General features: G+C 43.0%; 27 protein-coding genes and 2 non-coding genes across 45 annotated transcripts; 15 read left to right on the top strand and 14 right to left on the bottom strand.

Moving 5' to 3' along the window:
• Positions 1-16,563: 16,563 nt before the first annotated feature.
• Positions 16,564-26,431, bottom strand: scn3b (sodium channel, voltage-gated, type III, beta). 2 transcript variants are annotated; one of them, XM_037466359.2, is made up of 6 exons: positions 25,674-26,407; positions 24,294-24,472; positions 22,727-22,955; positions 19,810-19,948; positions 18,411-18,494; positions 16,564-17,869 (listed from the first exon to the last, which is right to left on the bottom strand). In XM_037466359.2, exons 1-5 carry the CDS (start codon positions 25,726-25,728, stop codon positions 18,431-18,433), a joined length of 666 nt encoding a protein of 221 aa, XP_037322256.2. In that variant the 5' UTR covers positions 25,729-26,407; the 3' UTR covers positions 16,564-17,869; positions 18,411-18,430. The 2 variants fall into 2 exon arrangements, with proteins under 2 accessions (XP_037322256.2, XP_037322260.2); XM_037466363.2 differs by lacking the exon at positions 18,411-18,494 and having other exon boundaries at positions 25,674-26,431.
• A 2,296-nt stretch (positions 26,432-28,727) lies between these two features.
• On the bottom strand, positions 28,728-54,007 carry LOC119229547 (zonadhesin). The gene is made up of 58 exons (XM_062561641.1): positions 53,889-54,007; positions 53,437-53,587; positions 53,116-53,255; positions 52,772-52,918; positions 51,911-52,033; positions 51,355-51,510; positions 50,267-50,383; positions 50,022-50,183; positions 49,663-49,881; positions 49,338-49,502; positions 48,904-49,014; positions 48,168-48,383; positions 47,180-47,358; positions 46,846-46,948; positions 46,581-46,739; positions 46,268-46,430; positions 45,815-45,918; positions 45,547-45,726; positions 45,219-45,440; positions 44,837-45,016; positions 44,514-44,705; positions 43,906-44,055; positions 43,664-43,767; positions 42,823-43,025; positions 41,738-41,958; positions 41,463-41,609; positions 41,210-41,374; positions 40,939-41,090; positions 40,605-40,773; positions 40,316-40,424; positions 39,883-40,019; positions 39,655-39,780; positions 39,250-39,429; positions 38,483-38,707; positions 38,214-38,340; positions 37,904-38,103; positions 37,597-37,809; positions 37,335-37,480; positions 36,784-36,911; positions 36,522-36,666; positions 35,986-36,118; positions 35,707-35,871; positions 35,467-35,593; positions 35,155-35,366; positions 34,895-35,057; positions 34,626-34,714; positions 33,347-33,507; positions 33,124-33,238; positions 32,304-32,497; positions 32,182-32,215; positions 31,948-32,094; positions 31,518-31,853; positions 31,286-31,383; positions 31,102-31,208; positions 30,935-31,014; positions 30,654-30,682; positions 30,414-30,545; positions 28,728-30,024 (listed from the first exon to the last, which is right to left on the bottom strand). The coding sequence occupies exons 1-58, from the start codon at positions 53,908-53,910 to the stop codon at positions 29,620-29,622; spliced, it is 8,985 nt and encodes a 2,994-aa protein (XP_062417625.1). The 5' UTR covers positions 53,911-54,007; the 3' UTR covers positions 28,728-29,619.
• Positions 54,008-54,232: 225 nt separating this feature from the next.
• On the bottom strand, positions 54,233-57,450 carry LOC134127041 (uncharacterized protein K04H4.2-like). The gene is made up of 6 exons (XM_062561640.1): positions 57,318-57,450; positions 56,878-57,096; positions 55,559-55,658; positions 55,158-55,330; positions 54,702-54,938; positions 54,233-54,562 (listed from the first exon to the last, which is right to left on the bottom strand). The coding sequence occupies exons 1-6, from the start codon at positions 57,448-57,450 to the stop codon at positions 54,345-54,347; spliced, it is 1,080 nt and encodes a 359-aa protein (XP_062417624.1). The 3' UTR covers positions 54,233-54,344.
• On the bottom strand, positions 55,580-60,909 carry LOC134126981 (signal peptide, CUB and EGF-like domain-containing protein 1). The gene is made up of 10 exons (XM_062561163.1): positions 60,799-60,909; positions 59,559-59,708; positions 59,277-59,429; positions 58,758-58,961; positions 58,322-58,426; positions 57,280-57,768; positions 56,878-57,096; positions 56,590-56,696; positions 56,072-56,225; positions 55,580-55,658 (listed from the first exon to the last, which is right to left on the bottom strand). Exons 1-6 carry the CDS (start codon positions 60,899-60,901, stop codon positions 57,533-57,535), a joined length of 951 nt encoding a protein of 316 aa, XP_062417147.1. The 5' UTR covers positions 60,902-60,909; the 3' UTR covers positions 55,580-55,658; positions 56,072-56,225; positions 56,590-56,696; positions 56,878-57,096; positions 57,280-57,532.
• Positions 60,910-61,034: 125 nt separating this feature from the next.
• On the bottom strand, positions 61,035-70,272 carry LOC134127040 (multiple epidermal growth factor-like domains protein 6). Its single transcript, XM_062561639.1, has 25 exons — positions 70,090-70,272; positions 69,834-69,944; positions 69,183-69,375; positions 68,897-69,033; positions 68,223-68,447; positions 67,865-68,006; positions 67,588-67,711; positions 66,975-67,166; positions 66,732-66,869; positions 66,387-66,569; positions 66,072-66,266; positions 65,700-65,848; positions 65,417-65,585; positions 65,185-65,319; positions 64,910-65,062; positions 64,171-64,372; positions 63,872-64,012; positions 63,611-63,796; positions 63,073-63,144; positions 62,818-62,944; positions 62,605-62,738; positions 61,998-62,195; positions 61,663-61,812; positions 61,187-61,366; positions 61,035-61,066 (listed from the first exon to the last, which is right to left on the bottom strand). The coding sequence occupies exons 2-25, from the start codon at positions 69,874-69,876 to the stop codon at positions 61,035-61,037; spliced, it is 3,600 nt and encodes a 1,199-aa protein (XP_062417623.1). The 5' UTR covers positions 69,877-69,944; positions 70,090-70,272.
• Positions 70,273-73,142: 2,870 nt separating this feature from the next.
• Positions 73,143-76,256, top strand: LOC119214967 (uncharacterized). Of its 2 annotated transcripts, none has more exons than XM_037466684.2 (10): positions 73,143-73,250; positions 73,412-73,717; positions 73,817-73,870; positions 74,008-74,040; positions 74,824-74,940; positions 75,031-75,055; positions 75,178-75,218; positions 75,304-75,348; positions 75,457-75,566; positions 75,957-76,256. In XM_037466684.2, exons 1-10 carry the CDS (start codon positions 73,202-73,204, stop codon positions 76,086-76,088), a joined length of 912 nt encoding a protein of 303 aa, XP_037322581.2. In that variant the 5' UTR covers positions 73,143-73,201; the 3' UTR covers positions 76,089-76,256. The 2 variants fall into 2 exon arrangements, with proteins under 2 accessions (XP_037322581.2, XP_037322573.2); XM_037466676.2 differs by having other exon boundaries at positions 74,005-74,040.
• Positions 76,257-76,322: 66 nt separating this feature from the next.
• Positions 76,323-80,177, top strand: LOC119217575 (RE1-silencing transcription factor). The gene is made up of 5 exons (XM_062561162.1): positions 76,323-76,393; positions 76,651-76,824; positions 76,916-76,992; positions 77,094-77,137; positions 77,621-80,177. Exons 2-5 carry the CDS (start codon positions 76,671-76,673, stop codon positions 79,455-79,457), a joined length of 2,112 nt encoding a protein of 703 aa, XP_062417146.1. The 5' UTR covers positions 76,323-76,393; positions 76,651-76,670; the 3' UTR covers positions 79,458-80,177.
• A 1,462-nt stretch (positions 80,178-81,639) lies between these two features.
• LOC134102875 (neurogranin-like) lies at positions 81,640-85,558 on the top strand. 2 transcript variants are annotated; one of them, XM_037471345.2, is made up of 3 exons: positions 81,640-81,827; positions 83,357-83,558; positions 84,601-85,558. In XM_037471345.2, exons 1-3 carry the CDS (start codon positions 81,813-81,815, stop codon positions 84,654-84,656), a joined length of 273 nt encoding a protein of 90 aa, XP_037327242.1. In that variant the 5' UTR covers positions 81,640-81,812; the 3' UTR covers positions 84,657-85,558. The 2 variants fall into 2 exon arrangements, with proteins under 2 accessions (XP_037327242.1, XP_037327250.1); XM_037471353.2 differs by having other exon boundaries at positions 81,647-81,827; positions 83,357-83,512.
• A 2,750-nt stretch (positions 85,559-88,308) lies between these two features.
• hepacama (hepatic and glial cell adhesion molecule a) lies at positions 88,309-94,308 on the top strand. Of its 2 annotated transcripts, none has more exons than XM_062561161.1 (7): positions 88,309-88,594; positions 90,354-90,701; positions 90,922-91,203; positions 92,553-92,643; positions 92,841-92,908; positions 93,063-93,130; positions 93,494-94,308. In XM_062561161.1, the coding sequence occupies exons 1-7, from the start codon at positions 88,498-88,500 to the stop codon at positions 93,860-93,862; spliced, it is 1,323 nt and encodes a 440-aa protein (XP_062417145.1). In that variant the 5' UTR covers positions 88,309-88,497; the 3' UTR covers positions 93,863-94,308. The 2 variants fall into 2 exon arrangements, with proteins under 2 accessions (XP_062417145.1, XP_037328101.2); XM_037472204.2 differs by having other exon boundaries at positions 88,310-88,594; positions 93,060-93,130.
• A 2,874-nt stretch (positions 94,309-97,182) lies between these two features.
• On the top strand, positions 97,183-105,671 carry pde9ac (phosphodiesterase 9ac). Of its 2 annotated transcripts, XM_037472592.2 has the most exons (20): positions 97,184-97,395; positions 97,778-97,911; positions 99,124-99,194; positions 99,470-99,547; positions 99,756-99,799; positions 99,959-100,013; positions 100,230-100,300; positions 100,422-100,509; positions 100,614-100,692; positions 100,801-100,875; positions 100,974-101,060; positions 101,228-101,332; positions 101,484-101,566; positions 101,831-101,987; positions 102,126-102,239; positions 102,471-102,575; positions 102,706-102,834; positions 102,913-103,008; positions 103,468-103,553; positions 105,030-105,671. In XM_037472592.2, exons 2-19 carry the CDS (start codon positions 97,843-97,845, stop codon positions 103,519-103,521), a joined length of 1,560 nt encoding a protein of 519 aa, XP_037328489.2. In that variant the 5' UTR covers positions 97,184-97,395; positions 97,778-97,842; the 3' UTR covers positions 103,522-103,553; positions 105,030-105,671. The 2 variants fall into 2 exon arrangements, with proteins under 2 accessions (XP_037328500.2, XP_037328489.2); XM_037472603.2 differs by lacking the exon at positions 103,468-103,553 and having other exon boundaries at positions 97,183-97,395.
• Positions 105,672-113,842: 8,171 nt separating this feature from the next.
• On the top strand, positions 113,843-126,670 carry oafa (OAF homolog a (Drosophila)). The gene is given in 5 exon segments (XM_037459135.2): positions 113,843-114,500; positions 114,503-114,760; positions 123,610-123,744; positions 123,897-124,077; positions 124,870-126,670. Coding segments are annotated over 5 exon segments (900 nt in total). The 5' UTR covers positions 113,843-114,449; the 3' UTR covers positions 125,145-126,670.
• A 119-nt stretch (positions 126,671-126,789) lies between these two features.
• tlcd5a (TLC domain containing 5a) lies at positions 126,790-132,494 on the top strand. 3 transcript variants are annotated; one of them, XM_037459166.2, is made up of 3 exons: positions 126,790-127,516; positions 128,704-128,907; positions 130,476-132,494. In XM_037459166.2, the coding sequence occupies exons 2-3, from the start codon at positions 128,712-128,714 to the stop codon at positions 130,913-130,915; spliced, it is 636 nt and encodes a 211-aa protein (XP_037315063.1). In that variant the 5' UTR covers positions 126,790-127,516; positions 128,704-128,711; the 3' UTR covers positions 130,916-132,494. The 3 variants fall into 3 exon arrangements, with proteins under 3 accessions (XP_037315063.1, XP_037315046.1, XP_037315055.1); XM_037459149.2 differs by having other exon boundaries at positions 130,383-132,494; XM_037459158.2 differs by lacking the exon at positions 126,790-127,516 and adding an exon at positions 127,695-128,538 and having other exon boundaries at positions 130,383-132,494.
• A 1,148-nt stretch (positions 132,495-133,642) lies between these two features.
• On the top strand, positions 133,643-168,864 carry arhgef12a (Rho guanine nucleotide exchange factor (GEF) 12a). Of its 2 annotated transcripts, XM_037462744.2 has the most exons (41): positions 133,643-134,957; positions 146,772-146,792; positions 147,544-147,635; positions 149,379-149,444; positions 151,800-151,898; positions 152,890-152,939; positions 153,179-153,236; positions 153,331-153,503; positions 153,895-153,972; positions 154,804-154,923; positions 155,357-155,449; positions 156,271-156,405; positions 156,619-156,723; positions 157,776-157,886; positions 158,000-158,098; positions 158,496-158,538; positions 158,832-158,937; positions 159,096-159,233; positions 159,336-159,368; positions 159,908-160,022; positions 160,113-160,218; positions 160,308-160,511; positions 160,595-160,733; positions 160,831-160,863; positions 160,950-161,101; positions 161,326-161,472; positions 161,669-161,754; positions 162,409-162,534; positions 162,773-162,887; positions 164,121-164,221; positions 164,434-164,511; positions 164,691-164,766; positions 164,852-165,019; positions 165,233-165,320; positions 165,413-165,490; positions 165,583-165,677; positions 165,772-165,972; positions 166,068-166,292; positions 166,442-166,671; positions 166,775-166,850; positions 166,959-168,864. In XM_037462744.2, the coding sequence occupies exons 1-41, from the start codon at positions 134,926-134,928 to the stop codon at positions 166,967-166,969; spliced, it is 4,302 nt and encodes a 1,433-aa protein (XP_037318641.2). In that variant the 5' UTR covers positions 133,643-134,925; the 3' UTR covers positions 166,970-168,864. The 2 variants fall into 2 exon arrangements, with proteins under 2 accessions (XP_037318641.2, XP_037318642.2); XM_037462745.2 differs by lacking the exon at positions 149,379-149,444.
• A 12,190-nt stretch (positions 168,865-181,054) lies between these two features.
• On the top strand, positions 181,055-381,140 carry grik4 (glutamate receptor, ionotropic, kainate 4). Its single transcript, XM_062561160.1, has 21 exons — positions 181,055-181,559; positions 233,197-233,394; positions 272,654-272,787; positions 295,963-296,127; positions 299,061-299,158; positions 313,209-313,374; positions 318,839-319,017; positions 322,458-322,511; positions 339,712-339,873; positions 342,203-342,355; positions 343,445-343,549; positions 358,636-358,743; positions 364,957-365,160; positions 368,388-368,501; positions 373,924-374,033; positions 375,126-375,299; positions 375,744-375,909; positions 377,115-377,340; positions 377,895-378,023; positions 378,161-378,279; positions 379,839-381,140. The coding sequence occupies exons 3-21, from the start codon at positions 272,706-272,708 to the stop codon at positions 380,220-380,222; spliced, it is 2,898 nt and encodes a 965-aa protein (XP_062417144.1). The 5' UTR covers positions 181,055-181,559; positions 233,197-233,394; positions 272,654-272,705; the 3' UTR covers positions 380,223-381,140.
• Positions 381,141-388,091: 6,951 nt separating this feature from the next.
• On the bottom strand, positions 388,092-390,329 carry drc12 (dynein regulatory complex subunit 12 homolog). Its single transcript, XM_062561638.1, is given in 7 exon segments — positions 388,092-388,124; positions 388,228-388,364; positions 388,473-388,562; positions 388,799-388,919; positions 390,014-390,099; positions 390,154-390,237; positions 390,275-390,329. Coding segments are annotated over 7 exon segments (606 nt in total).
• A 308-nt stretch (positions 390,330-390,637) lies between these two features.
• On the top strand, positions 390,638-418,323 carry cbl (Cbl proto-oncogene, E3 ubiquitin protein ligase). The gene is made up of 16 exons (XM_037449786.2): positions 390,638-391,551; positions 395,061-395,308; positions 405,334-405,480; positions 406,187-406,343; positions 407,565-407,686; positions 408,643-408,780; positions 409,482-409,569; positions 410,020-410,151; positions 410,306-410,524; positions 411,301-411,429; positions 411,775-412,215; positions 412,915-412,997; positions 413,129-413,329; positions 413,437-413,513; positions 413,680-413,922; positions 414,824-418,323. The coding sequence occupies exons 1-16, from the start codon at positions 391,402-391,404 to the stop codon at positions 415,135-415,137; spliced, it is 2,889 nt and encodes a 962-aa protein (XP_037305683.2). The 5' UTR covers positions 390,638-391,401; the 3' UTR covers positions 415,138-418,323.
• A 229-nt stretch (positions 418,324-418,552) lies between these two features.
• On the bottom strand, positions 418,553-442,324 carry mcamb (melanoma cell adhesion molecule b). Of its 3 annotated transcripts, XM_037449920.2 has the most exons (17): positions 442,135-442,324; positions 425,764-425,888; positions 425,451-425,679; positions 424,973-425,043; positions 424,787-424,874; positions 424,520-424,699; positions 424,165-424,295; positions 423,883-424,021; positions 423,668-423,783; positions 423,115-423,253; positions 422,794-422,921; positions 422,447-422,588; positions 422,115-422,165; positions 421,246-421,275; positions 420,755-420,878; positions 420,143-420,254; positions 418,554-419,983 (listed from the first exon to the last, which is right to left on the bottom strand). In XM_037449920.2, exons 1-17 carry the CDS (start codon positions 442,298-442,300, stop codon positions 419,981-419,983), a joined length of 1,974 nt encoding a protein of 657 aa, XP_037305817.2. In that variant the 5' UTR covers positions 442,301-442,324; the 3' UTR covers positions 418,554-419,980. The 3 variants fall into 3 exon arrangements, with proteins under 3 accessions (XP_037305900.2, XP_037305817.2, XP_037305990.2); XM_037450003.2 differs by lacking the exon at positions 421,246-421,275 and having other exon boundaries at positions 418,553-419,983; XM_037450093.2 differs by lacking the exons at positions 421,246-421,275; positions 422,115-422,165.
• Positions 442,325-453,117: 10,793 nt separating this feature from the next.
• Positions 453,118-455,579, top strand: rnf26 (ring finger protein 26). Its single transcript, XM_037472235.2, has one exon. The coding sequence runs from the start codon at positions 453,653-453,655 to the stop codon at positions 455,000-455,002; it is 1,350 nt and encodes a 449-aa protein (XP_037328132.2). The 5' UTR covers positions 453,118-453,652; the 3' UTR covers positions 455,003-455,579.
• Positions 455,580-460,764: 5,185 nt separating this feature from the next.
• c1qtnf5 (C1q and TNF related 5) lies at positions 460,765-463,568 on the bottom strand. The gene is made up of 3 exons (XM_037465551.2): positions 463,413-463,568; positions 461,934-462,157; positions 460,765-461,849 (listed from the first exon to the last, which is right to left on the bottom strand). Exons 2-3 carry the CDS (start codon positions 462,142-462,144, stop codon positions 461,329-461,331), a joined length of 732 nt encoding a protein of 243 aa, XP_037321448.2. The 5' UTR covers positions 462,145-462,157; positions 463,413-463,568; the 3' UTR covers positions 460,765-461,328.
• A 2,222-nt stretch (positions 463,569-465,790) lies between these two features.
• kmt2a (lysine (K)-specific methyltransferase 2A) lies at positions 465,791-500,896 on the bottom strand. Of its 4 annotated transcripts, none has more exons than XM_037485498.2 (34): positions 500,651-500,896; positions 493,099-493,171; positions 489,632-492,984; positions 488,929-489,106; positions 488,400-488,628; positions 487,569-488,269; positions 487,395-487,468; positions 487,010-487,246; positions 486,714-486,860; positions 485,651-485,749; positions 485,375-485,495; positions 485,150-485,263; positions 484,740-484,924; positions 484,351-484,527; positions 483,944-484,054; positions 483,494-483,567; positions 481,679-481,893; positions 481,489-481,583; positions 481,269-481,406; positions 481,008-481,166; positions 480,737-480,848; positions 480,569-480,647; positions 480,296-480,453; positions 479,942-480,088; positions 477,203-479,807; positions 474,496-477,075; positions 473,632-473,703; positions 473,325-473,551; positions 471,957-472,031; positions 471,690-471,864; positions 471,393-471,500; positions 471,169-471,249; positions 470,563-470,692; positions 465,791-470,443 (listed from the first exon to the last, which is right to left on the bottom strand). In XM_037485498.2, the coding sequence occupies exons 1-34, from the start codon at positions 500,894-500,896 to the stop codon at positions 470,168-470,170; spliced, it is 13,551 nt and encodes a 4,516-aa protein (XP_037341395.2). In that variant the 3' UTR covers positions 465,791-470,167. The 4 variants fall into 4 exon arrangements, with proteins under 4 accessions (XP_037341395.2, XP_037341480.2, XP_037341640.2 ...); XM_037485583.2 differs by having other exon boundaries at positions 473,632-473,700; XM_037485743.2 differs by having other exon boundaries at positions 481,679-481,890.
• A 748-nt stretch (positions 500,897-501,644) lies between these two features.
• ube4a (ubiquitination factor E4A (UFD2 homolog, yeast)) lies at positions 501,645-512,112 on the bottom strand. Its single transcript, XM_037466796.2, has 20 exons — positions 512,014-512,112; positions 510,500-510,665; positions 510,106-510,282; positions 509,593-509,705; positions 509,310-509,462; positions 509,024-509,183; positions 508,715-508,917; positions 508,354-508,545; positions 507,910-508,243; positions 507,680-507,806; positions 507,218-507,525; positions 506,614-506,746; positions 506,317-506,507; positions 505,859-505,959; positions 505,305-505,418; positions 504,854-505,028; positions 504,580-504,760; positions 504,303-504,450; positions 503,999-504,156; positions 501,645-503,804 (listed from the first exon to the last, which is right to left on the bottom strand). Exons 2-20 carry the CDS (start codon positions 510,642-510,644, stop codon positions 503,669-503,671), a joined length of 3,249 nt encoding a protein of 1,082 aa, XP_037322693.1. The 5' UTR covers positions 510,645-510,665; positions 512,014-512,112; the 3' UTR covers positions 501,645-503,668.
• A 988-nt stretch (positions 512,113-513,100) lies between these two features.
• Positions 513,101-525,695, bottom strand: si:ch211-235m3.5 (BICD family-like cargo adapter 1). Of its 2 annotated transcripts, none has more exons than XM_062561159.1 (10): positions 525,344-525,695; positions 523,966-524,181; positions 519,867-519,986; positions 519,179-519,307; positions 518,561-518,743; positions 517,045-517,209; positions 516,413-516,490; positions 515,989-516,101; positions 515,488-515,608; positions 513,101-514,382 (listed from the first exon to the last, which is right to left on the bottom strand). In XM_062561159.1, exons 1-10 carry the CDS (start codon positions 525,587-525,589, stop codon positions 514,170-514,172), a joined length of 1,584 nt encoding a protein of 527 aa, XP_062417143.1. In that variant the 5' UTR covers positions 525,590-525,695; the 3' UTR covers positions 513,101-514,169. The 2 variants fall into 2 exon arrangements, with proteins under 2 accessions (XP_062417143.1, XP_037335249.2); XM_037479352.2 differs by having other exon boundaries at positions 513,102-514,382; positions 519,179-519,325; positions 525,344-525,682.
• Positions 525,696-527,925: 2,230 nt separating this feature from the next.
• Positions 527,926-531,347, top strand: im:7138535 (uncharacterized protein LOC797998 homolog). Of its 2 annotated transcripts, XM_037477994.2 has the most exons (8): positions 527,926-528,094; positions 528,325-528,431; positions 529,158-529,283; positions 529,409-529,680; positions 529,757-529,837; positions 529,925-530,041; positions 530,654-530,800; positions 530,882-531,347. In XM_037477994.2, exons 1-8 carry the CDS (start codon positions 528,051-528,053, stop codon positions 531,050-531,052), a joined length of 1,065 nt encoding a protein of 354 aa, XP_037333891.2. In that variant the 5' UTR covers positions 527,926-528,050; the 3' UTR covers positions 531,053-531,347. The 2 variants fall into 2 exon arrangements, with proteins under 2 accessions (XP_037333891.2, XP_037333897.2); XM_037478000.2 differs by lacking the exon at positions 528,325-528,431 and having other exon boundaries at positions 527,970-528,094.
• Positions 531,348-531,748: 401 nt separating this feature from the next.
• On the top strand, positions 531,749-534,193 carry chchd2 (coiled-coil-helix-coiled-coil-helix domain containing 2). Its single transcript, XM_037478026.2, has 4 exons — positions 531,749-531,942; positions 532,774-533,026; positions 533,495-533,687; positions 534,059-534,193. Exons 1-4 carry the CDS (start codon positions 531,893-531,895, stop codon positions 534,067-534,069), a joined length of 507 nt encoding a protein of 168 aa, XP_037333923.1. The 5' UTR covers positions 531,749-531,892; the 3' UTR covers positions 534,070-534,193.
• Positions 534,194-534,576: 383 nt separating this feature from the next.
• Positions 534,577-540,555, top strand: LOC119221840 (phosphorylase b kinase gamma catalytic chain, skeletal muscle/heart isoform). Of its 2 annotated transcripts, XM_037477965.2 has the most exons (10): positions 534,577-534,836; positions 535,393-535,578; positions 536,183-536,361; positions 536,488-536,542; positions 536,631-536,696; positions 536,797-536,960; positions 537,518-537,608; positions 537,830-537,983; positions 538,142-538,267; positions 538,823-540,555. In XM_037477965.2, the coding sequence occupies exons 2-10, from the start codon at positions 535,490-535,492 to the stop codon at positions 539,087-539,089; spliced, it is 1,191 nt and encodes a 396-aa protein (XP_037333862.2). In that variant the 5' UTR covers positions 534,577-534,836; positions 535,393-535,489; the 3' UTR covers positions 539,090-540,555. The 2 variants fall into 2 exon arrangements, with proteins under 2 accessions (XP_037333862.2, XP_037333880.2); XM_037477983.2 differs by lacking the exons at positions 534,577-534,836; positions 535,393-535,578 and adding an exon at positions 535,737-536,053.
• On the bottom strand, positions 539,606-539,742 carry LOC119223581 (small nucleolar RNA SNORA15). The gene has a single exon (XR_005120945.1). It is a non-coding gene; the product is annotated as a small nucleolar RNA SNORA15 (small nucleolar RNA).
• On the bottom strand, positions 540,034-540,169 carry LOC119223586 (small nucleolar RNA SNORA15). The gene has a single exon (XR_005120951.1). It is a non-coding gene; the product is annotated as a small nucleolar RNA SNORA15 (small nucleolar RNA).
• A 1,117-nt stretch (positions 540,556-541,672) lies between the features above and the next one.
• Positions 541,673-544,321, top strand: psph (phosphoserine phosphatase). Its single transcript, XM_037478035.2, has 6 exons — positions 541,673-541,843; positions 542,397-542,540; positions 542,658-542,792; positions 543,264-543,409; positions 543,597-543,745; positions 543,828-544,321. The coding sequence occupies exons 2-6, from the start codon at positions 542,398-542,400 to the stop codon at positions 543,936-543,938; spliced, it is 684 nt and encodes a 227-aa protein (XP_037333932.1). The 5' UTR covers positions 541,673-541,843; position 542,397; the 3' UTR covers positions 543,939-544,321.
• A 4-nt stretch (positions 544,322-544,325) lies between these two features.
• LOC119221868 (protein NipSnap homolog 2-like) lies at positions 544,326-550,499 on the bottom strand. The gene is made up of 10 exons (XM_037478013.2): positions 550,344-550,499; positions 549,184-549,323; positions 549,047-549,092; positions 548,559-548,653; positions 548,055-548,125; positions 547,793-547,933; positions 547,036-547,067; positions 545,866-545,960; positions 545,544-545,627; positions 544,326-545,346 (listed from the first exon to the last, which is right to left on the bottom strand). The coding sequence occupies exons 1-10, from the start codon at positions 550,436-550,438 to the stop codon at positions 545,282-545,284; spliced, it is 864 nt and encodes a 287-aa protein (XP_037333910.2). The 5' UTR covers positions 550,439-550,499; the 3' UTR covers positions 544,326-545,281.
• Between the last annotated feature and the right edge of the window lie 4,580 nt (positions 550,500-555,079).

Raw genomic sequence — 555,079 nt, 5'->3', positions numbered from 1 at the left:
CATAACTCACTAACTGACACAGTATTTTTCACCCTGAGGACAATAATTGAGGATTAATGGTAAATCTGGGAGATTTGACATCCTTCCAACAACACCATCTACACCCGGACCACCTGCCTCCGTCTAGCAAATTAATACAAGACAATCCAGGAGAAGACTGTTTGATTAGTAACTTAATTTACATCACAACCCACTCTTGACCTTGTTACTCTAATATGTGAAGTCTGAGTCTAAATGAAATTGTTCTCCAATACACCCCAGGGCTCTCAATTATAAAAGAGTGGACAAGATCCACACTAAATGTCGGCTTACCATCAAAGGGGAAAAGACACATCCGCCAATCTTATTTTGTTAAACCCAAACGAACGTGTTAATGAAAGCTAAAACAGCACTTGGTGCACATGCACTGTTCTTAATTCCTTTAACGTTGGTTGACTTGTCTTGATACGTGTTAGAGTCTCCAAACAGTGTGTTTTCCAGGATCAGAACATTTCATGCAACGCCTTGTTTTTATGCGCACGTAACGGTTATAGAGAGTGTTTGTAAGCAGAACATATAATACCATTTTTTTCTTTTGTATGAAGTATGTCAGAAATAGCACTAGAGGATTTTCAAGTGCCATTCAAATACCTCTCAGTGTTTTGAAATTTTAGCCTATATCAGATGTTTGTCAGTTGTATCTGCATTGCGTGAAGCTGTGCGGTTTCAGTGAAGATCCTTATTTTAGAGCTAAAGTGATGCATCTTAACTCTAACCAGAAGAGTGTAAGTAATTATTTTCAAGGAATTTTATGGATGGGTTTACAATATAGATTCCTGCCAGTGTGATTAACATTTGTTGAACTGTGCAGCTGGTTTTGCATCAGCTCGCTTTACTGTGCAGGTGAGACTTGAATGTTGAGGATTTATTTTCTTCCACACAACACAACAAGGGGGTTACAGTTTGGTATCCACATTGCTATTGCTGATTGCTCTGTAGAGAATAATGTTACATTCAATATGAAATGTGAAAAAAAGACAAAAAACTTTATATATTATATTTTATAATATATTTAATGTTCACTTAAAGGTTCAGCATTAAAACATTGTGCAAACAATTATTTCAGAATAATTTATTTAACAGATTGTCATGCTAATACTTCACTCCCTCCACTCCAACTCAAATGGAGAATTCAGGCCTGTCTATTTGGAAAGACTATTGTGACGTTGAGATATTGCTAATAAGCAAAAGGATTTGAAAAAAAGGAGTCTCATTTCACAGATAACTGGCTCCATTGTCTGTGCATTTCTCAGGAAAATTACAAAAAAATGACAAATTAGAACTTTATGTTATGGCACGCTTTAATAACAACTGGATTAAGTTAAGGGTCTGGTTGATTATTTTTCCTTCATTTACACGTAGTAATCATTCAGCGAGAAACCACCACACCTCGCTGCACACTAATCCCCTACCATCCAACACAACTGTCAGATTCATGTTGTTGTGAGTGTTGGTCCTTCCCGACAATCACTCTCCAGCCAATAATGTTATTTTAACTCCTTTTCAAAATGATGTAAAATGCAGCTATGTCGCAAGTCTGGGAATGTTGTCCGAGGCCCCCAAGCAGAATTTTGTCATATGTGGGACACAAGTAATGGAAGCATCACAGGACAAATGATCGTAGATACATGACAACATCCCAAACCCTTACAATAGATGAAATGTCACTGATTAGTGAAACGTCCTGTACAATTTGCCTCTGTGGGAAGCTGACCTCTCACAGTTGTGTCCTCTTGTTGCGCCTGTTATTAAGCAGACAGCCAAATTCACAATCCAGACTTTCCTACTGATAAACATCGAAACGTACATACTCAAATAAATCCACCCAAAAAGCACACACAAACTTGTGCAGTCCACAGGCATGTTGTGGGAGGCACAAGCACATCCAACTGAAGTCTGCCGTAAGGCAACAAAGCAGCCTGGTACTCTCTGATAGGGCCTCTGTTAACTTGAGTTGAGGAATGTATTTTGGCAGCATGCTGAATAAATCACAGACACCTCGACGATGGCACCCAGATCACCCAATTTCTCACACCGGCTTCAACCTCGCTTTGAAACTATTGAAACTTTTTAAAATCCTCCAAGGATTTCATTCAGCCAGGAGATCCACAATATTTTATCTAAAGGTAAGTTCAGTTAAGGAATCGTAATTACTCCTCGCCTCATGTTGAACAGGACTTGGAAACACACTGTAAGTCTGGCCGAAGCGCGAGGCCCCCACCAGTGAGTCCGAGTGAGCTGGAGAGGAGGCACAGGCCTGGAAAGAAGGAGGAGGGCACTACTGAGGGGCTCTCATTCCCTCTTTCACTCACGTGAACACATACAGAACCCACGTGTACTCTTTCTTATCCTGAGAGAGAATATTATTCATGCAGTACGTGTCATCGCTGCAAAGTTGACCTCATCCCATAAAGAATTCACGATGTTACCTCACGTTAGCAGTAAATAAGCATTTGTGACACGCTTGAGACTGTGGCTTGCTCCCTGCTGAGCCGGTGTTTAATTAGACAAAGGCCAAAAAAAAAAAAAATGGTTTCGGATTGGCAGCCAATTTGGAAGATGATGGTGACAGCTGAGGAAGACAAAGAGAGATGACTAGGACAAGGTATATTCTGGATATGTTAGATGCGCATGCAATATTCCATACTTATTCTAACCACACCCCCACAAAACAAGCCAAAACCAATCAGAAAGTGATCCATTTAACACGTATTGTTCGGGCAGCCACATTGTTGCACACATTGTTCCAAGCACTGATATCTATTTTTAGTCCGTCCCTGTGACTAGTGCACGGAACAATTGAATGATTTGCCATAAAATGGTAGCGCATTGAGTTTACTACTACAATGCCCCGTTTGCGTAAAATACACTGCTATGTCTTATGACCTGAGGGATAGCAAAGACACTCAGCTCGTCATTTAACCCAAACTCTCGTTGGCTCTGGACAAAATTAGCTAATATTCAGACAAAAAACACAAGCAAATTGGTGGAATTAATTTTGATTTGAACTAAACAAATAACCATCATCATCGACACACAGGTCTGGTGGGTGGCAGAGCAATAGAACAATATTTGCCCCTTCTGTTTTTAAGAACCCTGCTTGTGGGCAGAATCAGGGTTCCCCTGAGTCGAGTTGACTCGGGACAGGACAGAAGAGCCTGTGGCCGCTGCCAAAGGTCATCAGAGGCAACGCACACATCTGCTCATTGGGTGGATCACGGCATCTATTAAAGTGAATGCTTTGGCGCTGAATTTGCTGCAGACGTTTAGTTCACACCCGCAGGTGTTAACGTCTTCTGAGTAAAATGTGAAGAAAATGGCAGCAGAAAAAGTGTAAAAGAGAAAGTTAGAAAGTGAATCTAGAAATTCAAAATGATTTAGGTCAATCTCCGTCGGCACCACAGACTGACCGGAGAACAGTTTGACTTATTCTTCTTTTGCAGCAGCATGCAAATATCTGCTATCCTCAGGCAGAGACATTTTTTGTCCTTGTCTCAGTACATGGGGGTATGCGCAATAAGGCAGCCCCTCATTACACAAATGACTTATTTTCTGTCCTGTGCATAGTTTGGTTGAACTTTGCTCAACACAGCAGAGATTTACAGATTTCATGACAGCACTCCATCTGGTTGCGGTCTTGCATTTCATCCAATTCTACAGAATGGCTGATAAGAGGACGTAGAAGGAAGTGAAAGTGTTCTGAATGAAAGGAGAATAATTGACGGTGGGTATTTGAAAATGTTTTCATTTTCCATTGCTTCATGATGGCCAGGCACAGCTTCATGGTCCATGAATGGAATCTGATGCTCGTTGTGGCTTTGTCAGAACAGGGAATCAGAGGCGAGTTCAGGCAGAAAGAAAAAAGAAAAATGTGAGGTTGGTATTGTAAAGCTCAAGGTCAGTTGTTGGCGACACCAGGCCCAGCCACAGGTAGACGATTTGATAGGGCATGGTGGAGTGGCCCTTGTATTTTCAAACAAGCTTGTTAACCTCATGGCTACTCGTGACTGTGTACTAAGAGCGCCATTCGTTAAGGTGCCCTCTCTCTGATTCCAGGTTGATCTAACATTTAAAAAGCCTTCTCCCGGGTGTGTTTGGAGTGATTACACACAATGCGGAGGCACAACTGAACCGTTGTTGTTTGCACTTTTTTTTTTTTAGAACAATATGACATAGATGGATCAAATGAATCTGATTGATAGATCATTATTAAAACTGCAGAGCAGAAACAATCCAACTTAATTCACCACGTTGATGTTAATACATCCAAAAAAAAACATGATTGCCTCCTGTTGTGTTGAAAGAGATAATCAGTCCCTTATCAGCGTTGTGCTCATATTTAGCAGACAAAACAACCAGTGAGGCCTCTGAAGGAAGGCAATGCTCCGATCTGCAGCACAATACAGCTAATAAAGTCCTTCACATGCCGTACTGCTTCTTCCATTGAGACATCTAACAAATTGACAAACAAATAAATGATATCTATCGCGTTTTCTCCCTGCAGTCGATGTGCTATGTGAAAGATTAACATTTCAGGAACTAGATATCTATTTTAAACGTTTAAATGTTGACATCATGTAAATAATTAGATTATTAAAGGTAAACCAATGTATCCTAAATTAATTATATGAAAAGATGTGCTTACAGGCTCTCTCCATGTGCCTAAATATATCTTTCAAGTTGTCGTTTCCTCCATGAATACAAAAAGCAAAGTACACCAAATCAAAAAATAATATCAGTTTATTTTTTTATTTTTTAATATGATTTTACAATAATTGTGTTACTGTTAATGCTTTTGACCACCACAATCAAGTGTTTTTATCGAGGCAGAGTGTTACTCCATCCCTCCTGTTCAGCATGTGTCTTTACAAGAAAGAAAATTGAGTTCCACCAAAAGGAAAAAAAAAACCTCACTACGGTCCACTGTCAAAAAACCTCCTAAAACGTTACAAGGATTTGAAAAAGGTTTCATAACCCACTACCATAGACTGTTGAAAGCTTTCCTACCCGTAATGAAGAAAACCCTGGTCCGGTTTTGCCATTAAGCGGATCTCGTCGCTCTTCTCCAACTCGAGTGGCTCCTGGCCTCACAATCAACCAAAACTCATCATGCAACGCACTTGGGCGGATTACTTTTAAAGAACCCTAGACTCCCTGTGAACATGAAAGTGCAAACCTTCAGAGGAAAAAAGAGTTGAGACCCGGCTCGAAGGACCAATTATGTTGGAAAAATTCGTACTCGACACCGGTGTAAAATCATTAAACAGGACATTTCTTAAATGATTTTTGCAAACAGGAGACGGATTTGACTCACATACAAGTCCTGCGTCAAGGTAAAGGTCTTCATCTTTGGAGGAGGAATATGTAGTTGGAAAAGAACATAATGAAACCAGGGGGCTTTGTGCACATCCGAGTGCCGGGCCATCATGTTCTTTTCCCAAGGACATATCCACGAGCCTCCAGGACGTCATCTACCAAATCTAAGCGCAGACATCTTCTATCAGCAGACATGGTGTACACAGGTATCATTACAAGAGGGTTCAGACATTATGCGATTTAAAAGCCCTGCTGACTATGATATTATTGCGGTTTTTCCAACACAAAGTCACACTAGCTGTTTTTTCCCGCTTCCAGGCTTTAAGCTGAGCCGTGTTTATAACAAAGTCGTACTGTTCTTCGCATTTTATTCTGCAAGAATACTATTCTGCTTCATATACCAACAGGTATGTTCTCCATCCCATCATAGCGATATGAAGTTTTAGAACATAGCTACACCCTTAATATATCTAAAGCCATTTACTTCCTCCTTGACTCAGTTCCCCCCTACCGACTTATCTTATACATTTCTTCCTCCCTCTCTCTCTACCTCCCTCTCTCTGGTTCCCTTGATGACAGGAAACACGGTTGACTGCGTAATTGAGATTCGTAGTGATCCTCGTAGTGATCGTCCCACTCAAGGGTCTCCACTCTCCCAGTTCCCACCAGCAGTTATCCCATTGTTTCTCTCCTCCGTCCATCATTCCTCAACCCTCGTTCACCCTCCTTGTTCCTACACCTTTTCATTCCTTACCCAACGTCCTATCTTCCCATGACCCTCATCCTGTCATTCACAACCTCACAGCCTTGCACCCCTCTATCCCTCGACCCTCGTATCTCTTCATCACTTACCTTACATCCCTTCACCCCATCCCAACTCTGTCTGTCTCCATCATTCTCAATTCAACATGAAATTATCAGTTTTAAACTTTTGCTAAGGGCTCTGGGAGGATAATGTGCAAGGTTGGGAACGGCTATGTTTCTGAATGTCATTCACAATATGTATACTAATTGCTTTACTTGGTAGTAGTTGTATTTTGTGCAAAAATGTGTACACATTCAGTATACCATTTCTCATGAATCTTACTGTAATTTGAATTGTTTGAACCAAAGTGCCAATCAAAACTGCCCTCTATCTACATGCTAATGCCAAGATTGAATTATTATTTTCGACCTGCCTGAAAAAGCGATATTTTCCTGAGACTGCATTAGCTGAGGGATTTATGCCTGTAAGTCTTTCATCTCTGCAGTATGATGCATTGACAACGAGGATACAACCACAAAGCCTCAAACTAAAACCCTCGTGATTTTTTTTTGCAAATCACATCAATCACAAAAGTTAGGTGAGTCTGCTCATGCCCTCGGCATGACTTGATGTTCACGGCGAAAAGTGAATCAAAAAGTTTCTAGTATTTAGGAAAAGTTTGGCCTGGAAAGCAACAATAGAAGGAAAAAAAAAAGAAGATAAGTGGAAAGACGAATTGGCGATAGGGGAGAAGGACTGCAGGGCATCCAGAGAACCACGGGTAATGAAGGCAGCAGGAGTTGAAGTGCTCTCAATAACATGCGGATGAGGATCCTTCTTTTAAAGAAGCCAACTCTCGGTTATAATTGGGAGGTTGTGAGTATACGGAAATAAGTCTGTGATGTGATCATTAACCCGAGTGTGGAGGTTTCTTTTGAGTGAGAGGGGGGAGCGAGGATGATGAGCAGAGATGGCGAGACAAACACAGCCATGAGGGAGACTTTTTAAGACATAACAAAGGTACCAAAGTCCAATACCGGACGTATAGGGGGAGAGCGATAACGTTTAAACTTGACAGAAATGGGAAGTACCCAAGGATAATTGTATTCGTCTCATACGCTTGCTTCCCTCCAAGAAGTTGTGAGGATTGATGGTAGGGTACAACAATTCATTTATGTCAGAAGGAGCTGTGGGGAGCATCTGGCGCGTCTTCCGCTGGATTTTGGGATAACATGAGAAATGAGGCATTCGGTGTTTCGTTACTATACCGGGCCTCAGCTGAGGGTAGTGGCGGGATGTGGTGTGAGCGATGGATATCTGAGGGCTGATCAAACCGGTGTGCTTTTCACAGTGTGACAACTTCATTTGTTGGATGAGTGGAAACTTGCTTTTATCGCACCACAAAAGACAGAAACCATTGCTAAATGCCTGAATTGTGTCACTATGTGGCTTGTTGCTTTACCCCTGTGGAATTGGGATGCACCGCAGCACATTCAGACACATTGAATTATTGTCTGGAGACGTGCAAATGACAGGTTTGACTGGAGTCCTGTCAGAATGGGAGTGATGCATCTTGTAGTGGATACTGAGAAAGGCTGTTATACACTGGGAGGTTCAACTGTTTTAAATACTAATACTATCAAGGATGTATAGCGAATACAACAAAAGCTGGCTGATTGTTGATCTTTTTTTCCTGCACGTGTTTATTACAGAGATATGATTGATTGGTTGGAGGCTTTAAAGTTCCCTTTGATGGAGCCAATCGGAGTAACTCAACAGAAAAGTAATTAAAGACTAATGTGTAACGACAAATTGCACACAAATATCCTTTGCCCTTTATCACTGGGGAGAGTTAAATCTTCCCATCTTCCCTAATTAGCTAAGAGTGGAGAGTGTTTCTACTAAATATTTTATCTGCAAGTAAAGGTCACAGCAGAGCTCCCTATGATATGTTATTTGAGAAAATGTTAAATTGTATGCCTCCAATTAACAAAGCCGGGCACTGTGACCAAAATAGGCCTCCTTCTCTATTATTCAAGGAAAAAAAAGAATGGGTTGGGAGCACAGACCCCTATAAATCAGAAAAGAGCCAATAGATGAGAGCTGGAGAAATGAACCATCTCTAAAACAGTGTCCCTTTGACACATTTCACACTAACATCACAGGAAATCTAACCGAAGCATGCACTGTCCGTGTCAAAGGCCACGCATTGATTTTCCTGACTATGAGTAATGGCTGCAAAGGTTGGTTTAGACCTCACTGTATAAGTTAAATATTGCTCTATTTGCCTCGCTCCTTCCATGGTCAGTATTAAGATTATTCGCAATACCCCAGCAGCTAGAATTCACAAATGCAGATGAGGACAACATTCTTCTCATCTGCATTCTCCGGGTAATTCACCACCCCAAAAACTCTGGTAAGCTGTGATCTGTATTTACATAAGGAGTCTGGACCAGGCAACCGAGGTCTCCTTGCCCAGAGTGTGTTGGTGTCCCCAAGTGCTGTCTCCTCTGACTCTCCACCAGCACCCTGAGGCAACCTATGAACTTGTATTCGTCCATAGAGCCCGTCATCTTCAAAACTGTCATGCCGTCTCTGATCAGCTCCCCTGTCTCTCTTATCTTTCAGCAGGAAGTTGTCTTTTTGTGTCTTGTCTATTTCACTCTACTCCTCCGTTATCCTCTTCATCTTTTCGCAACCTTTACATCACTGTATCTTTTTATATTGACCATGATACAGTGTGTTTCTGCTGCTGCCATCTGAATGATGTGAGGCGGGAAAAGATGGGGGAAGGATGTAAAAAGAACATCCAACGGGGTAGGAGGAGAGGAGCAGGGTGAGATAAGAATAAGGGATGGGCACGGGGCCAATGGAGGAGCGTAAAGGAGACATGTTTGGATGTTGGGGAATTCCATGAATAAAATGAAATGACACCACAAAGGAAAGATCTGAAGCACCCTGCTGTCTTGAAACAGCAGGGTGCAACATGAAAAAATACTGTGCTTTAAATCAGGCATTTATTCAGCTGTAATCAAGTACCATTGAACTCCACAGGGATTACTTTACCACAAGCATTGGGTCTCCAAGGAATAACAATTGAAAATGTGTTTGTGCAAATAACTTTTGCAGCAGGTTCAAGAAGCATTTGCAGAAAGCCGTGCCTTTGAAATATTTAGTAATGCAGTCCTTACAGAGAGATGTACAGTCAGGAGCACTTGCAGCCTGACAGGTCTGCAAGTGCTCCTGACTGCGGGATTTGTAGCGTTTGTGGCATTGCCTGCTCTCCCTGTCACTCTTTGATAGTGCCATTTGATTGGCATGCGTGTGCATGTGTGTTCACTGCTGTGTATTTACTGAGGGTTTACTGTATGTGTGCGTGAATGACTGGCGACAGAAGTCCTCTGCATTTAATGTGGTATTGACCGACACTCAGTGGGACCTTCACAACCATCACAATCAATTACTGTAATGTCTTATTATTTAAAACAAGTTGGCAGGAGTGTCTGTGTGGGTTGATTTCAAGGGCAACATAGATATAAGCAGAATCCACAAATCCACTCACACGCAATACTGCCAAAAAAAAGGAATGGTGCACAATCGTCTTATCAAATGCATCTGCATCTGTATAACAAGGTAAAAGTTTGGCCATCTGGTATGTTTTATACAATTCATGTGTTGCCAGGGGACAGACAGAACAATAATAACGGGACAGTGGCTAATTTCACATTCACAGGTATGAGCCTTAAGGACATTGGATCAGCAGAATACACAAGTATACTTTACATAATGACTGCTCATTAGTAGATTGGTTTCTCCTTTTCTCCTTTTCCCCAAACAAAAATACAGTATTCTGTTTTGTGACTATTTACTTTCTGTCACCTTCACACTGATCTCCCAAATGCTACAATTTAGTCGCACATGGTCTATAATCTTTCTTTGTGTTGTTTGATCTATACATTAAGTTAACAGTATTTAATATATTTTATTAAAACTCATATGAAGAGTTAATGTATTGGTGTAGTTAATCCAATAAACCGTTTCACTGCTGACGTGAACATCCGTTCTCCACAACGTCAGGAGGATGCAGGATTCCCATTTCACACCCAGCAGGCGGCCTGGACTTCTACAACGTCCTCCTGCCTGGTGTGCCAAACAAACACTGCAGCTTATCCAGAATGCAGCAGCCCTAATGCTATTAAAGCTTACCAAGTCCAATTCAAATCCACACTGGTACTTGCCTAACATGCTGTGAATGGCTGATGCTCATCAGGATATTACAGACCTGGCCAAACCATGCATCTCAGTGAAAACATTACACTGTGCTGGTGCTAATGGGATATTCTCATGACAGTGACCCACATTAGACCACAGCCCAATGCCATTTTGGGGTGTCTCAGAGAAAAATCTATGAAAGTGTGTGAATGTGTTAATCAGATAAGCTATGTTGAGAATGCCAGCAGTTTAGCAGCAAATTCCCAGTAATATGTCTTCTGCTGCTGTTTGTTGTTTATCTGAATACAATGTAAAATTACCCAAAAATGCACAACTGCAGGATGGTTGTTGAATTCTTACACCTACGCTGCTGGAGTTGCCGTAGATGTGAGATAGTTTGCTTTATATGCAAATGTGTTACTTGGCAACAGGATAATGCTATGCATCACCTTACCACCTCTGCACTTAATCGTCTCAGGCATCACCGGTTTTGAACTCGTGTACTTATCCTCTCCTGCTCAGTCCTGCTCTCCAACATTAAGGTGACCAACAACCCCAACTGTCGGTTCTGCAAAGCTCTTAGCAAACAAGTGGGTCTATTAAGAACACCATGGTGCTTTCCCACCATACTTAACCTGCATTATCCATTCCTGTTTGTATTTTGGAAAACCTTATATATACCTACAGATCTATCGTATAACCTACTGTGTATATATTTTAGGTTTCTTCAGCGTTTCTGGCATTTGTTCATTTCAGATGGACAGTAATATATGAGCACACAAAAAAAGACAGTATTAGTGGAACATAATCTTGTGTTGTCCAATACTCCTGAGGAGGAAGAAATCCCTGGCATGCCTTTGTGTCTTTTGAAAGGCATTCAGTTCAGAACAGGATACGTATATGCCGCTTCCTTTTTGCTTTGACTTTTTTGTTAATCCTCTGGCTTCCTCAGGGAGGAGAGAATAGTACACAGTATAATATATTACAGCATCAGACTTGTGGAGACTGAATACATTAATCTGCCTTTAACAACAAGATTGAAATAAGCACAGTTCCCTTATAACTCATTTTCCCCTCAGGAAATTAATTTACTGCTGGAAAATTAATTTATTAATTAATTCTGATCCAATAGTACATGCAGTGCCTCTAAAAAAAGGAGTAGTTGGTATTGAAATTTCTCTCAAGATGTAATACTGTTTTTCTATACAGGTACACCTGCACGATTTATATATGTCATCAATTTAAATAATCAGTCTTTTTGTAAAATTCATTCTTGCATTCATGGGTTAATTGGTTCTGAGCTGCAATTCCTTTACTATTACCTAAACAGCCTCTTCTTAGTCAAGGTCTATTCCAGTATTCAATCACTCCTTTTGTTTTTCGGGTTAGCCACAGTTCGCGTAACGATATCCAACACCTGGATAAGATTCCCTTGGTAAAGTAATTTTCACTAAGGGAAGACAATCTGATCCACACTGCTGAGAGGTGCAAGAAGAATGTGCTGTTAGGGAAAATTAAGTGTTTTGGGAGGAGAGACAATTGAATGACGCTGTCTTTTTCTCTAGCTTCTTTATATTACATTTTACATTACATGTCAATTAGCAGACGCTATTATCCAAAGAGATCTACAATAAGTGCATTACAACTATAAAGATGCAAACTCAGATGAACAAGAAACAAGTGCAAATTCATCAAATAAGTCGATTTACAACTTGCTATACATAAGAGCCATTAGAAGTACAATTCAAGTGTTTCCGTCGTATATTAATCAGGCTTGTTAAAATAATAAATGCACCTTCTACAAATTTTTAGACTCAATATTAATGTTGGTATTAGTGTTAAGATCCTTTCATATCCAACCCCTCATATGGATTGCTATGAAATGTCCTATATGTCCTGTCTTTGCTTCTGTCACAAGCAGTTCAAAGTGTTTACCTAGAAACGTGTATTTACATTTTCTTCCTATAAATTTTGCATCAACAGTAATAGTTCCCAGGTGATGAAGTGCAATGACTTTAGTGATCTAGTGACCTTGATTATCGCTCTGCAAAAATGATGGCAGTCCACTCAGGGTCAGCTGTTTTTAGGGCTATTGAAAAAGTGTTACGGTGGTCAATAGAGGCTGCAAGAGGAATATGGAGCAGAGAAAACCTTCCTCCTAAGTAAAAATAAATGTATGAGCATCCAATGCAAAAATATTGTCTGCTGTACTTTGTATTGAATGTTGTATCGATACAAAGAGTGTGATGGGCCTTTTGGTCAACATATAACGTGCATCTAACCATTCCTCCTGCCAAGAATTAGGGAGGCAAGGTAAGCTGATCTCAGTGGTTGTCGGCTGCTAGGGGGCTTTGAGAGGAAATCTCTGGTTTTGCTATGGATCCCATGTTGCTGCTCCAAATTATTCCATTAATGCACAGTGAATGTTTAAGTGGATCTCAGCCAGATTGAAGGTTTAATCAGAGTGTTACGCCCGTGCTGTGAGTTATGTAAATAATAACTCACACAGGAAATATTCTACCATTTTAAAGTGCTAATAACTGCGGATGGAAAATGCCCTGTGCGCTGTATTAATTGATCCCAGAGGATTTGTGGAACAGAGCTTTGACTCTTTACAGACTTGGGATTTATTGTTGAGAAAAGGGTCCTCCACATTGCATGAGGTAATAGCAGAGAAGAGCAGCTGTTATATGCCAGTGCCCATCTATTGCTTTGTCCTCCACAGATTGAACCGGATGGGGTGAGGGTTGATTGAACCGTTTAATTAATTGAGTTTTGATCCCCACCAATAGTGAAAATAGACTAGTAAGGCTGTGAGACACAAATGATCAGTCCTAATAATTACCCTCAATTGAGGTATGCATGTGACAATACGTGTGTGTGTGTGTGGATTTATAACCAGGTTTCAGGGGGAAACGTAGCATTTATCAGACTTTTAGGGGCTCTCCAACTCATGTCAAGAAGTGCATCAGCCAGCTGCTGCTTTGGCTGCTGCCCAAAACAACCAAGTGTGTCACTCATCTGGCAAGGTTTTTAAGGGTGAACCCATCAACAACGTTTGACTACCCACTGCAATTAGGAATCTTCGCCATGGTAAATTTGCCTCTCCCACACACTAGTTCAGTGAGGTTTGGGCAATTTTTTCATTCTCGGTTCCTCTTTGCACAGGAAATGATGGTGCTGTTTAAATTGCAATAGGCAAAAAATGTTAATCTAATGGACCGACCAGTTATTGACTGATTACTAGGGATAAATCCCACGCTCCCAATCTCCGGCACAGTTACCGTTCAGCCTGCCTGCTCGGGCGCGGCTAAACACACAATCGTGATTTAGCACTTCTCCGGCAGCCAGGTGTTCATTTCACTAACAATAGAGCTGCGACGTCATTGTGCGACGGGCCAGCTCCATCCTCTCATCGCAAATTGGAAAGCGGGGCCCAGTCACTGCCTCGCTTCCCAGTCTGACTTGTAAATAGTCTTTTTATTTAAGGACTCCTCTTTGTCTCGCTAATCAAAGATGCCTCTTGTTTGAAATGCGGGCGAATGATAGGGTGATGGATAGGAGAGAGGATAGGTGAAGGTATACAGAGAAAAGGGTTCCTGTTTAATTCATGGATTCCGTTTTGATAGGGGCTTAAAACAGCTGGGGTTTGGGTTGTTTGCTCTATTCTGTTGTTGTTGTTTTTTCAGTATCAATCCAGTGACAAAAAAAAAAAAAACACCGCAAAGGCTTGAGTTCAGTGATTTATTGTTGGTTACACACATTGAGGAACATCCCATATTGGCTGCAACATTTGACTGAAGCTATAAAGAGAAGGCGCACACACCTGTGTTCCCATAATGCACACAATAGGCGGACAGGAGGATGTGGTTTGATGAGGATTCTGCGCTTTTAGGTTTCTGCATCTGTTGCTGCCAGTAAGTTCGCAACGGATTTGAACAAGAATGTAGGAAACGATCGAATGAAAAAGCGTGACAGGTTTGACAGCCATCACCCATCTGTGCGAAATGGCAGGAAGACTTATGGGAACACACAAAAAATATCCTGCTCCGTACAGGAGGCGAGGAAACTGAAAGATTCGGTGCCAATGACACCACAGGGGGAAGATAACAACTCTGTAACAGCAAGGTTGGTATACTTATACGCACACTCTGGAATTATTCAATGCGGTGGTAAATCGTCCCTTACCAGATTGTGCTAAAGTAAAATGTGGAAAGGTTCTCCAGAGGTGCTTCAAAGTTGGTCAGGTTCAATTAAACAGCTGAAAAATACACAATAAGGATAAAAACACTATAATGATGTTTTTTACCAGCAGATTTGAGTTTCGATGATAAGAATTTACTTGAAGTCAGGATCAGAGCGGAAGGGTTAATATTTGACTAAATCCTGGTTGATTGTTGCCAATTTAAAGTATAAGTAAAACTTTTCAGACAATCCTCTTTCAAAAGCACTAATTGTTATCAGTAGAATTTTGGTTTCATTCTGAGAGAGCTGTATGGAGCTACTTTTCTCTGCATGACCTTGCGGCAGTATTTCAGCAATTTCTCTAAAACAAAATACAAAGTTTTTTTTTCTTCTTCTTTTTCTCAGATAAGAATTTTTGACACCTTCAGACAGAACCTGGCTTCTGTTCCCTGTTGTAATGCCGGGCTAAGCTCCTTTACATTCATGAATCAGCTGACCTTTTATGTAAGCTGTATAGTTTTCTGTTTTCTCTATCACATCATCTGTTTTTAAAGGTTGAGTAATTACAGATTCATTATCAACCAGCCTGATCGGAGGAAAGTGGTCTGGCATTACGTCTCTTTTTGGTCCGACCCCATGAATTCCAGTTTCTATCAATTCATGCCAGACATCTGATGATTAGATTCTTTGAAGACAAGCCAAAGAAGTAGACGGTTGAATTGACCATGTGTAAGAATATCGAACTATGAATTCTTTGTGGAGATTCAGATTTACAAGGCAGTCCATGCATCTCGGAAAAAAAGCTTTCTTTGCAAGGACTGAGTGCATTTCTGTCCCACTATTGGAAATGTGTGCACTGGTCTTCAGTCAAGGAGAGAAATGGAAATTGGCGGCTCAGGAATTACTGTTGAAAAACCTTCTTGGCTCCAAATTGGTGTGATAGCATGCTCTGAATACAACTTCACGAGAGTGCAGCCACACAGAGGAGTGAACCCCTAAGGGGGAACCTGGGAGAAAGGTTGACAGGCCACATGTTCATTAATAATTAGACATAACACTCCCTTTGTATTTGTATGATTTGTATGTGTTCCCATCAATCATAACTTGTTCATGTTTAAACAGAACTTAGCCCTTGCAAAGGAAATATTGATCCACTACAATGGAAGGCCTAAGATTCTCTATGACTCCGATCTCTGATTTCTGGCAGCATACAGCTGCATCATCAATCCTCCATCGCAACAAATATTATCAATAAAGCAATAAAATGAAATATCAGAAAATCCTCAGCAACTTCCGAAGGGCGAATCCCTTTCCTCATCAAAAGTCAGACATCAACATGTTTTAGTGCGTGTGTGTAAGTGAGAGTGTAAAGGAGAGACGTTGCCGTTCATGATTTCATGTAGACGTTCAATGACGTAATGTGCTTTACACTAGGGGGAGACAAAGACCCTCCATCGATGGATACGCATTGTGACTTGCAGATTACATGAATTATGATTCAAGGTAATATTTAATGATGGTAGATTGAAAAGAAAAGCTGCAACTCTTTTCAGGCAAAAATGGATGTCTACGCTTTACATACATGGCGCCTTGTATACATTCTACAATGTGTTTGCAGACCTCTTCTCTATGTGAGTGGGATATTAACCCTCACCTTCAATTTGATCCCAGAAACTTTCACCTCCAGAAAATGATCATAATATAAAATTTTGCTGCAAGTTTATGTGTTAATATTGTGCGTGTTTGTTGACTACCTAAATAGCGCATTAAAAAACAACACCCACCTCTTAAACATCCGAAAATACTAAAGCTGCGTCAGTGCTGACATAGTATGTGAGTAGATAATTCCATTACTGAACAAAATAATTACTACCGATTGTATTTGTTATCCAGGCTAATTCACACTTTTGGTTTGAAATGTTACTAGAGCTCAAAGGGCAGTTGGGGCCTCGTAGTTTAAATTAAACTCATATTGATAGAATGTAGGCCATTTTATTGGGTTGTATCCTTGGGGAGGATTTTGTAACAATAGTTAGGAGAAGACAGACGGACAGAAAGAGAGAGAGTGGTGACAGAATTGCACTTTTATTATGCATCGCAAAGCCATAATTCTGTCCATAATGTTCTCAGGCAATCTACCTCACTATCGGCATGCTTGGGTTGCTATAACAACAGCTGCTGCTATATCCGTCTCTGCTGTAGGTCACGGCTGGTTAAAAGTGCAATGTACATCACCTCTCTTTGACAGTGCGAGTCTATTCCCCTTTTTCTTTGTTCTGTTTTTTTTGGACTAGCTCTGTTTCCACTGAATAAATTATAATGTTTTATTTCAGCTTTATTAGACTGACATTGAAAAGTAAATAAAAATCTGATGCTTATTTGTTGGCTATTTTTCTGCACTAACGGGAGCTGGAAACAACCGTTTGGAGTCCATTTTATCCATTTCATTAGCACTAGAGGCAAATATAATAAGAAGAACATAAGACAGATGGTGCTGAGAATAAATACTGTACCTGCACTTACAATTAAACAGAAGTACGAACTTTTCAGTAAACAGTGCTTCAACACAAACGCATTGCATTTAATAGTTGAAAAGGAGCTCACTCACACATTTTTTGGAACAAACAATACGCACATTTCTATATAGCTGTACACACATTTCATCTCAGGAGAACACCAGCCGCAGTTTAAGTAAGACTTAATCTCGATTAAATTGACGTCAGTACTGAACACATATTACATTTTTATACATAATGACCTCTAGAGGAATTTAAATTGACTCATATAGCTTAACTCAATACAATATAAATATCTCTATTGTTCCATTACGTTGTGGTTTCACTGATGCACATGGTACAACAAGGGGAATTGTGCATTCGTACAGTATAAATGCTCCATCCATTGTCGTAAAAAGACGTTGGCCAGAACGAATAAAATCCAGACACGGCCTATAAATTGTAATGATACAAAATGAACTTAACGAGAACTGCAGAGTCTGTGCACAAGTTGTATGTAACAGCCAAGAGGACAGCTTCTTTCATTGGATCGTTTTTCTCGTTTTGAGGTCATAAATCCCAGAGGCACCACTAACTACTGAGAACATAGTCGGCAGTGAAGCATGGATGACACTGATAACACTGTAAGTGCAGGGCACTAATATTTGTGTTCTTTTAACCGGCTGCATTTGACAAAACAATTAATTTAAGATGGCTGGCATGAAAGTTAAAGAAATCGGAGTAAAGGAGGAGAAAGATTTTTGGGCCAGATGGCCATGGCTGTCTGGGAGTAATGAAACCTTCCTTGTGGCTCAGTCCAGCTTGTGGACTCTTTGCCTTCGGCTGTCCTCGAAGTTCCATCGTGATTGGTTAATATCTAAAAAGAGCAGAGAAGTTCAATCGTACTCAACTATTAAAAATGTATGCGCCAAATAAACAATGGTATATTGCACAACGCAAAATGAAACAATATACAAAGTCAACATGAACATAAAATTAACAAACAACTGTGTCCTTTAGGTTTATTATAACTCCGGAACCCTTCTTCATATACATGCAAATGCTTTACAATCTACAGTAGATTGCTAACATGTATTAACTTTATATGCACTTCAGTCCCTGAAGGGATAGTGTTGTAATTGCATGTACTCTAAATTGTCATGATTTATATTAAACTATGTATGCGGAATGAGAGAGAACAAAAAGTGGTCGTGATCAAAAGACATTTCCAAAAATGGCAACAGGAACGATTAAGAGGACACACACACACACAGAGGGAGCTGAACCACCAGGACTCGTGAGTCACGTGAGTTATGAGTCTAAAAGGGTAAGAAACTGTGAGTTGAGAGAGAGAGAGAGGGAGGGGGGGGATGATTTTACTGGTCGTGATCACGTTGAGAGATTCACGTGTAAAATACCGTGTCACTGATAACAGCTTTTATTCAGTAACAGGAGCGGCTGGGTTGTCCTTCTGCTCAGAAGGGATGGCTAGGTAGTTTGTCCTGCAGGCGGATTGGTATAAAAACAGAAACAGCTTTCTAAGACATGGTGGTAGGACACTTTCCATCCCCAAATATAGTCATAATAGTGCAGATTAAGGTTTGAACGGCGGTGTGACGGGACGATATTTCCTTATGGGGCTGTGGACATCCTTTGAGGGGGGATTGTTATCATCAGAAAGATAGAAAGATTTCTTTCTCTGAGCAAACGCAATAGTAAGAATAGAGAAAGTAAAATCCGTAATAGTGAAAATTGATTTTGTAACTCATATATTTAAAACACAGCCTTCATCCCACACATCTTTCCCAAGTTGCGTTTTATCTTGCCTTTCGGTTACATTGCAAAATATAACCTCACAATGTTCTGGTCGCCCACATAACCTTTAAGCCTGAGTAGCTGAGAAGCCCACCACAAAACAGCCTCTTTGAGTGGGTGGTGTTTCTCGCCGTGAGATGAGCGCATCATACTGGTCAATAACAACCACAACCCATTACCTCCTTCAGTTGCAGAAACTGATTACGTTGACAGAGTTGCGCTCGATTCAATCACCTGGTGATTTACATGAATGTGCACTCCTTATCGATATATTGATCAACAAACTGCGGGCTGATTTATAATCAAAGATAACGTATATCGATAGCCCCCCACGGCTTAAATTTGCCGATAACATTTGCCTTTATTTTCAAATGATCTTTTATAGCCTTTATTTAGCAACTTAAAATGCAACTAATGGATTTTATGTCGCTTTCATTTTTGATTTATGGTGCTCTGTGATTTTTCTGTCTGGGACATAAATTGCCTGTTCAAAAGTTGTCAACCTGGATTGACTAGCCTCGTCAACGCCATGGCAACCCGGTGACTGTACAGCCACACTTGAGTCTTTTGTCCGTGCTGACAAGATGCGAGAGAAAATGAATCTGATAGAGTTGCAAATCCAACGCTGATGTAAAAAGACTGTTTGGAAAAGAGAGCAGTCAGCAGTGCTTAGAATTATTCAGGCCTGTCAGGTAGTCCAAGCAAAAAAGACAGATTACCGTTGCAGCAGGTTACAAACTGATGCAGCGTCGGCTCACTTCACTTTTTGTCTGTTTGTCCGTCGGATTCTTCCCCTGGCCGTTTTTTGTCAATCTGTGCCCCCATAAATTCTCTTTCTAACCTGTTTCTAAATTAGTATCAACATGTAATAACCAGACCCCCTAGGCATGCACAGGTCACACATATTTGGCACACACCGTTTTGGGGACTCGTCCCACGCACCCGGTTGCTTTCATTCCCACGCGTCTGTGCATGGATATCGATCGTCTGTGTGAGACTTACGCTGTGTCCAGGGCCTGCTCATCTGACTTGGATATCTTCCTGTAGCAGTAGACCATCTCTACCAGCAGCCAGAAGGTCAAGCAGACCAGCAGCACATACATCATGATCTCAGAGTAGAGCGCGGCGGCATCTCCAGTGGCTGTGGAGAACACACAACGGCAGGGAACATTTATTATACGGTATGCATCCACCTATGAACGTCTCTGTGTGGGAGAGACTTTCTATGTACGTGACATTTAAGTAATTGTTGAGCTTGTTCATGTATGTGCAGCACTGCTTGCTTGCAACTCTCAGTCAGTAAAGAGAAGACAATCTTTCTATGGTAACAACTCAATAGGTGCACTAGTTATTACAATGCAGCAGTGTGGATCCTGTTTGAGATGCACAAACTATGTTGCATACAGACGATTATGGCAGTACCTGCAGTAGAATGATAACAGAGGGAGTTAAAGGTGGCTTGTGGAGTTTTCTTATCAGTAAACAAAAACTATGTTTGACTTCTGTGTTTTTTTTCCCCCGAATACATCACGTATATCCTTAAGGTTAAGCAGAGGTGTTGTGTTCATTTCCTTTGATGCGGGACTGGTAAAGGATTATCTTATCTAATCTTATCTTTAGAAAAAAACATTTGCAGAGCCAATTGCTTTTTCTAAACGCTTTAAATCGGGCATTGTTTACATCCAACTTCTTCTTATCGTTGTTTTTTTCCCCTGCATTGCCACAGCTGTTCATTCATCTCTCCGTTGTTAGCGTTCAACTGTTCAATGGTAGAGTAGTGTGAAAAGAAATGGCAGGATGCATGTGTGTCCTTATGTTATGGCCGGGTACAAACCAGACAGGGGCCTAAAAACAATGCTCCAAACGGCTGCTAGTATTCAAGACCTCCACAGGGTACCTTTAAATGTCAAATATGATAGATATGCAAAGTCACAGTGGTTCTCATGGCATTTAACACTTCCAACGTAGGTCATACTTTTAAAGTACACAAATGTAAGACTCAATACGTGAATATCCTTAAATTGAATTTACTTGAAAGGGAATATGTCTGCATTTTTTTAAATCAGTCATGGAACGCTCTGATATCCTTATGGACAGAAACAGAGCTTTCAGTTTAAGTGATGGTGGACAGAATTGGAAGTCAGTTTTTATGAAGTTATTATGAGGCTTCAGCTGTATGAGTTCTTCATATTATGCAGATATCTGGCAAGGTGACAGTGCTATTAGTGCAGACGTCCCTCTTTTTATTTCAAACAAAAAAGAAGACTGAATTAAGGTAAATTCATTTCAATTTAATTATTTCAGGACTGTGGATTGTCTCCATCACTTAAATTTGATTAAAAACATTTTTTTTTTATTACTTAAAATGAGGAATGATTCAAGCAAGCATCAACTATTTCAAAAGTGCAGCTGACTTGGAAAACATAGAAACCTATCCTTTAAAATCTTTCATTGCAGGGTCATTATGAGCCATTGTGAACCACTGTGCCAGTGAGTGTGTACCAAATTCCAAAAAGCCTGCTGACCAGACAGTTAAAAGCATTCACTGATTTGATTCGGCACGGCCTGCAAATAGAGGCTATTACTGTAACATAATCCCTTCGATGGAATGTTTGCCGTAACTTAATCCATTCTGCTACTATGAACATCATTACCGCAACATGACTCCTGTAATGTACAGAATTCACTGGCTGGTGGCTTTTATGAAATTTGGTCCAACGTCTATGAGATGTAAATGAGAGGCTTAATATTTATAAATGATCAAACTGTGGTATATTTTGGATAGTTTCACTTCAGAAGAAAAACATCCAATTTTCACTCTTTTTTTCCAGATAAAATCCAAACTCTGGGATACAGCTTCCCTGGCCTATTTTTAAATGCCTCTGATAGTGAACTATATACCACATGCAAGCAGTTTTATAATGTAAAGATATTTTCAAAAAGTTATTCCAAATATACATGTCGTATTGTATATTCGAGAAGGTGGAGAATGGCACATTCAGCAAGCCAAGCATTCGGGAAGCAGAATACATTACCCCTCATCATAGATAGCAAAGAAGTTGGTTTGAATTAACCCCTTCAATGACAACAGAAGAAAGCTTTGATGAACAATAAAGGCAGACAGAACAAAATGCACCATTATTACTACTAAGTACAGTGGCAACAAAGAGGAAAGAAGGAAAGTGGTGTTGTTAGTGCCCTTACATCGATGCATCACTTAGTGAAAGTAAGGAATATATAATAAAATGCCATCCCTCTTTAAGTAGTTACATGAACAATTTATGCAGCATCGAAGGAAGGGCTTGTACACCACAAAGAGAACACTCAGTACTCAGAAGTCAACACAGCACAGACTCGTCCTTGTACCAGGAGGGATTGTTAATTAACACGCCTGAGCTGAAGCCTCTTTAACATATTGTGTGTGCAGCTGTGTGCTCCTCCTTATCTTCCTCCTCCTCCTCCTCCTCCTCCTCCTCCTCCTTATCATCATCCTCATTAGCTCATGTTTGTGACAGAATGTTAAATAGTGCTGGGAATTCATCACTTATGCCGTCTTGCGTCTGAGAAACCAGCTCTTTTGATAAAATCTTTTTCAGTTCTCAGAACATTGGTTACACATAAATCTGCTCTAATGACAGTTAAAACACATATTAGATGTACACATATGTACACAGATTATTCCTATATTTAAGATATTCTGCTGTGCAGTCGAGACGGCTAAACAAATGCTGCCTTTTGGAGAGCTTTTAAAGGCTAAATATGACAAATACATACAATGCAGGGCTGTAAAACACATTTGTGACCTAATAGATGGAAGAGATTGGATTACTGCGGCACCTGTGGACAAACGTGGACGTGTTTCTAAATACCAGATTACCAATTGATTGTCATATCTGAGATGTAGAACTATTAACCAAACCTTTTGCTTTCACGGTCAACTTGATTTTCTTGGTGAGGGAGACAGACGGTTTGAAGGAGTCAAACTCAAACTGGCGATAGACGATGCATTCATAAATGCCTCGGTCATTGTAGGTGACGTTGATGATTCGAATGGAGACATCTTGCAAATCCTGGCTCCCATTCCAGGCCAGACGGCCTTTGAACGGCCCATCCGATTCAACTGGACTATCAACATTGTACTTGTATATCTTGAAGAGAGAAAAGACAAGCAGGCATGTATAAAATATATTCACTACCACATAAAGTAGTAAGAAGACATACAACATGGTGCATATACACTCACCGGCCACTTTATTAGGTACCCCATGCTAGTAACGGGTTGGACCCCCTTTTGCCTTCAGAACTGCCTCAATTCTTCGTGGCATAGATTCAACAAGGTGCTGGAAGCATTCCTCAGGGAGTTTGGTCCATATTGACATGATGGCATCACACAGTTGCCGCAGATTTGTCGGCTGCACATCCATGATGCGAATCTCCCGTTCCACCACATCCCAAAGATGCTCTATTGGATTGAGATCTGGTGATTGTGGAGGCCATTTGAGTACGGCGAACTCATTGTCATGTTCAAGAAACCAGTCTGAGATGATTCCAGCTTTATGACATGGCGCATTATCCTGCTGAAAGTAGCCATCAGAAGTTGGGTACATTGTGGTCATAAAGGGATGGACATGGTCAGCAACAATACTCAGGTAGGCTGTGGCGTTGCAACGATGCTCAATTGGTACCAAGGGGCCCAAAGAGTGCCAAGAAAATATTCCCCACACCATGACACCACCACCACCAGCCTGAACCGTTGATACAAGGCAGGATGGATCCATGCTTTCATGTTGTAGACGCCAAATTCTGACCCTACCATCCGAATGTCGCAGCAGAAATCGAGACTCATCAGACCAGGCAACGTTTTTCCAATCTTCTATTGTCCAATTTCGATGAGCTTGTGCAAATTGTAGCCTCAGTTTCCTGTTCTTAGCTGAAAGGAGTGGCACCCGGTGTGGTCTTCTGCTGCTGTAGCCCATCTGCCTCAAAGTTGGACGTACTGTGCGTTCAGAGATGCTCTTATGCCCACCTTGGTTGTAACGGGTGGTTATTTGAGTCACTGTTGCCCTTCTATCAGCTCGAACCAGTCTGGCCATTCTCCTCTGACTTCTGGCATCAACAAGGCATTTCCGCCCACAGAACTGCCGCTCACTGGATGTTTTTTCTTTTTCGGACCATTCTCTGTAAACCCTAGAGATGGTTGTGCGTGAAAATCCCAGTAGATTAGCAGTTTCTGAAATACTCAGACCAGCCCTTCTGGCACCAACAATCATGCCACGTTCAAAGTCACTCAAATCACCTTTCTTCCCCATACTGATGCTCGGTTTGAACTGCAGGAGATTGTCTTGACAATGTCTACATGCCTAAATGCACTGAGTTGCCGCCATGTGATTGGCTGCTTAGAAATGAATTGTTAACGAGCAGTTGGACAGGTGTACCTAATAAAGTGGCCGGTGAGTGTAATACACAATGACTTAGCAGGGACCTACGTGGGTTTTGTTCGATGCAGTGTCCTTTTCTTTGTTTGGCATGTAGTACCAATCCACATGTGTCTTTGATTTGATCTCGTCCCTCTTTATACAAGATATGCAGGTCAACTTCATGGATTTCCCCAGCACCGCATCGGTCTCCGACGGGATATCGACACATACCGGCCGGCTCGGGTGGACTGGAAGAGCATTTACACGCAGATAGCACAATGAAAGCACAGCCAAAGATGTTGAAGTCCCTTTTCACAGTGTTTCCTTTTTTGTTAATTTGTGTTTAACCTTCACTGATACAAGGTTTGATCCTAGAGGTTATTTCATCTCCCCCTGCCGAAGATGTGTCTGTGCTCATCATGAAGTTTAAGTGCAAGGTGATCAGTACAGAAGGTTCAGAAGCCGGTCCTGGTCCAGCCAGCAACTAGGAACAACTTCTGCAATGACTGGATCAACACTGTCCTGATTGTGTATCTCCACCAACCAGTAAAGTTGCAGTCTACATGTCTGTGTAAGAATTTATCACATCATGATTTTACATCGGACATTCGTGTACAATTGTCCAAATATTTATATGACTTTTTGCGATATGACCAATAATGTGTTTTATTAGGTCACGTGACCTTTGATCATTAGATTCTAATCAGTTACTCTTTGAATTCAAGGATGTTTTTCGCAGAATCGAGATTTTGGTTAAATTTAGTGAGGGGTAACTAATATGTGTAACTACTTAGTAGTATCAACCAGTTCATTATGTTTGGGGGGATATAGGGAACGAAGGGCCGAACTCCAGCAGCTTTTCAACAGGATCATTTCAAAGTTACTGTGCTTGAAGGTGGCACAATAAGAAATGTTCTTCATATTGTATGAAGCACATTCGTGGGCAATCAAGAAAAAAAAACGATTACGATTGTGTTGCAAGAAATGGACTCATTAGAAGATTGTGAAGTGAGCCAGTATTCTGAGTGAGCTGGCCACATGGCTGCCTGTGTGTGTGCTGCTGTATCTGGTCCTCTTACATAACCCAGAGTCCCTTAGGGCAGACAGTGACAACATCAATTCCATCTCATCTCATCGTTTTCTTTTCTTTTTTTTTTTTGCTCGGGGCTTATTCAAATACGCATGGAAATAGGACAGAAAAAAAGGGAGACCGATGGGGAATAAAACAACGGGAAATAGCTAAGCCTCTGTTCGATGCATTGATTTATTTTAAATGTTAATAGAACTGTTCAGGGGTCAGATAAGCTTCTCCGACGACGATCGGTTTTGAATTCACCAACAGTGGAGTTCACAAGTTCAAAAACACACGATGGCGCATCTATGTGACTCCAAATCGGTTGCAATAAGACATGAAACCGATGCACGTTGTACTTGCAGATATTTACTTACCAACGAAACACAAAAGCACCAAAGTTTGCAGATGAACTCCGGTGCGCGTCACCATATTAGGCTCTTTCTGGAGCTGCTGGCAGACGGCGTCCCCTCCAGCTGTTGTTTTTTTTTAGGAGAAACCCTCAAGTTATTGAAATAACAGGAGTTGTCGAAATGACTTCAGGACCACGGACAGCGCCGCTCTCGGGGAAGACGAGCACGCGAGGCAACTTTCGTCTTTACGAGTTAAAGTCCAAACCGAGCTGCCTGTCCGAACGAGAGATTTTGGAGGACATTCAGGACTTGCGGAATCGAGCCTGTGGACGATCTGCTCGCCCGGTTAGATTAGAGTCGTCCGAAAAAAAAGCCATTCAACATTTATCAAAAAAGCACCAACTTCATCAATAAACAGGCCCTCGAAGAGCGATGCAACAGTCCTGCTTCTGCTTTATTTCAGTCCAGATCCATCCAGATACACAGAAGTATAAAAAGATAAAACCCGAGCGAAGAGGAAGAACCTGTGGATTCTCAAAAGCCGATTTAGTGCTGTTGCGAAACGTCTTGTTTACCTTTGGGTGAATAAAAGCACTTCTGTTATTTCACTCCTCAAAGAATGACTCCATTGCCTATTTGAGGTATTTTTCCTCCAATAAGGGTGAATGATAACATTCCCACGCCGCGGATCGCTGCCTGTGTTTTTGCAGGAGTCACTTGGCACTGGTGGAGCGGAGGCATTGGTGCGCATGCGTGAGTTACTCCCTCCTACACTACAACGTGCACGTCCATAATGCTGTCATGTGCGTCCGCCTAAGCAACTTATCATGCACGTCTGTTGAATAAATAAAATTCCTAAATAATAAAACATCACGTCATTATGTCAAGTGAAACGTAGAGAAAAGCATTTATATGGCTAAACGTTGAGCTATGTGATGTCATTTAGGACGTTACATTTGTAACACACAAGTGACATGCATTGATTTCTGCTTCCCAATTCTCTCCAATACCTTTTTAATCAAAATAAAAGTGCTTTGATGAAAGGATGCAGTGGTTCAGTTGAAGGTCTCCAATGACATAGTATCCTCAGATTTACAATGTGGTTTAAGATTAATAAAATGCACACATCACACATTGTTTAAAAAAAATGCAATGATTACTATGCTGATTTTGTGTTTTGAAATACTATAAATGCTAAGCACACCGACTGACTGTTGTGGTTCCCTTCTACTATGAAGCTGATAAAGCACTGTGCAAGACAGGATTTCATAATCAAATCATCTTCCATCCGTTGCAGTTCAGTCTTATAAAGATCTTGATGTTTTTTAGGATTTTCTGTCTATTTTTTGGTACAAACTTCAGTAAGAATAGCTTTTTCTTTAATAATTAAAGGGACAAACTAAGCTGAGTGCAAAGGGTGTGAAGAATAATTGTTTCAACAAATGTTTTTACAATGAGTAACTGACGCATGTAATAACACATTAAACCCTTATTTATTTAAATCACGCAGACCCAACCTGCACAAGAGGACGAGTAAAGTGAATGCTCAACAGAGTAATTACATCATATTTTGTGTTTCTCACTAAAAACTTAAATGATATCACTCCCTTGTACAATTTGAATTGTACCTCTTTTTCTTCCTCTGTCACCTGCAGTGCAACATAAATCCAAAAATAGATTTCCTGAATATATCTTGTGGAAAATCTACATTTTCGGGGGAAGGAAGAGAGGGTGGGGGTTGAATAGTATTGGAACAAATCTGTCTATATTACTTATTATGCAATGATACCATATTTTCATTTAGCCTGTTTGTGATTTTCTTCTCATAGGAACAAGGACACAGCATCCCTAGGCCTGAAAGAGAAACAATATTTGTACTGTAGCATCACAATATTTAATCTCATTGCCACTGTCTGGAGTCTGGACAGGATTACTTAGAATGGGAATAATGGAATTGAGGTTCACAGAAATATCTTATTATCTATTATTTGTTTTCTGTTAGCATCAAGATGAGTATGACAAGATTCCGTAAATGTATTATTATATTACTTATAACTTATTCACCATCGTTTATTTATTTGTTGTATTCCTCCCCTTTAATATATATCTATATATATATATAGTACAAGTGTAAAGGTGCTACATGGAGGAAGCTTTTTTTATATATATATATATATATATGCACTTAGTATTTAGTTGTTGGAGCAGATTTGGTGTAAAAAGAACAGCAAAGAGGCAGCTGAGTGCACTCTAGTGTTGTTGTCAGCATTAGCAGTAGGCCAGCTCTCTGAGAAGCAGACTAAATATGGCAAGCTTGGATGAACCACATCCTGCAGATAAGGAAACCATAGAAACAGTAATGCAGTACCATGGTGACGAGAGACCTTAGCGACAGTCCACAGGCTTTAAAACAGGAAGCCTCAAATGCAGCTCTATTTTTTTTAAGAGCTTAATGTTTTGAATGAAAGTCATAAAAGAAAAAAAATCCATTTAAAGAAATGTAATATATGTATTAAATGTGCTTTCACACTTAGTGTTTTTCTGTGTGCAGCTCAAAGGGGTTTCACAGCAGGTGATGAATAAAGCATATTTTACGGTAAATGCATCCCAAAAAAGGTGCAACAACTCCAAAACTGGAGCGCAAGAAGACAGCATTCACCTGCAGTTGACATTAAGCGTGTTTGCATGTGTACGGGGCCAGTTGTAGGTCTGTGGAGAGCAGATTTCTAGGGATTTGGAAGGATTTCAAGATTATAACATGATTGCAGCAGACTGCCGTGGATGAAACATGTTGGAAACTGAGATGTAAATCTCATGGGGGTTTGCTAGAGAGAGAAAAAACATCGGATTATGGTTTATCTCAATCATATGCATTCTAGATGCATATCTGTGCAGCACTGTATGCAATGATATAATCCATGTATTGAATTCACAACATGTATACAAAGAAATCTGCTACTATGCCAATGCAATTTAAATAAAAAAATTGAATTGTTGGGTTCATACAAAGACATTTGTGACACACTGATTTAAGATTAGCATTTAGCCTTATTACTTCTGAAACACAGACCTCATGGAATATGTTTAGTATTTATTTCATATATTTTACCATCTACTACATAATATTCAAACATATATCCACAAACGGTCACACAAAAAATCACAAAAGAAAGTATCTACTAAAATAACCCTTGAGTTGAGCCCAACAACTAGAGCAAACATATTGCTGTACCACTAATGTAGAAACACAAGGCTCAGGAGCACTGAGAACTGTTATATGATGCCTTGTCTCACCGTGAGGCCAAATCACTGACACATAGCAGCTAATCTAATTGATAAGGCATATCATCTCAGGGAGTCACTGAACCACACCCATCGTACGCACACAAACACACACTCACACAAATCTACAGGGCAATGCCAGATTCCACCTCGGGGGAGTTGTCACAGAGCTCTAAGCAAACACTGATAGTAAGTGAAGACTTGTTCCATCTGACCTTCTGATTTGGCTCCCAGTCCACTGTAGGAATACTCACTTTCTATTAAAAGAACCAGAACCCTGTGCGTCAGATAAACCGTGGAACCCGAGGAAGGAAGCGGCCGTGAAGCATAGACCTTTTGCAGCAAGATTTAGATTCTAGCAGCTACTTCTACAATCACTCGGTGAACATGTTGGTTAAAAGCAAAGCTCAGCGATGAATGGGGCTTCGAGATGTTGTCGCCTCTACAAAAGGGAGAAGTGTTTGTGAGCCCACTTTGAATTTACTTATCGTCTTCATTATAATATGGTGATAAACAGAACACATCTTCTGCCTGAGAAACTGGTAACAGTGTTTTTTTTTTTATTAAGGATCATAGATTATGATAGCACACAGCTAACTTGGATCAAACAAGATATTATGTTATTCTGTGCATAAAAACACACTTATAGCACATCCTGGTGCAACCCTGAGACATACAGACATGGCTTCTAGCCGTCTAGTAATGCGTCCGGGTTGTTGCTCTGGACAGTGTCACTCATCGGCTGGTCAGAAATATGACTCTCCAGTTTAGAGTTACCGGGACCTCTGCTCTCTGCTCTTCCTTGGCTGTGACTCGTGTCGGATGGAAAACTGTCCCGCCGCTGGCCGCCACACGGACTGCAGTCAACTACGCCAGGATGGCGGTCGCTCTGCTCCTGCTGAGTGGCGCTGCTGTCTGTTTGTTTTCTGCTTCTTGTTCCATTATTTGACTTGCTGTCATGCTGCTGGCTCTGTCTGATCTGGCCTAATGTCATTTGGAGCTCATCGAGGCGCTGTGATACATAGCATCTCTCCAGCTCCAGCAGGATGGTTCCATTACGACTCAGACTTGGCATGCTTGTCGGCGTTGCCCGCTGCATGACGATATTTGACAGACAGTTGTATTGTAGATGATATGTGGCAACGTATACATTAATTCAATGCCCAGAGTCTAAATCAAAGATGCAAAGGCAGCCGCAGATTATATTCGTGCATACTGATTCACACAATTTTCTCTTCAGTCATTACTGAAAAGGAGCGAATGAACATAAGCATACTATTTGTATGATGCAAAATAAGATTTATATATATGGATTGCCAATGAGTAGTGAAAAAAAATAAAAATTGATATGTCAGCATGTTTAAACCTGTAGGAATTAAAAAACCTTCTCTGAGACCTTCAGAATGCAATGTGATTATCATGCAGATTCTTTTCTTGGTTTATGTAACAATAAATGAAACCTGCAATATTCCAGATAATTACCGCAGAATGGTTGACAGCACTATTTTCTCTCTCCTTTAGCCATGTGCTCATTTTAGCTCTCTTCTGCAGCTGCACGCTCAGCTGCAAGAAAGTCTCATTCATTCGGTCTATTTCGTCTTCTATGCAGGACATCTGTAATTGACAATAATGTGAAGTAGCAGTTGTTGTATCAGGGATTATTTAACAGTGACTATCTACTACTTTAATTAAGATCATTTATGATTTATCAGTGATTGATACCTGCATTGGTGTCCCTTTTGGAGGCAAACCTGCTGACATAAAAAAATATTAGATTCTTCAGAATAAACTACCTTTCGTTAAAGGTCTCGATGAAACCCATTGATTGAAAATACAGGGATCAAAACAAATATTAAATAGAGTGCAACAGTTTCTCTTTCAAAAAGGGTTTGGGCTCAGTGAAATTTTATTTAAATATGTAGTGTATCTTTTCCATCCCGTGGACAAAGCAATTTGTTATCAATGATTTTGAATATTGTATATCCTAACGTTCTATCTTTTACCCGTGTTGGTGTCCTCAGTTGAAATCTGTTTGAGGTCTGTCATGAGCTGTTCCAGCTGGAAACCTTTGTATTTCTGAAGTCTATATTAGAAAACAGGCAGAATATTTTACAATTTTGTTTGAATGGCATACTAATTAATCTGCATCATTTTTCTCTTTCTCACCAACCTGCAGGCTAATAGGTGCTCGGTGAACTGTGGTTCAGTGGGAATTCTAATGTTGAGAAATTCTTCCACTAATGCACTATTCTGCCCCTTTGAAGCATTGGTATTTGACTGAAAAAAGCATAAAGGATTACTTACCCTTGCAGTAGAAGGATGATGTTTGAAGCCTACAGTATATAGCACCTTACCCCTGGTGTGTTCCATTTGAAAGAAAAGTTGAACAGCTCACGGCTTAAAGCTGATATTGCCTCATGAAGGGCTTCCATTAAACTCAGGGGCTTAGATCCTGGATGAAAAAAAAATAATATAAAGGAAGATCAATATAATATTCTTTACAAGAATTGCGTTTGCACTGTATTACACAAATGATGCCAAAAAGAGGCACAATATTGGGCCTCTTCTGTAACTCTCTCTTATTACCTGACACTATGTAGGCCATGGACTGCAGAATAGTGGCGATGAAATGTCCCACGTGATGAAGTTTTTCCTCTGACAGATAAAGGATTTGATTGGATGCATCAAAATAAAAGTCCCTTGAACAATGTGTCAGCAGACCCTCATTCGAGGAAGATGAAGAAACAGGTATCGACTTGGCCATTAGTAGAAGCACAGGGGGGAACAGGGGGCCGTCCGCCAGCAACTGCATCACCTGGCGACCGAACAGGAAAACGGCTGAGTGTTGGACTGAGAGGTTGTCAAGGGCAGTCGGGATAAGTTGCCTTTCATCGTTTTCCTGGACAGAATGTTCCATAGCTGCTGAAAGAAAAGGAAAAAGCTTCATATTTGACATCATTTGTTTTTGCATTCATTGTGGGTTCTACTTTTGGCTTATTTTATCATGTTTTTGTACCATCGTGAGGCTGACGGTTAGACTCCTGTGTGGTGAGTTTCTGTAAAGACTGTTGGATCTCCTGCAGGGTCTTGAACAGAGGAGATATACTGACCAGTCTGGACAAGTCATGGTCACTGAAACAGGGACCTGTGCTCTGTAGGTGTGCTGGGGAAGAAAGAATCGTCTCATCAGGCTGATTCTTCATGCATTCATTCATTCAGACACTCTAGAGAGTTCGACAACGTTCCGTACCCGGCTCCGCTTTGATCACATTCACTGACGAAAACTGTGGACATAAATTGAAAGAAGGAGTTATTATCCTCTTGATTATTCCAAGATGAGCATGCTACACACACAAAATTACATTACAGTACCTGTGTACAACACATGTTGTCACCAGATTGTCTGTATCCAGCTCGTGGTTCACACTCCCTGACATCACGAGGACCAGTGTGACAGTATGGGGGGGCCGCTAAATCCTGGCTCTGCCACGCTTCTCCTGTCATCTTGCTTAGAAGAGCTTCTACTGCCCGGAGAACATCTCCCAGTAATGCTGAAGAGGTCTCAACTGTGTTGAGGAGGTTGTTTCAGTCCCATGCAGGGAAGCATTGAGAGAAAAACAATAAGGGTTGATTTAAGGGTCATTTTGAGTCTTTAGGGCCAAAGGAAGTAGTGGAACACTTATGTGTTATCCTACATTGTGACTTCATGTGACAGGACATAAAGGGATAGTCTGATATATATGAAAATGCTTATTTACTTGAGTAGCAAATTAGCCTAGCTTAGCATAAAGGCTCGACACGAGGGTGAAATAGCTAGACTGGTCCATTGTCCATTAACCAGCCCTTCCTAAGATCATTCAACAGGTATTATCTTTTTTGCTCATTAATATCTTATTTAATCCGCAAATAACCCAAAGTTGATCTTTTAAATTGTCTCTTTGTGCCTATCTACGTGAACAGGCAGCCGCTTTATATTAAACATACAGAGGAAGAGGGATCAATCTTCTTGACAAGAAAGAAAATGAGAACACTTTCAATTTAAAAAACTGTTCATTTAATCACCTTAGTTTTAATGATTAGAAATTTAAAACGTTTTCTTTATTCGAATAATATTGCATGCCCGTTGACCAAGACTTTGACGAAATTAGTTTCTCTAATAAAATCCAATTTCATCATGAACATGCAGGTTCACCTTGAAAATCCCTCCCTATTGCACTGCAGTCGGATGGTTTATTCTTCATTGCATTTTGGACAAGCAGTTCCTTTAGAAAGCTTAGTTTTCTATGATCCATATTGTCCAAGACATTCTGAAAGAAAAATCAAAAAAAAATTCAGGAAGTCCTGAACACATCTTAAGCTAAATTCTTTCTTGACATAAATATTTGATGCCTTCATCTCACCATGATAGAACTCACCTTGAGTGTTTCAGTGTGTTGACAAATGTTTCTATAAAACTCCTGTGTGTCTTTGCGGTGTCGGGCCAGTTGCGAGGCTATGTGCAGGTTCTGATCCTCTAGTTTGTCAAACAGAGTCTTGACATTCAACTCCTCCAAATCGCAGCGCCCTGGAACACTTCCTTAATGGGGTCAGTAAATGCCAATAATTTGTCCATTAGAAATGTGCTAGGGGAAATGTGTCATTGTCCTAAAGAGAAGGGGGGGGATACACTCCTGATGATTGGCTGCACCTTGAAATCATATGCTTGATTGAGTGGGCAAAATAATGTTTGAGTCCTTCCAGCATTTTAGACAGTGTGAATGGAGCATGCAATGGTTGATGAGTACCTGAATTAAAATAGGCATTGGCTAACTGGAGAGCCGCAACTCAACAAGTAATTAGAGTGTGGTATTGGCCATTATTTTCATCATCATTAATCTATCGGGGAATAGGCGGTTTACTGCTACCTAGTCATGCGGGATGGTTTTATAATGACTACGTCAATGGACCTACCAAGCTGCATGAATAACTTAATATGCACTAGGTGAGAAATATTGAAGACAATTCTACCTTTTAGTTAGTGGAAACAATATCACTGTGAAGTCAAACGGGAGTTTCTCTTAAGAAAATTAAGAGAAACAATCAACGGATTCATGAAGAAAAACAAACTGTTAAGTAATTAGGGAAATAAGCTGACAAATAAGCATGTGAATAACTTGCGAAATGATTCTAGATTACCATTAGACTTAGCCTCAACTATATACTTTTAGTTTGGTACCCCTTTAACTTCATCGTGTTGCAAGTACGGCCCCACAACTGTAGACTCATAAGTCGTGTGATGTAACTGCAGTCGTTCCAGCTGAAAGCAAGGTAAACCCTGACGTACAGTATATAGACACATAGACAGTGGATTCATACCCACGAGCAATGGAGAGAACATGCAAACTTCACAAAGAAGATCCATCTATCCCAGGAGCCATGCCCCTCTTTTAACTATCTCTATCTAGATATCTGCATGCAACCTACCTAGCCTGATCTTCCATGAAAGGGTTTCCTTTATTCAATTTCCCTAGGTCCTTCGACCCTAAAGTAGATATTCCACTTTACTTTCCATTAGTCCTACTCATCAAGATGGTTCTTCAAGATCTTCAAGTTTTCCTGTTTCAAACTTGTGCACTCCCCCAAAACACCGTGATTTCCGGACATTACCAAACTTCATTTTAAAAAGGGCTGAATTGACAGCATAAGTGACATTACCTCCTTTAGAAACAGCGGGCTCCTCAGCTTCCGCTCCCTCTCCTACACCCCTACTGCCCAGTAAGCCACCTAGGCTTGGGACAACTTTGCTGAAACCCAAATACAAAGCCACACATTTTTGTGTCATCTTAAAAAGACTATATATAGTGGAGAGGTTGACAATGACAATGAGACACAAGGGAGGGTTACATGAAGCAAGTTTCATTAAGAGTACATAAATAGTATTAGTACTCGGATAAAACATCAGTTCTGCCATCACGACAACTTACTTGTCTTCACTGCAAACACAATCCACCGGACAGAAGGGCTCCCCGAGGCTGCGCCACTTTGGCTTATTCCTCCATTGGGACACAAGTTTTGCTTTACCGGGTCGCAGAACTATCACTGTGGTGGTCAAAACCACAACGAGAACCAGCAGCAGACCAAGGACCCCTGAACACAGGTAGCATTGCGTCATGATGAATCAGTAAGCAGACTTATAACAGCCAGGCACCTGCATTATAGTATATTGAGTGATGATGATAAACACCTGCTATCACTCCCCAGTCAGGAAGAAGGTTGAGTCTGTGCTGCTTGACAATCCCGTACTTCACCAGCTGTGCCGGGGTCATGGGCTGGAAGGCGGAGGCCCGAGGGTCACAGACCGTCCCCTGATCACTGACCACCACCACCACACTCCAGTCGGGGACAGCACTGTCAACAAACACATACTTCCCAGCTGCTGAAAACACATGGGCGAACCTGAGAGAAAGGAGAAGGAGCGTAGATGAGTTTGTGACATAGCAGGGATGCAGTAGGAAAAAGGATGAACACTCTCACTGCAGTGCAGACTCAAGAGGACCTTGTCGAGTTTAAGTTGGTCTGCTTCATGAGTATCTGCAGTCGTCTGAAGGCACCAAAGTCCCAACTGGGGTTACTGTTAAACAGGTGGTCTTTCTGATACACTGGAAAGTGGCTGAGATGTCGTTCTGACGGATATAAAGTTTAGTTAGAGCAAGTTTCATGTGTTTTAAACACAAATGGAATAGCCCTGTCCATTGTGACAAGTAAACAACACGAAAGTAAAAGATATCTGCGGTACCAGTGTGGTTGATGGTGAGGTGGAAAATGAGCATGTCACCCGAGGACAGGCACACAATGGGGTTGGGGATACGAGGAAGGACAGCTGTGTTAGAAGCATCATAACCCTCGGCATCTTCCATGTCTCTCCTGCTTCTTTGTCTTGTCCTCAGGAGTTCTATTGGTTCTGAGTAGAAGAAAAACAGTTGCTCAAGAATGTTCCTCGTTACGAGATACCAAAATGAAATGGCTTGATGATAGAAAATACAATTAATCAATGTGACTACTTAGGTCAGGTCACCTGACAGAAACTTATTGATGAGCTCTTTTTGTGTTGGAATCCAACCAAACACGCCTTCAGGATCAAACTGGATCAAATGGATTTTACCAATACCCTTGGAGTGGATATCTGGTCCTAAAACATCCATCACAGTCTGGGAGCAAACAGAAACAGGCTCAATAAGAAATGCTACTGCAGCAGCAAAGAACAGTACATAAACTAATCAATAACCAACTTTAAGAGGCCATCTCTCTCATGAAACTGACAATGCAGCCACTTGATATTGACTGTTTACACAATATTAGAGAGCCAATCTCATACAAAGACAAGGTATATGACATATTTATCCATAAACTATGACATATTTTATATAACTGATACTGCTTTACATAGTAGTGTAAAGAGGTGTTTTAATGGTGTTCTCCATGGCAAAACATGTATTTTATACAATTTTCTGAACATCCTGCCTACACATATAATATAAATCATAAGTAGGTATTATGTAAAAAATCTGTAAGGTAGGGCCATTCATCAAAGTCCCATCATTGCTCCCTTACCCTTGCCCACACCATCTTGTCTCTTTCTTTTAAGCTGAGCAGCAGGTGCCCATCGGGTGAGAGCTGCGCGGAGAGATGAGGTAGTGTGAAGAGGCAGGACGTGTTGCAAAGCTCTTCAGCGGACACATATCGCTCACACCGGCAGCTAGAGCGTCAGCACCAAGCAGATAAGACAAGACACAAAAAGACAGAGTGAGGCATTTTTTAGTTGTAAATTACTTTTCGCAGATTTCCTGGATTGAAAAGTATTAATTATATTCACATGCCCATCGCCACATCCAGGGTTCCTCCATGTGGTCCACAAGTTATATTGCAGGAGTGGAGGGAAGGTGAGACACACTCTCTAGATGCTGCCAGACGAACCTGACCTGCAGAGCACCGTCTGTTCACCTGGAATACACAAACGTACACACATTAACACACACAAACAGACCTTCCTTGTTGCATCAATATTGATTGAAAATCCTTCACGTTGTTTAATTCAATTTTGAAATCATCAATCCATTTTTGTCAATCATCAATCATTTAGTCGTGGTGATCAACACTGACGAGTGTCTCAGTTATTCACAGGCCTCTGGCAAACTTCAACATGAGGCTCTCAATCATTCAAAGTTTCCAATTGCATTTCTGTGAAAACACTTTGTCATGGATGTGAATATATTTTGCTGAGCAGTCAAAAGGTGGGAAGCATTGAGATCGTTTAAAATAAAAATGTAATGACAACGGATAGGACCAAGTCTATTCATTTTCACTTAGAGCAGCTTCTGCCTGATATATCAATAAATACATTAATGGCAAGAAAATCCAACTGACCTCAGGCTGGCAGTCCAATTCACTGTCAGAGGTAGAACTTTTGAAGTCCAGTTCGTTGTAGAAGATGAAACCAGTTCTGCACAAACATGAACCATCCGAGTGCTGAAATGCCCGATTCTTACCGATACAGGTGCAAGAAGAAGAACCTGCGGAAACCGGTGTGAAATCTTAAATTTGAAATCATAACTTAACTTAACACACATATTCAAACAAAGTATTCAATGTGTTCCTGGTTATTGAGAAACATATGATCGGATCAAACCGGCTGTTGAGGTGGAGGAGCTGCCACAGGGAAAGCAGGCCTTCTGAGCAAGCAGGTGGTTGAAGGTGCCAGCTGGACACAGGTGACAGTCACTCAATGTCTCAGCATGAGTAATGTTACCAAAGAACCCCGGAGGGCAGGGTATTGGTTGGGCGGCTCCCCTTGGACAGCGATACCCAAGAGGGCAGGGGTAACCTTTGTAGTCGGCTGTGCCTGTGGAATTTCAATACATGCACACATAGTCAGTGGATGAATATTGTACACATTGGTTGAATTAGGGAAGGATTTGTGGTGGTAAGCAGACGACCTGGGGAGCAAAAGTATCCTGGTGGACATGGAAGGCATTGCAGGATGGGGGAGAGGTACGGACGATAGGTGCCCCCCTCACACACACGACAACAGCTGTTTTTGGATCCTCTGAGGTCGCTGGTGTTGATGGGCGTAAACCCCCCCTTACAGGACCTCATGAAGGAGCTGTTTGCTGGACAGTAGTAGGGAAAAGGACATCTGTGGGGTATGTTAACGGGGTTGTTTATAAAGCTTTTGTTTCCATGTCAGTCTTATGAGTTTTTTTTTTTTTTACCCAAATCTCTTCTCAGGACCTCTCATGCACTCACAGTTGCTTGGGGGTGTCGTAGGTGTGAGATCCCTCAGGACAGAAATACCCTTTGGGACAGACTGGAGGCTCATCAGTTTGAGGTCCGCAGTATGAGCCGGCACTGCACAGCCTCTCTGAGACTGCACCTGGATTAGGAGCGATAACCCGTTACTGCAGAATGCCATCAGCGTCTTTAGGGAGGAAATGCTCAGAGAAAAACATTCAAAGTTACCACATGCAGATTTTAATACAGCATGCTAATAGTATAAACTGCGCTGATGAACTTACCAGTGGGGCATTGATAAGAGGCCCTGCAGGGGATCCCCTCCACATTGGGCTTCCCTGTTGCTCTCGGATCTGGGCAGAAGGTTCCGCCTGAACACGGTTCACATTGGCTCGGTGAAGCGGCTCCAGGTCGGGGCCTTTTGGTGCCTGCAGGGCAGAGAATGGGGGGTCCAGACCCGCTGCACCAGAAACCAGGCGGGCACGGACTATTGGAGTAGTCTGTAAGCCCTGGGAAAAAAAGAGGTTTCTTTAAAAAATAAAAAAATAAATTAACACACTAGAGCGAAAATAAAAACACATTTGCTGCATCATTGTCCACACACAATGAGTGGGAAGTTAAATTAAAATCCCTTGAACCATTAAAACCATTTAAATAAAAGCAGCTTTTGTCCAGGTACAGAGAACCAGAGTGAGAAAAGAGAGGCATTATACCTGCTGGGAACCAATCACTATTGTAAAAGTAATAATGTAATTTCTATTTGAATATATTTTTTAGGGAAATGTGAGTTTTTTTCTTAGTAAATCCACCACTCAATCATCATCATAGCCCTGGGCATTAAACATTTGTCTAAATAAATGTATTGTTTTCAGTCACATCATAACTCCACAGACGGACTTATGCACACACACACACACACACACACCATTCTCTTTGATCTGTCCTACAAACAACATGGGAAAAAAAGGAATGGTGTATTTTACACCTCTACAAACTGCAGCCACAGGCAGCATTGGAGTGGTTGTGGTCAGTTAGATGCAGTGTGTCACACCTGTTCTGTTACAGTGAGAACCAGGCGGGCAGGGCAGGCAGTCCCCCTTGCTGCCTGCACCTGGAAAAGTGCGATACGTGTACAGCGGACATGGCCTGGGTCCTGTCCCTCCGTTAAAGTCACTTCCAGGCAGACCGTCACAGTAATGAGCGGGCGGACAGAGATGAAGGACTGGGTCTCCTGTACAAAAACAAATTCTTAACTTTTAGGAAATTAAAAAAAAAGAAACTCTACATTTCAAGTCTCAGCCTGGGCTTTTTTTGTATCCCGCTAGTATCTGATTAGATTTAGTTTACACGTGAGACTTAACATGACTGCAATCAACTGCACAGTAAGACAGCTTTCACCTTAACAGTAACTATAAATACTTCCAAATACTCAAACATGAAGAGCACCGGCTAATACCAGGTTTACACCAATGCTGAGGTGGGCAGGGTAAACAGTCGGACAGGCTGGCACCTCCCGGGGAGCTTCTGAAGGTGTTTGCAGGACAAAACTCAGCTTCCTCTGTTCCCTCAGGACAGTAAAAACCTGGAATAACAATACGTACATGTAGCAATGATACATTTTAAACTTAATAGCTTAATAACTTGAAGTTATTAATTAATATTTTTTTAAATGTATGTACTGTACCTGGTGGACATGGTCCAGCACACTGCATGCCCCACTGGCACTGGGTCGTATTAGACAGTGGTGCCTCAGGGGTGAAATCTGCACTGCCAGAAACACAGAGAAAGCCCGCCGCACACACACCCTGGATCCTACCAGCCCTGAAGAAAACACACACACAATAATATGTAGAGGACACAAAGATAGACTTCATTACTTATATAATAACTACAATGTTTCTTTAATTTTTACCTGCCATATGTCCATTCATTATTTTCAGGCAAATAAAGTTTTAATTTAATTGTTCAGTGAATCATAACCTTTGAGCATGTGTCTTTGTGTGTGTGTGTGTATACAGGATGTGAATCTGCTTAATTGTGTGTCTGTCAGTGTACTTGCACTTGATTGAAGGACGCTCGCATGCATACAATGTGATGCTGTGATGCATTCTGAATACCTGCAGAATTTCCCTGGAGGGCAGGGTAAACACTCTCGCTCTTCTTGTAGTCCTCCCTGGTTTGAAGGAGTGTATGTCCCATTAGGGCAGGGCAGAGGCACCATTGTGCCTAAAGAAAGGGATGCAGTACAGCTTAGAGCGCTGTTTGTTACATAGTAATTACTCAAAATGATCAAAGCATATTCTTTGGCAGTAAAAGACAAGCCCAGAATTTTGGAGTGGGGTTACCTAGTGTTACTTAGATTAAATTACCGTTTGTAATCCCCAGTATTCAAAACCTTTAAAATACCTGCAGGGCAAAACGAGTGTGGCGGGCAGAGCCATGGCTCTCCCACTATGGCCTCCTCACAGTAGAACCCAGATCGGCATGGGATGCAGCTGTCTGACCCCGGATTTGGCTGGTACGCTCCCGTGGGACAAGGCAGGGCCAGAACCGAGCCTTCTGGACAGAAATGGCCCTAGGAGAGATGGGAAATGACAAAGGGATTCAGTGCATCAGGAGATTCATAATAATTCACACAAATTCTCTTGCAGAGACACTGCCAGGAAAACGATAGGAACAATGGAGAAAGGAAAAAGAGGGAAGATAATTCAGTGAACGAGGGTGAAAAAACGCCTTTTACCTTGGGACACAAGAAGGCATATGGAGTGGTCGAGGAGTAGTCAAAAGGGCAGTAGAAACCAGCTGCACACGGGCCGCTGGGGTTGGCAAGACCCTCTGCGGAGCAGAAGTGACCAGCAGGACAGGCGGAGCAGCTCTCCATGGACACCCCTCCTACAGGATGACAACAGCAGGACCTTTTAAATGCAAGCCCCCCTCCCCCTATGTATATCAAATCATTCAATTCATCAGAAAATACATCATTTCATAATGACTTTAAATGGTAGTTTCACCTATGGTTTGGCGAATACTACCAAGAGGGCAGGGAATTGGGGCGAGGCACCCTGCTGGACAGTAATGGCCCACGGGGCAAGGGCCATTCCCTGAGGAGTTGTCAGAGCTCTGCGGTGTTGGCTCTGCGGCTCCCCCCATGCAGAAATAACCCTGCAAACAACAACCTACACCCAAAAATATTTAGTTTATTTTTTAAACCAGTATAAGGTGTGTGCATTTTTCTAAAAGGGTAAATTCTTAGTGTCTGGTAACCTTGTGGTGTTGAGGCTCCGTATGAGCTACAGTACAGTCCAGAGGGACAGGGTGTGCACACAGAGAGAGAAAAGGCTCCAGTCTCATTGCTGAAAGTCCCCAAAGGACAGAGCTCTGGCAACGCTGTCCCAGCAGGACAAAAATGACCTAGGAAGAGAGCACTTTTTAAATATCGGTGGATCATTATGGCGGAATTAGAAACTTGCCCGGTGAACCGTATTGCTGCTGTATTTAAAAGGGTAAATAATCCGTAGGTTGGTTTTCACCGTCCTCACCAGCTGGACAGACAGAAGGCTCTTGAGTTGCTAAGTAGGAACACATGAACCCTTTGGGACACATTAAGCAGCGAGCTGCTCCAGTGGCAGGGCTGTACGTGCCGGCCTCACAGGGCACCTCACTCGCTGAGCCAACAGGACAGCTGTGGCCCGAGGGGCACAGGTAGCCATGGGAACCATCCGATGGGGTGGCACTAGAGCTTCCACCCAGGCACACATACCTGCAGGCATAAACAGGGAAACTTCAAATCACAAATATCCAATGCTGCCATAAGAGATGTTGATTTGTCAGTGACGAGGTACGGTTTCATATTTTTATTGGGCAGCATTCCTGTTTACAGACTCAATTACTCTTTTGAATCACTTCTCAGAACTTATTTTAACCAAAAATATAGCATTGATTTGTGCAAAATCCCGGAATGCTTGATCCTCTTTTATAAACAATTTATAAACAGTTGAGTTTGACTGTATGATTATAATACATTACATTAAATTCACTTTGTTACTAATGCAGTTACCACTAGCATTTCTTTATCACGCTATCACTTATTATGGGAAGTATTCTTTAGTGATTAATATCAGATACACAAGTTTTCTTTGAATTAAAGACACTTGTGCGCTGAATTCAAATGCGGTTTCTCCCAAGTCAAATTCTTCTCAAACCTTGTTTTGTGTACAGCTAATAATAAGATGAATGAAAAAGTGACCAACAGCAGCAGTGCTTAGAGTGTGGCTCTTATCCTGCTGACAACACCCGCTTCATTTCCTCTTGTGACTCAACGGATTTTCAGGTGAAAACCAGGTGAAATGTCAGCCTCTGCATGTAAGCCCTGTGATAGTCTGCCCATCTGTCCAGTGTCAGGCTCTGGCTTTACCCAATATCAAAGACCCCCCCCCCCTCCTCCTTTCATTAAAGAAAAACTGAAAGCAGGACAGAAAAAGTTGTATGCATCAAATCATTTCTTGACCACTTTCCCCTGAAACGGTCAAGTGAACAATATGAATAATTTTGAATGACTAAATCAAACGGTTTGAGAGAGTAGCGAGATTTGAAAATGAAAAAACATTAAAGTGGAAGTATTTACCCAGCACGACATGGGAGTGCAGCAGAGAGCTCTGCTATGGCAGGCCTGTCACAAAAGAGTCCAGGGGGGCAGGGCAGGCATCCATCAACTCCCCTCAGTCCGTGTGAGTTTGAAAAAGAGCCTGCCGGGCAGGGGAGTGGGTAGCCACTGCCAGAAGGGCAGTAGTGACCTGGATGACAAAGGTGGCCTATGGTAGAATTCCCCTGTGCAAAAATGAAAAATGATAACACATCATTTGTATTTTTGGTGGCATCATTTTCTCAGAGTGCACATTAGTGTATATAATGCATTGCCTTTCCGCATCTTAAAGTCCACTAATTCCCTGATCACTATTTAGTCTGAAATGTTTTTTTACTCAGCAGGGTAAAAAGGCTTGAAATAACCCGACACGCCATATTCTCAGAGATATCAACATAATTATTCCCATCAAAGTATGAATGTGCTCAGCAATATAGTGAAATTAATTATGCAATATGTCTTCAGTAAAATGTATGCTCTAAAATGCTTGGAGGGCCTAAAATGAGGAGCAGAAATATATGAATATGAAATTCCTTAAATTTAATACAAATTAGAATGGTTTATTATGGTAGTGCTTTGAAAACAGCAATAAATCAGTGGCACCATCAAAACCACAAATAAATAAGTATACAGCCTTTTTCTTCTTATATGTTGTGTACAAAGTTGACAATTCTTCAATTGATGCTGGAAAAATCGTATTTTCGTTGAAGAATTATTAAATGAAAGGTCACCGGTTCACTAGTACCATTAGGACTCTTTACCTAGGAACAAAGAATCAACCGACATCACCAGGTTGCAGCACTACAGAGAACACAAACATCACCTGGTACTCAGTAGAGTTAGGGCTGGTTGATCCAGCGGGACAGTAGTAGCCGGCCTCGCAAAGTCCTGTTGGCTGCGACAGACCAGGTTGAGAGCAGAACATTCCTGGAGGAAACACCGACAGATTAAAGTAATCAGCATAAAGGTTTCAAATATACTGACTTCACTGTGCATGAGTCATTTTTTGTTCTTGTTTCGAATTCATTATGATGACGTAGAACAAAACACAAATTCTATCCACACCGGCAGGACACGGCCGGCAGGCGTCGGGATCGGAGGCTCCGAGTCGGTTCTGCACAGTGCCGGGAGGGCAAGGGAACCCCTGTCCCAGAGTCGTCCCTGGAGGACAGTAGTATCCAGCGGGACACATGGCAGGCTGTATGGTGCCTTTAACTGAGCCAAAAAAAAAAGAAATGCAAGGAACACATATGATAATGAAAGAGAAAAATTAAATAAACAGATTTCCCCATTTTGACTTGAAAAGATCGAGCAACATAATTAAAGAAATGCACACTCTGTCACGGCTCCTATTTTTACCTCCAAATGTATTATATTTGCTTTAATTAGTTCTGCCGCAATGCTTCCCAGCGTCACTTTGGACCCCAGAGAATAGGTGTGGATTTGATGCCTTTAATTAAAAAGTGAACATATGGACTTATGTAGATTTACTGCACCCACCGATGATTTCTGTCCTTTCAACAAGGTGTGATCATTGCCCTTGTAAAACATGTCCTGTGGCTTTACTGCAGACTATCTATTGGGCCCACTGTATTAATTACAATCAATATATGTAAGAAAAAGTCTTGCTTTTGCAGAAGAAGATACTGTATCCCTTAGAAAATGTTTCCTACCTTGACAGTAGTACCCAGGTGTGCATGTAGTGCAATTGTCTTGATGTATGTTTCCGGTTTCAGAGCCAAATGTTCCTGCAGAACAAGGGATTGGGACAAGTGTCCCTCTGGGGCAAAAGAAACCAGCTGGGCACAGGGCCGTGTCTGCTCTGCTGGAGCCCCAGTCGCAATAAAACCCTGCCCAGCAATCCCCTAAAGCAGGAAAGGGGAAACCACACACCATATTGAAAGATGTTATCTTTAAAATCCATCAATCCAAAAAGAACTGCATGAAAAATGAAGAAACCTCGACATTCGCTTTGGGTGTGTTTCATTTAATCTACCTGCTGTTAGCCCCTGTTGGCAGAACTTCCCGCGGGGACAAAGAGATCCAGTTCTGTTGTCGGTCGGGTTGGGCACTGTGGCACCCATCAAACACAGAAACCCAGCAGCACACAGCCCCGAAGGCTGAACCAAACCGTCAGACCCACAAAACTGACCCGCTGGACACACAAGGCACTCACCTGTCGACACAGATCGACAGCTTTGACTTTAGTCCACACCGGACAACAAGCTACCTGCCTGATGCATCAGTCGTAAGATTCTGTACGGCTTCCTGTGGCAGATTCTACTGGAGCCTCAAGAGTTGAAGGGCAAACATCTGCCTTTACAAGTCCTTTACTCACTAATCAGTCAAATAAAGAGAGTGAGGTTTTTTTTTTTTACTTGCGGTGGTGAGACCGTGGCGGGGGCTGTAGGTGCCTTTGGGGCATGGAAAAGGGTGACTGTCTGGATTCTCCCTGGGACAGATGTAGCCCGCCGGGCAGAGCAGAGGGCTGGAGACTCCTGCAGGGCTTCCCCTGGTGGGGCTGCTGCTCGGGTACTGGCAGTGGAACCCAGGAGGGCAGGGATTACACTCCGTTTGGCCCGATAAATCCTGGAACCAGCCTGGCAAAGACAAACAGTGAGTCATTTATACACCACGAAAAAAAAAAAAATCAGTTATGCAGAGTTATATTCGCAATATTATATTATATCATAATGAATTGTTTACCTGGAGGACATGTTTTGCAGTAATCTTTGCTTTTCCCTCCGGTCTCATTTCGGTAAGAGCCAGGCGGACATGGTGTGGGTACACTGCTGCCCTCGGCACAGTAGTAGCCCGCCGGACAGACACTCCCAGACTCACTCGACATTGGGGTAGCAGTGTGGGATCCTTCTAGACAGTAAAAGCCTGAGAGAAACGCCTTCAATTAAAACGTTTTGATGCCACACTTTGATACAAATGTGATTATGCGTCGGTTTTCAATGTCATTTGTGACCTGGCAGGCAGGGCCCAGAGACCACAGAGAGACCGGTCTCTGAGCAGAAGAAGCCTGGAATGCAGCTGCGACACTGAGACTCCTCCACCAGCCTGCTCTGCTTACTGTGAAAAGATTCATATCAACCATAAACCACAGAAATAATCAGGGCTTAGATTGTCTATTTCTCAGTATTACATCACAGAAGCCACTCCTTCTCAATACCGTAATCTGCCTTTTCATCACACTTTTGTATTTTCTACTGGCAAAGCAAACGGTTAAACGACAAAAATCATCCACCGTTTGTATTTCACCTTCATATCTTAAAACATTACACACAATGTTTAGTCACCATGTGCTTCGTTGCTGTAGTTTGGAATTCAAATTCAAAATTTGTCTCATGAATAATTCCGTTCACGGTAATTAGAGATATGGATATTAGTACGTTTATGGAGATATTGCAGGGATTTGCACCTGAATGTTCCTTTCGGGCATGGTTTTGGAAAAGAAGTCCCCACAGAGCAGAAGAAGCCGGGAGGGCATGGGAAGCCAGTCAGGTTTTCGAGTGGTGAAGGTTCAGAGGCTCCGCCAACACAAACAAACCCTGCGCCACACGGACCACTGGCGCAAGTCCTCCCTTTAAACAAATATCATTCAAGCAAGGTTTCAATCCAACAACAGATCAGCGATTAACCATCAATCGTTTTCCTAGAAAGACTCCATTAAAGCAAGGTAGATACACATGAGGAACAACAAACGACTGATCAGAGGAGTGGCTCCGGTGTACCTGTTCCTTTGCAGTACATCCCGGGGTCACACAACGAGCACTGCCACTCCTCAACCAGTCCGGACATGTTTCCGTAGGTTCCAGCCGGACAGGGCTGTTGATTTGCTGATCCGCTGGGACAATAAAATCCTCTCTCACATGGGAGTGGATGTGTCATTCCTGATTGACAGATACGGTACAGGATGAAAAAGGTTATTTCTTCTGATTAGATTTAAATATGCATGACATCCATGCTCCAAGTCATTTGTGCCCCGATCAGCTTTACCTTGATCTCGACAATAGAAACCAGCGGGGCATGTCTCGCAGCTGCCGCGGCCTTGTCTGAGCTGGTAGCTGCCTGGGAGGCAGGCTTTCTGTTTGACACTTCCCTGGAGCAACCATTTCATTGATTTCAACATTCATCATCGGGCATCAATAACAGTGGGGACGGAGACAACACAGGAACAGTTGCGAGGAACGGTCAAGAAAAACTCGGAAAGGAATCAGTTTCAGGCCCTATTACACCACCAGTGAGAAGGATGACTCATGCGGAAACATCTGGTACAATGTTCGGTAATGATCACAGAAAATAGCTCAAAGAATAATTCTGGATGGCTGACCTTTTCACAATAATGTCCCAGTGAGCAGACATGTTGTTGTGGTCTCTCAGAGCTCTGTCCCTCTGGACAGTAGTAGCCTTCTGCACACTGCCCACTTGGCTCAGCTATTCCTCTCTGGTGGCAGTAGTGCCCTGGGGGACACATCTGGCAATCCCCCACTGTAGACCCACCCAGGGAACCTGATGCACAGCACAAAAGATGCATACTGATTGATTAGGTTAAATTATTGACATACAAGTATTGAACTGGTTGATGTGTGCACAGTGTTTGTTGACTTGACAAAAAAAACTAAAGACAATCCTTCAAATGATGATGTTAACTTAATGCAGAGTACATACCTGTTCCCTCAGATTCACATTCAGAACCAAACTCTACAGTGCTACAGAAGTTTTAAATAGGATCGTTGTTGTTTGCCGTGAGACCAGAATACCATTACACAATTAAACCACTTTGTGATTGAATTTATTCATAGGCGCCCAAGGGGGAGAAAAGCGGCTTCAATGGAAGTTTTCACATTCTTTTCAGATAGATCAGTTCATGTAAGGACAAGCGAAGGAAAAACTGACATTTTGTGCAACAAAGAGGATTTGTTATGATGTTGCTTCTGATTAGTCATTCATCGTGAATTCCTAACCGCACATCTCCTGCCTCTTAGATGCACTGCCCTCCAGTCAAGTTTCCTCTTTCATCCATCATCAAACATGTCCTTTCTTTAGTTATTTCTGATCAAACACTTACGAAAATATGTCGTAATTAACAAATGGCTTCTTGATTCAAATGATTCAATAACGTGAGATCTAGACCTTTAGCCACCAAATTCTGAAAAGTGTGGTCCAGACAATGAACTCCTTCCAAGAGTTACTGAGATTTGACTTCAAAATCCGTCAGCTCTTACTGTCGCACAGGCATAAAAGAGCATAACTGAATCGATGAGATTAATAGATTAATCAAAAAGGGACAGCTTTATTACGAAAGACGAACGTCTCACTTTTGATGGTCCCAATAGGACACGACCGAGGAAGAGGAGTTCCGGCGGGGCAGTAGTGTCCCGTGGGGCAATGGGTGGCATGGGGGTTTAAAGAGCCTTTGGGACAGTAATATGCTGCAGCACAAGGCCCTGCGGGGGCCTCTCGCCCAATCTGGTCACAGTAAGATCCAGCTTCACAGGGCTGGGGGTAGGAGGAGCCCACAGGACAATAGAAACCTTTAAAGCAAACACAGAAAGTATTGATTAAATAAATTAACTTCTTTCAGACAGAAGTCCAATAAGGAGGATTACTGTTTTTTACCCTCCCATTCCCTGTAGAGATGGAGGGGTTTCTCATATTCTATTATGGCTTTTTCAGATTAGGTCATCGATTTGAACAGCAACCGGCATTAAGCCTGTGCTGCCTTCACAGAAAGACTGTATCATGAAGATCATTTTATGATGGGGTTTAACTGGTGCATAATAAAACCAAGCATGAAAGAAAAGAGCAGATATTTATTCTCTCTAACTATCTTTTCTGGATTTAAAATTTCCGTTAATATTTGAATGTTTGAATAAAACCAATGACGATGATGAAGCTGTAATATGCAGCACAGAATGGACAGATTCGATGAAACGTAACAGCATATTCAGTAAAACAGGACTGTCATGAGCAAGAAAGATAACGTGTGTGCCTGAAGGAATGAACCAAGTATCGAATCAAGCTCACACACGTTGGCTGTCAGGAGGTACCCACCCTTAGGGCAGATGTCTCCTCTATACGAGGAGCAGCTTTGACGTGGACTCTTGAGGCATGGCGGTGAGTGAGTCACCGCGTTTGCCTCCTCAATCCAGTTAGCGTCTCCTTCTATTAAAAGAACGTTGCAGATGAAGCATGAAGAATATCTGAATTGATATCTAGGAACCAAAGAGGAGCCACTGTTCTCTCTCCAAATGCAGATTTCACAGTGTGTAGACTGTCACGGCAAGAGCATCTCATAACAATGTAACACTGTTCGGCAATGGCTGATTGTAGTATTCTAGAGGGGAAGGTCAAGCTAAAAGGTGTTTCTTTATGGTGCATTTATCACAACACGCAAAAGCTTTGCTCTCTAGTTAATACGTTTGAAGGAATTTATGTACCTGCACTTTAAAACCAACATTTATTGTGTGATTGCAAATATATTTTACCCGAACTACTGGAATTATTGAAGCAGGGCAGATTGTGAATCCAGAGGGCAGCGTCTTTCTTCGTGGTATAAACCTCCAGTATTTCACAAAGACAGCTGAACACAGCGGCTCGAGGTGTGGCGCTATCTGCCCCTCCAGAACAGAAGAAACCTGCAGAGCACAGACCTAACAAAAGAAACAAACGCATCCATCCAGTTGTATATGAAAAAAAGAATTGCCGACATTGGCAGCGATCGAGAACATGAACCTGTGCTTAGTTGTATACAGCTGAAACACACAATATCATGCACAATTGGCCAAATGAAATCGCGTCCAAATCCCCCACCTGTGGGCTGTGAGCTTCCAGGAGTCGGGCAGTATTTCCCTGGGGGGCAACGGCGACAGTGGGAGCGGGCAGAAGCTCCAGGCTCTGGGAGGAAGCTGCCGACAGGACAGGGTTTGGGTGACCCGCTGCTCAGAGGACAAAAGTGTCCCACGGGGCAGACATCTCCATAAGGCTGGGAGACGGGGGAGGCCTCCGTGGATCCCAGGGAACAAAAATGTCCTGTGGTGCACAATGCAGTTTGATATTTCAGTGACAACACTGCAGCAGTCAAGGGAAACCATGGCTTAATGCACAGCCGAGATACAGGGGGAGGAAAGACAATCAGACGGGACGGTTGTGGTGATGCTGGACTGTGAGACCTGGGCTGCAGGCTCCGGACGGCTCCGTCAGGGCACTGCTGTTACAGAAGTAGCCAGCTGGGCAGGCGGAGCAGTCCGTCGGGGACGCAGCGCCAGCCGATGGACTGACCCTGCCCGCCGGACACGGCGACGGCGCAGATGAACCCAGAGCACAGAAGAAACCTGGCCAAGGTGGGGGCATGGGCTTGTAAATCTAGAGTTTCTACATGCAAGTTAGATTTGTGATTATTTACCTGATCAGTTACCTGGTGGGCAGGTGTTACAAGTGGACTGTCCAGGGGAAGATTGAAAACTGCCAGGGCTACAGAGGGCCGGCTCAGCACTACCATGTGGGCACGCATGGCCAGGCGGGCACTGACCTCCTGCAACACAACACGATAGAGAGCAAGTTCTCTTCTGGACACTCCTTGCTTGCAATAAAATACCTTTTTACAGACAGGTGCGAGGCAAAGATACACGAAAGAAAGCGCGGCTGTTGTATTTCACGAAGCTAAATATGGTAACATGGAAACAAGGCAATGAATAAGAGACCCGCTCAGAGCGAGGTTCATACAATGCAAAAAGAAGAGGAAAAAAAAAGCATCAGCCGCAGGTGCCCTGACTCTGACAGCTACAAGTTGGAGCATTTTATTGTCAAATTAGAAAGCCTTTTTCTCAATAAAAGGCAAAAAGAGGTCAAGGATGCCTTTTGAAAGATTCTCCAGGTGTGCATGTAATATGAAAGAAAGGGGAGAGCACTTTTGTGACGTATAATTACCTCCAAGGCAAATTTAGAGTAGGATCTGAAAAGTAATTGTTGAGTTCGGCCTCAAACGCACAGAGCTAGTTATTGCAACAGGTGAACAGCCACATTTAGGGGGGAGACAAAAACAATACTACAGCTCAAGTAAACATAAAAACATGTAAGGTAGTTAAACTACTACTTTATCAAATATATTGAAGTTTCTTATAAGTCATATTTTAACACTTGAAAAAATGAAAGAGGTGAGAGCTATTGTTTTTAGTTTTTCAGTTAAACCTATGTATTAGGTGCATCGACTCCAATGTCTCAAGCTTAAAAAAACATCTACCAACTGGGAAACCCGAAAAAATATTTTGCAACCAACATGAAAACAGTGTATTTTTCCTGGTTGATACTTTATAGATACTTGAAGACAAGGCATATGGAACATGTTGACAATTTAATTAACTTAATTCAAAACTGTGTGTATAACAGTTGTCCATCCACTTTGAGTGAGAATTTTGAATATGACTCAGACATAAAGTTGAATGAAGGCACTACCTTTTACAGATGAAACTAACTCGACACGACCCCTGATGACGTGTACCGTACCTGGCTGATGTCCGGACTCTGATCCGGGTGGACAGAACCAGCCTGGGGGACAGAGGAGGTCGACAGAGCTCTGAGCCCAGAAGGGGCAGTAAGAGCCCGAGTAACAAGCCTCACAGTCAGTCTGAGACTCGGCCCCAGACCTTCCCAAGAAAGTTCCTATATGGAGGAAATAAATTGTAATGTCAGTAAAGCAAGTATTCTACTTCATTTTCCATTTTTTTCCTCCTCTTGGTCACACAAACTCAAATGTGCAGGTTAAAGATATAGCATGGTATAATGGTGTCATGCACACACACCACAGATGCTTCTTTCACTTGGTTTAGTAGCTAGCTGACCATTATGACAGTTTTATTGGGCTCCTTCTCCGCTTTTTACGGTTTCTGGATACATGAAGGCATTATATTTTACCTTTGGGGGCCGAATGGAACCGTACACAATTCAGCAAAGGGACAGGACATATAAATATACGCCTGTTCAAGAACATATTAATAACACATGGTGAGGGTAAAAATATCAACTTGCTTCAGAGCTCTAACAGGAAATGTTAGATTTCTACCTGGAGGACAGGGACTTGGCTTTGCACTCCCTTTAGGACAGTAATGGCCTGCAGGACACACACTGCCAGTGAACTGTCCCAAGGTTGAACTGCCAGGTAGTGGAGATGGCGACGTGGAATCTCCTGTAAAACAATACAATGAACCTTTTATTGGATGTCATTACTCATTAGATTAATAAGTAAAATAAAAGGCCAAAGACATTTTCTCCAATCCCAGGGAAGCAGTGGGGACTGGTAAATGTTCTGCAGAGACCTCTCCAGCCTTGTGCAGTCAAAGGTCAGGAAAATGATGAGTAAAAAAAACAGAAGTGTGGTAACAAAGAACTGCACAGAACAGTGGTTTTTAAAGCTTGTGTCAATGTTTTTCCATTGTAAATACCATTTTTCAGAATTGATAAATGTAAAGTCAGTAGAGAGCTTATCTCTACCAACTGTGTATGCAACAACCACTGTGTTGTTTTGTGTGATTGAAGGAACAAAGCCCACAATGGCTGACACCCAAATTTAAACACCAAAAGACTGTATAAGGCGCTTTAAACCCCATTTTGACTCAAAGTGGTCGTATAGGGAGCATCATACAATTGAGCCAAAAACAGAATTAATGCAACCAAGCTGTTTGGCTGCGCGGCCGCGGATGAATGACGGCAATTTACTAAGCAATCTGTGTACTGGTTGTTACTTCAGCAGTTTGCCAAACACGGCATCCAAAAACACTAAAAGTAAGCGCACTCAGCCGTGTTTGCTCTAGCAGCAGTGAGTAGCAGGCAGCGAATAAGGGAATTAGTAGCATAATTTATAATAATTTGTTATAAATTTTGATAGAGACAACAACTGGTGGTCCAGGCTGTCTCACTTTGTTACCTGAGGTGTTACCCATAGGTGTGGCCGTTCTGGATCCCTCGATGCAGTAGAAACCTGGGTTGCAGGGCCCGGATGGGGAGGACAGGCCCGGCTCAGAGCAATAATGGCCAGGCAAACAGGGCCGACATACCTCTACAGAAACAGCCTCTAGAACAACAGAAATAAACCTCCTGTGGTTGATCTATACAGGAATTAGGCTGAGATTAAATAATTCCACATCACCAGTTTTTTATGTTTTTTTCTGATTAAGGAATTTCATCGATTACAGAAATTCCCAACTTAAGTGCTTACAGACTCATTCAAAAGTCACAAAAATTGTGTAATTATCCACTGTCATTGGTTACCGTCCTTGGAACTGAAGGTGCCTGTTGGGCAAGGAACCATGTAGCGGGTACCCTGGGGGCAGTAGGACCCTGCAGAGCAACGGCCTCCGGTTGGGCCCTCCTCTGGCTTGAAAGAAACTGAACCTTGGATACAGAGGTAACTAGGGGCCGGGAGATGATGAACACAATGAGGGTGGACAAGAAAGACAGAAGGAGAAAGTGCTAAGGAGGGCGAGGGTGGGGTTTAATTACAGGCGAGGGTGGCATACTTTGACTGAAACAGGAGTTATCAATTTCATAGGGGAACATAATGAGGTAAACGTTTAGTTTGCCCATGTTTACCCAGGAGAGCAGACCCCAGTGGGTGCAGCAAGTCCAGAGGAACCGCAATATCTCCCTGGAGGGCAGAGCTCACAGCCCGACTGATTGGACAACCCCATCTGCCCGCTGAAAGTGCCAGCTGGGCATGGGAATGCTGCACCAGACTGCGTTCCTGTAGATAAATAGTGTCCAACATCTACAGCTGTTCCAGCCCTAAATATCACAGAACAATTTTTGAAAGCCGTCATTATCTCGATTACGCTATATAACGGCCATTTGCATAATTAAAAAGCCATTCACGGATACGGCCACTTAATCAGCGCACACAAAACTAGCCATATTCAACAATGTATTTTGTGCATTCAAACACATTTTTGGTTTATTAATCAATCTCACCGCGTGTATTGATTCATAACATTCTCTGATAACATCATACATTTGTCACTTAGAATAGCTTCATTATTGTATCCTACCTTGTGGGCAATAGTGTCCCATAGGACACGGAGTCGGAGTGGCAGGACCAGACACACGGCCAGTGTCCACATCCACCAAACCAGCACAGTAAAATCCGGCAGGACATTTAACACATTCTGCCTGTACAGGGGTACATTGCGCACATTTCTCTACACAGGTTATATACAAAATGACTACACAAACTACAGATTTGCATGGTTATCAACGAAGAGCACTTTCAACGCTTGTGTTAAAGATGATAAAAGCTAAACTATTAAATTGTGTACATGTTCACATGGGTGTTAAAAATGCCACAACTCTCCTGAATGCCCGAGAATGTGCAAATAACAAAGACTCACTATATGTTATAAATCCCTCTCTTTATAGGTCACATACAATTAATCAATAGAAAACAAACCAGTATATCAAGTTGTACAGCACATGCACCTTGCCTTTGGGACTGTAGAACAAGAATATTATGAACTGTTAATGCTCGTCTTGCTCACCTGTCCGTGTAAATCCTGGAAGGTCCCTGGTACGCAGGGTACAGGTCTGTCAGATCCAGGTGGACACATGTTTCCAGGTGGACAAGGTGAAGAGGCCTGCTGGCCGCTGTTTTCTCTGCCTGGACAGTAAGAGCCAGCTGGGCAGATATTAGAAGGGAGAGAGAGCCCTCTGGTGCCACAGATAAAACCTGGAAAAGAAAGGGAGACTGTTTTGTAGCCGCACACATCGTGACAATGGATTATCCTTCTGACAGTCTGGGGAGTTTTATCTTCTGGCATTGACATGTAACAAAACACTAGAATGTGCTAAATAGATCTGCTCCAAACCTGGAGGGCAAGGCAGACAGTTGGAGAGATAACTGTTTTTGGTTGTGTTGCTGTAATGCCCTAGGGGACAGGGCAGTGGTGCTGAGGAACCCTGGGGACAGTAATGGCCTTCAGGACATCTGTCACCCGTCGTCCCTCCGTCATCCGGTGTGGGCGACCGGGCCCCAGAGAGGCAGTAGTACCCTGCGTCACACTGGCCTGATGCAGCCCTCATCCCAGGGGTCAAACAGAAGTAGCCTGGAAAAGGGTGATGGAAAATGGTAAAACAGCCACTTCCAAAATTGGAGTGATTATTTGCTGAGTTTGGGAAAATATTTTTTTTAACAGTGTTTTAATTAAAGTATGCTTATTTTGTTAATATACTATTCAATTACCATCTACTGACAAGGTCATCCTAAACTCAGGGTCAACTACCTCAAGAAAACTCATAATGGTTAGCGGTAAGCGGTGTGTGACCTGCAGGGCAGGGCAAGCAGTCCTGGGGTTGTGCCATCCGAGTGTGGGGGTTGATGGATCCAGCTGGACACGGGTACTGGTGTTTGGACCAGGTCCCGGACGGGCAGTAATGACCTGCTGGACACTCATAAGTCGTCGACAGAGAGCCATTACGTCTGCCAGGACAATAAAAACTATCGAGAAAAAACAAAATCGGAAAAACTTAAGTCACTGGCTGCTGCTCGTGGCAATGAGGCCCGAATATATACTTGTGTAAAAGTAAAAACAGTATGTATGAAAAGCGAGAAGGGAAATAATGAATGAGTGTAGACTTCAAAAACATCTACGCTATATGTAGGTACAGATCTTTGTGTGTGGTTGTCGATGCATGATGACTGCGTGTGGTTGATAAGCTAGTTTACCCCTGAGGACAGGCACTGCAGCTGGCTCTACCATCCTCCGTACCGATGGTCCCCAAGGGGCAGTGGCGAGGAGCCGCAGAGCCCTCGGGACAGAAATAACCTGGTTGTGTGAAGGACAAAAGCCGTGTAAGAGAAGCACACTTAGGTGTACAAATCACCGGGGACAGGGTTTGGTTTGCAGTATAAAACAGAACGGCTTCTTGGGTTTAAACCCATTAACCTGAAATTCAGGTTTGTTCACCTGTTAACTAAGCTGGCTCTCGGATCACGTTGAACATAATTGTGGGCTTTACAATTGACACTTTTCGTATTCAATACAATGTCATGCAAAGCATTGTTTTTGCTCCTGTTTCCTGTCCAAACAACAGCAGCCTGGTCACAATCCCCCTGATGTTTATTTTGTTTCTACTGACTCTATTCAATCATTTTCTTTTCACAGTTTTCTCTTATTTACATTTTTTTTTATTCAAGAAAGATGCACCTTAAAGATGGATTTAAAGGGGTTCTGATCACCTTTTGGGCATGGTCCTCCATGCTTATCACCCAAAGGAGGGTCAGGGCGATCTGCCCCTCCCAGACAGTAGTAACCTTCCCAGCATTTTCCTGAAGGCCCTGTGAGCCCGACAGCATCGCAATAGTAACCGAGGAGACATGGCTGGCAATCCTCCTGAGAGGGGAAATAAGAAAGACAAATAAAGAGAGAGGAGAGGAAGAGAGAGGGACTCATTGCAATATTTAGCCAGTAATTTCAGTTTAATTCCAGGTGTTGTTATTCCTTCAAATTGAAAGAACATCATGTATAGATTCCTATTCATATAACTACAATTTTCAATAATTATACCTCTGATTATAATATCTTATGAATTAAAACACTTTGAATAATGTAGAGAATATTTTTTTTTTTTACAATTGACATTACAAAAAAACAACCAAACTAAATATAACAATTCCAAGCAGCAAGGTGTCTTATTGTAACTGAAGAGAATGAAACTCATTTACGAGGAGAAATGAGAGTGTTGAGTAAAAGTGACCTGCAAGACCAATTTGGTGAGGTTAGAGAATGTTCCACGTGGACAGGGCTGAGGATGGACGGTGGCCTGGGGGCAGTAATGACCGGCAGGACATGGTCCTCCCTTTTCTGGTGAGAGAAACACGGATCAAATCTGTCATTTGTCTGATGAAAGAAGCACTGTCTCGTGTGTAACAGGGTAGAAAATTACTGGATCTCACAAAATAATAAGAAACATGTCGTATTACCAGATTACACTGTACTTTATTTCCTGAACGTGTCAACATGTCTGGAGAAGACGTTTGTTTACCGCCAGCCTGGGACCGAGGTTGGGGAGAAGTGTTTCCGTGTGAGCAGTAATATCCTTCCTGACATTGTCCAGTGACAGCTGTGCCATTTCTGGAAGAGCAGTAATGGCCGCCGTCACACTGCCTGCACTGAGAAACAGACCAGTAGCCAGGATCCGGGCCGTAGGTTCCCTCTGGACAGCCTCTCAAGTCGAATCCAGTCCTTTCGGGGCAATAAAAGCCTGCAGGCCACGGGACAGACACAAGGATATGCATAGATATAAACGGTTAGGGGGCTTACAACAAATGTATTGAAATATTTAGCTAAACGCATCAGCCTTTTCACTGATTCTTCATAGTCAATAACTTAGCATAGAACTTATGTTTAAGGGTTTAAATCGGCATACAAAACGAAAACTACACACCTGAAGGACACAAAGAGAGAGAGCCGGACACACAGTACCAGCCTGGCACACAGGGCTCGCACTGAGTAGCGTGCGTGACCGCAACATATGTCCCTGGATCACAGGGCACAGGTAGAACGGTTCCCTCTGGGCAGTAGTATCCCTCAGGACAAGGTCCGCCGGTGACTCCATCAGTAGGGGCGGATGTAACGGCTCCCTCTACGCAGTAATATCTGCATGACACACATGAGAGCACGGAAACTCCGTGACAGGATCAAAAGGAAGGAAGGAAGGAAGGAAGGAACACAGGGAAGTTGCAAACAACAACGTTGGCACGGGAACATTTGTTCCAGAGCATGGTGTACCCCGCAACGCACGGTCCACTGGGTTTGGTGAGGCCCACAGAGTTGCAGTAAAATCCCCCTAAACAGGGTGCGCAGTCCTCCCGGTTACGCAGACCTGAGGTGTTAGACCAGCTTCCTTGAGGGCAGGCCATTGGTGCTGTGGTGCCTGCAGAGATGACGTGAAGTTCAACTCTCATTTCAACTCCATTGAACAGAGGAGTATGCAGAAAGAGAGGCTATTCAAAGATGCCGACAGCAATGCAGTTATTGGGTTCGACAATATAATATCCCATTAAAAAGCGTTTACACAGTCTGAAGAACTAGATAAGTGAGCTACTCAAGCATTTGATTGCTTTGTGCAGAAAAAAAGGCAGAGTTCACGTTACGGCAGCATCCTCAAAACACAGGTCAGTGCCCCCAAGTGAGGACGAAATCATTTTTAGAAAACTCTTACAAAATAACAAGACTAATGTAGTCAGTACTTCCTCTAGGCTACCAAATGGTGATTTGCATGAATAACACATTGTAGCCCTTGGATAAAATGCCGTAGAATGTAAATAGCGTCACACAGTATAAATTTTGTTGCATTAGCCTACAAAAAAAGCTACGTCAGCACTGGAAGGATTATTTTGAAATTGGGGCCCGCCTGCACCGTGTCACATTGCAGGCATTATCCGTACACTGGCAGATTGGTTAATAAAGGACGGCAAGCCAGTAACCTGTGGGGCAGTATTGACCAGGCGAACACAAGGAACCTGAGACTCCATCCAGAGGGCTGGGAGAGGATGCACCTCCTCTGCACCAATAACCAGCATTACAAGATCCTATATGAGGAAGAACATAGAAACACATCATCGCAAAGCTATAGCTGGTCATCTCAAATACAGTACGTGCAGAGCTGTTTTGGATATTTTCTACTTAGGGAAACCGTCCTTTTAATTACTGAAGATAGACACAGGGTAAGCTCATGCTGAACATTACATAAACACGTCAATGAACCATACCTGAACGTCTCAACGTTATCAGGTCATTAAAATGTTTTTTTTTCCATCGTCACATAAATAGTGCTACCTACTATTTAATGGATGGAGGAGACAGTAACAAGAGAAGACAACTCCCTCTCCCTCTCTCTCTCTCTCTCTTTCTCTCTCTCACCTGCCGGCTCTGAAAGTCCTACAAAAGGACAGTAGTGTCCAGCAGCACATGGCGTACAGCCTGCAATACTGTGCGTGCGCTCTCTCGGGTTGAAGGAGCCTATGGGGCAGAGGTTGGGCCGGGCTGTACCTGCAGGGCAGTAGTGTCCTTTAGGGCAAGGCCTCAGAATAGAGACATTGGAAAGTCTCAAATCGCAGTAGTAACCTTGAAAAGGAAGAAATGCATATTTCATTTTTAAATTATCAACGCTATAATGGGGAAAAACGTAATAATGGAGTATCAAATAAAAGTTAAGAATGCTCTTTCAGCAGTGTATTAAGGTGCTTAATAAGGGGAACAGATGCATTGGAACAAGCCATCAACTTCAATAAATTAAACTCCTGCTGGAGTGCTTTAGGGGGGGGTTTCGTAACAGACTGTTCAGCATAAAACGGCACAAGGTCAACCTGCATTTTTATTTTTTAAATAAAGTAAAACTGTGCTTCTGATGAGAAAAAAAGATTAATAAAGCTACCCTACCCGCTTCACAGACAGCACAGGCCGACTGTTGTTCTCTGTCCTGGTAGGTTCCTGATGGGCACGGCACGGGAGCCGCACTTCCCTGTGAGCAGAAGTGGCTTGAAGGACACGGCAGAGCCGTAGCCACACTCTGACCTGGTGGGCACCAAAAACCTATCGAGGTGACGAGAGGCACAATACAGACAAGTGTGCAAGGATGGAAAGGAGCTCGGAGAGGTGTAAGAAAGAAATGCATGAAACATGTTTATTCAAGTAGTAACTGCCCAAAACGCATGGATTCACCTTGGCTGCAGGGTCCAGTCGGAGCCTTGAGACCTGCTCCTTTGCAGTAGAAACCAGCAGTGCATTTCTGACAGCCGGCCCGACTGCTTAGACCTGGCACTGAGGAAAAAGTACCACTTGGACACAAATCCGGCTCCCCCGAGCCCTCAACTGGAAAAGGGAAACAGTTAATATAGTCTTTCATTCACGTCGATGCTTATTCCGCACTGAAAGTTTGTAACGCGATGCGCTGAGCATGATGTGTGCAGATACCCTACACAGGTCAAAAGTGCACCAAGAGGCTAAAAAAAAACAAGCACACGATGACTCACACCCATGGGTAATTTAAGGTGTCAAGGACACCTGAGTCATACAGATACAGCTACTTCAGTCTGTAGTCCACCTAATTTGCATGTCTTTGGGCTGTGGGGTTCGATGATAAACGCCGAGGCCCTTCTGCTATAAAAATAACTCATATTAATCAATCAATTTCAAGAAAATGCTTTTGAATATAAAGTGGGCAAAGTCAGTATATTGCCCCCACACAAAGTATGTAACTGTCACGGTTTGGGCCCTCTGCTTGTCTTATTTTGTAGCTTTCTTGTGTCTCGTGTCTCTGGGTGAGCTTCACTTCCTGTCCTGTGATTGCCTGATTGCTTCCACCTGTGTCCAATCGCCCTCCCTCCCTTGTCTGTTTTTCTGGGTTCCACCCTCCTTTAGGACCGTCTGGAATTCGGTCCTTGAGGGGGGGGTTCTGTCACGGTTTGGGCCCTCTGCTTGTCTTATTTTGTAGCTTTCTTGTGTCTCGTGTCTCTGGGTGAGCTTCACTTCCTGTCCTGTGATTGCCTGATTGCTTCCACCTGTGTCCAATCACCTGCACCTCCCTTGTGTATTTAAGCCCTGTGTGCCAGTTGTCCTTTGTCGCGTCATTGTCCGTGTTACTCTCCGTCGGTGCACGTTGTCCTGTTTTTTTGAATAAAGAGCACACTTCGTCTGAGAATCCTGCATCTGAGTCCTGCTTCCGTCTGCACCGGCAATTCCCCTTGTGACAGTAACAATATAAACATTCTCACAAATAGACTTTTTGCTCTTTAATTCTGAGTGGCAACAGTCAATGCATGGTGGTGATATGATGGCAGGTATCTGAAGATCAAATGCGCTGTTCATTGCGACAACTACTTCACTTTTCTTGTTTAATATGCTTTAAGTTTGTTGGCAAGTTAGTATTAAAACCGTTCCAATGCTGTAAAGCAGGGCTTACCGCAGTATGCCCCAGGTGGACAGATGCTGCCTGTTTCTCCATCTGTTGGCTTAGCCTCGGTGGCTCCTCCTACACAGTAATACCCAGAGAAGCAGGGACCCATCGGCCGTGCCAAACCTTTTGAGCATCATAAGCACATTTTGATACAGAGAAATTGTATGTATTATGAACCTCGAGGCTGACATCCTGCTGGAGGACAGTGCATGCGCCGCTCAATAGTTGGTTTATTGACTCTGTCACTCTTCAGATACACTATTACTTTGATCATCTAAATAAAAAAGAACAAGTGACATTGTATACATGTATATACATGTAGAAGAAAGACACATTGTAGCAAAAACTACAATGTGTCTTTCAGTGAATTCAAATTTGTGTTTCTCTAAAATACCTGAGATGTTACAGAAGGTTCCAGGTGGACATGGCAGGGGCTCTGAGCTACCTAAAGGGCAGTAAAAGCCCACTTGGCAGTGCCCCCCCGTGGATGTAGCTGGACAAAGGCAGTTGGCATTTGTGTAATTGTCCAGATCGAATGGCTGGGAGGTCCAAGCTGCTGACACACAGAACCAACCTGCGAAAAATCAAACACAGCAAAAATGACAGACTGACGTTTTGTCTTGAGTGCATCAGGTTGTTGACATGAACTAAAAGCTGCTGCTGCTGCTGAAATGCTAGAATACGACTATAAAGAGAGAAGCAGTAAAATGCCAACAGATGTAGGTGGTGTTAAGTTTCCATCTCAGCACGCACTCTCTGTTCCCCACCCGGGAGCCTTCCACACTGCTTTAGAACCCCTAGACACAAAAAGGCCACCACTGTCCTCACACCCAGAAATGGACGTGATGGTCAACAAACAAACAAACTGACCAGCTTTGCATTTTCCAGACACTTTGCTCAGCCTCTCCTTCTCACAGTAGTGTCCAGGTGGACAGGGCAGGCAGCTGTCCAGACTCTGAGTCATGGGCTCTGGGTTGTAGTATCCACGAGGACAGGGGAACTGGGTGGCGTGCCTTGAACCTAGCCACATGATATCATTTGATTAGGCGAGTACAACATGCCATGTCAGTACTTGAAACACCATACATACTTGTGTAGATATGCAAAAATGTGTATTTTGTAGGAGGACAACAAGAAGCTCCCTGACAGTGTTACTGTCCACAAATTGATAAAGAATTGCTTTTAGTATTTTTGGGTTAGTCTACCCTCTGGGCAGTAGAAGCCAGGGGGGCAGGGGAACTTGGTGAAGTTGCCAGTCTTTTCTGGACAGTAGTAGCCAGCTGGGCAGTGGGAACACACGGTCTGGCCTGTGAGGTTGGTGTAGGCTCCAGCTGGGCAGGGCACTGAGCTTGCACTACCCTCGGGGCAGTAATGAGCTGGTGGGCAAAGACCTCCTTCAGAGCCTGGAGAGGGAATAAAAAAAAAGTGAGATTATGAATTTCTGGCCTCTTAATGTGATGAAGCATGTGATCAACCCTGATTAATTCAGTAATCATTTGTTCAACAAAACACCCTCACATATTCAGATTTCCTGCATTTATTAGCATCTGATTCTATTTTAGCTGAAGCTTATTCATACAAATCAACCATTGTCGCACGTTATATACCAGCTCACTTTGCCACTATTTAATGTTATGTATAAACCTAATTTATTAGTCATTCATTAATTAACAGGGAAATCATTGTGTTCATACTTGAAGTTGGTCGAACTAGAACTAGAAGTAATTTTGCCGCTATCCAACAAGCAGAAATGGAAAGAACTTCTATAAAAGATTTTAAAAAAGAAAGAAAACTCAACATTTTCCATTCTACCTGTAGCTGTTGTGTCTCCCCCTGGACAGTAAAACCCTGCTTTACAGAGTCCAGATGGATGAGTGAGACCTGAAGTGGCACAGAAGTGACCCGGAGGACATGGACTACAGCCAGAGGCGTCTGTCAGATGAAGACTGCATCCGTTGATGTGTTAACGCATGAACCAAAAACATATATGAAAGGATTAACTTTTCACAAGTGCGGCCCACTGACCTGTAGGAGTAGGTTCCTGGTGGACAGGGCAGTGGGAGACTGGTGCCCTCAGGACAGAACATCCCCTTTGGACAGGCGCCTCCTACTCCTGTGCTGAAGTTACCATCTGGGTTCTGAAAGTTCACACCTTGAGTGGTAACATTTAAGATAAGTTAAATTCAGTTATTCATCACATTGGCCATCTTTGTAGAGTAGCGGGCCTTTTGGTTAGGTTGCAATGATACCAATTGTGCTAGTATCATATATGCAGAGTACCTGCTATGCAATAGTAACCGGCTTGGCAGGGTCCGGTAGGTTCAAAGAGACCCCAGTCCTCACAGTAGAACCCTGTTAGCACATAACACCAATGCCAAAGACAACCAGAGATCATCCTACGATAGAATCACACCAGCGGCCATTTTCATCTTACATGGTCGCGTTGCTTTGAAAATCTGACTGTCAAAAACATGTTCAGATCTGTACTAAAAATCGTCTCTGTGTAAGTTCTTGTGACACTAGGTGTCACTAGGAACACATTTTGCGGTGATGCCTTACACAGAAGGTGAAACCAAAACCAAGTGTCACTGTCACTGAAGGATGAAAATCTAAATTGTTTATTGCTATTATCATCGCATCATAAAATAACATCCTTTCCCGAGTTAATTATAGGTGATGAAACATTTTATTATTGCCTTTCATCTATATCTATTAGTTCCAAAACATTGAGCAAATGAAGGACAGCTCATCCAACATTTAGTGAAGCGCTTCAGTAGCTTGCAGAGCAATGAAGACAACCATGGGGCAATACTGTCACCTGCTGGACATATGAGGCACTGCTCCACGTGGCTGAGGCCAAACTGAGGGCTGTATGTGCCAGGAGGGCAGGGAAGGATACCCGCAACACTGCCACCAAGACAGTAATGTCCCGCTGGACAAGGCTGGACACCTTCTCCGGACAGACAGTAGGTCCCCGAGAGGCAGTCATCACACTCTCCTGACCCTTCATCCAAAAAAAGGTAACAGCTGCATTTTACATCTGAAATGCTGAGACTTTCATGAAATGTATTTTACATACCTCTAGTGTTGGAGTAAGTCCCATCAGGGCAGAGTACGGGAGAAGTTGAGCCTGTGGGACAAAAGTGTCCAACTGGACAAATGTCCCCTGTCACACCGTCTGAGGGCGCTGACGACACCGCCCCTCCCGAACAGTAATGACCTGTAAATCAATAGATAACAGACATAAAATGGAAGAAAGGGAAGAAAAAAAAATCTCAAATGTTATTCTATTCAACACCTCAAAAACATAAAGCACTGATTTAAAACATTAAATTGCTTTTCCTCCACTGTATTGTAGGGGAAGATGAATCCCCATACCGGCATTGCAGGTTCCCGATGGCTGGCTGAGTCCAGTCCGGTTGCAGTAGAACCCTGGAGGGCAGAGCCGGCAGGAGGAAAGGTTTTGGGCTCCCACAGAGCTGCTCCAGGTTCCTACGGGGCAGGGGTGCTGCTCGGGGTACCTGGTCCCTTGTGGACAGACAAAACCTGCTGGACATACAGCTGCGGAGGCCATGGCAACCTATGGGAATTTTTTAAGTAGTCACCAGCATGTGAGCAAGTTTGATTATTTGGGCTTTCATCTGTAGTTAGAACTTTCAAAGTTAAAGCTGTGGGCAGGTTAAGTTGGTAGCTCTGCCTCATTTCCCACGCACATCAGCAGCTTATCCCCCAAAAATAACCAACAACATTCTTTAGTTTCGTGATGCAAACTTTAACTAAATATGACTTTAAATGAATATTTATATAACATGTCAGTCAAAGTGTGCATGAAATGAGTAGCTACCCTTAAATTCAGTGCAAAGGTTGAACTTATTACATTCCTACGCATTTTTCCATGTCTGTCCTTTAGTTGCTACATGATTCACAACAAGGAAATATTAGACCAAATGTCAAACATTTCATCAATATATATACATATCATTCAAATAGAATTTTGCTTAAAATATTAAAATGCATTCAAGCCTGTTTCCATGCTACATCACATAAGTGAAACCAAAAAGAAAGTGTTATTAAAATTGATATATTGAGCTAAGTGATTAACTATTGTGTATCCTACCGGAGAGGCAGTGGAGGCTCCTGAGGTGCAGTAGTGTCCTGAGTTACAGAGACCCTGAGGTTCAGAGAGACCGGCTCGGCTGCAGAACCAACCAGCCTCACATGGCCGGCAGTACTGCACAGCGTCGCCACCAGGCCGGTCCGAATAAGAGCCCTGGATGATGAGATGATATCATTTCACAGTATTAATTATGTCAATTTGAATGAGGTTAAATCCAGTTCATAAAGCTTCCATCAAACACCGCACCGTAAACATACAAACACACAGATACTGACCGCAGGACAGGGTCGCGCTACAGAGGACCCTGGAGGACAGTAGTGTCCCGTGGGACACTGTGTAGGCTGGGACAAGCCCGTCTGGTTACACAGTCTGCCACCCTGACACTCCACACATGACTGTGCACCTTGACGCTGTGGAGGATTTATAGACAAATGAGCAACCTCGAATAAGGCTTTATCTAACTTGGAGTGGAACAGCGCATAGAATTCTGTATGGATTATTTCCTACCGGCTGAAAAGTCCCAAGAGGACAGGCTTGTGGCCTGGCGGCCCCCTCCAGGGCGTAAAAACCCTCCTCTGCTTCGTTCTGAGTAGGCGAAGCTGAGCCACCGGTGCAATAAAAACCAGGAAAACAAGGACCCGAAGGTGAGGTGTTGTTGGAACCTAAACAATAAAAACTGACAGGAAACGAAAATGGATAGATGAATCAAAGTTTCTATTTAACGCGCTCCTGTTAAATAAATGATCATGTAATGACGAAGAACGGAGGGATGGAGCATGAGAGGCTTTACCCTGGCGGACAGCTGACGCACTGCTCAGGCCTGCTGAGGCCGGTGCTGTTGCTGAAGGTGCCGGGGGGACAGGGGAAGGGAGAGGACGAACCCAAAGGACAGTAACTTCCCGCTGGACACAAACCTCCCGTCGGCCCATCTGCAGGAGTCTGGACACAGTCACGATACTTGCATGTGAAGGAAAGCCACATCGCGCTGGAGTGAAGTCATTTTGTTCATTAAAGACACATTCTCAGTCATCACCAGTTATAAACAGAATGTTTCGTGCCATTTTCATCACAAAACCGAACATCAGAAAATGTAAACTGACGTTATGTGACATGCGTGACCTTTAATTCTCATTAAAACACATTTAACACAGGATTTTCATACTGGTGATTTTGCTCCCTCTCTGCAGTAGTATCGTTCTTTGCAGCTTCCAGAAGGCTGCGAGAGTCCCACGGTGCTGCAGTACTGGCCCCCGCCACAAGGGGAGCACTCAGCCCCATCACTGAGAAGCGAACGAGAGCTGTAGGTTCCTTTGGGACAAGGCTCAGGAGCAGAAGTGCCCTCCGGACAATAAAATCCCTGTTAATATTGTGACAGGCAGAGAGACAAGGGTTTCACACACGGAGGTGCAGACACCCACAGGCAAGTTACGCTGTCTCTTGAATGCAACCAAAAACGGAAAATGGTGGGTATTCCTACCTGAGGGCAGACTGAGGGCCTGTGAGTTCCCAGTCTGTCGCAGTAATGCCTGGCTGGACATAAAACACACACCTCTCCACTGTGACCAAGTGTGTTGTTCCTATACTGGCCGGCCTGACAGGGGAAGGTGTGTGGGTAGCCGGTCCCCTGCGGGCAATAGTGCCCATGAGGACACACAGCGGTCTGAAATAACGCAACATACATAATAAGATGCAATCTTCATCCAAATAAAAATCATATATATGTTATTGCACACAGTATTTAAGAGTACACTCGTGTATAATCACTCATCAAAGTGGATTAGGCACAACAAATATTTTTCCTAAATTCATTTTGGCATCTCACAGGGCTGGTAATAGGCTGCTCGTGAGGCTGCTGGGAGTAACAGTACTTCCCCTCGGGACACTGGACACACTCGATGGCCTCACGCAGACCCGCAGCGTCACTGTAGGTACCGTTGGGGCAAGGAATGGGGTTGGGATCCTGTGAGGGATAACACACTCGCAGGTAGTTTGATGACCCAGAGGTGCTTCACTCATTTGCTCATATTCATTTTAAACAGAAGCTACATGTATCATTGTGACTCACAATGCCTCCTCCAGGGCAGTAGAAGCCTCGAGGACAGAGGGTCGCTGAGCGCTGTGGGTCTCGGGCCAAACCCTGAGAGCAGAGGAGGCCCGGGGGACACACCATGACCCTCAACATGGCTTCCTCGCTCGTGGTCTCATTACTGCAGTAGTGGCCCGGAAGGCATGGAGAACACTCCACAGAGCCCTCGTCCTACACACAAGAGAACGTGAAGGAAGACTATGAGAGTTGAAGTTAAAGATATCAACCAGTGCGGGGGAGGTACAGAGCAAAAAACAAAACAAAAAATACAGACAGACAGACAGACAGACTGTAAACACAAGGGAGAGGAGGATCGGACTAGCAACATGCTGCTACGCCACCGGTGTTTCTTCAATAATGAGAGCAAAAGAAGAACCATGACAAATTTTGACTGAAACCGCTCCTCTTGCAGACATTCACAGATGTACATACATGGTGGATAAAGTAAGACGATCACCGTGGGCGGGAAATGCTCGTCTAAAAATAGGACAATCCGACGAGGAAGACAAGACTAATGCACCGGCGCTGATCTCCACTGGTTCTCCCTGACGACCAGTCACGGTGGACTGTGGTGTTATAGATGAGGCCTTACCGAATAGCTGCCAGCTCCACACACTCTGGGGTTGACAGTGGCTGAGTGGGGACAGAAATAACCGGCTGGGCAGGTAGAGCAGTCCTCCAGCCTCCGACCTCCTTTCAGATGGCGAAACGAGGCGCTGGAGAAAGACATGACAGAAATGATACACTAAATCATACCATTCCATGTCGGACGAGCTTAATCATCTATTATTCTGCAAAATGGAAGTTTCCATGTCATCGTCTTACTGATCCTTATTCACACATTTATTGAGCACCTATTGACTGCTTACGGTGGACAGGGTGAAGGTTTGGAGGTCCCCTTTTGACAGTATGAGCCTTTAGGACAAATCAGGCAGTCTTCTCTGTATCTGTTGCCCATTTTAATGCTGTATGTACCTGCAGGGCAAGGAAACTGGGTGCCGTATGCAGTCCCTGGTGACCCAACATGAAAATAGTTAAACAGCATCCACAAGAATGAGTCATGATGATGTCTCTTGAAAAGAAAAAACATCATACATTTCCTATAGAACGCCGTGTTTACCCCTTGCAAAGTAAAACATTGAAGCGCTTTTCTATGTTTTGTGTTGAATATTAGAACATATTAGAATGTGGACACTAGCTCGTCACCCGTGTCACACTCATGAGTACCTTCGGGACAGTGGTGTCCAGAATTGCAGCGACCTGACGGAGCTCCAGATCCGGCCAGACAGTACCAGCCCTGTGGGCATGGCTGGCACTGACTTTCAGCTTCCAGTCCACTCTGTCTGCTCCATGTCCCCACAGGGCACTTGAACTGGGTGGGGAACATAGTTCCAGGTGGACAATAGTGTCCTGCAAAGCAGGAGATTGGTGGTCTTTGGATACCACCCGTTCCTGTTAAAGCATAAACAATGTAGGCATAGAGGTTGAATGAATTGGAAGCTATATATTTGATTTAATATAAAGTAGGGGATCCTGAGACGAAATATTAAATATTGCTAAATCATCAAACAAATACCTTAACTGTGATGAAATGAAATTTTTCAATACTATTGGAATTACTATAACAGTTTTTTGGAACTTGTTTAGACAACAAAATATTAAGAAAATAAATGATTATCAATGGGACTGAGAAACGTTAGTTTGGACACATTTTCCCATGTGTGTCGGAACCTTTGACTGGTGTATATCAATACGTTGACTCAAATCGCGCAACAAAGATCACATTTGGCATACGTAACTAAATCTATTTATTCTGATGGTGATAATAATGAAAAATATTAAAGAGTACTTGAAATGCATACAACAACATAAAGAGCAGATGTGTGAAAGATAAACAGCACCCCGAAGGCAGGCATATCGCGCTGGGCACCGCTGACACTGTGAGCGGTCCGTGAGGTCGGTGCGGTCGCTCAGAGTCCCTGGTGGGCAGGCATTGGCTGGCGGGTTAGGTTTGGAGGAACCAGGGGGACATGCGAACCTATCAAGATACAGCCAAAAGTAGTGGGACAATTTACAGGTAGAATTAGATTACAGGCAGGATAAAGGCATCTTTTTGTAAGAGAAGTGCTTTTTGTCCTCTAAATCAGACACTCTTTGAACCATGCTTCACATAAAACCTTTCCTTACCCTTGCATGCAGTCCACATCGGGTGCTCTCAAAGCTACCTGTGTGCAGGCTTTTCCTGCATAACACTCTCTGCAATCGGTCAACTCATCCTGACCCTCTGAGGGGTTAAAGGTGCCTGGTGGACAGGGGACAGGGTCGCTTCCCCCCTCAAGACAGTAAAAACCAGCGGGGCATTTAAGACAGTCCTTCACACCTTGAGGGCATAGTTACAAGATGACAAGATGAAAGAAAGAAATTAGATGTCTTTTCATGTTCAGGTATTATTTGATGTTTTTAATCTTCCAGTCTCTTTACTGGACCCACAGTTCAGACTTGCCATCGACAGCTGTGTTTAAAAAAATATATATCCATCTGTTGCAATGTATGATCTATATGTTTCAGTTCATCATTGGTACAAAACATTATATAAGTGATATATCATATCACTTATATAATCACTGAGTCTTGCTATAATTAACAGCTAGAGCACCATTTTAATTTATACCAAGCTTATGAGAAATTGTAGAATAAGTTCCCAATCATCCCACTTAAAAAAAACTCCAAGCCATAACCTCTGCATAGGGGTTGGGGGTACTGCATAGGGGTTGGGGGTAAAATATTACTTAATATGTGGTGAATATAAAACAGTAATAATCCAGTTTGTAAATTCACTTATTGCTCCTTGATGAGGGGTGAAGGTGCCTCGAGGACACATAACTTCTTCCAGCGTGCCAGCAGGACAGTATTTCCCACGAGCACAGGGCAGGCCAGGACCCGATGAGCCTGCACACACACACACACACACACACACACACATATCATTCAATATATATTTCACGTTCTTTCTTTATATACGTTTCTAGTTACTTGATGACACATTTCATCCGACACATCAACGGAAGTCAGTGCGTTAACTGCGAAGACTTACCTGCAGGACAGAAGCGTCCTTCTCTGCATCTCTTGCAGGCTGCCCTACTTGTCTGACCCAGTTGTTCTCCTGCTGTACCAGCAGGGCAAGGTGACCCGTGCGGGATGGCAGTGCCCTCTACACAGTAATATCCCAGTGGGCACAGGAACTGGGAGGTGGGTCTCAATGAGCTGCCTTCCAGACAGAAAAACCCTGGAGAAAAGCATTTATAGAAATGGTCATACAACAAAAAAAAGGACATAGAAAACTTTTCAACTAAAATTGGCCTATTAGGCTTGAAAAACTGTAGCTCCTTTAGTTTATGGGTTTAAAAACGATTTGCCACTATCAATCAATGCTCTACCTGCAGGACAGACGGTGCATTCTCTCAACCTCTGCAGACCTACTTTAGGGCCATACGTCCCTGCAGGACAGGGTTCAACTACACCTCCCACACAGTAATGACCTGGGAGGAAAAAAACAAACAACAGAGGCAGACAAATAGAGACAGATGGAGGAGAGGAGAGTGACAATGGGAACGTCAGCGTGCATTGATATACTAACCTATTGGACAGACCACACACGACGACTCTTCCCTCTCTTCTTGGTATGTTCCTGGTCGGCAGCTGGCTGTTTGACTGGACCGATGGGCGGGCTGGGTCGAGCGGGGGAGCTCTGCGCCTACACACAGCCGCGATGTATCATTACAGTTACAGTAAGTCTGTCCAAGGGTGGAAGAGCGGCTGGGAGGGCAGGACAGGGGCCGAGACATTCCGTTGTCTGGACAGTAACTTCCTACGGCAGGCAGAGGGCGCAGAGTCATTTATCTATTTCAAGTTTACTGACATATCTAATGCTGTGTTGAGAGCAGATTAGATGGAGTTGATTCATTTGTGCACTACCTGCGGGACACGGCAGGCACGTGATGGTGCACACAGTGGAATAGAAGCCCGGGGGACAGTCGGTGCACATAGTGTAATCCAGGTTGGGCTCTTTGCCAGGTCCACACTTTAAGGCACATATAAAGGATGAATGAAGAAGAATTAGGCATATATCTTAATTATTATTCATTTAGGCCAGGTTTACCAACTATTTATAAATGCAAACCAGACATCCCTCTGACATAATGACACATTTTGGGACAAAGAGAATGCAACTTAAGACATTTTGCTGTAGTGTTCACCTTCATAGGAAATCCAGAGGTGCAGACAGAGTCTACAGGGCATGTCAGACACGTTAGGACCCCCTCAGGAGAATGTTGTCCCGGGGGGCATAAAGACAGCGTCCAATGGGCCGGATCACATGAGAAACCTGCTGGACAAAGTCGACAGTCCACTCTGTCCTCTGAACTGATGAGACCTGGAAAACAAGGCTGCAAACGCACTGAATTGAGAACAACAGAACAATAACAACAATATTAAACTGCATCAAGAAAGAATATTTGAGGTTTCAGATATAGACATGCATGAGGGGAAAAATATGTGAAGTCACATTAATGTTGAATATACGCCTTCCTGCACAGATGTAACTAGTCATGCGTTGCTACAATGCATTGCAGAGTGTCTGCTGGATCAGAGTCCTCATTAGGGTTGTTATTTCCAGCTGTGTTTGAACTGGGAATGTTCCTTGTGAAAAGGGTCTTTCCATCTGATTTATATCTAGGAACACTATTAAATAAAAAATACACATTATCTGGCTTTTAATGGACGGCACGGGAAAAATGCTCTATAATGATGGGCTTTCATCGACAGCTGTCTCTCACCTTGCAGTCACTGAGGCTGCCTTTCCCCGTGTAGAGGTTGAATGTTCCTGCTGGACATCTGTGAGCTGCAGATACGTTGCCAGGGCAACTATACAACATAAACAAATGAATCATTAATAGTCAAATTCGTACATGTGATTGAAAGAAGTAAATTTTTAGATTGTGATTGAGGACATCATAAAAATTTACAGGTCCTTTATCAAAGATGGTTGATGACTTACAAATGACCAGATGGACATTCCAAACAAAGCTGCTGGGAGAGGTATTTCCCCCCAGGACACCGATCAATGTGTATGTCTTCACCAAGGGAGAGGTCTGCACTCCCTTCAGTAGATTCTTGCATGAATAAATAAAGAAATACAAGAGACATTAGAAAATCGTGATAGTTTTTGTTCCTTCTTAAAAAACTGTGGCTCTTACCTGAGGCGTGTCCAGATTGGGGCAACAGCAGAAAAATCCAAGAAGCTGAGAAGCAGAAGAGGTGCATTACTTTCCTCGAGCACATTATCACTGAATCTCTAATCAAGTCCACTTTTCTTTTTGGGGAGTTTACTTCAAGACAGTTTGGTCTTAGCTGACAGGACTGATTGTTTAGAAGCATGAAAGTAAGAGGCTCTCAGTCAATGAGAGTGAAACAAGAGCAGGGAATGTGAGCCCCCAGGTCACTGCTCAAGCCAATAATGGTGAGCAATGATGTTCTGAAACTGTACCTTTCACTTCCATAATTAATGAGTATGTGCTAAAGCTAACCTAGACGATGTCCCTGTTCGTGGATCACTTCAATTATTTGTGTTTCCTGTGTATTTTATTTAAGGGCAGAAAGAGAGAAAGGGGAGAAAAAAATCGGATACATTTCTAAAAATAATGCAAAGAACCAATACTTTGAAGTTAAGAAGCAAAAGAAAACAACCCCTATCTTCAAATTCTGAAAATTGGAAAAAAAGAAGAAAAAAAATCATGTTTGTGGAAAAATGAGGCCCATCCTCTCAGTAGAGAGTAGGGTGCACGGGTGCATCTGCACACATGTGCAAACCACAGTGTTCTTTTAAGCCAAGTATCAAATGTATGCTTTCCACTATTAAAACATAGGGGACCAATGAAAAAGTAAAAATGTAGTTACCTAAATATGTTTGTCTGTCCTATGTGTATCATCACATGTGAGAATTATTATTATTATTTACTTATTTTACTATGCAGGAAGTTGCAATGAATGGAAAGTTGATTTAGTTTTATCTCTGAATCCTGTTGTTTACCACTTCCTGTGCCATATATACATGGGCATACCAGCATTTTCTTGCAGGTGCAAGCATTGTCTTTTTGAGCACTGGATATTTTATCGCATGTTCGGAGGCGTCAGGAATCAGAAGAACAATGATAATCTCCATCCACTTCACTTTGCTCTTTTTTTGGGTCTCACAAGGTAATATATATATGTATATATATGTATTTATTTTTAATGGAATGAACTCTAGCAAATTAAGTAGTTGATTGAAACTACAATATTGCATCCATCTATGAAAATGTGCTATTTACTTGTAATACAATGTTTTTTAAAGTGGATCAAATTTCCTCTGTTTGCAGATTTGGTGAGCTGCGTTAATTTGACGGTACCGGTTAATTTCTTGCCTGTAGCGTTAGGTGATTCTCTAACATTAAACTGCACGTACAATTGCTCCATTGGATTTATTCGTGGCTGTTGGAGCAAAGGATCAGACAACTCTCCTTGCCTCGGGACAATAACCAAAAGCAGCTTGTGCTCCACATCCCTTCATCTATCAAATGTGTCTGCTGATGATCTTAAGAAGAACTACACTTGCTACACAGTGGCTACAGATAAACCTCAACTGCCACGAACAACAGAGCTCCTTGTTTTATTGCAACCTCAAGGTAATTATATCAAAATCAATAAAGAAATATTTTTATCTGGGACATTCTTCAAGGTGCATTAGGTGGATTAGATTTCATTATATTCCATTTCTTTTCAAGCTCAAAGTGCCCCCAACTCGACAGCTATGCCAAAGCTGAGTGTAACAGAGAACGGTGAGCACCTTGAATGTTAAAAAAATGTATGAAAAGGTCCAATGTGAAATAGTCTGCAATTGTAGCCATACTTGATTTTGTACATTTACTTGTATTTATTAAACTACATAATATATTATCTTACTATTCATCAGCAGTGCTTCCTGCTAACCCTAAAAACACAACTGAAGGTAAGCTGCTACTTTAAAAAACACACAATTTTGTCCACACCCTTTCAAACGTTATTAGTCAATATTTCATTGCACAATGTGATATATTGTCACCATCATGCCAAATCCTAAAAACGTAGGTCTTTCCTTTCAAAGAAAGCCACAGTGTTGGTAAGAAGTTTTTTTTTTCAATTGGAAAATGAAGGATTTTCAGCTTGCATCACAGGAGGCTCACAGGACAGTTACGAGCTCAGTTTAACACTGGCCAGATCAAAGTCTAAGTTCCAACTGTGAGGAGAAGACTTTGCAACTTCAGGTTTGAGCAATTGAAGCCATTTCTAAGAGGGTGAAGTTTTTCAGGATGGTTCAGCGTGTGACACCAACTGTCAAACACAGAGGAAGAGAGCATAATGGTCTTTTGAGTCTAGTATTCCACAGCGCCGTGCAATGCACGCCGGTCTACACCAAGTAAGACATAAGTTCATCCTACAGAAAGATAATGAACCAGAACAAACCTCCGGACTATGAGTGAACTATGATGGATGAAAAGCACAAAATGGTAGGCCTCAAATCATGGATTAGTCAGCACAGATTTTAGGCCCATCGAGCTGGTTAGATATTAGCTGGACAGAAGGAATGCAGCCTAAATGAGCAACACACTTACGGGAACTACTGCTTCAGTTTTGGGAACAACTTTGCACTTAGCATGGTACATCTATTGCAGAAAAATGGTACTGGTAAAGTAAAAGTTTCTGTTGTGATGCAATAACATCCAAGTTAATACTGTTGTTTCCATGTTCACAGGAGAATTTACTGGCATTAAGGTTTTAGCGACAGTTACTGCTGCTGTGGCTGCGTTGCTTGCGGCGTTAGCCGTTTACCTGTGGCTGAGCCAGAACAAACAGAACCCGGACGATAAAGGTGAAAAATTACAATATGAAAACACACACTTGCTGTAAAAAGTAAGACTTTCCAAAAAAGAGCTTGACTTAATAATGTCACATATTCCAGGGGAGCCATTTGTGTCCAGATCAGGGTGAGTACAATCTACTTAATACATATTTGATCAATCTTTGCTCGATTGCCTCTGAAAATATATCATTTTGGTTTTCCTAATATTGTTGATTTTTTTTAATTACATTTTTTTTCTTGTTTAAGCTCACCTCTACTTCTTCACGCTGCCCCCAAACCAGTAAAGGGTAAAAAGTTTAAAATATTAAATATATATCGCAAGAATTTCAATCTCAGAATCGAGTTACCATTTGTTCATTATATATTCCCAAGGGTCACTGTCAATACAAAGTGAAAGAGTGAGGATTCATGCACCAGGTAAGAGGATCTCTGGATCAGCAGAATCTCAACTCTTAGTGAGACGGCAACGCTGTCTGCGATACAAAGACTGACATGAAATCATACCGAATCATTTCTTTGTCCCAGATAACGAGAGTGACACCGAGGTCCCATATGCTGACATCATGATCACCATCCGAGGTGTCAGTACACCCGAGCTCACTCAGGTCGGCTACCTGGCTGCTGGAGATCAAAAGGTTAGGAATCTTCATAATATTATTTAACAGCACCACAGCCTACAGCCTACAAAAGGATCATAAAGTTTAGCACCTAAAAAGATAGTGTTGAATTAACCATATGCATCAACGCGACTGGAAACTGTATTGATTGTTTACTAATAATTAAGCTAGATTTCAAGATCGGTTTGTACGTCTGCATATTGTGAAATAAAAACCCAATAACTTTTTTTAAATTTTAATAATCCAAAATTGTTTTAAGATCAAACACATTGTATTTTTGAACTGAAAATATTACTGTAAACCTTAAAACCCTGAATTCACTGTTAAGAACCCATCAAAAATCTTATGGTTTATCAAATCCATTTAACATGCTAACGAGACATGACTTTTTTTCTGCTTCTCCTCCAGTTGTGGGGAGATGAATCAAGGTGTCACCTGCAGGCGTCACGTTCAGCTGACCGACTGCATGTCCCACAGCCCAGAGAAGTCAGCCGCAAGATGAGCACAAACTCTGAATATGCAATCATCACATATGCATGACAGTGGTCCTTGCTGCGGGAGCAGAAGATGAAGAGGGAAAAAATCTTTTGGTTTTTTATTTTGTATTTTTATTAATCCATTTTTTATTTCTTCTTTTTAAGCAATGCATTATTAAAAGTGTTTACCTCTCATATTTGTGGTATGTGTTCGGACCTGCAATTATATCAAATAAAGCCATTCTTGCTTGTAAATTTGAGCCTCATTGGTGTCCGTAGTTGCAACCGTTGCCTAGAAACAGTTATAAACAAAACACAGTAGGCATAAGTCGATGCTCAAAGGTGGATACGAATTGAACGTCATTTAAGGTACTAGATTTAACTAATAACTAATCTTCTGACACTTTCTAAAACTTACTACGGTTTATATTAAATGGATGAAAATGTTGAAAACTAGCCTGCTAGCATACTTAGCTAACGTTATTAACAACTTTGGTTAAAGTGAGAAGTTCCCTGTGTTAACGTTAGCTGACAGCTAACGCTAGCGTCTCCCCTTATGGAACATTACATTCATTTCACACTAGGTTAATAACTGATAATAACTTGCTTATCCCTCGTTGTCTCAGAATTGAGTGTATGCTAAAACATGTCGGTACCTTTCTGCAACACGCACCTGCGGATCCCGCGAGGGTTTGGGACCCTCCTGGAGGGCTTGGCCCGGGAGGTCCTGCGGGACCAGCCCAAAGACATACCTAAATATGCCGCACAGTATTTCTCTGCTCTTCTCAAGCAAAAAGAGGGTAACTGCAACGTTACATTTGATAAATTGACACTATTGTAATGTAGTGCTGTCAAGTTATTATTATTTTTTATTTTTTTATTGTAACTCAGACAGTGGAATGGACCCAGCTGAGTGGGAAGCTAAACTTGAAGACATGTACCACAACAATGCATTTAAGGCTCCTGGGGTAATACTCCCAAATCACTGCTCTTATATATACATATTTGTTCCTGGTGTCTCTGTTACTCACCAGTACACCTTTGTTGTTGTTTGTTTTTGTCCTGTCAGGCTATTCCTGAAAAATATCCTGCAACAGAAGTGATGATGTCCAAGTGAGTCTCATCTAATGTCCCATCAACAGCCAGAAGCATCAACATAGCAGGGAGAGGATAATGCACAAGGGAAATAATAGAAACTAGCAAAGAATAAAAGAGAATTAAGGTTGATATTTTTTCATGTGTAGAACTTTAAGGCTTTTACCGCTGTTTAGGGTAATATTTTTTTTTCTCAAGATCTCCAAATACTGTCCATTATGGCTTTATTAAATGTATCATGGGAATAGTCCTATGCCTATACTTTAATAATGTAAAGGTCAGCTCAGAATTGAAGCCAGCTACAGAAGCCAGTCAGAGATTACATACAATTATATATAAATATTATTCATTATATGTATATATATATATAAATATATATTCATACCTTATTTTTATAAATAGGCATATTTTTTTACAGAAGCATCACTTCAATCCCTTTATACACATACATTCTCTTCTAAGTTCAAGTAGTATTTCATTTTTATTGGTAACTCTTTTCAGCGAGCAATCAAAGGATCACCTAACAGAAGATGAATCCAGTTATTCGGGAGAAACCTTCGATCTTTCTACAACACAAGGCACAAGCAGAGAAGAACTTGATTTAACAGCAAGCACAGAAGGATATGAGGAAAAAGATGACATCATGGAGAAACACGTTTTTTTACCGGAAAAGGGAATTTCAGAAGAGGAAACAGTCATTGTGCTCCCAGCTGGAGATTGTTTGAACAGAACAGAAGAAAAGGACCCAACAACTAATACATTTGATCACGTTGACAGGGCAGCTGTGGCCTCAGATCAAGATATGCCCCAGTCAGAGTTATTGCCCACTGACGTGTCATCATTCAGAGCGATTATGAACATGGATGTGTGTGCTCAGGATTTGAGAATGGCAGAAGATGACGGAGGTGATCAACAAGAGACTGGAGTGGTAAATGAGGAAATTATAAACTCAGAAGGACTGACATATACTGACAGTGAAGCTAAAGTGGAAGTCCTCCCGCATGCCGGACAAGCTGATGTGGATGTGTGTGCTACCGAGCTTGGAGCAACAGAAAGAACAATTGAAGGAGACAATGCTGAATATGATGAAGACAGTTCAAATCCCCAACCTGAAGACACAGTTGAACAATCATCTTTTGAAACTCCTGACCGCAATCAACATGAATTTAAAGGTCAGGTCGAAAAAGAAAATGCGGAAGAAACAGAGACTGAGACTTCTCCCGGGGAAATAACTGAAGGTTCAGCTCATCGTAAGGGTCCTTTAATTAATAATGCTGAACCAAAAGAGGATTCATTGGTTGAGATAAGCTTAGATGATGTTCCAGAAGATCCGCAAATTAATGATGAGTTTGAGGATAAACAGCAAGATGAAGAGGTCTCACAAGACAATGTATTAGAAACGCACCTGGAGGACGAGTCCAAAGAAGTTACTTTATTGTCAACAGACAAACATATATCTGGCACACAAGACCAAGATGAAATTGAAATGACCGGGGTTAAAAAAGTCATTAATTCTGAAGGGGGGCACATGAAAAGTCAGCAGGAAGAATTTCATATGATGAAAGAGAGGGTGGACACAAATTACTCTAATTTAAATGATAGTGATGACGAGAAGCTCAAACGTGTTAGAACTGGCTCATCACATCGGCCCACCACCAAGGCAGGTGAAGAAAACCCAGAGGATGAAACTGATCAGAATGAACATAATGAGAAGATAATGAAAGGCAAATTTCATCAGAATGAGGATATGGAAGAGGACGCAGAGTCAAGCAACCCTTACTACAAAGAAGATGAGACTGCAGGCATTGTTGGAGGAGACAATGGGGACATAAATACAGAAGGTTATGATGAAGTGGAGGATCATTTGTTTGGAGTCACTGGGTCAAATGTATCAACTGCTGCAACGGAGGTGGAAACTTTAGAGGCAAGTGCACAACATCTATTAGAGGAGGACGAGGAGGGTCAGAGGACACCTGCTGAGCCACAGCCGGAGAATGCAGTGGTAGAAAACGAGGTCACATCAAAGGAGATAAGTTCAAAAGAAAGGGACCTTGTAGAAGAAGGAAACATTGATTCTGAAATTGAAAAGAAGAATAATGCAATGTGTGATGAAGGCAGCAGCATCATCCCCACTGAAAGTGCAGACTGGCCGGCTGCAAGTCACCAAGGAGAGGAACAGACACTTGAAACGATTGGTGACAAGGTAACGTTTTATGCTTTCTTCTCAATGCGAAATACATGCACCGTCGCAGCTCACCACATCTCCTCCACTCGTATCAGAAGACAGAGAGTAACTGTTCACACAATTTTATACTGTTTCCCTTCCTGTCTCAGGTAGCGTATATTAATAAAAGCGTCAAAGCCGAGTCAGATCAACAGTGGCCCTCACTCTTTCTCCCCTGGACTATCTAGGAGTAGGCGATTGAAAATATCCCAGATATTAGTTCATGTTTTTGGCGAGTTATTGTTCTGTTAAATTTGAAAGTCATAGAGGGGGGTTCACAATAGAAATCTCTTTAGTGCAGAAATCTTAGTCTCAGTGTCTAAATTGCTGCTGTGTCTTGGTTTAATACAGGCGTATTAGAGATGCTGTTTGAGGCCTTTGATCTGCTGCATGCTCATAAAACTGTATACTTAGCCTTTGTTAGTGGCTGATCTCCTCTCCTCTTGGGAGCCACCACATCCTCCACAGATTGAAACTTGATTCAGTAATCCATCATCATAAAAGACTTTACGGACTATTTGTCTTGTGAGTTAAGGCCTTTAACATTTTTACTGCCGTCACAGTTAGCCCTGTCTGATTCGTCTGGACCAACTAGGCTCCAAACAAACAGGGAAGGGAGTGTAGGAAGAGGTACTGAGGATATTACCATGGCAACCCCTCACCATCAGGATCTCTTTGTGTCGTCATGGAATTAATGGGAGATGCTGATGCTGATAGTTGCTAGGCAGCGTCTGTATCAGTTATCTACCTTTAATATCAGTTTTTTTTAAACAAGGAATTACATTCTTTCCTTCAGTAAGTGCTTTTTGTATACTCTTGCTTAATGGCAGAAATAAGTACATTACATAACTTATTCACAGCCTTGGCGTTATTGCGGTGACGCTTTATGACAAGCCAAAACGTGTCCGCCGCCCACCACATGTTTCCTTTGGGACATTAGATGGTGCACTTTCAGTCCCTGGATGAGCTGCTGCAGAATTTGCGCTTGCCAAAGTAGCAGTGAACAAAATTAGTCAAAACCTCGAAAGCAACGCTTCAGTGTATTTGAATTAAGAAGTATTAGAATAAAGTATCCTTTAATCCCCTATAAATTATTCTCTGCATTTGAATCATCCCACACAGTGGGAGCAGTATGCTGCCGTAAAGGCGCCCGGGGAGCCGTCTGGGGTTAAGTGTCTTGCTCTGGGTCACTGGGATTCAAGCCACCGACCCTGTGGTTGCCACATGCCTGCCTGACTCCACTATGCGCCACAGTCACCCTTAAAGAAGATGACGGAGCAATGGGAGATGCTGATGCTGATAGTTGCTAGGCAGCGTCTGTATCAGTTATCTACCTTTAATATCAGTTTTTTTTAAACAAGGAATTACATTCTTTCCTTCAGTAAGTGCTTTTTGTATACTCTTGCTTAATGGCAGAAATAAGTACTGCTGAAATGAAGCTACCACAACATTATAGAATGTGTATAGGCCATCTATACTAACAGTGACCTAGCTGTAAAATGTAAAATCCCTTATTTATTCTATTTTCATTTCCATGCCAACAATGATGATTGTATACTCTCGCCGTGAATATATGGGCAATATAAATATTGTTATAAATATTATAATAATTTGACTGGTTAGTAAATCAGGAGGAAAGAATTGTTTGCCAGATATATAACTCGTACAAATGGATGTTTTCTGTTCCTATCTCTGTCTGTCTTGTCTCTGAGGCTGGCAGAAGAGTGTGGGCGGCCACACCAGCTGGGATCATAGGGATGGAGAGGGTTGTTAGCTCACTCTGCCTCTAATAAATTTACAACACCTCCTAGTGTAGAACAGCCCAAGATGCTTAAACCGCTTTATTTTCACGCTATTAATACAGTTTGAAAGTCAGCAATCATTGTTTTAGGACCATCTGGCTTTTACATAGTATTTCTATGTTGGTCATCTGTTTTCGGTTTGTGGTGTTTCGTGTTGTAACGCATAAACTTGTGGGCTTTTTTATGATACTCAGTGCATGTGGTATTCACTTTGTGGTTTCACGATTTACATCTGACAACTGTATTATTCAGAATTTCTCCTTGTGTCAAAACGGTCAATCTTCAAATCAATGGAATAGTACTGTTTCAGTAGCTTTCCTGGAGTCTTTGGGTCATGCTCGCTGAACGTTGAACACAGCAGGTCAGCATCCTTAATGGGACTGAAAAGATGGAACACATGCTGTCATGTTTGTAGGAGGTCTCTCTTTTTTCCTTCCTCCCTCCCTCCCTCTTTCTCTCTTCCTCTCTTTCGGACTGTATGTCTCTCTCTCTCTCTCTCTCTCTCTCTCTCTGACTCTGTTCGTGAGCGGGTGTTACTGAACATACAGTGAGTGTTAGTACGAGCCAGTGAGACATCTGTATTAAACCAGAGGCTCAATTAAAGAGAGCTTTCAAGTTGCCTTAGGTAAGCTCACCTGAAGACTGAAATCATCTCTGAGAGTAAGACATGGACTGTCACAACGTAAGTAGAAGCTTCAAATTAACTTTTTTTTATGTATCTTTTTTTTACCATTAAAAGGTTATTATTCAGTTTTGCCCTTTGTTAGTTACTTATGGTGTTTGCGAGCGACACACTGCCGTGTGTGTGTTTTTTTTTCTTACCTGAAACACGTATGTTCACCATTTGAATAATTATGGCTCAAACATGTTACGTGTTTTACAGATTTGACTCCATTAAGTCATATTTTACGCAGCTTTTAAACTTTTTTTTCATCATAAGTGGGTATATGAGATTTGCCAGAATATTTGCCAGAATATTTCAAACCAATTTGTGTCAGGACCCTGAGGATATAAAAAAAAAAAGAAAACAATAAGACCCCTGCGAGGTGTGCAGCCATAACACCCAGTGCAGCAAAACCTGCACAATGGCTGTATTCCGGCTGCCCATTGAGCAGTCAAACAGATAAGGCTAATGAATGCTGCCTCAACGGGTGGGTGGTCACACTCCTACACTGGAGGGGTTTCACTGGAGACATGATGCACTGCATCACCGAGGCACTGGGATGACTGTGGCTCGTTCTGTGGGTTGCCTTTGTGTGAAATGCCAATTTGTTCTATAAGTAAAGCATGGCGTGGCTGAAACACCATAGAATTGGAATTGGTGTTTACATAACTTATTCACAGCCTTGGCGTTATTGCGGTGACGCTTTATGACAAGCCAAAACGTGTCCGCCGCCCACCACATGTTTCCTTTGGGACATTAGATGGTGCACTTTCAGTCCCTGGATGAGCTGCTGCAGAATTTGCGCTTGCCAAAGTAGCAGTGAACAAAATTAGTCAAAACCTCGAAAGCAACGCTTCAGTGTATTTGAATTAAGAAGTATTAGAATAAAGTATCCTTTAATCCCCTATAAATTATTCTCTGCATTTGAATCATCCCACACAGTGGGAGCAGTATGCTGCCGTAAAGGCGCCCGGGGAGCCGTCTGGGGTTAAGTGTCTTGCTCTGGGTCACTGGGATTCAAGCCACCGACCCTGTGGTTGCCACATGCCTGCCTGACTCCACTATGCGCCACAGTCACCCTTAAAGTGTATTGAAAAATCCATAATCCATTAATCAATCAATTAGATAAAAAAAGTAGCCTCATTTCCACCAGCCTTGTTTTTTTCCACCAACAAACAACAACAACGGATTGCTTAAAAATCATAACTGATAAACTTTTTTATGCTTAAAAAAAGACAAACTCAGCACATGATGATTCATTATGAAATAGGCAGACTCAAATATCAAATATTATATGACAAGAGGAGAAGGGGAGAAAAAAAAGAGGCGATGTGGGTTAGAGCCGTGTTGAAGTAATGAAGTAAGGTGAGCAACAGTCACACATCCCTCACTGTCTGGATACAATTGTAGTAGTTTATAAAGTGAACAAAATATGATACCGCATTCTGGTGAGGAATCAATTCTTCCACCGAAGTTCGAGAAAAAGAACAACCTCGTCTTGGTCCTGTAATCTGTGATAGACTACCACTTTCGGATCCTCTCTGCAGGAGGAGTGCAGCCGGCCCCAGGAAGAGGAGGACATCATGGACATCCCCCTGGACGACCCCGAGGCCAACAGGGCTGCTGCAAAGATCCAGGCTGGTTTCCGTGGCCACATGACCCGCAAGAAGATGAAGCCCGAGGACAAAGCGGAAGGGGAGGAGGTGAGCAGCACCGGGGATGTGCTCAACGGCAGCGAGGGGGACACAGGTCAGTGGTGTAGAACCACGGGATAAGATTAGGTGACATAATGCGGTGGAGGAGGGCATTATGGCCAGAGGCTCCAAGGACGATAACAAAGGCTCACATCAGGAGTTATAGCTTCTGTAGGCGACGAAAGGTAAGTGAGCGTAAGTTTGACTTGGAGTTAAAATTAAAATAGTTATTAAATTAAATCAAATAATGTGTAAGCAAACTAGCCAAGCGTGGTAGGTTCTGCGTGTTGTTGGTTGAGCATTAGACTTCTTCAGATTTCCCATATTAAGACGTTGTGACTGTAGCGAAGAGAGCAAAAAAATGCATCGTGCAAGAACAAAAACTAATTAACCATCATACACACTTGAGAAGAAGCCATTTGAAAGCTATACATAATTAAGCTCATCTATTAGAGCCCCTTATGGGTTAGTCCATGGGATTAATGCAACACATACGAGTGTGACCCATTTGCTCACCACATATAGGGTCTCGAGCCAAAGATGATTGAATCTTTAGATTAATTATCCTCTTTGGTTTCCAAAAAGGATTTACTGTTTCAACCCAAGCCAATATTCTCACCTCAATCATATTTGATGTACTTTTACTCGGAAAAGGAAAAAAAAAAGGTAACAGAGTCGTTATTTTTTGCAACAGTATAATGTTTGACAGATGCTCGTCGGTGTTAACCCAGTTGTTGGCTGCTTTGCATCCTTAGTAGGAGCTGTATTTATAGCACCAGGTGCATTAGGTACAGTATATGCTTCAGGGAGCAAAGGAAAATTAATGGACCTGTCAGACTGGAACCATGCATCCCCTCCCATCGGGGGAGACCCCCTTTTCACAAATTGTTTTAGCTTGCGTTATGTCCGCCAGGTTCTTAGGATTGCAAAATAAACATTATAAATCTCCTTCAAAAGTGAGTTTTCTTGACGTAACAGTTTTTTTTTTTTTTTTATATCTGATCCACCCACAACCTTTGTCACTTTGACAACAAAAGCTACATAAAGAAACTGTTCTTTCAAAGCCTGAATACGTGTTTTCCTCTTTCTGTTGTTAGAGGCAGGAGGATCGGGGGCAGTAGAGAGAGACGACACATCTGTGCCAGAGCAGTGACGCCCCTGTTCTGACCTGGATGGAGAGAGAGAGGGAGGCGGAGCGAGGTAGCGGGGGATGGCTGGCACGGGCTGGATTGGGATGGCTTTCAGGCGAGCCTTTTTACCCCGGAAGTCCTTTTCTTTCTTTCTTTCTTTTTTTTTTTTTTAACGCACACTAGCGTCAGGAAATGAACCGACCGTTTTCAGGGTGTGTTATGTAAACTTTGTGAACTTTAACACTCCTTCTCTTCTTCTTCAGTCTCATCGGTGCGGATGTCTTTGACCCAGAATTTGCAACTCACTGCATGTACTTGTGAAACTTCTGGTAGTGTGCTAGTTTTTAGATGATGATGATCTGTGAATGTGAAAACGAATGTCCTCTAAACGCTAAACCGGGCTTTTTTGGGATGGATCAGCTCATACCATCTGTGTATACATCTTGTACGCATCATAATTAGAATTAGACTTTGAGAATTCTGTGGCTTAAATTATTTATTTTTGCATGGTTTACAAAGTGCTTGTATCTTGACTATCATTCACCTATTTTACTTTCTTACAAGAAAAATTTAAAAATATATATATGTTCTATTTATTCTGAGACACGTAAGTCAGACTGCAGTTGCCTCGATTATCTTAAGATAAGAAGGTTTTCTTTTCACCTTTTCAAACATTTTCTACAAATCTGATCTTCCAGAAGTAGGCATGCAGTGATTCAACTTTTTTTCCAGACGCTTTACTTTATGAGACATTGCTTCATATGTGCTGTGGTTGTGTTGGTGGGTTCGACTTGTTTGACATGTTGAATCAGGTGTTTGAAACCCTATTATCAGAGTCTACCCAGCTGTCTTTAAAACTCATTTATTAGTACTGAACTTTGCTGTGGAGTCCTGTCATTACACTAATAAATCCACCTGAAATGTACGGTGACGTGTCGTTTTTATATTTCATTAATTCAAATTAAGTATTTATTTGTTTCAATAAGGTACCTCTTATGTTTAATGTCACCTTCATCCCTATTCTTCAGAAGTAAAGTTAAGATTGGTGTATATTGCAGCAGCCCTTGATCTTGCAGCATAAGGACAGTTCCCATGAAGTAGAAGTCATGTTTTGTCTCATATTTGGCTGTCCCGCTTAAGGAATCTTGTGAATAATTCTTAAGATAAAATTCTTTATTTCTCCTTTTGATGTGCCCGGACAAATAGCTTTTACTTGAAACGTAAATTACTAGATATAAGATAAATAGATGATGTAATGGCAGAACTTAGGTATAAAATGTTTGTTTCCCTATCATCAACAGATTGTTCTTAACAGCTACACCCCTGACAGATGTGTGCCATGGTTTTTTAGTCTACCTTTATTGCCAAAACAGTGTTAAATCACAAAAGAACAACGCAATGTTAGCTCAATTTGTCCAGCCGGCCTTGTTCACTTGATGAGAAGTAGACTACTGCATCTTCAGCCCCCCCCCCCCACTGCTCCCACTCAACCCACCCACACACATCTTAACCACACAGCACTTAGCGAAAACTCGACGGCACGTGCGTTCCCACACAGGAAAAGCACGACCTATGCTTTAGTACGCAGATGCCACTTAAGTCACTCATTAGCTCCCTCGTGCAAAAAAAAAAAAAAACACCTGCACACACAAATGGAGGCGCTTTAGAGTGCGTCAAAAGCTGTTGGCACGGCAACTGGCACGAGTCCCCATCTCGGTGGTTTTGCGAAGCCACTTCCTTCCCAGCCTGACATTCCTCCTCCGCCAAGCTCGCATGAACATCTTCTATGAGAATTACTCCGGTTTCACCTAATCAGTCCCAGAGGTGCCTCGGCTACCTTCCCCTGTCTCTTTAAAGGCCGTGGGTTGAAAAAAATCAATATGGTGCCCGCCTCCGAAACATACCCACTTTCTGCTTTAAATTGAATTCCGAGAGTGAAGGCAAAGACCAGTTTTTCCGGAAAGAACGACGTGAAAGTCTTGCCCATGTCCTCAGTGGATCATTATGTGAGTTTGTAAAGCGCATGATAGCCTTAAACTCGCCACAGTAAAGCAGAGAAGAATAATTACGTCCAAATTTGCAGCAAGTTGAGCTGTACGTGGAGTGTCTTCGCAGTAGATCTTCTTGGCTTGTGGTCTTTCTTAGAGCTCGTCAGAGAAAAAAGATCGTTCTAATCTCCTGGGTGACAATTAGAGCTGAATTATTCAGGACATAACATGAAGGGGCGCTACTTTCGAGTAGTTATGCCACAGTCATCACCATGTTGAGGGACACATTATCATTATATCAAGTGGGTTACGCAACTTGGCGCTAATAAGAGGACATTAACGTACCAGCTGAATGGACAAGAAATTATATTTTAGCATCAATTAGAAGTAACACTCAAAATACGTAATGTCATCATGCTTCGCATTATCAAGATATATTTAGTCACATCTGATGCACACTGGATCGCATCATTCATGTTGGACTATATGTGATGGTGAATAGTTTCTGTCACAGCACAGGCCACACAAGCCCCCTCTGTGCTGCCGCTGTGTGTGTTGAAGGGTGGTGCCCCTGGATTTTTTAGAGTGTGTTAGAAGATGAGAGGAAGAGGGAGGTGCTGCTTCTAGTGAGGCCAGAGGTGGAGGGGAGAGGTTCGGCTTTGATGGCCCACCACCAAAAGTCTGAGGCCTGGGAGAATGGTGTCAACATCTGCATCTGTTCCCACATTCCTGGAGCTGTCCATCTAGCATGCTTCCTCCTCCGCATAAAACCTCCCTTTATTGTCAAAGTATGTTCTTCCAAAGAACAAAGACTGATTTCCTAAGTGGGAGAGATGATTTATTATGCAATGGAGTTAACAATGGAGGCTTTAATCTCCAAAAACCTTGGAAAAATGACCAATGAGGGATTATCTACAATGACATCATGTCTGATGTTATCAAAGGCAGCAGTCCGTTCCACAATAAATGATAACTAGATGTTGTTTTTTTTATTCTCATAAAGCGCCTAATGTGTTCCTGGCAATTACTCAATGTGAAAACATGGCAAAACACCGTTGATGGCAGTTTTTTTTTTTTTCATTCAGTTCACTCGATGAGTGTAGCACTTGTACCACCCAGAGGACAAAGTAGGTACACGGCGTTGTGTTATTGGCTGTTTTCATTGTTGAGCAGCTCTCACCTGCAGGTGCAGCTCCTTGTTTCACACACCTCACACGCTCTGTAGCAACTAGCAGCAAAATGCTTTGAGGCTGCTTTAACTTGTGTGTGGGTCAAAGGCCGGGTTGGTTTCCCCGTGAGGCTCCAGTCCAGACAGGAGTCTGACAAAAGTGGGCCAAAGAGAGGAGGGGGGGGGGGTAAGTTGTTTTTCCAACTAAGACATTTTTGAGCGTTAAGTGGGCTGCGCTCAGAACTGAAAGTGCATTATTTCTTCTCTTCAGCAGGAATTCTAGCAGAGAAGCTGAACTTTAATATTGAAATTACCCGTGTCAATGGTTTACTTACTGCGTAATAAAAAGCAAGCACTTAATTTGTTGCATAAGGCTATAGAAAAAGAAAAATAACTGCCTGAAAAGCAAACGCTATTAATTTTCTGAAAGGGAAACGTGGGGTCGAAGAGAGAAGTTAATCTACACTTGTCTCTGACTCACACAAACCTACACACACACACACACACACACACACACACTCACACACACAGTTGGCTGTTGTTGGCTGTGACTGGGGTGCTGTGAGGCGAGTGGGGCTCAGTGGGACCAGGCAGAGGCCGGCGTTGCAGGCAGGCAGGCAGTGGAGAGAGTATTGAGCCGCAGAGACGTGCCAAGGGTGGTTAAACCATGCTCACTGGGTGGGGGAAAGACTCTGCCCAGGACACACGATGAAGGTGGAGAGGAAGACCTCCTCTACAAGCGACAGTTTTACTGACATTCCTGCGCTATTGACGTTGTTTGGCCTCCTCCTCCTTCTCCTCACAGGTAAGCTCAGACATTTGTTTGGCTGTTTCAGAGATACGAGGATAGAGAATATCCTCTTTAAGATGTCAACCAATCAAATGCATTCAAATCAAATAGTTACATCAAGATGGAAAAGCTGACCGACCCAGTAATTATCATTAAAATAAAAATATTATCTGTAAAGAATTTTCCCATTTGACAGTATTTTGGTTGCTGGTTATCATGTCCTCTCTTTATATGAAGGGAATTTAGTCCAATGAAACGTTTGGTCCTTGTGCTCCACGGAGCGGTGACACAATGGATCCGTTCATGGGTGGTGCTCTCTATCGGGCCTCCATCCTGAGCTCCAAGGAGCCCGTGGTGTCCATTGTAGGTGTGAAAGAAGGGGATGTGTAGGTCAAGTGTGATGTTATGGTGTTTGTTCAGAGCTGGTGATGGTGATGGGAAAGTCCTGCTTCAGTGTGGAAAGCTTTAAACGAGTCCATTTGAGGGGGGAAATTGACTGCAGAAGTTAAACATGTGGTGAATTTGGTTTTAAATATGTGTTGGTCTTATTTTATGACCATACCATGTACTCAGTTTACCCAACCAGGTCAGCTTTGGTAGAATCCCTGAATCCGGTGTCTATCTCCAACTTCACCAGTGACAAAGACTCACTCTCTTTTTCTCCCTCTCTAGCGCTCTCTCACTCTTTCCAAGGGAGGAAACTAGTTCCAACAATCGTGCCCTTTGTCTTATCGCCTTGGCAACCCCTTGTCAGGCGGACCTAACGGTTACCACGGTAATGAGGCGATGCCCTGCTAACTGCCTCACTGCAAAGAATAGTGAACAGTGCAGACTCTCTGTCTCCTCCCTCTCTTCTTGGATGATCTTTCCATCACTGGGGCTTAACAGTGGGATGTTAATGTTTAGGCCTCCATGTGTCCAGCCTCAGCTGAGTTATAGGAAGCTCAACTGTGAACATAATGGCTTTGAAGTGTTTGGTTTCCAAGACGGGGCTCTTTTATAAAAGATGAAATGTGGCTTACCCTGTAATACCTTATCCCCGTATCCCTATGGGAGGCGAGGGATAATTGGGGAACACAAATCACAATTAGAGTATTAGTTGTTCACTACAAGGGGTTGTGAGGAATTTGTGGGTGGACGGGGGGGAGGGGTATGGGGGAGGGGGTTCTCAGAAACAAATCAGTGGTTAGGGAAAAACAACATGTGTGCCTATGAGTTCGAGTCCGCAACCGGGAAGAAAGCCCCTGGTGTAAAGATCTAATGAATGGCATCTCTTTGTGACACAAAGTCAAAGTTTACAAAGACTTGTAAAAAACGTTGCGTTGCTTCCATATGAGAAGTATTTTTTTGCAGTTGTAGATTTCAAAATATAATGTATACCTATGAAATCTGTTTATTTTATCGAAATAGTTAGTAGACAAAAATATACACATAAATACACTTAATAAACAAGATGGATGGAGGAAGAAGTACAGACTTTAAAACAATCTGGGGTGAAAGCTATTACAGTTACACAATTAATATCGTATTCATATAAATGTCCTCCGTTTTTGTAACCATGCACGGTCCATGGCTGTCCTTGCAGAAATGGTACTTTGCAGTAATCAGTGTCCTCTGCTGTTACTCAAGTGATTTTGTTTGGTCTTTTGCTTGCGAGTGGAGCACCAACGTCTGCCACGTGACGCTCCTTTGTCTACTCCTGGGTCCCCAAACCACCCCTTGGTTCCTCTCGGGTCAAAGACCCCTCCCACCGTCTCTTTGTCCTTTCTTCCAGGTGAAGTGTCGGGGGTGAATGTGACCAGCCAAACCCAGGTGGTGAGGGGCACGGCGGGCAAAGAGGCCCTGTTGTCCGTCAGCTACTCCAGCAGCAGCTTGGACAAGCCTGTGATTAAGTGGCAGCTGAAGAGGGACAAAGAGAAACCCATCACTGTGGTGCAGTCCATAGGAACAGACATCATAGGGAACCTGAGGCCAGAGTACCGCAACCGAATCCTGGTATTTGAGAACGGGTCACTGCTGCTTCACAACCTGCAGCTGTCAGACGAAGGGGCGTACGAAGTTGAGATCTCCATCACCGATGACACCTTCACCGGAGAGCGCTACATTGAGCTCACTGTGGACGGTATGCAGAATTACCTGAAGAGCTGCGTTACAGCACAAAGAGGCAAAGGAGCTAAAGATGTCATCTTGCCGTAGAGTGTAATTGTAATACAGGAGTTTAGTCATTCCATACGTTTAACAGTGTTGGCGGTGTTCTTTTTAACGTTCAGTTAATCACATTTTTTCACCACTCTTTGAATATTCATTCCCAAGCCCTCCTGTGTCTTTGTCCCGCTGCTCAGTCCCCGTGTCCAAACCTTACATCCAGATGATGGCCTCGTCTGTCCTGGAGTTGAGCGAGCACTTTAACCTCCACTGTTCCCATGAGAACGGCACAAAGCCCATCTACGGTTGGCTGAAGGGAGGCAAGGTGCTGACCAACGACACGCGTCTGCAGCTTTCACATGACCAAAAGGTGCTGACCATCTCACGCGTTGTGATCTCAGATGATGACATTTACGCCTGCACAGTGGAGAACCTCATCAGCAGCATGAAGAGCATGCCTGTCAAGCTCACTGTCTACAGTAGGTGGCATGTTACACCGGTAGGATCTCACATTTTACAAGTTTGCATTGGAGATGAAGTGAAGATAGGTAAAGTGACATCGGAGGGGCTTTCCAGCATTGATGGAAGAAAATATGCTTTTTAAGTAAAGGTCCTGCTTTTTAAATGTTACTTAGGCAAAAGTAGAGACATATTTCCAGAAAAATACATAATTATGTCTAATTAGATGCAGAGGGACATTATAATGTTAGTTTTAATCCAAAATGTTATATTTCATAATGCATTATAATTAATAAGATTATAATTATGTTTGTGATATTAAAAGACCTGAAAAATCTAAAAGCTAACTAGTAATTAAAGCTGTCGGATAAATCTAAAGTAAAATATCCAATTTTTCCCTTCTAAATCTGGTAAAGTGACAAATATAAGTACTCATATACAAGCACAAAAGTCACAGTGCTTAATTAAATGCATTTACATTCCGACACTGGTCTCCAGCTCTAATAAATGCCGACCTGTGTGAAAACACTGTATGTATTTAGCTCATTGTTCAGCTCAGTTGCTGACAGAAGCAATTATCATCTCATGCTGACCCTTACACATGCATGCCTGTCTCGCTAACAATGTTGTTTACAACAAGTGAGAATCCAGGCTGCGAGTGCACCAGAGTTGGCCCAGAGCGGCGGTTACTGGGCGGCAGCATGTCAGGCCGAGAGAAAGGGAGAGGCCTTCTGGTCCAATGGGTGCACAGTTATTTCCGAAGAGGGAGCAGGAGATGAAGGCAGGTGGGGAGAACGCTGTGCCTCACTGGACCTCAGTAATCCTGACTTAATTATTGTTGTACTATGTGGTGCATGAAGGGACAGTTCTTCTTTTCTATTCCCTCTGCGTGCATTGCAGCATGGAATAAAGTCTCAAAGTGACTATCCCAGTGTGCTACTTCAATGCCCCTTATTCGTGGCAGCACATTCAAACCACTTGGCAGGCACTGTAAAAAAAAAAATAAAGGAAAAAAAAGGGAAGCACTCTGCATGTTGCATAGCCAGGCTATAATTCATTCCAAGCTTATCTGAAAGAAAACAGGATGTTCCAAATTAACAAATGTTTTTCTGTGAAGAGTGATCCTGCAAACTTTGTTTTCCTACTTTCAAAAAGGAAATACCAATAAACTGACAGAGGTTTTGCAAACAACACCTTCGTAAGGCAGATTTTCTTTGAAGTAAAGCTACAGGTTAGTGGTTGAGTGAAAGCAAAGGTGCAATGTGCTGCTTGTATTGATACAAAACCTCTCCACCTTTCTTTCTTTTATTTCTTTCCTTCTCTTTTTTCTTTGTGTCCTTGTCTTCCTTCCTGTATCATTCTGGTTTAGGACGGAGCTCGCTATACATCATCCTGTCCACAGGGGGCATATTCCTCCTGATCACCCTGGTTACTGTGTGCGCTTGTTGGAAACCATCCAAGTAAGAGCCCTGTTTCCCCTGTTCTCTTTCTGCCCCTTCTGTTTCTTCTTTTCCCATTGGCTTTTTATATTGAACTTGAGGGTGTGCCTTGAATCTCAAGTATAGTTCCCAGTCTTATTAAACTCTGAACTTTTTTGTGAAAAGGTAATAAACTTCCATTTAGCACCAAAGACGGTATGTTTTTGTTCCCGTTGTAGAAAGAAGCATCGACCCGTCCCCCAAAGGGCTCCCATCTATTTGGAGCAGAGTGAAAATGGCCATAATGGTGAGCAACAGTTCAATTTGATCCTCCTTTAGATTTGTTATTATATTATTACTCACCTTTAAAGCTCACAATCACCCAATGATTTGAAACATTAGAGAGTTCATTTGTTGTCAAAATACCAATACTAAAATAAAGATATAATGTCTTGCAGTAGATGTTGTTCCCAAACCAACTACGCTTGGTCGAAGGAGTCCAATGCCTCTTTATGTTCTCAACGAAGATGTAAGTCACTCCTTTATTCAAAAAAATCCATACAAAATCAGTTAAGCCACTGACCGCCTCACAATGAAACAAAGGTCTGCAGCCATGCAGGTGGCTCCGTTTAGCATTCTGTGCGCTAAATGCCAAAAATGTCAACCTGCTGGGTGGTGCTGGTGCTAGAGGTAAAGTGAGAAGAAACCCAAAGGTCCTTATGAAACAGTCTCTCGGGGCCATGAATGACTTTTACAAATTTGTTTGGCAATTGATCAATTCATTAACATTAATTAATTTAGTTAATTTAAACATTATGGCTTCATTTAAAATGAGAATCACAGATTTCACCAGAGCTGGTGAGCTTTATAACTGTTCTCCATCTTCTTTCAGGAGACTGTGGAGCGGTTTGAAGAATACGCTGACAACCCTGCCGTCCAATCAGAAACGAGTATCCCTGCCGTGTACGCGCCGGTCCTCCCGAGTCCCTCCTCCTCCTTCAGAACTGAGCGGCCCGTGTGGTCTGCCCCACGCAGATACCCCCGCAGCCCCTCTCCTCTGGCCCAGCCTCTCCCACAAACCCTTCCAGGACCTCCGCTGCGTCCTGTCCGCTCACCTGCTAACTCCCCAGGAGGCTCTCCGCGAAGCTTCAGCCCGATTAGAAAAGTGCGCCCCCCAGTGGGCATCCCAAGCAGCCACCTGCCTGTGGAGGCCGAGTGTCCAGACCCTTTGGATCAGGCTCACGGTCCACCACAGCAGTGACGGCTTCTGGTTCTGTGATTTGTAGAGTCCACGTGTAGTCTGTTGATCCTCTCGTGCACCTCGCCCCGAAGATAATGAAAGAGTTGATTAAGTAGGATGGGACGATGAGTTCACTTTCAGCTAACTCTTTGACTTCGTATTATTCGCCATTATTTATCATCTTTTTCTCTATGGCCACGCACAATATTTCTGTAGTATTTTTGATGATACCCTGTCACATGAAACAAGTATATTCTGTTCACCATTATTTAGGATATCTTAAATAGAACAGTAAAAAGAAATACAGCTCTGGTATATATTTTGTTTCTTCATGCATATACATTTTCCTAGTACTTGTACATATGTAAGTTAATGGTTTTGGGTAGGGTCTTTTTTTTCTTTTTAACAATTTAATCTGCAACGTCTATTCTTTTTAAGGATCAGGTGATGGAATAAACTAATAAAAACAGTTCAAATAATGTGTAAACTCTCTGTGAAAACATACATACAAGACTTTCTGACTCACATGGTATTGCTTGATTGCCTTTTTACATTACTCCAGCAACAATCACAGAGTTGTAATGCTTGTTGTTAAGGAAAATGTGATATATTATGTATAAACGTCATTCCTTTCCAGTCCATTAGATGTCGCCCACACATCGCTTAGCACTGTCGTTGAAAACACATTTGTGAGGAAGAGATCTAGTGGTAAATATATATTTAGTTTCTACTTTTTAATGTGCAAAATGTAGCAGTTGACTTATAGGATTTTGGAGCGTATTTTGAATGTGTTTCCACTGTTTTGTATTTATACTTAAGGACGTCACCCATAAGCAACGAGGCCTACTTGATTATGGCAAAGTGACTTTTCCATACTTGACAATACAAGGTCAATGAGACCTGCTGTGCTTCAACCCAAAGCTCCACCCAAATCATAAGCAAAAACATAATGATTACAAGAAACGTCAAGAGGAACCTTTAAGCGAATGATGTCTAATCAGTCAATATTTACAGTAAATCACAATGCAGGGTAACGCAATCATGTAGCCTCCAATTGATTCCCTGTGAACAGATTCTTCTTGATTATGGACATTCTGTTCCTGGAAATAATGTCTTACGTGTATGTGGCAACCGTAACCATACACACCATCGAGTTATGATGACTTAATGTGGGGTTTATTTTTATCCCCCCTATTGTGTTTGCTTGTACTTTTTAGGCAAAAAACACAGGAAGCATGGAATAAAAGATCCCAAAAGGATAAAAAGATGTGCTGAACACTTGTGATGGGCTGTACAAACTCGCAAAAAGCAACACACACACCTTTACGGCCTGCTCCATCACCATCATCAAGACAATGTGTCTTTTCAGAGGTCCAGCTGGACATCTTTTGTCATGAAGATTTCATTTTATTAATTTCCTTTATCCTAAAATGTATCTTCCCTTACCAAAGGTGTGATGAAATAAGCCAATCAATCTGCCGGTTTTGATCTGAGGTTTGCTGTCTTTGATCTATTTCAAACACAATTTATTCCCTGGCACACAGACTCATGAATACACACACACAGCATCACAGGCAGAGCAAGGTGAACAGACGAGCGAGCGCACAAATGTGCATAATCATTAATGGACTACAGTAAGTGCAAAATGAAATGTCCTTAGATAATGAGAGTGATGCTTTCTTTTTTTCAGCTTGCAAATTGCTTTTCATCTATTTCAATGTCAGATGTTTATTAGTTATACACGCTGTCCCATCATGTCCCACCTCTCCTCCAGCATGGCAGAGGGGGTTGTAAGCCCTGCAAGTAACTAGACTCTGGGGACCAGGATCACACCTGCGTGCATCTGCATCTGCAAATGTATGGGGAGCAGGATTAAACAGGGATTATGTTGATTCTTTCCATTTCCAATTATCGACCTCCTCCTACTGCCTGGCCGAGTCAGTAATGGTCTTGTTCGTACCAGCCTGGTGATGTAAAATACTTAGAAAAAGAGGGTAAAATGGTTGGAAAGCTATGAGCGTTTTAGTATTATGGGTCAGGAATTGCAGCAGGTAAGAACACGTAGTCCCACTGTCATTGCTGCTTCTGACCTTTACTCTTTAAACATTAAAATGTTAAAACTTGTAATAGATTTATTAAATCCAAAGGATTGTAAAATAAGAAGGATGGTTTAGGATCAAAAACTTCAAACTTTCAAATATTTGACAACAAGAACTGATAACTGATAGATTCATCTTGAAGGGGGGCACACCTCTAGGTTGAGAACCACTGGCTAGAAATACCTGTCTTTCTGAATATAAGGTATTTAAAACTATAGAAAATATAGCAGCTGGTTAGCTTTAACTAGCATACGGCCTACTTTCACAAGATCAATGCGAAGAAATGTTACTGCATAATAATGTTTTGCCTTCTGACATTTTAAGTACATTTAGCTGATGGCACATCTGTTCAGTGGAATTTTGAATTCAGACATTTTAGATGAATGCACTAATATATAACTAAATACTTGCTATTCTCTCCTCTGTTATTCATCCTGAGGTGTCTTCCTTGTTATTCCTAATGGATATTTTCTATATCTAAATTGAAGAACTGAGTAAGTATCAAAACACTTTAATTAAAAGAAATGCAACATACAAGTTAGTGTTCTCAACTTGACCATTAGGAAATTGCTGCTAAAAAAAAAAATGTTGCTGTGTTCTGCTGAACTCGTCTGACAAAACCATCTGCAAGACCTGGAGTGGACATCAATGGAGGAGATGAGTGGTCTGTGAACTATGACACAGAAAATAAAAGAAAATAAGGCATATCTGACCAAAAATGTGTGGGTTCTTCCTTGGCCTATGGTTAAACCCTTATAACAATTTTTCTTCTAATTGAAGACGTTGTTTTTTCCTCCTGAAAGTAAAAGAAGTGAACCAAAAACATAATTCTCTTGGTGGAGGTAATTAACAAAACAATTTTCCATTTTCATGCAACAAATGACTTAAAGAAAGAAATAAGGCCTTACTTGAATTTAGGACTGTTGGGTTGAAAGTGGAGACCCCCTTATGAGAGTTTCCCATGTATGGTTGATTGCTTTGAATAGCATTTTGTACATTAACTGCAATTTAGGCCAATGAAAATGTATGTTTCCAAAAGTACAAAAACATAATGAAAATGTTGTTGCCAGGTTTCAATGAGATAGCTGTTCATTGTCAGATAAAGCCATGTTTTTTGTTCCCAAGAGAGACAGTAAATCGTGTGGATGAAAAGAGCCAGCGCAGGTAAAAAAAAAAAAAAACCTGCATCAGTTAAGACAGTAGGGTTGTCTTTTTTCTCCATAGTGACTGTAACCTGGTAACCGGTTAGAGTGCCAGCGATACTCATAGTACTCCATACCTCTCTGGCTCCCTCACACATACCCTTTCTCGCCGTCTCCATCACTCAGCACCTTTCTCTCCTCCCCATAGTTATCCCTTTGCATGTGTGTGTTTGTGTGTCTGCGTGTGATTCAGGTGCCTCCTCAGCATCTCGAACCTTCCGGTCTCCACAGGGGAAGCCGCATCGCTGACGCTGTGAGTGCAATTAATCCGACTGCGATATTTTAAAACTGTAAACTGTTTTGTTTTTTATTCAAAAAGAACAATTTCACTAATTGATTGCAAAGTAAAAAAAGATATACTGGCTGTGAATTGGAAGGGTACGAGATGCAAATGACCAGTTTATTCATCTTGTTTTATGCATTTTCCACAGTAATGTTTTGTCGTTGCATTCCTCTATTTTTTTAAATGGCAACACAAAATCTTGATTATAATGTTATTTCAAATGTGTTAACATAAATCCTGCTCCCTGTTGCTGATGTTCTCTTATCATGACTTAGTGTAGTGTCAGTATCAGCTCTATCTACGTGAAAGCAATAATGTTCTCCAAGTATTTGTTTTTCTTTTGACTCACCAGGTTTAGTGATCAGCGCTTTGGACCAGAATCTTTGCGGGTGTGTAAGAGAGGAGAGGGAGGTTAACATGGGCTCCAGCTCCTCCTCCTATGCCCCTAGAACCATTTACCTGGATGTGGATGGGAAAGTGCAAAAGGTGGGTCGGGTGCAGGTGGAACATCTGATGTATTTTTTAATCTGTTAATTATAGATATAATGTGACTATACACATTCCCAGGAATGCATTATTCTTCTGGGTGGAATGGCCTGTATTTAGATTTTAAGGTTGGGCGTCTTTTTTTTTTTTTTTAAGATTAACCTTTTAATTTAAATAAATAATTTAATAAATCATGTAAAATACAGGATTTGAAATGAATGGAAACAGAAAAAGGTTTGATAAGACTTTAAACAAAGTTTCTCCGTAACCCTTAAAGGTTGTTTCTAAACTATATCTAGAGTATACACAAAAAGAATGATCGATTAGGAATAAAATAAGTTCATTTTGATCTAAAAATCGAAAATATATTTAAATTCATGAAATTCATTCATTTCTTCCTTTATTTCACTGGAAGCGGCAATTACAGTATTAAAGAATAAAATGCCTATTTCAATTTGAATGCTTTAGTCAGAACGTCAGAGGACCAACAGCTCAGTGATCATTCAAGCAGTCGTGAGAAGCGCTTTACGAATTGAGAATCAGCGTTCCAAACAAGCTGAGGAACATGAAACACGTGTCGATCGGTGATGGCGAGTGCGTTAAGTAGAAAGCTGCTGATGACACATGTCTTCTCAAGAGCCCCGAGCCCACGGCCTGAGACTGAACGTTTGTCTTCAACACCTGCTCCCTTCAAGACGTAGGATCACAGGTTTTTGCACAGGGTTTGTGAGCTCATGCAGTCTTTGCTATCAACCCTGACTTTTAAAAATGGTATAATCTCTACGCATCTGCTGTGCTATGTCCTGTGAGCTGGACATGTTGAAGGGAAGGAATTGTGCTCCAGCTGTCCTTTTTTTCTCTCTCTCTCTCGGGGTCTCTGCCTGGGAATTGACCTTACTCAACCATAAACTGAGCAGACCCTTATTTTACGTTCCCGTGCGATTCGGTTGACTGAAAAACACGTGAAATCTGAGAACCTTCCCACCCTCGTAGGAACACTGAGGCCTTGTAGGAAAACCACAGCAGCAGCTTGTGTGCAGGTGTGCCTTGTAACCTTTGCCCTTGCCTTTGCCTTTAATACATGCATTGTGGTGGGTTAAAGGTGTTTTAATATAATGGGAAATGATGATGTGGTAACAAATGGCATTTATCCAATGTGACAGCCTTCTCCCATCATGTAGTGAATTAACGCAAAATGTGTTCACCTCACAGGTGGTGTTCAGTGGGCACTGCAGCCCATGTGACATCAAGGAGCTTCTGTGTTCCTCATCTAACATTCCCAGGTGGCTTGTTTTCTTTGCTCATTTGTTTTTTCACGTGGCGACCACATCACTTCCTCTCTCTCTGGGCATACTTGAAAACCTTAGAAACATCCCATCCCACAAAAAATATCATACAACAGAGCAAGATTATTATACTGTAAAACAGCCACTATCATACGAATATAATAGAAAAATAGAGAGACGTAGCACATCAGCCACAGAGAAAAATGAAACACTTTGTTAAACACAGTGCATTTCTTCTGTTTTCTCCTTTAACTCGTGTGCTCTCGCCGCAGGAACACTGCCATCATGTTGATGGACCCAGAAGGAGCTTTGGTCTCCATAGATCCCACCATGCCCACCAACTCTCCAAAGTAACGCGCCAGCATCGTCGCTTTGTATTCGTCGAGAAATCATTCTAAATCTACATCCCAATTCAGTTCTTAATCCCCAAGCTTCCAGGAATATTTACAGTGAATTCATCTTGTGCTAAACTTGCTTCACCAGCTGTAAATATTGGCAAATGGAAATAGGTTGAACCAAGATTTAGAAATGATCATTTTTCCTCTGATTTCCTTGCAGCTCTCTCTACATGGTTGTTCCACAGTCTACTGGTCAAATTGGAGGTACAGCTTTATTTTACTTTGACTCTGACCGACACACATATGCGCATTCATGCATCAACAACACATGCAATGTGAAAGTAATAGCGAGCTTGAAAATACCCATATCGACAACGTGGTAGCTTTCATGACGATTTATCAGGAGTGTGTTCATGTCTGCAGAGAAGGAGGACATGTTTCAGAACGTGTTGTCCCAGGTGGCCGATCAGTTCAGCAGGTAACGTGTCAGTTGTTCATGTTATGTTGTGGCTGAAGCCTTTTCCTTCTCCACCTTCAGACATACCTGACACCAGGGACTGTCAATGATTATTAACTGTTTTATCTTATTTCCGCCATTCATTTTGTAGGCCCCATTCCTCGTTTTATTTGACTCTTATGACCAATGGAGCATCTGAAATGCTTGTCATCCTCTCATCCTCCTTTCGCCTTACAGAGCCTTTCGCATTAACGAGTTGAAGTCCGAGGTCACCAACAGGCTAGCGATGCTGGAGAAGAGAGTGGAATGTAAGTGGAGTAGATTGTTTAAATAGAATAATCCACCCCGGAAAATCCTACTTTAAGAGAATATTGCGTTGTGATTAAAACATACAACTGCAATTGCTCCTCTCATCTTTCATCGTTTCAGTGGAGGGCTTGAAGGTGGTGGAGATTGAGAAGTGTAAAAATGATCTGAGAAAGCTACGAGATGAGATGACTTCAAGAGGTGGTGGCAGGTGAAGGGAAAATAGTCATAACTTATTGACCATGTTGAAACAAAAACACCAAAATCACGTCCAAAAATTACATTTTTTTTAAATTTCTTTCTTTTTAAATTCAGAGTAAACTGTCCATGCAAATACAACTTTGACGATGGGAAGAAGGTCACGCCAAGACGAGATGTGCCCAACTACCCCAAAGTACGTCCGCTGGGAATTATTACTTTATATACTACCAGAAAATGCTAACTTCATGACTATTCACAGCCTCTTTTGAAGTTCTGATGGACTGTTATTTGGCACATACAGTACACGCTGTCTCAGGAGACTATTGAGGCGCTCAAGAAGCCAACATTCGACGTCTGGCACTGGGAACATAACGAGGTTTGTTGACACCGCCGCTCCATAACTCAATCAGACTTCCCCCCCGTTGGTCAAGTGACTCATTTCTGAATGTCTTTTATCTTCCTTTGTGGCTCCAGATGCTGAGTTGTTTGGAGTATATGTACCATGACTTGGGACTGGTGAAGGAATTCAACATGAACCCCATCACACTCAAACGCTGGCTGGTAGAGTAAAGGATAAGCAAGCACATGGATATACTGTACGATGCAATGCGCAGGGGGCGCAGATTGCAAAGGCAGACGTGTTGCTGAGAGTGATTTGGGTGTCCCTTACATTCTTTAGAGCAGGAAGTAAAATATTGGGCTGAATAACGGATGATTTTGTCTTCCAGTTGGCCATTCAGGAGAACTACCGTAGTAATCCTTTCCACAACTTTCGCCACTGCTTTTGCGTTAGTCAGATGATGTATGGCATGATTAACCTCTGCAACCTACAGGTATGGTGCGCGTTTGTGTGTGTTCATTGTAGGGTTGAAGCGCTGCGTTTTAGTAGTCAAGTTTGAATTGCCGTCCAATGGATTTCCAGAACAACCATTTTGCCATTTTTAGGACGATTTTTAAAAAACTTTAATTTACACTGTTGTCCAGGACAAGCTGACTCTCACAGATATGGGCATTCTAATGACAGCTGCAGTGTGTCATGACCTGGACCACCCTGGCTACAACAACACGTAAGAATCCCTATGCTGTCGGTAGATGTGTTAACAGATAGAGCACTGCAGATGCCCATTGACCCCGCTATGTTTTGACATCCTCTGCACAAGACTATTTTCAATGTAGTGTGAAACTAGTTCAGCATGGAGAGAGTTCAGGTATGAAAACAGATCAGTGTGTTGTTTGGGTGAGTTTTGGGGCGGTCGAGGGCCTCTCTTATCAGCGAAGCTTCATTTTTGTCTATCCAACCTATCCATTCACCCGCGTTATCCATCCACAAGGTACCAAATCAATGCCCGCACAGAGCTAGCAGTCCGGTACAACGACATATCTCCGCTGGAGAACCACCACTGTGCCGTGGCCTTCCAGATCCTCTCTCTTCCCGAGTGCAATATTTTTGCAAATGTCGATCCCGAGGCATACAAACAGATCCGACAGGTGAGATGAAAGTTTGAGAAAAGCACGCTGAGCCTAGTCTAAATCTTAAACAGTCATTTCACATGTTGCACATAATGCTCTGGAGACGGTTTGGATTTTAAATGTGAACAAAAGTATCTTCTGGTTTTATGCTCCCAGGCAATCATCACCCTCATCCTGGCCACGGACATGGCAAGACACGGGGAGATACTCGACTCCTTCAAGCAAAAAGCCGACAACTTTGACTTCGCCAATGAGGAGCACGTGACGTGTGTATGTATGTCCGTTGCCACACCACCTGACGTGAGCCGTATTACTGTGCCGATCATGCAAGACCTCGACATAAGCATGCCTTTATCTGTTGTGATCAGCAAAGGCTGAACGGAATGTATTAGTGTATGTGGGGAAAGTAGTGTGTGTGTGTGTCTTGATGACGTATAGCCTTCGTTATCTTGTGTTTTTTGCTTTATGTGTGTGTGTGTGTGTGTTTGTGTCTGTTTTCAGCTGAAGATGGTTTTGATCAAGTGCTGTGACATTTCCAATGAAGTGAGGCCAACTGAGGTAGCTGAGCCGTGGGTGGACTGCTTATTGGAGGAGTATTTCATGCAGGTGACCTCAACCATTCAACCATTCCCTTAAACCTTGGAATCTGATATCTAAACCCATCGAGCTGATTGAACATGGTGGCTCATCGTGAGCATTGGCTAAGTGGCTATATTTCCACGTGTGCGCCTAACAGAGTGACAGGGAGAAGTCTGAGGGTCTCCCTGTGGCTCCCTTCATGGACAGAGATAAAGTCACCAAACCCACCGCTCAGATCGGTTTCATCAAGTTCGTCCTCATCCCGATGTTTGAGACCGTCATGAAGGTAGGACAGTGTGCGTGTTCCTCTGCCGAGACACACGCTGATCATCCAGAGAATGCTCTCACCGTCGCTTCCCCACAGCTTTTTCCTCAGATTGAGGAGATTATGGTTCAACCTCTGAGAGACTCGCGGGACCACTACGAGGAGCTGAAACAGATCGATGATGCCATGACAGAGGTAGGACCTTTTCTACCGCAATCTTTCTATTAATCGGCACCATGGGACTTTGTAAGAACCCATATAACTGTATGTTAAACCACACTATTTTGTAAATATATCAGACTACACCACCTGGTGATAGTCAACAGACACTCTGTAACCTGAGTGAGTAAGTTGATGGTGGAGTTGACATATTAGTGTCTCTCAGGAAGAGAAGCCAAAACAATTGCAGAAATTCTTTGGGCTGAAGACGTTCTTCCCACAGCGAATGCGGCTGTGAGAGGAAGGGATGAAGAGAACAAAAACAAATAAATCCACGATGTGTCATCTAAGCTTTTCACCTGGAACTACAAATGATCAGCTATGATATTTGTGTGGCATGGGTGGGGTTGGACACACAAATACATACACACACACACACACACACCCACACACACACAACCGCTGGCTAATTTAAAGGTGTGTCTTTTGTTCAAGGAGGCACAGAAGAAAAAAACTGAAAATATGTCAATAGGCGGGAAGAAGAAGTAAGCTCTGCAGAGAGCGAGTGGTGTGGTATCTGTGTAAGTAACAGCAACTAACGCCTCGCTTGTGCTTTAGTTTAGTTTGTTTAGTTTTAGTTGAATGAGTGCACTCTGTCTCTGCCTCTCTCTGGCATTTCTACAAAAGCTCCTCTCCTCTCTCCAGTGATCTCTACAAAAGCCACACCTTTAGGAATGTAGCAATCACTTGCATCACTCTGGATTTGCCTTTTAACATAGCACCAAAGTTCATGTCAATTTACTCACAAAAGGAGAACCAAGGGGGTGATCTAATTTAGTCGGATTAAGCAAAATTGGCTCAGCAGGAGGAAGTCTCAGGCAGTGCTAGTGTCTTGGCTGTATGGAAGTCAGTCGGCCTTCAGAGAAAAGACAAGGAATGAAAGATTCAACAGCTAACATGAAAGAAACATTAGCATTTTTTTGATTCTCTTAGATTTATCTAATGTCATGCCAGATATGACTTGATTCCTTTTGCTGTCGTCCCAGATGAAAAGGTCGCTCATTGGTTATTTTCTTCTTTAAAATGTTACTCGTTTTTTTATAAGGACAAGAAACAACATTGTCTCATTAATGTATTTAGCTACGACCCTGTTTCCTGTCATTTTCACATCAACACTTTCCAGATGTTGACACTAGACTCTCTGAGTGGATTTTGTTCTTCCCCGAATGAATGTTTGGTCCAATAGACTTTGTACCACTAAACTTTGCTACGGCATGGTTTGCGCTGATCTAGGGACAGGTCTTTGTCAGGGAGAGGTCTTCCTCCATTTGCGGGAACCGTCTCAATAGGCCCCATTGTGGTCAAAATCCATAAATTACATTGTGGTATTATTGGGCAGTGTATTCTTTAACAACGCTCATTGATAATAACCTATTGAGCATATATTCAACACATCATCCATAGAAACAAAACAAACAGTGACTTGCATTATTATAACACATAAGAAACCATTCAGCCTACTGAGTACTTTTGAACACATACGTATGTTTTGCTGATGATGATTATGTGCTTTTTACTTCAGTAACATTTTGAATTCAAAACTTTTAGTAGTTTTTTTAAACTGCAGACTACTTTTTACTTACTTAGTTTTACCAGTGAAACATCTGAGTTCTTCTATTGTCCATTGCACCATTATTAACACTAAGGTAAAGATTACAACTATGATGTTTTACAACAGCCGTAACTACTAAATGACCCTTTTTCCTTTTTTAACAGAGTATTTTTGAAGAATATGTAATGCTTTAAAGTTGTACTGTTTACCTTGGTGTCTTGCTCAAGGTTGTGTGGGATCTTCAAACTAATTAAAGCATGCTATCACATCATCTTTGGCTGCACAATTTCAGACGTTCCCAAGCTCGAACCTGGAAATGGTCTGATGGAAAAAGTGAACCCGAACCTGGAGCTCTGCAGCTAAACTTTTCTGCCTAGTTTTAGTTTCAACTCAACATCCCGCTGTGTCTCCTTACCTCCTGATCAAAGCTTTTCTTCTATTGCAGGGGTCTTCTTTTGTGATCACACTCAGGAAAGACTTAAAAAAAATGTGATTGAGGCCCCGGTGAAGAGATTCTGTGCTGCGTTGTCAAGACGACAGATGGATTGGGATCAGAATGGGGCGAACGGAGATTGTTTGGCTACTTACCGAAGTAAATGTAGGTGTTAAGGTGACATATCTAGAAATGCGCTAAATGTAACAAGGAGGGATCACTCCTATATTTATCGGTTTTATTTTTTATTACATTGTATCATAGTTTAAAGGACCAATTTCTACAAAAAACAACTTATTCAAATATTTAAACCATGCATTTAAAAAAAAGATTTGGCTGCAGAATGAAAATGATCTATTGATTCACTTTTTTTTCCAGTAGAAGAATAAAATGCACCAAAGTAGGATGTTTTCACCATGTTTTGAATTGATACAGTGCACAGAGTGTTTTCCAAAGAAGATGCTGCTTGGCACTTCTTTTGTCATGTTTGCTACCAATGAGCAGATAATCAAACCATCAAGTCTGTGTGTGTCTCTTCTCTCCATCAACACTGTCATCAACCGTGTTCATTCAAATTAACACACACAAGATCCAAGGTTTTACACATGACCATTGAAATAGTTTTTGATATTTTGCAATAAATGTGAAACTTTGTTTTGTATTTCTGTCACAGCTTCTTCATGGATAAAGGTTAGCACACACGTTTCCGGTTGTGTTTCCGTAGTAACTCAGTCACCATTCAATATATACGTTTTTCTTTAAACAAATGGTGACCGAGGTTTTTTTTGCATCGAAGTTAGAAATTACACAATAAGCCTGATATGAACCTTGCGATGATCACATTGAGCAAGGCATTGTAAAGGCTACCTCCTGACTGTGTTCTTGTAGTCACATGACCTGTTAGATATTACTGTAGGTGAACGCACAGGTTCCCTCCTGTCCGGGGAAATGGTTTGACCAATCTTCACCGTCTAACTCTGGAAGGCGTATCAAATAATCTTCATCACGCCTGCTCATTTGAGAATACCAGTTCAGGAGGCTTGCTCCCTCATCCGAACTAAAATACATTTTATTGTTACATGATAGACTTTAGGGCTGGAAATGTGTTGAAATATGAACAGGTATCCAATGAGTACCACCAAAAGGTGCCACTTATCTCAGCCCAAACCGCGTCCCTCCCTCCCGCCCCAGTTTCCCTTTGAGCCATATTTGCTCATCTGTTTTTGGTTTTGTTTTGCTCCAGCCGCTCCACCGTCTTTTTATTACCGCATTTTTGGCAATAAATCCAGATTGATTATTTCCGTACCTCTTGGCTACACCTCACACACACTGAATACCACCTACATAGCTCTGAGACATCACTGATAATACAGAGCAAGGAACGAAACACCAAAGACGTCATTTGCGCCGCTGATTTTTTGTTTGTTTTATTTATTACAAAATCAAGAAAAGAAATTGACGAGCTTCTAATTATTCCTGTTCTCTGTGGTTTATATTGATTAAACTAATAACTTATCTACGTGTTAATGGTCTGATAATTCTTTTGAATGAACATGACCTTTGGTGTGCATACTGCTGCATCCCACTTGTAAGTCGATGATCTCAAAGCGATAAAATCACAGATAAAGCAATCAGTGCACCACATGATTGTGTTCCTGTAGAATGAGTAAGTACACAAATTTCCCCGCAGAAAGGCTATGATTGAAAATGTTACTGCACTCAGTTTCTTTGGGTCAACTTGTGCACTAATTATTACTTCATTTGATCTCACGTCAATGAGGGAAAACGTGGGTCCCAGCATGCCGATCTTTTGGCGAGTGCCCCCAATGCGTGTGATCTCTCCACATTTCAGTTCCCCACACAGCTCGCTGACTTGTCATCCAGTCATTCATCAGCGCAAAGCTAATTAAAGCGACTGATATCTAAAGACCCTTTGTTGTTCTCTTTGCCCTTAAGGCTGGGTGTCACATCATGTTCAACCACCACGATACTTCAATGGGCCCGTTTGTTGATATGAGAGCTAATACGGTACGTGTCAAAAAAAAGCACCTCGATGGCGATTAAAGGATTTGTTTCCTTTTTCTTTTAGTGAGTTGGCATGATATTGGACCTTAGCGTGCAAAGGAAGGTGAGGCAGACATTCAATCAGAGTTTTGAGATTATATGATTTGTGCAACTTCAATGTCAGGACAGCAGGAGTTTTATTTAGCTTATTTAAAAATGTAGACATTAATTACAGCTGTGTTGTTTGAGTGAAAATTACAATTAATTGTCATGCTATCCAAACTAAAATATTTCAGTTTAAAGACATACAGTAAAACATAATATATCATGATTCATATTTAAATAAAGTAGTTATACTTTAGTTATACTATAATCTAGTTTTTTTAATGACAAAAAATACAATACATTTTTTCTTTTCTGTTCCACCATTCGAATGGAACCTCGGAATCATTGATGTCAAACACTTTTAACTTAACGTGTGAATTTCCAGTTGAAATAACATGCCATATTCATTCTTTGGTTCGATTCCACCCTCGATACTTTCCCAGGTCAGAAGGCACTGTGGCATGCTGTCTTCTGGGAGTTGAGGTAATAGGACACGTGTGTGTGTGTGTGTGTGTGTGTGTGTGTGTGTGTGTGTGTGTGTGTGTGTGTGTGTGTGTGTGTGTGCTTTCCAACACTGAAGCTTCGCAGCAGGAAGCCGTGAATGATCTGTGGCCTGGTTTCATGGAAAACTGATTAAAATACAACACACATGGTGGTGACTCAAGTCTGACTGTACTATAGCTGGTTTCACAACCTCATAGTCCATAAATCTCTTCTTTGTCATGTAGCTCCAGTTTCTCTACATAAATCTGGATGAACTGAATGAAAAAGCTGTAGGATTCTCACCAAAGTCCAATTTAAACACTTTCCGTTTATCCTTAGTCGGGCCGCAGATTACCCAGAGGCGTTGGTCAGGGGAATTGAGTCAGCCACACACAGGCTTTTTCTCTGCCGATCAGACAACAGCGGAGCCCAGGCGCATTTCACGTGAGCAAACACGCACATGTTTGTGGGGGGCAGCTGAAATCATCCGGGATGTCCCATTCGCCCGACTCCCACATTCACAGGAATGCCCAGCTCCTTGTTTGGCCTGTGAGCACTCAAGACCGGATTTACTGACAGACAGTTTCATCCCTGACAAGAATGGAAAGAAGTGAAAGGTCAGAAGCGAGAGTTAACCCTTAAATTCTGGTTCTGCATTTTTGTGCCTGAGCCTGCCTGGTGGCAGATAAAAAGTTCAGAGCTGTGTCAGATGATGGAAAAACAGCAAGTAAAATAGTGTTGATCTTCATTCTTTCGTAGAACCCCCCGCCCCCCCACCCCCTCCTTGAAATGTCCCTCTTAGTATGACGGGTCTAGATTGAACAATAACTCAATCTAAAATCTTAATAGTTGGCTTAACACCTAAACTTTGTTTTTACAAGGTAGAAAGACCTCACACACTGCGCCAATGGGCTTTGGAACACCTGCACTACGTGCTGATAAAACCGGTCTTAAACCCGATATTTCCATGAAGCGCTATCAGCAGAGAAGGCTGGGACCCATTGAAGTGAGGAATACGAGGCTTTGTGCGTTTTCAAAGTGCTGTATCATTTCAAAATAATTTTGGTATATATTTAGGATCAGCGTTTTGTTTGAACACACTCACACTGCATCCAGGTGCTCGGCGAGGTTTTACTATCAAACGCTAGAGTAAATATGGTAAGATCTGACTGCAGAAGAGCAGTACACATGGGGGCTGTCTCAGCTCAAGTTTTCATTCCCTGCATGTCACCATTGTTTGGTCCGTATCCTTAACTTTATCAGCTGAGTAGCTACTTCTGGTGATAAAAGCCAGAGAATGCCTCTACTTTGTTTCTGTGGATTTCCCGAAAAGTGTTGTTTTCAGTATTATGCAAGTGACAATTCAGTACTTCATGGTTGGTGAGATCATTAATGCTCTGTCAACAAAAAAAGACAAAATATCTGGCTAATTTCATTTTTTTTTGCTGGGGAGAAATTTTAAAATGATGTACAGCAATTCGTTTAAGGAGACTATTAAAAGCATGCAAACAACAGCCATTAGCACATAGAAAGGTATTTGTTTTAAACGAGCTGCAATGGCTGTTGGGAAATGTGAGACATAATTTCTTTTACTTGTACAACAAGTATTGCACACACCGTTCCTGTGGTTGTTTCCACATACTGTAACATTTTATGAGTGTTGAAACAGGAGCAATCATCTTGTATTAACGCTGAACAGTGGCTTGGGTTTTAGACGTTTTACGGGTTTTTCACATTAGAAAAACAAAGTTCACCAAGTCAAAAAGAGCACCAGATAACCACAAATAAATGATGTGGATTCAACAATACAATCATATAAAGGAGGTTACAGAACAATAGCTAATAACAACAAATAATACCATCATGAATCGCTGTTTGGTTTTGTGATTGTGATCTTTTGCTTTTTCGGATTGTCTTCTTCCAAAAACATTTAATCAGGATTTCTTCAGTTCTTCAGTTAGCCAGCCTGGCAGCTGACAGTTGAAAATGATAATCCCATCAGATTAACATGGTATGCAGTTTGCTGAAGGGGAATCCCGCCCAGGTTTGTTTACGGTGTGACAATCTGGAGCCGGCATCTTGATGGTGTGCTGGCAGAGCCACGGGGCAATTACACAGCAGCAGGCCCCAATGGCACATGGACACATGTAGTCCGATTCATACAATGTTCAAGTTTTTATTTCAATAGTTGGTGACCGAGGTTTGTTGTAAAAGCGACCGTGCAAGTTCCCTTCTTTTTGTTTATTTTACATTTAGCCCCGTTTTGGTCTTCGTTCCATCCGAGTACCTCAACCTTAAACTGCTCAATCACGTTGCGTGGCTGCCATTTGGTGCTGAATGTGTTTTCCCACAACATGTATGAAAGAAAACAGTATTGTGTGGAGAAAAAAAAGGTTTAATTGCACCAGATTTTCTTTGTGGTTCACCGATGAATGACTCCCAGCATTGTTGTTAAAGGCCCACTGCAGAGAATTAACCATTTATTCCTATAACTCCAGGCCAAAAGTTTGATTATTTAAATACCAAGTAGATCCCTCTTGTATTCTGAACAGATGATTTCTGAGTCATGTGCTCCCTTCAAATCAACCCCATCTGAGGAGGGAGAGATGATGGATATATTCTGGTAGTATCATATACGTTGAAAATCCACATTTTATCAATAATATGATGTCATCTTATTTCCATTAAGGGGATGTGTTTGTAAAGGAAAACAAAGGGTCGACAGACGTCACAACAAGTGCACATACGACGGTTGCTCCAAATGTGTCACATGTATTCCCCGAGCAAACCTGCTCCATCTCGGCGATTCGACCACAGCTTTGACCCGCTATAATTTGGAAAGATAAATGATATGTCCCTACGCCTGTGTTTAAAGTGGGATTGTCTTTCATCTCATTCCGGCATAGTGCCAGGAAAAATTCTCTGTGTGGGGTTTAATGCTCCGAACTAAAAACCCATACATGTTTATTTATTTATACAATTCAAGAGAACCCCCCCCCCCTCTCCCCTTCTGTATCTCCCATTCATTCTTTCCCGCTTTCCCCCTACTCTCTGTCATTACCTTCATAGGAATTCCCATGCATGTTTTTCCTAGTATAGATGATTGTGTTAGATTAGATTTTTTGTCTTGGGAAGGCAGGGGTTAAAGGATCCCTCCTTTCACCATGTTTTTCCTTTGAACTGTGCGTCCACCCCCCCCCCCCCCTCTCGCTGGTGTTGACACAGAAACATCTGGATGCCACTCTGAAACCACATTGAAGCAACAGAGAGCATTCAATTCTCGGTGCGCTTGCTATTACGAAAAGTATCAAAAGTAACAAAGTAAGGGATTTCTGTAAAAGCCTATTTGTGTTATTGTATTGTACTTTTGTAGCCCAATTATTTCCAGGGATTATTGGTTTTTAAGCAGGATTTAGTGCGCCACAGTGAAGCTAATTTTGATTATTTTATGAGGAGATTCATCTTAAACATTAGATTATCTTTTATAAACTCATTACAAGTTACACGCCAGTCACTCTGAATGTGGGTGAGTAAATGTGTTATTAATGTTATTATCATCTTTCTCCATTTCCCTTAAAGATAATGCAATGTCCATTAAGTGCACTGGGCAATACATCGTATATAAGTCTCTCCTTCCCATCAATCTCCCCACCGTCATCCAACATGTTTTCTCTCCTCCAACTCTCTTCTCCTCCATGCGAGCCTGCGCTCCAAAAAGGCTTACAGTGGCCCCGGAGCCCCCACATGTGTAAGGGGATATGTCCTAAGTCAGCCCACAGCAGAGACCTCAGAGAGCAACTGGCTGCTGCCCAGCACACTGTAGGCACAGCAGTGGGAGGAAGGAGAAACGAGGTGGGGGGTGGGGGGGGGGGAAATATCATCAGCAGTGAGCTGAAAAGCAGCTTGATTTCAGCTGCCGCAGTCCTTAAATACTGCACACGTTCTCAAAGAGCGCGCGCACACACACACACACACACACACACACACACAGAGGCACACACAAACTCTTGTGGCATCTGGAGGTGAGATCAGCTCGTTCGGTTTGCAGAGATGAAACATCATCAGCGTGTTGCTTTTGGACGTTTGTTGATTACCTCTGAAAAAAGTTCTTCAAGCGAACCACCATGGAGCATATTTGCCTTTTTTTAAAGAAAATATAAGGGTGAATATTGCTTGGCTGCATGTGATGTTGATCGACCTACAATCCAGTAAAGGACTATGATGTTAATCTGTGCTGCTTCATTAATCTAACATACAGAAAACCTGATGACTTGCGTAGCCACGGCTTTTTGTTTGTGTATGTGAAGTTAAGGATCATTTTATTACCATGTCCGCTTGTAGAATGACTTAAAATATTTTTTATTTTAACGCATCTTGTAATCTGATGCTGTTTTTTCATTTCTACAGTTCCTAAATATTAACGGATCGTATTATTATTGTATGGACTGATTCATTTCTGATTTCTATAAAACCTACTTTGTGGGGCGTGGGGGGGGGGGGGGGGGGTCAGGGTTAGCCCTATTCAGACAATAACACTTGGGCAGCTGTGTTGTGAGAGTGAAAAAGCAAACACATCCCAGGGTCCAGGGAGACGCACCAAGCAAGGCTTTTAGTGTCCATTTCACATTTGTGTCTTCAGGAATGCAAACAGCTTCTACGCTACACCATGTATTCCAGAGCATGGCACAACTATGTCAAAGGTAAAACACATATGAGGGCATTTCAATTATATTCCATCATTACAAATGAAATCTCAAGTGTTTGTGTGGTTTCCCCCTTTTGCTTCTTGAGAAAATGAAACGTATTTCTCTTCTTCGTCGCCGTCGCAGTCACTCCTCACATTGTGCGCGGGATTGTTGTGGGGCGAGTTAATCATCAACACCTCGGTACACTGCCAGGCCGCTGTCGCTGCTTCCTGCGTGTGTCACCGCATGCGCCACAAATCTCCTGCACTTTGGACCCCTATGTGTGTGGCAATGAAGCGCGCAAATAGCTGGTGAGGTCATTTCAACAAGCAGGCACATGATTTTTGAATGGATGGCACAACATTTACATGCCGGCAGACCCCATCTTCTATTCCTCAGGGCCCCAACGTCGGCCCGCGGCTTTTTATTGAGACGCAGCCTGAGGCTTGACTTCCGTCACAATGGGGTGTGTTTGCCTGACCCTCCCCCCCCCCCCCCAGTCTATCGAGGGTCCAGGGGCCCCCGTTTGGTTTGCCAGTGGCCGGCCAACGATGTTTGCTCTGCTTTACAGCCGCTCTGTTTGCTTTCCCCTTCAATGGAGCATCCACCTCTTGGTCCCGTCGGGCACTCGAGTCCCGTCAGATTTGACGGTCACTAGATAGGGGGGGGGGGGGGGGGGGGGGTGCGGCCCATCCCAAAATGCAGTGTGTATGGCCCGCAGAGATATGGCCCAACCGCTGAGGTGTTTTAGCGCCTTGGATGTCACCATAAACCTTTTGGCAAAAGCCACACAAGCCCAGTGATTATCCAGCATTGATGTTACTCATATGGGCAGCTTTTGTTTGTTTAACTGAGCTCAACACGGCTTGACAAGCTCTGACTTGAAGATTGTCGTTAAAATTAAAGAACACGCCAGGAGAATAAAGGAGTGACTGTATTTTTCCTTTTGCTGGAATCTGTGAATCCCCCATATTTGTTCATCGAAGGGGATAGTTGACTGATTTATTTCAGAGGGTATCGCAACACAAATAGAGGCATGAATATAAAAGGTGGAAATACAACTGGGAGAACAAAAGAAAATTGTTCTATGACTTAATTTATCTAAAGACCTAAAGTTGTTAGTCCATTTCACACGTCTGTGATGAAAACAAGCCACAATAATATGTTAGAATAATTCATTCAAAATGATCCTTTCTGTGAAACCGATGTGTGACGTGTTTAACTTGATGTTGCTACATGTTGGTTAACTCGACAAAAGCTAATAACTTCAACTTGATTTGATTACCAGCAGCAGCTTATAATTTGCTCCGTCTCCCATTCATCCTCAAACACAAAAGCAGCAGCCACAAGCTATGATTTACAAATCCCCGACGACACCTTTGTTATAATCGTTGGGGGGGGGGGGGGGGGTGTTGGGGTGTATGTTATTGGTTCAGCCTGCCCGGCGTGCAGTAGGCTCACATGAGGCCTTCAGGGGGGGATGGGCAGAGTTTCCAGGGGGAGGGGGGGTGGTGGTGGTGGTGTGGCTTTAAGAGTTTACTACCATCACGGCACTCACTCACTCACTCACTCACTCACACACACACTCACAACAGAAAGTTTTGGAGTCCAGGCGAGCAGCGGGACACCGGCGGATAGGAAGTGACGGCACTGCGTGGATTGAGAAGAGAAAAGAGAGAGAGAGACAGAGAGAGACGGGAATATAAGCACAAAGCTGAATTAGAAGCAACGTGCGATCGTCGGAACGTCGGCTGCGGTGCTAAGTGGAGGAAAGGAGGGGGAGGGCGAGGAGGAGGAGGCGGCGGCGCAGAGAGAGAGAGAGAGAGAGAGGGAGAGGGGGGGGGAGTTGAAATGCGCATGATCTTCTAACGACGCCGGAGCGAGAGACTTTTTTTTTTTTTTTTTAATTTAGTGGAAGTGAACTCACGTTGCGCTCCCGCAAAGTGAAAAGCAGAGATTTGAGACGAGATTCCCATGCCCGTGCTCGCGAGTCTGGAAGGCGCCCGGCACACCGGGGACCGTATGGAGGCGCGACCTACAAACTAGGACCCCCCCCCCTCCGCCGCACTTTGAACATGAAGGAAAAAGACTTACGTACGTAAAAAGAAAAAAATAAACTTAAAAAAAAAAAAACCCAGATCTTAAGTAAGGGGATATGAACGCGGACCTCTGGGATTTCGCCTCGTTTTTTCCCCCCTCCACCGCTCCGCCGCGTTCACTTTCGCGTCTTCGGGGATGTTTGCGCGTCGCGTCTCTGCGGCTTCGGTCCGGACGCTCACGCGCCTCTGCGCGCTGGCGCTGGTCGTCGCGCTCGCGCTCGGTTCGGAGCTGCGGGTTCGAGTCCGGCTCGCGGACGGACTGGTGACGGAGGAGGTCCTGGAGGCGGACAGCGACAGGGACTTGATATCGGTCGAGTTCAAGCAGGGAGACGGGACGCTGATCACGTTCGTGGCGGACTTCAAGCAGGTGAGAGGAGGGAAGGGAAGGGGTGGAGGGGGGGGGAGGACATATGATGCTGTTAAGAGAGTCCCAAACTACCTTCAGGACGACTCTGACATAGGACTTGTTTTAACTGAGTCCAAATGATCCATGAGAGGTCCCCATTGGTATTGGATGTTGAATTACGGTAGACCGTAAAGACGTGTTTCTCACATGTTAAAGGCAGACCCCTGGATGTCTCCAAGGGGCTGCTATTAGTACCCACTCTTCTCTTTTCCAACCACTGATTTGATTTAAAACACCTTATTGTCACTTATACATCAGAAGGAGTTGTCAGAAAAGGTCCTGTCCCCCGGGGGTTAAGGTCCAACAACGTGGTGTAGGTGTGTGTACTTAAACCCCTCCCGTGATTAATTTCACTATTTATTTTGTATTGTCTCAAGACACACATTCATATCTCATCTAGACATAGATCGAGCAACAACAACAACGGTGGTTCGGCGCTAACGTTGGATCCAACATCTGAATCTTGAAACATCCCAAAGGCCTAAACCCCATGTGGCAGACATTGTACCCTCGCACGACCAACCAAAAGGAAACTCCGCAGCAGTTTCATTCATCTTTTTCCATTTAGCTTGAGTTTCACTGAGGTCAAGACAGCTGCTGCTGCTGCTGCTCCTCCTTTTAGATGTGGATGTCCACTCACCCCCAATGGCCTTCTAACCCCTGCTGCTGATGGGTCAAGCCCAAAGAAGATCATCAGGGGCCATTTTTAGCATTCTTCTAAAAGTAAGACGAGCCCATCAACTGCCCCCCCACCCGCCCCCCCACTGACCAGCACATTATTTTTTTTCTTTCTTTAAAAAAAACTTTCGACACCGACTACACAGGGACAAATAAAGGTCAGTGCTGGAAGGAGAACCTCAAATGAGTGCATGTAGCGGGGTTCGGGCTCACCGAGCAAAGGCATGTGTCTGATGGTTGCTGTCACACGGAAGCTGACAGGCTGGCGAGATGTGAAGGGGGAGATTTACTAGGATTAAGTGGGCATGTCTGACCTTTTTGATCTGCATGTCTGGTTGACTAACCAAAACGGCTAATTTAGAGTTGAAAGGGAAGAGCCCATCGGGCCCCAATCATTGGCGACACACTGTTCTAAAGAAACGCACGCTGCTCCGCGCGCGCGCGCCCGTGCATGCGCCCGTTTGTGTGCACATATGGTTTTGTTTATTTGAACGAAAGCAACAGAACCCCCTCAGATCACTTTTCTTTTCTGTTGGCTCACCCCCCCACCACACCCCCTCTCGTCTCCCCCCGTAGGTCTCTGTGTCCCCGTGACCCTCTCTGTCCCCTGCTGTCTTCTTCTCGCACTCTCCTCAATTTCTCCTGCATGTGGTTTTCATTCCCTTCTTGTGCAGTATCTCCAAGATTTACGGAAAGTTGAAAGACGCGTCACTTCCAGCTGCCATGGATATACAGCTCGGATGAACGCGTGGGGAACGAACAGTGCTTCAACTCTGGAGATTTCTAAATAACTATAAAGCCAGTGTTGGATAGGTTGAGCACAAGTACTCGTTATTAAGGGAGCAAGCTTGCAAATAATTTATTTTTTACCATTCAATTATACATGATGGAGGGGAATGTTGTGATCTTTGCTATCACTAGGGTCTTTTTAAAAGCCTCCTATAAATAATTATCAGACATGAGGGTCTCTCTCTCTCTCTCTTTTCTTCTTGGTGAATACGTGGCAAAGATGTGATTGTAAACGCTCCAGTTGTTAGACGCTGGCGAAGCGCTCCGCTGGATGTGAGAAGGAAGTTTAGTCTATCTTATCCAAGCAATGAATCACTGTGAGAATCAGCTGTGCTGCGGTTGGGGGGGGGGGGGGGGGGGGCATGTGGAAAAGATGATGGGGTTTAGCTTTGCACATGGCACCTCTATGTCATGTTGAGTGTGTCTTTTCATGTAGATCGCAGTAATGATTCATGGTTTCGGTTGCATCGTTGCGTCATAGTTCCCTGGTACTGAGCTTCCATGCTGTACCAAAGAATTGCCAACACTAAATATTTAAGTGCTATCTGGGAACGCAGTAAAGCTTTCACAGACAAATCCACTCTAAAAAGTAATGTCCTGACGACCTGCTCAATGGTGTACAATCTTTGAACCATTAGACAGATCACTCTTACTGTTATAGCCTAAAATAGACAAATAATAAAAAAAAAAGGTTTTCCTCAACAATTACTGCAAAAATATCTGGTCCCACACGGTTTAAGACCTTGAGCTGAACATAATCCACGTCTTGGAAATGAATCAGATTTTTGGGTCCTTCCAGATGTAGAAGCTTTGTCAGAGAGGCTGATCGCTTTGTGCTCTGTGTGTCTCGCTTTCATGTCTAACGACTGGTTTTGATCAATGCAGGAATGTAAGTGACTCCGCAGGCCGCTCGGCTCAGTTAACACTTGAAGGTTTCATTTCGGGGATGCAGTGGTGCAAAGCCCTGTGCATCTGTAGTTGCATGCACCGTGGCACTATGCTATAACAGCTGTTTTTTTCAGTTTTGATCGATTCAGAGATGGAGAACATTGTCTTTTGGTGATGCATAAGCTACTTACACCAGTAAAATTAAAAAAACAATCCAAACTGTTTTTAAAGTAATCTACCTTTTTGAGTATTTTTCTGTGCTGTAAAGTTTTTAAATGCATCAACGTCTGTATGAGAGTGACCCCTCGTTGTGCTGATGGTTGATGGAAGCAACAGATGTTGCAGGTTACTTGACACTGTGTATCATGTTAAATGGGTCTAGGTTTAGTAAACAATGGTGAGAATGAGCTTGCTCGCTGTTTTATTGATTCCTCTTTTTATTTCAGTCTCATGAACAAGATTGTGATTCAGCCGGGGGACTTCTTTACCCTCTCGTATATTGTGATAAGTCTTCAAAGCGCGGAGGCTTCATGGATACGCCTGGCTTGCTGAAAGAATGAATTTGAGATTCTTCACACACCCTCACGTGCTGTGTCAAATACAGGATCTGAAAGAGTTTGTGGGGGCGGGGGAGGCAGGCAGGTTGGCCGGCCTTTCGTTTTTGGACATACAGGAGAGAATTCCTGATTTCAATTTTGCAGTACAGTACTTTTCTCTCACGGCCCTCACGTAGCGCTTCACGTGGGGAAATGATTCAAATGGCTGTGGGCTGAGGCTTTATTAGCTATTAGGCAGACTTTCCTGTGTGGGAGGTTTGCTGGCAATCCATTATCCTCCTTTTTTTCGTTTGTGAGAAAAAGCTGCGTTTGCCACATGAAGCAACTGGCGCTTGTTTTTCCCCGGAGTGCAGCGCGGCCACACCTCGCCTCCCACTCTACCTTGAAACACAATCCCACTTTGTCACTTGCACAAACTTGTAAAGTCTGTTTTTTTTTTGTTTTTTTTTTAAAAGGTAAGTGTCACCTGAAAACGTTTAGGACGCCTCACAGGGGGCACACAAGTTTCCCCCTCTGCTGATGTCAAAGGTCACAGTGATTCAACTGCTGGTCACCAACACTGGGAAATCATCCATGTTGGACAACCGTATCACAAAATATGCTCGGATATTCAGGCCCTCACTTCTGAAGAAAGTGACTTTACTTTCTTGACATGTTCCCTGGAATTTGAGGACATGAAACCAATGCACAGATTACATTTTGTACCTGAAATGATTTCCGATGTGGGTGGTTTTTATTGTGCTCACTCAGTTCCGTTGCCTCGTGTGCGAGCAGTGGGTCCTTTTCAAACTTGAACTCGTACACTTAATCTTTCTCCTCGTCAACCTTTGTTCCCCGCAGCAAACTTGCGTCTTCTATGGCCTTTATTGTGGCCCATCGAGGCCCCGTGTAGGCTCCCGTTGGCCTCTCGCGGCCCCTCAGACCCTCTTGATGTCTTTATCCTCCTGCTGCCAGCAGGCCACATGTTCGTCTCTAATGCTGCCGATGAAGAAAAGGCTTCCCATTCACACATGCAGCTATAGAGGATACATGCTTTATAAGAGAGCAACTTTTTAAATAGATATTTTTTGTATCCCGGGATTGGGGACAGTGCAGCGTGTTGGGCAACAGCCTTTGTTGTTTGGTTGCGGCTTGCATTGTGCACAGTATTGATCATTTTCATCTACCTCAGAGGATCTCATTTTGCAATAGAAACCGCTCTGGTGCTTGGTTGTCCTGTTTTTTTTAATTTTTTTAAAGAAGATTTTTCCATATAGTTCTGTAAGTAAAACGGACCTCATCAGTTTTCTCTGTTTCCTCGGATCACGAATACTAAAATGAAACTTTTAAGACGTTAGAAATTAGACCATCATTTTAAATGCCTTCTCATTAAATAACAGTTTGTTTGTCCCCTGCAACAGGATATGAAAGCTGGGGGACAACAGTTCACGGCTGAAAGAGGCTGTAGCCATCTGCATTGTTTATGCTCGATCCATCTGCCTCATTTCCTTCCCTGTTAGCACCCAGTGTTTGTGGCCCTCTCATTTCCTGACTGCAACGTCTTCAGAAACAGTTGTGTGGGTGTCTGGTTAATTGTATCCAGATTTTGTGTGTGTGTGTGTGTGTGTGTGAGTGAAAAAGTTCCCTCATTACGGTCCATACGGTCCATCATTACGGTGTCACATACTTTGTTTTAAGACTGTCCACAAAAGAGACTGCTGGTGAAGTGTTTGTGTCTGTATTGATGTTTCCACCCCATAGCCAAAAGGAACACCTTTATTTGTGCGGCCTCTGGTGTTGTCGTGGTCCATTCAGTGCCACTGTTTACTAATTGGTCGGCTCTTTGGACAGCCAGGTGTGACCGGCTGAGAGGTGACTCCACATTCCTTCCCTTTTTGGAGCCTATGTAATTAGCTTTAGCTCAAGCATTTCTTAGCGTAGCGGCTTTTCTCCCACTCCTTTTGTCTGCGTGAGTGTGTGTCCCCCCCCCCTACCCCCCCCCCCCCCCCCCCCCCCCCCTCCGCGTCTCCCAAGATGATCTTTAATCCCTCCCTACACCTGTGCTTTTGGACCGGGCTGCCCTCACGCAGCAAGGCAAACATCCGCTCCATCACAAAACAGGGTCAAATCCGTACGCTGTTCAAGCTTGTCTCACTCTTTTTGTAAGTTATGTTTATTATCAAGTGTAGTAACTAGTGTAGTTATACATTAAACTTTAACACATTTTACATTCCCCCCCCCTCCTCACACACTTAAATTCCTACCTCTAAATCTCCCCCCAACACAGAAACAATCGCACCGCCTCATTTGCCAAAAAGCACATTACAGTACAAGTAGCTAAAGTATACACAAAGTATTAAAAACACCAGGTCCTTTAACCACATGGAGGAGTTGGGAGGGCTAGATGCCTTCCAGTCCAATGGGATTCTCCTTCGTGCCAAGAGGGTCGAGAACGCCAAGCTTGTCTCACTCGGTAGCTGATGATTTGCAGAAAGTCTTTTTAAAAAAAAAAAGAAGAAGAGAAATAGAGTAATCAGGTTGTTATTAAACCTCTTAACCGCTCGAAAAATGGCCGACGGAAATACCCAAACGAGCCGTCAGAGCGTGGCTGAGCGTCGGTCCTCCGCGGCCAGCCATCGGCCTTATCAACAGACGGGGGGACTTAGCGGGGATTGAAATACAGGAAGGCCCTCGTGCACAGGGGAGAGCTACTGGCACACAGTTTGTTTTTGTGTCAGTGTGTGTGTGTGTGTGTGTGTGTGTGTGTGTGTGTGTGTGTCGGAATGTCCATTAACGCGTTGGAGTGTGAGCTGGCACAGTCAGAGCTGCTCCCGAAGTGAGGCGTACATGTGTGTTGCGGCGGCTCTTTCACTAGAACATTCTTTTTAACTGCTCTTGGCTCTCAACTTCAGATCCTCTGATTCTTTGGGGCTTCACATGTCTCATTTTGGCAGCCTGGAAACCAGCTAAAAGGTGTCGCTGAGACACAGATGCGCTGACGGAGAGCGGTCACTGTAAATGGCAGCCTTTGAGTGTGTGTGTGTGTGTGAATAGGCTTTTGTGCACCTCTTAAATAACCGGACCCACCAAAGGTAACCACCAATCAAACCGCCTCCCACCCGTCTTCTGTTTTAACAGGTCTTAGTGTTGCCCACCAATCAGCTTGCATGAATACAGACTTGTGTTTTGGCTATGGGCCAGTGGTAGTTTGTCTGCACATGGACTACGTCCTGGGTGTCAAGGAGCAATGCTCAGGAATCTGTACTTGTGTGAATTATTTATAGCTGTGCTGACATTTACAGCTACTCCGGTTGGGGGGGGGGGGGGACTCAAGGCCTCGGTGGCCTTTTCATTATGGTACCACTCGCAGGCAAAGGTCACCGGTTTTGGTTTTTTGTGTCCGTACCTGGTGATTTTCTCTAAACGTTAAGTCCGCAAACCTCTTAATTTCTGTTGAAATGCATTTCTCCCGGGTGACTCAGTCTCCTGATATAGGCGTCACTTATTCTAAGGAGTAGTTGTGATTTCAAATGGCCTTACTCTTCATTTTCCAGCTCTTGCGGGCCCACTCGACTATGAGGTCCTAAAGTTGAATTAAAGCTTTCCGCTTCAAGCACATAAGTGGCATTGACTTTGTCGTATTTGGGGCGTACCATTGGACGGATGATGTAAAGCTTGGGCACTGATATCACCTCCTGTTAGTCCACAGGGACACCTGCCTGTATCATATTGGTCTGATCCTCTGTCAAATGTTTTTCCATACCAGTATATTCAGTCCGCATTAAAAAAAAAACATCTCCCGCAGAATTTGATCACTTCAATAACCACTCTATACTGTTCTTTTGGCGTGTAAAGACTCCTTTGAGCGCAGCACTCTTTTGCTTTGTTTTTCTTTTACCACACTTTTCTAATAGGTCTGCACAAACGAGTCAGAGGGGGCAGGCAGTCTTAGTCCAAACAAACGGGCGAATCCAACAGCTCCTGTCTGGAAGGAGATGTGGCAATGATGTCATTGTTATTGCTGCATTTTCCTTTTGGTTGTTGTTTTTACCCCACAGTAGCACATTAACCGCCTATACATCGACACCGGGTTTGTTATCGCCAAAAGTACATTTTCTTTATTATTTGACTAGTAGCTTCATTTCATCTAAACTTTTATTTCGTGCTACCTGGTGTGATTAAATGATTAGCGCGAGGTTTAGAGGAGAGACCTAGATGGGAGCAGCAAAACCACAAGTTGTTGTTGTTGTAATCCATTATTGTGAATATAAAAACAGACATGACGTTACGTCTCAATTAGGATCCTCATTATCTACTACCTACCTGCGTGCCGATGGCAGGAAGCTACAGAAGAAGAACTAATAACGGCTGATCTCCCGTTGCCCTTTTGGCCTAAACACAAATGCTGGTCAGTAGAAGTAGACAATGATTAATCTGGACACATAATGACACGAGAGGAGGAGGAGGAGGAGGAGATGTCGGCTTCTGAACACTGCCAATGAGGAAGATCCAAAGAATCTGAGTTTGTGGAGCTACCCGGCTTCTCTGTAATTACCCAGGGAGCCCTGGGGCAAATCTATGTGGCTGACACAAATGCCCTCCCCTCGTCTCGCCCTCCTCCTCTGCGCACACACACATGTCGTAGCGCCATGTGTCTGCAACATGGGAGGTCTTAAAGTCGTCTTCCTACACTTGAGGGGCTCTATGCAGTCTCGCTGGAGGCCTCATACTTTTACTATGTGTGATATAAACTCCACCTGTAGTCTCCAGATTGTATTTTTAACGATTCTGACGTGGTTCTATGAGCCTCGCGCTCGTATGTCAGCTATTCAACGTGGACTTTCTGTCTTTAGTTTTAGTTCACGTTTTAATACCCTGATCAGCCCACAGAGACACGTGAGGGAAAGCCACTGGAGGTCATTATTGTGTAATGCCCGGGAATCAATATTTGTTCAGTAAGTTGCTCTCCACGGGGGGCAAATGGCATCGCATGATCGTCTTGTGTAACACAAGATACCCACGCTGTGATCAACTACACCGCGTCAACACTTCTACGGGCAGGTCGGCTGAGAGGAGCGGAGAAGAGAATCCATCGGGGTTATCGCCGAGCGGTTTTTCTATCCCGGGGGGGGGGGGGGGGGGGGGGGGCGCGCCAAAGCCCTCAAACTTTTACTCCTCTGCGGCCGCTTCGCTTCAGACGGCCGTGTGAAAAGTGGAGGAGGGGTGTTTGCAACCGTGTATCTGTCTTGAAGCTGTAGCCAGAAGGGGGTGTGGGGGATGTTAGGGGAGGAAGGGTGGGGGGGGATGTCTGATGAATTTGAGGACATGTCTGTGGGGCTGCTCTCCCCCCCACACTGTTGGAGCTTCCCATCATGCCTTGCGTGCCCTCTCACAGAACTCTTTATGGCCTTGGGTTTGGCGCCAGATCTCTCACACACTTGCCAGCAGTAACAAGTTTTTGGGAGGTGGGGGGTTTCTTCACTATCACCATTTTTTCCAACCTCCGTAGTTCCACATGAAACGCGTCTGACTTTTACGGCGTGCAAGGAAACTCTCATACGTTTTTTCAGAGAGAAAGAGGCCCGGAGCCTTAATTTGACGGTACAAATAACCAGAGCGCGACTGCAGCGACGTCGTAAAGAGCCACAGACCAAAGTATCAACAAACTGTCAGAGGAGGCTCTATGAGCACAGTGAGCACAACCCCCCGCCTTTACTTCTAGCAGACGTTCGTCCCTCTGTTCTCCACATATTGAATTACTCCGTCTACACTGACTGCCGGAATGGAAAGAATATTTGTTGTAATCTGAATGCGCCCCGCAGATATAAACTGTACCTTCGCGCCGCACTTTAATGTCTTCCGGGAGTCGTCTGTTTATCCATCCAGCCTCGTCATCGCTCATCTCTTTGTGTCTCGCAGGATGTGAAGATATTCCGAGCGCTGGTCCTGGGCGAGCTGGAAAGGGGGCAGAGCCAGTACCAGGCCCTGTGCTTCATCTCTCGCCTGGGCCGCAATGAGATCATCCCCAGCGAGTCCATGGCCCGTCTCAGACAGGTATGACGTCATGGCGTCAAGAAGAGGTCGTGCGTTACGTGTCCCGTCAACGATGTCTTCTCTTTAAAAATAAAATTATTTTTTTTTTAAGTGTGTTTGCTCCGAGCGTATGTGTGCGTGTGAACGCTGATCATTTGTGTTGTCCGCAACAGAAAAACCCTCAGGCCATCCGCTTGGCAGAGGAGCGGCGAGGGTTGGAGCAGCTGGAGATGAGCGCCGCGGTCAACATCAGTCAGGCCTCTCAGCTCAGCTCCCACATTCACAACATGTGCAGCGAGGCCGGGGAGGCCATCTACACCAGGGAGTCCGATGTCAGGCACTGGCTGGACAAAGGTCAGAGGTCATCTTGTGTTTGGCTTGTCATCGAAAAACGACCATACATTCTGTGGTGGCACATTGTCTCTCTGATGTCTTTATTTCTTTTTATTTGTTCTTGTCTCTCTTGACAGCGCATTGGCTATCTCTTTACTGTCAGTCTCTATCGACCCGATGCTCTCCATCTTCTCTTTCACACCCCTCTCCAACTCCATTTTGGTGATCTCCGAGCTATCGCCTGCTTTTTCTAGATAAGGCCACATTACCGCTCATGCTATCTTACGTTTACCCTCCTCCGCGTGTCTCTTTACGTTCATGTCAGTCTTCCACCCCGATAAGTTGAAAATCAATCTAAATACCGCCAAACATTTAGAACAATTCTCACACTTGCCGAGATTAGAGCATTTCCCACCAACGGTTTGTGGCTAAAGGCCTTTTTGCAGTGGCACCCTGTATTGTAATGGCAATGGAGTCCAAATGACTCCGGCTGAGGAGAATCCTAATGACAGCGCCATTGTCCGCCGACAGCACTGTTACAGGGGGAAACAATGTTGATGGTCATGGTTCACCAGACACTCCGCACCATTATCAGCAGAGGGAATCGCACTAGCATCTCCTTTGCATAACAAAGCTCCCCTTTCACAGCTTTAACTCCCTCCCTTTTCACCACTTTGTCCGCTCTCCTCGATTCAACACGGTATTTAAAGGAGCAAAATCATACAGAGAGCGATTCACACAAACTCATCGATGGCTGGCTTTTTTGTTTTTGGGCTCTGATAATCATGCTCCTGTCGTGTGTGTGTGTTATAGGAGTGGATGGCTCCATATTCGAGGTCCTGCCCCAAACGACAGGGGCGCCCAGCTTTCAGGCCTGTCACTCTACTAAAGACTTGTGGCAGGCCTGTCTGTGTACGTACAGCCTGCGGCTGGAGTGGTACCCGTGTCTGCTGAAGTACTGCCGCAGCCGGGACACCACCGGGAAAAGCTCGACCTACAAGTGTGGCATAAAGAGCTGCAGCAAGGGCTACCATTTCACTTACTATGTTCCCCAAAAACAGTTGTGTCTATGGGACGAAGAGACCTAGCGTTCAGTTCCGGATGGTTTCCTCCCGGCACAAACTGCTCCGATTTGAAACTCTTGTTTTTTGTGACGTGAAGTTAAAACTTTCTCAGGTGGGGAGATCCAGATGCTCAAGCTGACACAGAAACAATTTCAATTTCCAATTGAGACCGAAACCTTTTGAGGAAGGAGAGGTGCAGCGCGTTGTTCCGGGAGGACCCACTGACTTTAAGCCTTTTCTGGAAACGATACATATCGTGGTGAACTATAATGTGATTTTGCAAAGAAGCTGTCACTTTTGTGCCTTTTTTTTTTTTTTTGGTTGAAGAAAAAAAATTGGAGCAGATTACAGATGTCAACAACCAGAACCTCCCAACCAAGCTACGTTATGCACAAGGATGGACGGTGCATTTCTGGTCAATTAAACCCCAGCAAAGGGATTACAGAGTCCCACTGTGATCACAGGAGTCGTGCTGGACAAACAGAAATGACCATCCTGGTGAAGGAACACATTCGATGGGGGGAGTTTTCTTTCCTATGAAGCTCTGTGAAAAACCATGTGTAGCCAGTTTGTTTGTAACCATGTCCGCTGGTAGATAAAAAAAAAAAAGAGAGAAATGCTTCTTTAATGCTGGCTTTATTTATTTTGGTTGCAAAGTGAAATTATTGAGGACTATTTTTGTATCTTTTTGCATTAAATAAGCTCTTACAGTCAAAACCACAGGCCCTCAGTAACACATTTCAGAACATTTAAACCTCTCAGAGTTTGGAGGTAGATTCTAAACTTGTCCTCATGGCATTGTTAGTTGATATGTTAATTATAGTTCTGCTTTTCCCCATCAATACCACACATGCCCACCGCTTTCATTCTAGTTCCGTTTCATAAGTGCCAAATAAGCCAAAGTCAGAGGCATTAATGTCAAAAGAAGGGTCCAGCGGTTCAGTGTCTTGAGCCTGACTCTCCTCTGTGGTGGTTTTCACTAAAACTTCAGCATGGCCTGTTTAACAACACACACTGCCATCTTCTGGTTAAACCGTTTTTCAGTTTACTAAATGTTTTTACTTTTTAGTTTTGCCTGTTCATCTCAGCAGTTAAAAGGGCTATAATTGATACGGCTCAAATCCCTAATATTATTTCATGTATAGTTCAAGAAGCATTTCTACAACTTGTGGGACCAAATTTATTTGTTGTCAGTTATTAAGAGAAGTAGAATAATGTAAATATATATATATATATATATTATATATATATTTCTTCTTATCTCTATACTGCAATATCTAAACATTGTTTTGTGAGTTAGTATGTCATGCTAACTAAAGAACCAAATGAGTGGAATATTTCTATTTGTGACCTTTACTGGTGATAAAGTGCCTTAACATTTCTGCTGATATCTTTGCTTTGTTATTGTAGATTAAGTTTGTAAACATATTTTTTTTCTGTGAAAGAGTTTAATATGTTGTAAAAAGCTTGATAAAATTAAGCAGTTAATTAGGTAATGTACCATATAAGATTTTTACATAAATTTAAATAAAGTCTTTCTTTGCACTACATACATCGTCAGAATGATTCTTAATATTTCACATTCATTTCATGTATTTATTGGACAATTTACAGTTGAGAGCTAACAAGAAATAATGGATGGTAAGAGACAGGCCATCATTAGAAAAGATTGTAGACTACACTCCATGGGGAATGTTAGGGCGACATAATCTGCATCTTATAACCCTTGGCAACCAAGATGCCCCCTGATGTTCAATTTATTATTACCTGAGAAACAATTGTGCTTATAGGTAAAAATAAGTTTACTGACACAGTCACCGGAGGTCAGGCACAATTAGGCTGCAGCAAAGGCGTGCGAGTGGGACAGCGAGTCATGGAGGTAACACTACTGTTCAGCCCCTTATTACATATGTAAGACCATTAGTATTATAAATGATGAATGAACAATGCCTTCCATTTTGTCCCCCCTGCCGTTGAGCAACGTATTTGTAGTTCTTGCTATTGACCGCACGGTGTCGCCACTGCAAAAACAAAACAAAAAAGATGAGGCGACCTCCCACTGCTTAGCAGGAAGGATGGAAACATGTTTTCTATTTTAAAAAAATAATAAATGAACCCGCTGTAATCTCTCTACCGCAGGATAATAAAACAGGCCAAATTCCCCGCAATCCGACTAAACGAGTCGCGGAACCCGGCGGGACGGGCAGTAAGGGATGCTGCAGAGGCCTGCGGTCAATTGAAGGAAGACAAACAGCAGGCACCGAGTCCGCTCCCTAAGGAGAAAAAAACCCTCCGACACCCTCCCTCGGAGACCCTCGCGGAAAGAAATGCTCACGGGAGAACGAGCACGCAGGATGTGAACGAAGAGGCCGGTCACGTGTCCACGATCCAAAAAGGTAATGGTGTCCCGCAGAAAGAGACGCCCGTTAGCGCTTCGGGCCGCTAGCTCTACGCCGGTCAGTGTGCGCTAGCATAACCGACGCAGCTAAAACCGGGCCACGTTACCGGAGGGGAGAGCATCCTCTACCTACCCCCCCCCCCCCCCGCTGGAGGCTACCAGCCGCTGGTGAATTAGCGACGGTTGAACGTAACGTTACCAGTCAGGTGTCGTTATTGTCACCTGCCTCGTGTGATTCTCGTGTTCAGAAAGGAAACCGCTGTGGACGTGTGAAATATGTGAACTCTGGTTTTACACTTTGTGTTGTTTTATGTATTCGTTTGACTCTGCGTGCCCAGATCCCTTCGTGTTGGATTTGTTTGTGTCTTTTTCTTTTTTCTTTGTGTGTGTGTGTCACCTGTGGACCGAATACAACCAAATACCTCTAAATCCTCACATCTCCAACGCACATAAATTGTACATTGTGTACGTTTATCACTCTTTTCCTTTCTCAAGCAGACCAGAGACGTTCCATGCATCTCCAATTTGAGGTTTTAGTGGTTTCTTATTTTTTTTTTAAACGTTTTAAAATCTTTAATAAAGTAAATGTTATAGTTGTCAACCTATTTTGCATGCTGCCAAACAATTAAAACAAATGCAGTTATCCCTGCAAATGTGACGATGCCACCCTGACATCGTCAACAGCAATACATTTCATCATTATCACACGTGCCATTAAATTAGAAGTGAAAGATTGCAAGAGCGCTCTGAGGCCCGGCACCCAGTAACCTCTTACCTCCTTTTGAAATGCTTCAAGTCTTTGACACTCGAGTGAACATCTTGTTTTCCGGGACCGTCGGCATGGTCTCACCTCCTAGTACAAACGTCACGGCAGCCGAAGAGACGTCCCCCTCACCCCACCAGACCCCTGGGCCGGGCCAACTGTAGTGCTATTATAGTTCAAGCAAAGGCGGATTGTTGCTCTCTTACAAAGGATTGCACAGTCCGAGGCTGAGGAGCGTAATGCAGTGTCTTTCTACTGTAAGGGATATTACGGCGCGACATGGGCCTTTTTGTTGCGGTTTTCTCTCTTTCCGAGCAGCGCGATTCCAACGTTGTCTCGATGACTTCTGAGGCGAGAGCTTACCGCCAGTGCAACTTGTGGGTTTAGCGTTTGTTCCCCCCTCTCTCTGGTTTTGTCCTCAGAAGAGAAGATGGCAGTGGTGGTGCTCGGCGTTCTCCTGTGCATCTCTTGTTGGGTCTCGCTCTACTTCGCCCTGTGCAGCCTCAACGGGTCCAGGAGCTACGAGTGGAACTGCCGCCTGGTCACGCTGGCACACGGCATCCTGGCCGTCTGCATCACGGGGTACATAGGCTACGTGGATGGACCCTGGCCGTTCACGTATCCAGGTAGGACACCTGAATCGAAACTCAAACTATCAACATTCTCGTTTGAAAAATCAGATATGTGACCTACGATAACAGGATGGTTGCAGGTACATTTACTGTCAAACGTTGTTTAGCACGAGGAGAAGGAATGCTGCTTGAAACCGCTATCAGTGTCCACGTTTTTGATTCAAGATGTGACCAAATACACTCACCTAAAGGATTATTAGGAACACCTGTTCCATTTTTCATTAATGTAATTGTCTAATCAACCAATCACATGGCAGTTGCTTCAATGCATTTAAGGGCGTGGTCCTGGTCAAGACAATCTCCTGATCGCCAAACTGAATGTCAGAATGGGAAAGAAAGGTGATTTAAGCAATTTTGAGCTTGGCCTGGTTGTTGGTGCCAGACGGGTCGTATGCACGAGTATTTCACAATCTGCTGTTACTGGGATATTCATGCACAACCATCTCTAGGGTTTACAAAGAATGGTGTGAAAAGGGGAGAGCATCCAGTATGCGGCAGTCCAGTGGGCGAAAATGCCTTGTTGATGCTAGAGGTCAGAGGAGAATGGGCCGACTGATTCAAGCTGATAGAAGAGCAACTTTGACTGAAACAACCACTCGTTACAACCGAGGTATGCAGTAAAGCATTTGTGAAGCCACAACACGCACAACCTTGAGGCGGATGGGCTACAACAGCAGAAGACCCCACCGGGTACCACTCATATCCACTACAAATAGGAAAAAAGGCTACAATTTGCAAGAGCTCACCAAAATTGGACAGTTGGACACTGTAAAAATGCTGCCTGGTCTGACGATTTCTGTTTTTCGATTTCAACATTCAGATGGTAGAGTCAGAATTTGGTGTAAACAGAATGAGGACATGGATCCATCCTGCCTTGTTACCACTGTGCAGGCTGCTGCTGCTGGTGCTGTAATGGTGTGGGCGATGTTTTCTTGGCACACTTTAGGCCCCTTAGGGCCAATTGAGCATCGTTTAAATGCCACGGCCTACCTGAGCATTGTTTCTGACCATGTCCATCCCTTTATGGCCACCAAGTACCCATCCTCTAATGGCTACTTCCAGCAGGATAATGCACCATGTCACAAAGCTCGAATCATTCCAAATTGGTTTCTTGATCATGACAATGAGTTCACTGTACTCAAATGGCCCCCACAGTCACCAGATCTCAACCCAATAGAGCATCTTTGGGATGTGGTGGAACGGGAGCTTCGTGCCCTGGATGTGCATCCCACAAATCTCCATCCACTGCAAGATGCTATCTTATCAATATGGGCCAACATTTCTAAAGAATGCTTTCAGCACCTTGTTGAATCAATGCCACGTAGAATTAAGGCAGTTCTGAATGCTAAAGAGGGTCAAGCACAGTATTAGTATGGTGTTCCTAATTATCCTTTAGGTCAGTGTAAATGGGTTCTTATCAATAATGATGTGCCCCTGTAACAATAATTATTTTTTATTTCTGATGCCAGGTACCAAGAACACCCCCCTGCAGGTCAGCGCCATGGTGGTGAGCCTGGGATACTTCCTTTTTGACATGGCCTGGTGTGTGTACTTCCGCACAGAGGGACCCGTTATGCTGGCCCACCACACCATGAGCATCCTTGGAATCCTGCTGACCCTGTGGTTGGGGGAGTCTGGCATCGAGTCCTGCGCTGTGCTCTTTGGCAGCGAAATCACCAACCCCCTCCTGCAGGCCCGCTGGTTCCTCAAGCAGACGGGGCGCTACGGGACGCGGCTGGGGGACGTCGTGGACGTCCTGTTTGTGCTGCTGTTTGTGTTGATGCGGGTCTTTGTGGGAGGCACAATGCTGTACTGCGAGCTGATCTCCCCGAGGCCCAGATTCTTCATCAAGTGCGGGGGAGTGGCCATGTACGCTCTGTCCTGGGTGTTTATGGTGGACATTGTCCGGTTCGCCCGTCGGAAGAGCAGGAGCTGGCACAGACCCAAGGCGGACCAACTAGAGACGGTGGCTGCTAATGGTCACGAAGGGAAGAAAGAGTGATGGCTTTGTGCTTCTCCCGAGGAGAGAGAAAGAACAAAGAAATTCAACTTTTTGTATGTTGAACTGATATTGAATAAAAGCATATTTCAAAGTCTTAGTTTTCCATGTCGAGAAACATCGCGTGACACCTGTCTGCAAGGGCTCACGAAAGAACACATTTTACACATTTTTACACTATCGCAGCTGAAAACATGTTTGAATCACTATCACTTTGATGGCCTAGTCGCCGTGGTGGTGCTCTGAGGGAGAGCTGGATGCTGGAGAAGAGGCCGTTTACATGTGATGCTCTCCTTGTGAAACATTTTCCGTCATGTCCAAATGTTAGGATTGTGGTCAGGTGGTTCTCAGGGACATGAAGTCACACCGGACAGTTGGGATGGACTCCAGAGAAAGTGTGTGATGTGATCGATTACGTCATGGCAACTCCTGCACATTTTTGGCTTACTGTCTTAAATCGTTTGTTGCAGAGCCTGCGCTAAAGGATTTGCTTAATGTTACTTCCCTTGTGTAAAGGGATACACGGGAAGGGAACAGTTTGAATTACATACCTCTACGCGGGTAATGCGATTACCAGTGTGTTAAGTTGTGCGTGGCACTGTACCACTAGCTTCCAAATAATATGAGTTGTGTTTCAAGTCTCACAAAGGCGGGATGATTAAAGTCTATTGTGAGCTGTCTGTACCGTGTCCTGATCATTTCACTACTGAAGTTACATTTAGTTTGTCCAGCAGCGTAAAATGTTTTGTTTTTTTTGGAGATGTCTGTGCTCTTCTCTTATATTCTTCGAGACAAACATACGTGACCGCCAAGACCAACCAGGTTGCCTCGGACTCTGGACAATACGAAAATCTGTGAAATCATGCTTTCTTCTTTTGGTTTGAGCACCTAAAATGTCGGATAGTTATCAGGTATTTAGTCAGTGAGAACATATTGAGGTGAAAAAACTAATTTTACACTCATTCCAAACACTATTGTACTAAATACTTGTGTTTGATTTATGGATCTAAGTGTGAAGAGTATTCTCAGAGTTGTTATATTTATTGTGTGATTTTTGCCTGCATTCACCATAATTCAATATTTATCACCATAAATATATCCATCTTGTTGTGGCAGAGTTCACATACGTATCTTGTCCAGAAAGAACACACAAGGGATTTTTTGGATGTCTTTGTGCTTGGACTTTATAGGGTTCATTATGACCATATCTTGTCTGTTATCATAGAATTATTGGACATCTGCAGTGGCGTATTTAATTGCTTTATTTTCCAGTACATATATTTGATTTGCAGCTCTCATACAAGGTCTCTTTTCTAAGCATTAACTCTTTATCTTAGAAAGCAAAAAAACAAATTGGTGTGTGCCTTAGTTATCTGAATGTACTTCCATTATGTTCTGATGGCTTTTCGTATTTTGTGCTGTTCTGTAAACCCTCCACTATAAGCATAGGAGTAATTAAGAAATATTTGGGGTTTTGGGATTTAATAATTTGTCTTTGTAATCTCTGAGTAAAGTCAAAAAAAGATGTAATCGATTGTTATATGCTAAACTACATACATTAAATAAAAACTAAAGAATAAGTCTCATTTGCATCATTTAATACTTACTATTGTATTGTACTGTTGGACTGAGATGAAGTTACCTCAAACGTCCACACGATGGTGTCACGTGAATTGACAAAATGAGGAAACGTTTGACAGTGCTAAAATAAAAACACAGCAGTTTAATCTGAAAACAGTGTCATATTTCACAAAATGTGTATATTTATTTTATCCTGCGGTTTAAATAATAATTTTACGTACTGGAGCACACAAAGTTTAACTTATATATATATACTGCGATAATGAATAGAAAAAAACAGATTCATTTAAGTAGTGGAGAAAAGTTTATCATTGCATCGTTCTTGGTGTGGTGATCTCAAAAACCTTTTTTTTCTCAGTTTTGTAAAAATACAAATATGCAAACGAACATTAATTATAATATTACTTCAATGGTCTGCTACTGGGATCAATGCATATTGATTGTATTGGTCTCACTGAGAAGTTGTTTAGATGACTTTGCTTATCTTTTTTTGCTTGAGCTTTGTCCATAAAATAATCAACTGGTAAAAAAAAATCAGAGCTTCATACATACAGTTCTTTATAAAAAAAAATCAAGAAAATGAGATTAACAGATTTAAAATAACATGGACAACACAAAAAGTAAGGCAGGTGAACGTTTAAATGTTTAGCAATTAAACAACATGGGTATAGATATACATATATAACGTTATGTAAATGCATCTGATTACTCTTCTGTCTGTGAGTCGACTAATCGGAGTGAGTCGACTAATCGGTGACGACCCTCTATCATTTGTTTCATACACCTTCCTACAGTTACCTAGTAACTGTTAATAACTTCTATGCCATGCATAAAGAGAAAAACGCCATACGTCAAATGCCACCATTCTCTACCATTACAATAAGCCGCAGAATTAGCTGGCACCACACAGTTGTTTTTATTTTTATTTATCGTGTTGTTGTTTTTTTTTTTCCAGCCGTGTTCCCCGACATGCTGAAACAAAAATGAGTTTTCCCGTCTCCCGGCGGAAGTGGCTCGTGGACGCGCTGCTGGACTCCCAACAGCTAGCTGGCTAGGGCGTTGCTAGCGGCAGAAAGTGGGATTTTCGGTACCGCTTTTTCTCTCTCTCTCCCCCCCCCCCACCCCCCCTCACAAGTTACATCCTCGTACAAATAACGCCTCGCGTTGGAGAAAAACGGCGTTTTATATTCGCTAAAAGTGTTTGTTTGTCGCGGTCGCCGTCGTGGTGGTGGTCAGGTTTCGGCGGAGGAGCCGGGGTTGGTTACTTTCCGTCCCGTTAGCTGGCCGCGTAGCTCGCCTGCTTGCCATCCACGGCGATTTCTGCCGAGAAAACAACTGAATTCTGGAAACATGGAGTCAAGGAGCGTCGCGCCGTGCTAACCCGACTCCGCTGGATGCTCTTTCCCCCGTGGAGACTTTGTGAAGGACAACACCACGGAGACGTTTTCCGCTTGCCAGTCAACATTCACGCCGTGTTGTGTGCGTGTGTTTGTGTATGTTTTAGTCGTTGGCTGGCTCCGGGACTTTTGCTTAGTTTGCACTCGAAACAAGAGCATACGAAGCAAAGTTTTTTTTTTCTTCTTTCTTTTTTTTTTTTTTTTTTTTTTTGCTGAAAGAGCTCCTCTGTTTTTGTTAGCTGGCGAGATTCAAAGCCAGCCAGCTTTCCGTGAGAAGGATTTTTCTATAAAAAAAAACGAAAAAAAGGAAACATTGTGCTTTATTTGACCCTACCGTCGAACCGTTTCAGGCTCGTTGTAGCTGACGTCCTACACCGGTACAACGTTAGCTGCAGTTGTTGCTAATTTGTAACGCCGCGTCGCTTAAAAACTGGGTATCGACCTCCTTCCCATGGTCACGGGAGAGTCCTCTCCACGGCCACGGGCTGGCATTTCTGAGAACGAGGGATACCAAATGGGACTGGCGGAGTCTCCGGCGACTTAAAGAGATCTTTTTAGGAACCGAGCCGGGTCGCGGGGGGCCAAGGTGTCGGTTACATCGCAGCACACGCATCGCGTCCACGTTTCACTCTGGGATGTGAATGCAGAGGATTCACTCGCAGAGTTCACACATGCACGACAACTTGTGCTAGCTGACGCAGTGTATTTATTATTTTTGCCCCAACATTTTGTTTACAGTCATCCGACTGCACAGCTAATAACGACCCCCCCCCCCTTCCCGCCCCACTTCCCCTCGATGCACTGTCGACTTCTTGCTGTTTGATTTAACAGCCAATAGTATTTTTTTTTCTTTTTCGGACGTGCCCTTCAACAACCTAACTGAGTCCTGCGAATAATCCACCTTCAACACCATAATCGAGATCCCTGCCTACTTCAGACTTATGCCACAGAAGGACGCTCCGGGAAATCGCCTCATCACGCTCTGGAAAATGCTAATAGGATATCATTTGCTGCAAATCTAGAACCGGAAGCCCAATGAGTGACACACAGTCCAGCTTCACTGACAGGTACAGTATGCCAAGGCCTTTATGTTCCATACATGCACTTTCTGCGCCCCACGGGCACCAGTAGAGTCCCGGTCATTACAGATATGTTTGTAAAAGTTTCTTGAAACACAGTCACAGCGCTCTGGTGGAAACATGTTTAACGCGGTCCGAGTAAAGCAATCCTGTGTGGTGCTGTGCTCAGTAATAACCATGTTATACAATCTAATTACCAAGGAAGGACATCAGATCTTGATGGAAACTCTGCTGATCCCAGCATGGGTAATGGGAGTTCTCTGCAGACACTAAAGTGGTACTTGTCCAAGGATTGAGAAGGCCTGCCACTGAGTGTGTGTGTGTGTGTGTGCGTGCGCGCCATCCATGTGCACCTTTCAACATCCCCATTACAGCTAAGCCTTTAAAGTTAACCTGCTCCTACCCCTATTAAAACAATCTCTGGCTTTAGACAAGACTGTAACTCCATCAACTAATCACCTTATGTAAGGCATCTATCAACTTAAATTCAAACGAGTTGACACTTGCTAAAACCAGCGGGATGGGTGATGGGTCGACATTTGAAGAAAAACCACTAAATGGTAGAATCTTCTGCGATATAAATTGTTAATATTCAGTTATTGCACCTGTACAAGAATGAATTCTCTTATGATTTCTGGAGAATAATGAGGTTTTCTTGTGACGTACTCTGGCGGTGAAAGGGTAAGGCTAGTGTATTACATCAAGCCTTTCTACCTGATTCCCAGGTAGTTTGCAAGAAGTGCAAAGGAATGCAGTGGAATGTGGGCAATAGATTCATTGCAGAGAGGGAGCTTTATTGCAGGTTGGGATCTGAACTATCCTCCTGGCTAGTGCATGAGCTAGAGGCTAAAGCCCAACCCCATTTTAAATGACCCCCCTCCCCCACTGCAATGATGGCAACAGTAGCTGACACCAACTGCTATTGTGGTGCAGTTTATTGTGCGTGATTCAAAACGTTAATGTATACATGTACATATTTAATCACAATGGTATGAGCAACTAAACTTGTGCAGATGCGATGATGGTCAGTAAATTGAACAAATCAAGGGGGTCCGATCCCTGGGTTCTCACTGCGATATACCTGATCCCATGAAGCATCTAATATATTCTTTTACACAGTGTAGTATGCCACACAGTATATTTGTCATCCTAGTTGGCCGCGGCAGATAAGGACTTGAATGTCCTATTCTAATTAGTTGTATATTGATTTCCCCTTAATAACGGTATGTTGGTATCTGTTAATATGAATCTGTTTGTTCAGGTTTCTGTGTCCTTAAACTCACAATGGTTTTTCTACGAATTCAACATGGTAGGAGCCATTATGTCAACGTAAAAAGCTATACCTGGTGACCACTGCATACTGTGCAAAAAACTAGCTGTGTGCCTTTGTTTCACAAACATATGTCGAGAGAGGCAGCTGATTTCACGTGTGTTTTACACAATGGTAGATAATTACTTTATTGATTTTAATTCCCCCCATCTTTCCTCAAGTCTGCTAGTATTTCCCTGTCCTCGCTTTCGCCTCCTCTGTGCGTGGTGTTGTGCATTCTGTTTTTGCCCGTTTGGCTATGGCGGGAGTATGCGCCCAATGTCTGTTGGGGCTGGGCCGCCAGCCGATGGGTCAGTTTAGTGTGCTGTTAGCCCTTTTGTCATAGAGTTCTGCTGATCCCCACGTTTTTACCACCCCCCCCTACCTCCCCCTGCCTGAGGCCCTCTCGGGAAGTGGTGCTGGTGACATCACTAATAGTAAACAATAGCCTTTAGTGGGAGCAATCTGTCTGCCCCCTGAATGCTCCTCCACCAGTGCAGGGCAGGTACATTCAGCGAGGCTGGTCGGATGGTTGGAGTGTGTGTTCATTGCTACATTGCATTAGTACAGGTGTGGCTAGTTAATGCCGAACTTTGTTTGTTGCAACCCAAGTTTGTTATGAATCGATTCGTTATCAATGAACGTAAATGTAGATTGGTTACAGGGCAGGCTTGGTGTTAAAACGGGTCACGTCAAATATGCAATGCAAATGATTATCTTTTGATACTCCGCTACATTGTTGTCCCGATCATTGTTAATACCACCGAAGGGTAAAAACGTGGCCCTGGAGTTGATGTTTTGCGGTCCTGTAAAGGAATCCTCATGATGGATGTTTTCCCGAGTACTTCTGCTTGTATGCGTCTCCTGTATTTGGCATCCCTCCCTTATAATGCAGTATGCTTCTGCTCTTATCTAGTCAGCGCTGACACTAGGGAAGCTGCGTCAGCTGCTCTAGACTGTGCATTAAAATTAGTTTCCAGGGGGCATTTTAAGCTCCGATCAGAAGTTTAAAGGCCCCAGAACAGCGTGCAGTGCAGAATGTTGTTATACAACTTAACAGGCTTGCTGCTACTGAAAGATAGCGTCCATCTTTTGTAGGTTAGGAAATAACTCATATTAAACAAACCTCTGAAATGATTTTTTGTTTTGTTGAACTGACGGTCAAACAAACCGTTGTCTCCTTACTTTAAAAACCCTACATGTTGTAGCCTGAAGGCATTTGTTTCCAATAATACTTTGTTAAAGCAATTTAAGGTCACGGCAAGTTCTTGCAAACGTAAATATTACCAGGTTGTTTGTATCTAGTTCATTTAGATTATTTCTTGGTCCAAAATATGACAAAGGTGCTATCTCATCCATAAAGATGCTTTTGTTTTTGAATCCAAAATAAATGTAATCATGGAGCAGGCTGCGAGGAAGTGTGCAAGCCCTGCATCTTCCTACCCTGCCGTAGGGGGCCGTGCTTCTAAATGATAGAACACAGAATATACTCAAATTTATTAGCCGTTGAATATGTTTTGATTTAAATTCAAATCAAGGGCCTTTTTTCTACAAAGTAGTCGAACAACACATTTTATTTAGAGGAATGCCTATACACAACACACCCTGTGTAAAGGATTTGCCACCTGAAGCAGATCCCTGTTAACGAGCGGTGCCATGATGCAGTATGGTGTACACAGAAATATCAGTTCATGGGGAACCTTTTCACGCCCTCCAATCCATTGTTGTCCAATGTAATCAAACTGAAGACCAGCTTTAAAATTGAGCTCAATCCAACTGCGGCAGCGCGTTGGCGTCTGTTTTTCAGGGCGCGAGGGCTGCGGCCTGAGATCAACTTAAACTTAAACTTTGGTTGTTGCTTGTTAATGTCTTTCAATCACAGCCAACAGGTATCTTTCCTTCATTCTGAAAATATCAGTCATTGGTAAATATGTCTAAGCCTTACAATTCTTCCCACGGACCAGGTTTTAGTGATGCGATAGTGTCAGATTATTTTATTACAGTCGCTTAGCAGCCGCGGCCTGTCTCAGTTCTCTCTAAAGTTGGCACAAGAGAAGGCAGCCAGATCCCGACCTACACATGTAACGTTTTCCGGTTGGTTGAAGACTCAGCATGGGTCCCAGACCATACGCACTCCAACCCATCGGCTGTGCAATGAAACCTACCTATTCGCCCTGGAGTTATACTACCGCTGCGTTTACAGTTCATCCGTCATGTCTTTAACGCTGCGCTCTGAAAATTAGTTTTGTTAGCGACAACACAGTCACGTTTTGGTTCAGGTGATCAGCAGTTGCCTCTGCCTATCAATGTGACAAAAGGCCAGAAATCAAAGCTTTTCCATATCACTTGAATTGTGTCTATTGCAAATGAATAACTCCTGAAAGTCGGCACGGAAATGGCGGGCCAAAATTCTCCGTTTTGTCCAGTTACAGAAGGTAAATGAGGAGCTGATGAAGACTTTGCTCACACCTGGATGCCACTTTGGCAGACACACACCAGCTCTCACCATACTCTCTGTTCATTCATGCAAGCTCCCATTTCCCTCTTTTTCACACACACTCTCAATCGCACCCAGCGCGTATTCCATTCTTTGCTTCGGTCCGTCTGTGTCTGCCATCATCACCGCATGTTCATCGTGCCCGATGGTAGGGAGTATTCAAATTTGCCGTCATAAATTAGCCATGTATGAATGAAAAGTGCGGGGGTGGAAATGGTTCTCCCACCCTGTGGTGTGGCATGCTTCTTTTAGCGGGTATTCATAATTTTCTTCATCTTAGTCAATACGAGCCTGGCTAAAAGGAAATACAAGCCCACTGAGATAGCAAAAGAGAGGGAGATAGCAGGGTTGGGAGAAGAAATAGACGATGCCTCTGGGGTCGTGATGTTGGATTGTGGGTAAAGTCTCGGCATTACTCGGCTCTCCTCGAGTGCTGGGGGAGTCGGGGTCTATCATCCTGCCCTGTGATGGTGATGCTTCTGGACACCCTCGACAATTGTGCCCTGTTAGACCGACAGAGCTTCAGGGCTGAAATGTTACTTTCACTTCACAAAAGACGGGATTACAATAGAGGTAAACAATGGGACAATGGCAGAGAGCCGTCTTCCCCGAGTGTCATCCCTTCACATGTCCATGTAAGGGGTTTCTTAGCCGGGAACTGGGCTAGTGCCTTCGAGCTAAGCGTGACACTAGTAAAGCCACGATATTCTGCAGGCTGCAGTGCATGCACTAAATTGATTATGTAAATCAATATACACTCACCGGCCACTTTATTAGGTACACCTGTCCAACTGCTCGTTAACACTTAATTTCTAAGCAGCCAATCACATGGCGGCAACTCAGTGCATTTAGGCATGTAGACATTGTCAAGACAATCTCCTGCAGTTCAAACCGAGCATCAGTATGGGGAAGAAAGGTGATTTGAGTGACTTTGAACGTGGCATGATTGTTGGTGCCAGAAGGGCTGGTCTGAGTATTTCAGAAACTGCTAATCTACTGGGATTTTCACGCACAACCATCTCTAGGGTTTACAGAGAATGGTCCGAAAAAGAAAAAACATCCAGTGAGCGGCAGTTCTGTGGGCGGAAATGCCTTGTTGATGCCAGAGGTCAGAGGAGAATGGCCAGACTGGTTCGAGCTGATAGAAGGGCAACAGTGACTCAAATAACCACCCGTTACAACCAAGGTGGGCATAAGAGCATCTCTGAACGCACAGTACGTCGAACTTTGAGGCAGATGGGCTACAGCAGCAGAAGACCACACCGGGTGCCACTCCTTTCAGCTAAGAACAGGAAACTGAGGCTACAATTTGCACAAGCTCATCGAAATTGGACAATAGAAGATTGGAAAAACGTTGCCTGGTCTGATGAGTCTCGATTTCTGCTGCGACATTCGGATGGTAGGGTCAGAATTTGGCGTCTACAACATGAAAGCATGGATCCATCCTGCCTTGTATCAACGGTTCAGGCTGGTGGTGGTGGTGTCATGGTGTGGGGAATATTTTCTTGGCACTGTTTGGGCCCCTTGGTACCAATTGAGCATCGTTGCAACGCCACAGCCTACCTGAGTATTGTTGCTGACCATGTCCATCCCTTTATGACCACAATGTACCCAACTTCTGATGGCTACTTTCAGCAGGATAATGCGCCATGTCATAAAGCTGGAATCATCTCAGACTGGTTTCTTGAACATGACAATGAGTTCGCTGTACTCAAATGGCCTCCACAATCACCAGATCTCAATCCAATAGAGCATCTTTGGGATGTGGTGGAACGGGAGATTTGCATCATGGATGTGCAGCCGACAAATCTGCGGCAACTGTGTGATGCCATCATGTCAATATGGACCAAACTCCCTGAGGAATGCTTCCAGCACCTTGTTGAATCTATGCCACGAAGAATTGAGGCAGTTCTGAAGGCAAAAGGGGGTCCAACCCGTTACTAGCATGGGGTACCTAATAAAGTGGCCGGTGAGTGTACATACAATACAGATTTGTTCTTTTGTGCACATGTATGTCTGGGGAATCTTCATCAGAGAAAATGGTACGCTTAACAAGGCGTAGTAGCTCATTGGGCGGATTTCGTCCGCTACCGAGGCTGTCAAAAGAGAAGCTGCTTTAACTGAATGTGGTGTCTGTGTGTAAGGAGAGACCGTGTTGCAGAGGAAGGGCATGAGCCTGCTGCAGCACTGTGATTAATCTTAATCTAACTGCCTGGTTCTGCCCATTCTGAGGTGACTAGACACGATGGGACTTCCCCTCTCTTTCTCTACCAGACCAGTGTCGCAGCACAGGTTCTGTCACCTACTGAGAGTCTGGTTCAGGTTCTGAGTCAAAACAATTTTGTGGAAAAGGAGGGTAAAGCGTGCATGAGAAATGTACTTAAAATCATCTCTGCTTAAAAGACTTCAGTTTGGATGGTTTTTGTCCCAGAAAATGTTTGATGAATCACTCGATATAATATGAATTCTTTCACATTGACCAAGCTTGATTTCCTCAGATTGTGGGGGGTGGGCAATGTAATAGATAGAACGTTGTATTACTTTGGTGAGACGTATCACTCATGTGCTACAAGTTGCATCTGCTTAAATGTCGTCATAGGTCTGCCTTCAGCAGCCAATAACACATTTTTGCAATCACCGCAGGATACCAGATCAAGTCCGGTCAAGGTGCCTCTTGCAGACTCTTACACATTACTTATACGGTGGTGCATGAGTTAATAACGGCTCAATCGAGGACACTCGGTACAAAGAAGTTATCCGTGGTTGAGAAAAGCTCCTGGGTGTCAGTGACAAGTCTCGTGACCGGCAGCGGTGTAGACGGTGTAGCACGTTGAACCACCTCTTCTCCATGCCGGGGCTGTAGGACAGCGGACAGCATAGCGTGAAGAAATGTCTATCCCCGGCCCTCATGTCAGGAATCCTGATGAGGTTTATTGGGGCAGAAAGGGCACCGTTTTCCCCCCGAGGCTGTAGCTTGAGCTCCAGAGCTATTGCTCTTGTCTCTCCAACACACACCACGTCTCTCTCTGTCTGTCTGTGTGTGTGTGTGTGTCTCTCTCTCTCTGTCTCTGTCTCTCAGCGACTGTCTCATACACTCACTTCATGTTCTCCTTCTTTAAATCCTGAACACTGCGTTGTGTGATTGTGCGTTGAGAGATGGCTGGGAGGCATTGGTGTGTTTTGGTATAACTCTATTCAGGCGGTGTTTTAAAGGAGCACCGCTGCATGGGTGGAGACTACTTCTCACTCAGTGGCAAGGAGTGGAAAGCAGTGACGTAATCCTGGCTCTGGTTTTTGTGCGTGCACCCACATTGTATGACTCAGGTATATATATATTAGATAACAAGGAGTGTGTCTGTCCGTGTGCTGTGTGTGTGAGAGAGAGAATGAGAGAGTCCTTTTGGGAGGCTGCAGGCATGAATCAGGCTGTTCAAGAGACTGTATCATTACACGCTTGAGGTAAAATCCCAGACCAGTTTTAAAAGGGTGGCTGAAAAGCAGACTTTGCCACTTCCATAGATTTTGTGGCATGACTCAGCTCAAAAACCAAGCTGAGGACAATGCGCCGTCACCACAGGGCTGCTCTTCAGCTCTGCCTAGTTTTCCACTGTAATCTAACATCTGAGGGGTGTTTTGCAAGGTCATGGTGCATTTCACCGCTTGGAATGAAACACACCTCAGTCTGATCTCTTCTGCCTGCAGGCCACTCCCACAACCATCTAACCCCATTCTGGTTTCAAACAGGCCCCGCCTCTTTGAGCCCCGTCAACACCTGTGCTCAGAGCTGCGTCGCTCGACTGTTGTTAGACTCCAGATTCCTGCTGCAACTCTGTGTATTACCAGTTAGGATGTTAACATTGTCCGACTGGAAGGAGTCAGGGTAAAGCTTACTTCATTAATAGTTCACCTACTTTGTTTTTTAACTTGGGTGCGTCACAGGTATCCGGCCAAATCCTATCCCCAAGATCAGTTTGTAGTTTGCCTTTTCTAAAATATTTAATTAGTTATTATGATTCAATGTTGAGGAAAACTTATCTTTATATACCTTATCTGCTTGCACTGCGTGAGGAACTAAAAATAACCTGAAGTGCTTCCCCTGTACCTTGCACGAGTGGGTCTAGTTTCTATTCCTTTACTTTCCACCTTGCTCTTCAGTTTGTGAGACTCGCTCACAGAAATGGCCGTGTGAGTGTGTGTGAGTGTGAGTCCTGCTCCCTCAGGACCTCCCTCACTACTTTTTTCTTTCTCATGGTCTGGTCTCGGGCCTCTGTTGCTGCGACTTTTGCTGCCATTGGCCCAGCTCTGCCACAGTTTTCCATCAAAACACCAAACCTCAATGGAGCATTCAAGCCCAGGCCCGCTCCAGTGCTGCCCCTCCCTCCCATCCCACTCTGTTCTGACGTTGCCCTTTTTCTCCCTCTTCCTCACTCCCCGCTCATTTAATGGACCCGTCTAGAAAGGGGTCAGAGCTCGGACTTCCATAGTCAAACATTTTTTTGCGTGTTGTCACAGACAAAGCTTAGATACACACTTTGCTCCGCTGCTTCTACATGCCGATTAGAAATCTAAATAGATTCCCAATTATTTATCCCAATCAATTGTATGTGATGTGCAATATTAATTAATTAAATCCCATCATAGGGTTAATTGTTGTATCCATACTGTTCACATTGCATCTGTTAATATAAATGTGTGTTTTAGAGCTTTAACTAAAGCTATGTATGTAGGTATATATATATATATATATATATATATATATATATATTTAATACGTTAATGTCTCAATCATTTAGTCTAATAAGCTTTTATAAAGCGGAAGCATCCAAACAGCTTTTTCTTTGTCCAGAGATCTACAATTGTGCCCATTTTAACAGTTGCTAACTAATCAATCAGCTGTTGTTTATTGTTTTTTAGTAGTGTTGAGAGTATCATCGGGACATTGAACAGTCAACTGTTGTCTGCTGGACTGAGACTAATGTGGAGCCATTATGAGGGTCTACCAGAGATGCACTGTGATGTTATGTGAGCTATGGCTCTGTCAGCGATTCTTTTCAGTGAAAACTCAAGAGAGAACCTTTTTATTATGACTCTCACTCAGCTTTGCAGTGACTTTTCTTCGTCATAACCGTCATTTTCCCAGCGGCATATTGTGTATATAAGTATAAGTATTTTACTAACCTCAGCCGAGGTGCTGTAGTTATTGGAAGCAACCATTTTAACGTGTCCATCCAAAACCAATACTTTGACATGCAATTTATGTACAAATCATTTTCCCTCCATGCAGTTCTCAGTGTCTTAAAAACTTGCACACAAATTGACTGACAGGCCACTGTTGCTATGAGCTGTTGTCCATTTTAAAGTAAAGTATCTATTATAGGTTTGAAATAGAACTCTTTATGTTTTTGTCTCCCAAGTTGTGATGAGGTTGCTGCATCTTTTTTTTCATTTTGGTTCGACAGTCATCAGTACGCTGTCTCATGTTACAGTCTGTTGCTGGAGGATCTTTGTATTACCATTGATTCTCTTCCCTACACTCTATTTTGCGGTTTAAAAGCGGATATCAACACGACTGGCGCTCTCCTTCACCCAGGCGGAAAGTTAAAGTGTTTTTTTGAAATTGAAACTTGTTGTATGCCACAATATATTTATTGTTGTGAAAAGAAAGTTAAATATCTATTAACCTCCACCAACATCAAGCCCCATCACTTTGTAGATGCTACATTTCAAACTGTTGAAATCTGTTGTGTGCTTTGTTAAGATGGTGTTGTTGTTCGCAGCTGCTTGCTGCCGATTCACCCCAGATATCATTTTTAAAATTAGCCTCTTACCTGCGTCTGATTGCAAAGAGAGATTTTCATCATTACCACTTTTTGACTTAACTTGCAGTGTGCTTTAGGCAGGTCACCATCGCTATCTGAACTATAGTTCATCAGTGATATTATACTAGTAGACAACATTTCTTCTCCGTTTTTAACATGAATAAACGTATTCGTCATCCAGCTCCTTAGAGCTGGGTTTGCCTATAACGTTTTATTTTTTCCTCTATGATCCAAGGACAACACCTGCATTCTCAGTTTTGCCATCCATGAGCGGTGTCCTAATTCAGTGTGTGTGTGTTTATGTGCTGACTTTTCCATCCCTCCAATTCAGAGGTTTCTAAGGGAGGGGGCTACTTAAAGCTAGTTTTTTTTTTAAGCTGGAGGCTCTGGAACTTATTACAGTCTGAGGCATTTTCATAAACGGGCCATTCAGCTGCCCCTGCGTGGCTCTGAATGGGACACACTGTCGCCAGGAGAAAGAGTTAATGTGGGCTGGTTAGTCATGAGTCCTCCCTAAGACTGGTTTTGTGACCGTACTACCGATTTGTATTATAATGCTGTGTGCATTTAGATTTTAAATAATACCAGTGCCATTTAGATAACCGCTTCAATCGTGATCTTTTACTACACATCCTAAGTATTTGACACGTGTTACCCTTCGTGAAATGAACTGCCATCCATCCATGCATATATTCCCTCAATAATTATTTATTGACAATACACAAATAAAATTATTTGGTTTTTTTTTGTGATTTATTCAGGTATTTTCACAGTAAAAAAAAACCTAACTATCTTAATGTAGGCTTGGGGGTAACAATATCACCTTTTGTGATATAATAACGGTGGTTACACAAAGGATAATAGCAGAACATGTCTCCCTCCATGCGGACCAGACCCCACCAGGAATAATTTAGAGCCGAGGGACCGCACCGACAATTAGCAGAAAGTGTTCAGGAGATTTCCTTTCAGTGGAATGTGAATTACAGATGGAATACATGATTAACATTGACCTTTAAATATATTCAGGTTAAGATTCTCTTAATGTGTGGCTTATGTCTTGTTTATTACAAGGATACATGTTAGTCACAGAGTCCTGCACAGTTAAGGTTATGAATGAACATTCCATTCCATTACATGTCATTTAGCTGATGCTTTTATCCAAAGCGACTTACATTGCATTATAACCCATACGTTACATTTTGCCTGGGGAGCAATTAGGGGTTGCGTGTCTTGCTCAGGGACACTTGGACATGGCACATGGGGCAGCCGGGATTCAAACTGCCAACCGTGCGGCTCCCAGCGCATCCCACTACTCCATGTGCCACCATCGCCCAATAGGTTGGGTTTATTGATACTCCAGCAGATGCCAATATGCATTCTTTAAAAGCTTTTTATCTTCAATGCAAAACAATTTGTTTTCATTCTAAACTCATGCCAGTAGCCTTATTATGAAGATGATCATCAAACCTCTGAAGCAAGAATCAACACTAAATTGACATTTCAATTAGCGTCTGCTAAAACAGCAAGTCAACATATAAATGTAGCATAGCGCTTTGCTAATTTGTTTACATGTGCTTGTTGTCATTTCTGTTTAACAGTACCGTGGCCTTTGGGTTCAGTATGGTTAGAAAAGAGTTTACGTTTCCTACACTTCAAGTTGCAGTTGAACGTTCGCTCAGGTGCTCACATGTGGGGGGGTGGGGGCCATTTAGAACGTGGAAGGTGTGGGGTCACGAGAAAGAGAGGTGTTAGATGTCTAACTTCTTGGAAAACGTGACCTTTTCCCATCATTAGACTGACAGCATCTCCACTTGTTTTCACCTCTCCCTCACTCTGGGCAGGCTGCCTCCAGGGAAACAGGCCATGAATGTGATTAGGATATGATTATTAAAGTCAAATCGGGAGATGTCTGAACTAAATCACAGCGCGCACACACACACACACACACACACAGCTGATATCTAAGAGGCAGAGGACATTTGACCTGGAAAAGGCTTTAATCTGCAGCTAAAGAAGTCTGATGTTTGATCAGGATTATCATGTTTGCACCAAGATGGGTCTCGGGGGAAGCTGTCAGCGTGGCTTCTGTTTTTTTCTATTTTTGCATAAATGCTCAGCTTTTGTTTACTAAATCAGATGCTGCGAGATGCTCATGATCCTTTGGTTTTATCTTGCAGGTTTCCCAAGAAAGCAAACAGGTAAGGATTTGTATTTTTTCTTAAATTTGATTGCAATTATATATGCATGTTCTTGGGTGTGAAATCCTGTGCCCCTCCAACCCCCCCACATACAGACACGCACACAAACCCACATACACACCAGTGGTTTACATCGACTGAGTGCCAGATCAGGGAAATGAGGCAGGTATAAGTAGGAACTGCTGTGCTGCAACAGAAGTCTTCAGAGCTTAGACCAAACACCCCTCCTCCCCCCCCACCCCCCCCCCCCCCCCCCCCTCCCAGTCACTCATGTACACACACACACACATACACACTGAGTAAGGGACAAAGGGGTCCCTCTTCTGAGGGCGGTCCGTCACTGCCTTTCACTGTGAACAGAACAGTGGCCTTTCACAGTTGGGGCCCGGCCTGGGCAGAGAAGCAGCCTCCGAGGTCTAAGCCTGGGAGTCTGTGAGCGGCGGCCTTTCTCCGGCCTCGCTCCGCCGCCACGCAGCATTATACAGTAGAGCCACTCGCCGTGATTCATACACTTAGGAGGTCATCTTGCCACTATATTCCCAATGCCACAGTGAACAGTTGCTGGTTCTGTGTGCTGGCGTCATTCCTCCTGAGCCTGGCCTGCATCTATTTGCACACGCACGGCAGCACTACAGCAAGACGCAATGAAGGACGCTGCCTGTTAGAGACGGCTCTTACAAAAGACTACAGTGTTGCATATGACAGTACATGCCGAGTGAAGGTGTTTGTTTTCTTCTTTTTGTTCCTCTAGAACCAGCAGTATTCTCAGTAAAGACCACCCCCCGGACAAGAAACCCAAAAGTGACAAAACCTCACTTCCCTCCAATGAGTTTGACCCTACAGGTAACTTCCTGCTTTTTTTCAGGCTCAACTCCTGTTCCTTAATACTTTTATTTTCTTTTTGTTGTCCTTTCTATTCTGCACTCTATCTCTGCATCACATCTCTCTCTCTCTCTCTCTAACAAACACAGTCTCATGACACATTTTTGGTGATGATAGTTTGCTCAAGGCATGCTGGGATGGTGAAAGGTGGTGGTGTGTGCTCTCTATGAGAATTATACATTCATTTGACTTGTGTGGTCTCATCTGAGATAATTGTTTGAGTCTTACCACTGGAGGAAAACAACGTATTTTATACAGTTGGAATTGCCTTTCATTTTGTGTTTATTGTAACTAATGGCAGCATGATATGTGTTTATTGGCTCAGTCTTCCTTACAACGCATTATACCAACTGTTTGGCAGAAGCTTATGTTGCTTTAGATGTTGCAGTTTTTAAGCCGATATGCACAGAAAGGTTTGATTAAAGGACTCGAAAATCTGCAGCTGCATGTTCAGCGTCCACATGGTTCTTGTAGTTTAACATGAATTGGTGCCCTGTGGGTTTTGTATGTTGAGAGTGGCTGGGTGGTCTTGATGCGTACTTGACAGAAACAAAAAGCCATTAAGCCTGTTACGCACTCCAGTTTCAAGTTTATTCCAGGGTGATATTGTTAGGGTTCAGAATCCAACTGGTTTGATATGGTGACACTCCCACTTGATTTTAGATATGACAATGTCTGTATTCTCAACAAAATAGAGAATACTCTGGACCACATGGCTGCGTATCTCTGTGTGATGCAACACAACCTAGACAAGATGTGCTTTCTCAGTGGTTACACAAGACGTGCACTTTGTTGAGTAAAGCCCAACCAAAACCATCTTTTCTTGTGTTTCTCTGATGGTTTGTTCCACTTTTGGGATGACGCAGCGATTAAACCAAGTGCCGAGTAACCACAGAAAAGCCCATTATTCTTTTTGTAACTAATCTTCGGGTCACTGTTACAATATTATTTGTGGATTTGTATGATTATATTTTGCATGCCTGCATGGTGCTATTCTATATTATATACACTTTTAGTTTTCTGAAATTTGCATGAACTCTTTGTTAATATTACCCTAAATGTTCTCCTGGTGTCATCTTTTTGATCATAATTTCAAACCTGGTTGAGTGGATTAAGGATGGGCAGGTGTAGTCAGATTTATATTATAATGTATATTATAAAACACAAAAATAATTTCAACATCAAGTGAAAAAAAGTATATACAAGTCAAGATAGTGTAAAGGAATGAACATGGCCAAAGGTTATCCTTTTACTTAAATTTAGTAATCTATAGTGTTTTGCCAATGTCTCGATCTCATCTTTTACTGAATATTGGTGGATAACAAAGCATGCGTGCTGATCCGTGAGGGGGGACTGTACAGATCAAGGCTCTGACCTGAAATGCATTGAATATAGATATAATGTCACCTGCTGCAAGCTCTGTTAGGTAAAACCATTGAAGTATTGCCGTTTTTTTGTCCCGATGTGCCCTTTGGTAATGGAGGCACTTTCAACAAACATCTAGCGAGTTCATTTTCAGTCTCTGCTCTCCTGCCTGTCCAGATGATTATGTTTTATTTAACTGCCTGCTTTTTCATTTCATTTTCTCCTCCCATGATAATTCCTCCCTCATGATTTTCTCTTTCCTGTGTTTCCCTTCCTTGTGTTGGTTCTCGTTGTGTTTGTATTCCGCTGTGCTGTCTGCGTTGTGGGGGCTGTGGGCAGAAGCTCTGGTGTTGCAGAGGAGTGGCAGCAGCAGTGTGCTAGCAGAGGGGAAGCCCGAGTCCTGTGGTAAGATGCTCCTGCTTGGAGTGGCCTGCGTGACAGCTGCATCTATAAATGCTATACGCCATGGTGTGAAATTGCCATTCGATGTTTGTTTTATGTGGGGAGTCTACTAGCAAACCACTTTCATTTGTTTCACATATTTTGAATCCTTGTGGTCAAAGGTCTGAGCTGCATGTAGTTCTGCGTGGGGTCCCGATTCAACTGGTACACGGATATTTAAAATCATTTTTCCATTTCTATATAGTTTTACAATGTGCATACAATACGTGACACACTGGGCTTGTGGCCAAAGCATCTAGTGAACACACATTGTCATTGCCATGTGGAGATGGCCGTGGGTGCTTCCAATCACCAAATGTTGGGTCAGTGTACCTGTTGAAAAAATAGTACCATTTAGGTCCCTACTTTCTCTTGGGAGTTTTCAATCCAGGGACTTCTAGCGTATGCCAGACCTCTCATTCTTCAATTAAAATAATCAGAACTCAACTCCGCTGTCAACTGTACCCGTTCATGCTGATGCCTTCTATCAGGCTACATCCACACTTGTACTTTTCCATTTTTAATCAGGGTTTTAGAAGTTTGATTTGTCAAAAATGTTTAAAAGGCGGCAGGTTGTCTCTCTCGCACACACACACCTGAGATTTGCTTTAATATGAACACAAATCAAAGTTCAAAAGACGTGCTCAACACACGTCTCTCACTAGTTTCCTTCGGTTGATTGTTGTCTGTTTCCACACTCGTAGCTCTGCCGAGTCTCCGTTGCACGGAGGAGCAATCACTGCTTTTGTTCCTTTCCAACAGAATAAAATAAGCATTAACAAAAAAAAGTCCCCCGTTTTGTGTCCATTGTCCTCCACAAAGCTGCAGACCATGTCTGTGGCTGCTGCTCGCTTCATAAAATGCCGAATCGAACAGCATAACAGCTGCTGGCATGGACAACACGGGCAGTAATGCTTTTAATCCTTTTTCCATGTTGAAACAGATCACTGGTAGACCTGGCTGTTTGTTTTCATGTAACAGGGTGTGGCGATTTAGCGAAGGACACGTCTGGACTGGGACGGCCCAAACAAGTAGTGTCGTTCTTTCCAATCATTTGGCCCATTCACACACTGGGACGTAACTCTGATCTTGAAGCTCAGACTTTTTTTCAACAGGCTTTTGCATTTAGAGGAACTAGTCTGACCTTTTGTATGCAGTATTGGACTTACTTATTGTATTGGTTCCTTCTTTCTACCATTGAGGTGCTGAAAGGTATTAAAGGTCAGTTTATTATGTAGAGAACATGGGCTTGTGTTTCAACAAAGGATACCGATTTCAGATCAATCAAACCTTTGAATAATACATTAGTTTGGATGGGTAACCCGATCAGTGAACCTCACATTTCATAAATACCAACCAAAGATCTCTATTAAAAAAAAAACTGTTAGATCACAAGCAAAATATCAACATCTAGAGGCATTTTCACACCAGTTCTTTAACCAATATGGCTTGATCTTTTCCTTGACACCCCTGCCCTTTCCCCCCCTCTCCCTTCCCCCTGCTCCTGCACTCTGCCTAACCCTCCAGCCTGGGGCTTTTACTTCCCCTAAACTCTGTGTGTATTAGCTCCTGTTCCTTCCACTCTCCCAACCCCAACATTGATCTAAATCGACACACTTCTCTGTTGGATTCTGCTCACCAAACCAGCTCTAGGGCCACCTTTTTTATAGAGGTGTAAGAGAGAAGTAAGGATGCGATTGCATAATCTACTCACTCGATATTTTACAGTTTGCATTCTTTTTGTTTGCTCTTTTGTCTGAACTATCCTGGAAGTCTAGTCAGTTTCAGCCAGACAGTAGATAAGCTCTAATCTCTCTCACTACGTCGGACCTGTAAAACATAAATGTAAAACCTGAAAAGTAACGTTCCTCCTTCTGGGCTGCGATACTACAACCAAACATGTCTGGGATGCCTTTTTCAAGCGTTATCTCACAAAGAAGGGCCCTCATAATTACACGTTAAGTTTTTGCTATCTTAGTCACTGAATAAGAGAAGAGTGTGTAAAATACGTAAAACAGCCCTGTGAAAACGCTTTTATGTAAATGTTTACTGGCCAACCTCACAGCAAAGTTTATTCACTTTACGCTATAAGGCCCGTTGTTATCCTTGTAACAGAGTCCCAGATTACAGGAGATGGGTCATGGGCTGATATTATTGTCAGCCATTTGTATCAAACCCAAATACAGTTTTAGCTTTTGGTACAAAGTGAGGTTTAGCTCTACGTGTGATGTACTGGCTCCAGTGTGGTAAGTGTATTTTATTTATTGACTTCCTGATCCTTTTTGAAGACACTGCTGTGTATTTCTGTCTCACTCGCAGGTCTGGTTCAACGATGTGTAATCATCCAGAAAGATGAAAATGGCTTCGGGCTCACTGTCAGTGGTGACAACCCAGTGTTTGTGCAGCTTGTCAAAGAAGGTAAGATGGAGTCTCAAACTTAAAAGAACAGAGTACCTACTTGTAGTCTAAGCATTTGCAGTAGATATATGGATGTCATGGCAGTTTGCTACAAACTCATGGATGTGAAGGGTAATTGGGACTCAGCATCCACCACCACTCTGGCACTTACTGACGTGAAGCCAATGACTGTATATTTCCTCCTCGGTAGTTTCACAATAGCTGCAGCTTTTGCTTCACTACGTTGTCTTTTGAAGAAGCGACTTTGACAGGATACTCATGTGGTCCCCTCGGCGGTCAGTCTCTTTCGGCAGAGAATGACGTCGGCTGTTTTCGGATCACAAAAAACATTTTGAGTCTGTACAGAGAGACCGAAAAGGGAAGGAACTGACCGAGGGCTTAAGTGGTGTCGTTAGTGAATGGGAGTGTTCGACTGTCTCCCCATTTGTCCCCGACTGCACTCAAAGAAATCTACTTATTTAGCCAACTTTTTCTTCATCAATTAACAAAATTTTAGTTTTAGTATCTTGTTGCCGCTTTTATTGTTCACCCATGTACTTTCAGTTCCTCTGATCAGACAGCATTATGTTGTTAGTCCAGTGACACTAGTTCAAATGTGCAAACTAATACAAAAAGACTCAAAATGCAAATAATAATATTGCATCAGTAAAACAGCATTTGGTTCTTCAGCTGTGTGCTGGTGACCGCAGAGTCAGCCGTGAATCTCATAATAACCCGTCTCCTGCTAAAATCCCCTTGTTTTGGGTGGAGCTGTGAAACAGGTCCTTCTTATGATATAACTACTGTTATGGTCTTTCAAAATGCCACTCATATAGTCCCTTTGCTACACCTGTTCTGTCAAGGTGACATCATCTATTCATCATGTGCACGGATACCAACAATTACACCACGAAGCCCAATGTCATCTCATTTCATTCTTGCATTTGTTCTATATCTTTCCTCGCCTCCTCTGTTGCTTTATCATTCGTTTTCCTGTCCTGTGTCTTTTCAGATGGGGCTGCTATGCGGGCAGGTGTTCAGACAGGAGATAGGATCATCAAGGTATTGTGTGCGTCTTCCTCCCGTGTCTTTAGAATTGCTAAGGTCACTGTTCTCTTGTCCAAGGCAAGTTCATAAGCTTTAGGCTGCCACCTTCTGGTCCGTTTTAAGTCTTCTCTCTCTCTCTGTGCTTTATCTTGAAATAGAGTGAAATGTCAAATTGTAAAGCTGAACTGAGAATGTAAACTTTCAGACAGCTCTCTGCATCGGTTTTCTCAAATTTTCTTAAAAAATTCTTCCAGGTTAACGGGACCCTTGTCACACATTCAAATCACATTGAGGTGGTGAAACTTATCAAATGTAAGTCTTACTGTCTGTATTCTAGCAAAAACACAAATTTAACTAATATACCGTGAAGTTAAACGGACTCTTTGCTATGATTTCTCCTATCCAGCGGGCTCCTATGTGGCCCTCACGGTGTTGGGGCGTCCTCCGGGGCTCGCCCAGATCCCTTTGTCTGAAGCGGAGTCTGAAATGCTGGGGGTTAGCATTTCCTCTCCAAACTCCCCAGCAGCAGAACGCCCCTACAGTCCTCTGGACCGCCTCTCCTTCACTCAACCATCATGGGTACTACAGACATTGGTTAACTTCTTCTCTCTCTTCTTCCCTCCACAAACCTGCTTTCCATATTCTCCCTCCTCAACATCTTGACCGGTTTCATACGGGTATCAATGCCTCTCAAAATTGTGGAAGGGCGCACCAGAGTTATCACAGAGGTGGTATCAGAGTGAAATAGACTTCTGGCTCTCTGCACTCCTACCCGGCCGGCATGCTATCTAGATTAACGTTGAATTGTGCAGTATATGTGCTCATCTATTTGGTGTGTCCTTTTAATACATCATCCTTTATTACATATTTTCTGTTTACCTAAACATTTGCTAAATGCATCCTGATTACGTGTATGTAAGCTTTGCTGTTTTCTAATGCACAGTTCTGCTTTTGTTTTTTTTCCCCACAGGATGAGAGTAGCAGTGTCTGCAACCAGAGGGTTGACATGTTTCAAAGTAGGCTCACGAAAGGGCAGCAGGAGCTACAGGTTAGCATAACGATCCCTTCCACTTATGTATTCAGTGTTTTTCTTCATAGGTCCTTGCAATATCTAAACCATCTTAAGAAAAAGTAATTTTGGGTTGGATATCTGTGTTGAAAATGAAAAGGATCAGCTGTCATCCGTCTTTTAATTATAACAGTGTTAGGTATGGGGCAGGTACTGGGTACCATTAACACTTTGGGGTTTTATAGTCGATAAAGACAGTATTCTCCAAAATATCCCACTTTTGAACAAATGACACAGGCCCTGTTGAGACATGTCATTATTATACGTATTCGGTGATCCGATCACAAGTGTCAACCTCTAAATACGCCAGTTCCCACCTAGCATTCACTCCGTTGTTCATGTGACAAGAGAAATACTTTTGCAATACTCATTTTGGAAAATCCAACCTAAGTTACAGTGAGTTACTGGTTGGCCCATCAAGTAGAACATCCAAAAAGGACTAAGGCTCTTCCTTGTTGTGTACTGGGCAAATTAAATTGTCCAAGATGTTTGACAGATTCGTTGTATACCTCTATTGGCTCCAGTGTATTCTCAAATTTTGTGGTTAAAGCCGACGAATGAGTTTTCACTGCTACTCACACATTCGCGTAGACGCCTCTAAAAGAACGTGACCGCCCCTGAATGTGATGTGAGCGACCGGACCTCAATGCTTCTTCTTGGTGCGTTCACACCTGTGCTTGGAGCTTTCACGCTGACGATCACTCACCCAAGACGGGATGTCAATGCCTGGTCTGAGTAGAACCGTTCCATACCAGAGGCTTGCTACCGGTCCTGATTGCTTATTTTCATTTCACCTCTCTTGCTTCAAAGGCCATGAAGGAGGAGTACAGCAGGAACCCCTCCCCCAAACTACTGAAAAACATCCATGAAGCGAAGAAACACATTCCTCAGCTGCAGGGTCAGCTTTTCAAGGCCACTGGGGCAACACAGGTAAATGAAATACCCCCCTGATTGCATACTGAATAGGGTGTCCGGGGACACTGAATGTACCAGCAACATCCAAGCAGGATAACATTGTGTAGTGCGTTTAGGCATCGCTCCAGACAAACATTAATCCTAATCTTATCAGAGGATTAGACTTTCTCTGTGGGAAGCCCCTCTTTTGTGTCTGTGTGACAGCTTATTTTTATTTACATCACTTACTAAACCTTGTGTTATGTATGTCAACATATTAATCTGCTCTCAATTCGAAATGCGCCTATTATATGAGAATACTTTAAAACACTCGCCTACTTTTACGAACAATTACCATTGTTAGCCTTATTTCTCCTAAAAATGTTTCACTTTGTCATTTGTGACGGTTATTGTTGTGTTATAATGTTGTTCACAATTGATAACATCTTGTTTTTATATGGATCTGTAGGAAGCTTTTCCAGGTGGAGATGCAGATGGCATGTTTGAAACCGAGCACTCTAAGGGAGACAACAGTAACGATCTGTCCTGGAGCAGCTCTCCTGTAAGTTGCCGGTCCTACTAACCAACATAGTTCAACTCCTCTTCCTATATTAAACCACCTTCATGCCAGGATTAGTCATGCTTTAGGACAATAGCTGCGTCTCCCTTTATGCGTTAAATCAATCTTAATTCACCCATTTTAGCTTTGGCTACACTAAGTATATGGATTGATTCTGTATTCAAATTCCTGTTGTGTTGAGTATGAAAACTGGCGCCCTAGTAGCTCACTTTGTAGGGTGGACGCCCCTTGTAAGCTGAGTCTTTAGAAGAAACCTCGGTTTGCCTCTGATCCACAGCCTTTTGCTGCAAGGCGCCTTTTCTTGGCGACTGGGTCTCTCAAACTGTGTGGCACAACCCTCTAGTGGCTCGCAGTAGTATTACAAGGTGGGGCGCTTGAGGAAATTCTTAATTATTTTATTGCAAACAATTTTTTGACACTTTTTATTAACTTTCTATATTACAAAGTAAAAAGTACACGGATAGCTGTTGCCTCTCTCAAAAAGCAAAACGTATGCAAGCCCAACATTAAGCATGAATTGAGAGTAAATTGCAAGCTTGCAACCCTGTTTCGACAAGACTTGTTGTTGAAAGCTGGCTTATTTCAGCCACTAATAAGGATAAATCATTTTTTTGCACAAGTTGAACATCATTATTATTATCTTGAAAAGATGTTTTGTGCAAAACAGGGTAATTACACAATAAACTGTTTTATGCCACAATAAACTGTTTTCTGCCAAGCATTTATTTTAAAGATGAATTTTTTTAAAGTTGGAGAACTGCTGCCCTAATATTAGGAAATGCTTTTTTTCATCCCACTTGCAGATATCTCGTGTATTTGGCCCTGGATCTCCAGAGAGCCTTTACCCAAGAGAGTCATCCTGCCACAGCCCAAAGAGCACTCCCAGAAACAGCTTCAACTCCTGCCACTCTCCAGAGGCAGAGGACGCCACCGATCTGGTAACTGTGCTCATTGGCCTCATGAAAATTCTGAAAAAATACATTTACTCATTCACTCACCCTGTCCTCGTGTAAACTCTTTTTGGGTGTGTGTTTTATAGAAAAAAAATATGTTTGTCAGTCCAAGTATGACCAGATCAGTTGAACTATAAATACGGAGAATTTGTAAGTGGGAAAGTCTGAATCCACATTTTCTCCCTGTCTTTTCTACAGGATTGTCTTTCCCCTTCCACGGTCAGCAGTCCCTCTTCCTCATCCCGCCTTGTCTCGCAAATCATTGGGGCTGAGGATGACTATTTTTATTCAGACCAGGAGCAGGTATTTCTTTTTCACAGTGTAGTAGCAACATCTAGGTCAGTGGACAAAGGTAGTGAGAGCAGGCCCCAGTGAACACTATTTTGAAGGGCCCTTATGCACGCTAGTTAATTGTTATGAAGCACACACACGGTGGGTTTTATTATTCATGTAGAATATTCATATAATTAGGGACATTTTGGCAAGTTAGTTACTGAAAAATGAAACCCTTGATGGAGATGGGTTTGCTTTAATGGCCTGCACTCCCAATGGGCCTCCCACATTACGGGACCTTGTGCAAACTCACTGCAGGCACTGTCGGCAGACAGTAACGTGCGTCTTGGGTGATCCAATCCCGAGTGGACCGCTCAGAATACCAGTGTGACTGCAGTGCGACTCGGGGAGGACTCATTAAGATACATTCAGCGTTGGTCTGTGTCACATTCCTAACTTTGTCTCACGACATGTGTATCTGTGTCTGGGTGTGCGTTATTCACCGGGACTTAACTTGCGAATGAGGTAATCCTTTGCGCTGTTGGAAGGGGTGCTGATGTGGATGCGAAAGTCACTCACTGCTTCCCTCATCTTTTCTTAAAAGTATCCATCTTTGCGCACGCTCTGTTCCCTTAAGGACAACTAATAACTTGCCTCTTAAGTGTGCGTATAAGGCGACAAGCTTGCCAAACACAACATGACACTATTGATTTGTGTGGCTGCTTCTCGCCAGTTAAAAAACAACACATTTGGTCCTTACAAATGATGTTTGTATTAATTTGCATATAGATTAAGGAAGTGAGATCCGATCACAAGTGGCCACCGAGACGCGCGTGGAGACGCATTCTAATGCTCGGTGTGCACTGGGTACTATCAAGAGCTCTGCACTTGTTGTTGAGTCACCGAGGATGCATGTTACATGGGACAGGGACAAGTCACAAAACTCTGTCATATTTAAAACATTTTAAAATAGCTCGATGCTGTAAGAATACACTTTCATTTGCGAGAAAAAAAATGAAATACTATTCAAATTCACGTCAAAAATGTCAACAGGGCTAACTTTTTCACCTATTTGGTTCCAGACAAATGGCCAGTGTAACAGCTTTAACAACATGGAGCAGCTCAAGTCTCGGCCCGCCCACCTCGCCGCCTTCCTTCACCATGTCATCTCTCAGTTCGACGCTGCTCCTGTGGTAAGGACCCTGCTCCCTCGCACCTTATTGTATTCATGTCCTGTGCCTCGTGCAACCATGCGGAGGGCGCGGCTCACTGTTTGCTTTAATACCCCTAAATTGTACATCCTTAGCTGTGCTACCTCTACGCTGACTTCTACAAGCAGACCAACTCCAAAGAGACCAGACGGGTGTTCATGGACCTGCACACCTTTTTCATTGACCGTGGAGCAGTAAGTGTTTCCCACGGCCAAATATGGGCAACGCTGCAATCCAGATTCAAACACTTGTCCATCTGTCTTATGTGTCACTCAAGATGCACACAGTACATCGCCAATGAGAAAATATTACTAATTACGCTAAGGACAGCCCCAACATCTGTGGTTCTTGTTTATAAATAATCTAAAAACACCATGATGAGATCTTTCTAGTAAAACATGGAATGATCCTCTAATAACTCATAGTTCACACCAAATTGCCCAATTATAACTTAGAATAAAGTGATTTATGTGCCACTGATTGACTATTTCATTATTCATAGGTCATTCACGTCATTTTGAGTGCCTTGATTAATGATCGGTACTCCCATTGACATTTCATATTATTTGAAAGGGTTTTTCTCTTTTACAGAATTTGAAAGTTGCTGTCCCTGAATCCATCTCTAATGATCTCGGTAAGTAGTTTATGCTTTGCTTTTGATTCATTTGGTCATCTGCCCGGTGCCATTCTGAGTAGACCATTTATTTTAAGGTCACCCTTAGTACTTCTGTTGGCTCACTTCATCCGTTCTGCCTTCCTCCTTATACAGTCCCTGTAAGCCATTCACACTAAAGGTGTTAAAGAAATCAAATGCTCTAATGGGCCGGAAAGTATTGCTGACCGTAATAGGGAATTGTTAGTGTGCACTTGACTTAAGTCAGAGGCTCTGCATACTCTATATGTGAGTGTCTGTGCCTGTCTTTGCAGACCGCCGGCGGACAGAACTGATCCCCGAGGAAATAAACAGACAACATGTTCAAACGCTGCAGGAGTCTCTGCTCCCTGACATCCAGAAGAACCTTGAAGATTTCAGGTGAACTTGACACTTTGATTCTTTATTTTTTCATGGTTTAGGAGGTTCTTATAAGTTGTTTAATGTGGGTCTCAGATTAGGGAAAATGAAAACATGCATTATCAACATGCATTATCAACCTAACAAAAGCATATGACTCGATGTGTTTGCACGCGTAGGCAGAAGCGCAGTATGGGCCTAACTGTGGCCGAAGTGGAGCTGGCGAGACTGGACCAAGAGCGAGTCAGAGACCGTGTCGCTCTGGAGAGAGAGCGCTCATATGCGGAAAACATCATCACTAAGATAGAGGACATCCTGTAAGTCCACATGCAGATACGGTTACCTGACACACGTGGCATGAATACAGAGATATGCTGCTCGCAGACCAATCTCTACTTGTTTTTTTTCTTTGTTTATAGGTTAACTACTCATCCCACAGAAGAAGAGAAATGGTAAGCAAACTTACATTGTCGAGCTCATTAATGTTCATTAATAGACGATTTTAAATCTGAAGTTCCAAATGATCCCAATCTGCCCCATAGTAATCTTAAATATTTAAATAATAATTCATAACTTGATTAGACTATTTGTCTCCTGTAAATTAATTTAAAAAAAACATAATTAAATGTCATTATTTCAACCTATAAAGTGTTGTTTTTAATATTTTATTGAAGAACACATAACATTTGGATCCCCCACAGTCTACAAATCAAACATGCGGGCAGTCCCTTAAAGAGAACATGTAATTTATGCAGTGTGTTTATATTAAATAATTCAAACGTGTGACTGATTGATACAGTCTTGTTTGAAATGCCATATGTTCGCAGCATAACCCAGATGGTTTTTGTTGAAACTGTAGAGAAGGACTAGTAGGACATATGGTGCAAGTCACAATGTGGACACTCCAAATCTTAGCAGCCTGTTGTTTTGTCAGATGTAATTCAAATGGAGCAACTAAACTCAAGCGTTGTTCCTTTTTGTTTCCATTTAGCACTACAATGCAGTATGTCATCTATACATACATGAAGCACCTTGGTGTGAGGGTGAAGGAACCTCGAAGTCTGGAGTCCAAACGTGTCAGGATCAACTTTCTTCCCAAAATCAAGGTACCCCACATAACCTTTTGCGCTTTTCCCTTCGCTTTATCTCTCTCTCCCTTTATCCTCCACCTGACACTTCCCTTGTTGTTAATACAGAAAAGCATCAAGACAGAAAAGGAAGGAGAAGAGAAGGTGAAGAAACCCAGATTTCCAAGTATCCTTGGACCACAGCGTCGGCCCAGCCGCATTGAAGCAGCTTCTGGTGAGATATGACTCATGCATAAGCCAAACGATATGACACACCTTCTAAAGTTTTTTCAGATTTTGACTCGTGTTTTCCGCCGTATTCAGTCGGTAAAGCTTTAGATGGTCGCCCCCGGCCGCAGAAACAGTTGTCTCAACCCTCACTGGGGGCAAGTGATCACGTGGAATCTGGTCGTCTAAGAGGCAGCCAATCCAGCGAGGGCTCTGAACTCACACACTCCATGTCTATCAACAATTCAACGGGGAACAGCGCGACCTACAGCTCAGACGCCAGCCGAGACAGCGATACGGGTGAGCGGCTGAATCAAACACATCAGTGGAAGCGAGTGACAGAAGGAGGCAGCGTTTTTTTTGACTGGTTTCTTGTCTCTCAGTTGGGACTCCAACCTCAGGCCCGTCCAGGCTGAGTGACGGTCTTCAGATCGACCCCCTCGACGGGTTACCGTACCCTGCTTCGCATTTCGACCTTTACAGCCTGGACCAACTGCAGGAGGATGACAGAGAGAGCGACAGGTGCATTCACAGTCACATTTGCAATAACAGTGTTGCTCCTCTGAGAAGAGAATATAGCTCTTGTTAACAATGTTCATACCGTTAATGTTTTTGGCAGAGCCCAAGAGGGTACGCCGAAAGCCATAAGAAGGTGAGGATACCTCGTCATTTTGCATAGTGACGTAGCCTTCGTCCGAGTTGTCAGTTTTGATGAGCATACGTTCTGTCTGGCCCTAGGCTTGAGGGGCTGGGTGCAGCTGACGTCCAGAGTGAAGACGACCAGGGAACTGACTCTGAGCACGACCCTCCGAATTGGCAGCAGCTGGTGGGGCGAGAGATCCTGGCGGGTCTCAGGACTCAGGAAATCAAGAGACAGGAGGTCATCAATGGTGAGGGCTTACCACATCACACTATTTTGCATTTCCTATCACCAGACCCGTTATCGAGCTGTACTTGCTCAATGTAAAACAACACTCTTTTAAATGACATAATGAGAAGAGAGAGGCGGCAGCAGTCTGATGGGATGCAACACACGTTGCTGTCAAAAGTACATCATGTTGAGTTGTGCAAATGATCCGCCATCTTCAATGAACATCTTGAATTGTGTCTGCAGAGCTGTTTTATACAGAGCGTGCACATGTAAGGATGCTGAAGGTTCTGGACCACGTTTTCTACCAGAAGCTCTCTAAAGAGGCCATCCTGCCTCCTGCTGATATCAAGAACATCTTCACCAACCTGGATGAGATTCTACAGCTGCATGGTAAACAGACTCAAATCTTGTGAATGCTCTTGAACTGTTAAGATTCAGTGGAGTAAAACACCAATTTGGAAATAAGTAGAACTAACCACAACAGCAGTACACAGCAAGCTATTTTAATTTGTATCCTTCATCTTTTCCACCATGTGTACAACAACACACACTGACTGTCCGTTGGGGCCTCTCTTTTGACTTTCAGTTTCAATACTGGAACAAATGGCAGCTGTTCGGAAGAGAAATGAGTCTTCGGTAATTGATCAGATTGGAGACGACTTGCTCTCCTGGGTAAGTCCAATTCTCGGGCTGAAATTGTAATGCCTCTTTAAAACATTTTCTGATAATGAATTCATTAGAAGATTACTGATGGTAAGTAGGAGAAAAGATACACGTATTATTCACAAGGATATTCAACTGCTGCCCAAAATATGTTGATGTTTGCATCAGATGGCTTTCTCCGGTCTCCATTTTGATCATTTTTAAAATGGCATGTGTACCCAAAAATGTGGGGTTAACATTGCATCCTTAAGTCCTGAAAGTCGGTACATTAGACGAGACCCAAAGGAATAACTGAGCCAAGTAATGTAATCACAAGAGAAAATGGAATCCCATTCCTCAGTAAAGGGTTATGTCAGTCAGTGCCCTAGATTTGGCTGAGATCTCAATATCATGTGTCACACAAACGAAAAAAAGATGTTAGGTAGTTCTATTGCAGCGTGCAGCCTTGTCTAAAAGGTCTCCATGGGGTAAAAGTAGGGAAAACTGTCCCCAGAGGGTCAGGGCATTGATCTCGGCTACGTTTAAACTTAAGCTGTCTTTGCCCCCTTCTGGGAGTCGCTGCTCATTGTGGTGGTTAAATACCAGACATTTCCATAGCAACTACCCCTGACCCAGATCGACTGATCACTGTCTCTGTCCTGTCCCGTCTCGGGTTGGGTTCAGTTCAGCGACGGAGAGGAGGAGGAGATCAAGAAGGCGGTGGGGACGTTCTGCAGCAATCAGCCGTTTGCTCTTGAGATCATCAAGACCAAGCAGAAGAAAGACTCGAGGTTCACTTCGTTCGTCCAGGTACTGACATGATGATTTCCCAATTGGGTCAGTCCAAAAATGTGTGGTGAGCTGCTGTACTAAATGGATGCTCCGAATGTGTCGCAAAGAAGGCTTCAACGAGATATGTCTCGTTTGAGCAGAAACCGAAGCTGCATTTAGCATTGCTCAGTCACGATTAATACTTAGAGGTGTATTTTGGCTTTTTTGGCAGCATCTTGAGTTGCCTCCATAATGTTTCCTTTCCCTCTCTTTGCAGGAGGCAGAGAGTAACCGACTGTGTCGCCGACTGCAGCTGAAGGACATCATTCCTGTAGAGATGCAGCGGCTCACCAAGTACCCCCTGCTACTAGAGAACATCGCCAAGTACACAGGTGCTGTAGTGTTGTCTTACTGATCACAGCTCTCACAACAGTTTGCAGTGTTTTGTGCACGCGGTTATTTCACTGCACACTTTGTTCAACATACCTACTGTGTACATGGTCCTTTTGTGATTCAAAACAATATGTTTGAATAAACCAAAATGTGGTGAATTTAGTTCAAATCGCATGATGATAGAATTGCTGAAGCAGAGTACGGATTTTGTTTTGAATTCATTCTTACATTGTTTTCTTTATTCATTTGCATTAAATGTCACATTTGAGAAGTTGGAAATGCAAATTTGGTGCATATCTATCTTTTGAAATTACATCATTATATTGACTTACTGTAGTGTAACTAATTGCTGCAGCTTTATAAAATAGAAGTATATATATATATATATATACAGTAGATATTTGGACACAGATGGACACTGAAGGAAGTCCACTTGTTGTAGCAGGAGACACTAAACCGATTTGAACATCTAAAGGAAAACACTTACAGTCACAAGTACAATGTCCAGTAATATTCACACACTTCAAAGTGTGTTCCACTCGGCCACAAATACGTAATCAATCACTGATTCCATCGCTGGGGGAGAAACTGTCATCTACTGTTATCCACTATTATACTTAATCGCTGCACAATTCTAAACAACCCTAACTCACTGGAGAAAGACATGCTGCGAGCTTTTCTGCAATGCTACAGCACTCCTGCATGAACTACTTCTCTCTTGTAAACCTGAAATCAATTATATCCTATAAGGCAATTCATTTAATTTGGAAACAAATGTACCCATGTTGTGAATAACAATGGGAACCGGTAAAACAATACATAGTCTGCATTTAATATTGTAATATGTAATGTAATTGATTAAATTAGATAAAGATGGAATAAAGTGAATAAATATGAACAAAAGTAATGTCTTAAGCAAGGTTCTGTGTGGCTGTATGTTACCAACAAGTGAATTACGGCGACAAATGGAGAGATTAGCCTTGTAATGGTCATGGAGCGGCTGTGCACATTTTGGGAAATGTCTCACCCATTATTTGGGCCATCATTTTAGTCTTTGCTGGGATTTGGGGGTCACGCAGAGAGAGCTCACTAACGATAAAGTATAAGCAGCTATTACAGGATCATAATGCCCCTCTGCTTCGTCTTATTTTCTGAAATGCTAATGGACGGTGGAAATCTCAGCTTGCAAAACCGTGGAGGCCTTGCATCTTTATGTTTAAAATATATTTCAGACAACGCAGTGGAGAAGGACAAAGTGAAGCAGGCAGCCGACTGCTGTCGAAAGATTCTCAATCACGTCAACCAGGCAGTTAAGGAATCTGAGGACAAGCAGGTTGGATCTTTTGTTCTGCTCTTTATTTCATGCCATTCCCATGACTTTTCTCTCTCCCTCCGTTCAGTCTCAGTCCTTTTTTTTTCTCTCCCTCTCAACCACAATTTATTTTGTTCACTACCTTCTTTGCTCCCCCGGTAGTGGCTTCCTCTTTACAGAGCACTTACTTATTCACTTTCCTCGGTCTCCATTTCTTTTCGTCTTTTCTCTAGAGGTTGGAGGACTATCAGAGAAGATTGGACCTCTCCTCTCTGAAGCAGACAGACAACCCTATGATCCTGGAGCTAAAAGTGAGTTATCTACGTGACCCCTTCGGCTTCATTGAAAGTACACTCGCTTGCTGGGCACCCACATATTCTGCGTAAAGTATCTGCTCGGTGTAAAATGTAGTACTGGCAGAGAAGCCTCTAAGGACCACTAGCAAGTACTTAAAAGCTTTAAATTCATTTTCCCATTCTACATCCTTCAGAATTTGGATTTAACCAAAAGAACGATGGTGCATGAGGGACCGCTGTCATGGAAAGTGAACAAGGACAAGACTATTGGTATGTACTCGGCACAATATAAGACTGCTAACTTTAATATTGCTGCCAAAAACTAAATAGAAGTAACTTCTCTGTCTCCTTCTAGAGTTGTACACCCTCCTGCTGCAGGACATCTTGGTTCTGCTGCAGAAACAAGATGAACGTCTGATACTGAAGTGTTACAGTAAAAACCTGGTGGGCCCCGCGGATAACAAACATATCTTCAGCCCCATCATCAAGCTCAACACTGTGCTGATTCGCTCTGTGGCCACAGGTCAGTCAGCCCTGTCTGTTGTGCTTTTAAAGGAACAGTAGTGCAGTGTTTTGACGAATCGGGGTCGAGACAAAGAAAGGGAGAACCACTCACCACACAACCCCGAATGCAGTACCCAGGAGTCTATGACTGCATGTGTGTGCAAAATTGTGATTTAATTTAACCCGGAACCTTCTACTCTCTCTGTCTCTGTCTCTCTCTCTCTCCTGCCAGACAACAAATCCTTCTTCGTCCTATCGATGTCAGAGAACGGAGCCCAGATCTACGAGCTGATGGCGCCCACAGTCTCAGATCAGAGAACGTTAGTCCACATTTGAATTGATTAATTGAATTTGAGCTGCTCCGCTTGTTAAATGGGCTAATGACTGGGTTTTTTTCTTTCTCTTTCCCAAGGTGGCAGCGTCTCATCACCCAGAGAGCTGATGCCATCAAAGTAAAGCCTCACAGCGTCATACCATTACCTCAGACTGAGTAAGTTGCTTTTATCATCTCACATAAACAAAAATCAGATTGTCCTCAGGCTTTGATCTTGTTAATAACATACAATGTTGCTTGCGCGCCAGTGGGGACAGAGACGGCGTGGAGATCATCACAGCAGGTGTTTCGAGGTCGAGTCGAGATCCCGACCGCACGTCCACAGGCAGCACACAGTCCACAGGTAGCGGGAGAAACATGTTTTTAATCTGTATCGTTGTAAATACTCTATCCTCGTCGACTGTGCAGATAATCCTAATCTGATTACGACGCCCCAGATAAAGAGAGCAGTCCGGCTCCGAGAAGTGTGACCCAGACTTCTCTACCGGGTAGCAATCCATTTGAGGAAATTAAGGCAGAGGAAGAGGAGGAGGAAGGATTCGTGGACCCAGAGTTTCCTTTCCAAGCGGCCGAGGATGGCAAAGAAGGAGACTCGTTTGACTTGTTTCCCTCCAGAGCAGACGAAGCGCTGAAAACACGTAAGCACCCAACACAGGTGACTCCAAGTCCAAACGGCTATCATACATAGATCGAATAACCCCCCCCCCCCACCTTTTCCTCATCTCTCCTCCAGTGGCAGCGTTGAAGCAGGTGCTGGTGACCCAGCTGATGTCCCAGGAGGCTTTGGAGCAAACCAAACGCTCCACAGGGGTGCGTCTCCTCAGGACCACCTCCCTGCGGACGCCAGTGGACAGCCGCACTCGGGTGATGGTGCACAACGGCTCCGATAAGACAGAGGAACCTACTCAGGACCTGGGCTCTGGGGACACGGGCTTCTTTGACTCTCCGGAAGATTTTGGTGAGCCTGGACAGCTTTAACAATTGTAATAGATTCATAAACATGGTAAATGGATTATAGTCATAGACTCACTGCATAGCTTTCTCAGCGCTCTTTGTCTCCCTGATCCTGCAGCAGGAGTACTAAATCACATCGTTTGATTCCATTAGGAGGGTTATTAGTGCTAGAGGGTTACGGCGCCCCGGGCGAGAGCAGCACCGATGATGACATCCTGGCATCAACCACAGGAAAGCAGCTGAGATCCTCACAAGGCTGCGCTGCCGACTCCGGCATCAACTTGCGCTTCTCCTCAACGTCACAGGCCGGCAGCCTCTCCTCTTTTAGCAGACAGGTCTTGTCTTACCTTAGAAACCTTCAGGCCAACCTCAACTACCTGAAGGTATCAAACGGCCACCGAGTTCGCCAACACACAATCCTTAATCACAAAACGTCATGGTCATTTTTGTTGCCGGATCTGACCGTGAATTGTTTGTTTCCGTCAGGAGGTTGAGGCCAAATACAACAATCTAACACGCCAAAGGCCAGAGACGTCAGCAGCAGACACGGATGGGAACAAAGGTATTTCAAGTCATGCTCAGTGTTGACATGTGAATGACTAGATTTTAATATTTGAACTAAAAGTCCTCATCGGTCTTTTTTCTGATCCTGCACATCTTTGCTTCCCAGATAAGAGATAATGGAAGACAGCCCCGCAGCTTTTGGCTCTGGTCCCAAAGAGGAAGTAGCGACTTGTGGGCTGTTCCTACTTCTTGAGTCCTGGACATTCTGGACATCCTATAAGCTTGTCCTCTCACTGCTGAGCCCCTTGTTTTTTTTTATCAACCCTCGCCCACAGTTGCCACAGAGAATGAAAGACTGAGTGTGAGCAGAAACGTTTGAAGGGTGGAGTCATCTTTGTGATACCTTCCATCAGCACAAGGCAATCAGGAAAGGGTGATTGCCCCCAAAACCTCACCCCTCTACCATACATCACTCATTTTCTCAAGACCTTCCTGCAAGAAAAAGAGAACTTATACCAAAATGTACAAAGATGTGTGTTCTAGAATATATATATGTGTGTGTGTATATATAAATATATATATATATATACACATATATATGAAACACAAAACAAGAAAAGGAAAATTTTAAGATAATGTATTAAGATTTTTTTATCCCAAGATGTATTTATTTTCTTTCTTTTCATTTAAAAAAAAACAAAACAAAAAGTGTTTCCAACATAGCTTGCATGCCTTTGGCCATGGTGTTACTGTTTTGGCTGCTTTTCCTGTTTCAGTCAACCAGGGTTAGTGTGAGTGTTGGGTGCACACTAGCACACAAGCACGCTAGTCTAGCGTACCCTGATGAAATGGCAGGATTTATTCCGAATTATAGAGGCCAGAATTGCACTGGTAGATCCCTTTGTGTTTAAAAAAAAATGTGTTAAAGTCTAGAATTTCAGATAAATTCTAGTTGTGGTGTTAACTAGAATGAAGAGTCTGAAGGCTCTGATCTGGTCCTGTTGCGTTTTTCGTGCTGCCTCTTTCCCTCCTCCTCCTCCTCCTCCTCCTCACTGAGGGGCATTTTGCCTCTTCTGCTATGCGTGTGACCCTCCCCCTTCTTTTTCCTGTCAACACTTACGGGTGTCATCCTCTTTTTCCTCACAGCGCAGTGTCTTTCATGCTTATTTATCCCCTCCCACACGTCATACTTCTTCATTTGCATTCAGGTATCTTGCCCCGTTCTCCCCCCTCTACAAGGAGCGCTCGTGCTCTTTCTGTATCAGCTTCTGACAGGAATGCAGCTGCTTTCTGCTTTCCCGGCGATACTCATCTGACTGCCTGATATTCTAATAATGTCATGAAGTTCAACATATGTACAATTATCAAGTTGGAAGGTTATGCATAACTTTAATAAATAAATGGTGCCATGACACATTGAAAAAGGAAAACTTGCTTTTTTTTCCACATTTATGCTTTTATGTGCAGTTGATTTTTTTTAATTTAATAACATAAAAAGGTGTTCTGTGTAACCTTTTTCTTGTACAGAACTAATTGAATGACAATTTAAGTGATGGAGAAAAGATTGAACACTATTTATTCACTTAAAACAGGAGAAAGCTCAAGGACACGTGAGCATTAGTCATGATGGATAATTAAGTGTAAAAAAAAGCATATTCATGAATTATTCAATGAGTTATGTCCGTATATTTAAACCTAACATTGTCCACTGGTCATAATATATCTGCATACTGACCTCTTGTCCTTAGCTGTGTACATTTCTCATATGTCAGTATGATTATTTTGCCTTCTGATGAAGGGTCACCTCCATAGGATTTAATGTTAAGCGTTTTTTTTTTTTTACGGGAGTCATTGGTACCAATTCATTCATCCCGTAACATTTTGGGCAGTTACGCAGAACAATGTTCCGGTCCACCTGGATGTCAAATGAATATTCACTCACATTTAACCTGTATTTTTTTTTTTTTTGTCCCCATGAACTGTTAACTATGAGGAAATCAATCTGTCTCTCAACTGTGTTTACCACCTAGCGAGCTGTTAATTGCAAATAAAAGTTTGGTGCTCTGAAATGATTAAGTGTTTTTTTTTTTTCCCATGAAAGCGGCTGCCTACTGAGGCCAAAAACAATGCTATGGTCAAAAGTACGGGTCTCTTAATTGGAGCCTCTTGGTCTGATGTCTGGGAAATTTCCTCTTGACCTTAACAAAAATGAAATTCTTTTTGTGGGCATTTGACGGACTTAAATGCCAGCAGGGTGAGTGAGGTTGGAGGAGCCCTAACGGGTTTGGTCGAGGACACCGGAAGAGGATCGCGACCAGCAGGTGGCAAACTTCCGCCGTTAACCATCCAGTCAAGAAGGCCCACCCTGAAACCTGCAGTGACATCAGTGCTTTAAATAACGCAGGGGTACCTAATGAGTTTCCAGATACGTTTGACTCGATTGATAGTGACACTTTAACGGAGGGAGGGATCTATGCCGTTTGCCGCCGCGATGCAAGGAAGCTGCGGCCCGAGAAGATGCCACAGACGGCCGCGGCATCCTTTGGCCCCCGCCGCCGCCTCCAGCGGTGCAGTGATTTGGCCCATTGTGTCCGAGTAGAAAGGCAGAGGACGCCTCACAGTCTTGAGTGACGTGCTCCTTCTTTTCCCCCCCCCCCCTCTTGTCTCTCCTGTCACCCGGACTGTAAGCACGCTGCGGTGAAACGGATAAAGAGCAGGGAGGCGGGGGACAGAGAGGGGGAGAATATGCTCTGAGCAGACAATGGGAAGGGAAAGAAAGGATGAAAAATTAAGAGGGAGAGGGTGGGGGGGGGGGGGGGGGGATGCGATGAAGTCAAAAGGGAGATGAGAGGACGAAGGGAGACGTGGAGGTGGTTATCGATCGCCTCGTTTCTCCACATGCACCTGTCGCCGAGCTAATTGGAGTGGCAGAAAGGAGAGAGGTGTCCGTCACTTCTGAGGCTTTCAGGGGGGGCGGGGGGGGCAAGCTCGTGTCATGCTCAATGAGACGAGCTTTTCTCCTCCAGGCAGCAGGAGCTGTGAGTCAGGCAGGTTATGAAGCTTCATCCTTTAACCAAAGGCAGAGATCTCTCGTGTTGATTTCTTTCCACCCAGAAGGTGGTGTCATAGAAATGTGTAGAAGGAAAACTAAACAGAAAACCTTCGCCCACATGTTTTTTAGATACTGATTTGCATACATTTTGGATGCGCCTGAAAATGAAGTTGAGGATTTGACGTGATTACCTGATGCCGTGTACCACAAAGAACTGTTTCGGGCGATTATGGTGGAGCGCATCATTGTGGTTGTTGCCATGGGGCTTAATTCCGAGATAAGGAGGAGGGTGCTTGACTAAATAACTCACCTGTGACAGGAAATAAACATGGAGAATTGTTTCTGGAGAATCTCCCCCCAAAAAAAGCAGTTGTAATCACCAGAAGGTTCACGTGTGTCACTGTTTCCGTCCCAAAAGGGTTCCTCATCAATATGCTGATGCATTTACAAGTGCATCTACAAGCCATTGCAATGTACCTTCATGTCACTCCACATCCACGGCGTGGAATTGAAACAAAACTCAGCGTGACTGCTCGAAGAAACGTAATGTCGTCACTCCGTGAATCGTGACCCCAACGGGCCTCGTTCTCTCTCTCTCTCTCTCTCTCTCTCTCTCTCTCTCTCTCTCTCTCTCTCTCTCTCGTGCGCCGTTCATCATTATTCATCAGTGTGTTTGACGCCGCCTGCACACGCGCGGCATCCCGAGCTGCTGCTCCCACCAACACGCGGCCCAAATGCCAGTGGAATAGGCAAGCGTGTGTGAGGTCAGACTTAAGATCAGTCAACTAAATAATTAGTTAAATCTTTCATTACTCCTGAATAGATTTTTCAGCCGAGGCCGAGTTGAGTTATTTTAACGGCGCAATAAATCAATGTCTAGTTCAGCTCATCAAAACAGAATTATACTTCAAACTGTGGAGGAAATCAAGAAAGAAGAAAATGAAATGGACTTCGACTTAAAAGTTAGAAGGTGGATTAAAATAAATAAACTATTGTGATGGTGATTTATGGCTGTGGCTATATCCATTTAATGGAGGAGAGGAAACGTTTTTACCGGCGTGTTTGTTTTTCTCCACATTAAAAGAGGCTTCGCTTTCTGCACCATAATGTTTCCTGGATCGAGAGTGTGTTTTATTATTTTTACCTTGAAGGCTATTACAACATCACTATTTTATATAAGAAACAACCCAACTAGCATTAAAATAAAATCCACCAATCCAAAGTATTTTCTTTAAAAGTTTTTTTCTTCTTTGAACTGTCAAACAAAGACTAAATCAAGAACATGTGATGATCGCCTCAATTATATCCTCATCCCCAAAACGGAAACCCCTGACCTTAAGGGATTTATATTCATGCTAGACTCCCCCCCCCCCCCCCCCTCCATCGAGCAGAAGCCGATATCTGATGGATTGGACTGAAGATCCATGCGCTCGCTGCGGTCTGATTAATCCGTGGCCTCTGGAGTAATCACTGTCCCAAGCGCAACGATGAGGGGTGGAGACGAGGTGGAGGCCTGTGCTGAGAGACGAGTGAACTCACACCTTCAGCCCGGAGGAATCCCCTGAAACACGCGCCGCTCAAAGGCCTTCCGAGTCATGTGTGCTGCTCCACAACAAACAAGGCGTTGCCTGAGCCCACTCTGTGGTCTGCTGCTGTGGGACCCCTTTATTACCAGCCTTAATGAATAGGCACCTGTGGCCCGGCCCGGCGTTGACCCTGTCTAATTACCGCGCCGCTCTCTGATGGAGTACCCGGGCGAAGAGCACCGGGGTCGGCATTGCCAACTGGCGTTGTACTCGCAGGGCTCAGTCCGCGGTGAAAGAGAAACCAAAGAGATGTGTCGACCTGCGACCCCCCGAGGGGGGGGGGGGCGCTCTCTAACGTAGCTCACAGCCGCGGCCCGGAATCAATGGCACTTTTTGGCGGGACTTGCTTTTGGTCCGATTTCAGCGAGCAGCGGCCAGCGAGGGCACGCAGCAGGGCTGGCCGGCCAGAGGATCTGCGTTAAGCTGTGTGCAGCCGTGGAAACGTAAGAAAATGTCGAAATGAACAAAACAAAACATTTAAAGCAAAACATTTAAAGTGTGGGTTGAGAGACTTCTGGCTGGAGTCGCCCGCTTCGTGTTGTCCTCTGGGCATGTGTGATGGGTCTTTATTTATATGTGACAGCGATGAATGGAGACCGCCTCGCTCCTCCCCCGTGCTGGATTCGGTCAAGAGGGAGAAGATTGATGAGTTATTTATCATCATTAATAGGGTGCTGCCTCAAACGCAAGATAAGAGCAATTCAACAAAAAAAAAAAAAGAACACAACGAAGCAGAATGTGTCCGTCTTTTAACCATCAGAGGAAATGTTCAACATGTCCTCGCTTTCTTGCTGAGAACTGAGGAGACGAGGAGATGAATGGCATCTGGTATCAATACGTGACAGATTCGACGCTACGTATACAATGAAGAGCTACATTTGCCGAGCCGCCACTGGTGCCTTGTTCAACCACCATGTAGCAGATTGAGATTTTCTTTGACTTTATAGTGCAGATACCCCCCCCCCCCCCCCACACACACACACACACTGTCACATGCAGTATGCATTGAATCGCCCACTACTTTGTCTTAACACTGAAGTCATACTCTCACGTGCACGCGGTGCAGAGGACTGTGGACAGATGAAAGGAGGAGGGCACCGGTCGTATCATCAGGTGAGCCTGCATGCAGGGGGATCGGCACCAGCCCAGAGGCTCTAGCTGCCACTTGGCATACAATCATAGAACATGGGGGTGATGGATTCCTTTCACTGTGGCGTCCACATGTTTTAAAGAGCATACTTCAAGAGGGGGGGGGGGACTTATTCAAAAAAGGCTTAATATAGTGACTCCAACATCACAGCTCTTTACGCCGTGCTCCGCAAAATGTCCCAATGTCCCTTTATTCCTGAATATTCCGATATTCTTTGTGTTTTTAGCGTACTGCTTTTGACATATATGCCCACTATCGTCCTGACATTCTAACTCGTGTACGTGGTACGAGGTATTGGAACACACCGTAGTTTCCCGCCTTCCCACCTGCCTGCTAACTTTCAGCAGGTGGATTTAATGAATCACCTGCTCCCCCGATGACCGGGCGGCGCCGTTTAGCCGTTCGGGTGCTTGATCCCTGCCTTCACCTTCTGGACCGCGGCCTACCCGCTCACGTGGTCCACAATTGTGGTCCAAAACAGGTCTCCCGCCCTTTGGGGTTTCGGTCGGCTCGTTTTCCTGTCCACAAACGGGTCACTTTTTCCCCGTTTCCCGCTCGCAGGGAAGTTGCATTTGTGAGGCGTATTCTAGTTTTATTCCCTCTTAATTCAAGTACTTTCTGATCGGTTTGCAGGCATTCGCTGCGTCTCGCTGAGCACCACGCAGGAGGCCCAGTCCGAATGAGCAAAATGAGCCGTATTGTCTCTTTGTAATGGTTTTGGTCGCTGACCTACATCTCTGCTGCGCAGGTCGCCTCTATCCGTTTCTGTCGCTCCTCTGGAAGTCGTTGTGCGGGATACGACTGAAGGTCCGACTTAGCCCGTCGTGACACACAAGCAAACCATCCAACATCGATTTAAGCAGCTGATCACACTGGATCGGAAACGAGACTACGTCATTGTTGCGTCAATCTGTCGCTGTGGAAAACAATTCCTCCCGAATCATCTGGAAATCACCAGCGTTCGCGTCCCGCGTGGCTCCTGTTGATCGCCTGATCATTCCTGGGGAGCATGTGCGGCATAAACAGGCTCTCGCGGTATTCTTTAAAGCCCACGTCCATAATTACAACACGCTGTCCTCTCATGAGTCCCAGTGATGCCCCACCGCTGGATAGGTTCATGGTTTAGGCATGAGCATGAATCTTCCATGAGCTTTGAAGCTGAACAGGTTTGTTTGACATCCACAGTATTTGTAAAGAGTGAATTGAAAAAGGGGGTGAACGGCGTCTTGGGATGCAACGGACTATTGTTATTGGCAGTCCACAGAGAACAAGAACTTGCTCTGATTTCATTTTGGCCAAAATAAATAATAACTTAATAATTTAATATTGCTCACCGATTTTCAAAATAATGCAGCAGAGTGCGTTTGAGCTGCTGCAGCAGTGTGTCTGGTGTCTTGTCAGGATGGGGGGCTCGCTTTGCCTCTCTGAATCTCCATATTAGACGGGAAGGCAATTTTGGAAATTCACTGATAGATCCTGAGAGACGGGGGGGGGGGGGGGTCAGGTGAAGTAATCTTGCGTGCTTGCAGGGCTGATCAATAATGCTCCAATGCTGATGTCAGCATCAGGAAGGTATGAATTCACTTGAAAAATAAGAGAAAAAGAGCTAAGAGGGAGCAACGACAGAGAATATCAACGAAACCTGACTGGAATTGAAGATGACCCTCCCCCCCCCACCCCGCCCGCCTTTGGTTGTCCGTTGCGATTCCTTCCGTGAGTATCTCCTGCCATCCGCTTTAACTCATCTGACGGCATCCTATTAGCTTTTGAAAAGGGCACAAATTCAGCGGACACTATTAATCCCGTGTGAGGCCTGAAGGTCAGCTGTCTCTCAAGACCCACTCGAGCACAAGTTCACCCAAGGCTTCTTCAGAGAATGACTCAAGTCAAGGGTTATGCTAATCCTGCTGCACTGGTTCAGAGGAGCACTCCTTGGCAGAGGGAAGGCGAGCTATCCGGATCTCAAAGTGAAACCGCGACCGGACGACACGTTGAAAACGGGATGAAAAAGCAGCTTCTGCAGCATTTCGGGCTTTTGTCAAGCGTTAAGCTATTTCGACCCTATCGAAATAATACCATTCACATTTTTCAATTTGCCAGCAGGAGCTCCTGTTCTCGACAGACAGCTTTCATTTGCTCCCATTTCGAGAGGTCAGTCACCGACCAAGTCCCACTGTGCAAGTGATGGCGATGATTTAGTCTCCAGATTAAGGAGATGGTGATCTGCTGTTTAACCCCTAATGAAGTCAGTGCTGGTGACTGACGCCTGGACCAGAATGCTCCAAAACAGAAGGTAAAAGAGGTTGTTTTGTGTGTGTGTGTGTGTCTGTGTATTTATGTGTGTTATAGCCTGCAGGGGATTTTTTTTTCATCCCGACTGTCTTCATTTGGGTCAAAGATGCACCTGCAGGAGTCACCACCTGACGGATGCGTCTTCGTGGCAGCTATGTTTACGCTTCAATAGCTGCTTTGTTTCCCAGAGATGGGTATTTGATCTCGCTGATTCACAATGAACGGCTCTGAGAGTTTTTGTTTATGTGCAGCAATTCAAGTACAGCCTCCGACTTGCCAGCCAGATGCCTCGCAAGCAGTGATTCGAGTCCTTCCACAAACTATTACGGTCACTTAAACGTTCCCACCCGTCCTCATTGCTCATTTCTCTTGCCTTGGAATGGCTAAGGGAAACGCTTAACTGTCCATTCTCCCTGGCTGAGTGCAATATTGCTATTCGGGGGTTGGCTGTGTAACGGTCCGCACGTTTACCCCGGGTTCTCCCATCAGGCACTCATCATGCTCAACGGCGGCTTTTCAACAAAGAGCCATATCGACTCCATCACGTGCAATTCATCTCCAGGCGGCATCTAATTGTGTGATTGCTTTCAGAACTGCCTCATGCAATTATTATCCGAATTGTCTTAGCTGTGACACAAACGTGTCCTCCAGACTCGTGTCACTGTACTCTTCTTCACTGCTTTTATTCCTTCTCACCCCAGCTCTCTTTTACTCTCATCCATCATGTTACGCCTTCCCATCTCTTTCCAGCCACTGGAAGAAAGCCAGAGCCATTAGCCTGCTGTCGGTGTGAGGGAGGATGGGGATCCATCCTGTTAGCTGATGCAAAATGAACAGTGCCGCTTGGTCACAACGCACAATGCTGGGGGACCTTTGGGGATGGAAGGTGATGTGTTAGAAGTGTGGGTTTTTTTTTTCTTTCTTCGACACAGCAGTGCTGCAGCAGTGGTCTGATTCATAGCTAATGAATATTTACCAGCTGGCCTTGCAGGGTCTGAAACTGCAGCAGCTCACATGGGGAAACAGATGTGTGGAACCTCTCGTGGCCGGAAGGTGTTCGTCAGTTCCAAACACAAGCGGCTATCAAGGTGAAGGGGTTCAAACGCCATATATATATATATATTCATATGTCATTGGATATGTGCTCTGTTTATTTACATTGTGATTGAAAGCTACCATTTGTGTTCCACACTATTCTCAAATCCTCTAGAAGTGGATGCTTGTCGTATGAACTTAATTGTGAACATTGAACTTTGGAATTGATTAATTTGGACCAAAAAAAAGACACAGCATAGCACCTTAAGACTTTCACAGTGAAGCCTCTGTAAAAGTGGCTTCCGATATGACAGATTTCCGTCCATACTCTCACGTTCTGCTGCTTTTACACAGCGCAACTATTTAGAATTGTCGGTGGTGCTAAAACTGAAACAAGTGGATCCCCCCGCCATACTGCCTTCGGCGGCCCGCTGGCTCCTCATTTACTAACTCTAACCGGACGTCGGTGCCTCAGGAGCCACTTTGCCTCCCGTGGAGTTGTGGAGAGCGCAAACGGAACAACCGGCACACGCCCTGCTGAGAGCATTGCTCCCGCTGTCCAGGGACAATTCTTTTTGTATTTGACAAGATTGTATCAAATGTGTCAGTCATCGAGTGATCGCTCGTGTGCGTCGCCGCTTGTTTGTGAGTTTGAATGGAACGCGCTCAAAGCCACCTTTACAGTGCATCAGGTTCTCTGGACTATTGGGAGTTAACCAACTGTCGGTTGTATTTGTTCAATCACACAATGCAGCATTTGTTGCAGGACCACCTGACAAGTTTTCACCTTTCATGTTTACTTTTAGTTCGGGAATCAAAAACCCAGCTCATCTGCTCCACCAGGATCTTATGGGTTTGGTCTGATCAAGAACATGATCACATTTTACTTCAAATATTTCTAAATCCTAATTGTTGCACTGGATTTTTTGCCCCTCTCCTTTAGTGAGACGAGAGTAGACAATCTGAGAAATTGAGACCAACTTCTATGTGACGTACCCTAAAAACTGTGTGACCCCCATCACTCAGTTAAAAACTAATTGTAAGAGGCCCTTAAACTCTCCTCATCAGACTGACTACTGATCAGAATAATTAGACATCAGATTTGCTCACAGTGATAAGTGATGAACTTTGATTCAAGTTCATTGCAGAGTACGGACCAGTCCACCGATAGGAGTATAACCTCGACAAGTGAATAAGGGAGTCAAGGCCAAACCAGCTGTCAGTAGAATAATGGTTTGAATGCCTGTTAGCGAAATTGCTGACTATCCATGCTCTGAATTGTCTTTGAATGTTGCTCCGCGTTAGTGCACCTCGGCAGCTTCCTTCGATCAATAAGCCGGCAGGGATGCACCCACTCTCTGACTCGAGGGTAAATGTGTCATCCACCATGAGTTGCACCACGCAACCCTCGTCGGCCTCATAGTGAGGTGACTGCGCTGTTGCCGTGCCGTTACAACATCAGCGGCCTTATTCGCATCCATCCATCCCACCCACACGTTGCTGCGGCTCTTTGGGGGATTTAAGAATAAGTCAATAATGCCTATTGCCCTGTCAATGTGCTTGGTAATTACAAAATGCCCCGCGATTCATGTCCCGTCGGCCACTTGTGAGTTTGCCCTCAGCAGCGGTAGAACGGCTTGAGGCATGGCGACAGATTCTTGGATGACGCAGATTGAAAGCAGCAAATGTGTGTACTCTGCTATTTTTATATGGCTGATTTTCCATATTGATTCATCGACTTCTTGAACCGCATCACAAAACTAGATGGCACTCAGTAAAGCACATACTCTTCTGTACAAATGCTACGCAGCTGTCAATGTGCCGGTTCCACAAGTCCGATTTTCAGCTAAAGAGTTTTTTTTTCCCATGGCCCACTAACAACCTATTTCACATTTGAAGATGCACACATCTGTGACTGTGCCTTAAATGGGACATCAAATGTGCATATTTATATTCTAGGAACCCGTAAGCTGTTCTTCATATCAGTCTTGTTCGGTGGCTATTTGTGGCCCTTCGACCAGAGCATTGAAAAACAGTTTCAGCCTGTAAGTGAGAGTATAAAGTAGTTTATACCCACGTCTGCTAATGAGGAGAGTGTATGATGCTGCAAACATGTAGGTTGAATAGATGTTAAACCAGAAATATTTAAAAAATAGTTGAATTTCTTTTTTTTAAAAGACAAAAGACAAATACACAAAAGTCTATAATGAAATATTGAAAAGCATTGATGGATCTTTTTCTTGTCAGTTTAGCCTGAGGAAATTCATCCCAAACATGACATGCTGCTCTGTACAAACCAACCCGGGGTCGGATGTAGCACAGTGTTGGCAGACAGAGTTAGATCTAACAATGTCAGTCAAACGTTTTTTTTTATTTTTATTATTTTAGATATACCACAAACGTTTGAACTTTTTTTATAGATCACAAAAATAACTTTATTATCAAAGGGACACGTGTGGTTGTAGATTGCAACTAAGGGAACATGGCGGACTCTGCAGAGGACTCTATTCTCATTCTAAATGAATGAAAACATGAGTCTTAGTTTCAGATGATTATACGCTAGCACAAAAAATAAGGTAGTTATTATTTTTAATTTATGCAATTAGATCCCCCGAAGTTCTGCACACTTTAGTTCATTCTTAGTGTTTACGAGCACATTTGTTGTCGTTAATTAAATCCTCTGACTCTCGGCGTCTGAGTATTTTGTCGGTGTACGGCATACATCGTGTCATCGTTCATTCTGCAGAACATACTTTAACTTGTTACTCAAAACTCTTCATGTCATATCATACTTAGGGACTGCATGCAAACGATAAGAGGCGGGAATGAGATTAAATAGTTGTTCTTTTTTTAATTGATAAAGGTTGGAGATGCAGTGGGTGTTCTTTTATCTTTTCCTTATATTTGTTGGTCCCATCGAGGTCTTTGTGATTGACCGGAGACGAAAGTGGCTGATGGTGATTTTTCCGTGGTGGGGAGGGCTGCTTTTAGTGAAACATAGGGTGTTTCTTCATTCCCGACTCAATAACTTTCAGTAAGTGCTGTTTTCCCATTGGGCGATAAAGTTTATTTCCAAGGATTTGTGAGGGCTGAGAGTCCAAAAAGAGCAGAAGAGAAGAAAAGAGCGAGATTACCAGACATTTGTAGCTCGCTCTCTGTCTCTTGTGGAAGCAATGGGTCAAGGTCGCATTGGCCATTACAAGCCCAGTTATGACAGCTTGTGGTCAAGTTGCATTGTGCGTCATTGCGCACACGTTTTAAAAAGGAATATAAAATGTATTTGATTAAAAAAAAGACCATATCTCTCCCTTTTATAGTCTTGACATCTTGTAAAGCACAGAGAGAATCCTCCTCCTTGATATTGAGTGATTGCATGTTTGTTTTTTCTGATTTACCTTCCTGGTTTCCAATTGTCAGCTGCGGCAAACTCCAGAAATGCAAGATAATAATTGTGATTTAGCCAATACGTTTGGAGAATAGCGAATAGACAAAACGCATTTTCAATATAGCCTTATGTTTGTCCCAGAGGGCAAATGAAAAATTAATATAACTCAGCCTGCATTACCAGGCACCAATATCCCAATACGTTTCCATTTGGGCCACATTTAATGGAATTTATATTATGGGTACCACTTCATTGAGTCCCACTTGAAGCATGCTGATTTGATTTTTTTCAATAATAGGTCATAAATTACTCAACCCATAGCTGACTGTATTGTACGCAAGTTGCATTAATGACTTACAGGATGTGGCAAATCTAAAGCCGTGTTTTGTGCTCACAACAGTTCTGTAATTTATGAATTCACTGCTGCTCCCGAGGCTCTATCTAAAATCGTGCACGGATTCATCGCTGCTGCAGGTGATCACTAAGGAACAAAGCCCTTTTGTTGTTGCAATCTAGCAACGGGAAAACAATCCCTCAATTTTCCTCCCGTCCTGCTTCTATTTCCTGAGCAATTATCTTCTACACAAAATGGTTACATGCGGCTAGGCTGCTTTTTATAATATAGATTCTCTCCACTGTAAAGACACGTGTGGCATGATTAGTGTGAGTGCACAAAGACTGTTATGTCGGGTAAGGGTGAAAATGTCAAGACATTATTCCTAGATGTCCAGTTCCATCAGCCTTCACCTCTTTATGGGATTGATCTGCTTGTGACAAATTGGACATCTCCTCTCCATCGTTGCTGCAGCTCACTTTTTGTTCCCTGCCCAATGGACTGGTGGCCACTCTGGAGGTCTGAAGAGCGCAGGGCGTTCGTGGGGTGAAAATAAAGCTTTAACCAACAAGCAGTCAGAGAGAAATGCCTTACAACTTGACCGATTGAATCCCCACAGATTCTGACAGATTTCAAAGTGCCGGCCGAAGGCTGTGGGGCTGTTTGTGGACCGGTGCTAAGGTCGTGTACAAAGTGTTACGTTTCACCTGTTCAGAAGGGAGTACGGCGTATGGATGCCCTGCCTGTGCCCTGCATATGTTGCTCGCTGTATTCCTAGTGGACTGGCTAAAGATGTACATTTCCACATGCCCTCGGGTGCAGTAACCAGGCTGCGATATGTGCAAAGCTGTGTTGCTTTTGCTTCATTTTGGGGACTGTTTTGCACCATAATGAAAGAAAAGTCAGGATCTAATATTGCTATCGTTTATCTCTGCTGGACCCTCCAGTGTGCATTCAGTCTTTTTCTTTGTGGGGGGGGGGGGGAGATAAGCTTTCCGTGCTGGCTGCTTTCACGTGTCCAAGAAACGCTGCTGAGTTTTTGACGCTCCTGGAGATGACTTCTGCGCGTGCCCCCTTAAGGCAGGCACGAGAAGAAAAAAAAGCCCCCTCTGACTGTGTGTGTGTGTGTGTGTGTGTGCGCGCGCGCGTGTGTGTGTGTTCACACAAGAAAATAGAACGAGACTTCGGCTACACCTCACTGCTCCCCATCTCTCCAGCCGGACCGCAGTGGGTAAGAGCCGACTGTGCAGGACTACATCTCTAATACAAATATGTAAAGAAGAGGGGCTGCCCCCCCCCCCACACACACACATATACACACACACACACATCCGTTTGTCAGTTGGAGCGCGCACGGCACTGCGCGCAATAACTGCGTGCCCCCCCCCCCCGCCCCCCCCCTTTCCGCCGGGTAGCGGGATGCAGGATACGCAGCATCACCGGCATCGTTAGAATAAGCCCAAGTACACTCACACCTCCCGGTTCGCCGTCACGTCGTTTAAGGCAACGTGTAAGAGGGGAAGGCTCAACGGGAAACCATAAAACTCCCCTCCGGTGTGACGAGGACTGCTTTTTTTTTTCTAAAGTGCGGTCAGATTTTCCAAATGCTTGTAATGTGGATGGTTTCTTTTTTTTTTGCACCGGGCGCTGCGATGCCCCGCTGAGCAGGAGATGATTTGGTCACCTAAAGATCAGGTTGAACTGGACTGCTGCTGCTGCTGCTGATGTTATCGCGCAATGCGCTTTATCTGCCCGGTGTCTCGGTGTGTGGAGGGAGCCAAGCGACAACATCCACACAACTAATGCCACGGGAGGCATTGACTTAAATCGCAATAACGCTTTTCTTGCAAAGCCACGCTATTTTTTTTTTCTTCTTTTTTTTGCGGCCAGCGAACACTCAAAAAGGTTGTTGTTTTCTTCTAAGCTTAAACAGGTAAGACAAGTTTTGTTTCTTTTCTTTCTTTCTCACTCTAAGAGAAAACACGCAGTGCATTGGAAGCTGACGTGGTTCTGATCGCGTGGGGGTGTAGAGACAGGCGGCGCTGCCTCGCAGACACACCGTCTGAATGGAGGTGGAGGTTGTTGCTGCTGCTGCAGAAGTTGAGCCCCACTAATGAAACGTGTTCACCGGGTTGGTTTACGACTCGTGACCCGCGCTCACGGGGATTTCTGCGTGTTTTTTTTTTTGGGGGGGGAGGGGGGATGTTCGCCAGTCGCGCTGGTGAACTCCGTCTGCAGCCTAATTGTTGCATGTTGGGTCTGATCGGAATGGGGGGGGGGGGTGTAGGGGGGGGGGGGGGGGGGGGGGGGGGGGGCAAGAGACCGATCTCAGCGAGGGCTCCGGAGCCATTAATCGGCAGGAAGGGGAGGCCGAGGACGTTTTAATCGTGACAGGAGATAGGACTACTAACAGTGATAAAGTGTTCAATTTAAGTGTGGAGGAGGGGGGGGGGGGGTACAGATAAAGTGTACATCCTTGAAGGGAACCATCGATTGCCTTTAAGGTTCGATGTGGATTTACCACCTTATAGAAGATGTTATTAATTGGGGTTTCTTTTATGAAGCATCATTAATGGAATAAGGACGGAATAACCGAACCCTCGGTGTTGTAATGACATTTATTAGGAGGATGGTTTGGGAAACGTTGGCACATTTTTCGCACCACCTTGTGGTTCAATTCAGTGCCTGTTTTTGGCAAAACTTGGGCATCCACAGGTTTTTACTTTATTTTATTTTTTTATTTTTTTTACCGTGGATACAAACCCTTTCAACAATGATTTAGACAATCATCTAAAGGAATTAAAGTTATTTGAAGGGCAGTTTAATTATCCAGGATCTTAATTGTCATAGCAACCAAAACGGTATTGGTGGGATATTTGCAGCAGATTGTATTAAAGGCTGCAGCTGCCAACCGAATTGTAATTATCCTTTTTGCCAAATAGGACTGGATTTCAGTTTCTCATCTACAATTATCAATGTGTTATCTCTGTGTGGGGTTAGCTTCCTCTACATTCCCTTTAGTAGTTAAAGAATGTCACTGCGATTCGCTATTTTTTCTTGTTCTCGATTTTTCAGCAACTTTCTGTGGTGTGACATTAATGCTTGAGCCCAAACAAATCCGTGCTGCATCTGTAGACACAAACAGTTTTGTTGGATGTCTTGTTATCCGTCAGATATTTTCTCTACAGGATCAATTGTTCGTGTTCATAAGTGTATCTGCTGCTCGGCAAGTCAGGTTCACACAGTATTTGATGTGAAATGCAATAGCTATTTTCCCAAAGGAACCCTTACATTTTGACAACCAATTAGTTGGAAATGGTGATAATTTGGGACTGGCTGTATGCCATTATGGATCGGGTCCATATAAATAATTGACTGTCCTGCAAATTGAGAGCCAGAGCTTTGGTACCAAAACAGGGTGAGTTGTAAAAGCCAAATGAGGACTAGCATGACCAAATTAGCAACAATTTGGTGTTCATGGTAAGTCATTTATACAAATTACAAGTGCTGCCATATTCTCAAAAAAATAAAGCAGTAAAAAAATACTTTTTTTATGACACCACAAGTGAAACTGATACTCACTCTGTCTACATGACGACCGACCAAAATCATTCCACGGAAATAAAAAGAAGATAGATTGAGCTCAGGTGGAGATGATTTTATTGAGCTGCTAATTCCTATTTGAACTTTTCACCTCTTTGTGTGTGGGAGTCAATTGTATCCATTCATGTATTATTATCTTGGAGCAAATTCAATTTTTAACCATTCTGAACTGAACAAGGATCACTTCAGTGATCATATCATTAAAATGCTTAGCGCTGATAATGAGTACAATCACAGGCTTTTTTTCAGGCATTACATTAATATAAGTCACATGGACCATTCCAAACCAGTATTTGTTCTTGTTTCACTTTTTCCCCTGCAGGCTAAAGTTTTTTCGATTACTTATCGCAACTCCAGATTCTATTTGTCTAAGCGTAGCCATCCAGAAATGTCACTTTTGGGTTCATCCCTACGTGCCCAGGTACAGGTACCTCCACGGACCTACCTTACATTTGCACTTGAGAAATATAAAAGCTGAACAGCAGCGGTTCTGCTTTCAATTTAGTGTAGCATCTTCAGCTTAAGTCATATGTAATTGGCCTTTTATTTCATATGATCCTTGGCCCTCATAGACCTGTCGCTGTTGAGTTAAGGGCAAAGCCGATGTAGTCGATGCCCCCATGTTCTCCCAAGGACCACGAGCAGACACCGTGTGCAGATCCACAGACAGTAGATGGCACACGAAAAGAGGCCTGGAAAGCAATGACTTGTGCCACGGTTAACACATCTGTTCTGGGTATGGCTAAATTGAAAAGCAAAAAATAATAAGATGTATTATTTATAAGCATTCGCCCCCCAGGTTTTTCAGTGTGGTTGCTGGTATTGACTCTTCGCTTTATATGTATTATTGGTATTAGCGCATTACTATTCAGCATGTCAACTGTCTGCCCTTTCTGAATTCAAAGCAGGAATGGACCACTTGAATGCAGTGGAAACATCTCTAACAACAAATTTCCTGTAATCATTAATACATTTTTAGATCATTATATTATATCAAATTGTACTGTTATGATGCATCACAAGCAAACCGGAAATACACAGTTATTGCCCAGCACCATAGACAAAACTGATAACCAAATGTGTTCATTTTGCTCACTATAGAGAACCCTTTGAAGCCCGTTTTGGAGTAAATTAATTTAAGCAGACATGACTTGCTGCAGACATGTAATGCCTTTAATTATCTTCAAACGTATTCTGTTGATATGACTTTAAAACAAATCGTCCACTCACATCAGAAAATGATACATTTGCATTTAATGGAGTGTACTGTGGAGGAGTGGGTGCAGCAGCAGCAGCAGCAGCTCAGTAAAGCTTGACATATCTTCAGCATCAGCACAGAGAGGTTCGGTCCGAGCCTCAGACCTGTTCTCAATCAGGAGCCGCTCTCAGTTAGCAGAGACTGAGGCTAAAGTCTCCGTCACAGATGTTCAGGCTTTTCCGCTTATAAAATGTCGCTCAATATGCCAGATTTCTATTTAAAGTCTCCCGCTCTTTTTTTTTTTTTTTAACCCCAGGTGAACATTTTTGGTAGATTATATTCCATTTGGTGGGAAATGTAATTTTCAGGTTCTCCTGTATAAAGGTTTTTTTTGGGGATTTAATGTCTGAAATGGGTGAAGTGGTGCTGCTCACTCTCGTCCCTGGCTGCGCTTTATTTGTTTGTGCGCTCCAGAGTTCACCTGTTTGCAAGGCTGTGTTTTATGAATCCGTTACACAGTTAACAGAGCACAATGGACCATTGTTGACAGCTCGGACACCCGGAGCAGGAGTTGGGAATAAGATTTAACCCGAAGGCCAGTTTTTCAGAAAACGTGGGGCCAAGGCTGGTTTATTGTAGCAGCAGTGACCCAGATCTTTATGCTTTTCATAAATAGTGGTCATTTTTATTGACTTGTAAAAAACGTGAATAAAACCGTTATCTAAATGACCTGTAATATATAATTTAATATATACAAAATGATATCCTCAACCGTCCCTTTTGCTGGTGTTGGAGGATGTCTCTTCCATAATGTAACAAAGTACAGATTTTGAGATGATGACTATTTATGATCATGGTGATTATAAATAGGATTAGGTTAGTAAGAAAGGCTGTGTCTTTTTCATTCTTCAGAGAAGCATCCATTCAACATATCTCAACGTTCAAAATATCCAAGCGAGTGTAATACCCTGCTGTTAAAAAAACTCCATAGCCCATTTTTGCATTGGTAGTGTGTGTGTGCAGCTTGCTAGTCTTGCTGACCGTTTACGGCTTGTCGACAAAGAAGACTCACGCAGCAAAATACAACACTAAAGCACCATAGCGGAGGGGTGAGAGTTGCACACCTACTTCTGGTTAAGAGTAAAACAACAATGGCATGGAAGCGCTGCCATGTGAGCCAAGGTGGTGAACTCTTCTACCTCGTCAAACGCACGCCGTCGCACATCCCGGCTTCCCCTTAACTGGTCTTACCTTCCATGACAGACCTTCTATGTCACCAGGTGACCAAATATCTCCTTCCACCAGGGATTTATGCATGAAACCATCTACAATGTCCTCAAGTGATGCAATGGTCCTCTCGGGACTCCACAGGAGAACGCTCCAGACCGAGGCAAAAGGGGAATGTTGAACACTCTTCCCTCACTGCAGCGGGACCTTGGTATATTGAAAATAAACCATTTCATCTGGGATTCCCCTCAGGACATCGGGGTATACAGACATTTCCCATTGGTTGGAATGTGCCAGTCAAAAGTAGTGGGTGAGAGATGGAATAACCTCACATTCCTCCTCATAAATTGTCTGGAGCCGTCTCCTGAAAGTGCTGAAACCTTTCTGCTAAAAAAAAAATATGTCACGGTGACAGCAGACAACATGACAGCGTCAGCCTCCAACCGTCAGTGTGGCGGGTGCTTAGCTCGGCTACTACAAATAGCCGGAGGCCTTCAGCTGTGGTACTAGAGGCAACCCACTCTCCCTCAAAGTAGCGCGACTACTATAGAACTTCTACTGATGTGGTGCAACAGGTTTGGAAAGATGGATCTATTCGCCTCAAGGTTTGGGTTTTAAGGTCTTGATTTGACATTTCTGCAGTCCAGACACATTGGAATTATTGTGCAGGCTTCTCTCCTGTGTCAACAGTTTAGAAAATAAGACACACTATAATAAAAAATACATAGAATATAATAACAATAATAATACATAAGGTAGCAATATGTACAGACAGGTGGTAGTACGTACACTATTAAATACAGTTTTTAGATAAACAAGTTCCTGGATAATGACATAAGGGGAAATGGAAGAATGATGTGGTAATATTGCACATTTTGAGAGGTGGAGGGAAGCTATGTGGGGATATTGTATGGATTCACACTGCACTGGCACATCCTTCGCACACGTGGCATTTACAGTTGGCGACGCGGTACCATGTGGTCTGATTGTAGGCCGTGGTGCCACGTTGGGATATATCGACGACATCATCCTCGTTCTGAACAGCTTGCAGTCTCTCAGGGTTTGTGGGGCATTACCTTCTGAGATCTTGGCTAATTGAAGGTGAATTCTCATCAGATGCTCTATTCCTCACAGCGAGGGACAGTGACCATCACTGCTACTCTGAGGAGGAAGGACCGTGGTCATGCTTCACTCTATTTTCATTTAGCTTTATTAAGTATTGCATTAAAAAAAACCTGAAGCCATTTTTTCCTGTCTGCTGAGTAAGCTTTCAGTTGTTTTCTTCCTTGCCTCCATAGGTCATGTTTAACATTTTCATCGTGTTAATATCGCTGGCAGGGTTGTTTGCTCAAGGTTACACTAAAAATGTCCTTCACTTGATTAACGGCCTGCAAATGGGACTCAGGTAGACATGTGTGCCTTCTTGTTTCCACTCACACCCCTGGAGAGAAGGGCTGGGCCTTGGTACTAAACGCCTTGATGCAATTGGACGCAAACCAGAAGGTGGGTATTGCGCTTCTGTGAGGACGCGGCGCCACATGGCTCGAGAGGACGCCGTCATCAATGCTAACCGCTGATGGAGCGGGTTTGAGCAATTTGTGGACATTCAGTTCAGCAGCATTATCAGCCCTACGTGACTGTGAAGTTCCGGTTTTCCGCATGGAGATAAATACAGGCGGATACTGTATTATTACTCGGCATTCAATGCTATTTGAAACTCGAGAGGCAGGAAAGAGCAATGGAACTTGTATTTGTGTCGACAAACATCTCAAACTGCTGGGAATAAATACGATTTTCTCTTGCTATTGAGATTTGACATTCAAGACCTTGAATTAAGCACACATTTATATAAACTAACAGTGAGCCGTCTTCTATTGGTCCGTTTCTCTGCATCCATCCAATGGAAGAAAAGAAATCCTTACAACATCAAACAAAAGGTCCATTCACCGGAGAACACACATATAGAAAGCCAAGCACAGTTATCTGCATTTATTTTGGAGTGCCCAGTCTGAGTAAACATGATATTACCTCTGCAAGAGCCACTTGTAAAATGCTGACAAGAAAAGTGAAGTAAGATTCATGGACTCGTTGCATTCGTGATAAATTGATGGATAGGACAAAACAGCCCAGCTCCCCAAAGTTTTGAAGGTCAACCAGTTACTGCACATCCATCCTTCAGCCTTTAAAGGATGCAAACAGTGACTCAGCAAATTGTCAGGTCGTTACGTGTCATTTACCTCGCACAAGACATTTGACAACAGTAGAGAAAAGAGTCAAATCTTTAAATAGCAGTTTTTATAATGAAAAATATATATATATATATATATATATATTTTTTTTTTTTTGGGGGGGGGAGGGCCCTATTCTTTAAACTTAGTTTCATTGACAGATTAACAGCCTCTGCAAAAAAATGTTTTATTTGCAGAAGTCTCATATTTTGTCTCATAACATTCAAGGCCCAGATGCCCAGTTCAGGGGGGTGAATAATCACTGATTTACATTTTATATGCAATTCCTGATATGGAAAGTACGACCATGCGTGTGCATCCCAGTGTGCTGAGTGGTTCATCGGACTGTCCGAGATGATCCATAACGCGCTGCATTACATGTCAACTAGTTTAGACAGTGATGAACGAGAGGTAGCACACGTGCAAGGCAGGCTGTCATAGATAAAGCACATGGGGGGAAAACGGCCTACATGCGAAAAAGAGTAAAAAAAAAAAAATCCTAGCAAGTACATAGATGGACACACCATTGATCGTTATTTCCATACACGCCTAACAAACTAGTGTCAAAGAGTTTAGATTAAACGAAATGCAATTTTCAAACTGCAAGAGCCGGTATTCAACTAAGCTTTAACCTTTGAATGTCTTAAGAAGTTAAAGATGAAGTGAAATAATGATTTATTAACCAAAGTTCTCCTGAGCTATATACTTTGAATGACAAATGGGAACAAAATGATGTTGTAAAAGAAAATCCTCTCCCTGATTGGCTGTCTAGCATTACACGTCTTGAGGCATGCAAGAAAAACTGCAACCAGAGAGGTATCGTGTGTGTGTGTGTGTGTGTGTGTGTATTTGTTGAATTTAAAGGTGTGACTACAGTGTCAACCACTCGATTTTCCCTCACTTGAGCAACTGAGAGCATGAAATGCTGGCCAAAGCCTGTGTAAGATGGAGCGATGAGCCAGTACACTATTATCTGTATCTGTGTCTGTTCCTCCCGCTCAATTATCTGAATGTGAGCGCGACTTAAACCGGATGAAAGTCATCACGTTAAGCCTGAAATGGATATTGGTCAAATCGTTGTTTTAATGTTTGTCAGCATACTAGAGTTGTAGTTTTAGTTTTGACTGCTTGTTGGACAATTTTTTTACAAGATGGCAATTCAATACAGTGACTTACCCAGAGATGCTCATGATTGCTATCTTGAAATGTCTTTTTTTAAAATGAAGTATACAAACAATGGAATTAAATGAATAGAGTGGAATGGGGATGTAGAAAATAAGGGCAAGTTGAATAATTGCAATATTGATCAGAACAATTAGTATTAGAAAATTCTCTCAATTCATTCAATCTATTTTTCTAAATGTTTTTTTGAATTTCAGTTTCTGTAAACAATGTTTAGAATCACTTGGGATGTTGTTTAACTTTTTATTTTTTCAAATTAGTGTATACAGCTATTGATTTATAGATTTCCAATGTAACCATATTAAGCTATAACAGTAAATATTCTTCATTTTCAGAGAAGGACATGAACTTAAAAGAAAAGTTAGTCTTTATGCAACTATACTCTCGTCCTTGTGTACCACCTAATGGGATACAATGTACACATTACAGGGCATATTGATTGTTTTCTTTAAGGTAAACTGGATGGTGCCTCTCATCGGGCAGATGACAGCTGTTCATTCATGCAGTCTCATTAAAGCCATTAAAGTCATTGTAGATCAGAGTACATTTCAAAGTCGACTCCTGTAATGGACTCTGAAACGACCCGGGTCTCAGTCTCAAACATAAGGAAGGGAGAGATGTGTCATTTCTCTTGGGGAGGTTATATGTTCAGCAGTGCAGATCGATAGTGCATCATAGCTGTATGAACTAATAAAAGAGATGCACGCGAGCAGGACAAATTTTGTTCTCTTTTGGACTATGCTTTATGTCCGAAGTAAACACACTTAAGACTCCACGAGAAAACCCTTCCAATGCTTCCAAGCAGCACTATCCAGGCTGCAAAATACATGTTACCATGGCAGCAAGTCCCACTACTTTGTGTCATTCTTGTTATGAGACGCACAATGTACCGGCCTATTAATACAAGAAGATGGTTCAATTATGCCTTGGTACAAAAGTGTAGAAATAGACTGACATGATGTTTAAAAAACGAATGTCGACCTCAACTACATCATTATTTTTTGGATTCAGCATGTGGAGTCGTGAATTTATGAATTTTGGTTTTAATTAAGTGACTTTAATGTCTTGAAATGAAACGTAAGCCAACCAAGCAAATTCAGCATTCTGATTTTTCCATTCCTGATTTAACCGGATTCCTGATTTGTATTAATGCAAAGCTGAAGAAAGTGTCTGAGGGAACTAGGGAGTCATCAGCAGACAAGTACAAAGATATTACAGGTTTACTGATCTTTCAGTTAGGGTAATAATGAGGGATTCTGTCAGAATTAAAGAAAAAAGAGAGAGAACATTTTCATGTTTGATTTTGAATTATAAGACACGAATGAAACAGAAACGGGTGCAACTTTGCAAAAGCTGTGACCATGGAGGTGCATCCTTTTGTGCATATGCACCATTGCAACAGGAGAAGATACTGCACCATGGTAATACCTCACATCAATCACACACAAAAGTACCAATACCATTGGAGCTTATCAATCACCCCCCCCCCTCCCTTTTTAATCAGTGACAAAGCCTTAAAGGCAGTCTTCTGATTGCATATTTTTACTGCACTCATTGGCTGATGAATGTTTAACCGATAACTGATTCCTTAAATGTATAGTGTTTCTTAACATTTGTTTCTGTAAAATCTGTAAGCTGCATATTTTGACTTTACGCAAATTCCATGAGCTGATGACAAAGTCCTTACAGTTATATTATGCATGTGGCCAGTGCATTTTTAAATGTTGTATTACATGTACATGATAGTTTTTTTTATTCGACTCCAGGTACTATATCCTATTATTCATATCCTATTATTTAACACTTTTCCCATTGGTGTGTTTAGGAAAACATTGTGAGAATTGACCCTAAAACATCCCTCTAAAAACCTTCCCATTTAGGGAATTCAGCTCCGTACCCATCGCTCGCCTGTCTTACACATCACTTGTTGATGTGAATTTTGTCAAACATCAATATTGTCTTTTGAATCGTTTCCAATTGGGCATTTCACTGTGCTGCCGACAAGAAGCCCAATGTTGTGCCAGACCACTTTTATTCCCCCTCCAGCTCGTTAAGATGAAAATCAGAACACTGCTCGCCTACACTTGGCCGCAACTAGACAACTGGAGCAGTAAAGTTTCTTGCCGAACACAAGAACCGTCTGTCAGTTTTGGAAGGGGTTCACAATGGAGTGTGGCTCTTAGTGCGGACCGAGGAAGACTTCAGTCATCAGGGTGTCATTCACAGCACCACGTTTGTTCCTCCTTCCTCCTGTAGGTGCTGGGATTAGTCCCGAGTTGACAAAAGGCATCAGTTGCTCCAGTGACACGGTTGAGGTCTTACTTTTTAGCATCTTTTACTTGTTACACTTTAAACACTTTCTTAAAGCTCACATCTCCATTTTCCTCTTGCGCCTCTGAAAGCTCATGATTTACCCCCCTCTTATACATTTTTTTCTTCTTCATTATGATTAAGCATGGCAATGAACCAGTACCCATGCATTTTTTACCTTTTCTGTAGTCCCACTCGTCTCTCAGGACAAACACAGATTCAAAGTTTCAGTGGTTGACGCCAGACTTCTGGAGTTTCCTTTCCACCTTCTGACCTTTTTCCCTCTCATCACTCAGTCTTGTAGAGCTGTCTCGCTCCCCATACTTTCCAATAATGTACAAGTATTGCTCCAAGAGCCCCCCCCCCCCTCCCACGGTTTTTGTTGAGACACTTTTAAGTAATATAACATGTGGCTTTCCAGTCATTCTAATCGTGGGGGTTGTGAGTGAGTGCACTTCGGCCCCTTGGCAGCCTGATTGACACGTGGCAGCGTGGACTTGTCATATCCCAGGTGCAGAAGAAGTGTGGCCTAATTTTAATCATGTTCTTCGGTGCTTGGGGTGATAAGAGACGTAAAGGTGATCATGGTTAAAGGAGGACGTCCTCGTGCGGGGGCTTTGGGATTGTGGCTCTTCGCTGCGTTCGGACCGGGGGGAATGATTACATCAGTATTCAGATGGTAGCCCCCTTTAAGGGAGGGACATGTGGAACATAGAAGAGAAGCTCGCTCCGTCAGGCGAACTCAAATCAAATGCCAAAGCATGGCGTGTAATCTGTCATTCCGTTCGGATGAGCACAGCACATGACCGTATGTGCGATAATAACATTTTAGAAGCTCTGTTCTCAGGTTTCAGTGTAGTAGCAGCACAGGAATGTACCGGGGAAAGGAGGCTGCGCGAAATGTGCAGAGAAGTCACGGTTTGTTTTTCTCTGCTATAGTTTCTAGGCTCTTAGATTTCCAGAAAAATGGTGTTAAATGGGGTAAAGGGGGAGGTATTTTGAAAACAGGTATTGATCCTATGTAGAACAAATGTCCCAATCGCCTGCATAAAATCACAATGCAAACACTTCAGCCAACCACAGCCGTAGGTTTACTGTGCCGTTTGTGACAGCATGTACTCTGTATTTTCCCCCAACCTGAAGAGACAAACTTTCTAAACGTTTGCGTGCAACTGTGAATCTGACTCAACTGTCCGGTCCCAATCGAATCGGCACTGCAAAAGTTCGGCTTTGCTGTGCTTTGCAATGTCCTTGTTGGTGTGTGTGTGTGTGTGTGTTTTGCTTGTGGAAGAAGAACAGAAGAGACAGGGGGAGGCATTAAGGTGAGAAAGCACTAAATGGTTGAAGTTACTGATCCACTAAGCTGATGAGCCAGTAAATCAAGCAATGGTCAGCCACACTCGGCTAAATGGGGCCTGATGGCTGACTGACCCAATACGTCGTTTATAAATGTCAAGCTCTTTGCATCTTTTTGTCCCATCAATAGGAAACAAGGGATGTTATATCATTCGATTTGATTAATACAACATACTCATACATACACTTGATGTTTTTAAGTTGTGTATCATTGTTTGTTTCCAATACAGCCGACTTCCTCTATCAAATTGGCTTCATGTTTATTTCTTATTTGTTCTGGTCTTACATTGCTCGCATTTTGTGGTGGGTGTTAACCAGCTAGTTCTCACTGTTTGACTGGTAATTTTCAAAATTTGAAAGGGTAGAATTTATATTCTCCTGGAAAGTACTTTAAATTTAACTATCCATATTTTTTCAAATCCCCCTTTCCATCCTTCCTGCCTAAATGACCCCTCTGTTTGTCCTTTACGAGCAGCAGATGAGAAGGTGCAGAACTGATTGCGTATAATTACCTGCACGCTGCAGCTGATCACAGTTTGTAACCTGCACAGGGGGAAGACTGTCAAATCGCCGCCTCGCTGCCGGAAGCGTCTCATTTATCCCACAGTGAGTGTCCAGTTACATTGAGAATAGTGTAGTGCTGCAAAAAAGGGAATCTGCACTTTTTACTTTCAGCTCAATTGCAAATTTTTCTCTAAATCATTGGAGCAAGGTGGTTAGGTTCTAGATGTAGTCAATCAGTGTTTTGTTTTCTGCCAGTGGGATGTATTTTACAACAAATGCAAACTTATGAATAAATGTTTGAGTGTTGTCTGGAAGTGCAGGAGTTTATTTTGTGAAAATGTGTTATGTGAGGTTTAAAAACCACAGAAGTTACCAAATAGATATTTAAGGAATACATGTTGGATTTGGTAGAGGTGTTGACTCATTGTTCATCTAGTGTAAACTGACAAAACACTCTCGGTAATGAGCAGTTTCCACCGAGTGGCTCAAGTCTCAGGAGGACTGAGGATTGAGACCAGAATGTGGAGAAAATGGGCTATTGGAGACAATATATTTTGAAGTTATTAAGAAACTACACTGAATGCTGCATTTACACTTTTTGATCTGCCTTCCAAAATCTAATATTTTGTACCTAAATCTGCCTCAATATCTCTTTTGCGCATGTGCATGCGTGTGTGTGTGTGTGTGTGTGGCTGCAAAGTCACCGTCTGTAGCGGTGTCTGCACATCGTAAAACCTTCATGCGGCTTGTGTGTAAATTTGACTGACACAAAATTGGATAAATGTTACCATAAGCAGGTCACTGGTCATGACTGATCAGCTAACAAGCGGCCTGTTTTGACCGGTGCCTGATTGATTGGTGTATCCTAAGGCCCCCATAGCGGGTTTTGTGCCCATATGATTTAATCAGTTTGGATGACTCTGAATGCCTCGAGCAGTGTGACAGGAGAAGAGAAGGAACGGGCGGGCCCAGACATACGTGCACCAAGGAAGGCATAGGGATCCAGATGCCTGGGGAGATATTTAAATATATATATATATATATATATATATATATATAAAAAACTGATACAATTTCTTCGGTTATCGGTTCTTTGATAAATTCAACCAATCCGTGAAACTGAGTTTTTACACCAGAAAAGAAACCCATTATATGTGTTTAACGTAGATGTGTACACACATGTTTTGGAAATAAGCCAATCAGCAAGAGAAAATAATTAAATAAAAGGAATCGTAGACTATGACCAACTCAAATAATTCATCCACTAATGGACTAAGAGTTGGAAGTCCTACATTTTTTTTTTTTTATAGGAGTAGCCCATTGGACAACCCAAATCACTGCCATCATGGATATCACCGTTCATGATTGTTTCACTATTGACACTGTCATACTGGTAGTCATTTCCCAACCATACAGACTAATTGTTTTGGCAGTATATAAACAAAGCTAACAGCCGAACAGCTAATGTTCAGTATCTCTAGTGATAATGAGTCACTCTTAGGTTGACATTATAAATTTGGGCAGTGTTCAGTGCCAGTAGGCTTAGACCTGAGGCTAAAATAAATTCCATAGTGATATGGCAGGAAAATAAATCCTGCCATTATGATGTCCACATCAATGAAGTCTGGCACACAGCGTTGATTGAAGAACGTCACAACCTTAAAATGTGCAACTTTTATAATTTTTAAAAGCTATTCTATCCTAAAGTAAGATCGTTAATATCTAGGGTTCAATTTGTTAAGTTGCAAATGATTTGCTCAATTAATCTCACCTCATAATGTTTTCCCATTAGGACTTGCATTAGGATGGATCGCTAAAATAAAAAAGAAACCTCACCACCTGCTGACGTCTTTGTACTCACGTTGATTGTATGCCACATAATTATCCCAGTGAAAGGACTTCCAGCCGTGTCCATATGTAGGCTGCTTTATGCGCTGGATAATACAAGATAATAATTTGTGGCCAGATGACTAAAAAACTAGTTGTGAGTGTGAAGGACAGTTTATAATGAGCGTTACAACCACACATGGACACATCTTTTTATAACATTTGACTCCGGTTCTGAGCTTTATTGTTTCTGGTCTGCTTTGTGGTATGAATGCATAAAGCTTTTCCGCATCAAAGGTTATTTATCACCAGGAAACACTACAAGTGAACATTTTGAGGTATAGAGGGGAAACAAATAGTAATGCACAGCATGCCAAATGAGCATAACGTTCATCTACTTAGAGAAACACTAGTTTAATTATGCTATGCTTTTTCCTATAAGGGATCTTTTTATTTTTATTTTGTCTTGCCAACAATACAAAAATTACAATATTTATTTAATCACAGCAAGAGCTCAATTAAGTGTTATCTCGATCAGGTGTTTAGATTCTAATCATAGTTCTTTATTTGCTCATTTTGTTGCTTTAAAAAAAACATGAAGCAAGAGCATAAAAACACTAAAATGGAAACAAATTTGCTCTAAACTAACAGTCTTAAAATGGCTTTATTCTTAGTTGTTCTAGAAATAAAAGCACATTTAAAGTTGCATTGGCCACGCCATTACTTCTTAAGTGAGTCATTTGGTAGATGTGAGCAGATCGGATGCAGAAAGGGAAATGCGGAATTACACATTGTTTGTAAGAGACAGAGCACATGGAAGAAGTTTATCTGATCCTTTGTGGACTGTGAGTAGCTGCTAGCTCTGGTTTCACAAGAATTAGCGGGCTTCCTCAGATCTTCTCCTATTACCATTATAATTAACCTAATGAGTTGAGCTTGGAGGAAATGCTGACAAGTTTGCTGAAGCCAATTATTGTACTGTCCTTCTTGTACCAGCCTTATCTGCCGAAGGGAGGAGATTGGGATCAGTGGACTAGCTGTGTGCTGTGGAGAATGGTATCGATTGGAGGAGCAGAGGAAGAAGAGTTGGCTGCAGACAAAGATTAGTGAAGCCTGATATTCTTTGTTTGTGGAGATGCTTGCTGTCACGCCTATTCTAGTTGCTCTGCCAAGTGATTGCCTGACAGGCAGTAAAGTGGATAAGCCGTGGTACAGTCCGAGCCACTGTCCGCCCGTTGGACAGCGCGACAGCCTCACTCTTGGCTTTCTTTTCTAGGTAAATGGATGCTCTGTGTAGGCTTCGTCTTGTAGGAGTCATGCGGTTGAATTGTTGTCTATTACCATGGTTACATCAAAGGCAAGCGCTGGACAACCTTTAATTTTAAAGCAATCAAATACACAAAAGCTTCAGCTTGTTGATCTTGGACATTGTGTTCCTTCATGTATGTGTGCCAGCTGATTTAATGTCATTTGTTGGCACATGCATTGCGCTGACATTTACTCACACCTTCCGCCTACACACAGGCTGCACCCCAACATGTACAAATATATATATACAAATATTACGAGGATGTAGACAAGCCCATTCACTACAACGTCACCGCTTAAACATGTAAGTTGCTTTGGATAAAAGCGTCAGCTAAATGACATATAATGCAATAATAATAATATTAAATATGATGAGCAGTAAAATAAACAAGCAATAGAGGCCTTTCTGATATATTTGTTTGGTGCAGCTTTAAGAGGGTGTGAGTAGATCCTGATCAAAGCTCACGTTGCCAAAAAATGCATTTCCACCAAACTTTTACGCTCAACCGTGATCTGTTGAAAAATTGAAAATATTTGTAATCACTCCTTGTCTGATGCTGGAAGATAAAATTGAAGGTACTTAAGTGAACTCTGACTTCACTGTAGCATGAAAAATAAAAGTAAACCCAATTTAGTGATGGTCTTTCAAGTGTCCCTGTAAGCCAAGCCAGTGAGTCAGCATGCACAATGTTAGAGCTTTTATCCAATCATATTCCAGCCGCCACACGTTCACAGGGTCCAAGAAATCTGCTCTTTTGGCCTTCAGAAACAATAGTGCAGCCACCTGTTTCTTAAAGTGATCGGAAACAATCTGTGGCTCCGCATGCAGCCAGCATGCATGCATATAATAATGCCAGCACGTGCAGGGGTTGTGATTGGATACGCACCAGGGAGAGCCAGAGCTTTGCAGAGCTGGCAAACACAACCTGATGGAGGCTAATTTGTGTAGATCTCCGAGCTGTTTTTTTTTTTTCAATGGCTGATGCAGGTCATTATTGAAAAAGGTGGCCCCGATGACACCTCCTGCAAAAACAACAATGGAGACGGTTTGAGCATTTCACTGCAGTGGCATCACTGTGAAGGATACACCCATGACACCTTACAGGTCTGTAAAGAAGCAGCAGCGTAGGATGAGCCCGTTGGCACGCCTACTCAACGCCCCTGGTCCGGTTTGGCCTAGTGGCTGCTGTCATCGCGATGCAGTTCCACATGTGCCTTTCCTGCTCTGACAAGTCAACACATCTTGCTGTGAGAAAAATCTGTTCATGTTCATTCTAAACCTGAAGGAATCCTATTTTACTTATTTGATTTTAATTCAGTTAATGTTGAAAACATTTCTAACATTGACTATTCACATATCAAACTATATCAAACATTTGTGAATGTGCTTTATTAGAGAATACTTTTCCAATTATCGAAAAATCAATAAACTTATTTGCCACTCGGACAGCCCCGAAGGGGAAGGAGGAAGACCGCAAGGCAGTTGGCTAGAGACGCTAACGTTTCATGAGACTAAAGCAAATATCCCAGAGCATGTAGCATGGTGAACATCTCAAAAAAGAATAGGCAAAAGTAACAAGCAGCCACATGTATCTGGTTGAATAAATACAAAGAAAAACAAAATCAATAGCCTTAGAATGTGGTCTAAGCATTTAATATACATGCATAACATGTCATACTGCTCATAACCACAGGCAGCAAACATGTACGGTTGAAAAATTGTGGGTAGTCATTTTGACCATGATCATTTCAGACATTTTATCATTTTATCTAGGTTCATTGCTTTGTTCCAAAACTGTTTGTACCTTTTTTTTTTTTTTTTTTCATCAGTGCACTTTGGTCATACATTCTTTGCTATGTTTATGCACGGCAGACAGAATAAATGCAACAGTTTTTTTTGGCAAACATTAAATGTCCAACTAATATTTTGTCATTATCCCCAGCAACAAGTGTCATTGGCTTCCTCAGCAAAGTCAAATGATTTTAATTTACCAACAGCAAGTTTATTACTATATAATCAGACATGTGATTTACAGCTGTCCCTGACTAGGTGGCGTAATTAAATTAGCACTCTAATATAATCTATCAAATGATATTTATTAGTAGACATCAGATATTTAGTATTGTCATCTATTGCCTGAAGAACATTCCTGCTAATACCTCTGAAGGGGTAAAGCTTCTGTTCTTCATCCCTATTTTTTCATCGCAGTACAAAGGTTTATTAGTAATGCCGTAATGAATCATGTTTAAGTGCGATTGCCTGTGGGCCTTCTGGGTGTTGTTAAAAGGCAGTTTGGACAAGTTCTCCCAAAATAGAAAGCACACTTAATGAAGTCAGAGTGCATTATGGGTCAGGGACAATTGCCGTCCAGAGACACAGACCCTTCAACCACAGACATTTAGGATTGCCTTTTGTGTCCTACACAACCGACAGGGTCTTGCAAACTTGCACATCTTCCACATGCACTTACACAATCACATAGACATTAGACACATTTCTGTCCACAGCATTAATGTTTTACAACATTTGTTCACATCAAACTGCAAACACTGCAACACCTACTACTCTGTCATCATCTCTTTTACACCCATCTTCAAAAAGCCTGGCCTTGACCCTGACGTGCCTAACAACTACAAGCCCATGTCCAATCTCCTTTTTATGTCTAAAATACTGGGACACACTGTTGCCCACTAATTCACAACTCACCTGGACTTCAAACGACTGCGCAAACCATTTAAATCCAGATACAAATGTCCTCACAGCACAAAAGCCACCTGGATCAATGTCACCAATGACCTTGTCCTCTCCTCTGATGACCCCTCCCTTAACATCGTAATCTTACGTGACCTCAGTGCAGTATTTAAGACCGTCAACCAGTCATACCCCTGTGACCACAAACACTTCATTACTATCGATAAATGTCCAGTGTGACAGTCTTCGTACATCCACTGCTGTGCTGAAGACACCTCTACATCTCCACCTAATCCACCGTCTCCACCCCCACCGTTTGCCTCAAAGACGTAAAGAGCTGGACTCAACTCAACTTTCTGAAACGTTTCCGTAACCTTGTTTCATCCTTCAAATGCTCTCCCTCCAACGCCACGTCAATCACATCACAAACCCCCCCCCCCACCCCCCCACGGCTCCTTTCATCTGAAAAACATTGCCTGTCTACACCCCTGCGTCTCCTCCTCAGCCGCTTTAAAAACACTCATCCACGCCTTCATCCTTCTCCACTGGGGTCATGCAACAGCATCCCGCACAGCACATCAACCAAAATCTTAAAATATACTACAATACAGCCAAAACTCAGCTGCCCGTCTGCTCTCCCACTCCCGCACCAGAGATCACATCACCACAGTCCTTCAAATGCAGCAAAGAAAAACCTATTGAGGCAAAGCCCTTCACGACAAAGCCGCTTCAAAGCTGGTGCAACAACACACTCGTACCCCACAGCACGTCACACATTCCCAAACTGCTCTTATTACTAATCTATTTCCATCTGCTTTCATCCTGTGAGGCTGATTATGTATGTCTTAGTGTCTTACTATTACCATGTCATCTAATTTCTTTGTTTATCATGTTATTGCTTGTATTGCTTCCGTTCGCACCACGTGAAGTGCCTTTGAGTATCCCCTTGGAAGTGCTACACAAAATAAATGTGGTATTAATATTATCATTAAATAGGTTGAACATCTCGAACAAAATAATTAAAGGATGATAAAAAGAAGGATGCTAATTGGGTTTGTCTGAAGTGTGGCCTTTAATCAGGGGTAGCACTTCAGTTAAAACTATTCTTGAGCAGAGAATACATCCAGTATCTCTCTCTGCCTATTTGTTGACATCTCATTAGAGGCATGTCAAATCCCTCCGCACAATGTTGCGGTGATAATGCTGCAGCGATGGTATGATTTACTGTAATTAAAGGGAGAGAAGCTCCCAGCTGGCCTCAGCTGTCTGCGACATCACAGTGGGGTTAATTCCGGTGCCGTTGTAAGAAGGATAAAAGTCTTTATAAAGCTGGATAAATAGCAGTTATCAAACGTATTTCTATCCGCGAAACATCTATGACGTTGTTAGTTGGACGTTTGATTATGTCGACGCACCTCCAGAGGAGTGGTTCCATCCAATACCGGTTAAAATAACGGCCTTTTGTCGCAGACAGGTTTTTTTTAAATTCCGGATACCCTTGAAATCTAATGCGTCACCTGGCCAGTGAACCACACTGACCAGTGGAGACCCAGCTGTCATTTACTAATCCCCCACAGCGAACATGAAACACCGAGAACAAATAATTGGATCCTTTTTTATTTTGAGCTTTCAGCCAGAAAATCATGTTTTTATCATTCTGTGCCACAAACCATCGAATGATGAGTCCAGTGCCCTTGTCCACTCGAATGTTAATCCTCAGCAGTATTCCATGACACGACCAATTCTCTTGGTTGGAACTCATGAGACAATTCAAATATTGTCTAGAGGTTTTGAGTTTAAGGATGTAAATTAGTTCGTGACAAACTTTATGTGGCTTTATAGCCATGGCATTCAATAATTAAATATTTTAAAAGCACATTTACCTTCTTAAAACAGTATTTTATAAATCATCAAAGGCGAAATATAATCCATTCGACAGGCTTGAAACCTTCTGTTATGATGCTGTTTCTCCTGAAGCATGTTTCTTTTTAAAGCTGCAATACCATATGATTATCATTATATGATATATTTTATATTCTGTAGCCCAATTGATACATACATATGTCAATGTAAAAACACCTTCAATGAGCTAATAGTGTGTATTCTGAATATACTGTGTTATTATTCTGGTGTTATGATAAAAGCTCAGAATGAACTCATGCTTTCAAAAACAGACCATCTTGTTCTGAATCGAAGGTTAAGTGTTATAAGGAGGTGAGAGAAGGCAGCCTGATCATATTGACCCCATGATTAATCTTCCCTTTCCCCCGATGCTTGTGAATCCTGTTTGGTTGTGCTGCAGCTTGGTTGTAAGTGGGTGGACAAGGTGACCTGTGCTGTAGATCAAACTGCTGAACAACTGCTTGGGGACAAGGTCCTGCCCGCCTGACTGGACATCATTTTTCTCCATTTAGCCCCATCTCACACCTGTTATAGGGTCGTCGTCCACATGAATGCTCACGGCTCTGCTGGGATTGAGCCATGTTTTCACTCGAATTGCTCTCTCATCAACAACAAAGGTCCACGGGTATACTCCGCTTATCTGCTGGCTTGAAAAGAAATTCAATTAGACACACGTGGCAATCGGAGCATCAACATAGCAACAACTATTTAGTTAGTGCATGTGAAACTACAACACTGATTGCAACGGGTTAAAAAATGAGTGGTGCGAAGTCATGAAAGACTGGAGAAAAAAAGATGTGTTGAGCACCCATTTCATTTTTTTTTAAGAATATGTCGCAAAGCAAACATTTATTCATGCAAAAGAACCGAAACGCATTATGATAAATCAAAAATAATTAATAATAATAAAAAAAATGTTACAATAAAGCACTGAGCACTTATCGAGCCATGTAATTGTATAAGAACAATATGTAGAAGTATTGACGGATTTAATATTTCACTAGTATGGGGCTTACACTGTGAATCACTATGAGTACGACCGGCTCTCACACAATGCATGCAGCATCACTTCTATGTTACAGTATGATTGGTCCCAACCCGTTTAGTAAATTAGTCCTGACAGGAGCTCTTTTGCAGCAGCCCACAACGATGTGTCCTGCCAGCTAAAAATACACACACACACACACACACAGATAATGACTACTATGAGGGGTGAATCACACCAGTTAATGTGTGGGTGAGGAATTGTCGGGTTGTCCAATTTGAAGAGAGCTGCGTGGATGAAAGGCCACTGAAGAGCATTTTTTAAATCCCTAATTATGAAGGTAAAAATTTGGTCTAAATGAGAACAATGACATGTCCTTATGGACCATGTCACCTGTTGATTAAAATCCAACTAGTATTGTATATATTGTATTTGTTAACTATTTGTTACTGTCATTGGCACCATTGACATATATAAACAATTTCTGCTGTAAGTCTTGAGGAACGTTTCTTTATGACGTATCGATGCATCCTCGTCATATAGTGAGACAAAAAAGGTTGTTAATGAAGTACGCTCAATGCCTCGTTGCCCCATGAACACAGCTTTTTACTCCAGACCAAGTGGGGCAACTGGGATCTATACAGTTCAGTGTGGATCAGCTCTTCTGAATTCTATTGGATCCCAATTGCATGTGGCTACATCTCCGCTCCAAGACACACCCACTCATACAAAGAAACGCATGGTCCCCTAGTGTGGCTGACATAGATGTAAGCAATTGTCGAGAGGTAAACTACAAACTATGGAGCCTTTCTTAATCCAGTGGTCACATGCATCACATTAAGCCATTTAGTAGATCCCACAATCTTTTATCTGAGACCCAGTCTCCTTTTTGGCCTTAAGGTTGCAATTTTATTCATAGCTATTACTAACTATTCTGCTTGCACTCTACAAAAATCATAAAAAATACTTTATAGAAGCTGTGGAATGAAATGGCAAATTTGATGAGCGTTTTGGAGGGAGATGCCAAATGCTATTTGGAAATAGCTTCTTTACTAAAAAAAAAATGATGTACTGGAGTGGAACTTTGCACTACAAAGCAAAAAATATGTTCTTTTGACATTTCAGTTTTTTGGAATTAAAAAGTTATTGTAGTGTTAAAATTCAAAATGGACTTTTTATAGTGATTTGGTATTTACACCACCCAAAAACCTCTCTCCGTGCATGACTACAAACTACTATATTCCAGCTACTCACCAGTATATAAATACACAATGTGACCAATGCTGCAGAGTGCACTCGTTAAGTCATTTGGCTTTCAGTGGTATTTCTAACTGGGTTCTGATGCCAGTTGATTAATCAATTACTTTTAGTTATTGGTTCAGTGCCCACTTTGTTGTTGATCAATTACATTAAACGTTACGTCACAATCGCCCCTCTTTGTGTTTTTTGAGCCCATTCCATTGAATCTTTTTTTTGGAACAGATAACGTTAATGTCAAGAATCACTTAAGACGCATTAAACACCAGTTCAGGTGTTCGGGGCCTTTCAAAACCGAATGCAGCAACAGCGCAGCTTTGCTCTGAAACCCATTATTTTCCGATGGCCTCTGTCGGCTGTCACGGCAGCTTTGTGCTGCGCCGAGCAAAGCGCAGGCCTCGTGTGTGCAATGGGCCCTTCTCACCAACCCTGTGAAAACCCTTACAGGTTGCGCGTAGTGAATCGCCCTTGAACCACAGCGTTGGCGGTCGGATCCCTGTCTCCTGCGGTCTGAATGTGGATCCACACAGTGAATCTTAAGTAAAACCAATATTTTCCCTCCCAATTAGAAAAAAAAAACCAGAAATGTGTGCGTATTGGTAACACGGAGCCCTGTTGGCTCAGCGGTCAAGGGCAAGTGGCCCGACCATGTGGGCGCACCGCTTTAATTGGCAATGTAGCCACCGACGACGATCCAGAGGAGGGTTTTGCGTGTGTCTCTGTGTAGTCGGGGGTGAGGTGAAGTGCGGCCGCTCGTGTGTTTGTGTGCGGAATCATTTGGACTCTGAGTCAGAAAGGACGAGGTCGACCGTGGAGAAAGCACGATTGCCGCTGCCAAGTGAAGCAGAGTGACTTTTACTAACGCACCGCGTCAAGTGCAGACGATAAGTGAAATTGCTCATCTCTTTTTTTGTTGTTGTTGTTGTTTTTTTTCCCATCTCAAACCCCACATGAGCTTCCTGCATTGTCCTCTCCCATCATTCCCTCCACCCCAAACTTCCTCCCTCTCCCCGCCCTCCTTCTTGCCCCCACTGCCCCTTCCCTCAGAGTTGCTCCTCATTCGCCGCTTCCTTTCTTTTCCCCCGTTTGTGGCCGCTGTCTGGAGTCAGAATGACAATAGTGCTTTGGGACTGTGTTTAGGATTCACCCGGCGTGCCTGGCATAAGCTCATAAGAGTAATTAGACGTTCTCTCACTGTTGTTCTTCCCTCTTTTCCTCCCCTAATATTTGACACAGAGGTCTGCGTGGACACAAAGGAAAAACAAAATGAGCGCGAGGCAGAGAGACGGAGAGGATTACGGATGATGAGAGTGGGGGCAATAAAGACAGGGAGGGCAGCGCAACGCTGAACTTGACGAGAGCAAAAGAAAATGGAAGCGTGATAGTGGCTGACACACATTCTAATGACGTGTTTAAGGGCTTGGGCTGTTAACAATCCTACCGGTGAGTACAAGGACCTTAATAGATATACAGGAGCAGAGTGTTTCAGTGTTTGTGTGCACTAATACACCTCATCATTTCTCTTCCATTTCCTCTTTGTCTCTTCCCGCCCATACGGGGGGACTTTCTCACACATACGTACAGCAGATGGATTGAATAATGATCATAACAGCACAGAGAAAGCTCGATTAGCGGTTAATAAATGATCTTTTAACATCCCCAAATGTAGGGACACTCTAACCTTAACGTCGGCCCCTGGTGACTTTAACTCAGCACTTTGGAGGGAAGAATTCCATCCGTCGTCCTTATTGGCCTTTCCTGGGAGGTAACAGGGAGCGTTGAGTTTGCGTCAATAGCATACTAACACCGAAAAAATCCCAAGTCGCACTCTCCAAGAGCACTTTGTTAGACCCACTTGCCCATTTGTTCTTAATACGTAGAGTTGAGCCGGCATGGACCTGCCCGATATGTGTCTCTGTTCACCCGGTTTTATACAATGTGTTGTTGAAGTTGTTTGATTAAATCATTTTCAAATGTTTGGAAATTTATCTCAGTTCTAGAATATGTGTTTTGTAGAGATTGCAAACTGTATGGACTGGGAACAGAAGCCCTCACAATGTTATCCCAAAAACATAATCCTCAAACGAGAGCTTATTCTCATGCAAAGTTTTCTGTTTGACTGTTTAAAATCTCAGGCAAAACTGTCACAAACTGAAGCCTTAAGTCCAAAGCACAGCGCCACCAGAGCACAGCTTGCATCATTTGACATGCCGAGTACATATTTGAGTAGGGCTTCACCCTGGATTCCTGAGTTGTTCTTTTATTTTTTCATACGACAACCTACCAGAAGAGACAGTTCTGCAGGATATATTGTTTTTAATATCAACTTTAAAACACGAAGACTCTGCGTCGTAGAGAACTTGATATTTTTAGACCTGAAAAATAAGATTTTCCTGTTCTTCTGTAATAGCTACAAGACTAAAGACGAGGACTTGCTGTCTCTTGATAATTGAAGAAATTCATCTAAGTACAAAGTTTGGATGTGAGCGAAAGATTATGAAAATGTTTTCACTGGTTACTGGGATTGGGAAATGTTCACGTTCAAACCGGTAATTTGATAACGGGACCCGTCTCTGAGCTGATTAACTCCCACCTCTCTATTCTCATCAAGGCTTGTTCTTTAAATGTAACCCTGGGTTTTCCTCCTGTTCACCCAAACCTGTCAACGTCTGTCAGCAGAGCACAGTGCGAGAAGGCCGTCATGCGTCGGGAGGCAAAGGTGACACATGTTATCCTGGCTAGCCTCGCGTTTGTCATTACAAATAATGAGAAATGCGTTGTGTGCATTGAGTTAAAAAATATATATCTAACCACACGTGTGACAATGTTCAGCTAACCATTGGCCCGAATCACTGAGTAAAAACCAGTATTTTCTGGAAAGGGCACTTTTTAAAAAGTTGGTACTTTACAGAGAATTACTCGTATGTTGGGGGATGATAGCGATGAGGTCGGCAGAGCAATTCTTTTGTGAGTCACTGTGTTGTTGAAAATTGTGAATGATGACTTCTTAAAAAACATGTTTTGGCTCAAACTGATGAACTTGCGTCTTGTTACAGTTTTCATCAGAATGTTTTATTTCCATTTGTTTAATTCTGCTTTTTGTACACACTTTTTGTGCAAATAACCCAAAAGGCACCAATAAAACAAGAATAAAAGTAAATATACATTTTAAAGTGACGTTTCTTACTGGACAGTACTGACAAAACCCAATATAAAAATCTTTTGTGATGTGTGTATGAGAAAACAATATTCACTATTGTGCAGCCCCAGCAACGTCTCACCACTTCTAGTTCACTAATGAATCAAGCATGCTGTTCTTTTCTAACACATTAGAAGGTAAGAAATGCCCTGAAGAATCCATTAGATGATTCAGTGGCTTGAGTGTTCTCTGAGAGATTAGTTTGTTCTTGTTTGGTCTCAACTTTACTTCATGCAGAACACTTTCTCCTTTCATATACTCCTCCTCTGTGTTACTGTATCAGTCCATCCTTACCCCATCAACCCTCTTTTTAGTCACTGACTCGATTATTCAGAGCTCTCAACAGCTATCAACAAGTTTGATTGTCCATACATCCCCGATTTTAATTTCAGATAAACCCAAAATATGTACATACAAATATGCCGCTCGGCTGCAGTTTAATAGTAAAGCCAGAATTCATTTTCAGAATTCATCAAAGATGCCAAATTATCTGCAAGTAAAAGTGATAGAGCTGAAGTTTACATTACGAAGAGGTTTGAAGCTGCCGTTCAGCGTGGCCCAGCTCGCTGCCGCTGATGGGGCCCGGTGTGAATGTGGTGGGAGGCTCGGGACACTCCTGCGGAGATGCAGAAGCAGCCGCAGTAGCCGCCGATTAATCCTCATGCCGCAGCCACTAATGATTTATTTATTTGGGAATTAAAGAGCCCTGGGAGAGCTGTGCACGATTGATAAAGAAACTCAAGAGTGAGGGGGGCCGTGTGTGTGTGTGTGTGTGTGTGTGTGTGTGTGTGTGTGTGTGTGTGTGTGTGTGTGTGTGTGTGTGTGTGCGCTAGATGGTTTTCATATTGACATCAGCAAAACATTGTTAAAATCTGCCTTAGGCGAGAATTCAACAGCCGCACAAGACTCCTACATTGAAGGTATTGATGTTTGATGATGGCGTGTCTTGCACTAAACATCGGGATGTGCAAGAAAGGCAATTAGTTCATTTTGATCACGTTTGATGCAAAAACGTGAGTCTCATTGCTGAAGTTAGGCAGCAGTGATTTCAAACATCTGCCAGCAGTCTTTCCCTTAAGCAGGCTGTTGGTTTGGAGCCCACGGGGGGGGAGATCCTTTTGAGACTCATTATTACAGACTCTTTACATCCATGAAAGCACAGAGAAAGACATAGAGCTCAAATTCACACCAAATGAAAGGAGATCTGGTTAGCATGATGCTACGCCACGCACCTTGAGGAGATGGTTTGTTCTGCGTGTTGAGGCGCGCTAGTTCCAAGCTGAGCTTTTATCACTCAGACTTAGTTAATGGCTGTAGTCAGTTAATCACCACCACTGAGCCCTGCTAACATGATTCATTTAGATCCTTTGCGTTAATTGACGCTGCGTTCTTCTTATTATAGAAACTTGTGTGACCACTTTCTAAATTGTGGGTGCTGTAGTGCATGATGATCTCACTATAGTCCTTCAACAAAAGTGGGTTTTTCTAACTGGAAGTTATTAAGCTGTTTCTAACTTGTGTGTGTGTGTCTGTGACCCTGTCTCTGCTGTTGTGTGTGCGCGCAATGTAAAACAACCATTCATTGCATCTGTGTAAATTTGACTATTAAAAATATGCTAATTTGCAAATTAGACAGATGGAGCAGAAATCTGAATAATACTCTTTCTCCCTTCTGTAATATCTTTGAATGAGAAGATGTATTATAATTATTGGATCCTTGTACAACATTTTGGTATTTTCTTTTATTAAGTAATTGCTGCATACTTAAATAGCATACTTTAACTTTAATTAGATTAATGATACGTCTTAATTAACTTCAAATGACTAATCCTTGATTATTAATAAATTAATAGTACTGTTTGGGGCTTTAGTTTAAATATGTACAAAAGTTTAAATAAGTCAAATATAAGCACATACTGTAAACATGTATTTTATTAAGTATTTTTGGCTGACTGTAATTGCAGAAGTTGCATTAATTAGGGAGAAACTATAATTTAGATTAAATGTTGTGCTGCGTACCAGAGGTGGGAACAAGTCACTGTTAGGCAAGTCACAATCAAGTCTCAAGTCATTGCCCTCGAGTCCCGAGTCAAGTCGAGTCAAAGACGAAGCAAGTCCCAAGTCGAGTCACAAGTCAAAGCCAACAAGTCTCAAGTCGAGTCACAAGTCGTACCATTTTAGTTTCGAGTCATTTCGAGTCCTTTTATTATAGTGGGGACGGGGAACCCTGGGTGATGGTGCGCTGCCTCACAGACCTAGACTACGAAGGGAAGGGTAATGGTGGATCGACTGTGACTGTGTTATAGTACTGTAACGCTCACCCCAATGCTGCAGCGTAAATAAGGAGGCGATGACTGGCTTGCAACTCCGCTGCATTTATTTATATAAAACAACTCAACTTCGGTCACTGTTGGCCGTCACCACGCCGAACGAACACTTCCGCATACACGGCCCCCCAAAACTCGGGTTGTCTCGCGTAACTACAGCTGGTAACGGAGCATAACGTGAACACATGCAACATCTGCATAACTGATTAACCAATAACTTTAACTCAGCTCATTACACTACTTTAAAACGGACGTTGACGTAATGTTGGCGAGGATTTCCATCGGAGTCTGAATCCGGGTTCAAAAATCCCGATTTTTGTAACCATGAACGAGCTGTCTCGTTGATACGGTCAAATGGACTACAGTGATTGGATGTCGTGCAGGCAGCGCTCTCTGCATACAGGTGGCGCATATTTTTTTGACAGATGCAGATAAACAGCGCGGCGCGGTGGTGTGAAAATATTATCTCCCAGTTTTCATGGGAAGTAGCAAGTCTTCTCGAGTCAAAAGGCTCGAGTCCAAGTCAAGTCACGAGTCATCGGTGTTCAAGTCCAAGTCGAGTTGCAAGTCTTTGTACGTTTTGTCGAGTCGAGTCTCAAGTCATCAAATTCATGACTCGAGTCTGACTCGAGTCCAAGTCACATGACTCGAGTCCACACCTCTGCTGCGTACACATCACATTGTAAAGATATACAACTATTTCAACAAGTTTTTTGACTTGGACCATTAAAGTAATGTTCATCTGTTTAATGCACATCTAGGTCAGACTTGTGGATGGTCTCCCTCGTTGGTCACACTCCGCTTTTAGTTTGCAAGCGAGTGCAATGCTAGTAAAGGGCTAAACGGAACAGATGCCCCCTGTGGCACCATCGCCGTGCCTGATTATTCCAGGAGCTTTGTTCATATTCAAAAACAGAGAGCAGAATGTCTCCAGTGTTCCTCTCCCATCTCTTTACCTTCTGCACCTCGGATTTTCTACCTTTTTCCTGATCTTTTCACCTTTTAGATTCTTAGACTTCTTTTCCCTACCTTTTTTTTTATCACATCCTTTTCCCAGTCCTGTCCTCCCCCCCCCGACTCTTTCTCCCAACCTCTCTCGTTTGCTTTCCGTGCCTTCTCTACACAAGATGAGTGTGCAGGGTGCTATGTCTGCTCCATCGTCCGCCGGATAAAAGTTAATCTTCCCATATGCACAGTTTGTTGGTTCTTGTGAGGCTCACTGCTGGCTATCAATCTGCTCAATGGAACGTGACGCTTCTTTAATTACAAGCAGCTGTAAGAGAACATATGTGTTTTGTTAGGACTCTCTTTCTCGGCCCAGACATCTTGGTCCTCTCCTGTTAAGATTTGACCCTGATTGTCCTTGTGCTTACTCAGCAGTTGTATTGAAATATAATATAATAATAATAAAAATAACAATGCACAGCTATGATTGTATTTGACGTTATGTAATCAACCGATATGCATGCATGTAATACTTGATAGCACAACTGATATTGACCGAGAGACAGTCAAAATCTGAGTTACATTGAATGCTGTGGAATACCTTATTGCACCACTAGACTCTGTAAATAACTAGCCAACTGGAACGCAACAGGAGGCGTCACATGTCCAGGGGCGTGGACACTGCCTTTCACACCTTTACTGATCTGTATAAATACCTGCAGGCAACCGTTGTTCTAGGAGTTTGTGGGTGGGAGTGAGAGACGTCACTATGAGGTAGTCAACGGCTCCTCAGCTGAGTTGTCCGTTTTAGCACTTTTCTTTTATTAAATGCTTTTAACTTTAACTTTTTAATTCAAGGTGTCCTCTCCCCATCTGGAGTTTATTTCTTCTTAGAACACAACATAGTTCATTTTCTTGTATTGCGTCCCCTGTAATCATGAAAAGCAAGACACATTGGCAGAGTCCATTAGCGCTAAAGGTAAAACTAAACCTGAAAATAATACATTTATATAGATTTTGTATCTGACTTTTTCTAAGAGGGAAGCGGGTTAAGAGTAAAGGATCTGTGTATGTGTAAGTGATAAAGCAAGCTCACTAGTCACGACTCTGATCTTTATATTATCCTTTCTCAAATTGGCCTCGGCCATGATAATAACTCCTATTCATTATGTGGGTGTGTTTTCTTTGGACACACTTATCTAAAAAAAAATCCCAAGGACTGTGATTGAGTTCAGAGTCTCTGTCATTGTCACATTCAATTGAGAGCTGCAGGGAGTGAATAACTGAGGAAAAAAAACGCACACTTGGTCAACTTGGACAAAATAAGCTCCTAACATGCAATGAGCCACTATATCGGCTACTCATGTAAGAGAACCTTGAACAAACTAAAAATGTGTCATACCTTTTTATGTATGACTATTTTTTTTTTTTGAATGGGTTAGTAATAATACTTTCTTCATGTGAGTGAAAACCAACATAGCTGTGATCTGATGGTCTTCTGCTGCTGGTGAGTGGAATTAAATGGCGACAGATGCTGCCGGAAAGACCTGATGAACTCCAACATGTTGTGAGCGTAAACGGGATGTTTGTCAAACTCATTTCAATGGGGGTGTTGCTCTTCTTCGAGGTTGTGTTGGGGATCCCCGTGTTCTCCCTCTGTTCTTTGCACATCATGTGGTTCTGCTGATCACTCCTCGGCCTTCAGCCTGCACTGGGGCGGTGTTGCAGCCCAGTGCGGTTGAGGAGGGCACCAGACTGTTCTGATCGAGAGGGAACTGAGGTGGAAAGACGCCTTTTCTGTTCCCAAGGAAGAAAGCAGGAAGTTAACGGGGAGACAAATGATCCCCCTGCCACCCAGAATCTCATGAGAAGAAAATAATGGATTGTGCAATATCTGTGATCATTACTTCCATTGTAAACAAAACGGGTTTGGCAAATCAAGATAATATATTTTTAGGAAATAAAGTGAGCAGATAAGAAACACCATCAAGGATCCTGGTGTCTTAGACGTCTTACTTCTGAGATATAAATGCTCTTCAAGCTAAACAATGACTCCAAGGTGCTCATGTTATCGCCTTATAGTCAGATATAAAGCAGTGTATCTTCTACACATAACCAATAACTGATTTTGTGTTTGCCGATAGCGGAGTCAAATGAAAGTACAAAAGAGGTTAGAGATGGGACCCTTGTGGGACTCCATTCAGCATGTCAAACGCATCGGTGCCGGAATAACAAAGAGAAACCTGGAAAGGAATAATGATGGAAGTGAGAAACAAACATCAGCATATTTGCTTCTTTAGATTTTGTAGGAGCCTTTAATCCTTTTTCTATTTTGTCCTCTGTGACCGGTTTCATTCCTCGACATTCTTCCATCGCTTGCCTTCATCCAGCAGGATGTTCTCTGCTGTGGTCTCACCTTAATTACTTAAGTCCCTCATCCGTCACTCACTCACTGTGTCATTCAGCCCCCCCTGACTGAGCGTGACCTTTAACTTTGTTTTTTTTCCCTCACCCCCATCATCTCCCTTTGTCTTTTTTATCCAAAGTTTACCGGGTGTGAGAAGAAACCCTGCTGCTGTAGTGGGTTTTCTTGTGCAGCTAATAGAGCAAACTCATTAGGGCAGAATCATTGCTACACTGCGGAAGAAAAAAAACAGGAGAGGAAAGCGGTCCTTAACTTGATTACACCACTGTTATTAATTAGACAAGTCTGGAGAGGATTCTTCTGTTCCACAATAAGCTGCATGAGTGTGCACAGGGTGAGGAAGAAGGAATGAGAAATGTAAAGATTGGTTCCATTTGACAAGGAATGCTGTGAATAAAGATGACTGCCACATCTATCAGCCACCAAATAAAGGGAGCCGCTTTACTGTTTAATGGCCACTCCACTGCGTCTCTATCACCCAAACGAGTCCAGCTGACATTTCCTTCTAAATCCCATTCAACACAGAGAACGGCCTTATCTTCCAATGGGAATGCAAGCCGGTACTTCTCGGTGGCTTGTTAAATAAAGACGGTTTCAGAAGCAGGTTGATCTGCATGAAACAACCGGGATTTAAATGTGGAAATGCAAGCAAATGCTCCATGATCTTACCCACGGTAAATGTTAGTGATCCAACTCTTTCCCTTCACGTGTTAGTGTGTACATTTATCAGATATTAGGTATCATACACTGTGCCGCTCGTTCTCGGGGATGGACACAACAAGACTGCATAGGACTTCAAAAGACTATATGGGTATTCTCATGTTCAAAGACCTAGACATTTTGTTTTACCTCATTTAAACAATATGCGGTTTTCTTTGTAAAAATAATGAGATTAGCTTTGTCTGAACAGCATGAAAGTGGTTTAGTGATAATTTACATGTTTATTTAATTATTGATACAAATCAATTGTGTTGTGCAATGAAAATAGATCATGTCAGTTGCCTTTTATGTGTAATGCTCCATCAATTCATACTGTGGATTAGTTGAAGACAATTGCTGAATATTGGCATGACTAATCAGATTGAATGTAGCCTGAAGCATTGTACTTGGAAAAGCCAAACATAAATTAACTTTCTAAATTCTGAGCTCCTCAAAAATCCTATTTTATGTAGACTCATTTAAGTTTATTGCACAAAAACCCTACAGGACTAAAATCTGGCAAAGTTAAGGCAGCCTTTCTGAGAAGAGAAGGGAAAAAGTACATTTTGGCACTCAAGTAGCACAAAATTGTTAATATTAATTTTCATCTTATTAACCTCTCCCACAATGGCACTATGCCACTTGTTGTTTATTAATTAGCAATGTAGTGGTTCAACAGGAGAATTATGAGAAGAAGAGCATAGTAAACGTGTAGATGAGTGAAATCTGGACCAGTTTATACAGTAAATGTAGGTTTTCAGGAGCTCAAAGGAGTAAATTAAACAATTGAGGATGTTGGAGATTTCTGTCACATACCAATTGAAATATTTTGCCCTTTTAAAAACTCAAGAACAATACAATGATAACTGTTGTCCATGTGCAAATGAAACAGCACCTTCATTCCTTATGCTGATCCCTTAAATATCCTGTTTGCTCCTTGAAACATGTTTCACACAGAGCTTATTCATTCAATAATACGCTTTACTTTACCACAGTCACACATGCACAAAACTGGCTGTTGCTTTTTTAGTGCTAATTGTTGCCGTGGTGCTTGGTGACAATCACACAAGTTAATCTAAAAGGGGCTTCAGGATATGAGATGAAGATATGTTAAATCACTGAGAAAGGAAGGTTGTGTGTGTGACAGTGTGTGTGACCGTGTGTGTGACCGTGTGTTCAATGGACATCAGTACATTACCTCTTCCCTTGTGTTGAGCTAATTGCCGTTTACATGCAACTGCAATTTTAAGTACAGCCTTACAGCGGCACAACAGATTATCGATTTAAATCTAATTCGGGTCCCGTATGTTTATTTATGGCTGAAGTAACACATCACTTCATGCATCAAGTCTCTGAGTAACTGTGATGGATGCGGAAAAGAATGGAGAACATCCTGAAGTATTGGTGGCAGTTCTCCAAACCCTGTCCTCTGCTTTTAGGGTCTGGTTTGATATTATTATTTTCACCCAAACCACAATTCATTTGATCTTGTATAGCCCAAAATCGTAAAATACAAATTTGCCTCGAGGGCTTTACAGTCTGTACACAGGCAACATCCTCCGTTCAGAAACTGTCACATTGGCCCCTTCGATGGGGGGAAAAAGGCAAGAAGGAGGGATCCCTCTCCCGGGATGGAAAGACTACAACGGATGCCATGTGTACAGAATAAACAATGTAAAAGATGTACATTCCTGTGACAGAAATGCTTCAAATATTAAGATTAGTAATCCAGGTGTACGGCAGCACCTTTGCAGGGACGACCACCATCAGAGAGAAGCACCTTCCACAGAAGCCTGTGGGGAGGGAAAGCACAAAGACCTCAGGAGAGAAGCAAGAAGCTGTCAGCAGGCGGGAGGCAGGAACAGGGTCCGGAGAGAACCATGATCCATGGAAACCTGCGAGGCCACAAAGCACAAATACTCCGTGGAAGGATCAAAGTCAGTGATGCGCATTAATGTTGACAGTAATAGTAATGGGAATAATACCTTCGCTTGCTGAATTGGCGGTATTGTACTAGACTCCTGTTACAGCAGAGGCTGTTGCAAATATTTTATAGAATGTCAATTAAGATGATTGACCTTCCAGAATAATATTCTATTTCATTTCGTCCGTAAATGCTGTTTTGGGGAAACCTGATGGATTTAGTAATCACGAGTCCCTTTTGTACTTTCTCTATTGTCACCTTGTATATGCCCAATATATATCATCATATTTTTTTGGAGTATTTTGAGCATTTCAAAATGTATTATCTGCACACACATGTCCTCACAAAAACGGATGACGCATGATGTCACAGTGCCAGTAGCTTACGGGTCCCCAACCACCGGCCGTGGGCCATTTATTTTCTGGGCCGCACCAGAGAAAGAATAAATATAAATCTTTTTTTTGTCAGTTCATTTTCGATTATTGACCGGATTCCCTCCTAATCACCTGCCCTCGTCCCTCTTGTCACATTTTCCGAGTGTCTCCAAGCGTTTTTTTTTTTTCACCTCCCAAGACTGGTCTAACATGAAAAAAAAGAGCACCTAAGAACTGTAAGTCCAGCTCTGCATAGGTGGTCCATCTCTAAACGGACTCGACCGCAGGACTTTCATTTCTGCCTGTGGGTTGGGATAAGATGAACCACACAGTGATCTGACAGTCCCAAAGCTACACTGGCAGAGCAGCATGCATCCTTTATTCCAGGTTCAGAGTGCTGCACTAAACTTACAACAGGCTGTTTTTAGGCAGTTTATGGCTGAGCTCAGCTCTGTTGAAGTCCCCGTGAACAATGAGCAGGGAGTCTGGGTGTTTTAACTCACTGTGGGGGGGGGGGGGTAAACACAGACCAGAATAAAAAAGGAAAAGTCCCGTGGTGAAAAAGAAGGTGTGCAGTCGGTTTGTGATGTGTTGGACATTTTCTTGTTCAAATCATAAGATTTCTTCTGACTTTTCATAGTTTTTTTTTTTTTCTACAAGCAAACAGACATGGCGTCAAAGAAGACACCCTCAAAAGTTGAGTCAAAGTGAGCAGAATATTTGTAACTAACGATCTGTTCAGGTCCCGGCGGTCCTCATCTCCAACACTATTGTAGCTCATTCATAACTCCTCTGCAGTAATGAAACTCTGATTAATGTGCCCAATGCGAGGAAGACTCAATGCATGCCGTCTATTTAACAAACCGTCAAATCACTGTCTGTGTTATCCTGTATCAGCTCTCATCTGCTGCAGACCACAGGCTCCATTTCCCATGAGCAGGATTGTCCAGCTGAATTGTTATTTTTTTTAAGCTATTATGGATAGTTTTTACTCAATCTTGTCAAGAGCGCTTTCTCTCACCAGTAAGCCTCCGGCAGGCTTTTATTATTTTATTAGGGACTACGTATGCAAATTAGCTAAAGCTATAATCTGGTGCAGTGCATCACATGGTGACATTTATGTTTGAACTGTACAATAAAATACATTTCTTAAAGCAATTAAATGAGAACATGCGGCGTCTGCTTTTGATCACAGTCTTTACTCACTGCTAATCATCACCCAAAACTCTCATTAAGCCACATCAAGTCAGAAAGGATTTTCTGAACACCATAATCTAGAATTAATGAGATTCTTGAGTCTTTAATGGTATAATTGAGTTCAGCTCAAAGGTTTGAATAGGTGTTTGTTCATGCTTTGAATGACTTTGGATGATCAATTTACATTGTTAACTGCAAAAAGGGCCGGTCGGTGGAGTGATCACAGTTTCATTTTTTATTTTTCTCCCCAAAAACGCATTGCAGGGCTTCATTGAGCATCTGGCACGCATGCACTGTGCGCTCTCCACCGCCGCCAACCACATACGCGGGGTTCTTGACCACGGTAACCACGCTCGACTGCAGCACCCTCGGCGTATACCTTCCAGTGTCCATCGGCCATCAATCTAGACAACGAGAGTGCAAATACGTACTCATCACGCTGGATCAACTTGCTCTCGTGTGTTTTTGCGTGTGTGTGTGTGTGTGTGTGTGTGTGTTACATTATCTGTGGGTGTGAAATACCTGCTGGCTGCAGAGAAGTTTGGCCCGACTCACTGTTGACAGAGTGGATGAGATCGAGGGGATACAGACGGACTCTGTCCGCTGCTGTGTGTGTGTTCCAACACTGGGATTTCTCACTGAAATAAGTCGGGCAACAAATAAAACACTTGGCAGTAAACAAGTTTAAAATGAAGAGACCACTGAGGCTGCTGACCCAGAACGTGTATTCGTCCGCTCGGAAGTCGTGTCCTCACCCTGTTTCCTTGGAGATGGGTCACAGAACCCATCACCCAAGCAGGTAGCATGGGTGACAGGGAAAGTGATGCTGGTGGTCAATGTAAAGAAACATTGTTTTCAATAACTTCATTCTTCTGACTGTCAAAACTCAAGCTTTCAATTCATCACTCTAGTTCCACAGCTCTGTCTGTGCCATTACATCGCTCTATTACTTTGACAGCATCGATCAATTTTATATTAGGTTTTAAACAGAAGGGAATCCGTGCAAGGTAAAAGGGATGATTTTTACATCCATCAAATTACTCCTCTGCCTTCACTGCCCTGTCTTATGTATTTGGTAGGTGTGATCAATTCACAGATCTGTCGTAAAGTGCTGTAAAACCTGAGATATGCAAATAAAGCCGGAGACAGGTAAGGCATAAAACTCACGGTGAATGATGGAGGATCACCTATATTCATGGCGTTATGTGTGAAACTCCACAGGCCCTGTCTGTCCCTTCTCAAAATGTATTCATCTCCCCAGTTATACAATTCCGTTATATATTATTTTTATTGCAGAGGAAGCAAATTATCCTAAAGTTGAGAAAAAAAAGCATTAGCATGAGATATTACACGTGGCAGGCCAATTTCCATCTCCAGCAGGCGCCGCCCTTCTAATCGAGCGATTAATTTTCACGTGTGATTGCCGAAGATTCTGATTTCTGAGGGCTGGCTAGTACTCTTCAGTACAATTGACAGCTTTCCCATGAATAATCCGACAAATATAGAACAGTCACCACAATCATACTTATGATTTCATTGTACGCCTCCCAAAATCGACTGAAACCATCTCCAGCGCTGACATAGTCATTTCCCATTTGAGGCAAGGGAGACAAATACGTGTGTGACTTGGACGACACGAGCCCTCTTTTTTTGTTGATTACTTCGAGCACTGCTTTAAGCACTCATGTCACAAGGGTGCGTGATTTTCAAGAGATGGACGGAGTCCTCCCGAGCAGGTGAACGTTGGCGAATAAATCTCCCGACCATCTGTTCGGCCATCGTCCACAGCGCTTGCATCCTTTCCCTCCCACTTCCTCCTTCTTCTCCTTGCTCTGACGGAGACAGGAAACAAGTCTCTGGGAAGTAAAGCTGCACAAAAACCCTTGACAGCGTCTCATTATCCACTAAATAGCACCAGATTAATTACAATGACAATGACAGATGGTTTGTTACTGGATCATTGAGATGGGACCCAGGAGAGAGAGACAGAAACATGCAGGTACACAACATTGACTCCATAGCAGCCACACACATTACATTTTTGCCGCTGTTATTCTTTTGATGTAAAAAAACATTTTTTTTTTACGGCACTGAAAGCCTTTCTCCCCATAAACTTGATCCAATATAGTGCCAATATATTGTCTTTCCACCTTACACTATTTGGAATATCTTTACTCATGAGGAAATATAGTTGAAGCTCATTAGTGAGAAACAGAAATACTTTTAGATTTTTCCTGTACTTGAAAAAAAAAAGTCATATTGACACGTCACACAATTCATCTCATAACTCCTAAACCATGATCCTCCTTGACATGCTACTCTGTCCTGCTGTGTGTGTGTGTGTGTGTGTGTGTGTGTGCTTGTGCTTTACAGTGTGCCCTACATATCCACCTGCAGCGTAGAGTAGCACATTATCCAGAGAGGGGAGGAATTATTTGCCTTCCAAACATAACTGGATATTGCTTTGCTGAAGAGTATCAAAATGAACAAAACTTGAAAAAATTACATTATAAAGCAGAAACTCTATCATCAATGGAGATGACCACATCCCAAAGAAATAGTTTGCCACCTTTTATTGCTTCATTCATGTAATAGTATTTGAGCATTTATGCAAGCACTAAATGACCAGGTAAGGTGTGAAATAGGTTTGCAAGGACACAACGTAGTCACAATACAGCCGAACGAGACTGTGCACAGGCCTAGCAGTGACACCATTATTGTAGTTGCTGTATTGGCACTTGCTGCATTCCTGGGTAGTTCTATAAAACAACATATGAGTGGCAGAATTTCTGCCACGTGAGACCACACAGGAGAAGGACACGCTCTTGATTTATTGTGGTGTTTTTTTGTCGTTGCTGAGAATGGAGCAGAGGCATAAGTACATCCTGGCACGGCGCTCCTCAGGTGGGCGTCTCGCCTGCCCCTGCAATGAGTCCCGGGCACTCTGACACTTTGTTATTGCTGTGAGGTAAAAGTCTGTTTCAGAGTTTGTGAAACTTAATCAGAAAAATGTCAGAAAAATAAACCGAAGAACTTAATTTCGTTACAGTGTAAAATGAGCAGGAGATTAGTCACGTTTAGTTAATTGATGTCAAACACTTTTTTGCTCATAATCAATACAAAAAGTTATTAAATTAAAACATGAGTATTTGAGTCTTTCCTATTTAGTAAAAGCAGTGGCATCAAGGCAAATAGTAGCAGAGCAATAGCAAAGCAGTATATAAACAAGCACAAGTTGTGTTTGCAAAGGAAATATTGAGTACTGACTGTATATCGTCTATAATAGGCTATTGCATTTGCAGCTTCCATTTCTTCCTATCATATACACATTGTAACATTGCTTCTCTCATTACTAGCCATTGTTCCCTGGGCAGCTTCTGCTAAGAGGTCTGTAAATACAAAGAAGCACTGGAGATCATCATAACAGTTATTTCCTGTGAACAGTTATTATATTGTGGCTGAAGATTTGTCGCACTATAAAAAGAAATGTAGAAAAAGTCAGAGTTGGGGTTAAAATGCGGACTCTCTATTATAGGGGAGCTTTTTCCAAACACTTATCTTCATGCTAGTGTTTGATTTGCATCAACTCAAAATTCCCTTGTAAAAATATAATGCTATGCAAGCGGGTCACGTCCCCATTTAGTCCTTTACTCTTCATTGGTGCCTCTGTTTTGTAAATGAAACACAAAAGGTAAACACACAGTGATTAATAAGATACTTGTTAGATCTAACACAAGTTATGTTCTTGCATTAAGAACATATATTTATATATACTTCTATATGTATATGTACACATATATTAGTTAAAATATTTTTCTTTTTCTTTGTAGAGAGTAAAGGATATGCCTAAGCATACAATGCACAATAAAGCTCATTCTGAAGGAAGACTTGCAATCGTCTATATATATATATATATATATATATACGTTCCCTATGTATGTGGACATATGATTGTGCTTCTTGCGGCTAGAGGTGACCTTCTCCTTATGTAATTTCTACTGTACCTCCATCATTCAGAAATCTTTTTCCTTCTGACGTTATCTGCATAATAGTCGGCCGTTGAAATTGCCATGGAATAACATGCATTGGCAATGACATCTGAAATGGAATGGAGGACTCTTGAGTGGGAATGTCAAGGTACAGCACAGCAAAAGGAGACGGCGCTTGCAGGTATATCAGAAGATTATACTGCTATTAATAACCAAGATCTTAAACTGTTTTAATCACATTGTGCAATCACATTCGAATACATTTAAGGTTTAGCGAGCATTATCCGCTTTTTCAGTGTGCAATTTGAATTATAACCTAAGAATAATCGCCCTTTGTTGGTTTCTCTGCAGTGTTGTCAGGTAGTAACATTCCGGTGGCACATTTGCTTTGATTACAATCACAGCCACGCCCCTTTTTTGTCAATATTGCATTTAGTCAGCTGTGTTGGTGTGATATTTGATGCTGAAGCACATGGGATCATGCATGTAAGTACATGTATTAGTTATGTATATATTTTTATAAAATGTCTTTGTTGAACATCTGCAACTGCCTTTGTCCCCCTGCAGAAAGTTCATTCAAGTTTCAATTCAACCTGCTTCTCATTACCAGAGACAACAGATACAGATCTCCTATGTTATCGGTGCTGCTCATCTCCTCATTCAGAACCTTTCCACATGTAAAACGTCCTCTCTACCCAAAGAGAGGCCTGGTCGATGATGCCTCTAACTTGTAATCCCCAGATGGCACCCAGCTTCTCTCTTGGAAAATATTACCACATAGTCTTTGGATGAGTGCAGTGCTGCTCTAGTCCACAATTCTGTCCTGCACCAGTGTCAGCAGATTGGACAGCATCCAATAATATAGCTATACTATAGCTATTAACAGATTAAAGAGTTAGTAGAGTGTGTGTGTGTGTGTGTGTGTGTGTGTGTGTGTGTGTGTGTGTGTAAAATGCAGAAGGTTGTGATGACCTTTAAATGCAATATCGAAACATTAAAATGCGTAATGTGAAAAAGGTACAAAAGGGTGTAAAGTAGTGGCCCTTTTTTGTGACTGTGGAACAATTGATTGTTTCTCTTCTATGAGTTCTGTATTTTAAGCTTTGCTAATGGATATTAACCTTCAAACTGGAAGTGCAATGTTAGAGGTTAAGAAACGCAGGTTTGTGCTGATGAAGCCCAATCAAGGGGTCAATTTGCTGTAATAATAATCTGCAATAATCCTACCATCAAGCACAAATCCGGTAAAACCTGTTCCATGATGTTTTCGACTGATTAGGCACTCAGTGTCTTATCCCTTTAAAATAAATTGTCGTCCAATGCAGGCATAGCTATTGTTATTTAAACACATTATCTTGCAGTTGTTGCTGGATGTGAGGATGGGGTTCGTGGAGCTTATGAGAGTTGTAACTGATGACAGGAAACTCTCAGAATGTATGTTGAAGAACGATAAAGTTCCTGTTGCAATGCCGACATCCATCTATTTGAGCTTATGCAAATGCGGGAAAATGAAACAGGTAGTTTCTTGAAAAATAATTATTTGTTGGGGAGAGCCGAACCATTTATCACATATAATGTGATGGAGTGTCTGTGAAAGACTTGGAGAGGTGGAGATTCCAATGAATTTCATTTGTGGGGCAGTCAGCATAACGCCTCCTCATTCAGCGTTGGAAAAATTCAGACATTCTACAGACTGTTCTTAAATTTCAAACGGGATGGAAAAGGCGGAGCACCATTATCTCCTTCAATTCAATTGCCGCGGTGCATTTGCTAAGGGAAGATTTTCTTTTATCACGTTATTAAAATGTTTATGTAAATTTCCGGGTTTAAGCTTGCAGGTTGTTTTTTTTCTTTGGAGTGTGTGTGTGTGTGTGTGTGTGTGTGTGTGTGTGTGTGTGTGTTGACGTTTATCTGTGCGGGTGGATGTTTAAAACGTGAAGCTAAGTGAAATAAAAATGCTTTCTAATGAACGGTGCCTTGGAAGTTGTAGGTTGAGAATGATTTTGAAAGCTTTTTATCCTTGAAAACAGATAAACATGGAGTGAGAGCGAAACACAGTGGAACATTTGGAGGACTGTCCCGTTGATTTACTTGTCTTTGCTAGGAACCATGTTGGTAGACAGTCAAACAGTTAAATCAGAGAGGTTAACAGTTCCAGTCTCTTGGTCTGCTTTTCCCCTTCTCCACCTCCATTCTGCATTTAAGATGGGATATATGCCTCCCTCCCCTTTGCAGTTTCTCTCTCTCTCTCTCTCTCTCTCTCTCTCTCTCTCTCTCTCTCACACACACCCTGGTCGACGTTACACCCATTAAAACAATGTCGGCGCTGTCTGTCTCTCCCAGCTTTCCCAGTCAGAGGCCGCGCGTGCTCATCGCTCCCCACTCGACCACTGTTGCTCGGGGCCACCTATCGGTTTGGATGACGGCTGATTAAATCCCAGTCACCGAGTGCAGCCACGACGGCTGTTACCAGAGGAAAGGAAAGGAGAGCGGGAGGGACGAGGGAGGGGGGGGTGGCTGCTGGGGAGGGGGGGACATGCTTGGCGTGCGACGGCCGTCTCTCTCTCTCTCTCTCCGGGCGTCAGAGCTTCTAATAACTAAAGCAGGACTGTGCGGAGGCGAGCGCTGTTGATTCGGTCGGCGAGCGGCTGGACTGGAAATATGTTTTTGTGCATTTGATTGTTTGCTGTTCATAAAGTGAAGCTCTGCGGGCCTGTGTCCCTTGCTGTGTGTTTTGAGTAATGCCAGGTGTTTTATGTTTACCTGCTGTGTTGACGTCACTGTCAGCCTGTTTGCATACAGAAGATCTTGACTGTATTCATTGCATGGTTACCCTGCTGATGAACCTCACCATGAGTTATGGATTGCCCCAATTTCAATGATGCTGGTTAATGGAGATTAAACTTGATATTTTGGAACGTGAAAAAGCTTACAAGGTCAATATGAGGCAGCAACCGCCCGCAGGCTGAATGACCAACGGATCATCGTCGCCATTAGTTGAGACATGCACACTCTAACTAGGAAAGCAAATGAAAGGCAAATTCCTTTCATTTCCCATTAAATCACTGTGCTTTCCAACTACCAGCATTGCATCTGAAGCCGCCTTTGACACTGCTTTTTATCTCTTTGTGCTTGTTTTTCCCTTTTCAATCCTATTCTTGTACTAAGAAAAGGACATTTTTTAGCACAAGCTTCTATGTGGCAGGCTGCAACCTGTATTCTGTGATCTTTGGTTCTATGTATTGTAAGAGCAACAGTTCTTGGGAAAATATGGAAAACACAAAGAATGATAGGCATCCCTTCAGATTAGTTTCAGCCCCCAAGGCAACTTGCTCAGGTTGAGTGACAACATGAAGTCCTCTGCTCAACAGACTATTATATTGTGTAATTTATTATTAATAATTAATGATTCACTTTGACACAAATTGAGTGTCTACTTTCTATCTTCATCTTTTTAAAATATGCGCTTTTATCCACCATCTTTAAAATTCAGTGCACGCCCGTTATCATTCGTTGATCCAATTCATCATTCATGCATGCTATCATGTTATTGTTGTCTGTTAGCCTTTCTCAGTCTATTTAAGCGTTGATATTAAACATGCCGCCTATATTCTCGATCGTGATCATTGAAGAGACGTGTTTGCAGTGTAGGATGAAACGTTCAGTAAAGAAGGTATACGTCAATAATCCTACAAGGGGAAATCACATTTTCAAATTAACTGTGTTGTTGCTGTGCTGTCACTCCAACACCAATTTCCTGATCCACAGTTGTCCCAGACACATTTCTATATATACATTTGTATTTCAGGTGCATCAATAAAACGGTGTAAGGTAAAAAATAACCTGACAAAATAGAAAATTAGTTGTGAAAATCTGTGTCTTTACTCCATAAACTGTTGATAGTTTGGTTGTTCTGACGGCACCGACATGCCTTATGCCGACTTTGAGCTGCAGAGCACAGGCTTCTCGTGCGAATTCAGTCTTCATTTTACGAGAGGTAAATCAATTATTGTCAATACCCAATTGACACATTGAAGTTGGTGGGGAGGCTGAAGGAGGATGGAGCCCTGAAGCGGTGGCCAGATAGAAAAGGATAGAGAGGATGAAACAGAAAGCTACGGCAGAGAAGCAGGAACAGGTTGCAGTTAGGCGGGGGGGGGGGGAACTGTTTTTATAAAAATAGCCACCACTATAGATGACAATAACACTGACATTGGATGAAATTATTTTTAGGATAGTGGTAAAAATGTGAGGGGCCCCGAAACACAGAATTCAACATGGGACTTACATGCTTCAAATTGCTTTTATATTGACAGACAAAATAGTCGTATGTAAACATAAAAGCAAATATAAGGGAAACAGATATGAGAATAAATTAAAATATCTCACCTGGTACCTAACAAGTCCTAAAGCATTATTCTAAGACCGAGGTGAATGTTTACAAAGTACTTTAGAGCCTATGGAGGGATCCCTGGTTAACTTTTATTTTACTGCAACAACCTTTAACTAGGAATCCTCATCAGTCAAATATTATTTATGTAAATGGGGCATAAGAAAAGTTCATAGCTATATTTGTATACCACATTTCAACAAGGAAATTCAAAGCGCTTGGCATTAAGCCATTAAATCCATCAAAACACAAGTTAAAATAAAAGGACATTTAGAAACTAATAGGAGAATTGATTTTAACATTAAAAACAGACATTAAAACAATAAACATGCTTCATTTAATGGCACGCACACACTAATGCATCATTGTTCTAATCACCTTATGAGAGGAGGAATGGTGCTGGGAGGAATGTAATGACACATATCCACTATTGCAGTTAGTCTTACAAATTCAATCGTCAATATAAACATGAGCAAGTAGTAACAATCTTTTAAAAAGCTGAAATTACTTTTTCACATTCTGCAGTAACCTGCATAAAATTGCTGACATTTTGAGCTTTCTAATGCACCCAAACAAAGGTGTCGTCATCCAATCACCATTTAACTTCGTTATTATCAAAGTAATATTGTGTTTGTGTAATGTGGGTCAGGGAGCTCTTTGGTATATGTTGGTAAATGTTTATTAGTGTTTATTGTGGTCATAATATCAATGTTTTTGGGAGATTTGTTATTTCTAAACTGGCTATATGGTTATAAATAATGTTTTGAAGTATAACTTCTAGTAACTAGTCAACATGTAAACGGTAAACATGATCAAAACATTAAGAGCATTGAGACTCTTTAATTAGTTGTATAATAAATTATGTATTTTACTGAAGTCCCGTAGTAAAAGTCCAGTTGTTTCATTAGCAATAAATCTTCTAATGGTGATATTGCCTTTGCAATTCAGATTATGTACAAGGCAAGTTAAAAAAAAACTCTTACATCCTTCATTGCCTCCAGTTGCTACATTTTCTTAGCTTCCAGAAGATTATGTTCAATGTACTATTTCTGATTAGTTTGCTTTTTTCTGGGGCTGCGGTAAAACAGCTAAATGACATGTCATAATGGATTGATTAAATACCTTGTTGCTGTTGAAAGTGCTTTGTACGTGAATGGTGTCGTACAGTCGATGTGACAGGAGATGATATAAAGCCACTGTATGAGGTAGATTGTCTACTGCACAATGTGGTTGGTGTTTAAGATTCCAGAAATACACCAAAGTCACACATTCTGAATGTAAAGGAGACAAAACATTCAAGCTCAAGCAGATCCTAAAGCTTTTCTGAAAAAGACCATCATTCCATGTCGGTAGAAAGGACATTTTTATCAGAACCAAATATGGTTCATTTTCTGGTTTGTGAAAAAGAAATTGGTTTTGGGTGTAGTCATAATGCAGCTGTACGATCCTGTCTGCGAGATGGAAGGAATTTGACTCTTGTTGAGTACACTGTCTCAAGTTGTCTGCGGCATGATTCCCTGACAAATCACATTCCTCCGGAGGTACAGCTGTGTGACGTCTGCTTTCACAGAATATGTGGTAAATTATTAATAATCCTTGTGTACCCTGAGGGATTGATGTTGTACTCCAGATGATGCATTATAAATGACCGCGAACAACGTTCGGAGACACCAACGCCTGGCTTCCTCAGGTAACGTTAAAACCCAATAGGAATCAAAGTCATGTTGCTTTTGTAGTTCTGGCCACCCAGGGGATTTAGGCAAGGTGTGCTTGCATGCCGCCTGGATCAAGTAAGTCTTTCGGAAATCCCTCCCTCTTGGCAGGACATTACCCCCCCCCAGGCCCAACTCATCACTTTCTTGGATCCCTACAGCATTGCATCAGTTAGAGCTTTGTGGGAAACTTCTCAACTCATCTTCAGCACTGTCATATCTGGATTTCTTTCTCGGGCTGGCACCTTTCAGGCGCTATTCCACTACCCAGTCGGCTTTAGCTATTTATTTTTTCTTTCAGGAATTTAGCCAAGTTCAAGTTCAATGTTGTCTTCTGAAGTGTCATCCTCGGGTCACAGTGAGCAAATGGGGAATCTCTGTTGGCCATGACAGACAAAGAGAGAGTGAGAGTGAGAAACACTGGAAGAGAGTGTGTGTGTGTGTGTGTGTGTGCAGCTGCTCGTTGGTGTGTCGAGTGCAGAACTGATTTAAGGCCCCAGGCCACAGGAAGAAGGCTACTCTACACTCCAGGCACGTCCCTGAAACCAGCAGCAGAGGAAGCACTATTGCCATTCAGCAGCGTCGACTGCAGACACCTAAATGAGTCTGTTCTGTCCGGCAATACCCAACATGGCAGTCCGCCACTTACTCAACTTCTTTAGCTCCCAAATTGCGCCACCCGCGCCCCTCATGTCGTTACATCTCTATTCTCTCTGACTTTTCATCCTCTGCTTCCCTTAGCCCCTTTAAGTTGATCAGTCTCACATCTCTATATTCAATCTTATTTTCTCCCCCCCCACACACACTCATGCATTCCTTGTCTGCCTCTGCGTTTTACCTTTTCTTCACATTCACAGTCCATTACGACCAGCTGCTACGATCTGATTGGTTCCTGTTCTTCGGTGACTAGTCTGGACAATAATGGTGAGAATTGTAAAAAGGCCGGCAGATGTATAGTTTTGTCACCAAAATGCGCAGTTGTGACATGCACATAGTAACTTTGCTCTTTAAGAACAACGTGAGCTTTTTAGTCATTGCACATGTGGTGATCTGAATTCTGTCATAATCAAGATTGGATTGCTACTGAAAAAGTTCCACTGGGGTCAGGTTGAAAAGTCTAGTTGATCTCGTTCGGAGCCCATTAAAAATCTTTACACCTCCACATTACTCTGACTTGCCTTTGTAGTAAAATCACAGTTGTCAACAATAAAATCTGCCACAGGCTAGTCAGCAGAACATCATAACCAATAAATTGCCTCAGTAAAAAAAAAACACTTAAACATGCTTCAGGGATGTCGGTGACAACCCCTGTTGAAACCCTTTTTTCTGTGGAAAGTTTCACTATGCTAATTCTCTACTTGCTCTCAGTGTTGACAAATCCGCTCTGTGCGGGAGGTTTCAGGCTGTCATTGTTGTTTCAAAGACTTTTGCCCTGTCAATAGGTGTCACTATTCGTGTAATAGCTAAATATTAAAACACCTCTCCAGCGAGAGATGAAAGTGAGTAAGAACATCTTGTGAAGAAATAAGAAAAACGTATTACCAGGGAACGGATCTTTAACTAAAGCAATCCTCCAGCTAGTGTGATAATAACAATAGACGAATTTGGGCTTTTATTTAATACAATGTAGTTGCCTGTATAGGAATCATAATGTCCATCCAAAAATGGTGAAAATTGTTTCACCATTAATTCTTGGTGTCACTGAAACGCACCTGAGGGTCGATGGGGGTGGGACGAGATGCCTTAGTATCGGGTTCGGCGAGATGACAGCTTCTGAATTCTACAAGCTTTATTGGTCCCCTGCAGCCTGCCCGGGAGTGTTCGCGCTTCTCATCCCTCCTGTGTGTTGCATTGAATATGCCTCTTCAATTGGGGTCATGGCGCAGACTGATGGAAAGCCATATTTCTTCATGACCCGAGGCAAAGCATTCTGCATTGGGAACCGCAGCAGAGTGATGGAAGGTCTTAATATAAGATGACTGACGAACCAAAATAAACATCTAAATATCAGATAAGAAGAAATGTAAAGGTAAAATGTAGGGTCGAGATCAATGCGATAAATAATTTTAACGCAACTTTATTGCGTTGACGCCCAAAAACAAAACCACGGGTTGCCTGCAATCGGTTAGACAGGAGAGGAAAAAAGGCCATATTTGAAGATAGAGAGGGATTTTTAAGTAAAACAAACAGGGAGCGACACACAGCGGAGAACTGTGCAGAGGAAGTCCTGCACGTGTCAAATGGAAGGGGGGTGGGTGGCAAACGTGCCACTTCAGGCACCGCTAGGCTAAGCTAGCTGCTAGGTTGCTTCCATCTCAACATCTACCCTGCGCGGCAAAAATAAAATTGCAGTCTAGTTTTCTGTTTTGGCATATAGGGGAAACCATTCCTGCTTAATTTTGCATTTCTATTTATATCTAACTGATACTTTAAATCCAAAATCAATCATGCGGCTTGTGATCATATCATATGACCTTTAATCAGCAGAAAATAATATAAACTTATGACACACACACCCTGTTATTTAGCTCCCACTCAAACCCCCTGACAAAGGAGTGTTCTAATTAGCTGACAGCTGCCTGCCTTTGTGCCAGCATCAACTATCAAATGTCAGAAAATAGCGACTAACTTGCGTCGCTTTTCTTCAAGCCAAAGTTGATGAACAAAAATGTTAAACGTAATTGACTGACAAAACCCAAAGATGATCACTTTACTATAATGGGAGAAAAATCAGCCGGTCCATCCAACATGAGCCAGGTGGAAACTTTAATTGTTTTGGCTTGGAAAATGATTCAAAGGATTGATCATTTTTTTTACTTGATCCTTGAAAAACCAGTCACTGTAGTAGTGTTTCTTTTGAGAAGAGGGATAACCCAAAACATAAAAATATCATGGTCAATTATGACGAGGTATGCTTTTCTATAAGAATATCAAACTGTTATATCATTGCAGCTTTAAGTGGGAATTCAAATAGGGCTAAGATGGCAGACGCACATATGACACATCATAATTCTATGGTTGAAATGTGTGATAAGGTCCCTGTCAAAGCTAATTCATTTATTTGGGGTGCCCAATAGGTAGGCAAGTGCCAGTATATCGTCTGCCATTGACATTTTAAAAAAAATCACGTCACGCATGCGCGGTCGACAGGAGCTAAGGGAAACGAATGCTAATGCTAACTAGCATAACCTTGCTTACTAACGGACGCATTCAATTTCATTCCACTCCGGGCAAGCCATGGAGTAAGGTAACGGGCGAGAATGCGTGGGATGCTTGTGACGGTTCCCTCCTTTATACAGATGAGAAGCTCATTGTTGTTTTTTATATCGACTCGTTGTTTCCGATGGTCGTTGGTTTGTTACTACTCGTCGGGGGGGGGGGTGTTAGAGCGCCATGTTAAAAAGTCAGCAGCGCCGAGTGCGAAAAGTGGTCGGTAGAAGGTGGCGATGGTCGGTTCCTTTTGAGTAGCGTTTAGTTTAGTCCCTCATGCAAATTACATGTAAATTAGTATCTTACGACCATAGGTTTGCTTTGTAGGTCTCCACTTGAAGTGTTTTTTTCAAACTTTATTGAGAATGTAGCACAACTCAGCGACCTACAAGTAGCGCAGCGTCTTAAATAAAGTGAAATACGTCTTAATGCGAGGCTTTAGAAATCAACACAAAGGCATTCTGTATGCGTTCATAAAGTTTGAAGCGGGTCATTTGGCCAATGTTTTGATAACCGACCGCAGCCAGCGGACAGAGAGCACCAGCGGACCGACTACGTCCCCCCTCCCCCGTCCGGACAAACCGTTTTGTCTGACCACTGGCCACCGACCATCGCCACCTTCAACCGACCACTTTTCGCACTCTGCGTCACTCTAAAAAGTAGCTCGCTGTAGCTGAGCGTTTGGCCGCCATACTGCGCTACGAAGGGAAATAAATCAAACCCTCCCCACTCGTCACTACAGCTGTACCGGGTCTCAGCAGCCGCCTTGCTTGTTTGCCCCTGTTAGTCCCTTTCCCACAGATTACCTAGGGATTGATGGCCATGCCAAAGCAAAAACACAAAAATCCATACCACTCTCTTGCCCTTTCCATATTTCATTGATTTCATAGTGAAATATCAATCTGCCCGTGTCGTGTACGGCTGCAGCGCTCACAATAGAACAACATGTTAAGAAGTAAATCAACATAAATCTACCCCAGGACAGCATTTTATCAAGTTGCTTTAAGGGGGGGGGGGGGGGGCTTTTTCTGTTGTCAATTTAAGTCAAGTGAAGAAAACAGTCAAAGGAAAAATCTATCCAATCCATGTGCTGACGGATTTTATTCATGAAATAAAATCTAAATGTATGACCGCAAGATGTATTTGCGTGCTCTACACGCGCATCTAAGCACAAAGGTAAACAAACGTGCTCACTGAGTATGCATGAAAATAAGCTGCTGCTTCACGACTTGAAAGGACAAGTTGGAAATTTGTTCAGTGTATGTATCTTAGTAATGTTTGAATTTTGTTGCTTAAAATCACAAGGTAGTTTAACGTAGTGACATACTGTAGATACACATCTTTGTGCAGTAGGTACCCTGATTTAATCCATCCCAAGCCATGGGGGAAGTGGACTACCACATAGTGTAACTTTTTCATTCAAATGGGAGGAGGAACGGACCGAAACCACGTGGTCGTTATGAGCCAGTTCTACATCTGATGATCCCATTTAGAGAGATTTACCATGCATGGAAAAAGGTAAAAGTTACAGTGCTTATTTGAATGATAAGGGCAGGAAGTACATTATGGATTATAGTTCTTTGGACAGTGTTTGAGAAGAAATAGATTATGTATGTTTGGCTTGTATACAGCAGCCTGAAGGCTTAAGGCACTGAGAAGAATGGAAATAGGGGAGGAAGGAAAAAGGACAAAAGGGAAATGAGCTACAGAGGAGAGCAGGATTCAGCAACAATATCCTTTCTGCTGCAGGTTCACATATGTCAGCACTTAAAAAGTTTTCCAATTATTATTTATCCCATATCCCCCTCGAGAGCTTCAAATATTCATTTGATCTAACCTTTTATTCTGTGCCTATCGTGATTCACCCTGGATACATGCATTCTTTAAAACTCATTACAGTAATTAAGGACATGTGGATCTCTCTAAATTGAGCAAATGGAGAACTTTCAAGAAAAATCCAAGTTAAATTAGCACTGATATGTGTCTTTGTTTTCCTGCTACCATTACACAACGATGTGATTAATCTGTTTTACAGTTGTTGACAGAGGAGTCGGTCAAATAAAATGAGATCAATGTTGCAAAGACCAACCGGCAGACCAAAATCATTGTTAATCGACAATATAGTAGAACATGGGTTACATAGAAGGCGATATATGAGGCTTTAATAGATAGTACATTATCTCTGCTGCCAAGAAATCTTTTTTTATAGAACTCAATAACTTGTTTGCATCCTTAAATGAAATACTCTGTTATCAGTCTTTCCCAGATCAAACTTACAAAACGTTGACATCAAGAAATCAACACTACACTACAACAAGTATCAAATGTTGATGATGCCAGAAGTTTTTGGTAAAACAAATGATGTCCCAGTCACATGACCTTCAGCCCTTCATTCTGATACCCGTTTCACACATGTTTGTGTTTTGACTGCCTCGGGTTCATTTCCGGTTGTTTCCGTTCGTAGAGGATCCAACAATCCAGTTAAATACACTGCATGGCTGAACCAGAGAATTAAACCAGATTATTTTTGGTTAAATTAATTATTTTCATGTCCCAGGTGTGTTATCTATTATTAACTTTGCCCTCTCCTTCCCTCTCCCCTCTTTCTTAATTTTCTCCCCGCTGTTTTTGGGAGCAGTTGAAATTATGTTTTTGAATAAGTATTATTTAATTTTCATTCCTGGTAGTTTAACCAAACAGGGCCACCCACAAGAGTTGTGAAGAATCAGCTGAAGTGCGTTTACTGACATCTGATGCAGGTTGGAGTTATCTGTCAGTCTGAATTGGGTAGTATTTTGGACAGTTACATTTTACAGCTGCATAGTTAAAAGAACCTGAAAACATTAATATGGTGAATGGTGCATTGGTCTGTTGTGACTGCGAAATCTTCTCAGATCTATTGAACCCTTTGAAAAGAAGCTCCCCAAAAATGTTTGCTTTTAAGTCATTTTAGCAAACTTGTGGTCTTAATATTTGAGGTAACTTATCATGCGACTGAGACAAGCATAAAATAACTGTAGAATCTGATGATCAAAACAAAAATAATATAAATGACTCTTTCGGAGTGGCCAGGTACCAAACGGCCCACGGACTGGTACCGCTGATGTAAGTGAGGTTTACTCTCCTTTTCACAGTGGAAATTGCTCTGCAATATCGCGTGCTGTGCCTTGTATTAAATCCTGGAAACGTTTCAGAGTCGTACGGTGTGGAAAATGTTGGAAATAGAGAGGAAGGTTATCGAGCTAAAATAATGGACGAACCATAAAACAGGACTATCAGCAAAACAAGACCGTGAACTTCTGGCTCTATGGAAACGATGGTTTACTGTGCAGATTACAAACTCCGTGGCATTAGGACTGCAAAATGTGATACCTGAAATGTCATTGTTCTGAGGTTGCTTTTGGAAATACAAAGTATGCCCTCAGCAGGGTGCCTTTTATGCATGTTTGGAAATGCTTCTATTCGGGGAACTACAGCAAAATAATGCCTATAATATCTATAAAACCAGTGTGAGACTGATAGTGCTCCGTGATAATGTCTTTGTCAATGCCTCATCAAATCAAACTCATCCTCTTTTGCTTTTTTCTGGCTCTCCTACAGTGTGTGTCCGTAGCTGTGCAGCGTTCGGAGCCCAAACTGTGTGTGGTTGTGTATAAACACATTAGTTGGAGAGCCGGGTACATGCACTGTACGTGTACATGAGACGGGGAGAAGCTAAGTGGCAACCATAACCACCCGGATCACACAGCCTCCTGTGCTGTAAGATGGATTAAAGCCCCACACCTCAGGAGATCAAAGGTAGGTGAAGATGTTTGGTAATCAGCTGCCACTCACCTGCTATTTTCAATGACCTGCCGCAGAGAATGAAAGTGAGAGAGGCCATGACGAATCACAATGAGTTTAGGCTAAGGTCTGTTTGCCTGTTATTACCATAAACCTCCTCATGTATTTATGAGGGTAATTATAGTTTATACTGCAGTTATGTGTTCAACGTTTTACATGTTGGATTTGAAATTTATTTGCGTCCACATGACATAAACACAGCCACTGGGGAACTGCCCTGCACTACTGGTTTTCTCCATCAGTTAGCAAAAAACATGCTGAATAATTAGCAGCGCAGCTACGCTGTTATTTGAACTGTTTAGCCTTGATCAGAGATTAAAAACATTTACTGTCTTTCAGTTTCCGCCAAAGATTTGGAACTCCCCAAAGAAAACAAAATGACCGTGTTGAATTCAACCAAATATGTAAATACAATGCTCAAAACTGATTTGAATGTGATCCTGCATACATAGCATATTGTGCATAACTGAATTTAGCAGCTGTCCATACAAAAGGAGAATCTATTATTGACAGCGTTGTGCTGTAGATTATTGAAAAAGTCTGTTATAATTTTGACAATACCAAAAAAGGATATCTGGGTTCAAAAGAGTAATTTGATAGAAGATGGTCAGCAATCTAAAACATCAGGATGGACCAGTGAATAGCTGCCAACATCTCCGATTGTTTTTAGAGGTTTCAAAGGGGTCTGGTGCTGAGAGAATTAACCACGCCAAGAAAAACACGCCTTTGCTCTTTCTATTGTGATCGCTCGTCCATCTAAAATGATATTTTTATACATATTATTTCCCTTTATAAAGGAATTTGTGAATGTGACTAGACCAGGCAAGCTCTCTGAAACACCAACTGAATGATTCCCCCGCACACACTGAAGTTCACCCGCTGATGATGCACTGAACTGAAACACCAGAACAGCTTCCCAGGTTATGTTTCCTTTAAGCAGCTTAAGAAGTACTTCCTGCTACATAAATGATTGTCGTCACTGTTACGGATCTTTTCTTTACGGCCAAATTGGGTCCGGACCGAATTGCTCACGGTCAACGTTCATTTCTGCGAGTGCCACAAAGAGTACAGAAGTGTTTTTTTGTTGTTGTCACAATCCCAAAATGGTTTACTACTTACTAATATAAGCTGCTTATTGGACTATAATTCAGCATAGTTTGTGTGAAAGGGGGATTATTTTATTGAGATTTCTTCAACCAAGAGTTTTTCATCCATGTAAAATGAATCCAAACTTTTATGCATTATCTTCTCCTGAGTGGTCGTCCCCACTCTGGAGAAGATACATATAATATATCTGTTTGTCTGTCAATCAAATCTGACACAAATATAATGTTTTGTTCCACATTCAAACATAAAGTCAAAAAATGGTATGCAATGGTCAGCCCCGGCCATCTCTTTAGATCTCCCTGCGATGTTTGGCTTCTGACAGAAAAAGCGGCATCCTCAGGTTCATCAAATACTGCCGCCTGGTCTTTGGGCGGAGCCTCAAATGCCGAATTGTCTGCCTGCCTCCCCGTAACATTCCCCTGCAACCCCTGTGCAGATTAGTGTTAGGGTTCAGGTTTTATCCTCTTTTTTTCATAAATACACAATTATTTTAACGGAGTTCTGCACGCAGGTTTTTGGTGATATTTTAGAAAACCGCAAGTTTGGCACGCATCTCCTCCCACAGCGTTCCTCAGAATTTCTTCCAAATATCAGAGAATGTCGGGCCCCACCGGGAATTGTGTGCTATTATCAGACTAGGAGAAATAACTCAGTAGTGTGTGTGTGAGAGTGTCGAATGTCTCAGTAGCGTGTGTGTGAGTGTCTCAGTAGTGTGCGTGAGAGTGTCTCAGTAGTGTGCGTGAGAGTGTGCCAGTGCTAAAGTCCCAAACGGCCCCTCATAGGACCCAGTTCAGCCTGACCTCAAAATCAGACAACGGACCGGCGTGAAAGGAAAGCCGCACATACAGTAGAGAAAACAGGCACGTTCTATCCAAAATAATTGTGAGAAGCTTTGTGGGGCTTTTGAGTTGGTCTTTCCTCAACACACTGAGTGTTTCACCAACAAACTAGATTTTATTTAAATATGTTTGTATTGTAATATACAGTATTTATCTTTTAATATATTTTTCATTTAATATTTATGTATTATTTATGTGCATTGGATATTTATAACAGTTATGATGAGGCAGTTATATCATATTCTGAATATTGATATATTGATATACAGATATTTATCAATATCTATACATTAATATATATAACAATATCTCGATATCAACATATATAATATATCAACATATACATATAACGCTATATTAGCACATATAACGATATATTTGTATATCTAAATATTTACTGATATATCGGCAAATCGATATATCGGTATATATCGGTATAACGATATACCGATATATAGCGATATATTGCCCGGTGGGGCCTGACATTCTCTGATATTTGGAAGAAAATTCTGAGCAACGCTGTGGGAGGAGATGCGTGCCAAACTTTTGTACGAACTTCAGAGGCCACACTCAACAATTACAGAAATAATGTGTAATGACCTCGATGTGTTCAGTGTGTACTAGGAATAGTACACCCATAAAACAGGTCTCCACTTGAAGCTTTTGAGATACTGCAATAAAAGAAGTCTTCACCACAAACATGTGTACAAACTCCAAAGTAATGCCACTTATTTGGCCTACGTCATCTTATAAACACTTTAAAAAAACCAATCCATATTCATATGCAGGATAACACACATTTCACCATATCTCCCCACAGGCTGCTTCAGTACGCTGTGAATACAAATTCCAAAACACGCAGTATGCTGTAAAGACATTGAATTTCTCTGAGGCACCAGTGCCTTGTGAAATCTACTACTGACAGAATTTGACTTTCGGCTCAAAGAAAATTGTCTGAGGAGACGGTTTCAATTTCATTGCCCACATGTGCAATCTTGCATGAGATGCAAGTATTGAATATCACTTTTGAGCAGATGGTGTATTATAGGCCCTCAGCGGGCTTCAACCCGCAGCATTCAATATTGCCACAGGGTAAATCCCTCTGCGAAGTTGTTTTGTGATGTCATGCACATCAAGTAGTCATTGCTGCATTTGGTTTGCTGCATCATTGACGCTCTCACCATGGCCTGTTGCAGATTCCTCTTTACGTACTTAACAGACACACAGTCTGATAAACTCTGCCTTTTTACCAGAAACAAGTTTTACATGCTACACGTGTGTTCATGTATGTGGTTTAATGAGTGGTTTCAAGAGTTTGTCCCTCCGTGTGCGGCTCTTGGACCACCTGTCTTTTGCACAGCTTCTTTCCTGACTGCTCCTGAGAACTAGAGATAAGGCTCAGTGATGTTTGTCTGCTCGTAGACAGATTACTGAGGCAGTCGGCTACAAGGACTCTGGCAGACAGCTGCTGTGTACTCGAGGCCAAAGAATAACTTGTCGTGGGATGCCTAAGCTGACCGCAGCACCAATCCAGCCTGGATGCCAATTTGGCCTCCTTTAAAGTCATGTGGCGGCTCGCCTGATTAAGGTTGAAAAGGAGGCGTATGTGAGTCAATTTAGGAAATTTTCTTTGAACTGAGAACTAACTGACAGTGAATAATCAGACATTAAGTTGCAGATTTACCTTTGATTTATTTTGATTGCAATTTAATCATAACGCATAGAAGAGGAGTATGATTTTAGTCAGTGATCAGCCTATCAGAGGTTTACAAAAAACACATGACACGCACGTATAAACTCCCCGTCTCATTGCGTTATCTTGTCGCTTATTAAGTTTCTTTGAGTTCAAAAAAATATATTTCATGTTTACACACAGGGTAAGTAGGATGAAAATAGTTTTTTTTCTTCAGTCTTATTTCTGACAGGCACCCCAGATATTAAATAACAGCCAAAATAGAGATTTATTTTTTCAAACATTTAGCATTATTTCAGCGTTCAATAATAGATTAAAGGAATATGACAATATACCAAATTATGACATTTTTCATCATTTGGAACTGCATACACATTATCCTTGAAAGGCTGATGATGTAATGTCGATGGGTTTCTCACTATGAAGTCATTCCTTGATGGCTGTGATGGTTTATTACAATCCCGTTATTTGGAATTCATGAAACATCTGCAAAAGTCACAATACCAGTATGTGATTGTGTGTTTGCATACATGTGTTTCCCTTAGAGCACCAGTGTGTGAACATTTGGTGAATGATTAGAGCACATCGTTTTTGTCTGACTGCCTTATTAGACCTTGTCTGCCTCTGTGAAGGAACATTTTCATGTTTCTTGGACTTGGAAATGGCTTTACCTCTCTCCGCTGAAAGCAACTAGAATGGGAGGTTTGGAAGAGATAATGGGTATCATCTGCATCATGTTCTGCCTGCACGGGTGTTTTTTCCTGTGTGACGGCTCTTATCTGAAAAAGACTGGTTTAAAGAGTTTTTTTAAAAGCGTATATACAGGTCGATGGGCAGCAGGCAGCAAAGGGGTCAACACTCTAGATGATGGATTATGTAAAAGGGAGAATAAAGGAAAGAGGGTCAGAGTCTAAACAAACAATGAAATATGACACACGCCGTTTTGAGAAATTATTTTTATATTATATGTGTGTATTAATTATAAGGCCATTAGCATGCTTAGTCCATTTCATCACAAGTGATGAGCCTATACTCCTACTTTTTTTTTTTTTAAACCCTATTGTTGGCAGATCACTGCAGTCCGGCCTCGCTGTCTGCCTCTCTCTCATGCACACACAACTGGTTTCCCCCCATTGGGTTCATGGTTTCTGTTTGATTGACTCCTGTTTGATCAGAGCTGTTTGAATAGTTGTCTCAATATTTCTGTGATCAATTGCAAAGATTGTGGTGTGATGGCGGCCCAACTGGCATAATATACATTTTTCATTGCCCTCAACACCATGGAAGACGGGTTTTTCCACACGCTAGACAGCCCTTCTGGAAAATGAATTTAGAGGAAAGGAGAGATGTACGAGCAGGAGCAGAGGACAAGGCATAATGCATGATTCACTGCAGTAAGCCTTGGCTCTGTAGCACATCGAATATACATGGGGGAGAAAGTGTGCAGGGGATCCGAGGGTTTAGAAAAAGTTAAGAAGCAGACTCTTACAAGGTGAAGTACAGCTTACCAAGGGATCTCGGGATATTAGACAGTGTAACTTCTATTGAGTCACTGACATATTGAAATGATTTATAAAAGAAAAAGCTGCACTTGTATTTTAAAGGGTGTAGAACTTATGGTTTATAAACGCTTTACTCGGCAGCCAGATATATTTTTGTATAGACAGTCACAGACAGTCATATTGTTGAAATTTACTCGGGGCAGAAATAACTGGTTTATTGAGCGCTACATTTATTTTTGATTGGTTAGTGCGTTGGGCAAAGTCACCGCGGCTTCTGCGCAGACCGTCCACGTAGCAGTTAAGGGTAGCGGCGCGTGGAGACGCGAGAGCTGGCTCCGTCGGGGTGTTGCTCAGCCTTTTGTAGACGTGCTCCAAACCATTTATAAATTGGAAGGACCACCAGTCACACGGAAACTGTCTGCTGATGGATGGCACCACTTTGCTTTGAGGATGTAACGATAATAGTGCAGAAGATGTCAGGGTTGGAATATGATCATCAGGTAGCATGAAGGCACGGTGCTGACAATACTGTCTAACCACTGTTCCATTTGACTTTGTTGATAATTGAGTGGTTATCGTACACTCGTGCATGTGTTTTTCCACAGTCCAGATCTTTGAAGAAATGCCCAAAGGGTGAGTAGCCTGTGTGAAGAAATAATACCTTTTAACATTGCATTCAACAGTCAACAGGAAGATTGTTGGATTAGGCACATTTTTGAAAATTTAAATTTAAATACATGTTTAATACAGGAATGGCAAGGCAGAGCTTCATGGACAGGATTCGTCTTCCAACTTTTGCTTCTGTCAGTTCTCAGTACGTCTGAGATGCATACGGTCAAAACTGGAGCTGATCTGGAACTATACAACTATATATATATATATATATATATATATATATATTAGGGCTGTCAAAAATAGCGCGTTAACGGCGTTAATTAGCTGTTTGTTGTTAATTACGTCAATTTTTTTGACGCATTTCACGCATGCGTAGTGTGACAAATGATTCAGGTCAGGAAAGTGACTCTTCTTCTAGGGAATGCACTTCATCCTTTACAACACATTACTGCCACCTGCAGGCATAAGTCAGGCCGTCAGGTTCAGCAAGTCAGAGACCCGCCCCTCCCCCCCCCCCTCCCCTCTTTGCAGCGCCAGTCGTTCTAATCGCCGCGCTCGACTTCAAGGTGTAACCTTTATTATTGTTCGGTCTGAAACAGCGCGCCCAGTGACGGGTGGTGCAGCAATATTGTTGTTCGGGTGGAAATCGGGAGAAAGGTCGGTCCGGGAGATTTTCGGGAGGGGCTTTGAAAAGTCGGGAGGGTTGACATGTCTGGTCATGTCTGGTCATCGCAGCCCTGAACCATCAGGAGCACAAACTCACAGCAGAGTGGGATAAACTGCAGAGGCTCGAGACCCTTCTAGAGCCATGCAGGGAAATCAGTCTGTAACTTATCAAATAACATTGCTTTGATTATTTGATAATAATCTGTGCATTATTTTTTTGATTATTTTAAAAAAAAATCAAATATCAATAACATGTATTTATGTAAAAAATAATAATGATGATAATAATAATTATGTATCTGTGTCCTGTTATTTATCTTTAGTATGCATTTCAGAAAGAAAAAATGGTTAGGATTCAGGTGGGATTAATCATGATTAATCCACTGAAAATTCTGATTAATTTGATTAAAATTTTTAATCATTTGACAGCCCTAATATATATATATATCATAAAGCCCAACGCTCATGTTTAGGACAAAATAAAAACCTTCAGAGCTGTAAGCTAATAATGTCATACATAATACATATTTCAGTTAGGTTTCACTCTGCCGTGAACAAGAGAGCATCCGCAAGTGGGGAAAAAACAATTTGCTGTTGAACAACCCCGGTGTTTGCTCATAAGTAGCAGGATCTTATCAGAGCTTTCGCTGGCTGATCAAAGTTGAAAGGAGGTCAGGCTGAATTAAAGCCCAGCTAATTAAAATGTCCATGGAACATGTCAGGCCTCATTTCATTCATCCCCTCCAGCTCAGTTTGGGAGAGAAAGAGAAAGGTGAGATGTGAGAGTGAAGCGAGGGAAAAAGAATAAAGGTGCGTTGTCCCAACAGTTGAATTCAATCTGATACTAGAGGTACTAGAGGTAAGGTTGTTAAACAAACTGTCTCTCTGGGTGTTTGGTAACAATCAGAAATGTTTTAATCCATCATATCTGCTTTAAATGGGTCTCCTTTGTTTGAGCTGATAAGCAGATTTTCTTTGCTTTGAGTTTTATTAGAGTCTGTTGTGTAGATGGATGGATTTGAGGCCCAAGGCAAAGAAACAACGCATCTGATGGGGCATCCTAAAAAAAATATATATTTTTACTTTCTCCACAGGGCAGTAAGGCTGCTAATTGATAGATCTTATGTATAGACTCATGTGGCTGGAGTTTTCTCTGTAGGTTTTTTGGGCTTTAATAATGTAATGATTCAGTAAAGAAAGTGTATTGATGACTGTGTTTATCTCTTGTCACTTGAGGGGCAGTTACTATTGTATCTGTCTTAAAGGAGCTGAAAAGATGGGTTGATTAATTAAATAGCCGAGAGAAGTTTCAACCCTTTCTCCAAAAGGAATCTCTGACTTTGAAATCAAGTGTACCGAGGAAGACTTTTCATTCATTTCAGTCCATTGTGAAATACGGCGTAAGAAATAGAAAATGAGACTTGAGCAGTAAGGCCTACGGTCTATAGGTGAGAGAGCCGGTTTAATCGGGTAATCTAATTTTCTAAGTGTGTTAGTGTTCTTTCACACCACAGTTTTTTTTTCTCGTGAAGGTGTCTCAGGCTGATTGGCACTGGGAGCAAATCAGCGAAATGGCATGCCATGTTTCTCTGTGGAAATGATTACCTCAGTAGGAGAAGCCTTACATTATATTGATGAGGAAAGACTTTTTCTCCTTCCCTGACTTCCAGCACCAGCACCACACCATTCAGACAGACAAGTCACTACTACTACAAAACGTCTTAATGTCCCAGCTTGCCTCTCCGTAACGCGCCTCGGTACATCTATATTTAGATGTATTAGACAGAAGATAATTCTTCTGAAATTGCAAGTCGAACTTTTGGTACGAATTAAAGACGCGTCACACAACACCAATTAAAGTGTGTTTCTCCTCTAAAATGTAAACCAGATTAATTTATAACTGTGGTTAATGCAGTAAAGGATGATCGGCCCATCTGTCAAAGTTTTTTGCTCAGACAGCCGTTAATCAGGACCTGGTTGATGACTTCTCGGCTCCTGGAGGTGATTGCAGCAGCGCTTTAATAGTTGACAGTGAACACGGTCTGCTGTGTGCTGCTGGAGTGCTTTTCCCAATGCAGGCAGTGCAATCGGACTTGATGAGATTTTGGATTTCATTTTTTGTTTATATATTTCAGTCCATGCCTCCACTTTTGAAACGTTAAATCTACCCGACAATGGTGTACTGTCCGGTAGACCTTGAGGAGCTGTAGAAAAGTACAACACAGCACTATTTAGAAGTAGAATAGATATATAGTGATATATTGTGATTAATGGTTGAGAAGAGTGATAGATTTGAGGGTACGAATTGACACCGTGTGGTGACCAAAGACAGAGCCACTGCTTCTCTGTTTTCTGTGTTTAAAGCTATAAATCCCTTGCATTGAGCTTGACGGGTGGCGTGGATGGTACATGATGTATCTTGTGAGACTGTGTATGTTATGGAAACAATTGTAAATCACAGGCTTTTTTTTACAACTGTAACACTTTGATCATACACAGCTTTTGCACCAGTCAGAATTTGTGATCGTATTCTGCCACAAGCAGCAAAATGGATATCCGACCACATGTGGGGGCAGATTCCTAATGGGCTCGGCCTTTTGGAAGATTAATGTGGCTATGTTTTTAGACTCACTCAGTTGTGTGAATTGAAGCAATCAGAAGTTGCTTCATAGTTTATAAAGTGATATGATAATAGAGGGAAGTATGTGAATGGATAAGTGCCAAGAGGTGTGGCTGAGAGAAAGTAATGACTTGAAGTGTAGAGGAGAGTGGATGTAGACGTAGTCCCGATTGAACTTTCGCTAAGCCCCATTAAACAACTGCATACCACCCGTCACCGGTAGAGCATCAACACACATTCGTAACTCATGGGCAAACGGACCCGACGCCACTAGAGATCAGGTGTGATGACATAGCGGTCATAAATCATAGTCCACATTTTTTGTTAATCCACAATGCAGAGGAGGGGCCTTTTGAGCCAGCTGTGTCTTTTGCGGTTTTTATTCTGACAGTCGGATCTTACTGAGCATGCGGACACGCTTCCGGAATTGCTCAAATGTGCATTCAGTATATATTATACATATGTGTTGGAAGGTTCAGCTCGGAGCGCCTATTTGCGTCATAATCTTTATCAAGAAATCTTCTTTTTTCATATCCAAATTAGATCAGCCGCGTAGTAATCCTGAAAAAATTGCTTACCCTTCCATACCATATCTCAAATTTGATCCAAGCTTTAATTGCTGTGATAGTTTAAGTAATGAATTAGGTAGAATCGTGCTTTGTATGTCAACATTAAGAGGAAAGTTCAAACGCCTTGCAATACTTCATGGGAAAAATACCTAAATTAAAATGTGCTTGTTTTTTTTTAACATTATGTGTGGTTGGACACTCTTTTCTGTGTGTGTTGGTCTTAAAAAGAGAGTGAATTTTACTGTGGATTTGAAACTGATATTATAATAGTTTGAAAGTGGAAATTGTATGAATGCACAGCAACACGAGTTTTTGTTCATAGGGATTAATGTAGTAGTATTAGTAGCAGAGGTGGTATTTCTGTACGTTGCTGTTCAGGGAAAGATAACTGTCACGTACTACACATTTCAATGACTTTCATTAGCAGGACATTTAAAGAAATAGATGGCAGTAGTGGGTTATTTTCCCTCCAATTATAAAATCGAATGAGCCAATGGAGACGGTCATATTTAACCGCTTTCAGCGGCCAGACTGGTCCTCCTTTAAAAGTACTTTTTCATTCCCTTCAGTGTGTTTCTTGCCAAACAACATATCCACAATGCCCTTGAGCTCTGAAGCACCTCAGGTGAACACAAAGGCAGAAAACTCTCTGATACATTAGCTTTTATGTTCCCCCCCTTACTCTCTTTCTGACTCTTGTTTCCTTTCTATCTCTCTTTGACACTTTAGGGCTTGGCTTTTCTTGGACCAGCACTCAGTGCTCTGTTGCCATTCACTAGGCCAATAATAGATCATATGTGTTACCAAAAAAACAGGTTTAAAGGTTCCACTTAGAACATAACGATGATTGAGTAAACAGCTAGCGTTACAATGAGCTCCCAAAAATCAATTAGAATGTTAGCTGACTGGTAGCTCCCAAGGTCGTGCATGGTGAATCTATTCATCAGTAAAATAATTGTTTGATTTTAATCTACCTTTAGCACACACAGTACAGTGCAGATATGGCTTCCAGCACCATCTGCAGTGTACTGCATGTGAAGTATTAAACAGACTGAGTGGATTAAGGTCAATACATTTGTCACACAGCTTCTTCAGTGTTGACTATCAAAACATTACCAAATAATAAGTCTGCAGTTGTCATCATGCCGAGGCTTTTCTTGTCCATTATTCAATGCCTAAGGATAACTATCAATTCCTTTGTAGAATCCTAATTTTAAAACATGTGAAAATAATTTAGCCTAAAACCACTTATTCTTTAAAAAAAAAAAAAGTGAAGTTTTTGTGCTGGTAGCCACACGCGGCACGCCAATATTTTTTTTTTTCATTTTTAGAGAGATCTAAAATTGTTAGTGAACTTCCTCTCTGTTCAAAAATAGCAACTTTCATCATATATCAAAGGAAAAGAGGGGTTTGACCTTTTAGCTGTGAAGTACCCATATATCAAGGCCAAAATGTCGGTTGGATTTCTTTAATTTTTTCCAATAACTTTTCACCCATCAAATATTATTACAGAGATACGAGGACCTGGTTGCACTGATAAACACCGCTTTAACTTGGTAACCCCCACGGAGCGACACAGGCTGTTAGACAAGTTGACAGGTCTATAAGAAATTCCTCTTTAATCCAATCTTATTTTTAAGAATTTTAAGAATTGAACGATTAAAAAGGTGACAATTAAAACTACATGCAAGCAATTCAACAGGTAGTACATAAATATTGAGTCTGGAGGTATTGAAAAACGTAAAAGAGGGGCCCAATATATGGTTTTAGGTAATAACTTTTCCCCTGACATGGCACGTTCTCTTCAGCGTGAACGTGGCAGCCCACTGGGGGATGAACTGCTTCTCTTCGAACACTGAGAACACACAGACTTCAATGCTTATTGTGTTTTTTATAAATACTTGTGTGTGCTTGTTGTATTATTTGACATACATTCCAGTAGTGCCATAACAGAGTGAAATAAGGATGATGCTGGTGGGAAGGGCGGTTCAGGGCCTACTATTGGCCATTCAGTGGCTCTTCTCTGGGAGGCTGTGTTTGATTTACTAAGGATGTGGCCTCCGGTATAAAATATTTCCTAGGACCTGCATGAGGTTAGATCAATGGCTTGGGGTTGCAGGTATTCATCCGGAGGGGTCTGCTGGGCTCGAGGGCCGTAGTGAGATGGTGTGCTGGTCCCTGCAGTGTGTGTTTACTAAGCTGTACTGTTGAATCGTTGAGGGGAATGTTGGAGAAGTGCAGATTGAAGTAGAGCCACCGACGGACGGTGCACACCTGTAAGGGAGGGTAACGTTTGTATGTTTAGTCTTCAACTTTAGTCCAGACTGAAATATATTATGTTCACCAGAGGATGAATCCAAATTACTTTTAGGAACCCCAGTCTTTTCGTGTCATGCCTCCAAGATGTTCACACTAGTAGTTTGTTGGAAAATATCTCAACATCCGCAGCACACTGCCGTGATATTTCAAACACACATTCATTTGTTAATCCGATGACATCTCATTTATCACCCCCATTAGTCCTGTTGTCTTGATCTGAAGTTTAATTATGCTGGGTTTAATTTCTAATTCTAATTCATACTTTACTTCTGCCAGATCCATAAGTTATTCTTTAGAAATTTCACCTATTGCAGTCTAGCTGTGACGTCCTGTGAAAAATCCTAGTCATCCTCATCATTCTGTCGGATCATCACCTCTTGGGATGGCGCCTTCATGTCATTACTGTAGTCCCATTACAACACTTCTTTAGCGGTTGTTTCTATACTTTATCTCCATACTCCTATTTGACTGAACTATTTCACTGCTCCAAGGCTCCTAATTCATGAATTCAGTGCATTTTCCGTAGCACTCCTCCAAGCTGATTTCCGTGCAGCCCGAGCAGACACGTGTGCTAGAGGGAGAGCTCTAGCAGCTGGACCAAGAGAAAATGAGCGTTCCATTATTTATGCTCCCCTCACCACCTTCATGATGCCGTTTGGTGGTCTCGCAGTTGTCCTCTTTCTCCTTTTTCTGTGGTTCGGCGCTGCATTTTAATGGATATGTCAAAGAATGAAGTTTCCTCGTGGCAATGTAGCGAAGAGCCTGTTTCTCAAGCTCAGTGGAACAGAGGAAAGACGGCGCACATAAATAAGTCTTAATAAGTTTGGCTTGTCTTCCTGCCTGAGTCCAACACTGAACGTGTACCACATTGCAAGCCCAGCACCATGGGACCGAGTGTGCTCCATTCACATTTTACAAGGCCACACGGCTACGCCAGTTAGATCACATCATCTTCCCACACATTGATGTGTTGTAGCATTTTGTTGACTTTCCTCTTTCAACACAACACACATACAAATACTTTCGGACAGCGTAGTTTTGCCACCCGCAAAGGTTTGCAGAAGGCCAGAATGGGTGAGGATGTCTGGATAACTCAATGCCACGCTGGTGCAGTGTTAACAATGCAAAATGCATTTGCTCTCCATTGATTGTTGATAAAGTCAATCTCTTCGGTATGACTGTCTTGTTTGTCTATTGTAACCCTGCAAAGGAAAACCAGGGAGTAGACTAGGATAGTATAAAATCTCACAGACTAGCTAATAACTCCAGAATATGTTCTATTTGCTTTACATTACACAATTAACTCACGTTGGTTTTCTGCCGGTTTCTATCTGCACCGAGGGCCGTACCTTAGACAGGGCCAAAGGCAATGTCTTAAAGTGCACACTATGAAATTCTGCTACCATGTCTGACAGTTTGAATTATTCATTTTGTAATCACTCAGAGAGCAGTGAATCCAATTGTGCACTGAGCATTGACTCCTGGAGAAAGGATATTTTGCCCATTTGCTACTCTGATGGTCGATGGACACTGCTTATCCAAATAAGAGAGCGCCTCAAATCTTTAACCTCAAGCCTAAGGAAGTAAATATTGTGGACTAACGCTGACCTTTTAAACTTACACACCATGTTGCAGCTTATAATTCCGCCCGCGACAGTCAGGTTGAGAGCCTTTGAGAAGCAATCAAAATGCTCAATTGCTTACGTTTTAGGTTAATATAGATGTATTTACGTTCATTTTCAGTCTATTTTGAAACAGACACTACAACTTTCTTGATGCCAAATCATCCCTTTCGTTATCTTTCCAGACAAATGGGATGATTGCATCCTCTTCTGAATAATGTCAGGCCTTGGATTGTTTGCCACTTTCATCTTTTCCCTTATGTCTAGATTGCACTCCTGTGCTTCTTTGGATTAGATTGGCCAAAAAGATGTTGCAAACACATAAATAACTCCACATGCAGAGGAGTACGTGTACAAAAACTCCCACCTCATGTGGTAACATGGTGTTTGAAGTCGGACTTCAATTGGACCCTACTGAATAACGTGCAACTCTGGATCCCACACAACACATCCCTGCCGCCTCAGATCATCACTCAACCGTTGTCCAATGTGGCCAATGCCTGGAAGAAATGCAGAACATCTATGTATGAACGCGGTGAGGGGAAGACTCACTGCTTGGTTACCACAGCAGCATGGTTCAACCATATTGTTGATTGTGGATGGATGTCAAAACCAGATTTATAACATGTTTTTTTTATCCAACGGTTGTGTCATGATGCTCCATTCCTTCTGTCTTCAGCTGAGGTCAGGACTAATATATTTAGTTGAGTTAGTTTTGGAAAATAATATCATACACTTGGAACAACTCACGATCGGTCACTATGTGTGTATGAATGACAGCACACCATTTGGACATACTTTCTTTAATTAAGTGAAACGTGAAAAGATAAGATTATAAATCAAAATCACAGGATATAAGTACAAGAAGGTGTATGAGGATATTTTTCTGTGTGCATGAAAGAGCGAAAATGATGCAGGGATTGATGCAGGTTATTGAGATGTAGACAAGCATTCAGCAAGATGCCAGAAAAATCAATCCTCGTGTAACAGATGGCGAGATCAGAAGGAGCACGATTCTCTCACCTCTTTGTGCTGCGCTGTCCCATGGGGACGTTGGAGATGGCTGTCTTCTGGAGTGTAAACATACCACAGGAAAATTATGTTTGTTCATACCCTCACGCCTAGAAATGTGGTCTTTTGTTTTAGTATTTGGCAGTTTTGTGTGAGTATGCCAAGATTCAGTAAAAGGTTTTATCAAAGAGGGGTAAGACCACCACAAAAACAACACTGAGGTGTGCCACTGTGCCCCCATCCTTTTCCTTTTAAGAGGAATTTTAAATTTGTGTTTTTAGAATCGGGAATGGAGCTTGATTTCAGGCGACCTTGTCGGGCTCACCTCGTTAATGACGAGGTTGCCTTTTGATTGTACTTGAGGAAGCTCCCCGATAACTAACTGTAAACCACCAGTCCTAAAAAAAAGGCGTAGGATGGGTTCAAGGAATAGAGGATATTTCATGCATATACCAATACACTTGGTCTCTGAGAAAAGCACGTTTTATATCGATGCCTATTTATACATATATATGTACATGGTTATACCTTTTAAATAGTTCTGATGGCTTTGCCGTCTTTAGTCCCATCCTTTGTTGAACCCTTTTGAAAAGAACGCCTGTTATTTTCAGAAAATACTGCAGCGGGGTTTTTGTTCAGTTGAATCAGGGTTGCCTTTTCCCAGTAGCTCACTCATTTTCATATTGACTCAAATCTGTAACTGAGCCAAAATTGGCTCTGGTCCCCCCCCCCCCCTGCATCCCCCTCCCCCTCTTCGCACCTCTCTGTTTAAACCTTTGCTTGAGTTGATCATTTCCCATTCTAACACAGACAATTCTACCCATGTATTTTCCAAAACACACAAAACCGCGTTTCATTGTCGCACTCTATATTTCACACACACGCACACGCACACACTTTCACATAAACCTTTCTTAGTTGTTTTGGGAGCTGAGCAGCCAGTTGGCCTAGAAGTTGAGATCTCATTACCAGAGCTCTCTGTCCCTTTCTTGGCAAAGCTTTTGATTTAGTCAAAATAACTCATACATGTAATACACACTGTGGAACACGTTGCCAAGGATTTTGCTATGAATGAGCATCCCTACTCATAATGATGAATTTGATTTTAATTGCCAAATGTTGGTATTGTTAATGACAATACAATATACCACATGGGGTCCCAGCCCCACGTTGAACGTATTCTTCTCCTGCACATGGTCTTTTTTTAAATGACAGTACCATAAAGCTGCAGGGAGTATATTACTATCTACCCAACCCACTGGATAAGAAATGTCTTTATTCCTCACAATAAGGTCTTGGAAGGAAGTATGTCAAGTTGCCCCTAATTCCTTCTGCTGAGTGATATTTAATGATGGTTTTGCAGCCGCTGTGAATTCCCCTGGTCCCCTCCCTACCTGTAAGATAATACTGTAAAGCACCTCTTGGGGGAAAAGAGGACACCAGACAAAGAAAGTTCAACCCTAAAGCGTCTGGGAAAAGAGGGAAAACAGGTATGTGTACATGTTGACACACTGATATTCCTACTATAGTCAACAAAAAAAGAGTTTGGTGCAGCATTTTAACATCTGGCCGCCTTCCATTGCAAACGGGGGGCAGAGAGATTAAATCAGCAGCTTAACTTGTTCTTAATTTAGAGCACAGCGAGCCTCAACTTTGTGTTCCCTTTGCCTTCAGAGCGCTGCAGTCACATAAATACGCGTCCTAGCTCACGCTGCACAAGTGGCTAATTAACGGCACTAATTTGCAATAGTTGTCAGTGATATTGAACAAATAAAACGTTTCTGCTTCATGTATTTCCAGTGCATTTCTTGCTGATTTGCAAAGTAGCAAATAACTAAATGTTCCTCCGTACTGGCACTGAATGGTAGCTTTTCCTTTTCAGTACTTTACTGATTGTTTAAGAATAAAATTGCAATAGTTATTGACGCCTTCATTCCGAGTTATTTATTTAGAACATTATCCGTTCTCATCCTCAAATACCAACGCTCTGTCACATCTGCATCATTATTAGTTGCTCAGAAGGTATGCGACAGGAGTTTGGTTGTTGTAAATAGTGTTGTTTATGTCACTATTTTCACAGCTATACCTCTGTGTAATATAAAAGTGAAAATGGTTGACTTTAGTTGATTTTGTTGGGTACAGTTATGTTAAATGTATAAAGTATTTGGATCATCATGCATTTTAATTGTTAAACGAAAATGTTTGAATTAACAACGTTAACCACATGTTTACTACAGCTATAGTAGAGATTAATAGTTTGAAATGCTAGTTTTACTCAGTCGTTAGACAGTTCAGCCTCGCAACAAACCGACGAGTTTTTATACCTCAAGCTACACAAGCTTTCCTTGGCGTCTCAGAGCACATTTTAAACCAGCCAGTCATCCTCTACACCACTTATCCTCATCCAGAGGGTCACTGGGGGCTAGAGTCAATCCCAGCGAACATTCCATTCACTCTCGCACACCTACAAGCAATTCAGAGTCACCAATTAACCTACTCCCCAGAGCATGTCTTTGGACTGTGAGAGGAAGCAGGAGAACCCGCGATGAACCCACACAGACACGGGGTGAACCTGCTCACTCCACGAGGAAAGGCCAAAACCAGGAGGTTTCATTTTCTAACGTGCATCAAACGAGGGGCTTGCAGTAAACACGTGGTTAACGCCAGGAGTTCAAACAAAAAGACAATAAGGCTTTCATTTCATTCAGTTGTAGTAGGTATTATGTTACCAGTTTACATAACATACATAACATTAAAATAACTCAACACCACTTTGGACCATTAACGCTGTTCTAAAATACCAGACTCCTCGTTGAAAGTCAGACGTCTGGTACTTCTGATACTCACGCTAACAGGTGTGTTGTGCACATCTGTCTCTACCTCACACACACACGTGGCTCTGCTACACATCCTACTCTTTCACCTCAGTCTGTTCTTAAGTACTGCATTTTGGCCCCCTTGTTTTTAATGTGCATTGCTACTCGGCTACCGACGTAATTCAGTTGGTACCCTCCCTGCCGCTACAACGTACTTGTTCAAAATTCACCTTTTAAGTGGGACGAAGTCATCATTTATTTTCGTCACGGGATGCAGAAAACTGCTATAAAATAAAATTCAAGGGTTATCCAGCTGAAACTGTGATCGCTCATTCCAAAGTGACCGCTCACGACTGCCCGCAGCCTCGGAAAAAAGAAACCACGCAAGCATCTGCCTTTGGTCTCGTGGGACCTGAATGCCGACATGCCTTTGGGAGACCTCTGCAGCAAGGACACACCAGAAGAGACATCCACAGACTAGCGGTCATTTTAGCCAGCCACCACCATTCAGCTAACCTAACACGAACCCTGAGTCAGGTCAGCTGTTGTTTTAAATGGTGACAAAAGTTGGATATCTATTACTCGAGATCACTCTTCAGTGTCTTGAAACGCTGATTTAGGATCAAAATAATCAAAAACACAGACCTGATATTCAAGCAAGCCAGAAATAGCGACACATTCTGAGATGAAGGGGATCCGTTACTGTTACAAGCTGCGAGGAGGTGTGGAAGCGAGGCACAAAGATGAAGAGACAGAAAGCTGCAGTGTGTAGGTGGCACCCACACAGCTCAGTGTTGCTTAGCAGGGGTCTGCCTTAGCTAGAAGGCTCAGGCGTGTGCGTCTGAATTTTCTTTGGAAGGGACAGATCAAAGGCAGGGCAAAGGGCGTTTGTACAGCTTACACACTTTCTGAGGCAGCGGCACATTTATTTGCGCAAATAGAAAAAAAAAACGGAACTCGCTCCCTTAGCTCCTATCGATTGCTTTCTGCATCGCTCCTTGTATTCTCCAGTTTCAGAGTCCCTACAATAGAGGCCTGTCTTCACTGGCAAAGCCCTTTGCAGTTGGAAGGGTCAGTTCCTGCCTGTAGCCAAATGCTGTGAACGTAGGCAACATTTCAAGGCTTTTGTAACCACAGCATGCTCAAAATGCCCAATAGAGAGGGCTCTTTCCTGCACATTTCTGTTGTTGATTTGGGTTAGTTAAAACACAAAATTTTAGTATTGAAAGGTAGAGTTATTTTGGAAGAAGCATGACACAGCAGACCAAAATAGCACTTTTTTAGTAATTATAATAGCAATTTCTTTTTTCACAGGAGGACAATGTAGTTTTTCGGGGGGTTGGTCCACGATTGTGGGTCAATTTCAATATGTCTTACAGCTGGTGATCAACAAACATTTAAAGTTTTTCTTTCTTCTTTTTTTTTCTTGACGAGCATATCAGCCTCACAGATGCGCTGGTGTGCCTCTAGATTCGTAGGCTTATTAATCAAACAAACAATTAACTCAGGTCATGTATTATCGTGCTTGCCGTGCAGTTATAACACGACACCTATTTCTCTGATTGGCTATTGAGCTTGACACTGATGGAACAATATAGGAACAACCAATAAGACATGATTCTATTGTAGTCATTGAACTTAACGGCCTCCTGTTCATCAACATGAATTCTAGTATGTAGTCTGTTGCATTTCTGTGTGAATAAATGTTGATTGCTTCATTTGTTCATGTAACCATGAACTGGCATACTTAGTTCTTTGCTGGCTTTTGCTCTTTGTAAAAAAAATTCTAATTGCTGCGAGCTAAATAACAATTTGCTGGCTGGTTTTTAAGGTCAAAGAACATGGCGTATTGATTGTGTACAATGGCTCCAAGGGACTCATTGCGCAATCTATAAAGGCTTCTGTCTCAGGAGGCTTTAATTATACCACATGAATGCATGCAGTAAGTTTCCGTGTGTCTGTGTGCGCGGGAAGCTGGGCTGAAAGCCTATTTAATCTCTAAAAGATATGGCAGTTAATGTGGTGCTTTTCATTTTCATCAGTCGATGTGTCGGTGTGTGTGCATGCTCCTGTACACTTACGTGTGTCACATATAATGAGGCAGCATGTCTACTCCGTGACCCTCCCTGCCTTGTCAAGACCCCCCCTCCCCCCCCCCCAAACCCTGACAAACATTTGGTTGACAGTTGGTGGCACAACATGTCAAATCCAATGATTCATTTTTTTTCCTCCCCATCTTTCTTGCTCTGTTAATCTAGAGTCTAATCAGTCTCTTTCTAGTGTGTGTGTGTATGTGTGTGTGTGTGTGTTTTAATACCTTTGTTTGTTTTGGTAGGTAGGAATACTGTGATTTAACTACTCTGTAAAAATGTTTATTGGTCAAATCTGATGGAAGCCTGACAGGATGGAAACCAAATTAAACCAGAGATGAAAGGTCTGTTTGCCTTTTAAAAAATGTGAGCGGCGTACAAACGGCATTCAGCCCGGGAGACATTGATATTTAAATGTATTTAATGGAAAACGACCACTTGTTTTAGTTTTTTTTTTTTAAATGTCATATTTGTTCCAAGAATGTAATATGAACGATAGCAGCGTTACTTCTGGGTTTCTAATAAACTAAAATGGATTTTAACTATTAATGAACACACTTTCAATCATAATCACAAACGATTTCCACCAAATCATTTCATCATCGTTTATTTTGGGCGTTTATGGCATTTCTAAAAACTTTTTTGGGAGATTTTATTATGAACTTTATTAATATTTACGTATATATTATATACAAGAAGAAAAGGCAGTTGTACTATGCAAAAGGAATTAAAACAAATCATTTCCAGTTTTTCAATTTTTCTAATATTTCCATTATAACTTATTCAATATGTAAATTACTTTACCTTTACAGTGCATTCACTCAAAATAAGCCAACAATACTGCATAAGCAGTTGCCTAGCAACTACTTTGTCTTTTTAGAAAATAGTGTAACCTTCATTTAGTTTCGTGCTTTAATTCTTTTCCCCATGTAACTGCATCTCTATGCGATGCATTATGTAGAGTGCAGGATTAGGCTGAGATTCATGTGTCCTTCCATTGTTCTGAGGGAAAAAAAGGAAATCAGGGGGCTCTAAAATGCTTTGGCATTAAACACACTAGTACAAATGGAAAAACACAAGAAAAAGCAATTATTTACTATCACAAGCTACTAAAACCATGTGTTTCTCTGCAGTTATTGTATTGTATATCTCAGTGATGATTTAAGGTAAATGGAAAAGAAATGTAAAAATGACATTCTCTTGATGTATTCACTTTTTAAATGGCTTTAAATGCTCAGACCATCTCCATTTGTTTTCTCTTGAACATACAAGTTCATGATGAAATGCATGTTCCCATGATTTTCTATTGTTTGAACTGGCCCTTTGTTGGTATCAGGGCCGTTACAGTAACACAATGGGCAAAAAAAGGCTGGAAAACAGCATGAAAGTACCGTCTTAAGGCTGAGAACAGACTGTGGAGAGAGGAATATAACATATGACATCCAACTCCTAGACCGTTGTTGTATTTTGTGTTTTCAAGCCGTTGTTAAGCTTCCAGTTTTCCCGAAAGGTGTTCAGCTAACAAATGGAAAACGTTGGTATTTTGTGTGGCAGTTATGTCGTAATCCACAAATGTCTTAGGTGGGCAGCAGTGATCAGACCAGTCAGTTAATGTCTCTTGTTATTCATAGCCACTCAAACAAAGGTCAATGGAGCGGTTATTTTGAAAAACAATAAAATGCACACACCTGGGATCACTGATTGCAAAGCCACCTGTGGCTCGGAGACGGTCTGTGAGACGTTCAGTTCATTCGAGGCATACTCATGACACAGTAAGGTTGAGTTTTCTTTCAACATTTTGATATATTCCCTCTAAAGGACACAGACTATATTTGAGACCTTTGTGGACCAAGATCTTGAGAATATTTCTGTAATTTATGAAATATTGTTTTAGCATCTAAAAAGTCAATAAACATTGAAAATTCCAATTGCAATTTCCTAATACCTATCAACAATCCAAAACCCATAAATATTTCATTTGCAACGATGAAACAAAGTTTGAGCTTGATTACTCACACTTGTCTTGATCAACAGAAAAGTGTTTTTAAACTAGCTTCACACTCTGTGGGTTTAAATCCTAAATGTTGAGGGGTTTCTTCCTTTCACGGTTTCGTGGTCAGCCTGGCCCGAGATGATGCCTATTTTCTTTCCATATTCTGTCATTCATGGACCAAAGTATGAATTGATATAACAAAATTGTCAGATTAATCTATTATAAACAAAATTGTTAGTAGCAGCATGACTTTCTGATGGATTATGCTCATTTCCCCAAATAAATGATGTATCATACTTTGCACGCACATCCACACAAGTTGTCTAAGAATTCTGACAATTGGAAACACACAGGGGAGGGGCACCCACCCACCATATGTAAAACTGTTTTATATCCCTTCGAAAAGTGCTTTTTAGACCATAGGAGACTGCTGGCCAGTAATGTTCGGTCAAGAGTGTCGAGGATGTTGTAGTCCTCTCTAGGCTGTTGCCGGTCCGCCGGGCCGGGCAGTGTGTCTTACATGACCTGACACAGCGGGGTGAGGGATGGGACCAAGAGGACCCGAAGGTGAGGGTGGGGGGGGGGGAAGAGATTTAGGGGAATAAAACTGAATAGAACTGAGAGAAGGCAGCGATGAGGTGAGGTGAGGTATGTGGCGAGGACAAAGGTGCATGAAGAGATGGCGGGAACGAAACACAAGCGGATAGGAGGCATGCTTTGATGTTCTCCCGGTGACTGGTGGAACCAAGCGTGTATCGGTGCTTAGGATTTTCCGCCTGTTATTGGCTGATGAAATTTAATCAGAAGGAACGTCCGCACAGGCGAGCTGTGAAATCTCATAATAGGTCTAGGTGTGTGCGTGTGCGTGTGCACGCATGCAAATGGGCCTTACTTTTGCTGCGTATGTGGGCATTTGAAACTGTGTCTGCATGCTCACCACTGCACATGCAGAAGAACAATAACGTCTTCTGCGCACGTCAATAATGATATGCAAAGTGGCGATATCTTTGCAGCAGCAAGGTTGAGACATCAGCATTCAAACAAGTCATAATCCCCTATTTCCTCTGTGTTTATCACTTTTCTATTTTTGAATTTCACTTCATACCTCCACTTTTGACAGGCTTTAATTTCACACGAGGTAATTGGCACCTGCTGGAAATGTTTTTTTTTTTTTTTACCCTTGACTCATAATTCCTACCTGTTGACAAGATGCATTCACGTCCTAGTGGTTAAATTGAGATTAATTATTTTCAGAGAAGTGGTTCATTTCTGCCTTATGAAATACCCACGAAATGCAGCCCTGCTATTTCACAGTCTCGTAACGACGGTTGTGTTCAATCATTTCTTCATGTTAAGTGACCAACGGGCCATAAACATGTGTTTTTTTCATATGTATTTTCCCAGCTTCTTAAACTCAAAGGAACAATCCACCATGATATGAATTCAATAAAACAACTGTTTCTGATCATTTCAACAATAGTTCACTCTCTAGGTGTTCCTGCCACAAAACAAACAAATGAGTGTAAAAACATAATTTGGAAGGCAGATAATACTGAATTTGATTGATGTTTGAATAATTCTATATCTTAGGTTAATTCAAAGTAATATCTGTGTATATATATGTACAGAAATCCCACTACTTTTATACAAATGTTCACAGTCTTTGTCTTACATGACACGTTTGTACGTCAATGTTATGTCATGTCTATTTTGGAGATTACTTTTTTTATGCACAGATTCCTGGTTTTATCAAGTTAGATATAAGAAAATGACTTGTGTTACATGGCAAAAGGTCACTGCTTCAATAGAAAGCCTATATTTTCAACCGAAACGCAGTGACAGGCACTTTTATAAGGGAGTAATTCCTTCTTTCTTTTTCCTCAGTAAAGTCAGAGTCACGGTTCCTCTCTGTGAAAAGCTCGGAGCAAACTCTTATGCAAACAGATACGTTTCAATCATGATTTACCCATAAAATATGTTAATAGTTAAATATTCCGCCATTAAATTTTGGTGGAAGAACAAAGCTCTGAAAAATTTGAAGGATTTTACGAGACTCCACAAGTCTTTTTTTGTCAGATTGTTGTTTGATGGTTCATGTTCTGAAGTCCTTAGCAACCACAAACCCCATTGACTACAAGGGGTCTCTGAAAACATGCAGTCATGTGGCCGTTGTAGTGAACTGTCACAGTTATACATTTAGCATTTGTTTCACGTCAAGATCTTGATCAGAATAGACCTCTTTAAATGGCAGTCAGCAGATGGAAACAAATAAATTACTTTGTGTCTTCAGAATATGTATACTGCCTTTATCAACCTACTTTAAGACTAAAGGGGGCCCCTTGGTGGATGCACCAATGTCTTTCATTTTTTTAATAAATCTCTCTAAATACAAGTGGTGCATCTGTCAGCCCGGTGAGGCGGAGGACTTGAAATCTAATAAAAAAAATAAGATAAATTTATAAAAAGGGTACCAGCAACGCCACCTAGTTGCGGAGTCTAGGTCTCCATAAAAACCGGTTCTTTGTTCACCCAAGGACGAACAGCATGGATCACAAGACTTAAAAACGTGGTTAAAAGGAGGATTTTATTATAACTAAAAGCCCATAAATAACAATGATTATAAAAAGTCCAGCTGGAACAAAATGCTAAAAACAAGGTTTAAAATTCAACCAGCCACTGCTGCTGCTCCGTCCGGCCCTTTCTCAGAGTTTCCGGTAACCCAGTGAGGTGCCCAACCCGTCTCGTTCTTGTATGCACCCTGCCTGCTCGTCCGTTGTCTTGCCGTCCTCCACTGCTTTACTCCACTGTGGCTTCTCCTTCCTGTGGCCTCTCTTTCCCGTGGCCTCTCCTTCCCGTGGCCTCTCCTTCCCGTGGCCTCTCTTTCCCGTGGCCTCTCCTTCCCGTGGCCTCTCTACCCTCTCATGCCGTGCTTGGTGCCCTTTATACCAGCTGGGGTGATTGGAGAGGGGAGGTCCTTTCTCCTAGTGAAATATGGTTGGCCAGGGCTCTGTAGTTGAATAGTCCCTCCAGGTGCATGTAGTTGGCTAAACATTGGTTTTATAAGTAAAAATGTAATAAAACAAACCATGCTAAAATGTGATAAAACAAACCATGCTAAAATGTTATAAAAACAAAACATGCTAAAATGTGATAAAACAAACCATGCTAAAATGTTTATAAAAACATGCTAAAATATAAAACCAATAATTTATTAAACCACAATGTCCCCCTGGTGACACATCTATCTCAGTGGAGCAATCTTGAAAATATGTATTTTTACTCCAGCAGAGAATCATGTTCAATAGCTTGTGCACAATACTGTCGACAATGACACGGCCATTTACACAGCTGTTTGATTTTTAACCTTGATCATTTGCATGATGGGCGGCACAGTGCTGTGGTGGTAAGCTCCGTTGGCTCACAGCAGGAAGGTCCTGGCTTCGAAAACCTCCCAGAAACCCACAGTCCAAAGACAGGATCGGGGGCTTAGGTCAATTGTTGACCCTAAATTGCCCATACGTGTTATAGTGAATGTTCTTTTGTCTCTGTGTCAGCCCTGGGATTGACTCGGGACGGGTTCCGCGTGCACCCCGTCTATCGCCCAATGTTAGCTGATAGACGCCAGAATCTCACGATTTTCTGCAATTATTTGCATCTTTATGCACAAAATCCCAATTTGTAATGCACTTTTATTAATGTAAACACTTAAAAAAAATAAAGTTTGGGCATTAATAAAGTCCCTTTAATTTCATTAATTTCATCAGACCTGTAAAAGCATTTAAAAACTAAAGAAAAGTAGCCAATCTTCTCTCTGGTGGTCTCGTTAGCTTAGGTCATATAGAGCCATCAGTATTAAATTCACACTGTTTCATCAGTCAATTAAAAAGTCATTATAGTAACTTTACAAAAATTTAATGAAGCTATATTGCAGAGAGGGACTGTATAAACTTCCTCAGAGCATTTTGAGGTTAGACTTGCCTTGATTTATTGCCGCTCTCAAGGGCTCAGGGGAATGTGACCTAACATATTAATGAAAAGCATGGCATGGTTTGCATGAATATTGTTACTATGGAAAAGATAAATGTGGACGGGGGAACTAAAGTGGTTAAGTGCCTCATCATCATTTTTTGACTACGGGCCAGGATTACATTGTAGAGAGTGATCATACTTTCCATGTTAATGATCCCGTTTGTCTCAGGTGCTTGGATACTAAAAGATTGTGTTGCACACATATGTTTCGGTTGCATTTATAAACAATTGCCGCAGGCAAAACACGACGGACTCATTAGATCTTTTTATCTTTCCTCCCCTCAGTATGGAATACAGGATGGATGTGCTGTGTGCTGCTTGTTTTTTCTTCTGTTTGATTTACATTAGAATATTAGAGTATAAGCACCATGTGGATGCACGCTACTTAAACGCATACACACTGAGCCTGCTGGTTTACGTTTACTCCCCGGTGGTCGGACTAATAGAAAAGGAAGCAACAATAGCACGACAACACTCATGTTAATACATCTTGCATTTAATAGATTACTAAAAAGCAGGTAGATAATATCACACATTCTGGTAATTGACTCATGCCAGATAATGCCCCACCTGTAAGACCTGTGGTTGCCATGGCAACACTAAGTGGGTTGATTAACTCAAGATTTTTTGGGTAAAATTAGATGTTAACTAGAATCAGAATCAGACATGGAAGACAGTAAAATGTAGGCACTGGAGAACTATTTGTCTAACAATATTGTATGGAGTTTGAAGTATGAACAGTTCAGATGCAAAAATGTAGGAACACGCACAGACATGTGGGATAATATTGTTTCAATTGTTTAATGTAGGAGATAAAATGTTCCCGACAACTACAAATCTTATCAAGTATGAAAGTAATATTAGTCTTTAGCTCAATGAAACACCGGCTCTAATCTGAGGAGCCAGGCTGCTCTCTCTCTCTAGGCAGATAAGGTCTGGCTAATGCCAGAGTTCTAAACACACTCGAGAAAATACATGTTTGGACAAGTTAGCGGTGCTGGAGGGTCTTGTCATGTCAAGGCCCTCAAATCGAGTCAGAACCGGGTCCTAACGAGGGATCCAATGGACTAAACTAAATTGACACAGTGTTGATTTAAAATCTTGGCCCTTAAGGTGATTTTCTGAGTTAACAGTGGCAAATTGCCACATACTGTACGTATGTGAGACACAATTTGAAAGCCCTTCCATAGATTAACTGATAATGGATCACTAAATAGTCCAGCTCACTTGAATGCTGGTGGTGAAGAAGAAGTTTGAGCCGAAGAAAGGAGTCCAGTAGGTGCCGATCACAGCTTTTGTCTCTTGACAGGATCTGCACAGGCCTCTATCTGTCTGTGAAAATGTGTTTAATAGGGGAAAATGTTCCTGCGATCACCGAGGCATCTTCACCTTATATCTCCAGGCAGTAGGAGACTGGGAGAAATCCCCCCGACACACACAAACTCTTCATCCTCCTCTCCAGCCTCCTCTGTTTCCCTCAACACCACCATTGCCTTTATCTTTGGCTTTCTTCTCCCTTCCATCTTTCCTTGATCCCTGCCTTCCAACCTCCCTCCTTCCCGTTCAGCTTTGCCACACGAACACGGCATTGGACTCTTGTTGATCCCTCCCCCCCCCCCCCCGGCTTCTCAACTTTTGAACTTTACTTATTCCCCGCTCGGCCCACCTGTGTGCTGATTCATCAGGATGTTTTTTCCCATGGTATCTACCCTCTAGCAGCCACAATGTATGTGACTTTTATTGTTTTTTTTGAGGAACATGCTTGTTGACGTGAGGTTGTTGCAGAGATCGAGGTAAAAGACACTTTTCCCTGACTCTCTAGTTGGATTTGTGCATGACCATTGGCTTTTTTTTCCAATCAATGGCTCTGGCAGTGGTTTCTGATGCGAAAGCAGCAAGGAATTGGTCTCGAGTAGACAGCTGTGTTGTTTGATTCATTGCCGATTCAATGCCACTGGATTTATTTGTGTTAACCTGTTTGCATTTGAAGCCAGCCTTTTTTCCATTGGGTTTAAAAAGGTTTAAATATCACCAGTGAAGAGGCCGGCGGGGACGTCCATACCAGTTCCATTAAATAAATGAAAAGAGCCACATTCAGTGCTGGATCAAGGTTAGGTTTCTTTGCTTTGTTATTAAACATTCCAGAATATTTTGTGTTTTTGGAGAAAGAAGTAATTCCATGAAATAAATGATATTTTTCAAGGTCAGAGTATAACATATTGAATTGTCATAAAAGATGAAATGACAGCAGTTCCTGATTGTTGTTGTTATCTGCAGTCCTTGGTATAACCTCCTTTGTGGCAGTAGACTTCCATTGTGTGTTTATCTGTCAAATATGACTATAACTCTTTAAATTTGACCTTGACACTCTCTTCTTTGGAGCTCAGGCTGCTAGCATAGCTGCAGCTGTAGTAATCCTTTGTCACTAACAATAAACATGTATGAAAGCTTTTTATTGTCATGCATGTACACAGAAATGTGTAGTTTCTGCATTTAACCCGTCCAAGTATTACCAGCAGTTTGCAGCTACTGAGCCCCTGAGGACCAGTTGGGGGGTCCTCTGCAGCGCCCAGAAGCTGAACTAGCTATGCCTCCATAATCTGTCCATGGTCCTAGCAGGGTCTTATACTTTGGAACTTCACCAGTCAAAGTCCCCACGGACAGATCTCCTGCACCCCCCCTCTATAGCAACCTTACTATTTATTACATATCCCTATAAAATGAACCACTGTGAAGACATTGTGCACTATAGCTACACACACGTTATGTGCATAGCCTGCATAGAATGAATTGCTGCAGTTAGTTGGATACCCCATAGAGAGGCAAGTCATGAATCAATAAATACATTTTAATCGTGGTTAAATTGGATATTTAAAAGGGTAAAACCAAAGTTATACATCACTTTGTTTGTGTAGAAATGGTTGGCTGTGCCTATTTCCATATTTCCAAATGCTCAGTTTTAAAATAATGATCATGCAGGCTTGGCAGTAGGCAGTGGACTTTCTGGTCATCAGAAAACTCATTAGCGGTATGTCATCTTCCAGTGAGATAAAGAAAGAGGGCACAGTTCCTGTGGCATGAAGACCATCGTCGCTTCCAGCGCGTTCTCTTCAGTCCGACTGCGTTCTATGTAAGCAGGGCGAGCACAACGCTGGTACTCCAGTCAGAAACTTAGGAACGGTTCACAATTATCGCTGGTTGAACAGTATACTCTCAAAGATATTCAACCTGCAGAGGAAGAGAAGGATGTTCTCTAAGTGTTGTCACATCAAATGAATTTGTAACTCAAACTTTATTGGTTGAAAGACCTGAGCCGTGTGGTAGAGAAACATTTTCTGTGTCTCGCTCTGACGTTTAAGATCTGCTTTGCTTTGAGTCCTTCTGTTTTTTCTCTTTTTTTCTTATTGTTTACTTTTCCTTCATGCTATCATTTTTCTAACTTTATTTCTACACATCAAAAGTTGTTATAGCATACTGTCACTAATCCCTGCCTGCTCATGCTTCCGCCACACTAACACTTTCCCGAATCTCCGTGACTTCACCAGTCCCGGACATTATTATTTACTCATTTGAAATGGCAATTCACACACCGATGAGGAAAGACTGCGTGCTTGGCACTCGTATCACCCAATAATCGTCCACTTAATAGTATATTTTGCATGAAGACAAATAAGCGTGTGTTCAGGAATAGATTTTCGTCGTTTGTAAAGATAGAAAGTAATGCTTTGCATCTGAATCTAAAGCAGTAGTCACAAACACTTGAGCAAGCTTTGGTATCTTAAAAATAACTTTTTTTTATTGATCTTCACAAGTTCTTGAAATATTTCCGAGTTGGTTAGGTCTAAGACGTATACATATACTGAGCTGGTGCTGCAGCGCCGCTGTTTCTGACGCTCTCCTCCGTTATCCACCACCACCCTCCAGGTGGAGGCCATTTCTCTCTTTGGCTGTGCACCGCCACAGAGAAAGGTTAAATCTGTGATTGTTTCCAGCCGGGCTTCCATGATGGATGACGAGCTGGGCTGCTTAATATGATGCCTACACAGCGCAGATACCTGCAGGGACTGTCCATGTTCTTACAGCTTGGGCTGGTCTCCTTCTTCCATTAACTTCACTGACGGGCGTTGCACTGAGTGGATTCAATTGAAAGCAGGACATTACCTTGACTGATATTGTAAGATACCTGTAACTGAGGTATATAGTCACTAAAAATGGCAAATGGGAATGGGAAATTTGACAGACAAAGGCTGTGGAGGTGCATTCCGCAGAACTAGCTGCAGTAGCCTTTGCTGATGTCTCAGCGCTTGTGAGGTTTGTTCTATTCTGCTGACATACTAGTCAGGTTCACTTCATTGCCTCAGCTGATTAATTGAGCTAATTAGAGCACCGCCTAAGGCCTTTTTAGTAAATGAGTGTGGCATTTTTTGCTAACAATCCTAAAACAAACCTTTCACCTTCTCCCTCCCCCAGGGTATTGTGCTTACCTCTGACAATTAATTTTGTGTAGTCATTAGAGTGGTATCTTATCATTAAGTACCAGCCATCCTGCCACTGACTCGTCTTCACAGTTTCGGCAGCACACACAGTGCAAAGTCATTTGTTGTGGTTCAAAGTTCAGTTACTTTTAACCAACATACCCCACCGACTGGTCGTCATGGTTTCACCATATTGAATTGAACGCACCACAAAAAAAACAATCATTACATTCTTGATCCCATGAGGAAGCGGACTGCTGTAAGGACCATACATCATTCATTTCTGTCATGAAAGACTTATATAATGGATGCTTCAAAACTTTCCACATTAAATAACAATATTCAGCTTGTTCAATGTTGCTTGAGGATTATGTGGACAATAATTATTGTTTAGAAAATTGGTATTTTGTTCAAAATATTAGAATATTTAAGAAGAAGCAGGTGCATCATTGGAATAGCAATCTGTCAATCAAACTCTTGCCAAAGAGCAAAAACATATTTTCCATCTCTAAAAGCCTTTTGAGCATTTTCTCTAAAACAGAAGAACTCTTCAGTTCTGAAATAACCGTGCTAACTCTTTGTCATCCGCCACTGTTGTTTTGAATAGATGGCCGTCTCTTTGTGTCAGCAGTAGCTGCCAGTGGCTTCTCGCAGGGCTCGGATCGCTCCACACTCCAGCTCACTGGACACAAATGCATTACATGGAGCTTGTGACATTATCCGAATGTGGTGTGCCACGTGACCGTCTGATAACAATGTGTCATCTTGATGTGTATATCATGGGAAAGTGCCGTGGTGAGAGCAGTGTGTCCTTAATGGCTGTGGCATTACGCGGCAAAGAAAGCGACCAAAGAGCACATAGATATCCCTACAATTGTGGTATTAGAAGAATTTCTGGCTTGTTCCTCATTAGGGGAACAACACACGTAGGGCCTTTGGGGCCTTTCTGCACAGATGGGGACAAATAGACTGACGTGGGGAGGAAAGCAGACGGCTTCACAAAACACCAAACATATGAAAGCACATTCATGCAGTACCCCGAAGGGTCACGCATGCAATATATTGAATGTAATGCTGGCCAGTTTCAAAATAAAATGTAAAATGTAAAAAATAAAAAATGTTATTAGTAAAGCCTAGTTTATGGTTATATGTTTAAACGTCACTCTCTAGGTCGTCTTCGACAAAAAACGTTACACCACCTATTGTTCTGGTGGTGAATTGCTTTGCGAAGCATGAATTGAAACGAGTCCATCGACACAACGGCGCTTAAGACGCAGCTGCAGAACCATGCACCGGCCTTAAGGCTTGTTTTTTATTCTATAAGAGCTTTTGATGAGCATCACTTGCCCCTCTCTCATTTTCACCACATAACGTGTCCCTCGGCAACGCATTCAACTTCCTGAAATGCTCGGATGGAGCTGCTCAGGCGCTGGAAGAGAAAACAAAGACGGATCCATTCCCTGCAGTAGATACGGTTTAAATACAACTTCCAAAATCAAATGCTGTGTTGAACTAAGTGCATGTTCTGTGTGAGGCATGTGGTTAATATTTGCATTATAAGTGGAGGCCTGAGATCACCATAGCTGTGACTTATCTAATACACATGTGGAAGATCTGCTACTTTCCTTTCTACACAGCCGTCACGAGTAAGACCATCAATTAAATGCCGGCAGAAATGTTTTGATGATAACAAAGAAAATGTCACCAATCTTTCACTTTCATGACACGTTGTCCCTTTAGCAGCAACGCATTTATAAACAATTGTCATCAAATTGTCCTCTTGTTTTTTGGGAGCTACATTTTTGGACTGAAACTGTGAAACACCTGCGAACCTATCCTGCAGTTTGACCCTTACAGCGGTTTAACCAAGCTGCTACATGATTTCTAGAGGCATTCATTTTCAAATCAAGTTTGTTTCCCTCCAAGGTGTTTTGCCACCTGGGAGCCGGAGCTACCGGAGTCTGCCAGGAAAATGATTTTCAGGCACACAGACTGTCTGCTCATGTCTTGTGTTTCAGCTTCCCTCACCGCCTCCCTTTCAGCTGCCCTTGCTTGGTGCAGCAGTGCTCTACAGTATGATTGAGAGTGTATTGCCCCCTGGAGCATTCTGTGGGTCCAAGGCATTTAGTACAAAGTGTGAAGGGCATCACACGCACACAGCGGAGAGTCAACGCACACTCACCAAGTTGGACCTTCTGTTATGTGCGGACATCACACTCGTATGCGTGGTGCACATCTGGATTGACCCAAGATGAGCATTTGTTCTGCGTTGATTCGTCTTTTGATTGAGCTCTGTCTCGCTCCATCGTTCTCTTCCTTTTTTATTTTTCCTTTTTTCTCAAATGACACTGATTTCTGCCTCTTCATCGGTTCATTCATCACGAGGTAGCTCTGCCTATGCAATTTCATCGGGCACCTCCTAGGGATATGGAACACTGCACCAATAGAATTAGAATTCTTCGGGCAATCGCTCTGTTTTTGTTATTCAAATTTGATCTATATCTATTGATTAGCAAAGTAGTGCTTGGCGGCAAAGAAGAATAGGTTCCTGTCCTCGGAAACTCTTTAATCAATAGATGTAAACTCATTTTTCATGCTACTCAGTTTTGGGTCTAAACACCTAAAACAATGGCAAAACAAAGCACATCTCCTCCATACAACTAGAATACAACATTGACATTGCGTTGGTCTTATTTTAATTGATTTGATTTCTGACTTATTGGTAATGCCAGCTGTAAATCCAGCAACCGATTTTTCGGAATATTCTCAATTGCCGTAACAGAAGGGGAGCGGGATGGTCTGTGGCTGCTGGGCAGAGCAAGGTTACAGCTGTACATTTGCTCTTATTGAGATAGTATTTGGTTAGCAATTCATTACCTGCTAAGTCACTCCCATCTGCTCCCGGTCTGATTGGCAATAAGCGAGCAAAGGAAATTCGGAGAACGCTTCATATGTCCTTCCTTTTTCTACTCTCATTTTTCTCCTCCCCCTGTACTGTGCTGTGGCTGCCTTCGGTTCACTTTTGCATATTATAGAAGAATGTCCAAATTCACTGATGGGTGGAGCTAAATGGTAGATTGGGTTGCATTTATTCAAAGTTTACATCAACCACACACACACACACACACACAGTTTAGTACACTGCCCATTCACACACCTCGGGATACGTTTTGGATCGTTATCCTTTTGTTATACTTGCTATCAAAATGTTAAATACTGATTGGCTCACCTGAGATTGTCCTTAACTTGTCTTTTTTCTGTCTTTTCGGCCAATTCTCTGTTTCATTCATACCTACCTGTTTGCCTTCCACAGTTAGTAATATATAAATTGGTGATTTTGACACTTTCAGTGTCACCCTACCAAATCAATGTTTAACTGCATCTTGAGTATTTGGAAGATAACGCAATGTTTTCAGATTAGTTGCTCTGCTGAAGAATTCCCTTGTCTCTCTCTCTGGTCTGTAAGTTGGCGGCTGATTCAGCTAGCGTAACAAAGATATAGTACAGTGATAGGAAGAACAATGAGTGCCGCGATGTGATTCAGTGGAAATACACAGAGGACTTGAAAACACACAATTCCACACAACATCTATCAGCCAAGTCAAACATGGAAGGGCAAACAGTATTTTTAACATCATGCGAGGTAACACTAGTCATATTTTATTTATCTTTCCAGTACTCCATCTCTGCTCATGTCAGCTTGCCTCTTTTGTCCGGGTGCCTCCATAGGTATAAACCATATCAGATAGTTAAATGGTTCAAACAAATAACCCTTAAACAAATATAGAAGACAACAGTATGGAAGTCTTAGGTCTACAGTACAACTACAGTGGTCATATCTTTTAAAATATTGCTAATTTAACCACTGCAAAGTCTGCAAATCCCCTTGGCATTTGATAAAGCCCCCTTAGATATGTGTAAAGTCAGGCAGGTTTTCTCAGAATATCTGTTCCTAGATGTCCAGATTCCATTTAATGAACTGCTTCTCAGCAGTTTCCATCCAGCTGGAAGAGCCCCCGACAGGGAGACCGTTGAGATTTGGTCTTAATAAAATGTGTTTACTGGGAGATGTTGGTGAGCATCCTGCTGGCTGTGACAGTCCAGTTTATTCCCGAGCTGAAATTCTCTAGTCAGTTCAGAGAATCGGAACAACAGAGCTCTAACCAATCATTTTTGCTTTTTCCTTTGTTGTTTATAAAGTAAACAAAGGGATGTTCTTTATTAACTCACAGCAAACATTCAACAAGGAGGAAAAACATCACATGCATATTCATTTTCTGCAGCTTCTGACATCTTTAAAAGCTCCTTGAACCGTAGTTGCATCTACGAGTTGCTTTTGTGCCAGTTGTGAGATTCCCAATGCAACAGAACATGAATACATGCAAAATATGTGAGTCTCATTATGCGTCTGACTTGTCTTTGGTTCAATCTGTCAGTTTTAACGGGCTATTGGCAATTGAATTACACAACGACTGATGTTGATTGGCACTTTTAATATGTGGATTGTGTTAACTGTGGCTCTGACAGGCAACTCAAACAGCTGTCAGACGTGCCCCGTCCGTCAATCCTTGATCCTACTCGTCTTGCCCTGTTGACTGTGGTATTGTCTCGTAGTCTTGTATTGTAGTGGCTCCTACTTGACGTGGAGTGACTGACTTCTGGTCCCAGTTGATTGGGCTAAATAAGGAAAAAATAAGATTAACATCAAATTGGTTTCACGGGGATGCAGAATGTATTAGTGCTACATGCGGTCAGCATGAATGATATTTACGGTCAGATCCATTGCAGTCAGCCAGTGAACCATTAAACTCAGTGGGAATTGTTGTACTTTATTCATACAGCACCTCTTCTTTTAATCTCTTGTGTGTGTGCAGTGTAGTCATTCCGTGCAGAAGTCGGATCTCTACAATATAAACCTTTCGTCATTGTTCATTTTAATCTACTTTTGGGATGCAAAAATAGAAATGGTGTGCATATTCCCCCCCCCCCGGTGGCATGCACATTCTCTTCCTTTTATTTGCCAGGGAGCAGCAGGTTGAGATTTAAGAACTAGATTGTGGGAAAATAGATGTATTGATTCACAGTAATTGTTTTTTGCGCCACAAGCTGCATAAAGACTTTCGGTGTCACCTTTGGCTTTTATAAAAATGTGTTTTTAACCCAAAATGGATTTTCTCTCAGTGTGCGAGAATTGCTGTGTTTCTGTTGAACAAGGGACCAGCAAGTGGAGAATTGAGAATTTTGCATATCTCTCCAGTTCTTTACATATGCAATCGATTTTTTAAAAGATTTATCTTATTTCTTGCTGAAAATAATTCAATGATTTGAATATTGTAAGTTACTTAAAGATGTTTTAATTCAGGTTTTTATTAAGGAGAAAAAAAAGGGTTGTTTTAGTTCACCACTGGTGCCACATTTTCTAGTAACTAGTAAGTTTGCTCACAGCATATATGATCAACACCACAGGTTTTTAAAAATACAGTGCACATTATGTAACATACTATATCGGAAAACCCACTGTTTTAAAAAACCCCTGTTCAGAACAGCTATGATTACACTGCAGTCCCGTATTTCTCTGATTTCATCTCATCATCTCAGCTGGCTTTTCTGTGAGGAGAGAAACAGAAGAAGGGTTACAATAGCCGGGTTTTATTTCACCATCCTCAGCCTATTCAGAATTCAGGGGAGGCTTACAGTGGAAATGCAATGGCTACAACTCCATACAGAATGATTGTCTATTGTCAACTCACAGTAAAAGTAATCTGTGCCATTGTTCTCGTCATTCCTCCACAAACCCAATCTCTGCGGGGACTTTTAAAAGTTGTTGATTCTGGTGCTCAGGAAGAATCATTGTCAGGAGGCTTCTGTCAAATATGAGTGACTAAAAATATCTATAAATACTGCAGCAGTGGACTTGGACTTCAGGCATGAAGTAAGGGAGTTTAAAGAGACTTTCTAGAGAGTGAGAGAGGGGAGAATGTTCTGTAAAATCAAAGTTCAAAAGGTCTAATACTTAGAGGAAAAATAAATTAAATATTGAGTTTGTGCTCTGTTGATATCAAACACATATAGATTGAACATGTAAGCTCTGCTGCGACAGATTTGAAATATTGACAGCTAAGGTTACCAAGGTACTAATTGATGTGCATGTTTGGCTATTCTGCTACAGGAGAGTTGCGATACTGTAATCGATGTGGATCAATCTGTGTTTGTGTCTCAGTTCAGATGCTGAACTCAAGTTAATATAAAAGATCGAGGAGTTTTGACGACAGCGCCAATCATATATATCCTTCTTCATTTTACAATTTGCATTACGTCTGTTGGGATTTGTGTTTGACTCCAACAGGAACAAGCTGATCACCACAAGGAGCCATTAGTGTTACGGACTGCATTGAATACCAATCAAAAGCCTGCAAAGGCACATTATGTACGTTGTGCATTGTTTTGTGCATGTTTGTTTTTTCCACCTTCAAGTTAACTAAAGTGTTTTCGGACGAGCTGAATCCATTAGAGTGTGATAATAAATCAAGCCAATCTCAAGAAATCTTTTTTCTAATTTTGTCTTTCTTGTGCTGCTGTAATAGAACATTTACTGTGGCCTGTCATTGTTAGTTCTATAATAGCATAAGATATTGTTAAAAGTATGCTGCTTTTGAGACAGGCTAATTGAACAATAAGTGCATTAATCCCCTTGTGTGCATAACCGTACAAGCAATAAGCCGGAAAACACTACCCACTAAATCAATGTCAGCAGAGATTTACATGTTCCTGATGTAAACTCCCATTTTACATGTTTTTCTCATTGATGTGTTTTGATTTGATCGTGCCAGTTTGTGCCCATATCCCTGACGTACAAGCCGAAAAACCCCCCCATAAAAGGCCATTATAAAAAAAAAATCATTTAAAAAAATCAATAGTTCCTTCCTGTGCAGACAGGAGCCTGAACTCCTCTGTTCTGTCCACTGTGGTGTAACTATTCACATTTCTTTGGCGAGTTGTCAGCAGTTCTTGCAAGAACTTCCCTCTAAACCCCCATCTTTGATCTCTGTCCTTTGGTGAGGTCCAGGTGGCCAGCTGAGACACTCCAGGTAAACATTTGCCCAAATCCAGAAAACACCTCAGGAGACAAATGTAATAAAAATAAATAGTCAGACAGCAACAAACACAGTTGAGTGGATTTTCTCCTGATGAAAATTATATTGTGGCTACATGTGCACCTTTACTGGCTTTTTGCCTGTGCCAAAATAGAAGCCTGAGTGTATTGCGTCTGGCGGCGCTAATCTTGCTGCCTGCCATCTTCACAGGTGTCTCTGACATTGGATGTTTTGTCCTCCGTGCATCTAACAAATCAAAGAGGCTGACTAAATTTGGAAAGATGAGTCACAAAGAGACTTTTTTTTTTTTTTTTTATCATGTCCTTTCAAAGTCATCAATGAATTTCCCTTCCGGTACAATACTGTCACTGTGGTTGCACTGACCGCTCTCAACTGCAAAAAATGAAAGATTTTCTCTGCCCTCTCTCCCTGTCAAAGAGAACGAATTCACTCCCTTAATAAACAAAATGCCTTAACTTGATGAAAAAGCGTCTAAGAATAATTTAAATGGTGACAAATAGATTAAAAAATACCACAAATGTCTTTTACACTCAACTGTGACATTAATCGTTTTTATTATTTGTTCTGGTATGCAATCCATTCAAAACAAAGACTACTAGAGTGAGCCACGCTTGATTTGATGCAAAAAGGCTCTGTAAACTTAGGTTTTATCCAAACAAACAGGGGCCGATGGTGTATAGGGGCGATTTGGGCAACACCCCCACCAACTGGGAGAAAGGGGGGGGGGGGGGGGTTCAACAAATTCTAGCACAGCAAAAGTAGTTTTCAGTGTTCTTGACATATTATCTGTCATTGTCCAATCAGATTCGTCAGATTCAGGTCACGTTTCAAATTGTCGTGCGAGTCCCGCCTCCCTCGGGGGGGCGAATTCATTGACGTGGAAAATTGCCCAAGCATTCTCCCGTTGACTCTCATGTTAGAACTATTTTTTTTGAAAATCGAGCCTTCGATGCATTTTCAATGAGGATTTGGGGCTCGCACTTACGCGCTTGCGTCATACGTAACTGAGCAAAGAGAGCGAGGGGGGTGGGGATTTGTTTCGATCTTGCTAGATTCTACAAGGCAAATAAATTTGAGTTAAAACTTTTTCCATGGCCCCATTTGCCTTTGTAAGAAAATGTTCTATTTTGTCTTTATTATTTTGTCAGAATCCACCAGAAGGCTTCGTTTGCATGTGAAAAAAAAAATCTTTATTTAGCCCCCCCTACAATAAATTTCACCAGCCGCCACTGCAAACAAATACTTATTTCTCTAAAACTCCATTCACACGGGCATTTCAGCATTGTGTGCAAAAGGATTTTCACACCGAATTTATCTAAAAAGGAATATTTTACCTATCAAAGTTTCCTCAGCTTTTCAACACACGTCTCACTTGCTTTCCTCTCTGTTTCTTGTTGCCTGTGCAAACACTCTTTGCTCTGCTGGGTGGCTCAAGCTCCTGTTCCACTGGAGAGCAATAAATACCTCTCTTCCTTTACGGTTATTATGTGGAAAGTTTACGCATAAACTGACACAATGAGGATTATTAAGGGAAGAAATGTTTAGTGTCCATCGCCCCCCCCCCCCCCCCCTAAAATCCCCTAAACTGTGACTTTAAACTTCCCCTCCATGGGATGCATTGATGCCGCTGGACACCACGTTCACTGATGTTTTACTGTGGAACTTAGACGCTAAATTAAGCAACAAAAAAAAAAAGTTTGACAAAAGCTAAAAATGGGCAAAAACACTGTGAAACCAGTCCAGTGAATAAAGTGGCCATGAAACTATGACAATCTGACAAAGAGACAAGGGACACATGGTTTAAATACACTGCGGGGCAGGCGATTGGACACAGGCGGATGCCATCAGGAGCAAGGAAGACAATCACACAGGCGGGGAAACACACAAGGGCTGGAAATGATGAGAGCACAGGAACAAAGAGGCAATGGGATGGAAAAAATGAAACAGAGACCCAACTAAACAAAAAAACAAAGACCGTGAAAATGGACGAATCACGGAATGACCTGGCGCTACTGCTAGGACCCAATCACGTAGCCATCGCAGGTGTCTACGTCAAGTCGTCTTGATGTTGTCGGTCCCCCTTCAATGGTGGTTGGTGTATAAATGGCGGGCTCTGCTTTGTGTTTCTTTCAGGTGGCTGTGACAGGGGCACCCCCGGGGCAGGACCCATGAGGAGTCATAGAAGATGCTCACAGCCCGGGCGCTTCTGCTCTTCTTAGCCATGTGGGTGAGAAGCACCTGTGGTGGCCCGCTCTCCTTCAGAATAGGTACATTTCTATGACAAAATTGCAATATTTTTTTATGGTTCAGCGAGATTACAACTCGTACTTCTTAGATATCCATAAACCACATGCATCAAAATAATTTTATTTATATTTGAATTCATAATGTTTGTCTTTAAAGCAAATTACTGAGCGTCAACTAAAGTGGATAGAACTTCACAGTCTCTAATGGAAAACACGGCAGAAGACATTTAATCAAAATTGTTTCCCCAGCCACACATCTTGAGGTACCAAGTATCTAAAAAATGTATGTGTGGATATAACATGATCCTAATTGGTTCTGAAATACACTGGGCCCAGCATAGACAAAAAATGAATTTGTTCCACATCATGTTGCATGGAGAAATTAATGAAAAATCTGTGAGATTGTGAGATGTGTCCAATTTCACTTAATCACTCCAACTTGAATGGTGGTCAAAAGAAAGAAGGAACTGTGGGTTGGAGGCAATATAGAGAAAATTATCTTTCTCTCGGGTTTAATTTCACCAGGGATTGCACCGACTCTGTCATGCTTGGTCTATGGGGAAGACCATGGTGCCAAGCGAGCTTAAACATCACACTGAGTGAGGATCAACTAATTGAGAGACTGATCATCAAATTGCCAGCACTATGCTGTATAACACTACAGTGTTAAGTGTTAACTAAGTGTTTTGTATCTGCTTTGGTTGTAGATGTGAACGCATGATCATTACATGTAAGAAATGTACTGTGGCCATAGTCACCCATTGCACAAATAGTACAACTTTATTCCTTAAATGTCTACTCTATGTCGAGATATTTTGACCCATGGTGCAATACAAGTGGAACCTGTTTGGAGTCATGTCACTATAATAGCATCGTCTATATCCCAGATGATGAATAGGATGCTTTCCCCACTGTTTTAAATGTCAAGATAATCTCAGAAGACATTTAATAGAATATTTTTTTGTTGAGCATCAACACTGGACCACGTTATGCACGTATGCATAGTATAATGAATGGCTAAATCGATGGCATTTTTACACCATTAGTTTCCAACAGTTTCACAATAGAGCAAAGACAGAAACTGCTGGGTTATTCTGCTTAAGGACACCCTGACAGATTTCTGGACCACGTTTGACACCGACTACAGGTTGCAGTTGAGGGGGCATGGTTCAAAAGTCTCATAACCTGTCTGCTGGAAACCGATGGGAGTTGTTCCTTGTTATTATTCTCACACAGTCAGCAGGTCGCTGACACCCCGTCACAAGGTCCCCGTCCACCAAGTTTGACTGACACTTTTATACTTTTATATAGACCTATTGTCTTGCCTGTGTGTATTGTATATAAAACAAGTTGGAATTAGAGGTAAAGATAAAATCGATCCTGCAGCTCACAGACTGTGATCCCATAGTGTTCTATAAGTGGCTAATTTTGAATTCATAGCCTGGTTGTCAACTTCCAGGAACAGGCAGCTTAAAGAAGATTTGCTGCCGGGTAAAAGGGTACAAGTTAACAACGTAAAATCGATATATAAAAAGTCCCATGTGGTAACTGCAAGGCTATTTTTAACATCAAGTAAAGTCAAACAGCTGAAATTGTTGAAAATAGTTTGCCTTTGTGCAAGCTAGTGTCTTCTCGAGTCCGGGGCATTCAAGAACTGCTGTGCAGTGGACTCATTTCTGGAAGGAATGTGTTGCCGTAATGTTTTCTTCATTACGGCAACACAACTCGGAGACATTTCCAGCTCTACAGGCTCATGAATGCATATTGGACCTTTAATGCGGCCTATTTCTAAACCGTCCCTTTGATATTCACTTCTCCTTTTGTGTGAGATAATCTATTTATCCCTCCAGTATTGGGAGCCTTGAAAAGTGCAATTAGTTCAACTTGCAGGAGAATCTTCTTCTGTCATTATTTTGGTGCAAGATGTGTGTTGTCTTCGATCTCCTGACTGCTCCGTGTTTCACTTCCAGAACAACAAAGGACTTTTGGTGCTCTTGCATACGAGGCCTCAAATCATCCCTGTAGTTGGAAAACAACACAGGTTTAAAGTCACCAGACCAAGTACTAATTGTCTAACTTTCTTGTGAATACTATTAGATGAATTATTTTGTTTCTCTTCCAAGCATCTCCGCAGCGACGGTAGCGTCTCAGTCATATTGCATCATTGCTGGATGATTAGGCATCGGACCTGTTGCTTTTCTTCCAATCTGCACAGCACCCATCTCTTAGCAAAAGTAATATTATTAGTATATGCATGGGTGTGCTGTTCCTATGTGTGTTTCTTTGTGTTTTCTTTCTTTTTGTTTGTTTGTTTGTTTGTGTGTGTTTTCTGCACAAGAAGTGCCAAAGCACAGACAGACACACATTGTGAGGATACACAAACAAGCACATTCCCCCAAACACCACAACAAACTCTGTGCCATTCGTGCTCCGGGAGTTGGTATTTAACGTGGCCGTCCCTCACGTCCTGCCTGGCTGGCGTAATGTCACTGTCTGGCCTTCTCTGAATGCGTCGGGGCCAAAAACAACCTCCCGCCCCTGCCACGTTCCCGCCAGGAGCACTCAGCTGCCAGCCGCCGGCTCAGAGAGGAACTTATCTTTGTCTCTGCCGTGTTGTTTGCGGTCTAAAATGGACTTTCACTGACGAATCCGTTGGCATGTGTGGAAGGTCTACTTGCCGCCCTGATTGAGGATAAAAAAAAAAAAAAAGTTGCCCCCCCCCATATGTTAACTTTTAGTGTCTGCGAAATTTGTTGAGAGTAATGAGAGATTAATTGCAGCAGTATTGATCCAAGGTTATCTAAATAATTGAATGAAATAATTCTTTCAGTATAGCCTCTAATAGGAAATTTAATTCAAATACGAATGCAAGAGACACTTTTGACATGATTGTCAAAAGTGTCAAAACTTGCATTAAATAAAGTAAATGAAGGCATGAGATGTATAAGGATGCATTGATTTACACCATGACAGAATATTTAGTTGAAACGACCCCTGATTGATTCAGGCATGGAACTATATAATTAGATTCAAACAAGGTAATATTTTGTTAGTATTACATTAAAATCCTACGCCAGTACCATATGGTTCTACTTTTACATAACCTAATAAGCGACTGTTTATGCTCACTTGGAGAAATCATTTTTCCCACACACATCGCTGCTTCACGCCGGTTTATATTAAAGTGAGCAATCATCTCGGAAAATAATCAGGAGAACCACGTGGTCCTTCATTAGAGCTATATTCATCAAAGCTGTCAACTTCCCCTCAAACCGCAGAGCCCTCACTCCGTAAACCAACTCTGACACATGCACACACACACACTGCATTTGTCCAGTTCGATATCAAAATATATTGAATATATCTTATTCTTTAATCAAAGCCACCATTGATTATCATTGACCATTAATGTGTGCATCGTTATTATACAACCATTCACTTGGAATGAGTCGTGTCAAGGATGGCAAGGGAATCAAATAAAAAACAACAACTTCTCTGCCACTGACATTTAATGAAAAATCACATTTGTTATTATTCGGTCCTTGGGTACACCTCGGAAGCTAAGCTCTCTGTTTGTTGGTTTTCCGTTCCCATATATCATTAACTTTTTTAGCCTCTAAGGTTCCCATGGGCATCGTTAACGGATACCTGAAAGTCATTAACTTTCTCTTTTTAATGCAAAAACTCAATTTTTCCCAAATAGCTTGCCATCTATAGTGGCATACATATTATGTCATTTTTGCCCTTTTAGAACAATAACCTTTTGCCAAATCTTTGGATTCAAATTACTTATATTTCATGTGAGACGTGCAAGTAAACAAAGGAGACTAGCCAATTGTTGGATATATTCATGGGATCCTAAATTAAAACTGTCTCAACGTTTTTTTTTTTTCATATATAAATTTCCAATAGTTTGGCATTTCCCTGTCGCCCCTTTTGATTATGTTTATTGATAGACATTGTACAATCTGTAACACAAATGTCTAAGGTACATTAATTTATTTCATACCATCATCGTCAACAACTTTAACCCCTGATTGGTCCTTTGATAAAGACCATCCACCCTCCAATGTAGACGGACCAATCCTAGCGTAGAAAATTGTTACAAACTAGCACATTGGCATGAAAGTCAAACAGGCCACATGCTCATCAACTACAGACGTTCTTTCTTTTTCCTTAACGGGCGCCGTGCTCCCTGCTCTGATGTAAGCATTGAACATACAGCATTTACTGCAATTTCATCCAGTCTCGATCACAAGGTCAACTGATACGGGGCCCGTGTGTGTGTGTGTGTGTGTGTGCATGCGTACGTGGACGGTCTTTCATGTGTGTTCCGTCACCAAGGGCGTGCAGTGTGGATCGGTGAAATTAAAGCCCGCTGGTAGACTCTAATTGCGTAATTAGCCCTTCTAAGGCAATACCGACAAGGCGGCAGCAGCACACGCTTAATTCCCTCGGTTCAACCCCACGCACACGCACAGTGACTTACCAGAACCACCGTGGCTCACTCACTGTGCTCCTGCCTCCAGGCAGGTTGGTTGTTGCGCTTACTTACTGATTCAACTCACTGTCACTCGATAAAAAGGGAAGATGCAGTGTGGAAAAGGAAGGAAGAGAAAAGTACTCGTTTGTTTGTTTAATTGAACCTTAGTTCGTCTAATTTCACACGTTTCTTGTGAACAGAGGCTAAAGCAGAGACCTAATGTCCAGTTGAGGAATCACGCCGGTGGGCTTCGTGGTTCATCTCCTTGCTCGTATTAAACCAACCGTGTGTTGTGCAAGTCGTTAGCGGTTAGCGGCACAAGCTACAGGCCGCATAGGAGCTAAACCTCTTTGTAGGTCACCACGCTGTTACGTTTCACTAAAATGAAGCCAACAAAACGTAATGAGGAATTATATTAATTAAGTGTGTGTGGAGGCAACCATGTCTTTTGTTCCTGCATATGTTTCCTCAAAAGTCAGTCCTCCATTTTGAATGTTTGCTCAGGACTTTAAGGAAAGAAATGATGTGTTTTGAGTCAAATGGAGCTGTTGTACATTTGTACCTCAGGCGTCCTCTGAAAGGGGAGGAGTCTATGATTCACCTCTGAGGTGTTAATTACCAGGGAAGGTGCTGGGACCAACCGTTTAGTTAATGACAGAAGTGGCAGATAGGAGTGATGTCATGCAATTATGCACAGTACTTTGCTCCTTAGTTTACCACATAAATTATTCAGTCAATCTGATAAAGTCTCTGCGCAAAGGCATACAGTGTGTGTGTGTGTGTGTGTTTCAATCACACACACACACACCCTCCTGAATTAAATTCATGAAGACGAATTCAAATGAAACGTATCCACACACTATATGCACCCATAGAAAGATTGATTCTCTACCCTCACACAATCATAAAAACATTGCTACTTAAATTATTAACAGACTAATTACAAGCTGTGGGGGGGGGGGGGGGGGGGTGTTTGTGAATGTGTAACCGTGTGCCTTACAGTCCTGCAGTGGGGAAGAACAAAAGATATAATCAGGGCTTTGTAGAGAAAAATTGTGTATTTATGTTGGTCTAAAAGCTCTATACATTAAATGTCAAGTCTGGCTGTGGATTAGTTGTTCACAGTGAATGGCTGAATAGTATTATGACATTTAATGCATTTATATGCACAATAAACTGAACCAATACCAGGGCTTGTGAAGCACCAATACCAGATTAATATTGGATCAGGGATACAAGGAAAGTATATTTTAATACTTTTTAATAGGACTGGTTGACAATACAATGAAATCATGTACAAAGGCACTACAGCAAATACTGCCTTTATGAAAATGAAGTTATGGCGCCCACTGCACCACTGATACGCTCACCGCGTGCTTGTCCTCTATTGACATATTCGATTATAATGTTTAAACAAAGAATTATCTCTTGATACCTTTCTATGAAATCAGCCCTTGTATACCTCTCGGTTATGCTAAAAAATGCACGCTGCAGCAAGTCTTCACTTGTTAAGATTGAATAATTACATTTTGTCCTCTTTCTTGCTGAAGATCTCTGTTCATTCATGTTGTTTAAGCCTTGAAGGATTGGTATATGTTCATTTTCAAAAGGAATACTCGCAATCCCATATTAGAACTGGTGCACTTAACGGGAATGTGCTTCCTCACGCATTGGAAGAGAGGTCTCTATTGTAAAGGTTCAAAATATATAGGTTCAATATTAGATATTAAAATATATATTTTGGCCCAGTTTAATGACTGTAATGGAATGTCCCCAAATCACGTTACTGAGGAATAAATGCAGTATGTAGAACCTGTTTTGATGTTCAGCTGGAACCTGACTATTGTCACATAGTCTGTCCTTCACAAATGTCAAAATATGTGCTATTTATCAAAAGAATTGAACTATCAAATATTTCTTGCACCTCAATACGTATCCAGTTGAAGTTATTGTTTTTTTTTTCCCCGTCAGCTATCATCCCATCCCTAAAATATTGATAACCTCTGTATCCCTTTCATCTTTTCACATCGCCATGTTTTGCCTCAGAGACTCAGGGACTACATTTTACCAGCGTTGAGAGTATTGGTTTCCTTACTGTTTCTCCAGATAAAGATGTCATGCTTTATCCATACATTCTTCTCCTCCTCCGAGCGACATTCTATGTATTTCATCCATTTCATATTTCTTAGATATATTGCAAATCCTGTTAACTTCCAGAGGCAACACATTCATACTTTTACATACATAGATGAAGCGGGAATGGTTTTCCCTTTATGCATTATTTTCATTCTGAATTTGCATTCCCAGGAAAGGACATCCATTTCCTCTTAGAAGGAAGCTGTTTTTGTGCAGCAGATCTTGACACTTCTCATCCACAACAGTTGGTGAATAGTGTTGTACTGCTCTTTAAATTGGAGAGAGATGATTTCATTAGTCGTGACTGATGCCAAACAAACACTGGTAATTTATTCCCTCTGTCAAACCATTTTTACACCTCCAGCATGTGTGCGTCACTGCTGTGATAACATCTTTATAAATATGCGCTGCCACTGCAAACCATGCGATCTCCATGAACTTGTGCCAGTGGTTGCACTTTTGCCTCTATTCATGAAAATGTATCTATTAATGCTGAAAAAGTTCCTTTTTCTTTCCTGCGGTGGAAAGCTATTTCCTACCGGCAGGTAGCAGGGAAAAACAGCTTTTGTTGACTAGGATTTTATTAGAGCAGAACAACACTACATCAATGGCAGCGACTTAGAGATGAATGCACTAGATCATGCGTATATACAGTACTTAGGAATCAACAGGCGTTGTTTTTTCTCTCTTTGGCTATCTTTATCTGGATATTTTTAACTGTGCTGCCAGTAAACTTAAACCTTTCTGATCCTTCTGTCTCCTCACTTAGATACTTGTTACACAGATAATATCTTTATCCTTTGACGGCTCTCAGAAAGGAGAACTTTAGCAATAAAATTTAAAGCTTGGGTTTGAAGAAAGCTACTGAGCTAATAACTTTTCTCATGTCACTTATATTAAAAACAGTATTTTTATTTCCTATTCAGAAACAAACTGTATAAACTAGTCCGTTTAGGTACAACTAGAAAACAGCTTACTGTTGTTTAATGTTTTAATTTGGAGAAAGTAGCAATTACATTTTTAATAATAATTTAAAAAGGTTTTCTTAAAATCAAATTCACCACTTAAAATAAGTTTCAAACATATTAATACTGTTTCATCTGTGTTATCATGTCTATAGAACTGGAAATAATGCAAGTGTTTAGTGTTGATGATGGTAATGTTTAGGCGTGATTGAGTTAAGCTTTGGGAACCATTCACAGTTGAACAAATAGCTCATTTTTTGGCAATAGTTAACTAACGTTACCTTTTTTCAGTACTTAACTCTCACTGTAATGAGACATTTCATTTAAGTTAGTATTTTTTTTGTCCAAACATTTGACATACCCCACCTAATTAAACCTGCGGCCCTGGCCAGCTTTGAATTTCACATTAGATATATTCCAGCAGCGGGGCCTACGTCGACTTGCGACCTCTCATCTCTACGCTACGGCATGGATGCTATATCAATATCTATGTATGGATGCTATATCAATATCTATGTCTTTAGAATGTCACATGAATGACACTGAATACGAATGAATAGCCCTGTAGCATTTACGCAGACAGAATCCCTTTGACGTTATTTGGGACTTACAAGGAGTTGACATTACAGGGAACTATGCCTTTCCAATTTATTCTGGGGAAGAATCTTTATTTTTTTTCACACACACACACACACACACACACACATACTGTAGCACATGGGCGCGCCGTCCTTACAGTACAACCAGATGTACAGCCATACAGCTCAATTTGATGGCAGCATGCTGGATCTAATAGCCGTTGGCTTGGAACGTCACAGACAGTTTGAATGGGGTTTGCTCCATTACTGCAGCAAAACACCAGTAGTAGTTAAGATTAGACCACTGGGAAGATGCTGCCTGCAGCTTTGTCCAAGCGGTGCCATTGACCTATCATACACTTTATTTTTTATCTCCGGTTTTCTCTGCCTCACTTCAGTCACTGGGGGCTCTGATATGCTGAGGCCAGAAAATATTATTATTTCTCTCTGGTGTAATTCATTCTTTTCTTTCACAGATTAGTTTCTCATTTGTCCCTCCTTTCTCCCAATCTTTGCCAATTTCTCTTGGGCTGCATATTACTGTTGACCTGCTGTGAGTAAAGATGGTCATGTGTCCCCTGCACTCCACTGTGGAGTCAACAGCTGCAACCCTTCATCTGACAGAGAGCTTCACAGAGGAGTTCCCTCTATATAAACTTCATAATAGTAACAATTGGTAGCGTAACAACAGGGACGTAATCCGTCTGCAGGCCTAGTGGAGGTTGGTAAGTAAACTTTGGGCCAGATGGTTCTCTTTGGTTGTGTCTAACTTTTAGGAGTCCAAGTCCTCCAATATTTGCTGACTATGATTTAAAAAAAGTGAAATAACAGTATTATTCTTTGAGTTGTCATTTTTCACTTCCACGTCCGATGGTGAGAGAAGAAGACAAGACAGAATGAACACAAAATAGAAACAGGTTTTATTTTATATTGTAAATAAATACACATAACAATATAAAGATCAATTCTGGAGTTGGAGTATAAAACCTTAAATACAACCGTTTTCAAAACAGCTTTTCAAGTGTACAGACATAATAAGTAAATGCTTCATATTTAGAAAACACAGGGAGCTTTCAATTATTGAAATCCCAAGGACATTTTTTTTAATTTATTATAGCAGCCTCAGGCTAGCTCGAATTGTAAGAAATGTGGCCTCAACAACATAACACAAAATAACAAAACAGTCTACTGGGGCATCATGTTTAATGCATTAGTGATGTGGAAAAGAAAGCATAACCTCTGAATTCAGCCTGCTGCTGCTGGTTTGCCACATTTTATTAATGTCTTTGCATCTAAGGTGGGCAACCAGCACACCTGACATATATCTTTTGATCTGATATACCGTATCAAAAGTTGAGACCATTTAACAAAATGTTTGGCAAGACAATACTGCTGTATATAACATTGCCCCCCCCAAAAAATCTGAAAAGCTATGCTTGCAGTGTATCAGTCCTGGTAGATAATAACGGCATTGTTATAACAAGTTGGTGTATTTGCACACTTTCTACTTGACTGCTGTGATCTGCTGCCAAAAGCCTTTTCTTATCTCATCCATCCGTTTTGTACCTGCATGAGAAAATTATCCACACACACACACACACACACACACGTGTGCATGTGTAGACCCCTCTCCCATGGCAGATATACACTCTCCTCCCTTGACACCCGGTTCTGCCCGTCCTCCTCCATTATGCCACATCTTTGATCATGGCTCACAGTGAAGAGTTTGGCGAGTCCCTCACCAGCTGTTGCCAGGCCCTGTGCCATTACAATGGGCTGACACAACCATCTGCAGCTGCCACCCTGTGCCTGGAGCGCCACCTCTGTCTCCGCAGATGCCTCATCTGTGCGAGTGTGTGCACCTACCTGTGTGCAAACACAAATTTGTGCTTTCACTAGCCTTCATCCTTCTTCAAATCTGTGCGTGTACATCTGTGGCATTGCATGCTGTTTTATATGAAATTCCTTGCCATGTGTTGATGGTGGATTTAGCAAACTCTTCTCCAAAAGGAAATGAACGGCATCTTGCTTAATGGCTTACTAACCGTAGGAGGGACTTCTCGCTGGCTTGTTTGCAGGTCTGGCAAAGTTGTTTTTACCAGACATGCCAACAGCAGAGTTTAACACTTGTGATTTGGGCAAAATAAATGTGTTTTCTTTCCATGAGTCCACACAAGCAAGTGAGACTTATCGAAATGACTTCAGTCTGGATGATACTGGATGATGGGAGTGAGTCTTCAGCAACACACTGTGGTTGCTGTAAAGCAACATGTTCTTTTTTTATTTTCTTTGAAAAACTTTTCGCCACCATGTTGTAGTATCAAAGGTTCCTAGTTGATAGTGATTATGTGGCCGTTGCCTTGATACATAAAAGCCGGTTTAGTGTTTATACTTTACATTTACATAAGAAAGTGAAACCTACAATTGAAATGACTGAATGATGAATTCAATTTCACGTTCCTTGAAATATGACTTGAATGTTGAATGAAGAAAGGAAATATGGAGATAACAATGGATCTAATAAAGAAGGAGTGGGGTTTTGTTTTATACATAAAAAAGGCATTTCTTTATTTTTACTACAGTGAATAAAAATCAAAGGAAAGAACAAATAGCCGTACTAAAGAAGACAGATGGATTGCAATGAAATCAGACGTATTTTTACCAGACTGCAGTACTCAAGTTGTGTGATACGTATTAATGAGGTTTTTGCTAAATCTGAAGATTTGAAATGGGCCACTGCACAGAACGCTCACTCACATTGCAGTCACCAGACATCGTGTTGACTCAAAAAGTAGGAAGCTCAGAGCGGTAAATAGCAAACAATTAGATGGATTAAAGTACAGGTGGTAGAGAAATAACATGACAGAACGTGATTGACGCTGTTGATAAAATGAGCACGGGCAAAATTAAACACACACACACACACACAGACTGCTGGGACTGTAGGGCGTTGTTGCGGTCTATTAGCTGTGTCCAGACAGGTCGACTATTTTCGCTGTGCAGCCAAGCGGTCTATTAACTCGCTCTGCACTGAATCAATTGACAGGTCGGCAGGTCGCCGCGTGTTAGCATTCATGTTTGCGTAGCTTTTCTCCTTCCCTCTTTTGCTTCGCCAGTCTCCATCACCGGCTCCCTGACTGCTCAGGGTCAGTGGACGATTGTCCCTCTTGTACTTCTCCTATTTTCCCTACCCAAGATTACACAGAGTGCTGTCCTTGAGGGAAGCGCGCCGTGGATTACCATCCACTCCCCATTGTCCTCTCCTTTCCTGTCCCCGGGTTCCTCACCTTATCGGCTGCGCTCACATTGGTCCACTGGCCCTATCGCGACCCCGTGACAACAGAAGCATACCGCCCTTCCCTTCTCTTCACCCGGGGGGGAATCCTGGACGACAACATTCCGACACCTACCCCGACCTTCAGGACTCAGCGACGGAGCTGCGTGTGTGGATGTGAGCTTCTTGAGAGGCGCCGTGGGGGCCTATGCGTACGGCTCCCGTGCATGTAACGGTGGAGCAATGACGAGGCACAGGGCGCCCTCGGTTGCAGTTTTTTCCATCCAAAGACTTCCCCGTTATCACTTAATGTATTTTGGTTGGATCAGATTAGTATTGGTGAATACAAATAATACTATCTTTTTATTCTCTTTTCAAAGTACATTGGGCAAAGGAAAAACAGAGCCAAACATATATGACTGCGCTAGTATCAGTATGCAGCTATTGTTGATGGTCCCAGGGAGCTTTGGGTCTGTCTCTGCGGGTGATTGATACTCACAGAATCCATAACTTATGTAGTATTACTGCTTGTCCTATTGTAAAGGTGATGAAAAAGATAAACTTCAGGTGTAGTGCCCCTCTGCTTTGTGTTATTCTAATTATTGCATAATGAATCAGGCTAATAAATGGATGTTTTTTATTTTAAACAAAGTCTAAACAGTTTATAAAGTGTCACATTTGAGTTCAAATGATCATGTATACTTCATTTATTGATTTATGAGATGCATCCATTGAAGCTTGGGACAAGCACGGACTATAGCATACAGTAATGTATCAGAGATGAGGACTATTAACTTAAACAGTGAATAATCAATTGTATTATTGGTCACTTTAAACAATTATTTGCCTTTTGGGGAATTGGGGAAATGGGGGAACAGCTGTTTTAAGCAAATCTAATCTTTTTGGCACCTGTTTCAGGATCTGCATGTGGTGACACCACATTGCACAGAACAGGCAGATGTGAGAATCCGACTTGTTTGAGGGCTGTTATGAATCAAGTGCTTCTGTTATCCACAGAAAGGCATTTCTTTCAGTAAGAAAGGTCAAAATGTCAGAAGCTCTTCTCAGTCTGCACATGGCTGTTTTTGTGATCATTCTATTTGTGTCTCTCTGAAGTTACATCAAGTAATCAATGCCATTACATGAAATACACTGTAGATACCTGGTTACTTCAGTGTATCAGGGTATATATAGCAATTGAGAAGCACTTACCTCACTTTCCTAATAACAACAAAAAAAAAGTTTTTTTCCTTTCTGTTATCAGTATTTTGCTCTTTTCTCATTCTGCCCTCTTAACCTTTCCCTCTTTTCCTCTCATCAAACCAACCGCTGGTCTCCCTTGACCTTCCAGACAATTACATGCCAGTGGCACTATCCGTAGGCCAGGCCTGTTGAGGGAGATATACTGACTGACAGGTAATGGCCCCCACTGAGAGCTGAAATTCCCCCGAGCACTCACTGCCTGGCTGGCTGACAGTCGACTGTCTGTCTCATCACTTGGGTCCAGAAGTCAAACTTCAACTTCCACACTGTAGCTGTTTTAATTGTAATGACCATCCTCCTCCTCATCATCATCCTCATCAAGCTCATCCTTGTGACGAAGAGGCAGAGGCATTCGGATGCATTTGCAGTACTTTATTTAAGCAGGAAAGCCAGCAGCGAAATGCCGACATAAAACTCAAGAGCAGCCAAAGTGCAGGGGCAACCCCGTGGTCAAAAGGCAGAGCACACAAAGGCCCGGGGTTCCAAAACCATAACAAAGTCCAAGTCAAAATCACGAGCTCCAAACAGAGAATACTCTAGAGACACGGCATAGGTACAACAAGACTTCACAAGTGAACAGAGGACGGGGGAGTCTAGATAAAGGGGAGCTGATGGCACACAGGTGATTCTAATACAGTGATCAGGGAGGATAACGAGAGCAGAGGTGGATGATGGGAGATGCAGTCCTAGTACTCTGGAGAGAGGGATCTGGTGAAACCAGGAGGAGGCGTTGTCGGGCGTTCCGCAGACATGTCAACCCTCCCGATTCCCCCCCCCTCCACCCCCCGTTGAACGCTGGCACCCCCCCCCCCCCCGTCGAGACCGCTGGCACCCCCCCCCCCGTCGAGACCGCTAGCCCCCACCCACCGGTCCTTCCGATTATATCTCCCAAATTCTGAGGTCTCAAGGTTGGCAAGTATGGCGTCCCGTTACAATCCTAGTGTCGCCGACTCACACACCAATTGCGTGTCAGGATTTTGACTTTGTCCCAATGTCTTTCTGTCACGTTATCTTTCTTTTTCTATTTCTTTCAGTCTGTAACTATCTCTTGAAATACCTTTCGTGCTGCCACATCCGTCCCTCTGACTCCCTTATTCAAACTATCATTCATCTTCACTAATTGCATCATTTACGTTTCATCGTTTTCCTTTTAGTCAAAAAGCCGTTTTACTTTGACTTTAATTCATTCTGTGGTACCGAGATTGAGAAGTCTGGAGTCGTTTAAGGACCAGAAAGTAAACGCACGAGTAGATGTATGAGCATGAAAGATGGGGAAGGAACCAAGGCAGTGGACCAGGTGCTGTCATTTCCTCTCAGGTGATGGAGTTTAGGCGTAAGTCTCTGCCAGAGGACCACTCTCATGGTCTGGCTCATTAACCACAACAAATGACGGACGGTTACGGCAATAAAAAGGTTTTAACACTAAAAGGTTTTTTTTTCTCCATACATATAAACCATCATTTTCAAATTAAAGAACAAAAGACTTTTGTGAAGGAATGCTCGCAAATGACACCCTGCATCAGGTTGGGCGTCTCTTAAAGGATGGCTGCACTGGCCAGCTGCTTCCCATCTGGATAAGGGCCTCACTCTGCAGCCACCCAGGAACCTGCAAGACACACACACACACACACACACGCACTTATACGGCAGAGGCCCCGGGGCCGTCACACTTACAAAGACACATTGCTATGTTCATTAACACCACCACGGACACATACAGATCCTTTAACATGTGATTATTTTAGTTTACCGTCACTGCCGTGTTGTGGAGCTTTGTCATCAGCCTCAAGAGACTTTACAGCCTTAAAAAGAAAGATCTCGTCGTTCGTTGTGTCCTGCTTCTACAGGAGCTGACAACACACCACGCAATCCATATTTGGATTTGCATGTTGTCTTGTTTGACCAAGAGCGATTCATCCTTCCATGAAGGAGGGAATGTTTGTTTTCCTTATAGCTTTTTTTCACTGTTCCCGCTTCTATTTTCTTTAAATCCTGATTCCTGAATGAAATCGGAGGGTCACGCACATGGCTTTGAGAGGGACAGTAACGTCAACCAGTTCCTTCGAGCTTAGCCAGGAAATTATGGGCAGGCTGGAGTAAGCAAAGGCTAACTATGGTAAATTTGCAAATTGCAATGTTATTTTCTACCCAGCCTTTGCCAACAGGCAGCTGCTTCTGCTGCTCAAAAGCCATTCACTGGCTAGTTGCCATTAAGAATGGGAGAAGACTTGGCGCTTTTGGACCAAACATTTCTGGGCACTCCCTGTGAGGAACTCCCTAAAAGGGAGCTCTCACAAGAACAACATCATTTGGGGGCTTTTTTCTTTTTTTCTCTGTTTGCATTTTCACCATCAATAGGAACACTGAATGGACTAAAGCTTTGTGTTTTGTTTTGTCAATTCTTAACATGGAGTTTTTAAAATTGCCGTTGCCAGGATTTGGCTAATGTGTTGGACAATTTACAGAACAATCACGCCTTTGAACAAGACCTAGCTTTCGACGTAACAAACTACTATGGCGTCTGGCAAAAGAACCCGCATTGGGCAATCAAGCATAGGAGTGAGATTCTTATATTTAACAGGGGATACAGCACTGTGGGGCCCCTGTGGGCCCTTTTTACTGTTTCAGTGTTTGCAGTGTATTTCCACAAACGCTGCCCCATGGCATTCGATAAACATAAAGAGTACTGGCCTTTGTATTTAATTATTGTAAAAGCATTTGCTACAGACACAACATTCCTCTGCTCTACCACATCTGCATTTGCCAATAGTATAGATGTAAGGCAGCAGGTACCCGTTTCTGCCAAGCATGCTCCTTCTCACACGCTTTGGATTCTTGGTGATGAGTTTTGCACTCGTCTTTTTTGTGCTTTTTGGAGAGAAACCCACGCCACTGTGGCCTGGGTACAATGAATCACATCCCCTGCTGTTTTCCCATGACAACCATTGCTCATTCTATTTCACCACGCTGTCAGAAATAACTCAAACATTTCAACTCATTGAGATGTTTGCCAACAGCTACCGAGAATGGAGCGCCATTAGTGGGCACGGGTCACCGTTGGCTCAGCTGATTCAAGGGGAAGCGAAGTGGGCGGGCCTCTTTGTGCTGATGAATTGCTTTCAGAGATTTCGGACCCAGCGGGAGTCGAATTGAACAAATAGCACAATCGGTCTGTATAGGGTTAGGGGTAGGGTTAGGGATGAAATAAAAGATGAGACTGAACTGCACACTGTACACATACAGGGGGTAGAACCTGTGGTCCAAAATGTTTATCCAATCCACGCCGCTGGTTTTTGTTTATCCGCCATTATTTTTTTTTATTTGGCATCTGCCACTCCGGAACCCACCTGCTCCGGTGGGTCCGTTTTCATCAATCTGAGTGCTCCAGTGACAGGTTCTCCACTAACAGCCTTTCATGCTTTGTGAAAGTCCTGTAATCGTGCTGGCAGGGGCCCATTGGTGCAAACCCTTCTGTAAACAACTTCTGTGCAATTTATCAGATGTCGTTGTACAGCAAATGGCGACACTTTGCTAATGCTGATCTATTAACAATGGCAGGCATGGGATTTTAATAGTGCGCATCCATTGAAGTTTTAGTACTTTGTGTCAACATCTGCAGCATTTTGACCATCTGCAGCCTCGGTGTGTTCGTGCCAAATGCAATGTTTGCCAAATATTTCTGTTTCTTTTCTTTCATCTGTTAAAAAACAAACCAGAGCCTATATCACACACAGCATTTTGGCATTGTTTTGCTTCCTAAGTGAAGAATTGCCGCTCCTCAAACTACTTTTGCAGCCGTCCTTACTGAAATCAAGAAAACACGAGGAGGACCCCTAGTTTCTTTATTAGAATTTACTTATTATGTTGTGCGGTCTTTGGTTTAATTGGATTTTGGGTTGAATAGTGTGCCAGTAAAAGAGGCCGTTAGAAGCTGCAGCTGCCATTCGGGACTGTTTCTGCATAAACCTCAGCAGATTCTGCAGCTCCCGAAGTCCCTGTGGTACTGCATCAGCTAGTTGTGTATTTGCACTTGGCTAGCTGTTATTTTAAAGCTATTTGGCTCTCCAGTGGTGCCAGGTGATAAGCTGAGGTCGAGCAGGAATTAAATAGTGAGCATTATATTAAGAACTATTCCCGAGACCAAAATGGATTCAACAAACACGCAAGGCTCACACACATGCCGGATAACACACTCCTCATTCCCCAGTGCAATGAGCCTGAAAGCTCACGACTATAACCAGTGATTAGATACACCGTGATGTTTAAACGTGATACCTCCAGACAAGGAAGACGATGTGTAAAGTTCACGTTAGAGATTAGATAGCAACACTCGTATTGTTCCAACAACCATTCATTATTATGTCTAACAGCCGTCATAACCTCGCTTCTCTCATCCACAACCACTTTGCAGTGTATTGTGGCGCATGGGAATATTGCACGTTTTTTTCTCTGCATCCCTTTTTCAGGCGCCCCCCCCCCCCCCCCCCTAGTTGTTCAGTGGCAGGGAAAGCACCGCATTGACACTAATCAAATTCGGGTGACATTTAAGAATTGGTCTTTAAAAATCCATCTACTGAAATATTTAATCAACTATTATTGCCACTTGGATCCTGCTGGTGTAATAATGTGATTATATTGTAATTACATGCACAGGCTATTATGAGAGAAACATTAGGAGGTGTATTCTTCAATGTCTGCAAAGGGTGGTCTGCTGAGAAATGCTGTCAGAAACCATCACGAGCAACTCTAGATTATAATAAAATAATTTATAATTATTGTCCCTTCGCCTCCATGTTGCCTTTTACACTTCATCATCCGGGCTCACAGGTTCTTTGTACAATTGTCCATTCACATGAATCCTAATTACTATCCTAATTATTGACTGCATATCATTTCGTTCTGTGCCTGGTGGTTTCAACTCTTTCCTCGTTGACCACCGGTGGCGTCAGATGACGTTTAAACTACAGACTAAATATGCATTAACTGAAGTGACAGAAGTTTTACAGGTTAGTGGAGTACGCTTTGTTTAATGAGATTTACTACGTCCGTATTTGTTCACATTATCATAGATGTCTGCGGAGTATAATTGCATTATGTCACTCCAGGAAATCAGTTTCTTTTTGCCAGGTCCTCTGTAAGCAAGCTTTTGTAATTATGTATGATAGCACCTACCCTTCCTTGGTCGTGCACACCACAGGGCTCCGGATGAGATTGATTAAAGTGTGGAACAGGCAATTCTGTTTGCCATGCAGCCAGACAAGTCGACAGATTGGCTGTGGTATAGTTCGCAGTCATGCTGTTTTAAGTGAATAAAACACCTATTAGACAAGCATGATAAATAGCGCATTCATCATTTGACATACACAAGTGCATGGTTGTTAAGGCACAAATTGGTAAAATCCCACACATTCTCACACACAAATGAACGGGCAGATATCTGACACTGAAAAGGCTTCAATAGCTGTCTACTCAGTGCTGATTAGTCTCAAAGCAACCATCAAATAAATGAGATGTCAGATATACAATGTTGAAATTATTAAATGAGTTAGGTTTAGCTTTTTGCTGAACCTTTATTCTCGTGTACAAAAATCCAGCCTATGTAATAACTTTGAAATGAAAGGTAAACAATGTCTGCATCTTGAATTTTTAAAACATTGCATTCACATTGTTAGCACGTTTTTTATTTAGCGTTCATTAACTGCAGCTAAAAAGAAACACATTTAATTACCCTCAAACGCTTAAGCATCCGTCCGTGAAAACAATGTTTTCACGGATGTACAATGTACAATGTATAAACTCATTAAAATGAAAGGTAGATGTTTGGTGGTGAAATAGTGCAGACCTTTGTATTGTCTTTAATTAGATTGACACCTTTAGTTGAGCTGGATGGTTAATTTAAACCTAAAATTATCAGTCGCTTTCCTGCATGAGTTGTCGATGGCTAATGAGCTGCTTCGTTGTTTATGTTTTTTTCTTAAAGCATCCAAGTGCATGGGCCATAGTAGCTTCTTGGTTCATTTCTGTCTACCTACATTAGTTCACGGCTCTTTTTGGTTTGCCATGTTTCCAGTAAATGCAATCCCTGCTAATCACATGATAAGATGGACTAATTAGCCAGAAACAAAAGAAAAGATCAGACCTCTAAGGCGTTGCTGAAGAAGTCAATGCCAGGATATGGGGGAAGCATTATTTCCAGTTTGCTAAAATAAAAAATAGACCCTTGAGGTGATCACTATTTCCAGATTCAAATCATTTCATCTGAACCTTGCTAAAGGCAAAGGTTGGTTATTTTCTCCAAGAACAGTTCTTATGGAAAAAGAAAACAGCTTTATTCTTTATTACTTCTTTCGGTCTCCGGACTAATATTAGTCTCACCGATTATGACCGGTATGATATGTCTACATCCATAATGGTGACTTTTCTTAGAGTGGCTTTGGAGGGAGGCCTGAAGGGGAACGCCTGCAACTTTCATTGGAAAAGAGTTCACATCGGGTGGGGTTAATGGGTTGGATAATTATTTGAATCTAGCGTGCTCCTACTAGTTCTTTGGGATTACGGACGCTCTGCACTGCTCTCACACAAGTCGTTAACATCGCTGACACGGAAACGTACCGCCCATCTGCCGTATGGTGCGTTGTTAACACCGTTAGCTGTGAGCCACAAAACTCGTCATCGCCAGGTTGGGAAGCATCCAAATACTCCTAAATGTAAATGTATGCCTGTTGTGGAGCTCTGGAAAATGCTTTGAATGAACTGTCTGTCTCACTTGTGCATACCTTCACGTAGTACAAGATAAAAACGGATAAATGGAGGGTATGATGTGATAATGTCACCCATACAGCCTTTGATCACATGCATATTGGACTTTGATATCGGAGATGAATCATCTTTGCTCAATGATTGAAAAGGCTTCATACTTCCCAGAGAGTCAGGTGATTGATGTCATTTGAACAAAAAGTTGAATTCTTATATTATGATAAAAGTAAAATGTTGTAATGCAATAATATCAGGTAAAACACAAGAAAAAAAGAGCAGATTGTATTGAACAACACACTAAACGCACTATGAGTTATAGAACCTAAGACAAGCTGATCAGTCACAAAAGGAGGTCAGACCATCAAGAACACACACATTAACTTTCAATTGAAATGCGAAATCACTTAACTGTATCCATAAAGCTTTTTTTGGTCAAAGGCCAAGTCCCTCTGAACTATTTCCCCCACTTTCCCTTTCAGATGGCTTTTCCCCCGTTCAAAGCCCCCAAGTTTGAGTCGTAAATTACCATTAATTACCGTGTACAGTGGCTGAATTACCAGTTCATTTGATCAGCATTTAGCACTTGATCTAACGGAAAGAGAGATGCAGCCATTGAATTAATAGAGAAGCCAGCAGATCTTTCAAAAGGATAATGAGTTTTTTACCCTTGGCTGCCTCTTACCAGAGACAAGCTTCTGTGTCACAAAAAGCATCTCTCGCTCAATAAGGCAGTGCAAGCCTCACTTTGGACCTTGGTTTTCCTTTCCATTTTTCACACAGAGCAGGGCCCTTGACACAAGTGATGGTTCAAGTGCTTTAATTCTGACTTACATTTAACGGCAGTTCTTCTTTCCATCCCAAAACACATACCTCACAGACCTTCCTGCCCTTTTTGATTGGTCCCCTGGATGAATGAACAGAGAGACGAATAGGAAACATGTAGTAGGTGAAGTGGTTAAATTGTTATGTCTTAATCGGCCCGAACAACTGAAAACCTTTTTTCTATCTCCATCCTGCTGTTACGCCAAAGTCACTTGTTTTAAAACATTGATGACTTCACTTTTTAAGTTGGTATGTCTAACTTATTTTCTATTACTATGTGTATAGGTAGCATTCAGCAAGGGTTGTAGCATTGCATAGAGGCTGATAAGATCAGGGAGGGCGAACCTAAACACAAAATCTTGCGCTGAAAGACAGCACATCAATCAATAATCCTATTGGGGTTAGTCACTTCTGGCGAGCCCTTTCATTTGCAAAAGATGAAGTTAAGTCATTTGATCCATTATTCATATAAGTATTGATTTTAGAAACCATAGTCCAAGGATGGTACATATGTTTTGGTGTAAGCTCCAATTGCACATCATAGAGGACAAGAAATCCTGGTGAAACCACTCATTTAAAATGTGCTGCGTACGGTGTCCATTTTAGGACATCCTCAGATCTCAGACCAAAAGTCGTCAGACTCAGGCGAAACGGCTTCAGTCTCAGAAAAACCTTCGTCATTCTGAGACGAAACGCCGTCAAACCAAACGGCGTCATTCTTCCTCCGTGTTGCTGGCGTAGACATTATAATCATAATCGAGTGTTATTCCTCCAGTCTAGAGAACTCAAAGATGACAATTCATGAATCTCAGTTTCATATTTCAGTTTATTAAGTTTGAAAACCTGCCTGTACACGATCCACAGTGGGTCCATTACCTGCATAAAGAAATGAATATGTCCTTTGTTCATTGCTTTTCAATGCAACGGCGACGCATGGAACTAGCTCTGCTATTCTTTGCTTATTTGCAAAGAATTTCAATTGATATCAGATATTGGCTCCCACTAATATTATCCGATGTGGGTTATTCGTCTCATTTCTACCAGCTAGAACTAAATGCTGTTCAGTCAAATGTGTCATAAGCAGGCAAAAGGTAAATTAAAATGTGCCCCAGCTCTGCATGTAGGTCTGCACATCTGTCTGATATGAATAGGCTTCAATAGGATGCAGTCGATATATATAATAGAGTTGTTGATTTTGACATTTCAGTATTACATTTGCGTAATGGCAAGGCCATCAGTGATCTTGGGCACAGTTTTGCTTTCTTTTAGCTAAGATACGAGTCGTACATACAGATCAATGCATTGTTGTGGTCATCACATCTTCACGATGTATTATCATTAGAATCAAAGTAATTACGTCATTCCATGTATGTCTTGTTTATCAACCAGACACTGCTGCTTGTTTGGCCTTAAGGAGAATTTATAATTTACGAAAGAGACAATTCTTATTCTGATTATCTTTCTGTGTTCAGGATCTTGTAATCTCACCAGCATGCAATAACTTTCTGTGAGCGTAGCATATTTGATATTAACTTTATTTGGTTGCTAACTTATAGTCTTTATGGTTTTCATTTTTGTCAATGTGAAATGTTGTATTTAAGTGTTTTAGAGTTTGTTGCAAATACACCTTTCGTCTGTATTTTTTTTACAAATATTGTTTTCGGTCAACTCGGTGGCTTGAAATTGTGATTTCTATTTTTCTCTTCTCCATTTTTACCCCCTAAACTTATTATCCACCTGGCTTGCACAGCCTTCTGATCTCAGCTACACAGAGTACTGTAAAGTTCTGTGACTGGATCATACATTGAGGTGGATTCCACAGAGTGGATCTCCATGATGGCTTTCCCAAACACATCATCACAACATGAAAAATTATTTTAAAGAATATTACAGTTCAGTTTCAGTTTAAATATTCTCTCTCTCTCTAATAAAGTATTGAACACTATACGCAATATCACAAAACATCACATCTTTCAGCACAGCATTCAGGACACATAAATATGAATAAATGTTTATTGTCCTTTTGTGTCCTGTGTCTTATATTATTGCCTTAGTTTACTTTCTAACTAGAAAGTAAATACAAATATATAAACACTGTTATCAAACCTTATGAAATGATCTAAATCCTTTTTGAATTAAGAAGGAATGGAATTACATAATCCTTTCTGCCAAAATGAAAAGAGTGCATTATCTACATACAGTCTATTTATAATTGTCTTAGCTAAGCAGAAAAGACGATCAGCATTCTCCCGTAATCACACGACAATACAAACACATTCTTTTTTTCACGCAGAATGTGCATGAATCATCTCTCACTATTTCATGTTCTCTCATCATTCACAAATGCCTCAGTGGCAGATTGATTTGCTTCTATTGTAGACTGAAGCAGTGTAGAATCTCTTTGCAGTGTCTGGAGTCCCTTGGCGGTCTCTATGGGAGACAAACAACTGATACACGTTTCAGTCCTTTTGCTGCAGTAAACAGTATGTTAAGAATGTTCATTTCTGCTGTGCTCTTGAAAATATCGGTATGTCATGAATGTATTCTGTTGCAGCGCTCGTGAGATTTTAAAGCGGTGGCGTTCCATCATACAGACTATAAATACGCACTCACCCTTTTTCAAACAAAATGTAGATTTGATTAATAATAATTCATGCAGTAAGCACTCTAGATTAGCGCAGAGCGGTGTGTACAAAATGTCAAGTATTAGTACTAATAAATCCACATGCAGCTTTCAGCAGAATTAACTTTTATTGCAGATCTAAAACACAAAAAAAGTTTTTAATCCAAGGTAAATTCTCTGATTGAACAATCAAGGGACACATTGGCAACCTTCATTCTCATAAAGTCGATGTGGATGAATTTGTATTCCTTTCAACCTCACCGAACATGCCTCTTTTTCTCTTCCCTCACCCTCAGCTGCCATCCTCGATGACCCCATGGAGTGCAGCAGAGGCGAGCGTTTAGCCATAACGCTGGCCAAAAACAACATCAACAGGAGCACCAACCGTTCCACCACTGGCAAACTGGAGGTGGACATCTTTGAGTTGCTAAAAGACAGCGAATACGAGATGGTAGAAACAAGTAAGTAACACAGGGAAGAAATGCCAGGCAATTTGTTTGGCTCTGTTGGTCAATAAATATAATAATATTATATATATATATATACATATGGTCAACATGTATGTATGTATATGCATGTGTTAAGTGAGAGAGAAAAAAAGACATTTCAATTCGTTTCAATTCAACCCAACTGGCTTCTTTTTCATATAGGTCTGTTTGGTTCGACCACATTTTTGGTCAAACAGAGGCAAAAACATTATTGAAAATAGATTACAGAATGCCGTGGTGCAGCTACGCAAAATAAGCCGTCATGTTGTGAGGTGATGTGGGTATGTTTGTCTGTTACTGGGTTGTATTTAGTTCTCTCTGACTGTATATTGGCATTTTTCACTTTGCCGTGGCAAGGCAAATCAAAGAAATGGGTTCTTTATAAATGAATGTAATTTAAAATGACTTAATCTGCAATATGTCAAAACAGATGACCTTCAACAGAGAGGTTTTTAAGAGGCCCATTACACAAAGAGGATTCCAGCCATTTGTCACACAGATGTGACAAATGCTTCACTCAGGGTGGCTCAATTAACACCAGCCTGAGAATGCTTTGTATTTGTTATAAACTGTGCTTCTCAGTGCTTCCACTTCACTGCTGCCCTGAACATTATTGTACTACGCCGAGGCCGGTCTCCTCACACCGTACGCTCTTTTTGTTGATGTTATTTATTTACTTGTATTAAAAAACTGTCCAAATCAATACACCTCGGCATTTGTCTACAGAAAACAACTAGTACAAACGGCTATGACAAAAGGAGGGGGGGGATTGATTTTCAATACAGCGCATTCCCGCCTTCGCTAACCCACCAGCCTCAGTGGTGCTGCTTGATCTGTGGGAACGCCGCTTTACTCTCCACAACGACTGTATTTGTTTCTCTAAACCTTCCTGAATCTGGTTCCTCGGTGTGCCGTTGTGTGTGTGGTCATGTGTGTTTGTTTCTTTGAGTTTGGGTGTACACGCTGGACTGTGTGTACATTGTGGAATTGTTTTTGTGTGTGTGTAATTAGAGGCAGCAATTGGATTAGGGAAGGATCAGTGGTCGCAGTCAGTGACATGGAAATATCATACGGGGGGGCCCAGAGAGTTCCTCCCCCTCCACCTTTCAAGCACCCACTCCAGCCTGTGTGGCAGACAGCTCCTAATTGGATGACCCCTTAAAATGATTGCTGCTTTTACTGGCGGGAAAGTGGACGTGACCAGACTTCTTTTCCCTGTTGTGGGTAGTTTATGAAACCACATTACGCACCGACATGTTTGCTCTAGGGCTTTCTCTTTGGTGCTTGATGGCCAACAATCCTATGACATCTTTACCATTAAGATTTAAAAGGAATAGTCCAGAAACCAGCATTTCCCGGCCCTTGCATCACTTTTACTAAATAATACACATGTTGTTTAATTGGTGCAGATGTTTCTACACACGCGTGTGTTCTATTTGCAGAGCATTGAGCTCTCCGGGAACCCGTACCTTTGTTATCTTGTGACCACCAAACCTGTCATCAAGTCAAACTCATTACAGCCATCCATCCCGAGGTTCCAATAGCTGGTATTGATCGGTGAAGAAAACGGATTTCAGCCGACCCTGTGACCCTTTGACCTTAATTTGACACCGGTGAAGGGCACCTTATCGGTGTCCAGAGAGGGACAAATAAAGTTTAATAAAAATAAATAAATGCACATTCTCTCACACGCGGCTAACTGTGCAAAAAGAAGGAGCAAATCAAAGTGTCACAAGAGCCAGGAGCATGTTGGCTGGCATTCAAATCCTTCAGCTTTATAATTTGGCGAAGCCACTCAGGCGGTTACCAATGTGTTGGCGTGTGTGAGCATGTACTGTAAATGTGTATGTGGTTGTTTGTGTAAGGTGTCAATGTGTTCATGTCTTACAGGCCCCACGGGTGACTAAGGGATTACTTATTAATCATTCGACTCACTGCCTCCCTGGATTCACCGTACAAGCTTGAACCCCCCCCCAACCCCAACCCCGCCCTCCCGCCCGCCTTTTTCACCAACGCAGACGGTTAATGTTCTGCTTTTGCCCCACTAACCCACACCAAATTATGATAACGCACAGCCGCTTTCTGCAAAAATGCTCACGTATGACGAGTGGTGTCGGTAATAACGTCTGCGTCACATGATTCGACTGTAGTGGTGTAATTTAAAGTGTCATTCTTATTTTCCAGTATGGGGGAATTAATCCATATATTATTATATATTATAGTACGATTCACATTCCATGAAATACCTCAGTATGTCTTTGCTACCAAAAGTTAAAACTTTGAAATAAACCCTCGTGAATTTACAATGTGTAAAACTTGATGAGCTGCGTTTGTCTCTTTTGGGGATATTATGGCATTCATGTGTAAATGTTCAAATAACAGATTTTATGTTTTAAGCCTCCAGATATTTCTCTTTCACTATTTTTGTCTTTCTCACTGTCACTCTGTTTATCCGTCTGTGACATTCTTCCGTCTAGGTGACAGTCTTTTTTATATGTCAGTATATATCAGTTCCTCCCACAAACTTGTATACCCGTATTGGAAGAATTGAAGAATTGGATTATTCTCCCTGTGCATCACGCACGCCGCATTAAACATGGATAAATGCATTTGGCATTGCGCAGATTTTATTTCTACGCATGTGCCGTAGGTTCAGGTTCCCTCGATGCAGCAAAAGTGTTGGCTCAGGCCGCTGTGTGTTTTAGGGGTTGCAATAGTCAGCATCTGCATCCATTAACATCTGCCTGAAGAGGGAGTTTTTTTTTTTTTTCTTTTTCAAATGACTCAGTTTCTTAAAAAAAGCCTGTACTTTACTTTCCTCGATAGCACTGGCTGACCGTCTTACTCGTTTGTTTCCCCTTCTCCATCCTTGTCTCTCCCACCATCCCCTCTCTGCTTTCCATCAGTGTGCCAGATCATGTTGAAAGGCGTCGTGGCGGTCCTCGGCCCCTCTGCCAGTCCGGCTTCCAACTCCATCATCAGCGATATTTGTGGAGAGAAGGAGGTGAGTTTACGCGTCCAACTGGCCTGCAGCCACTGCTATTCACAGTGCAACCAAGAAATACACAGTTTCGAGATATGATGCTCATTAGTGACTCTGTGGTTTATCAGAAACTGAGAAGTAACTTGTTAGTGAAAATTGTGGTGTAATGGGTTGACTTCCTCACTTTTCCTGTGGCCCTGTTTCAGAACATGTGAATGGTTTTGTGGGCTGCTCAATTAATCCTTTTCATCCTTTATTGTGTTTTGTTTCATGGTTCTCATAGCGTTTATCCTTGTTGTTCTGCCTGGGATCTTGTGATACATCCACTGCGTAATCAAGGGAAGTGTAAACAGGAGGCCTGTTTGCAGGGAAGGGCTGGGAACTGTTGAGATGCAGTGGGAAATAAAACATGACTGCCCGGATTTGGCTGGAGAGCTTGAGTCTATTCTTACAGGTCCCAGCTGGATGCTAATTGGCTCGTTGGTGGAGTCAAGAGATAGCGCGCCTTTGAACTATGAAAAAAAAGATCAACTAGATCCAAATCAATTAAAGACCAGAAAAACGTACACGTGTTGGTTTTACTACAGTGCTTTGGGACTACATTTAATACACTTTGTTTACGCTATTTGTAGAAAAGTGAACCCGTATTGATAGCATCTACACGGTTTTAAAGGTTTTAAAGACTTTCCAGCTTTCTTTCAGTCCACCAGTCATTTAGTTTTCACTAGTTGTTCTTGTACGCCACGAGCTATAATTGGATTTGGTCCACGGAGACGACGTCTTTTTAACTGCATGAATATGGTCAGTATGGATATTAGCGGGAATACCCTAACCCTTCAAGTCTCTAAAATGTCCTCTGGAACATCGCAGGCCTTCTCTCTAATGAGACATCAGTCTGCTTTTGCAGTAGACTTACCAGGATTCCCTGCTGCTAGACGTCTCTGGGGACATGGGCTTGTGGGGCTGACTGCTTTGAGTCACTGACTGTGATAATACCACCACATGAAAATGAGAGACCCCATGAAGAGAAGAAACGCATTTGTAAAGTCGTGAGAGTAAATTTTACATACACTATGGTCATAGATTATTTCAAGGAGCTGATGCTAGCTTTATAAATGTGCAGTTTCCCCTAATTCTTTTATAAAAACACGTGAATAGTTGAGGCATTACTTTGTAAATGCGTAAGTAGCATTTTACTGCTAGTTGCCCACAGTGGAATGTTCATCAACATATTTAACATATTTAAATATTTAACAAGGGCTGCAGACCCTGAGGAACACAAGAGTAAACTACTGTAAGAAGCAAATATCATGGCAACATGCTTTTTTTATCAAAGCATTCATATTTAATAAATATTATTAAACAAATTAAAAATACTAATTTAAATTAAAATTAAACATACTAATATATACATATATATATATATATATATGTGCGCATATTCTCTAAAATGAAAATAGACATCAGAGAAAAAAGGGATTAAGAAAAAGTAATAGAAAGCAATACATCAAATAATGTGAAACTTTACTCTATTCTCTGCTCCAAAAGTGTGCAGCAGACGTCTTAGGACCACTCGGCTGGTGAATGAAAGCAGGTGTTCGTGCCTACTGTTACCTTTTGACGCCTGTCACCAAAGAAAAAACACCCAAATCAGAAAAACAAAGCAAAAAGGAGCCTTGTAGTCACCTGAATTTACTATGAGGTTATAATACATAAATGAAAGCTGTATTTTGTACCAAAGTGTCTTCATAAAGCAATCATACATACTTGGTTCTCATCATAGTGTGTGTCTGTGTGCGTGCGTATGTATGTATTGGACATGTCTTGTGAAGCAGTACTCTGACCATCTAATCCCTCGCTGTGAGTGTTAAGGCCGCAGATGGCGGGGCGACGCTTAATTGTTGCCTGGGACATTGGCAACAATATTGCAGCTGACAGACCCCACCAGGTAATCAGCACATCATCTAGCGTTCCCGGATCAATCCCTCTCCCCGGGCTACACGGCTACTTCCACCGGGGCGACAGGGGAGCTGCTCTAAGCCCATCTGGGTTTCACACTGGTAGTAGTGACTCATAGGAAAACAGCTACTGCAGAATAAAAAGGGGTTGACCATGTGCATCTAGTTGGCAGTCTGTTTCCGGGGTCGGGATTAGGAGGAAGGCTGGATTAATGTCCGCTGATGAGGAATATTAACTGGAGCGTTAGATGCTCCTGCTGCTTCGCAGATGTGACCGGAACATCTGGAGTGTGCATTGCAATGCTCTACTTAGGAAATAGGATTCACACTTATAAGTGGTGACTTGGTGATAAGAGGGAATAGACCAAAGCCCCTCCCCCCCCAAACACACGCGCGCATTCTTTCAATTTTTATGAGCCAAAAAATGAATCTGAATTAATGTTCTGTCCCGTAGCTTTTAGCCACATTAGTCTCAGTTCAAACGCTGTCGCTCCATAACTTTGCCCTTTACTTCCTCTCCACCAGATAAAAGGTTGAAACAGTAGCAACAGTGTGTCTGCTAAAGAGGGGAAACATTCAAATGTGTCAGAAGTGGTCATGAATATTATCGTTGGGTTTGATATCCAGGTGCTGCTTTGGGCAGGTTAAGCAACACATTACGTTACAAACCTGCATTTTGGGAGGATGTTGTTCAGGTTGGATTTATGAAGTCGGGGGTCCACTGGACAAGCAAAGAACCCATTGGGTTGAGGTTGCGGGTCAATGGTACGGCTCAAGCCCCGGAGACGGCCAACAAGAGATTTGTGCTGACACACACAGACACACACACACAGACACACACACACAGGCGCATTAACAAAGAAACACAATTACTACCCACTTTAACTTGGGGTTAAAAGCTTGCAGCTTAAACGTCATGAGCAGCTGTTCGAGTGGGACATCATTTTTACTTTTCAGGTCCCCTTAGTTGTTTTCTATCCCTCATTAAAACGCAGACACGCTACCCACCAACCTCTCTGCCCCCCCCCCCCCGTCTCACCTGTCTACTCTGATTCAGTGTTTTGCTGCATCGTGAGGTAACGCTCCTTCATTTAAAGTAAAAGTGAATCTGTTGCCTTCCATTGAGAGGGACTCCAGGAAGGAGGGAATTCCAAAATAGTTTGGAGTCAAACTTATTTATTGAGATGACTTAATTAGGAGGCGAATGAACTCCGTAGGACTGCTCCACATGGCCGGACAGAAGCTGCTGTTGAATGGGGCCATCCGACAAAGCTGAGGCAGAGTGGTACCTTTCTTCATGCCCATGAAAGAAAAAAGGTCCAGTCATTACTGTGAGGCGTTCATAAGCTCGCCCACATGTCCAGACACTCTGCCTGCTGTGTTTGCATTTGACGTGTGTGTGTGTGTGTGTGTGTGTGTGCGCGTGTGTGTTTGTGAAGCTGTCCAAACGGAGTAAAATGGGTCAGTTGTCGAGCAGCTCAGTGCCACACATGCTGCGGAATTATATTATGTGACTTGAAAAGCCAACTATTCACCAGCAAATCCTCTGTGGCGAGGGACCATTTGCCCGGTTCTGTCAGACTCCACAACACGGGTGGTCAAAAGGAGGCATCTTTTCTTACCTCGATGGCCACGCCTTCCCCTTGTCATGATGCTTGCACTGATGAAAAAACAAACAAACAAAAAATTGGATGGTTAGATTGTGTCATTAGTGTAAATACATGAAAAATAGAATACATGTTACGGTCATTTTTTAAATTAAACTTGTAGGTGACGCATTAATATTTTGGCCCATGGAGATATAAACTGCTGGAGCAATAGAAAAAAATGCATCTATATATTGTGGAATTAAACTAATGAAATGCTAAATAAATCCTTTCATTCTTGATTTGTTAATTTCATTAGCTTCAGATTTCATGCACTGTTACACATCATTGCATGACATAATTTTAATTTTCTTTTAATCATACAGAAATTATTGTGTTTAAAGTTTTATCAACTTCAAAATAAATGAATTTAGCTCGAGGCAATGCAATCTCCTGCAATTAAACTTCTTTTAAATAACCAAATTGATCCTTAAACACCGCTTGGTGCTGTGTTTACAATATTGAATTTCTAACACATTGCTTCATGGATTAGCAGGAAACATTATTTTCTGACTAATGTGCTTAATAAAAGTTCAGTGCCGCCAGCTTTTAAAAAAATGTTTTTTACAGTTTTTAAGGGCTTCTCATCCTTTCATAATAACAGCACGGGTGTACTGAGGACCTGGAAAAAGCTTTATTATCATATTATCTGTCAAACTTGCCGAGATTGCCGAGAGTGGCAGGTGAGTCATCATCCACCGTCCTCTGTTCCTGGTTTTATTGCCTGAACCACACTCCCTGTGAGGAGTAAAGCAGGTGGGATACCAAGTGAATCGATCTCCTAAGCCAGGGGGCATTGATCATGTGGCATTATTTGACGAGTTGGAAGTCATGATAGAATTTCAACTAGACGTGTCTGACCCCTCAACGGTGGGTCTGCTGGCTGATCGATACCTACCCTTTCTTTATTTTCTGCTAAAACTGAGAGTCAAGGAACAGCCTTTCTTCTTACAAACACCTGTCCTTTACTGTTTCTATTTATATCAGTCTCCGATTTCTCCTTCTCTCCTTCCCTTTCACCCTACGGCAGTTTTAACTGTTTCCCCCACTACCTTTGTACCTCTTGTAAATGTCTGCTCTCACTGGCCTTACACAAGCCTCACCTCTGAGCACTGACTTTGTCCTCGTTCTTTCTTTTTCTCTCTCCTATTGCCCCACTTTCCTTATTTTCTCATTTCACCTCCTCGACCGGGCGGTTTCCTATCATTTCCCTTCTCCGACTCTTACTCAGACACCACCTGTAGACGACTATCAGGTCAAGATCTGCCATTGTGAAGAAAACTAATAGAAAGTAGTATTCAGAAGCCTGCTCCCCCCCCCCCCCCCCCCCCTCTCTCTCTCTCTCTCTGCCACTCCCCGTAATCACCCTCCATCACGTTGAATCTCTATGTCTGGGAGAGTAGTGGCATTAGTTCTGCTGTGTTGCTCTTGTTCTGCTCAGGGGGTCAGCGTATGGTTCAGCTCCCCATTGTAATTGGGCTTCAGAGCCACTGTGTAAACTCAAACGCTTTCCCGGCAGGTGACGTGTCCTTGATGTTGGTCAGTGCCGCGAAATCGGCAAGAGGAGGAGCCACAACTTTGGGATGTGCGTATTATGCGTAAAAGTGCTAACTTGCTCACATTCACGGCTTAGTATTCTTTCACTATTCCCAATTCAGAAAAGACATGTTGAAGCATGGATTGCAATCCAAATTAGGGGTTTCATTGCTTCTTTTAATACAAACTGACGTTAGCCTGAAGCTGAAGGCAGTTCACGTCCCAACACTCCCACCCATTAATTGAAACTTTATTTTGCATCATTAGGGTTCATTAGGACCCAACGAAGGGAGCGATGAAATGTGTCCCCTAGAGTTTTTTCAAAGGTACAAAGACATTCTCCTGACTTTGTCTGTGTGGATTTACATATTAGACTCTTGAGTGTAAGTAAGTAGTAACAGCGTTTTTCAAAAGTGGAGGTGCAACATCCCTCACAAATTTACATCCTTCTTATTATCTTTAATGACAGGTCAGTCGGTTTTGAATTGTGTGCCCCCTTTACTGTGATTTCAAAGGTCTCACTGTAATAAAGTAAACAGTTATATCTTCTTAGTATGAAGAGGATCCCATGCAGAGCGGTGGATAAGACGAGGAAAAGAAAGATAATTTCAAGTCAATATACCTTCCTATTCATCTTCCAGGTCACGTTGACCCACAGCAAAGAGCTCATACTTATTCCACTGTGATCAGGTCTTTTGTGTGTGTACATTAAATCAAACTGCAGCTACTTGATGATAGATTGTCCAGGAGAAAACCACAAAACCAAAGACTTAAATAAAAGATTTGCATTTGTACAGTAAATGCATATGTATTAAATGTTGCATTTCTTAGTAAGTATTTATTTTAGTTTATCAAGCACCAGGAATAAAATGGCACACAATGATTGTTTATTTCAGATGATGGCTAATTCACAATAACACCATAACTCATCTAAGGTTTTTTTTTTGTTGGTAATATTCCCAGATTTGCATGTACGTTTGAATAATAAAATGTAAGTGTGAAGTTGGGCATTACTTTTTGCAGGTTTCTAGTCTGCTCGCCTAAACCAGGTGCCTCTCCCTCGCTCCTTCCCGATCATGATTAGAGACGCACAGCTGTTGTCGCCCCCCCCCCCACTGACCCTTTTCGCACAACATTATTGATCCATCTTTTCACGGCCACACCGGTGGAACCGCCATGCGCATACCCGCCTTGTCATCAAGATGCAGTCTCTTGATTTAATCACTGAGAGCAAGGAAAAAAAAAACCGAGTGACTCCCTGGTGAAGAGCGAACAAGATGTTTCAGGATGTTGTTGATTGTAGTCGTCGCTGTAAAGTGGGACTCTGCCCCGCGTTGTTTTTGTTTCATCTTTTGTGGAAAGGGGACAATACTCAAATCAGCTGACATTCCAATTGTTTTCTGCCAGCTGCTCCCTGAATGATCCTCTGCCACCGTTGTTTTCTGAAGTGAAACCAAAGAATATTTCATATGTCTCATATCTCTCGGTTTACATGCTTGTGCTTTACGAAAAAAGGCCAAGATTTGTCGACAAACTGTTTGCCTATCTTGTTTTGTTAGAGTTGAACTCTATTTTGTTTGGGTGGTGTAAGTTAAATATTTGGCTATGTTCCCAGAACTCGACATAGTCCACTGTTAGATTTTAGACAAATAATTAAAGATAAACACTTTTCCAATTAAAACTCCCTATTGAAAATTGTGGATGGAACAATACAAACCAGTTTTACGCAGCTTGATTGTCACAGATAGCAGATGCATTTGTGGTTATTTGAGAGAATAACCAGTAAGTGTGTCTTTGTTTAATCACTGTGTGGCCTTGAATCAACTTCCCAAATCCCATTAGTGGCTTCTGTCTTTATTGTCACTGCTACAATAACACAAACACAACAATTCATTTTTTTCTTTTTTTTCACAACTGAGGCATTTTTTTTCTTCTCTGAAAGTAGGCTGTGTAGCAGGGAACAGGCCTCTCTGGTAGATCAATAAGATAGAGCGCTTGTGGTCAATGTTCCAGTCTTCTAAAAGGCACCATGGGATCCGCAGCCCACTTCATCTTTATCACTGGTCTGCTGCTGCTCCGACCCGCGGGGACCCGACGCGGGATCATCACCACCACAAATAGAGATTATGACCAGCCTGAGATGGTTACCTTGGCCTTCTCGTATCTCTGGCGTCTCACCCCATCCCGTTCAGTCCCAAAAGTAGTTCCTGTTTTTTTTCTGAATGCCAACAGCTGGTCTCCCAAATCCCGCATAAACGCTTTGGTTCCGAAGGGGATCGGGGAGACATAATAGACCACCACCTGCCCTCCTCCATCTACTGCCGCCCTGAAAGACCCTGCCAACTCCACTGTGGCGTTCCAGCCTTGGCATCGCACTTGCTGACCGATAGACAATGTCTCCAGCAGCATCTGCTCTCTAATGCCCAGCAGCCAAAATAGATATCTGCTTTGCATTATGTTGCATCCGACCATCCTTCATACTGTGTCTTCTGTTATTAGTTGGTTTTCTACAACTTGACAATAATCATCTTCAAACTAGTAAGCTGTGTCCACTTGTTGATGGTCCACAAACCGATCTCCGTCTGGCCTCTGCAAGGATCCTATTCGGCTCACTGAGACTCGATGGCCACTGGCCACTTGGCTGCGGTGTGGCCGTTTTTCCAAGGACTGTTAAAAGTATTTCTGCCAAGCATGTGGTGTACTGTATGCTAATTGATAGCCAGGTCCCCATGCGGTAATGTGAATGAGCCTCTTCAAACATGACTGATGAACACCACCATGCTGGCCTTCCCCACCGCCATGCCCAACATGTTGCAGGACCATTAAAAGTGTGCTTAGTGCAAGCCGACAGATGTAGTTGCTCGTTATGGCTCTGCTCTCCATATGGCCCCGTCGAACATCCACCTTCACCTCCTCTCACTTGGACTCACTCCCGGGAGGCCCCCCTATTCTGGTTCACAACGGACAGGTAGCAGAAATAACTTGGGCACCTGTCAGCTCAACAACCGAGCCAACCCACAGCTGGCTTTAATGGACGAAATGGAAATTAGCCTTCGCCTTCACTCCAGTTGAGAGCGATCGTGTCCTAACTAACGCCTGGTCGGATTTTGAAACTGCCCTCCCTGAATGTGACCTCAAATTCCCCATTGAAGAGGGGCTATCAGAGATTATTGAAAAGCTTACATAACACAATGAAACAACCGCGGTTTCCTCAACAAGCAGCAAAAAGTACATTCCTTGTTTTAATCGCTGATCTTAGCAGATCGGAGTGCAGACTCAGTGTAGTTACGGCCAGTAGATTGTAGGCACATTAAGATTTGGCTGAAGTATTTCTTCTGCCAATAAGCTGCCTCCCACAGCTCAATATCTGTGTGTGTGTGTGTGCGTGTGTTACTTGTGCAAAGCCTGTGTCCTGTGAGAGTTTCCTCATTAAACGCCTGTCAAACCTCTGTCTGCCAACCTGCCAGCGCTTCAGTCACACTGCAGGAAACACACAAACAAACACACGTGCAGCATTACGGACAAGAGCGCAAGGGGCGAGCGAACTTTGCAAGCACAAAAAGGACAGAGTTGTACCTTTTGTGGTAACTCCTTCCCTTCTGTTTGTTGTGATTACTTTGGCCGGGTATTGTTTGAAAATGTCCAAATACTGGCGACATTACGCTTCCTGGACAACGGTAAACAGTTGTTGATCTGCCTTTCTACAATTCAAGTCCCTAATGTAACAGGCCATTCATTTGGATTTTGTAAATTAAATTGACATAATATCCTATCATAGAATTAGTGAACAAGACCGGGGGGGCGCAGTCAATTATTCCATCGGCTTTTGTAAAAGCACATGCGTTGTAATCCAGCAAAGAGCTGCTTCGACCAGTCAAATACGTGCAAAATCACATTTGTGTTTTCTTTTGGTAAGTGTCAGATTTCTGTGAATCACCATATGATCGCCCTGATGAAGGATTTTTGCTTTGATTGAAGTTTGCAGCACCACAATGTCGATTGTTTTTCCTCCCCAAGGCAAGCCTTTCCCAACACACCGCTTTTGATGCTTGGTGCTTGAGACATTTTCAGTTGGCACCCAGAAGGTCAAACACTCCTCCTTACTTAATGACCGCAACCGAAATCCCTTTCATGACTTTCCGTTCTAATAGCAAACAAGGACTGAGTCTTGAGTTCCAAATAGGGAATCAGAGCCACCATACTCTGTTTTAACTTGACATGTACTTTTAGACCACGGAGACCCAACCAATATCAGCTGAATGCTGATGTTGTTATTGAATCCCCTGAAACTGTGTCTTGGGAAATAAACCAATAAAGAGGAGGAACGTGAGCCAGATTTCCTCTGACAACAGAATCAAATTTCAAACTCCTAAATTCAATGAGACCATTTAATGAGTGCCGATTGTAACCCTTCACCATTCCTCACTCTCTGTTTGTGTCTATTGTGGTGCGCGTTTCCCTTTTTTGCCCTTTTTTCTTGTCACGCACACGGTTTCCCCCATCTCAGCCGCTCACTCCATTGCTCCCTTCTCCTGTCAGTCAAACTGTCAGTTATCTCTCTCTTTCTCTCTGGTCCCTTCTCTATTTGTCTTTCCCTTACACTCAGTGGGCTTGTCCCCCCCCCCCCCCCTCCCTGTCGTTCCACTGGCACACGACCGAAGCAGCAACCAGGACATTTAGCTCTAATCACAGTGAAGCCTACCCGATTATTAAAAGAGGAGTTGTTACCTTGGGCTTTTTTTTTTCTTCTTTGCATGAGATTTCCTTTCCTCACAATTATCAGATGTAATTAGTTTGACTCCCACACCAACAGACTGCCCTGAGCGGATGATTTTTAAAGACACTTGCATCTCATGTTGAAATACAGCTTGTTTACTACAAGTTGTCTTAATTGCCTCAAATAATTGTGTGGGCTTTAGCTTAATAGATCCGCACTAGAACAACTTACCTCACTTTTACTGCTGACAGATGCTGCTGATAATGTTCCATTTTATGAAAAGACTATTTTTATAGAAAAGATAAAAGTATAGAAGAGTGGCCACTATTCACATGCATGTAGAATGACACCAACACAACATATGCTTGTACAACATGATTATGGAAATGATTGTGTTAAAATGCCTTTGGATTCAGCTAAGTTCATTGATTCTGTAGAAGGAAAATGAAGGCAGTAAAGCACTGTGAGCATGCAAAAATACATGGTTAAAGGCTTCAAAGAGGAATTAATTGGACGGTTAGAACAAGCAGTGAACACAATGAAGACCATTAAATGTTTAGTAAACGTGTTGGGAAAAGGTTATTTTGATGATTATTGGTCCCATATTCACTCTCCTTCTAGCTCTGCTTTCTAGTCGCCAACTTGTTAAACAATAAATATGTTCTTTTCGCCAGCCTGTCACTAACATCGCCAGCCATCGTGTCTTTGATACTTTTTCAGGACTTTTTCATTTTAAACAGATGCTTTGGATACGGATTTGTTTAATGAGCTGAACATCGGGAATTGGGAAACTTGGTAAAAAATAGTCTGTTAGTTTGTGCAAAACACAGTTCATAGCTGATCCTTTGTTGTTAAACGATACTGAATCAGAACACAGTGCCATCGTCCACAGCAGTGAAGCAAAAGTCATCATTTTTTTTGATTAAATGTGCCAATTATTCAACCACTGATCCCTACACAGGATTTCTGGCATAGCAAACCCGTGAGTTCCCCGCAAAGCTGCACTCATCTGGATACAGCTGTCTTTTCATTTGTACCCTGCAAATAAAAACGTGGAATCGATTTATTTTCTTTTTATTTCAGGAAAGAAATGACCAGCAGAGAGACTGATACTAGCCGTTGGTTGCCGATGAGGAGCCTGGCAGGCAACTTTGATGTTGCAGACAACTATCTGTTAGTATTGGGGAGATTGATTGATTATCTCTGCTTGGAGTAACACAGTTTTAACTCAAGTCTTGATTCAAAACACTTTGTCACTTCACCACACGAGGAGCAGTGACTGTCCCGGTTTAACGAGCAATTCATCATTGTGTCCGACCAGGGGGAGCCGTGTTAAGGGGTGATCTATGGAGCGGGTGCTTTGCTTTGGGCTTCATCGAGCTGCTTTGTTGATGTCAAATGATAAAAGTTGTGTTTAAAATGAAGTGGGAATAGCTAAGATTGAAATAGTACAATTGAACGAATTCATGCTGCTGTGGAATTTGATGATTAATCAAGACTTGCCAAGTAATTCCATGGAGATGTCTGCATTTCTAGCTGTAAGGTCGAGTAAGATGGAAAAGTAAAATCTGCATGTATTTTTTTTTTTTTTGTGTGTGAGAGAGAATATTCCTAAATTTGTGTAAGCTGCTTTCTAAGCCCCCTGGTGCCTCAGATACAGACTTATCGAAGCGTGTCAGGTTTCTAAGTGAAAGGGGCCGGGGTAGCACCAGTCTGCTGAGCTGAAAAGGAAGGAAAGAACGCTCGGGACAAGCGGGGACAATCTATGCAACCCAGAGAAACAGCAGGGACGGAGGCAGAAATTAGAAAAAGTTGTGTGAAATCGTACAAATGCAACAGGGAAGACGAAGGACACACCTGAAGGAGAGGCACATTTCCCCAGTGGGCTCTGTGGCTATTACCCAGGTTTTTAGGACTCTGTGAGAAGACTGAATGACATTTCAGCGGGGGCTGTCAGTAGTGGCCTCACCTCCATCCATCCAGACATCCAGGGCACTGCATCACGCCCCGATGGGGGATGTGGGGACGAGGCGGGGAAAGCGGTGTACGGCACGTTGGGAACCACACAGACAGGCAATCTGGCGTGATGAAGAGGCTCCCTTCCCTGTCCCTCCTCTCAGACCCAGCATGTCCTCTTGCATCCCCTTCACGCTCCACCGCGCTCCACTGCAAAAAACCTTGGCGGCTGACCCGACCCGACAACTGTTGCAGCCATTTGCACGCTCCCTCTACCCGTTTTTATCCCTCCCCGCGCTCACTGCGAGCCCCGGCAGCATCTCGTGGAGAACTAAAGCAGGGATGGGTTTTAGTGGAAGGAAATATATGGGAGACAGGTTTCAATTTGGTGGCGGGGGGGAGGGGGGGGGGCATATAGTTTATGATTTGTCTAAAGTTCAGCAGATTTGTTGGTGGCGGCAGTCTGGGTTTGTTGCTTTGGTCCCGTTAAAATGCTGCAAGGTTATCTGCGATGTGCTTAACCGCCCTTCTGACAGTGCAGACGTGCCTGTGCTTGTCTTACCCATTAGTGCAGTGGGGGAGGTATGATCAATCCGATAGATGCGGCTAAGGAATACAGATATTTCTATATATACAGCAAATCTGCACTGTGAAAACACAGCAATCAATCTAAGCGAAGACGCCTCACAATAGTGCTCAGAGAGAGGTGTAGTGTGTATTTATTGATTCCTACTGAAGGCTTGGTTGGCTTTATTTAACATACTCTTTGTGTCTCATCTCTGCTCTGACTACTTAGAAAACACATCCTCCTACTACCATGTTTCTGCTGTTTTTACTAGCTGTATTCAACATTTTGAATGTTCATTTAGCCGCAAACAACTTCAAACTTCTAAACTGTGCATTGATAGAGATGATTCATTCCTACCTGAAAATATAAGTGATTTGCTCTCCCGCTGAATGTGTTAAGGGGCTGTTTGTGCATGTGAGCATGCCCCACTGGTTAGTGCTTGTCCGGCGCTCTGCACTCATATGGGGGGCGGGGGGGGGGGGGGGGGGGCTTCAGCTAATAATGACCCTCCGACTGACAGCCTGGGATCCCTGTTAACACGTTTAGATCTGCCAGCACTTTCACCATAATTAAGGCGTTCGGAGGAGCAATCGGAATTCTCCTAATCTCACGTGCTGCATCTTTATTTTCAGTTTCTAGCAGTTTGGATTTGAACAATGACTCTCACTTCAACCATCAAGGGTGTTGAACGCTTTTCACAATCATTTCAGGGTAAAAGTGTAGAAAGATTTATCTGCTTCACACACAGGTTCTCATTATTTGGCCACTTGTGTGTGGGTGAGCCAACAAGACGCAGGTGGACACCATTGGGAAGGGCAGCTGCAATCAGCACACTGGGAAGACATGAGGGCGGGGAAGTCTAGACGCCTGAAACAAGGACACGTGGTGATTGTCAAAGAAAAACAGGCAACTGTGCAAACTGAGGTCAAGTAATTAGTTGGCAAAAAGAGTTCTGATAGTTTGGGTTGCTGGAAAAGTTCACTCTTAATGACCATAAATTCTATGACAAAAAGGATCAATTTTATCCATTTATGTACTTATCTAAATATATATGTCCAATTCATCTGCTTTCAAAGTAACTACACTGCAATTATTTCTGAAAGTCTGCATTAGTAACTGTTTTATTTGTTCATGCTCTGCCATGCAAAGCCAATTCTCCAAATGATGGAATAGTCATAATAGATTTTAAACGTGTTTGCCATTTGAGTGGGATGAACAGGACATGTTTCTTTAGTGATACCATTAACATCCCCAATGAAACGTGTAATATGCTAAGAGCAGCCGCTTTCATTGCCGAAATAGAACAGGCACTTTGATACTGTGGTATCGTGTGTGTGTGTGTGTGTGTGTGTGTGTGCGCATGTGTTTGTGAGAGTGCACGTCTTATAAAAGTTCCAGTTGAGGTGCTCCACAGTGTGCCCGGGGGGAACAAATGTTTTGTAACAGTGGGTGAGGGGGTGTTTTAATGAAGATGTCTCTAACTAGGTCTTGTTTGTGTGGGCGGGACAAATATAGGTTTTTAGATCCCTGCTCGTACATCTGCTTCAGTGCCTCAGTCACCACCATGTGTAGTCTTACCATGCGCATCGCCACAGACAGGCAGCTGCGTTCTTTCAACATGAATGCGAAATGTCACTCTGCTGCAATTGTGTATATGGTCGGATGGATGACCTGAACCTCTCTTGTGCAGGTGCCCTACGTGAAGGTGGCTCCAGAGGACATTCTGAAGGTTCAGTTCCCCCGGTTCACCACGCTGGACCTGAGGCCAACCAACACGGACATCAGCCTGGCTGTGGCCGGCCTTCTGACCTTCTTTAACGGCACCACGGCCTGCCTCATCTGTGCACAGGCTGACTGTGAGTAGTACAGGGTTCACGCCGTCAAGACAAAAACACACAATCCAACACACACCTGGGGAGAAGGTGCCAACAAAGTGCGAACATTTTGTGTCTTGTGTCTGCTATCCCCTCAACACATGTTGGCGCGCACAAACCTATCGCACGCACACCAACTGTGTTCCAACAGATGTGTTGCTTATCAACATCTCACCCTGTGACATGCTCTCTTCTGAAGCAGCTGCTGCTCTCCACAGTTAGAACTCTCTCACAGCGACACGCCAGACATCTGCCTCCCAAAATAAATCCCATTCACATCACTCTTTTCCAACGATTTTGTCCCCCATAAATTAAAATAATGGTACAGCGTGTTAAGCTGTGTCTTCAGCCTTAAATCTCATCAGTTCACACTCCTAAAATACCATCAGATGATTATAAGACGATGATGTTTGCAGCTGTATTCACCAGGGAGCTGACCGCCTCCTTGTCAAAGGCACTCGTTAGATACTAAACTGAGTGACCTTAAAAAAAAAAGCATGAAAATCTCCTTGAGTGTAGTTATTTTCGTAAATAGAGAGGAAGATTAAATCATGGCCTGTTCCCACCCTCTCGCAGTCCAGCAAGCACTAATTACAGCTTCATAGACAAAGGCAGCGTGACCCCGAGTGGCACCAGCTAACCTTTCTCCTAATCAGCACAAGGCTTTGAAGAAAGGAAATGGGCTTGAGACATCAACCATGTGTCAGACAGCCCAGAGATGGCAATGAGCCACTGTGAACCGCCCGCCCGCCCTGCCTATCTCCATTCTCAGTTCTTCTGCCTTTCAACTTCCTCTTTGAATGTCTCTTGGTCTTTACTTTGGAATCTCCTTTCATTTTTAACCTTCTTAGGAAGAGATTTGTCTCTTAACTTGAACGTATCGGTTCATGGAGAATTATTATACAGTAAGTCAAGGCAAATGAAAAAGTAATACTTTGATTAAACTATGCTTGTTTAGGCACAAAGTGTGTGACTGTTTAGAAATGGCCCCCAGAAATGTTATACAGAACGAGAAGGGAGATGGGTCCGATGAACGGCTCTGTTAACCTACATAAACACAGAAGAAAGACTATTTTTTTACTTCATAGTACGATTTGCCAGATATCATTCCGTCATGTGGGAATTGAAAAAATAACTTACCAAAAGTCTGTTCGCCCCCTCAAAGTTGTAAATTCTAGGGGAAACACTGTTATCTATTACGACCGCAAGGAACAAAAATATATCCCTCTCGGTGCTTCCTCACCTGTCAGTCATCCTTCCAAGTCGGGGATCAGAACTTGTTTCAGTGATTTTTATTCCAGCGATTGATTAATACCCCTCTGGCAAGAATATTAATAAAAAAGCTTTTGTGCACCTTCGGATTTTAATATTGGTGAGTTTGGAGAAAAGAAGCCCCCCTTCTTCTCTTCCCTCTGGATGTGTGGGTGTGCAGGTCGCTACTTGTGTGTGAGAGAAAACTGTAAAGGAAATGAAAAGAATTGAGAGGAGATTATAGGTAGATAAAATCGACCAAGAGGAGTCCGAAATCAGAGCGGTGAGGAGAGGATGTGATTTGCCTGAAATGTAGAGATTGGGGGGGGAGGGGGTAACTAGGCTGGAATTACACATTGTCACCAGGAGGTAGACAGTCCAGGAAGTGACGCGACTGTATTGATTGCTCCCTCTCAAGCGACCCTCATCCATTCAATAGAAAATGCAGCAAATGGCAGCATGCCTCGATGTGTGTGTGTGTGTGTGTGTGAAGGTCTGTATTCGGCAATATCATCAGCTGAAACCCATCCCACTTTGGCTCCACCCTGCCCGTCAGCTCACATCGTCAGATCGTCGGTTGGCAGCCTGCTGTCGGTGGCTCGTCCACATGTGCCGTCCTCATTAATCACCCAAGCCAGTGACAGCCTAATAGAGTGTGGCCAATTCATGAATATTTTCCCGCAATGGCTGAGGAGGCAGGATTGGGTGTGCGCCATGCCCAAAGGCACTCCAGCACCGACATTAATCTGGCTGAGCTCCGCTATCCACACCGGTTTGTGTGTGTGTGTGTGTGTGTGTGTGTGGCAGCAGCCATGAGTCTGGACCGGAATACGCTCCATGTGGTTAAATTTATCTGGCCCCCCGCTGGGTGGCCCCACGTGCCGCTTGGCTGTGGCCTTTTGTCAATTAAACGAGACGCGCCCTATGAATGCATACACTCGCCTCGTTCCCACGCGCACACCGTGCCAACCCAATGCATTCACATACACGCCGTCCCCACTCTCACAGGCGCCGTGCTACAGGAGTGCCCTTTCATTAGTGAGGTGATTGGTACAGCTGTCGGGGCGCTGAAAAAGAACATCCAATAAACTCTCAAATTTGACTGGAGCTGCGGTACAGGTGCAGGATTTCTTAGTGCAACAAAGCAGCAGCCCTGAATCGCACGCAGACCAATATTCAACTTCTGCACATAGTTTGGGTTTGACATTTTTGTTTCAGTGCAGCTAGTATAGAAAACCCTTTTCTTACTTCTGTTATCAGGTTTTTACTACAATGTGTGTTTGTACTTGTTCAGGGTGTCTTATTAATTCTTCTTTTTTGTCTCATGATGATTACATTTCCAGCTCATCTTTTAAATTACAACTTTGTACTACTCAGTCTAAATGACTTTTTTTTTTATCCAAAGACACGTCTAAAGCCCAATAGTCACATACAGTAATGAAAGGAGAGTGTGGCATGACATTAACAACTAACAGTAGTGATGTCAGTAACCCACGCAACCTGTCGTGAAACACTGACCCTGTCGCCATTTAAGCAAATAATTAGCACTTTTCTAGTCTTCCGACCACTCAAAGCGCGTTAACACATCATGTAACACATCTTCACCCATTCGCACCCTGGTGACAGGAGCAACCATACACAGGGCCACCTGCCCCACAGGAACATTCACACCCTGTAGTCACCGCCACAGGAGCAATGCTGCGGTTGAGGGCCAAGGACACATCACATCGGAGATCGAACCACCAACCCTCTGATTGGAGGACGACCGCGATCCCCACTCACCTACAGTCGCCCACTGTGACTCAATTGTTTACAACGACACAACGTTGTTTACACAAGCACAAAGTTCTCCATAGATAAAGTCTATCCAAGAACCAGATTAATGCATTTAACATTAAAATGTTCATGCATGCTAACAGACACCCATAGAGGGTCGAGGTCCGCACTTCCCGGTCTGACAAACACTTCTGTAGCCTTGAAATTTGTTGCAGAGGAGTTCTGTTAATAATCAGGCTCCTGAAGCACCGGGCAATGAAAGTGATTTGGTGAGTATCATCACCGCAACATGAATCTCTAATATAACCCAACCAAGTCATAAAACTAGCATTTACTGCTCTACTGTTTATGTTGAGTCACAATAATGCACAGCCTCTATACAGGCTTTTGGTTCTGTGTTAAAACCTTTGTCTTGGTACAATGGTTTTATTGTACATACTATATATCCCAAGGAATTCATATTACACTGTCGTAAATTCACAGTTCAATATCTTCAAACTGCTGGTCTCTGTGTCGTGGTGTTTGCTTTGTTTGCTGCATCCGTGGTATATGTGTGTGTGTGTGTGTGTGTGTGGGGGGGGGGGGGGGGGGTTGTCTCTCTGGTCTTGCAGTCACGTTGTAACATCAGCAGGTGGAAAGTATATTGGGGTTAACCAAACGATTGTCACCTTTAGCTGTGTGTCTGTAAAAGAATATGAGTCATCCATAATGAGGTGGGGTGGTAACTAAGACACAGGTTTGATACGATCCTCTTTGATGTGATGCATTCTCTGTACTCAAACCTTAACTTTCACTACTTATCTTAAAGTTAAAATCCTTTAAGAGTAACTTTAATGCCTGGACTTGTCCATCAGCATCAATAATCCAATTCCACCTGTGATTTACTACCGCAAGGTGAGGAGTTACCTCTAATAGCACGAGCCCTCATTCAGATTCTGCACAGATGAGACATGTTTTCAAAATCCCTCCACGTAAAAACATTAAGAGAAACACCTGGTAAAGTACTAATCCCATAGTACCCATTAAAAGTCGACTCCCAAGGCAAACAGCATAACAGCACTTCTGTCACACCAGGTAGACGTAAATGTAAACATTGCAGGATTTCAAATACTTAAACACTTGACTGCAAAATGGTTCGAGATGAAGGAAAATCATTTGACATGTTGATTCTGCCGCACCGATAATCACATCTTCTGTCACAAACCTGGTGCAAACATATTCTCAACCTTTTGAATCCTGTGCAGCCAGAATACAAGTTTTTCTTCTGTGTGTTACTCTATTTGCATGTGAATGTGTGTGTGTGTGTGCACGCTAAGCGAAAAGCCATAGCGAGTGGATGCAGGAGGCAGGCGAGGATGGTGGTTTATTAGAAGCTATTTCAAGCTCATCAAAGTTACCGTGCGTTATACTGCCGAGGAAGCCGATGTGACGGGTAGGAGACACAGCCAGGCGAGCAAGTAGCAGCCAGAGTGATGTCTCAGGGGTGCATGAGTCACAGTTAGCCAGGTACAGGAAGACAAACACGCGCGGTACAGACACTGCCGTGCAGACAGGGGTAAGAGACACTGAGACAGAATTACTGAAGCTATTAGACATGATGCAGGTTGACTGGGGCAGCCGCTTGTGTTAATGTACTGTGAACGAGTCGGCTTGAGTTTGAAATTCAAACGTGGTCTCCAAGTGATAGATGAACTGCTCGGCTGTGGCCATGGCAAAAATCACATGAAGATGTGGACGCCCTAGTCTGAAGTGCTATTTCCGTATTACTTCATAGTGGAAAAACCACGTAACGAATGAGCTCATGTGAGTCCCCTCCCCAAAGTTAAGTCCTTCTTTCATTACTTTCCTTGCCACTATCGAGTTATATTACATGATTGTGATGGGATCTGCCAAACTGCCACGGTGAGGCCAATGTAACACCAACACAACGTGGTTTGCTAGTCTGACTGCTTGAGTCTTATTCGGGTTGTCCTTTTCTCACTTGGACACACCTCACATAACTCCTACATGGAGAATCAGTCCTTTAAAAAGACAAATGCCGAGTGACCGTTAAAGGCTGCTTGCGGCCTTTTTGATTAAGTCGGCCATGTTTTAATTAGGGTAAATCCCACTTCCCTCAGTAGAGTCAAATGGTCTATTACCGAGGAATGAGTACAAGCCAAGTTGCAGAAATGTCCCTTTGTGTTTGATGGCTTTACAGTAATTGTAATTAAAGGTAATAGGTCCGTTTTTTCTGTATGGAAAAAAATAATATGGGTTCCTTGCTGATTCCTGTGGCAGTATGAACAATATGAACCACCATTTTCTGAATGCATTTATTTTATCAACTTAAAAAAAGACCATGCGTAAAATCTTCCTTTTATTGCAAGTAATGTTTCTGTTGTGTTTTTTTTCTTTTCTTGTGTGTGTTCTCCGGCAGGCTTGCTGAACCTGGAGCAGCTGCTCAGCCAGTTCCTCATCTCCAAGGAGACCTTGTCGGTGCACATGCTTGACGACTGCAACGACCCGACCCCGCTTCTGAAAGAGATACGAGATGACAAGACCGCCACTATCATAGTCGATGCCAACGCCACCATGTCACATATCATTTTGGAACGGGTTAGTATGGCTCACATTATAGCCACGTTCTTCAAACTTCTCATTTATTCAACTTGAAATATCTCCCAATAGCAGAAGTAACTGAAAAATGCCAACGACCAGAAGAGGAAGGTTAAAAACAATTGTACACGGAGAGTAGTTGGTTCGTCCTCAGTTTGGAAATGAATGAAATGAAATGTCTACATTGTATTCACCACAATTAATTTGCAGGAACATATTGAACGTGAAATGATCTTAGTGATAGCAATAATCCTTTTACTTTTCTGAATTAGAAGATTAAGGGGATTTATGCACTTTTGGCAGGGGACAAAACTTGGTATAAAGTCTCCTCCCAAATAACAGGCAAAAGGAATCCAGGCAATCGTGTCGAAAAAACCTGTAGCATCAAATGATATGGATGAGAGCAATAATTCATGTTGCATTCCAACAATTCATCTCCATTATCCACGGTTAACTGGATTAGTGTGAGTAAGGACAGACTCAAAAAACTAAGGAGCCCCTTCTGTCAACTTTCCAACAGTTTGTGTTGTGGATTAAAGCAAGCCGTTCAATAAATAAATCAAGTGGATGGATTATGTCACGTCTTAGTTGTCCATGATGAATCTTTGGATCTGTTCTCCAAAAATAAAAAAAAACTCTCCTTGGCAATATTTCTGTCAGTAGCACATTAACATGCCCTGTGTTTGCTCGGCTAATTGCACATATTAAAACCTTGACTCCAACATAATCTTTCTCCTGTTTGGAGGCTTGGTGTTGGTAAAGAGCTTGGATGACATGGATGTAGGTGATTGTGGGTGTTCGGCAGCAGCATGCGGCCTCTCGTAATTAATGCATACCTCATTCATTCTAGAAGGCAATAGATGGATGGCTCGAGGGGAGGCGACAACAACCTGAGACTGAGGGGCGTTGGGAGACGGGGGGGGGGGGGGGGGTGGGGGGGTGGAGATGTTTATCTTGCCTCTCCCTCATTTTCTATGTTATAGTCCCTCCATCTCACAGCGGTCTCAATCTCCCACCTCAATCAAGTGTTCGGGCTGCCATCAGTGGTCATTCAGTCACCATGGCAACGCTGGCAACCCTGGGCCACACGGCAGCGGGGGGGGGGGGGCCCTCAGTGGGACGTCACTCTGTCCCTCTTTGTCTTTTCCCGCCGTCCCTTCAGTCTGAACACGGAGCTGCTCTCTTTTTCACTCTCTGCTCTCGGGGGCCTGGAGGAGACTCTTTCCCTTCTTTTCCTCACTTCTCCCCGCTCGTGTGGCCTTGCACACACTTGTATGTCTTTGTCTTCTTGTCTCCCTGATGTATCACGCCGCATGCCTCATTCTGTCACGACATGGCCAGCAGCACGGCGGTGGAAAGTCGGCAGTCCCGCCTTTCATGCGGAGCGTGTTGTCGCCAAACATATCCAACATGTGCGCCGGCATATATGTGACATTTCTGAAATGATGATGAGAGCGTCCATCTTGTCCATGGGAGAGAACTGTCTGTTGTCCTGCAAGATTATTTGTCTGTTAACATCTTACATCAAACCCTCGTCAGACAAAGGTCTCACACTCCCTGAGGTTTTAGCATTCAGAGGGGTTTAGGTCAGCAGTGTTAGAATTCTGAATGTAATCTCCTTCAGTCAGCCCTCCGCCGTTGTGCTCATAATGAACCAGAGTGGGAGAGACGGTGCGAACCGTGCGCACTCTGACCGAAGCAGCGGTGTAGCAACGATGGAAGCTTATTTCCAGTTTAGAGAACCAAAAAGGAGCTTCTTGTTTTGGTTACATAAACCGCTATATTCAACCTGACTTCCAAAACTCAAACACAATCTTCTTATTATCTTCCTGTGTGCAGCCTGCATAAAGTGTGCGTCATCTGTGTGTTTGTTACATTGTAGTATCACTATAAGCTTTGATAGTTTGTTAGATGGATCAAATTTAAAGTTGCGAAAAAGTAAGAAAAAAAAAAGAAAAACTCAGCAACTCAGCCAACCCCAACGCAGGAGATCACAGCGCTCGGTCAAGCACGAGCGCCGGCAACCACTGAAGGTTTTTTGATCCGGGGGGAGGGGATGTCTCCCAGGAGCAGACCTGTGGTGCTCGGGTTTCCCCCCCGCTGAATTCCAGATAACTGCAAACGGAAGGTCCGTCTCCCTCAGCTGCACACGCCCTGCTGCCAGCGAAAGGGACACCTTGTGCATGGCTTCTGCCACCGTATTTCAAAAATGGACAAAACCACACGGACGCACACGGACCCTGGATGTGTCACAGACATTATTGAGGCAGCTATTCTATTGTTGTTCTGTCATTAGGGAGGACTGGACCGTGGTCTCTGAAGGAAAGTGTTAGCATGCTTATTGCAGTAGCTATCCCTGCATCCAAACACTTTGACCACATTGCAACTTTTACGCATTCTATTAATAATGTTAGTTCTTCTTTTTTATCTTAAGATATTTTAAAATATGACTTGATTGATCACTTGATTATTACCCCATTAGCACGTGTCACTTACTACTTTGTAACCCCAAGGTTAACAAATAACTTTCTGAACCACAATTCAGAACCTGCAGTTTGAGAAGCAATCCTAAATAATAAATATAGTGAAAGGACGACATTTTACGAAGATGTCATGTGAGGTCATTCAGAGTTTAAAAATGAAATTTGACGTTGGATGTTTTTGCCAAATGATGCCCTTCTAATTCCTACTGTTTTGTTATTAATGCTCCTTAAGAACACTCGGGCAGAATATTTGGCAACTGAGGGCCATACTCTCCAAATTGCACACACACTCACACACACAGGTTACACTTTTTAAGATTAGACAGCAAAATATCTGTTATTGAACTCGTTCTGATGCTACAAAACCTTAGACTGATGATAGCATGAAATAAATTCATGATGTAAATGCGGTCCGGTGTGGGAAAGACACTCTGTGGCTATTTGAGTGAACTCCTGCTCAGGAAGAATTACACTTAGAGCTGATGATTTTTCTAAAAACTGCTCGGTTTAATATATACTCTACTTGACATTTATTGATTTCAATCATAATGAGGATCACAGCGTGATTAAATAGAAGCCTATAGCCTGCCTCGATGATTTTCTTTTTTGCTGATGACTTTAATGAAATGAAACTATGAAAAGTTCACCATGTCCTTCACAACTGCTCCTCACTGTGACTTTGATTTAATCAAATTGTAAGAAAGCATCGAGCAGCATACTAATGCATCCCGGATATTAATTGCTCCATTCAGTGCCATTGTCAGATAAGAGTGTATCTTATCAAGATGTGGATTTGATCTGTCTGTTGCAGAGTGGAGCTCGAGTTGAACACTGAAGCACTGACCTCTCAACTTCGCCCTCTGCCCCCTTTTTTTCATCGTTGACTCGCTTTGCTTTGTGTTTTGTTTCACACCTCGCTCAGTTCACCTACTGTCCCTCTCGTCTTTTGTTCTGCAGGCGTCAGAACTGGGGATGCTGTCAGTCTACTACACCTACATCTTCACCTCTCTGGTAAGGAAACGGCCAGTGTTGTGGGTATTTAGAGGCTGGATCGATCGTGCACCTGCAGGATCCAATGCTGGGCTCCTGTTCTGTATCACAGTGCTGCTCTTCACTTGAATGAATGATTGTATGAATAGAGTGTGGCAGGTTGGAGCTACGACAAAGGAATTATAGCATGGCTATACAGTCCTCTTGTTTGCCCTTTATTGGTCGAAGTGCACTTCGGGAGCAAACACATTAATGATCATTGTCATCGTACTGCAATGTTGTCGCTTTTGCTGGTGCAAAGGTTGTGGAAAGCTTGCCAAGTTCCCATTGAATGAGCGTTGAAGCTGTGGATCAACGTTTATTCCTAACCGTGAATGAGAGACCCCCAACATCCTTCCTCTATTCCTACTTTTCAGATAATGTCCTGTATGCTCATGGTGTAAAACATTTTTCTCTTAATGACCTTGTTGTTTTCTTATTTGATTAGCATAGTTTCTGATAACTGAACCTTTGTAATGAATAGATTAACATTTAACTGTTTCATACTGGTGAAATCACATCACATTACAGTGCACAGTTGTTTTAATAGAATATCAATTACCATGTTGGAAAATTAGAGAGTAATAGGGTTTTTGTCCCCCACAGGCTGGAGGATTGGTTTGACAATAAAAATAGTGGCTTTGGGAAGGTTTAATGCAATGGTGAACTTAGCAGATAGCTGCTCCCTTATGGAAATGAATAAGGTCAAAGACAATCTGCTCTATTAGCGCTCTGGGGATGATTCATATCCAGCTGATTTATGACTCATTAAGAGTGGGATACATTTGTGTTTTCCTCCTCAGCCCTTGACAGTCACTTTTATTATTGCATCTCTCTTTTGTCTCTCTTAACCCTCTTGTCTTAGCTTTTCCTTTGTAACGTTATAAGCTCACTCTGCTCTGGTGTCTGCTGGAGGGCACAGTGTGTGTGCGTACGTGTGTGTGTGTGTGTGTGTGTTCCCCCTAGTTCAGGTATGAATTTGTCTCAATTAGAATATAACAATGGTATTGTTGTTTTGATCAGGATCAGTACCATGATGGGCTTCTCCACAAAATTCATAAAAAGAATCCTCAAAATGGCCATACACAATGCTGTTTTTCCATAAATTAGAAAAAAGGATTAAATAACAAAGAAAAGTCTTGAATGAATTTAGTTAAAAGGGGAGAGCATTTAACAGTAAAACATAGTTAAAAGATTTCAAACTCACACAACCTCAACCATGTAGTCATAGAGGTATTCAGTACACAATACAGTGCTCAACACATATGCATCTTCACTAGAAGCTCAGTACTGAATTTGTCAGTTCTTGAATAGACAAAAAGCGCTCCTGCACAGAGAGACACAGCCTTTTTTGCTAAAGACTATTAATAAAACTTGGATAAAACCCCACCACTTTGAGCACTGGTAAATGGATGTTTTGATAAACAGCTTTATTTGAATTCATCCAGACTTTGCTAGAGGAAGGTGACTGTATAGAATAACTGAATTAAAAATGATTTGCAACTCTTATTTTCTTAAGTTAATATTCTTTGCACCAATTAGGATAGATCAGATTTTCCTTTGATTAGAACAGTGAATGTTGCCACCCAAGACACGTGCAGAAGCTTTTGATTGTCATTGACTCTAATCTGAACCTGGTATTTATTATTGGTATTATTTATTAGATGTAGGAGTTTAATTGGGTACCAGAAGGTTAGATTTTCTGCCCACACAGACACAGTTTTTACCGCCCCGCGTAAAATGTAACATAGGTTAAGACAGTGTTGTTTTGTATAGAAACGGAGTTATACTGCGTACTTGCTGGTTGGCTGACAATGATGAAGTAATTATAGTTTAATGATAACAAACATAAGGAGTGAAATACCTCCGTCTTGGTATTATCGATTCTAGGTTATTGAAGACTGTGATACACCAACTTTCACTAAGACTAGTTTTAATTAAACTCGGCATTTATTTATATAAGCTAAGTAGACCTGGTGATTCAGGTGATTAACACCAGGCACGTTGCCCATAGTGATCCTAATGGACCATTTGCTGCGGCTGGAAGCAATGACGAAAGAGTTGGGATTGGACCAAAGATGAACAACGGAACCAAAAACAATGAGCTGAAAGATGCTCTGTAGCTTTGTAACTGCAGAGCTGGGTTTGTCCCCTCGAATGACCTGTTTCACATTACACAGCCATTATTTCATCATCTGATCCATTCTGCTATAGAAAATGTTGATTACTGCAGATTTAAAGAGGCGTAGTCATGTGGCTCTTCCTTTGTTTGCTGCACCCTGAAATGGTAGCGATATCAGATTGTGTTCTGTGTAACGTCCCCCAGATAAAGAGAGAACCATTAGTGTTGATAATCATAATTGACAATCTGAAAAAAAGAGACAAACCATCTTGTCTTCTCTAGCATGGCGGAAGAAGAAAAGACCCTGATTCTCTGATTTTTGACGCCCTTGCCGTTACTTTATACTGGGGGTGTATAACAGGATAAAGACCTAACCCTTAGTCTTGAATGAAATACATTATTCATACATATTCTCTATCTGGAATGTGTATGCATGTGTCTTTGGCCATTAGTCATTTCATACTTGAATTTGCCAGACATGTTCAGACTGAGCTCTAAAGCCTCCTGGAGCTTCTGAATTATGATGTTCTCGGTGAGTGTGGTTTGGGAGGAGGAGGAGGAGGAGTAGGGGGAGGAGGAGAGATGGAGCATTACCAAATGTCATGCCTATAGACCTTTTTATAAACCTGTGATGTAATAGCAAAATTGGTTTGATGATTTACTGAGATTCCTGTTCGTCAAATTCAACACATTAGTCTTGTGCAGCTTGGACATGAAAACGAAGAACCGAAGCTCCCTGTACTGTACATTCAGGGATTGTATCCAGGTGATCTCTGTTACAGCTATAGGCTACCAAACTGTCACTTACATCCTTCCTAATGGCCACCCAGTTTCACACATTCCAATTTGGCCATGACACCATATATCTTTGTCCAGCATGCTGGGGTACATGCATCCGGTTTAGTTTGAAAGAATTTTTGCTTTGTTGGAAACTAATTGTTTTCCACTATTCATATAATTATTTCCTAACAGTAACAGTCTATATGTGAGGCAGAGACATCACGTCCAGAGTCATTCTGAGACTGGTGGAGGCCAAAATCAGCATGAATATTGCATACACTAGCATATGTTTGGAGTCTGAAACCCTCAAGTGTTTTACAGTTATCTATTCATTCAAATCTCAGCTGAATGTATTTAATGGAAGAGTATAGGGGGTGAGAGCACAAAAAGCAAACGAAGCCTTCAAAGTCAGTTGCAGGTTCATTTTTTAAATTTTTGCAGACGAGACAGTTTCTGCTCCTGAAAAGCTGCGCAGTCGGTGGAAGAATGAGAAGAAACAGACGGAGAAGGGGCAGATGATTAAGATGAAACTCCATTAAAACTCTATTTCATCTCAGTTGATCAATGTTACACAAATCGATCAACTCCAAATGTTCTCATCAAGACCCCCTCAGCTTTCACGTTTAATGTTCACTCTTGACTCTACTGTCCGGGTACTTTGATGATCGCGTGTGTCCTCTATCTGTCGCTTTAGTTATATTTATCCAATATCGTATTTACTTTAATTGTTGTGGTAGGGTGAGGGGATTTGTATGCTCCCTGATCAAAATAACCATGAACAATTTAATCTATACTGACAGTCAAAGGTGATTTGGTCTTGCTGGCTCAGCTCCGGAGTTGATGAATTGATGGTGACAGGGGCTCGCTGTGCTCTTTTGTAGCAGACAGATGGAGATTATGATGCTTCGTTTGAATAGTCTTTGGATAAGCATTTTGTTTTTTGTTTTCTGCGACGTCATAGTTTATAAAGGATGTCTTGGCGGTCCTTTGTAGCGGTCTTCAGCCGTGGGATCGCTTTAACAAGCTGTTTGAAAACGCTTTTGAATTACTCGGTTTGTTGTGGCAGTGAGCCTTTCTATTTGTCTTAATTCCTCCCCGTTTTGTTTTGGAAGCGATGTAAGTGTTCCTCTTGGACTATAAATTATTTGTGAGTCATTAGCATAATGCAGAGTTTACCGATGTATTAGTGTCCAAAGATACCTAACGATCTCATTAAAGTATTACGACTTAACAGCAGATTTCAGCTGCTTGAATGACCAAAGAGTCCAACTACTTCATTCAACATTCATCACGCTTCATGATTAAAAATGCAAAAAAGAGAGACTTGATATTCCCTCAATATATCCTTAATATCTTGTCTGGTAGATGCTAAATGTGTGAATGCTAAACGCACCAGTGGATTTCCAAACAGATGAACATGCATAATTGAATTAAGTCCACTTTGGGCGTTAGTTAAAGAAGCATGACAAAGGGGTAAATTAAGCCACCAATAAGCAATTAGGCTTTCTTGTGATGATTTGAAGATGGAAATGACTTGATGAAGCAAACTAGAAAGAAATTAGAGATTAAAGAGGACTCAGCGATCCATTGTTATAAAAGAAAACATGTGAGCAACTTATCAATGTCATATTCCTGTTCTGCCAGTCAATCCCTGTTAATTTGAAATACCGTTCCTTTCCTTTGTGTCCGTTAATGTCGCAGAGATGCTGGAATTTCACCAAGCGCAATAGTGAGAAATTCCCACTTAACAGAAGCGCTCCTATCAAAGCATGCATGTGGGTTTTTGATACATTAAGTGGTACAAAGAGCCAAATGCTCTTTGGCTTGTGGTGACTTTGCGTTGGCAAGGTTCAAGTTCATTATACAGTAGACGCCAGGTACAAAATAGATTTCGAAAGGAGAACGCAGGGCAGCTAATGAAAGAGGAAGAATGTGGACATAAATTAGGCAAGCAGTGAAGAGAGGAGGAAAGAAAAAGAAGGGAATCAAAGGAGAGCGTAGAGTGGTGACAGTAGGACTCGGCTGGACACGGGGTTGTGAGATAATGTTGGGAAGAAATAAGCCACGGAGCACGGAAAGGCAGTCAAATATGAAACTTCAACTTCCCAAAGAACATCGTAGAGTGAGCAGCGACTGCAGGGCTGGGATTTGGAAGATAATGTGGCTGTAATACAATTGTCAACACTGCAGTCATGGAGACGTGGGGCTCAGAGGCAGAGCCGGTGGTAATGGGCCTGACACGGAGTAATCAATACGCCGTAACTCCTCACCGGTACAAAGGTCTGAGAACGAGGGGTGGAACCCTTCACAAATTGTTTACCGTAATTTGCACAAACATCCAGCCGCCGTCCGGCTAATCTTTTAAGATAAAAAGAGGCTGAGAACTTCTTATCATTTCATGGTAAACAATCCTTCTCAGTATGTTTGGATTTGGGGTTTGGGTGATAAGGCAGGAAAGCCTGACTAGCATGTTAAACATGCCACCATCACTACCAAGGAAGCCCAAAAACTCCTAAATGTCTTCTATATATATATCTTTTTTTTCTTCTCATTTGTAGGCTGCGTTTGGTTTCCATTAATGTCAGTGCTCATTTCAAGGTCTCTTTATTAATTCCCATTTAATTTAGTATTTTCTGAACATGAAGAGACCTCACGTTACCACCTGTTAACCCTCGAAATTTGACATGAATTATTCATGAGTGACTTTCAGAACCACTGCATACCAATGCATTTCACATTGTTCTCTTAAAAGAGACATTTCCCTTCCTGTGAAGTAGGTGATTAAAGTGATTCCCATTTGCATTTTACAACTTCGTTAAAATTCATGTGTCTTGAGTGGAAATGTTCAGGGAATATTTATTTTTATTTTCTGACTTGTAATATCAGAGAGTCAATACGACCAGTATAGAAATGTGTCAGAAGAGGATGTCCCTTAACCAGCAATAACGCAGAAAGATGACACACCCTCACATGACCGTTTCACCGCTCATTGAAGAGATGACGATGTGATCATGCGGAATGTCTCGGAAAAAGGCAGTAGATAAATGATTGAGTCATCAATGTGTCTCTGGTTATTAATTGTGTGTGCAATCTGATATGGAGCATAATGAACTGTTCATAAGTGTCAATGGAGTGTCAGAATATCCAAAATATTCTCTTATCAGAAACATTTGAAACTGCAACAATGCTCAGCAACCACATGAGAGAACAGGGAAACAGATTAAACATCCAATAATACCAAAACGATGATGCAAAACACTGCAACTCAAACTGTCCTGTACTGTATGTGATTTATGACTCATGCTTTGATAATAAACTGCCAGAAGGATCTAATGAGCTTTGCTGCTGTTTTAACAAATTGGTTTAGTGAGCGATGGAAGTGGGATTAACAAACGTTTCAGGTGAAGCAGAGCAGTGCCCCAGAGAAAAGAAATGAACGCCTCAGCCATCAAAGACACCGTACCCACCTTACCGCATATCAAAACCAAAGACTGGACTGGTATTCAACTAGAGCCAAAGTTTCCTTCAACCTACTGGGGAAAAAAAAAAACTTTGAAATGAGTAAATCAAGCTTACCTGGGGAATACATTTGATAGCTGCAAGCGAGCATTGCTACCGTTACATACAGAATCCACACATGTCACTCCTAATGAGGTAGGTTGGTATATTTCAATCACAAATGAGAATAAAGTAGGCAATATTGGCCGGAACACACTTGTTGTTACATAATTTTAGTGTTTATATTCTGGCCGGATGCAGCTCCCTGTTGTCGACGTCCACGTAACCTATTACCTTTTCTATTACTCACTTGATTGATTCTCAAAGTCTGTGTCTAAACAGGCAAATATAAACTTTACATAAGCCGTGGAGGGGAATTAATTAAATCCCAATCATTTTCACAGTCACAGTGGCTGCCCTCTAAAGCAGTTTGACTGACAAGAGTGTAAATATATTTATATATATATATATATATAATTATTCTGTACCATGGTGCATAGCGTAGTTTGGTGAGGTTGATTATTAATGCTGTTTTATCATTTAAAAAAAACACTTTAAAGAGGAATTCCCTACATTCATTCCAATTCAGATATGCGATAAGAAACTACCATGAGAATAAACTTGAAATTGAATTCTGTTTCAAAATTGGTATCGAGACCAGTCAAACCCAGAAGGAATTGTGCCAGTACGGAAAGCTGTAGCATTTAAAAGGAGGATATATTAAAGGACAAAGGCATAAAATAACTACCTTTTATTATTTGCAGATTGGCAACGGGCAAAGCAACCTCCTCCAAATGAGTGAATGAAGCAAAGTTATTTCAAACAAGAGGCAGAGAGAAAGTTTGAGAGTTATGTTTGTGCAGTTCCTGGAGGCAGGCATACATCTGTATGCACATACATCTGTAATCTGTTGTTCAATTGAATTATACAGCACATGTCATTATTTGACAGTGTTGCGGGGGAATTAAAAGAAGCCTTGGAGAACCTCAACTGGCCAAGAAGAAATGCTGAGGAGCAGAGCAATATGTATGAAGGAATAAGGATGAACTAGAATAAGATGAAACCCCAACTCCCCTCATCGCCCTTCAATACAAACCTGCCAGTCCGCTCTGACTAATATGAGAAAAGAAGAAAAACAAATAGGAGTTTTTTTGAATGATGTGTGTGTTTGTTGAAATGTAAATAGAGTGTGCTGTCTGTTTCTGTATCACTGTCTTTGGCTCATGACGCAAGAAGTCAAGGAATATACAGTTTATGCCTTGAAAGCAGCAGCCGGCAGATGAGCAGACTAGAACGTTCCAACCAGATGTGTGTGAGGGACAATGGAGATGTTTCATGGGTGAGCATGTGCTTGAGTTTATTCATTGAAGTTTTGTCATTTATTTGTGTGTGTGTGTGTGTGTTGGTGTGTGCGTGTGTGTAAGAGAATGTTGGCGGTTTTTCAAGCGCGGATGCATGACAATGACTGCAGTGACAAGAGGAATCAGGGGTGTGTGGAGGGGAAATGGAACATGAAGAACTAAACAAACAGACGGAGGGGTGGCTGTGTGATTGTGGGAGGGAGGGGTCGAAGTGAAGGCCCCCGCTTTGCACAGAGGGATAATATTTCAGCCTGGCTTTGTGTGTCAAAGAGGGTTTTTTGACTGTTTTTGTGTGATTTGGATGTGTGTATCTGATTGTGTGTGTGTGTGTGTGTGGTTGGCACGCTTGTGTGTGAGAAAATGAGATCGAGGGAGCATGCACGATATCATCAAGCCTCAAAACGACATCAACAAAGTGAAAGTGTGCCACGTGAGGCTTTGCTGGGTCCAATCCCGTGCTCACCTAACCTTCAAATGACATTATGCATCTCGTCAACATGTGACGAGTCACTGCCAAACTGATTTATTCAATCCTGCAGAGTAGCTTGGATCGCTGGATTCAAATCACTTAGATGGAAGCCATAGTGCAGGGAGGGAATGCTAACGCGTGTGTACGTGTGTGCATTTTTAGTTTTGATTGTTTGTGTGTGTGAACGTAGGCTGAGGCTGGAGAAGCTACTTTCCAGTGAGAGGCTGGTGAAAGCCCCGTGGAGTTTTTTGCGGTTTAGGTGTGTTTTCGTGCAGCGTGTTTTTTCATCTCTCGGCTCATTGTGACCCAGAGGGCCAAGATTTCTATTATATCTAGCAATTAATGTCCAGAATACTAAGGGCTCGTGTTAAGTTGACTCTAAATGTTGCGTGGAAAATTCACCGTAGCTGGGAGCTTTATCGCCTGACGAAAGAACAAAAGAAACCACGTTTGATAGAAACATAGTGATTTCGGTGTGATCCTGTTCCTCCCCATTACTTGAGTAATTCTGCCCCATCAACTACAGGGATTACTTGTTTTTAAATCACTCACTACATTACTTAGAAGCAGTGCTCCGGCGATCGTAAAGCAGAATCGCTGCGAACGCGATCTACCGGAACACGGAGCAGCTCGCACACACAGCATTCTGAATCATTTGGTTTTAAAAGTGTCACGGTTTGGTTCTGCTCTGTCTTATTTTGTAGTTTTCATGTCTCTTGTGTTCCTGGGTAACTTCACTTCCTGCCTTGTCCCGTGATTGCCTGAGTGTTTCCACCTGTGTCCAATCACCTGCACCTCCCTTGTGTATTTAAGCCCTGTGTGCCAGTTGTCCTTTGTCGCGTCATTGTCTTCATGTCGACGGTTCATGTCAAGCCTGTTGGTGTCTCAAGTCCAGGTCCCAGGTTATGTTTTTGGCTCCTTCCTATCTTTTTTGGTTGGAGTGATTTTGATTTAGAGTTTTTTGACAATTAAAGTCCTTTTATTTTCTCTTTACTCTGCATCTGAGTCCTCCCTTGCCCTCGCACCAGCCGTATTGACAGAATGACGCGACACAGAGAGGACTCAGCAGAGGACGATGTTGAAAACCCTTTTTGGGGAACCCGTCTGGCCTTTGGTGGGCCACGCAGTGTGCAGCTGGCTGCCCGGCGTAAGGCCAACCACGGCTCGCCAGCAGGCTCCGGGCGGTGTTCCAGTCACCACCCTCGCCCCTCTCCAGACTCAGGTTGGACCTCGCCGATGGAGGCCGGCGTCCAGCCCCCGGTCCTCAGCACACGCTGGAAACACGTGCTGGAGCTGGCCGCCCGCCTCCAGGCCAGGTACGACCCCCACGCCCTGGACCTCCGCATTCGGCGGCAGCGACGGCGCCAACCACGCCCGTCTCCGCCCGAACCGGCCCCAAGACCCACGCCCCCAGCTCCAAGACCCACGCCCCCAGCTCCAAGACCCACGTCCCCAGCTCCAAGACCCACGCCCCCAGCTCCAAGACCCACGCCCCCAGCTCCAAGACCCACGCCCGTTCCGGCCCCGAGACTCCAGTCTCCGCCCGTTCCGGCCCCGAGACTCCAGTCTCCGCCCGTTCCGGCCCCGAGACTCCAGTCTCCGCCCGTTCCGGCCCCGAGACTCCAGTCTCCGCCCGTTCCGGCCCCAAGACTCCAGTCTCCAGCCCCGTCCCCACGGCCCCCGACCATGACCCCTCCAACCCCGTCCCCACGGCCCCCGACCATGACCCCTCCAGCCCCGTCCCCACGGCCCCCGACCATGACCCCTCCAGCCCCGTCCTCACGGCCCCCGACCATGACCCCTCCCTCCCACCCTCTTGGGACCGCCTGGAAGTCGGTCCTTGAAGGGGGGGTGGGGTCAGGGGTTGGGTCGGCACCCCCCGCCACGACGACGCCGCAGCCGCACTGCTCGGCGCCCCCCGCCACGACGACGCCGCAGCCGCACTGCTCGGCGCCCCCCGCCACGACGACGCCGCAGCCGCACTGCTCGGCGCCCCCCGCCACGACGACGCCGCAGCCGCACAGCTCGGCGCCCCACGCCACGACGACGCCGGAGCCGCACAGCTCGGCGCCCCACGACGACGCCGGAGCCGCACAGCTCGGCGCCCCACGCCACGACGACGCCGGAGCCGCACCGCTCGGCGCCCCACGCCACGACGACGCCGGAGCCGCACCGCTCGGCGCCCCACGCCACGACGACGCCGGAGCCGCACCGCTCGGCGCCCCACGCCACGACGACGCCGGAGCCGCACAGCTCGGCGCCCCAAGCCACGACGTCGCCGGAGCCGCACAGCTCGGCGCCCCAAGCCACGACGTCGCCGGAGCCGCACAGCTCGGCCCCCCAAGCCACGACGTCGCCGGAGCCGCACAGCTCGGCGCCCCACGCCACGACGACGCCGGAGCCGCACTGCTCGGCGCCCCACGCCACGACGACGCCGGAGCCGCACAGCTCGGCGCCCCACGCCACGACGACGCAGGAGCCGCACCGCCCGGCGCCCCCCGAGACCCTGAGGCCCGGTCGCCGACCCGGGAGACCCCCCGAGACCCTGAGGCCCGGTCGCCGACCCGGCAGACCCCCCGAGACCCTGAGGCCCGGTCGCCGACCCGGCAGACCCCCCGAGACCCTGAGGCCCGGTCGCCGACCCGGCAGACCCCCCGAGACCCCGAGGCCCGGCCGCCGACCCGGCAAACCCCCAGAGCACCCCACGCCCGGCCGCCGCCCCGGCAGACCCCCAGAGCACCCCACGCCCGGCCGCCGCCCCGGCAGGCCGCCGGACCATAGCTGTCGGGTCCCCACCCTCCCGCCCCTTGTCTGATTTTCATGGTTCTGCCCCCCTTTAGGACCGTCTGGAATTCGGTCCTTGAGGGGGGGGTTCTGTCACGGTTTGGTTCTGCTCTGTCTTATTTTGTAGTTTTCATGTCTCTTGTGTTCCTGGGTAACTTCACTTCCTGCCTTGTCCCGTGATTGCCTGAGTGTTTCCACCTGTGTCCAATCACCTGCACCTCCCTTGTGTATTTAAGCCCTGTGTGCCAGTTGTCCTTTGTCGCGTCATTGTCTTCATGTCGACGGTTCATGTCAAGCCTGTTGGTGTCTCAAGTCCAGGTCCCAGGTTTTGTTTTTGGCTCCTTCCTATCTTTTTTGGTTGGAGTGATTTTGATTTAGAGTTTTTTGACAATTAAAGTCCTTTTATTTTCTCATTACTCTGCATCTGAGTCCTCCCTCGCACCAGCCGTATTGACAAAAAGAGGAGACAGGGCAAAATCCCCCCCAACCCCCCCCCCCCCCAAAAAAATATCTTCTCTCTTCGCCCCAGCAGGCGTCCACAGATCATTAGCTCTAACGATGGTCAATGAATTGCCATTCTTTTACATCGATGTTCTGTTACATTGATTTTCTCTAGGGAGGCCGAGGTAATAAACAGATGGACAATGGCAACATGCATACATAAAGGGGAGCCTGAAAGAAAGGAGCCAAACCCTTATACATGTACTACACCTCAGGGGTGCCCACTCTTTTTCTGCTCCCAGTGTGTATGTGTGTGTGTGTGTGTTTGGGGGGGGGGGGGGGGGGGGTGTAGTATCTGTAACCAAACGCAACATCATCAGCATATAGCAATTGCTTTTAGGGAGATGAGATCGATGCAAAAACAAATAAGGGCTGTTTGATCTGAAGAGGATTTGCCTCATTTACCCTGATACCCTGTTGAGGAAGCTCGACTTACAGAGGGTGCCCACGTGGTGGTGAGGACGGTTCATTACTACCAGCAACACCATCGTTCTCCTGGGATCTCATTATTCACTGCTCCAACGGAACATCAGCGCTGCGTACCATAAGCCCAAAATATTAAATATTACGGTTTGAAAAAAAGAAAAAAAAGCTTCTCGAGGGAACCGTCACAGCCATTCCATACATTCATGGTCTTTGTCTTGCTCCGCTAACTTGCACCGATTGGAGTTTTGAAGTGAGTCAGGGTTGTTTCTGAATAATATGAAATGTGTTTGTTAGTGAGCAAGGATTGCTAATGAGCAACTGTTAGCTGCCGCGGTCGGCCGCGCATGCCACCCCAAGTGATTTTATTTTATTTTTTTCTCCGATGGCAGGCGATCGACCTATAGGGCACCCTGACTTGTAAATCAATTAGGATGCAAGGCAATAATTCTGCTTGGTTGTGGGAGGACAAAATAAGCATCTCCAGCCCCTCTTTCTTACCTTAATTCTCACTCTAAATTGATAATATTGTATTGTCTGACGTGCCCACGTGGACGTTTAGGCGGGACGGACAAGTGAACAGGGTTGCTTGAATGTCAACAAATAACACAATGAACAAACACAGGCAAAATGGAGACTGAAAGCTGTCTGGACCATAAGTGGGTAAGATAAAAACCCCTGACTGGAGACGGGGAGCCGCGTGAGGACGCTGATGAGCGTCTCAAGATGATTCAGGGGGAAACAGATTAGGCAGGGGAGCAGTCTGGCAGATCATTAGTCAGGGATGTCAGGACCAGAGATAAATGAAGTGTCAGCAGAGGAGGGAGACATTAGAGAAGTTAGGCGGGAGACAAGTGCGAGAGGAAGGGATGGCGGGTGAGGCAGTAAAGGGCAGGCGCAGAAAGGATGTAATATATTAAATAATTGCCTGTTAAAAAGCCATTCAGTTGTGTCAAAAATTGTGATGAGAAATTGCAATGGAATGGTATCAACATGTTTTTATTTGAGTACTCAAATAGGTTATCTAATGTTAATACATAATTCATTGTAGAAGCCCTTGATACTTATCATTTATGTAAAAAGTATGCCAATGAATTATTGCATCCTCAAATGTTCTAATTTGACATCATTCTTTCTCAACGTCATCAAACTTCATTGACCTAATCGTTCGTAAGAAAGTTCCGTTTTTCTTTTCAGACGGATGACTCAGTCATTGCAATGCTTTGTTTTCATCTTTGCAATGCGGGGAAGGGGACACAATGAGTCACCATTGGCTGCACAGCATGCTGCTGTGTGTTTAAAAGCAGTCCTCCGTCATGTCTGCCCTCCCAGAAATGATGACCCGTAACCACCAAACTGCTTTTTCATTTATGTTTTGAGGAGGGATTTTTTTTTTTCTTGTTTGTGTTTGATTTTTCACAAATATTGTTCTCATCAAACTCTGCAGAAGTCCACATTGGGAGAAGGTTGGGGTCGATGGGTAAAAAATGAACAGCACTTATAGGGCTGCTTCTCTAGTCCAGGGTGAATTGAAAAGTCGATGTTGAGTTATATTGCAATGGAATGGTATCAACATGTACTCACAATAAAGAGTGCATTTTAGTTGTATGGGATTGTAATTTTGAGGAGATAAGTATGCCTTTGGACAACAACATACATCTTTCACTACCAGACACAAAAGCCACTTTCTCCATTATGTCTGTAGGCATCCAAATGCTGTTTTTTGTTATAATAATGCTCTAGATATTGTTTAAAATAATTTAACCCATTTTACTCTTATAGCCTGAGACGAAAACATGAGATTCCTTGTATTTCCCTGATTGGATATTGCAGGCATTCTTATTTCGACATACCATGGGGATATTAGGAAAAGAAACCTTAATATCGAGAGCCTGATATGCTGAGGTCTCATCAGAACATCCCCGGCTGAGACATCGTCAACCAGATGATGTCGTACCACATTGGGCAGATTGAGCCTGCTTCTTAGAGGATGCATAGCAATTTTGAGAATGTCAGTATTTCACTGTATTTAGAGAGATGAGACCAATGCAAAAACAAATAAGGGCGGGTTGATCTGAAGAGGTTTGGCTTTCTGAATGCCCATGGTTGATTTATGGAGGGTGTCCACATGGTGGTGAGGACGGCTCATTACTGCCAGCCACACCATCGTCCTCCCGGGACCTCATTATTCACTGCTCAAGCGGACTTCATCGCAACAAACACCAAGCAGTCACACTGGCTGGGATTTCTGTTAGTGAGCGTACTTGTGCGCACGTATGAATGGTCCATAATGTGAAAAGTGAGAAAAATCACTGCAAGGATCTGAAAATACAGTAAAGAATCGATCTGATGGAGGCTTTAAAATGCTCTCGGACTGTGACTGAGGACTTGAGGAGGTGAAGCCACAGCTTTGGGTCGTTTGGCCGTAGGTTCCTGACTGCAGATTGATCTCGTACGCACACACCCACGTCATCGTCATTCCTCCCCACCACCACCACCCTTTTTTTTACCCCAGTTGGTTGGACAGTCTTGTTTGTCCACTGCTCTCAATTGGTCTTTTCTTTTAGTCCCACCACTGCTCAGCTCTGCTAAGGGAAGACTTGCTTCACGTTACCCATTTAGTAGGCACAAGAGCACAGTTTCTCATGTGGAGGGCTGAAGTCTGTGTTTGTGTCTGACCATGTGTGTTTGATTCGGAATGCGCTTGTGTGTCAGTGTCTCTGCCCTGAAAGACTCTGAATCCAGCACATGGGTTTTCTTCAGACATAGCTTTGAGATATTCTGGTGACCTTGATCCTGTGTGTGCAGACTCAATTATAGGGTTTTTATTTTTCAGCGTGTGGGTGTGCACAAGTTCTGTTTTTGTGGGCGTCAGCGTATGTATATTCATACGTGCAGGCACCCTTGAGGGACGTACTTAACGAGAGGCTCATTTGCACAGCTCCGCCTCTAATGATCTATTAAAGTACCCTTAACCAGTAATTATATGGTCAGTCTCAAAAGGCTTCTGAGACCCCACAAGGGACGGCTAAAGATGAAAAAAAAAGGCATTTTATGTGATGCACGGAAGTCAGGAATATTACGTTCTTATCCTTTGAGTTCATGAACAAAGATAAAGAAATGATTAGTGTTTGTCAAGCTATGGTGAAAATAGCATACTGTATACGCAATCTGCATACTGCCAAATGTAATAAAGACAAGTATGCCACTAAAGCAGACTGTGCACACTGGACCAAAGCAATATGTAGTTTCTGCATCACATACATACATAATGTTACCGCTCCGAGCTACTGTTGAAAGATAATTATCACAATTGTAAATTGACATTCAAATCAGTATACTGTGTTCCAATATTTTAAGGTAGATCAAAGTTATCAGTGTGTCATGTTTTCTACAGTACATCGTATAGTTCCCATGCAAAATTGCTTTTTTACTCTAACTGTAGCCTAACACTACTCAACCACTCATCCAATGGTTAAATAGTGAAACCTTGAAACCACCACTAAATCCCTCCTGCCACAGAGCAGTGGTATCATTCACATGTCTCGTATCTTTCCACCTGCTTTGCGGTTCTGTTCCTCTCCCTCCCACATCTTTTCGGATGTCCTTGTAGCTCATCTTGTCCATCTCCACAATATGTTTATGTTTGACTTCACCAGTTGTCTGGTTTTGATGCAAGCAAAGCTAAACATTTGGCGTCCTCCCAATCAAGGTGTGTGTCCACTACTTTTTTTTTGCTTTGTGTGGCTCTGGGTCTCTATCTGAGTGCAGTCAATCCACATGCCTCCACAGCAGAGGGACTTTTGCTCCTCTTGGTTCGAGAGCTTTTTCCACAAACCTTTTTAGCAGTTGTTTGATTCAATGACCTATTCCCGCTTTTTGTCTGAACGGCCATTATCTGAATTGCCTCTTGCACATGAAAAGGGCATTTTTTTGCTTTTTCTGCCCTAGACTTTGTAAGTGTTATAATATCTCCAGGAGACAGCGAAGATTTCCCTCTGGCTGAATGTGTTTCTGGTTATTTTAAAAGAAAAATATGTTAGCCTAATCTTCAGAGCTGGTACCACACATTTCTAACAGAAAGGGATATAGTTATTCTTTTCATCAAAGAGATTTTACCACCATTGTTTGTCCCTTTCAGTCTATGAAATGAACTCTGAACTAAAAAAGGTGGGGCACTTTTCCAGCAGCGCAGTCCGTCACAGCATTAGTGTAGAAAGGATCTGTGAGAGACGTCCTATCTAAAGGAACCTTTTTGAAGTGAGAGTGGGCTGTGATTGGTCCGTGGATGATTGGAAGTGATGGAAGTGATGATGATTCACTCGTCTGGCTGTCAGCTAGAGCCGGGTGCTGGTTAACGCAACGCTTCATTTCATTTATAAACAACTTGTCCAATGCTGTTGACCTGAGTAACTAATAGACAGTATATGCACACCATGCACGGGTCTCCTCTCCTCTGCTCTGTCTTCTCGTTCTGCAACTCCCCAGCGTAACCTGCGACCCCTTAACTCCCTCATCACACATTTTTATTTTCTCCCTCACCGTCCCCTCCAGCCGCTCCTATCTCCAGAGTCCCCATATCCCTGGTGACAGACAGGTAGACTGGGCTAGCGCTGGCTGTCATAAGCTCGCTGCCACAACAGGCTGCCAGGCGAAAGCTTCCACCTGAGGGGCTGCTAGGTTCTGACACCTCTATTAACCTTCAGGAAACGTCCATCCCCAGTCACCCCCCTCCTCCTCTTCTCTACCGGTCCCCTGTCTGCTGTTCCCCAGGCAGAAAAAGAGAAACCAGCTTGTGCCCCTGGAGCTGCAAACAAATACCTGTATCTTCCTCTCCTCCTAACTGGGAGCATTTTGATATACCGTGGAGCTCTGTCCCACCTAATCCATCTGTCTAAAATCCTATCCCTTTAGCATTGGAATCCAGTATTCATGTCATAAAGCCAGTGCAAAAAGCATGGTTTTGTGCGGTGATGCATAGCTAAATGGTGGGACGTACCAAATGCATAGAAACAGCACCCTCATGTCAATCTGTCGGAATTAATGGGTCGACCAAAGCCAAGTGAGGCGGGTTAAATCGGATGTAAACCTATTCGATTAACAGATGCCCTTTTTACTTTGATATTGATTCGATACGTAATATTTGTGCAGTATTGCAGATCGTGGCAAAACATGACAGCTAAATCAGCTTCGACCAATAATCTCTGTGTGTCGTTCTCTCCCTCTTCTCCTTTTGCTCCGTAGGAATTCTCTTTACTCCGACTGGACGACGTGGTGGACCACCGAGTCAACATAGTCGGTTTTTCAGTCTTCAACAAAACTCATCCCTTCTTCCAGGATTTTACGCTAAGCCTTAACCGCTCCTGGCAAGAGAACTGTGACCACGCGCCCTTCGCCGGCACCCCAGTTAGTACTCACACACATGATAACACACACACACAAACACACACAGAAAAAAACAATTTTGCAAATAATAAATGATGAACCTTTTTATTCCTTTTTCTTAGTCACTGTGACGTTTATCCAGTTAACTGTAGCATTTTCTGAATGCAGTTGTTGTTTCCCAGATTGATCAATACCAGCGATTGCAGCAGTAATAAATCATAAATGTTTTAAAACTAACCAAGGTTACAGAATGAATGTATATATGTTTGTTTTGTAATGAATAAATAATAATATGTTAATAACTATAGGGAAAACTAATGTAAAACTAATTAGTCAGTAAAAATTCATAGTCTTCAAAGTATTTTCATTTGAAAATGCAATGTCTCATTAAAAAAAAAGTAGAATTTGCTACCAACAACTACAACGAGAAGTAACAAAAAACTACACATTTCTTCTTCTTTAGGAATTATTCAATTGGAAACAGCAGGGTTATTAATGAAATAATTATTTTAAAGTTAAAAAAAGGAAAGAAAAATGCACAACCATCACCTCTGCCTCACAAATGCTTGGTGGTGAAACAGGTCAAGCATAGTTTTAACATTGCATTAAAAAATAGTTTTGCATGCAGCCGGTTGCCTATATACTCCTGCGCTTCCGCAAATTAGGATCTTTGCCTAATTAGCTAATAACTAAAGAGAATAACGGCGGATGAAGGCAGAGCAAGAAAGTGATTACCTCCTTTAGACACATGTATAATATGCTGCCTTTTCATTAACAGTAATTAGCTCTGGAGGAAATCCAACTGAGGCTCTTACATACATGAAATGTACAGTGACCTCTTTGCAGGGCTCAGACATTCAATGCATTCAAAGATGAAGATGTGCACCACCACCAAGATATGCAAGCTGATCTCAAAAGGTCACTTGAGAAAATGCAACCAGCGTGCACTTAATTAATAGGGTAGGTTCCAAGGGAGAAAAGTTTTCTGGGACAAATGACAAATCGTACTGCATGTACATAAATTGCAATTAGGTGAAGATATTTATATTCTCAAATGAGCATTATGGTACCCAACCACATGGACCCATCATAATGAGACTGAGACATCGGTTACACAAGGTGAGTCTGTATTTGTTCATGGAGCAGAGTTTGAAACTTACTATGTCATTTTTTCTATAAGAAATTCCTGAAATAGCATAAGCATCTCACATAAATGGAGTAAACCTTGGCAGAAGAATAGGCTATGCTGAATGAAGATCTCTGACCGTGTGTTTATTAAAAACTGCAACAAATAAAACCCCAGGGAACTAGACTGTAAGACTACAAACCTTCCCTCGAACGCTCATAGATTTAGACTGAGGGAGCGAACACAGTAGCTTGTCCCTTCTAGCCGAGAGATGTTGATGCTCATGTGCAGTGGCTTCTAAAGCATGCATTGCTTTGTACTGTGTTTTTGTTATCGGGGCTCTTTTTTGGTACAAATTGTCGCTCCACTGTGATTTACATATCAGCTGACACCCCGCTCATTGCCACATAATAGCTACTATTCGGTTGCATTTGTAATATAAGATACAAGATAAGATATAAGATACAAACAAAAGAACGAAAGATTTTGGCCACCGAGACACTTTTCCCACTTATCCAAACTGAAGTGCATCACCTTGCGGTTGGAATGAGCTTTTTGTGAAAACCGCGTTGCTCTCAATGTGCAATCCACCAATTACGTTAACCAATTCAAGGTTGCAATACACCGTAAGGTTTGCAGTTTAATGGCCCCTTTTGGTTCTCTTTGGTCTCCAAATTGTATGTGCGTCACAGTCACTCCCCCCCCCCCCCCCGCATGCATACCCAGCAAACATCAGGGGCAATTTCATTTCTCTTTCCATCACCAAGACGTATCGCACTGCAGCCCAGATTCTCCCCTTATCTTGTAGGGCGTAATGTATTTTAATCAAATGTTCATCGCGTGACGCCGTGATAGTGGCGAGTAAGCTGTTAGTGCAGGCTCGATGAGAGGGGAGAGGCGCGTCTCCCGGCGTGCCCTCGCTGAGAGGAGCAGCCTGTAATTGGAATAGTCGGGGTGTGCCAGCTCCGTACGGGATGAGAGTGGGAAGGACGGCGTCTCTCCGAGAGAGACGGAGAACCAGAGAGTGTTGTCAGCAGATCACAGTCTCTTTCTAATGATCTAATGGAATAATCTCCCCCGCCACTCCAGGGATGGGTTAACCCCTCCCTGGCGCGCCAGCATGTCACGCCCGGCGGTTCTGTGTGCTGTGTGTGGAGCTGTGGCGGCCCTTGTGTGCGTGTCCGTGTGTGAATGTATGACGCCATCACCTTTCTCCCTCTGCAGCTCTCCTCGGCTCTGCTCTTTGATGCGGTGTACGCGGTGGTGGCGGCGGTCCAGGAGCTGAACCGTAGCCAGAATGTCGGCGCCACTCAGCTCTCCTGCAAGTCATCTAAGATCTGGGAGCACGGCACCAGCCTCATGAATTACCTGAGGATGGTAAGGGTCATATTTTGGGAAATGTGGTTATTTGTTTTTCTTGAGTTAGTTGAGATAAACTACTCACTTGACTGTACTTAAACAATAAAGCTGCTGGTTGGATTGGTTTAGCAAAAAGACTGGAGGCGGAATCAAGTCACCTGACTCTGTCCAAAGGTAACGAAATACGCCTTTTATTAATGAATTACACAAATACGTTTTGATTATTGAGCCTAAGGGTGCTGGTAGGTGGACTTTGTTATCGTTGGACAGAACCAGGCCGTGTTGGATATTAACAAGTGATGTAATCAAAGTTAGGTGATTAAATAAAAATAAATAATAAGATCCACCCAGATTAAAAATGTTGTAAACATGTTGGAACATTGTAAAATGTTCAGATTATGATGACTTGTCAAGGGAGTAGCTGACATTCTTGAATCTACATGTTGTCTAAATGATACATTTATGTATGTAAGCTGGTTTTTGTTGAGCTAATTGAAATGTTAAATATAATCCAAGTTAACGTTGCTCATCTCAGATTACCAGCCAGACAGGTTCATGTACTAATACTTGTTTATGTTTTTTAATGGGCGATTTGGGATCTTATTCCTTTTATATTTACATTGAAAATCAAAGATGAACATTCTGCATGTGCAGCGATATGTTTGCGTGTGTATTTTTGAATCTGTTTTCTTCATTATTGCTTTAATTATGATGAATGTTCATTGATTATTTTAGAGAAAACTTATTTTCACTGACTGCTGATGAAAGAAATGCTGCTGACAGACAATAGGGAAGGAGAGAAAAACGATGAGCAGTCAGTGAATCCTATCATGAAGAAAAGACTGTCAGTGATTGGGCTTTAAGAATACTTAAAGACGACAGCTATTCGATATCAGACTGTTTGTCTTTCTCCCTCAGAAAAAGAAGACTCACCTTTTTTGCCCTAAATTAAAGATATTTCAGCATTATCTTAACCCCTTTCGATGAGCTGAAACTGAGGCAGTAACATGACCTCCCGTCACACCGATGGTAGGCGCTGACCAGAGGGCAGAGGGCTGCACTTCCTGGTGAGATCTTTTAATGTGCTGCTGTCTCTGTGTTGGATAGGTAGAATTGGAAGGTCTAACGGGCCACATTGAATTCAACAGCAGAGGTCAGCGATCAAACTACGAGCTGAGGATCATGCAGAACAGTCGGGATGGACTCAGGCAGGTAATGTAACTCCCAAATATTATTATTCTAATCTTATGACGGTACTGTCTGTCTTTGACATAATCACACAACTTTTAGAGCCAAATCCAGGTCGAAAGTTTTGATCATTTGAAAAACAAATGTGAACTTGAAAGTTTAAGTTTTGATCTTGTCTGTGTTTTTAATACATGTTTTTCATTCTTCACTTATATATACAGTATATATATATTTTAATTAACTATATTATATTTTTTTTGGTTTTAGATTTTATATTATCAGATTCAAATCTTATATTTTCACTTTCAGAGCTTTTTTTTTCATATTCATACTTTTGACTCTGGTGTGGCGTAGAGGACGGGGCATCATCTGGGAAGGGAGTGCAATCAAAGGGCGATCTTTCAAAGATGAATTCGCTTCTTAATGGTTGACAATTAGCTTGTAAAGTGACTTGTGAAACAATTGGGTCGCTCAAGTCGTCCTCTCCCAACACCGAACCCATTCTCCGGTCCAAAGTTATCCATCGGACTGAAACAATGCGCTGCACGCACACAGGGAAGAGCCTGGCTATCCATCGGCTACCCGAAAGCCCAACGAGGCTAGAGGTTTAACCGTCGTCTGACCAGGATCACGGCCGATGGGTTCTGAGTTACCGAAAGGGACCCCCAACGATTCCTTCGTTTTCCCTCCAGTTTGACAGCGAGGAATCGTTTACCTGTAACTGCTCCACACAGAGCCCTATTGCACGGTCACGATTGCAGGAGGGACCTACGGATGTCTTTATGGCTCGATCCTGATTGTGCAGCAGGGAGACATGATGACACTTCCTCATCCTTCCCAAGCCAACGTGGTGGGAAAATTATTTTGGTTCAAAATGAATTCAGCAGGTGTTTGCTTTGCTGCTGCTATTACTGCTTCTCTGTAACTTTGGACAAACACTAGATACAGGTTGGGATTCTAAAGTACGAAAGTACGACTTTAGCTTAGCATATCAGAGTGGGTTTAAGTGTAGGTTTAAGCATTGTATTGGTCCATTGGTCTCAATTAAGACTATTAAAACCCTTGGATGTCATGGCATTTATTTGTGAATGGCTAAAATTCTGTTCTTTGATTTTGTAACTCAAATTTTGAGACTTCTTAGGGGCCGTCACTCTCTTTGCAAAAGGCAAGAAATGATAGATAACCTAAACTGTCAACAGTGACGACAATTGTGGGCTCTGTTTTTCTGGTGGTATCTGAATGCAGTGAGGCTGCAGTTGACAGAGTCATAAAGTAAAGGGAGACACATTACACGAGCTCTCTGCTCTTGGGGTTTTGTGGCCAGTAGATGCTTGTTTTTTTTATCACAGATCAACATCTGCTCCTGAAAACGGAGGTTCTTCCCGCTCCGTCTTCTCTTTGTCTTGGCCTCTCTCTCAGTCTTATTCAGTCCATACAATGAGAGGATTACCCCAGACTATATGTTTGCATCTTTCCTTTTTATGCGCGTCTTATTACGAGTGAATGGCAGAAACTATTCCGACATTTTTACACTCTGTGCTGGATGATCTACAGCTTGCTCCTAAAACCCTGTTTCCCTGTAACTGTCAGTGCTTTTGTATCTCACATTTCATGTTTAATGATGTAAAAAGATAACTAGAATCCCTCGAGTTTACGCTTTTTATAGTGCAGCACAAAATGATGCATAGGATTTCCCCTCGAAACGCCTGTCTCACCCTGACAGCTGTGTCATCTGTTCTGCTCTGTTTTTCTGTCAATGCTGCGTTGTGTATGATCTCAATTCACTTATCCATAATCCAACAAACCCTCACCACTGCGCTGCGGCGGATAGTCGCATTTCTGCTCTCCCTTATCAGCATTTAAGCACTTGTTGGCGTACTATTATGAGACAGAGACTTGGACAGTTTGACAGCACACAGAGAGGAGTAACTGAGTTTCAAACCTCTGTTTTTAAAGCATTTCACCCTTTCGGCTGGGATCATCTCCCGTGACAGAGGGGACGCCTAGGAAACATGCGAGCTAAGCAGCAGTGTAAAAGAGTCCCACAGCGGCCCATCTTCCTTCATTAACCTTGCCTGTGCCCCCCCCCCCCCCACACCCCTCCCGTGTCCACTCTTTACACTGGCACCGGGCCAGCCAAGCCTGAGGATAACTTTATCAGGCCCAATGCGATGATTCCAACCGGAAGCGTTACGGAGCAGCTCTGGCAGTTATGTCAATGGTGAGCGGCAAGGTGTTCCACAGGGGACGGGATGACGGTGTTGTTTGTTCTGTTAACCAACACCTCCCACATAGTGTTGGGTCGAGGCTGCTTCCGCCAGCCAGAGAGGAGCCAAGGCTTTGGTCGAGATAAGGAGTGTGTGGCTCACCGCATACGGCGTTTGCTTTCAAATGGAACCACCTTGAAACAATCAGAAAAATAATAGATTATTCCTTTGATTTCCAGGCTTTGTTCTCGATGACACCGGCACCTCTGTTCATTGGCCCTCTCAACCACGCTCACTCCCCCTGTCTCTCTCTCTCTCTCTTTTTATGCACCAACAGTGGGGCTACATAATAAACCTTTGAGCAGAACATTTAGAAATAAAAGCTTGGCTGGTTGTTCTTTTGCAAGCCACGTCTAGCCGGTAAATGCACATTAAAATAAGGGGAAAGAACTCCTTTAATGAATTCCCATCTCACACTTATATATATATATACCTGTATATATATTGTGCAGCGAGGTGCATTGTTGAAAGTAGCCAACCTCCATTTCCTCAACCCACACTTCCGGAGGCGCCCACCATCCCCCCCACCCTGATCCCCGTGGATGCAGCATCGATCATCTCGCGCGTGTCCATCAGCTCCTCGGGGCGTCCAACACTTTACAGCTAATCACTGTCAAGTATTGAATCTCTCTTGCTGGCATTTTTGGAAATAATAACAGTTTCCCGCTGCGCTGTCCTCTGTGTTTTATAGCTTTCTATCCAACAGTATCTGTCTGGCTGTCTTTCTATTACTCCGCCTCAGTGTTTTCAGTCACCATCATTAGGTTGTTTTCTCCAGTACTCTTAATGAAAAATGAGCCGAAGTCACTGGATGGGCTTCGCCTTTGCATCTTTATTGCAACCATTAGGATTCATTGGTACGGCTGGATGGCTTTGGGAATAGAGAAGGATTTGGGAATAGAGAATCATGAGCTACAACAAGGATCAATTGTAAAGGTCTGCACTGGTCTTCTAGCTGGTCAAGCAAGGATTTATATATATTTTTTAACTAAACAAAGCACACTTTTCACCCCCGTTCTAGTAAACTTCTGGATTCATGTGGTCTCAAATTTGACTTTTGAAGCAGAAGGTGTTTGTTTTTGTAATTGTTGATTGATTGTTGTAATATTGACATTGTGGCGCCTCAAATGTATTATTAATGCTGTACATTCCAAACTTTAAATCAGATAGCTAGAAACTGTTCTTTTGGTTTCTTTTGTCTGAATTATTGTGCATTTTGAAAAAGGGTGGTCTTTTTTTAAAACTCATAACAGTGAGCGATAAACTATAATATGATTTGAAAATGACCCCTCTAGAGCGCCATAACGATTCAACGATAATACACAAGTAGATTTCCAACGCTTTAAGCTTGGAAAAAAACATTTCAGATGGATTTTTTGAGCATCCTATTACTGGAATATGATGTAGCAGAATTACATAACAACCTTTATTTGTTCCGTTTTGGCGGCGTAAGTACATTTCCCTGCTGCTCCAAGTAACAAGCGTCACACTTTCCTCGCTACACCAGCACCTGTAACCAACACAATATCCACACAGGAAGCAAAAGAAACAGGTGGAGGGGCAGGTTAAATAGAAATGAGGAAAGAGTAACGAAAGAGTGAGAAACGTCTTAAAAGAGAAAAAAAGACAAAAGCAAAGATGCAAAGACAAACTCATACAGTGTCAAATTATGTTTCTGCATGTCAAATATCAGCTGGAGCTCTTTTTATTCCCACCTTTTCGTTTAAGTGGTCACCACATCTAATTCTTGCAGCAACGAGAATGCCTAATCATATTAAAGGAATAGACTGTAATCCTCTATATCCTTTTGCTACGGCTATTCACAAGCCAGTGTAATGAGCTAGATAAGGGAGAATAATACCGAGAACTATCTTGGCTTACGTGTGCAAATAGGAACGTGTGTCTGAGAAACTATTTTCCAGATGGTGTGACCACCACGAGTAAGCTGTAAAAGAATATAATTCTGGATATATACACAAGGATAATATATCTCAACCTGTTCCTATGAACGAACAGACGGCGTTCTCCTCTTTATGAAAATCAAAAAGAAGAGGGACTTCTTCCAACTGCTTAAATCAATCACGGCCTCTTCTATTTTGGAGGGGTTCAGAAGTATGAGCGTACTTTATTGTGACACTGCGCTCTGTGAGCCGCTTTATGTCCACACTTGGTGTGTGTGTGTGTGTGTGTGGCTTTGGCGCCTGCCGCCTGCCGCCTGCCTCCGCTCCCGATCGCCTGTTACAAAAACAACCCCCGGCTGCAGCACACTGACGCAGCCCTCCAGTCTCTCTGCGGCCGCCCCGGCCTCCGCGGACCCGGCCTCCGCGGACCCGGCCCTCATTTTCTGCCTGGATCTCAGTGACAGCAGCCCGCTTGGAAACCGGAGGAAGCTGTAAAATGAGTAATCATTGCAGTTTGCGGCGGGCCCGCTGTTGCCTGTTACAGCGCTGGGCTCCGTTCTGTGTGAGAATGCAGTAGACGGGGGGGCCAACCAGACGCTGCATCTGGGTGTTTTATGTGATTATTTATGTGCGTGTGTTCGAGCATACTAAATGCACACATGTTCGCATCAGTGCATTGCAGGGGGGCGGGGGGGGGGAGGGTCGAATCGCTCTTTGCCAACTCCTGGAGAGAAGAGAAATGCTAATTAAGATTTTATAATCGAGGCACTAAATCACAGCCGTAGTGTAGAAAAACACATGAGACACAAGAGAGGAACAACCGAGGAAAGAAAGAGAGGTTTGAAGTTAAATGGTTCGTTGGGAGAGAGGGCGGAGCAGGGAGCAGTTAATGAAAAGGTCACAAAAGGATGTGGTGGCCAGAGGTGGAACAGGCCGAAGGTCGACTCGAGCATGACTCAAACCCAGTTGTTCTCATTAAGTCCACAGATGCTTCGCTAAATTCATTGCTCCAGGACAGGTTTTGCGGCGGACTCACTAGCACACTCATAATGCGTTGTTATGAAGCCTGCCAGGGTGACGCCTGTGTTGCAGTGTTCACGGCTGTGAAGAAAAAAAGATGAATGAAAATGATCTGGGACATTATTACAGTGACTGGGACTACCCGCAGTTTGGCCTGAAGGAGCACATGTATTTCCTCATATTGGTTTATGTAGTATTTTTGCCTGATCAGAAAAGTGTAATGCCATCAACATAGCTGGAAAATCTATCTATTTACTTGTTATATAGTACATATTTTCCATTACTTTCACAAACATAATGGAAATCTCTGCCTGCTTGAATGTGCAAACTGCCCGAATAACCCCTGGCAGACTGAAATAGAAAGTCTTGGTCCCAACCCGTCCCCTTTTTGGTCAAGGCAGATTGCATTTGCTGCAGCATTAAGAATGAATAGCATTAATACAATCAATTGTTTAAGTTTCTAGCTCATGTAGTGAACACTCTCAATGTTTAACGATCACATTTATTAGGGCCCGAGGGCCTTGTGGAACAGGGTGCCGTGGTCAGTGTTGGGAAAGTTCACTTTCCACATGAACTAGTTCAAAGTTCAGTTCACAAATTTTAAAATGAACTAGTTCAGTTCATAGTTCAAACTTTAAAATGTGAACTAAGCTCACAGTTTAGTTCTAGTTCAGTTCTTTTTTTCCCCATATGTTGCTGCAAGCTATTATTTTTCAAAATTATTGCCACAGCCCAGAACCACAGACAGGAATTCTTATCAGTTTTAACACTGAAGCTATACATCAGATTTAATCTTCATATCCAATTTTGAATCCTTATCCAACCAGGGTTTACATTAGCATTGAGGGAACAGCATTTCCCCATTGTTGCTTTAATGTTGCTGTCCATTCACTCCACACCAGCAGCAGCTGCAGCGTTCACCCCTACAGTACATTCTCCAACACATGCTGCTTGAATGGTCTTTTTTTAAATAAGGAATAAAAACACGACAGTTATCATTAAGGTGCAAATGTTTGCAAAGAAAGGTCAGATTCCTCCCATCCTCACCGCCCTTGTCAGTAACTTCATAAAACTCATTTAAATTATTATACGCCGCCTCTTTGCTACACGCTGCTGTCGCCTCCATGCATTTCTTTTTTTTTTTGATGACGCGTGCGCAGTGCAAAGCTGGAGGCTGGTGTTGCCAGATTGGGTGTTTTTTCCGCTACTTATTAAAGCGCGTTTACGGTGTGTTTTCTATAGAAATCTGGCAACGTATTTGAACGACGTTAACCTGACAGAACGCGCCGTTCACAGACACCAGAATGAACGAGTTCACAGTGACGTTCATCGGGCATTAACACAGTACGTTCAGTTCACGTTCGCCCAAAACATGAACGAGTTCATGAACTATCGTTCAATGAACGCGTTCAGGCACAACACTGGCCGTGGTGTGGTGTTCACCACAAATTAGACGGAGGAATTGATATTGAACAATACAATTTCAAATATTAATGAAAATCAAGAGCCTTCAATTGAAGTCAACGGGTCCTTCCCTGAACTGATGAGGGGTTAAGAAGGCCCGTCAGCACTGTTTGGTGGCCTTAGCTTGTGTTATCTCGTCTACATCTATTCAGAAGTAGCCACAGCTCGTACTTTTGTTCAGTGGATTTAAATAAAGAAGATCCTTGGTCGCAATGCACTTTCTTTAACCTTGGATATGGATTTTTTTAAATATCCTCCTCCCACACGTTCTTTGCCCATGTTCTCATTTGTGTGCATTTATATGTCCACATTGTGAGTCTTTCTGAATCTCTGAACATTTAAATCTCCCGGACCTGCCTTAAAACACCCTTTTCCAATTTTCTTAATTAGCATTTGAGCATTTACAGCTTTTAAAATAAACTATAGTCTGGTGTCCTTGTGTCAAGGTCCTCAGGGAGGAGCCGAGCAATAGAGACACCCCTTGTTATACCCATATTCCCCCATATCCAAATGAGCCCCCGAGTGCCTGGAATATCTGAGAGACGCACACAGACACATGCACACTCTCGGACACACACGGGATACTGCACGGGCGCCACTTCAATTTCTAAGAAATGATTTGAACTTCTTTCAGTTAAAGAGTGAAAGTGCTCTTTTGGATTGGATTTATTTATTTCCTGTCAACGCTGCTCCTAAGTTTATTACGGCAATCAGCTTTTTTTCTTTCCCGCCGCTTTTCTTCTGCCCCCCGACCTCGTCCCCGAGAACACTATTACTCCAGCGGCCCTCTCTGCCGCCGATGCAGATGCGCTCATTTCAATTTTTAGCTCCCCGGCTGCTGCAGAGCGAGCGAAGAGGCCGAGGGAAGAGGCCGAGTACAGCTCGGCCCCCGGGAGGGGGAGGGTGGCTGAGAGGGAAGAGAGGTGTGTGGGGGTGGGGGCGAGCAGCAGGTTGACTGATTCAAGGCGGCCTGCGCTCTTTTGCTTTTCCCTTGAAGGACATTATCGTAGGAGCTCGGGTGGCTCAGCACACCACGACATGGCCTGAAGCTCTTTTCTCAGCCTCAGGCTCCAGCAGGGATGAGTACATCTTAACCAGGTCTGAGTGACACACAGGATCTCCTACCAAGGAGCTTGAGCTACTGCCACGGAGGTTAGTAAGTTTAGAGGCCGAGGCGGCCCCTCTGATCTCCTCCAGCTGTGCAGTTCAAACATATTTCCATCTCTAGCTCTGTGTGCGTCAGAGAGGGAGGAAGACACAGGGAGAACTCTGCGTGGCAGTGAGAGGTGTGTACATGTTACAGCTGTGTGATGGTCGGACCGTCATTACAGCCAAGAGGTGAGCATTTTCATCAGGTGTAAAGGTTCCCCAGATGGCCTCCCAAAAACGAAGGTGTTCTGGTGTAGGACACACATTCTGCCAATTTAGTTTTGGCGGGAAACTGTTTTATTTGTCATTGTCAGGGACAGCGTTTTATAAGGGCTCGTGGAAAATTCGTAGATGTCAGTGAAATGTTAGATAGTTGATAGTTGTCAACAAAAGAAGGCTACAGTATTGTATATCGAGACAAAAACTAAATTAGGAAATGGAATGGAACGTTTTCTTTTTTTTTTTTGCCATCAAGGCAAAGTCAATAGAAGGGGAGTGCAATGCATCTGTATGAATTCCTTTTTCACACCACTCACAACTGTATCGCAGAATCTCTGAGGACCAGATCAAGGGACTGTTGCGCCTTCTGCTCTCGCCTCGTTCTTTTTATTTTATTCAGTGTTTTATCAATTGTTATCCACGTCCCGCTAACGGTATTCAAAAGCCCATCAGGACTGAGCGTTCCACTGCGCTCATGTTGTCAGTGTTATTCTGGCCCAGATGATGAGTGATTGTATTTTGTGTTGATTTTGGGAGGGTAGTTCATGTTTCCAGCCTCTGCATTTGCAGCCTGTCAGCCCACATTAACGTCTGAGGATCATCCATTGAACACGGTTTCTCTCTCACCTTGTTCATGTGCCTCCACCCCCTATTTCTGCTCATTTCATTGTGCAGACTGTGCTTTTCCGGCAAGGAATTTAGACTTTGGATTCATCTCCCCGGAACCACACATTAGTGAGATTTCAGTATCATCTTTTCCATCACATCCTCAAGCAACATTTTTTACATTTGCTTTTTTTAATTTTTAATTTTCAGTCTTCCCTAGGCTAACTCTTTTTACTGTTCAGAAAAATATTTATGATGAAGGGAACTGTTATATAAAGTTTAGTTATAACTACATGCCCTCTTGCTAATGTCAGAAACGCTCAGTGGCAAAGCGGTGGCTCAGTTTATGTGCAGAATTGTCTCCACCACTTTATTGCACACAAAGCTGTCTTATGTTATGAGTTAAATGTCCTCAGAGTCCTGAAGGTCAGAGAACGTGTCTCTTTTATTAGATTTCTTCACATTTAGTAATTTAGTTTACTTGAATTTGGATAAACACTAATCACCCTTTGATCAACGTAATTGAATCTATTTATTTTTAAGTATAATGTGTGCTCTGAGATAAACGGGTTTGGTAAAGAATACAAATCTTTGCAACATTAGCATGCATATACCGTACAGGTTAATACCATCTGACTTGGTTGGGTTTTTTTTTTCTTTCTCAGATTTGCATTCACAGTCATTTCCAGCAGGAGTGTAACAGTGCTGGAGACTGTCAGCTGCATGATAGGGCTGCTGATTTAAATGTATGGGACTAGGGGAAAGCTGGGCAGCGTTGCTTACAAGACATATTACTCGTCTTTTGACATATTCTCCCTCAAGAGCGCTCTGCTTTTTTATTTTTTTTCCTCGATTCACTCAAAACGGAAGGAATCCTAAGCCGGTCGAAGACGAGCATTGGATGCAACTGCCTTCTCCTCCGCGTTTCCAAAACACATCAGTGTTACGCGAATCGGAGGCAGAGTGGGTGTGTCAGTCAAGGCAGAGCATATTGAATTGTAGCCAAAAACTTCCAAACTGCATCGGATCAGAGCCAGAAATGAATGCAGTCCTTTGCAATCATCAAACGTCAGTGCCATCAAAATGATCTTCCCTGTTCTAAAAATGGAATTTACGTATTGAAATTCAAATTGAATTTGCCGAGGCAAACACTCGCATCACCGGCGTCCTCCGTGTGTGTCTAGTTTCCTTCTTTGTTTGGTCTCTCGGAGACGTACAGCAGTCCCCTTTCCTCTTTTGTTTTTCTCAGTTTGCACTTTGCAGGCTGGAGATGGGGAATAGATCAAAAGCAAAATGGATGAGCTGTTTTGCAAGATCCCCAGTCTTAACGGATTTCAAGGCTGGGTGAGACTGTGTACGGGTTGCTTGGCTGGGTGTGTGTGTGTGTGTGTGTGTGTGTGTGTGCGAGCGCCCGCGTCTTTGAATGTGTGTATTTGTGTAATATGCATGTAGATGCAAATGTCTGTGTATGTGCGTGAGTGCCTCTGAGCCTGTGTGCCTTTGAGTTTGCCTCTTGTGTCTCTGTTTTTATGAGGCTGCACAATGCACCCTTGAGATCCTACCGAGACTCACGTAGGTGCATTGTAACCTCATAGATATTGTTTTATTTGTTTTCCCGCGTACGCCGGTTCACGCTGTCACTCTGTTTGAATGGATTCCCTTGTGATCTCACATTCAGGGTGATCAACAATGTCGGGGTCAACAATTTTACATTAGCTTGCGTCAAACGTTTGCAGCGAAGTAAGAGAACAAAACACATATCAGCAAATAATCACATACAATGCAGTTTTTGGTATTTTGGCTAAACCCACCCTTGGCCTCCACAGGAGGTACACATTACTAACGTTATTCCTTTTGAGCTGCTGTGAATTGTGTCACGTCGACGCGCCCGACGTCCTTTTTTTCAATTCATAACGTTGTATCTTCATTCTAAACTTTCAGAAGAAAAAAGACCCAACCGTAGAAAAGCTGGTTAGGATTGGGTAATGAGCCGTGGTAATGAGCAATTTGGGATTGGAACACAACCCAAAGGCCTCGCTCAGAGTTTGGAGTACGTTTCCGCTGACATGTTTTGCTGGAGTACGGAGACATTTGGCCGCTCAGTAGAGACGGGGTGGGCAGGCTGGATGAGGGCATCCATTGTTTGATCCCTGCTCAAACGGGGACTCTGCCCTTGTTGGACATGCTGTGCTGCTTTGAAGATCGGCTTTGACATTCAAAAGACCTTCTCTCCGACTCCGAGCTTGGGTCTCATTACTGGGATTTCAACAAGCAGCGTCATTATTCGCCATAAGTCCAAATAATGAGTAGACTGAATAGCTTTTGAAAAAATCACATTTAGGAATTTGTGTGTTTTGTTTTCAGTAGCGTACACACTGTAGACTTCATGGAATAACACTTTTTAAAACTGTTGCCATGTCAACCTTTTCCCCCGCTTGCTTTTCTTCACTTGCCACGGGTGAGAAACTTATCGACCGGCAGGAAACGATACAACGTTTATCCCAACGAGTCCGTAGAGCTCCTTTGTCTTCAATCAGCGCTGTGCGCGCTTCTCCTAATCCTCCCGTTCCTCCGCGGCAGTGCCCGACCACCGCCTGTGTCCGTCCAGCGCCGGAGGTCCGCCTACGCAGATGAGTCACACCAGAGAGGCGCTTTCCGCTCTGAGACGGACCCCCCTTTTTTTTTTTCTCGCTCACCGTTCCATAGAGAAGCCCGGGCCTAATGGTTACACGCACGCAGGCTTTTGGTGGGACAGATTTGATGTGCTTTAAAAAGCTGTCCTCTCTACGGTGGCGGATTCAAGCGGAGGTAAATGTCCGCAAGACGGGTAGAAACAGCATGTTCCTCAGCATATTTCTGTCACGCTGATGCAGCATAACGGTGCTAAAAGAGCAACACAAGTCCGTTCTGGGAGGCCTGTGGAGATATTTTGCTCGACTGCAATTTACACAGCCACACACACACACACACACACACACACACACACAGATATGTGTGTTTTGCCTCAGACTCATTTGCACCGCCGTGACACCTGGATGGTTTAGCCTCGGTGTCAATGGGCTGTGTGACATTATGCTTGATAATGGAGGCTCTTCCTTCTCTTATTTTTGATGAATGTGTCTGTCACTGCGGCTTGTCGTCCGTCACGGCGTCGCACGCTCCACCCACCACGTCTGCGCGCGGCACGTCCTCTGACGGGCAAACCAGCCAATCCTGACGCCTCGACGAGCAGCGGCCCTAATCTCACCCCTCGCGCTGCATGGTTTGGAGAATGAACCCTGAGTAATCCCTCACAGGGGGGCGACGCTCCACTTGTTGTCCCTTTCCCCCACCGCCTCGCCCTTTTTCATCGCTCTCTCACTCTTTATTTTGCATAAACTCTCTCTCTCTTTCTCTCCCGCTCGCGTTGTCTGTGCTTCTTCTCTGTCTCTGTCTCTTGTTCTCTTCGCCTTATGTTCTGCCTCCCTAGATGGCTGCTCCTCATACTTTCTCATTGATTTTCTTGCCGCTTGCCAGCCTCACCGCACCTACTCAGTAAGTGATTGACAGTCCTCTGCCTCTTCCTCCTTCTCTCGGCCTTTTCCTTTTTCTCCTCTGCTTTTCCCCTTTCTCTTATTATTCAATATTCTTCTTCCTGCCTCGCTGCTACTCAGTAAAATAAATAGTGCACAGAGCTCATCAACCATCTAAACTTTGTTTGAATTTGCTTCCTAGATTCAGTGGTTTTGGCCTACTGCACGGCTGTTTACCTGCTGTAATTGCAGTCTGAATCCCAAATGAATGGCACTGCAAAGGAGAAACATCCACTTACCACCTTTTATATTGTTAACAAAGAGAGTCGTATATGGGAATGTGCAGAGTCCTCTCTCAATAATTAAGGCTTAGGAGTCCAATAGATTCTTGGGTTGTGCTGCGGTTAATAATGAGGTTTTGTGAAATGTTTCAATGGTGTTGATTCACCAGATTTGATGCTTTTAACGGTTAGAGGTCCCTTCACTTTAGAGTTTCTACAACTTTAAACATTTATTATAGAATGTGCTGTGATGCACAGAGATGGATGAGATTACTGATGTATTTTTTGGGCCCTTAAATGAATGGCAGCTGTGACGAATATTTCATCAGCTTCATCACTTGTTTGTTGGTGTATTTCCCACTTTCAGACACTGTGTTGTCATCTTTTCACCCCATGTATGCTATGCAACAAGTAGCCTCCCATGTTCATGACACAAATCAACAGTAAAGAAAAGAAAAAATGTTTTGCAGGAATTCTGGCAAAAATCTATTATAGTATTAAAGGATTCCAGTCTTCTTGATAAATAACTCAGTAGCGTGAACATTAGCTTACGTATAAATCTCCCTTACCGCGCCGCTTAGAGTACAGATCTATTTTCACCCCCTGCAGCTCAAAGAGAATTGACGGCACGGGCACCAAATGGCCGTTTCCTTCCCCACCAGCATCTGTTTCTCCTCCTTCCCTGCTCACGGCTCTCTCGCCTGCCTCTCCCTCCTCTCTCTCCACCTCCCGTTCCGGGCCAGCAGTCATAATGCCGGCCCGTCCCGTTGCGCTCGCAGTCGTCGCCCCATGCTCAGACTTCAGGGGACGCCCGCTGAGCCCGACCCGAGCCTCAGACTAACCTCCCACCGCCGCCTCTGCCGTGTGATTGCTCACTCTGATTTTCAGGTTCCTTTTTGGTGGTTCCACAGCGTGTTCACACATTCTCCGTCTCTGTTCCTTGAGGGCGGCGGAGTGTGCAGGCTGTTGTGGGTTGTGCGGATTGATGGCTCCTTTGGTGTGTGCAAGGTGCCGTTTCCCCCAACAAGTACACCAGAGGAAATGGGAGGCCAGATCTTTTTCATCATACTCTCAAAGGAAGTGTTTGATTCCGCAAGCTTTCTCTTCCCTCTGGTTTTTCATACCAGGCATGAGAATGTATCATCAGTGTGAGGGGAGTAGTTAAACAGCCTACAAACGCAGGCTCTGATCAACATGAATGGGTTTTAACCTTTTGAGAATTTTTGGCAACTTAGCCTTGAAACAAACTATGACAAATAAAGGGAAGCTTTTGTTTACTGGAGATTTTCTCGTATTATCAGACTTCAATCTCTGATCTGCAGTTCTGCTCTTCAAACACCATGAATGTCCCAAAAGGTTCTTGCATGTAATCAGCAAACTCATTCCAGCGACATCAACACCAAGAATGTATGACGGCTAAGTTAGATGTTGTATTTCCTCATTTATTCCTCCTATATAATATTCATAATGGACGCAGTGTGATTATTACAATAAGGGATATTACATCTACAGCCTTCAAGACGGGGATGGCAATGTTTACATAATGAGGACAGTGAATGACCAACCGGTGTGTTTTGAATGATTATCATTTGGTTCTCAGTGATCCACGTTCTTATAGTTATAACACATATAGTGTACACTAGCAGGAACACAGTATGCATGTATGGCCTTGCTTTTGATTTATCTCAAAGTTATCCCAGTGCAATAAAAAATACAATGCTCGTTTGTTATTGTCAGTGAAATTGCATTTTTCTCCACCGGCTGCATAAACACAACTTGTAAAGGCAAAATGAGAAGTCGAGTTGTTATAATGATAGTTATGCCCTTTGAGTTGCCCCTGTGTTACGTAACACTGACCAGGTTATCATCAGAAAAAATGCATTGCAATTTTAAATGTGAATAATACCAATCTTGTGCAGTAGAACAGCAGAGACAAATTGGTTCGCACTGAAAAAGTCAAAGTACTGTTGCCATGAGTCATAAGAAAAACACTCCACATTTTCCTCAACAACAGAATTTTTCCATTTATCGTGTGCTTGTGCTGATTTTAACAAGCTCTGCTGTTTGCAGAGTTTTTACAACCATTAGAGGAGCCTTGTAAATACATCAAGTTCAGAGCGTACAAATCGCCACGTTTTCTTTCTCTCATTAAGTATAATGGAGGTGAGAAGAGTAATTTGCCAGTCAGAGCACCGGGAGGCAAAGTAGACGCCCCGGTCTGCAGAGACCGTCGCCTTGGTCTCGACGATCGGACTTGGTTCGAGCGAATGGATTAATGAAAACGGAGATGTCGGAGACGCCTTCGAAAGGGGACGAGAGAGCGGGAAAGACAGGAATCCCGACTCGAGCCGTAATGCAAATGAAAATGTGGCTCTGCGCCACAGGATTTGCCGGTAATTGGTTTAATGAATGCATTCTGTTGCCTCTGATTGAACACGGGCCCCGTGTTCGCTCCTCCAGGAGCCACACGCACGCCCAGCCTTGCTTTCTCTAACCATCACCCTGCCTGATCTGTCCACTGAGAAGGTCAGAAGGAGGGTTCCTTTTGAGAATGAGGAGGTGATTAAGTAGAGATTGTTTTTTTGGGGCCTTTTCCAGCTGACTGATCTGTGTGCGTGTGTGTGTGTGTGTGTGTATCCGTGTGTGTGTGTGTGTGTGTGTGTGTGCGTGTGTGCGTGCGCACTCTTGCAGATTGGCCTGTGGCACTCTGAAGATGGATTGTCCATGGAGAGAAAACTTCCATCAATCAATGTGACGGACACCCTCTTCAACACCACTCTGACCATCACAACAATACTAGTAAGTGGGACGGTTCGCGGGCCGATGCTCTACGTGCACGTCAGCAGCGCTCGGCGTCACTTCACCTGCTCATTTTTGAATCCTTAAAAGCTTATAAATTACAAATTGACAGCATAGCGTAAATAGGTATGACTATGTGGTACAGTTAAGATATTCTTAACTGATCTAGTTACTTGCTCATCAATTAATTAGCCACCTGTTTTAAAGTAAGATGTGTCAGTAGTAAAAAGGATGCAATGCTGCTTCTAAGCTCCCCTTTTCTGTTCTCCGGTGCTTTTCATACCAACAAAATAGTGATGCATTCCTCTCGGCACTACACGAAACCTTTCAGCCTCTCAGTCCGCTGCATGCGTTCCATGTCTCTCTTCTTCCCTCGATGCACACAAACGGACAGTCGCACACACAGACCTGTGCCTCGCCCAGCTCCTCCTCCTCCTCCTCCTCCTCGCCGATGAATCAGGCGATAAGATACCAAGTAGCTTGTAAGCAGTGGCAATTGGCCCAATGGGTTATTCTGGCATTGGCTTATCGGCTGAGGAGCTGTGGGAATGAGGGAAGGACATTTTGCCGGATTTCGCCACTGAACAACTCACTGGTCTCATTGAGGCTTATTGGGATTCAGATGGAACGGTTCATTTCACACTGGAGGGAAAGCGGAAGGGGGGGGGGGAGGGGGGTTGGAGGTGTGGGTGTGTGTGCGTGCGTGTGTGTTTGTTTGGGCCGAGGGGGGGGAGTACAAATGAGGCAATATTTTCACAACGGAAAGCCGTGTGAAAGAAAGAATTGGCCAAGCACACAGCTCTGATTTCACTTTGGAGATATAGAGTCCCGGGACCAAACTCCAGAAGCCACCAAGGAGCAATTTTCGGCGCCTATCACAGCTCATTCATCATGGTGTGATTGCCATGTCGCTGTTATCTCGCTTGTGGGCGCGGGGGGGGAGGGGGGCGAGCCGCAGCCGAAAGCCTCCATGAGAATTCCTTACCTGCAGCACTGGCCTGGGAGACTGCGTGTGTTTGTGTGTGATTGCTACAGCATTCACGGAAAGCTCTCTTTAATGTGGCAACTTGTGTTTGTACCTTGTGTGTGTGTGTTTATGTGCACACTTGACATTGTTAACCTGGCCTTCACAGGGCGGCTTCGTTCCGCCTACGCAGGGCTGTCATCTTCCCACTTCATTTTCCCCGGCATGGGGGGGGGGATGTCACGGTATTGATTATCACTTTACTGCCAGGCCAAAAACCATTTGTTTTTGTAAACAGTGATTGAGCTGAGCAAGAAGATTTTGGTATTTCTCTCTTTACTTTCTCTCCCTCTTTTTTTTGTTGTTCAGTGGTCTGAAACGAGTGCGCTGCTTACTACTATTACTACTACTACTTCAAATAACTGTGTCAAAGACCATCGTAAACATGTTGAATACCACCTGTGCTTACCTGCCATGAGAATTGTTAAAAATAACATAAATGCCGCAATAATACGGTATGAGGCTACGCGCCCCGCCCCACGTGTCCCATACTGAAGTAATGCTTCCTGAGATCCATGAAGGCCATAAATGTGATAGACCTTTCATATTCTTTACTGCATCAGCGGAAGAATTAAGGGACCTGTTAAGGCCTGGGAATGGGAGAAAATAATAGGTATGTTTAATACCATTTCCATCTGAGGGTCGTACTGTCACTGAAATAAAGGAGAAATGGTCTCGCCTCAGCAAAGCCATCAATTACTGCAACGGGGGTCTCAAATAATGTAAGATGCTCATATTTTATTATATCAATAGCCAATTTTTATAAATGACTATATTGTTAGGGCTATATGAATACACTCAGAATTTTATTAACCAATAAATCTACAGAGTCAACAGGATGAAGTTAACATAATTATGAAGTGTGATTTATGTAGGGTTTTCAAACTTAAAATTGCTTTAAACTAATGTAATATATAAAAGATTAGCGAAATATGTTAGATAATAGTAGAACAACTAGACATTACTCTGCACAACTAAACTGTGTTTATACAGAAGAAATAGATTTTAATATGAGAATTTTAGTGGATGCAGCTTCTCCTGAAGAACAAATCTTATATGATGGAGGCCCAAAGACACTGTCGTAATAAAAGAAGCACAGTAGTTGTGGTATTATGTTTTTTCTATTTCATATATATACCTATATACTTATCAGCCCTGTTCAAAGATGGCTTTGATATGCATGGATGATCCGGTCACAACAGGACAGCTCTTAGTACGACTGTGAATGCTATTCAGTTTAAAAATGTACACCTTCTTGTACCAGTGTGTGAGTTAGCCGAAGTACAGTACACACCCATCCCGGTGCCAATTGTTTTAAAGAGCGATATCAGGCGACAAATTACCCTAAAAGCCCATGGAGATATAAAATAAGTGTATATTTTTGTGTTAAGCCGGGACTATTCCAAGGAAGACTCCGAATCTATACTGTTTTGATTTTGGCATACTGCCTCAAGCTTTCTGTTTTTGCATTTTGCTCTTTATTTGCATATCGGGAAAGTGAGATCTGATCCCTAGTGGACACTCAAGACACGGGTTGAAACGAATTCTAAAGAGAGCCTCAACAGAGTTAATTAGAGCTGTTCCTTTTTGATCACATTACCCAAGTTATAAATAAGGCAATGTTTTTTAAGTGGAGCTGGTGGCTCAGAGATGATGATGATGATAATGATGGTGATGATAAGACACCTCATCCAATTTATGACTCCAATATTAACTGGAGTCAGGGAGCATCAATAAGGAATAACTCGACTTCCAATCAAGTATAATGGCGTCCGATACAACCATTAGTGGTGCTTGCAAAAGGTGACCACGACCACTATCCAATAAATACACACATTCACATCGATACATACATGGGGCCACCAAGCCCCCACCTCCCTCTATGCACACAAACAATGTAGGATTCTTAACTCGCCTGAGCATGTTGCTACCATGTCCTCACGCACACACACACACACACACACACACATCATTTAACAAACCTTTTTCAATAGCTTTTGGCAATTTCATGCAGTTATTACATCTTGAGCAAATCGTTAAACATCCTTTGGTCGTAACACGATACATCCCTCATTTAATTATGCTCCTAAATACCACTAATTTACCCCATTTTCTTTGTTTATATACCTGAGACCTACTTATGGTTCGTTCTTTGTGGACTACAATTCTTGTGTTCCTTTCCTCCGGTTTCCACGCTACCTGTAATTTATTAAAGCAAACAGTGCGGCGGATTTAGAGGCAGGCCCCCTGTGCGTGTGCACCTGAATCTGCACCTACAGACGCAACATCTGTCCCCCTTTCTTAAAGTTTATGTGTACTTATTTTTTCCAAATGTAAATGACCAGGCCCTTTTTCTCATGACCTAGTATTTTTCCGAGGATTGTTGGGAGCGTCTGAGTCCTTTCTTCAAACAGAACAACCGAACCCTAGTGAGAGAATTATATCTCCAGTTTGCTGGGCTCTGGAGAGCAAGTTTTTAAGGATAAAAAAACAGTTGAGGAAAGCACGGAGGGTTGTTTGAAGACATCTTGAACACCCCGAGGTTATTAAAAGGGGAAACTCCACCGTGATGTCTGAAGTTGAATGGGATCAACACCCACCGGTGCACCTGGCGCGCTGCGTATGTGTGTGTATGTGTGTGTGCGCGCGTGTACGCGTCCTTCCTTGTGCAGAAGTGTGTGCTTCTTCCTCCCAAGTTATCAGTCCACAACCAGACTCCTCGTGGCCTGGGAATGAGAGCTGCTTTAATAGTCTGCATTTCTTTAAAGCTTTATTGCTGTTTTGCTGTGGTGTGCAAAATAAGGTGGATGGGATTTCCTTGGGATTTTTGCCTTCATGGAACACAGCACTTCCATACACCTGCATAGACTTTATATTCCTGTATATAGTCATTTTCATGATGTAGGTCTCAACTGGTTCCCCGTCTTTTAATGGTCAATATAAAATGTTTGGATTGGTATGGACTGCAGGAAAAATATATCAGCTTTAAATAGCAGTAGTGCACAGTTCTAATTAACATCCACATTTGGCCGGCCCTTTTTTAATGACTTTTTTTTAAGAAGAAGAATTGCAATGCTAGCAGCGTGGGTCCATTTTTTTTGTTTCCTGTCAGCCGGCGTCATTCACATACAGTGTAATAGGAAATAAATTGGGGCACATTTGGAAGGTTTACGCTTACAGCTGAGAAATGGGATCACAGCATGAAAGAGACCAATTGAAACCAAGGAAAAGTGACAAAGAAAAGGAGGGGAGGAGTACCTGTGGTATTGATTGCTGTAGGGTTTTTACTGGTGTGATTGATGGAATTGAACAAGGTCACAACAGAAGGATGGAGGACAATTTACAGCCTTAGTTCAAGAGATTGAGCTAGCTAATGCATGCAGCTATTTGTTTAAATATAAAATCCCTTTGCCATTCACATATATATCAATAATAAGCTGCAAATTAATTAATGAATTAATGAATTCAGCTTTTAGTGGACACAGACACATTAATCGTGGGACCCTACAGGGTCTCTGTCTAGTTCTTGTTAAGAGCTGTTAAATGACTGTAGCGGGTTTGTGTATTACTTCCCTGTCCCTCTGGCCCGGATCAGGTGATGGGCCAAACATTTACAGCATAAAAAGCAAAGGAAGGCGTAAAATAATGTCACTGCAGTCTGTCTTGACTGCGGGTCGGTTTTTGAAGAGCTTCAGCTGTCTGTGAGCTATGAAATTAGCATTTATATTGTGCCCCATGTGTGCTGAAACACGATGCATGGACATGATGTAAGGCTGATGGGAGGCCAGTGAGGTGTGGCGGTTTTGAGGCGTCAAGGTACTGACAAACGGATTTCATTTGAAAGATTTACACATTGCCTCCCTAACTATCTGAAAGCTTTAAAAGCATTTTGTCTACTCTTGTTTACTTCTTAGAGGACAAAAGGGGTCTTAGGGCCTAACTACATGATACCCTTAATATTAATGGCAATAATTCCCGAGAATAGACAAAAAACATCAATCTATGTGAAGTGAATAGCTCAATGTTACTTGTGATTATGATCCAGGCAACAATTTATTTTACAAGCCAAATTTAATTATAAAATTAAATTCCTATATTATGAATGTGATTTCTAGGAGGCAGGTTTGGACTTTACACGCTATGAACTCAACTGTTCCAGTGATGCAGCAAAAAGAAGGCAAACTGAACTCCCCGTCCCCGACCTCTGTATACAGCCAAAGTGGTTCCTATGATAACAGGGAAAGTCACAGTAACAGTTTAGCCCCCTGATGGTGCACCAAGTTCTCAAATGTTGATGATTTCAGTAGACATACTATTTTTGTGGCTTTTGCTGTGAGGCAAATCAATTGCCAGTCAGCCAGCAACCGTACAAATAACTATTTCCAGCTGTGGAGATGACGAAACTATTTCAATTCGATTCCAGTTCTGAAAATATGCACCACTGCTAATGATTCACCCTCCTGGAAGCTGTCACGGCGCCTTTGATGACTTTTGCACATGAGTGTAGTGAATTACACGCACCCCGCTGTGCATATTTCTGTCAACACACAAAGTATAGCCGACAATCCCCCGAACAAGCTGGTGGTAAAACTAAGATTTGTGAGCTACTATATATCTGGCATAAGCACATGAGCTTGGTTTTAAAACACCAGAGCTTCTATTAGGGACAATAAAAAAAAAACAGAACTAAAAGAGTGACAGCAAAGTAGTACATAAGGGCGTCTTTTTTATGATGCAGTGGAGCCCGGGCCACCGGGTTGACTGTCGCATCGTTTGAAAAACAGAGCAATAAGGGGGGCTCCAAAATATATAAGTACCGGGGTCTTTAAATCTCTCCACAACGTCAATTACATTACAGAACAAGACATGCATAAAGAAACTGTTGAATGGAGAATGGAGTTCTCTAAAAGACAGGTTGTAAATAGATGTGTGTCCATTCTTTCGGGAATGCAAAAATATTAAGTTCTTCAAAGCAATTGTTAAACGTCATAAAGATATTTACTGTAGTAATACAAAGTTACTCACAAATTCTGCAAATCAAAGTCTAATACATTCTGACATTTAGCCTCACTTAAAAAGACCACATACATTTTCACAACCGTGACAGTACAGTACGACCTTGTCTCGTGCATTGTCACACTATCGTTTATAAAGTACCGTTGGCGATGCAAACCATGTGTGTCTTTCAGGAGAACCCGTATGTGATGCTGCGTCCGAACCACCAGGAGCTGGAGGGCAATGACCGCTACGAAGGCTTCTGTGTGGACTTGTTGAAGGAGCTGGCCGATACTCTAAAGTTCAAGTACCGCATACGGCTGGTGGGGGACGGACAATACGGGGTCGCCGGAGCCAATGGAACGTGGACCGGCATGGTTGGAGAGCTCAAATCAAGGGTGTGTAAAAAAGGAAAAAGAACACATGCACGGCTCTTAAACGAGCCACAGAGGCATAAATGATGGTTTTTAATTTTAATCACATCATATACACATACGAGCACACCAATGTCCAAAGTACTTGTTTGAGGATTTAATAAACACAAATAGAACAAAAGTATCATTCTGCTTTCAGCTGAGTTTCCAGCTTGCAGCTTTCCCTCATGTTGTACACACATTTTTCATTCAGCAGTTCTTTCATCTTTGGTATTTTCTAAAGCAGTCACATTTCGTCGGTGGCGTGTTCCCTGTCAGCTCTTCTGAACTGACCTTGGGAGACTCTCCTCCTGCATCGGGCCATGTCGTTGATGTAAAATCTCTGGGTGAGGTGTTCCACTCCTCCAGCGACGCTGTGGCTCTCAACCCTCAGATAAGGTTATGCAATGCTCAGTTCACCCTACACGACTTCAGCCGAGATTTCCTGCCCACCTCTTAAATCCCTCAGAGACCAAAGTTGACTTGGACAAAGATGAAATGCCCGAAGAACTTGTGTTGCTGGAAAAAGGCCGCATGTCAAACTGCTGGTTAAACCTCGCATCAGAGGAAAATCAATTGCGTTCACAAATTGGCCCCTGTTCTAAGGACACAAAGTCAAAGCATCCCACGAGCTGAATCCAACTGCAGCTGAAAGTGGGCAACGGGAGGCTTCACTCAGACGACCATCCACACCTCCGGGCGCTTCGTGGTGAATTAGCCTCTTTCGGGCTGTGGGAAGAAGCCAGAGACCTTGGGGAGAACCCACGCTGGCACGGGGAGAAGATGCAAGCTCCTCACAAAACGGGCTATTTTGTGAACATGTGTGACAAAAACCCGATCAACAACCATCATGAGCACAATGGAAGTTGAGGAGTCCTTTGAATAGAATGTTGTGTTCCCTACAAAATAATATATGGTATCATTTTCCCTGTCACTTCGTGTGTATCCGTGGCGAAAGGGTCTCATCTGGGATTCCTCTCGGGTCTTGTAGCGTGCAGCCCCCTTGTCGCCCGAGAGTCATGTAGCGTGAAACCCAAAAGGACTCGAGTGGCCACGATTACAAGACAGCAAGTTGTGTGGCGTTAACAGTACAGCGATCTGACAACTTTGAAAGTTGCGTAGGGTCATTTTGGCTTAAGGGAGCCGAGCATTAAAGGAGGCATGGCGGGGGGGGGGGGGGGGGGGGGGGGAAGGCTTGGGTCTTGAAGAGGAAAAAAGGAATGAAGAGAAAAGTCGCTCCTAAGAGGTGATCCGTCTTAATAATGTGGGCTAATGGAGGGCAAAGCCATTACGCATGTAAAGCAAGGCGTGGCGGCTCTTCCTGATGTCACAGCCTGCCGCCGCCTTCACCCCCTCTAGGTCGCCTGCAGAAGGCCGACCTTCACGAGTGCCGTGGTTAAAGTCAACGCGTGGTGGGGGGGGGGGGGGGACCAAAAATCAAGACGCACTTCAGAGACATTTTTTTTCCTCTGGATTGGGGTATAGCTGGTGGGATGTTCGATAGTGGACAGAAAGGATTGAGCTTGTTTGGGCAAAGGCTTATATGGCGATGGGGAAGATGGCAGAGTATAAAAAGATTATGACAGATAACAAAGGAACAGCCCGGGTTGCAAGTTTAATGGATAAGCTGAAAGGATATGAAATATCTACTCTGCAGCAGCCAAGGAGGGCGGCCGGAGGTTATTCGGGACAACAGATACCAGTGTCCCTGCCAGTATGATTTAGATTGAACAATATTTCACTGTGTGAGGGTGATTAGTTTGACGGGTGTCCAGGCAGCGTGAGCTAACAATGAGACGTCATGCCAGGAGGAATCCTGACTGTACTTATAACTCTTAGTACAGGATGTCCTGGTTCCTTAATCCACCGTGCTGCAGTTAGAGAACACAGAGGCATCTCCAAAGACTAAAGTAAAATGCTACATCCTAGGGGGGTAATGTTTAATTCATCCCTCACATTTCAAAGTTTTAATTAGACTTTTTTTTTTTTTTTACCCAAAATGATTGAATGCAAGTGGATACGATTATGATGCAATATTGAACAGCTAACATTACCGGCATTTTTTCTTCATGAACTCTAGAAGGCATAACAGCAGGCGGGCAAAGGAATCCAGTAATCATTATTAATGTTCTATCTTCACATAAATATTTCAGAGGCTGTTACGACCGTGTGTTCATTTTTCAAAAGATCAGTGACTTCCTTTGTTGGAATTGCCGAGACGGTCGTTTTCTGCACGTACAGCTTCCTCCCGGGACTGGGAGCAGGCAATCAGACCCTCTAACGACGGAGGCAGGAAAAAGGACGAGGAGGAGGCCGGGCACGGCTGGTGATGGGAGGTCAAACCCTGCAGGGGACAGTAGGCCTACGTGCGGAAGTGGAGGCCGGGGCGAGGTTAAAGAGGAGGACGCAATACTTGGAGCACAGACGCAGCCAGCGGGATTGGGGCCTTCTAGCTGAGGCTGTACACGTCTTCTGGTGGCATATCAAACCTGCTCTGAAGGTTTGGGAAAATCATTAAAACAAACGTCTGTTTTTACGTTTTCATGGATGCCGGATGTCGCACTCCCCGCTTCTCTTTCCTGGAGATACAAACAGTGTTTTGTGGATTTTAAATGGCGTCTGCAGGGCTGCGGCACAACCACTCCCCTCTCCCGAACACATCCTCCCATTCCTCTCTGTCTCCCCCATCGTCCTGGTTCTCCTGCAGCAGACGAAGAGCCACGCGTTGCTGCTTTCACTCTTTGCTCCTCGGGGAGGTGAAAAAATCCCCTGTAGTTGCACTTTGCTGGCCTGTATTATTAGCAGGAAGCTGTCCAGTATTCAGTGTACAGTGGCCATTTCTATGTGGGCGCGTGCGCACGTGTGCTACTGCTTTGTCAAGTGATTTGTCCTGACAGTGTTCCCTTGGCCAGCCACAATGGTTACCCTTAGCGCTCTTCTGCCCTACAAAGAAAGACACACACACATAAACACACAAACATGCTCAATTATCCTCACCCCAGATAGAGCTATAGATGGACAAACAGCCAGGAGATAATAAAAAAAAAGGTCACCACTGGGGAATTAGCATCTAGGGGGCTCACGTGTTATGCGATCTTTTCAAGCTCTCAAATGATTGGTTATGAACTGATGCCACGTCCTCACGGCTGTGGTCAACATGCTTTCGACTGCGTGTTCACAAGACTTGATTGCACCCGCTCCCTGCGTTTCAGAAAGCGGACCTGGCAGTCGCAGGCCTCACCATCACGGCAGAGCGTGAAAAGGTCATTGACTTCTCCAAGCCCTTCATGACCCTCGGCATCAGCATCATGTACCGCGTCCACCTGGTGAGTTGCCAGTCCTCCAAACACACGCGCACGCACTCCAACCAATCCAACTGGCTCTCACGCAGCCTGTGATGCAGCCTGTGATGCACCAGCAGCAGGCTGTCCGATTTCTCTCTTTTGGACCTTACAGTCTGTCTCTCTCGGGTCCGTCCAAATCCTTCGGCAAGCTTCCATCTTCAGCCTCTTATCACCTCATTTACCTCCTTTATTTCACCTGCATCCTCTGAGTGTTTTCAAGGCTGCACCCTCACCTCCTCCTGTCCTCCTCCAACTCTTAGTCTGTCTTTCGTCTCGGTCTTACCAACATCATGTCCATTCTGTCCTTGCAAGTCTCAACTTTGAATAGTGTCCATGTCATTTCACTTCTCCTGTTAGCTCATTGTCAGCTTCTGTTGCTTTGCCCCCGCCCCCCTCCCCACACCAGATGGCACGTTTACCCCTGTGAACTTCCTGCATGGGTTTGGCCGTCCTACCACACACGCAGCCCCTTCCAAGCTCTGCAGAGAGTAAGCACGAGCAAGATAAACTGAATCAGCAGCAGTGCAGGTGGAAAAAGAGCCAAATGTTTGCAGAGTCACTGGCCCATTACTCAATAGTCCTCCACCAAAACCCAAGGAGATACACAGAAGAGGCCTTTTTTTCTGGCTCCCATCTCCTTTGAATCTTCCTCTTTCTCACCTTTCCATAATCTCCACACAGCACTAGTTGGTGTAGCAGGGAGGGACTGAATAGAGCACTCACAGTAGGTAGTGTAAATAAAAAAAGAAATCACCTCTGGATGAGGGGGCAGACTGGCGGGTTGCAGCGAGAGGTTGTGCCATGGAACCCACGTCCCTTGTGTGTACGGACTGTGGATCTGACAAGACAAGTGTCCCCCCTTTTGTCTGTCTTTAGCTGTTGCTCCATGGTTTATGAATGCTTGTTCTACTCCCTCATTGCCCATTGGCGCTTCCTCAGATCTCAATCAAAGTAGTCCCTCAACGTGGTTCAAAAATTCAATATTTGAATTTCTGTCACTGCACTCGTTTAGCTCTAATCCAACGACAAGTGATCTGTGGTTTCTACAAGGGGCTTTGCTGCTTATTTCAAACTTTAAAAGAAAACGTCTAATCAATAAGAATGGTGAATGCAATCAATTAAAAGCTGCCGGTTGAGTATTAATTACCGTCAGTTATCAACCATTTCTACTGCCTGTTTGTATTTATTCACATTTCCTTAGTTCTAATCTCTCTCTCTGTGTACACTGTCCCTCCGCAGAGGCTACAACCCAGGCTCAGAGCATTATATTTTCATATTGTCCCATTTTGTGAAGACAATATGCCAGGAGACATATAAATACATAAAGATATTCTTTAAAATGATCACAATCGTCCTATTGGATTATTGCATGGGCTGAAGGGAATTTGCTCAACCAAAGTCAATACGATCTCACAATACACGTCTTCAAGAATTGAAATCCTAAATATGACAACTGATATCACATGTCGGAAATGATGAAGTGAGGACATACCGGACCATCATGACTGAAAGTCCATTGGACCTCCACTCCACTAACTCTAGATTCTCCAGCGGTCTTGCCTGACTATTTTGTTGCTGGTTGTTGGTTTGCAATTATGTACTATAGTGATGTAGTGCTTTGGCATGTGGTTTCAGGCCATATAAATAGTCCGTTTAAATGAATTAGATTCCTCATAAAGACCATCACTCCCGTAACATTCATCATCTGTATGACAAAGAGCCACCACTGCTGTAAGCCCAGACTCCCAACACTCTGAGGTGCGTCGTATCTGTGGCAGCTCCATCATCCAAACACTTCATCCTTCATTTTGCTACTGTAAGTAAACTCATTGTGCATTCCAGAGAAAGAGAGAGAGAGAGAGAGCGCGGTGCTTAGTTAGACACAGCGGCTAATTAGGGGCGAGTGAAAGCCGTGTCAGATTCAGCAGCTGCCCTGAGGGTACAGCGTAGCATATGGAGCTTTATTGACTCTTTGGCCGCACGCAACCTCAGACGAAATTACACGGTCACAAACACATGTAGCCGTGCGCATACACACACACACCTACACACACATTTTTCCCACGGTACTGCACAGTCACAATCATCTGCAAAACACACAAACAGAAAGCCAGACTCGGACCCTGGAGACAGCAGGATGTTGCTATGAATATGATGACTTGACCTCTGCCAAATCAATTGATCTCTACCGATTGCACCTGCGGCTATCTCCTCAGCAGTAACAGCTGATCGCGTCCAAGTCTGAAGCGATTAGAAAAAAGGGGACACTGTATCAAAAGAGCCCAGCAGAAAAGAGAGGAGGTGGGGAGGCACAGGGATGGAAACAGAAAAGAAAGGGACCACAGATAATAAGCAAGAAAACAGGCAGAAAGAGATGTAAACGGGAGAGAGTTAAAGAGTTGAGAGTTAAAATGAAAATGGGAAGTCTCCTTCGGTGAGTTGGTACACAGGCAGCCTCAGGAGACAACAGTGTGGTATGAATACCAAAAAGTAGGATGACTAGCTGAAATCCTTGACTGGATAACCTCAGCAGCTCCTTCACTATGCGATCCCAGGAGACGGGGCGGTGCATTGAAGGAGTGACAGTGGGAAGTTGAGACCGAACGAGGGCGGTGCAAGGTAAAAAAGGGAAGGAGCTCTTTGTGTGCAAGAGGAAAACTCTCTTTGTTGACACGTACTCAGGTGGTGAAGGATTCTCTCCAATCTGCTGCGCGCCTCCGACGATCAATCTTCCTCACGCCCTCCAATCATCTTAACGTGATGATAGACCTTTAGAAAAAAGGACTCCCACGCCTAACGAAAATAACTCAAACACGGTTTACCTATTAAGAGCCAGAGCAACGTGGCATATGCTGCTGCTCTACACCCATTATTGCTCATTGTTCACGTTTAACATCTTGATTAATAAGCATTGCTTTTTGTTTGTCTGTCTGGTCATGATGTCATCATACCGGATCAGCAGTAGTGGCTGGGTTTTCCTCGGCTATCTTTGCGGCGTCACCGGTGCTCTCTGCGCACCCTCGGTCGCCCGAGCACGCACTGTTCCTGCGCTGCGGCAGATGACTGACAGCACAGACAGCTGCCGACAAGCTTTGAAATACAAGCACACACCAAACATGTCAGCTTCTGACAGTCTCTCTTGAACACAGACTCACCCTCCAAAATAAAGAGAGAGCAGACCACCTATAGGAGCTCAATGTTTAAACGATGATCCCGGGCCGTTTGACGGGAGGGTATTAGTAAATTTGTACATTTTAGCACTCTGAAGTTAAATGGTCACCGTTAACCTACAAATGACTAAATCCGATCAATGTTTACATACATAATGTATTAATTGTGAATCGGCTCACCTGGGCCCTTGTGCTCTAAATGCAATGACCCGATCCCAAACCCAATGCAAACCCGTCCCCCTGAAGGATCTCCCAATTCATTAAAGGCGGTCTCTGTGGTCTGGTTACGTAGTGGCCCAACACTGGAATGTCAATTTATTAGTTGGACACAAAAATACTTTTTCCCGTTGAGTGGTATCGGGAAAGAGATGTTTCTGTATTTTGAGGCTATTTTCTTTGTTGAGCTGAAATAGTTTAAACGCCCTGGTTTTAATAATTAGGTTCTCATTCATTCATTCGTTGTTTACCGCTTATCTTGGGTTAGGTCCTAAAAGTTGTAGAATACACGAGTTATATTTATTTTATGTCTTTTCTTAATGGCTGGACTGAGGGTTAACAGGTGAGATTAAAGAAAACCCCAGGGGGCGCCCCGTAATGCAGAAGAGCCAGGTTATTCTAAAATAACATTTCTCTTTATACATAGGTTTCAGCTCCCAGCTCTATGCACAGTTTTTTGGGTGGAATAAGCCTTAAACCTGGGGGTGAAGATGTTTGTAAAAAATAAAGTTTCCAAAGACAATACGCTTTAACACATTAAGGATACATCCACACAAAAACAATACATCATGTGCAGTCCCCAATTTATCTGAATGTCTGAAAGCTCATTAGTGTGTCTCCTTCCGTCTCACCATGGATAATTTATCTTGCTATTCCTGCAAACTTCGTCATTGAATGTTATAACACATATTATACCTCACAATTCAAGATATCCTTGTAGCACTGTTTTTTTTTTTCACTTTCTCTCCTCCAATTTTTCTCCTCTCTCTTAATTTCTGATCAGCTCTTCGGCACCTTTAAGATATCCACTAACCGCGTCTTTACGCATTTCATTTTAATAATAGCCCCTCGGTAGGAGCTTAAGATGCAGACACACGGGGCAAGCATTTAACAAAAATGCAGTCAGCCTGCACCAAACTGGACCAGCAAAGCGGAGGACGCACGTCAGCAATTACAGACAAATTCTTGGTTTGCTTTATCTTAACAAATGCCCACCAAAATATGTCAACCCTCTTGCTGCAAATTACATTTGTGTGGGCCTCAGAAATGTGTCACTGCAGTATTTCGGCGTGCAGGACGTTCCAAAGCAGCCACTAATTGAATATTTTTGCATGAAATCCATTTAGGCTTGTTCGGGTGCTCCACAGTGCTCTTCATTGACAATAGTAAAAACTTGGATGGAACTTGGAAAAAGTTGGAAATCTTTTCCTCTATTCAACTATGTTGATGCCCCTGATATCCACCTTCTTTTCATAGTAATTAGCAAATGGTGAACGCGCATTTGTGTGTAAACGGTTAATATTCCCTTGCTTGTATTCGGTCTCGACTATAGGCTCAAAATACACATCCGAAATGTGAGCCTGTAATTAACGCCCATGTAATTAACATGTTTAGTTAATAAGTTGACCTTGCTCTCTCTACTACATACAATCTTGTGGAGAGTGCAAGTGATGCGTGTTTTGACCTATCATGATTCTTTGATTATTTGACTTATTACTCTATCGGGTGTAGTTTCACATCAAAGCACACTTTATACCAATTAATAGTAAACAATAGGCAAGTACTAAGTTCTCATTTTATTTATACAGCTCTGTGATCTGTTGACAATTCATGAGAGATTTACTTTGTGCATCTGAATGTTTACATGCAATTCTGATTCATATAATTAAATTGTTATCAGTTAAGGACACATTCTGGTCTATCATGTGAAAGCACCTTTATTTACTGTCACCTCTTTTCTAAAACAGAGGAAACGGCAGAAAGTGTTGTTTAAAAGGAACAAAATTAAGCCTTTGGCCAAACAATAAACAATGTATTCATCTTTGCACATTGTGTGGGTGATGCTTGTTTGTTTTTGTATGCTAATTTGTTCAACTTTGCAATTAAGTGCTTAACCTCTTGTTCAGGGTGCCCATGGTTGGTTGCGTCTTGGGGAATTGAGCGTGGGCTCCCAGTGGTCTGTTGGGCCTGTAATGCTTTAGACAATTGTACCGAGTGTTTGTGTGTCTGTGTTTCAGGGACGTAGGCCCGGCTACTTCTCCTTCCTGGATCCCTTCTCCCCGGGTGTCTGGCTCTTCATGCTTTTGGCCTACTTGGCTGTCAGCTGTGTCCTCTTTCTGGTGGCCAGGTAAAAAGCTCAACACTAAAAGACGCTTTGTACAGATGGTGGGGGGGGCGGAGGGGCGGAAGCGAGAACAACAAGTAAGACAAGACAAACAAATGGACTAGAGAGACTTCAACCACAAAAAGTCTGTTTGGGGGTTACACATAAAAGGAAACGGATGTTTGTTCCCTTGCCTTTCTTCAGTGTTTTTTTTTTAATCTATTCTATCTTCCACATGCAGGTATAAAAATATAAGTTGTGTCTCCAGCGTCATACTGGCCCCTGCTGGTCTCAGAGAGAAGTGTTAATAAGTTGCACTCTTAAAAAGAAACTTAACTATTAACACCTTTGTAAATGTAATGTAAATATGAGTCCACAGAAAGGGAAATGGACTACCTGCGGGGGTTCTGTGGATAATTCACTGTAATTCATTTCAGTGATGTGATTTAATCATGACAATGCGCTTGAAATATACTTTGTTTTCACCAACTTTTGCTAAGAAAATAATTTCCTCTATTGTCAGCAGGGCCATTAAGTTCTCTGTGATTGCATTTGTCATTTCCAAGAAGAGATGTATTTCAAAAGCAAATCGATTTGTGAAGAACACACTCCAGGAGACAAATCAATTGCATATCTACTAGTCTTTGTTGTTGAACAGGACGAATGATGTAATGTACATATGAACATGACAGTTCTTGTATTAAGCCTGCATTAGACTTGTTATTTGTTAATTTTAGCGGATTAGAGGGAGATTACCCCTCACTTATAAGACGGAGATTGTTAAACGCAACAAGATTGTCAGAGAATTTCAGCTTCCTGCAATGCCTTCTGAACATACCAATTACATTAGTAAATTGGTATTACCTTCACCCCCGCCTGCTTAAGTAGGCAGCACATGGGGAATGGAAAGCAGGCTGCTACTCTGCAGGGAGCCAAGGTGACTTTGTGCTCAGTTGACTGTTGAAGATGTTTTGCTGAGTCTCTGTCCGTCGCTTTCTCTCCCCATTCCGCACCGCTCCCTATCTCTTGAGTTCTGCTCCCGTCTGAATACTTAATTGATCGTCCTCCCCTGAATATCTCTAAGGTCTGAACGTCCACCCGTCTCGTTCTCCCCAGATTGACGCCTTACGAGTGGTACAACCCCCACCCGTGTCTTAAAGGTCGCTGTAACCTGCTGATAAACCAGTACTCGCTGGGCAACAGTTTCTGGTTCCCCGTTGGAGGCTTCATGCAGCAGGGATCCACCATTGCTCCGAGAGCTCTGTCAACACGTTGTGTCAGCGGAGTGTGGTCAGTATTGGTGACAGACATTACAGCGTGTCCACCATTTTTTGCTTTAAAATCTACAAAGGTATACAACCATTAGATGTTGTGCCCATCGATTTGTCATCTGTAACGTGATCTTGAAGCTTCATTCCAGTTTTCCTGGACATAAAGGGCTTGAGTTGAGATAGTGATTAGAGTATAGACATACGTGGGACTATTTGTCTGTTTCAAAGCAAGAAATGTCTCCTTTTTCCTTATATACTCACCCACTCATGCATCCACCAAAAGTCCTGCGTGGTTTCCATCTCTCAGGTTTAGAGATATACAATGGAGAGGTATAATTTTGTGCAGATCTTTCTATCCTCCCGCATTATCCCCCCGAGACGATGCGTCTTCATTCACCAGCCTGCCTATTTGCATATGTTTATAGATGAATACATGTTCTCGTCCGCTGCCTTTTCTCCACAGGTGGGCGTTCACATTAATCATCATCTCATCCTACACTGCTAACCTGGCTGCCTTCCTAACAGTCCAGAGGATGGAGGTGCCGATAGAGTCCGTAGACGACCTGGCAGATCAGACAGCGATAGAGTACGGCACCATGCACGGAGGCTCCACCATGACCTTCTTCCAGGTAAGTGGTCACACGTGTCGTTGACTTTGATTGCTTGTCTATTCACAGCCGCACATATGGCTACAGACTCAAGAGCCTGCAGTGATCAGTGGGGCATCCAAGATGTTATCCTCCCCATCAACCTCATTTCCTTTCTGTCTTCCTCCACCAACCACCAATGTGTGATGGTTTTGTGTCTGATCCAATATATATATATACACGTATACATATATACATATATATATATATATATATATATATATATATCCAGAATGTCCTAATCTTCGGGGAGATTGGGCACTTTACAGGTCCCTAAGGTATATAGACCGTATCCTCATTCATCGTCTCAAGCAGGGCTTGACCGAGACAAATATCTGCCTTGGCATTTTTCCCCAGAGTAGATCACACACCACCCATCTTTGCTCGCACCTGGACATAAAGCTGTGTAGTAGGTAAGAGGGAATCGGTAATACCTTCAAAAAGAGGCAAAATGGTACACTCGACTGTGATAGAAAAGGGCTTTCCACGAGGATGGAGTAGCCAGCTGGGGGCTACTTACTACTAATATTTGTCAAACACTGAGGATGATTCTCCGCTCTCCACTCGGCAGTATGTGGGGTCAGGACTGAAAAAAAAAAACAATACGCACATTCAACTACAATCATCTTCAGTGTCAATTTAGAATGGTTTGATCTACTTGTTTATGGGCGAATCAGAGACAAATCACAAAAGATGAAAACAGGCATTTGCGTTGGACAAAAAGAGCACATGAGCCTAACTGTGGAGGAGCCGGGCCCGCCGGATAGCCAGCCTTGTCTCAGAGAGAGAGATGGAGAAAAAGAATGAGAGACAGGGTAAGTAACAGATAAAGAGTGTATAACAGGGAGAAGGACATTGAAGGATGTTGTGGAGAGAAGGGATACATTAGCTTCGTCTTTGTCCTTTCACATCCAATGGACCTTGAATAACTCAAAGAAGACAGGCCAAGAGAAAGTGCATGTTGAGTGAAGGTTGTGTTCCACACAAAGATCTGCTAAAGGAGACATTCACATTTTACTGCAGCAAACATTTCAGATCATTTCAGATCAAGATGATGTGTTAAAATGAAAAAAAAACAATGAATAATGAAAACCAATCTCTACCTGTGCAAAACTGAGAAATTATGTACCTGCGACTGATGAACCAAATGTGTCTTTTTCTCCCGATTGTGTCGCTCCGCTCTGCAGAACTCTCGCTACCAGACTTACCAGCGTATGTGGAACTTCATGCACTCAAAACAGCCCAGTGTGTTTGTTAAGAGCACGGAGGAGGGCATCGCCCGTGTCCTCAACTCCAACTATGCTTACTTGCTAGAGAGCACCATGAACGAGTACTACCGCCAGAGGAACTGCAACCTGACTCAGATTGGAGGGCTGCTGGACACCAAGGGCTACGGCATCGGCATGCCGCTGGGTGAGTGGGGGCTGAGAGTTGGAATAGGGGGAAAGAGGAGTAAGGAAGAGAAGGGGCATTCGTTGGAGGATACAATCTCATGGAAACGCTGAGCTGTGATGGGAGATCAGAGAAAAAGAAAATTTGAAATATTGTTCCTGTTGTTTGTGGAGCTGTCGCTCGCTGTCCCCACGAGAGTCTAAACGCGGAGTTTACTTACACTTTGATCTCAGTTTGAGTCAATCTCCAGAAGGGGGGAAAACACGTTAAAGTAAACAAGATTCATTTTAAATTCCTTAAATCTCTAGTGGCTGACGTTCTGTATCGTATACTGTGATATGACATTTTGAACCGGAAAATCCTAGTAAACCCTTTTTAAACAAAGTCCTCTAATGGAGTAACACAATGTCACACCCACCGCTACAAATCAGAAGGAAAAAGTCGAGAAAATTGTATTTGATTATAACAAAGCAAGTTGGTTTTGTACTGCAAAAAAAAGTATGGATTCATGGAAGTTCCAGCTTTAAATAGGAATTCCTTGTCGGGTGTGAGCTTTGCCTCGCTCTTTCCTCCAGGGTCAGTGTACCGTGATGAGTTCGACCTGGCCATCCTCAAAATGCAGGAGGACAATCGTTTGGAGATCCTCAAGAGGAAGTGGTGGGATGGTGGCAAGTGTCCAAAGGAAGAGGACCACCGCGCCAAAGGTTTGTCGCCGGGTTAATCCTCATCCGCTGGTTCTGCAGCTCCCCTTCAGTTTGTCAGACTGAATCTTCCTGTTCCTTTGCCACCTTGTTTTCCCGTAATCTCTGACTTCTATTTCCACATCCTGTCTGTTTGCCAGGGCTGGGCATGGAGAACATCGGTGGTATCTTCGTGGTGCTGGTGTGTGGCCTGCTGGTGGCTATCTTCATGGCAGTACTGGAGTTTGTCTGGATGTTAAGGCAGACACCCGGACACGAGGTGAGAGAGGGCTATCTAACCTGCATCTGCTTTGTCTCCCTCTCCTCTCCCTGGCACCGCCCCCCTCGGGGAGCCGCCAGGCTTCCCAACAGTTCACAGCTTTGACAGGAAGTGTAAGAGGCGTTTGTTGTCTTCCTCTGGGCAAGTCTCCAACCGACACCCAGCCTTCCTCTGTCCAGTAGTCGTGACATCAGCACAAAACTTAAAGATATACCTCACGTGCACCTCAGCCAGGGCACATTCATATATGGATTCTTTTTTTATCTATAGCGGTATGAATACATATTATACATATATGTCATATCACACATAATCGGGAATATTGAGTGTGAATCGATCTTATTGGTTGTGAATACATGCTTACAGGGTGCTGCCAATAAGAGCTCTGATTGTTTGTGTCTTTTTAGACTTTAATCATCTTTTACAGAAGATGCCATTCTTGGCATTGTGTGCACATCTTTGCTCAGAATAGTATTGTCAGAGGCCAGATCCTTCCTTCCATTAAAGGCTCAATGTTGAAGTGTAATTGACTAATTGTGGCCATGAGCCAAAAGTGAGTAGAAAAAAAAGGTTCTGTTTTCGAATGAAAGACTTCAACTTAGCCCACAGATATGGAGCCAGATTCCAGCCAAACGTTTTGATCATTTGAAAAACATTAAAAAATTGAACAATGTATTCAAAGTAAAGTGGTAAAGTGGACGAAAAACCTTTTGGGGTTAGATACATTTTGGATTCTTTAATTGTTTTGAATAAAATATTTATTTTATTCTTCACTTATATATTTTTTGATATTACATTTTTCAGTTGCATATTTGATATTTTTGGATTAAAATCTTGAAAATCCAAATTAAATATGTTATCAGAATTATTTGTATTCAGCCTTTGATTTGGAGGCTTGAAAACAATATGAGAAGTCACAAAACTCCTGCTGGGAGAGGCCTTTTCATCAAAGTTGAATATCCCAAAGATTGGGTTCTGCCATGCTGTTCTTGAGAGGTTGACGCTTTTTAAATAATGAATGAATTGAGTAGATAAAGATGTGGATGCAATGCTAAAATTATTTCTGATGTGATAATTGTCTTTTCAAATGGACTCCACACTGTACCTTAATTCAATAAACCTTCATAATGTAAAAGTCCAAACTCATGTGATTTCTTCATTTTGAGCAGGATAGAGTTATTTATCTCTCTCGAAATCCCCTGTGTGTGCGTATGTGTGTCCATGCGTGCGCGTTTGTGTGTGTACATGTGTGCCTGTGTGCATGCTTGCAGTTTTTTACCTTTCGTGTATCTCTATATTCTTACTGTGCGCATGTGTGGATTGTCAAGAAGCCCCCTGCGTCTTCCACCTCAAAAGCAGAACCATGTCTGTCATATTTTCAGTTTGTGGTGGAGCAGATAAAAATGTGTGTGTCACAAAAACTGCAGAGTATGTGTTGTTATTTTTGCCGATGGTCACTGTGCAATCATGATTATAATACACATATGAAACGTACGTGTGGTGTGTCTGTGATCCCCCCCCTCTCCCCTGTCTCTTCCTCTCCGTTTGTATGCTTGCAGCAGTCCGTGTGCGAGGAGATGCTGCGGGAGCTCCATGGGATCGTCCTGTGTCGGGACAGCCTGCAGGTGAGGCGCAGGCGGGGGGCTTTGGTGCTTCGGCCGCGGCCCTTATTGCCCCTGGAGGAGCGTCGCGCCCGCGCCGCCGCCGCCAGCCTCAGCAACGGCAAGCTGTGCGCGGGCACCGGACTGCCCGAGCCCCTCTCCCACAGACTGGCGCAGGAGGCGGCCCTGGTCGCCAGGGGCTGCAGCCACATCCGCATTTGCCCCGAGTGCCGGCGCTTCCAGGGACTGAGGCTGCGTCCTTCGGGGGCCCTCCCTTCTCCCACACACAGCGAGGAGAGCATAGAGTGGGACAAGACCACAAATAGCAGTGAACCCGAATAACGCGCCGTGATCACGAAAGGACGGACTTTTCCCCAGCAGCCACCTGTCCACTTCGCAGGGATCAGAGGATTTTGATTCATTCGGCCATCTGGAGCTTGGTCTCACTGGGCAGGACGGTGCTGTGTACTTTGTTTTGCCCTCGAGGCAAATGCCTGTAGTCCAGTCTCCTTGGGTGATTCTTTTTTCCTTTGGTCGTAGGAGAAACTGATGAGTCTCGTTTTGGTCTGTCCCTTTTGGCCCTCTGTACTAAGTCAGAGAGGGCGGATAAAAACAGCTATGGGGCATTTGTACTATGCAGTATTTTCAGTCATTTATCATGTGCTGTTATCTTTTTTTCCTGTTTTTTAAATTATTTTCGCCCTCTGTTGGATTATTATAAAATATTGTTATTCTATTGTTCTTAGTAAAAACTTTAAATGAGTTCCTTTTTTTTATCTGACAATTTGCCGTAGGATCGTATATTGCCTATGAAGAGCTGCAAAGATGAAGAGACCGATGAGAGGTCATCTCCAAATCCTTTTATTTTGAAAGTGCCAAATACCACAAGTATCATCTTGTGGCTAAAGAAAGCACCACGGCCTTGAGGAGACAACAATGTGAACTGAACCTAGGAAACAGACAAACACACTGACTTCTTTTATAGTAGTGATATTCCCTTAAACCCTGTTTTAACTGTCGGGTCTCTGAAGGACAGCGATGCACGTTCAGAAGTGTTCAAAGGTGCTCATCTGTGATTAATAGATGTGGTTGCTTGGTCGCTGCAACAAGGATTTCCTGTTTTCAATCCCTGCTTAAAAACATGACGGCTACACACCCACAAAGACATCTATTGCTTCCCTTCTTTCTTTCTCCTACATCTGTCTTAACATTTTTGTCACCGTGACACATTTATTATCATTAAACTGTATTTTTTATGGTCTCCTGTGCGGTCTGTAGAGATTAGAGGTGTATATTCTAGAACAATCCATGTTTCAGAAGGACAATCCAGTGTATGTGGCAAGTCTTTAGTATCCACAGTTGATTTGAATTATTTTAAGGTGTCAAGGCAGTTGGGCTTTTACTGACTGTGAGGTTTAACACACTGCTTATTTCCTTTCAGGTCTGCAGAGAAGCTGTCTGACATTGTCACATTTACCACCAATTTACTGATCTTTCAATACTTTAAGAGGTTTTTAATGCATACTAACTAAGGACATAACTGAAATATCTAATGTATAGATTCAATTTGGTTGTATTGATGGAGAGATTAGTCTTTATTGGCATTATAACAACCATTCCTCCAGAAGTGAAACAACAAGAGCAAACCACCAGCAAGCATTTTTAAGTCACTTCCTGCACAGACACGACTGGTATTTTCCAATCGGACCAACTATTTTGAAGGGGATATTGTAGGATAGTCGGACTGAATCCAGCTGTCTTTACTGCATTTTGCTCATGTCGGATGTTTCTATTGTTCTTAATCTGCCCATGAGTGTTTGTTCCAGTGGCAGTGCTTTAGAATTAGGCCAACGACTTATTAGTGAATGTTGAATTGAGATGTCCGACCTATTTTTGCGTTGTTTGAATAGGTCCAAAATAGATCACAGTAGCTACACTCAAACCGTAAGCCTAACAGTGCCAACATCTGCCTGACAAAATAGCAGTCCTTATAACATATGAAGGCCTTGCCTCACTGTGGTTACCATTTCTCTAATGGTAGATAATGTGATAATGAATCAAGAAATTGCTTGGATACTGGGCCAGAATCTCCTTGGATACATTAAAATACATTTCTTTGCAATGTAATCATAATTCATGGAATACATTTGATGTTTTTTAGTGTGTTTATGTTCCTTTGGACACTCGATAATCAAGGCTTCCGTGCACGTATGTGATCTGATCCTCCCCTTGTTGTTTAATAAGTCATGTGTTTTACCATTATAGATGCACAGATATGAGGAGTTCACCCAAACTGTTTGAACACATGTTTTTCAGGCACCAGCTGATGCAGAGATCTCTTGTGTGTCTCGTTGAGAAGCTGCTGAACGTGTTACGCCGTGTTTAACCGATCGCCGACACACCCGACGGGGAACCGCAGCTCAATTGTATCAACCATCAATTTGCTGAAAAGAGATTTTTCAGTTAATTTATGGTTCTGAGCAATTCGGTGACTCACAAATTAGTGGAATTTTAAATTGTGTTTTTTTCCCCCCCTTTTTCAATGTTTTTAAATTGTTTAATTCACTCCTGGAGACTGTGTCTGTACTTCAGGTGGCATTTTGTTTCTTCAGTTTGTCTCCCTCAAGAACACATAACAGCGAAATGGAGTGATTTGGCAGAGAAACAGTGAGTCACAGAGGCTTTATGTCATCGTCTGCTTAAGCACCAATAGTGCCAATCCACCCAGTCCTCAAGTAATGAACCAGTGATGTTCCACAGATGGTGTGTAAATACAGTATGATTAACAGAGTTCCCAAGTAATAGTCCGAAGTGTTTTTTTGTTAAATACAGGGTAACAGGTTTATTGTTTTAATAGAACAGACCTAGCGTGTATTATAGTTGTATGGACAATTATGACATTCAGACACGTATACATGTCCACACAGGCACAGATTGTGAGTAAAAAATAAGCAGAAATATCTTTACCTAAAGTCAGTGTGAACTTTCTATATTTTTTTTGTATATTAACTCATTAAAGGCAAATGGCCAGCAAAATAGCAAAGACAAAAAACACCCACATTTCATTACCAGTTTTATAAGAAGTTTCTATCAATTTGTTGAATGTCTTTAAGAAACTCACCAGAGTACGAAGGCTCTCGCTGCACCCAATGCTAACTTCTTAAACACTGAAAACATTTACAGGGCTGCTAAATCAAGCGTGGTTGGAATGAGATTGCCAATTACCTTGAAGGCTCTGAGAACAGTAGAGTAAGAATTAAAACAAGTCCCACTGAAACAGGCAGTGACCTTTGCTGCGAGACCACTAAGAGAGATGACCAGGTTTGGCTGCTATATTTTATACACTTTATTTTCTTATGTTTACATTTCCATAATAATTATAAATACATAAAAACAACCTCTATCCTGTGGGTTTTGGTTTTGTGTCTTCTTTACTCGGCTAAATTGACCTTCTGAGCTGTTTGGACATAACAGGCTAAATAGTGTCCCAGTGTACTTTGCTTTTCTAGTTTTATTATCCAACCAGGAGAAATATTCAGACTGTGACATAAAGCGCACGCAGGAAAGCAGTATGAAAATGTGCTGGTTTCTAGCTGAGTAAACACGGCAATTGTTGACTGAACCTGAAGGAGCTCATACATCTACCTCTCATTTATCTCCCACAACCGAATTAGCGTGTGCACACTTGTGAAAACGTTGAACAGATGATACTCTGTGTGGGTGGGAAGGCTAACACGGGCTAATGAGCATAACAGCTCACTCATGTGCTATGAGCACCTCGCCACTCACCTGTAATCCATCCGGTAGGGATTTTCAGAGGATATTCATTTTCTCCTCAGGACAGTTACTGAGCAGACACAACAACCATGCATGTCATCTGCAGTCCAATTCAGGCTGCCCCTCCCTCTCTCTCTCTCTCTCTCTCTCTCTCTCTCTCTCTCTCTCTCTCTCCTCTTTGAGTGCATGTTTTACTGTCGTTCGACTCCGGCCTTGGAGATGACAGGTTCCTTTCGGCGCGTCACCCTCCTACACGTCTCTGTGCACCTCTTACAAGAGTGACACAAGTACGGTCACGCTCGGTGCCGCCTGTGTGTCACTGCTGTGCCGCGTTTATTTCACGGTGCTCGTGATTCTTCTCCTTCTGCCTCTGATGCTCAAGGTCCCATAAACTCTGTGACTCTCTCCCCAGCACTGCTTATGCTGTTGGATTAATGGAGCTCACGGTGCACATTGAGTGCCTGCAGAGGAAAATCTACTTCACTCCTCAAGCTTAACCAGATAGCACATAACAGTAAAAGTTGCCTTGCGGTTGATTGTAATTCTGCAAGGATTTAGGATTTCGAGCGAGCGGAGTCTGATCCATTTTGCCACACTAGCAGCTCACATCCAATGGATTCGAAGCATGACTTTTCCATCAGCCTGTTGCATGTAAATAAATGTTTTTTTGCTTATAGAATTCATTGATTTGAAAGCCTTTTGGTTTGGTCTACAGGGAGGTGAACAATTTTGCTTTCTGATAGCAATTGTTACGTATGTATTCATCACATTTCTGCTGCATCCCCATGTCAAACTCTTCCTTTTTTATGTTTTTTTTCCAGATTTCTTAAGGTCAGCAACATATATTTAAACATAGGCCTCGTAAAAGCCCTTATTGAGCACTTGATCTAGCGATACCAATTCAAAGAACGTAACAGATTGTCAGGGGAAATTAGCTGCTTCACAGTGAGACTGGTCCACATTTTTAAGTGAAAGCTCCCATTGATCTTCGGCCAATTAATTGAAAGAGGCGGGTTGCTGGTGTGCTCAAAGAAAAGGCATCCAGTGCAACAACTATCTCCGAGGTGGGATGCTGTCAGGGCTGTTATACAGCCTTTTCTTCACTGATGTTTGTTTTTGAACACATTGACCAAAACATCTTAGCATTGTTTGTCTTTCAAAGAAATAAAATGGAGCCTCGTTTATTTTGTGTTTCGTCACTCACTATTCGTTCCTGCCTTGATCGATGGCGCCACACATGGGAAAACATTCATCACCGACTTTTGTGTGTCCAGCGGTGTTTGTTTTTGCAAGCGTGTGTGTGTGTGTGTGTGTTTGTGTGTTTCCTTGTGTGGGTGTGTGTAGATGTGTGGGTGTATTTGATGTGATCCCACTCATGCACTTGCCTCTATGGGATAAAAGAGATGGGGCATTTTGTTTTCTCAGCTGGAAGCCATCTTCTTGTATTTACCCAAAAGCTGAATAGAAGCGGTGGACGGCCAAGTCAAATTCTACTGGAAATGCGGCAGCCAGCACTTGTTGTCGGGGATTCTTCAGAAGAATGAAAGCAACCAGCTTTTATTGTGAAAATCAAACCCTTGGGTACCCTCAGATTGCCTGGGATACTGTAAAAAGATACTTTGATTTGTTAAAAACCGTTATTCATATTTTGCGCCAAAAATACGTAGTTTACCATGGATTTAATGTCTTAAATGGACTAATTGGGGATAGTACTATGAATTAAAAGTGCATGGTATGCAGTATGCTTCATCTCCATGCATTTCAGAGGTAATTTTAGTACTTTTTACACTACCACATGTATAAACAGCTACAGCTTAAGGAACTTTTGACATTCTTATTAACATAAACACATACGATTAGAAATGACATTTTTAGAGCTTATTAGGTTTCAAACCCCCTAGTTTGGACGCACGTAAAGATTTGTAGGAAATGTTGTTAATCCCATTAAAGAGGCATATTTTCACATTGCTGTTTTGATACTTTTACTTAAGTACTGAGTACTTCTACCATGCCCCTGACTATCATCAAGTATTTTTATACAGCAATTTTTTCAGAAGGGGAATTAAGACACACTGCTCGAAATAATTACGTTTCTCCAATAACAGGTGCACAATGCTTGGCTGGTCTTTCGAACTGGGGCAATGCAGTCAACCTCAATAAACTCTAAACAAACAGAAACACGTAGCCTCTGGGCAACGACGCATCGTTATATATTGGCTTTCTGATGAAGTTCCTGAGTTAATTTGTTGTTAGAGCACAGAATTAACTTCATCCGGAGTAAATGATTTATTTCCTCACGGATGAGGCAAAGAAAACTGCTCAGGGTAATGAAAAGCAAGCACAAATCGTCGCCTCGGAAGTCAAATCTGTTTTATCCGGCATCCCACAGGAGAACTCAGGTTTTCAGATGCTGAGCCACTGTGTCATATTTCATGCGTTATTAACTGTTATCTTTCTTTTTGTTGTCTGTTAGTCTAACTCATATTGAACGATTCATATTTTGCTTTGTAATAATTTCTGTTTTGTGGATTTGGTTTTGAATGAAAACACAGCAGTCTAGAAGCATCACACTTTAGCAGAGGTCGTATTGTAGTCTCTTACATCTCTGTGGTTTATGTGACTGGATTAACCTTACTTCTCCTGCCTGTTACCATGTTTGACCTCTGGTCCACTGAATCATCCTGAGAAGATTGTATCAACGTTTCCTCCTTGTTAACCCACCCCCCTGTTGTAAGAATGTGTTGTCTCATACCCAGTTTTGTTGATTTGACACATACCTTTATGTTGAATTGTATGATATAGTAAATATCTAGTCTCAAAAGCATTTATTTACACATATAAACGTCTGGGTATCTAAGGTTATCTGGCCACCATCTCCCCACCCGTAAACAGTATTTTGCTACATCTAGTGGAGGTTACACAATATTACAGACACCAGATGGAGAGCTAGTGAACATGCACAGATCTCAACTCTTATTTGATAAAATATTACGAGCACATCCATTTGTGTGCTAGGCATACTAAATTGCGAGTTACAAGCTGTGGTCGTTGATCTAATCTTAAGCAAATGTGTCTCACGGAGAAGAGCAGCTGCTTTTAATTTGCCTTTTAGATATGGCCAAATTCAGAGAGCCGTTCCCCGTAATTTGGATGAAGGTCTGTGCCCTTGTCCTCACATCCCCATTGATCCACAGCTACATTCAACTGCGAAAGAAATTTATGGAAATGAAACGCAAGGCAACATTTTTGTCTTGAATGACCTGGTTTTCTAACCTAATATTCTTAAACACCTTCAGCTCTGACGAGGTTGTCGGAGTGGAGCTAATGCAGATAAGGCCTAATTAGATTCTGTGGCATAGAGGGATAAGAGACATTATGATAATTGCATGTTAAAATCATAGTTCTATAATTACAGCCGGGGCACCATAACGGTGCTCCAGCTTTGAAGATCTGTTTGCTGAAAATTTGCATCTACAGCCTAAGCATCTCCTAAAAAACATGAATTCTGGCCCTATTCCTCATCCATTAGGTCTTAATGAGATTTAATTATGAAAAAATAATATACTAAACCTATAGGTTATATTTTAAACTCAAGACATTGTGTGCAGTGCTGGGAACAGCTGTGCAGGAAATATGACCCCTAAACTAACCACAAGACCTTCATTTGTGGATTGTCACTTGCTATTTTTCTGATTTCTTAGTTGTGTTGCCAGGATAACTTTGCCTCTCATTGTAAACAATGCAGTGGTGTGCATTTAGATTGCCCCATAGGATTAATGTCCTGTGGCTCTGTGACCGTCCGAACAAGTCCTGACAAGTTATTGAAGCATAAAGGGTTAAGGCTGGACTGCTGTTTCCTGCATATGGCTGTATATCGCTTAAGTAATGGTAGCAAGTACAATGTAATTATAACATATTGATGTATTGCAAATAAGCTCAGGTTGAAAATTAAAAACGAATCTTCTCCATGTGAGAAGCAGAGCAACAGGAAAGCTGATTACAAGCTATGCAACTGCGTTAGTTATGCCAGTTACCATAAGCAGTCATTTTTCTGTTTTACATATAGGATTTGCTTAGGAGCTTAAGAGCAAAACCTGATGAGCCTGCGGCCTTTTCCTTCAAGCCCCTTTATGTGGGATTTTAGATTTTCTGGCTCCGGTGACAACGACTACATTTCATCATCCCCATTTTCTACAGACAAAACATCTTCCGTCCCATCGCAAAACTCCGATAAAACCAATATATTTCAATGATTCTACACACAGAGGCTTACTCACAGATGCCTTGAGGGGACAACATTAAATCATTGGAAGTATAACTCAGACCGGTTGGTCATTTAGACCTCACCATCTGCCCGCCGTGTGCAGATGGCACAATATAATAAAGTGCAATGAGTCAATCGAAAAAAAGAGTTAAACTGAATAATGCTGTCCTTCAAAGGGGACAGCTGCACAGGTGCATCCAGACCTGTAAATGCAGGTCTACAGTTCACAGGGCATCAACGAATGTCCGGTCAACCTGGCCATTAGTTGCCTTTTTAATAAGTTTATTAGCTTGTTTTGCAACTCACATAGATGATCTTCTAATAGTCTGTTTCCATATTGTGCAGCCTGTGTAGGAGGTCAGCTATGGCGGTGTGTCCTTCTCTTGTTACATCCTGTTCACGCTCTGTTTTTTCTTTACTCTGTTCCTCCTGACACAGCACAACACACACAAACGCATACGGACATACCATTGCCATCACTTTTCATGTGAGAACTAAGCAGAACTCTTTATTTAGGCATGCACATTAAAAATGAAATGTTTTCCTACCAAGTTCTTTTTTCAGCTCACTGACGTCACTCTCCATCCTCTTTACCTTGTTGGTAAGCTGTGTTTGCATGGTTTTGTATCGGCGACCGAGGTCTGTAACGGTTTTTGGCCTCAAAGACTCAGACTTAGCTGCTGTATTGCTAATTCACTGTTTCAGGCTAATGCAGCAATCAGCTTATGCACCCTGTTAATTAGAAGATTGTTCCTCAAGACTTCCACTAACCTTGGCAAACACGCCCCCTTGTCCTCTATCCCCAAGGGATCCATGCTTTATCACAGTTTATTAAAAGAAAGGCTAATTGTTGATACGTGCCCCGTTCGTACCGTACCGGAGCTGACGTCCCTGTGGTCTTGTCTCTCGTGTAGCAGCTTCTGCTCCATGTGTCTCATGAGTCTCTTTAGGTCATTTCTATCAGACTGGACCTTTTTTAACAGACTCACACTGAAAGGCTGTGGTAATCACACAAAAATATGCATGTACTATTGTGCACACCAGTTGCAGATTATATATTATATTGTAGACTATTAATTCGTAAAAAGACTCCAAATACAGTTTTTGTGTATTTTCCAATGCAAGCGGTATTGGTGAAACTTCCTCTTGCATCCAAATGTGTTCAAAATGTAGTGTTGAATTGTACGGGTGGTGATGACGTTGCTTCAGAAAGCTGATATCAGTATCAGTATATCAGTATATCAGTATATCAGTGTTACCAGCGAGATGTATTATAAGTGAAAACGCTGACGGAGAAACACGTCTGCTTTGTCTGAACAACTTTGGTGGATTATTATCACAAAATTACTGTTGCAGCTGGGTTGTTTTTAACTATTTTATGATAGCGTGAGCTTTTAAAGTGCGTCTATTTTCGAACTGATCATACAATATGTTTTGTATGAAAAAGCCCAATATTTACTTCTGAACTGAGCACAAAAGAGGAATACGAGAAAAAAAAACATTTGACTAAAGTACAAATACCTCAAAATATGCTACAATCCTGCAATAAATGGAGTTATTTACTGCACACAGTGACAGTGTAAAACTGTATCTAAAAAGTAAGTAATAAGTCATGACATGAATTTAGAAAAAAGGTTACTTGCATCTCAGCATGTAGAAAGAGTGCCAGTGTACATGAGCTTTGTTTCAGGGAAGTTGTTAGCAATTGGTTTCACGGCATGACAGAAAGAATAGATCAGATGAACATGGTTAATCAATAGTTAATAAATCATCACCTGCTATAGATGACTGAGTAATTGTGTATGAATATATCAATCAAAATATAACTCTATTTTGGTGGTTCCACCTCATCAAATAAAAATACCACAATTGTTTTAAATGATTGTAAATACTATCTTTAAGTTTTGGACTGCATTCCGAGAAAATATTTTCTGACATCCAAATTACTAAATGATGATTTTGTTAATGGAGAAAATAATTAACAAGATATAGAGAGTATGGACCGGAAGTTCTAAAACAGTAATGTTGAATTTTGACAGAAACGTGAGTAGTTTGACCCTAACAAAACCAACATAACATTAATTGACTCAACATGACATTGCTGATCACCAATATGATCCTGTAGTACGGCCACATCCAGAACACTGTGCCTTTACTTTCATTCCAAGTCACTTTCAACTGCAACAACAAAGTGAAAGTTGTTATTGCTGTTCAGAAGGCAAAAATGCGTACCCTTCCATTAGAAAGTCTTTTCGGTTTTTTTTTTGTTGCTCTTTTTGTTTTTTTCGTTGTAAGGCATGTTTGCTTGCTGCAAGGCTGTGTGTTCAGACCCTCCAGAACACTACTCACCAACGACATACAGCAATGATTCTTTGTTTCTGGGCCTTGGTTACTGAGTGAGTTGCCATGGCACTAACTGTCCAGCTTGATAGTTGATCAACTTTAATAACAGCACTTGACTTGAGGCACTGTTGCGTTTTGAGCTGAAGTACACGAGCCGTGCAACTGGACCCTTACATTTCGTCAGACATGTCAGAGCGTCCTTCGTTGTCAGGGGCGACCAAGGCCCACACTGGCGGAATTCAAGGCCGCATTCAGCATCCCTTTCACACTTTACGACTGCTGTACAGGCAGAGGCGCGCACCCGACTACATTCATGCCTCGTGGACGCGCACGAGGAAGGCGTGGAGTATGAGTTTTGAGAAAAGGAGGGGGCGCGCGCGTGCGCGACACGGACGGAAGGGGACGAACAGGAAAGGAAAGAGCCGCACATGCACGTCACTGGAGTAAACAGAGAAAACACTGGGACATATTTAATTCCCACAATTATTTATTCACCCCCGTTCTGGTGGGTCCCCGCGAAGCTCTCGCGGCTTAAAGAGCAACTTCCTCTCCTTCGGTCAACGGCTCTCTGTCGTCAGCCCGAACAGGAGGACTGACGCTGTCACACAGCCGCGGAACTTCCCGTCAAGACGCGGCGCGGACGAAAAGAGGAACAACCATCGGGTGTTGTCGAGCGGAGAGAGAGGACACACTCAAGTCCACACGGCTCCCGGGTAAAGAAACGGGGCTGTTGTCTTCCAGCTGGGGGTAAACAGTTCTGGTGCTCGGCTAATTAGCCTGCGCGGGTCCCCGCAGAGAGAGAGAGGGAGAGAGGGAGAGAGCAGCGCTGCTAGCTACAGCACCGAGCGGCTCGCACAGGGTGTGAGTGACTGAGGTGCTTGTTTTTACCCCCAATCGGGACATTTATCCCACAAACCGATGTTAGCTTTACCGATGGGAGCATTTTCCCGATAGCCACGCAACCCCACCCCACCCCGGTTTGACCCCAGCACGGATTCACCAATCGGGCGCTGTCCTAGGTCGGGGGGTTCCGGATCCTCCATCGCCCGGTCCAGCTAACTCCAGGCGCCGGTTCGGCCCCCCCTGACCCCTGCCGCGCCCGTCGGTCGCTCTGGCCGACCCTAGCCAAGACCGAACATGGCAGGGAACCTGAAGAAAGGTGGGGGGCTCATCGGAAGGATGATGAAGGATGCCTTCCAGCCACACCATCACCACCTCCACTCCCATCACCAGCCCGGGGTAGTGGACAAAAAGACGGTGGAGAAATGCTGGAAACTAATGGACAAGGTTCGTAAGTTTCATCCCGCACGTTGATAAGCAGTTGACGTTAGCTCGCCCGGGGATGCTAGCTGACCGAGGCTAACCAGTGGCAAGCTAGCTAACGCTCGGCGTCGCTAACGTTAGAGAGGCTATCGTCCCCAGAGAGGAGACGTGGTTAGCTACTGTTAGCTAATTGGGCCACCCAATATACTGTATTGTTTGGTACCGTGGGCGTGCCAGGCTCTGCTGTACCACAGTAGAAGACATTCACCATAAAGCTCACACTAACGCTGACCCAGGAAAAGAGCGACTTTGTTGTTCACATATGTTTGCACTCTGGTGTTGTTAATTAGTTAACGTTAGTCGTTTAGTAAACGTGAATATTAACACAGAAGGAAAGAGTGGGCTCAAAGACGTACATGGCTGTATAGGAATTATTTAGAGCAAATTGATGCTAATACAGGGGCTGCTAGCACAGCTTTGGAAAGTATCAAATCCTAAAGACAGAAAGAAAGGTGTCAATTTAACTAGACCCATATTTCTCTTTCACAGGGGAGACTCATTTCACAGCTTCACTTCACAGGAAGAAAAAAAGAGTCCGTAGCAGTTTGACCCCCAGTTTCCTGTGCGATTCACACAGCGCTACTTGAGTGCATAGGAAGACAAGACACTCTTTTGTGTCTCCTCTTCCTCTTTGAGGCCTTAGGTTAGAGCCCTGATGTTAAGAGACCAAGTCATTTTTTACAAAGCTATTATTAACGAACCGCATTCCAGTTTATTTTTCCTCCACTGTGGTGGATTGTCCTGCCGAGCGGTTCTACACAGTTGAGGATGTACTGAACCCAACGTAAATAAGTTGTGTCCTATTTTGTTACTCAGTCAATGTTCAACACAATCCAAAGAAAACTGGACAGTTGACATTATACTTAAACCACCTGCACAGTTGGGTTAGCATTCGCAGTTCTCATTATAGGAATAATTTATCATATATTTTCTGATTCAGCAGCTCCAGCAATGTAAAAAAAAAAAGTGGAAATGAAAGAGCAGCTTACCTTTTTTTTTAAAGACTTTATGAGCCGATGTATTTTTATTTCGCAAGATTTAAGACGTTTAAAATAGCAGCAGAGATATGGTTTGGCTTGGTCTAAAGGAAAACCACAGCCCAGAATATACTTGAGCACAACTCTCTAGAATGACAATGCTCTCCCACCGCCTTGGACTTTGTCAAACTCTATCAAAGCATGAGTAGAATTTTCTTTTCAGAGTTGCCCACAGACGTTCTTAAAAGTTTTGATTAATGAAGTTTAAAGCATTCAAGGTTTAAAGAGTATTTTATATTTTTGACCTTCACCTTTTTTTCCATGAAAAAGTGATTAATAAAGAAAAAGTTTTTTTTAAATTGGTCCAATATTGAGGGATTAATAATTTAATAGGTTAAAGTCTGCAAAAAGAAATCATCTACCTCCCACACTCTTTCAAGCTGGTTTATCTTTGAACGAATTAGACTTGAAATACAAAATGTATTCTTTAGTTGAGGATCCAGCCAGAATCAACCAAGACAGAATACAAATGGATATGAGCGAAGAAGACGAGTGGAATGCAGTTCAGCTTGCAGGCAGTCAACATTTTACTTCAAACCAATAGCCTTGAATGTCATTGAACGCACAGTTGTTGTGGCCTTGTACGAGTGCATGTATGCATGTCTGTTTGGCTGAGTTATGGGTTCAAGTCTTTGTATGGTCGATGATGATGATGTTAGTGTTGTTACCTTGGGAACAGTCTTATCTGGTCCAAGACATTACAGTCTAGACCTCTATTCTTTTCGAGGCCTAGACAAGATTTAAAGAAATGAGGGCGCAGTGTTTGAAAAGATACTGAAAATAGCTTTCAATTCAGTTGCCCGTGTACTCAAATCCCCGATATCGACCACAAGGAAATTTTTGAATACCGAAATGTATCGGAATCTGCTCAGTTGAAGTTCAAAGCCACTATGTAGCTTTTCTTTCTCCTTCAGTTGCATCTCAGTTTGACAATTGGAAGTGTTTTAGTCTCATGCAAGATGTAATATATGAAACATTCTGATAAGAGCCTTGTGATGGATGCATTTCCCAGTGCTGAAAAAAATCCATTTTAACTTTCAGTGTGTGACTGTCCAGTGGATTTTTTATGTTTGTTTGTACATCTGGATAATTTAAAAGTGAATGACAATGCCTGTGATCTATTTACACTATGAATAGAGAGGTGACCTTTTGATTTTCAGACACCAATGAACACTGCACACATTTAGCATACTGTGAAATTGGCACTGCTTAAAGTTTGGGTTTTTGGTAACATGGGTAATTTGGGCTAAGGAGGTTTAAGAGGTTACCCTTTTTTAGTCGGGCACCTATGGTGATAATAATGGCAAATAACTAGATATAATTATATAAATCAACCTTGGTTGATTTATATAAATTTAGAGGAACTGACGACAGATGGTATCAAATAGAAATGTGCAGTATGTGCAGACAATCTGCCACCATGTAATACTAAAGAATTTAACAAGCTTTGGCAAAGAAACACGAGGAAATGTTATTTACAATAAATGTTCTATCATGCATTAAAAGTAAACAAATATTCTATTTTGAATGATAAAGGAACAATAGTCCAGGCTTACATTGATTATTCTTCTCTCTTTCCAACACCACCACATCATTAGCAGACAATAATCTAGCCTGCTTCTACAAAAGAATGAGCCATGTCCTGTTGACATGCAATTGTTTGGTCACTAATGAAGCTGACAGACATGGGTCCCTGGATCTTTCAATGGAATTGCTGTGCCTCTGATCATGCTAATATGTTGGACATAAATGCACTGACAGTACCGATACAGAGCTTAATGTCAGAGCGAGGCGGTCCGCCAGTGTCTCCTGTTATGATCAATGGAGTGAGTCAGACAAAGTGTAGCAGTACAGTGAGATAAGTAAGAGAAGGTTGAACATTACTGAGGATGTAACACATTTGTGCAGTCTGGCGTATAAGCACGTAAACTGACCATCGAACGGAAAGTTCTGAATTACCACGTTCCATTCAGCGGTTTGTTTTGTCCCTAAATAATCATTTCTCTAAGAATTCTGAAGAAATGGAGAATCGCACATTGTGTCTTATGACGAAGAGGAATAACTCACGATACCATAAGGGATTAAATTTGTGTTTTATTCCAACAAATAATGAGCAAATCGCCACGGTTGACTGCGACAGGGCTTTCAAGGGCCTTCCTTGCAGTATTTGACTTTTATGGCCTCTTTATTCAGAATAAACTGTGCTTTGGCTCCCTGATAATACTCTGCACTAAAGAGAAGTGCATTAATGTACAAAAAAATAAATAATGTCTTCCTGAGAAGGAAAATTAATGGTTGCATTAAGACCTCTTCTCCCACCTTTTTTCTAACGTGTCTTCTCTTACTTTCCTCTCATCTACCTTACTTCCTGCACCCACTCCTTGTCTCTAACTTTTTCCTGTCCCCCCCCCCCTGCCACATCTTCCCCCTCTGCAGGTGGTGCGCCTCTGCCAAAACCCCAAATTGGCTCTAAAGAACAGCCCCCCTTACATCCTGGACCTGCTGCCAGACACCTACCAGCACCTGCGCACCATCTTGTCTCGCTACGAGGGTAAAATGGAGATGCTGGGGGACAACGAGTACTTCCGGGTCTTCATGGAGAACCTCACCAAGAAGACAAAGCAGACCATCAGCTTGTTCAAGGAGGGCAAGGAACGCATGTACGAGGAGAACTCCCAACCCAGGTATTGCTGTTAGTTCTCTGCTCTCTTCACAAACCGAATTGCTGAGTGCATCTGAAATGGGTGACTTTAAAGTGTTCAGTTTTCACAATAGTTGCCGTTTCATGATGACTTCACTCCTCAAATTCATCTATTCATTCATTCGGTTTGAATGTTTTCGACCACATAGGCAGAGAGGTAACGATTGCACCCATACCCAGCTTGCACTGTGGTTGTAGCTCAAGATGTACCAAAACAAGAGGAGAGAGGTGTTGTGGTTTTATCATGCGGAGCATCTGTGGTCAGAGTGACGCCTAATCTACAGCTGCCTCTCTGTCACTTTGTTTTTGGGCCTCTTGATGTAGTTTTCTTACAGAAATGCTCCTCTTTACAAATGTGCACAGCAGCAACATCTTTGTCTTTCTCACGCTTTGCAAAGCAGACACACAAGAGCAAGAGGACTAGAAATACTGTGTTTATGTGTCAAGGAAGTTGTGGATGTGTAATCAATGAGACATGCATCTTGTCTCCTTTTGTTTGAAAAAAACAAACAAAAGATGCTGAAAAGGCATTGTTTTGAAGATAAAAGATAGCACAGAGCACGGCAAGACAAAATGAAGTGTCTCTTAAGCACAAAGTAGTTGTGTTACTCTGGGTAGGCTCTGCAAGATGCAGACTATCTGCTGCACAGACTTGTTCTTACCTGCTCGGTTGTGTTTCTGCTCATGCAGCATTGGATAAATGCTGTCCGACATGATATTGACCAGGATTATGTCAAATATGTGAAGAATTAGTAAGAAAGCCCTCATTAAGTTGTCTGTGACTTTCATGAATATCGTGGAACAATATCAAGCATTATCCCAGTAAAGGTTCTGTGGGCCGACGACTTCCCGCAGGGTTGAGGAAAGGGAAAGAGGGGAGAGCTGTACGCCGCGTTCACACTGGACCTGGAAGCTAAGTGAAGTGAGCAGAAGCCTGGCTTCTTGTTCAATGAGCAGTTCGGCTCCTTAATGGAGCTAATCTGTCTTTCTGTCTGTGCTCTGGTTGGATACAACTGACATAGATGTGGAATACGTACCTAATTAAAAAACTATCATAGTAAACTGCAGTTATACCAGGCTATTTCTTATTAATATAGGTGAAAGACTTTAAAAAGTTCATTTATATCCTAGATGGTATATTGTTTAAATAATTAATTGTCTGAGTGTTTTATTGCTAGATTACTCCCTGCAAACATGAAAGTAGACCAGATGCCCCCAACAAGATTGGACTGAGGTCTGCGTCACGTCCAGTGTGACCTATGCAGTGGCTGTAAAGCTGCTGGGGGATGATAAAACAAAAGTCTCTTGTTTGAGCAGTTTCTTGGTCATCTTTTTTCATGAGGTTATAGTTTTTAGTTATACATCCTCTTCTTGTTGCTCAGTTCCTCAGTGAGACTATTTGGGCTGCTACTGTGACTTTAATCTTTTAGACAAAAAAAAAATCCCACTAAAAGGCCAGTTACAGAGAAGAGGAAGCTGTTTTAACCATGACCCGGTGGTTGATGTTTTTTTCTTTAGCCATTTTTAACTCATTGCACAAAGAGGCTGCCTTAAAAGAAATTCCTGGTTTAAGCAAAGGAAACCCACTCGCACACAGCAGCTATGCGTTACTTACAAAGACTGCTATTGTCTGTGTGGAGAAGCCAGTGGCAGCGACACTAACCAATGGGTATTGGCTCACTTAAGAAGGCTATGGAATAAACCAATGACGTGGAGCTTGCAGTCAAAGTATAAAATTATTGTGGTTATCTTGGTGGGTTTTTTCCACATTGTTGAAAAAGCGATGAGGAATTAAAAATGATATGGAAGCCTCTCTATTCTGATGTGGCAAATATTTATCTCACATTCATCAGCAGAATTAATACAAAATGTGCCCAACTTTAAATGTTGTTTTTCTCTCGTACGCGGGTTAAATATCCGAGTCCACTTCTCCCAGGTCTCAAGTTCAAAACCTGGATACTTCTGTTGTGTCAACTAGCAGATATTGTCATGTCAGAGTGAGGGTCACAAGAATTTCATGATGGTATGGTACGTACGTTTCGACTATGGCTTCTCTCGAGGTTTGAGCCTCTTTTTGTGTTGTTGTTTTGAGAGGAAATGGAGTTAGGGTAGTTAAGTAAAAGCTTTGTTTGCAACTCTTGACTTGTCCAGCAACTCGCGTGTGACTCGTCAGTTTGATAGAATTATGATGCAGAGAAAGGTAGGGTGTTGGATGATGTTCACTGTAGATGAGAGCGAGGATGAAAGCACGTCTGCTGACTGAGAGACTTAAGTATTTACTGTGACGGCCCGTATTCAGTCATAATCAATACATCCTTGTCATCACTTCCTCCATGTTTGCTTCACTTCCTCTTTGTGTTTCACAATGCACAAGTCAAGACATATTTAGGTGAGTGCGTTGACAAAGATCCATACACACATGAGTTGTGGTTTTATCCATATTTTACTGCACACCAAACTGTACATTTTCTTTAATATTTTGGCCCGGCTGGGTATTGGTCGTCAATGCCTTAACAGGACTGTGTGTAACATTTATGGTTTATTGTTTATCGACAGATATTGAATAAATTTTTGCAAAAAATGTTTTAATCAGTCTATGTATCTATAAAACGTAACGTTTTTCTTAGCCTAACAAAGGCTCTTTTTTTTTTTTTTTTTAGAAAGCGAGTTGTCCTCCTTTTGGTTTGCGGTCTTGCACCCCCATGTTTCTGTTAGTAGATGTAAGACGTAAGTACTAGAAAAGAATCTTACTTAACCAACGGCCTTTTGCATTTTACGCCATCTTAAGATAAGTGATACGTGTATTAAACGGACCCCGGTGCTAAATTGCTACACATCGTAGTATTGATAAACCCTGACGTTACAGGTGCCTTTTTATTAGTACTTTATAATATTTGCTGTAATTCTTTTTCTCTTTTTTCTCTGCTCTCGTAGTCGAGCTGAGCTTCTCATGCTACACACACGCTTAGACACGCAGATAAGTGCAAGCTGGTAGGCTGCTGTGGTAAAAGTCAACCAGGTGAAGGGAAGAATACTCGAGTGGACAGCAAGTATTTGAGAGTAAAAAGACAATACTTTATCACCACTTTGTTTACACAAGCACAGCATGATATGCCAAAAGCTCTTTTTTTTTTTTTTTTGTTGGATAAACATCTCTGCTTGGATAAAGCCGCCAAGAGGACGGAAGACAAGAGGAACACTGATACTCAACTGACGCTCCACTCAGAAATGTTTCTTTCTTTTTTTCTTTTTCCATTCCCTCCACAAAGGCCTTTGTAGAGGGACATTGCATTTGTAACAGTCACTGTTGCTGCTCTGTGAACAATATTTAGACACTGTTTCTTTTTTTTAAATCACATCGTCATGTACAATATCAAATTATTGCTAAGATCCTTACGAATCTTGTGAATGGAGGAGCTGAGTTGAGGAGTAGTTGAAAGTAGTAATTGAAACCATGAAATGTACAAAATCCATTGAATAAGCATACCGCTGCAGGTTGTGCACAACGTCTTTCAGCATTTCACCAAATCCACAATTTCAAACATACTCAGTTTTCCATCGTATTTGACAAAGACAAGCTTTAGATCTTATTTTTTTAGCTTTCAACAAGTGAATATTTCACCAAATACCGAAAGGATTGATATATTTTCATTTCATTTTTGGAAGACACTACAAGACATTTATGATTACATGATTTATGACAATAATGTTGCTGCCCTACTGCACAAGCCACAGAGCAGGGCAGGTGTGAAAGACTAGTGTCGCAAAGTACTTGACTTCTGTTTTTTTTAGAAATGACTTGTAACCCCTGGTGAAAAGGTTCAAATATTTATTTGTGTTGAGTAATTCACGTGTTCTCCAGTTTTTATCGGTTTTAACACGGCCCCTTGTCTATAGCCAATGTAATGGTTTAATTACAGAGTAATTCCATGGAAGTGTCGATCAAATTGTTTTCACTCCTCCGTTGGTTGAACCAGATGCTGCTTTGACCTTTCTGTGAGGCTATGTGTCTTCCTGGGCCGAGCTGCAATTGCATCCTGACCAATGTCCATGTGTCCAGTTGATCACAGGAAGTGGTGTATTGCAGAAACTGAGCAGTAGGTCGGTGAGACTGGCACGCACAGGCTTAAAAGGAAGCCATCTTAGAAGGGAAGCTGCACAAGAGGAGCACTGCATGCAAGTTGTGTCCAATTTCCTATTGATGTAAGCGGATGGAGGTCAATTGTTAGATCTTTAGATCATTGTGTGTTCAATTCTGATATACGGGGCTTTGATGATGAGATTATAATTGAATCCTGAGGTCCCTGGAGATTCTGTTTTGAGTCATTTTTATTAGTATTTGCATTATATCATTGTAAGTTTACCTATTTCTGGCTTTTGGACTTAAGCGTTAAAACCACTTAGACGTGTCACCATTGACTGAAAATTGTGATGCATATTTTAAAGGCTAATCAATTCAATCGTTTTTTTTTTAACCGAATTTATTGGGAATATTTTTTTAGCCTGAGACAGAATAAATTACCAGTTAAATCCACACTTCTTTTAGATTTTTACTCAACAATATATTAGATCTATTTGTCCTTCCTCATCATGACAACATTCAGTGGGTTTATACATGCTTAATAAGTCACTGTTAAAACTGTAAATATGCATACATCCAACAGTTAAGAGATTTGAGTGCACAACGAACGTGCCAAATTACGCCCCAGTGTCAAAGAACTCTTGATACGTGCACTGCACACCTCGCATGAGTCCTTTCTTTGGAACAGGTGCTTGCACTGTTATGTCTAATGATGCCAACCATTTATGACTGTTTCTTGTTAGCACCTGGTTGTCTTTACATTTGTGTTTTGGATATAATTTTTAACAATTATTTGTTGAAGTAGCTCGGGTCACGGGTTGCTAATGCTGTCCATCATAGATTTAAAAAAAAAAAAAAGATGAATAACTGAAATTCACAACATTTCATAGTGCAGTACCTCTGGTATTTGCAAATGTCATTTTCACCCATTTCTATTTTTGGTTAATCAAGAGTGCGCCGTCGTGAAATACGACTTCCTATTTTTATGTTAACGAACGTTCCTGCAGAACAAAGGTTGACTTCTATTAGCACGGCACTACACTTTGACTACATAAACCCACTTTATGACGGCTGCTATGATGCAACCCTGCATGTCTTTGTTCAGAGTTTTGAATGACAAAATGAGGTAACCCAGCGGCGGTTGTAAATGTATTACAAGAGGTAGTTTGCATGAATATATCTAACTGCAGGGCTACATTTGGAAAAAGTTTTTTTTTTTTTTTTTTTAAGTTTTAAAGGTAAAACTTTTACTACATTTGAACAGTTGCATTGTTCAAAGTGGTCTGATGCATATATTTTCATGTTTGCTTGGATTTGACCTGAACCCTCTTATTTCCCCACCAACTGAATCTCCTGCTATCAAGCTGTCTAAAATAAATAAAAAAATCATGGATGTTTTATGTTTGCATTTTTACCAGCAATGCAATTATTTAGAGCAGGATTCTTTGGCCCACAGGTTGACTTGAACTACTCAGCATTTTAAACTGAGATTTAGCACCATTGGCTCATTCTCAAGTTGATTTATGGTAGTGTACAGCAGATTTGACTTTTTGTGCCTAGCAGCCAAAAGGCCTCCAGTGCTGGCAAAGGAAAAAACCTTTTTCTGCGGATGTTTCAGCTTCAATTAAATGTGCTTAGCTTGGGGCTTTAAGTGTAGATATTCACACACACACACAAATAGCAGAGCAACATGGTTATTCATGTCACAATGGTATCCGTGAGCAGCCAGCTCATGTAGTCCTCACAGTATTAGATTATGGTGATTAGCATGACGCAACCCACTGGCTTCTCTGTCCCTCAGGGTACAACAAGTACTTGCTGTTTATCCAGACAGAGATAAATAAGCACAGATAGGTATTTAGAAATTACTAGTTGACTGTGTTAAAAAAAGGTCTGTTTTAGCATCCTTATATTTTCTTTCACAATAAGCTGGGCTAATCTAATTGACAAGGTAGGTAGTGTCTTTGAAAGAGATCTGATTAAAGGCACGGTTGGTGATAATCTTAAACTTGTCATTTTTGTGTTGAAATTCTCATTGCATCCTGACGGCCATCAATAATTCAAATACGCTTACAAAAACCAAAGGAAATAACTTTATCGCTGACACAGGACCATCTAATCATTTTATACGACCCAAATGTAATTATCAGACCTGCCCACCCCCACATTTTCACATGTGTTCACTTGTTGCTCGTCACTGGAGCCTTTAACCAGATGCCAGCTGGACAACAGTGTGTGTGCTGTCATGGCTGCTTCTTGATGAAGATATATGGCACTATGATATGGATAGGATGATCCAGAGAGTTCAATTTATTACTTTATGATGACTCGAGCAAAACGTTAAACACATAATTAATTCAGTGTGTTTCCTTTTAGAGCAATTGCCTTTATTTTTAATATCTGTGTTTGTTTTATATGTAACATATTGTTGAATTCAAATATAGATTACATTAAAATGGTTACCCAGGGTTACGCCTTTCCATGATTCTACATTTTACTGGTCTGTAAATAGTTGTCGTCTTTATTAAGGTACTCAATCCTGATTCAGCTTGGTTAGTTCTATAAATTGTTAACTCCTTCTTGGTAGCTTTGGTACTGTGCTCAGTTGGTGTTTGATCTACATTTCCCTTTTTGGCTGGAGCGCTAAACATAATACAGCTGCATGATGATATGACGGCTACTTGTGACTCTGCCAATCCAGACAGACTCTCATTCTGTAAGCTTGACCCTTGCTTGCTGGGCTGCGGCGCTTCAGCGCAGTGCGGGGCTGGCTTCGCTACTTTATCAGAGCCGGCAGGAAACAGGAAGGGAGCAGCCAGCTGCCAGGTCGAAGGTCAATCTATAGCATGAGGGGGGGATGGTGGACGACAAAAAAACCCAATTGGCCTGTGGTCTGGGGTGTGATTTAAGAATGAGTGAAAATAGAAAACACCTTAGACTTGTGACGATACCAACACAGAGGAGGCCAGCGACCCGTTCTGTGTGGCTGTGGCCCGCTGGCTCGACTTTGTCCCTCTCCGTGCCACACAGACGTAAAGAACAGTAATGGTTGTAGGCCCACTCGCTGCTGCCCAGTACACACACACACACACACACACACACAGTACAGAGCAAGTATTGTAGGATGGAGAGGGACACAGACTAGGAGAGTGACGGAAAGATGCTAAAACAGATATCAGCTTGTCCTGTTACATGGGAGATTAGATCCAGACCTGTATCTCTCATAGGAGTTTCAGATTAATATTCAGCCAGCCTTCTGTAAAGCTCTTTCGATCAAGCAGACCGAATGAAACCCAACAAAGCCCTTCATTCACTGCTCAAATCTTGTGCCAGAGACAGCGGTGCCACCCTGTAGCCATAATGCCAGTCAAACCAGGGTTCACTTTGAAATGCATTCTTTCTTGCAACGGCAAACATCCGTTTATGGTATGCAAGAATTTGTGCCCAGAGAAACTGACCTCAAGTGAGAATCTTCAAACATATCATTTGCGTGTGGTTGACTTGGAAATATCATTCAATGTTTTGTTCAATGAATGGATTTGAACGTCGCCAAACCACCCTAAATATTGAAATGAGATTCAATGCCTGTCCCCATCTGATTACCCCGTAGATGAAAGTCGAGCACGAGGCTTCATCGTAACCGAGGAAAAGCACAGGGTCGACGGGAGAATGAATGAGACTGCAGCTATAAGGCTCAGTAGGTCACAGGGGTTAGGAGGGAGAAGAAACAGAGGAAGACCTCCTGCTGAGATGTTAGCTGCTGGAAGGAAAAGAAAAAACCAAACAAAACACAGACGTGCAATGTCACAATCTGCGGTGGCTGTGGAAAGGGAAGGACGACGTCAGCGGCTCCCGTTCCTCAGGGAAAGAGCCGGGAACAGTTCAAAGTCTAATTTTCCACGTGGCGTCACTGATGAGGGTTGCCCTGCCCTCAAAGACATTTGCTGTAGATTTCCAGTAGCTAGACGTGTTCAAAACAATAGATATACAGCTGCAAGAAATTCACTGTTTCAGGATCATTTACTGCTGAGAGGTCGTAACCGCAAAGATTTTTTTCCAGTTTGCAAGCATCGCATTTTCTCTTTTCAGTCTGCTCCTCTGACGGTAAATTAGGTACACTTTTGGCAGGTTATCAACCGACCGTAATCTTATTTATTCATCTTGTCTCTGTCGTCCTTCCTCATTGACTTTTCCCGCTCCGCTCATTGGGAGCACAGTGCGGCGCTTTCATCGCTGTCTCTCTCGCGCATGTCAATTCAACCTCCCCGACAGCCGAGCACAGTCCCGCTCTGTGCTGCCTCATAAATCATGTCCTCCTCACCCATAACCCCCCAATGCTGTGGGAGGGGGGAATGGTGACATATTGGGCAGCTGCGTGGTCTCCTTTTTTTTTTTTTTTTTTTTGTTGTGCCCTGCCCTCTTGCCTATGTCTTTCTGAGTAATGCGCTTCTCATCTTCCCTATTATGTCATCTTTCTTTCTCCCCCTCCTGGCCTTCAGTCCTTTACTGTCCTCTGTGCTTGTCGACCAGTCTTTTGCAGCTGTATACTAGCAAGTGCTGGCCGCTCCCCCTCAGTCCATCTGTGATGGTATTATACGCCCGTAAACCCTGCTGTGCTGTGTCCCGGGATGTGGGTTATTTTAGAAATGCGTAAGAGGCAGAGATCTGGCCTCGAGGAAAATGTTTTTTTTTTTAATTGCATAATTTAGAAATTATATTTGAATAAAGTTGTTTTTAAAGGTACGGTTAAGCATTCACGGGGCCTCTCGTGTCTGTCAGAACCCAACTGAGTTTGCCTTGTGGAGAAAAATAAAAACTATTTTAGCATTGCCTCAAGCATTTCTTTTCTCGGAACTAATACCTTTTGGTATGAAACCCAACCACTCCCACCGAAAAGATCACGTTCTTCACACGCGTCATGTGGCAAGATACTTACATATATATATATATATATATATATATATATATATATATATATATTATATATATATATTATATATATATATATATATTATATATATATATATATTATATATATATATATATTATATATATATATATTTTATATATATATATATTATATATATATATAATATATATATATATATATATATATATTCATATTCATATTCTTTGGTGTATGCATTTTGTTGTTGTTGTTGGTGAAAGGTTAACCATTAAGCCTCAAAGTGTCAATGATTTTGAGTTGAGGGATATTATCAGACATCAATATGCGCAAATAGAGATTCCGCTTCTTGACTTGCTGATGTGTTCCTGCTGTAGAATATAGATTCCTTGTTATCGTACTGATGTTTGTTTCCTGCCATCAGGAGAGCAGATTACTAGACGTTGGGATTTACCAGGTCTGTCCTCCAGCACCGTCAGATACCACTCATCACCAGGTGGTGATCAATTATCCTCTTTACCCCAGCGTCCAAGACATACGGTCGCATCTAATGAAACGACCACAAAGTCAATCATTGAGCTTGGCCTACGGCCTTCTGGTGCCGTGTGCACTCATTCACTGCCCTTTGCAAAAACACATTTTTTTGCGGTCCATCCATGATTAGCACAGATGTCCAACAACAAAGCACCACTTTGGTTCAGATTATGCAGACAGTTATGCAGCCATGACCCGGTGATTCATTAGAGCTTATTGTTTTAACCTGATGCCAATCTTGGTAGATAATGAAAAAACTATAGTGAATGTTAGTAATAACCCTTTAAACATCATCATCATCATTCATACAACCCATCGGTGATACACAGCATATGCTGTACCATCTGATCAAAACATGCCAGGCTAATAAAACACCAACCTTGTTCTGCATGTCTTTCTCAACGCTGCTATATTGGCTGATGACGTTGTGGACCTCAATGTAATGATCGCAAGGTGTAATCTCACACCCTCCTCCTTATTTCCACAGGCGGAACCTCACCAAGCTGTCGTTGATCTTCAGCCACATGCTGGCTGAGCTGAAGGCCATCTTCCCCAACGGTCTGTTTCAGGGCGACAACTTCCGCATCACCAAGGCAGACGCTGCAGAGTTCTGGAGACGCGCATTCGGGGATAAGTAAGCCCAATTCTATTCGCGTCTATATATATATATATATATATATATATATAGCATTAGTGTTTCCAAACTGGCTTTCTGGAACCCCTACGGGGTCCCTTACAGGTTGTTCCAAAGAAAAAGATCTTGTTTTGCTAAGTAAGTATAATTGACATCTGAGAGTAATAGTTCCCCTCTCCTCATTCTTCTCATATTCTTGCATATTTTCTCTACAACAGAGTTCTGGTAACTGAATGAAAAGCTCTGTTGAGGTTTGTTTGTTTTTTTGGGGGGGGGCGGCATCATTGACATTTTAAACAGGGAACCGTGGTCTCTACAATCGGACATATTTTCCCAGTACTACGTAATGGTACGGCTCATATATCTTATATTTCTCTATAAATACAAGTCCATTTACCATTGGTTTGGATATCTGCTGTTTTCTTTAAGGCTTGCATCAGGTTAGCGTTCATGACCTTCAAAGCTCTATTTGGTATGTACTATGTACTATGACTTATCACAATATCACTTACGCAAAATAGCATTTCCTTTTTCCCCCACTTATCTTTAATCAGTGACAATGCCTCTTCACTGCATGTAGAGTATGCTGCAGGGCAAATGAAGGTTGTCTACATTTAACATTTAGTACAATTTTATTAATGCTGTTTTGATATTCACTTTCACTTTTTTCAAGGTGACGTCATGCATTTTGTTTTGTGTGTCACAGAACGATTGTGCCTTGGAAGGTGTTCCGTCAGTCTCTCCATGAGTTTCATCCCATCAGCTCAGGACTCGAAGCCATGGCCCTCAAGTCCACCATAGACCTCACCTGCAACGATTACATCTCTGTCTTTGAGTTTGACATCTTCACAAGGCTATTCCAGGTAGTGACACACACACACACACACACACACACACACACACACACATACTTTGCATCGTTTTACCAGTGTTATTGTTTGCATTGTGAGATATTTATAGTAGAGAAACCTGTCATCCTTGGTGGAATGTAATTAATGATCAAATGGGACTACAGTAAATTACAGTAGAATACAGTAGATTTCCTCTACAGGTTTACCACCCCCCCGACATATGCAGGTATAGAAGAATCAGCAGCAGCAGGAAGGAAGGATTTGAAGAAAAAACAATTGAAACGACATAGTGGGGGGGGGGGGGGGGGCAGGTTTATCGGGCTTATTCATAGTATTTAGTACAGACATTTAACACACACTACAATATGAAAACCATACACGTTTCATACCAGGTTTACTTTAAGCCTTACTCCGTGTTTTGTGACAGGCTTAATGAACCCTAAGCAGACTACAAACACTTTTTAAGACACTCCCTCACACAGAAGTCTTCCTCTAAATGTCCTCAAATGCAGAATAGGAAGTGAGGCTGTGGCCTTTGTGTCTTTTGTATGCATTAGAGTACTAGCAACTTCAAAAGTTTCACGGAGTACATTTTAGGCCGAATGATGTTCAGACTCACACATCGATAAACATGATTGTGTTTTAATATCAGTTCAACACTTTTTAGTCAAGTGAACCAAGCAGGTTAATTGATGTCCAAAAACAACAACAAAAAGTATACCAAAAGAAGTACAATTAGGAGATGCTACAGTATCTACTAATACTGTCAAAGGAATGTGTGTTTGCCATGCCCAAACACATTACCCTAAAAGGTAGAGAGAGATCAGACACAACAAGGATTACATGTTTCCATTAGCTATGAAGTATCATCAATTATTTAAAAATTGCTGTTCAGCCCTTGTTGTTTTGGTCAAGCAGTTCTCAAAGAAGGAAACATAAAATTGACTTATCTCTGCTTTATATACAATATGGGAAGCAGTCTGCCTTTGTCTCTCTAATGTTCCCCTTTCTGTAGCTCCAGATGGCATCAAATAAGTCGCGTTCCATTATTCTGCTTTTTACTCTGCTTGAGCCAGGTTAAAGTCATTGGAAATCACACTCAAATTCAGTAAATTCAGTTTCCTCCCTGATGCGATATATATTCCTCCCTTGCTTTGCTCATACTGCGATTGCTGTGCCCGTGCACTCGCACATCCGATGAGTCACCCGTTCTGTTTTGTTTTGTATGTGTAGCCTTGGTCGTCCCTGCTGCGGAACTGGAACAGCTTGGCAGTGACTCACCCCGGCTACATGGCCTTCCTCACCTACGATGAAGTCAAAGCGCGGCTACAGAAGTTCATCCACAAGCCTGGCAGGTGAGAAACGTGTTTGCCTACGCGCAGATGCACACACCTTGTAATTCAAATTCCAAATAATTACGTGTCATGCTTTGATGCAACAGAGCAACATGCTTCCGGTACCTAGCATTACTGGCCTGATTGTACACTGGAGGCTGATGTCATTGTTTAGACTTGCCTTGTGTACTCACTGACATTCACGGGTTTGTGCTTAACGTGAGAATTCTGAATGTGTAAATAACAGCTTACTGTCAGTAGTGATCAGTTTCCAGTAACACACCACTGGTCTCCGCCCTAAATACTCCAGCTAGTGTTCTAACAAAGACAGGCTTCTTTGCATGGGTTTATTCAATACACTTGATTTTAATTAAATAATTTCCTGATGAGCAATTATTAACTTGTACATTGATACTAGGAGGCAGCCAATGTTTACTGCTGTGAAGAGTGGCTACATATTTCGAGAATGATTCTTCCACTTGTAGCTACAGTTGCGACTCCACTTTAGATTAGATTAGACAGTGTTTACCTGTTAAACTTTGCATATCTAAGGTTCATTGATAACTAACATTGTAATTGTAGTTACTTTTTAAACATCCCATTTGTTTCTCAAATACTGATCAAAATGCATTCAAAAATGGGTTATCAATTATTTGTATATTGGTTATGTAGAAAGCATTCAATTTGCTTTGATGTTTCTTATGTTCGAAAAGATTTTTTATTTTTTTTTGATCATGCACCATATCTCAAATTAGATTTTATCTTGTTGCTATGTGGCCACGGGGATGTGCACATGCTTATCTCGGCGTACAGATTTGCACATTGAATTTATTTCTTAAATAGGTAAATTCATACTTGAATAATGTGATCATTAGTGTACACCATGTGGGACACAACCTCCTCCCTTAGATCACATATGGTCTGTGTAACAAAAGGTGACACAACTCCTCCCTAACTTCTCGCGTCTCTCTCCCCAGTTACATCTTCCGATTAAGCTGCACACGGCTGGGCCAGTGGGCCATCGGCTACGTCACAGCAGACGGAAACATACTGCAGACTATTCCCCACAATAAACCCCTCTTCCAGGCCCTCATAGATGGCTTCAGGGAAGGATTGTGAGTCTACTTGCATTTTGTCTCGCACGCTTTTGTCTGTCATTTTTTTTCAGGGACTTCCTTCTCAACCTCTGTGTCTGTGTGTTGGTCTCCATTTTACGCAGTTTTAATAAATGATCAAGTCGAGCTTCCTTTCATATTTAGGGCATTGCTTTTTCTGCCATTTCCCGAAATGTCGTTCCTTTCCCACGAGCATGCCTGTCTGTACTAACTATGCAGCTCTGCTTTGCCTCCCCTGATTGAATCTGTCTTTCAGCTCTAAACCAATCCAGCCATATCCTATTGCCTGTTCCCATCATTCCACTGTTATCATGACCAGGATAAAACTGCTGGTTTTGAATGTGCAGATCAGTTAATGGCTGAAACTCATTTTTTTATGTCCCCGTTTATTGGTTGGTTTAATGAAAGCTATATTCGGCCTGCTCGTATGTGTAACCAAATCCTGCTTTTAAACTAAGATGGCCTGTAAATATATCCTGTATCTACAAAATAATTATACCTTGGTAATTACACTAAGTGACTTTGTAATACAGTCACGTACTGTACATGCGTCATCTTGGTGATGATGTCAAAACAAGTTGCCAGTTGCAACAAATCCACTGAACAGATGTTTTTTATTACTGCAACGCAACCTGTTGGTTAGAACATTCAGTATAAATATATTAACTAATTATAACGAGAACTTTTCTTTTTGTCTCCAGCTATTTATTCCCTGACGGCCGGACCCAAAATCCAGATCTGACCGGACTGTGTGAGCCTTCGCCTCAAGACCACATCAAAGTCACACAGGTCAGAGCAGAAGCTTCTCGTACTGCACCCTGTCTTTAGTATCTTGTATATTCTACAGAATTTTGTTGTAAATGTCAAATGTATTTTTTTGTAGAAGTAAGGTTCTCAGTTAAGGAAAAAAAAGTTTTTAGTGCATTACCTAAAAAAATGTTAACAGTTTTCTAGTGCATTACCAAAAGAAAGCAGAAGTAGAAGATATGATGAAACACCACACAGGAACTGGGTTTGTTAAAGGTTAAGTTGCTGTTTAACTAAATGTATTTCTCTCTAGAATGTTCAGAGTATTTGAGTAGATTCTCAATTTGCTTGAGCACAGGACTGAAACTAAAAATCCGCCCCCGCGTTTGAACTTTGGGGCTCTTTCCGAATGATCTCGGATTGCGTTTGTACCGTCTTAGGTTACTGTGTTTTGGCCACTGAGAGCTCATTTTTGTCTTCTTTGTGCCTCAGGAGCAATACGAGCTGTACTGTGAGATGGGCTCCACTTTCCAGCTGTGCAAGATCTGTGCCGAAAACGACAAAGATGTGAAGATTGAGCCCTGTGGTCATCTCATGTGCACCTCCTGTCTCACTGCCTGGCAGGTAAGCGCGTGGGTGGATGAAACTTAGTTGAATCTCATGACTCATACCTGCAGAGAGGAGAACTCCCCGCTCAAGTGTTCTCTCTGGGGATGTAACGCACATGAGCTCATTTCATCTCTGTGTTGTGCTGTATCTGCCTCTCCTTCTGTTCCAGGAGTCAGAGGGTCAGGGAACGGGATGCCCCTTCTGTCGCTGTGAGATTAAGGGTACGGAGCCAATTGTGGTGGACCCCTTTGACCCCAAAGACAACAGCGGGGGCTCCTGCAGGGGCATGTTTGGGGCCGAGGGCGCTCCGTCACCCAGCTATGACGACGATGATGACGACAGACTTGAAGACCCCCACCTCATGATGAGCAAACTTGCCTGCACAAAGGTAAAATTGTGGTCAGATCTTGACTTAATTGAGACAAAAGTTGGTCTTTAAGGTTTCCAGTCACGACACTGAGCAAGCCGTTCTGTTTTTTTCATAAACAATTGAGGCACTTTGCTTCGTTTGTTTGACCCCCTTTGTGCCACTCTTCAAGTTCTTACTGTCCTCGTATGCGCTTTGTCCTGAGAGACCCCCCCTCTGTACGGATGAATCACGCCGTTTTCGCTTTTCATGAGTTTCAAGCTCATGGCTCATATCTCAAGTCTTTCGTGGTGCCAAAGTAGCATTCTCCTATGCTTCATTTTTGTGCCTCTCAGTTTATTAGTCTGCTTATAAAGGAGGTGAACCCCTCCCCCCCGAGATCACACACACTTTGACGTGGTACCTGGTATTTTTGGCTTTCTTAGCTGACCCCGCCCCAATTCTCATCTTTGACCGTTTCTTTAGATGTACACTACGACGTACGTGGCTGTACTTCATAAATAATAAAGGGTGTATTATATTGTCATAGGCCTTCAGTTGTAGGCACTGCATACAGTGTTAGTTTAACCATCAATATGTTCTAATACCTGGGAAACTGCTCTGAAACTTCTTCAGAGACAGAAAACATTAGATCCAGCTCAATAACTTAACTGAGCCAGTACTTAACACAATCTTACAATCTTAGCTACGCCTAATTTTTTTTTTTTTTTAAGTTAGCTCGACAGTGGATCTCTTGTATGATGAAAATGTGCCATTAGACAAATCCTGATGGTGTGTATTATTTCCTGTTGATCCAGGTGGAGCGCCCCCCTTCACCGATGTCCATGGCTCCTCAGTCCTCTCTGCCCCCTGTGCCGCCCAGACTGGACCTGCTACCGCACAGACCTCCAAACCCCCCTGGGGCTTGCAGCCCCGTCATCAGTAAGGTAAGTGAACACATTGTTAGGGCAAGAGGTGATATTTCAGAACAAATATGTTCGAGAATGAACCTTTCCCACAGTCACACATCATCTTCCGTGTGTGTTTTCATTGTCCAGCTTGTGTCTGGAGCGGTGTGTCATAGCAGACAGGATATTGTGCTGTTAGAAATAAAAAAAAATCTTTCATTTTCCATTGTTCAAGTGCTGTCGATAAAGGCACTAAATGCGTTTACAGTGGTATTGTGGCTAGACGGATTATTTCTGTCTTGGAACATAACAACACGGAAATGTCTTTTTCAGTGTTGTATATCGTCTGAATGAGCTCCCTCCGTCTCTGCTTCTCCGCTCCAGGCAGCATCTCACCACAAAGACAAGCCTCTTCCCCTCCCCCCGGCGCTGCGGGATCTACCCCCGCCTCCTCCAGAACGTCCCCACACAGCCGGGGCGGCTCCCGATGGGCGGCTACAGAGGCGGCCCCTACCTTGCACCCCCGGGGAGCCCGTTCGGGATAAGCTCCCCCCAACGCCCCCCAACCGGCCTCTGCCTGAGTGGAACTCTCGTCCCGTTCCCAAGGCGCCCATCTCTGCTTCCTCGTCGTCGTCTTCCTCCTCCTCCTCCTCCTTCTCCTCAGCTTCCTCATCCACCCAAGTCTCCGGTCTGGGAGTGGACCTTCGAGCAGGTGTCCGGGAACTCTCCAACCGACACTCGCTCCCCTTGGCGCTGCCGTCCGCTCTGGACCCGCGGTCCGACTCGTCCAAAAACAACAGCTCCCTCAGTCTGGACCACCAGCTGGTCAGTGACACCACAAAACACCACAACTACCGTTTGGTTTGACATGTATTGAAGACAATTCAATTATGAACGTGAATGATTATAGTGGCAACCGCGAACTTAAATAAGGTCAAACACCATCTAACAATCCGTTACTGTTCAGCAAATTCATTCATTAATTTTTTAGCTGAGTCGCTGTTACTGTTGAACTTTTTGTTGAATCCATAATGTTCACATGCACGTTAGATTGTTAAAGAAGTATTGAGCATTTTTAGGGCCATGTGTATTGGCTTTTAGAGTTAAATAAAACTTAGCTAATATAACTTGTACATAACTTGTAATGTTAGGTAAGTGGAGGCCAGCTGTTTTCCATTCTTAAGGCTTGAGAGACTCGAAATAGTTCCCACTTATTACAATAACCTCAGTACATAAGAGCACACGTATGTCCATTGGAATGTCTGTTATGTGTTGTGCTAATGATTTCCTCTTCCTATCCTGTTAATGCGATGCTAAGCGGACCAGCTGCTGCTACCAGCGCCATGTAGTTATGGCAAACACCGGAGTTTCTTCTAATCCAAACAAATACAATTCATTCCCTCAAAGCCAAGCTATTGCTTCAATGTGATCAGTATTTGGTTTCAGGTTTTTTATTTTTTAGTCTTTTTTTTTAGTCTTCCTTTTTAAAGTTTGCAAGATTACAGTTTTCTGCTTCCTTAACAGAATTCAGTGGCAGTCGCAGATTATGACAACCCCAAAGTGAAGGCCTCATCCTCAGCCAACGCCATCTACTCAATGCCACTCAGGTCCGTTGTCCGGCCACTGTAATGTAATGCGCTTGTTTTTGCTCTAAACATTTAGCATTTTTGTGTTTATACATAATATAAATCCCTATTTACAGTTTTTCTGTAAATAATATTTTTTATTTTGTTCTCAGAACTTCTACAGCCCAGAGGCCGCCGACAGGAGAGGAGGCCCATGAAAGTGAGGAGGAGTCCGAGTACATGATCCCGTCCTCCCGCCCCGTCCTGCCCCCCCTCACGGCAGGACCTGTAGGGGAGACCCCATCAGTCCCAAGACCTCCGCAGCCTCTGGCGGTGCTCCCGACACAGACCCAAGCTACTGCACTCAACTCGCGGTATTCCAGACACTCGATGGAGTCGCTCCCAGAAGGATTTTTATAACAGCTTTTAGGACTGTAAGACTGAGACTCATGGATGGTATTATTGTTTTTTGTTGTTGCAGGATGACACTGGCTGAACTAGAGGATGGGTCTCAAATGTTTGAAGCCATGTACAACGTCCAGCAAGCCGGAGATTCAGGTATTCATCCGTCTTTGGATCATGGCGGGGACTGGCACAGCTTAAATGAACAGCCACCGTCACTATTTGAAACCTTGATGTGTCCTTGGGGCAGACCTTTCGCTCTTACCACCCTGCAAACATCTCTCATCTCATGTGCTAATAAGTTGTTCTCAATCCATCCCAGACTATTCAGAGTTGCCCCCTTTAGCAATGACCAATGGCACAAGAGAAGTAGACGAGGACGGGGAGGAAGAAGAGGATAACTGCTACGATTTCCCCAAACCGCGGCTGCCAATGCCCACGACCCGGCGGACCCTTTCAGAACTGGGCGGGTCGTCTTCATCCTCTTTATCTTCCACGTCAAGCTCATCCTCCACAGCTGCTTTTAGCCGCCTTTCTCTAGATTCGGATGCTGGAGCTGCAGCACGTAAGTATATTTGTTGAGGCAGAGCTTGTTTTTATTAATGATGAGACTGGCAAAATACTTGCTGTCATTTTGAAAAAGCCATGTTTGGGAAAAGGAACGTTTTTACTTTAGCGTTGCCTAAATCTAACTAGGCTACAGGAGGACATTCTTCTTTGTGTTAAATAAAGGACATCTGCTGCTAAAGCACCACTTGTGGCTTTCAGAAACATTTAGACCCATACATACCATGAGGAAAGTAGGAATCCCACTCTGCAACGAATTGGCTTTTGACACTTAAAAGCCACATTTTAAATGAGTGATGGCAGTAGAAAATGGTGTGTCTAATGTTTCATATTACTTGCATGTAAAAATGTGTAATGGCATTAGCAGCCTCTTATTTCAGCTACTTACCGTCCAAAAAGGTAAGATTGCGGAGGTGTGGAGGTTTTAATGCCGCATTTAGTGGCTTCATCCCAAACTGCAAGCAAAGGTAGGAAAGGGTTTATTTCTCTCCGGTATCTCCTTGTAACTGTGAGCTGACATTTGGCACCTAAACCGTTTGAGTGCCGGCTGTCTGAGTGTTCCACTAAAGACTTGCACTTTTACACCTGAGGACCAATTAAATGGCTCTTAGATAAGCCAATCTCCCAGATCATAATTGGGACTCTTCATGAGTGCTTTGTGAAAGGTTGCTGGGGTGAAAATGTTAACCTGTTCCCCTATACATACAGTGATGTACAAACACGTATACAGACTTATTACAGACAAATAATCAGTGTGCGGTTTGCCCCAGTTGCTCAGGATGCTTCGATGCTTCCTTTTCACGTTGATCTATATTGACTTGTTGATCTGTTGAGGGGTCCAGACCTTTTTGACTTTTTTTTTATAAAGGTGTTTACATTCACTCTCGCCTCCTCTTCAGCCTCTTCGGAGCCGGTGGAAGCACCAGAGAGACCTCCGAAGCCGCTGCCCAGAAGGATCAACTCGGAGCGCAGACTCAGCCCCGTCCCGCCCGTCCCTGCTCCACCCAGTGGAGCAACAGCAGCAGCAGCAGCAGCAGGAAGAGGAGAAACCAACCCCCAAATCAGCTGCGAAATCGAGCACCTCCTGAGCGAGGGCTACTCTTACCAGGACATCCAGAAAGCACTGATGATTGCACAGAACAACGTTGAAATGGCTAAAAACATCCTCCGCGAGTTCGTCTCCATCCCCTCCGCCGCACATATCCTCACATAGCACGCTGCCCCGTGCGTGGCTCCCTGTTCGCTCTCTCTCTCTGTTAGCTAAGCCCGGCCTGGTAGGGCCGAGGTCGGCACAGCCCCGGCCCCCCAGGCCCATTAAGCCTGCAGCTCTACCTCCGGTGCCGGCTGGCGCCCGACGTCCCTGTGGACCTTTCTAACTGGCTGTTACACCAGTGAGCTCGCGGCACCTCTGGGACTTTGCGCCCTGCACTCCATGCGCTTTCAACAGTGTCTGGCCTTCTTTAAACCGCTGCAGCGGGCCTCTTTGTTTCATGGACATCTCTACGGGGGAGGGGGGGTTCTAAGCATGCGCGGAACCATGACTGGACGTCAAATGGCTCCAGGCTTTCGTAGGACTCCGGTGACAGGTTGTCATTTCACAACACCTCACAAAAAAACTAAAAGTGTATGTCTAATATGAAAATTTAATATATGAGTAAATATATATTAAATGTGTGTAATATATACAGTAGGTAAACGTAACTTCAGCTTTGAAGGTCGCTGTTGGTACGAGCGTTATCGGTAGCCGGGGACCATTTTGAAAAAGGGGCTTCAGGGGCCGTGAGAGTGTGGAGAAACAAGCGGGAGGAAGAGTCGGACGTCTTCCTCTCCGGGGTGCGACGTGGCGTCAGTTTAGAAGACGTGCTGCGGCGCCTTTTCATTATGGATTCAGTCTGTTATGGCCTTTCGATGAACAATGTTGCTTTGGTACCTTTTATTTTTTTTATAGAACATGCTTGTTTCGTCGTGTTGTATTTTTCAAAGTAGCATGGCGATGGTGTCAGGTCCGGGACTGTTGTCTTGGCAGTGTGTGTTTATATGTGTGAGTTTTGTGGCCGTGAGCATGCACGTGTGTGTGTGTGTGTGTGTGTGTGTGTGTGTGTGTGTGTGTGTGTGTGTGTGTGTGTGTGTGTGTGTGTGTGTGTGTGTGTGTGTGTGTGTGTGTGTGTGTGTGTGTGTGTGTGTGTGTGTGTGTGTGTGTGTGTGTGTGTGTGTGTGTGTGTGTGTGTGTGTGTGTGTGTGTGTGTGTGTGTGTGTGCGTGTATGCGTGCGCGTGTCTGCCAGACCTTCTCCTCATGACCTTCTCTTAAACGAACCCCTGTGTTCCTGAACAACATGAATGTGGAATTGCAGTCGGTATGCTCAAGCTCTGCACACGCACTACTGGGTGGGCGGGGCCTTGTGTAGCTGCACAGCCTGGCGGGCAGATTATCAGTGGACGTAATAATGTTGACAACCCCGCGGTGCCAAACGAGCTTGTGTTGTGTGATCCGTGGTGGCTGAAACGTTTTCATCGTGTCTTTTGTCGGCCCAGTGTTATGAAACAAAAAAAAAGGTGACATTGATTTACTTGGGTAATGTTTTATTGTAATGTGATCACACATATTGTTATTCTAATTAATTCAGAAGTGCTTCACTGCTGCTACTATTGTTAGTGCTAAACAATTAAGCCTTAAATGTACATTTGTGAATATTGTGTTTACCAGTCCTGTTTCTTTAAAGTGACGGTATCATCCACGTGTCTCTGGTCAGTAATGTAGCAAACTCGAAAGTACAAACGGCTCGGGAGCCTGCAGCCCTCTCAAGCCTTCAACTCTCCAGCGTTATAAACTTATAAATCTTTTTTTTTTCTTCTCTCTGCGACTCTGCGATACAGCTTACAAGCTGCTTTTGCGATGTTTATTATTATTTTGTGATAGATTCAGGCTTCTCTTTCACGTTATTCTCCCTTCTCTGTGGCAGCCCCCCCCCCCCCCCCCCCCCACCCTCACAGACCGGAGGTGACTGCAGAGGCTTTTTGAAAAAGTAGGCTACTAGAAGAGCCACCTCAGGAATGATATTTTATCTGGACAAGTGGCGTTCACCCGAGCTGTCAAAGCCCAGAGGAGAGCGGCTGTCTCCTCGCTGAAAGCATCCACTCGATGAGGCCACACAACCAGCCAGTTGCTTCCTTACTTTTTGTCCCCATTGATCTCGCACATGTTCATTTTCTTTTGAATGTTTGCGGGACTCAAACAGCAGCTTAATTTCCAGGTACTATGAACGAATCCGATAAATAAGTGCACGAAGCTTTGAGGTACATGTACGTGAACCTCTCCCAGCATATGAAGAATGTTTTTTTTTTTTGGGGGGGGGGGGGGGTTTAAATCATGTTGATAGCAAGTCATCACTGGCTCTCTGCGGCCATCCTCCAGTGTTTCCTCCCTGTACAAAGTTGCCTTTAGAAACCGTGAACCAATGCGTGCTTTGATACTGTCACTCTAAAGAAAAAGTATATTGTGCAAAATTGGTAATAAGAACAGAGAAACTCTTGGTTTTATTTCATTTTGCATTCCTGTACGTAAGTATTTTGTTCCCAAAGGTTTTGTTTACTTATGTGAATAATTCTGTGAGCAGTGCCATATGTTGAGACATCCTCACCATGTTTAAAGGAAAGGCCATGATGTTGAAGACAATTTGTTATTGTTCTGTATCCGGTGATCTCAGCAGTGTTGCTTGTATTAATCTGTCCTCTCTGCCTTGTTAGTCACATCAAGCCTCATTTTGCAGCACAAGCGCTGATCTGGGATAAGTTTCCATCACTTCGTTTTTCTTACCAGAAAGATGAACCAGGTCCCAGACCAGCACGCAGCCTCAGCTAAGCTAAATGGTACCAGCCAGTTTCCTTCAGACCCGGTGTGAAGGCACTTCACCTTTCTGCCAGAAGAGGGAGCTGTTGTTCCATGTGGCTTTTCATCAGTACCAGTCATTCAATAACTTTTTGATGTTTTTTAAAGCTCATATCACTTTGGAAGTATGCACAGTGCTGTTAATAAAATAAGTAAAAGCTACAACATGTATTTCCTCTCTACATGGATATTGCAGTAGTAGTAGTATACAAATATTGTCTTTAGAACAGAAAACACACCGTAGGATGTTCGAGCAATTGGATTTAATCTTGTGCTATACTTGAATAGTGAATGTATTTATTGATCACAGTCTTTAGCGATTTAATATGCAGATATTGAACAAGAGGGGTTTTGAAACAAAATAAACAAATTCTCACCTCCAAATTAAAATGCCATTGAAATTGCTAAATGTATTAGATGTAAACTCTGAAAATATTGGCTTTTTATGAATTTCTTTGACATACTGTACAATGGCTCTGCCATTCAGCATATTTAAAGTTTTAGTCACCTGGCTTAGAAACATCAATGTATTTTATTAATTCTAACATACTTGACGTTGAATCTTTGCCCTATTTCTGACATTCTATATTTTGATTGATTTAAAAAACAATGTTACTATTCCATGATTTCTTTAGACGGACATTAACATGCTTTTTTTCTTTTGTTGTACAATGCCAACGTTCAGTTGAGCATTCACGCAAGGTTCGAGGAAGTTAAGCTCAGTGATTTGTATTCAGTGGAGGTTCACAAACGTAACACTGTTCTTTTCATTTAACAGTCAAATCTTTATTTGGTATAATTTTCAAAAACTACAAATAATGAAAACAATTGGTTGAAGAAAGGGTTTGAATGACATTAATTTTACATTTCACAACTCCAAGGCCTTTTTTTCAGACTTCACACACTTCCAAAACCATGTAGCAGTGGTAGTTTGTAAAAGCAGCAGAACAAAACAGACGAACGGCGTTGGGAGGCTGAGTGGAGGCTACCTGCACACTACTGAACAGTGATGCACATTTACTGCTGATTGTCTACTAACTTAATCTGCATATGCAAAGTCACGGTCATTCCCCCTCTTCAGTAGTCACTAAGGGAGATTGTCTCTGCGATCCAACTGATAAGGTTTTAACTGAATCTTAAAAGTAAAATGTACAGAATACAATTTTTCTTTTTCAGGAAGGTAACTTAATGCAGTGAACCATATTTAACACTGACAAATGATCATTTTATTATATCCTTCCTCTTACAAAAATAATTAAAATAACTACTGAAATCATTTGTATTCACATACAGTCAAACCACTGTTTCACACTAAAGAAACACAACAGCATGAAGAATAACTAAATCAGTGCACTGAACATTAAATAAAAACATATTTCTACAGGCTTTGATTTAGTTTCTAAGGCACCTGCAACTTTAATATGGCTGTCTGCAACACTTCCACTCAAACACACATATCAAAACTAGACTGTGAAGGAAAGCAACCCACAAATAATGTTAACCCGTCTATGTGAAATGCTAAACATAGTCACCATTCTTGCTCAAATATCTTGTGCAATAAAGACTGCAGAGAAGAACAACTATAAATATGGATGCTGCGTGATTAAATGACCTAAAACGTTGTTTTTTAGAGTTAAAAGGACCTTTGGTGGGGGCTTCAGTGTGCGGCTTAAACAGGAAGCATAGAGACATTACAAGTAAAGACGTCTACTCAAGCACTTCTTGCTCTCCAAAAAGAGCACCAAAACTAAAAAAAACACTGTCTGGTTGTTTATTTTTGGTTGTGTCTTCTATACTGTTATTTTAAATAAAGAAATATATACATAGATTATGATATGTACACTTAATAAAGAGCTGTTTCAGGCGGCTCTTCAGTGATTCCTCGGCCTGAGGTGGTGTGTAGTCGGGTATAAAAACAGTCCCTGGTCAATGTGCTCAAATGATTTCTACAGACAGTCAGCAGTACGCAAGGCTTTTGGTAATCGGGCACAAATCTCTTTAAAGCTCATTCCAACAGAACGCTTTGCTGGATGTAACAGGCAGGAAGCAAAAGCTGCAGCACAGAAGCACTGGGACTCAGACGGGTAATAACTGGTGGACAAGCTGAGCCTGAGAGGGAGGTACGGGAGCAGCCTCCTCCATTCTGTGCATCCAGGCAGGCGGCGCCCTTCACTGCAGGGGGAAACACACACACACACACACACGTTAGGAACACAAAGAGAGCGAGAGTGAGGGAGAGAGGTGAGTTACTATGTTGAAAGGCGGAACTATATAAAATCACTAAAATCACATAAAGCCACGACCCCCTTCGTTCCAACCGTTGACATCTACCTGGTTGCGGGGCGGTTGCTTCTCCCCGTTGACCCCGAGGAGCACAGCTTCCTCAGTGTTGTCGTTCTTCATCTCCACCACGATGTTATCTTTGCCCGACTTCTCTTTAGTGCTGCAAACCCCCCACCCCAAAAAAAACCTTAATACAGGAAACATACTTCTACTCTGCTGCCGAAACAATGACGATCCATTGTTTGTTTTAATGGACCTTTTGGACGCTTGGAGGCAGAGGAAAAAGATGACGGAAGCAAAACATAAAATATGACATGTAGCATGTCGCTTCAATTGTATTTATACATAGCTGAATTATAGCTAACAATAAATAGCGGTTGAGATTTCTTTGAGGTGACATGAATGTACATGCGGACATACTGTAACACAATGCATGTTGGCAAATGGCCAATGACAATTGGAAATCCCCTCTAGGAAAATATCAAGGAATATCATTTGATATTATCTTGAATTCTCTTTAAAAAAATGTTTTTAAAAAGGAACAAGTTTTCAGATTGAATTGACTGTACCAGATTCATTGAAGTTGAACACATGGCATTTAAACACTTTACAACGTTCATCTTGCCGCTTCTAAATCAAGTTGTTCCCGGCTGTACTTACAGGTCCTGCTTACCGGACCGCCCACAGATCTTTCCCTTTTTGTAGAGGAAGTACAGCACGCTCCCCAGGACGGCCAGCAGCAGGATGCAGATGATGACGACCGCAATGACGACGCCGGTGCCCTCTGGTGGGGGAGAAGCACAACGACCACGACAGGGGTTACTCGCTGAAAGATGGCTTACGAATGAGATGACAGCGGGAGGCGGGGTGGCGTCGGGCAGGCTGTGCGGCATTCCACATTACGCAGGAACTGTAGAAAGCATTTCAGAGAGGGCGGCACTGTGCGTCACTCGGGTGACTTAAACCTGGCAACCAGTATAAGAGAAAGTCATTCAGGAGTGTAAGCAGGAGAAGTATATATGACAACATGCACAGGAAAAGGTGAAGATGATGGGGTGAAATTTTTTTTGTTCATCAAAAGAAAAGGGAAGGGGAGAGAGAGAGAGAGAGAGAGTATTGCTTTATTTAGGGACAGTTTTCAACATACAAACCTTTCTTGATTTTCTTTGCTGGGATGTTTTCTTTTTGAGAAAAACCACATGGGAACGTTTATTAGTTTATTAGTTGGATCATACGTTGAATGAGTTTTATACACAAACACATACACAAGCGGTTCAGACCTTCAGCAAGCGAGTGAACGGGACAGTGAATGTTTTGAGAGGATCCTACGTTGGCCTTTAGAACAAGCGCCATTCCCCCCTGGGGGCGGCCCCCCCCTGTTGGACGTAATTCAACCAGCGCTTCGCCAGAAACAACAGCTGGAAATATTCTGCCGTGATGTATATACGAGAAAGGGGAGCAGGAGGAGAGAGAAAACAACACACCTAATGGGAGTCACGAGACTGGCTGGGAGTGCTCTGAAGCATCAGCTGCCGGCTCGAGTCCCACTGAGGGGAGTGTGTTTGTGTTTGTGCACCCTGGGCGGGTCTTTGTGCCATTATGCAGGAACACAACACTTCTCAGCGCTGCAGAATGCACAAGGCCAGTTGTGTATGTTTTTTTCTTCTTCTTTTTAAAAAAAAATTGGGTTTAATGCGTTTGTCTTATTTGAAAGAAACTGGATTGGCAGATTATTTGTAAAACTCATTCGAAATAATTGTGTTCTAAAATAACTTAAAAAGCAGATCTGACATGAGTCACAAAGGCACCTCACAGCAATGACAGTAATATGAAAATCCATCATCACAGTGCCGCAATGTCCTTTCAATCCGACGATAATCCCTGCGGCTTCAGGTGCTTTGGACTTTTTATTTCTTGCTCGCATTCCTTCTGTCTGAAAAAGGGACTCTTCCACCCGACAGTAAATGTGCACACAGTGACCTTCTAGTGCTTCACTCTCACTTAAACTCTCTGAGCTTACCTTTGGCAGGGGTAGTCGTAGTAGTGGTGGCTGGTGTGGTGGTGTGTACGACTGAAGAAACACACGGGAGGACAGGCTTGTTAACACATCGGGGTGAGTAGGGGTGGGAGGAGGGGGGGGGGGGGGGGGCACATATAACAGCCGCACGGCTTCACAACGTCTCCTCCAAAACGACAACACCGAATCACCGAAACGCACACGGTCAAGCTCGATGGACTCAACCAAAGATGAAATAAACAATGGCAGGAACCGGTGAGAGGGGGGGTGGGGGGCAACAGGTAGAGACGAACAGGAAAATAAACACAAAGGGTGGTGTCGGAGAAGGAGCTTACTGGCTTTAATGTTGAAGGCCAACGAGTCCGTGCCGAAGGTGTTGGAGGCATTGCAGAACGCCGTGATGTCAGAGGTGACTTGGATGCTGACCACACTCAGGACTTCACCCTCACCCTTTATGTCAGACCTTCCTTTGAGGATCTGGTACAAACACAATTCAGTTCAATTTATTTTGTGTAGCACCAAATCCCACCAAATTGAAACATGATGTTTTGGTAGAGCCGTTGAGGTTATTTGGGATTAAAAAGTATTAGATTAGAATCTAATTAGGACACATTTGACAAAAAGGTGCCTTTCTGCTGCAGCTGTAACGCTAATAAAAATGCAATCCTTCCCTCTGCTTCACCTTTCCATCGGCGGTGGTCCAGATAACCGTGGGAATAGGGAAACCTCGAACATTACAGCTCAGATTCACGGTCGTCTCAGCGCTCTCCTCCATCTCCGTGTGGTCTGGCTTCATGATCTGTGGTGGGCCTGCAGAGAGAAGCAAAACACGATGTGATGACCATAACTATCAAAGTAACAGTTGCTAAGCCACAAAGACCTTCCATTAAAAACGGCCGCATTGACCGGAAGAGTTCAACTGAAACTAAAAAAAATGGATATATTCGGGCATTTCTTGAGGGATGCAGCCGATTAAATATTTAATATCTGTGATCAGATTTACCTTGGACTTTGACCTCAAGTGTCCTGGTGGTCTGCATTCCCTCAATATCCACAGTCACCGAACACAGGTATGTCCCCGCTGAGTCATATGTAACATTCTCAAGGATCAGACTGTGGTTGCTTGAAACCACCTCTCCGAACTACACACACACACACACAAATATACAAATAGATTAATTTAATAGAAATTTTGCCGTGCATTATCATTAAAAATTCAATCATCAAAATCACATTTAAATTCCTATTTTAACTGAAAAGTATTATTATTTGACCAATGTTCACTACATACAGCTCAAAATAATTAGAAAAAAAATAATTTAATGGCCGTTTTTGGTGTAGTCTTTTCTAACACAAATATTTAACTATTTCTGTCTGGCTGACATCACTGAGATTTGAGTCCCGATCCCCTACAAAGGGGCCTAATCTGACAAACTATATGAATATAAATATATAGCGTGGACTGATCCCAACCTGAATCTGTTGAATGTACTTGACTGCACACAAAACATTTTTTTCTTAATGCAGATTTACAAAATGTTGCTGCTGTTTGTGACCTTCATCCAGACTGTTTGTGTGGAGACAGAAGAGAGGGCGTTGCAGGTGGCCGTCAGCTCCCCTCCTTTGTTCAGCACAACATCGCCTTCAGGCACCACGACGGCGGCGTCCAGATCTACGGCCACAGAGAGAGAGAGAGAAGGAATATCAAACCGGGCACGTGCAGTCACCCGGCTGGTATGTTGTATTTATCCAAGGTCACAGATCTCCTTACAGTTGACGAACACAATGGCATCTTTTGAAGAGATATTATCGTAGGTGTCCGTGTCCATAGAGATGCATTTGTAAAATCCACTGTTTAGACGGGTGACATTATGCAAGACCAACGCGTTGTTTTCTGAAGTGTATTCCTCCTACAAGAAGCCAAAATGATCGGATCAGTCCATTGAAATTTGGCGTTAAACAACAATTTGTTGAATAAAACCAGGAAGCAGCAACAGCGCTGGTGGTTTTTCCAGTGCGTAAATAACGGGCGAGAAAGGGTTGATTCTCTTACCTCTTTGTGATAGAATGTTAAGATGGAGGACGGCTTATTCCCGTTGTCACGACACTGGAGCTCGACGGAGTCCCCTTCTCTGATGATGCCCTTTGGTGACTCCACCCAAATATTTACCTCTGTAGCGGGGTCTGAAACCGAGAGAGGAATTCAAGCCAGACCACAAACTTGAAGGTGTAGAAGATTATTCTGATCCCCACATCCAAACAAGGCAAATCATCGCAAGCCAAACCATAGAAGTGATGCATTTTTTATATTGGCATAAGAATGCACATAAATGCTTAATGCTCACGTCAATTAATTACACAGCATCTACAACATCTGGTTTCATTTTAGTGTAATTTATGACACTCACAGTATACAGTAATGTTAATAGAGCTGGTCTCGGTCATCTCTAATCCTCCAGGGACAAAGTACTTGATCTCGCAGTAGAACTTAGCGTCTTTGTCCTCCTTCACCACCTTCATGTACAGTTCACTCCTGACATGGAACAGACCATTGGTATCCAAAGTGGAACTGGGCACCACCTTCAACACTGGAAAACAAGGAAGAACAGGCAAGGAAATAAAGGCCGTGTAGGGTATGGAAGGGTTTTGTAGACGTGGATGTAAGTCCATCTCACCATCCGGAGCAGGGTGCATCGGTGCATTGTTTCTGTACCAATTGATGTTTGGCTTGGGGAAGCCATTTTTGACCTCGCAGGCTCCGATCTGTAGGAGAGGAGAGAGAATGAGACGAGTCCCTTATTCAAGGAATTGTTTTTAGCCTAATAGTTAGTCATTATATTCTGGTTTCAAAGCTTGTTTACCTTGGATAGGCTGTCTTCATTAATTGAGAAGCCCGTCGTCACACCCTCGATGGTGGGATAGTCGGGCTCCGCTGCAAAGAAAAATGAGCACGTTTAGGACAAAGTGAAAATGCCAAAAAAAAACATATTGAGCAGTGACACATTGAAACGTCAAATAAAAGTGACAGTGACCAAGAGAGAATCAGATGAACATTGTGGCGCCTGTGTCATGCATAACAAGTAAATCTTTTGGGAGTTAAAGGAGTATTTCTTAGGTTGAGTTGAACCTGAAGTTTAAAGGTGTGATAGCTCTCAAATGAGCATTTAATTGTCACTAAGAAAAATAGAGACCAGCGTTTGGAAACTATTTTAAAGTTTAAAATAGGTTTGGAGCCGGCGTTGTGAAGTAGTTTAAATAGACTACGGGAATGGAAAAGCTTAAATTTTGGGCACACAAGTATCTGAAGACAGGTCAACAGCATCTCAGCTTGAATCTTACCGAACACCTTCAGCTTTGTGCTTCCGTTTGCACTCCCTTCTACAAGATCTGTGATGGAACAGATAAACTCCACCTCGTCGTCCGGCTGCACATCGTTGATAGTCATCACGTTTACTCCGGTGGCTCCGGTACCGTTCACACTGACCCGGTCTGTGAATTGTGTGCCTTTTGCTACCACCATTTTGCCTGGCTCCTGTTTGACGATGCTCTGCCAGCCCCTCTTTGTCACCTAAAGTGCAAACACGTCAAACGTCACACAGGCTCGGACACACCATTCTCTGTTTATGCGTGCATCCGGACTGCTTCAACTCACGTAAAACCACTCTATGATCACGTCGCCAACGCCTTCGGATAACGTGAACATGCAGGTGATCGGAGCCGCCTCTCCCTTCAACACCTCCACTCTGCCCTCCATGTTCATCTCGACTTTAGCCATCACTGAAAGAGACAGACCATGTATAATTGTTAAATGGGTTCTCTCAACATATCTGCATTAGGCCAATACACTGTGTAAGCCATTAAAAAACATGAAGCCAATTAACCTTTATTGAACTGATTGGACTGAACCTGATGGTTAATAGTTGTAACTTATGATCACCACCCCCCCCCCCCCCCCCTTTCAAGACCCAGTTTCATGGTGATAGATAGTTTCCCTGGCATACACACCCCAGTAGACACAAAATGAAAAGGAGGCATTGAAACAAAAAAGAAAAGAGGAGAAAGTCACGGGGGGTCAAAGGGAAGAGCGTGATGCTATGACAGGAATGAGAAGCCCACCCATGTCCACATTACTGCTCTGCATTCCACCGTGTCACCCTCTCCCAGGAAGAAAGGCTCAATTTACAGGCAGCATAGAAGCCCCACTGTTCCTCCACGCTGCGTCTCGACTGAACGAGGTGGTTTTCCCCTTCCAGGGTCTCTATCCACCCTACCGCCCTATCATAGAATGGTGTGAAGTGTTATTGGGGGGGTTCCTCTTACAGTTTGTGTCTACTGGGGTAAGAGGGACCCCCAATTACACTTTACATCGCAGTGTGTCGTTAGATGTACGAGATGGAGTGGAGTGTGGCCTGAAGGTTACCCCGCTGTGATTGAGGCTTTCCTGACTGCTTGTCCATTGTGTTGCTGAATGGAGCCGTTCTTTCAATTAAATCCCAAGGAGCACAACAGACGATACACAATGAAGTCTCACGTCAGACGCACACATGCCAGACACACAATGTATATTATTGTATAATACGTTTTAAAAATTCCAGGACGACGATGTCGGATGGTCTTCCTCTGCAAATCTGCTTTATCATAGAGACAGTTCAGTTGCCAACACGTGACCCAAACATGGTGCTTGGATAGTTATCATGACATGACTATTAGATTCGGTAAATAGAAAAGAAAAGCCAGTGAGTCAAAGCGAGACTTTGAAAGAAGGAAGAGCTCTTTCTTTCCTTTTGACAATGGCTTGTTTGACCAGATATTAATGTCAGCACGCCGGAACGCTAGCTCAAGCTAGCTCCTGTTTCAGCTATGCTAAGCTTCCTGCTAGCTTTTAGCATTCACTATTGTTACATGGTTGTCACATATCTTATTTAGAGAGGTTTTTACTTTCTATCAAAATACCAAGATGAAATCCAGAGCTTCGTGTTTCTGTAAAGAGTTAAATGTTTCACATTTTAATTTGCTAAAATTTAGACAAAATAGGATTCTATTATTCTGCATCTGAACACACGTCATCTATGAAAAACGATTGTGATCATAGTTTTGCAGCTAAGTGTATAAGCCATAACACCCGGGATGCCTGCTGATGATCTCATTACCCAGCAGACGCTCCTCTTCTCCTGGCATCTCCCTCCATCATCATCATCATCATCATCCGCACTGGTAACAAACGTTCACAGCTTTTGCCGCCACACTAAACCTGATTGCTTCTTAATCTGCATCAACAATAAACATGCCTTCCCCTTCTTTCCCGGCTCTCCCTCCCTCCGTTTTCATCTCAACCCCCCCGTTTGCTCTCCCACCCCCCCCCCCCCCCCCTGCTGTGTGCTGCTGTTTACCGCCAGCTAATGTAGCTGGACGGATGCTTTGCTGTTAAAGGAATCCAATTAGTCTCGTCAACATAGACATTTCCTGGCCATTAGCGTTGGATGGACAGCGCTGACTCACTCGCAGCATCCCCCCTCCCCAGCCGAGAAACCCCCCCTCCCCTCAGGATGAGCATTGGGATTCAGAGGGGAAGAATCAGATCTCTCATTTAGATCGAACCAAATGTTTCATAAACTTTTCCTTTATCCTGTCTGTCAGCTGCAGTCTGTTTACTCAGAGGAATCTCAATCAGATCTCGTTAGTAATTTGACCAGCATTCATCTCCACAGTGCATCAATCAGCGCTGCTGGCGCTCCAAGGCCTCCCATCGATCCCCCTCTGAGGATGGGAGAGGAGATATTGGGAGTCCATCAACATTTGATAAAAGTTCTGAATCAGTATGAAAGAATAAAGCTAAACATTATTTTCCGAGAACAGTATGCTGGGAGAGTGGGGCCCCTCTATTTTTATGATCCGCTTTAACAAACAGTATTCCCTACACCTGAAGAGTGTGCGTTTGACCCTGAGAAAACTAATTTAACTTTCTCTCTGTGATTTCCACAAGAAAGTACAATGTCCGTACTCCATAGTAAATATTTACTGCTGTAGGGAGGAGGGATTTGGCTACCCTAAAAAACGTATCGTAAGCAGTTAAAAGGGATATTTAGCTTTACTTTATGAAGCTTATTGAGTCTGGATCACATACACAGAAAGCATTCAACTGAGGCTTTCTGTGTATGTGACTTTTCATAAAGTAAAGCTAAATATCCCAGAACTAACCCTAACCCCCACTTCCCTAAACGCAGCTCAAAAAGGGTGGATTGTATTCAAAGGCACTGCAAACCTATGGGCACTTAAAGATAAGACAAAAATAATGCTGCTGTAAAAGGAGAACAGAGCCAGGATAAGATAATCTCTTGGGGGAAGTCAAAGACATTGTTGCATGTACAGTGAAGTCAAAGCCTTTTGTCAGAATGCACAATCTGTTTCTGTCTTTGGAGAGCGACGATAACAGAACGTCCTGAATCTCAGCTATGTAATCTCTTAATTTAGTCCTCTAGGGACAAGAACAAAAAAACTTTCCAAAAACAAAGACATCCATTGTCAGTTGATCAGCAGAAATCAGGATTATTTATGCATAGACATTCGTGACTTTGTGTGCTTTGCTCTGCCGCGTACAGTAGACGGAGGAGATGAAGCATGTGCTCCTTCAAAGGCCGGAATCTGTTTGGACTCTCTGACCATGAAGGCTTTAGTTGACAGGCTGCAGTGGACCTGCTCCCTCTGCTCCCCCCCCCCCTCTCTCTCTCCCTCTCTGCTCTGGCACCTGGCCCAGACCACAGATGGCCATTTGCGAAGGGAGAGGAGAGGAGGACGTCCACCCTCAAGCACGTTAACTGGCATTCAACCCAGATGATCGCCCTGCGCTCTTTTTGACTTCAATCTGACCGGCTGGCGGAAAGGTGGCGCAGGTGCAGGACACGGTCCCACAATGACTTATGGAAACTTGTATAGTGCAACAAAAGCATACTCTCCTGAAGGGATTGTGGTTTCAGTTCAACAGCAATGAAAGTAATGACGTTCTGTCTTTCCTTTACTTTAAAAGGTTCTCTATGCGATATGTGGGACATTGACATATCATTAGTAAAGAGGCCATCCACCTGCTCTGAATATCAATAGAGAGACTCTTTCCACAAGTGTTGCAAGTGAAAAAAAGAGTACACATTAGAAAAAGTGTTATTTAAACAGCAATACACGCTTCAAAGCTTTTGATTCGTACAGAAATGTTATCTCTAATAGACGGGGCAGCGACGCGGATGAAAGCTCAAAGCCCGGCGACCGGCCTCTGGACAGTGAGATGACTCAGCTCACAAAGTTTTTAATGCTCGACAAAACAACGCCGCGGTCCGACGGAAAGGGTAATTAGATGAACATGGAAATGCTCAGAAAATGTCATGTTAGTGACTTGATGACATTTTATTGTCTGGGGACCAGGACTATACTTTATAAACAGGCCTGAGGTCCTCGAGGTAGACTTTAGCACATTAAAGTATACGAGAAGACAGATTTTATTTTACTTTAAATGTTACAAATGCGAGTGTGAGGTGTTTACACGATAAACAAACATTAACCTGTAACTGTGGCGTCACAGTGAGTTTATTAGGTTATTCAACTGCAAGACGGCAGAGACAGACCAGGTAAATACCACAACAACATTTTGAACAATGGAAAATGTTGCCTTACAAGGGAAAAATATCTGATCAAAGCAGAGTAGCTGTGATGTGGGATGAGCATGTCAGATAAAACACACACACACACACACACACACACACACACACACACACACACACACAGAGGATTCTGATCTGTGTCTAACTGACCCAAACTTGACTCCAGCACTAAACAAATTACTACATGAGATTCAAATGTTTCAGAGCACATGACATACATCCAACAGCTGTATTTTCCAACCACTTCATTTGGTGAAGCAGCGTTTCTCTTCTCTCCGAAAGGAAACGTCTAGTCCAAAAGTCCCTAAACTGAAAGAGAGAGGATGACGTTTGCCTCGCATAGTCCTTCTATAGAAACAAATGTTACGGTTTTGTATTAATATTTACATACTGGTGATCTCCCTGCTTAGACTCCAAATCATGTTTAATTCACTTGTGACATTTCAGATAACGATGAGGCTAAACTAAGGCACGAAAGGACGAGCAGGTTTATTAAAAGGAGGTAATGATAGAGGGAGAGCACAGCTTCCTCTCTGTGTGTGTGTGTGTGTCTCTATTTGGACATGAACCTAGTTTTAGATGCTCGCCATCGCCCACTGGCTTAACGTGTCACGCGGTTGCACTGCTGAGAAAAATCAACAACAAGGCCTGTACTACATTCAAACATGATTTTTTAGGACTTCCCAACGTTGTGGTCCTGACAGAGCGCAGTGTGTATAACTTTTAAACAAATATTTGCCCCCAGACAAGTCAGAACGAAGCGACAGCTCAGGGACGTGTTTCCAACCCCGTCACTTCTAAGAATAACAATGGCCTATCAAGCTTGTTTGCTTAGATGATGCGGCAGAATTAAAGTGCACTGACCCGACTGGCACCAGAAATAGCAACTCCGCTGCAGGACAGGGTGGGACGGAGAGAGGAATCATGGGAAAAGAGGGCCTCAGTCGGGCTTCTCTCCGTATGGATGTACATGGGTTGAATAGAGTGGAGACTGAAAGTGAGTGGAGCGAGAGAGGATCGGGAAAGAAAAGGCCGAGGTGGGAGGAATCAAGCAGTGTGAAGAAAGAGGGTGTTTGGTTCTCTGACATTTAGCACACTAATCTCTCAATGGCACTATTACAGTATCTTGCAGGGAGGAGGGCATGTTGTCAAGCAGTGATCCTTGACCTTCCACTGTCGTTTCCACTGCAGGATGTGAATTATGTGCCTTTTCTTTTCACATAAAGGCACCTTTTACTTTAAAAGGCAATAATTTCATTCAGCTGTTCTCGGATGCCTGCCAGAGGTATTCATAACTAAAAAAAAGATGCATTATAGTTCTGACTGGAGGGGAGCGGTTATGGCTTGCAAATGTTAAATTATGCTTTTAAATATCAACCTAGTAGATAAAATACCACAAACTCAAAATAAGCAAGTGTTTAAATCACACACAATCAATAAACAAGGTGCAGGTTTGAATTTTCAGCGCATTTAATAGAGTTTATGCTTCAACTTATGATAGTTCAGGAGGCACTAATTTCACAGCGTAAGTTCACTCATTATTGGTACAAACTACTCAGCCTGTGAGAACAACCGGAGATTCTGATGGTTATGAATTATTATCTTATGGGTTGAGAGATTTGCATTGAGCCAAATCCAATTTGACACTTACTTTGGATGCTTTTTTTTGTACTACATTTTATCTTTTGCCCTAAAGTCCCTAAACTTTATGATGGTTGAATACTGTACCTTCATCTGAATCTGTAAGCACATGTTCTGAAATGTTTGTGATATTGCCGTTAGGAAATGTTGGCTTTCTTTCAAAACTTCAAACTAGTTTAAGGGCAAGAAATGCTAAAATGTCTTGACATGCAAATACAGCGGATCGTGTCTCCTGGAGGACTACGATTCCTGGTAGACATGTTTGAGGGACGGGTGGGCGCAGCCACATTCTTATCCTCCCTGCATGGACACACTGCCAGAACAGAAGCTCCTCTTAGTGTGGGTCAACTCTGCTTGGCTCAATGTTCTAAAGGAATGTTATGAGGAGCTCTTAAAAAACAACGTATACACTGAAGGCCCTGTCACATTTTCATCAATCAAATTAGTGCTGGGACGCAAGGCAATTTTAACACACACACACACACACACACACACGGACACACACGCACACAGGGCTTTTGGCTTTAATCTGGCACTCAAAACGAAAATGATTCTCAGTGACTAACGAATCCCCCAAACATCTCCATAAACTCAACATGCAGGGTTTATAAAGCCATGAATGAACCACACAGAACAAAAAGAAAGATTGCTTTTTCTGCACTAGGGACAAATGAAGTAATAAATAAGCATGAAATTGTGCAGCCATTATTTTTCAATACAATAAGTACACATGCAATACATATTTTGTTTTGCTATTTTAAGGAATAAGCCAACAATCCGGTCTGGATGGATTCTTTAGATCATTTATAACCTCTTTGATCCACAGTGCACAATAGCTCCCACACCACGCTCTTTGACCCGAGTGTGTTTTACACTCCTTCATAAATATGCACGCTTATTTATCCTGTTTACTCGCATGAGCATTCGCCACTAATGAGGAGTCTGGTGACCTTACTAACACTGCTTCAAGAGAAGCAGTTTCTAAAACCAGTCTTGTTGCTTTGACCTTGTGCGGGGTGGATGCCTCTGTTCCCGCTATGTTGGCTGCACACAGTAACTTCTGAAGTAGGGAAGACCGGCCAAAAGCTCCAAATAGAAATAGCTGTTGTAAACTTGACTCTGAGGAATTACAGGAGTTTCAGGTGTGAATGGATTGAATGGATCCCATGCGTGTCATGGATCAAATGACATGTTTGTAATATTTTATGCTCATGGTAATTGAATATGAACATCCACAACTTTCATGCATAGCTAAAACTAGAAATAAATGATGGAAGACAAATCAACAATTGTGATATACATTTCAAGTCGATTACATTACATTAGGTCCAAACAAAACAACCAACACATAGTTTCATAGTTTTCAAAATAAAGGTATTCAAGAAAAACTGAAAGAAAAGAAAATAATTGGATGCAACCCCCATAAGATTGCACACATTTGGAAGTGCCGAATGCGGCTCTGCATGAGGCCTGTGTGGAGTCCAGGTGATGCCTTAATTACTTTGTGCAGGGACAATGAGATGGACAGTGGCAGCTGCAGCAACCAAACGGCACATTCCCACGGTGTCTGCGAGAAAACAAGGTCAGCTTGTCACAGCGACCCAGTAGACACTTTCCCAAACACATCTGATCCCCGGGGTGCTGGAGCCAAATGCCGGCGGTATCCACTCAACATGCCATCAGAATTAACGATTTCTAAAAGGCAGAGGGGACGAAGCCCCCAAAGAATGTAAATACAGAAGAGAGGATCAGAGCGGACCACACAACAGGGGAGATGGGGAGGAAGTCATATTGCTCTCTGATTTATCCAGGTTATGTGACGCTATTGCATTTCAACAGACCACCTGTTGTACGGATCAGACGTAGCTCGGACTCCAGCCCACGTTTCAGGGGGCTGTGCTTAAGACAGCATGGCAGCCAAGTTGTTGGTGTGGACCTTTGCATGATGAAATTCTCTCTAACTGGACCTCGTTGGATATTAATTCAATACCCCTGGTCTAGGGTTTCAATCAGCTTGTGTTTACCTCCTTCAAAGCCAAAGGGAATTATAACTGTCTCCTGGCAGGTCTCTGATGACATCAGGACCGCAGCCAACTAAAGACACACCTCTACAAATTGTAGCACTTATTATGGATAGAACAAGTTTTATATCGGCTTATTTGATAAAATTGCACTTTCTTGTTTCTTGCTCTTTTAAGTGTGTATCCTTATGGTTGAAATGCACTTATTGAAAGTCGCTTTGGATAAAAACGTCAGCAAAATGACATGTAAAGTAATAACTGATATTTTCTCTTTCTTTCATAGCGTTGAAGATCCAGTCACAGGCCTTCAAACCGTGAGCAGCAGCACAGGTTCACTGAGCCGAGGCTGATCCATCTTTGTTGAGCAGCTCTTTGGTCTTCACTCCAAAACGAGCTCACCCTGCTCTCCAGCCTTTGACTCGACAAAGAAACCTTCCTTTTTTTCTACAGTTTCTACACTATTTCCCAACCCCCCCTTTACACACGTACAAACACAGATGCGTGCAAAGTTTGAGTTGAATACATGACTCCTGACTTCATGTGGGATGCCCATATGATTCATCTTCCCATGTCCAAAGCCAAGACACCAATCATATTAAAAGAACAACATTGGTAAATTACTCTCACAATCTCACAAATCTTTGCCTGCTTGCATTTATTTTCTTCTGTGTTTAAGTGAATCTCAGAGGGCCATTTCCTCCTGGCTGCTCCCATAGTGGTACAAACGCCCCCTCCATCCTCTTTCCCACGTCCCATATGACAGAATGGTCCCCAAATCAGCTACTCTGCGAGCAGGCCGGAGTAAAACAACATGCTTTGGAAGTATGGGAAAGGCCAAACGGGATGCTGTTTTTTGGGGGGGGGTTTTCACAATGATGATTGTGATGGTACAGAAACCCAGAAAGAGAGTGAGAGAAAGAAGGATCCCATGACATGACTTCACAAGTACGAGATGTGCGTTGCTGCTGGCATATTATGGCTAAAGATAGATCACAGATAAACACATGAGGTGAAGTCACACTGCAAGTGGCAATAATAAACTGAAAAATCTTTTAATGCTGTTTTATGACGAGACATTTGCTACCTTTGTGTATGTGAACTTGTGAGAGTTTTTAAAAATGTGTGTGTTTGTTTGATAGAGGATTATCACAATTGATTACAAACTTGCGTTTTACATATGTAAGATTTCGTAAAATGGTCACTCAACGTCATGGGAATGGGTTTCCTTCCTGAGAAAGGAAGTGGTGACCTAATACTGCATTCATGCCCTTTACAGAAGGATGTATGTTAGAGATGGCAATGACTCCCACGTTTACAACTTAGCATGACGGTTATAGAATTACAGTTGGTCAAATCAGACTTCCGTTACATTGAAAAAATAACTCATTATATGAGTAAAGTAATGATTAGAATTTAATGAAAAAATGTGAAGAAATCAAAACAAACACTATATTAGAGGAGAACAAACCATGAAAGTTAACTCCAAACAGTGTAAGTAGTGACTAAACATCAGTCATCATCAGCAGCAGTGTCATGGCTGAGGCCTGACAGCTTGCATTAGGTTTAAAAGGATCCTAATGTGCATTAGATCAGGATGGAGCATTGTTTGAGGAAAACAACATCCATTATTAAGCAGGGTGTTGAACTATCAGAGAAAGGACAGAGATTCTGACAGGCCTCCAGTCTCCACCTGGACCTGTGAAGCTCCCAGAGGACATAGGGATCCACTCAAGCTTTGTAGCAAAAACTCTGATAGCTCACTTTTCCTAAGATCTAGCTACAGTAGCTCCACACAATGCAACTTAAGAAAACCACTGTGTATGGACAAACATCAATCAGACCAGCTACAGACAGGGAAACGTCAAACAGAAGTTAACCTGCAGCAGCCACTGAAGGAGTAGATGTACACTGTGTCTTAACATCACATCCACAAACTACATTTTATTGGGATTCCTAGATAATAAAATAATACCGGTGAGCTGAGGAGATTTGAAGTTAAACTCCCCTGACTTCCAAATCAATGTCTGTTTTTTTCCATTTCAATGCTGTAAACTGTCCACATCAACACAGCTGAGTGTATATCATGTTGTGAAAAATCAATTACACATCGAGGTTCTCACAGCTCCATGTGCTCAGCGTGCCAATTTCTGCAATCTCTCTAAGTCTGCAGGAAAAAGCCCATCAAGCCCATCTTTGTGGCCATATCTTGTTACCGTCTTATCAGTACCAGATACCGGGTACAGAAAAAAAAAAAAAAATCGTACTTTGTATTCTGCTGCATTAATATCTTATTATTGCTTTCAAGGATGCAAGATTTTGTAGCCGGATGTCATGCAACACTTCTTTCCTGGCCAAAGTTTAAGGGATTAATATCTAATAAAGATAGACGTTTATTTTTTAAGTATGTTAGTAGCCTGAGATCTTGTCACATGGGTTTGGTCAAAGAAAAAAAACACTAGGGTTTACTTGTTAACCATTAAAAAGAGAAATCTTAAAAAAAAATGACAGACCAACATTCAATACGCCAGGAGTAAATATACTTTATACCCCGTGCCATCGGTAGGTATTTATTTGTGCGTGTTCGTCTCTGCGGTTACTAAATATATCATCTCATCCAAATTGAATTTGGCGTACATAATCTCATCATATTTCGTTACTAAAATAGTGTGGAGCCAACAGTGTCATTACTCATCTCATACAGATCTGAAGAGGAGGACAACAGACACTGCTCTATGCAACCAAAAAAAAACATGCAAGCCGCTTCCCTCAAAATGCACAGCGTCAAACAATTTACCTGTAACCTTAATACACATAGTTACTACTAACAAAATAAGAACAGTTAACACGTAAGATACAGTGAAAGTTTGGAAATAAGAACAACAGTGTGGTTATTGTTTTTTGAGTGATATTTTTGTGGTTTTGATGGATTTAAGTTACTGGATTTCCTTACAATTTGAGCGTTAGCGATATAAGTGAAGTTGAGGAACTTTTGCCCAGATTACTTTCACACATGAGGCCCATATATCACACATCCCTCGAATGGTGTTGATTTCTACATTTTGGTTAAACTTCCCAACCCTTGCAAAGCCTAAGAATGATCACTATTTCTTTAAGCTTAACCGCCATGTAAAACCCATCGTTCTGACATCGGAGTCACTGTGACTGACAGAAAGGAACAGCTGGCTCCTCTGGGAGGCACAAAACAACTGTTGGAACAAAGTGAGAAAAAAAAGGATTTGAAGGCAATAAACCCAGATCTCAAAGTGACGTCTAAGGCAGTAAATACAATGCTCTTAATGCAAAAGAATGATGTAAAAAGACAAAAGTTTTGATATCCCTGAAATGCATAAATAGTGGTGTATTACATTTTACCACTCCCACCTCCTGTGGGCTCTCCCATTAATACCAGTAACATGGCCAACCTACCATGAGGTTTAAGCATATTCTTCTTAACTTTGCCCTGCTTTAAAATGCTATTGTAATAAGTAATTAAGGGTGTAAATTGTTTGCATGACTTGACCGATGACCAGCAGCCACGTTCCCTGCACCTCCCCAACACCTCTTACACAACCACAGAGGTCCGCTCAGTGGTCCCCTGAGGGATGTTGATGATTTTGGCTGATGAGGATTTGTCTAAAGAGTACGGATAAAACATTTTCGAGCTCGATTTGGTTTGTTTTTGCGACCGTGACCCGAGTTTAACTACTTAACCGTCCCACAGAGTCGAGTGATTATTATCATTGCACTCAACGCACTCATTGTGCAGAAGTCTATCTGATTATCTGAAGGAATATTAAATTTACAATTAGACAAGAAGTAATAATAAAGTAATACGCATTTATGACCTATGCAATAATGGTTATTCCATCCATATCTGCTCTTCATTTCATATTCATGTGTAGGATGAAAAGGGTTGAACCAATGGAGCAAAACGGGACCTGCAAGTTTGGTTTGGGTCAGCGTGAGCTTTCTTTCTCTTGTGCTTCATAAAACAAAGTCACCATGACCTGCAAATGACCTTTAAATTAGGGAGGGGGTCCCATAAGAACTCCTGTAATACTGCTCCAGTGAATTGTGCAGTGAATACAATACGTCAGTGAGAGAATGCCTACATCCTGCTTTCATTCAGAGTTAACAAGGTCCCCATCTTCAAAACACTGAGTGTGTAGACCCAACAAAACCCTTCACCCGGTTAGTAATTCACTTCATTTTAACTGTACTGGCTTTGAAAGCACCACGTTCACCCGTAAAACTTCTCACACAAGTTAAAAAGAAATGTTCTATGGTGACCAAAGAATTTTCCTTTTCTCAAGTTGGACAAAAACAAGACAGGCTTTTAATATTATTTATGTCCCGATAGCTGTTTTTTTTTCTGTTGAGCTTGACTCCTTTTGGCTAAATTTGTGGTTGATTAAAGGATCAGCTCACAGCCAACAACTTTTCTCATTTCTGAGGCTTTTATGCGTTGTGCTCATTAGCCTTGTTTTCTCAGGGATTCACTAAATCCTAAGAATTACAACATTGTTGAGAAAATTGTTGTGTATATAAATATATATGGCTGAGGTCATGCTTAACCCAGACATAAATAGAGCAAGACAATTGATTAATTCCGATAATTCTTGTCTCTGAGTGGTCACAGAGTATAAAGAATACCCAAAGAACAACCTTTACCACAACTTTTTTCCCAAAATGTAGGATTCTCTAAAATGGTACAGACAACTTCAAACCCTACTTTTCATCAAAAGGTGTGTGTGTGTGTGCATGTGCGTGTGTGTGTTGTTACCTGGTGTTCGCGGCTTTCCGTCTGATTAAAGGCCGTTAGTGCGGCAGTAGGTGGGAACAGGTGAGAACCGGCTCTTAAGATGCTGTGCTTTCTAAAAGGTGATCTCTAAACCCATCCAGCCTGCCGCTAATTCCAGAGCCGTACATCATAGTCCAATGTGTGCTGAGGCCGCTCCAATATGACTTACAGATGAAATGCCTCGTTGCACATCTGCAGACAAGGCGACCTTCTTTCAGTTGGGCATCACTGGTGATGCATTTCCCATTAAACCAAACTGAGTGGTAACAAAAACACTTACAGATTACAGATATTGGCCTGTTATCAAAATGTTGAAATATATATATAAATTATTCCTTTTTCTGATAACAGATAACTGAAGAAGGGTGAATTTTAACTTCCTTCCTTTTACACAGTAAAATTGTTGGACCACGCACAAAGGTGTTGATATTACAATACTATTCAGCAAGGCTCGGCTGCAGATTGTTTCTTTGCTGGAGCAACGTTACACAAACACTCTGTGAACGCACACAAACAGCCCTGATGACAACCGCACCATGTCCTAGGAGCTTTGAACAGCCCCCATCCCCCCCACCCCCTCTCAGTCACGTGTTATATTGACCCAGGTAATGGTGATAATGGATGTTATTCTCATCAAAAGGAAGATCAAACAGTAAAGGGAAACCCTTTGTTTCTACACCGTATGCTTCTACAAAGTACTGCTCCCAAGTGCAACGCCTCCGGCCATTATAATTCTAACCCATCCAACCAGCATCCCAAGATAAATGTAGCTTTTCTTCGGCTGAGGTGCGGAATACAGCAGGGAAGAGATCATTTTCAGACGATCTCCAAACTTAGCACAACACTGGTTCCCTATTACAAAAAAGCAATGGGATTTTTTCATTGGATTTTTGACTTTTGCAGAGAATAAAATCTGTGGCAAACAACAAAAAAGTCTTCACCGTTACAAATATCCTCATCACTGCCAATATCTATTCGGTTTCGGCATTACTGCAGTAATAACCTCACAGTGACATTTTAAAGCCAGCCTATGAGGACGTTATGCACCACTTGATGATGGCGCACTAAATTATACTCAATGTCACCATTGGCCAAAGCAACAGAGCGGGGGGGGGGGCAAATCAGACCTTAAGCAGGGGACAACAGCGTCGCTCAGTGATGAAAAAGAGCACCTAAATGTTTACGTGACTAAGGGAGACAAAGTACTGTCCGCTCACCGTTAAATAACAATGTGAGGTGCATACCAGTGTTTAGAAATTCCAATCGTGAAACTGTGAGAGACGAAGGTACTGAAAACCTCTCCTTTCAAGAACAACTGTCAGAATATACGCATCGCACACCGTGTTGTTTTCAGATCCATTATTAATCAGCTCACTGGTCTTTTTTCATGTTACAAGACTAACACTCTGGAGCCTTTGTACCGTTTCCTTTCCGGGTTTAACCGGGGACCTGGATTATGTTCCACTAATCCTAACAACCGCAAATTCACCAAAACAATTTTAGACATCTCCAGATTGATGTTGCACCGTCACTGCATAGAAGGAAGAAAAAAAAACACACAAAAAAAACAACTTCTCCTTTTCTGTGCGGGTCTGTTGCATGGGAACACATAAACAGAGCGTCTGAACCACTCAAGGCCTTATTTCACAACTGAGATAAGGCGCCGCATGCCTGTGACCAACTTTCTCCACACAAGGACCCGGGATTGGGGGCAGAGGGATTAGGTTATGATTTGATCATCCGGTGACTAAGACTCCGTGAACAATATCTAACACTTCTGTACCTGACACAACAGAATATGTTTGTATTAAACAATGCCGTCATAGACATCCTTTTTCTGCTCCTTCATCCACAAGGAACCGTCCTTGTCTCTGCATATGAGACAGGTCTGAATTTAGGAACTTTAGGCCTTTCAAACCCACTCTACTCTGCTCTGATCGTCGGCCAGATTGCGGAGCCTCGACTTTCAATGCCTCGGTCGAAACACAACGAGGGCATTCACTGTCTGTGACCAGATCCCTTCTTCTTTCGGGGGGGGGGGGGGGGGGGCACATGGAAACGAAGCAAATTGATGACCTTTAAATGAGCGAGGTCCAGTGCGGCTGCTCTTTGGCCCGCCTTGATTAGCTGATGTCACAGGAAGTGAACAGTACCCTTATCGACGGTCACTGCTGCAGCGTGTTTGTCTTTCCTCTGACGTCATCGGGGATCTGGCGGAGACACAATCTCTCTCGTTTGTGCGGTGCGTGCACATACATGCGCCTTTGCAGATCCGGCAGGCCACAGTGGTTTTTAGCCAATAGCATAAAACGTTTGAGTCAATAATATATTGAGTGACAGAAAAACTGAAAACAAAGTCAATAGCAGAAGACGGGACTGAAAATATTCCTCGCATGTTTTCACGTACTGAGCGTGATATTTGGAGCATCTCTTTTGGCAAAGGCCCCGTGAGATTGAAATGTCTATATCTAGTGAAACAGATGTGCGTAAGTAAAAAATAAATGTAATACAATGAATGTCTGGGTAGATTTGGATTAGGGGTGAAAGGCAGCAGCGCAAGACAGGAAGAAGTCCAGAAGAGGAGAAGAGGAAGTGGGCTTGATGAGAGCAGACGGTCAGGCTGAACTTAAACGGGAGATCAGCACAATACAAGTGGGGAAAGGTTCAAACAGGCGTAAGGAAAGGTAAAGACGTGGGCAGAGTGGGATGTCAAGAGAGGAGGGAAGTCTGCCTCACAAAGGGGGCCCGAGGAAGAGGATGTGGTGGAGGAGGAGGGGGGCGAAAAGGACACATTGATCCTGTCTTTTTGAAACAAAGACGTAAATGCACAGGGCCGGCCTCGCAGAGGAAACTGTAGTGTGGATAACTGGTGGCGTGCGATTCCCACTCACATACCTCACACCGTCGCTTCTAAAAATAAATCTCCACCTCTAGAGGTTATAACTAAACTAAATGATACTCTCACACAGCTGATTTATAGAAGCCCTCTGATGAACAATTAAAGACCTTGATCAACTGCACAGGTTCAACTTGTCCCCGGGCTTCTCACTCTGGACCTGTGCTGCCAGAAGCTGGCTCTCACTCTGGGAATGTGTTTGGCCGCGTGTCTCCATGTGTGATAGAAACATCGCTCGGTGCCCGGGACAACGGCGAGCCACTCGATCGCTGCAGGGAGCAGACGAGAGCAGACAGAAAGCAGAGAGGCAGAGCTCCCTGACTACAACCGGACCTCTGTGGACGTCGCTGGCTAAAAATACACATGCAGCGAGCTTGGCCCAGCTTCATATGTCATGGAAGTCAGCAAAGTATGACATAGTATGAACGTATGTTGTGTTCATTTAAAGTTTGAATGTTTTACAGTGTAACAGATAGTCCCAACAGTCCCTGACAAGTTTATTCAGAACATCCTGAGTTTGCATTCCTCTAATGACATAACCTGCAGACAACCACACACATTCACATTAAGAAGCAAGTTATTAGGAAACTGGCACATCCACTTCAAAACTTCGTTATATTATTTTTTTAACAAAAATCAGTTGATTTTTTTTCATGAATACAAATATATCTAGGGGTCGTGCACGAGGGGGACTGCACGGTATCACATCGATCCCGTGCATGCACCTCTGGGTGCCACGAGCCCGCTGCGGGGAAGAAAAGTTTCTCCGATGGCACCAGTTCCTCTGAGACCTACATGAAACCCTGAAGCTCTCCTCCTTCAGTCGCGAGTCATCAGCTGATTATTCTCGTGCAATATTACAAACCCAAATCCCACTCATCGCAGTTCTATAATACTACTGCTACTTGCATGACACGGGGTTGCTTTACAAACGTCTACCTGTGTTGAATGTGGTTAAATCACCAACAACAACAACAACAACAACAACAGTGCAAACATTTCTCGGGGCACTCACCTCCCCAGGTGGGAAAGAGGACCAGGAGTCCGACGAGCAGAGAGACGGTGTTCCGTGCAGCCATGGTCCGTACTGGCGAGGGTGTGTGAGTACGTGTGGGCATGTGTGTGAGCGTGTGTGTGTGTGTGTGTGTGTGTGTGTGTGTGTGCGTGTATGTGTGTGACATGGAGCGGACCTCCTACAGATCTGCATGAGGGAGGAAAGCCGTGCAGCGTGAGGAGGCAGATGATGCGGGCAGGAGGTGCTCCCGCTGTAAAAAATGTCGGTGAGAGCGACTCCCACACAATCAGTAAAGTAAAGTCTGAAAAGACTTTTTCTCTCCACACAGGATTTGGTGAACTGAGTTAAGGCAACTTGGTTTCTATTCATGTTTTGCTGTGGATTTATTTAGATGACAAGAAACAAGAGTTTATAGTCCAAGTTCAAATTTATGACTGAGGTTGATATTTTGTGCAGTGCGCAAAAAAAGGAGGAACTCGAGTGAGAGCAGCAGGAGGGCGGAGGTCTAGAGCGAGAAATTATCAATTTATGATGTAAATGAGTTTCTCAAGACTCCAACATGAAACATTTCCATGGGTATTATACATTGTGATTATATCGTGACTTGCTATTTGTTTTTATTTGAGCCTATGGGCCTTATGATGATGATATCAGCTCTGCTGTTTTGGTGGATTTACGTGGATCGTTTTTTTAATTCAGTACATCTGTGATAAACTCAATTTATCAAAAATATGCTTTTAAATTATATATATTTTTCATAAGGATTTACTAAACAGAAGTAGACTATTTAAAAACGACACCCCAAAAAGGAAAAAAAAGGAAAAGTGTCTTTGATGATTGTTAACTATAAAATGAACTGTGCCGATCAGGCGGTAACCCAACCCAGTCTCCAAAAAAAGCGTGAAATGGCTACGTTGGTCCACCGTGATAAACGTAGTCATGTTACGTTTTCCCCCAAAATAACGTTACTATGTTACGTTTCTTTTGGCCCATTCATTTACATTGCTTTGCAAATAGGTCACGTGACTATCAAGTTTCCCGGTAGCGAAAAGAAAAACATGGCGGACGGTCAGCATAATCTCCGTGAAAAACACAATATTTTAAGAAAGCATCAGCATTTGTATGCATTTCGATGGCATTTCTAGCGAGAAGTATGCGTTATTCTTTCATAATCTTCTATCAGAGACTGTAGAAGACCTTCCGTTTATTCGTTTCTGCGAAGATTTGAGTGTCCCTTTGGCAAAGCGTGGCTACGCAACGCCTTTAACGGCGCATTATTAAAAAAACACTTCCAGTGGGGGCGTAAAGAGGCGTTCAGCCTTAAAGCCACTAATCGCCAAACAAAACAAACTCAAAGCACTCGAATCACATTATGACTTTTTAAACATAAATTCCGTTATTTTTATGAGTTTTCAATGAAAGAATGCATCATTTCCGGGGGTAGGCATGCCCGGGACATCCCGAATTATGGGCAATTTTGATTTGTCCAGCTTTTTGACAGCTCCAGTCCCGACTTCCAATCACAGCCTCCTAAATCAATGACGCGCCTAAAACTCTCGGTTCGAACATTACGTCTTGTTTACATGGGAAAGGGGGGCGGGGCTTCGCCCTCAGAGCGGAGCGTCATTTCTCGCTCCACACGTCTCCTCTTTTTACTGGCCAGGAAAACGGGCGATCTATCCCACGTGGGTCTGGCTCCATTCCATTGGCTCTGACGAATCCATAGAGAGGCGGGACTTATCATTTTCCCGGCAAACGGAGAGATTTGAGCTGCATTGCTTCCACTGTGCGTGAAGTGGCCGTGAGGCCTCCACTAAAGTCTCTCTCTATTTGTTCTGCTTTACTCAATAAAAGTAAAACCTTTACAGATATACTGTCCACACACTAGGCTAACATAATGGAGACTTCCAGGCTTCGTCCTTTATGTTTTATGGGGATAAAGCCCCTGTAAGTAGTTTTTTCCCAAGCAAATCTGAGTTTCTTCTTTTTTTGTGTGTCCCATACAAATATCAAAATATATATACTGATTTTCACATCCAAACACACTCACTTATGTTCCCTTTTATCATGACAACAAGAAATTTCAAGATATACCTTTTGCTTTCATAAATCATACAGTTTTAGTGTGTAAATGCCCAGCAGTGTACGGTCCGAGGGCCCCTATCGGGCCACTTGTTAGATGGGTTTGATGGGTTACCGACTAAAATATATGCCCCCACCCCCTAACTTGATTTAGGTCTGTTGCCTCAGGGTAACTTGTAAATATAATAAGTCAAACAAGCAATGTAATCATTAAGAAAGTAGTGCATTTTGAGCACATTAACCACAAATGGATTCAAACATAAATTCAAAAATATTAAACAAAGAAATGAAATGACCAACACTGTATGTACAAAATCCACATACAAAACATGTAAACTTAAAGGGCTTGTTTGTGTCAAATTTTATGGCATACACATTCAACTGGCCTACAATAACCTGAAGAATGTCTTAAAATACTGAAGGGGGGGACATGATATCATTAGAAATGTTATGCCAGAGGGAGCACAGAATGTATTGTGGGGTGTTCAACAAGGAGGATTTTCAACCTCTACTATGTCTCCATCCTCATCTTGATCGACAGACTCACTGTCACTATCATCAGACATGCGTTATCCTAGTTTTAGTGTGTAAATGCAATTTCCAGCATGAGACCTAAAAAACGCCTACAGGAATAAAAGGGTTAAACCAGATACAACTTGCTTGTTTGACTTATTTGACTTATTATATTTACAAGTTTCCCTGAGGCAGTTAGGGGGTGGGGGCATAAATTTTAGTCAGTAACCCATCCAACCCATCTTAAAACTCAGTCGAAGGAGTCTAACGCCGGAGTCACAGGGTGCAACAAAACTCTGTAGTGAAAAAAGTGAAGGCCGAGGCATGCTGGGTGAGGTGCGATCCCGGCCCTTTTGGGACAGTGTTGTGCCTGAACGCGTTCATAAACTTGTTGATATTTTGGGCGAACGTGAACTCAACGTACTGTATTAATGCCCGATGAACGTCACTGTTCTCGTTCATTCTGGTGTCTATGAACGGCGCGTTCGTTCAGCTTAACATCGTTCAATGGGGTACCAGATTTCTATAGAAAACACACCATAAACGCGCATTAATAAGTGTAGCAAAGAGGCGGCGTATAATAATTTTAAAGAGTTTATGAAGTTACTGACAAGGTCGGTGAGGATGGGAGGAATCTGACCTTTCTTTGCAAACATTTGCACCTTAATGATTACTGTCCTGTTTTTCTTTTAATAATTCCTTATTTAAAAAAGACCATTTAAGCAGCATGTGTTTGAGAATGTAGTGTAGGGGTAAACTCTGCAACTGCTGCTAGTGTGGAGTGAATAGACAGCAACATAGCATCAAAGAATCATTAGGGAAATGCTGTCCCCTCAATGCTAATGTAAACCCTGGTTGGATAAGGATTCAAATTGGATAAGAAGATTAAATCTGATGCATCGCTTCAGTGTTAAAACTGATAAAATAATTGCTGTCTGTGGTTCTGGGCTGTGGCAATAATTTAAAAAAAAAATAGCTCGCAGCAACGTATGGAAAAAAAGAACTGAACTAGTTCATTTTTTGGAACCGTGAACTTAGTTCAAATATTTTGAATTATGAACTGAACTAGTTCCTTTTTAAAATTTGTAAACTAAACTTTGAACTAGTTAATGTAGAAAGTAAACTTTCCCAACACTGGCTATAGGACCCCGGAAGATGATGAACTATGCCTGGGAAGGGCGAAGCCATGCCGGTACGAGCATGATGTGCAAATTAGTCGTCAGATCAAAGTATAGTAGTGATAGACTAATCGAACCATCTAACAAGTGGCCCGATAGGGGCCCCCGGACCGTACACTGCTGGGCATTTACACACTAAAACTGTCATATTTATGAAAGCAAAAGGTATATCTTGAAATTTCTTGTTGTCATGATAAAAGGGAACATAAGTGAGTGTGTTTGGATGTGAAAATCAGTATATATATTTTGATATTTGTATGGGACACACAAAAAAAGAAGAAACTCAGATTTGCTTGGGAAAAACTACTTACAGGGGCTTTATCCCCATAAAACATAAAGGACGAAGCCTGGAAGTCTCCATTATGTTAGCCTAGTGTGTGGACAGTATATCTGTAAAGGTTTTACTTTTATTGAGTAAAGCAGAACAAATAGAGAGAGACTTTAGTGGAGGCCTCACGGCCACTTCACGCACAGTGGAAGCAATGCAGCTCAAATCTCTCCGTTTGCCGGGAAAATGATAAGTCCCGCCTCTCTATGGATTCGTCAGAGCCAATGGAATGGAGCCAGACCCACGTGGGATAGATCGCCCGTTTTCCTGGCCAGTAAAAAGAGGAGACGTGTGGAGCGAGAAATGACGCTCCGCTCTGAGGGCGAAGCCCCGCCCCCCTTTCCCATGTAAACAAGACGTAATGTTCGAACCGAGAGTTTTAGGCGCGTCATTGATTTAGGAGGCTGTGATTGGAAGTCGGGACTGGAGCTGTCAAAAAGCTGGACAAATCAAAATTGCCCATAATTCGGGATGTCCCGGGCATGCCTACCCCCGGAAATGATGCATTCTTTCATTGAAAACTCATAAAAATAACGGAATTTATGTTTAAAAAGTCATAATGTGATTCGAGTGCTTTGAGTTTGTTTTGTTTGGCGATTAGTGGCTTTAAGGCTGAACGCCTCTTTACGCCCCCACTGGAAGTGTTTTTTTAATAATGCGCCGTTAAAGGCGTTGCGTAGCCACGCTTTGCCAAAGGGACACTCAAATCTTCGCAGAAACGAATAAACGGAAGGTCTTCTACAGTCTCTGATAGAAGATTATGAAAGAATAACGCATACTTCTCGCTAGAAATGCCATCGAAATGCATACAAATGCTGATGCTTTCTTAAAATATTGTGTTTTTCACGGAGATTATGCTGACCGTCCGCCATGTTTTTCTTTTCGCTACCGGGAAACTTGATAGTCACGTGACCTATTTGCAAAGCAATGTAAATGAATGGGCCAAAAGAAACGTAACATAGTAACGTTATTTTGGGGGAAAACGTAACATGACTACGTTTATCACGGTGGACCAACGTAGCCATTTCACGCTTTTTTTGGAGACTGGGTTGGGTAACCACTAGGAAAGCTTCTCAGCTTCTCAGGTGTTTGGCACAGCCCATTATCGCCTTGGAAGAAGACCCGAGGGGCCAACGTGCCAGACAAACAATCCAACACTTCCCCAAATTCTGCACGCACGGTGATAAAACCTCAAACAGTCGGTACGGTTACAACAATTGTTTAATCTCAGTATTATTTGATCCTGTGTGAACTGTCACAGCCCGTGCAGCTGGAGAGGGATCAAAGAATGGGGCGGACGTGTCATGTACGCTGATCTCTGTAACCTTTGCTGCTGGAAAACACTACACGTCTGCCATCTGATCCGAGTGTTGCCTCCAAGTGGATGCGGGTCAGAGGCGCATGGGAAGGAGCAGGCGAGTGATACCAACCAGTGGGGACGAGGTCTGCTCCTGACAGCGCTGCACAAACTGCTGCACAGACAACGTCTGAAGAGGAAGAATGTTTTTTAGGAAGATGGAGCCCTTGTGGTCGGGTTCATCTTAGACTTTGAGGTGGTTTTAAAAGCCCGGGAAAGAGGAACACCCAATTACTAATTTACTTTATGCATTTTATTTACTACAGGTTGGATCAGGACATTTGGTCAAGGCCGTTACCATGTTTCAGAACATTATCTTTCTGCTTGTGAATATATTTGGGTTCGTTAAGTTCAAAGACATTTCACAGATATAAATGCTTTTTGTTTATTTGGATTTGGTGGCACCCAAATAAAAAGGCCATGAGAGAACTTTGGGCAATTTGTTTCACGTGCATTTCCTTGCCAAACTTTTTTTCACAGATATCGAAAAGGCAAAGGCCTCGGAGGAACTGAAGAGCAGCGCCACAGGCGCGAGGAGCTGGCTGTGCAGCGAGGCTCATTGTTTGCATTCAACCATGAATATTAAAGACAATATATATGAAAGACACAGATAGGCATATATTCCTGAATCTGGAACTATTCTTTTTATAAACTGTTTTCTTGTAAGTATCTCTTAACTTCTCTATTTTTAAGGTTGTGGTTTCTCGTGTGAAAACAAGCAAACAGCAAATTAAAAAAGAGAGGCAGAAAGACAGCGTGTCTGCTTCGGCTTTTAGAACATCCAGGGAGGATGTTGGTAGGGATACAAACACTCACACTGTTTTGATGGAAATATGAGGCTAATACTCAAAACACATTATTTATTTTTCCTTCGGCTGTGAAATAGTGTTAATTGGGTCCACATCCTCTCTGGATAGCGGCCACAATGGGGCAAGTATTACAATTGTTTGACACCTAAAATGCTTTACACAATTGAGGTTTCATGTTATTCAGTGAAGTTCCTGCAAAACATATGCATTGTAAATTGAACGGTTGGAAATGAAATAAGGGCATAAACCATGTTGATGGTTTGCACTTCCTTTGTGGTGAAGAACAACCCTCATGGCATGCAGCGATAGCAGAGTACTCTCATAACAACATTGTTCTCTGTGCGTCAAATCTTCGAGGCTGCATCACTTGGGTGCGGCACAAGTTCTAAGGGAAGTAAAAATTTAAAAATTGTCAATTTCCTTTTTTCAGATAAGAATCCCTTGTGGACAATTTTCAAGGATTCCACCCTTTCACCCTGTATTTAATATGATACATCCTGGACAGGGCATTTGGGAATAGCACAGGGCAATGGTTTGGGAATGTGACTGAAAAAAGAAAATAGAAGCAGGGGAAGCAACATCCACAGAGGTCCAAAGCCCTGAAGCATTACATTCAAATTATAACACAATCCTTGACTTAATGTTCTCTGAACGGTTAAATTAAAAGATTATTCATAAACAAATCTCCTTTATCTGCATACTCACACTTCACTTTCTCTTATACAAGGATATTCTTTTTGAAAATGAGCTTATTTTATTTTGTATTTTGTTTAAAGAAAGATATTTATATATTGTGTGGCAGGGGCGGGGGGGGGGGGTGTACCTAGGGAGACCCAGGGTGGGGCAGTGCAAAAGTAACGTCACCGACAGATTCCAAAGCAAAATAGAAAATAGAAAGCCTTCAGTTATTTGGCAGCTTAAAACACACAAACAGAAAGGAGTGCTCCCCCCTCACAAGTCTTCCTCGTGCCGGTTGCTCGGGTGCACCGTTCTGGGCCCTTCCGGCCCGGTGCACCTCCGGTCGTCCGTTTTTCCAGCCAGGTGCTCTGACTTTTAAGCTCTGCCTTTTTAATCAAGTGGCTTAAACGCCTACAGCTGGGTGTGCTGTGAGGCATTCTGGGGGCTGTAGTGTGTGTGGCGGCGGCCATATTGGGGTGGGGCAACCGATCCTGTGTGGGAACGTGGCAGCCTACAGCAACGTGTGCCCTTGTGATGCCACAATGTATTAATATTATACGGTCTGTCTAATTGAATTCACTGTTTTATTGGGAGTTGTTCCTGCGTTGCTAATATTGTAACAGTAGTGAGCAGGTCTAATCAACATAAACCAGCTCGGGATGATAGGTGTATTTGTACGAGTATATATCTCTACGTCGAGTATCCACACACATTTTTCCCCTTGAACTTGCATCCTTTAAGATTTCCTCTCCTGCCGCACCAACCCAAAGCCCCCCATGAGAGTGCCATTCCTCTGTGATTGATGGTCACAGACTTGTGTTTATCTCACCAGGGCTCACAGCGCTCTGCTCATGGGCCGAGGAAATTCTTTAGGAAGGAAGGAGAGGAAAGATGTCATTCTTTCCGAGCCACTGAGAGCAGAGCCGAGAGCAGGCTGTTTTGGGGGCCTGGCATGAGAGACGGCCATTGTGTTGAGTCGCTCCAGAGGACTGGGGGGCTTTGGAGCATGCACTGGTATGGTGAGGGGGCTTGGGGGAAGAGTGGGTGAGAAATTAGAATTTCTGCTTAACTCCGTCACAACGACAGGGATTGTGACAAAGAGACACTTTGATATCTACATGGGCCAAGAATTGAAATTGCTTCTCCATGGTGATTATATGTAATAGAGGGCATTCATCATCATAAATCCACCCACTGACATGTTTCTTCAGTGTTGCAGCCTGGGAAAAGCTTGTTGTTAAGAAGAAGAAAAAAGGAATGGAAAGGAAAGGTTAATGACTTCAGTTAAATAATGCAACTTGTTTTGGTTGTTTGAAGCAATATATAATTTAAGAGAAAAGAGTGATGAGAAATGAGTCACTTACTCTGCAAAAAAAGTAATCACAGAAGAACTTTTTTTCTAGAATTTACTTCTATAAATCTTGTTTCATTTGAAAAATGTATATAAATCTGTCCTTATGGGTAATTATTGGAGAGATAGACTCACAGACTAATCATTTGTTTGATAACTGTTTTTATACTTTTTTTTGGTTAGTAAAAAGAAAAACCAATAACTGGATAGTTACAGCTTTTCACAATGGAACCGTTGTACTCATATTAAAGCTGAAATTAAAAGTGACTTAATTGATTCGATGAAGGAAATTGCATTCATTTTGGTGACTAATAAATTAAAAAATTCAAAACGTTTACCTATTTCAGTGGTTCCTATGAGAATGTATTGTGTTTCTTTGTCAAATGAAAATGTAGGGGTTCTAGACACAATTTCGGCGATATTTAACATAAATATGTACTAAGTGAGAAAATAACAGGCAGGTTCAGTTTTTATCTGTTTCAGATTCTAAACACAGCATTATGATTTATGATTAAGTTTGAATAGAATATTTTCCAGAGAGAGTCATGAAGCAGGAAGCTGCTACTTCAGTGTAAACTCTTGAACATCCTCCAGATGCACCGACAAGGTCCTGAGAAGACAACTCAAACAACAGGAATGTCCCGCTGAGAGACCCCACAGTCTTAGTCATCCTATTAATATCTTTCTGAGTCACATCAGTAAACTTTTTTTAATGAAGTCAGTTTTTTGTCCCACTCCTCATTTACCCTCTTTTTTTTCTCTGACTTCCATCCCTTCCTCATTTGTCTGCTCAGTGTTTAAAAGAGGCAGCGGGTTTGAGGCGGAGGGTTTCGGAGGAATGCCGGATCCTGCACTGGGTCTCGAACCAGCCTGGGGGGGTGACTTCGACTCTTTGGAGTTTAGATTTTCCCAGAGAAGCTTGTTGTCTGCCGCCTTCCAAAAGTCCATTTCAAAACACTCACACAGATGTACTCTAAAAGTAAATTTATACAAGGCGAGTGTACTGGCTTCCAGCCAAAGTCATCATTGAATCAGATCAGATTGAATCAAACTCTACATCCCAAAATGAACTCACAAGACTCAAAACTTTAAGTCACGGCCACAATGACAAATAATCAAGATTATTGGGAGACTGGTGTGTGCAAAATGACTGGGTCACTATGTACAGTGCATAATGTGTAGTTTTACACTTGTTGTTTTCTTCTTTTCAGCATAATCTACACTTTTGATGGATACCATCCCTCTTGAAATAGGGGGATTTAACTGCAGTAAAAACATTTTTAATACTGTGATAACTGATATGAATGGTGTGGTGATTACTCATAATGTTTATACCGTTAAAATGTAACTTCCCATTAGAGGTGCTACTTTAGAATGAAGAAGCAGACAAAAAGGGTGGAAGGGCGGGTCTGATTCTCAAGTTTCTTTGAAGGGTGGAAGTGACCCAGCGGGTGAGAAGCCGAATCGCTGTAAATCAGTCATCCGTGGGCCTTCAGCGCCTTGCAGGAAGCACGTCAAAGGGTTGGTTTGTGTTGTTGCTTCATCCGGTGCAAGCTTCACATTGTTTCCCATGAGTGCATGTTCTTTCGTCACTTTATTTGTTTTATAGATGATTTGTTTTTGTGTTACATACTAAACATCTCTGAGGACACCGCTTCCAGGTCTTAGTATACGATGGATTTTAGGGTTTGTACTCATTGACGAATGGTCAGTTGCTGTTTCTGCTTGAGTGGTGCTCTCAGGTTGCCTGCTACTTCAGCTGATGGAGTGAATGTCAATGGGCACCATCAAGACTGCTGATAAATCAGGAAGATACACACTTTGAGGCAGCTGTGGATGTTGTGTGCAAGTAATAAGTTAAGAAGAACCAATTAACCTTGGATCTACCAAATATAGCCTGCATCATTGTGGGGAGACAAATAGATGCATGAGACCGTTTATAGCTTCTTGCAACGCCTCTGCATATCCCTGTTGGGTCATTAAATGCTTAAACAAATGCTGTTTGTCAGGCATCCAAAGGTTCACAACAGGATTTCCCATGATCGTATCAGACCGTTTCTTTGCTATAGTGTTTGCTACCGTTCAGATGGGGAGGAGGGCAAGGGAGGAAATACTGTTGATATTGTTCAGGAAGATGAACCTTTTGTGTTTCATTGTCGTTAAAGTGGCTGAGGTAATGGGAGAGCACATTGTGTTAGTGTAAATGGAACAAGTTGCGACAGCTGGAAAACTCTGGTGAGAGCATAAGACCACAATGGTCAAGATTGCATTGCATTTGTACATTCCTTCTCATTTTATAGATAATTCTAGGGAAGTACTACATTTAACAATACTTGAGACCCCAAAACAACCGATAATATTATGTTTTAAATGAACTGAACATAATAATTATTAATAATAATAATAATTTTCCCTTTTGGTTCTTAGTTACATTTTTGTCCATTTTAGTACGGTTTATAATTATCTCTCTTATTAATGTTATTGTTAATTATTCTATTAATGAGTAATTTAAACGGTGTAATTTAAACAGTTATTAATTTCATGTTGCTTATATGTCCATACTTTTATTGCAGTTGTATGAAATTATGTACATGTTTGTTTCATAGATGTTTTAGTATATGATCATCGCATTATATTGAATTTACTCATATTTGATTTTACCTTCACGGTTCTGTGACGTCATGGCTATTGGGCCATCTGACCGGAAGAAAGTGGAGAGCTCAACCACTGCAACCAAAACAAATATGGCTGCCACAATACCGGAGGTAAACACATCGAAGCGTTTCTGTGTTCTCTCCGTTTGTCTTGCGTTAGCAGCTCAACTCCACACACGACACATGTTTTAGACGGACCAGTCAACAAATCCTTTTGGACCCTGTTTTCAAACGGAGAGCCAGAACGAAACCCGGAAAACAAGCGGAAGTGTCTGCCTCTCGTTTGAAACTAAACATCCGCCGCGATAACGTGTGTGTTTACTACGTTAGCTCGTCCCTTGAGCCGAACAAATTCGGGGGAAATATGAGAAAGAACCTTCTCGTCCATTCCGCGGACCGACTGGCTTCGTGCTGTCCCGCCTGATTTAAACGGACGACACGATGTAGCTAACGTTAGCTAACGCTAACGTCTGAGTATCTCGCCCCGAGCAAGTTAACACGACATGGACTTCACCGTGGAAAAGAGCGTAGAGCGTTGAGAGACAAACACACACACACACACGCTACCATGGGTTTGGTGAGCTTCGTATTCGCCACTGTGGGGAAATGCCTGGACGCCGCCTGCTTACTGCTGGACCTGAATTTTGTCATCGTCCACAGCGTGGTGCGGGCCATCCTTGCGGTTGTCACCTTTATAAACAGCCTTCCCACCCTGCTCCTCCACTCCGTCATGGAGTTGGGAAACCTGGCCGTGTTTTGCCTGATGTCCGTGGCTGAGGCCACGTCCAACGTCGCCCACGGTACCGTCACCATGCTGGGGAGCCTGGTGCTGGCTCTGGAGGGCCTCCTCGAGAGCCTGAAGATGGTGGGTTACCTGTCCATGCATGTCCTGCTTCGCGGGAAGGAGCACCTGTGCCGCGGTCTGCTCTCTGTGCTGGAGGGCTGTGGCATCGCCGTCAGCCTGGCGGTCTACTTCACCAACACTGTGGTCAACTTCGCCCTCATTGCCACCCAGAACGTGTACAGCGTGGTGCTCAGCGTGTTGCAGACGGTGTCCAGCCCCCTGCAGACCGTGCTGGAGCTGACGCTCACCTCCATCACCTTTCTGTACAGCAGCCTGGTCGGGACTTCTGCTTTCCTGTGGTCACCATGTAAACTGATGCTGGACTTTTTGGTCTCGCTGATTCACATGTTTGTCAGCATCTTCATATTGAACATCTATGGTCTCCTGCTCAGTGTCACCATCGCCCTAACCACCACCGCCTACCTGAATCCGGAGTTGACCCGGCAGACTGCAGTGCGAATCGGAGATTACATAAACCTTTTTCCTGCCTTGCACAGACTCAGTCTGGTTTACCACCGACTCGCCTCGGCCTTGCAGGACGCCCCGCTTTTTTTACGTGGTGCCATTCGGCGCCTGCAGAGAATATTCTTCCACCTCTGCCTGCTGGAAAGAGGACTTTGGCAGAAGCTGTCTCGACTTAGCAGCCAGCTAGGCTTAGCTCTGAGGACGGTGCTCAGCAGGGACAACAACGGCCGGGCACGTGGCGACGGCGACCCCCGAGAGGAGAGGCGGGACCCACCAGATGGAAGAGCAGCGGATGGAGCCCACCAGGAGATGCTTGACTTAGTCTTACCGTCGTCCAGCATAGACAGACCGCTAAATAAGCAGTCGTCCTCGCGCAAAGACGGCAAACCTCTGCCTGCTAAGAATCTGCTGACTCTACTGAAGGAGCAGGAGGACAGGAAGAAGTGTGTGATCTGTCAGGACTGTTCCAAGACGGTGGTGCTGCTGCCTTGCAGGCACCTCTGCTTGTGTAGAGACTGTACGAACATCCTGTTGAGGCAGCCCATATATCAACAGAACTGCCCGCTGTGTCGGCACATGATCCTCAACACTATGGACGTGTATCTATGAAGGACCACGGCAAGGAGATCTGTGGACGGCTGACCACGAGGATCAGCCCATCTGTGTCTGTGCTTAAAGTTTTACCGACACTTGACGTTATGGAGAATGAGCTTTGCTTCCACTAGTTTGCGTTAGAGGATACGTTCGGTAATCTGTGTGGTTTTTCTTGCTGTCAATAAATCCCACGATAAGTCCAAGAGGATCAACACGTCAGTCCGTCCGGTAATACTATCCCGCTTTTCTACTGGCACTCGGCCCCAAACATAGTACCTTTGAGTTAAAGATGTAACATTTTAAATGTTTCTCAAAAAGTGTCTCTCCAACAGTGCAAACTGTGCGAAATGGGGTTTTATTTGGCTTCACTCACAATATCTGCTCAATCTATTGTAGTTGATGGATTTATTGGACTGAAATAGAAAACTGGAAAAAACAAAAAACAAAAAACGCACACTGTGCCCAATTTCTTATGACAATCAACAACTTAACTATTGTAATATATTAATAGTATACTGTTTTACAGTCTGTCGTTTATATAATCAACATGTATAACTGTTTCAACTAAGGAAATAGGAAATAATGTGAATACGCCACACTAAGGGTCTGTTTGGGCAGTGTGGATTTGGGACGCTACTACACTCTCTTTTTTGGCACATGTTTCGATTTTACGGTATTGCCACGTTGAGTCTCAGGTCTTGTTGCCATGGTTACCTGTCGGTGCCCTGCCTGATGCTGAAATGTCCACCGCCGCTCATGTCTTAAAATGTTGTGCTTTCCGTGAGCCGAGCTGTAAAGACGAGGACACTGTGCTTTATAGAACGGAGTGATGTGTGAACGACCATGACCAAGATCACCATTTCTGTTTAAAGCTTTCACCATTTCTGCAAAATATGACCACTTCTCACAGAGCCATGTAAAGAGGGTTTTCTGTGGTTAAGGAAAGTGATGTGTACTTTTCCAGTCAGGCCTGATTAAACAGCTTTATTCCAGGTGTTCTATTGATCGGCCTTTTTCCAGTCAGAGGCACATTAGAGTCACCTCCAACGCGGAATCCATAGCAGGTTTCCCCTTTGTCATTTCAAGAACCTAAATAAGGCATTTAAATCAAATTTGTGGGGGGGGGGGTTTCATTTGTTCTCGGTGAAACGTAAGTGTCGATATTGATGGGTGTTTAAAGTTTACAGGGCCGAGTGGTGACCTCTCCATTGTTGATAGTGTGCAAAGTCGGATCGGTCATTCAGCCTTTTTTCTTTTTCTTTAAATAGTTTGTGTGATTGGGCTAATTAGATCACTGCATGGTTTTTCGACCAATTACTGACAGTACGAGAGTCTGTAGGCATTATTGACTATTCCTAAAATGCCAATGGAATTCCTAATAAGATTAACAATGAACTGAAAACAGCTCCCATGACCATCTCTTGTTAACTGCAGTTTGTGTGACTCAACTTGGGACAATGGAATTTGAATACATGAATGTAACTTGTTTTTTTAAATACTATGACTGCCACATAACGGCAAATGTTCTGTTTATAATAAAACAACTGAACAACTAACAGTTATTCTAATCTACTGCTGACTGATTCATAATTAATTTTGTCTAAAACAGGTCTGATAATAGCAATAAAATGCTGATTTATAACTCCCAAGAGCCCACAGTGACGTCTAACTGTCTTATTTTGCTCTAATGCTCCTGTCATAAAAGAGTAAGACATTAGAAAACAAGAAAAAAGCAGCTTAATTGCTTATCAAAGTAAAGAAACAGTGACATCTGTAAAATCAGTGGCGTAGGGCATTGATCCCCAACCAGGGAAATATGAACTTGGCCACATGGAAAGATGGTGGAGTAGCTCAGGGGTTTTAAGAATAAGTCAATAAAATGAACCGCACCGATTTTCAAGTGCTCCTTGGCTGATTTTAGGAATATTTATAGTCCCAATAAACACAGTGCCACCAGCTGTCCTGAGCCCACAGCTGGTGGCGGGTAAACCCATCGGGCCCCGGCGGGTCCAATGCTGCTGCTGCTGCTGCTCAAGATAAACACAGCAATCATCTCAAAGACTTTTTACCCCCCAGAGGAAGAGTTGACGTGTGAAACTAGGGGACAGCTGTAAATGATACGTTTGAGGATGAGCTGAAGCGATCGTTGGTCTACCACTAAAAGGTGTCATAAAAGACCCGTGTAAGAATCATTGAGGATTATAATGCCGAGTACACAACCAGGTTTCCATCTCACATTCCTACCTACATAGTTTTACCTAATTTGGTCTCCCACATGACGCCCACACAGAGTGCTCGGTGCCCCCGGGTCTTACATATGAGGAGAGGGAGATGCAGTGGGAAGTATTTCTATGGGGGCTGGACCAACACGATTATAGATTGCTCTTCCTGAGATAGCTCCACTGTCATGTTTAGAATCTGTTTGGATTAAGGGGGGGTTTTGGGGAGCTACAGTAGGCTTGTAGGGGTCAAAGGAAGGGGACCCTTAATGGTCACACGGGACCTCTTCCAGCACCATGTGACTATTCATCAGAGCTTTGTGGTTAATAACTTTACTCCCGGTCCCAGTTCTCTCTAATAATAGCTCCAGCTTCATAGCAGGCATCTGCTTTGATGAAAGAATGCATTAAATGATTTGATGATCCTTTACAACTATTTCCCATATGAAAGTTTGGCCTCCTGGTTGACGTCTATGTAATGATGCCTTGTGTACCTATGTGATTTAGGTACACAGGGTAGGTAAGCCGGAGGCGGGAAATCATATCTTTTTTTATTCATTCATTCAAATGAAACAACCGTGTTCGAGGCCAGAAAACTAATCCAGAAGTTGTTTTTTGGTCTCCTGACCTTTGAGTCCAGGCCCGGCAGTGTTTATGTGTCAGATGTAAGTGAGGAGGGTGTTAACAGTGGAGGGGGAAGTTTAATGTCAAGGGACGAGCAGGGAGGGATAAACCAAGGAGAGCTTTGTACTCCGGGGATTCGACCTCTTTCTTTTGACCCTGGTTGTCCTGGCAAAGAGCAGCGTGGGAAAATGTCAAACCCTAGGGTAGTCCTCGCTGCCTCACTCGGGCTCTATTTCTTCTGTTTATGACCACTGTCTCCCTCTGTTACCCTGAGTTTATCCATCATATCTGAACCCTGCGCTTTAATCGCAACAGTGAGCATCTACGCTGCTGGAATGTCGGACATCGTCACAGGCATCAAACAGCAATTCACCCCTGACCTCTGACCTCCTTATGGGGGCTCATTAACAATAAGGGAATTGATGTGCATTCATAGACTGGGTCTTTGGGTCTTTGTTTGGCCTAAATTGATACCTGTGGTTAAAAGAGGAAGTAGTTTACAATTTATATACGGATCGTCATCCTGTCAACGCTGTGGGGAAGTGGTCATGTGACCATGCCCACTTTGCCCATTCATTTAAAAAATCCTTAAAGTGGTATTTATTTTTGAAGATGATGTTGCTGAAGGATCCTAAAAGTTTGCTTTCTGCATGGCAAGTTCAAAAGGGACCCGAGCTTCATACACAGAGGATCAAATTAGAAATTTACAAAAGGTAAGAGAGAATTTAGAAGAAACGTTAGCGTTGAATAACGATGGAAAACAACATTTAGTTAGTAACCTGAAGAGATAAAGAAGTGTGATCTGAACTCTGAATCTCAACTATTATCAAGAAGTATGTTGTAAGTAATCCAGATAATGCTGACAGATTTTAAAAACTGTCACAAATGGGCTACGTGGAGATTAAAGATGAACCATAGCCATCAGGTCAAAGGTCTGACCTTTCACCTTCGGACTGAGAGAGCAAAAGGAGATTCACTAAAATGATCCAGTGTTTCAACACAAAAGAAGGACGGACAAAGCTGAAAGAGTTCTCTACTCATGTACTGATTTAAACTGATAGTGCCATTAAAAAAAGCCCCATCTAAATATTCCGTTTTTATTGTTTTATTGACCCTAAAAAGGATTTCAGGTGACATTCAGTATCTAGAACATAACAAATAGAATACCAAATAAATACTTCCTATTGGAGGAGACACAAGCTGATGAATACACCTGTTTAGGAATGTTTGATGACATGTATACTTTCAATTGTCAAAGGAAATGTCAAACAATGAAAAAGAAAACTACATTATTTTCTCTAAGATGATTGAAACCATTGAAGCATTGTGAACACTGAGTAACCCATTTCAATAAAAACTATAAAGAACTTTTCCTTTTGGAAATCTTCTCAGCGATCACCTTAGAAACGTGACCTAGTTTGAGGACCAGTGGAATTGCTCCCCGGTAACAAAATAATTGTATTCTACAATATTTGCTCAGTTCAATATTTTAGCAATAATCTACATTAAGTACCATTGATGTAAAAATGAGTGTTTAGCAATAACATGCTGAATCCCAACAAAAGAGCAACAATGACAAGTCATGTTTATGTTCAAATGTGCTTAATGCTTAAAATCCTCTCCTCGTTAGTTATTAGTTATTTTTACTGTGCAGACAGTGTCTTTCAAACACCGACACACATCTCAAAGTCACCTCAGGGTTCACAGACTGTGGATACAGATGGTTGAAATGATCGGTTCTCCATCCCGTGAAGCACAAATTGATGCTGTGTGCTACTTTCCTGTGCAGATGTTCGCTCTAGTTTCCAGCTGCTGAACAGTGATACCGCACTGCCCCCTGCTGGACAGAGTAACAGCGTTTTATTGTTGTCTCCAAATTGTGTTTTTAGAGGATCTTAATTCGTGTTCACGTATCTTCATAAAGTTGTATATTGTTTGCGGTAATTTGGGGATCCCTTGAGGAATTGTTTGTGTTCTACAACTACACACAAATCATGGGTTTTATGTAGTGTTTAAAAACAGTTTCAAAAGTTATTCAAAAGATCTCCCAAAAATAACATAAACCGATAAAATGAGAAGTGACGTTGCTGCTGCCTCAGCCAGTGTCTCAGTATATATTCACTGAATTGCATCTGTATCAAGGTCTCTGGGTCAAAGCATCGCCTTTCTGTGCCACAGACACCTGTCAAACAAAAAGAGCTGTGTTTGGTGGCGTTATGTCCCTGCCGGGCCATTAGCTTCGAACAGAGCGATTTACAGGCTGCAAAGAATTACCGACTGACGCCGGTGGAAGATTCATCGACTCCCTGCTTCTCTCATTCTCTCACGAGGCCACATTCACAGCCTAATTGTGTCAGAGTCGAGTGGAAATAACATTTCATATCGTGTGTGAGACAGGCACACAAAGACATCACCAGGGTTCTGGTGAGGGCTCAGTGTTTACCTTCCTAAATAAACACAGCGGCCTCTGGAAACCCGCCAGGAGACAATAGGAAGGAGTCAGCCCAGAAAACCAGGACACTAACGCGCCTCCATCAGTGACGGGAAAAAGGAGGTGACGTACATCGAGCAGCTCATAGTGGTGAAGTGTGGCTGGAGAGGCTCACAGTGTTTGGTGAAACCATTAGGCTCAAGTCATCAGTGGAAGTCTACTGGAAAAAGAATCACTTCCAGACCTTTTCCATTGTGGCATTTATTTGGGTTGTGCGTTGCCTTCGGCAATGGAAACCAAAGAGTCGGGTGTGTCGAGCATATTTCATTGATTTAAAAGCCATGTGAAAGTTGATCAATTAGGCAGTTTTCCTGCACTACATTATTAACAGTTGTACTGTAGTTTTTTACTTGAGATCTCTTAGAAACTCATTCGGTGGGGGCTCAACCCCAACGACATGGCTCAATCAATCAATCAATCAATCACTTGGACGGTGCAATGTTTTCAAACTGTTTTATTGGTTCATTTAGTAAATAATCTGTGTACTTTGATTCTTGTATTCAGGTACATGCCTAAGTAATACAACTGGTGCGTGCACAGCCTGGCATGAAAGTGACCCAAATATCGGATTGGAAAAGTTTAGAACTAATGCATTGCAGTAAAGCTGAGCTCAGTGTGAAATGGTGTTTAAAAATTCATCATTAATGTGTGTTTTAAAAACTGAGATGGTTTATGAATTTTTGATATTTCCTGTGCAGAGATTGACACGAAAACAAAGTGGAACAAATATATAAACACAAAGCTGTTTGAATGTGTGGCCCGCAGGCCGCTGTCACAACACCTGTCACAATAATGAAGCTTGAAGGCTGCAAGTGAAGAAAAGACACTGAATAAAACCTCCATGTACCTCACACCTCACCAGGATGGCATGTGCCATTCAAGTAACATCGCCTGGTCGGTTTTATACTCACTACTACACAACTACCGATGCACCGAGTCGCAGCCCCATTAACAAAACCCAAGTAAACGAACACAAAGCAGGTGGCGGGATCCGGCTTTGTTCGGGTTCATGCAAACACAGCGGAGTTCTTCCAGTCCGAGTACACCAGGAAACCAGTGAAGGTGCTGTCCGTCTTGGTGCTGGAGTAAAACCCATTGTACTCCGACAGAGCCATCTTCACCCACACCTGGTCACCTGGGACCAGGTGCAGCAGGGAGCCGCCGGACAGGGACGCCGGCTTGGGCCAGTTGCCGTAGAACTGAAAGTAAGACGCCGCCGTGTGTGCGTTCTTCACCAGGTCAAACTGGAGGCTGGCGCGGTAGACCGTGGCGTGGACGGCAAAGTAGTAAACCCCCGGCACCTTGCAGGTGAAGCGCCCCGTCTCGCTGTCGTAGTCGCCCTGTCCGTTGATCGCGACCTCGTCGAAGCGCACCGCGTCCCCCGCGGCGAGGGGCAGAGTGTGGCCCACGGAGAGTTTGGCGCTGAAGGCCGATTTGGGCGCCACGGCGCACTCGCCGGCCTCTCCCCTCTCTCCTTTCTCTCCAGAGTACCCTCTGTCTCCGGTCGGGCCTCGCGCTCCTGTCTCACCTGAAAGGAGGAGGAGGAGCGAGGGCGTTGAGCACACAGGACACGTATCACACAATGACACGCAGAGAGAATCAAATACAGCACCTGGGTCTCCAGCGTCCCCCTTGTGGCCCTTTTCCCCCGGAGCGGCGTCTCTTCCGTCCCTCCCATCTCTCCCGGGCTGACCAACGCCCGGGGAGCCCGGGATGCCTGGGAGCCCGGTACACAGACTGGGAGGGATCTTGTTGTCGTCTAACTGGCTTGAGAGGTGGACATGGAGGAGGAAGAGCGAGTGCAAGAGCCAGAGGGAGGTCATTGCAGTGTCAGGGCTGAGGCAGGGAAGAGGAATAGAGTTTAGTCAGGACTAAACACAGTGGGATGATGTGATCTGGTCAAACAAGAGTGCGCCACTTAAACATCGCTTGAAATCACACGTCCCCACAACAGATGCCACTTCAGCACATATAAATGTTGACTTTGTGTGAACAGCCTGCAGTGAGTGTTTTACAACATCATTTAAGGACTTGTAGTATAATTCAGTTTAACTAAAAAATAAACTGTGGCACGAGAGTAGAAGCTTCAGTGTAGTTCCAATTAGAGGGAATTAATCGCAGGAATTTCAGGACATTTCTAAAAAAAATGTAGAGGACAAATTAAAACTGAAATGATAATATTGCATGACTAAGGTGGTATTATTCATTAAATGTCAGTGCTGCCAAAAGTACAAAGAAATACTCAGTAATTTAGAACAGATGTCTCATGAAAGTTCCCCTTTTCACTGTGGTACAATTTCTTTTAAAAATCTTTAGTCTAAAGAGTCCCACATGGAGCTGGTTTTTATTAACACAGGTGTGACGTATTTGGTTCCAACTGCTGACTCAGCTCTCTCCAATAATGGGTTCAGAGTCACAATTACAAGGCTCTGTTTCAGGGAAGGTGGGAAGTGAACGAATGTTCAGGAATATAATAATGCTGAAGACCTCGATCTCGCCTGTGGACTCTGTTTACGGTTAAAACCTGTGGGACCATTATGAGAACAGCTAAGACTTTTTGTCATCTATCATGGAGGTCTTCCAGTTGGAATCTAAAGCTTACATACACAACCGTTGTTAAATAACAAGAGAAGGAAGGGTGGAGGCACAAAAACAGAAGGAAACAGTCAGACAAATGAGTAAGAGGGAGGTAGACATTCGCGTCAGCGTTTTTGGCAGAAGAGGAGACTAGACAGGAGGACAAAATATGTCGACTCTGAACAGCTGCCTGCCATCACTCCTCGGGTGATTAGAAACACAAATGTTTGCAGTACCGACAAAGTACGAATCCACCGTTGACACCTAGACTCGGCATGGATGGCGTTTTCATTTGAATTTTCTGCCAAATGAATTGTTTACACATGACTTTACTTTTAACGTCCTCACATTATCTGAAAAATTACTGAGACACTCGCATTACAGGTTAAGACTTAAAAACCTAAAACCAATCAAGGGCGGGAAGATTCTGAAACACTAAAGCCTTCAGACAATATTTCAACCCCTGAAACACCAAAGATCCCCTTTCACTCACAGGTAAGTGAGCCGGACTTACCGGGCGGTGCAGCCTGAAGTCTTTCCCGGAGCTGCTGCTGCTGCTGATGTCCGGGGGCTTTTAAGAGAAACCAGTGAAAGCTGTTCCTCCCAACATCTGGTTGGGAAACGGTGATGAAACCCAATTAGAGGCTGGGAGGGGAGAGAGCTGGGAGGATATATGTACTACACGCAAAAACAAAAGAGAAACAACCAACTCAAACAGCAACATTGTGACGGAATTAGTACAAATTGGAGGGGTTGGATATTTGGGAGATTGGATGTCAGTGTCTGGGAAAGTCTCCAAGACGCTCAGAGGACTGTGGGCACAAAAAGGCCAGCAGGGAACGAGCTCCTGCATGAGAGTTTAAACAACAGAGATAAATACAGACATCAGACTGATATAATACAATCACACTTCCTCTACTCCGCGAGTCTCCTAATCTGCCCCCCAAGAAGAGGCACTTCGCTGCATTCAGATAACATCCCCCCCCCATTATCGGTCTCCTGCTCAGTCGAGACTTGGTGACAGTAATCCTCTCCTCACTCGCAGTGTCAAAACGATAGGGCGAGAGCTCCTGCTATCTTTTAAGGAAGCTGAACTCGAGCCGCAGGAACTCGGCAGCTCGCTCGAATTTCGGCCAAGGAAAACAAGTTTCCCCTGTTAATCGTGCACCGGTGACCCCCCGAACCCGAGCTGTGCCAGACATGGAGATCGTGTGGTGTCAAACGTCTGTAGGATAAGAGAAAACAGAACCCAAGCAATGGAGAAGAACGTGGTGCACTGGGGACCTCAAGGTTGCCAGTTAGAATCCCAGCTGCTTCCATGTCGAAGAGTCCCGGAGCAAGACACCCAACCCCTAACTGCTCCCCAAGCAAAATGTAGACCATGGGTTAAAATGTGATTTATCTTGCTTCGGATGACATGTAAAGCAGGACAAAACCCTTGAGCTGGACATGTTTTTTTTGTCGGAATTCAGAATATGATGAAACGATAGAACTGCTTGTGTTGAGTTTGTATCCCAAAAAACATTTTTAAGCTATTAAGATGCGGTCGGGTAGGCAACTTCAATCTCTCCACCACTTTGGTCCCAGTGGAAATGCCTCAACAACCAGATGACGGACACTTCCCTTAAAGGATTATTAGGAACACCTGTTCAATTTCTCATTAATGCAATTATCTAATCAACCAATCACATGGCAGTTGCTTCAATGCATTTAGGGGCGTGGTCCTGGTCAAGACAATCTCCTGATCGCCAAACTGAATGTCAGAATGGGAAAGAAAGGTGATTTAAGCAATTTTGAGCGTGGCATGGTTGTTGGTGCCAGAGTATTTCACAATCTGCTGTTACTGGGATATTCATGCACAACCATCTCTAGGGTTTACAAAGAATGGTGTGAAAAGGGGAGAGCATCCAGTATGCGGCAGTCCAGTGGGCGAAAATGCCTTGTTGATGCTAGAGGTCAGAAGAGAATGGGCCGACTTATTCAAGCTGATAGAAGAGAGACTTTGACTGAAACTAGAAAATGCATTTCCTGCTGAAAATGCGTTGGAATGCATAAAGCTGAAATTTATTTCAGAAAGTTGCTTAAAGTACAGAAATGAAACAAGCTGAAGTTGTTCTAAACATTGCTGAAAGAATAGAAATAGAAAACCCTTATCAATATGGGCCAACATTTCTAAAGAATGCTTTCAGCACCTTGTTGAATCAATGCCACGTAGAATTAAGGCAGTTCTGAAGGCGAAAGAGGGTCAAACACAGTATTAGTATGGTGTTCCTAATTATCCTTTAGGTGAGTTTATATCATTACTTGTTCTTGATAAAACATTTAAAAAAGCAATTCAAATGACTTGTTTATGAATGTTCCCACAGAAACCAGTAGTGCTGCTGTGACTGAACACATGGGTCTGCTTAGTGTTTTAAGGATGAAGTGATGGTTTTATTGGGAGAGAATGGTGGGGAGTGTGGGGGGAAGGCACATTTTTAGTTAGCAAGCACCCAAATCAGCACATTCTGTTTCTGCTCGTTTCCGGTAAAAGTCCATAAACTGCTTCTGGAAGGATTAACCGTTGATTTAGACCACTTGGCAAATGGACATTTTAAGACATTGCAAAGGTTGTAGCAAAGCTAAGACAAGTTAGCTTATCAGTTTCAGTTTGGTCGTGTGCTCATTAACCCCCCCATTTTTTCAAAATAAAATACAGAGGCTGTAGAGACGAATTCCCTAACTCGCTATAGCGTGATTATAGACTTATTTCTTGGTCATGGGGTCCACAGGTCACAGACTCTACTGACTGAATGACTCCATGTTGGGTTGGTTTTCTGAACTACTGGTTATGTTCCTGTAAGTGTCCATTTTCTTTTGGTAACGTCAGTAAACGAGGCAAGAGACAACAAGAAGTAAAGGAGACATGTTTATTATTTAAACTATCACTTAAATAAAAAAGTGCATAGAAAATAAACATGATTAGAAACTTTTCTTTTTACACTTATATACAACTTTTTTTCCTAATTATACATTCAACCAAGTAGTTTGTGGTTTATTTTCACTGTGGTGGTTTTCCTTCATTTCGTGGGTGTGTTTTGAAAGAACACGGGATAAAATATGACTGTCGAACTCATGAATACCATTTTTACAGAGAGCAGGAGGAATATTGATGAGACAAAAGGTATATTTCAAGGCATACGAAACAAGCCTGTTCGTGATCCATGATCCCTCTTTTTTGCACGTCCTTCGCTCCGCTCCCTCTGTGACACCACGTCCCAGCCGAGGCTGATAGCTTCTATACACACTGAACAATTAGAAAATTACAAATACACGTTCTGTACTCGTCAAGACCTCTCCCAAACCTTGACTTGTAAAAGAACAATTCATGGTTGAAGTTGCACAAAATAAATAAACGAAATGTTTTTCAACATCGGCATTATCTCAGCAATATGACTTTTTATGAGTACAACAAAAGCTTCGGAGGTGAAAGAGGTCGTCGGGGGGGGGGGGGGAATGCCATTTTGGTGGGATCTTTAAAACTCCTGGACAGTCTCCACGGACCAAACTCTTAATTTATACCACATCAAGTAAGCAGTCTAAAAAAAATCCCTGTTTAAAAATTCAAAGAAAAATAAAATAAAACATTCACTACAACAACCAGAGGGGGGAGGAAAAACAAAACAAAATGGCTGACCTCAAGAAGTTTTACAACCACGTTAATACAATTACATTTCTCATTACGTAAAGAAAAGGTTCCTTTCCAGAGAAGACATTTGAAAATCAAAACTGCAGTGCTCCTCACGGTCGAGGGAGCACTCACAGGCACAGCAAAACTGGTACTGGATATCAATATACAAAAAGAATGATGCACGTTAGTTTCATCTGATAGTACTGTAACACAAAACCATTATAGAGTACATTGAAACAATTCTAGTAACCGTTATAAATCTGCTGTTTTGCTACTGTAACTAAGTTTGTTTGTCCATTCCATATATTGTATAGATACTAAAGAACAAGAAGTTGCTATGCATGTTTCCGTATAATATTGTTATGTATTTATACTATAATTACAGATAACGACGGAGAAGGGCCACTGGTGTGGCGCGGTAAAATGAAGTCCAAAGAAACAACACAGACCATTTCCTTATTGTATATATGCCGTCTGACAGTGCAATAAATGACTCATTGTTCACTGAAAAGTCAAAGTGGATCTCGAGGAGTGAGAGGCGCAGACAGAGCCCTCGGCATCAGTAAACGTGTCGTCACCGACGCTAGCGTGAAGCGTGGAGCTCGCCCAGTGGGAACTTGTTGCCGCCGCTGTTCCCACTTCAGTGATTTGCCCAGTGCTGAAACGAAAAAAAAAAGAAAAAAAAAACCCGTCGCTGCCCAGTTTGAGGTCGTATCTACGTATGGATCATATCTCTACCGGGGTTATCGACACACACACATACAACAAACGTGGTTGACGAGGCGTCAACACCATCCGGTGACGTGAAAGGAATATACATTCATCGTTGACCTTAGCAGCTGAACTCGGCGAGCCCGACGGAGGCGCAGCTGTACAACCGCGCGGCCGGCCAGGTCGGGTTGAAGGGTCAGGGTCAGAAAGGAGAGGCGGGGGTGGAGGGTTGGGGGAAAGGCACAGCCGGCGCTTGTACACGCCGCGCCTTCAGGAGAAGGAGAGGGCTGCTGGCGTGGTCCCTGCCTTCACTTCTTTGCAGGAAAAATAATTTTAAAAAATAGAGTCAAGTGCACTTGGCTAGAGCCTCGAACGTCTCTTTGAGTCATCATCGAGACAAGGTCATGATGACCGACCTCGGGTTTTATTTCGGGGCCTGATGCACAAACGCAAAGTATTCTCAGTGACCGTCTGTGCTCGTGGTTTCAGCATCGGGTCGGTATCGTCTGTCGGGGGAAAGAAAAGCGTTTTCCTATGTCTGTTCAGTGCCCGTGTCACAGCTAAAGTGCAAATCATGTATGGGTCGTCAGTTGAGGGAATATCTGCAAACGGCCTTTAGGTGACGACAAAGTCAGTACGAACGGTTCGACAACATGAATTCGTTTTTTTAAAAAGGGACAAAGACGTTAACTTGAGTAGTTGTGAGACCAGTCATTCTAAACCTTCCAGTGAAATATTCAGATCAAGATCAAGGAGGCGTGCTCGGTACCAACGAAGGCAAACCACGAGGACAGTGGACGAGAGACTTGGAAGTGATTTCTAAACGAGTGGCTTCTTTAATAAACAGATTGGCTCGACAGGGGTTCAAATGTTGAAAATAAAAAGGCACCTCTTTGTTTTCATTCTACAGAGGGATAAAACCGTTTGGTGGAACAAGCTGTGGGTCCATGGCCGGTTAATGAAAAGGAAAAAAAAACAACTCGTTTTGATAAGACTGCCTGGTAGCAGCAGCCTGTAAGTGGACTTGATTCTCGACGTGATGTGGTGTGGAGACAATAAGGCTGGAGAGAGGAGATATCGGCTAGGGATCAACAATCTTAACTCTCTCAAGTGCATAATAATAGTTCTCGACTGCCATACTGCCAGCTGGAACTAGAACAATTAAAAATAACGTCAGCTTCGACCCAACGGCCCGGGATAGATAAAAGAGCAACTGGTGGACTGAACTCAACGGACCAAGCCACAGACCAGTGTCAGTCTTTGGAATCAAAGAAAACATTCAGGCTACAAATAAAAGACTAAAATAAAAATTAAAAAAAACGTTGAAAAGGCAGCGGAATACAAAACATAGAGACCAAGCATTAGTGTTTGTAAACCTCTATTTCCTACAAAAATGGCAATAAAATAAATACAATTTCTTAAAAATATAAATACCATCATTAAGTGCTATTCACTAGTGAGTGCTTTGTAAGTCTTTTTGTAGAAAAATATACATTATTTACATTTGTTTTTTAAAAGCAAGCATGATATTTCCCTGTCCATAATAAAAAAGATAACAGACAAGACTAAAAAAGACTTAATACAAATTAAAAAAAACATTTTCCAAAGTAACGGTTATCACAACAAGCCAAGAGGAAAACAAGCTGTGCGAAAATCCAATTCAAGGGCGTGATGTTTGGTTCTCTCTGCTGCTGTGATTTGGAACGCGATTAGCTTATAGAATTAACAATATCAAATTTGATAATACCAGCACGCACATGTCTGTATGTTTCTGTAGGATCCACGCCTGTATCTGGATCACAGCTCCAAAAACCACTTATAAATATGTCTACTAAAGCACTTCAGTGGGGTTCTCCAGGCCCTTGGCTGTCAGTCCACCAGCATCTCTAGCTGCCTCGCTCTGTCAGGCCAGAGGCTTAATCCCACCAATAACGTGTCTACGTAGCTACAAAACTGTCAGACTTAAAGTCAATTTAAGTACAACGAACGGTATCGACCTCAGATATCATCCTTTACACGAACGGACAAAAATAACCTTTTGTTTTTTTAACAAATCTACATCTCTACCCGTGTCTCTTTTTCCTCTCTTCCTTTCTGTGGCCACTGCGCCCCCTGGTGTTTTCACCTGCACGGCGCTTCTCAGGCTGCTTATTCTCAAGCAGCGCCTATTTACAGTGTTTAATGTACAAAAACACACTAGGGCGGGGCGGGCGGGCTGGGGGGGGGGGTTTCAGTAAATCCCAACGGCTCTGGAGGCATCAGGGCACATTCAGAGAGGGAGATGCGCTTCACTGAGATTTATCAAATGAAACACACAAACACAAAAAAGATTTCTAACCTTTTTTCAATTAAAATGAGTTCGAGTCCCTTCAACAAATTGCACTTTGGTGTAAAGTGGAACCAAGTTCTTGAATTTTGAACTAATGATTGATAACATCTCATTAGTGGACCATAACATACTTCTAGAAAATTAGGTTGGGCCAATGTAAGAAATGATTACGGGGCAATTTTATTCAAATATAAATAAAGGTTATTGTTATATCGCGATGCTGTGAAGGCTCAAACTTGTTCATAACTCACCTCTGGAGGCAAAACTTCCCATGGCAAATGTAAATGAGACAAAAGGAGGCACAATATGTTTGAATTTCCACAAGTGGCCCCCTCCTCCAAAATGGCCCTTCCTGTTTGTAAAGAACGCCCCGCGGCCGCTGCCTCTGCCCACATCAGCCGCCAAACCACTGACCCCCGTTGGCAGCGGCGTGTTTTTTTTACGTGAAGGCGGACCCAGGAAATCGTCGTGTCAAGTCCATGCCACGGCAAACCCCCCCGCAGGGAGGACCTCGGAACGCCGTGGCACCGACGGTCCCCCTTTCATACTTTTCAGATATTCAGTTGAGAAACTTGCGACACTTCTTGGCGGCGCAGTTGCAGGGCAGCTTGTTGCTGGCGTCCTCGATGGGGAACTTGTAGTCGTAGGTCAGCTCCTCTCCGCAGTATATGCGCCGGGAGGCCAAGATGACAATGTGCTTCTGACAGTCCACGGTGACGACCCGAGAGTAGCAGTTGGGCTCACAGGAGTGGTTGATGAAGCGGGCGGCGTTGCCGTGAACCGTGGCATCGACCACCTCGTAGTCGTCGATACGGAACATGTAACAGCCAATCCCCTTTGAAGAAAGAAGAGGCAGAAGGTGTCATGTATGTTAAATGATGCTTTCAATGGTGTTTTTTCGGCCCGTTAATGATCATCATCTGTTTAACTCAAAGTTAGTTCCTGGTGCCTCACCTTTCCATCGTAATATTTCTCCCGTTTGTCAGTGAGCACGGAGCGAATGACGTTTCCAGAGTATTCAATGACCATCTCGCCTGCATCAATGGTTTTCTTGCAGAACAGACCTCGGCCATGAATAGGTGACCTGTGGAAGGATACAGTTTTCAGAATTTAATTTTAGCTGGCCTGTGTGGATGTTGGTTTTGTTTAGGCTTTTTGATACTATCAAAATAATAGTAAACGACATGCTATCTCATTATTATAAACAATAAATGCAAATGTGACATCAACCGAAAACATCCCAAAAGCTACATTTTGACCACTGGAATTTCCACAGGGACTAAGAACTCATGTAAGTCTATATTCATAAGTATGTATGTAGTGAGGACCATCTCTCTCTGTCGGAGAACATAGAATAAAGGGGTGAAACACTGCACACTGAACTGAGCGTGCATTTACCTCAGTGTGGAAATACAGACAACAATGGCCTGAAGAAACCTTTTAATTCCTTACCAGGGAGGTTTATTGTTGAAACTGAGCAAATCAAAACTCAAAACCTTTCATCAAACCAATTGTAGATAATTCACTTATTATTGACAGTTTAAGCCCCTCTGATCTAACCTGAAGACTCCAACAGTTTCTTTAGAGATGGCCTTGAGCTGTTTGAACCTCACAGCCAGTGGTAGCTCCATGGAAGCACGCCTGCAACAACAAGGAATCTCAATTTCAGATAATAAGATCAGTTCAGACTAATATGACAAAATCTTGGGAGGGTTTCAGGGTTTGCAGCAGCAGGTTGTAATAACTGTGAATCAATTACAAATCTTGTGGGGGCAGTAACTGACCTGGCAGACCTGAGCTGCCCTTCGTCATCATCATCTTCTTGCGGCCTGTACTCAGGAGGCTGGCGGTGTTTTGAAGCCAGGAAGTTGAACATGTCAAATACCGACCTCCTGGAAGGCCAACAGATGTAAGAGTGAACACAAACGTAAGATCCAAACAGGTTTGGTTCAAAGTTTGATTAACACTAAGCATTAAATCAGAAAGGTTCTTGGCTTTCCAATCGTCCAATAATTCAATACCCCGATCCGTCTGCAGGTGTCGTATTGCGATGTGCATTTGTGTGTGGGATGCTTCCTCACCTGTGGTGGATCTCTGCACGGGCCGACCCGTGGGGGTTGGCAGGAGGTTCATCGGTTTCCTCTGGTTTGTGGAAGCGGAAGCGGTAGCTCCGACAGTGTCTGGAGCCGTAGAGCTGCTCGAGAAGGAAGACCACCGCCTCGTGGACGACTCCCAGCATCCTCAATCCATTCACACCTGGGAGGAGCAACGATCTACAGTGAATCGTTTGTATACAACGCATATATCCCTCGTTGTTTTGTGGTGCAGTCAGAGTGATGCCTCCTCACCTTCAAAGGAGAGCTCTTTGAGTTGTGCGCTGGAGCGAGCTTCCTGCACCTTATCGGTCAGGGATTTCCAAGCTTCTGTAAAGTTAGGACAACACAGCTCAGTATTTCATGCACAAAAGGCCTGGTAACTGTCTCACACACAACAGATGTTATTCTTTTCTTTGTACAAATACATTTGCAGTATATATGTCAAACGAAACCATTGATGTAGATGTTGCAATTCCAGTGCAGTCAGAAAGTAACAGCGTATTTTGTATTTTCAGAAATGTTAAAATGTAGTCGAAACACAACAAGGAGAACATTATTTCTCTGTCGGCAGCCTAATTAATGAGCAACAAGCTACTCGATATAGCTATAAATTAGGGCTGTCAAAAATAGCGCGTTAACGGCGTTAATTAGCTGTTTGTTGTTAATTACGTCAATTTTTTTGACGCATTTCACGCATGCGCAGTGTGACAAATTATTCAGGTCCGGAAAGATCCTCTAGGGAATGCACTTCATCCTATACAACACATTACTGCCACCTGCAGGCATATGTCAGGCCGTCAGGTTCAGCAAGTTGTTTGCGCCAGAGACCCGCCCCCCCCCCCCCCCCCCCCCGTTCTCGCGCAGCAGAACAGAGAAGAAGAAAAGCTCCGCCCAGCAGAGCAAGAGCAGCGCTGTTCTGAAACATGCGGAGGAAGAGAAACCAATGCGATCTAAATCCTCCCAGGTATGGGAATATTTCACACTGAAATGGGGGTGGTAGCGGATTTCTTTGCAGCGCCAGTCGTTCTAATCGCCGCGCTCGACTTCAAGGTGTAACCTTTATTATTGTTCGGTCTGAAACGGCGCGCCCAGTGACGGGTGGTGCAGCAATATTGTTGTTCGGGTGGAAATCGGGAGAAAGGTCGGTCCGGGAGATTTTCGGGGGGGGGGCTTTGAAACATCGGGAGGGTTGACATGTCTGGTCATGTCTGGTCATCGCAGGAGCACAAACTCGCAGCAGAGTGGGATAAACTGCAGAGGCTCGAGACCCTTCTAGAGCCATGCAGGGAAATCAGTCTGTAACTTATCAAATAACATTGATTTGATTATTTTCTGGAATGAATTAAAAAATCAAATATCAATAACATATATTTATGTAAAAAATAATAATGATGATAATAATAATGATAATTATGTATCTGTGTCCTGTTATTTATCTTTAGTATGCATTTCAGAAAGAAAAAATGGTTAGGATTCAGGTGTGATTAATCATGATTAATCCACTGAAAATTCTGATTAATTTGATTAAAATTTTTAATCATTTGACACCCCTACTATAAATACCTTAAAAGCATTCATTATATGACATTTTACCAACGGAAAAAAGTCCCATTTGCTGACCTTCGATACTCTCACAGCGGATGTGGAAGCCGTCCTCACTGCAGATTTCAAAAATGATACCCTTCTTGGGTTCGCTGTCCAGGCTGGTGTCCTTGCTGTTGCCATCTTGGTCGGGTGGTGAAGCCACAGGAAGAGACCCTGTTCCGCCAGCTGCAGATGGTTGGTCTTTCCCCAACACTTTTCCCGCTAACACAGGAGTTTCAGATGTCTTCTTTTTCCCGAGCACACTGGAGGATTATAGGGCACCATTAGAACCCTCGGGTTTATTGAGTATGAAAATGGGCACCTAGCATGGATGAGCCAATACCTCTTGTTGGTTGCCTTGTCTGCAGGTTTTCCCGTGTCCATGGGTTCTGAGGAGCTCAGCTCTTTGGAACTGCTTGCAAAGACAATTAGAGAGTCTCAAAATATATATTATGTAATGTAAATGAAATACATTTACCGTAAAATTACTTTAAAGACCCCTTGGGATATATGGATTCAGTCAAGATGAGATATCTCACTTAAGGGTCAACCCTAACAAAAATTATATAGTAACTGAAAAGATGATTTTGTACAACAACCTGTTTGTTATTAAGAAGCAGTTAAAGAATAAAAGCATAAACACAATGCTGTCCTTGTATTTGCAATTCATTATAAACAGTGTTTTTACAAATACATTTCAATGATTTTGAAGCATATTTTCATCATCATACATATTCTGAAACGTCATAAAAAATAGTAATGAAAATAGTCAGAATTGACCACAGTATATCTGAACTTAAGCGAGTGACAAGCTGTGCCTTTCAGGGAATTTGACCTGAAAAAAGAAAAGCTTGTGGGTTTAAAAAAAAGATTTCATGGCCAGCCCTTGAAATGATTTTGCTCATTACTAGGGGTTAGTCACAACAATTTCAGCACTCAATTGTATCTGAACTTATTCCATGAAAAGAACACATTAAGTTGAGTGAAGTCACTGATCTGCCTGAACATTAAAGTACTGTTAAAAGAATATAGATTTTGGTCAATTGTGGTATTTGTGACAAAGTGACTACTACTGATATTGCCATTTTTAGATTCCCCAACTTTTACTGTTTTTTAATGCTAATACTTTAGACCTTCTTTAAAGTATTACCTAATGACAAAAAATATGTCCATGTAAAAAGGAATAAACACAAAACCGCAGCCTCACCTTGGCTTTGAGTGATGTCGTCCTGCAGGGTTGCTTTGATGCTCCTCTGCCTGAGACGCCTTGAGTTTTTTCACACTGGTTATGTCCGGACTCTGTCTGCTCCTCTTTGATTTCGGTTTGGCCTTTTCTGCGCCTAAAGTGGTGGAGTTGGGCGGCCTTTGCTCCGATGATCTGGAGATGGGAGTTGTTCTACTGCTCTGTGAGTGTGTGGAGGTCTGAGTTTGGGTGAACACTCCAACAAGGCGCCTATTGCCGGGGCCTCGCGAGGTGGCAAAGCTAACCGTGGTGTTTGGACTGGAGTCCTGGGCTCTGCCTATGCGCTGAGATCGGTGCTGTAAGTGGATATTAGTGACCTCCGTCTCTCCTCGCTGGTTGACAGCCATGCTGATAGTCTGTTGGGTTGGCAGGACGCAGATGCTGCTGGCGATAGACGTCTGCACAGAGGAGCTGATGTGTGATATCAGCGGAGCCCCAGCTGATTGGAGGCCCAAGCCATGTGTGCTTGCTTTGAACAGGAGGTTGCCAATCGGCCCGGTGATATCAGTCGAGCTGAGGACCGGGGTGGAGAGGGAAACCGATCCTGGTGCAAGAAGGCCAGCGGCGCCACTAGGGGGCACCGACACAACATTTAGCACTGACTGACTGGAGTTGAGACCAGAGACTGTGCAAGGTATAAGGTGGGTGGAGGAATCACGGCCCAGGATACCAGCCTGGGCTGTACCAGGGATCCTCTGCTGAAGGAGAGTAGTGGGATCCAAGTACATGACCCCGCCCGATTTTGGTCTCTTGATGATATTTGGGACCTTGCGCTGAGAAGCGGAGAGGGTGCTTAACTCAACCAGGCCACCGGGTTGGCCAGAGATGCTGGCAGTAATCTGAGGGGAAGACAGGTTGATGAGCCTCATGTTGGGGCGGCCAACTTCCGATGGGGCCAGAGTGGGCTGGCTACGGGAGCGGGCCAGCTTCTTGCTTTTTCTTGGTTGAAGACGAGATATGGGCCTCTTCTTGCCGTGAGCAGATGCGAGCACAGTATGGGAAGAAGTGAGGGAGGAAGGACTGGACACTATGGCGACACCGGGACCCAGCTCGTGCCGGCGACCAGCCTCCGAGACCAGAATCTGGGACTGGTCGTGGGGCAACCCAATGAGAAGTCCTGAGGTCGTGCTGGGAATTCCGGTCTGGAAGCCCGTCTGTGTGGTTCCTGTAAAGGTGTGAATCTGGGATGGATGAGCCATGGTGCCCAGGACTTTGCCACCAGCAGGAAATATCGACTGCGCCGTAGATAAAGCAGTATTCAGCCCGGTGGTGAGTGTCATAGAGCTCAGCACTGCTGCAGAGCTTGTGTCCATCACCCCCGCGGCACTCATTTTTTGGGCGACGCCATTGGGGACGGTCTGGAGAACGTAGAGAGGCTGGAACTGCTGATTGACCACGATGAGCTTGTCAGGGCCTGGTTTGATGACTGCTGGGCTGGAAACCTGAGTCTGGGACGGTCCTGGGACTGTACTGGGACTGCCTACAGCTGCAGCTGATACCGGGATGTACTTCTGACCCTGAAGAGGCAGGGAGGGTGAACTTGGCAAACCAGGTGTGCCAGAACTCCTGGGAACATCCTGGTTACCTAGAGGTTTAACCACTTGGCCTATGGCAGGGCTGCCAATAAACTGCTCCGGAGTCATGTGACCCTCAGTGTCCCTGTTCCCCAAAGCTGATCTGGCATCACGCTGATTTTCCGATGCGGACACCCCTGACCCTGCTCTTTTCTTGTCCCCAGTCTTCTCTCCACGGATTGTCTCTGGGTCAGAGGTCAAGCCCAGCATGGTGCGGTCTGTGGTCTCAGAGATGAGACTCCCAGCAGTGTGGTTCTGACCGGCGTTGACGGAGGGGCTGCGTGTGGTCAGGACAGAGAGGTCAGAAGGTAGCTCCAAAGGAAGATACGGCTCCTCTACAGATATGGAACTGTTCACACTGCTCTCCACCCCAGCTCCACTCTCAGCACTGGGCAGCTGCTGGGAAAAGTCATCAAACAGTATGTCTTTGGGCCGGTTGACATCCACTCCAACGTAGCCCTCGTCCAGCAGCAGCTCTGAGGAGGACGGCTCAGACTGCTGACCCAGAGCCTGCATTGACATGGAAGGTGTATTGAGGACAAACTCCATGATATCGGATGGCAAAATGTTACCACAGTCATCACTGTTGTTGTTGTCAGAGTCTGATTTAAGAAGGTCCGTGCTGAGAGAGAGTTGGGCCTCGAGAGGATCCTGACTCTGACTCTGCGGCTGGGACTTGACCCCGCCTCCGAGGGGAAGACAGTTTTCTTTCTGGTTCTTTCGGCCTTCCCGCACGCCGCCGCTTACAGCTCCGCCGCTGCCGTCAGCCTCCTTGCTCGAGTCACGGGAGTCCGGTTTCTCAGTGTGTCGCTCTCTGCCCCTTCTCTTGGGAGCACGTTTATGTGGTGTGGACGAAGAGGTGGCTGCAGTGGTGGTGGTGCTGGTGGTGCTGGCGGTGCAGGTGCTGGTGTCGCTCTCCGATCCGTCGTCGACACCGTCGAGCTGGCCGATGCGCTGCTTGCCCAGGGTCCTGTCGTACACAGCAAAGACAGTGTGCCGGATTAGTAGAGGCAACAGAAAATAAAACAAAAATCATTTGTAGATCATTCATTTTATCAAAAAAAAAAAGAAGAAAAGAAACCATTGTGTGTACTCACAGAGCACTCAGCATGTCCTCTTCGGCCTTTCCTTGCGCCCTCTGTTGCTGCTCCTCGTCCTTTAGGAAACGCTGCAGCTGGGACCCCCGGCCCAGGCAGCGGTCTATCCCTTCTATCGAGGGCAGGGCCTCGCCGGGGTTTATTATTGTTCGCGTGAAGTTGTAGTAGTACGGGTCTGTGCCCCTCTGCATCATCGCGCTGTCTTCATCCTCTCCGCTGTCCCCCGACGAAGAGGAGGTGCTCATATCGTCCGCTCCGTCCACCTGCCCCTCGGCCGACTTCCTGCGGCCACCGGCCCTCCGCTTGACCACGGCGCCGGCGCCGTCGCCGCTGCCGTAGAAGGGAAGGTCTTCTTCGCCGTACGAGCGGACGCCGTAGAAAGGCGTGAGGCCGAAGAACATGTTTGAGCGGGCGCGCGCGCTACGTCGGGGGTAGCGCCGTTTCGCCGAGCCCGACCCGTCGCTGTCGTCCTCGTGATGCTTATCGTCCATGCCTCTGTCGTGGTCATCTTCCGGGCCGTCGCCCTCATCCTCCGTGGCTCTGGCGAGGAGGTTGTGGTGGTCTTGCAGCTTGCTGAGCGAGCGCTCCTGGCGCAAATCCTCCTCCATCCGAGTCCGCGTGTCCGACTCGGAACTGTCGCTGCTGCTGCCCGAGGGGGAGAAGAGAGCAGAGCGACGGGTCCCCTGGCCGGCAGGAGAGGCAGTGGACGTAGTCATGGGACACAAGGAAGAAATACCGCCAACAGCGCTGGTCCCATTTGGGTCGGTCTTGACGTCAGTCTTTAGCGGAGGTACAGGAGAAGGTTTGACTGGTCTCTTTTTCTCTCTGGAGGACAACGGTAGCTGATTAGCTGTTGGTTTAGGGTGAGACTGGGAAGCGATCTTCACTCCTTTCTCTGGAGCTAAACCACCCGGTTGCAGCTGCTGCAAGTTGTCCAGGGAGGAGCTGTTTTTCCTCTCAGGACCAGAGTAATTTTCTCTGCTCTTTGACACTGGCCTGTCCCCCCCGTGGTTCTCAAGCTTTTCCCCCTGAGCCTTCCCATGGGCTTTGGTGCTGTTACCCAGCACTTGGGCTTTGCTGTTTGTGCTGTTGTGTGAGTTGGGGGTTGTAGCTTGTGCATTGGCGCTGCCAGTAGCTTTAATATTATTGTTGAGAAGGGGGATTTTGTTGCTGATGTTGCTGTTTTGGAGAGTTTTTTCTCTTTCCCGGTCTTTGGACAACTCTCTGCTGCCTGCCATCTTAACTTTGGGGTGTTTCTCTTTGGCAGCTGAGGCTGCAGCTGTGGGGGCCAGGTGCATGGAGCCTCGCTTGACAACTTCCTCTTCTGCTGGTGTCCTGGCCGGCCACGCCGGTTTCATACCCGCGGCCGTGGCTGGACCCGATGAGTAATCGTTTGATTTCCGTAAAGTGGATTTCTGAAATGAAGACTGTGGGGAGCCGTATTTCCCGACAACAGAGTCCCTATGGAGCAAAGCCGGCACTACATTTCCAGGGCCACTACTACTCTCCTTTCCTGAGCTGGGCTTGTCTTTAGACTGGCTGATGTTGAAGGTTGGGGTGGCCCGGTGACGGGGCAAAAAGCTTGCAGACACATCCTGTTCTTTGCTGCCGTGTTTCCCTTGCCTGTCGCTCAGCCTCATGCTGCCACCTCTCTGCTGACCAGTGAGAACAGCAGTGCCCACAGGAGGGGAGGACTGGCCTGAGCCTGCAGGTGGCAGTCTGGCACTCTTACTCTCGCCTGCAGTCTGTTTGGACTGACTGCTGGGATTATTGTCTTTCCCTGGGCCAGAGTCTTTGTTTTTCTCTGTGCTTCTATTGCTGGAATCTCTTGAGGGAGGTCGAGCCTTGTCAGAGTCTCTGCTCGATGGTCTGTCTTTACCTTGAGCCGAGTCTTTTCCGGTCTCCCTTAACCCTGCATCTCTACTCAGAGACCAAGCTTTTTCAACATCCTTATAGTTGGGATTTCTAGAGGACGATTTGCTTTTATCGGTAACACTATTGCTTGAATCTCTGCTCGTCTGCCTCCCTCGCTCAAAGTCTCTATTTACTTGTCTCCCCTTTTCAGAATCTCTACTGGGCGGTCTTCTCCTCTCAGATTCTTTCACACCCGAGTCCTTACTCAACGATCTCCTTTTTTCTGACTCTTTGGCTGATATGTCGCCCCTGTCAGAGTCTTTTGGCCCAAGTTCTCTAGACAATCTATTCTTGTCGGAGTCTTTAGAAGCTTGGTCCTGACCTGATGTCCTCCCCTTGTTGGAATCTCTCAACCCTTGGTCTTTGTTTGGTTGATGTCTATTTCTGTCCGTGGAATACATTCTGCCCTTTTCATCGTCTCTTTGGACTGGACCCTTTGCTGACTCTTTGCTGAGGTGTTTGGCCTTTTCGGGGTCTCGGGCAGGGGAGGGGATGAGAGGCGGGGGTGAGGTAAGGGATCGTGACACAACCTGAGGTGAGGGGGTCACCATTCTCTGTCTGTTGAACTGGTGGGGAGGAGGAGAGAGAGAAGGGGAGCTGTGGCGACGGGAGTCAATATTCCGCATGCTGGGGTTCACCAGGGAATCTCCTACTGTCACAATCTCATGGCTTTGGGGCTGAGAGGTACCACCTATAAAAGAAAAAATAAATGGTAACTGAAATGAAGACGGGACTGCCGAAAATTTAAATTAATTGAAAAATGTAACAAATGAGTTGTAATTCTGTAACAAATTGTACATCAAAAAGAGGAATGCAAAGTTATACCTGGAGAAGGCATGGGCCTTGGACCTATTGAGCGCTGACAAGGGGGGTAGCTGGGGTGTCGGTTCCTGCTGTAAACCCTGAGCTTGGGTGTGTTGGCAGGGGAAAGGGTGTCGGAACGCCTTGGGGATTCAAATGGATCTGGAAAATCTGGATAAGCAGGAAAAACATGACATTGATGCACAACACAGAGATTCAGTTCCCCTCCAGACTACACTCTGCTCATATTTGGTTTGAATTGGTTTCCCAGATCTTTTTTTGAGGTAAAAACTTCCAAAAGTTTGGCCCCGAGATACCTGAGATCTACATTGAGGGGAAAACTGAAATATTGATTCATTTTATCAGTCTGTATCTTACCTGCTATGGGTGGGCTGTGTGCTATCGTGCGATTCTCCTCAGGAGCCATCAAGTTTTTCAGGTCAGACTCTAACACAGGAGGGTGACAAACGAGTATCCTGCAGGTGTACACACAGCGCTTCCGAGCATCCGAGGTACTCCAGTACACCCTCGAGCACCTGGGAGAAGAGAAACCATTAAGGTTGCAATCAATTTCCTCTAGATGTACTTTAATTGAAGGGAGAGCAATGTGGTCTCAGAGGACTTACAGAAAACTAAAATTAAAAAACTCACTGGTATCCTACAGGGAAGAGTTTACGCTTGCAGTCTGAGAATTCTGTCAGTATCCCCAAACAATCAATGGTCATGGAGCCTGCAATGACAGCGTTGAAATAAGCATTCAAGAGACAGTGGAAAGAAAGGGTGGTTTATCAAAAAAATCTAGTGATGGACCTACTGTACCTATCATCATGTGAACATTTTCAGGCTCCAGTCCCGCCAGCCACTTCCTCCTGAGACGAATGCCCTCCAGGTCCACGAGTATCCTGCGGGTCACCTCGAACCCAGACACCACCTGGAGAAATAATACACAATCATAGGAAAGTTGAAGACAAAAGTAAGCTCATCGAGTCAAAGTTATTACTGACTGAAGTTTCAAACACATGAACATGGCTGCCACCTAAAAGCATCAATGGGCTTTTTATTATATAGTAAACATTGATAATATTCTTACTTCTCCCTTAATGAGGTCTTTGTGTTTTGGACAATAAACTTTCTTGTCCTCCAGGAAGACACAATGGCACTGGCGTGCGCACATGAAGTGGTAGTTGCTGGTGCAGGAGGTGAGGCAGCAGCCAACTGTGGCCCCTGGCTTTTGACACTTCTCACAGCGCTGGATCAAGAAATACAGGTTACGACGGGATTTAAATGCAAGTCTATCAAGCACATAAAGACCTAAAAGAGTGGGGAACATGTGATGGGCAAGGCATCTCACCAGCTGCTTTCCCCTGAGAACAGCCATGTGGACGTTCTTCAGAGAGCCGTCGTCGTCTTCAAACACCTCAGCCGACCACAGAGAGCAGTTCACATGGGTCCACTCGTTCTGGCCGATGTACAGCAGCCTGCCGCCATCCTGAAACCAACCGTCGTGTTACAAGTGACACGAATAAACTTCTCTTTGCGTTGAGGAGAGTTCAAGCATTGTCTTGACTCACATTAGTGTTCTCGTCTCCATACTTCAGACACAGAACACATTGCCTGTTATCGCTAATGCCTGGCGGAGGAAGGAGCTCTGGGCTGTCGTCACGATCTGAGGAGAAAAATGCATGAGAAAGAACCACTGAGAAGATGTGCAAAACTTGTGTGCATGCAAGTATTTGTGCGTATACTTGCGGATCGCCTTACCCGAAAGGAGTAGGGGTGGTGGAGGTAGAGATAAAGGAAGATGGGGAGGGCAGGCTGGAGAATCTGGTTCGCCAGGGGTCTTGGGCCGAGGAGCTGGGATGATCTTTTTCATGAGGTGGGGGAGCTCAGCGCGGGAAAGCTCCTGTCTCTCCTGCCACTGCGCGTAGTTGTGGTCCAGGGACGGAGGCAGCACAGCATTGGGGAGAAGCCCGCTGCTGGGAATAAAGAGACAGGCGTCATTAAATGATGTTCTAACATTGACGTCGAGCACCTTGTGAGCACCGTTTGCCGGTTTCTTGACCTTTCTTGAACGCAATATGTAAATAATCCCTCCCAAGGGGCTTTGCCAAATTAAGTTTTGCCAAGTTCAATAAGCCTGGGAAATTTGTACGATGTCACTAAGAAGACAGCAGAGGCAACTAAAAATGATGCCCGCAAGAGCCGCTGGATGGATCATTGGTTTTCTTGTGCTGGAGCACTGCCACAAAACACAACAGATCAAACTGACACAGTTAGACCGCAAATATGCACCAAAGAGCCGTCAAGTGAAATGTGACACTGCTATGGTTGGCTTCCCACAATGCCCGGAGGACATGCAGAGTAAATGGAAAGGGGAAGCTGATATCTAAATGGTGAGTGAGCGAGTGACTAAAAGAGTTAATGAGTGAGTTGGAAAGAAGATTAATATGCAGAGAGGTGTAAAAAGTTTACGTAATTGACGTTGAAAAAAGAGGGGCGATGAGCTTTGAGTTATTTCTTTTCATTAATGTCAATTAATTATCACTGACAAACTAAAAGCATAAATTATTCAATATGATCATTTCATCATTAATCATTAATATGCACTAATAAATAAGGCTGCTGTCCTCCATGAATAAGTCTGACTCCAAAGAAGAGTTGCTTTCATTGATCTTACGTGAGTCTGCTTAAATAAGACCGCACATACATGTAAATATACTATTTCCTTTTCTGTAGATGTTTTAATATTCACATTAATCAATGTTATTCTGAGTAAATGGGCCTCCATCATCTGTTACCGTTTCATACTGACCACTAAACTGTCCAGAGGGCTCCTTAAACCAGAGGAATCAATTTTATTACTGTGGCTTTAAATCTAAATTGGTACTTTTAATCACAGGAATTGTCCCGAGATAAGGCCCGTTAAAAGAAAATCACTTCACCGATTCACTCAGTCACTAAATGCTCAAGTTGATAAAAGACTATCTTTCCTTATTTGAACTTATGGCAGGGGAAGTGTTTTAGTTGTGGTTCCCAAGCTAATCATCACACTGATTTGCAGATTTCCTCAACCGTTCAAAAATATAAAGGGGCAATCACTTGAAACTCAGATCTTCCCTATTGGCTGTTATTTCCACTAGTTTTACCCAGAGGTTGCTGGTACAGTCAGCCACACATTTTATAAATATTAGTTCACTGCTCTCTGGTTTCCTCCAATATGCAGATGATGATACTGTACAGCTTCTCCAGGACAAACCACATCTTACTCCACATTTGAATGATTATAGACCAGCCGCTCTCGAAAACTGCTGAACTCCTCCAAGATCTTTACGTGGGTTTACATTACACAAGTATTACATTTGAATTTTCTTCTCTCTGATTACCAACACAACAGTCTTTTTACAGTTTGAGCTCTCCCTTTTAGTCCAGTACTATTGCTTAATTTAATAGTCGTCTTTTAAAACAAAACCTTATGCAAAAGTACAAAAATCTCCCCGACTGTAAATATGAATGATCTTACGAAACTCAAAGAGTTGGCTATTCTTCAATAATGACTACGGTGAGATGGATACTCACTTAGCAGAGACTTTTTGCCTTTCCCAGAGCCTGGAGTCCTTTACTTTGAACCACGGGAAGATTCGATCCATTTGCTGAAACAGAAAACATTCAATGAAATTTGCACATCCGCAGACCAAAGCACTTTCACATAGCTGCTATCTGGGCAAGATCATGGTTAGTGATCCTGTAGCTCAACAGACTCCCAATACGCCCATCCTAGTGTAGGGAAGGAAACTCAGGATAAAGCAAATGTTTGTGTAAGTGTGTAAATCTGTGTGCCTGAAAATAATATGACGCCATATAGCTCGATAAAAAACACATAATCTAGCTGACATGACCCAAAAGTGTTCAATTGCCAAATTGCCTTTGGGGAGTTTGAGAGTGCTTGTGAAATGTACTGGCATTTACTCGTGTTTTCAGCAATGCTGATGGGAATGATATAACTAAAATTGATTTAAGGGTTCTTACCCGAATGAAGAAAGACTTGACCATGCTGTTGGCTTTCCTGCTTTCAGGCTGGCCCCCATCACTATTGATGGCAGTCTGAATGATTCGTGTGATGTCATCACTGAACTCCAGCTGGGAGAGAAACAAAGAGCCATAGACACATGGAGAGTGAGTGTTAGAACAGTGAAGTGATGATTAACATTGGTGGAAAGGTCATTGCTGCAGTGGCTGACTAACCATTGTATATTACAGGCCTGACATGGACACGTGCGATTAAATGCTTTAAGGCTATGATTTATTTTCTACGTTAAATACACACAAGCAATAGGTAATTTGGCTAAAATGAAGACAAGAACACAAAATGTTATGTGGTCGCTAGAAACTACACCAAGTTCAGTTGGTCCCTGCCTGGAATGTGACGTTCTTACCACTGAATTGTAGCGACCTTGATCCATCTTTTTGTTAACAGACTCAAGATCTGGAGGGGAGTTACTGGGAGGTGTGGATGGGACTTCTGTCAGGACAGGAGGATCTGGGCCCTCTGGGGAGCGGCGCGATGGAAGACTCTCCTCTGTCTCTGGGTTCAGCTCTGGAGGCTTCACCGCCTGTCCCAAAGCCAGAGAGTTAAACAGAGTAAAGATCTCACTACTAAGTTCATTTAGCTGTGGCTGGTCCTTTCGCTGTTTATACGTTTGTGTATCAATGTCTATTCTGTAAACAAGAATACAGCGCCATAATGGCGTAAACAAAGGAATCGCGCCAGGAGGTCAAACACAGCATATTGTACTAATTGTAAGAAGCAGAATGTGTATCTAACCTGTTTGTAGCGTAACAGGTGTGAGGATGTGCGTGAGTTGAGCAGCGCAGTGAGAACATGGCGAACGCATCCCTGAAGCTCTCTCTCCAACGCCGTCCTCCACTCGGCCGGATGGCGTTCGGTACACTTGGTACACGTGTAGGCCACACTCTCTGGCAGCTTTGATAGCAGCTCATACATTTCATCTGTGGGGATAGCGAAAGATGTTCCCATTAAAAAAAATGCTCTTTAAGCATCTCGTCGGCATGACAGCCTTCGCAGGACAGCCGGTCAGTCCGCCAGCGGCACAGAGAGCGATAACTGGGGAAGCAAACAGACTTAATAGGTCCTGCTGAATACCAAAACACGGCATGCAGTGAGTTGTAGTTTGAATGTGATCTCCTACGTGGCTTTTTTGGAAGTCTACTGACCTGTCAGATTCTCACACTTGGCATGGACCCAATGCTTGCAACGGCCGCACTCCATCATCTTGCTGTCGTAGTCATCGTCGTCGTAGCACTTGTCACACAAAGGGCAGAAGTTTCCTGAGGGAGAGAAGATTGTAACCGGTACAGCGTTATGTCGCGTTGTCATTTTAATATCCGTCACTCCTTGAGCTAAAGAGCACTTTTTGATTCAACGTGCTTTTCCCTTACCTTTAGCAAAGAGTTTGGCACAGTCGTGACACATGGAGAAGTCATGTGACCACTGGGCATCCCAGGACTTCCCAGGTTTAGTGGCTCCACAACTCTTACAACGCACGCATTTGGTGCACACCTGAAAAGAAAGAACACATAAAACAAGGTGCAAAAGCAAAAGTAGTGCTGTTGTAGGCTGGAAAGTGTGTGAACAAAAGGAGAGGTTATGTGTGAGCATAATGCTAAAGTCAGGTGAGGGTGAAGAGGAGAATGAATGGAGAGTGTAGTCCATACCCAGACTCTCTTCTTCTTGGTGGGTCTAGTAGGGTGGTTGGGACCCAGGCACTCTGGGTGATAGCTGTTACGGCACTTATCACACTCAAGCAGCTGCTGCTACAGTGACAGAGGCCAGAAAGGAGATTACATTATTTAAATATGAAAAGGGGTAACATCCAAATGTTCATCCTCAACAAACAGCCCAGTTCCATTCAAAGCTAATTAGATCAACATTTAATGATGACCATAGACAGTCAGCGATTGTTTTGAAATTAATCATGGAGTTGGATGCAACATTCAAATTTTTTCAAAAGAGGATTCATTTTATGCAGACATTTAACTAAAATGTGGAATCCAGTTTACTGAAGGGCTCAACGCAACAGGCTTTACAACACACACCGGGATCCATCCCTACATACTGAAAATAAGCACACATGAACAGTGAAAACCTGTTTAAGACATTCTATTTGTCAAGCTATTAAATTAGTGTTTAAGGAGCATTCAAAGTTAGTAGGTTTTCTGTTTGCCCCTGACCACCTACACAAGGGTGCACTTGCATCCGCATTAAGGTGACACAACACACACTCCAATGATGCCAATGATGATGATGATGATGATGATGATACAGGTGAACTCAGCAATGTGCCAGCAAAGGCAGGTAAGAAGACTGCTGCTAAACATGGATATCAACAACGCAGGCTTCAAAAAAATGAAATGTGTGCTCCAAAAACCCTTAATACTTCATTCTAACACGTAATATTCAGATGATCTGTTGCATTTGAGTAATACCCAATAACCAACATATCAATAAACATTCTGAACATGTAACAGTACCAAACAATCAAATGAGCGTGATCCTGAAATGAAAACCATTGAAGGCTCACACATGCACATTTCAAACAGGACATTGGTTAACAAATAAAATCCTGGCAGGAATCCAAGAAGCTGATTAAGTGCTGTCTGGCAAGACAAGCAGGGATCTTTCAATGGACAATTTAACAGCCTTTACACAAAGTCTCTCTACAATAAGTTTGTTTTATGCACATATTTAACATGAAAAGAACTGTACTGAATGGCTTACTTTAGTTTTCTGGTGCTGATGTCCGCAGGCCTGGCAGAACCGGCATCGTCGACAACACCAGTTCTCAAACTGTTCCTGGAGGGGGCGCTCTGACTCCCCCAGGCAAAAGAGATGGAACGGTTCACAGCACACCTGGCAGAAGACAAACTATGGATAGAAAGACAGAAAAGAGAGAAACAGAGAAATGGGGGAGTGGGAGAAAGACAGCACCTGTTAGAATATAGGTTTAACCATTACTCAATACAATACAATTTGAAAGCCACATTCATACAAAAAAACAACGTGATTTTATTGACCTCAACATTTCCACTGCTTGCACATAAGAAGCAGAGGACCCGGGGCGTAACAGGCACAGAGGTGAGCAGGCTGAGGCCGCCAGCCTCCCAAACCTTCTCCACATCAAGGTCTCTCTTGAAATCCACTCTGATACGATGCACTCCGTCGCAGGGCGCTCTGGATTTCGCCTGGCCCCTAGTCGAGGGAGTGCTTAGCCAGTTTAAAGTACTGCTGCCGGGGGGTTTGGTGGTCAGCGGCTTTGTGTTCAGACAAGAGGAAAGTGACAGAGGGTTGAACATCAGAAAAAGATACTCGATCCATAGCGTGCATTTAAAATTTGAGATGGAATTTTGTAGAAATTTTAAAAAGCAATTGGATGCAGCTCACACAGTAACCTCTCCTCACCTTGTCTTTTGTTTTCTGTTTGGGAGATGGAGGAATAGAACGGGAGGTTGGGATTTTTAACTGTTTTGATTCACCTATGGAAAAGAGACAGGCCAGAAGATTCAAATTAGAACGTAGCTGAGTACAAAGTATGCATTTATTATAAAAAACATCCATTCAATACAAGTTTTTTACCAATATCTGATGTAGTTGTAGTTGAGCTCTGCTGTTGCGACGACTGCTGCTGGGGCTTCTTCTTGGGCTCGCTCAGAGAAATCTTGGGGGAAGCGTCTTTTCTCGTAGGGGCCTGACTGGTGAGGGGACGCTGCTGCTGCGACAGTTGGTGAGACTGCGTCGACTGGGAGGGGGAACTCTGGGCTGAAGACGACGGAGAGGAAGCTGTTGAGGATGAGGCGGACGACGACGTGGTGGAGGACGAGGAGGACGAGGAGGAAGAGGAGGACGAGGTTGTAACGGAGCGCTGCGGTTTGTGTCCCTTCTTGCTGGCGACACAGCTCGTGAGTGTCAGCGGTTTGGCATCTGGCGTGAGGGCCGGAGACAGAGTCTGGGCTGCGACTGTGCCGGGCGCCTGCGGAGGTTCGACTGTGGCGGGGGAAGGTGCGAGGGACGTTGAAGATTGCTTTGACAGGGGCTGCTGTCTCGACTTCTCCTCTCCCAACTTCGGCGGTGGAGTTTCGCTCTTTTTGCGGAGAGGTTCCTCCTTTAGTGGGGCAGGAGGGGGTTTAGGGCCGGGCTCTGAGACCAGTCCTTTTCCTGGAATGACACCTTCTTTCTTCTCAAACGACTTGTTCTTTTTCTTGTCTTTCTTGCTTTTGCCTTGCTTCAAAAGTAAGATCTTTGAGGGCATCCACTGCAAGTTCTGACACTTCCTCATTCTACAGACAGGGACAAAACCATTACATTTTAGAAGAAATCCATAAGAAATTCATTTTGTGATATTATTCAAGACCCGCTTCATAATTATGATGATATATCGGAACAAACCGCTTGTCCACAAACACTCACTTGCAGCATTGCTTTTTGATGTTCCGTCCTCCAAATTTAGGCTTATCAAGACAGTTGGTACAGACACCACAGTCTTCTGGAACTTGGCAACCTGAGCATTGGCCACAGCGCCGCGACCGACGCCCCTTCTTGGGAGGAGCTTCTTGAACCGCCTTTTGCCGCGTCTCCCGTGGCTTTAATGGAGGGGACTGAGGCTCTGCCTCCTCGGAGCCTGCTACTGATGACTTATCTGTAAGAAGAGAAACACACAAATATTGCTATTATTCATACACAGTTGTACCAGGTTCATTTGACTGAAAGGTCCTTCATGGGGAAAAGTCCTGCTTAGCACATTTATGAATTCAAGATTAACAATATTTGAGGGATTGAGGAAGTGAGGCTATGGAAGCTTTGTAAAAAGATTCCTCTGTTTAAAAGACCGATTCCTCTGTTTAAAAGACAACTGACTGTCAGTCAATCAGAGTGAGTTTCATCGAACCTTGTCATCCACATGCCAGTGAAGTGGAGAGGTAAGTTGAGTGTGACTCACCATCATTCCCCATGGAAGATAGGATCTTCTCTCTCTCCTCCCAGGGCAAGGCACTAAGTGTGGGCATGTCGTCGGGGAACACGGCCCGATTACGGCCGAGAGCCACGGCTGCCCGGCGACATACGTGCTTGATGCGTGGACCGCGGACTGAGGCCTCTGACGAGTCACTCTCCTGACCCTGCTCACAAGTACACATCCCCATGGGACGGTGAAACATTTTCATACATACTTACATCATCTATATAGAATTTCATTTACTGCAAACGTTTCAGGAAACCAAATAAAGCGCTCCTCTCTGTTTAATGTTTAATGATGATGAGGATGAGGATACGGAGGTGGCAGAGGAAAAGGGTTCAAGTAGGAAAGGGAATTTATTTTACTTGAATATTGCAATGACTGCCCATGACTACCTACAGTTTGGATTCACACTAAAGAACAAATTAGTATATTCTAGAAATGCTTTCAAAAGAACAGCCAGTGCTGCTTACTGCATAATGTATGAGGCTCACAGAATTCCCCGCGAGTGACACCCTCTTAGGGACTTTCTTATTATCAAGTTTCACTTTGAATACAAACACACTTCTATTAATAGCAAATATTCATAGCATTGCTTGTGGTTTTATGATGAGGGTGAGAGAAAAAGAGAAGCCGTGTTAAGGGGACAAAATAACTATGCTGCAAAGCATGAACAGGAAAAACTGACCTGGCCCTTTGTCTGCTCTGCAGGCTTCAGTTTGCTCTTCTTTATCGCAAAGAGCTGAGCTTTGGCCTTCTTTAGTAGTCCAACTACACGCTTGTCGGTCACAGGCTGCTTCTCTGCTTGTGCCAACATTGATCCAAGAGAGGAGACAGGGAGCTGTTGTCTGCTTGGCTGCCCTGGAAGGCTTGCGGTCTGCTGGCTAGGAGCACTTTGTTTCTCTTTCTCCTTTTCCCCCTCCTCCGTCTCTGGTCCTTTCTCAGAGGATCTGTTCTTCTTAGATAGACGTCCTTTAGCAATAGATATGGGAACAGTGGAATGGGGCCCACGGACGTCTGAGGAAGCAGTGTCAGAAACTGTGTCAACTGACGTGGATTTCTTTCTCCCTGGAGCCTTTTTTGTAGGCATAGGCTGAAGGGCATCTTCAGAGTCCCTCCCATCCACAGTAAACAGGCTGGAAGGTGTATGGGGAGAGCCATCTGGTGTAGAAACCTTACTTCTTTTCTCCAAGTCCTTTCTTGATTCCCTCTTGTTTTCCTTCTCTTTCTCTCGGTTTCTCTCAGAATCCCTTTCTTTCTCCTTTTGAGCGGGTTCCTGGGGAGCTGACAAGGTGTTTAGGTCTTTACCTCCTTTCCCAGCTCCTCGCCCTGTGTCCTGGGCACTGGAAGGAAAGAGAGGGAAAAGTGGGGAAGAAGTGGATGACGTAGTGGACAAAGGAGGTGGGTTTCCCGCAGCCCCTCTCCTGCTATCAGTTGGCCCTTGTGGGGCCAAACCAATGGATACGTTGGAGAAGGCGCTGAAAGGAGGAGTTAAGGCACTAGTGGCTAGTGGACCTGCAGAACCCCCTGGCAAAGAGCCGGGATTACTACAGGGAACAGAGCCTGTCAGCACGGACATCTCGGAGGAGGAGCCTTTGCCCATTGACATGGGCCCTCCTATTTGGCTGCTGCGTCTGGTCATTGAGTGGGAGGGAGACCGCGGGTGCCCACGGGGCGTCCCCGAGACCAACCGCCTGCGGCGCCGCGAGCTCCGGCTGGAGCTTGACGAAGTCTGGTGCGGAGAGAGAGAGCCGGGGCTGCTTCCGGAAGAAGAGTGCAAGGTGACGGACTCAAATATCCGGGAGTGCGCCTCGCTGGGCGTGAAGCGCGGCGCGCGGAGCAACGGGCTGCGCTTCTGCTGCGGCGGTGTGTCGAAGCGGGACGAAGAGGGATGTTGGTGGTGAGCGTGTGGGTGAAGGGGGGCGAATAGACGGGTCCCTGTGCCCGCTCCGCCGCCCGCCGCGGGGAATACCGCCGGAGCGGCTGCCCCTGCTCCACCGACGCCGTGGGGCAACAACCCCACGTCTTGAGCCGTGAGAGGGGGAGGGCGGAAGTTGTCGAATATGGGCTTGCGGATGAGGCCCTCCTTGGCGTATTTGGCTGAGGAAAAGTACTGCTGTTCGGGGTGGGACAGGGACGTCCACCGGAAAGTGGGCTCCCTCAGAATTGAGCGGCTTCGTTTGTCTGACAGGCTGGACAACGCCGACGGCCCAGACAGGTATGGAGGGATGGGGTGACTTATCCAAGGCGACTGCGAGTGGTGTTCACTGATGGCGGCTGAGTTGGAGGACGCCGACTGGGGCGGCTGCGGTGGCGTGAGGAGAGGGGGAGGTGGCGGCGACGAAGAGGAGGAGGCTGTGGATGAAGCTTGCTGGGAATTTACATGTGCGGAGGAGGACATGAGAACTCCCGTTGGGGGGCTGATGATAGGTTTTTTCGCACCAGTGGGGAGAGTCTCCCTCGCCCTCTGGCTTCCCCGGCCGCCCCCCTGTCCTCGCCGCCCTCGCCGGCTCCTATCGGCCAACACGTGCTCCGGCTCGGAGGGGGGAGAGGGCGGCCGTGAGCTGTGCAACAGGTTGGCTTCCCTCACTCCCTGCGAGGACGGCGAGTGATCCTCCGGCTCCGACAAGGCCTGAGTGGCCTCGGAAGCCTGGGAGTCGCACGATGAGTCATCCAAGCTGGGGCTGCTGGACCTGGAAGACTCCGCGGAGGAGAGCTGCGAGGAGTGCTGCGACACAGCGCTCGAGCCGCACGACGCTGCGCTGCTGCTGAATCGCCCGTTGGCGGCGCTGTTGGTGTTGTTGCCGTTGGTGCTGAGCAGACTGGCAGCTGTCGATGGAGCAGTGGGGAGAGGCGCAGGGGGAGGGGCAGGAGGAGGAGGAAGAGGAGGGGGAAGGGAGTCGACCGGAGCGGCGGTGCCGGCGCCGGTGGCAGCGGGAGCAGAGGAGACCAGTACGGGGGAGGGGGAAGACGAGGCGGCGGAGGTGGAGGTGAGCTGGGCAGATGTTGACACAGAGGGCGGGGCTGCTTCCAACCGCGCTATCTTCATATGGGGTGGGGGTGTTCCAAAGTTGCCCTCGTCTTCGATGAAGCGCTTGGGGGTTTTGATGATGCGAAGGGAGACGGTGCTGACCACGGGCATGATGAACTGCCGGATGTTCTTCAGTTGGGTCTTCCTGATACCAGAGTCGACGGCACCCGTCCCGCTCCCCCCAATGGAGACAGCCTCTTTCTCCAGCCGCTTCTGCGCTCCTTTCTTAGCGCGCTGCAGCAGCTGCTTGGCGATGGTTGCATCAGTGCGTTTGGAGGAGGGGACAATCCGGACGGGCTTTCTATGGCGAGGGCTTTTTCTGAGGCCCACCGCCTTGGAGGGCGACGGCGAGGCAGGTGGATTGGAAGAGTACTCGGTGCCATCCGCACTCCTCGGCGGCCCATGCTGGGGAGTGTGTGGTTCTGCGCCTCTGGCCCGGAAGGCCTCGTGTTCCTCACATTCAATGGTGGTGGACAGCTGTGCAGCAGCGGCGGCAGCCTCCGCTTTGAGTCGCTCGGCTGAGGGCGGTCGCCCGCGTCTGCGTCTTGGTACACCGGGCAAAGTCTTGAGCCTTGACTTGAGAGGACTGAGTTTAGTCGCCCTCAGCCTCTTTAGGGTGGTAACTTTCGATTCCTCCCGCCCACCTTTGGGAAACCTGGACTCTGTGTCATGTGACTGGCCGGTCTTGGCGCCCTTTCTGTCCTTGTCCTCCTCTGTTTCCATAGCCAGCTCTGTCCCTGCTTGCCTTCTATCCTCCCCTGCTGCATGGCTGCCTGTGCTCCAAGCTCTCTTGCTACTTGAAGACGGGGGTCGACCCCTTCTCTTTTCCCCGGTGCCAGGTGGCCTTCCAGGCAGCCTTTTCACCTTCTCAGCTGGCCTTTCAGGGCCTTCAGCTTTCGCCTGTGTCGGGGAGGGAAGGGAGGATAGGGAAGGTTGCCCAGCAGCAGCTTTCTGGGTAGTCAGGGCCCGTGGGGGGCGGCCTCTGGGCTTCTTCTCCTGTATGGGTAGGCCTGTTGAAAAAACACAGAGAACAAAACGGATGCCATTTAGTAATCCAGGGGTGCATTTGATAAGGACAACATTAACGTGTCTGATGGACCAGAGTTACTTTAAAGTGCCATTACCTAAAGGTGATGTTGAAGGGCTCTGTATTGTTTTTTGCTCAGCCACCGGTCCAAATCCTCGAAACGCTTCTTCCTACAAATAGAGAAAAAGAAAACATTCAGACTTTTTGACCATACCATTTTTGCCATGCTTAAAGACAGGGAAGAAACCAGCTGATTAACAGGTCACAATTACAAAATCAGTTTGCCTAGATGTTTGAGTCATTTTTTGAAGTCTGACTCAAATGAAGACCAGGCTGCAGGCTACAATGATGTCCTCAATCTCACTTGACGGCGTGACATGTTCCCATGGTAACGATTTATCTAAAAAAAAGCTGAGGGATTTTAGTTTTTCTTAAGTGAAGGACATGCCTGGCCTGTTAAATTAAGGGGCATCTTCAAAGACATCATCTTCTCGGCAGCATGAGGGTCCACACCGAATTTCATTCAGTTCATTCGTCAAATAGTTGGCAGAGTATTATACTGCATTTTGACAGCCTGACCTTGTCGCATCAAGGTAAACCTTTTCCACCCATCACTCCAGGATTAAAAACAAAACTGCTTCCCGTTCTTCAGTTTGGAACCAGTGCCATTTAAGAGACTCTTTGCCCGTCTGTCTATCACTAGGTCTAATGGCGTGTCTTGATATTTCACTTCTATTATATTATGCCAAAAAAAAGATTCTTTTTGACTTCTTTTCAATGCTGGCGGCTCCCGGAATGACGGATGCTTCTGTAACTGTGACATTTACAGAGTCGCCCGTATATCAATCCTTCCTCTCCTGCATCAGTAAAGCCTTGAGATGCGCAACGCAGACATCATTAAAAAATGGTTAACATCTTCAGTATCCTGATCCGTGGAACTTCTTCTTGTAATCAGGGTGTGTTTAAGCATGGAGGTGAGCATGTCATTTAATCATGTTTATTTATAGCAATGTGAGGGGATGCAGTCGAGGTCTCGTTGGCCCACTTTGTAGAGCAGCTGCTATCCAAGTGTAGTACACGCGAGTGTGTGCACACGCAAACGGATTTGCACACATATGAGTGTTAATAGTCCCTACCTCGGTGTGTCTGAAACACACTGTGAAACAATATTAAAACCACTAATGTGCACTAAAGAACAGTGTCTCTTTCCTCCGTTCTATATATATAAACAAACAATAACAAACACTAAATAGTACTCGGGCAATACTGATTCAAACATCCTCCTATCATCTTCTCCTCATGCTTCCCTGTCCACTTACAGTCCCCACCCCTAAGCCCCCATCTCTTTTCACCATAATACCAGCATCCTCTCCTGTCTAAGCAAGCTGCTGATGCTTTTGGCTGGTGTCATTGCAGAGCGCAGGGGGGGGCGGAGTGCCAACGGACGGCTCTGACTCACTGTGATAGTGCGGGAAGCAGTCAATGACATCACAACACGCATGGGGCGGATTGCACTGATTTGTGTACACGCGCACTCGTACAAGCGCCCGTGTAACTCCTGATACCCTCAGCTACGCCCAGACACGAGGTTTGAATGGGAGGTGGAGGGGGGGGTAAATAAACACTCACACACCCCTTGCGCGTGAACTGCACAGCAAGATGTAAACATGTAGAACATAGGCGCGAGGATGCGGGGGAGGGGAGCACAGGCAAGGCCAGCAAGCAAACATGAGTGAGAAAAGGGAGAGGGGGGGGGCTGCGGGAGGCGGGTGGGGAGGAGAGGGATGAAAAAATAAAAAATAAAGAGAGACCCAGGAAGCAGCGTTTTGACCAAATGCACCGTCAACAACACAGAGAGCGCAGGCGTCTCCAGGGAGCAGGGATGATGAAAGGGGGCTCGGGCTTCCTACAAGCTCAAGCAAAAGCTCGTCGTGGGCCTCAATCGGAACGGGCCTCCCACGCACGACAAGCCTCCCCTTTGCTCGCCCTTATTCCCGTTCCCTGACATGCTCCCAAACACATATTCAGTCACTCGCTCGCTTCCCGCCCACTGGCTTGTGAGCGCAGAGCGGCAGCGTGCGAAACGCGGTGCTCGCTGCGAGCTCCATAGTAAAGCAGGCGCAAGGAGGCAACTCCGAGAAGTAAACACTGTAGTAGAGCAGCAAAGAAAAGGGTCATGTACCACATTGCCTTGCGGGCATGCAAAGAGGTTAAAGGGATGCTGGAGTGACCAGAGTTTTTCTTTTTTCTTTTTATATTTCATCAGCTTCAGAGGTTGTTTTCAATAAGAAAATTTGTCTTCATCTCTGCCGGCTTTTCTAGCCTCAGCATGAAAATCTGAGCGGTGTATTTGGCGGCTGTTCTGTCACAACTCACTGATCAGAGCTTAAATTACTTGATTTAAGTCACTCTGGGACAGAGAAAAGCAAACTCATCTGAGTCATTGTGGAAGCAACATACTCTTCAGGTGGGACAGTCCCTGGAAGTTATGAGACGGATGTGAAAGAGATTCACCCCCATATCAGTTTGACTGACAAAGGCGGGACTTTTTACCGCCTTTCATCAAGGCCACATTTAAGAGAAATCAAACTGGTTAAAGACAGTTGGCTGCCGCACTGCTCGAAGGGAACTGGTTATATTGTACATTCAGTGGGAATTCCACTGTGTGTGCTATGATTAATTTGGCATGCAGTTAATAATCATTTAGTTTTGGTGAAAATTCCAATTCTGGCAAAAACAGTTTTGTGTTTGTGATATATCTTAGATAGAATATAAAAAATGTTTAATGTGCGCAAACCGGGCCAATAAGGCTCAACCTGATCTGATTCTGAAAAAGTGACTTGCAGTGGAGAAAGTAACTGATAAATATTCCTCCAAAGCAGCCAACTTAGAGGCGACACCGCTTCTCAGAAGGTGTTGAACCTAAACTGTAACCATATCACCAAATGCATGCTGCAACTAGTTTCACATTGATGTGGTATCGTACAGTGAGTCTTTTTCTACTAGTATTGATTTGAGAACTATGTACATGATTATGCTCAGAGTGAGAAACAAAATGAACATTTTAACGATTGACGTTTGAGCAATCAAATACCTAAAACACAATCTATACTTGGCTGGGAAGGACACACGGGGGATGTGAAAAATGTTTTGAGTTGGATTGGAAACCCAGACACCGCAGTTATGCAACACGCGCCTCACTCACCAGCCAACCGCCACAACCCCCCTCATGTATACTGCAAGCTAATAAAACTAAAAGATACAAAGAGTGAAACTTTTAAATAAGCTCAAATGTATTGCTCAACATAACAAGCTCCCCTTGATTACAGATTTAAAGCCACTGCGACCTGCCTATGGGTGTAATATACAGTATGCATAAATCGCATTAATAACTAAGTACTACAGAAAGTAATAAGATGAGTTTAAAGTAAGAACCAAGTTACCCACTCTGGGAAAAAGAAAACATCAGAACCAGTATTAAGGAGAAAGGGGAGAACAGACATTTGATAGGGATGTCAAAGAGATGTGTTGTGTTTTCAGATTAGGACCCGGTAACTTGGTTTGATGTTAGAGAACACATCTTAAGAAGTCCTTCCGCACCAGTAGTCCGAAAAACAACATTTGTCCTCACACATTCCAGGGAGCTTTCTTCTTGGATTTACTGAACAGACATGATGCCTCATTCCTGCCTGGAATGTAAGTTGGTGATGAGCTCATACTCCTTTATGCCCCTCTGATGACACATCTTTTAGAAAAGCCACAGAGGAATTTAAAGCAGCATTTCAGAAGATACTAAAATACAAAGCAGCAAATATGAGTATTAAAGGGTTTAGTTTAAGATCCAGTCTTAGCCATTGATTATAACTCCTTTCTTCCCATACCAGAGTGAAGTACACAATGGCAATGGCTTGGTGACCTGTTATCCCGGAGCAAAAGGTGGACATTTGTTCCCCCCCCCCCCCACAAGCGTCCTAAACACTAGGTGCAACTGTTTCACATTTGCTCGACAGCACACAGAGCAAAACAAACACTTTGCAGGGCAAGATGACTCCTGTTCCTACACCTCGCACATAAGGAGACAAGGACAGTCAACGGACAAAGACAAACACACTGACTGGAACACAAGCATTGTGTGTGTGTGTGTGTGTGTGTGTGTGTGTGTGTCTCTGTCTCTCTCACACACACACCTGCAGACTGACAGGCACCCACTGTACCATCTCCTACCCACCCAAGTGGGCAGCTTGAATTTAAGTTCTAATCAAAATAAAGACAAAGAAGACACGCCTACTCCTGAGTGCAATAGGGGACATAAAGTCTAACACCCTTACCACCATACACACACACACACACACACGCAACTAACAGAAAGAGTAAGAAAGACAACACAATTGCTGCCTTTCTCCCAGTCAGGCAGCTCCTAAAGCATTCTGCTGTAGCAGAATAAAGCCATGGATGGGAGGGTCTGTGACTAATTCTCCACCCAGCGTTGTCCCGTTGTGAGGAGGGGGGTCGACCCGCACTCTTTGATATCCCTGCCTGTGCTCTTTCAGCCGCCCGTACTTTGTGAGAGCTAGAATAAAAGCAGACACAAAGCTTCCTGCTCCAATCCACACGCTGTCTCGGGGATGGGTAAGCGGGTAGGGGGCGGGGGGGCCTTCCATTTAAATAGGCCAAACACCTGCTGGACTCAAGCCCCTTCCGCTTAAACACACTATTTCTCTCCAACCAGTGAGGCAGAGAGACTTTTGAGTTGATACATCTATTCAGTTGTCCATTTATATAAATGATTAAATATTGGTAATATATGAGGGTAATAGATTCAGCACAAGGCAATATGTAGTATGTAATGAACCAAGAACAAAGTTATAGTTTAAGTTATTGGGGTGATACAGTCCCAAATTTACAAAATAATACCCGTGGACTGCACTCTGCACCAAAAATAAGCAGCAGCAATTTGGACAGATTAAGAAAATGAATTCCCTACACACATACAAAAGCTAACAAATGCCTTCATTTGGACAGCAACAGCCGACAAGTGGCCCTTTGAGTCACCCAATAGGCTTAGTAATCCATTCCAAAGTGGCAGCTGTCACAAAAAAAAGTTGTTCTGCCTCTCAGACGGGGTTGTGTTTTTCTGAAGTGGATTTGGGTCTTTCTGCCTGGATGGAGGAAGGAGGGGTAGCCAAGTGTCCGGCTGGCGCTCTGTTCAGGGTCGCCCCGTGAGCTCAGCAGGCTGCAGTGAGTCTGAACAATCCTGCCCTGGTCTGGCCAGACGGGCACTACACAGCCTCTCAATGAAATCACCATGCTGCGTACGCAACTTCCACAGGCTTCAGGTTCCATGGGGATTCAAATGGTCCAGCCTGTCTGCACACATCCCTAATACTGCCGTGGGAAAGCATTACTCCTAACTACTTTCAAAGCCATTTGCTTATAAATATGGTGTTTCAAACAACTTTACTATCATTTTATATCACCATAAAGCTGTGATTAAGCTGTGTACATTAAAAGAAAATCAAGGAAAACACTATTGTGGGTCCGCTAATGTAAGTTGCACTTAAATGTTTGGTCTATGTACTCAGCCAAAACAGTGGTTTTAATCCTCCCCATTGTCCACCTTTTCAATTTCTAAAAAATGAAATCTCCATATAGGTGAAGTCCCTTATGATTTAATGGTCAAGTTTACACACATCCAAAACAATGCTACACTGATATTGTTAGGGGACTCCAAGGTTTTTGCTTACAAATATGATATTTCGAATAAAGTGCATGTTTCTCTGTAATATCATAAAACCTAGATGCCAAAAGTACATCTGTAAACATTTCCAAACCATGACTCAAATGCAATGTAAAATATTTTCAAGTTCAGAATATATTAAAAAAAAGCATAAATGGCTAACTAGTATGCATGCAAATAAAGCTGTGCTTCAACGGAACAATCAGTCTGCGGAGCACCTGATCTCCTGGTAAACATCCCCACACATTGTAACGTTACTCCCACTGCCATGAACGCATGCTGCTCATCATGAAGAAGGAAGATGGTAGTTCGCTAAGGCGAACACACCCCCACATCACACGGCCCGTCAAGAAGAGGCTCGTTGTTATTGTAGCCAGCCCCTGCATGAGGCACCGTCACTAGCAAGTCACATTTTCCGATAATGATACATTTAAAAAAGCCAAGCGAAATCATACACCAAACCCGGCAGATATTCTTTTATTCGCACTTCAGCTCCCGAAGAGAGCGATTTGGAGCATCCGGGCTATGTACCAGACGGTCTCTCCAAGCATTATACAACCCGATAATATTTTGGTAATAGCTTCGTACCGACTGTGTAGAGAAGGGGAAAACATGTCCACCTCCCATTTTCCCTATGCATCAGCAATAGCCCCGGTGGCTAGCGTGGCGTAGTGCGTAGCATGGTAGCTGACTCCTAGCTTAACCCCAAACAGCATCGGTAATGATGTATTCGTTTTGTGTATGAGCTCCGCCAACTTCAGCCACGGTGCTTTAGCCCGCTAGGTAGTACTATGCCGAGCGTAGGTACGGTCAAACACAGAGCCGTCTGCGGCGAACCTGCACCTTCATCATCGCTTAGGACAGGGTGATATTGCTGTAGTTTTAGCTGTGAGATGTAGACAGCTAGCCTGCGAGCTAACCAATCAGCTAAGCGTTATGTTAGCCACAGCCTCGCTGGAAGGCTGACACCTCACTGCAAGCAGCCAGCCCTTGGGCAAATGTTATAATTACTAGGCTGTTAAACGTTAGCTGACAAATATAAGCGAATAGAAATCTGAAAGCGAGTCAATAACAAGGAGACCGTTCAGGGATACGCTGTAAACGGACGCTAAATTCACGTTAGCTCGTTACAAACCACAATTGTGCACTCTCGCCTCCTTCAAAATGACATGTCTTCTTTCCAAACATATTACACGCTATCCCGAAGGTCCTGTGTCATTACACCACGGGGAAACAACAACATGTTTAAATCCTGTTGGAAGTTAAGATTAAAGCCAAATTCGGGACGATAACTTTAACTGTGTTGATGTAACGTAACATGTTTTAGAAAGGGCAAGACGTCCAGAATTGAAGGCTTTACTTCACGCTAATGTCAAGTAAGCTAACAGTTAAGTCGTAAACCAGTTGTAACGGCCAAGTTACACACGGTTCTTGCTAAGTGTTGACCCCACTTTATGTTGTAATTAACCAGTTAACAGCGGGGGTTTCTCCAGTGTTTTGGTCGGGCTAGAAGACTCAACATAAGCACCAATTCATCTGTGTGGATGTAGCCTGTCCTCACACTCCACTGGGATGAAGAAAACTTTCTTTTCCAGTTGGACCTTTCAGACCATAAATCTGATAACCACGTTGGTTGTGTGTGTTGTTCCACAATAAAGTTAACATAATCACATGTTACTGTGGAGTTTTAAGGCCACACGAACCACCACAAAGTTAAACGGAGCATCCTGGAAATGACAAGTTTGCTCATAGCCACAGTTAACGTGAGGAGGAAAAGATGGTCAACGTTCGGTCAGAGAGTAACCGTTAGCTTTCCACCTAAAGCGGCTCTCCGAGGACACGGGGATCCGCGGTTGACTAACTGATGCTGCCGGGTTACCGACGGGCTGCACCCGTCCTGTCCAGTGCTTACCTCCCCGCTGCTCGAGTCACTCGATTCCCCCAAAACATCCCGAAATTTCTGCAGGTTGCTCCCGATAACCGAAGAGACCTGTAGTGCAGCGTCAAAACCGGGTCCGAGCCCGGCGGCGCTCGGGTGGGCTCCCGAGACGCTCCGTAAAGAGGCAGTAACCCTGATTCGGCCCGCTCTCCTCCCGGTACCGGAGTTGCAGCTCCCTCCGGGCCGAGCGGGGAACCGCCACCGACAGCTGTGCGCCATTTTACACTCTCTGCCTGTCTGCCCCTGCGATCAGAGATACCTCGGTGGGCGGAACCCTAACCCAGCACTCCACATAAACAACCTCTACCACAGCGCTGCGCTCTCACTGGCCAACGCGTCGTTATTCAGGTTGCGGGGCGGAACTGGAGAAACCCCGACAATGCATTTTCTCAGCGGCCCTATTCAGAGTCTGTATGGCCGAATCCAAATCAGGTTCAGGGGCTTTGCCCGGGAAAGGTGCCTCGCACTTGAATCGCAAGGAAGGAGAAGACCGTTGCAAACACTTTCTCAGGCAATTAAAGTGAGAATGTTTCTGCTAAGCTTCAGCTAAACTCCAAGATCACTCAATACACACCATGAACTAAGTTACAACCAGGAGACGGGAGTTCATGTGGCCTAAAACAAATTCACCATGTGAGAATAGTAAGTGGGGGAACATGGGGGGCTCTTGCTGAGATTGCCGGACATATAATAACGTCATAACCACTACAAAAGCTGCTTCAGAGGCTTGGCAGCATAATATAGGAAGAACATGCAAAGAATCTTAAATGTGCTACACAAACCTGACAGTTTTATTATCAAAGGGGGTTAAATGTTCTGTTATTTGTATTGTAAATATTTTTCGTGGCATTCATAAATATCAGTAAGAATAGGAACACTAAATTTACAAGTTTAATATAGTGAACTCTGAAACTGAAAGATACTGATGGAGCAATCAATATCTTAGATATACTGATACTATATCACATTCGTTTCTAGTTTTTTAATCATACTGTACATCCAAAAGAAACATTTTATAATCACAATTAAAACAAAAATATTGCATTATAGTTTAACCCATGAAACCATTCAGGTGGTAGATATTCAACATATGAGAGCATGCCAACAAATACATAATCTTCCTTTCATATTTCACACTTGGTTTTGAATTAAAAACATTTAGTCCAAAAGCATCTCAAAACAGGTCATCCCTCATCTTTAATATTCTACCCACAGCCCTGTGAATACCCTAAAGAAACACACATAATTATGTATGAAAGTCCGCTGCTTATTTAAAACAAGGCTCATGGTTTTAGGCACTGATTCTATTGATCATTTCTTTGCCCACATGTTGATATTCTCTGCTTCCGCACAACAAACCTCTGTTCAAAAAGCTACATCAGAATACATCAGTTAATTAATGTCAATGTTAATTTCGAAGATGCCAATGGTTTTCACAAAGTAGACACTGCACATAAAAAATGATTGAACACCATACATTTGGTCTCTTTGAGTAGAATCCTAACAAATATGGTTATTGTAAATAATAATTGAGCCTGATTGGGTTAATTGAGAAAATCCTCTGATCTAAATTAAACTAACCAGAATATATTTTTGCAAGCTTATGTTTCACTCTAAGATTTGAGTATGGAAACATCTACCTGAGAAAATTAAGCTCAAAGATGCTCCAACAAATTAGTAAAGATTAAAACATAATGTATATTTAGACTTGCCATCTCTGTATTATGAAGTATGATTCTGTGACTGCAATGCAAATTCTACACCTCGCATCTAGTTGCGTTACATTTGGTGGAACGTTTAGGAACAGCCACCATGTATTTGCAGGATTAAAAAATGGAATTTTAAATCAAAAGCAGTATTTTAATAGTGTCTTCTTTCCCTTTTGTGCAATGAGCAGTCGTTTTGTGCGTGTGATCACAGGACACTTCACACATTATAAACATGAAAATCCAATATACTACTTCTATTATGTGCCCTGTAGCTCTGGAGGGAGCTTTCTAGAACTGGTGACTTATACCGCAAACTATGTTCCATCAATGCCACTCTTAACTATCAAGCAATTTGAGTATGCTTCCAGCATTTTAAGATAATACTTTTCATAAGATAGACTTCCTCGTATGCCTGTATGTACCTTATCCTAAAATGGGGTTACTAGTAACTGAAACAGTTTAAACCCACATTTCCAGCAACCTCTTAGCATTAGCATTAGTTAGCAAGCTCTCAGAACCCATCAATGCCCTTAATTACTGCCTGATTAAATCTATGTTAATACAAAGTAATAGTGTTCACAGTATGGTTTTGTGCTTCAGGTGTCGTATGACAGTGAACAAGAGTTTAAACATTGAATTTCCAAATTTGTTTCAATTAAAAAAAGTCCCACACAATTATATTCTGCTTTACTCGTGCCTCGTCTTTAATTAAAATGTATATTTACAACACTGCTTGAGATTTAACAACAAGAGCCGAAATGTAGGGTGTTGAAAAAACTTTAAACGGTAATGCTTAAAGTATTATTCATCCATTTAAAATCAAGGTTAAATCATAAACAGTTCCATTCACATTAAGCCTCAAGAGTTCCCAAAAATACTCACCTTGCAGTATGAGATATGTTTAGGGCCAGTTGGTCAGTCCGGATTTCAAAAAGTACATTTAACAAGTCCTGTTGAAAATGATACTTCTGCCACAGTTCTTATTGTAATAATAACTAATTAATACATAGATTTCAGGGAGAAAAGGAACCATTGATTGGGATTGATTTGAAGTTGTTACCAGCTGTCAGGCCGCAGTTTGTTGCACCGTTGTGGCGGAGAGAATCCACTGAGCTGCGTGAAAAGGCTAACACGACCTTTGTCTGATCGTAGAAGTCAGAAGAAATCCACGAGGCAAGCACACCATGGATTAGCCAAAAAGCAGAGGAGCACTCGAGATGTGAGCCGGTAAAGAAAACCTGGATGCAGTCATTGTTTATCACAGCAAGGGATCCCGGCCTGGCTAGCCACTGGGTCCCAGCTGCATCCTCTCCTGCATATGTGCATCCAGCCACTGTAAGATCTGCTCTTTGAGTTCCTGGTTTGGCCTGATCTGGTCCATGGTAAGAGGACTTCGGTTGAAAGGGTCTGTTTGGTCACTGCGAGGAGGACATAATAAATTCATTGTTTGCATCTCGCCCACAAGTTTAATTTCCTGACTCCTAAATAACACAGATCGTCTATATAACAAACGATCCCAATGAAGTCACAAGTATCCCAATGTCTCATCTCACAGAAAAGACAATGACAATCATCTAGAAGGAATTCCGGTGTCTTGTAGGAAGTAACAAACCTGAGGAGATGTCTTGCTATTGTGGAGCGGTCAACTGTAACATTGGAGGAAGGGAGAAGAACAGGATCGAGCATCAGCGTGGACATGATGGGATCCAAGAACTCATCTGGGGCATCTGCATACGTCTCCTCATCCTGCAGCTGTCTATCTGCATGGGACTAAAACAGAAGCACAAGGACAACAACATGTTTGAGTGTTTCCAACTGTATCGGCCCCAGGGATCACTTCACAGTTTAGTAAAACAAAGATTTGTAAAAAATTAAAAATACATTCTATTGCTGACAGCGATCAAATCAAATGATACCTTTATTTTATCAGCAAGGAGCCCAAAAGCCAGAATCATGTCTCCGGGCTTGTTTATCTTCTTCAGCACTCTAACTGTTTGGGAGAAGAGGGTAGGAGAGTACGAGCGTCCGTCCTTTGGAACTCTAGCACAGAAATTCTCCTCATCACTGCCAAACACAGAACAAAAAATTGGAAACTACAATAGTTATTATACTCAGCAATGTGTATTTCTGCTCCAGGGGATATGGCTCCCATACAATCGGGAAACAAGAAATATATCAACAAGAGACACGTACCCGAGATTGAGGTAGATGGTGCAGATGTCAGAGACAAGCTGCTGGGGCTTGAAGTCAAACTCACTGAAGTCCTTGACTTTAAGAGCACCCATCTTTGGTCCCACCAGGTGCTGAAGGAAGTAATTCAGCAGGGAGATGACCCTCTCAGCCAGGAAAGGGGGCACAAAGATCTCCTTGATCTCTGAGGGAAACGAAAAACACACAGGGAACGGATGAAGGAAAACGTTGAATGAGGGAATGAATGTGAGAAATTGGATATTTTTTTATGCCTGACCTGATGTGAGGAAGGCAAGCGTGCCAATGGTCTCGTTAGACATGATATTATGGAAGCGTCCCAACTGTCCGAGCATCTGCAGGCTTGACTCCTTCTCTTTTCGGGCATCGGGGGCCAGTTCTTCCCACTCCCCTCGATCCCGCTCCAACTGCAGAACTTTGATTTTACTCAGGTACTGCAGGATAAGAAGATGTACTTGAAAACACTCTCCTTGATATTATGGTAGGGAAAACACTGATACTTAACCAGAATATTGCCCTTTTGAACAGTATTTTTGGATTTGTGTTAACGTTTACCAACAATTAAGTGCAAACTATTTAATTGAATAAACACCAAACAAACAGAAGTGGAAATATTTTGGCAGTTTATCATATACCACGAATGAGTAATGGGATGGAAAAATTTATCAGCCAAAATTGCTGTCGAGTTTTTCCTATTTTGGCAATCTTACCTGAATAGCCTCATCCAGTAGAAAGGTGGCATCATTCATCAGTAAGTTCAGGAACCGGAGGAACAGAGGGGGGTTCATGGCCTCCAGGTTTTCGGACGCATAGTGCGCCAAATGCTGTAACACCAGATGTCAAACTAGAGAAGCATATCGGGATAATCTGCTAAATAAACTAACGTTTCTAAATATTTATTTTCCTGGTCATAAAACCACGCAAGCCGATGTTGCCCTTTTTCATTCCTTAGCTTTTACAGTCACAGCTCTGTGGGTTACAAGGGGCAAAAGCCAATCTCATCGAGGGCATTAAGTGAAATATAATGAAATTTTCTCGACAGTTTTGCAGTGCATCACAAGGCATTTCTTTTTCTTAAATGATCCTCCTCTCAAAATAGAACACAATTTAAATGTGATGGAGTTAGAAAAAACAGCTTGTCTGCTGCTTACTATAATTCACCTCATAGCATACACCGGATATGTGAAACTTTTTCAAAAGGCCATAAAATAATTATCAGAACATTTTTAATAGAGCTTACTTTGAAGAAAAAGTGAATTTTTACCTTGATACTCTCTCTGTAGTTATCTTTGCCCCACATGAACTTGAGGATGGGATACATGGGTCGCCTGTAGTTGAATTTCTGTTCAAACTGATGAGGATCACCTGAAAAACAGAGAGGAGAACAGATTGAATAACTTTACAACACTGGTTAAATAACTATTTGTTTTCTCTTGTGATAATAATCTTAAAACCACACAGGTGTTCATACACAACTCATCCGCTTAGAAAAAGACCCCACATGATACCAGCAGCCAGGTGAATTTTCCTTTCTTCTTATAAATGTTGTGTAACGTTTTGATCAAATATCCTTTAATCAGGTAATTATCAAACCTTCCAAGAGTGCATACTTGTAACAGCAGCTGTTAAGTAATCTGAATGTTCCTTTATAGTTCAACAGTTTAAGGCTACTTCCATCTGACAGTAGCAGCAGCGAATCAAAACCTGTGAGGAATACAGTACCTGTGAATTCAATATCGACAAACACAGCGATGAGGGCCTCAGCCAGCTGAGGTGCGTGTCTATAGGAGCAGAAGACTCTCTCTCGCTGGAACACGATTGGCTGAACAGCACCAGGAGCCACAGGCTCCATGTGGGGCATCACTGCCTCTAAGACCTCTGCCAGCTTTGCTCTTAAATGAGGGTTCTTCATCCTGTTGTGTATACAGAACAAAAAGCAAAAACGTCCATGAGGGTTTGCACCATTGAATATTCCGTTCAAGCAACACGGTCACTGACATAGAAGTTTAGGACATGTACCTCTCCATGTTGCCCATGAATACAGTGACAAAGTTAAGAATCTGCTCCAGACTTTCTGCGGAACTCTCCAAAACGTCGTCTGCAAATCGGCGCAGGAAGATGAAAAAATCTCCCAAGTTCTCTGCAAAGAATTCTGACAAAAAAAGGAAATAATAATGACTATCAAATGAAGGAATATTCAGCATAATTGTAGGGTGAGTGACCACCCACTTCCTTACACGTACAGATGCATTAATTTCAGTACATTTTGTAGTATCAGCTGTTTATACCCCATCAGGTGCAGAAGTATTTCAACTTGGATTTTTTTCAAATGAAAAGAAATCTTTTGAAAAAAACAATTTGTTGAAATTCTGTAATACATTACATGCTAGTAAGTCAGTCATCCATGAGTAGATAAATACTGTAACATTTGTGTGCTCGTAAAAACAACTTTATGTACCTGGAGCACCTCCGCTACCATGTGAGCTACCGGGGTTTGCACAATACGTGCTCTAAAAGATCAAAAGGAATAAACCTGTCCTCATTCAAGCTGGACCAAAATGAAGAGAAATTACACTCCTCGGTTCAGTCTAACAATCAAATGGGGCTTGTGGATCTAACCTACCTGGTACATAGCAGAGCACAGTCTTCCGTAAGGAGGAAAGGGGGAAACTGAGTGCTACATGTTCAGGCCCCTGGTTCCCGACCCCGAGCTGAACCAGCAGGGCAGCCGTGGAGGCTTGGAGGTTAAGGCAGCATTGCAGCATTGCAGGCTGTGTGCTGGCAGCTTTGGTTGAGAGGTAAACAATCATCAGACGCTCAAACTGCTCCAGGAGCTGCTCTGACATTGGGTTGCCCGTTCGCTGGGACTCCTGCCACGTCACCTGGAGCCGGTGAAGAGTCTGGTTCATCTTCACCATCTGCTCATGGAGTCTGCACAGGTGTGTTGACACAAACGAAACAATACAGTCTATTGCTGACAAAAGACATGGATAGGAAAATACAGCACAGTACAATCCTTATTGATCTGTGAGACAGAAACTTCCACATCTTTATGGACGTTGTGCTGCCGCTTGTTGGAGAGTACCTGTGGAAGCCAAGGTGCAGGGTGAGCTGTGTGAGGATGAGATTTTCAGTCAGGAGGCTGTAGGACTGCGCTGACTCCACCGGCTGCTGAGGGGGGACGGGGATCAGACAGGTTTCCTTGTCGAGACCTGGTACAAGACATTGGGGACCATGTAGTCATGAAAGGTAACACTGTAAAACACAGAAAGAAACAAAAAAAGAGAAGGTGACAATGCTCATATACATATGAACCTGTTATGTGCACGTTGCGATTGCGCCTCTCTTCTTCGCTCAGCTCTTTGAGGGCGCAGTAGGTGGGGTTGAAGGTGAGCAGTTTGTTGGACCGTGGCTTGCAGAATGGCTGGCACAGCTTCAGCAGTGCTGCACCCAAGTTTAAGAAGAAGGCGTCTGAGGCGTACATCTGGGAGAAGATCTCTGGCATCTGATTGGCCCAGATCTTGGCCCGGCCAGCATTTGCCTGCAAACAGCTGCCCAACCACGAGAGCAGCAAATGGCGAGTTTCACCAGATCGCTGGAGCAAATTCTTCAAGATCTGGTGCAGCTTGTCTTGAAACTGACCCATAAACTGGAACGCAAGGGGAGCAAACATCATAAGCCCTTATGCATGTGTAGTTCACTTAATGTTTTTTAATATAAAAATACCAAAATAGCCACATCAAACCAAAGAGTATTTACCTGATGGATATTGGCTTCCTGGACCTTTGTCTCCTGGGCGCTGGAGCGGGAAGGGTTCAGGAAGTAACCATGTCCCTCCACTACACCTGGGGTTTTCAACAAGCAGGAGATACTCAACACGGCTCCCAGTAGGGTTTTCTGGTACTGCAAACCATTAGCTGGGTCTTTGGGTTGAATGTGGTGCACCAATACCTTGAAAAAGAAAAAAAGAGTGGCACAGTGAAATAGTATGCCACTATGGCATATATGTGATTACGTCTTATTATTGCATATTAGTTGAAGAGTAGTGGGCACCTAATAACTTGTTGTTGGTCAGCAAATACACAATTACATTTACAACCATCCCTGTGTGTCTCCTGACCTTAGCGATATCCGCATGGTGGCTGAAATAGAGCAGAACATCTAGGTAGGTGTAAAGGAGAGGCTGGCACAGGTCCAAGTCTTTGATGCGTCCCTGGAAGATATCCAACACCGGTACTATCACCTCCTCGAAGGTACGCACCTCCTGGTCAGAGAGCAGGCCGGTGATGACCTCTTCCAAAAACTCAACTACCTCTTCTGGCTCTGAAACACAGAAAACTGTAAGAAACGGAGCAGACCAAAACTCAAGCAGGAAAACTTAAGCATGAAAACCAAATAAATAAGATTAACATTGGAATCCTGAACCTACGTGATCCATCAAAACTTTCCAGCAGTAGGTCCAGAAGCTGTTCATAGATATTCTGGCTGACGTAGATCTCTGGGGTGAGCAAAACTGTCCGGGTGTTCGAAACCGCTAGGTTCTTACAGCGAACAGCAAACGACAGCAGCTTCTCTGGTACCTTTGTCACCTAACGCACAGATAATTAAGTCACTGAATTATGGAAGAGGACGGGTTATTTTGATGTCTTAATTAACATGATTAGTCTATTACATTTAAGTGCCACAATTACAGTCCTGTAGAAAAAAGCAAACACCTCTTCTTTGGCCCTCTGGTAACAGGCAAAAAGGTAAGGGATGGCTCGCTTCTGTCCAGCATCACGGTCAGCGGACAGGTTCACAGCGCTGCACGATGTCATGTAGATGAGGTAGTTTCCGGGCTCCAGTACCAGCAGACGGTTAAACAGAGCCTGGAAGACATTTTTAGACATGTTAAACATTTAGCACAGCCGCTGACACGCACATATGAAATCTTCCAATCACTCAAGCGACTCCTGTAATTTCTGTAGTGATGACATACAAAACTCATTGGCATCTGACCTGTTCTATGTTGTCCATGTCCAGCCAGTCCTGTCCATCCAGATCGGCAGCCATCTCCTCCAGGTAGACACAGCGCAGGGGAATTCCATTACCTCCTCTCAGACTGGGATCACCTAGGGTGAATAAAACCAGGGCCTTTCAAATACGTCTAATCAAACTACACGTAATAACCTTCCTTAACAGTCTCTACACAACCAATCTATTTGTCGCTGACGAAAATACCCTTCTGGAGAAGAAAACATTGGAAGACGGTTTTGTGTGGTACTGCCAGGTATCTACTGTTGGCTTTTGATACATTTGTGTCATGCCGTTGCAATGTCTTGTATGTGCTGTATTAATAAGGGATCTTTGATTTAACCCATATAACACTTGTCTGTCACACCTTTAGGTTGAGTCAATAAACAATAAACTAGACAATGGCCCAAGTGATATTGGTAGGGAAAACACTGCTGTATGAGAGGGGTGTATACATAGTTAGGACCAGAGTCAGACTGTTTTTCTCCTTTTACTTACTGTTGTCAAGGGTGATGAGAAATATTCGCTGGATCATGTGATTGACATTGAGCTGTTCACACAGCTCCTGCCTGGACCGGAAGGAGCGGCTGATCTCTGCCACGGAGTCGTCATTGTCATCAACACTGTCTGACACAGAGTTTTCTGACTCCGAATGACTCTCTCCCGAGTTCTCCACTGTAATATAAGGCACAGAGGTTAAACGTGGAACGATCGGGATCCATTCAAACAAGGTGTTACTGTAAGCATTTCTAACAAGAAAATAAAAAAAATGTATCTATATATCTATATTTTAAATGCCTTTTGTTGTGAACTATATTTCAATTCGTAGATACCTGATAGGGATTGACTATGCTAACTAAGAGGGTTGCTGTCGCTCTGGGACTCTACTTACATGGTGGTTTAGCAGATTGTTCTGGTTTCTGGCCTGACGCAAACTGCTTGGCATCAGCCACTGAGCTGAAGAGGGCAGCAAAGGGGTTGCAGGAGATGTTCTGGTTGTTGTTGCCCTGGTCAGTCATCTCATTGGGGCTCAACATTCACTTCATCAAGATCCCAGCCTTAAGGAACAATGCAAACACTGCAACTAAGTGCCAATGGAATTCCTTCTTGATATGTATCAATGACCCATTGATATAAAATAAACACAGTCATTTCAGTATTACAAATAGTTTTGTACATTAGTCCCGCTGCCCAATTGCTTCCAGTACCGTAGTTATCTAGAATTGTATTGAGGCCCAATATGTCAAAATAGTTATTTCCATTAAGTCAGGAGTAAGTATTATGTGTAGTTAGAATGCATGCCGTGGTATGTTGTTTGTGTGCTTTGAGAGAAAGTTACAAAGGTTCCCCATTATCTCACAAAATGTATTTTATGAGGGAAACTGAGAAGCGCATCACATCCAATTAAACCAGGAGTTTATGTCTTAGAGACAATCACTTCTTTAAGGGTTTAAGGCATTTAGCATCTTTAATGTGGCATTATATTGCCTCCAGGATTGAATGTTTTCTAAATGCCCTAGAGGCCAGTTGTATTTGAAAATCTTCAGCAACTCCAATCTATCACACCAATCTATTGTTTACCTTTTACAGAAGTTATATATGTGCAATTATGCAAACATTCCCTATAGCTGCTGCGCATGCAAAACTGCTATGCTTTACTGTTGTATTCTACTGATACAGTTTACAATAAACTGCTTGATATTTTTCAGATAATTGTGCTAATCTCAATCTGCTGACATACTGCAATGTCGTCATCTCGGTGCCACTATAAAAACTCTACATTGGATTAAATATATAAACGCCTTTCTTTTCCAACCCCGACGTTTTCGCTGTTGATGTATCATCCCCCACCCTAGCGTTACGATGTTTCCCCTATGACTAGATAAGAAAACTTTTTGACAACACAGTTACAATTCGGCGAATGGGAACCAACAACACAACTACCCCTGCGTAGAGTTACTAACAGAGCAGTGAAGATGTGGCTGTCACTATGGTTCACTTGACTGATTAGTCCTAACCTCTTCCGAGTATTAACGTAAACATATGTTGTCACGGTTACCCATCACGTCAGTTCAACACCTCATGATTATATGCTCACGTTACTATGTGGAGGTGTCTGTCCAGCTAGCTACTATTACTCTATTTCAAACGTTCCACGTGAAGGAATTTAATAACGTTAGCACCTTTTGCTACTTGACGCTAGTTGGCTAACTTGCTAGCAGGGTTGACGTAAGCTAGCAGCACTGGCATTACTACACTAGGGCTAGTTAGTTAGCTAGTTAGCAAGCTAAGCTGTCATGGGGTCACCACGACTCAATTTCAGCATTGGTTTTATTTGGATTCCACGTATTATCTACAAAAATGAGTCCGAACAATGTATCCAATCGATAAAGATAGCTGTCCTACCTGTTTGGATGGAAGAAGTTTGTGTTTTTGATTTTTTTAAATGCTTCTACGAGGCCAGTGGCAGTTCCTCTAGAATTGAAATTGATACGTCATCAAAAAGAGACGGAGAGTCTTCTGTGCTAAATAAGTTTACAGAATATGAAAACATTTAAGAAACGGTTTGATAAGCCTCTGTGTTACTGTGTTATAGAAAGTGAATACATGCAATACAATAATATATTAATATTTTGAAAGATAGAGCTAATGTATCCCACGTTTAAACTATATTCTCAATAAATATCTGTGGATTTTTAGTTACGCAAGAATAATACAAGCTATTTTCGGCGGGTGCTTAAAATGTCTATTTGTGCTTGAAAAAAGGATTGTCCCTTATTGTTAAAATAATTATTAATAAACTTAAATATATATATATATATATATATATATATATATATATATATATATATATATATATATATATATATATATATCCAATCAAAAATAGTGATAATGACAATGATCCTCTTTCATGGTTAAAACAAACAAATGGTAAGTAAACCTATGTAAAAATAAGTAAGTTGCTGCACTTATTGTATGTCGCTTTGGATAAAAGCGTCAGCTAAATGACATGTAATGTAATGTAACAATGTATCCCTCTACTGTCACTCTATCTTGCAACTATTGTGTCCTTACATCGTTTTATATTTTGTATTGTATTGCTATTTTAGCTTTTATACTTCACTAGTCATTTGTTTTTCTTGCATCTTCCTGTTGCTGAAACAACCAAATACACAAATATTTGTGAAAAATGTTTTCACAAAATATTGATACGTCGATGTGCTAGAAATCAGATCTCAATAAGTGTAATTAGTTGGAGTTTTTTTCCTCATTAATATGTTGACAGCTTAATCTGCTTGTCCTGGGATTTGTCTTTTATGTTGTGCTGTTGTGCTAATCGTCAGCAGAGGGCAGCAACTGAGTGCATCTCCCACTCCGGAGCGCCTGAAACTAGTTTAATAGTACGAATTTGTAAAGAAAAAAAGTTAAGAAAATGAACACACATAAATATATAAACACAACCAGACACTTATTTAATTCATAACAGTTATATAGATCACTCCGTTTGACTAGTATTGGCCTTTTGATGTTTTACTGATATTTCCTTTAAATTCATTCAAAAAACTCATCTACTTCCATTTTGCCATGCAGTGCACCTCACATAAGGCTGCCTCTCTACTAACTTACACACTTGTCAAACAATCTCAGTTCATGATCATCTTGGGGCCCGTGATGCATTTTACTCTATATTGATAAACAACTAACATCTTCCGAAAAATCACTGAGCAAGTAGGTTTTGTTCCGAACACTTGTATACTTAGGATCTTTAATTTTTTTTTTTGTTACTGGTCAAGCAGCTATCTTGTCCAGATGAATTCTCCCCTGCTTCTAATCAACATTCTGAAAACAAACACTCAAAACCGGCAAGGATTATTTTATGTTTTATACACTTTAGGGAACAACCCAGTCTGCACTGAGCAGATTTAATATTGAACACTAAGTCACGAACAAACACATTGTTCCGATAGACACAGATTCATAGCTCACCAAGTCATCCTCCAGAAAACAAAATTGTAAAAAAATAACAGTCATCTCAGTGTGCACTAAGACATACAGTGTTTTCGTGTACAAACATTTTCACATATTTAGCTTTTGAGCAAAGCGGACAGTAGAACATGTAACGTCTTGCATCAAACTTGGTGTGCAAAAACAGAATTACAAATACATTGTTTATTTCCTGACAGTGCTTCTCTCTCACCCTTTGATCTGAACAAATACTCTGCATTGATATACACCTACCATATAAAGTCTCAGTCATAAAGCCATTCACATTTTTGCAAAATAAGGCACAATATTTACAGTCTCAAGTAAACCCTCATGTAATTTAGTGAAAAATGTTTTTGTCACAATTTAGATTTTCATAAGGCTCACCCTCCGAGTGAAATGTGGACGATTAAGGGACCTTCGACACAAGTCTTTGTCCGAAGCGGCTCCGTCGATCATCGTTGAACAGTGTCTTTTGTTAACCACACATGGAGTGGAAGCTGCACATGGGACTTCCTCGAACCCATTACTCTGGTACATTCTCTCCTCAGCACCACAGGCGGTTGGTGTGGCACTCACTGTCCATTGTTTGCCCCTTTCCCCCGTCTTAACCAGTCTCTCCAGGGTGTTTTGCCCTGATTCGCGTCTGAACTCCAGGTGGAGGAGGTGGAGGCGGCTCTGCCCCCCCTGCGGAAGAAGGACGTGCCGTTGGAGGTGGACTTCTTCTGAGGATGCTCCATCTGCTGCTGGGACCTGAGCTGCTGGTTGATAACGATCTGGATATCGTCCTGAGGAAAGTTGGGGAAGAAGACGTTTTCAGCAAGACGTTTGAGGAGCAGACTCAACATCATTCAAGCTCAGTATATGACTTCAGGTTTGAACAATATGCCGTTATGACCTTTTTTGTTACTGCTCATTGGTCTTTTATGCATTTATCTTGACAAGGATTGATCATCTATAGATTAATGCACTTAATAGGAATACTCTGTTGACAATAAACAATAGAATAATGTTACCAAATACCATGACCAAAAAACAATGAATTGATCCATATTGTCTCTGCAGCTAAACGGATATGATGTAGCTGCCTCGTGAAGCTCAATTGTTGTCCGGATATTTTAACATCAATTACACACACTGTTGTTCAACCATTTAACACAGTGTAAGTAGCATTTTCTTCAAACGACGATGACGAGCTGTTTGAGGACACGCCCAAGTCAGTTTTCAAATGACATTTATAGATTTCTGATCTGCTTTTGAAGATTTAATTCGTCAGTAGGACCCAATGGGAACAAAGCTGACAGACAATACATCAATAGTTTAACACATTTTGACCTAATTTTATAACAAGGTGTGCATCCATTGGCTGAATAATTCTAGTATGTGTATTTTTGCATATTTAACTGCCCTCGAATAAGGAATTCAAGTTATTCTGTATATGCTCATTTGTTTTAAAAAAATAACCTTATTTTATTTATTTACATTCATTAGAAATTCAGAGGAGTATGGTGACAGACAAATGACATATTTCTGTTTTCAGCTAAAAATATTATCTGCATCATCTTCAACAAAACGCTAGAGATCATAACCTCCTACAGATGGCTCTTCTGTGCGTAATCCACCACAGCAGAAGGACGTTGAAAGAAACACCTGCTGCTCATATTCTTCCCATCTGACTGAGCTGAGAGAGATGTGGCTGAGTCCGTCTTTTCAAATGATCACTGTAACTTTAGTTTGGTTCAGATCTTAATCATCCTTGCACATATTCATGGGTCTCAGTCAGCCAGAGTTGTGCTTATAGATTTCAAGGCAGTTTGGGACAAAGACAGCATGAGAGATAGTTTGACTGAGCGCTGTGGACAAGACGCTCTGCAGAAAGAAACGGGATCTCACCTGCCAGGCTTCCAGTTCCTGTGACAACTCCAGCTTACGTTGGATGGCTTCTAATAACTGGTTGTTGAGAGACATCATGTCACTTTTACTTCTCACCAACTCCGCTTCCATCAGGTTTTTCCTACCAGAAAATGAGGAACACACATTACAGTTGTATAAAAGAACAGATAAAAACTCGTAACTATGGCTACAAAGCAAGCTCTCTAAAAGACACTATGAATTTGATATTTACCATTTTATTTGTGAAATAATTTTATGGACGTTTTCTGAATTGGCTTTTAATGAGGCAGAATAGGATTTTACGATGCAACAATTCACAGAAGAATGAAATATTCTGCTGTAGGGTCTGATAGAGATGCCGTTGTGTAAATGATACTGGCACTTTCCTTTATTTTACTTCAAGTACGGTTTGCTACAAACACAATATTTGCAGAACTATTGTATAGTTTAGCTATACTGTAAATTATATTGTAAAATGCTTGAGGGAAAAAAGGTTCTCACTTGGCAATGGCTTCATCTCGATCTCTGATGGCCTGTTGGACGACGTCGGCCTCCTCCTCCACGTCCTGCAGCTTCCGTTTCAACTCAGCGTTTTCCTGCTGCAGATGGACGTTCTAGGGGAGAAAGACGTTCACTGTGTTTAGACCACTGTATGACACGTACTGCTCTCATATGTATTTAACACAGTAAAATCTTAAAACAATATAGTGAGTCACTTAGACATTTTTCACTCATTGCATTGGTTTGTTTTAACCAATGTCAGCTAGTGGTCATTGATTTAACCTTCAGTGAAAGTGCTCTAAATATGTCACTGAATGGGTCCACGACACTACGAAGGATTACAGTGACAAGTTCTGCAATGACGCTACCAAATCCTAAAATAACAGGCTGCCCTGACAGACGTGTTGCTTCATCACTGGGTTACCTGATCTCTCAGCTCATGCGCTGCACTCGGATTCCCACACTGATCGCCCGTCCTGTCGACAAAAGCTCGATTCAGCTCCTGAGACAGAGACGTTAACAGAGAGATCAGGTGTCAGTCGCGCATTGCACTGAGATTCACACTAAAAAGAAGCTACTGTTATGTTGGCCTATTTGCAAAGTGCTGCGACGGAGGAATGGGGAGGGCAAGAGTATTTAGTTACAGTAATAAACACCTGCTCTCTGAATGCAATAAGGCACAACTGGACCATTGTAAAAGCAAACTCGTGGCAAATAGAGGCTTGGTGTGTCAATTCAAACAATCAACTGGCATAAACAAAGACACACACACTTCCTCAGCATGGTTCAGTGTGACGACGCTACCAACCGCCAACAGAGAGGCCAACCGTGACTGAATCCATGAAAGACGCATATGGCCACATGACTTGACCTCAAATAACAAAGCGGGAAAGTTATTTCACTCAGGGGAGTTGTCCTTTTCTGGATCATAAAAACCTACATTTTAGGAATGCTTGGTTTTCTCCAAAAAGGAAAAAAAAGAAGAAAACAATGCACAAAGCCAGCCTTTTGTTTTACGTTTCCTGTCGTGCTTCACTTGCTCGTTCTGTGGCTCACCTGAGGGCCGCACGTCAGTGCCAGAGTCTGGGCCACTCCCTTCAGCTGATGCAGCATTGTGTGCAGGTCTTCCTTTTGATCCACGACCTCTGACCTCCCAGAGCTGTTCAGTTTCGGTGTCAGTGGGAGCAGCAACTGAAGACTGGACCACATTTCTTGTGTAATCTGAGGAAGAGGAGGCATGTTTAGTTTTGTTAATTAATAACCACAATCTATGTAATGTTGATCTCCTCTCATTTTTCATTAAAGGCGTCTACAGTGTATCTGGAATATATTTAAATAGATAAAAATAAATATCCTTTGAGTTTCAGCATGATGCCTATCCACACACTGATGGCATCTTGAGTGATGTCATCAGTTATTTAAACACTGGGAGGAGTAAGCATTACCTCATGAGTTAATATTTAATTCCTTGAGTCATAATTGTCACACGATGATCGTGATCTCATGGCGACCGAAAGATATTTTTAGGTTGATCATTCACTAAAAAAAAAAAAAAAATAGGATGATACGATATTCTGTGATGTCTATGAGTTGGAAGACTCTTTCCTGTGTCTGTGACAATCAGGAAATGTAGTGAATGACTCACGGGTGAAATTATACATGTTCCTCCTGAAACCAAACAATACCAGAAGAGACCCTGGGAGGAGCATGGATCTAAGCAGCAAGTTTTATCTCATGTACCTTTGTTTTACTTTGAAAAAAGGACCTTCACACCTCCTCCTGTCAGTCCTCACGTCAAGTCATACTGTCGGAGAATTTATGCACTATATTCCTTTCACTGAAATATTGATAAAAAAAGGTTTGCTGCATTCCTTTACTATTTTTTAGCTCACACTTTTCCTCCACCTCACTGTTCGAGTCTTCCAGTAAAAACAGTTTAATAATCTTGTTTCCAGTAACCAAGAAAAAAAAAAAAAATCCCCTCAAAATACGTGACTCAAACTTTGCAGGAAGACAACAGAACAGCAGCTAAACTATTCCGGTGTTATTTATAGAACAGTGTTTGATTTACAGCCTCTCTGCCTCAGTGAAGGCTGGTAGTGTTGTTTAGATAAACCATAATATCATGTCATAGTACTTCACAAGACCGGTGTAAACGATGATGTCGATTTCAGCTTTATACTTTTTAATCTAAATTCTAAAAAGATTTTGTCAGATGAATAAGGATTATTTATATATTACACAAACCGACAGACTGTGTATATATATATATATATATATATATATATATATATATTATATATATATATATATATATCTAGAAGAAATGCTGTAATGGGTGGAAACTACTTTTAGTGTCAAAAATATTTGGTGTTTTTTGGTAAAAGGACGCAGTCTTTCTGAAAGCCGATTGTCCATTCGTGGGAAAAAGATATATTGAATATCTCATGTAGAGCATCTTTGTGTTGTTCTTTTTTAAGTTCCCCAGGTGCCAAATCTGTCCAATGTTGTGGCTTCAAGGTCTTAAAACATCAGTAGTCTGGCGGTGCCGGAGCCTGATCCGCTGAAGTACCTCTTCTTTGCTGACCCCGAGGCTCGTCGTCTCCAGGCTGCTCTCCAGCTCGGACAACAGGGAGGCGTCTCCGTGGCTCCTGCCTTCCTGCAGGGACACCTCCTCCTGAAGCTCCTCCACCTGGGTCTGCAGCTGCCGTGAGCGACCCCGTGCAGCCTCCGCCTCTTGCAGCGCCCCGGCTAGCTGAAAACACAAGGAGGCGGGTGAACACACACACACACAAACACAAAAATGGAGACTAAGCCTGCAGGCACAAACATGGATCTGAAGTAAGCAACAACGAGGACAAATGATAGAGAAGAAGATAAGGCCTTATTACGTCGATGCTAAATAGGGAGAGGACAACGACAACCCAAAAGTCGTCAGCATACCTTTTTTTTAATTTTATTTTTTTACTAACGAGTGAGAGAAATCCTGACGTTCAAGATTCCAGAGAAGCTAAACAACCACAAGAGGAATCCAGAGTTGCGAGGGACAGTTACAATGACGGGATCAGGTGATTGTTCATTAATCCTCTCGTCAGTGCCACCGAAACCAAGGCCGCCAAAACCCTTTGTTGTCGACGGCCCTTTCATTCACACGCCATCCGCCCGGTGCCGTTTTGTGCCGTCTACGTACCTGCTGGCTGTGCTGCTGGTTGAGTTGGTCTTGTAGAGCCAGGCGTGTGTGCAAAGAGGCCAAACTGGCCCTCAGCTCGGTGTTTTCTTGACACACACTCTCCAAACGCTCCTCCAGCACCTGCTCCTTCTGGGTGAGACGCAGCACCTTAAAAATGCAAAAACCACTTCAGAAATGGAATAAAAAATTAAAAATAGTAATTTCTTCTTGGAAAATAAAAGTTACTGCCACCGCCTCCCACTACTCCCTTCCATAAAACCCGAATCAAAATCGATCAATGTATACAAAGTACTCCCTTAAATTTTTTTTTAAATAGCACCACTCTTTTTCTCATGAGTGCAGCTTTGTATCATTTCCTGTTCTTTGTGCAAATGTTTCGCATACCTTGTATGTCTGACATGTATTGTCTGACATATTATGACAATAAAATGTTTCCTGATTCCTGATTTACATTTTAAATGTTGCTCTCTAAGGGATACTAAATACATGGACTTGCACCAGCTGGCAACACAATCAACAGGAAATACAAGAAACAAAGAAACACACACTATGCGTTGTGGTCATCCTGTTTGTGAGAGTACATGATGTTCTCAAGGCTAGAAACGGGTTTCCTTCTCATATTAGGGATTAGCTTTGGTTGGCTTTCAGTATTTAGAAGTCAATGTACACTAAATGGCACGCTAGCTACCTGCTCTCTCATCGCACTGATAAGCTCCTCCTCCTGCGGCCTGTTGTGGCTTCCTTTTTGTTGGAGCTCCTGTTTCAGAGCCTGCAGCTCACTGGACATGGCTCTCTCCACCTCCATCGCCTACACAATCACACACACACACATACCAGAGAGAAAATGGACACATGAGATTCACAACAGGGAATCATACATTGTTGTCAGTCAACTTGAAACTGCAAAACAAAGCTTGCCTGAGGGATGAACTTTGAGAAGTGAGGCCACATTCTTGAATCTCAAAATAGACATATACTGTATATAGCAGGTAGAAATCCTGTAATCTGCACCCAGATGAGTAGAAGCACAATATCATACCCAACTGAAAGGTGGGGATTAGGTGACTAAAATTGATGCGTTTAAAATGTTTTTTGCTGCAGGCCATGCATGAATTTTAGTTTTTTTATGAACTATGTGTAGTTTTGGATGCTCAGGGTTACAATACTCAGTTCCTTGAGTGTGAAGATAATTTAGGAAAGGTCAGAATATGATGAGTGGGTTAAGAAACACCCGTTGAACACAACAGTTTTTATATTTGTCTGAAATAGATATTTTCAGCTTTACAGGTGTAGTGCCCGAAAATCCAGATAAACATATTTGAAAAGGGGAAGAATAATCGTTGATCAGCTCATAATCGACATTTCTAGAAGAAGACCATAATCTGCGGTAATGGGGTGCACGATTTGGAGGTTTTCACTGGTTTGTATCACAAATATAAAGTGCACACAGCCAAAAGATTCTGTGGATAAGTTCATAATAGTCAGCTGTTTGACAGTTGTCAGGACAACAAATGAGGCAGCGCCAGTTATTAAACAAAGTATGATCTATAAGAAAGAAATTTAACATGCCGTGCATGTTAACAACAGTTTACCTGTTTCCTACTAAAAAATAAATTAAAAAAGGCTAAAAAGAAGATCTCAAATTCCACCTCCCTTAAGAGGTCAAAAGTCAGAGCTGGAATCCATGAACAAAAGCAACCCAACTGTGATCACTCATCCATCAAAAAAACTGAAATAAAAAAAAAAAAAAAAAACATGGGACAAACCACTCAAGTGGTAAGTAATGATATTTTGTTTTGTTAGATCCATGCCTCCCTCAAACGCAATAAAAAAAAAAACGGGAATTTAAAAACACTGTCGGTACCTTTGGAGCGATGAACAACGACCCATCGCTCTCCCATTCCCCCCCCCCCCCCCCCCCACTCCCTCCCTCGTGTCCCTATTGCACAGCAGTTTGGTAGGCCCCTGTCAGGTCCCATCACCGCCACATAATACAAGATTAAAGGGCGGCCTCTGCAGCAGATGGAGCACAGCTCATCTTGGTTGTGTCTGTGACATCATCACGCCACATTAGACAACAATGTGGCGCAGGGTAATCTTGGACATCACGAGGGTGAAGCAAGGGGGCACAGCGTGTGTATACGTGTTTGCACGAGTGTACAGAGGAAGTGAGGCGGGCGCGATTCTAAAATTAGTGCGTGTGTGACAAGAGTAAAGCCGGCACTGATGGACAAAAACAAAACATGGCATGCAAACACAGTATTGGGGGGGGGGGGGGCGTTATGAACATTTGTGTTTGCGAGTCGTCATTACCGCTGCCTCTAATGTGGAGAAGGGGCCCGTGTTGACAAGACAGCGACGCAGTGAGAATCACAAAAACAGCCGTGGAAGAAACACGCTCCATTTGGTAAAGACACAAAAGATGACATCCCCTAACGTGGCCCCCGGCGAGCCTCGGGCCTCCGCCGGTCCAAACGCTACCCAACAGCCAAGCCCCTCAGAGAGAGCTCACAGAAAGCACGGCGTTCCCCTGGGATGACGGGACGTAAAAGGGCAAGCAAATTAAAAGATTCATATCTCCAGAGTGTACGTTGTCTCTCCCTTTTTGTCCATGAGCTGCGAGACGCTGGTAAAAGAAGCAGAGGTCACGAGGGCATTGAGGAATCTCTTAATTTTTTTTTTTTTTAATTTACAATAACCAAAATCTCACAGCAGAGGAGATGATTGTGTGAGTTAAATGGAAGGTCACAAGGGAATAAAGTTCCAGGTTAAACACAGGTTTTTTGTTTGTTAACGAGAATATATATAAAATATTTCATTTACACCCAGTATGCTCTTGTTTAAAAAAAAAAAATACATTTGACCTGCAAATTAATCTGTCAATAAATAGTCTACAAATGAAATTGAAAACAAAGGAAGAAAAAAAAAAAAAAGCACCCTGACTCACAAAAACACACCCTGATATTTTAACATCTCCTTTCCTCGGCTGCAGTCTAAACAGTCAGCACTGGACCATGTGACCAACTGGCACACGGCAACATTGTTTTTAAAGCGGAGCCGCTTCCTGAAACGCACCAGGATGAAGAGTCAAAGCAAACCTTTCCTCTCTAGCTTTGCGGTTGCTGGTAAACAAAGGATAATTTCTCACTCGGTTTTCTATGGAGCGATACAGTGACACACACACACTTGTAAAGCATAATCTTTGGAAAAATATTAACTGGTTTCAACATTGTCTTCCTACCAAATGTTTATACATTTGCAGCTTCGAGTGCATTTTTCAGCCGCATTAAACAAGATGTGTTGTGCCATTTTATTAAGTTACCACTAAATCAATTAAAAATAATTACCGGTACACTGTTTCCATCAGAATTATGGAAGCCCCTGAACAAAAAAACACACACAATGCCAAAAATGCAGACACAACTCACCAGGGCAGAAACAACTGCAGTACGTGTGGTAAAGAGACAGGTCTGGCGTGGAGCTTCGTCCTCCATGAACGCATTCGCTTTCTCTTTTCACAACCAAAGAGAGTCCAGGGTCAGTGTCTGATGCCAAATGAAACATTTCCTCCACTTCCCGCTCCCTGAACAGCCCAAACTGAGAAAGCCCCCGTTTTTTTTAAATTTTATCTAAATTGACTTTTTCCTGAACTTCTTGGGAGTCGGTTTTCCTCAGCAAGGAATAGACTTTATCAGTTCCTTATTCCTCGGACCTTGACTCATGGGAGGGACTGTTGATTCGGATTCAACTTTCGCTCAGGTCTGTTGCTTATTTTGAGTGGGCATAAGTAACCGCTCTGCTAAGTAATCGGCCTTGTGCGACGCAAGACGTCACGGGTACATTAATGTTTAATAAAAACCGTCTTCTTCTGCAGTTTGGATAAAGCACTCAAGGGCGTCCAGCTGTATGATCCAATCAGCTCCTCCCGGTGAACTGATAAGAGGCAGTTTCATACAGTATCACCGGTTTGATTTCCCCAATCATAAATGTTTGAACACATAATGATGAGTCGGCCGAATGTTGAATGTTGTAATCTTGCCCATTACGTCACACATGTACCTCAGCACATTGTTAAACGTTAACTTTAACATGTCACTGAATAAACTGGATCTGGGTAAATAGATGGTTATCATGCAGGGCAGTTAAGGATTCTTTTTATAGCCTACCAATCTAACAACCGTATTGTGAAAAATCCAATGTGGGAAAAATGCACACGAGTCACTAAAGCCCAAAGGTTTTGTTCAACCAACACTTGAAAGACGTTCTGTTTAGGATATCAAAAAAAAGAAAAGCTGAAACGCTTAGGAACGACATTGTTTGGCATTTTTGTTCAAACAAACTACTCTCATACTCCCATTTGTCCCGGATCTAAAAATCAAACCGTGGAATAAACGTCCACTCCCCTCCTTGTTGACACGGATCATTTGCCTGCAGGCAAAAGCTCCTTTTAGAGAGCGACCGACCAACCTCGGCCTCTGCAGCGTTAGTTAGTAGTAACTTTGTGTTGTTCAGAGTCTGTAGACACAAAGTTGAGCCTTGCAGAGTCAGACTGATACCCGAGTGGTTTGCCGAGAGTGTCAGTGAGGGGGGGGGGGGGTCGGGTGGCTCGTCTCATCTGGTTTCACTCACAGGCGGCCATGAGATTTGGATCCACGGATCAGGTGTTTGTTCCACCGAGGCTCAGTCACCTGTTGCAGTTCTTTGGAGCAACGTGTGTAGTTCTATCGTCCTTAATCACACACACGCACACACACACACACACACTATCTGAAGCGTTTGGGACTCACAGTGTTGAGCTGCTCCCCGAGTCGCTGCGTGAGCTCGCTCTGCTCCATCTGGGCTCGACTCTTGTCCCTCTCGGCCTCCCCGAGGGCCCGGTTGAGCCGCTCCACCTGGGAGCTCAGCTCCCTCGCATCCCTCTCCAGGTCCAACACCTGGCTCTCCCACTGGGACTGGCAGCCCTCCAGCTTCAGCCGCAGCTCATGCCTGCCCTGCTCCAGCTCCTGCACAGGGGGGGGGAGGGGGGAGACGTCAATCCGTGATTACGGTTATTTCAACACAGACTGTTTATAGTAAGCATTGGTTGGAAATTCTCCGTATCAGCAACAGAATGTTACAGCGATAACGAGAGGTTTTTGAAATTTGAGGGACAAAACAGGCTCGTTCAGAGCTGTGAGTTACGTGGGAATTGTACTGAAAGTACAGAACGGCAGATTACAATTCGAACAGGTGAATGGTTGACGCAGTTTGTGTTTTTTCACATTCCATAAGGCCTGCACTTTTATCCATTAGTCATGTACTTTGATCATTAATAACTTGACTCAGTTGTTTTCTCACATGGTAAAAGTATCTTGGAGTTAACTTTTGTAAAGTGTGTATTTATCCCTATTTCATGGAGCAATTAAATCAGTTAATTTTGAAATGAAAGTAAATTAGTGGCAGCCTTTCTATTACATTAGATTCAAACTGCACGGCACTTTACAAAAGTACTAATTGAAGATGTAATCACAACAGAGAAGATTGAACCTCAGAATCGTCAGCATTGAAAAAACAAAGAAGTCACCGTGGAGTCGCCCGTTACCCTGAACACAAATACAAACTTTTAGACAACTTAATTGTCAGTGCTATCTTGTTTCACTGATGAACATCTATGATGCTCAGTCTGATCCTTTTATTTATTTATTAGTTAGCTGCTCGTGTTTCATGAGGAGTTTGTGTTCTACAAGTTTGACCAAAACAGCAGATTGACTATTTCTGTGACAAGCTGTAAGGTGCATTTCAGGATAGACATCATGGGCTGGATGCCCTTTTGTAGTAAGTGAAACAATACAAGAAAGAGAGAGAGAGAGAGACTGGGGACAATGAGCACAGAGCCATGGACCTGATCAAAGGAAAGTTTAGTAAAGCAACAGTTTTAATGAAAAAAATCTGCCTGTTTACGTGACAGCTACAACACTTTGAATATCGAATACATACATTGAAGCCTCCTCGCGTCTATTCCGGAGACATTAAAATAGTTGGAAGCTTTTGTTTCCTCTTTTTTTTTTAAAAAAAAAAGCAGGAAACCCTGTTAAAATATCAGCAGGAACGGCGTTGTCGGATCGTTTAAAAAATCGCACACATTTAACCCGAAAGCTGTCAAACAGAAGCGGACCGGATTCTTACCTCCAGCTTGTCTGCGTACTCGTCATGGAGCTGGTCGCTGCGCTCTTTCAACTGATGGTTCTCCAGAAGCAACGCGTTTCCCAGCTGGGCCGCCAAAATAACCTCTTCCTCCTTTTGTTTGAAAGCAGCCAACAGTTCACTGGGCTCTGGATACTCGGTCATTTCCTCCGCTCCGTAGTCGAAGTAGAAACCCTCCTCCAGGTCCATTTTCTTGGACTTGAAACTCCATTCATCCAGTCGATCCATGACGCGACGGGGTAACACGAACCCGCCTCCACGGTGACAGAATATCGCTTCAAACTATACGCGGAGAAGACACGTTGACAATGGTTCCACGCGTGTGTGAAGAAGTGGTCAGTCCATCACACCGGTGTTTGTGTTTGTGTGTGTGTGGAGCAGCAGGTTCGAGCTCCCAAAAGCGGCTGATCCGCCTGTCACCGGCACGTGACTGTCTCCGGGGGGGGGGGGGGGGGGGGGGATGTGGCTTCACCTGGCTTCACCTGGGCAACCGTTGCCACACAGACACCTGTCCCCTCGCGCGCAGGGGGGTTTATAGTGGAAAATCACCGCAGAGCACGGGAACAGCTGTGATAGGAGTGGTGGAAGAAGTATTCATTTATATTGTGTAAAAGTAGCAGCTCCACTCGGAAAAAAGTGTATTCAAGCGAAGGAAGTCTTGGCATTAAGATACATCCATGTTCATTATATTAATGGATCATAATAGTGTATATGTTAAAGTGTGCATCAATGCAATGCTATATAACTGGGATAATTGAACTGATTTTAATTATATATCCTGCAGTGTATCTTAATCCAAAAAAACAATGTTTTGTATTCGTAAACAATGATGCTTTGTATGAATAATCTGAATCTGCAACGTAATAAAAAGTAACTAACAAATAGATTTAGTGGCGTATGATGTACAATATTTTTCTCAGAAAAAGTGCCTCTATGATGCCTCTATTTTTCCTATTTTACCATTTTGTCCCCAAGTGAACCGACATGTGTATTATATGTATGTTTTGAATGCCCAGAATGTATTACCCTTAGACTTCCATGATATTCTGAAGTATTCCAGGCGATGCAGGTGAGGGAATCGCTGTTACATTCATCCACCTAACGAGTGCTCAACAAGTCCGCCGCAGAAGGGAGTGTCTGGCTGCTTTGTCTCTGGCTGCTTGCCAAAGGTCAAAGTTCAGCATCCCGCAAGGTTTTACGAAGCCGAGGGCAGTGTCGGGGGAATAAAAGACGCAGCTTCCTGACGCACGGCAGGGCTATTGTTGTCGAGGGGCGGCACGGCTTCTGTACATATGGCAGCAGCGGCCAAGCAAACATCTGAGCCTCAAACGTCAGATCACAGGCTGCTGACGGAGGGGCCTGTTGCCACGAGTGTGACATATGCAGTCAGGCCGAACTCAACGAGGAGATAAAAGAAGAAATTCAGACAAAGCTAATGAAGCAGCAAGTGTGTGTGTTTGTGTGTGTGCGTGTGCACACAGTCATTTGTTAGAGGAGGAGACTGTCTTATAAGGTATAAGGGAAAAGCTTGACTTCTTCCAACAGCAATAAAGATGACCTTTTCTTCTGCTGAGTCAGACCCCAGAAGACTCTTCTACTTTTCTCTCAGTGATGGCACCACTTAAGTCCTACTTCTGCAGTCGCTGTGAAGGAGAAATTGATCAAAAGCAGTTGAGGCAGAATCGACCATTAAAGCACAGTTGATGTTTTTATGTTACCATCAACTTAACGGTAGCTGCACTGGCTGCATCACCTGTGATGGTGCCCGGGGTGCTAAGTGTGCCAAAGTATCCTCTTCTGAGTGAGTGGCACTATAAATTATGGTTTTATGAGATTCCTCCAGTAAATGAGATCCCCATCAGTATGTGCCAGTGGCTGATGTGTTTGGTTACTACTCATTTTGTACATTAATTTATCAAAAGCGAAAAACACTATTTCGCAGAACAGATTGAGTGAAGGCCAGTTGAAATTCCAAGTTTTTAATTAATTTACTCCGGACAACATGGACCTCTAGTGGCTCCTGGTGGACACTAATGTAGACCACAACACTGATGGATGTGAACTGTAGGTGACGTAAAGAAAGCGTGACACTTCAGTATCAAAGATTTTTCTTTTAGTTACAGTACATGGTGTAGTGTTTTGTCTGACAAGGGGAGATTTGTTTTGTATCCACAACAGCTTTTATATTTGTGTTTCTTTATTTGATTTTATCTGTTTTTATTGTTGGGTACTTTAATCTATTTTTGTATTTTGTAATTTAAAGGACATTTAAACAGTTCTTCCCAAACAAAAGCTATTATGATAATAATGATGAGATATGATATTATTGTGATTAGTATGATTATAATTTGTAATGTTAATGTTTTTACATTTTTTAATTTTTTTTAACAATTTTTTTTGGGGGGGGGGGGGTTGTAAATAATTTAATTTGAATGATTAATTTAGTTACTGTCTTTGTTTTTCTATCTATCGTCAAACATGTTTTAATTATTTCCTTGCGTATCTATTTGAAAGCTCATTGTTGCATGAGTTCGCATTTATTTTGCGACCAACTCCACCCAGCAGGTGGCGATATGTGACCTTTCAATAAACACCATCAGAAGAGGAAGCGCAATTTATGAACACGCTTGAACTTTCCTGACTTGGGAGCTGCCTCCGCTTCTCTAACCCCGTTTGCGTTATAGAGACGATGGAGAGGAGCGCGGGCACAGTTTCAGCTATTGAAGCATCGGGGTGAGTGAAACCTCTTCTCGTTTGCTGCGTAGTCACCAAACGCCGGAGTTGAGTCACCTCCGTGTGTGTGTGTGTGTGTGTGTGTGTCCCCGGCCAACCGATTCAAAGCTAAGCGTCGGGACGTGACAACACGAGCGGGCTAACACACGCGTCTCTCTTCTCCCCCCCCCATGTGTATTAAGACCCACGTACAGCAGGCCTTTCACATGACGTCATTACTTCCTGCTCAGGTACCCGGGCCGCTCCTGCCGCGCGCGGTGTGACTGTGACGAGCTTCCCTGTCCGCTGCTCACCTGGCTGACTGCGGAGCTGACGGCTCTCTGTCCGGAGCTGCGAGGTTGACAAACCTCTGTCTGTCTCTCTGTCTGTCTGTCTCTCTCTGTCTGTCTCTCTGTCTGTCTGTCTGTCTCTGTATGCCTATCTGTCGGTCACTGTATCTCCTGTCTGTCAGTGTCTGTCCTCTCTCTCTCTCTCTCTTTCTCTGTCTGTGTTGAGCTAGAATAAGAAGGATCTTTATTCATCCTGTGGGAAGTTTTTCCTTAGTCATTCGACTTTCGGTATAAAAAGATAAATTATATCTTTTACAAATGTATCTTTTATAAATGTACTTGCATAAAGAAAACGTACAACTAGTCCAATTTACACTTATTTCTTGTTAGCGTCAAACTGATCATCTTTCTTTCTCATCTGTGTAAATTAAAAGAATTTGTATCAAGGTATATTAATATGCTGATTTGTATGCCCAACATATACTAATCTGGTCATTTTATAGTTATTAGTATGCAAATGACCTTGTCTGTGTGTCCTTGTGGACGAGTGATGATGCTTATCACTTATTAGGCAGTTCTGTACGTTCCTTTTTAATTATTGGCCAACATGTATTTTACATCAATACATGCAGATGTATCAAACAAAGTGGATGGTGCTACACTATACTGTAGTGTAGTATATTATACTGAAGGGTACTGCACCGAATTTATGTTTTTGTTAATGGTATTTTTCTGTACCGGTAACATTCATCTCCCTATAAAGCACATAAACCTTTCCTTGGCTTCTCTTTTAGACTCCAGCAGGAGAGGTGACGTCCTGCTGGTGGGGGAGTTGAGAACTTTACTGTCAAACATGTTTTCTCCCCTCGCTGCGTTGACCTCGGAGGTGCTGGGACCGTCCAGCCTCAACAAAGTCACGGGTGAGAACTAATAACTGTGGGTGGTGTGGCAGAGTTGTGGGTTTTAAGGCTGTGACTTGTGCATTTCCCACCAAACACTTTTAGTTAAGGCTGCATCTTCTTAAACCGACTGTTCAATCCTTTAGAGTTCCTTCTATCCGAATTGCAAGCGGCTCGAATAGTAAAGCGTAAGGAATTGCATCCTGAGGAGAAAACAACAACAACAACAACAGCCGATGAGTCTGAAAAAGAGCAGCGAGTTCCAGATCACAGCCGTGAACTCGCCAAGTTTGGTGAGGAATATGAAGATGACGAAGACAAAGACAGACGGACGTCAGAGATGCAAGCAGAATGGATATTACTGCTCCACGCCCTTGACATGGATGTCTCTGCTCAATTTACGGATGTGTTGAGTGAGGTAAGAGAGACTGAGATGTGCATAAGTCATGGCCACAAACTGCGAAACAATGGTTGTCAAAATGTTATGAATGCAGGTGGAGTCGAGGCTCACTCGTCTACCGTGTGGAGACATGGCAAACCCGCTCCTTAACGCCAGCCTCAGCTCACAGCAGTGGGTATGTTGCTAGGGTTACCGGTTAATTAGACGCCGTATGTAAACCTATGAGTAGTTCACTCCATTTAATCCTCTTTCTGTTGCTCAGGCGCAGGTTAAAAAGATCAACAAAGTCCTGTCAGAGGACTATGACTGTCGGCGACAAATGATGATCAAGCGTTTTCAGGTCACACTCGAGTCATTTGCATGGGGAGAGAAACAAAAGGTAGACATCTTCCAGCTCTTTTAGAGCAGTTGCACCAGAGTGGATCATTTGTGTGTTTGGTTGTATTGGCCCTGTGTCTATGAAGTTGAACAAAATAGCAAAAATAAGCAGGTATAATGTTTACTGTGTTCACCATTTGACTAAAAGGCTTTTATCATCACGAAACACAAAGGACAGCTGAGGCATAGAGATATTATAGTTAAGTTAAGGGGTCAACAAAGGTATTACAGTTCATCCTAAAGGGGAACATGAATGCCTGTACCTAATGGTAATTTCACTCTAAACCTGAAATCCCGTTGGTGACATCAGCAGGATCTGAGGAGCATGAATGTCTGCACAACATGTCACAGCAGTCTACTTAGGTTTGAATAAGTTTCATTTAGTTATAGTTTAATAAAAAACAACTAAACGGTCTATTTCAGTGCCGCACCAACCAACATTGCGTTACGTATAGAGACACGCTACCAGCTGGGAAAAGCATGACTTCATCAATTACTAAATTTATGCTCACCGCATGTCCGTCAGCTGTCCGCTGTTGTTGAAACATATCTTAACGGGATCAGTGCGCTTCATCCTTTTATTTTATTTTATTTTATTTTATTTTATTTACAGGAGCGCAGTGAAGCTCTGGCCACAGTGCCTCCTCTTTCCTCCCTCTCTTGCTCATCCCTCGTCTCCTTGTCTCTGCTGATCGCCGCCAGAGTGGATAAGTTCCTGGTTGAGCCGATCAAGGCTGCAACAAGCACCCCCGTCTATAAGGTACGACTGTAAACCGACGACGTGTAAGACAGCTTGAGCTCACACTGCAGATGGCCTCTAATTGCCTTTTGGTCTTGCTAGACGTTGATGGGCGGTGTACCGGACAGAGGTGGACGACCAGGAGAAATTGAGCCTCCTATGCCAGCGTGGACGGATCGAAAAGCGAAAGGAAACAGACCAGGAAGAGGAGGGGGTGGACCACATCAAAAACATAGATTTTCCGATAAAAAGAAGCGAGGGAAAAATGATTAACATGTCTTTCTCTCGCTGTTTAATTTGAGAAAGAAGTGACTTTTTTTTTACTAAAATCCTTGTTATGAAATAAAATATGAGTGGTGAAATGCTATAATATATGATTTCTATAGTTATAAAATAGGGCAAAATTATTGCTAAATGTACCTTTCTTATAGCCATTATTGCTATAATGTAATAATTTATTACCAGATATTTTTGTTGAGATCCATATTTGAATATATTTTGTATGTGTTAACATGGCACATTTATATGCAGCTTTGTTCGCTAAATAATAAAAATGAATGAAAATGTGTATTTTTCCATGTTGGTAAAGCTATTATGCATAAGACACCCTAACAATAACTAAATAATTTGTGGGCTGTAGCTCACATTTTTAGCAAGAAGAAACTTACACTGATTCTTTTTTTTAACTTTTCACAGGATACTGTTAGCTTTATTTAGTAATGATTACCAGAATTTGCTTGAACAATGTAGTTTCACAAAATTGGAACTAACTGAGGTACATTCTTTGTCTGCGTCCATCATACAGATACGGGGACATTGCCGTTTAAGAAAGTATTTCTGGTGTTTCTTTTATACTGGTGTTATGGCAAGGTCGGTTCCCCCGTCTTGTGTCTCCCTGCTGTCAAAATGACAGCGACCCCGTCGGTGGTTGGTGTTTTGGTTAGGGAGGAACCAGTATTCGACATAACACCGGAAGTTATCCGACAGACAAATGATGTAACACAGAAAGTTCCGGACCAGCTTAACGTTAAAGGTCGACATAACATAGCCGGTAGAACTGCGTACGTTTTTATCAGCCAGCAAAGTCCGAAATCTTCCCCCCAAAGTATCAAAATGCCAAGAGGAAGCAGAAGCCGAACATCTAGGATGGCCCCTCCAGCCAGGTAACGTTTGATAAATGATTTTGAAACGCTGAAAATGGTGAAGGATGTTGTGTATGGGCTAATGTAGCTAACTGCTAACCAGCTTAGCTAATTTAGCTAGCGTTACAGTTAACGTTTCACGTGGACATTTTCTCGGAGACATTATCTGTTAGAGTAATAGAAATAACGGTAAGGTCAATCAATCAATCAAAATGTGTTCTTTTTGTACTAGGAAATTGTAGATTCTTCAGACGTCATTGATTAAATAATGAAGGTTACAATGTGTGATCCGACTTTGCAGTCTGGCATCATTTGTTGCCCGTTATGTGACATAACAATTAACTTTAAAACATTTTTAGCAACATTTGCATTAAATTACAGACCGTACGTTTCTGAATGCATATGTTTCCGACTTTATTTTTGTTAAGCCACACGGACCTCAGAGATAATTAAAATTCTCCTCGGCTCAGTGCATTATGACCTCTTTACTACTTTATGAAGCAAATTCCCTTAAATGATGTGCCAATTTATCCCAATCACTTGCACAAACTAACTTGTAATGTGTGTGTGTGTTTTGTAATTAAGTTTAGCCCAATCTAGATTTGGTGTAGTAGTTAATAAAGACTTTGGAATCTAGATACTAAGCCTTTGCTCCTTTTCCAAATTGTCCAGAGGATCCCACTCATTATGTTTATACCCTTGGAGTTTGTCACCGTTAAACTTTAGCCCTGGTGAAATGTGTAAGGCAGAATTATTATTTTTTGGCTTTGATTCAAACTAATTTGAACCTGTTCCAGGTCCTGCCAGTTGTGGTGTTTTGGTCCTGTATTTGAAATGCCTCTCTCTTTACAGCCGGGCCCCACCTCCACCAATGGCCAGGGCCGCACCCCCTCCCTCCTATGCCCCGGCTCCAGTGCATGCTCCTCCATCTGCTGTGGGTGCTCCGGCTTCCGCGCCCAGGCAGCCCGGTATGTTTGCCCAAATGGCGACTACAGCCGCTGGGGTGGCAGTGGGCTCTGCCGTAGGACACACCCTTGGCCACGCCATGACTGGAGGCTTCGGCGGAGGAAGCTCAGAGCCTGCCAAGGCCGACGTCACGTACCAGGTAAACAAACTGTGGTTTAGACTGTCATAAGACTGAATTAGCCTCAGGGCCGATTAGTGTGTCTGACCCATGGGAGGTAATTAACAGAAACAAAATACAGGTGTGTTTTTTTGGATGGAGGGTTAGTGATCACTGCCAAAAGATTTGAACTGTTAGTCCGGTAATTGGGGATAACATAACTGAACAATTTACATAAGCATATCCGTATACCCTTTTTAATCAGGCAGGTTTTTTTTTTAAATTTAAAAATTAAGGGACGTGTGTAACGCGTAGCCATATGGCATGTAGCTTTGCATAAGAGCTGCTTTAAGATATTTTGACATTTTTTCCTTGTAGCATTGGCAAAGATATATCACAAGTTATGACCGTTCAATTTAAAACAAATAAAGGGATATCAAGAAAACAAAATACCATGCTTCCTCCAGGTGTATATATGAAGGATCACATCATCTGCCTCATGTCTTTCAGGAGCCGTATCAGCAGCAGCCCCAGTCCATGTACCAGCAGCAGCCCCAGTCCATGTACCAGCAGCAGCCTCAGGAACAGCAGCAGGCCTGCTCTTATGAGCTCAAACAGTTTGTCGAGTGTGCCCAAAACCAGAGCGACTTCAAGCTCTGCGAGGGCTTCGGTGAGGTGCTGAAACAGTGCAAGTCCTCTTATGGTGAGTTAAATTAAAAAAAGTTGTTCTAAATGACATTTGGAATTGCTCGCTTGTTGATAGCCATAATTTACCTATAATAAAAGTGATAATTTTTATTTCACTAATTTGAAAACCTCACACACTTGTATTTTAGCTGATTGTTCCAGTGTCTCTTCAGTCGTGCTTATTTGCTTAGTCATTCAGACTTTTGCATGGTGCTGAAACAGGTCTTACATAATTTGTTGCAATACTCATTGTGGCCCAAAGGAGGCGTAATTATACAAGTCTTTCTGAATGTTGTACTTTATTTTTAAAGTATTTTCATGTACTGTATGACATTATAAACTATTACAAATGATTAGAAAAGTTGTCAACTGTCATTTTTTCCACAGGTCTGTCATGAGGCAAACTCCTGGAGATTGAAGACACGCACAAACTGCATTGAGCCTTCGCGTTGGATGAATACGAAGAGTGTTTTAACTTGTAACAGATCAATAAACATGCTTCATTTTGAGCTGATTATCATATCATAGACAGCATCATTGTGTTCATTCTCAGGATAGTGCTGCGGAGTTTGTAATAATAGTCGTATAAATATTGTTTATATATTTTGCAACGTGTTGATTTTCAATGGTCTTCATCAGTGATTCCAATTGGCTTCACTGCTTTTAATTTAGATTGTTTCCAGCCTCTGGCTTGTCTGCCTCTTTCAAAATAATAAAGCACTTGAATCATCAAAAAAAACAAAGTGTGTGAGCTGATGTATTTCTCTGCCCCGTTCAATGTTGCACTGGTTCCTGTTTTTACATGGTTGAATTGGAGGCCCTGGGGGCCCAGCACCTGTCCCGTCACTCCGGGCTGGACACGTTCCCCGGGTTGAATGCTGAGTGGGGAGTACCGCTGAGGAATATCTCTCTCTCTCTCTACACCTCTCATCGCCAGGGCAGCAGCTACGGGTGTCATTTCATGGATCTAGTTTTTTTTCGTGCGGACGCGGGTTCTCGGTGTGCTGCCGCGGAAGCATCCATTTATTTTTGGCTTCTGACATTAACGCTCGCCCTTTAGTGCGATGGCGTCGGTGTCTGACCGCAGCTCTCCGTCCGTCTCCTGGCGCTCCATGTGCTCGTGATGGAGAACCGGACCAACGAGCAGTGACCCACTCGGGGCCAGGTGGGTGCTTTATTCTTCTTAAATCGATGGTTCAAGTTCAATTAATGGAGCCGCGCGAAAGGTCAAATAGTGCCGGAGGAGGTTTATTTTCCCGCGTGGTGGCACGCGCTGCTCCGTCGGTCTACTGCGTTTATTATGTTACAATCAACACAACTTCTGTTTCCATCTCGTAAAGGATGAGCAATTCTTTCTATTTAATCTCCCTCCAAATGAATTTCCACTGCAGTATGTATGTTTAGAGCTGATATGGGCTCCTTTGCAGATTAAAGTGTTAAAACAACATTTGAATGCGTTTTGTTATATTGTTATTTATTGTTTAGCTGCCATTTATGATCTCACTTAAATTACCGTAACATTACATTAACTAAATAAAAAAAATATCCATAATTTCCCATATATTTTCTCAATATACATATAAGAAGAGCAACAGCTAAACCGCAAATGTTTGACATTTGACCAACATTGACCAATATTCCCCTCGGCAATGAAAATCCATTTTCAACAAAGAGCTCCTCCCCGTGTTTGATGAGTACTTTTAACAGTGTGTTGTGTTCAGGGTTGTGTCATTGAAGAGAACAAACTGTTCCCGTCAGCGACCCGCTGTGAGGGGAGAGCTTGTGCAGCCTCGCTGCTCAATCGGAATCAAAGCCACCATGACCAAAGAGGAGGAGGAGGAGGCCCCCGACTGGGTGGGGGCCCAGGAGTTCTACGAAAAGTACGAGACCAAGGAGGTCCTGGGAAGGTACGCTCGTACAGACTCAAGGCTCAAAGTGTTGCCGTTGTTTATTTGATTCAGACACTGCTGTGGAAACGAACGCATGGTTTCCAAGACGTTTCCTGGAAGCCCCTACGAGAAACGGACCCTACTCTCACATTGTCATTCACCACCACAGATGGGGGGGGGGGGGGGTGTGCTGTTACATAACCTGCTCATTGTGGGCAGGACGAAGCCTGTGATAACTCCAGTGTGTGGTGGACAAAGGCCCTCAGTCGGACAGCAGCCCGTTAGTTTCTCGTCACGTCTCGGCGTGCGGGTCACGAGGTCGCCAGACTGGAACAGAGTGTTCAGCCGCTCGAGGGCTCTTCACCCGGCTGAACGGACGAGGGGACGGAGAGACACGTCCCTCTAAATGGACGTCACCCTTAGAAAATGACCATGAGGAGATTACATAACTTTACTTTATGCGCCTCGGGGGGTTCAACTCCTTTCTCCCGAGGTAACATAGCATAGTGTGAGATGTTTGAGAGCAACATGAAAAATTGTCTCCACACACGTCTTTTGAGGCGAGCCGTACAAGAGACGGATGACCCGATGAAGCCGATGTTAATTGTTCACCGCTCCTCAGGGGAGTGAGCAGCGTGGTGCGTCGCTGCGTCGACAAGAGGACGTCTCGGGAGTACGCGGTGAAGATCATAGACATCACCTCCTCGGACAAGATGACCCCGCAGGAGATCGAGGAGATCCGAGAGGCCACGGTGAAGGAGATCGACATCCTGAAGATAGTCTGCGGGCGGGACAACATCAGTGAGCTCATTCATTCCCCCCCACAAAGATTTTTATTTCAATGTGAATCTGAGTTATATCATATTAGTTGTGTCTGTCTTCATTAAATACTGAATACACCTTAGAATGTCTCCTTCTCCTCTACAGTACAGCTCAAAGACTGCTACGAGTCCCACGCCTTCTACTTCCTGGTTTTTGACCTGTGAGTGTGAAGCTTCATACAACTGAGCTGTGAACAGAAATTCAAGCACGCCGACAATTAAATGTTTGTTTGTTTTTCTTTCCTGCAGGATGAAGAGAGGTGAACTTTTCGACTACCTCACAGAGAAAGTTACTCTGAGTGAGAAAGAAACCCGGTCAGTGAGAGCCGCTGTATCGCTATTGGAACAATCCACAGAGACGGAATTGTCCTAATTCTTCAAAGACCTTTTAGAGTTTGGCGTGTGTTGTTTTCAGGAACATCATGCGTGCTCTCCTGAAGGTGGTCCAGTTTCTCCACGGCCAAAACATCGTCCACCGGGACCTGAAGCCCGAGAACATCCTTTTAGACGACGAGATGAACATAAAACTCACCGACTTTGGCTTCGCCGTGCAAATCCAGCCGGGACAGAGGCTCAAAGGTCGGTGAGCCTTGAGTGCTGTTGGAGCAGCTGCTGGTAGGGTCGGCTGAGAATCAGGGTCTGGTTGCACAACGCGCTCCGCTCTCTCTAAGCTGCTCTTACAAAGGTTAAGCTGCAACGGGACACTCAGATGTACTCGCTGTGGTCTCGGACACTCTGTTTACTGACCTTTCAAATCACACTCGATTGGAACTGTGCATCCTCAAACCTTTTTGTCTGAACGCAATCATTTCAATGTTTTGTCACATTTAGGTAAATTTACTCTTCAATAACGCCTACAGTTTTGATTTCATGTCTCGCAGGTTTCCTTCATCCACGTTACATGAATTCTGAGAAACTCTTTTGTGAATTTACTTCCTACTTTGGAATGTAGTGCTGTTCTATAACTGAAGTTCATGTTTTCACACCGATATCCACCAGATTATTAGTAATTGGTTTGCTTAACACGGGGACACCCCTACATTTTTCTTCTGCCAGAGACCAAGTGGTCAACAGTTTTTGCACCTTTGTCAATGCGGGTTCTAAAGTTCACAAGTCTGATGCGTGTTGTGATGCAGAGGTGTGTGGCACTCCTGGTTACCTCGCTCCTGAGATCATCGAGTGCTCCATGGACGCCGCGCACGCAGGATATGGTACCGCTGTGGACATGTGAGTAAGCAGAGACAAGAAGCACAGCAGAACGTTATCAGTGTCACAATGAAAGCACCACAACAGTTAGAAATATTGACAAATGGCTAATCAACTATGCCAATTTACTAATTCTGCAGGATTGTGAATCTATTGTGAGCTGATGTAGACACCAATGTTGTCTTATGACCTGGCTTGCACCGTTTGCAGATTATTATCAGGATCCTTTGTTCTTCTTGCAGATGGAGTTCGGGGGTGATCATGTACACGCTACTCGCAGGCTCTCCTCCCTTCTGGCACAGGAAACAGATGATGATGCTGCGTATGATCTTGTCTGGTAGCTATGACTTCTCGTCTCCAGAGTGGGAGGACCGCTCGGACACTGTTAAAGACTTGGTAGGCTTTTCTTCTTTTTTTCTGCTTCTGCTGGTAAAATTTTGTAACGGTGCTATTGAGTTCTTGGCTAACTATTGAGATCACTTATGACAATTATACAAAGCTACACGGTTTTAATGACAGAATTGTGAATGAAACTTTTTGTTGTATTTCCTCAGATCTCCCGGATGCTCGTGGTGGACCCGAAGCATCGATACACAGCTGCAGATGCCCTCAACCACTCGTTCTTTTCTCAGTATGTGGTGAATGAAGTACGGCAGTTCACTCCATACAGGCGATTCAGGGTGAGACGTGAAAGACTTTTACTCACTTTTCCACACCACAAGTTTGTTTTCCACTTCCCATTTCATAATACAACATAATGACAGTAACACAAACGAAAGGCAAAGATCTGAGAGATGGCGCCATGAACACACCAGCAAGGATAACCTTCAAACGAATACAGCACAATGATTGGAAACATTGATTGAAACATGTATTTCAAAGATTGTATTAGTTAATGTACTGTATAAATAATGTCTGACATATTTACCCACTTGATTACACCTTTCCAAATTTCGTATTTATTGGGAGCTTTTATAAACACGTCTTCATTTTACAAAGGAATTATAGACAAATCGTTGTCTGTAAAAAGGGATAAAAACCCTCTGATAGCAATGCCTTTGCTCACGGTTACTATACAAAATCTAATAGAAGGGTAAATAGAACATCGCAAAGGAATTCTAATGTGGCATTATGAATGAAAACACTTGTGTGGGGAGGGTACTGGGCCCAGTTATGTTGAACATTCATCGCACCCTTAGTGCTCCAGTAAACATGTGATGTGAATGTTCTCGCAGGTCATCTGCAAGACTGTTCTCGCAACTATGCGCATCTACTGCAACTACCGCCGTGCCAAACCAGTCACCAAAGAGGTGATCGTGAGCGACCCGTACGCTATCAAGCCCATCCGCAAGCTCATCGACGCCTGTGCGTTCAAGATCTACGGCCACTGGGTCAAAAAGGGTCAGACTCAGAACAGAGCAGCACTCTTTGAGAACACTCCCAAGGCCATCCTGCTGTCCATGGCTGCAGAGGCCGACCAGCCGGTGCACCTCATCTGGTGATGGCTGCGGGTTACAGATCTGCTCTGGTAGCTTTAAACAAATGACAACAGTACATTGTTAATTGAAGTTGGTCTTGAGTCGAGTTTAAAATGCAGCACTGTTGGGATATATTTGGACGACAACACTGTCTGAAAGATTGAAGTTACAGATTAACTGGTAAAATGGCAGTTAATATTTATTTTCCTATTAGCCAAATCTCAACTGCCTTTTGAATGTAAATGGACATCTGATGCCGATTTTTCCTTTTTCTATGGTGCTTATGAAATTTAAGTTATCAACCTTAGCTAAATGTAGAAAAGGAGAATACAAAAGACCCATTCATGAAAACATTTACAAGTTTATTACAAAAGTCTGTACAGCTTTGCCTCAAAGGCAGATGGTGCTAGTCTTGCTTTCCCTTGTGGACCTGTAGATTGAAAAAAGAAAAGCATTTAAGTTAAAAAGATCACAGCAGATTGACACTTATTTGGATATTTCAGTCAACAACGGTAGTGCAGAACCTTCATTTTTCAGATGTATTGTACTCAAACCTGCATAATCGGATGAGGCCGAAGGATGCACTCACCCAGTCATTTAGCAGAAATGAGACTAGGCTTTTGCATGGTGTCTGACTGTATCCACCACGGACCAGCTGGAACAGAATTCGTCCATGCCTCAGTGGCAACTTATCACCACCGGGAATAATTGTGTTGCATGTCAGGGTAGCGCGTGTGTGTGTGCGCGAGCAAACCTACCGTCCCTGGGACTTTTCGTTGTAGCAATTTAGTGCACTACTGCACTTAATTACCTTACATTAATCCATATGCTGGCGACTGCTGTAACAAAAGCAACAAGATCCATTACTTGCGTAATGTTTCCACATCAATGATAATGCTTATGGTAAAATATTTAAATGTATTCCTAATCAATAATTGCAGCCGTATGAAACCATATTTAATATGTCATTCTGTATTCACTATGACATTAGAACGAGGCACATAATCTGCACTTATTCTGTTGAGTCAGTATGTGAAAACAATAATTTTGCATAGTGTCTGACTGTATTTACCATTTCAAGAGTAAACCAGAATTCGGCCATGCTTTCAAATACAGTTTATCGGGATGTATGAGTTACCTCTCAGTGCTTTGTCGCATACGGATCAACAATCCAATTTTTTAGACAAGGCATCTGTAGAGAGATCAGTAACAGAAGGTTGTTTATTTCTGAGACATGACACTAACTCTAGAGGAAAGTGCTTGTTTTTCATAATGATGAGATCACTTCACCTCTGCCACATGGTGTGTTTCAGGCTGAGAACTCTTCCATGAGAAGTCACGTCAGGCCTTCTCCAATGTATCCTGTAATCATAAAGCACGAGTTGTTAACAGCAGCCAGAGCATTAATCATACCTTGAGTGCAAACACACCAAAGGAGGTCGTCTTGATTTGTTACTCACGTAATTAAAATGTTTTATTTATTAAATCTATTTGGGTCCATCTTTTGGGAATACAATTTATAATGAACTGTTTTAATCCGAACAATTGTATTAACTATTTTCGTCGTGTTACAGCGAAAAATGTAAATTTTCTTACAGCAAACCTAAGTTGAATTGCCACGTGCTTTCCACATCCATATCCCAAACCTTTAACCAAATGCATTGAACCTGAAAATAGCTATTACAAGATTACCTGTAAGGATGTAATGTTCCATTTAGGACCCGGTTCCGTTTTACAGCAAACATGAACGATATAGAGCAACATTTAGTCTATATGTCGATCCGCTGGCCGCTCACTTCAACGTGGTACAAGCTGAGAGCGGGTTTGGGAAGTACCGGAAGTACAGTACCAGTTCCCCAATCTCTTCTTCTATGGTGGTGACTGGCGTCCGGCATTCTGAATGTTGTTTAGGCTCCCCCTACTGGATGTAAACGGGACATCTGCTGATTAACAACAATTAATAAACAATCCAAATAACTTCTTTACATTATAGATATTCCTGCTAGTTGATTGGCTCCTAGTCCAATGTTCATATCAATAACTTTGTATTTAAAGCTGAGAATTGTTATCAATGTCAAAATGAACATGCATATCCTCCTCCAGCTTATTGCACCTAATTTTAAGACTTTTATCCTATTTTTGATACATTCGTATTTCCGTATGATTGTTTTCGAATTGGGTTGTACTGTATTCCCTGTATAGATCACAGGATTCACTACTTCATTGCTGCGTGGTTGTGACATTTATCTGAATAAAATCAGCTGGACAAAATAAAGAAATCAAATGCCTGTTGGTTAATTTTTTTTAAACATGGTGATCACAGAAATAATAACTAACCTTGCAAAACTATAAATAGATATATAACATGCATATATTTAATTTGTTAATATGGACTTTGGAGACTGCATGGGGACTTTAACCTAATTCTTAGTCCAAGAATGTATCTGAAAGTCAACGGTTAGCATTAGCCGGTGCTTAGGCGTCGCTGACGTCACGTAACCCTGCCAACCAACTGGTCCTTGGCTAGTAGGCGGTACCTCACCGGCCTCCCTCTGATTGGTCCATCATTCAGCAGCTCTCTTCCTCATCGTTGAAGGTCCCATAGTGAAGCTGCCTTCAGTGCCTTACCAACGAGAACGTTACGAGAACGGTACTTCTCCCTCCCCGGGATAAATAAGCGTGGCGTGACAGCGGGAGCAGTTTACAGTCAGTTCAAACAGCGGTTTGTTCGTGAAGTACTCGTATCAAAAGCAGTGAGAAGTGCAGCGCGCCGCACAGGTAACGTAAACCAGCCATCCTCTCCGAGACATTTATCGGTCGTTTGTAACGTAAAGACGTGACATTGAAGCACTTGCGTTACGTTTAATGTTATAACGTAACGAAAACCGGGCGCTATTTGGACCGACTTTAAATGTCTTGACGTGTTTATGTTTCTTTTTTGTTTGCTATCGCTAGCCCAGTTACTGCGTAGGGTGACGCAATCAGAGCAGACGATGTCCACTAGAGCCCATCATTTGTTTAGCCTGGCGGGATTATGTAATGATCTTTTTTTCCTATCACCGAATTGGGTCACGTGTTTAATTTGATATCCATCGAAGCAGAAATGTTTGCACATAGTTCAGTCAATGAATGGGTTTGCTGGACAGAAGAGAAAACTGCATACATGGCTTTAGTTTAAATTAAATGATTCAGCTGCTTTGGAAAACCACTGACTTCAAGTTTAACCAACCTATTCAGACCCTTATTTCTACCCAATATGTACCCTTAGATAACATCCAAACATAGCTGGATGTTCATTCAATGAAGTTATAAATCTTCTTTCTTTTTCCAGCATGATGGCAACTCTTTCACAGACCAAGGAACTATTCCGCAGAGCAGACGCGGTGTGTTTTGATGTGGACAGCACAGTCATCAAAGAAGAAGGCATCGATGAACTTGCCAAATTCTGCGGTGTTGGGGATGCAGTCACTGAAATGTATGCGTATTAATGTTGTCAACAATCAAAGTTGACGTGCACTGAAAAGTACACCAATATTTGAACCTAATCTATGGATTTCTTTGAAATATAATGCAAATGCTTTTCACAATTCAGGACTCGAAAAGCTATGGGCGGCTCAATGACGTTTAAGAAAGCGCTGAATGAGCGTCTTTCCATCATCCGATGTTCCAGGGAACAAGTGAACAAACTGATCACAGATCACCCACCTCAGCTGACTCCAGGTATCCGGTGAGTGGGTGAAGAAGCCGAATCACTGCGCAAATCCTTGAGTTACACGCAATGCAGAAATGGATTTGGATGTACTTTGGGTACTTTTAACCAGCTATTCATTAGTTTTAAACAAGGGTGCAGTAAAAAGCAAATGGGGGGCGGGGGAAGCAGTCTTTCAGGTTATACTACATCTTAAAGAATATTTGTTGTATCTCTAGAAAGACAAAAAATGTATTTAAACTTTAATTCTTTCAACACAAAGGGATCGTCCGGAATCTGCTTGTTTTTCAAAATGAGGTGGAATTATTTTTATTAGTTAAACATGTTCAAGCTGATGTATTAATGTAGCATTTCCCGCCGCCTCTGTACACCAAAAATAGATCCTCATCTACACTCTGCAGGCTGTACGTGGGAGTCTGGTTTATGTACAACATTGCACGGGCCACAAAAATGTTAACGTTGATACGCGGAGCGTTCCTTTCCATCCAGGGAGCTCGTGGACCGCCTGCACCAGCGAAACATCAAGGTGTTCCTCATCTCGGGCGGTTTCAGCTGCATCGTTGAGCACGTGGCCACTCAGCTCGACATTCCTCTGCCCCATGTTTACGCCAACCGCCTCAAGTTCTACTTCAACGGTGAGGCCTTGACTTTTTTTAATGTTATGACTGCGGAATGTTGTGTCTGTACTAAAGAATGAGTGTTTGGGGGGAAAAAACGACTGAAGCGGCTTGAATCGTTTTGAGCGGATACTTTGCATGTCGTTTGTCAACTTGTTGCAGAGGAATCATTTCAGGTTCCTAATGTGAATTGTGTGTTACCCAGGAGAGTATGCAGGGTTTGATGAGAGCCAGCCCACAGCAGAGACCGGTGGTAAAGGAAAAGTCATCAATATGTTAAAGGAGCAACATGGCTTCAAGAACGTGGTGATGATCGGAGACGGAGCGACTGATCTAGAGGCGTTCCCTCCGGCTGTAAGTGTTCACGTAGCGTATCGCTTATTGAAACTGTCCGTCTTGGAGCCGGAGTGTGATGCGTTGTCTCTTGCATCCCCAGAGTGCCTTCATCGGATTCGGTGGGAATGTCGTCAGGCAGCAAGTGAAGGAGAAGTCTTTGTGGTACGTCACAAGTTTTGGGGAATTGCTAAAGGAACTGGAAAATATTTAATGTATTAAAAGAGTACAGTCACTCACTTTTAACATTTTATATCTATGGTTGTGACTGATTCCTTCATTCGCCCTCCTTCAATAGTTTTTTCTTTTTAATATAATGAATGAAAATGTTTACATTAGACAAATCTTACCTTCTTGACAATGTTGCTCTATTGACTTTTATACTAAAAGATACTAAAATAACAGTGTTATGAAGTTTTAAAAGAGCCTTTTAGTGTTTTTGCACTTTGTGAATTCAAAGCGTTTAGCTAAGCTAATACAACAGATGCATATTATCATGCAATGAGCAATAGAAATGTTTGATTTCTATTTGTAACCAGACATGTCAATGTTCAGTCCTGTAACGAACATCTACATTAAACACAACACAGGATGTCAGAGATGTTGTTTCAACTGCTTTAATCTGTGTTGGTGTTCTTCCCTCTGCACTGTTCCCTATAACCCGATGAACAGACAGACAAGATAAACATGCTTCCTTTTACAATATAATCTGATATTACAATGTGCAGCAGCATGAAAACTCACTCACTCAGCCACTTACGGACAGTTTCCTCATACGTGATAGTTAGGACCCCGTTAAAACCGTTTCAAACTATGCATGCTGTCTTCACACAGAAAAATAGGGTAGGAGCCATTGTTACAAACAATGCACCAGGAAACTGCAACATTATGACAGGGAACTTCGGGGGGAAAAAAGCAATTGAAAGGAGTCATTTCAAAACATGTGATTTACAATAGACCTCCAATACAATATGAGGTTCACATTTTACACAATAGTCTACTTTTGAATCGCCCTCATCTTGATCAGGAACGGAAATCTGAATATACAGAGGCCTTCTGTCCCCTCACTCAGTAACGGCACTGGCTTGCGTCAAAGTGCCAGCACGCTTAATAAATAAAGAGCTCCTGCATCACGCAGCACTATTCTTCCTATCCGGCCTCATGCAGCTGCTCATCTTTAAGTAACTTTGGATGGCTCTGAACCTAGAGACAGAGCTCTCTTCATTGACTGGGTTTAGCTAATGTGGCACCACAAGTTGGACATGACGGCCATCGGGAGGTTTTAATTGGCCAAATTTTGTCTCCCTGCTCCAGAACTCAATAACTGATAATGAACTGGTGCATCGCGATGGACTCTTTTGGACTATTGGGTTTGCTGATAAATGGCAGGCTCAGCTGTCTCCTCCGTCCGGGGGACATCTGGAAGTGATGACACCAGGGGCGAGGAAAGGGATAATGTTTGGCCGCACTGACGGGAGGTTAGAAACAATAAAACCGATGCTCTGGGTTGATGGATGTAACATTCAAAAAGGGAGCCACTCCTGCTCAGCTCTCATTTCACTTCAGAGGAGAAGCCTTCGTCGGGATCATGATCCTGGAATCCATATGTTGAATGAGAGGAACTGGAGAGAAGTGGAAAGATTAGGTGTTGACTCACAGTTTAAAGTCTCTCTTGAGAAATATTGATCAGGTTCAGTTGGCTCTAAAATACCCAATACCTTGTTGCTCCAGACACGTTGCACAAAGCCCTAAAAAGATTGCAGTCACGCAATTTGAGTTTTCCATTTTTTTGTTTAGTCAGGACGTGTTTTATGCTCACCTGTGTAATACACCACCTCGTCCCAGCCCTCCTGCTGCCAGGCTCCATTCCTGGTGTCTTCTCTGGACTGGAGGTCTTTGTAAGCTGAAAACGACAATAAATAATAAATCCCTATAATATAATAAATCCCTACTCACTGCCTAGGACCTAGGAGCTAATGACCTAATTAAGGAATGGAAGTTTTGGTGAAGTTTGAAGCAAACCAGTGCAGATTTACAATTCGACAAGGAGCATTCAATGATCCAAATTGTTGACAGCTGAGATTCTGTGAAAACCACATAGTCAGGAAGTCATTTCCCGTGGAGCGGTTATCCCAACGCACCCCAGAGGTGATGCACCATGTAGAGGTTGCCGATCTGTGAGAAAAAGCCTCCCACAGCTTCTCGGTTGTGCTGGCGGTATCTGATGGCTCTGGCCCTGCAGACGAGAACAACTCTTGTCACAAAGCGAGTCCAAAACCAACCTAAAACCTGTGCTTAACAAGACCAGGCCGGCACACACACAACGTACTGGACAAGTCTTCCAACAAGGATTTAATGGATCATCCGTCAATTGGTTCTGAACTGTTCTTCAGTTAAGGTTTTGTTAACGTAAAGTCGTATTTAACTGCTTCGACCATTAGACGTGACGCTACTATGTACTGTACGCACGTTTATGAAGCTTAACTTAAGCCCATGTGAAAAGAAAAGGGTTTAACATCCAGGAAACATTCAAATCCAAATATATGATTGCTGTTAATTTAAGAAGATGTTTCATCCTAGTTACACAAATTAGATTGAAATTGCATTGCTGCCACTACACGACTGCAGAGGTCTGTTTAAATATTAGCCAGTTAAAGTGAGCATAAACGCAAACAAACAAAAGTGATCTGGTCCTAGCAGGTGTTTCTCTCCTTTAATAATATACACCATGTCTGCTCAAATGGGGAAATGGAAAGCCACAAAACACAACACGACTGACTTTCAAGGTGTATTGTGTAAAATCATGCAGGAGACAATCACCAGAATGTGTGTTAACTGGAATTAGACGCAGAAGAGTCGACAGGGTAACGGAATTTAGGTTACACCGGAGAGACCGGTTAAAGCCGGCATTCCTGAAAAGGGTTTAAAACCAGTCAAAAAATTTGATCCGGTGGGACGAGCGGAAAAAAAAGGAAAAAAAAATCCACTACAAGGCAATCAGGTTTAAAAAAACAAAGCTTAGGCGTGTGCAGAATGCGCTCGTCTTCATTAACATCATTTGCAATCAACCGCATGATGCAACATGATTAGTGTTGCGTCTTAAGAGAAATTATTCCGAACACACTTTTGCGGTCTGCCTAATATTCCACTTTTACTTAAATCTTGGCTCGAGAGCAAGACAGTTTAGCTTCAAAATAGCGCGTCTCTGTGGAATAGCTCCCGTTAATGACAGCGCGGAGAGGAAGGTTTCATGTAGTGCAACTCTCCAGTAACTACAGTTGAGTGAAAAGAATGAATACAGGCGGCCTTACCAGTAATTACCCCACTCAATCATGGTTCCTGGCTGGAAGAAAGAAAAACAGTGTTCTTTTGTTACAATGCATGAGCTTTCCAGAGCCACAGGTCGGTAACACACTCCCATTCCAACACACCAACTCAATCAATGGTAAGCACGTAATACAGGTATTTTGTCCTTGTGAAGATAAGCTGTAATAAGAACTTCCTCTTAGGGGTTGTCTCATGTTAAAACAACACACGCCCTGCTGCTTTTACGCTGTAATCCTCGGCGGGGATGAGGGATAATATCTTGCATTCCCCACACGTCACGGGAACGCTGATCCAGAGACCGTTTTTCTTGTCAGATCATGAAGCGAGATTAAATCCGAGGGCGTGCGTCGAGCATTACGAGGGGACACAGAGACTGTTTTTAAATCGTTGAGCCACTGGACGGCAATAAAAAGCCTCCACGGAGGTTAGAAGGAAAGCACAAACGGCGACCCTGAAGCCACGAGGTCGTTACACGTCTGGCGGTAGTCGCGTAGGGGCGGAGGTCATCTAGAAGTCTGAGAAGCAGAGCATGTGACTTGAGGTGTAAAGACTGTGATTCTGCAGCTCTCTGATGCTGACCTACACTGGGAGGTTTCTGGACTATTTTTTTTCGTGGATATTGTTACTCGGCAACAAACTTGGCTCGGATCGCGATTCTGGGGGATCGTAAGTTTGAATGAACCAGCCGGGCAGAGGTGAAAAAGCAACGCCGTCCCCTTGGGACAGCAGAGCGTTACTCACCCTGAGCTGGTAGGACCTCAGCTCGTAGATGTTGGGCCCCTCTCGGGGAACGGGCTCGTTCCAGAAGCTGAACTCCAGCAGGAGCTGGTTCCTGCGAGACATCAGCATCTTCCCGCGCTCCTTCCTGTAGGCTGTGAACTCCTGCCAATGGACGGGCACCAATCAATGAGCTTTACATCGACTGGTGTCTGTTGTGAGCGCACAACTAAAGCGCTTAACAGGGGCGGTGGGACCCACAAGATGTATCCGAGGGAGTCTTTACCTCGTTCTGCTTGAGCTTGTTCATCACCTCGGTTAGAGCCGGGTACCCGCCCCTGTAGCGCCACAGATGGACTTGGGAAAGGGACACAAATGTATCACAGATGCATCACATTGAAGGGTCAGAAGGGTCAACCAATCCAAAGCAGCATCATTAAATAGTGATGGAAAAAAAACATTCCTTCACCCCTAAAACATATGACCTTTGACATAATTCTCCTTGTAAGAGGGTTGCATTTGTGCACACGCCTTTTTGGATTTTAAAAAGTGAATAATTTTGTTTCATTTCGATCATAAAGATACCTAATGAAAAAGACAGAATAAATCAACAAAACAGTGTTCGATAGAAAGCAATGTTACAGTATTGTTTTTCATGGATATGTGAATTAATATGAATCTTCGGGAATGCTTAAATGAGTTATACATCGTTCTCTGGTTATAGCTATAGTTGCATAACGTGCAGTATGACATGAATGCTGATTTGCAGTTTTGATGTTCGTGTTCCTACCAGCCTGGTCTTGTTCTCCATACCAGGTATTCCAAGTACCCACCAGCTCACAGGGGTAGTACTTATCAGCATGGATGGAGGGCAAAACCTCCTCACTGTGAAAAATGAGAAAGGTCGGCCACAAGTCTCCCAAAGGCAAAAATCCACTCTTAACCAGCAACGTTCTGTGTGTGTGTGTGTGTGTGTGTGTGTGTGTGCGTGTGTGTGTGTGTGTGTGTGTGTGTGCATGAGCACGGTTGCAATTCCAAAATGATTCCCCAACTATATGTAGGAAAACTCTTCTCAGTCATCTTGGGTATGAGACGGATGGTCTTTGAAGGACTCAAGTCCGGCCAGCTGGTCAATAACCTCACAGGAATAGACTGCTCAGACTTATTTTTAAAACAGAGTACTAGGTAGTCTCTGTCGACGACTGTTGCCACTACTTATACACAAGCACAAGCTGACAGCCGCACGCAGCTCAGACGACAATATGAAATTACACTCACCAGAGCTTGTTGTAGGCATCCAGGCACTCTGGCTTGACATTATGGACTGAAAAAAAGAAAGGTCATACTCAAGCACGGTCTCATTATTCCAGGATAAATGTTTCTGTTGAAGTACAAAAACGGTTAAGAGAACTTACACTGGATTTTGTACAGATTACTTTCCTCATTTTTGGTTAGTAGGGTAGCGTGTGCATCTTTCCTGGGATCAACTTTCCTCACAAACAGCGACTTAAACCAGCTGTCCTTTCCGCTTCTGCTGACGGAAGTCGTGAATCCCCTGCAGACACAGATGAGTTATGATGAACCACAATCGAATGGATGAGAAACTATAAAGTATGACTCTACACTAAAATCATCTTCCTAAAATCTTATTAAATATCAGATTAGATGTTATCTTTATATGAGCGAAAATTATAAGTTGATAGAACATATAATGACACTGACTTTATGGTTTATAGCGTTATTATTTTTCATTTAATATACAAATTGTGGTACAGCAGGACCCATTATTTAAGTCAGTCGTGGGATGTAAACAACACATTCTAACTAAACTTAACTACAATCGGAGGCCAATATTGCACTTTAAACTTAAAGTATATTTCATATGTTTAGTCGGAAGTTGCTTTGCAGATTCAGGTTAAAATATATACGAGTTTATTATTACAGATTAAGAAAATACATATTTCACAATCTATCCAGAAGCATGCAAAGTAAAAGTGAATACAGATGATCTCACAGTGAGATACAGATCAATGCACCAACATCTCTGATCCAATTACACATACATTACGTCATAAATACATACATGAGACTATGGTATGCCATATACATGCCATAATACATGCCTTCTACTTGTACCATAGCGTTTATACACATTGATGTCTCTACTTGTTCCGAATACTACCCCACTTCTACCAGTACACTAACGATAGTGTACTAGACGATGACAATTATACACAATTATTAAGACAAACTAAAAAGCATGAAGTAACCGTCACCGGATTGACCTTGAGCGTTTGACGTGATCAATAAGAAACGATGACAGAAACATGTGTTATTTCTCCTCTACCAGCAAACCCGCGCAGCTTAAATCTAAAATCTGCGGGTATTAAACTGTTTTTAAAGCAGCGAGGTCTCGTGCGAGTGGAAGCTGAAGGCCACGCAAGGCTGGCTAGCAGGTAGCGGGCTAGCTCACACAGGACAGACACACACACACACACACACACACGCACGCACAGCACCAACACCCCACAGAGTGACACGAGGGCCCGCCGCGGAGAGGTGCACCGTGCCCTACCTGCTCCACACGACGAGGCATCCGCCCGGCCGGGCCCCGCTGCTCGTAGCCCGACCCAGGCCACCGCTCACCCTGTGAAGGACTCTGGTCGCCATCTTCGACGGTTGAGAAGCGCCGCGCACCGCTGTTACCGCCGGTGGCCTCTGGGGGGCGCTGCCGCACACGTGATCAGTACCGGGTTACCACCGCACCGTGGAAGAAGAGGTGAAAGGTACGAGTGTATAAGTGTAATCAGGATTAATTGTATTGGAAGTATAATTAGTAAGCTTACCTATCCTTTGTGACTTTTAATGGTTGGAGGTGGATCTGATTTGAACTATTTTGTGAAGCTAATGGTCATCTCATCTTTTATAATGGATTTTTTGGCTGATTGTTTTTTCCATTAACCAATTTAGTTTTTTCGACTAATAGTACAACATATACACACACTAAAATAGTTTGAAATATTTAAAAATAAAATGAAATGTCAATTTCAAAATCAGTATAGATTATAGTGCCTGCAGGACATTTTAAACCAATACAAATTAGGCCCAAAAGCATCACAGGACTTTACTGGGATCCTACTTCATTAAAAGTGTAGCAAATGCACTTAAAGATATCGCTTTTACATTTTTACGCTTTTACAATACATTGCAATGGTGATAAAGACAACAAAAACTGTAACATTATTTACTAAGTACAGCCTCTCGTACCCTAATGTTTAAATACAGTAGTTTGAGTTCAACACAGCAAAAATAAAAAATAAAAATAAATAATGACAACAACAAGACAACCTCTGGTGTAAATCACATCAAGCATAAAGCTGTTTGTAAAGGTGATCACAAATTTCCCGGTTTGCAAACCTCTGACAAACACTGACCGTTGTAGTATTATAGTTATCCATTGGAACTAGGATATGCAGCGTGGGGCTCATTGTGGATGAATACTTGCCAAAACATACACAGGTTAAACAGCTGAGGGCGCTAGAATGTATTCTTCAGCACTTTGAATGAACCACCAAGACAAGCGTCTATTTACTTTCAGAATATGGACACCGTCGGAGTAGCACTTCAGAACTGTAGAGGATCCAGTTGCCGTGGAAGATAGATGAAAAAATGTGGAGGTTATCGGGTTGTAAAAGAGGAACACAATTTATGATTTGACGGGGGCGCTATGAAGCTACAGGGGAACATATTGTAAAAGCCTACTTGGCTTCAGGAGAAAGACTTAAAATCAATGGAATTCAGAAACTATGGAGGGATTTGAAGTTCAAAGACATGAATCATAAGGGAGTGCTTTCTCTGTGAATCATTTTTGGAAAAAAAAAGAAACCGGCAAAAAGGGAATATGTCTGGGAATTCAAAGTATGATTTTATCCACTTAAATGTGCCCTTTAAGTCTGAAAATGTATCCAGCTGTTAATTTTAGTCCGACATATTGACTTTTTAACCTCAGTGGTTTCATGCAATCAACCTCCAACCTTTTTGATATGTCAAACTTTATTTTTTATATGATTGTATATTTATTGAAAGGGGCCACAACCATGATCGTCATTATTGTTCAAAACTACTTATACCTATTGGAAAATTAGTCAAGTTCAGTTGCTATAATGTCAGTATTAATCCGAATACCCGGATTTGTATATCAAATAAACTTAGTTTGAGGGGGAATACTTTAAAAAAGGTAATGTTTTATAAATGGAAGAAGTGAAATCATTTCTTTCTCCAGTTTGCGTACATACTCTGTGCCTCCTTACTTCAGTTGTCGTGGAGATTATTTTGTTGAGATGCAAACTCAGTTGCTGTTTTCATTTCATACTTTTTGGACTTGTTGGGCTTCTTGTTTGTGTTGGCTTAGAAGTGAGGCATGAAAGTTCATTCTATATCAAGGATATGGTGGTTTGATAAAATAATCCGACAGTGGAAATTTACAACTTTTTACAGGTGCAAGAATACATTTTCCCATTGACCGTAGCACTTGAAAAAAAAGTAATTTTGTCATCAAGCCTTTGGACTTCTGGTGCACTTGCGTCTTGGAAAAAACAACCTGTGAAGATGTGCTTTAATTATGTTTGTTTTTTTCTTGCGGTATTGGTCTTAAACAAAGTACTTTGCTAAGTCTGCCATTGAACAGCTGCAGCATTTATCTCTGGTTCATGTTCTTGATATCTGTGGTACAACATCGTGCTGGTGCTGCTCTGGGAAATCCCTGCATTTCTAAAATCCCTTACAACACACTCAGAATTCGCTTGGATACCATGAGATTCTTAAATGCTGGGCTTCAAGACGAACAGCTGTAAAAACAGCTCCATGAATCCCCCCCTAATGCACTAGAAGTTTAGAAAACTTTTGAAACCGGATAGCTGAGCCCCCTCAATCCGGCCCTGTGTCCAGCATGCCAAATTATCTAACCGGCTGTCTTCGTCCCGCTCCCTCCTCTTAATTTCTTTGGCTTTGTTAAGGTCATGCGTTCTGTGGAAATCTCTCCAAGAAATGCCATGTCGGACGTGAGAACATGCTAAAATTGTGTTTGTCTTGTCTGGGCACAGCGGTGAGTGAATGCAGCAGCACTTCTGCACACAGTGGCACTAGAACATTACTCATGTTTGATGTGAGCTGATTAACATCCTGGGATATGTCTGTGTTTTCATTTAAACGATGAGAAAATGATCGATGCCAAGAATGACCGGAGTTCTCTGGAGTAATATTTCAATTGTAGACAAACCGGTGAGACTGAAAACACTGTTGTGTATCTTCAAGTCTGTAATATTAGGACATCACTATAAATGGAGTCAAGATCAAACACTGACCGTTGAAGACAATGTGGTTCATCCATCATGTGTTTCTTGGCCTCTCTCTACTATTTTTAAAAACATTTAAATCTGGGACTCTTTGTCTGACCTGTGTTTGTGCCTGGATATATGTCAGCTGGGCTACCTCCCTGCATGCTACATCAATTCACTCACACGACATATGTTTTCACAGCAAAGTTATTTACGAAAAAGACAGATTAGGTTTTTTACTCAACCCATAATTATATTATTTATTAAGGCAGAGATGATGACACAATTGAACCTTTAGTTTAAGCTCAGCAGGGTGATCCTAATATCTACTGTTGAAACACCAAACCACAAAGTGTGAAAAAAGTGTGAAAAACATCTAAAACAATCAGGTTGAGTGCTTAAGTTGCCAAATACGTTTTTATAATGTGACATTTCTTTAGGAATCTAATGTTAACATTACTGCCGTTTTTTTTGTTTCATATAGGAAACACAACCTTTGTGTTGGGCAGTCAAGTCTCTTCTGACTGGTTTAGAGCTCTCTGGCTTGCTAATAAATATATATATTTTGTTTTAGATAATCCCTCCAGGCTTTGTGAAAAGACAGAATGGGGTCTGGGGAAATGCAGAAATCCTGTGTGCTTATTGTGGTATTTCATGACGTCGGACTCTTTCATTGTCTGTCTTTGGTTTATTCTTTGGTCCATCTGCGGCGTTGCACTCCTTCTCGATGCCGCGGTACTTGTGTGAGGTCAGAGGTGTGAATAAAAAATGAGGTGTCCATTGCTCTAGGCCAAAAAATATGATTTACAAGAGGGTGGGAACAACCTTCATGAGTCTTAACCTATGAGAGCTTTGTCTGGAAACGATCAAGTAGTCACATCATCATCGATGCCGTTCTCATTCATCACAGACACGAGGTCGCTGCACAGCAGTCTTTTATAAAACAACAGAAAAAAGCATGGTCACAAAGAAAAGGGCCATTGATCTTCAGCCTTATCTGTGGCCATAGAACCATTCACTCTTTTTCAAAACGTGGTGGTTTATTACTGCAATTACCTGATATCCCCATCTAGATAAGTATCTATCAGAACAAAGATTTGATATGAATGTGGACGTTTCATCACGTGCTTTTGATCCTGTTTCAGTCATTTACTTTTGACCACTTCCAACATATTGTGTGATGGATCATTTCCTATTTGTTTTAATTGTTTTTGCTCTATTCGGGATTAAACCTAGTCAGGGAAACCATAGTTATATATACAAAGATAAATAAGATTTATTGAGCTGTCATTTTTTCAGTTCTCTTTTTGAATAATTAATACAGACCAATATTTTGAAAAAACTAAACTTTGGCCACAATCTCTGCTGTCATGAATATTCTGCAGTTCAGCTGGAACCAAAAATAAGATCTCCTTGGGTTAACGGACCCGGAAATGACACATTCCTTGCATGTTTTGTACTGTCTACAAAAAATGGTTATTACAACATGAACATAGGAAATAGTGGAACATAACTTTTGTACAGATCGATGTACCTGAGAATTAAACATATCCCGAGAGGTGGGAAAGAGTTTGAGATTATGGTAAACGTTGATGGCAGCACGTGATGTCACGAGAGGACAAGGACTCAAATGCAACCAAATTTATTAGTTGCCCCAAAAGACCAATCGCGGTGTGAGTCCCATGGCAGAGAGGCAGGAGGAGAGAGAGAGAGAGAGAGAGAGAGAGAGACAAGGTCAGGCAGGGGCCCTCGCACACCGGCCTTGGTGACTACTGGGGGAAGAAGACGAAACAGACTGACAACCCAAGCCTGCAGGACCAGGGTTGAAACGGAGCCCTCGGCGTGTCCTCATCGGCCTCAGCTGTGTCCTGGTGTGGCAACGTCTGGAGGTGGGACCAGGAACACACAGACAACGAGCACATGGCAAGACAAAACAAACTGGGATGACAGACACATGAGGGAGGGAGACTTTGGG

The sequence above is a fragment of the Pungitius pungitius genome, chromosome 3, assembly GCF_949316345.1.
Source record: "Pungitius pungitius chromosome 3, fPunPun2.1, whole genome shotgun sequence".
NCBI lineage: Eukaryota > Metazoa > Chordata > Actinopteri > Perciformes > Gasterosteidae > Pungitius > Pungitius pungitius.
This window is presented reverse-complemented; position numbering and strand designations above follow the sequence as displayed.

Coding starts and splice junctions, on each gene's coding strand:
- psph (XM_037478035.2), top strand. CDS start 542,398: ATGATGGCAACTCTTTCACAGACCAAGGAACTATTCCGCAGAGCAGAC. Junction 542,541..542,657: donor GGGGATGCAGTCACTGAAAT/GTATGCGTATTA, acceptor TTCACAATTCAG/GACTCGAAAAGCTATGGGCG. Junction 543,410..543,596: donor CCTCAAGTTCTACTTCAACG/GTGAGGCCTTGA, acceptor TGTGTTACCCAG/GAGAGTATGCAGGGTTTGAT.
- LOC119214967 (XM_037466676.2), top strand. CDS start 73,202: ATGATAATCTCCATCCACTTCACTTTGCTCTTTTTTTGGGTCTCACAA. Junction 73,718..73,816: donor TGTTTTATTGCAACCTCAAG/GTAATTATATCA, acceptor TTTCTTTTCAAG/CTCAAAGTGCCCCCAACTCG. Junction 74,041..74,823: donor CCCTAAAAACACAACTGAAG/GTAAGCTGCTAC, acceptor CCATGTTCACAG/GAGAATTTACTGGCATTAAG.
- im:7138535 (XM_037477994.2), top strand. CDS start 528,051: ATGGAGAGGAGCGCGGGCACAGTTTCAGCTATTGAAGCATCGGG. Junction 528,432..529,157: donor TCTCTGTCCGGAGCTGCGAG/GTTGACAAACCT, acceptor CTTCTCTTTTAG/ACTCCAGCAGGAGAGGTGAC. Junction 530,801..530,881: donor CAAGCACCCCCGTCTATAAG/GTACGACTGTAA, acceptor TGGTCTTGCTAG/ACGTTGATGGGCGGTGTACC.
- LOC119229547 (XM_062561641.1), bottom strand. CDS start 53,910: ATGGGACACTATTGCCCACAAG. Junction 38,341..38,482: donor CTCTTATCAATGCCCCACTG/GTAAGTTCATCA, acceptor CTCCTAATCCAG/GTGCAGTCTCAGAGAGGCTG. Junction 30,025..30,413: donor GTGCTGTCAACCATTCTGCG/GTAATTATCTGG, acceptor ATCGTCATGCAG/CGGGCAACGCCGACAAGCAT.
- scn3b (XM_037466359.2), bottom strand. CDS start 25,728: ATGGTGACGCGCACCGGAGTTCATCTGCAAACTTTGGTGCTTTTGTGT. Junction 24,473..25,673: donor GGTGCTTTTGTGTTTCGTTG/GTAAGTAAATAT, acceptor ATGCTCTTCCAG/TCCACCCGAGCCGGCCGGTA. Junction 22,956..24,293: donor CTGCATCGAACAAAACCCAC/GTAGGTCCCTGC, acceptor TCTCTCTTCAAG/ATATACAAGTACAATGTTGA.
- rnf26 (XM_037472235.2), top strand. CDS start 453,653: ATGGGTTTGGTGAGCTTCGTATTCGCCACTGTGGGGAAATGCCTGGAC.
- LOC119217575 (XM_062561162.1), top strand. CDS start 76,671: ATGTCGGTACCTTTCTGCAACACGCACCTGCGGATCCCGCGAGGGTTT. Junction 76,825..76,915: donor TCTTCTCAAGCAAAAAGAGG/GTAACTGCAACG, acceptor ATTGTAACTCAG/ACAGTGGAATGGACCCAGCT. Junction 77,138..77,620: donor ACAGAAGTGATGATGTCCAA/GTGAGTCTCATC, acceptor AACTCTTTTCAG/CGAGCAATCAAAGGATCACC.
- LOC134127040 (XM_062561639.1), bottom strand. CDS start 69,876: ATGTGTCCTCGAGGCACCTTCACCCCTCATCAAGGAGCAATAA. Junction 64,373..64,909: donor GAGCCTCCACTGCCTCTCCG/GTAGGATACACA, acceptor AAATTCCCATAG/GTTGCCATGGCCTCCGCAGC. Junction 63,797..63,871: donor GACTTACTCCAACACTAGAG/GTATGTAAAATA, acceptor TTTTGGATGAAG/GGTCAGGAGAGTGTGATGAC.
- kmt2a (XM_037485498.2), bottom strand. CDS start 500,896: ATGGCGCACAGCTGTCGGTGGCGGTTCCCCGCTCGGCCCGGAGGGAGC. Junction 480,849..481,007: donor AAGACCTCATTAAGGGAGAA/GTAAGAATATTA, acceptor TTATTTCTCCAG/GTGGTGTCTGGGTTCGAGGT. Junction 473,552..473,631: donor GACAAGGCAACCAACAAGAG/GTATTGGCTCAT, acceptor ATAATCCTCCAG/TGTGCTCGGGAAAAAGAAGA.
- c1qtnf5 (XM_037465551.2), bottom strand. CDS start 462,144: ATGACCTCCCTCTGGCTCTTGCACTCGCTCTTCCTCCTCCATGTCCAC. Junction 461,850..461,933: donor GGGGGACGCTGGAGACCCAG/GTGCTGTATTTG, acceptor TCCTCCTTTCAG/GTGAGACAGGAGCGCGAGGC.
- pde9ac (XM_037472592.2), top strand. CDS start 97,843: ATGGGCTCCAGCTCCTCCTCCTATGCCCCTAGAACCATTTACCTGGAT. Junction 99,800..99,958: donor GTCTACTGGTCAAATTGGAG/GTACAGCTTTAT, acceptor TCATGTCTGCAG/AGAAGGAGGACATGTTTCAG. Junction 100,301..100,421: donor GCTGGAGAAGAGAGTGGAAT/GTAAGTGGAGTA, acceptor TCATCGTTTCAG/TGGAGGGCTTGAAGGTGGTG.
- grik4 (XM_062561160.1), top strand. CDS start 272,706: ATGCTCACAGCCCGGGCGCTTCTGCTCTTCTTAGCCATGTGGGTGAGA. Junction 272,788..295,962: donor CCCGCTCTCCTTCAGAATAG/GTACATTTCTAT, acceptor CCTCACCCTCAG/CTGCCATCCTCGATGACCCC. Junction 375,910..377,114: donor CCACCATGACCTTCTTCCAG/GTAAGTGGTCAC, acceptor TCCGCTCTGCAG/AACTCTCGCTACCAGACTTA.
- hepacama (XM_037472204.2), top strand. CDS start 88,498: ATGAAGGTGGAGAGGAAGACCTCCTCTACAAGCGACAGTTTTACTGAC. Junction 88,595..90,353: donor CCTCCTCCTTCTCCTCACAG/GTAAGCTCAGAC, acceptor CCTTTCTTCCAG/GTGAAGTGTCGGGGGTGAAT. Junction 91,204..92,552: donor TGTCAAGCTCACTGTCTACA/GTAGGTGGCATG, acceptor ATTCTGGTTTAG/GACGGAGCTCGCTATACATC.
- LOC119221840 (XM_037477965.2), top strand. CDS start 535,490: ATGACCAAAGAGGAGGAGGAGGAGGCCCCCGACTGGGTGGGGGCCCAG. Junction 536,697..536,796: donor CTGAGTGAGAAAGAAACCCG/GTCAGTGAGAGC, acceptor TGTTGTTTTCAG/GAACATCATGCGTGCTCTCC. Junction 537,984..538,141: donor CGGACACTGTTAAAGACTTG/GTAGGCTTTTCT, acceptor GTATTTCCTCAG/ATCTCCCGGATGCTCGTGGT.
- arhgef12a (XM_037462744.2), top strand. CDS start 134,926: ATGAGTGACACACAGTCCAGCTTCACTGACAG. Junction 156,724..157,775: donor TTTATTCAGACCAGGAGCAG/GTATTTCTTTTT, acceptor ATTTGGTTCCAG/ACAAATGGCCAGTGTAACAG. Junction 164,222..164,433: donor AGGAATCTGAGGACAAGCAG/GTTGGATCTTTT, acceptor TCTTTTCTCTAG/AGGTTGGAGGACTATCAGAG.
- chchd2 (XM_037478026.2), top strand. CDS start 531,893: ATGCCAAGAGGAAGCAGAAGCCGAACATCTAGGATGGCCCCTCCAGCC. Junction 531,943..532,773: donor AGGATGGCCCCTCCAGCCAG/GTAACGTTTGAT, acceptor CTCTCTTTACAG/CCGGGCCCCACCTCCACCAA. Junction 533,027..533,494: donor AGGCCGACGTCACGTACCAG/GTAAACAAACTG, acceptor CATGTCTTTCAG/GAGCCGTATCAGCAGCAGCC.
- tlcd5a (XM_037459149.2), top strand. CDS start 128,712: ATGGCAGTGGTGGTGCTCGGCGTTCTCCTGTGCATCTCTTGTTGGGTC. Junction 128,908..130,382: donor CTGGCCGTTCACGTATCCAG/GTAGGACACCTG, acceptor TTCTGATGCCAG/GTACCAAGAACACCCCCCTG.
- mcamb (XM_037449920.2), bottom strand. CDS start 442,300: ATGTCACACACATACACGCACACACACACACACACACACACACACACA. Junction 424,875..424,972: donor ATGAAGACAGCCTATCCAAG/GTAAACAAGCTT, acceptor CCTCTCCTACAG/ATCGGAGCCTGCGAGGTCAA. Junction 420,255..420,754: donor CGGTCCGGTAAGCAGGACCT/GTAAGTACAGCC, acceptor GGGGGTTTGCAG/CACTAAAGAGAAGTCGGGCA.
- cbl (XM_037449786.2), top strand. CDS start 391,402: ATGGCAGGGAACCTGAAGAAAGGTGGGGGGCTCATCGGAAGGATGATG. Junction 408,781..409,481: donor GATGGCTTCAGGGAAGGATT/GTGAGTCTACTT, acceptor TTTTGTCTCCAG/CTATTTATTCCCTGACGGCC. Junction 411,430..411,774: donor GCAGCCCCGTCATCAGTAAG/GTAAGTGAACAC, acceptor TCTCCGCTCCAG/GCAGCATCTCACCACAAAGA.
- LOC134126981 (XM_062561163.1), bottom strand. CDS start 60,901: ATGGGTCCCTGCTTCTCTGGGTATTACTGTGTAGGAGGAGCCACCGAG. Junction 59,709..60,798: donor TCCACCTGGGGCATACTGCG/GTAAGCCCTGCT, acceptor TCCCTTTTCCAG/TTGAGGGCTCGGGGGAGCCG. Junction 58,962..59,276: donor CTGTGCTGTCTGTGAAGCGG/GTAGGGTAGCTT, acceptor TTCCTTTTCAAG/GTTACTACTGCGATTTGAGA.
- LOC134102875 (XM_037471345.2), top strand. Junction 83,559..84,600: donor CGGCAGCGAGGGGGACACAG/GTCAGTGGTGTA, acceptor TTCTGTTGTTAG/AGGCAGGAGGATCGGGGGCA.
- ube4a (XM_037466796.2), bottom strand. CDS start 510,644: ATGTTGAGCCCCAATGAGATGACTGACCAGGGCAACAACAACCAGAAC. Junction 505,419..505,858: donor ACTACAGAGAGAGTATCAAG/GTAAAAATTCAC, acceptor CTGGTGTTACAG/CATTTGGCGCACTATGCGTC. Junction 504,157..504,302: donor TCCTTGCTGATAAAATAAAG/GTATCATTTGAT, acceptor CTTCTGTTTTAG/TCCCATGCAGATAGACAGCT.
- LOC134127041 (XM_062561640.1), bottom strand. CDS start 57,450: ATGGAGTCACCGGCGGACCTTGTCCTGAGGGATACTACTGCCCAGAGG. Junction 55,331..55,558: donor TGCAGTGCCTGTCCTCAGGG/GTAAACTAGCTT, acceptor TTTTCTCGATAG/TTTTTATTGTCCTGGCAGAC. Junction 54,939..55,157: donor CTGCTTGCCCTGCCCTGCAG/GTCACACACCGC, acceptor ACCCTTTTCCAG/GCTACTTCTGTTTGACCCCT.
- si:ch211-235m3.5 (XM_037479352.2), bottom strand. CDS start 525,589: ATGGATCGACTGGATGAATGGAGTTTCAAGTCCAAGAAAATGGACCTG. Junction 519,326..519,866: donor TCAGTGCGATGAGAGAGCAG/GTAGCTAGCGTG, acceptor TGCATTTTTAAG/GTGCTGCGTCTCACCCAGAA. Junction 516,491..517,044: donor CACTGACGTGCGGCCCTCAG/GTGAGCCACAGA, acceptor TCTCTGTCTCAG/GAGCTGAATCGAGCTTTTGT.
- LOC119221868 (XM_037478013.2), bottom strand. CDS start 550,438: ATGGCGACCAGAGTCCTTCACAGGGTGAGCGGTGGCCTGGGTCGGGCT. Junction 548,654..549,046: donor GATGCCTACAACAAGCTCTG/GTGAGTGTAATT, acceptor CATTTTTCACAG/TGAGGAGGTTTTGCCCTCCA. Junction 545,347..545,543: donor CGAGGTGGTGTATTACACAG/GTGAGCATAAAA, acceptor ACTTCTCTCCAG/TTCCTCTCATTCAACATATG.